Here is a 514,859-nt window from a genome sequence, read left to right as displayed (position 1 = left end):
CTTTTGAGAACAAAAGGGAAAAATTTGAGTCTCCACAGGATGCTCCACAGGACATTCAAAACTTTCTAGTCTTGAAGAAAGCTTTCTTCTGCTTCTCATCCCTCAATTGTTCAAGGTTTTCTTTGTTTTCAACCACTCATCCATTGCTACAAGACTTAGCCTTTGTATTAAAAAGATTCTTCCACCCTTGCAGATAGACTAATACTTAAAAGGCTCTCTGCTCATGAAGTAATTGGCAGCTACAGCTTTATGCTTTTAATAGAAATTCATCTCCTGGCATCTCCAAATTTAAGTACAGTTTTCCCTGGCCTATGTCCTCACACTACTTGCAACACCTTTCTTCATCTAAGTGAAAGCAAAGTGAATATAATTCAACTTTCTGTTCAGAACAAGGGCAATATTTTAGTCATGTTCCTCTTCAGTCTGTTCTGCTGCCACAAAAACAAAATCGAAGGTCAAAGAATGCAGCAGAAGCATTCTACTGGTTTTGACTTACCTCTTCAGACTTCCTGGAAGTCACGGAATCTTCTTGAGATACACACGGATTAGGCACAGTGTGGGAAATGGGACAACCCAGGCTACTGAACGTGCACAGTGGGAGATCAGAAAAAAATGTGTACTTAGAGCACATCCTCTTGCCTTTCTGCAATGTGCTCCTCGTGTTTCTCAACAACCTCTACAAGTTTATTCAGTGTTATAGCACATAATTAAAATGCCTTTTCTTCCAGGTTTTCCTCACATAACTGTACTCCTGCTCTTTAACCCTACTACATGACTCTTCTATCAACAGCTTTGTCTTTAGCAAGTCTGTTTGCTGTATTTGTAGATGAAATAAAGCTAAATGCTGCAAAACCCAGAAACAATTCTAGACCAAAATTTTAAGATACACACAGCTTTCGTGCTATGCTTTAATCTGAGTCAATCTGGTTGCATGTAGATTTTGATGCTGTTGCACTTCTTACTGATATAGATCATCTATTTGTAATTTTACCTGTCTCATGCTAAATAATTACAAACTTTTCTAAGCAGCAAAATTCTGCTGGATTTAATGCCTTTCATGTCCTCAAGATTCTCTTCCCTGTGATATAAACACAATCTTCTTGTGTGGCATCTGGTTTCAGGAAATAGAAGAGTCTAATACTTTATTAAGTTACAGTTCTGTGATACTTTCACTGTACTTCTATTGAACCAATCATATTCACCACCAGTATTCATTTTATGTGAAAAACTGAAATGTCCCATGAGTAAGTTCTGAGACCTTTTATGTGGTTACTGTTGCTAGGGAAACCACATCCTTGATATCCATGTGTCCAACATGTCAGTCTCATTTTGCATCTAGCTATCCATGAGCCAACACTGCAGCATGAAGTAAAGAAAAAAGAGAAGAGAAAAATAAGACAAAAGAAGCTGAAAACTGTTTCCTATCAAAGTATATTTGCATAGCTGTTGCAATTAATTCTGAGTCCTTCTATGTTACATCTGTCTTGGTTTTTGACAGAAAATAGCTGCTTGTGATGGACTGAAAAAAACAGTCTGTAAAGCTGCAATAGCAGTCCCTTATTAAATAGCAAACTATGTTCTGTGCTAATCATCATCAGGCAGGATGCTGGTCCTTTCTGAAGTTCCAGTGAGAAAGATCAAGTCCAGATCAAGTCCAAATAACCATTCTTGGTTATACACAACGCAATATTCCACAGCACCAAAAATAAATTACATGCACTAAAAATGGAGAACAATGTTTTCTTTCATTTTACATTCACAATGAACTCAAACCAGTCTTTTTTTTTTCATTTATGAATTTACACCCTCCCTCATCATTGTATTTGCTAAACTGATAATACAGTATGCGTAATTTTAACATACTGTAAAACTTATTATCTTAAAGCCCAGTGACAGTGTTCTCATGACTGTCTAGATGTCTTGGAAGCATAAGACTGTTTATCTCAGTTTCTCAGAGGGCCAAGATACATATATTTTAGGGCATAAATCTCATCTGGGCACTTCAGTCCTTGAAATTCAAAGAGCACTAGGTGACTAATAGGCATTTATGCCTTCAGAAATCTCCTCATTTTTCAGATGCACCTACACTGACCGATGGAGTACTGTGTCAACGGCAGCAGAGGTAGCTCTAAAGAAGCTGCTGTAGCTACAAGCACAGTTAAGTGCCCTGAAGGAACACAATATAGCTGTGTCTATCTATCCTGTCCCTATCCCTTGGCACAATTCCTTTCTGAAGAAGTGTCATTATTAATATATATATATATAATATAATAAGTTTTAGTCTGTATTTCCTACTTCTAATTATTATCCTATGCTATTTGGCTCTTTAGGCTCACATATTGAATAAGATCTGTGTTGTGCCAGTTTTCAGTGGGACTGTTAGCTTAGACACAGGCTTCAAAGGTGTCCTTCTTTAAGGTCATAACATCATCGGAAAATTCAAGTTAGAAGAGACCTCAGGAGATTCCTAACCCAACCTTCAGCTCACAGCAGGGTCAACTCTGATGGCAGGCCAGCTTTCTCAGAGCTGTGTCCCACCAGGTCGTGAAAACTTCCAAGGGCAGAGCCTGCCTCTCCTATTCTATTACTTTACTGTCTTCAGAGTGAGTAAGTTTTTCTTTATCTCCCTTCTTATTTTAGTATAAGTCCCTGCCTCTCATCTTCCAATCAATGTGCTGCTGTGAAGACCCTGGCTCAGTTGTCTTTATTCACGCTCCGTAGGTACATTGGGGGCTGCTGGTAAGGCCACTGAAGCTACCTCTTCCCCACACTGGACAAGTGGAGGCCCGTCAGTCTTTCTGCATGGGGCAAATGCTCCAGCACCTTAATGATGTCTTTCCTGTGCTGTTGGGCCCAAAACTGCACATGCTACTCTAAATGGCTGAAATATTTGGAAGTGGTTATATAAATCTGAGATTAAGACATTAAAAATGTCACAATAAAATGTCTCTCTCGTTCTTTCACTCTTATGTGGTGCTATAGGTCTGCCTCATCATTAATTTAGGGATTAGAAAAAATTCCTTCTGAATTACTGCTAGCTGGTCTGAGGTGGCAGGGAAAAAAAGAAAATCTGGAATCCATCCATGATAACCTTCTATGAGGAGATGGCACAAGAATGCAAATTTAAGCTGAACAACAAAGAGGTAGCTCACAGAGCTTGATCACCAAGGTAGGAATCTCTAACTTAGCACTGGACTCCAAACAAATGCTTGCCATACTGCCATTAGTTGCAGCTTATTATACCCCTCCTTAAGTAGGCACCACCTTAAGGCCCATCAGTTAAATCTCTCTCTGTGGCTCTTGTTCATTCATCTGCATATCCTGTTCAACCCTTTCCTAGGATGTACAGTTAGCCTAAGTGCTAGCAGACACTGAAGCCAAAGACACTAAGCATGAGAGTTACACATGTAAACAAATAACAAGAAAAGCAACAATAGGTAGAATAACAGCACAGAACTGAATGTACTAACGTCAAATTCTTGAGAGGATGTCAGAAGAAGAAAATACAGAAGGAAATAACATGACTATATGGTAAAAAAAAATGCATAGCTATTAATTTCCTAATGGAATTTGGAGACTTTCTTTTGTTTCTTATACCATTTGTTAGAGCACATACTGGTATGAATCATTTACTTATGCAGTTTTTCTTTTAACTCACTTGTTTCTTTTTCTTTTTTTTTTTTTTAACCTCAATACCACGAGAAAACATCCTCTTCCCAAGATTGTTTGCAAACTTGTTTTCTCTTTTCAGCATGTATTTATGTGAAACCTTTTTCCATCATACTTATGCAGGGGTTATATCTGAAGTGAATGATGTCAGCATATTCCTGGAGATTAGTATAACCTTCAAATTAAAGCAAGTGCAGATGCTTAGCCCCACATTCCTTCCAGGTTTTTCATTACTAAGGAAGACTGTATGGGGACAAGGGCTGTTGAATAAGGAGTGGAGAAAGGTCTTCAGTGTCACAGAAATGTTAATATATGGCCAAATGGTCAAAAAGTGGATTATATTATAAAAGCAGAAAAATTGTTTTCCATTACAAACATGAAAAGGTTAGGAAAATAAATGCACTTGCTTTCAGAAACTTAGAAACTATGCGCAAAGACTAAATTCGTTCTCTTTCTCATGAGTTTGCCTTGAAATGCTGGATGAACATGAAGATCTCTTGCCCTATATCTAAGATGTTGGAAAACATCCTCTAGAGAAAAAGTGACATGATACGGCAAACAGAAACGAGTAATAACTCGAAGCTTTCACCTTGGTTGAAGTTATTTGAATAGGCTCCTATCTCACTGGAGGTTTCATTTTGAATATGAGACTTGTAAAAACCATTTCAGCAACATGTAGTCAGAAACATCGTGTTCCCTTTTGTGTTTTATGTTAAAACTACAGATTTCCTCAGCTTCTCAGAAAAGTCATAAAATAATCATGGTCCTTTAAGCAAATCCTTTTTGAGAGTTAAATTTGAGTATTTATTTCCCTATAGTTTTAAATGAAATTAAAACCTGTGTCCTATATTTAAATAGAGTCTTTGTAAGCTCTTAGGGATATCTTACCCTTTGTAAAAAAAAAATGAGGAGCCAGTGGTTTTGGTTTCATTCTGACTAGAATGACTAGTGACCATGTGCCAATTGAATTGCATCCAGCACTTTTCCAGTAGTAAAATAATCAATAGCAATAGAAGTAATAGCTAAGTATCAAATTGAATAATGGTTTGTATTCTAACCTGATGACATCAGTATTCAGTAATTCTTGAACCTTTCAACTCAGGCTGAAATTTTCAAACTTTTTTTTTGGCCAATATGTATTGGACTTTTTTCAGGATTTTTTTTATTTGTTTGACTTTACCTGTAGTTTTCATATTCTTTTCTAAAGTTTGAGGGAGAAAAAGGATTAGGCTTTTCAAGCATGTAAAAACTGAGAAAAGACATTCTTGACAGTAAACAATTACCATGACATTTTTTTATAATCACTCTACAGCCAAAACAGCTGGGGGATGAAAGTTTAAATTTGGCAGGAGAAGTGGTTTTGAGTGTTCTGGAGAAAATTGGTTTTGATGTGATTTGGTTATAAGCATTTGAAACTCTATGTACTGAGCATGTAACACTAGTTTCTCATTAAGTTTCACAGGTACTGTCTTCAACAGAGAATTAGATTGATTTAGACACAAAAGTTTCACCTAGGGACATATTTATTTTACATTATCTCAAAGAAAACCTCTCAGTCCTCTGCAGTGGGGTACTCTCCAGAAATGCAGGGTCATGTCAGATAGATCTAGTGTAACTTTACTCCAGAATGAAAACATTTATAGGCCAAAATACTGTTGCTAATTCATACTATAATTTCAAGTAGACTGTAACATTTCACTTTTGTGCCTATTACTTGTGCAATAAGATAGTGTGTTTCACTTCCATCCTTTATTTGCAGGTTTTAAGTCTTTTAAAGAGCCAGTTTTCCGCCTTGAGAGCTATGTTTTGAAAGTTGCAATATTTTCGTCTTTTCAGACATATATGTTTCTCTGAATGCTGAAGTGTTCTTTCACATAAAACAGATTGCTTGAAGGCACACAAATGACTTAAAATATTTCTGCACTTCACAGTGAATTGCTCATTCACCTGAGTGTTTAACTATGTCAGTGTGTTCAACATTATCATATTTAATTGAATGGTTCAACAAGATAATATGCCAGTGCACACACAATTCAATGCATTATTGGCTCACAATAAATAAGGCAACTCTCAAATAAAACACAGGGGACTTAGCAAGAAGAAATTATGTATAAGTGAGACAGACATGAATGCATTGAGGGCTTACTAAATGTAGACAACTTATCAATTCTTACAAATTTGTAAATCTGTGAATTTGCAAAAATAGGGCCATGGAAGAGAGTGCATTTAAATACTATAATTAAGACAGATAACTGCAGTCTCCAATCTTTCTACCTTGCCTTTGGTCCATTTCATGCCCTGACTGATACATGCAGAACACTTAAACTTACTCCTTCATTCTGTAAAGCTCCAGAATTTTATATTTTAAAGCAGTTGGTCTCACTCCTTAAAGGTCCTCCTTAAAGGAGGATGCTGGTATCAGCAATGCAGTTATTTTCTCTTCTTCACTAGCAATCTGCAGAGTCACTGCTTGCCCTGATGTAAGACCAATGCTGCACCAAAAACAAGAAAAAGAGATACAGATGATGCTAACAGAAACAATACCTCATCACTCTGTGAAACTTTTGGGAATGAGACTATTGACATTACTCACAGATTTCTCTAGATCTGTGGAAAAAAAAAGCATAGTCACTCATAGTCCCTAGGCCAATGGATTAAGGCTTAGACTATACAAAAGCAGGTTAGAATAATAGAATCATAGAATTGTTAGGGTTGGAAAGGAGCTTTAAAGGTCATCTAGTCCAACCCCCCTGCAAGAAGCAGGGACATCTCCAACTAGATGAGGTTGCTCAGAGCCTCATTCAACCTGGCCTTGAATGAGGCAGGTGGCACATCTACCACCTCTCTGGGCAACCTGTTCCAGTGTTCCACCACCCTCAGTGTAAAAAAATATTTTCCTTATATCAAGTCTGAATCTGCCTCCCTCTATTTTAAAACCATTTCTCCTCATGCTATTACAACAGGCCCTGCTGAAGAGTTTCTCCCTATCTTTCCTGTAGGCCCCCTTTAGGTAGTGGAAAGCTGCTATAAGGTCTCCCCAGAGCCTTTTCTTCTCCAGGATGAACAGCCCCAACTCTCTCAGCCTGTCCTCATAGGAGAGGTGCTCCAGCCCTCTCATCATCTTCGTGGCATTCTTTAACTTAGATGAGCCATAAAATTGTAATCAGGCTATTTAAGAAAGTATTCCCTTTTCCATCACAAATGGATCATGTTGGTTCTCAATTAAAAAACAGCAAGGGAAGAGGAATTTTTCAGCTAAATACCAACCCATCTTGAAATGAGAAATGCTGCTTTTTGTCCTTGAGGTGGATGTTTTGGATGTCTCAATCTGATTACCATCCACTACTTAAACTCCCTGGTAACACTATAGCTAGAATAATGCACTAGAGCTTTTTCCTTAGCAGATTGCTGAAATGAGCACCTATCATCTGCATCAGGATATTATCAGAGCTATGGAGATATGGAGCTCGTAAGCAGAAATAGAGTCCAAAAAGATACTGCAATGATGTCACACAATTAAAGTACTAGGTTCATGTATTTGAACTTCTGGCACAAAAAGATCATGTTTTCTGAAGAAAATAGATGTTTTTCATGAAAAATAGTTTTCTTGAAAGCCCTTTTTTTTTTTGTCTCAAAACAGCACTGATAGAAAAATCCACAATAAAAGCTAAAAACAGGACAGAGACTATAATAAAACTGAGTATACGCCTGGAAACACTCAGGGTCACAGCCACAGATATTGTACAGTGATGTTCACAGCATATTTTTCCCTCTAGAAAGTGTTCATTTTATACCATTCTTTTTTTAAATAGAAGGTGTTTTTAAAATAAAATTTATTGCATATACAGACAAGAATAGGACATGTTGGGGCATGACTTGGGAGGCTGCTAGTGTGCTTCTTAGGCAGTCAAAGGGTCAATGATGAAATATATGTGAGTTTTGTATGAATAGGGTACTGATGGGTACTGAGCTTATAGCTCTGTTCTCTGGATACTTTGAGTGCCACATGTGAATAAATCTACTGCAGACATGTATACAAATACTACTCCATGTCAGCTTTGTTGGATACGCTGTGAACTCTCCCTCTCTGCATGCACATATATGTGTAAGTATGTTCATAGGTGGGCATTTCAGCTGAAAGACTTGTTGGAACATTTCAAATGAAACCACTTCTGAGCAACTTTATGAACTTAAAAACAATAAGGCAAACTTTATTGATCTCTACAAAATATTTACTAATGTTTTCATTCTCCTTTTTCATTATACAGCCACAGGAAAACTCCTTCAAACACTACATTTAACACAGTCCCAAACAGCATCCTGTCACTGAAGTTCACCTTAATTCCATTTAGTTTCACAGGTCAGAATGGAGAATTGATTTATCTTTTCAGATTTGACCACATCATATCATCTGCTGTTCAATGGATTCATTTTATGCTACTGAATCTAAAATTTTATGCATCAGAAAAAAATATTTGATAATTTTTTTCCTATATCACCAAAGAATATTAAGCAATTGTTCATTGTTATATTCTAGATTAATCTACACATCATGTAAAATTCTGAAGTAATTTTTTTTTTCTGTTTACATTTTCTTTCAGCATTATTAAATCAGAAAACACTGGAAGGAAATTTCTAATTATCAAAGAAGCAAGATCTTTAAACAGCCTTTCAAGACAAGGCAAAAAAACTAGCTACCTTTAAAAAGGATCATGATCAGCCTGAATTAAAGAATATGCTATGCTTGCAATAAAAGGTGGTCTTCTCATCAATCCTCCCGGTCGAAGGGCAGGGACCTGAAAGGGCCAGACGTATCTGGCAGGTTAACTCTTGGCTCAGGGAGTGGTGCTACAGCCAGGGCTTTGGGTATCTAGATCACGGGGCGTGCTTTGAGAAGCCCGGGCTGCTAGGGGCGGATGGCGTGCACCTAACCAAGAGGGGGAAGAGTGTGCTTGGACAGAGACTTGCCAGGCTCGTCTGGAGGGCTTTAAACTAGTGTTGCTGGGGGAGGGGGAGCACAGTTCAGCCCACTGCGGTCAGCATGGCGCCAGTGCCAGCACCGAGGGTCCAGAAGCTGAGGAGGGATCACAGATAAGTACAAATAAACCTAAACTGCGGTGCAATAGCACCCCTGTAGCTCCAGCCAGCAAGTCAGCTTTGTCGGGGGCCCAGCTGAAGTGTCTCTATACCAATGCACGCAGCATGGGGAATAAACAGGAAGAGCTGGAGATGCTTGCACACGAGCAGGACTACGACCTCATTGGCATGACGGAGACGTGGTGGGATGACACATACGACTGGAGCATCAACATGGAGGGGTATAGGCTTTTTAGAAAAGACAGGAAGGGGAGACGAGGAGGGGGTGTCGCTCTCTACGTCAGCAACCGACTGGAGTGTGTGGAGCTCCGCCTGGGAATGGAGGAGGAGCTGACAGAGAGCTTATGGGTCAAGATTAGAGGATGGGGACGGACAGGGGACCTCACGGTAGGGGTCTGTTACAGGCCGCCTGGCCAGGAGGATAGAGCGGACGAAGTGCTCTATAGGCAGATAGGAGCAGCCTCGCGGTCACAGGCCCTGGTCCTCATGGGGGACTTCAACCACCCTGACATCTGTTGGAGAGACAACACGGCAGGGCACAGGCAGTCCTGGAGGTTCCTGGAATGCGTGGATGACAACTTCCTCCTGCAGGTGATAGAGGAGCCGACAAGGAGGGGTGCCATGCTCGACCTTGTGCTCACCAACAGGGAGGGACTGGTCGGGGATGTGAAACTAAAGGACAGCCTTGGCTGCAGCGACCATGACATGGTGGAGTTCAAGATCCACAGGGCAGCAAGGAAAATACACGGCAAGCTCTCTGCCCTAGACTTCAGGAAGGCGGACTTCGGCCTCTACAGGGACCTGATGGGCCAAGTGCCATGGGAGGTGGCCCTGGAGGGAAGAGGGGCCCAGGAAAGTTGGTCCATATTCAAGGAGCACCTCCTCCAAGCTCAGCAGAAGTGCATCCCGATGAAAAACAAGTCGGGCAAAAAGGCCAGGAGGCCTGCGTGGATGAGCAAGGAGCTCCTGGACGAACTGAAAGTAAAAAAGGAAGCCTATAGAGGGTGGAAGTGGGGACAGATAGCCTGGGAGGACTACAAAGAGGCTGCGCGAGTGGCCAGGGCTAAGGTAAGGAAGGCCAAAGCCCTGGCAGAACTGAATCTGACCAGGGATATAAAATGTAGCAGGAAGAGCTTTTATAGGTACGTAGGGGACAAAAGAAAGTCCAGGGTAAATGTAGGCCCCCTCCAGAAGGGAACTGGTGTCCTGGTTACCCAGGACATGGAGAAGGCTGAGGTTCTCAATGACTTTTTTGCCTCAGTCTTCACCGACAAGAGTTCCTGCCCCACCGCCCAAGCTGTAGAAGGTGAAAGCAGGGACTGCGAGAATGAAGAACTGCCCATTGTACTCGAAGAGCAGGTTCGGGATCATCTGAGGAACCTAAAGGTGCACAAGTCCATGGGTCCTGATGAGATCCATCCGCGGGTCCTGAGGGAACTGGCGGATGAAGTTGCCAAGCCACTGGCCATCATATTTGAGAAGTCGTGGCGGTCTGGTGAGGTCCCCGATGACTGGAAGAGGGGGAACATAACCCCCATTTTTAAAAAGGGGAATAAGGAAGACCCAGGTAACTACAGGCCGGTCAGCCTCACCTCTGTGCCTGGCAAGGTCATGGAGCAGATTCTCCTGGAAACCATGCTAAGGCACATGGAGAGCAAGGAGGTGGTTGGTGACAGCCAACATGGCTTCACCAAGGGCAGATCGTGCCTGACCAATTTGGTGGCCTTCTATGACGGGGTGACGGCATCGGTGGACAAGGGATGAGCAACTGACATCATCTACCTGGACTTGTGCAAAGCTTTTGACACTGTCCCGCACGACATCCTTCTCTCTAAACTAGAGAGACATGGGTTTGATGGACGGACCACTCGGTGGATAAGGAGTTGGCTGGATGGCCGCACTCAGAGAGTGGTGGTCAACGGCTCGATGTCCATGTGGAGACCGGTCACGAGTGGCATCCCTCAGGGGTCCGTGCTGGGACCGGCCCTGTTCAACATCTTTGTCGGCGACATGGACAGTGGGATAGAGTGCACCCTCAGCAAGTTTGCCATGAAACCAAGCTGTGTGGTGCCGTCGACATGCTGGAAGGGAGGGATGCCATCCAAAGGGACCTTGACAGGCTGCAGAGGTGGGCCCGTGCCAACCTCATGAAGTTCCACCAGGCCAAGTGCAAGGTCCTGCACCTGGGTCATGGCAATCCCAGGCACAAATACAGGCTGGGCGGGGAATGGATTGAGAGCAGCCCTGAGGAGAAGGACTTGGGAGTGCTGGTGGATGAGAAGCTTAACATGAGCAGGCAATGCGCCCTTGCAGCCCAGAAGGCCAACCGCATCCTGGGCTGCATCAAGAGAAGCGTGGCCAGCAGGTCGAGGGAGGTGATTCTCCCCCTCTACTCTGCCCTGGTGAGACCCCACCTGGAGTACTGTGTCCAGTTCTGGAGCCCCCAACACAAGAAGGACATGGACCAGTTGGAGAAGGTCCAGAGGAGGGCCACAAAGATGATAAAAGGGCTGGAGCACCTCTCTTATGAGGACAGGCTGAGAGAGTTGGGGCTGTTCAGCCTGCAGAAGAGGAGGCTCCGGGGAGACCTGATAGCGGTCTTCCAGTACCTCAAGGGGGCCTACAAGAAAGATGGGGAAAGGCTGTTTAGTAGGGCCTGTTGCGATAGGACGAGAGGTAATGGTTTTAAAATAGAGGGGGGTAGATTTAGATTAGAAATTAGGAAAAAATTTTTTATGATGCGGGTTATAGAACACTGGAACAGGTTGCCCAGAAAGGTGGTGGAGGCCCCATCTCTGGAAGCGTTCAAGGCCAGGCTGGATGAGGCTCTGAGCAACCTGACCTAGTCAGGGATGTCCCTGCTCCTTGCAGGGGGGTTGGACTAGATGACCTTTGAAGGTCCCTTCCAACCCAAACCATTCTATGATTCTATGATTCTAAAAGAAGGCATGATGCATTGACATAAGAGTTTCTTCTATACATGTTCCTGCTGTGGATCATCTAATAGTCATGTATTAAGATTTCTATCATTCTAAAAATCCAATTACAAAACTTGTATCTGTATGATAGAGTCTTTGTAAAATAGCCACCTTTAGCACTTAAATGCTCTGTTGATTACTTATCTGTAAACTATTACAATTTTTTCCCTCTTTTCAACCATTTTAATCTATTCTTCTTACCTTTATCTGTTTAAATAAGTCATTTCATACATATTTGAACAATATATAGGTATGGATTCTGTATTAGTTAGAAGTATGATTCACTTTTTTTTTCAGTAACACATCCAAAAAGATGTAGTACCACTGTCCCAATCAAGTTAAAACCTGATCTAGAAAACTTAATAGCTAATTGGAGATACGTCTCCCTAGATAAAGTCTTCCTTCTGCTTTTCTATCTATCTGACTTACTCATTTTTTTATCAGCCAATTGTATCATCACCTATAATACTAAAAAATTTAGCAGTGAGAATTCAGTTTGATGATTCAGATTATCATAAACCAGTCAGACAGATGAATGACTCAAAATCTGTCATAATCATCTTATTTTAACCCTTTAATTTCTCAGTTTTTCATTCAGCTGATAGATATTCTAAGAGGTGATTTATAGATACCACGTAAACCAACAAAAATCTATTTATTATGTCATAGTGTTCGCTACCTCTTTATCAGTAGTTTTTAAATAATTCTCTACCTTGAGGGCTTAAAATCTAGGTTAAAAAAACTTTTTTGGTCCTGTGATAAGTAGACTTTCAGCTTAGAAGAGAAAGTGATGACATTTTTCCTCTTCAGAAGCTTTAGTCTTCCTTCCAGACTGAAAACTGTGTGAAGTGGTATACGTGATGGCAGTATTCTGCCTGCTGTTTCCCAAAATCCTATTCTGGGTATGTATGAAACACGTCTGGGTCTGCCGCTGAGATGAGAGGATGCTGAAAGGTGGGAACACTTTACATGTGTACATATAGAAATGTTACAGGCAGTTACGACACTGTGGCTTACTTAAGAAATTAAATAAAGGTAGGTGAGAGGAGGAAGAAAGGGGAATAAAATAAACTTCACAATCTAGGATTAGATGTGATTGATCATTGCTATTGGTAGCCTGTTGGGCATTTTTGATGTTTTGTAGTAAATTAATAAATAAACAAGGCACTGTCTCTTATACTGAAATCTGGCAGAAGGCAGTTAGTCTGGATCAATTAGTGTCAGAAAATGAAAATCATACAGTAATGACACACCTTTAAAAGAACATTTAGTATGTGTGGCTTAAGCTTTTAAACAAGTCAAGAATTCCTGAGATTAAATAGATCTGATACCACCTTATTTTAATTGAATGTATTATATTTTTAATATATATTATAGATGACAGGTTCCCTTCTACTTAGTTTGTACTGTTTTTGTCTCTCAAACAGGACTTGCAAATTAGCTGCTCTGAGCTACAGCCCAGAGCTGTAGTTACAGTTTCAGCTACAGTTGAAGCAACTTATTAAAAATATGTTATATAACAAACTTATTCTTGGGAAGTAAACAAGAGACATTTAAAGAGTGATATGAAGTGGTCAAAACAGGTTTAAGTAAATAACTTCAGAATTTTTTTTTTCCCCTTTATGGAACTGGATACCACAAAGACCCAGAGTGAAAAGCAATCCTAGACCATGCCTTGGTATTCGTATTTTCCAAAATCAATACAAGGAATGATTGAGAGAGGAAAGGGTAGGCAAGAGAAATTTCAGATGCTTGAGTTCTGAGACTGGTTTTCTGCTGGGACAAAATCATGGAATCAGACAGTGTGAAGACAACAGATCTCTTCTCAAAGTCATATATGTAATCTACATTTGGAGTACACCCAAATAATGTGTGTACAGGAACAATACATACACACATAATAAATTCACTTTAATAAAAATAAAGCACATAGAATATAGGCTAGATATTTTAAAGACTAAAAATATTTCGAAGTTTATATTAACATATTAACATATTCATCCTCTTAGGACTATTGGAAGACAGAATTTGAAGAAAAGAGTGCATGTTGTAATTTGCCTTTGTGGAAGCAATCCTGGATCAACCATGGAAAATATTCATCGTTAAGAACTCTTTCACTATATATTAAAAACTTGTGGACATCTCCTTTGATCAGCAGCCTGTGTGCAGTCACCCTCATATCAAAGTTTTAGGCAATACAAGCTTATGCTCCTCCTCTCTAAAAGACTGAACTTCAGTCACTGTGAATTAAACAAAAGACTAAAACTAACTTTTCTGGATACACAGCAAGAGGAAATCCATTTCTGTTATTTCACACCTAAATAGGAGAGGGTGACAAGCCTGAAGTTAAGGGAGGAGCCCTGCACTTGTACAAAATGAAAAAGGTTCACATATAAAATGCCTGGCTCTTTAAGGATGTGGCTTACTTGCTTTTGAATGCTGTCCCAGTACTGTTGTTCCTTTCTTGCTAGAGGATGTCAAAGTGATGTTGTGCAGAAATATCTCCATTCTTGAAAAATAACCTCCCTGCAACATTTTTATCTCTTCTGAATGACACTTATTCTTAAGAACTTACTGCAATATTTATCTACTTCAGACTAAGATTATACCCTAGGAAATGAAGGCTCTTTTGAAAGCCTACCAGTTCCAAATCAACATGTGATACAACCACAAAAAAAAGAAATTTGAGCTTAAGCCAAAGGAGCAACACTGGAAGACTGAATCAGAGGACATTTACATTCAAGCCTGATTAAGTATTTAGTACTGTCTTGACTCCATATTGCCCAGGGCATTTCTTGTGGGTTTTTTTTATTGGTCTCCTATACCTCAATATCTTTTTATTTGTATTTTTCTTTTTCTCCATTATAGATGTCATTCCTTATAATGTATGATCTGTATTAACAAATCAACAAAGCAGCTGCTGCATTTAGTATATTTTTCTTTACCTGTTAATGGTTTCAATGGTGTAAATTATATAGATATTGCAAAAATATTTACAGCATGTTAACTCAAGCATTGCAGAAACATGCACATAAATGTATACAGACAGCCATACATTCTTGTCAGAGAAAAAATGTTCAGACATTCAGAAAAATGGGTAATGCTGAATTATTGTTGCACATCTCACACTAGGCTCCTTATCTGCCTTAGAACAGCTCAAGAGAGATGCTTAAAGATGCTCAGAATCTTCGGCTCCTTTTGCATTTTCAGGGCTTGCAGTTTGATGAATTTGCTCTTTTAGTCTCTTGAATTCCTTTCAAAACTGAAACACTAATATCATTCAAGCTTTCTGTCTGAATACTTTTTTTTTTCCCCCACAGGAAGGTCAGGACTTGACCTATGAAGTCAATGGAAAATGGAAATCTCCTAAACATATTTGCCAAAAGTGGTTGTTGAAAGATATTATAATTAAAAACATAATCAGATAGTGGTACTCATCCACCCATATTTTGGACAATCTTTCATCATTGCCTTGGAGAATCAATTTCAGATAGAAAATAGATATTTTAAAGAAATAACATTTTCAGAAATTACTATTATTTTGCTCTCACATGCAGATCATTCACTTTTATTTTGTTGTTGAACTGATTAGCTTCAGCTTCTGATATGCCAAAGCAGTACAGAAATTTAGTGCTTGCTTTCTAAGATTCTCTGGGTTGCTATATCTCCTTTAAGTTTAGTCATCCAAAAGTAAGGAATCAGCTTCCATCAAAGCTCAGAAAGCATGGCACTCTAACCAATAGTTGCTGTCCAGGTAGTCCAATCCAGCCTGTATTGTATATAGCTGAGGTTAGGGGAGCTAAATCTGTAACTCCACATTCTTCAAACAATACTGTAATATGCAGGTTTGGATATTACTCAATTTTCTTAGGCTAAATGTGGACAGAAGCAAAAAACCCTACTCATCATGTTTCCAAAGCATGGAGATTGTATTTCATTTCTAGGTTCTAGATTGTTCTCTCTGACACCCATATATTCCCCCAAAGTCTCAGGTTTCACAAAAAAAAAAAAATTAGTTTTTATTCCAAAGTGTGGTTTCTATGTCTATGTTAATCATGTTACAAAGCCATTTTATTACTGTCCTAGGATCATTTCCAGCCTACAGACATTTCTTCTCCTGGGGATGCCAAGACATTCATACATTTGTCTTTTATTTCTCACCTGTGTTATTGTAATTCATTACTTGCTGGTCCACTTGTCACTTTTTGTTTTACTTGCTTACAGCTGGTGCAAAATTTGACTGCTTGATTGCTTATGAGATTTCTAATCACATTACTGCAATAATGAAATAGTTTCACTAGCCTCTTGTGAAACGGTAGATTGCTTTTAAGAGCTTACTCCTAACAAACAAGTACACACAAAAGATCATTTATTAACTTGTGTCATAAAATGACCATTCCCTTTACTTTGATTGTTTTCTTTTAGATGATGGAAGTTTCAGCTATTCATATTTTTTTAGTTCAATATATTTGTAATACCTATAACTTAGATTTCACAGAATCTGTATTAGGTAAGTATTACTTTCTCAATTTTTATGACCTATTTTTTCTCCTGGTGATTTATTCTAAAACATACCACGTACCAAAAATGATTGCTGTCCATGTATTCATTGGTATTTGATAGTGAAACGTTGCTTTGACGAGGTACCAGAGCCTTTTCAACTAGGATGACAGAGGTGGTGATGAGGTCTATAGCCTATCACTTGTCCCAAAAGGAGTTTCTAATAGAGCAAGGTTGAGATATAAGAACAGAATTGAAAATTTAAAAACATTTTAAATAAAATATTTTAAGATTATTTTTTTCTGAATTTTCAGACTGATTTGAACTAAAACTTACAGTAAGGGACAGACTACAATTACAAATAAACTAAAACAAGCAATGCAGTTCCTCAGTTTATTTACAAATGAAACTTTGAACAAACCTGTATTGCAAGCTCAGTGGCAATGCTTTAATTCATTTGCTTACAAAAAGCTCCCTGCAATATTTAAGTAGTCAGTAATTAATAAGCTCAGCTGCACTACATCACAAGTCATGTAGATTGCAGAGGTTGAATCAAATTAATATAATCATGCTGTTACGCATTCAAGGTAATTTCACATTTTAAATAATGTGTGAAGTTATGCTCACCCCACTTTACGATATAGAAATTTTGAAAACATAATGAGAAGGTTGGAATGACTTTACCACTCAAAATAATCTAGGAATCTGACATTTAGAAAAGAAAAAAAAAAAAGAAAAAGAAGATAAAGAAGACAACAACAGAGATCTCTAAAAAAAAGTGGTTTTAGAAGGTGTGGGGGACAATTATTCATCAATAAAATTGTTCACATCGGGTATAAAACAAAGAAAAGGAAAATATGTTTTACAGAAAGCACAGGTAAATTAGAGAAACAGCTGTCACAGTGTATTTTGGAGGCTAGCAGTACAAGGATGTTCCTGGTCCTGGAGAGCAACTCTTTTGGTACTTCTTGAGCACAGTCATCCCAGTGCAACTCTCTGCTAATTTCTAATGTGCCAGAAGCTCAAATATATAACAAATAAAGAATTATTGCAGTAGTATCCTATTTCTGGCACTTTCCTAAAGCATCGTTTACTAGACAATAGACATTTGTTCTGTCTTATAACCATTTTGTTGTTCTTAAATACAAATAGGTACTCACTACTACGTGCAGAAGCATCAAGCTGTAAAGATGATTGTGACTATGCCAGTGAGATAAACCAAAGGTAATACAGCTATATCTGTAGTTACATATAGAAATCAGAGTGCCAAATTTACATTAAAAGTCACCAGAACCAGGAGAGGTCAGACAGAGATGAGTGCTCTTGCAGTAAATAAAAATTGTTGTGCCTTCTCTCTTGTCAAACCTGGCTGCCAAATTCTTATTACACATTACAATTACTTCTGAGATGGAATACAGGCTTCATGCATTATATTTATTTCACTTCATTTGCATGTTAAATACATAACATTTGCATTTCTACTAACGCAACAACACAAACTTGTAACTCAAAAGATGTACTTTGATTGGAACTTGTAATTATAGCACATAGCAGAAGTAAGATAAATTCTCAACATACACTGGGAATTTTCTACAAGGGGACCAGTGCTGCTTCACTGAATCATTTCTAAAAAGCACTGTAGAGGAGTGAAAATGAAAAGAAAAGAGATCCAGTAGCCAAAGGGAGACAGAGAGTAGAAAAGGCATTTTAAAAGAAAAAGAAAGTATCCTAAAACCAAGACTATCTGAAAAAAAACCATCTCTCAGAAAAGCTCCAACTTTAGATAGTCACCAAGCTGACAGGAATTGGACATTTAATCTCTAATAAGTATCGACATATAAGAAATCAATGCAGTTTTGAAATGTAATTACCGAACAATTTACATGAAAAAAACATTCAGGAAAGGAAATCTATCACTCAGGTAACATTATTTTGTTCACGAACCTTCAAACCTTCTGAGTTTTAAAGTATGGTTTTAACATGCATAATGAAACTGTATTTACTTTAAAAATATCTTTTACAATTAGATTACACTCTTGTCTGTGAAAGTAAACAATGAAGATGAGAGCAGCTTATTCTTCCAAGCTTTTTTCCTCAGTCCCTGAACAAGACATTTTTACTGGTAATGTGGGCTACACAGAAAATACACCTGCAAGCTACTGAGCTCAGAGAACATCCAGCGTGGGGTCATCCAGCCTGCAGTCTCACTACTTTTCACCTAGCTTTTAGCAGAACTCGTCTCATCCATTAGATAAATGTCTTCCAGTCTATACAGTAAAGTTAAGGCAGTAGAATCTGTCAACCTGAACGTTTCGATAAAAAAAAATTATAAATTTCCTTATAAATTTCCTAGAGCACTATTATATTTCATATTAAAAAGAGTATAGGTATGAAATGCCACCTATTTAAATTTCTTTGTGCTGTCCTTTCACTACATGCTGCATTTGCTGCAACAATGTTTAAAACCTTCTGAAGAACACCACTTTCCAGAACGAGCTCCTCTCACACTGAATATGCTGCTGTAGTTATGCGTCACCACATCATAAAGTGTAAAAGCAGGAGTTCTAACATGACTTACATACCAATAAAAATATTTCCTAGTAACCAAGGAAGTGATACTCCTTGGCAGATGCCTTTTCAGTGTATCTATACAGGCAGAAGAGACCAGAAAACTCGGTAGTATTTTAACTTGCTTGTTTTATGTACTTCAGGAAGAAATTGCAATGCCTATTGCTCCTATAACTCATTCCATCAGAAATATTTATGTCAGCCATACAAAATTATAACAATACAGCTCTCCTGGAAGAAACCCAAGCCTATGTATTTCAGCTGTCACTGGAAAAGTCACTGGAAGGTCCAAAACGAGAAAAAGGCAAGACAGCAGGTCAGAGAAAATATAGCGGGGAGAATCTGGATGCATTTGGTATTATAACAAAGACTGAATACTGAAGAGGGAGACGTTTGGATTTGGGTTTTGCTGGGGTTTTTTTCACTTTGTTAGATTTTCACTGCAGTACTGAAACTATAATATTGTTCTGGCAGTTCAGATTTGTCCTAAAATACCATATTTTGAATTCTGATTTTGTGATATGAAAAACAAAGAGAGAAAAATCTGTTATTTGTTTGATGATCTACCTGAGAATTTACGCTTTGTACCTTTAGCCAGGAACTTATAAATATACAGCAGCTATAAACAAGAAAATCTTGATGTAGCTAAATAAAATTTTTAAAAACCCAGCAGAGACATTTACAAGGAAAATACTAATACTGACCTTACTCCTTCCACATATTTACTGAGCTCCTGCAAGTGAACCATGTTCGTACTTTTTATAGATAAACATATCTTCACTGAAACTGTTCAAAGGAGGTCTCCTGCATTTTTTGCTGATATATCTTCAGTAGAGTTGGCTATACATTTTTTTACAACATGACAGAAATAGACAGAAATCGCTTATTTATCAAAATAACTTTTTGCGGGAAAGTAACTTTATCATGAACATCCTGTATCTAGTTAGAATGTATGTTGGAAAATAATGAGCTAGCTTGTCATCTCAAACTACGCAATGATCAGTCAAGCTGCATAATAGGCAGGTAAGATAATAAGGGTCAAACTGCACTTGCAAATCATTATAAACTATTTATTGATAATTAATTATTTATTAATTTATGAATACTTATTGGACATCTCCCCCCCAAATAAAAGATGAGGAAAAAAAAATCACTTCTGAACAGCTGATAGCCTATTGATCAGGGCACTTAGACAGGAAGCAAAGAACAGATACACAGGGATCTGAATTTGTATATCCTATATCTTTATCGACCTTTCTTCCACCAGTATTCTGATGTAAGTATGTTTCTCCAAGTGGCAGAACAGATTGAAGTTCAAAGAAATTCTGAAAGATTTAGGTTTTTTTTCCTGGTGTCATGCTCCGATTTCAGATGAGAGGAAGGCCCCCTTGCATTCTAGTCGACCCCAGACGAGTCTGGGAGGCTAGGGGCAGCTGGACCAACCTCTCACACACCAGAGTGTGGTTTTGCTCGTATTCTCGGGAACGGAATTAAGACTCAAAACGGAGTCAAGCGCCAGGTAACTTTATTAACCTGACAAGAAGCTTGCAGATGCAAGAGAAAAGAGAGAAAGAAAGGGAAGAGGGAGAAAAGAAAAGAGTTTCAGTTGCAATAGCTACCACCACGGAGCTGCGGCATCCCAACAGTCCAGTTCACTCGGTGGGGGAACGATCCCTCCGATGTTGGTTCCGTCGATGTGGATTCTGTCGATGTGGATTCTGTCGATGTGGATTACGTAGATTTTTTTTCCCTTGATGTTTGTTCCCCTCTTTTATGTTGGTTGTTTTCCTTCTTTTTATTGTTCGTTTCATTGCATATTCATTTTATTCCAAGAGCTGGTTTTCCTAGCCGTACCCCTCACCTGGCGGTGATATGCATGCCCATTACCGGGTGATATGAATGCCCATTACCGTATCTGGGCCCGTGCCGGGAGGGTAGGGCTAAATTTCTCAGAATCAGCTCTGCATTCAGGTTTGCAGGACAACAGGAGTTAGCTTGCAAGATAACGGGAACTGGCTTGCAATATAACAGGAAGACTCTAGTCCTATGGTTTAACTGAGGTTCCATTGTTCGGGTGGTGGTTTAATGTTTCGACAATGTTGAGACAAATATTCAACAGAGTCTTTTATACCTGGCAAAGAGTAGGAAACTTTGGAAATTTTTCAAATATTTCACTGAATATAAAAATTATTTCCTACTCCATCCTGATCTGAACAAACATTAACTTCTGTAATCTCTCCTCCAGCACCTATATTTGACTATGGCAAATACAGGTGATGTCAAGTGTGATATGATTAAATTAACCAAATCTTTCTTCCATGGGCAAATAAAAATATAATTAACTAATGTTCCCTAATTTTATTGTATAATATCAAGAGAAACATCTTTTTTACATCCCACCAAATATTTTATAGCTATGATGTGAGTACACAGAAGACAAATGGAGACTACCCACTAGGGTCTGGAAAAGGAAGACCGATTTACAGAAGTGTTTGAATAAAATTAAGGAAAATATAAGTTGCTAAAGATCTCAAAGGAGATACAGCACTAAATACGCACATGAAATAGCTCTTTTGCAAACATATGAAAATGCTAAACTTGATCTACAAGGAGTACCCCAGGAACGTTAATTTGTAAAGCTAAGGATATGAATCACTAAATATTAGAAAGATTAGTATATAGAAATGTTGTTGGAAGTTTAATTAAATAAAGACATATATTTTATTTCAGACTTAAGCTGAAGAAAATAAGTAATTTGCCTGGACTGTGTCTTTTTATTGATTTCTGTGCAGAACACATTTCTTCCTGTCTTTATTAACCTCATTTCCTGGAAATTATTACCTTCAAAGTTAGGAATAAGCAATGCTAGAGTCAAAACTGGAGAGAACATCAAGAAATAAGTTATTATATCCCTTCTGATATATTATACATCTGTTATCCTTGGTAGGTACCTGGCTAGCCTGTTCTAAAAGACCTTCAAGTGACGGGAACTCAATAACCCTCTTAGATTGTCTTTTCCCCATTGCTGATGACCTTGGTCTCTAGAATTTTTTAACTAATGTCGGACCTCATTTTCTGCAATTCCTCTGTTACTTCCTATCCTAGCCACCCTAACATGGAAAACTGATTCAGTCTTTTTTTTTTCTCAAATGTCTCATATAATCAAAGATAAGTATCATCTTTCTTCCTTGAGCTATTTTGAACTTAAAATATGGCAATTCAATTAATATTGCTTCTTACATCAAATATTCTGGACATCTAATTATCCTTCTTCTGACCACAATTGTTCCACATTTTCTTGAAGATCCACACCAAGCACATAGAAGCTGAAGGCTGCCTAGTGCCAACGAGGGAGTAGCCTGCCCAACGCTGAGAGGAAGGGAAAATTCACTTCCCTTGTCTTGCAGGTAAGTATACTAGTGAGTGTATGTTGCAATTGTTAATGCAGTTTGGTTGTTTGTTTTTTTTATCTTGAAGTATAATGTGTTATTAATATATGTTCAACTTCTAATTCTTTATAATTCTTAAAACCCTTCTGCAGAACTGCTGCCTAGTTAGTTGTTCCCAAAATTCTCTGTGCACTTCTGAACCCACTGCTTAGAACTGAATTTAAAAATCCTCCTTTCTTGTTGTTTTCTGTACTTTTTACATAAAAAATGTTCAGCAATACAACTTATCTCACAGTCCTGCAGGGTCCTGCTGCACTCCCTTCCCAACAGATACTCAGATGATGCAAATCTCCAGTGAGTTGTGAATGATGCTATTAAAACTTGGCGGGGTTTTGTATTAAAAAAAAAACAAAACAAACAACCAAACCCTTCTTCCTCTTCCTTGCCTTTCTAGTTCTACAGTCTTTGGTAGATCTTTACATGACATTCTATTTCCTTTCCCCAGAGACTTTAAATACATCTATATCCTGCACTGCCAAGGCAATATCCTCCCTCTTTTCTTCCTAATATTTCCTAAACTTCCTATTTTCCTTTACTTCCCGAGCAAGCTTACATTCCCACTGTAATCATGGAAGTTATTCCACATTATTCATTATAATTTTAGTCATATATTAAGATGCCTAAATTGTCTTGTTTATCCCCTATAGATCTTGCACGTATATCTTGTAAACAGACACTTAAAATCTGCTGCTCTGTCTTCCTCCCTCCTTTAATTCATGCTGTGAATAACCCAACACCTTCTGGCTTCAGGATCTTTGCCTGAGTGTTTTTCACATTGGTCTGTGGGGTTTTGTTACCCTTCTGTCAATCTTGGCAGGAAACTTAATTTTCTTATTCTTTTTCATGAGATACACTCTAATCTCAGTCTAAATCTCACAACATATCATTGCAAGGCTGAGTTATCAGGGTGGCCTGGTGAAACCCATCTCTGTGGGATGCATCCTTCACTACTACAAAATTAATGCAACTTGTACAGATATACCTTTAGTAATACTTTGTACTTTGGAATTTTATTTACCTAGAAAACTCTTCTTTAGAAAAAAAAACGTTTATGCAGACGAAGTTTGACAGAGCAACACAGGAGTTTTCCTTTAAGTGTTAAATTAGAGCTTCCAAATGAAAGGGTTGGATGAAAATCCAGCTGTGCCCCTCAGATCAGCTAAATGCTTCTGTAGTCGTTATATGAGATTGATGAGAACCTCCTTGACAGATCCTCCTTGATTTGGACAAGTGAAGCTAACAGGGCTTATACTCAAATTATTCTCACAGTGCTAAATAAATACAAGGTTTTTAATTGCTTATTATGTTTTAATGAACTGGTTGATCGTGTTTTGGTTTAATTGGGTTTTTTTCATATTTAAAATTTTGTAACACTTCCTCCCATTTCCAATTCTGTAAATATATTTATTTACTACTCCTCATGTGTTTTATTCCTATTAGATGTTCCAAAACCATTCATAATGCTGAAGCTTTCGTAACAATGAAGATTCATTAGATTGCAGTTACCATCTCTAGTTGTACTCTCTGGGTGAAAGTTCCTTTTGTTGTTAGGCCAGTAAAGCCCTTCTAGCCGAACTTCCTTTTGGAACAAAAGGCAAGTATTAAAACTGCCACTGCACTGCCTTCCTATTACTCCCGAGCATTACTATTGAAAAATGGCAGTGGCATTCTGTTGGAGCACTATCTGCTTGGACAACTTTAAAACATATTCAAAGACATATAAAGCACAGAAGTTAGTGACAGAATCACCAACACTTTTACAAAACCAAGTACACAATAGTATATTTAGTATTTTTCTGATCAGGAAAATAATGCCTTTTATTTGCCCTAATTTGAAATTAGTGAGTTTTAATATTATCTTCAGGGAAATCAAAGTTGATTAGACATTCAGAGCTAGCTTCAAGCAGTGTAGCTGCATGCCTTTCAAAATCTCACCTGATACGGAGAAATTGGTGAATCGTGTGTATATACTCAAAGAGAATAACAGAGATTGTTCCACAGAGTAATTCCATTACATATATCATGCCCTATAAACAAGCTAAACCATAGTCAAATTAATGTCTCTACCGTTTGGTAGCTTTCAGTTTCTCTCCCAGGAACCAGCCAAATATTATTTTTTTCTAATTCTAGATAAATGTCTCAGACTGTAAATTTTTGCATCAGAAGTTACCTCCTTATCCTGCCTGCAAAACAACCAGTGTAGTGAGTTTGAACAATTAGAAAGGCCTTAGAAAACACTTTAATTGAGACATTGTAAAACAATGACCAAATAAAAGAAAAGTTTAATCAAATCATTTTTGCAGCATAGAAAATAAAAGCTGTCACAACAATGTTGCAGAAGAATGAGGGCAAGAAGAGAAAATTTAAATGAAGAGTCTTTTACACATATTAGGGAAAAAAAAAGAGTTAGGAATGCTAGCTAGAACCTGACATGTCAGTGAGGAAGAAAAAAGTGAGTAAAATTTGAAAAACATCTCTGGGAGTGTGGTAGATTGCTCGTGATACACACTCTCTAAATCAAGTTTGGATGACTTTCTAAAATACAAGCCGGGGTTCAGTCAGACTTTTTCAGCCCAGTGCAGGAGCTGCTCTAGCAGGTATTATTCAGTAGGCCAAGCTTTAAAACCTACTGAGAAAATGTTTGGGCCAAACTAGCAGCTTGTGCACACTGATATAACTTTTTAAAAGCCAGTTGAGTTGTATTGATTTATACCAGCTTCTGATCTTGCCCTTGGAATATAATTTACTGCTGTCATTACGCAGTAACACCCAGGCCCTGCCTGCTTTCCACGCCGTAATAAGAGCAGCTGTCTTTGCGGTTTGGGGCCTGATCCAATTACACTTAACGGGAAAACTCCCATTTAGTGCAGGCACACAATTAGACGGTTACAAATTGGTCACAAATAAATTCAGACTGGAAATTAAAACTATTCCATCTGAGATTGTTTTTTAGCTATCCAGTGAAACGCTGGAGTAGCCTTGCAAACAGATTAACAAGTCAAGGAATGTGCTAAAATTAAGACTGAAAATAGGGAAAGGACTGTGTAACAAACGAAAAAAAAAAAAAGGATACGCATGTAATAATATTTCCCCAGTACCCTCCCTTGTCTCCAGGAATTTGTGGCTCAATGACAATGCTCAGCTGAGGCAGAAGGGAGTGGGACTTGGAGGGCTTGGGGTGCTTGATGTCATGGTATCTCTAGGAGGATTTGAAATGAACCTGTATCTCTGTCACTTCGTAACACCTTTAGGTGTTAGTAATCCTCCTGATGGGTTTTGTAGGCATCAGAAAGGTGCAGGGAGAGCCTTCAAGGTGTGGATGAGCTATGGTTTGTGACTGTTTGTAACCTTCCCGGGGCCTGGAAACTGACTGTGACCCAAGGCAGAAACAGGGTGGGCTCTCCCTGTAAAAAATAAATGAGATGAGCTGGGTGTGTGCTTTGGGATCCTGCTCACTTTCTCAAGATTAAACCAGTTGCCAGACTTTATGTCATCAGGAATTGCTTTCCCCAGGTCAGACTGACAGGTACAGTTCTTCACTTCGTAAGAGCTGCATTTTCTTTAACAAACTACCTCACCACTGAAGATTTTGGTGAAATGTTTGATCTTCTCTCTTCCTCTGGCACATTCTGGTTATGTTTTTTTGCTCTTTAGCATGTTGTAAGCAGTTTTTAGGGAGCTGTTCTGTTATGTGGTGGATTATGCTGTAGGCTTTTCCGAACCAGCTGTCTACTGTAAAGCTTCCTCCAGCTGTGGTGCAATTGATAAAATAAAAGTGAGCCGATTTAGTCCTGTTTTCCTACTTATGTTGTCTACTGTTGAACAGAGACTATTTTATTTCTGTCTTTTATTTCTGTCTTTTATTTTTATTCCTGTCTTTAAGCATTCTGGTATATCTTTGAAACAAGGAGAGCACAGTCAGATACAACCTCTGCGAAATAAGCCCAGACAGAAGACAGGGAGGCATTCTGATCACAGGTAAGGCCAGGACTTTTTTTTTATTTGACTCGCTTATTATTCTACCACCTCAAATGTTGCTGTTATTTCTGTCACACAAAATCAGAAGCTGAAGCACTGTAAGAGCAGCGTCAGTGGCTGCCCAGAGACAGCTCTTTGAGTAGAAAAACAAAAGGTCTGTGATGAAAGTATGTCATTAAGATGCCAGAGATAGGTTTCATTTGACTGAATATAGATATTTACAATACATAATTTTTATATCCTAAAATATATGCCTGATACAAGTCAGAGCAATACCCTTCCACTAAAGAAGGAATCTAGGGTGACTAACTCAGAAATAGACATCGGCGCCGCAGACGATAAAAGTTAGATTAGGTGAATTTAACCCTACATTCCACTGCTGAGCATTTTCGGAAATACCAATACAATATACTATGCTTAATGCTCCTGTTCCTTGCTTTCTCAATTTATACAGTCTGATGTTGGAAAAAAATAGTAAAGCTCACTTAGCTAGCCATGTAGGAATTTTGTTAGGATGAGAGGATCGCCAACGCGTATACGCGCATTACTCTAAGGCTCTTTACAGCTTGCCTTGCCTTAAGAAACATGACCTAAAGAATAATAATACAAAAGGACTACCATTCTTTTCTTATGAAATAGCAGTTACTTCAGGAAAAAGTCACTCAGCAGAACTTAGAGCAGTTCAAGGTTACCAAGCTGCAATTGGGTAGAAATAAATAGCAACAGTAAAGAGTTCTTTTGAATTTCTCTTCCTATCTTGTCAGGCACGCACAGCACACACTAGGAACAACTTAAAGTCTACATTATGACACATAAGCCATCAAAAACTTCAAAGATATATGACTTAAAGTACTTAAAAGACAAGCACTATACACTCTACATGTATTTATTAATAACATAGACACATACACCACTTGATAAATTTTTCACATTACTCCTATAGCAATTTGCGGATCTAGAAATAATGGTATACTTATAGACAAGAAGTAACCAAGAATGATCACTCTTTGTTTCATCTTTGTACATGAGAAGAGTTTACACAAAAACACATCATATTTTCACTCATTATGTATAATTTTACATCTGTTTTTCACATATAAGAATAATCTAGACATAAATGTACATCTTGGTGAGACCTATTCCATTCCTCAAGTGTCTATGTTATCAGTGCCACAACTACTACCTTCCAGAGAGCTTTCTGTTAAGTATATAATAGATAAGTGTGGCTGATTCCAGTGCAGCTGAATTGTTTCCACGGTTTGATTTCAATGGTAAGGGTTTATTCAGCAAGGCATTTAAGCCTGCATACAATTTAGAGCAACTGGGTAGTCCTAATATATCCCACAAGTTAGGCATTTGTCTATATCAGTGGTAAATATTGATATGTCTAAACATTTTTCTGAATCAAAGCTTAAATTTGAGGATGCCTATTCTACTAGTGAAATATCAATAGGAGCCCACTTCACACAATTTTAAAATTTTCTTTATAGATTGCCAAATTTGAGTTAATAAACAACTACAGGGAAAAAAAAAAAAAAAAGAAAGAAAAGAGCAGACTATGAAAATAATACAAGATGGAAATCAAATCCCAGTCACTTAAAGGCATTCAATTTAAGGCATCTACCATTAAATAAAGATTAATCCACCACTGCTATATCATATCCTCATGTGGTCTCTTCACTTGTATATCATCTCTGGTTCAAGTTCAGATGAACTATTTCCAAACTTTGGGGACATTCACATCCTGTGGGACACGGAGTTAGATGCAATAAATTCTGGTCTTCGGGTGGCCAAAATCTGAACCTTGCTTTTACATTTACACTTCTATATTGCAGTCCTGCCTGAGTGTTGATGGTCCATCAAAGTTATCCACCACCAGATACAGAGCACCATACTTTAGGTTCATTGTTCCGATCAAGCTAGTCCATTTTTACAGCTTCTACAGCTGCTGTAGAAATGCAGGTGTACTAAAGGCTAAAAGAATAGCATGGAGCACGATAGGGATGACGGTTTAAGGTATGTGTCTATATGAGAGGAAAGATATGCCATATCGATTCTGTTACCAGGGGTATCAGACACAGGGAAGATAGACTCCAACTGTTATTGGATGATATTTTATTTTTTCTACTTGCCTCAAGAAAAAAAAAATCATGGCAATTTGAGGAGGGTGTGTATATGGATATATATTCTTTATGCTTCTGATAAGCAAAACACTAAAGTAGAGTTAATTATTAGAATATGATTGCTTCTCCTGCCCTCCTCTGATATGATCATCTGGAGAGATCAGTTAGTGGGAGTATCATGGAATTTGCAAAAGTGAGTAGAGAATCAACTCTTACAAACATATGGACATGCAGCATAATGTTCCTGTTGTATGATCTAGGATAAAATCATACATCTAATATTTTGCCACATTAATGTAATTTATTACAGATTTATTTTGCTTTATGGTACTTGTAGAAGCCCTAGCTGACAAAAGAGGTCATTTGGACAGCATGTTCTACAAACAGGTAGCGTGAAACATTCTGATCTCAGAAGCGTTTGCACTTTAAGAGTGTAGAAGGAGGAGAAGACAAGAACCGAAGCAATTTGCTCACGGTGGCACAGTGAGATCTGGAACCATTTAACTACAGTCTAACTTTCCTAGGAGTCTCCCTGGGTTCATAATGCAAATTTATTGCACTATGCGTGATACAAACATTAATTTTTCCATTTTTAAGTCAAAAGTAACACATTCTTTGTGTTATTCATTATGTTTCTGGTCTGTTGAAATCTTCTGGTCAGAAAAAATAAATCAGAAGTAAAGGGGCAACATGTTTTATCTCAACAATTTAAGTATTGACAACACATCACTCTAATATGTGTTTAAAAGAACTATCAATGTAAGACTAGCTTGATTCCTTGAAGAAATATAGGAAGAAAGAACAATTTTTCTGCAGTCAATAAATCTAAGATTAGTTAGTAAATTTAGAATCAGAACTTCAGTTGCTTGTGCTGTAGCTGTAATTTACTTTTCATCTAACTACATGAGAACTGCTTTAAAAAATCAAACTTTTAAAAATCCTATTGGTCGTTATGCATCCTGCCTCAGCCACACACAATAGCAAATACTTAACAATAAGAATAGCTCCACTGGAGCAATACTAATACATTTGCCACAGCTCCCACTCTGTCATTATGCACAGGAGCCTGTGCTTATCCCTTTTTAAATTGGAGACTCTTTTAACCAGGAATCCCCAGGATGAAACTGAACCATTTTCCTCACGGCAAAACAAATCCTTCTCTGGTGAATTTTGTTATTGTTTATTGTTACAGTGTTTTATCAGCACTAAACTGTATGAAAGCTTCAATTAGTTCTTGATGAATGATCCCATAAAATCATGTAGTTTCATTTCCCCTGCCACCAGATATTTCACTGAGTGTTATTAAATGAAATATAATTGGGATGGGATTCAGGAAACTTAGAGTCTTCTTATTTTCCTTTTGGGCTTGAACATTAGAGTGTGCCTCAAATATGTCATTTTTTAAAGGTGATGGCTCTTTGTTCTAAACTGAGAAACGCTCTGCAGTTCACAACTATTGTTTAGGGCTGCTATACTATAAGCAGTTAACAGAAGAGTAGGAAAATACCAGTATTACAGCCATTTTCTGCACCATTCTCTTCCAGGAGCTTTGTAAATTTTGCATTCTGCTTCAGCAGGATCAGAGAACAAATGTTTTCAGCAGGTAATCTAAACTTTCTTTTTTAAAGGAGAGATTCAGATACACTACTGCTAATTTTGTCCTTTTTCTTTGACTTCACATCCAAAAACAAATTTCACAGAGCATTAGTCGGTGAAACTCCATGGGAGATTTACGCAACAGAAAGCCTGCTCTGAACATGGTAATCTCTCTTTTATCAACTTCTCCCACCTGGCCTAAATGCTAGCAAAAAAAAGTTAGTAAAAGATCATCACATCTGGATGGAGGGACTAACTGTCAGATCTCCTAATCACAGATCTCATAATGGAAGGAAATTCCTCCAACTAGTTAAAGACTCATTGCAGCCTGCCCGGAGCTATCAAAGTATCCTTCAAGTTGTCTGTTTGCTTCTTTTCCTCACATGTTGCAAGTGAACGGTGCTGCTGGATGTACACACTGCTGCAACTACCAGTGCTTCACAGCAAAATACAGTTTAGCCTGCTGAATGGGATAAATGTGTTTATTGGTATCAGACCCAAACATCACCCACCGGATACATCTAAGTAACTTCCAAACAGAAGATGCTAGTTTCAGTATGGGAAAAAAAAAATGACAAATATCAGACTGTTCTATCATCAAAGAATTGTAAAGATATATATCATCTACTGCTAAAGACTTTTTTTTCCCCTTCATATCACAGAAGATGAGGCTACTATCAAGCATCATATTCTTGGCACACATTTTTGGATCAGTTTAGAAGCAGGAAATCAAACCATCAAACATCACTAAATGTAAGATACGAAAGGTTCACATTTTACAGTTACATTAGAAACTATAAATCATAGAGCATTGTGAAAGAGAAGAAGCTAATAAACACATGAATGGAGCATGATATTTTTGCTTCTATGGGTAAAGTTAAATTATTCCTATCATTTCTTCAACAAGTCAGAAATTTTACTAATAAATCTCAGTGTTCGGGGTACACATTCACAGCCCCTGGGGATCAGGCGAGTTCTTTCCTTCACGATTACATTATTGACTGATGAAGCAAAAGCCTGCAAAAAAAATCTTCTTCTCACTATTTGGGACTCAGGAGAACTGACTTCAGATACTAGCTTTGATATAGGCACCTTTCAGCAGCAAACCATCTTCCATATCAGCAAAACAGGGCTCTTCTGCTTCCCAACAACCCACAATAAATTAACTCTTTCTTGAAGGACATGCCTGCGTTCATATCTGGAAAGGTGCCCAAGGACGCTCTTAAGTAGCCCAAGACACCTCAGTGTCCCTCCCCTCCTGGCCATGATGACAACTGTCCTTGCCTCATTGCCCAAATTACCTGGGCATTCATGGCATGCTTGGAAAGTAAGTCTGACAATTGATAGTGACTTTAATGTCTACATTAGCTATTCCTACCTAACAAAATGCCAGAATACAAGGGGAGGTAGGGGTGGGGGGTGGGGAACAGACGGACCCAAGCCCTGGAGTATTTGTTAGAAAAAGTACCTCTTGAAAGAACGTATGCAGCGATGGTACAAAAGAGATAAATGTGCTTCCTGACAGAGTATCTGGACTTCCAGTTAACCAGCAGTGTAAGGGGATAACTGTGCTCAGAGAATACGTCTTCACAACTCTTGAAGAATACTTTGAGTTCCAAAGATGAAAAGAGCTACAAGAGCCAAGTGTTATTGGTGTATTATATTGAGATCAGTTATAAGTAAAAGAAGAAAAAGGAAAATAGCAAAGCCAAAATGTTTTCCTCTGTCATTCTTTGCTTTTTATCAATATTTGTTTTTAAAAGTAAGAGAGTTCTACAGGGCTCTGGTTAAATAAGACCTTTTTTGTAATTATAAATGTACACATATAAGAGTCCTTTTAAAGGAAAATAATAGCCTACTGGGTATTTGGGAGAGGGGGCTTGTTCTCTTACAAATTTTCACAGTGCTCTGGGAGTTACTCCTCTGAGGATTCATAGTGCTGGTGGGCTCCCACTTTAAAGAACTTCAGATTGCTGAGGGTGGTGTTTCCTCTTTGAAGACTGTTACATTTTTTAACAGATTCTTCTTTGAAGATATTCTTATCTGTGGGGTTCTCCAAAAGAGTTGGGGGAAAAGTCCCCTGTTGATGCTATTTACCAGGTTAGAATTTCAAACCTGGGAAAAATAGCTGATCCCTGAGAGGAGGATGCTCTTTTTGAAGCAGTTCAGATGGTTTCAGCAGGCTTTGCTTCTGAAGTTCTCATTGCTAGAAGGTGTCTGGCTTTAAAACTTTATATAGCACACAATGTCACACCAATAGTGTGGAGAAAGTAGCATTATTTTTTTTAAGGAAATACGAAATATACCGCTATGAAAGCCTTTTTAAAGATACACAATCTATTTGCGTGTTTGATAAATGTATAATTTGTGCTGAGTGTAAAGATTGTGCTATCTCTTACAATAATCTCAGCAGAAGGGTTCTTAATATTCAAAGTCTCTGATACACAACATTTTGACAAACTGAAAAAAAAAGTTCTGCTCGTTTAAACAAACTATGCTGGCAATTGTCTGGTTTATAGTTTGACTTTGGACAACCTGAATAGTCCTTTGGTGGAAGCAACAATGTTAAGTTATTCCTAAGAAAAACTCCTTTCCTAGAAAAATCTTTTAAAACACACACCGCACCAAAAGAAGGATAGAAAATAATAGAATGGTGAGGAGGTGGAGTGTAACATTTCTAAATGGAAGGAAGAAATGCTACACAACCAAAATCTTTTTTAAAAACATATGTTTTGAAAAGCTTCTAGTAAAGAATCAGAAAAATACTTTCTCCTCCATGGCATTTCTAACAAAAGGCTTACAGGTTAACCAAAGTCAAAATAGAAAGCTAGCTCTACTTGTTTTAAAATATCACACTTGTTACTACAAGCAGTCTACTGAAGTATTCTGCACCAAGGCCATCATAACTGAAGAGAGTCTCTCTGCTGAGATTCGTAGTATATAGATATAGCACAACATGGGTTGAACAGAGGTAAAGTACAAGTTGATATCCCGGTAAGCTGTAGGCTGTTGGAGGGAAGCGTGCAAAACACCAACACTAATGACTGTTCTTCCAGAAGACAAATAAGGGGTGTCTAAAGTTTCTGCCCATTTTATCAAATAGGCTCCAGAGGAAAGATTGAGGACAACAGAGCAAAACCTTTGCCTTACAGAAAGTGTGTCTTCAGCTCCGCAGAGGCACGTAGATTATAAAAAACCTCAGTTTTAAAGATTCAATATAAGTATACATTAGAGCAAAGTGCACTGGCCTTTCATCAATGAAGATCTGTGTCGCTTTTTTGAGAACTTGAATCTGGGATTCCAAGGAATTTACTAATACCAAAATAATTTTAAATGAATTTCAGTTTTCTATAACTAATGGTAAGGTAGGTTTTGCAGGAATGTTCTGGTGTGGGCACTCCTCTCCTTACATCATATGTAAAGGCACAAAAGTACATGTACACAGGTACAGAAAGAACACTTGAAAAACAAAGAACAACACTGGGTCCTTCGTGTTTTAACAACCATGAGCTTATATAGACATACAGGTGATCTACAACTCTGGTGGCATATTGGGGGTTAGAAAGGTATGATTTTTTGCATTGAAATAAAAGGACAGAAAAAATAAAAGATCTGTAAATGGTTTCCCAAGAAACCTTGTTGTGTATTTGTCTTAGCTTTAAAAGGCACCAAGAAAATGTTAGATGGTGCACACCCACAGAAAAGCCAAAACAAAAAAAAAAAAGAAACCAGCAACAGCACAGTATATACTGATTAATGGATGCTATAGATATCTTACTGCTCTGTCTGCTTGGTTAGCTTTGTTTCAAATCTGATACAGATCTCATACTGCACAGCCGATCCTGAAATAGTCTGTGTTCCTTTAAATTCAGGCAATGCATCACTTTCTATTACCCTGTGTCACATCAGTCTATGACTGTAAAGGATGAGTTATGTGGACATGAACCAGCATGAGGGCCTAGTTCAGACAAATCTGAGATTTCATGTGAAAGTCAAATGTTCACATAGACAAATTCTTTCTTTTTTATTACAGCACACATTGTTTATGTAGAAAAATTTGCAAAGGAAATTATTTGCTGCCTTATATGTTACAGTCCAATCTAAGTTTTTCTATTTAGGACAAAGAGACCTTGGAAAGCATTTTCCCAGCAGCTGTTAAAGTTACACAGTACTCAACTTCCTCTGGAAATAGAAACCATTTCCCAAATCTTTAGTTCTTAGTTCAAAACTCAGAAACAGATGATGGCAGCTTTGTAGAATGACCTCCTTGGCACTGAAGAGCCTTATTACCATTTATACCAACTTTCCTCAGCATTTTTCTTGTGTTACAGAGAGGCATTAAAGTGGGTGTGCTGACAGGAAGGTCTAGTGGAAAAGATTCTCTCAGGCTGTGGTCCACACTAATCTTTTGTGCTAGACCAGCATGCAGTTAAGCCCAAAGTTCCTTAGCATCCATGTAGCCTCGTCTGTTAGAACAAATGATGGCTTTAGGATATAGTACATCAACCTAGTCTTCAGGAAGAGAAACTAAAGACACAGACTGTCCAGCAGGATGGAGTCAAATGTCTCCAGCTTTTAACACTGGAACTCCACCACCACTAGCAAACGAGATAAATAACATCAGACTCATAATGCCAAGTCTAGAAGAACTTTTCAAATTCTAATCATCAAGTACAGGAATTTCTTTCTGCTGTCATCCTTAGGTACTATATTTATTAACATTATGCCTGAAGGCATGGAATTTTGTACCGCATGAAAAAGCACTCGGAAAGAGTAAGGGACCGTAAATTTGATAATTATGAAGTATGAGTAGAGCAATCACTCTTCTAGGAAATTGCTGACTTCAAAAAGACCAGCAAACCTACAGCAAACCCTACACCAAACTCACACACATATCTCAGAGGAGAAAAGGGAGAGGAAGCAAAGGAAAAATGCCACAGAAGGACATTAAGGGAGGCTCCCCAGGAGCCCTGCTGCTCCACTGAACAGTGAAGGCTGAGCTGGATGTGCATTATGTGTCCAAAGTGCCAACACTGTTGATCCCAGAAGTCTTTCCCAGTTTCCTTTCTTTCCCAGTTTCCTTTCTCAACTTGCCAGAGATTTGATTTTCCAGTAATGTCTTATGTGCATTTCCTGCAGCATAACCCCAGCATGGGAACAATACAACCCACACAACCCAAATGTGTCTCAGAGACCAGTGCTGGCCACCAATGTGTTACACTGCAAACAAAACTTTTTCTGTGTAGCAAGGCTGCAAGGCTAAATTCTTTAATGTTCACAAAATGCCTCAAGATTGCAGAGCAGAAATAAGTGGAGTTCAAGCAGCAGAAAAAAAAGATGGACTACTCACTTCAAAAATGAGTCTCCTGCATACAAAGTGACCACACTCAACTCTTTGGTATCATAAACATACATTTGAACAGCTAAAAGGATAGATTTTTGCCCTTGGTTTCCTGGTGTGGTGGTTTTGGCTAGGGTTGAGTTAATTTTCTTCACACTAGCTAGTATGGGGCTGTTTCGGATTTTTGCTGATAAAAACAGAAATGCTGTTGTTATTGCCAAGCAGTGCTTAGACAGAGTCAATGTCTTTTCTGCTTCTCACATCACCCCATCAGTGAGTGGGCTGGAGGTACATAAGAAGCTGAGAGGGGCACAACTGGGACAGCTGACCCCAACTGACTGAAAGGATATTCCATACTGTTGTGGTTTTGTTTAGTAAGGGGGGGCTAAGGTGGTAGCTTCTGTAGGAAACTGCTAGAAGTCACTCCCCTTTGTTCAGTGGACTCAGCCAGGCCTAGGGCAGACCCGCTGCTGGCCAAGGCCGAGCCGATTGGTAGCAGAATGTTCCGTGATAACGCCTCTGCGGTAATGTATTTAAGAAGGGGAAAACAGAAATAAAAAAAAAGAGGGAAGAGAAGATGTGAAGAAGCTGAGCGGGGACAGAGGCGCAGAGGGGGAGGCACAGGCCTCATGGGCCTTGCAGGCCTCACCCTCTGGCCTCTCGCCAGGCGGCCGACTGGGCCCAACTCATCCCTGCCCAGCTGCAAGAAGTGGAGAGGAGATGAGCTGGATGATGTGAAGAGATTCTGAGAGGCGCCTGCCAGCCTGTTGTGAAGAACTTTTCTTGTGAGAGGAACAGCTGCAGACCCCAAGGTCAGTAAAGAAGGAGGGGGAGGAGTAATGCGGCTCCTGGCCAAGATTCCCCTGCAGCCTGTGGTGACGACCATGGTGGGGCAGGTTGTCCCCCTGCAGCCCATGGAGGTCCACAGAGGAGCAGAGATCCACTTGGAGCCCGTGAAGGACCCCACACCGGGGGAGGTGGAGGCCTGAAGGCTGCTGTGGCCCATGGAGGGCCCACTGGGGCAGCTGTTCTGGAGAGACTGCACCCCGTGAAAGAGATGACCCACGCTGGAGCAGTTTCACGAAGGACTGTGGCCCGTGGGTGGGACCGCACAACAGAGCAGGGGAGGAATGTGAGGAGTTCTTCCCCCGACCATGAAGGAGCGGCGTAAAACAACGCGTGATGAACTGACTGCCACCCCCATTCCCTATTCCCCCCTGTACCGCTTGGGGGGCTGGGGGGGGGGGGGTGGCGGGGAAGGCAGTAGAGATAATGTTAAGCCTGGGAAGAGGGAGGGGTGGAGGAGGTTACCTTGTTCTCTGTCTCATTATCCTGCTGTTTTTAGTAATAAATGAATAGTTTTCCCCAAGTCGAGTCTGTTTTGCCCGTGACAGTAACTTTAAGGATTTTCTCCCTGTCCTTATCTCAAACCTCAAGCCGTTTTTCCTTATATTACCTCTCCCTATCCTCTCAGAGGGTGGGGGGATTGAGAGAGAGACTGCGTAGTCTGGTCCTGATCGGGGCTGAACTATGACACATACCATATGACATCATGCTAAGCATATAAAGCTGGAGGAAGAAGAAGGAGGGGGAGGATGTTCGGAGTTATGGCATTTGTCTTCTCAGGTAACCGTTATTCATGATGGAGCCCTGCTTTCCTGGAGACGGCTGAACACCTACCTGCCGATGGAAAGTGATGAATGAATTCCTTTGCTCACATGTGCGGCTTTTGCTTTACCTATTAAACTATCTTTATTTCAATCCATGAGTTTTATCACTTTTACTCTTCCGATTCTCACCCCTCCCACTGTGGGGGAAGTGAGCGAGTGGCTGTGTAGTGCTTAGTTGCTGGCTGGAGATAAGCCACAACACCTAGGCAAAGCTGAAAATAAAACTGTAGAAGCAAACTCTTCCAGAGTATCTCTGTCTTGCAAGGGAGATGTGCATAATGAACATCAGCTAGACCAAACCAGAATTAATGTCTGTTGGCTGTCTTTAACTGCATTGCCAGGCTTTCTAAAAAGATTCTTCTATTTTAAAGTGTAATTTTTGTGTGAATCTTGATGTTAATATTTGCAAACTTGAGAAAAATGGAAACACTCTCCATAAGGCTTTCTCCCCTCCCATAATAGCAAAATAAAAATTGGGACATCAATGATTGGAGCATTTGTATTTAAAAATCTATAAATGACCTTTTCAGGAATATCTCTTGGGTCCAGTTTTTCTGGGGCTTTGCTTCATATCAGTTTCATTCGCTGCAAAGAGATCATGCTTACTCTTTCACAGTAAATGCCTGGATGTATCCTCCTGTTATGCTGATTGTTGTAATTTTTATAAATTACTTCCTTACTTATTTACAAGCATAAATCTTACTACCCCAAGGACAATGAGATATGGAAGATGCCTTGTCTAATGCCAAAGAAAGGCAGTGTTACTGGTGCAGTCAAAGGGTATTGCTGGCTCCAGGTGAGTGATGCTTTGTGGATAACTTTATGTTCTCAAAAAACCTGCAAGGAGCTGACAGCCAAGAAGTCACATGGCAGCATTTACAGTGTAAAAGGTACTTGGGTTAATTTCTTACAATTTTATCTGAAGCTGTCTTGTTCCTGGGAAAAATAAAAATTTGAAAAAAAAAACTGAGAAATGGGAAGCTGGATCCTTTTGAACAGAAACTGTAAATGAAACAGTAGAACTAAGTGGGATGTAAATCCCAACCCACTCATGTAACATAGAACCAGCAAACTTGCAAACTCAATCTCCTCTTGTGACACATCTTTCTTAACCAAGTAAACAGTAATGAAGAGTTTGGCGGCATTTAGCACTATCAAACACCTGCGTAATTTGCCACCTAGCCAAACTCGGCTGCCTCCTCACGTGAAACTGGATCCATGAGACTCCCTCCTCAACAGACCTTAACACTCTCCAGCAGCTCGAGAGCCCGCTGCCAAGGGTGGGCATTTCAAACAGCGTGCAATGGGGTGGCAATAGCTTTACATGCATTTATCTGCTTTTTGTTATTTTGTATCACACTCTTCAATTCTTTTTACGTTAGTTTTGATTTTAGATGGAATAAGGCTTCATTGATGCATCTTAACCGCATTATTCAACACCTACCAACTCACTGACAATTGCACATCGATACATTTTACTTAGGCATCTGTCTCCTCATTTGCTTCCTTGTCAAATTTGCAATTTATGTCTGCATAACTTTTCACTCTGTAGCTGCACTCTGCATGAAACAGGTAGAGAACACACAGCAAAATGCTATGCTTGTTCTTCAGAGAAAATATGTAGCACAAGTTCATGCTGTGAAGATCTGAAAAGTTCTTTAGGGTTACACATAGGTGTGAAAACTGTTGTGATAGTCTGTTGAAGCCATAGCCTGAGCTAGGCAATAATTAAATCATTAAAAAATTAAAAAGAGCAACATTAAGCCCTTGTATTCAGAAAGCAGGCTTTCATAATGGTGAAAAGAGGGGCTGTTCTAAAAGAGAAATACAGAAAATAAAATTTTATAAGTGCTTTATTCTGAACTGGAATATTTATTTGTTAAAACATCTTTCCTTTGTATTCTCCCAACTCATACCCCTCCACTGCTCCCTTGCTGGAAGGAGCCAGGTTTGTATCAAGTTTATATCAAACAGAAAAAATATTTTCTTGTGGCAACTGCAAAGCTTACTATCCAAATCCTGAATATTTTATAGAAAATAAAATGATATTTATTTTTAAGTGCATTCTACCTTCAACACAACTGCATCCTCACAACAAATCTATTGCGTTGTCCTGACATAGTTACTGCAAAGGTTTTTCCTTTGCTGTCCCAAGGGCCCAATTGATTTATCTGCCAGAAGCCTAAAGCCCCAAAATAAGATAGCTTTGAGTTTACAGAGGTCATTTTTCATTGTCTAAATAAAAATTTCTAAACAAAAATCTCTCATCCTGTTAACCGCAGGGTCCTTATCTCCCCAGAGGCTACAGAAACCTGAGAGAAGCCATTTCAATTCTTTTATGAAGAAAGATAAAAGCAAGTTTTCGATTAGAAAGCCAAGGAAAGCCTTCTTATTAAATGGTGGTAACAGTAACTAGTCGAAAAGGCAAAACCGTTCAAGGAAGGGGGGAAAAGGGAAATCATTATGCATGAAGCAAACACTATACATGAGGCTGCCAAGGCAATCTGAGGCAGTGACATTCAGGAAGAGAAGGGAAGTTCACAAGCCTTTGTAACTGGTTACAGTTCATTCCCGTCTATTTAAAAAACCTGTTTTATCAGGCATGTTTTCTTAATTGTGTGGCCATAGCTTTATCAACCAATATTAACGCGTGTTAGAGTAATTATGTATTCAAGCCCACTTTCTCTTGATCTGTCATCATTCAAAGCACTTACACGGCGCTGGATGGGTTTTGAGATGGCATGTGATTCCAACCCTGGAATAATAGATTCTGCAGTGCTAAGCTAAAAGTGAAATTATTAGAAGTTACTTCATATTCCAAGTTATGATAAAGTGAGATAAACAGAGACATTAATGGCGATGCACTGGGAAATTATCCAGACCTCTGAAAGCAAAAGGTTTCTGCTGTTTGGAAAATAGCACATAAGGGTGAAGTACCCTATTAGTGTTTTCCTTTCTCCTTCCTGCATAACAGAAGAAGAGAGATTAAACAGCATATAGGACACTATGTTGTTCTTCAGGATACCAGGTCTAAATATCTGACCTACCATTTAAAATACCAAGTTGAAAAACCCACCTATAATTCCTTACGAGGAAATAAAACCCAGGCAAGATTTTCAGAGCTCTTTGCCCTTAATGAGGACAGGTATTCAGAACTCTTTGTTGCTCAGCATTTAAGATTTCTTCCTGCACTAAATTGTATTCTTAAATATCTAGGTGAAATCCCTACAGAAATGAGGATGATATAGGCACATCCCTCTCAAACACTACAAAAATCCACATTTGGATTTACCTGTGGTTGTCAGCAGTAAAACATGCCAGCTAACACTGTCTGCAGTCATGGCATGCTGATAGACAGCAATTTTTCTTAATCTCTTATTTCCTGAAAACAAGTTAGAAAATAATCTGAAGTGGTTTCTCCACCCCTTCCCACTTGTTCCCAGTACATCCTTGAACACGATGCATTTTTAAAACGGTGAGAATATTCGTGCCTATATGAGCTGACACGGTGCTTCCCTGCACTCACACATAATTCAACAGTACCAAAATGGAATTCTATTTCCCTCTTTCCCTGCACCCTTCCCCTGCATATCTGTGATAACAAGTCATTTTCCTGCCTTAAGTTTATATTTTCAACTACATTCATGCTCTCAAACAAAGTAAAAGAAAAATTTGGTTTACCTAATTCAAATCAAAAAGAAAATCTTACATTGCTAAAAGCAGCACATCTCTTTGACTTCAGTGAGGTCAGGATTTTACCTCTAACACGTAGCTTTGTGATGTTAATAACTTCAGCAGATGCAATTTAATTTATGCAGCCATCTTCTTTACCTGTATTTTACTTTTATATGTTTCTATACTCACAATAGAGATATCTATCTCTAATTTTTAAAAAAGAAAATTAGATTCCAACTAAACCACAATTTGCCATGCTTACTTCATTACTTTTCATATTTAAATGTATCATCTTTGCAAAGAACCGTCCTACTGTTCCGCGAAGTCCTGATCTAACCCCTGGTGCGGTCAATGGAGAACTCCCTTGGACTGCAGCAGGAGCTGTGTCAGGGCTTCAGCGTGGGGCTTCTTAGCACGTTTTTTTCTCATATACTCGTCTTGTTGAACTAGACATAACTGAGGAAGAAAGTGTGACTGTTTCAGCTAACGCAGGTACTTTATTTTGGGAAGTAGAGTTCAAAAATTCTGTTTTGTAGGGGGGAAATATGCTAATTCCCAAATGTGCCTTGTGCAAGAATAAATTATTTTGTAATATTACCTTCTGGGTGTTATTATTACTTGAAAGGTCTTTGACTGTCTTGTGTACCTTGTATACTTTTGGAATGTGAAAAGCTAAAGCTGGGTGATTTAATGTTATGTCCAAATTGATCGAGAATTATGAGAAGAATTAAAGCTTTGGAATGCCTATCTTTTATTTTATTTTAGACCTTAAGGAAGTTTTCTCCCTGTCAAAGAGAGAGTTAGAGAGACTAAAAGAGAAGTTAATCACACAAGAAACAGAAATTTAATTACAAAAATTTCTGAAGTCTAAAAAAGGCATTGTGAGATCAGATTTTTGGACGTTTAAGACAAAGAAATAGAAAATAAGGCCCATATCTGTAATAGTAAATACAATTAGCCATCAGAATAGCAAGAAACACTGCCAAAAGTTACATCAGAATTGGTTGCCTTTCTGAAAGGTATAGCCTTGTCCGTACGGAGTTACTGAATGTAAGGCAGCGATTAACACCAGGATGTCCTATGGCCTCCGCTAAATAGGAGGTCTGACAAGACAATCCAACAGCCCCTTCTGATCTTAAAAACCTTCAAATCCATGAAACTCAGGAACACTTTCTGTTGGAACACATTAGCTACAACTGCTGTGATTCACCCTCCTTGTTACTCTCTGGGGCTGTCCGCCAAACACAAGAACATAAAGGTTTAAGCCCAGAAGGATTTCTACAGTATTACAGGATATTGATCCCTGTGTTGTTTTCAGCAGCAGCTTGTTTCTCTGTCCAGGTTTCTTAGAATCCCAGTGTGTCCAGCAGGTTAATGCTGAGTAACGACAAGTTTTTAGAAAAATATGGCATATATTTTACCGTACACTGTTATACCATCCAGAGACAACAGGAGAGACATTGGTGTAGATTCAAGCCAGTGATTATGCTTATTAAAATCTGGTTGTGTACTGAAACGCCAATGGTAGCTTACAGTCGGTGGCATCTATTCTTTGCTGATTTAGCAACATGTTAGACAGGGATGTCCCATCTCCAAAAGGCCACAAACTGAATGCAAATGTGAAAGATGAGACTGATGCTTGGAAAGCTACACAAACACAATGAGTCGTATATCAATAAGTACGAGAAACATCTTAGTGCTATAGAAAACTGAGCAAAACTCAACTCTGTCATTTTCATTAAGTATAACCAAAATAAAAAAAAACTCTCTGACAGAGAGTTCTCAATTATAATGTAAAACCCTACATGAAAGAAAAACATAAACAGCACAAGACATCGGCATTGCAGCTCCAATTGAGATCCGAGCAAACTAAAGTTAGGTGTAACGGCAATGTCTACCCAGAGACCAAAAGAAAAAAAAAAAAAGGAAGCAAGAAAATAGCCTCTTTTTGCATCCAGACAGTCCAGAGAATAATAATGTGCTAGTTTTTCAAATCCAAGTAGCTATTGAAGATTGTAATGATTTCAGTCTAAAAAGCAATGCTGGAAAGCCTCTTCAGAGATTGCAAGCTCCCACTGTGCAGAAACATTGTGTCACTGCACACGGATGTAATGGAGACAGACAAAAGAAATACTTCAAGGAAAGAGGTGGGGAAGCACTGGATGATGTATTTTCCCAGAAAACCTAGTTACAGTTTTACCAGTGAGAAAAAAAAAAAAAAAAAACAAACAAAAAAACCCAAAACCCAAATAAAAATAAAACCAAACAAACAAACAAACAAAAAACAACAACAACAAAAAAAAAAAAACCAAAAAAAAAAGAAAACAAAAAAAACCACAAGAGGCAGGGGGAAGGAATGGAGGCTGGAGGGGGAAATGGTCGAGTCATTTCCTGCCTTAACCTGAAAATGCAATCTCAAAAGTGATTACATCACAAGCAGAGATGCTTAAGGTATCCTTTTCTTCTTTCAGAAATGATACCAACAATTTACTATGAGAAAGGACCACAACATGGGTCATGGTTTTCCACACATCCTACAGTAACCTACTGTTCAGGTCTGATCTCTCCAGACTTCTCTACTGACCTTTCTGTACAGAAAGAATTTGAGAAGCACTGCAAGGGCTGTGTTAATCATTCTTAAACTTGTGTGCTTGCAGCGTGTTTTACTCTGTATATTTAACTTGCTTTAAAAAAAAAATCAGCATAGGTTGTCACACAAACAAAACACACTAATTAAGGTGAAATTACTCAGACTACTTTGGTTTATACAAAGATTTAAGCCTGGATTATCATTTTAGGATGCTGAACATTGTATAAAGCATCAATAGTAATTACGTTTTATTTACTTCCAAGAGTTGATCTTGTATAATATTTATGAGGTGGAGAAAAATATTGTACTTTCAGGAAAATATGTTTTCTGGGAATAAGTTATCTGGGGTTCTTGTTTATTTCTTTTTTTTCCTTAATCAATCCACATGATAAAAGCATTTGACCCCACTTTTTTAGCTACAATACTGAGAAAAATAATTACATTTATGCTAGAGGTCAAAAGGATGAGAAGATATTTTTTAAAACCATCTTTTTAAACATAAAACTATTATTACCTAAAGGGAAAGAAGCTATATCACATTTTGAGTTGAAATTAATCTATTTATATGGGAGTTGCAGAACAGCATTGACTGAAAGTGGAGAGAAAGGAGAAACTGAGGATCCTTCTTTACTTATAGGAGGACATTCTTTGTTCTGATAAATCCAAGTGTCAAAAATTGATCTTTTGGCAAGGAAAGAGTACACTAAGCAGCTTCCTTCCATACTGGATAAAGTCATTCCCAGCTCTGAAGTTTTACTGCTTTAAGCACAGTCAAGGTCTTTGTGTTTCTCAAAACTTTTCAGTCAATACTTTTCCTGAGTAGGGTCCTACAAAAAAAAAGAGACATATTTATAGAAATAGCCACCCAGAAGTTCTCAAGGAAGGCAGGCAGTTTATTGCTAGTATCTGGATTCCCCAAGCCCAGTGCCCAGATTTTGCTTTTGGTAAGCAGCAGTGAGAAACCCTGACAGAGAGGAAACTTCCTGGCCGTCAGTCTCTCTCCCAGGCAGTTGCTGGGATGGAGAGTGGAGGAGAACCTCTTGGTACATCTCTGCTGCTGAAGGATGCAAAGAAGCAGTAGCAATTCTGACTTAAAGACATTTATTGGGCATGAAAGGGGGGAAAATTCCTTCAAAGACAGGCTTCACAGGCCTTTGTTGCTTCTAGCTTCTACTGCCTCTCAGGTATTTGCATTCGTGCAGTGGTTCCCTTCACTTCAAGGTGCACTTCATAGAGAAGACCATGGCATGCAGCTGAGAAACAATATTGCATCCAGATTACATGCAAAATATCACTCACAAAAGATGCTAGAAATTCAAAATAGAATGAGAAAAAATTATTCTGTACAAACAAATGTACTGCAGTAATATTTCCCCAGTAATGCGTATCTGTAAAGCTCTTCAGGTGCAGAAATATTCCTTCTCAAACCAATGCTAAAATTGGAAGCTCTTTTTGGTGATTCAGAGCTTTCACTTTCTTGTCTGTTTGTTCCACACAAGTACCTCAACAAAAACCCAGGTGGGTGCAGAAGAACTTGAAGCAATAACCACATTTATCAGTACTTGCGGGATCAGATGTCTCTAACCAACTGTAACTAGGATTTTTCCTGACTGTAGACTCTAATATCACTAAAAAAAATCGGAGCATAAGTAAATAATTTTAACCCTAATAACATTAGGAGTTCTGAGATACAAACTTTGGAAATCATTCTAGTAATGTATGTTTTACTTCGTTTTCTCAAGATTCAAAAATAAATAAGATGAGGAAAGCAGAAAGTAAAAATGGAAAAAATAGCAGGATGCTGCTGCCACTGATGTCTATGGCAACTGGCAGAAATCCCATGCATTTTAATGGGAGTAAGATTTTCAATTTTTAGTACTTGTGCCCTACATATCTTTTGCCTTCAGCTCTTCTCGACAACATTGACTACATGATGTTCTGAAAAACGAACCTCCAAAATGCAGTCTTGGGCTCCTGGAAAGGTTTACTCTTCTTTTTTTTTTTCTTACTTATGCTCAAATTTCAAACATGGGCATAAGGATTATATTTTTATTTTACTACATAAGGGGACTGAACAAGTCTTGATGCTGACAGAACACTTTATGTGATATTTAGCAACAAAGAGGGAAACTCTGTCAGCCCAGAATTCACAGGAGCAGGAGCTGGCTAAATTCATGGTATGATGTGGGAAAATTACCTCAACACTGTCTACTTTTGCTGATTTTTCCTTATGCTGACACTTCTGATGCCCTGAAAGTTGCTGTGCTCACATCCTCTGCTGCTGGTGTCAAAGAACGCTCTCAGTCTTCACATGCCAAGTTGAGGAAAACCTATTGCAATGCCCAAAAGACTTAACTCCTGTCAAATATATTCATTTAACACAAGCACTCTAGTCTATGGCTCTGAAGTCTTAAAGTGATGGTGTGAAGGAGGAAGGAAGAGAAAAACAAGCAGTAGCTTTAAAACAAAATCTATTAATAGGTACAGCCACTCTAGTTCACTGTAGGAGAAACAGGCAAAAAGTGTTAGTCACAAATCCAGAACTAGATTTTCAAATTAGTACTATATACAAAGTATATGTATATTTGTCTACTGAAGAATAGTAACTTAGAAAAAACTCCCTCATGAAAAAAAAAGCCTGCTGATCATACACTTGAAGATATAGTCCTTCTTGTGTCTAGATATCTCCCTGAGGACCACTGTCAATGCTTGGGTCACTTTCAGACATTAATGCAAATTTAGCATTGTTAAGTTCCATATGAAGAAAAATAAAATTATGTTTTTTTCAGCTATTCTGGGTGCAGTCTTCACTTAATTTTTTTTTCCTATTCTTAACAAGACTACAGAAGCCCAATGCATAGTGCAACAACTTCATACAGTGCCACCTATTCCCTAGGCTAAGTGACAACCCCACTCCATCCCTTTGTCCTCTCCATTTCATTAAGTTCACACATATGGAAATAAAACACTTGCAGAACAAGGCCAATAGCAAGACAGTTACATCAAGCTCCTGACTCTGTGATGTTATGAGAATATACTCCTATACATGTAGGGAATCCCACTGATGTTAGCAACTCCTCATAGGAATAGAATAGAATAGAATAGAATAGAATAGAATAGAATAGAATAGAATAGAACAGAATAGAGAATGAATTGAAAGGGACCTATAAGGATCATCAAGTCCAACTCCCTGCTCTTCGCAGGACTACCTAAAAATGACCCAGAAGATTAGATAGGCCATTTGTTTGGCTTATCACACCCATCAATTGGGTTGTATTTGGGTTTCATAGTTTAAGATCCCTGCCCCACTGCTTTCATCATCACATTTCTAAGATTGCCACCCAAATTTACTATTTGCTTTCCAATTAACACAAACAAATGCGTAGAAAATTTAAGAACAGGCATAATCTTAACAAATGTCAAGGATTGTGATGTGGTTGCAATAAAAAAAAAAAAACTAGCAACAATTTTAAGACAGGTGAAATTATCTATCTATCTAGAAAGTGTCATCTGAAGCTTTGCATGTACCTCTGAGTCCTCCAGTTGAAGTGCAGTGTGAATCATCAGGCTTGTGTTGAAAGACTGAAGGAACTGGTCATGTTTAACCTTAAACTGAAGAAAATGGAAGAAGGAACTTCAGCACCAGCTGCACTGTGGAAGAGAATAATCTATTTGCCAAGTCCATTTTGAATAAAATAGGTAGCAATAGACTTAAATTTCTGAAAAAAAAAAAAAAAGTAAATGTAATAATGCACTGGAACAGATTCCCTGGGCAATAAGGACACTGAGGGTCTTTCAGAGCAGGCAGGACAAAGAAAAATGATGCAGGTATACATTGATCCTGCACTGAGACCCTAAAATTTGGGATCACATACACACACACAAAAAAAACCCCCACTTTCATTCTTTTTATTTTTCAATCATATATTCTTGAGGAGAGGCACAGAAAAGTTTTCAATGGTCAGGATAGACAGAAGGAGCTGTTTCTCTCATTCCTGCCCCTTCCACCTTCTCACTCATTTTCTTTCCCATAAATTATCCCATAAAAGGAACTATTTACTTTCTTTTGCAAAACACCATAAAGTTCAGGTAAAGTGAAAACTGGGTTCGAATGTCCCTTACTTTGGCAGGAGCAACAATTTATAAATAAGATTTTAGTGAAATATTTCCATTTTTAGACATTTGATGACATAAGTGTATACTGAAGCTTCTGGGTTTTTCCCCATTTCATTCTCAGAACAGTGCAACAAAGTAGCTGGTAGCAAAGGAAACTTTCTGTGGATTACCATTCAAGTTAGGACACACACAGAGCTTTTCTGTTTTCTTGGAGACTATCTATACTTACCCCATAGCCAGAGAAGTAATTCTATAATTAGGGAAGGTATTTCTACCGAAAAAGCATTTTCGAGAACTTTTTTACTAATCCTAAGATTTGTGATAAACATGCAGGAACTTTTGAAACAAGATCATAAGAAGATATAATAAGAGCGTGTAAGAGGAAAAGAATAATAAAGAGAGACTCAAAATACATTATTGGAAGTATGTCATTTTGCAAGATCTTCTACAAAACAAGAGGTTTGAGATTTGAGTCGATTGCGAGGTAGATCTGTAGAGCAGATGTAAAATCTCCTCACCTTGTTCACATGAAAAACTATGATACACTCAACACGCTTCTCCCTAAGACATGAACATGCCATTTAGACCACAACCACAATTAAATATATCAGTTGAAGACACACAGAGCAAATCCAGTCCTTCTGAAGAGTTGTGCCTTTAGCTCATCTTGCGTTTCACCTGGGAAACACTAACAAGTGTTGCATTTTTTTAATATCTAACATCTGCATATGAAAATCGTTCATTTGATTTTAAGTGTAAGATATGACCTTGGTCTTGTGTTAATAAGGGACTCTTTGTCCCTTTAAAACATTCTTTCCATCAAGGAATCACAGTATTGCATCTCAGTATGTTTAGTTTTCCTCAAATATTCTTTATAATCAATACACCGAAGGGAGTCAGTACAGCAAAGGGAATGTAACATTTCCTGACGTCACCTAACACAAAACTGGAAAGATTTTGAAGGCAACAACAATAATTCAGAGAGAGCAGAGTCTGGTCACCAGTTATACACTGACTATATTTGTTGATTCTTTAATTCATCCTGCCTCTGTGCACAACATCGGGTTTGAGCTGCTCTTGTGCTACAGGGTTTTTTTCTCTTGTATTTTTTCTGAATACTGAAGCATTTTTTAAAATACTAAAAAGAGCATACAAACATGCAACTAATCCCAAAAAAAAAATCAAGCATGGCACAGTAGGAGAAGAAAGCTTCTGGGGAGAGAAAGCAAAGCTGTGTGACAGATGGAAAGGTCTCAATGGATGAATGGTACTACTACAAATAAGTAGCAGGCAGCCAGGGGGAATCAAATAATGATTACAGAAGAAAAATGAGGGTTAAAAAAATGGGGTAACAAAACTTTGGCACTGGCAGAAAATCCTAGAGCAGCAATGTATAATTTTTTTTTTTTAAGGGAGATTTAATTATATGCTCCCCACAAAGAGGGAAATCAGTAAAGACAAAGAAGCTAGACAGCTGACAAGTGAGGCAGTGTGGACAGTATAAAAAGCTCAACATGTCCTTGGAGAGGAAGGAATGTACTCCAGGATTCGGTCTGGCATGCCCCCAAACCTGAACAGATTACTTTCTAACGATCAATACCTGTAACCACCAGAGGCCTGTTGCAGAGTTTAAAAAAAAAAAAAAAAGAAAAGAAAAAATAAGGAAAAAATTCAGCTTCAAAGAGACCTGGTCCCAAGCTCACATTTTATTTTTGCCACCGGGTGCTGAGGCAAGAGCTTTGGACAAGGCTCATTTTTCATTTCTTTATAGGGCTGTGGATTGAATACGAAGTGTCGCAGCATGTTCTCAGGGCTTTGCTCTGTCCGTTTCCTGTCCCAGAGAGGAACACTCTCAAGATGACACTCGTCCCCTTTGACCTAAGCTGCTATCAGCTCTTTCATAACAGCCTGATTAATAAGTCTCCTTTAACATCTGTGAATCTTTATCCACCTATAAAGGAAAAAAAAAAAACCAACCAAACTTATTGTTTTCTTCATTTAAGACCCTTGTTCTTTGGAGACAGCTAGAAAAGCCAAAAAGATTCCTTGTTTTATTTGAAATGTCACTGATCAGCAGCTATACTCAAACACAGCTTAGCTATTTTACAGAAGAACAGTAGGCATATTTTCATGTACCATAGTATGCCTCAATCAAAATTAGCCCTTAGATTTTTCCCCATAATATAACTTAATCACAAAGAGATGCTAAAAAAATACTCTAAGATATTACTATGAATACAAAGCAATAATTCACATGTTTCTGAAGTCACAGAGAATTCTGTACAATTTTATGTCTCCTGTTACAATCCTGCCTTTCCCTCTCTCACATTTTAAGTTAATTTTCTTTTGTCTGTTCTCCCAATCATTTTTCAAATACTGAAAGGCAGTGCATGCTTTCCAGAAAGCACTGATGCGATTTATTTTTTTGCTCATCTAACTTAAGTTGCTGAAAATGACCTACCTGAATAAAGAAAAACAAGACAGAGAGGAACAGAAAATCTAAGCAGCTTTTTAAGGAAACAGCTAAAAAGAGAAAAAAAAAAAAAAAGAAAGAAAGAAAGAAAGAACTGTATTATTAATAGTAAACTCCAGGATGATGGATGAAAAGAACAACAATATCCTTTAATCATAAAGCACTAACATTCCAGCAGTGCTGGTAAGTGAGTGGAGCAGTGAAACCATTTGAGACTTAAACAGATGGATTAGGAAAGGTTCCACTGTGGGTTCCTGGATGGATTTCAAAACAGCAGCCTGATTAACTAACACACAAAAAGCAAGTGATTCTTCCAATCAATAAGCTTTTATGTAAGCATATTTGAGTTATAATATTTAAACACAGCAGACAAGTGGGGAATCAGGAATTCCTCATGCTGGGCTAACAAAGCAGTAAGTTTTACTTGAATCTGGAGATCTCCTCTTCTTCTCAGCAAACTCTCAAAGGAGTTTTAAAGCTAATGTTGTTACCACGTGTTCATCAATGTATTAACAACTCCTCACGGTTTTGTGAAAATGACAGTGAGCTCCAAATCAAAAAGCTGCTGTTTTTTTACAAATTTTTTTTTAATAGTGTTTTAGGGAGAAGTTAACTAGATTTTCGTGGAATTATGGAAACTACACATAAAATGAATCATTGACTAACTTTCCTAGTGAGCACACTTTCCACAAATAGAGAGGAAGTGCAATCAAAACCTCAGATCACAGGACTTCATGCTCTTCAGCATTAATAACATATTTTACCTAAGTAACAAATAGCAATGGCAAACAGTAATGGTTTTCTATGGATATTTTTATATATATTTAGTTTAAAATACCTTTTAAAGCAATTTAAATTAGATTAAAACTTTTAAGGAATAATTGGCAATAAATTCTATGTCTCATGCTCTTTCTTAAGTGCATAGAGTTGCAGACAGAAGTATAATATTTGTTAAAGGTTTTTAAAAGAGACCTAGAATTGATTTTTTCATAAGACAGTATTATTATATGGTCCAATATTTTGTAAAGTTCCAAGGACAAAAACAGACACCAAAAGGGAAAATTTCAGACTTCTATATGATATTTGGATACTTGGGGGATGCTGTATAGCACTCCATTTACACCAGAATCAAGAGAGATGCAGATTTATACTGATTAAATATCTAAGTTTGCCTTTCCAGATCAAATATGACTACATGATATTTGACCTTAAACCTGACACTTATCCAGACAGGAATTTAGCTTATTTTGCACCATTCTTTAGGAAACACATTTCTGAGTAGTTAGTAGGTTTTCAGAAGTAGTCCATTTGAGACAAACAACTAAGCAGAAGACAACTAAGTCAGAAGGTATATAGAAAAAGCACTTTATTATATGACTGTGATATCACAGGACTCTTCACGGCTGTCACCAAATTACATCCACATGTAAAAAAAAAAAAAAGAGGGGACAAGGAAAAATACATTTAACATATACATGCCAAATCCAACAGAATATTGTGGGATCATGCACTGAATGTGAATCTCTGCTTAGCTTAGCTAACCCATTAACCCAAATGGATTTTCAAGAGATTAATAAGAAAAATTATTAGTTTGGTATCAACACGCACATTTGAAGAATGCATCCTTAGAGTCTCATAACTCAGCCAGAACAAAACAGCTTTTAGCAGGACTAATGAAAGACACACCTGGAGTTTAAGGACTATGCTGCCACCAAATTTGCACTGTTTTCCACTCTGCAAAGTTGTCCCAAGGTTAGAACAAATTTTTGTGAAGAAATATTTAACTATCAACATTTTTTTTAAATGGCCAAGGAAATTAATAACAATTCCTTCAAGGCTGATGATATTTTCAGCCAAAAAAAAATCTCATATTTGACCAAGTAAGAAAGAACTTTTCAGGTCTCCTGTTTTTCAAGACTCTGATTTTTCAGAATCAAATGTCTCCTTTAGTTATAAATACGTCCTGCATTTTGCCAGTGTGTAAAGTAGTCATTAGATGTGTAGTATTTGTCACTAATTTCTTGCCTGCTAGATGCCAGTTTGTAATTGCCTGTTGTGATATCTCAAGGACTTCACTCTGGCCTGCAGTATTAGACTGTTGTGGTGCTGGAACTGTGCTTCTTTGCATCAAGGAGTCTGGACTCCAAGACCTGCAGAGCTGCTGGCTTTTCTGGCTCCCCTCTAAATCGCCCAGCTAGCTCCTCTGCTTAGTACATGTGTAGGTCTGAATATATGTATATATTTGCCTTGAGGTTTAAAATGGAAATGTTCTTCACAAATTGAAAAAGGATATTGGGGGATAAAATGCCTACAGCCCTGAAAGTCTATTAGTGTACACTATAAGAACAGTGTCTTTCAGTCCCTGGGGTATGACCCTCACAGGATGAAATGTCATTGTCAGAGTGACTAAACAGTTGACAGAAGCATGTAGTAAACCCACAGTATTCAACAGAAATCTCTGAAAGCAGCAGAGACATCCTTCTGATTTTCTGAGAGAGTTCTTCGTCTTTCTCAGACTAAAACCCTCTTCTTCCTTCTCAGTCTATATACCAGTTGCAACCTCAAAGTCTTTCTTTTTCTCTTACTAGTCTGAACTCCAGACTGGAGGAGGAGGAGAAGGGTGACAAGAAGTCCCATTTATGCCTTTCCTTTGGGCCAAGTTGTCACTAACTCAGTCCCCACCATCAGGACACGCAGCACGTAGTGTTTGGAGTGATGGCAGCATAAATTCTCTCTGCTTTTTCTACTTTTTTAAACTCTGACATTTTGTGACGATCTGAGGGCATGTTTACAAGCAGTAAAAATACACTGATGTCATAAATAGACTACAATCCAGATGCTATGATTCAACTTCAGCTGCCAATTACTGCTATTTTGAATATAAACAAATCTGGAAGTAAAAACATTAAAGTAAGGACATAAAATACATTAAGTAGAATATTTTTAAGTCTTAGTGTATGTGTGTTTTTTTAGACACTACAGATGCCAACAAAGAAAAAGAGTTCTTACCCACAATTAGAACAGTAAATAGTATTATACTCTATGTAGCTCCTAGGAGTTCAGTCCCCCACAGTGATCAGTGAGATGCTTCACACTGCCGCGGTAGGGCAGTTCAACATTTCAGCCTTTTGCTGTAAAAATTAACCCTGTTTTTTTCTAATGCATTTTGGACTCTTTTCACAGAAGCCCACATTGCATGAAATTCACAGGCCCCCACAGAGATAAAATAATTCTCCCTTTTGGTGCACCACTGAGGAATGCTAAAAATAGTTGAACATACTAGGAAAAAAAAACCAAACCTCCTTTGGGGACCACAGTGTCTTTGCCTCACTAGAAAGAAGAAAACAGATATGCATATATTTGTACAATTACATCAAACTTCTGTATAATATACTAAGTAGTTATGTAGTCTACATTTCAGAGAATCCTGAATCTCAAACCTAATTATTGTACATCTTGTCTATTCCAGATGTAGAAGAACAGCGCATTAATTTCAATTGCTGAGTAACTAATAGCCATTACTTCCATTTACTGTGAAAACATTTAATACCGACATGTATAAGAAGCGTGTAATTTTATGTAATATATACAGATATATGTGCACACATCTAAATGCAGATGCTCTTATATGCAGATGTGTGCATACAATTTTTTTTGCTGCTAAGAAAAGATGTCCTCGTTGTCATCTATGTCTTCTTATCTGACTTCAGCTCGTGATTTAGCTGAGTGGAGTCCAGCATCAGGGGCATAATTCTTACATCTAGAGGCTGGATTGACCTGAACCTGAGACAATTGCAGGACAAAGGTTTTTCATTAAATCCCTGCTGATTAGCCCTAAAAATGACATTGGTGACCTTGGAGACAGAGCTAGGAGTTTTCTTCAGTAGGAGCATTAAAAATATGAAAGAGTTACAGTTCTGATGTGTGTGTATATATGGAGTTCTCAACACTCTGCCCTGCTCTACTTTCTTCTGAGCTATTTTAGGAATATTTTTAAGTAAGATGTTGCAACAATGAGACTTGAGATACATTTAATCTTAAACCATATATGTATACTAGAGTACATTGGAGAGACATTGAATGACACTTTTATAAACAGCACAAAAAATTCACCTGAAGTCAAACAAAGAAGGTGTGTGTTCATTACTGGCTGTGGTAAATTTCTTTCGGGATGCTGTGTGTTTTAACAGCACTCTATTCCTGCCTATATGCCTCTCTGAGTGAAAACAGTTTTATTAGATGTTGCCACACCCTTCAGATTACATCCCTACAAACAAACAAGATATTACTTAGTGCCAAAACATTCGTATCGGTACTGAATAATCATCACTGAAGCAGTCAACATTAAGCATCCAGAAAAGGTTGACACTCAGAAACATTTAGGTAGCTACAGATTTCCCATTGTCTGAAAAAGAAAGGAAGTTTTATAACTGTTTTTCATCTACCCGCAGAAATATTTTTTTCCCTATTTAATGAAAACACGGCGCTTACATATAAGACGCCTTCAACTTATCTTTGCAAAAAGGATATTTAGGAAAGTTAGATACTACATCTATATGTAGCACACATTTTAACATTCATTATAGATGAATGTAATCATGGTTTTGTCCATGCAAATGTTGCTGTAGCAAATGTAGTGAACACTGTGTTGTAATGAGATATGTAGGTCATATCATGGTGAAAGACTGTAAGGTTTAGCCACTGGATGCATTTGCAGGTGTGAAACATCTCAAAGGCTCCGTTCTGATTAGATGAATTTCAAATTCTGTGACAAGCATTAACATGCCCTGTGCAGTATTGGGTGTTGAGCACACAAAGATATTTATAAATTCTGCTTCATGCTCTTAATATTAGGGTAATCAGTTTGCTCTTTCCTTTTCATTTGTCATATTTATTTCATGTAGCACAAGAGATTGCCATTTCCAAGTATCCATGTTTCCTTGGCTTAAGAAAAAAAATAACTTATGTTTTCTACCCATAGTACATCTGTCCCCTAGCCGCTGAGTTCACTATAATCTCTAAATCATGAGGTCCAAGGCAACAGAAGATTGATAGATTTTCACTTTGCTTATTCTTTCTATAACCTGCTGGTTTTCATAATCATAATTTTTGGATTTTTGCACCAAATCAACCTTAACTCAGAGGAGAGGCTTTAATAACATGTCTAGGATTTCCCTGCTTCTGTAGTCAATGGTCCAATGGCCAATAAAAGAATGTGCTAGGCATGGCCTCTGCCTTTGACCCCCCCAGGCCTCACGAGCCCTGCACCTCCCTTCAGACCTACCAACCGGAGACAATCTAGGGCGTGTGCCCACAGCAAGTCTCAAGCCACTGCATTTGTTGCAAGATGCCTTCACACTGTTTCAGTGCTCCACTTTTCTGCATCTTAATCTGACTCTCCTCCTAAAAAGAGCCTAGAGTTACTCAAGTCTGAATGACATTCCTAATCCACCAGTAGGCAGGGCTGAACCACAGCTCAAGGCTTCCCTTATCCCTTAGTCCAGAAATGAAGCTTGGTATCTCTCTCAGAAGAGCCTGTGCTTTATCTAGGCCATCAAGTCAGCCACAAAACCATGCAAGTTAATTGGAAGCACTAAACTGAGAAGGATTCTTAATCAAGCCATGACCGCTATTAGCAACTGAGTAATGGGGGAAAAGGTGGATAATAATTTTTTACTGTACATAATGATTGTCTTAAATTTGCACATTAGACAAATCCTCAAAGAGTGCATAGGGTCACCAGAAATCCTGATCTGAGGTTCAGGAATTGCACAAATACACACACAGCTTACGTGAACCAGAAAAACAAAACCTGTCCAAGATCCTAAAAGCTCCCAAATCGACATGCAGCTTTAATGTGAGCAACTGTAAGATGATTTATTTTTTCAGATCAAATACACAAAGTTCTGGGTGTAATTCTGTTAAGCAGTTTTACATCTTGCCACTAGGACTTTTTTTCCTCTGTACTAAGCTTTAATATCCTTTCAAATGCATTAATGCATCCCTAGAACAGATGCTTAGAGACTACTGCATGCTTTGAATATTTCCACTTTAAAAATGGCTTTCAATACTTACTGAGACTTTATGTGCCACCTCTCTGGCACCAGAGCTTGTAAAACACTAAGGGAAATGTCTCCTTGCCCAAAAACATGTCCAACAGGCAAAATCTCACTTCAGGTCATCCCACAGCCAGAAAAAAAAAGAAAAGTGGGACCATATAAACCACCTCTTGGAGGTTTATGCAAATATTTGCTTCCCTTTCAGTCAGCTCACATCTCAGGGACTTGCCTTTGAATTTCATGTGTGAACAGTTCCTGTATGCCAAAGAGAAGCTGCAGCAGTTTCTTTTGAAAAGCTTTGTGTTTGCTCCACTTCTTTTTGTCTTTCAATGTTTGTCGTAGTTTAGCCCTGCTTGGGACCAAGCTATGCAGTTTATCACTCACTCTCCACACCCTCTGAGAGCATGGAGGAGAAATGATAAAACAAAAAGGCTCAAATTTTGAAATAAGAACAGGGAGAGATCATTCAAGTTACCGTAAGGGGCAAAACAGACTCAACTTGGGGAACTTTCAAGGCCAGGCTGGATGAGGCTCTGAGCAACCTGATCTAGTCAGGGATGTCCCTGCTCCTTGCAGGGGGGTTGGACTAGATGACCTTTGAAGGTCCCTTCCAACCCAAACCATTCTATGATTCTAGGATTCTAAAACTGTTTCAATTCATTATTAATAAAACCAAAGCAGGATAATGAGAGAGAACAAAACCAACCTCCACCCCCCTCCCACCCCCCCATTTCTCAGGCTTAACTTCATTTCAAATTATCTCTACCTCCTTTCCACCCCACAAGTGGCACAGGGCGGGAATAGGAAATGGGGGTTACAGTCAGTTCATCACGCATTGCTTTATGCCACTCCTTCCTCCTCGGGGGAAGAACTCCTAACATTCCTCCCCTGCTCTATCGTGGGCTCCCTCCCATGGGCTGCAGTCCTTTGTGAAACTGCTGCAGCGCAGGTCATTTTTTTCCACGGGGTGCAGTCCCTCCAGAATGGCTGCCCCAGCACGGACCCTCCACAGGCCACAGCCTCCTTCAGGCATTCGCCTGCCCCGGCATGGGGTCCTCCACAGGCTGCAGGTGGATCTCTGCTCCTCCGTGGACCTCCATGGGCTGCAGGGGGACAGCCTGCTGCACCATGGGCTGCAGGGGAATCTCTGCCAGGAGCAGCATTACTCCTCCCCCTCCTTCTTCACTGACCTTGGCATCTGTAGCTGTTCCTCTCACAAGAAATTCTTCACAATCAGCTCAGGCACATCAGGATCTCTTCACATCTCATCTCCTCTCCATTTCTTGCAGCTGGGCTGGGCCAAGTCGGGCCCATTTGGCCACCTGGTGAGAGGCCAGAGGGTGAGGGCCGCAAGGCCCACAAGGCTCCCACCTCCCTCTCCCTGCTCCCCACTTCTTCTTGAGTTCTTTTTTTTTTTTAAAAAAAATTCATTTTCCCCTTCTTAAATATGTTATCACAGAGGTCTTATCACTGTAACTGATCAGCTTGGTCCTAGCCAGTGGTGGGTCCACCCTAGACACAGTCAAGTCCACCAGACAAAGGGGAAACTTCTACCAGCCTCTCGCAGAAGCTGCCACCGTAGCCCTCTCTGCTACACAAAACCGAGACAATGTTACGGTGCAGCTCAGTATAATGGTGGGAGTTCATGTATTAGAAGGATAAATTTCACAGAAAACAAGATACGATTTTTAGCAAAATGTTCAATACACAATGTCTGAATGTCAAGTCTGAGAATAAGCCAGGATTCTAACAAGTCTCACATACTTCCAGTTTCGTTGCAAAGAATTTGCACATGAAATATCTAAGACTGTATGTTACCATCCTATAACCACTCATAGTTCTCTAGAAGGGATGAAAAACTTTTTACTGTAATATTATTTCAAAACATGATTGATTTTGAAATCACTGGACATCTCTCAAAGTTTAGTTGAATAATTTTGGTTATCTACCCTAGCCCTTTGGTTAGGGTTTTATCTTGAAAAGACACACTGGATGAAAGTCTTGAAAATTAGTCCTGGGCACAATAGCAAATCTCCTCTAGTACTCTGGTCATATTGATGTACTAGTACACAAGTTCAGAATTATCCCATTCTCTACATGGTTCTCAGGAGCACTTTCAAAATTAGTTCTTCCTTTCCTACCAGCACTGAAGCTGCTTGGTAAATGCCTTTTGCAGATCTATTGAAATTCATGTTTTTAAAATAATAACTTTATGGACACTCCAGATAACAAAATCAGGTTCATGGGAAAATGTAGCTGACCATCTGTAACTGTAATTGTGGGTCTGAGGAGGACTTTACACCAAATCTAAGAAAATGGAAAAGCAATGTGCAAGGGAGAATGTGAGGAGAGATTTTAAATGCAAACTTGGTAAAATTCAATGCGGAATTTTGTAGTTTGATGAAAACAAAGATTAAAGCTAATAACAGGATGAGAGAAAATGGCTTCAAGTTGCACCATGGGAGGTTTAGATTGGATATTAGGAAAAATTTCTTAGAATCACAGAATGGTTAGGGTTGGAAGGGACCTTCAAAGGTCATCTAGTCCAACTCCCCTGCAAGGAGCAGGGACATCCCTGACTAGATCAGGTTGCTCAGAGACCCGGCCAACCTGACCTTGAACGTTTCCAGGGATGGGGCATCCACCACCTCTCTGGGCAACCTGGGACAGTGTTCTACAACTCTCATGCTAAAAATTTCTTCCTCATATCCAATCTAAATCTACCTCCCTCTGTTTTAAAACCATTACCTCTCGTCCTGCCACAACAGCCCCTACTAAACAGCCTCTCCCCATCTTTCTTGTAGGCTCCCTTGAGGTACTGGAAGACCGCTATCAGGTCTCCCTGGAGCCTCCTCTTCTCCAGGCTGAACAGCTCGAACTCTCTCAGCCTGTCCTCACAGGAAAGGTGCTCCGGCCCTCTTATCATCTTCATGGCCCTCCTCTGGACCTTCTCCAACTGGTCCATGTCCTTCTTGTGTTGGGGGCTCCAGAACTGGACACAGTACTCCAGGTGGGGTCTCACCGGGGCAGAGCAGAGGGGGAGAATCACCTCCCTCGACCTGCTGGCCACGCTTCTCTTGATGCAGCCCAGGATGCAGTTGGCCTTCTGGGCCGCAAGGGCGCATTGCCTGCTCATGTTAAGCTTCTCATCCACCAGCACTCCCAAGTCCTTCTCCTCAGGGCTGCTCTCAATCCATTCCCCGCCCAGCCTGTATTTGTGCCTGGGATTGCCATGACCCAGGTGCAGGACCTTGCACTTGGCCTGGTTGAACTTCATGAGGTTAGCACAGGCCCACCTCTCCAGCCTGTCAAGGTCCCTTTGGATGGCATTCCTCCCTTCCAGCATGTCGACAGCACCACACAGCTTGGTGTCATCAGCGAACTTGCTGAGGGTGCACTCTATCCCACTGTCCATGTCACCGACAAAGATGTTGAACAGGGCTGGGCCCAACACGGACCCCTGAGGGACACCACTCCCTTTTCTTAATCGAAAGGGTTGTCAAGCATTGGAACAGGCTGGCCAGGGAAGTGGTTGAGTGACCATTCCTGAAGGTGTTTACAAGATGCTTAGGTGTGGCACTTAGCAGCATGATTTAGTGGTGGATTTGACAGTGCTAGGTTTATGGTAGGACTCAATGATCTTAAGGGTCTTTTCCAACATACATGATTCTATCATTCTATGATTCTAATAAAAATCAAATTGATTGTCCAAGCAATGTAGGGATGGGTTTAGGAAAGCCAAAGCCTATCTGAACTAGAATTTGGAGAGGGGCTTAAAGGGCAGCAGGAAGGGCTTCCACAGGTGTATCAGCAGAAAAGGAATACAATGGAAAATTTGGGCCTACTGCTGAATAAAGCAGTGAACTTGGTGACAAAGGACACAGAGAAGGCCAAGGTATTCAATGACTTCTTAGGCTTCAGTTTAACTGGTAACGTTTGCCCTCAGAAATTCCAAGTCCTTGAGACTAGTGGGAATCTGCAGCAAGGAATATTGACCCTTGGTGGAGGAGGATGGCTAGAGAACACAAAGAAGCTGGACATACACAAGTGCTGAAGGACCTAAGCAATGTGATTATGAAGCCACTCTTGATTATTTTTGAAAGGTTATGGCAACTGGGGGAGGTTCCTGACAACTGGAAGAAAATAACTGTCACTTGTGTCTTCAAGAAGGGCAAGAGGGAGGATCTGGAGAACTATAAGTAAATCAGCCTCATCTCAGTCCCTAGGAAGGTGACAGAGAAAATAATCGTGGAAACCATCTCCAAACATATTAAGGACAGGAAAACAACTGAGAGAGGTCAGCATGGATTTACAGAGGGGAAATCTTATCTGACTAGCCTTGGAGACCGGACCATCTCCACAAGTTCTATCTCGTTTTTCTCCGATTCTGTAATTTTATTGAATGATAATGGGAAATAATTTATCCACAGAACATATGCAATTAAAATGTTCGACTCATGTCATCAAGCAATGGTTTCCTACTCCTGGCTTTAAAGTACAGGAAAATGGGTAACATCTTGCATTTACACTATATGGTGCTTTTCTTTGTTGGCTCTGAGAGGCAAAAAACTAAGAGTAAGCTGCATCACTTTAGGCAGGAAGGACTGCAAATGTCTTCTTTCAACTTTCTCTGAAGAAGAGCTGCATGTACCACCCTGATGAAGTTGATCCATTTGGCATGCTGGATGTGGCTTTGGTGGAAAAAGACTAATAGGTCTGACTATTGTCTGTTTTGAGGCCATTGTGTTCAGAAATGCATGTAGTTTGGTGAGCAGCACTAGGTATCTATAACTGAAGAGACATGCTGTGGTAGTTCAGCCCCGATCGGGACCAGACTACGCAGTCTCTCTCTCACTCCCCCCACCCTCCGAGAGAACAGGGAGAGAAAATATAAGAAAAACGGCTCGAGGTTTGAGATAAGGACAGGGAGAAATCCTTAAAGTTACCATCACGGGCAAAACAGACTCGACTTGGGGAAAACTATTCATTTATTACTAAAACTAGCAGGATAATGAGACAGGGAACAAGATAACCTCCCCCTGCCCCTCCCTCTTCCCAGGCTTAACATTATCTCCACTACCTTCCCCACTGCCCCCCCCCCCCCGGCCCCCCAAGAGGTTCAGGGGGGAATAGGGGGTTGCAGTCAGTTCATCACGCGTTGTTTTACGCCGCTGCTTCATGGTCGGGGGAAGAACTCCTCACATTCCTCCCCTGCTCTGTTGTGGGGTCCCACCCACGGGCCACAGTCCTTCGTGAAACTGCTCCGGCGTGGGTCACCTCTTCCACGGGGTGCAGTCTCTCCAGAATGGCTGCCCCAGCGGGCCCTCCACGGGCCACAGCCACCTTCAGGCATCCACCTTCCCCGGTGTGGGGTCCTTCACGGGCTCCAATTGGATCTCTGCTCCTCTGTGGACCTCCATGGGCTGCAGGGGGACAACCTGCCCCACCATGGTCGTCACCACAGGCTGCAGGGGAATCTTGGCCAGGAGCTGCATTACTCCTCCCCCTCCTTCTGAACTGACCTTGGCGTTTGCAGCCGTTCCTCACAACAGGCTGGCAGATGTCTCTCAGAATCTTTTATACATCTTATTCACTTCTCATCTCCTCTCCACTTCTTGCAGCTGGGCTGGACCGAGTCGGGCCCTGTTGGCCGCCTGGCGAGAGGCCAGAGGGTGAGGCCTGCAAGGCCCATAGGCCTGCGCCTCCCCCTCTGCGCCTCTGCCCCCACTCAGCTTCTTCACATCTTCTCTTCTCTCTTTCTCTTTTTTTTTTTCTGTTTTCCCCTTCTTAAATACGTTATCGCAGAGGCGTTATCACGGAACATTCTGCTACCAATCGGCTTGGCCTTGGCCAGCAGCGGGTCCGCCCTAGCCCTGGCTGAGTCCACTGAACAAAGGGGAGCGACTTCTAGCAGTTTCCTACAGAAGCTACCACCTTAGGCCCCTCCTCAGTAAACAAAACCACGACACATGCACAGGAATCAAGGACGTGGGACTTTGCGGTCTATGCTGACCATGGAAAAACCCTCAAAGTGTGGACTCTACAATAAAGTGCTAAAGACAAACACTTCTTAACACATTTTTTCTGTGTAAGTGGCAACTCAAAGGACCTTATGCAGTAAGTAAGGACAAACTAACTCTGAGAAGGAAGAGCAGAGCTATAAGCTTGTAATATATAATGCCAATAAGTCAACGTATTGAGGAAATATAGCTATAAATTTCTTAAAAACATGCTTTTTTCTTTAAGTTACATTATACTTCATGTTTTCTTGTGACATCTATTTTTAACTACAGTGTGCTCTAAAGGCAACATTTTAGAATGGTCCAAATTAGGCTAAGGTGATTACCCACATTGTACAATTTACTACTGTTTTATTAATGCAAGATTAAAGATAATACTTTATTGGAAGAGGTAACAGCAGAATTAACCTCTATTTACCTTGACATAATAAAGATTTAATAAAACATGGGAAAATGTCAATGAACAGCGTAATTATTCTAACATGAAATTTAAATGTAACTTAATTCTGTATTCTGCATGTTTAATGCCTTAAGATTAGTCATCATTGTTCTTTTCTCCCCTCTTCCAGTGCATATTTAAAAATATTTCAAGCAGCCTCAGACGACTTGCTTATTAAATGTATCCTAATTTATTTTCAAATTCAGAAACGTTAACCCAAAAACCCAACTGTTTTTTGAAAGAAATTCACCAAAACCCTGCAACCAATATATATCTCCATATCTCACCCTTGTCCATGTTTTTTACTGTTGAATCAAAGAAGATTCTTGTTTGGTTTATATCCCGCAGTTTTATTACATCAGACAGGCATCAAAGGGGCAGAACACATAGGATTGAAAAATAACACAGCTGCACTTTGCAATGGAGTGTTCTGTATCTGGCCGTGTTTTGTTGTTCATGTAATACTTTTCAATAAACAAAGATGTCAATCAACTTTCTTTGCGGCACATCACATTTCAGATTTAAACCACTTCAGACACAGAGCTGCCCCAAGCTCACACATTTAACAGATAAAAATTCAGCTTTCTGTCAAGATAGAATATAGTATCGATTGTAGACTGTATTTAGGCTGGTGTCTGTTGGAGCTATATTACTTTCAAACTCATACAAAGTCCACTGTGGAGACATAATGCAAAATGTGTTCCTTTTCTAGTGTAAATTTTTTTTTAAATGTTCTGCATTGATTAATGGCAATTTCTAAATAAATGACAAAAAAAAGCAGCCAGAGCTAGACTCTATCCAGAAATCAGTGATGGGGGAGTTACAAAAACACGATAGTAATCATGAAAACTTTGATCACTTGATTTGATTCTAGTGCTTTGTAAATTAGCATAATTATTCAAACAGGCTTCATTAAAAATCACGACTGTACAAGTCCTTCAGTTTAATGATCCAAGAACGTACAGAATGAGCTAAGCTTTAAATAAATACATCAACTTTGTACTAGATGGCCATGTCAGAGACTGGCGGGTTATTTGCTTTAAAAATAAATACTGAATGCACTCTTGTTCCCTGCACAGTGTAAGAGACTGATGACTTGCTAAAAGGTGCAGAGTGCCAGCTAGTATATTTTACTGTTTATCCTCACATCCACCTGAACTTCTCTTGGGATCCTGAAAGGTTAGATACGATGTCACTCCTAAGCTACTGGGAGATTGGCATAAAATCCCAGTAAATCTCCAACTAATTACATTTGAACTGTAGGTGTCACAGGTGATTTTGAACTTTAAAGGTTGGCAGAAGTTTGGCAGTCCTTAAAGTGGCCCCACATTCTATGATACTTGTTTCCTACAAAATTAAAAGGAATCAACAGGCTGCAGAAATCAAACATATATAACCAAGTAAGTAAAGTACCCTGTTTATTAATACACAATGTCCCAGAAAAATCAAAGAAATACACTTATCCATGACAACCAAAATCATTGAGAATGTGCTGACATTCTCCTAAAACTGTAGCTGACAAAACACCAGTTGGCAGCACTGGGGGGTTGAGAGAAACTTAACAAATTTGACAGAGGAAAAGTAAAACAAATTCCAAGTTAAGTTGTCACTCTCTGCTTAATTCCCTGTATATATATCAAGCCATGGCAGGGCAGCTCTTGTGTGTTGCTGTGAGTCAGCTTCCCGTTAGATTGTTAGTCTTAATCTGGCTGTTTAGTTTGGGACTTTTTTTTTCTACAGTATTAGATAATTGAGAACCAACATTTTACTCACCTACAACAATTATCTCTGCTGCAAAGTATCATTTTACGGCCCACCATTTCTACAAAAAAAAAAAAAAACAACTCAGTTGCCCAGAAAAACAGTGCATGAAATCTCTCACTGCTGGCTTTCCAGTCATGATGTAAAGTGCCCTACTGTCCAGGCTGTGAACATCCCAGCTGTCATCCAAGCACTGTAAGATACCAAAACAAAGCCATGCATCAGCAATACCAATAGCTGGCTGAGAAACTGTTTTGTTTTAAAAATTCCGACAGAAACTTGCAAGTAACAAAATGAAGATTAACTCTTTTACATTTAAAAAAGTTGGCCTTATAGGTCTGTTAATATTGATTTAAATGAAAATACTAAAATAATTTTGACAGAAAATGAGATGGCTTCTGAGAAGGTTCTTTGTTATAAATAACTGTAATTTCAGGTATTTATTACATTTCTGCAATTTTTTTTATGGAATGTTAATACAGCTGTGGTGGATTAAACATTTCTTAACCCAGTTACAGATTCTGAAGACTATATGTTTCGTACCCTCTACATGTTGTTAGCCATAGTTTGCAGAGAGGCAATTCTCTGGAAAACCCTTGCACTAAATGTTTTCTTTCAACAGCCAGGATTTTGTAGTGTAGTGGAGAAAGACACAGATTATTGCAAACTCCCAAATTGTGTGGCAGACAGGATTCTACAAATGATCATGCACACTCTGGTATTGTTTGCTGCTCCTTAGGGAAGAGAAAGCTTCATGTTTATCAGGTCACTAAGAAAAAGAAGTTGAGAATAAAAGAATAAGCTTGCCTTGGTTTATCAAAGCGAGGGTCAAAACACTTAGAGTTGCAAATAAGGAAAATTAATTTCAAAAGAAAGACCACAAATAAGAAAGAACCTCTCTAAACATATGTGTCAACTGAGGGCTATGTGAATTACTTCACCATCTCAGCTACCCTGTGGGGCTGGCCACAAGAATTTACTGCAGAAGACAGGACGGGCATGCTCTGGAGTGATCCTGGTGCTATGAACACTCTCCACTTTTTAAATTAGGCTATTCAGTCACTCACTCTCCCATTGGAAAGTGGCAAAATATTAAGAAATGAAAATGTTGATTACATTCTCTTTCCTCCTCCATGCTGTAATTTCCAACCACTTCTTTTCCTGGCCCTGAGAGTGATCAAGCACTATAACATCACATGGCAGTGCAGAGGATTAGAGCATTTCCCACCACCCTACCCCAACTCAATTAACCTCTTTTAATTAATATTTCTGCTGTGTTGCTTAATTTGCACTTCTTATGCTGGCTTCTCATGGCTTTTTTTTCACCCTTTTGAAGACACACAGGTAAAATTTGTCAGTAACAATCTTTGGAAAACAACACTTTAGTAATCATCTTTTTTACATGATAATTGTTACTCTGCCATGAATTTAGCATAAAGATACGCATGATATAATCAATGGAGAAATTTAGAATTAGAAGCTTGAACTCAGTGGTATGCATCCATATACCCAGGTTATTTAGGGAGATCCTATTGGGAATCTTATCACAGGGCTACAAAATAAATAAATAAATAAATAAATAAAAGGTCCCTCCTTACTATCATACCAATGTAAGAGATTTTTCAGTTTTAGTCTTTAGGTGAGATTTTCTTACAGTAACACAATACTATTTTTTCTGCTGACCGCAGAGACAACATACTTGTTGATGCAGGAACCCTAGATCAAATGATAGCTCAGAGACTATTTTAAATTTATGTAGCCTGACTTTTCAGCCTACAGGTCATTCAAGCTAAACATTTCATTAATGAAACACTGTCAATATTTCCCTGATATTGCCACAAGTTGCCATATGGCATTATTCCAGTGTCAGATTTTCACACATTAGTGACTAGGAAATCAAGTATATTCCCCAAGTCACCTGAGGTATGATTAATTTTCTAATAGTCTTTCTGTATCAGTTTGAGAGGAAGGGTGATCTTGTACTAGGGAGGAAAGAAAGTGGCAACATTAGAAAGAAGACAGCCTTGGCTTCTTGCCTGGAGCTCTGACTTGGCCAGCTGCCCCATGCAGAAACCTTTACTATCCTACAGCCCAAATAACATGGCAGCAGCAAGGCAGCAGCTTGTAATCTACTTTGAGCAGAAATAATGGTGACGTTCAAACAATTCCATGAAAACCTCTGTGAGAAACAGGAGGTAGTGTTGAGGGTAAAATAAAGGTGAACCTGTTGCGTATACTGGGTTAGGGATGAGGACCTGTCAACATTTTTGAAAGTTAAAGCAAAGTTAGGAAAAAAAACAGTATTGAAGACTTGATAGAGGTATCAGATACTCAAGGATGTCCAGTTTTAATACCCCTTTACTAGGTCGAGTATTAAGGCAAACTTTCATGCATATGAAATGAAAAAAAGTTGGACAGATTTGGCATCTGAATGGGTCCAGATCTGCTCAACATCAGGCAAACATGGAAATCTTAGCAATGAGGGAATGGCTCTCGGTGAGATTGTCATCACCAACCCACTCAAACCCTCCAGTCTAGAGCAGTTATTCTTGTCATAGAGTAACTGCCTGTCCTAATAGAATAAAACACATCAACCACCCACAAACCGGCAGACTGACAGAGCAATTAAACAACTTTCAGGACCCAAGTTTTGTGAAAAAAGAAAGCTTTATAAACTTGCTTATTTCCCATTTCCTCACATTGCTTAGCATTTTTGAGGCATCTGCAATGAAAGAACCAAACTGCTAAAACAATTTAAATGTAAAATTTGTAAAATAATTTTCTTGCTGACTAAGCATATATTGAACAGCACCACTGCTGAAATGCAACAGTTGAGTTTTAAGCCCCGAAACACCGAGATTCGTAATGGAAATGCTGACAAGAACACTAACCACTGCAGATCTGGCAGTGCTGCTACAATACACATCAGGTAAGCAGTACTAGTCTCGCACACAAATTAGACTGCCTAATGTATGAATGTCCACTATGTCCTTCTAGCAGGAACTTCATTATCAGAAAGTTGGTTCAGGGTACTAAGCATGCGAATAGTGAAAATGAATGTCAAAGACAGTCCATTCAACACATTAATTTCCAGTTTCAGGGAGACAGGCTGTGCACAGCAAGACAGACAGAGAGAGACACAGAGAAACGAGCCTTAGCATTATAAATCTACAACACATATTTAACTCATCACATCTCTTACGCTATTTTTCAGTTGTTGTCAAAGTTGCATAGGCAATGTTTTTATACGCCTGTTTATTTATGTCTGACTTTCTCTCAGTGCAAATTAGCCTTGCTGCAGAACAAAATTTTGCTCATGATGGGAAGGACAGCGCTGTCCCTTTCTGTAATGTTTTTCCCGTTCACTAGGGGATCAAGATTGCTGAGCCATTGGCAAAGCTGAAACCAAAGACTTTAAATGCAGAATATTTACAAAGAGGCAGAATGGAAACCCAGCTCTGTGTAAGTGGAAAATCACACACTGGAAAGGAAGGTGTCTGTAAGATCAGCCATTACAGACCCTAAGATTACTCTGGTGAAAATAACAGAAAAGTACTTCTAAGTGCTCTTTGCCAGCAGTGAAGCAAAGCAGAAAGAGACACACTTTAGGGGAAATAGGCCCCCCATGTAATGCCGATACCAAACTACAGAAGGATCTGTTAAATGAGAGCAGTTGGAGAAGTTATGCCACCAGCTCAGTTGCCCACCAAGCGTGAGCCCATCCTCTTCCCTCACCAACCTGCTTGTGCAGAAGAGGCATTCCTGACCATGCTGGATGCAGCATGATGGGAAACCATAGCAGTATGAGAAGAAGCTGGCAGAAGGGACAAGAAGCACTTAGTCACACATTTGGCATACACCAAGAACAGAATCATGTTCTGTAGCATTCAGGAAAAAAAAATTATACTTAGGCTCTAAAAGCCAGTGCAGCTTTGTTTACATCTTGAACAACAGTGTTCTGGTGCATTTAAGTCTACTAATTAAACTGATATTTGACTAAAATAAAATTTTGTAGTGCCTATACAAACATGTTTAATACCTCAATGCATAATTCCATAGAAGTTGTATGAATTTTACACATACATTTCTCAAGAAATATTATTTTCATGCAATCAATGAGTGGATGTGAAACATTTTGTTCTTTCTAAATGGGCACCCAGTGTACATGCTGTTTGAGGTTAGAGACCTAGTTGTCTGATCAAAACAGCATTTTTTATTGTATTCATTTGTACTTTCCAGCAATGTTCTGATACAATAAAAGTATAGCTTTTGTCATGGCACTTATTCATCTAGATCCATAGCATATGTACAGTGTTGACAATAACAGAGACTGGAGAAAAATATTATCCAACCATATTCGTATTTGCCAAAGGAGTTGATCTTTCTTTTTTAAAGAAAATTTTTAGACACATCTTACTTTCTCACTTCTCATTTTGATCACTGTGAGCAAAGGTGACCAAGACAGGAACCAAAGCCTCAAAATTCAGATTTGATCTGAGCCCAGATTTAAAGCTTGGAGATACTTTAAGATGCTTACTTCAGGATTTTGGCTTCTATCCTTGTAGAGATGAACTCTCACCACATAGTGCAGATGACGGTATAAGGCCCAGCTACAAAATCCATAGGTCCTTTTCATTCAGGGTGATTAGGCAGAATTATAGTCACAAATCTTTGTAATATTGCATGCATCCCCATGGTTGGTGTGATAGTGTAGCTGAATAATGCTCAGATCAGATGGTGTTTAGTAACCAAACTGCATCACACTTTTCAGATCAACAGAAAGAACCTGAGCTAGACTGAAGAGGAGAGCATCCAACCAATCTATAAAGTTTCTATTTCTTTAAAGCAGAAAACATCAGGAGTGGGTTGTTAGATGAATTTAGCAGCAGGGAAGCCTGCAGCTCATCAGCTTTCTCTTCCTCAAAAGTAGGTACTTATTGCAGTCAAGAGGAATTATTGCTGGGGATCTCTGGGCACAGTGATGTTTTAGTTATAAAAAAGTCTGAACAATGCAATTGCACCCCCACAATCATCCCTTTTGTTTCTCCACTACAATAATATACTTCTTTATGATGTGCAAAGTTTATACTCTGATTGCCAAACTATTATCCATGGAAAGAGACAAACAAAATAATGGCTAGTATTGCTTGTCAGGTGGACAAAGCAAACCTCAGCTAGGCACACAGACTGAGTTCATTTCTTTCCTTCTCATACTTGCTCCATCTCAGTTTCTTCATGGGAACGGTTTTGTGTAGAATGTTGTTCATTTACTTTTGATGTACGTAAAGTCTTCATCACAAATTAATATTTTGCTTCAAAAAAAGACCATTGGTGAAATCCTCGTCATGCTATTACAAACAGGCCCCTTCTCTTTAGCTCACATGTGTCTCAATCGTTTAAGTATTTTCACAAGAGTTTTCTCAGTAAGGTCCAGATAAAGAAGGAGACCTTAACAAAACCTGAAGACAAAGCTCTCGGAAGTCCTAACCTGAATGTGAGCACACCCATGCTGTCACCCTACAACCCTATGAGAAAATGCTGGTGTTTCCTCGCAACCATTGTGGATCTTGGATCAGGCTTGGGAGCAGTAACTCCTAGCCTCTGCTGGGCATCTCTCATTCTTAGCAGATAAGTGGAGCAGAAGGAGAGATTTATGGAGAGATTTCCATCAGTGTCCACACATTGCCAGCAGCGAAATTGTAGACAGTCAGCCTTTCTAGTAACTATTATGGCTATTGCACAATCAGTCTACCCTCCACATCAAGGATGAAATATCCTGCCATCAGCAGCGCTGAGCAGCACTGTAAAGTAGCAAATTGACATAAAGATCAGCAATGAAAGGAAACTGGCTGTATTGAGGAAGGCCTGTAAGCAAAAGAGAAACAGAAATCTAACACTTCAGAATGAAAATATTCCTTAATTTTTTTCCTTATTAGATATCTGAACAAGTTAGAGAAGAAAAGCTACTTTTAAGTCAAATGCCAAAATGGTCATTTCAGGAGAAACGATTAACAGTGACAGAAATAATCACACTTCACCCCGCTGCTGATTTTATTCTTGAATGTTCTGGGTTTGTACAATATTGCAAGCCTACAAGAGCAGAAGAAAGGATTGGACTTCCATTTTCTGTTCTGCTACTCCCTGGTTGGAAGACAAAAAAAAATGTTCCCAACCTCTCAATATTTTTTTTATCTATAATGTGCAAAACAGATACAATAGAATAGAATTTAACTGTGACGTTTAATTAATATACGTAAAGCAATAGGAGATTAGTGGACAATAAGAATTGTATATTTGCAAAGTACATATTTTATCCCCTACAAAATACATGTGTCAACATTTGAAGGAAACTCAAGATGCCTCTTTTTCTGCTTTTGGAATGAACCTGTTTCCCTTTTAAAAATGTGTTCCATTTTATAGCCATCTTCAGAGACTGGTTCTCCCTATTTCCTTGCTGATTAATGCCTGCAAAATACTGCTGTGTTTAAAAAGCTGGCACAAATGGCATGAGGACTGCCCTGAAAGTAACCGTTTGAAAGGCATGTTATTCACACGATACTGATAAATCCCAGTATTGTTTTCCTTGGGTTAAAAGGGGCTTCTTCCCGTACCATACAAATAGCATAAAATACGCAAATGAATCTTGCATTCAACAAGTCAAATATTTTGCATGTTTAATTTACAAGTTAACAAAATTCAAACCATTTTAAAGGCTACAACCATGCCATAAAATAAAAGACATTGCACAGGGCAGAAGCTGTACCATTGCTCATTGATAAATTATTTTCTGGAATTCACATTAACAACCACATTACTGAAGTGCTCTCCAGTGTTACAGTTCAAGGTAATACGTGACAGATTTGAACATTCTTAAGAAAATCTCCAGAGTGTGTAGATCGCAGCTTTGCTCACTGGGAGATTACAGTGGCTTTTATATCTGTTACAAATGTGCAGTTATACTGATAACTTCAAAAGTGGAATATTACATATCATGCTAAAATTCTCTACCAGCCTGTTATGTTGTTTTTTTCTTTCTTCCTTGCTTTTTTTTTTTTTTTTGGTCTTTTTTTTTTTTCTTCTTTTTTTTTTCATTTAGCTATTGCTGGCTTGCCAGAGATCTTGAACTTGAGAAAGGTTAGACATCACAATGCTGGAGCAGTTTGTGAGCATCAGCAGATTTAGCTTGTAATTTCATTGATCTATGTGGGCTTGCTGTTTGCAAACCAGCTGCTGCACTGTTTCCCCACAGCTACTGATCTGAGTAGCATTGATTTTTTCCCTTACATTAACATAGCATTACTTCTTTAATGGGCAATAAATGACTGGATGTAAATACAAACAGAGCTGCAACAACAAAAGAGAAAAAAAAACCACATTAGTCCTTTTTATTTAAAGAATTCTATTAATATTTTCCACAAAAAAAAAAAATTAAAAGCATGAGTTACTGATCAAGATAAATACTATTTTTAGTGGTTTTATTTCCAGACATTTGTTTTGCCAAGAAATCATCTTTTTTTTCTTACTACGTTTACTCATAGTTCAAAATGTTGCATCTTACAAAGATTGCATTTTTGCATCAGCATAAATGGTAAAATAGATTCTTTTTAGGAAGAATTACAGAAAGTAACAGAAAATATTCTCTTCATTGTGCTTATACTAAAACTAGATGAACCCATATCAGTTTTGAAGGAGACATGATCTGTTAGCTCTCACTTTTTTACCCCTAAAAAAACCTGAATGGACTTCAGTTTTGATAGAGTGGATGTGACACCTGCAGTACAGCAGGAACTGAGTATCTCACATAGAATATGCTTAATATAAGGTCATGGTCTCACCACATGCTACTTTAGGGTAGTTTTTTAAATAATCTTACAGATTTAAAATTCAATGCAATGTAGAAAGGATGGTGGGGAGAAAAATAAAGCAAACAAAAAAGCCCCAACCAAACTCAAAGCCCAAACCCCAGAACCTGTTAGCTGAGTAATTTCTGGATGAACCCAATCAGGCAAATGTTCCTGACCCTCTTTAAAAGTAGGTGAGAGCCAGCAGGGATGTCCATACCAGAAAGAGATGCAAAACTGAATGTAGTTACTGTAGACACTTCAGGAAGAGGAGATGAGATTGAGAGTGCTGGGAAGTAACGGTAAGAGCTTCCAAAGAAAACCAGCAATGGGTTACAACCTTCTGGCTGCAGATGACAGAAGGTGGCAGTGCCAGTGATTTCCTCAGTACCATAATTAAGTTAACAGCACCTCAAAAAACACAGACACTCCAGCAAGATCCAACAGGAATACGACTGTGGTAGTTCAGCCCCGATCAGGACCAAACTACGCAGTCTCTCTCTCACTCCCCCCACCCTCCGAGAGAACAGGGAGAGAAAATATAAGAAAAACGGCTCGAGGTTTGAGATAAGGACAGGGAGAAATCCTTAAAGATACCGTCACGGGCAAAACAGACTCGACTTGGGAAAAACTATTCATTTATTACTACAAACAGCAGGATAATGAGACAGAGAACAAGGTAACCTCCATCCACCCCTCCCTCTTCCCAGGCTTAACATTATCTCTACTACCTTCCCCCCACCCCCCAAGCGGCACAAGGGGGGAAGAGGGAATGGGGGTTGCAGTCAGTTCATCATACATTGTTTTACGCCGCTGCTTCATGGTCGGGGGAAGAACTCCTCACATTCCTCCCCTGCTCTGTTGTGGGGTCCCTCCCATGGGCCACAGTCCTTTGTGGAACTGCTCTGGCATGGGTCATCTCTTCCACGAGTGCAGTCCCTCTAGAACAGCTGTCCCAGCGGGCCCTCCATGGGCCACAGCTGCCTTCAGGCATCCACCTCCCCCCGGTACAGGGTCCTTCACGGGCTCCAAGTGGATCTCTGCTCCTCCATGGACCTCCATGGGCTGCAGGGGGACAACCTGCCCCACCATGGTCGTCACCACAGGCTGCAGGGGAATCTTGGCCAGGAGTCGCATTACTCCTCCCCCTCCTTCTGAACTGACCTTGGCATCTGCAGCCGTTCCTCACAACAGGCTGGTAGATGTCTCTCAGGAGCTTTTTCACATCTTATTCACTTCTCATCTCCTCTCCACTTCTTGCAGCTGGGCTGGACTGAGTCAGGCCCAGTCGGCTGCCTGGTGAGAGGCCAGAGGGTGAGGCCTGCAAGGCCCATGAGGCCTGCGCCTCCCCCTCTGTGCCTCTGCCCCGCTGAGCTTCTTCACATCTTCTCTTCCCTCTTTTTTTTTTTTTCTGTTTTCCCCTTCTTAAATACATTATTGCAGAGGCGTTATCACGGGACATTCTGCTACCAATCGGCTCGGCCTTGGCCAGCAGTGGGTCCGCCCTAGGCCTGGCCAAGTCCCCTGAACAAAGGGGAGCAACTTCTAGCAGTTTCCTACAGAAGCTACCACCTTAGCCCCCCCCCCCCACTAAACAAAACCACGACAACGACTTTCCTTTAAATATTTTTGATCAACAACTTCTTTTTTTTTTTTTTTTTTTTGTGCTAAACACAGCTTTTGTTCTGTCCATGCAGCCTGGTTACCCTGAGGAAAAGATCCAGTAACTGAACAGACAGGAATTCCTCATTCTCACGTAACCCTGTGTACTCCTACACCTAAGAGGGCAAATCATTTCACGTGCATGCTGCAGTGATATCTATTGGATCTTTGCTCAGAGAACAGATAAATTGTTCTCGCTAATACATATAGTATATAATATGGTGCTGCAGCTGAAAATAACCCATAAAATGAGTACCAAAATTCACACTTATGCAAGTTAAAAAGTATGTGTTGTCAATCTAACCAATGTCTCCTAGTCTCAGAGTCCTCTCACTTTGACTAGCCAACATTTAATGTCAGTTTTAGCAGATACAATGTCTAAACCATTAAAAATTCTATTAAGGAACACTGGTTACAATGTGAACCTTTAGAGCATCCTACTGTTAACCTCTTTACACTCTTAGGAGAAGACTTCCATTGTAAGTTTTTTGCCACCATTTATTCACTGTGAGATTTTGCCCCTTACCTCATAGTTATATTTTTCCTTTAGCAGTCTTTTATGAAGGACCTTATTGGGAATTTTTTGAAAATCCACATAAATTATGTTCACCAGGTCACCTTTATTTACTATTTTATTAACTTTTTCAGAGTACTTTAGCAGGTTAGAGAAGCATGCTGACCTTTACTGACACTGTGCAGGTTTGACCCTTTTAGGTTATACTTATCCATGTGCTGAACTACTCTATCCTTAATTAGACTCTCAATCAGTTTCCCCAGAAGCAAGGTGTGGTTCACTGGTCTTCATTCCTAGGATCTCTTTTTGGTCCTGTTTTAAAAACAGACACCATGTCAGAAATTTTCCAACCATCACTGATCTATGTCATATCTTCTTGCAAGTGTCATCTCTATTTCATATTTTATTCTGGTGAATGCAACTTACTTATTTTCCACTTTTACATGACTTTGCCAAATCACTCAGCACTTCCCTTGTAAAAGACTGTGATTTTTGCTAGTGCTGCTCCGCCTTTTACATTTTTAGTACAGTAACTACTTCTGCTGCCATCTATAAGAACGAGCAAGGCAAAAGTCTATTTAACTCTGTTGAACTCTTGTCATGATGAGTACGTAATTATGGTTTTTAATCTGAGATTTTTGTTCTTTTTAATTATTTTGCTCCTACAAGTCCTCAGATGGGCAACTATTCAATTCTTTCTTCAAAGTTATAAAATTTATTCTGTAGCTTTTGGGGCTTTTTTTTTTGTTATTTTTGTGGATAGACATGATACATCAACCTCAATGGACTACTTTCTATCCTTACTTTGCGTACTGCTCTTGGACAGAGTGGAAAAGAAGGATCAAATCCTAACGCCACCATACATAAATAACTGATCAGACTCACCAGCAATATTTAGTACTGGGAGCTGTTAAAACTGACTTTCACGTGATTGACAAACAACAGAAAGAAAGAGGTTGTGCTTACGTGAAAAGGTATAGATTTGTATTCTGGGCTTGTAGAAGATGTTCTTGGTCAATGCTTTAGGTACACAGGTCTTAATGATCAGGAAATATTGTTGAACACGATTTTTAGTGAAAAGGCATTGAAAATTCCCACTGAAATGTGTACATGGCTAAGTAAAGGTCAGTAAGCTATTGAGTAAACCTGAAGTGCTCACATTAGAGGATTAGACACTCAGAATTTTCAGCAGTCAGTGAAGTCAGCCGACTTTCCTCTGGAATTCAAGACTTACTTTCCGTAACAGTCAGGTCTGAATTTGAATGGATGAGAAAATTGAAACTGAATTTCAGCTGAAAATTGTGGGTTTGGTTATGAGCCCGAAAGCCTTGGTTTCAAACTATGCCTTGCTTCTACAACAAAAAGCCATACTACATTATCTTCACCTGGGTTTGAATTTCATTACAAAAATATCACATAGCTCTAACTGTAAGTATTAAGGTAGATTACTGCTGGCTTTGTTTTCTCTTCAAATAGAAGTTCCAGCTTCATCTGTGTTTGGAGGTTCTATGTGCTGCACTGTTAAGCACAGATTTCTGCTTAAATTATATTTCTATCAGCTTTAACTTATTAAAATAGAACACGTGTTGAACATTAAATCATTTTTCCTTCAGGGAAACTCTGGTAAACAGTAACTGTCAAAACCTGTAATGAAACAAAATTAAAATAATAGAAAATATTCTGTAACAACAGCTTTTCTAATCATATTAACAGAAGTTCAGCTCTGCATCTTCTAACTATTCCTTTACAAAAAGCAGAAGAGTTGAGGAAGGAAAACGCAGGTACTTGAATATACTCTTCCTGCTGAACAGGAAGAGTTGGAAATTATCATTTTTAGCATTCTTTGCTTGCTTACTGCGAAGTGCACTTCAATTAATGTAAGAAAAATGCAACCAAACAATTTAATATATGAATATTTTTATTGTTATGACGATGATTTTTAATATATAAACATTTTTCACAAAAAAATGGGAAAATATAAGAGTATCATTTAAGCACTCTAAATTGGAGTAACTTCTGGGAGCCTGTATTATATCATAAAGAAACTGATCTGAAGAAATTAAACTGCATCAGAAATATTGACAAGCATATAGATTGAATTACATGAATATGAGATACATACAGACTTGGAGCAGTTCTGCTTAGTAATCAATGTCAAATGAATTTCAAAATTATTTTAATTTGTTTCTTGTGTCTTTTGTATTATATATTTTAATTTGAATTAGTAGTATGAAATAAAATCACTATTTATTAACATTCATTTACAAACAAAAAAATATCTAACTAGTAAAAGCTTATTTGAAGTCAAAACCTTCCTTTTTATGGAGCCCAAGCAACAATATAGTTTATCATGATACAAATTATTGAAAAGCAAGAAGTAAAAACTAAGACTTGAAAGTTTTCTCCTATTAACGTGGTATCTAGTTGATGTGCACAGGCTGTATGATGAGGTTGCATTGCCCCCTATAGTCACTGCGTGTCAGCTGGGAGGGGATGGGGAATAGAAAGGGAAGAGTGAGAGAGATTATTTACCAAAAGTACTATGCATTTGGTTTTGATTCATACTTTGGAACAAGCATGGTGGGGAACCATGGACAAACCTAACTTGGCCATGCTGTTCCAGAAGAATTTGTATGCATTATTCTCTGAGCACATACAGGTGAAATAAAATGCACTTTCACATTCAGATCAGAAGACCTCTGCAGGGCCTGTCATCTGGCTGTGTTTGGGATATATTTTTCAGGCACTTGTACCTGCATCCTGACAAGTGCACCAGAGTGATGGCGTACCTGCCCATGGACTGTCGCAAGAGGTGGTTGACCTTGATTCATTAGCGAAAGGCAGGAGGGCCCACAAGTGACATCGCTTTAGCTCTCAATGGGCACATCTTTGGGAGATGATAATAACAGGGACATTTCATTCCAAGGCACAAAGGCCTCTAAAAGTAGTGCCCAAGTTGCGGAGTACGTGCACGGACTGCTCTTTGAAGCAACTTCAGCACAGGGACTAGAAAGGAAGAGAAAAAGCTCAGATACAGGTTCTTCTTCAGCAGTAGGAGCAACTTGCAAGCAGCACAGCCAGTTTGTTCATGCTGCCCATGGACACTGGCGATGCTGCTCTTCAGCAGCCCCTGGGCCTAGGGGAGGCAAGATGTTTTCCAAATCCCTGCAGAACAATATGCCCCTTTTAGCCACCGGCACAAGGACACAGCTACATGCCAGGACTCAGATTTTTTTCTAGTCAAGTACATCTTTCTTAACTTTGTTATCAACTGAAAAAAAAAGTTATCTCCCCACAAAATTAATTGAATCTCAACAGCTGTCCTAATACTGTTCTTTTATGAACATAATTATGCAGAGCATTCAGTATATCTTTTAATAGGCACAGACACAATATAACAAAAAGCATTACATTCTTGAGGATCTCTTAAAAATATCTAATCAACTACTGGTACTACTGTGCCAATAATTTCATGGAAATGACAGATATTCAATAAGCTCAAGATCAACACCATCCTTCACAGGGCACTGTACACTGTCATCACGATTTGTCTTATTTCTGGGAACAGCTATTCTATTGCAACAGTTTTAGGCACACCTTCAGCTAGAAAAAGATAGTACTGCTCTTAAGAGGTGACAGTTCTTATTTTTGAGTCACCTACCTCTTTTCCTATGGTGATACAAGAATGTTTGTGGTGACACAGTGAACTGATTAGAGAACTTACACAGCTAAGATCCTAGGGTTTTTCTTAACATATTATTTTTCATTTGAATCAGTTGTTGAGGCTCACCATGTAGCAGCCCTCATGCTTGTACTTGCAGAAGGGACAGGAGAGAAAGAAATAATAACAGGAGGTTATGGTAACTGCTTAAATCTATTGCAGTGATGTCTTGTGCCAACTGGATTTGTTTGTGTAATATGGTTTCAGGAATATGAATTGTCCTTAAAATGCCTTTGTATTTCATTTGGTCTGAGAAAAAGTATTACGAGTGTTCCCATCCACATACCTTCACAAATATTATCTGTCTAGACAGACAAGATAGTCTTGCAAAGTGTAGCTGAACAACTTGTTTCGGTTTTGTGAACATATGCCCAGACATAGTCCCATATAAAATCTTTATTTTACTATGATGACTAGAGACTCAATAATGACTAAGCTACTGATGAGATGTGATTGCTGCTTACCCAGCAGATCAATACTGTCTCACTGCCTCCTGGTGTGGAGGGATGTATCCTGATGGTATTCTACTGTTTGGTTATCTTACTCTTAACTGCAAGCTCTCTGAAGCAGGGTCAGTTTTTTGTTCTGTTAGCCCTGTAGGTAGCATGAGTTCTGCAGCTCATGGTCTGAGGTTAAAAAGAAATGTCGACAAAGTTTACCCAATAAAAATTGTACAATATTCACCAGAGATGTCACATCTTCTAGTTGCCTTACCTAGATAACTCACTTTATTGCTGTCTTTTCTAGTCTCTCATTTTGCTTGCTTTCTATCCTATGTACAGTGAAGTACAGTTGCATGCTAGATATCACTGTGCAGTAATTCAGCTAACGCAAACTTCTGACACTGAGCAATTCAAGGCTATGTTATTATCTTTGCCCTTTATTTAATTTCTCTCAGCTATGATCCTGTCCTTACTTATGTGTTTGTACTCAAACACGTGTATGCATAAACATTTATTTCACTGGCTAGCGGAAAAATTTTAATGATAATTGTTGTTTGTTCATTTTCTTTTTTTTTTCCCTAAATTACATCAAACATTTTTCTTCAACGAAGAAGAAAAGATTGGGTGAAAAGAACATACAAGCAAGACTTTCTGTTACTCATGAAAATGGGAGATTTTCATAATGTAAGCAGCACACTGTGCCTTGATGCTGAAGAACCAAAAATCACTGTGACACAAGTCTAGCCCCATAAATGCATAACCAGCTTTCAGCAGCAGTGCACTACCTAACTGGTGCAGGAGACAGTAACACCTTTGGGGAAGCAACATTTCTGAATGCCAAACATATAGAGATGAGCCACTAAATCTTATGAATTATCCATGCAGAGCAGACAGAACATTTGTTTTCAAGGTCAAATGAGAAAGATCCCCTGACCTGTGTGGTAAACTACATGTTAATACATTTATCCATCTTTGGAATGTAAGGGACAAAGTCAACACAGAAAGAAATGAACTAGCAGGGCACGTCTGCCAAGCTACCAAAACCATTATGTCATGCCATCCGTTTTACTGGCATTTTTATGTCTGTGCAGGGCATACACAATGAAAAATAGATCTCTAATTCAAATTTGAGCTTCTTCCAAACTAGATTGCAGTATCAAATATATTTACATTTGTCAGATAACCCTTGATTAATTTTGTTTTACGTACTGGGTTTTTGTATTTGTTTAATCACATCCTTACTAACGCAACAGAAAGAGTAAAATAACCAATAGCAGTGCTATTTAAAGTGCTTCTACACTTCCCCTCTGGCCTTCACCAGGCAGCATACGTAAAGCTGGCATGATCCTCTCAAATCAGTGTGTTTTGTTATGGTTGTCAACACCAGCATTTTAAGGATGACAATTCAGAAAAGAGGCAAGGTGGTCAATTGATGCCTCCTGAATGCTTTGGACACTCAAGTTTGGTTCCTGAGCCTGATGGGCTGTTGAAGCACAGCTCTTTGATGGTTCAAGAGAAGGCAATTGTATTACCAGGGGAGCAGATCAGAGAACGAATTCTGACTAGGAATGTCAAATTTAAACTCTCTAGTAGTGCAAAGGGGCTCAAAAGTGAATGCAAATCCATCCTAAAGCCCTTTACATTAGCAGAATAGGGTAAAAAGGTCTTATTGGTACTCAGAGAATCACAGTTTCTCTTGCTTTTCTCTTGCCTTGCCAGGAAGAATAAATGACTTGGCTCCTTTACAGGACACTGTCCCTGCCTGGCATTTCATCAGCCCCATCATAGGTAAGTCAGAATTTCTGACATTCCTCAATAAATTTTTTTCTCATTCCTGCAGTCACAGTGAGAGAGGTAGATGCAGATTTTCTTTTCCTTCCACTACAGTATTGTGGAGTCTGAGCTGGATCATGCACTTCTGTTAGAGGATTCTACCCAGCAACATAAAGGCTATGACATGTGGAATGTACCAGTCTATACATATTATAGTTTTTCTAAATCATTGGGATGGTATTAGGAAAAAATAGTTTTCGACATTTGTATCTCTGATGACTGTAGAGTGTTAGGATCTTGCAACAAACATTTCAGAGTATTCATCACTGTGCTTTTTGATATCTCTGCACAGGCAGTTAGTTTAATTTCTTATATATCCATTTCATTTTTCTTTCATATTAATATTCCCATAGAGAAGTACATTACTTCAAACTGCGGTACTGATTTTTCAAGAGGAATCTTGGTTCACATAAATGGCTACTTCTCACAAAACTTTTCAAAAAATTCAATTCTGTTCTTTGTATGGAGCACTGAGAAGTATAATAAAGTAGGAAAAAAAATATAAGTTAGGAGAACCAGTCATCTTGTTCTTACAAATGCTTGTGAAAAGATAAATTCGTGACTAAAAATTCTGATTAAGAAAATGAATGCAACAGCTCAATATATTTCCTCCACCCAGATGATTTAAGTTTAGATAACCAGCACACCCCTTAGAGAAACTTAAACTAAGGCTCCGCACTTCTGTTTTACCACAGGTACATCTCTAGAAACGGTGAAAGATGTCAGTGGAGTCTCTGTCATACAGATGCTCTTTTTCTGAGGACACACATTAGAGAGAGGAGCACAAAGTACAACATTGCGCATCAGGATTTGTGTACACTGGAACTATCTACTGAGCATTTTAGATATATTATCACTTTAACACTGCCTGCAAACAAAGTCTACTCATACAATAGGTTCTCACCCTATATAGTTCGTTCTGTGATATGACTGCAATTTGTTTTTCCTGTTTCGTATGCTCTCCTAACCAAATCGCCACTACCATTTTCTTCATTGTGAAAGGATTATTTTCTTTGTTGTTATCATATGTTTTTCCCTTATCTCTGCTTCTTTCCCCTTCTTCCTTTCCTTTTCCCCTCCCCTCCCCCCTCTCCTGCCCTCCCCTTTCCCCCCTTCCCCTCCCCTCCCTTCCCTTCCCTTCCCTTCCCTTCCTGCACCTTCCCGCACCTTCCCGCACCTTCCCGCACCTTCCCTTCCCGCACCTTCCCTCTCTGCACCTTCCCTTTCCTTCTCTTTTTTCTTTCCCTTTCCTTTTTTCAGTTTGCTACTCTAATCTCCTTCAGCTGCCTGTCTCTCATCTCCAGCTGCAATAAAGATTCTCAGAATGTGACCATGCCCAATAAAACACTGTAGCTACTCTTCATTGTATTGTTTAGCTCTCTTACCTGTTGTGTTTTGTTTAGTTTGATATGATACTGAAGAATAATAACATAAAAATTGCATGATTGTTGTTCTGGTAAAATACCACTGCTGTTGGTCAAGTACTAAAGAAAAATGAAAGCAATTCCTCACCAAATTTGGACTGTCATTTTAAGAGCAGTGTTTAGAAATGCATGACTACAATGTTTATCCATGAAGAAAACACTGTTTCTTAATATTCCTAAAGAACTGTATGTCTCTTTTAGTAGATCATACCAGTTTCTTTTGTGCAGGCCAATAAGGGTCATTAAACACCAATGGGTCTCTGAGTCCTTCTTCAGAGTCAATGACATCGTAGACTTCACCAGGGATCTCATTTCCCTTCTGTACAAGATCTGCAGGGAAAGGGAGGCAAATGAACTATGAAAAAACATAATCACTGCTTTTACTGTTGCTTTTTTCATCACAAAAATTCCATTTATTTAAATTCCATTAAAAAACACATTTGCCTATTGAAAGCAGAAATATATACTTTTGATATGTTCACAATTTTTCTTTATAACAAAGAGGCTTGATACTCTTTTTGGATTAAAAAAATATAATAAATATTAAACAAGCTTGTTATACAAACTTCAGGACAAAGCAAATGGTTAACAAGGTAAATTCCTCTAGAACAGTTTCTCACAGGTGACAGGAAAATATTTCACAAGTACCTGGGGGGATTAGTAGTCTAACATTCATTTTCAGAAGTGACTTGAGCACCAAGGTTGAGCTTTTCAAAAGTACCTGGGCCTTTAACTCACATGTTGATTTAAGAGAGTTAGACCCTCCAAACCTGTGAAGATCTAGAATTCAGGATGAAAAGCCTTACTGAAAGTCAAGGGGATTTGGGTTATCAAAGTCTGGACTTTTAAAAAAGTATTTAGGAACTTAGAGGCAGAGAGAGGTGCCTAGCTGATTTTTTTTTTTCAAAGTAAAGTGAAGAAGGGTTAAGTCCATAACACTCACTGAGATTAGTGTGCTCTTAGAAAGTGCTAGGTACACCTCTGCATCTAAATACCTTTTAAAAATCTTTTCTTGAATTGCTTTTGAAAGTGAGCTTTATCATCTGAATGCAGTGATTTATCCTATTCTTAATTCTCAACCTCACAACGATTGCCATAGACGTGCTTTATTCAAATAATTAGGTGTCATGGTCTTGATGGAAATTGACAGGATTAGGTAACATAATCTTATTTTAACAAAATTTAGTTGGTATTTGGATCCAAAAATTCATAAAAGGTTGAGAGCTGAAAATAACAGACAGTTTTTCTCCACTGTAATTGTACTTGGGTGAGTTCTATTAGACCCTGAGCATGTTCAGCTTCAGGAGTTCGTCCTGTAAATGCTAAGCAGCTCCCAGCACAAGCACGTATGTACGAAGTCATACTGTTAGCAGTGCTAGAGTCTGATAATATGAATGACTAACTCACTTTCACTATATTTGCCACAGCTGGGAAGAAGCTGAGGGGCAGAATGAAAAAGAAAGTTGCAACACAACAGAAATCTGTCAAGATGCAGTTTCGGATTTTGATTTCTGAGGAAGCAGAATTTATTTCTGATTGCATTACACCATGAATATCTGCAGATCCATTTTTCTTTTTTTTTGCCTCTGCTAGTATATTTTTTCTTTTATAATTGACTCATATAATTATCTTAGATAAACACAAATTTCTCTGTAACAACTCTCAGTGTTCAGCATTTAAAATGAATCCACTTATTAGTACTGAAAACATTAGATCCTTCCTGAGTCACATTTGATTTTTTTTTTCTGTACTGACTGGCTTCTGAACACACTGGCTGATGGTAAGCTTTGTCATGAGATGCTGAGATACAAAGAACAACAGGTTACCTCATAATCTCTTCTTGTTAATGCTTGTTCTGGAGAGCACCTGCTGTCTTTAAAAGGGATTTGAGTGACCTAAGATTAAGAAGTCTCCCTACAACAATTACTGTTCTTATCACTGAAGAATACTCATACCAATGTGACATCTTCCTGATGGTTTCAAATTCACAGACTGAGGGAGAGATAAGAGTCAGAGAACCGTACAGCGTGCAATTATAAAAAGACTTCAAACCAGTCCAATACGATTCCATTTTGGAGAAGAGTAATGCTTTCAGACTAATTGATTTCCAACTGCAAAGTATCTATTAGGACGAAACAACCCCTGATTTCATTTAAAGAAATTTTAAAGAGCAATGGTGCTTACAGTATTTCTAATCACCTTTCTACTTTATTCTTATTGGGCAAATGACATAATGGACACAGGGAAGCTAAATGAGCCACAGAACGTAACAATGGCAATGTTTCAGGCAGAGTACTACAACTCGAGAGTACTATGGCCAGTGTGTCCTGCTACCTCTTTGGTTTAAAAGATACAAAAGTATAGACTTCCATTCTTATGAAGTCCAGTCAACTTTGTGATACAAATAAAGGATCTGCTACCATGACACTCATCGTAGTATATCCCATATTGCTCCTCAAAACATTTTTCAAGCCTGTTTGACCACTGAGCTCCTATCCCTATTACTTTCTTTGATCACATTTGTGCAAAGCTGGTTCTTTGAGACATTACCCAAAGTCATTAATATTTTGAAAATTAATGTGGAAGGATGAAATTATTAAAAAAAAATGGTACCCACTGTATCTGCCCATCCTTTCTTCTTTCCAATGATATAGGTACAAATAAAGGACATGAACTATAACTTTGTTTCTTCTCCTCCCCCTCCCTCAACTCAGGATCTTTCAGAAGATGTCTTTAAGAAATAAACAAGTATCAAACCTAAATACCTAATATTCTTAACTAAACTTCCAATTTAGTACTCTTTCATATTGAGAAAGTGAGCCTGCTGAGAACCTTTCTTTGTCCAATCTGAGGGCATGGTGAGGTCTCCAGTTGGCCAAACATCTTCTAGTTTATAGCAGTAATGTTTGGATGCAGAAACGTTTGGATGTTGTGTTGAGGGATATGATTTAGCTGAGAAGTATTGGTGATGGTTGGACTGGATGATCTTTTAGGTCTTTTCCAATCTTGATAATTCTGTGATTCTGTGATTCTGTGAATGTGTGCACCATCTAACTCATTTAGACATGAAATGGAACTGACTTAGTTTTATTTCCAACTAAAGAAAAAACAACTAGTGGAGCTCAGACTGGTTAGAAACTGAAATTAATTCTTTTAAATCAGATGCAAATGGTAGGTTTGCCAGAAGAAATAAGTAACAGAGGGCAACAGTGATAAAGGGTAATTGAAGACTCTTATCCTGGATACTAGGTGATGGAAAGCCAAGATGGCAGTCTGCTAGAGCTAAAGAAAGTTTTGACTGTCCCAAGTTGAGAAGGTAAAATTGTTATCTGAGGTCAATTCACTTTTGCTTGGCTGTGTTTAGGATTCCTCCAGTGGAAGAGAATACAGTTCACTGCTTATAAGCTCTCTATTTACAAACGCCTTAGAATATTTTCCTTTTTGTGCTAATAACAAAGCTTGAAGGATAATCTCAATATAACTTCAGAGCGCATTATGCATAGCTGTCTTCTTGACTGGAGAGCACCTGAAATCCATTGATTCTATCCACAGCGGTAGAAAAAAATGCGCAAACAGAAAACAAATTAATTAGTAAGCTGTATCATGCTGCCAAAAGCAAAGATGGTTAAACATTAACATTATTGGGGTGTATGCATCTAACATCTCAATGACTAATACGTTTCTTGCACCGTAGAAATTGTGTCAGCTACATTGTGGACCCCAGTGGGACATGGTGATCTACTAAAACAGATGGATACAATGAAGTAGACTTCTGTTAGTCTGGATTGGGCACAGAAATCCAAACTCTTCCAGCGATCCACAGATCAGTTATTATACAACAAACCAGATCAACTCCTTCACAGTTTGCTCAGCCTGCTGTGTCACTATGCAGTTAAGAAGCCTTTAATCTTCACACTGACATAGGTGCAATGAGGCTACAGACTAAAATTTCATACACAATTTGGATGAAAGCTAATTACTGCCTGTTACTCTAGCTGCTTTCCTCCAACTAGAAGAATGTGGGGAAAAAAAATAAAATGCGTTGCTTTTACTGCTGCATACTTTGTGCTACGAACTGCAACCATACAAACATCAGTACAAAAATTTCAAGAGTATAAAAGACTGTCAGATAGTCATTAAATACAGCCGGTCAAGATGTATCCCTTAAAATATATGCTTAATTTGCTCCAAATTAAAATTCTGTTCTTGAAGTTCCCAGCTGAGGACATATTTTTACAATTGCTTCAAGTGAAAAGTGCATTTTGAGATCTGAGCAACAGCCCTTAAAATGGGGCTTCGTGATACCGAAAATGAGCCCACTAAAGGTAGTTAGCACACAAATCTTTATGCCCGTGTGTTTAACTCTTGAACTCCAGTGGGACTCTTCCCATTGCGCAAAGTAACAGCAGTTGGCCTTTGCAGGACTAGGGACTTCAGTGTAACATCACTAGTGTCACTATAGTATACTATTTAGAAACCAAAGAGGCATAAAGATTACTCTAAGTGAAATCCGTTGTTCATTGAGTATAACAGATCAAACTGAAGGAAGCAAATATAACAAGAGAACCAGGAAAAACAGCATTAAAATCAAAGGATGTGAACATGTGTATAGCATGGTTTACCAGAGGTGAAAAAATGACAAAAAAGCAAGGAGATAATGTGCTTCAAAATTCAATAATCAGAGGAAAATTATGAATTAATAAGGAAAATGATATCTTCCAAAAGTAATATTTGTAATGTACAAGATATTTGAGCCAGACTCATACATATATTTAAAGAATGGCAAACTGCAGATTGCAACAATAAAAAGCCTTTTCATAATCAGAGAATGGTATAAGAAATCTTGTTAATGAAACAGTTGCGCTGTCTCCCGTCACAATATCCTTTGATGACAAATTATACTTCAAGGTGAGAGCCAAGTCAGTTGAGATTCTTATTCTGAATTACCCCATAGGAATCCATCTCCCTCTCTCTCTCCTGACTATGGGTAGACCCTGGTGAGTTGAGAGACCATGGAGTAAAGTCACCCTTTGCAACTACTTTCCTATGTAACAGTTTTCTGCTTAATGTATCTATTTAGTGGATGCTGATTTAAGTACTTCCATACATATTTTTTTTTTAGTTCAGAAAGGGACAAGCACTTCAGCTCATTATTTCAGGAAACTGTTTATTCCTTAGAATCTTTTCTTAAGTTCTGAATCCTACAACAGTGGTTTTCAGCATTTCTCATCATGCATTGATATTGACCACCACTTCATCAAAAAGGACAATTTTAAATACAGCTTTCGCAGGACTTTTCATCTATTTCCAGATAACCCACTAACAGTTCCTCCACACTGTACACTCAAAAACTATTTTGCACATGTATGCTATTTCCCCCCAGTTTCAGTTCTCACTGGCTGACCAGATCAACTGAACTCAAAACAAACGTCTATAGGACATTGGATTACAAAATAAATTCATTTGTGTATTATAAGAAACTTATCCTACAAGATAAGCTTCCTTTACAGATCAGCCTCTCCCTTTCCAATCAATCTTCAAAAATATATTTGGAATCTAATTTGCAATTAGACTAGTTGCATATACTTTTGATGTTGAACTAGCAAACATGGTGCTACCCAATTTCACTACAAGTTTTTAGGTAACTTAAAAATTTCACAAAGGTCAGATTCACTAGGAAATAAGCAGAGAAGAAAACAAGAACATAATCATCCTGCTCTACAAGCCCATTGTGTGCCTCTATCACTCTTACTATCTGTAATCCTCACCACTCTGTCTCAGGAAGAACATGAGTGACAGTATTTCCAGACGAGGAGACACTGGAAGTGCTAAGACTCTCCACTCAGAACTCTGTTTCAGAGCCAGGATCACTCTGGTCTAGCACTGATTTTCAGTGCAAAATACCAGAGCACTGCTCTACACAGGCTGCTGAGCTGCCAGGATCCTTGGTCTGACCCAGCATGGCAGCTCCCACACAATTTAATAATGCTGCTAGTCTCCAGAAACAACCAGAAGCAGCTTCCTCTTCATTTATCACACTGCCTCCTCGTATGCACTGAGCTTTATTTTGGAGGCAATGGACAACCACAGCCAAGTGGGCCCCTGCCTATTCTAAATTATATCGAGGCTGAGAACACTGTAAATCAGGCAGGAAACTTTAATGCCACCTTTGGCCACAATGACCATCAATCCTTTGTCTCCGTTAGTCACAACTGGAATTCAGCCCAAGTGTCTGCAGTCTTAAATGAGATACCATCTTTGATGACCAGTTTCCACCAGATTTAAGCCAGTCCAGTGACAAAACAGTTCTCCTCCTCCACAACCTATGGAGGCGAGAAAAAAATAGTGAGAAATAGGATGTTTTCCATGAAAGGGAATTTGTAGGTGAAAAACTGTGCTCCTGCTACAAACAGCAATCTACGGTAGAATATTTTTAGGATACAGATAATTCTGGCTTAGTTCCACGAAATGAACGGTAGAACTGCCTCAATTTAATTACCACCCCATGAAGCAATCTGACAGCCCCAATGCAGTGCTTAGTAAGCATTTTACCTCAGACAGCTCGAAGATGTATTGTAGCACTGAAATTACAATACGTACCATGACTTGTTCTGTCATCCTACTCTGAGAATGCAGCATGCTTGTCTCTATAATGAGCTGTCTGATATTCAGCCATTTCACCTGTAGCAAACAGGAGTAAAACGTAAGTAACTATAAGTTGGCATATCAGTTGAATGCAAGCTAAAATATTCATTTTTTGGCAGAAGGTTTCAGATTCCTTTAACTGTCTAGACAAGTGTAATACATAATTTACTTACATTTGCATTTTGAAAAACATTTTGAATTTTCTAAATTTTTAATTATTACATTCTGTAAAAAAAAAAAACCAAACAACAAACAACCCACAAACCCTGTTCTCTCCTTCTCCATCTTATTTTCTGCTTACAAGATTCTTGGAAAGTATATTGGGGACATATTTGTTACTGTTACTGTTACAGGAGTAAAATATGTATAATTTAAGGACACATAAGTGTGTGGTATTAAGAAAATTAACTCTGTAAGAAAAAGTTTTATCTGTTTAGTTCAAAAAGCAAAGAAGAAAAAAAATGTACTAAAAAATGCAATAGGACAGTTTATAAAGCTTACACTAATGCAGATCTGTAATGTTTTTTTTAATAAATATACTTATGCTTGAAAATATATGCTGTTCTTCTCTTCTGCAAGTATAATGAGATTATGTAACTTTATTTAAAAAAAAAGAAACAAGTTATCCAGCTTGTTTCAGCAGAAGAAAGATTGAAACTTATTTATTCATACAGAGTCTTACAACAAAAAATAAGTAGCTTTATTTTCTTTTTAATTATGTCAGAATTGGACAGTGCTACTCTTCCTCTGGGTAAGCAATTTTTAGGAGATGTATGTAAAAGCAGTTAAGCTCAGCCTAAATTTTAAAATAGTCACCTTACAGGAACTATTCACACCTATAAGAAGGCCCACCTAGGGCACCCAAAACATCAGTGAATTTTCATTGACTTAATCTTTGACTTAACACCACCGTGAGTTAAATGTCATAGACTGAATTCTGCTTAATGCCATCTCAAAAGCCACGAATTGTGGAATATAGAAAAATAATACCCCACATTAGCCATAGTATAAGCCTAAAAATACCCCAAACCCACCTTCAAAATACACTTAGTATAAATAAGTAAAGAAAAAGAACTAAGATCCTTCTTCTGTTTCTCTGTAGGATTCTAAGGAAAGACTCCTTGCAACAAACACTTACAGGTTAAAAAGAAGTTTCAGGTGTTATTAAAAACCTTGGAGTCCAGATCACACAAGTATGGGAGTGTACAATAGCTGTACTACTATCAGTGCCTATGACTTTACATTGGAAGTTAATGGAAAATTTAGGCTTGAAATGTCTTTATAACCAGCAGAACACCAGCAATACATGGTGCTCAACCTTCCTTCTTCTGTTTACTGGTCCTATGTTTGGTTAAGTCAACACTCCGTTCCCTGCGATTGCCTGGGAACAAGGGATCAGGTAGTCAAAAGTAATTGTGCAGGTCATACATCAGTCAAATTTCCTAACGGTGTGTACTTGGTGTGTACCAAGTCTTCCCTGAGATAGCTCAAGTTAAGATTCTAAAAGCCAAAAGTCAAGAATCCTAAAACAAAACAAGATAGATTACACAAAAAATCTGATGCATGCTAAGTCAAAAGCAAAGATGATCCAATCCATAGATTTAGAATATACTTGAGAAAGATCACTTGCTATATGAGAACTTTTTAAATATGTGGAAACATCTGCAAGATAAAATACAGTTTTGATTTGCCAGATGTTGTCTCCCTTACAAACCCTGTGTACAATTAACAGTCTTTGAGTCTTACCCATTATTTTGAGTATGAATTATTTCTCAAACCTTATTTTCTTTCTCTTACATAATATATATCTCTTTATTTCTTTTAAAAATAGAAATGTTCAGTTACTTTTCTTCAGAATGACAGGGTTACAGAAAACAGAAGTGCCTCAGGATTTAGAAAGCACTTCCCAGCCACTATTACTTGAAAGAGTTTTCACTCTCAAAGAGGTATAATGTCCAGAAAGAAACAATACTCTGAACAAAGATGAAAAATTGTAGATTACTTTCACAGGCTCTTATCCTACAATGGAGAAAATATCCACACTCTAGCTAGGCTTCTTTGAAAAGAATATTTTCCTTTTATACAGAGATAAAAAGCAAAGCTCTCAGGTCAGAGGCTATAGGGGAAAAGAGCTAATGTCTCCCCATGCTTTGATGTTACAAGTAGTCCCTCGTTACAGAAGTGTATTAGAGCTACTAGTAAACTGAGCCAGCATATTTAATAACCACTTTCAGTATGGGTGGCATATGGATTATTCTGTACATAACACGGCAAGGAAAGTCATGCACATTACCAACAATGTACAGACCTTTATTTTTACATGTTAACATAACTTTAAAATACAGCATAGCTAAAAGGTAGTGTGTGATTTATAGGTCCCATAGGAAGACCTCTCTCTACAAATGTGTCTGAAACAACTATAGACAGCAAACCAGGATTAAGTGTTCCTCTCACAGTGAAATGTAACACATGTAATGGGTTTTGCACTGGCATGTAATATCTGAAAACAGCAAATTTCAACCTGTTGAGTACAAAACACAACAGTGACAACTAGCAGTGTACGGTGTCTCTGTCGCTTTTGGAGCTGAAGAACTGCAGACTGGAGCTAGTTCGGTTGTCTTTCACAAATCCTTAGGAGCAACAGCTGAAGGACTTAATGCACCAATTTGCATCAGTCCTAATGCACCAGTCCACCTAACAGACCAATTTAATTGTTGACCCACCTTTTGGAACACTGTATCTCAAAATTCAGGAGACACTGGAATGATATCTATAAAGATTACCTAAAAAAAAAAAAAGAAAATCAATCCAAAATATTAATCAATTTTTTGGGTTTATGTAGCACCAAGCTGATTAACAGTAAGATATACCCTTAGAAAACCCACTTAGCTTACTTATTTTTTATACCTGTGTAAATTGAAACTTGCTAGGAGTACTAATCTTCAAATTAACAAAAAAAAAAAATCTTTATTCTCTTAGGTATTTGATATCCTCCATCAGACTACTGCACAGGAGAAAATATAATTTCTGATTGAGTTTTGTATTATATGGAAAATTACGTTTGTTTGGATATTAGTGAAATACTAATTGCTGACTGAGACGACTGATTACGCAAATTTGAAAATTACATGAATCCTATTTCGATACCCTGTAGTTTGAGTATTGCTTAGTAGACAATCAAACAGAGAGATTATCCACCAAAATCTCTCAAAATCTCAAGTAATCAGAAAGCTGAAATGCAATTATCCTACATTTGAACTAGAGGCAGATGCACTCTGGCAAGTTTTCTTCTCAGAAGTGCCTACAGGAACTTCTGTAACGGCTCCAGATTTCAGCCCGAAGTGAGTCACCACAAAAAGGGTAACAAAGGTTGTGAAGGACTTGTACCAGGGGCTTTCAGCAGGAGAGATGGAAGAGATTCAAAAGAAATAGAAGAACAGCAGAAAGGCTGGGAATAGAGAACTGAAAAAAATATGAGTTCAGGGTAAACAGGAAAATAAAGCTAGATATATGAGAAGCAGGGATTAAAAAAAAAAAAAGAAAAGTACAAGAAAATAAAAAATGGGGAAACTTAAGTAGGGAGAAACAAGGGAAACACCAGTCTCACTAAATGTTTCCTGGTATGTCAGCAAAGAAGCAAATCATTCTCCCCATAGGTTCAGGTACCTGCCACGAAAAGTCCAGGAGGATTTTTTGAGCCTGATTATTCTTAACAGATTTCCAGATTGCATTTTTAGCTTTGTAAGTTTTGTTTAGAAATATATTTAAGATGAATAATTCACTGGAAATATTGGAGAACATAATGTTCTAAATAACAGCAGCTTTTCTACACTCAGTTTCCACGTTGGTAAGACATGTTTGAACTGATTATATTGGCTTCACAGTGCTGTGAAATCACCCTACCCCATTGCTGGAAGCTACATGGAAAACAGAGTGGTCTGAAGGGAACCCACCCTCAGTCCCTCCAGCTGTAAATCCACTGCATTAGCATGAGCTCACCTTCTGAGACAATATGAACTGTTCACTATATGGACATAAACATAGGCTGTATGGATAATGGGTGCAGCAGAACAGGCTCACAAGCCCCATTACAATAGCGTCAGGAGCAGAAAGTCGTAAACCAGTGTCCAAAACCACAGCAGCTGTATTCATCGGAGGATCTCCTGAGATGTCTGACAGCTTTTAACAAGTAAAATAACAAAAAAAAAATGCAGACCTGCTTTTTCAATAGAAGGCATTGTACACACAGGCTACACTACTTCTTTCAAATGGTTGAAAGTGGCAAAGTTGTGACTGACCATGTCCTGCTTTCTCTTTCAGCATGTATTTTGGAAATCCTCAGATTTTTCCAGGCTAACTCCTTAGCAACACCCTTGTGAAACATTTAAAACTGGTCTGCTCTGGTCTGCTACCTCTCATCCTGCCCAAGTTCTGCCTCTGCCTCTGCTGAAGCACCTGTGCAGGTGGGTTCCCCAATCCCTTTCTCTTCTCGTATGTCGCTGTAATGCTACTCCATTTAGATGATGATATTTTTTAGACTCATTTCTCTCATTTCTTTTGGGGAGGCCCTATGTGGACCCCATTCTAGCTCCCCAAGCAGGGTTTGCAGGTGAAAAGTATAAGCAGGGTGATTTTGTGTGCAATTTGCAGCAATGCGAGGTGCAGCCGTAGGGATCCCTGGCTGGTTGGTGAGTTTCCTTCCCCAGAACACTTCTTTTTTGTCCCTGTCTATTCCTAAGCCACAAGCCACTGGGAACAAAGGCCATCCAGTCCATGTCTTTGGAAAGAAACACAAGAGAAGGCTCTACTGCTAACAAGCAATAGTGAGGAGAGTTTTCTTTAGTAAGCTATGTGATTTATAAACAATATACTACTGCCATGTGTTAAAAAAGAACAAGGTCACTAGCGAGAAAGAAACTAACTGTTATTCTTAAAAGACAAAGTCAGGAGATATAAAAGGGCATACATCATTTCCCTCTGAAACTGTATGATAAAATGACAGCAAAAATCAGCTTAGAAGCAACATGTGAACTAGCCTTCTGTGCCTCCTGCTCTCTTCCTTCCAAGACTAAATGGATCTGTGTCTCTCTTTTGTCACATTGTTGTAACTTTCATTCAGTCTCCCCACTTCACCTTGACCGCATCTGAACAGTGACAATATGTTTCTTGTTCTTCACACTTTTCCCAGCAAGGATCACTGACAGCCTCTTACTTTGTATTTTCTCAGCTTTTGAGGCAGCGATTTTTTTTCCCTTCTTTTTCCCTCAGCCATCATCATTGCTATTTGGAGAGAATTTGGTTCAATTTCCATTTTAAACGTGAAATGTTTGAATTAGCTTATAATGTCTCCCAGCTTGCAGAGGAAAGAGCTGGTCTTTAAAAAAGAAAAAGTAAAAAGTTTTATTTTTTGCAAAATACAAAATGAAAAGCTGCAGAATAATCTTAAATCATTTTGTACTGCACATAAAACTTGAAAATAATGAGAGCTCTTCAATTTAGAAATGATTGGGGTTCTAGGCATACGAATCAGAGAGAGCTGTAAAATTATTAGAACACTACAGCATCTTTCGTAAGCATTTCAATTCAGAGGTGATCAAAGATTCTGGACTTGCAGAGCAATTTACTTGGCATTTGCAGGAAAGCCTCACTCTTTCAAACTGAAGCACTCTTAACAATATGAAGAACTCCAATAATTTTAAATTTATGTATACCATACATGCCTGGAAATCCAATTTAGTCTTCAAATAAAAACATTATAACTTCAGAAGTATGAAGGGCCCACCCACAACATAACAGCAATCTAGCCTTTCCAATTCACATGTCAATTCAGCCTGGCTGTTATTTCTCCGACGCTAGGTTTTTCTGACATGAGGAATTGCTGAAAACATTTGTGATAAGTATTTGTTTCTTTAAACCCTATCCTTCAGGCTTGCTTTCTGATCATCTACACATTTCCTCCTAAACCCAATGAACTTCTGGACAGCCTCAGATTTCAGGCTGATCTGCAAGATGTAAATGGTATTTCTAAATACTTTTAAATACTGCAGATTAAAATCAGAAAGCAATGTTTAAGCCACATCAAAGATGCAATGTATTCTAACCAAAACTTCAATTCAGTTCAGTTTAAGTTTGTAAGTAAGTACACATATTTTTAATTTAGCTGAGCTTAGGTTAGCAAATAAGTATATCAATTCTTAAGGGAAAGACTAAGTACACTGAATTTCAAAACAATATAGATAGAGAAGGAAAATTAAATTCGGTCTAAATTGTAAAAATTACATTTCAAGTATACAGGAAAAAAAAATCACAAAAAGTCCCCTAAGCAAGAGAGGTCTTGTGTTGACCCAGCAGATTCTCTGTGGCTTCCATGCAAATCGTCCTTCTGTGTAAAACAGACTCCTGTCAGCAGCCAGCTTGTGAAGTCTCTCAGTTTCGCGTAGCAGGCAACTGCCTTTGCAGTCAGACTGGTCATATGAGAAACCTTCCCTGTAGCCCACAAGTCTTGTGAGCTCTCAAGCTATTGAGAGAGCTACTGTCTATAGAAACTCAAGTTTTCCTTTCCTTATTGACACAGATGTAGGACTGTGTAACACATCTATGAGGCAGACAGTGGTGTTTCACTGAAGCTTCCCAAAGAAGTTATTTTGTTGCAAAGAGCATCCATGAATGGTTAAAATTTCAACCCAAAGACTGAGGGCTTCACACAGTTATGAATGTACGGCAACAGGAGTATATGACACAAACCCTTCATGTAATCCAACCACGGAGGACTTCATCAGGTGTCAGCAGCAAAGAGTGTGTTATACTGTTCCTTACCAGTATCTGTAGGGTATTTGATTTGTTGTAAAAGGAGTACAGCCCTGCTTGTAGGGCACATCCTCCAAAATAAAATCACATCCTCCTGCCTTTTTCATTGAGTATTTCTTTCCACTTAGTTCTGTTAAAAAATATTTCATTGAAACCAACAGCTCTTTTTCACTCTTTCATATATATAACATCGGAAAAAACCCACAAAGGCCAACCTATAAATGCTTAGGACCAAGGAGGGCATTACCCCACAGGTGAATACTGGTAAGGTTATAGAAGCACTTACAATATAAAGTACTTGCTTACTTACCTACAGTCACCACTCTTCAAACCAGCACAAAGTAGAGTTGGTTTTGCAAACCAATCTGCATTCTACCAAAAAACTGAATACGGAGTACCTATTTTTCAGGCCTTCTTCCAAGGCCTTAAGTAAATTAGATTATTATATTTCTAGGAGACAAACTTTTCCATACCTCAATATAGATGTTTATATACATATTTAAATTGTGATACTTCATAAATACTGTAATTCACATATTAAAGTAGATAACCTTGAGACCATAATGACATAGCAGGACTGAAATTTGCGCCTAGTGTAGTCCTGAAAACCCTCACTGTAGTCAGCAAGAATTTATGGAACTTTGGCAAAGATATAAATGTATATATTTACCTAGCATTTAGATTCTTGAAGCAATGCATGAAGCAGCATACCACTAGTGAGTGGTATTTTTAATTTAAGAATTCCTCCTCTGTCATGCAGATAAATCCTATTTTGTTTTTTCCTTTCTTTTTAATTATAAGCAAAACAAACATGACCTCAGAACATCTTTGTTATTACTGTGAGTAAGGAAAGGGGAAAAATAAGGAGGGTGGGACAGAGCATGCAGGAAGAGGGGATTTTTGACAAGTTGCATGATAAATATAAACTGACATTAAAGATTTTGTAAAAGAAATTTCAAAAGGAAAGGAGATGTTTAATAGAGGCTCTGTTAGCCAGCATACCAGTCACTGGAACAGAGTATTTACTCCTTGAAGGTGTGGCAGGGGTAGAAAATTATCTGACTGCTAACGCTTCTCACTGAACATGAGAAATCAAAGATTAAAAATAAATAGCTAGAGGAGATTCAAACGGGGCACTTTTACTACCACTATGAAACGGCTCTTCACACTATAATATTGAGACACTTTTCCTGAGCTTGAGATTCACTGCACAGCAACTACAAGGTGAGGTCCTATTGCACATGTTCTTTCTCTCTGCACTTTTGCTCCTCCTGGATCCTTGGGCATCTACCCACATACAGGAGAGTCTACAACTTCTGGCACAGGTAGAAAATTATTATGTTGCATTATTTATCAGTGATTTCACTCAAAATACTCCTGAGCAGGGTGAGAATGGTCCTTCCATGTTCCTGAGATCACTTCACAGCTGTTCCTGGTCTCACTTCACAGCTACCTGGCCGGTAGCATCTGAGTTGAACAACAGTACATTTTATATTACATTACATTTATTTCCATTCTATTTGCCTTTGCAGTGGGATTTCTCTCCCCTCATTTTAGCTATTTAAAGGCTTGACAATGAAATCAGTGAGAGCTCAAGACACTACAAAGACATATTTATACATAGCTGTCTACAGCCACACTGAATAGCCCTTAAACTAAGGGACTCGGCTCAGTTGACCAAACATTGACATCTAATGCCATTTGACATATCCTGGGGTATCCAAGATGTATCTGGCAGATCCACAAAGATGATACAAGATGTGCAGGAGGCCCACTTCCAGAGTGGGCCATTCCACAGCATCTCAGATATTGCAGGACCCCATGAGAAGGCAGCTGAATCAGGCCCCTCATTGAACAGGTCGTGTTCAGAAAAGAATTCATTACCAAGTATGATATCTGCATTATGATGAGCTGAATAGCTCTCTAGGCCCTAGTGACTCTACATCCACCGACTTAATGATAGCCTAACACCTAGCACGTATGTCAACAGCATCATTAGAAATCTAAATGTAGCAGGATTTAGGAACCTTAATTGTACATGTCTGTGATTGGGAGCTAAATCTTGCCATAGTTGTCTAGGTTCCTTTTTCTGTTACAGAAAGTATTAAATCTACTCAAAGTGCAATTCACTCTATCTGAGAAATTAAGTCTAAGACAGGTGGGAGGATTTACCACTTGGAAGCACCCCCCCTCCTACTTAACGGCTTTAAACTCAGTTGAGATAATTACCACAAACCAATGGAGCGCAAGCATTTCCACAGAAGCCTCTGTCTGACATTAGACATACTGGCTCCAAATGTTGCAAATGAAACTTTGAGGTAGAATCTTACAATGATCAATTACATATTTTCAAACCTTTTAATTACCTTTAATACACCTGCATAGCAATGACACAATCAAGACACTAATATACCACTGTCCCTTATTGTATGGTAGTTATTCTGGGACCTTTAAAGTTTGACAGCATCAAAACAGGACTGGATTTAACCTGAATCCTTCTTTCCCTCTGTTCTTTGAAAACATGAATAGTTTATGTACACTCTTCATGAACCATTTTGATAAAGTAATAATAAAAATTTTCTTATCTGCTCACAGTAAAGCTTAATTTTTCCATCTGCCTAAAATATCTCTCATTAGTAACTCCTACAAATTCAGAAAAGTAATGTCATTTCAGAAATATAAAAGCATACTTAAATTGGATTTTAAAATTATAAACAACAAAGGATCCATGTCATTCTAAGATTAAAAAAAAAAAACAATAATTAAAGGAAGTGATTAAAAAAAACCCCCTCTAATACAAACTCCCATGCCAAATTTCAGCACTACTGAATTTGTCTCAATGTAAAAGTATGTGCAAATTAAAGCCTTTGTACACTTCAGTACACAACTGTTAACAATCAGAATTATTTTACAAAAGATAATATAATTCTAAACTGAAATACAGCCCTTATTCAAAACCAGAAGATTCCTTGAAAAATTGATTGAAAATTCTTTTACTTCCTTGCTTTACTCTTTTTCAAGCTTAATGCTTTTTCTTCTCCTCTCTCATTCTTTTATCCAGTACTCTCCATTTTTCAGTTGTTTAAAAGATAGGAAGAAAAGAGTGGTGCTTGAGGCAGAGGAAAGAAGGAAGAAGATTTTTTAAGAAGAGCAGAAAAAAAAATCTAAAATAAGGCTGCAGATTTTCACAACTGAGTAATCAGATGAGGTCTCCCTCAGTAAATAAATATCCCTTAAGACATGAGTCACAAAAATTGCTTCATATTGTTGGTGGAAAACATATTCCTCTCTTTAACAGATCCACCCATCAGGTAACAGCAGAAATTTAAAAAAGAAAGGGATTGTGGTTTGGTCGGATTGGCAGGGGAGGAGGCGTTCAGGATGGGAGATGAACTGAGGATGGTTTTCCCCATATCCCCTTCCACTCGCTGTGGAAGCTGCTGCACCCTTCCTCTGCTCTCACCCAACCAGAGATGCATGGGAAAAGTGATGCCAGTGGGAGTATCCCCCACTCTATAAAGGCATCAGCATACAGCAAGGCTTAGCATGCAGAGTCTTTTCTCTCTGCTCATGACAGACTAGGAGAAATTACTCTGGATTTTAAAAATCCCGTTTTGTTGAATCCGGTCTCAGTATGTGTTTGCACAACTTAGTTAAGTAAAAGGACCTTCAGCTAGAAAAAAAAAGTGCATATTTCTCCTTGCTAGGAGAAATGATGATTCACTCAACAAAAATACTAAACTGGACAGTAAACTGGACAATAATTTGATGGATGGTCAGTGTAAGGCCACTTCTTATGTGTTAAGCAAAATGGTCTTAAGGTACTCAAAGATTTTGAGCAACATCTGTGAATAAAGCAGCCAGATTTGACTTAATTTCCTCCTCCACTACCCCCTTCGCCTTGTACAAATGTAAGAAAGAAACATCTCAGGGATGTGAAAAAGTAGGGAAGAGACTGGGTCCTGAAATGTCTCATCCTGCCCTCTGATCTAATGGGTGATACAAGGTCAGTGCAAACCACTATAGCAACTCTTCAGCTTGTGTGGTGGTGGGGTGGCTGGGAAGCCAAAGGCCCTCTCCACCAGCAGCTCCTCTGACCAAACTGGCACATTGACATTGTGCGAGCTAATTCGTGGCACTCTATTTTGTTTGTTTTTGAAGGTCACCTATGAACAAACCCAACCATCACCCAGAGTTTGTGACTTTGCTGCTGCAACCACCAGACTCCTGTGGTCTGTGGGCCGAGGAGTGAGGGATACTCGAGGGAGCTGCTCCAGCCGCAGGGGCTGAGGACCTCTGAAGTTCTTCCAGGCGTTCTTGTGACAAAACTGGCAGAAACATTTCAAGCAAGATTTACCACGCCAGCAACACATATTTGCAAAAATATTTAATTTTCTCCCTAATATAAACCAGTAATAAAACTTAGAAGTCCATATCACAGGGTGGTTTTCTGTTCAGTAGAGGTTTTTTTTCACCCGTGTCGCCACAAGAGGTATGCGAGTCGATCATAGAATCATAGAATCTTTAAGGTTGGAAAAGACCTCCGAGATCATCCAGTCCAACCATCAACCTAACACCACCATGTCCACTAAACCATGTCCTGAAGTGCCACATCTACATGTTCTTTGAACACCTCCAGAGACAGCGACTCCACCACTTCCTTGGGCAGCCCGTTCCAGTGCCTGACCACTCTTTCAGTGCAGAATATTTTTTGTAATATCCAACCTAAACCTCCCTTGCCACAACTTGAGGCCATTTCCTCTTGTCCTATCACAAGTTACTTGGGAGAAGAGACCAACACCTGCCTCCCTACAACCTCCTTTCAGGCGGTTATAGAGAGCGATGAGGTCTCCCCTCAGCCTCCTCTTCTCCAGACTGAACAATCCCAGTTCCCTCAGCCACTCCTCATAGGACTTGTTCTCCAGATCCCTCACCAGCTTCCTCACCCTTCTTCTCCAGCAACTCCACGTCCTCCTTGAACTGAGGGGCCCAAAACTGCGCACAGGTGTACAGAAGCTGCCAGGAGCAGAGAATTTTGGGAGACACCTTTCCCGAGGGCCCCGTTACACCATAGGACAGCGTCCCACCGCCCAGCTCTGATGAAGAGGTCAGCGCGCCAGCCCCTGCCCGGAGAACCCCCCGGCCGCCACCCTGGCACCCCAAAACCGGTTCAAGGCGGCGGAGGCTGGGCCGCCGCCACAGCCAGGGCGGGAGTGGGCCCTTCCTCGGGCAGCCAGGCGACCCCCTCCTCACCCTCCTCTGCCCCTGCCCGGCTCCGGCTGCCTCTCCCCGCCGTCCCGGTCCCACGGGAAGCGGCGGGGCTGGCAGCAGCCCGCTGCGGCTCCCCCCACCCCCCGCCCCCCGCCCGGCTGTCACTCCCCCCTCTCGCCGCTATTATCCGCGCTAAGGCCGGGGCAGCCCCCAGCCGGGCAGGGCTGCCGATCGCTATCGCTCCGGCTGTGGGGCTGCCCCTGCCGTGAACCTGACGACGGGGACCGAGGGGGTGTGGGGTGGGGAGAGAGAGAGGCGCTGATACAGTTTGGTTTCTTTTCTTATTTTCCTATCCTTTCTCCGGCGCGGAGGCCTTTGTGTCAGCTTTCAGAAATGCTCTGTTTGACTGGCAGCCTGTCACAGATCAGTTACCACCTAAAGCCGCTTGGCAGGGAGAGGTGACGGCCCAGGAAGGGATCTAAGTGGGTTTATCAGTGCTTCTTTACGCCTCGTGAGCTCCTTGACACAAAAGGAAAGGGTATTAAAGATCTAAAGCGAGCCCAAAAGCGTGAAAGCTCCTTATAGGCTGCGAGATGCGGATGTGACTAAATTTTTAAATATTTTTGAGTTGATGCTATTCATTTTGCCAATAGAGTAGAAAGAATTTTTGTTACAGAAATGAGTGTATGTTCCACTTGAGTGAGATTTGGAAAAGGGAGGAAGTCCCTAAATATGTGCTCAGAATATTACAGCTACCCTGTATTTACAATCATGCATCTGTTTTGAATATATATAAAATCTGATATATTTCTTTTTTAAAAAAGAAAAAACAAAAACCAACAAACCCACAACCATTTAGCACATACAGTATTCAATTTCCTGCTCCTATTGCTGAATTTATTGAGGGGGTTTGCGTTTATTTGTTTGTTAAAGTTTAAACGTTATAACCCAGTAAGTTGGGTTCTCAATTTTCAAATCCTATAAATGGTAAGCATGGAAAAGGTCCAGAATTCATTAGGTATATGCTGTATCTCCTTTCAGGCTCTTTTATGCATGGATTATTGTTAAAGTAGTGTATTTTTAGCACGCCAATGGCTTCTCACAGCACATTACTACAACCATAATGGTTACACTACAGGCAGCAGAGCACAAAGCCTTCTTCCTTTGTTCCTAATTTACCAGATCTCAAACTCTTTTATTGTCTGATTTAAATTAAAACACAAACATTTCTGTGGGAGACAACATCAGCAAGGTGTGTAATTTGGGGGCGATGAAATACCGAAAAAGCCAACCTGCATCCTGGTGGTCAAAACAGGCAGGTTTTTTGCGTCATCTACTTTACGAAAATTACATGTATTATAAACCTCACATAATCACAGGGTCATGTTCCAGCCTTGGCGAATGTTAATGAGAGTTACACAGAGACCAAGAATTGTTATAGTCAAGATTACTTTTTTTTTCATTTACTGAAAAAATGTGGGAAACGGTTATTTATTAATGTCTAATTTTTTTCATATTTTTACCTGATTCATTTTTTCATCTTGAAAGAAAGTTTTCTAAGTGTTTGGGATCATAATAACATGTGTGATATTTTTTTTTTCAAATACAAAAGAGTAAGTCTCATTCCTTCTTCTCTCAATTCTGTATAGTCACCCAACTTGTTTTTCATGTCATTAGAGCCCCTCCTAGCCTTCACATCTGCTGTCTACCATTTTCATTGCTTATAAGCAGCAGGTGAATGGCCCAAATGAAAGATTTAACAAGCCCTCAGCGGAGCTGCTGCCCTGAAATTTCACTCCCCTACACAATGCTCTTTCCCTCTCTTTGTCTGAGCAAAAAGGGTTTTTCTTGGACCATTGTCTTGACCGTTGCCTAATATTGCCATCCTCTATAAAGTTCTGTAAGTGGCTACTGAACAGGATAAAATGAGTACTGTTAAAATATTTTCATGCTATTTCCTCAAATTTGTGAGGCAGGCAACTTAAATAATCCTCTCGCCTCTTTGCGATCAGAAACCTGCAGAAACTTGAAGAACTCTGTTTACTGGTGCAAATGTTAAAACAGCAAATTAAGGGCTAATATTTGTACCAATAGTTCTTACGCATCCCTTTTCAGAGTGCATGAACAACATCAAGTGCCTACCAGACCAACTAAAACCAAACACTCAATTTTTTAGCAGTTATGATTAAATCCTGCAGCAAACAGTTTGAAAATAAATAAACCTGAAAAAGTGATAATGTGGGGAAATCACAATTCGCTTAGTTGTTTCATCCACAAATAAGAAGATCTAAATTTGTTGTTTTTTTTTTTTTTTTTTCTGTGTGTAAATGACCAGGCTTTCAGTTTGTTCCTGAATACGCTTGCAAGCACAGCACCTCGTCTCATCTCCCCCAGATCACCCGGCAGGACCACAACTTCTCAAGCTGTATCCATAATGAACCTGGTCCTTCTGCTGCATGTTAACCAGAAAGACTATGAACAAGCTGAACTGATTACTTGTGAGGTGGATTGAGGTAAAAAGAAAACCTAAACTCATAGCAAAATTCACTGGGGTAGTATCTCATCAAAATGAAGCTTTTAAGAGGCCTAAACTGAAATTTGAAGGTATGAACTTGCTAAAGTTTAGATGACAACTGATTATATCCCAGGTTATATGTATTATGGCACAATGAGTTCTAACTTAAATAAGCTTAGCACTAAAATTAGGCTAAATTTATTGTTTCAAAGAATGAGGGCCAGTGAAAAACTTGTCAAAATTGCACCTAGCAGTTGTAGGCACTGAGTGTGGCAGCTGGGGGTGTTCAGGAGCACTGGAGATGCAGTTCCCTACAAACACATGCAAGATGTTGAGTGCCTTCAGATTAAATTCACATGTACTGGTTGTCGTATTTTCTTTGTAATACCCCATATTCCAAGACTAAATGTCAAAATGTCCAAGTTAGAAGCATTATGACTTTTAAAGGTATATATTGCAGCTGAAATAAATGTATTTATATATACACTGCATGTATTAATTCTTAAAATACATGTCCTTTCTCAGATTATCCAGGAACATCTAAAGCAAAGATCTATCCCAGATTGAGAAGTGATATGTTCTATGCCTCCTGAGAGCCCAGCAGCTTTTAGGGGCAGAAGGATTGGAAATCCTCATTTTATTCAGATTTGTGGACAACGCTAGGCATTGGTTATGATAAGCTAGAGTCTAAGGAGTGTGGGGGACAACCATTGCATCTGGAAAGTTGTCTTTAACACTCACTTTAGCACCCCTTTACACTGCCGGTGTGGTGTAACAGACTTTAGGATGAGCAAGAGCGTGGCTGTAGTGGTAAACAAGGGGAAAGGAATTTTCTATCTCAGTCTTTGGCCTTATCTAGCAGGGCTCTTGTAGCATTTTCCCCTCTTTGAATATGAGATTTTGCCTATAAGCACCTGTAAAATTCCCACAGGAGCTTGTCTCCTTTGCCAGTCGCTCTTTCTCGCCTTTCTCAGAGTAAACCGCAGGGAAAAGCAGCCTTGCTTAGACACTGCTGAGTGCCACAGCCTGGCTGAGGGAGGAGGCTACAATTCCCTGCTTTCCACCAAAGTGGAAAAGCAGCTTCAGCGTGCCAGTACATGAGACACATTCAGGCACATCTGATTAAAAGTGCTGTGGAAACTAGGGAATGACAAAGATGAAGAGGAGTCCACAGAGGAGGGAGGGAGGAAGATGGAAATGAAAAACCAGGAGGGAAAGGTGCTGGTTTTGAACTCTCTTCCTCATAAACACCATCACTTCTTGAGCCGTAACATGTAACCCTTTGGTCACTATGCATTTGCTGCTTATTCTGAAGGCTATATTAGAAATTGGGCTTTTAATTGGGTGCCTGCTGAAGGAGCAAACGACAACAGAGAACTGAGAGCCACAGCCTGCTCTTCACTGGCCATGAGCCGTGCCAGGTGACACATGGCTGGTGGCAGGAGCTCACCATGGGGACTTGTGGCCATGGCAGCCCAGTCCTTGAGGAAGGGAGCAATGCCAGGTGCGAGAAGCAGAACTATGATGCTGGTGCATCAGGTCTCAGGCACTCTGATTATGAAAGAGCCAGGTCAAAAAAAAAAAAAAAAAGAGAAACTATATTATTTCTATCTGTTGCAACACAGAAGCTTACACCATGGTAAATTAAACAATCCGCTCAATGTAACAGGACGTGCTGATAGAAACCTAATCACTCTTACTCCAAACCTTCACCTGAGATGCCATAAATCCCATCTTAGTTTCTGGGCTTTAAGTGAAACAGACTATTGTGCAAAAACATGCAGATGTTTCTGTTGGCCAGAGTAGTATTTCCACACAGAGCGTATTTAAAAACTCTGGTTCAGCAACAGTGACACCTGTCAGTTTTGAACCTTGAAAACATCAGAACCCCTCTAATCCAAAAGTGCTACCTCTGTACCTTGATGTACACAAACATTAAGTTTAAACTATGGAATAAGTATAAAGGATAAATACACACACAGTAATGTCATGCTTATCAGTAATTTTTTTAGACATGATTAAAACAGCTGGTATCTGCCACACAAAGGCACTTGTAGAACAGAGGCAGAAAATCTTAATCTTGTCTGTGAGGCCTTTAAAGTTTCCATGAGGATGAAGGGTGCTATAAAAATATTTTTAGGCTTGTAACTAGCAAAATTGACTTCCTTATGATCTCATGTGCTGCCAGAGCACCAATTAAATTGACTTGATAATGTTATGATTAGGCTGCACTTTTCATCAGTTACAAAGCTCTTGATTGAAGAAGAGATTCACAACACTGAAAGAAATGACCTTGTGATATGGATTTTTATCAATGACTTTTTACCTTGCTGGTTTCCAATTACATGACAAATAAATAATAGTACTTGCAGCTTCTATTATACTTCTGAGGATCCCAAAGTACTCTGCTGATTAATTAGCTTCACAAGAGCTGTGAGAGTTAGATACATGTTATCCTGTTCTTATTAACAATTCAGAATTCAAATGTGATATCTTTGCCCCATTCAAATAAATGGCAAAAATCCTCTTGACTTTAGTGGGGGTAGAATTTCACTTAGAGAGTTTAAGTAGTTTGACCAAGGTCACAAAATCTGTCTGCAACAGAGCTGGGACATCTCTCCTTTCTCACCACCACTGCAGTTAAAGCCATAAAGTAACTCAGGTAAAATGTACCCAAGGTTTGAATTACACTTGGTCCTGTACTTCCATTGTCAAAAAGTCACCTTTAAAGTTCAGAACATATTACTAGCAACTTCATTTAAAAAAAAAAATCAAATTCACATAATGTAAAAATATTCGATTGGTGGAGAAAAAAGAGTACATATTCCACAAGGCATCCTTTCAAGTCCGTTTCAGCCTATAACATAAAATTTTAAGAAAACTTGTTTTTCAATATTTATACAAACACATACATTGAATAAATGTGTGTTTGTATTAAATATGTTCTAATATTTGTCTCAATGGGAATTCATAGAAAAAATCAATGCACAGTACAACAGTCTATTCAAAGTTTCTCAGGTTATGCTAAGGCAAATTCAAAATTACTTAAGCAATTACATCATAGTAAAGAATAATTTAGAAAAAAAGATTTGTATTCCTTGATGCTCTAAAATGTGTACTTCGTGGTTATAGTTCTTTCTCAAAGCTATTTGCTGCTTGGGATGCAGTGTAGTGGGACACACTGCACTCCAGACTCCTTTGAAGAGTTATAAAGGACAGAAAGACAATTTGGTTTTCACTTTTCAATTACGGAACAGAGTGGAGAAAAAAAAGATCTTTCTGGAACCAGTTCAAAAAATGTGGCAGCTAGAGCAGTGACACCTGAGCTGTGTTGCTTGTTGTCCACCAGGCAGGCTGGTTCCCCATCGGAGGAGAAATGAAACCTGGGCTACCATTTCATTTTTGGAAAGTATATGTCATCTTACACCAATTAATCCTTTTGAAAAAGCATGACAAGTTCCTCCATTGCAGAGATTACAGACAAACTCAATGCCTATCCCCAAGCTCAAGCTAAAAGAATTATGAGAGTAACTCTAGGTCATTGCTTCTTTCTTCAGATGATATTCCAAGGATCTTGCAGTGGATGTGAAAGAGAGTCTTTCATCATCAGTTGTCAAATGTGGACAGAGTGGTGGAATGTAATTCTCGCACCGATTCTCCTCTTGTACTGTTGGCAGAAACAAAGGAGACCCTAGAGAGGGAAAATGCAGCCAGTGCAAGAGGTGCATCTGTATGGAGAATGGGAAGGTGACACCTGTAGACATTTATAGACACTTACAGGAGATGTGACATTTGTGGCAAGAAAAACCAGAGAGAACTGGGATGACCTTCAGTACTGACTGCATGGTAACCAGTGTCAGAAAAACACGTTATTACAAAGCTAAGGGTTGCTAAAACCACTGCAATCAAATACAATGAATTAGTGCTAACCAGAGCTGGTTAGTCTACACGGTACAGCAAACATTATGTGGGCAGGCTAGCCCAACTGCCACCTGCGTGGGGATCCCCAGGTTTCTAATGCTATGACAATGTCACAATGAAACCATTCTTTTAAAATATCTTTGCTCTTGCAATGCCTTTTTATTATAATAAATTTACAGTATAAGTTTTATATATACTTTTATATACAATATAAATATATTATAATAAGTTATGTTATAAACTTACCTCTACTACAAAACCACATAATTTCATTTGACCAGGCTGCATTTAGTGCAGCAGCAAGTAGAGGGAAATAAGTTTACAATCAATGTTTAATCTGGCTGCCAGCTCAATAACAGCAAAAAAAACATGAAGCAAGTTTTCATGGTATCCACAAAGGCTCCAGGCAATGCCAACCTTGTGTCTTAAATTAACGCTCAGAGATAAAGCAAAGCCTGGGCCATTTTACAGTTCTACACAGGTGGCTTTATTGGTCTTGACCCATAAATGCCAAATTTCACATAAACCACAGTGTAACATAAAAATTCCTTTTAAGTTGCCTTTTGCAGCCAACTCAGAAATCGTGTACTGATCTTCATAGGTCGCAGGTAGAAAATTGCTACTTTTCACCACCCAGGAATTACTGTTAGGCAAAATGAGTACGTCATAGTGTAGCAGTCCCCAAATCCATGTGCACTGTACTTTGAGGGGCCGGTTCTGGCATATATCCAGACTATAACAAGCAATGTAAACTGGTTATGCTGCAAAAAACTACCTGTACACACCGGTGGTCATAACATTGATGGTGGGATTGGATTATATTCCTGTTTATGGACATGAAAATAAAAAAAAAGTCTCTGAAGACTCTGTGTTGACAATTCACAATTCAGTTTTGAGACACTTGTATCACAGATATAAAAATAAAACAAACAAAACCACAGGATTTTCAAAAGTTTTTATTTACATTCACAGATCCTGGCAAAATCCTGAAGATACACCTGTAGGAAGGCATGTTACTACCTCCTGCAATATTAGCAACAAGATTTATTGCCTTCTTCCAAAGACTCCCAGCAAGAAGCAGTGTCCAACTGAGTCTGGAGAAAACAGATAAAAGATTTGACCTCCAGTCTGTGATAACAGCAGTGGATACTGAACTAGATTATCTGGCCAGCGGGGTGAATTAGCTTGACCACGAAGTGGACGTGATTAAAATCAGGGATGGACAGACTGCCTAGGAGACAGTAAGAGGAGAGCACCATGGATACTCCGTTTCACGTGTCTTCTAGCATACCACTATTTGCTTTTGGAAGAATATGTTGCAAAGTTGGACACAAAAAAAATTGTAGTATCTATTTGTCTGCTAATGCTGCAGGTGATGAAGTAAAAACACTTTGTGCATTATTATATTAAAAACAAAACTGGCAACTTGATTTTTTAATGGATTTTTTTTTGCCAAAGAAAGCTTCTATGGTGCAAAACACAGAAGACAGTAAAAGAGAAATAAGTAATTCATGCACCATGTATATAAAACTTTTTTTTTTCATGATATTTCTGCATTGGATTTTCTGTCTCTTCTCCCTTCACCTATACTCTTCTCCTTTATTGAATGCAAACTCAAAGAAGCTTAAATCAAATATACAAAGTCACTAAGTTCAAGCAGATTTGAAATTAGGTGAAGAAAGTTCACTCAAACTCACAGACTGTATTTCTGGCTTCAGCAATTCTGAAAACAAACATGATATGTATCCATAAGGGAAGAACCTGAAGTAGCCTCTGATAGCAGAAATGTAGATCCAAGTCTTTTCAAATGCAATGGATTTTAGTAAAATTTTCTTATAATGTCCTTTGACTTCCTATTAGCTGCTAGGTGGAAGGGGTCAATACAAACCTCACAAATTATTATTTCAAGCATTTTTTTATATCGGTATTCTTACAATTATTATTTTGTTACTATTCAAGACTTGCAGTCAAGATTATGGTCTATAAAAATTCTAGGGTCTGGTAGTTTATAAGAAATAATATTTTTGTGCTATTTATTTTCTGTTAATGCTTACAGACCATCACTTCAAACCATCTACACCCCAATGTGGATGTTATGTCTCTTTATTTCCAGTAAAGCATTCAATTTTCTTATTTAACCAAAATACTCTGATAATCTGTTATTTAGTTCTAAACAGAATTTGGAACATTGTCTGCATTTTTAAAGTTTCCAAAAACATGCTAAAATGGAGTCGAAATAAGGATCTTACGATGGGTAGTATTCATTCGAACAAATATATGCAACTGGGGTTGTTATGCTTACTATTAACATAGCACCATGAAGGGCAATAAAATCGGCCAAGAATTTAATACTGAAGTAGATATGCTGAAATTAGAAAGCCTGACAGTTAATACAAATCCAAAGAAAATTCTATCAATTAAGATGCATAAGGTGAGGCTTCACAATCCATCCAAACACCAACAAGTATTTTGCCTAACTCATATTCAGATACTGAGTAATTTGAACTAAATCATTTCACATTACAAAGAACATTAATGAAAGCCTCTTAATTTAAAGATCCTCTCCCTAGGAAAATGTCAGTGACACTTAACCATGTTGTTATTTCCAGCATGTGAATATACATGGTGAAACTTCACCATCATTAGTGAAGATTTCGCTTCCCTAGGTGTGGTGAACATTATTTTCCCAGTTGTCACATCAATGGAGGAAGAACAAACAAAGGTGTGGAAAAGAGACTGGGAAAAGTGAATGAACTGAAACAGGAAGCAAAGGGAATGTGAGAATGAAGGATGTCTGTCAGGAGAGTGAGCAAAAGGGAAAAGAATATGAGTACAAGATGGTATTAACAGTCAAAAAAACCCACATGAAGATGAGAGAGATTAGAAAGAAGAAAGTGAAATCCAGAAATTATGGGAGATTATGCTGGTGAGAAAACAGGCTGGGGGCTATAGAAAGAGAAAAGGCCCTTGGTCTCACACATCAGTCCTAAGTGTGACCTACTCTTAAGCACAGAAGAAAAATAAAAGTTGAATAAGCCAATGATGCTTATAAAATCTGTAGATAGTTTTTATGGATATAAGCTGGGGTTTTGGAGAAAAAGTAGATAAGTAAATACACACCTATGTGTGAGCATAAACTTGCTGAACTCTTAGCTCTGGGATTCCAGGTGCAAAAATCAGCTATCAAGGGTAAAGGAACTGAAGTTTATTTTAGCCTCACAGTTCTCTACTGCCAAAGAACCAGAACTTAAGTAGTTCACACTGCGAATTTTACAGCCCAAACAAAGCATGTACAGCATTAGTATATAAAATCGATACAGAAATGTCATCTGCAAAATCCCTGCCTGCCCTGCCTACCCCTGTACCAGAACGTGTGTGTGATAACAAAACAAACTGGAGCTGATTCATGCTCTTCCTGCAAGGCAGAATATTTTTACACCCAACCCTTTTCCTTTTCCTTTTTTTTTTTTTTTTGTTGTCAGTACAAGCAGCAGAGAGAATTCCTTCTGCTTTATCAAATGGTTCATTAACAACCAATTTTGATGAGATTCTAATGATGTTACCCCAGTTGCCTGCAGCCTCACCTCATTTCAGGCCTGAAGGCAATAACAAGAGGCACAAAAGTCTTAGGACTTTCATCATGGTCACCATCAGCAACCACACACTGGCTGTAGTGACCAGAACCATCAGGCTGTGTTATACTGGTAGGAGGAGGGACAAAGAGAGAAATCCTGATGGTCAAAAGTTTTATGAAAGACAATTCCTGAATTCTTGCGCTTGTTGTTGCTCAATTTTACTTAGCATAAATAAGATAAATAAATGCTGACCCTTAATCAGAACCTGCTTCTAATAACTCTCTTTTTTTCCAGCATGAAATAAAAGTTAAATATTTCATATCAAAACCTACAAAAATATTTATTTGAGCTTTAATTATTTTTCTCTGTTACTTTTTCCTAACAATTTATTACAGTAGTCAGGCTGTTTACAGACAAAGAAATATTTTTTCATCAAAAGAAATTGCAAAGATCCTAAGAATATGTTGTGACTTAGAATAGGATACATCTTTTACTTAGCTACATAGCACCATAAATATATAGTGGAACAGGAGGAAAGTCATCTCACAGTTAATAAGCATCTTCCCCTCATACTAATCCACTACTTCATAGTCTTATGCAGCCTGTAGAGTATCAGAGATCCTTGTAAAAATATAAGTGACATTATCAGATTTTTTTTATAGTATTGCAAAACAAATCTCCAGTGGATTTACCTCATAAAGCTAAATCAAAGCTGATGTTTTTAGCAAACAACACTCATAATAAAGATAATAATGGATTTATCCCTTTCCATATGTTCTTACACATTTGTTTTTGTTTTGCTTTAAATTTCAATTCTGCTGTTTTTATTAAAGTATCATGAAAATACATACATACACACATAATAATTTACAGGAGAAAACATCATAATACAACATGTATCAAACAGCATACTGAAACTTCAGCACAACCACTGGTAGAAGCATAATTATTTTTTAAAAGCATGCAGATTGCAGAGGAATGTAATGCATGGAACAGGTGTCACTGTACTGGAGGAAATGGTATGTAAAATGGGCATTCCTATTATGTGCACTAGTTGGCAAATCTCATCCCTATTTTCAGGCCAAGGAACTTCCACTAAAAGGATTCAATCCTTGCTTTAAACTATTGTCCTGGTCTTTGTCCCATGGGACCTCCCATGGGAGCTCACAGGGGCTCCATCTCAAAGATGCTCACCCACCCGGAGATTTGGAGAGAATGACTGTGTCCTTGAAGATATTTTGATGCTGTATGCTCCTGACACATCTAAATAGCAGGCCGTGTTCTTCTTTATGTTACTTTGAAATTTCATCAAGTTTTAACATGTAATGCTACTATGCTCTTCAAATGACAACCCCAAGCAGAAGAGTCTGAAGTAATCCAGCATGATGATGAACAAGCCTTGAATTACTGTAGCAAAGTCCATACCTGGCAGGAAAAGGTGTGGTCTTCAGCGCAGCCTATGGCAGCAGGAAGCTTTCTTTCTATTTATTTATCTAGGATTAGGAAACTCGGTTCAGCAGACTGTCACAGGCAGATGTCATCTTTAGAGATGTTAGAATCATTCCTTCAGTTCCTGGAAATATTTTCCTTCCTTATCGGTATCACTTCCATCACGCTTAAGAGGAGTCTAACAGACTGTTCTTCCATCCTGTAACATCTTTCAGACACAGGGGCACATTGTTGATGTCATTGTCTCTTCCTGACAAGAAGGAAACAGAGTTGAGTGTGTCTGTACCCTGATTTTGTAACTTCTAATAAAGTCACTTAAAGTTCCAGCACATATAGCAAATGCAAGAGGTGACAAAGCTCAGTTTCAAATGTCAGAGATCTTTGTGGAGAGTAACAAATGGCCGTGCAGCTGGAAAAGGACAGACCTGCAGAACTAAACACAACAGCAGTACGGTTCAAGAGCTAGTATTGGGGCTATTCCCAATGTAAAAATTCTAGACTACAATTTGCACACAGTTATCAGAAATGCTGGAATATCCTAAAGATGCTCAGGTTGTTTAGTGATTTCCTTCTGATCAAGACTTTCATTTGGATGGTCTAAAGAAAAAAAAGTGATATTCTTTACATATAAAGACTCCATTTACATGTGTACTGTATTGTTTTTTCTTTCTTTATGATTAAGTGGTTATTGAATTCCAAGAATTATTTTTACTTTCAAATTTATATTTTCTAACAAAACAATCATCCTATAGTAAATAGAGAGAGCAGTTGACTGTTCAGGTTTCAGACCCAGACATTTGACACTGAGATGACAAATTCTGAAAATCTGGATATCATAAGTCAATTGTTACCGACAGCAACTCATTCTAAATATGAAGCAGGCAAAAACTTTTTGCTTACTAAAAGTTCCTACAAAGCAGCTGGGGTAAGGAAATAGGCTTTAATGTATGGACATTCACATAATTTTGCAGATGTCATGAGTTCATCTTGATAAAATACAGCCACTAAAGGATACATACTTTGAAAAAAAAAACCCTAAATCCAGGTATTCAAATATAACTAAACTGTTAATTATAAATATAGATTTCTCCTTCGTTAAGGAATAGTTTGGAATTATGAACTATAATTGCTGCAGGATCCAAACTCCTTTTCTTGCACATACATGTGGGGACAGAGGAACTTCTGAGGTTAGGGAATTTGCCACTGCAAATATTAATTACATTACTTCAGTAGAAATTAGACTATATTTGTTATTATTAAATAAAACATTATGTTGCTCATTAGAATTAATCTGTATAATTAACTTTTTTATTCTTAATACTGTGGTAAAAAGAGGCTTGACAGGATGGAGCATAAAATGTATTTTAGAAACAATCTATTCTGTAATTGGATTGTTCTGAAAATATAATCCTTTCCCTCTGGTTTAAAATTAGTATTTATAATCACAAGTCTTGGTAAATATAAAAATGCAGAAGTCTAAGCCTGAGCAGAGTGGTTTTAGTTCTGTTCCTCTTTTTCCCCTCACTCTTCTGCACCTAAGAGTGTTTTCTTTGAGACAGAAGGAGGGATGCAGGCTGAATGCTGAATGCAATCTTGCAAATTTTTTCTGGTTTTGCTTCCTCACATTTTCTTTTTCAGAATCCTAATGTAACACTTCCCTGGGCTATCACTTGTTAAAGGCCTGGCTCCTGAACTGTTGTATTTGGCCAGCAATTAAGCAGCTCCCTGCATGAGAAATCCTCCTCCTCCTAGAATTCTTAGCCCTCGTTCCCTAATGTTAGCCGAGCAAAACGGGATATCTTTATACACACAGTGCAACCGCCGAGAAATGAATTCTGTCTGTTTTCCTCTCTTTTACACTTTTAAAGAACCGTGATCAGTTTTCTGTCTCTGTTTCTTTTACACATCCTTTCCTAGCTTTAAAGTGGTGTCTGAGCCCTTCCCCTCTCCCCTGAATAAAAGAAAGAAAGAAAAAAAGAAAAAAAAAAGGGAAAACAAAACAGGTAGAATTCCTCTGTTACTATTAACACCTAAAAATATGATCATGAAACAAAAGCTTTGCTCCTCTGTCCAATTTGATGTCTTTTTCATGCTGCCTCAGTGATGGCCAAATAATTGGTTGTTCACTTGTGTCCTTGTCTCCCCCGACAGTTCCACAGATGCCCTGAACAATGCTCCAAAGACTGCTTTCAGTAGGGGCAAATCCTCATTAATCATTCCTGGCTGACAGCACAAGGGAACACCTGCATCTGGTGCAGGGACCAAGCAGCGGCTTCTGGGAGCACGCATTAAAAAGACCAACCCGATTCAAGTTGGGGGAGTAGGCTTCTAACAGCCATGTGAAAAATCCCTCTCTCGACGGATTTTCCTTTCATTAAATATCTAAAATTAGACCTGTGGCTCGTGGTGAGATTAAAACACCAATGTATTCTAAGCAAATCAGGAAATGAACAGCACTGTATGTTATGATAAATGGCTGCTAAATTCTTTATGTCTAGATCAAGCAATGTTAGCATTAAATACTGATGAACTGTCACATAATTTTCATTTAGAAATGACTGCACTTTGAGCCTCATGTCCTGTGGTGCTCATAAATATTTTTCCCTGCTATATTTCACAAATAGACTACACTGACTCGACAGATATTTTTACCATGTAGCCCCAAGTCCATACTGTATATAAACTGATTTTCTGTGCAAGCACATCAACCTTTCCATGCAGAGTGTTATCAGAAAATGTTTGTAGTGCAAAAAGGTACCACAAGCCACCCCACTGCTATAAGGCTACATTCCAGCTTCCTGTTATAACACTTTCTTAACAGAATACTTAATGGACTTTTAAAAATTGTTTTCACTGCATTTAGAGTACAGTGGGGGATTTTCCTCCTAAAGAAAATAGAAAGGGAGTGAGGAGAGCAAAAAGAAGTTGCTTTTTTTTTTTCTTTTTTTTTTTTTTCCCCCCATAAAAATGAGTCAGATACTTATCTAAACATGTAGGGCCATTAAAATCTACAGTAGGATTCCAACTGATTTCAATGGGCTTTGGGTCAGGCCCTTAGGCCCTGCATCTGGTCTGTGATTAAATAAGTACACATCTTCCCGCATATAAACTGGAGAGAACCACCATGGGCTGGAGATTACAGATGACTAACAATGTATTTTTTCACACATGTGACTGAGCACAACCAGGCTTTGAATCTGTCCATAAAATACGTTTACATCTCAAACAAGGAAGCACTCAGCTAATACAAAAAGTGTCTTTTAAAAGGCAGTCGATTATCACCTATACACCATGGTGAAGATTTTAGCAAAGGTCAGAAGGTGGAGCAAAGGAAAAAAAGTGAGGCAGAGATAAAAAACCACTACAGATCTCTGAGCATTGAAACACCACTAGTGCTGAGATGCTCTATACAGTGTAAAAGAGCATAAAACACATCTAGGATACTAATTGCAAATTTAATTTGAAATATATTTTCCTGCAAGTTGATACTGATGGAATTGATTTGGAAAAAAATGACTGAAAAAGAATTTTGAAGTGGCTTTTTTTTTTACCTTTAACAAGAAGGAAAAGTTTGCACCTTCATTTGCAAAGTAAAATTGTGTTCTGTACAAGGAAGAATTAAGCTTGCAGGCAGTAGATTTACCAAAAAAAAAAAAAAAGCACTGACAGCCAAGAGAAAAGCTATGAACTACCACATTTGGACCACATTTGGGAAATGAAGGGTTAAATATGCATGCATACCAAGCTTACATGTATTTTCACATGTATCTTAATATGTGTAATACTTTTTAATAGTTATTGAACAAAACTTTAAAGATATTTCTCTTTTGCACTTCATTGTCAGAAATCGTGACGTTTGACAGAGAAATACTTTCTTCCTACAGAATACAGTAGCATCATCCGCACAATAAGAGAAATGATGCCATCCAAATGCTATGAGCTAGGGAGATAAACAAGAGCAGCTAAAACAATACAGACATATTTGGCCCATTCTCTGAAAGCCACCAACACATGAAGCCTTGCTCTTTTCACTACTACTTTCCACTGTACTTTCATATAAAATACTAAAGCATTTGTTCTTAAGAATTTCATCCAAGTGTGGAGGAATTTTGGGTTATAACAGATCAGTTTATTTTAAGAATAATATGTTCACAAGTTCTGTAAAAATCTCAGCTCTTTCAAGTCCCTGTTAGGACCATATGCAAATATGTACAGAAGTCAGGTGAATCAGTGACTATGTAGATGTGATGTAATTACGCTCACATCTGTTTGTAAGGATGGTAAACATGCTGACACGTAGAGTGGGCACAGGTACACCTCCTTAGTAACATACCTCGTTTATAAATGAGAACTACTGGATATGGGAAGTTCCCTTCCAATTTTTTTTAACTGAGATGCTTAGCAAACTGTCGCACACGCAGGAGGCTGGAATGCAAATTCCAGCAGCCCTCAGGCAAGTTTCATTAGGCCTTCAGAAATCTTTTCAAATTTGCTGTGTAAATAAATTCACGTATAGCTTGACAATATCTCCCATTCAAAAGCAACACGTTTCATGTACACTTCAAATGTATGGGGAAGAAGTTCTTCAAAGAGACATTGTAAAGGTAAAAAACATGTAAAACATTATCTTGGTTGTTACTAGAAGCTCTGATTATTATATCATATTAAAGTTTGAAAATATCTTTGAAAATACATTACTTTTATCACTTTTACTCTCTTCTCTTATGTTGGACAGTGAGAGGAGACTAGTGGTGTCTCTGCTCTCACTCCAGCCAACTTTAAGAGGAACCAGCATAAACGTTTGCACAAAATTAAGGATTAAACCCAAATGAAGAAAAATATCCACCCTACTTTCAGTTCAATTTTAAAAACTCATTTCTTGAGACCACTTCAATTTACAATCATTTTGAAAATCTTGTAAGATCTTGTCTCACTCACCTCCTCTCCCACTTTTAAAATGTGGAATCAGTCAGTTCTCAGAGGCAAACCAAAACTTTACATACACAATTTTTCATGTCAAATGTTATACCAGCTCCGATATTGGGGAAGAAGCGGACTCATTCCAATAGGAATTAGAACAGAAAGCCAAAGGCCAAAATACCATCCTTAATAATGTCCTGTCTTCCACCTAGCCATCTTCTGCCAGCCCTGGAGAAACGTTCTTGGCCCAGTCTAAACTATGTGCATAGACATACATTGCGAGGCATAAAATGTCAAGGGAATCATATAGGTAATCTTCATAATAGAAACGTGGTATTCAAAGTCAATCTGTAACAGCTTTTTAGCAGTTGCCTTTATCTTAGTAGATACAAGTAGAGAATAGTATACACAATAGATTATGTAACCACCCTCCCAAATAAAGGTGGCGTTCAAAGACTGCATCTTGCTTTTTCACTTCATTCTTATTCCCTAGCCTCTGTAACAGTCATCCAGAAGCCAGTTTATTTGGGGTGGGGGTGAAAGGAATGAGGGGCTGCTTAGCTTAAATAGTATTAGAGCAATTAGTGTGTCAGATAAGTTGTTCTTGCTTTTTTCCCCTATATACCTTTCCTATAATCCCTAAAGTATAAGGAATAATTAACTGAAATCCAATTAATGTTTATTTAGAACACCTGTTTCCAAAATCCTTTGAATAACTTCTTCTTTTTTTTTTTCTTTGCTCTTTGTTTTAAGATGAAATACATATCCCTACTCAGTTGCTTTTAGGAGCCCAGAGATTTGCATTTTCTAGACATGAAGAGGACTTGTTGTAAGAGAGCTGTGAAGACTTAAAAGACCAAGAGAGCCTAGTATGTATATTACAGCAGCAGTAACTTCTTTAACTCTTCCTTTTCCAAATGTCATTCCTTCAGAAAACTAAGATTATCAACACCCCCCCCACCCCAATTTTGTCATGATAATTTCTGCTTTAGAAATTTGCTACAATGATGGAGCAAAGCAATAATTTCTGGCTTACCACAGCCACCCTGTCAGGACAGGCACTAAAGAGAGAGCAGCTTGTGCAATAAACACCCACTACCCGTGAAAAAGGATTTGCCTACGCTGTTCACTGCAGGTCTGAGCATCTTTCATCCCCATTAGTTATCTATCCTGACCTACTGTGATGCAAGTACACTTGAGGACATGGTCTCCTTTCTTCCCTTTCCTTCACCATATTCCTATGGAAAATGAAACAGGACTCAGATTGAGGAACAACTGATTCCTAAAGCACATAAGTGTTCACCAGTGCCATGGAGAGTTTTAATAGGATTTGTGTTTATATATTGATTAGGCACCTCTAAAAATCCCCACCCTCACAGTTTAGACACAGGGAAGACAATGATTTAGTGAGACACTTATTACCATAGACCTGTTTTGAGACTAGACATAGTAATTAACTCTAAGCTGTGCTTGTAAAAGTGGAACCTATTAAACACATTTTGGAATAAAAATATTTTTACAATTTAGGCATGGTACCATACTCCTATGATGTTCACCTGAAAGAAGGAGCGCTTTCTACTCAGTATTTGGATTTTTTTTTCAATATAGCTGTTTCTGAAACTATACTATTTTGCAAAGAGCAGAGGAACACACGTGAGGACTTCTTACCCCTCTTTATCCTTAAAAGTGTTAGATTTCTTAGCTGAAAAATAAGACATCAGCAAATATTATTCAATCTTAATTTCTTATGTACTAAGCAATTTCTTACGAATCATGTAATGCATTCAAGGGATCAACTTGTGTGGATACTGATTAACTGTATCAGAGGGGTTGTCTCATTATATATCTTGAGCCTTTTTCATTAGAGCAAATCTGCAAACAAACCTTGAGTGTTTAGATTATTTTGGACCACGCTGCATGTCTAGCCACAGATACAGAATATACCTACTATTTTTAACAGGATTATAGAAAACATGAAAGGGTACTTCCTTAACTATTGACAGTTGAGGGGAAAAAAAATTAGTACAGAATCTGAAAGAATTGGCAGAAAGAAACCTTTTGCCCCTTTAAAGAGCAGCTGCATATTAAACATCTACATTTTTTAAGCACCTTTAAAAAATTACCCTTAGCACTGGCATTGCAGTGTTTTATGAGAAGCCCATGAAATTCGTAATTAGTTACAAAAGAAGGAAAGAATGGACAATAAACAGCATTATGGAGAACTAAGTAAAAAATCAGTCTGGAATTATACAAGATGTTACAGGTAGCAGCCAGGGCTGAAGAGGAAAGGTTACATATTTCAAAGACTATAAGTCCATTTCATGAAAAACACTTTTGTCTTTACAAAGCTTTTTAGCATCCCCAACGGTAAATTAAGGTTTCTGTGAACTGAATTACAATATCGCATGCAGTGGAGAAAGGTTTCCTACCGTACTTATTTATTTCTACTATCTCTCTTATCCTTTTCTGTTTTGCAGGCTCTTTTGCACTACATGATTGGTACATCGTTTTTAGAGTGCTCTGCATTCTGATGTTAAAAATGCTGGAGGGAGATTCTGGAGACCGACATTTGAAAACTGATTCCATGCCTTTCTCTTCTGTATGAGCAGGACTAGTGCAAGGCTCCATGTGTACAAAGTACAGACTTCATAGATCACAAAAAGGCCACCACCTCCCTTAGTAAACTGCACACACACGCATGAATGACAGATTTGGGCTGAATGTGTTTAAAAGAGTCTATGTCTTGATGTGCAACTGCTTCAAAGCTACCACACCAACGCACATATCTAGGCATAGGACAAGAGGCACATCATAGATCCTTACAGGATTTTATATTAATGTCAGACTGTACAACTGTACAAATGTACAACTAAAAAGCATCCTCTTATAAAAGAACTGCAAATGCTGATATTCCATAGAATGAAACAAGGAAGGGAATAGCCCAACACCAAGAACATTTGAAAAAAACAGTAAGGGGTCAATCATTTAACAACATTAAAACATTACTCACACAAGTAATGGGGTATGTTCCAGACTTAAAACATATACAGCCAAGAGTTAGGTGCAGGATTTTTGATGAGAAGGTTTTTAAACTGGTTTTCATTCTCTGTTTCTCACAGGATTGCAGCTCTTCCAAGTGAAAGGAAGGAAAAGATGCCTGGGTATGCTGGTTTGATTCCCAGAGTTAGGTGCCTTCTGGTTTTGAGTAAATTATTATGAGGTGAGTGGAATTTAATTTATTTTTCCTATAGTAGAGATCAAAGAATTTGAGATACACATCTCTTTCTCATACAAACAAGCCTGAATACATAAGGCTCTGAAGGAAAAACTTTTTGTTCTGTAAGTTGTAACCAATCCCCCATTGCCATGGATGCATGGTACAACAGGTTAGAACCTTTCACCTTTGGAGGTGCCTGTAGGTACATATGCACATCATTAAAATTGGAGGAAAAGGTGTTTTTCAGCTGTGACTTATCACATGCATGGGGCGTAGGAACAAAGAGGCAGGCAAAGAGGGGACTTTTTCTCACCTCTGCACAATTACCTTTCCAGTCCTGACATTCTCATAGCCTTTGCATGTCTACTACCTTTTCAGAAAGGCTTGTAATGCTCCAGAGCATGAGGATTACATCACAGAAAGGAAAGGATCGTCACTATGTTTGCATGGCATATTAAAGATACACTGTGCCAATGAATGAGCTAAAACTGAAATACTTTATGAAAGCTTTCCAACCATTGAAACACACCAGGCAGCACAAGATAAGTCTAATAATCAGGGTGCCAACAGATTAGGGAGTTAATTATAGAAGGAGATCCTCATGGTAAGAGCCTGGATAATCAGAATTCTATTGTTTTCAATATTGACAACAAAGGAGGGAAAGTTAATGGTAACACAGTCAATTTTATTTAGTGCTCTTCTTAAATGTTACTGTTTCAGTGCCTGCTATCCAAATAAAAAAAAAAATTCTGCATGAATTCAGTCCCAGTTCAGCATCTGCAGGTGCAAAACCCAAATAAATTACTGGGGAAGGGGCAGATGCTGACAGGATTGCAGTCTAGACTCCTTACTCTAAATCCATTTAGTGCTATTAACCATGACTGAGTGTAATAGCTCTGTGTACATTAGCACCAGGATAATTTTCCCTATTTTGCTAAATATCAACTGTGTGTATTCATACGTACTACATAAAGAAAACATCAGAGATAACAAAACAGAAAGGCTAACATGCCTCTCTGCAGTATGGTCTATATTTTCAAATGTTGACTAAGAAAAAAAAATCAGAGAAGGCAGGATTTCTTAAAATATAGCAATATTATTCCTGAACTAAACAGTGGCACGAGATAAAGTATTTCATTTTAATACAAACAGATTTTACACACAAAGAGTACATGATTTAAAAAAAAAGTTAAGAAATGTACACTTCCACAGCGTGCAAACAGCAATAGAAACCTAACTCAATCAAGAGATAATCTCATTTAAGTGAATACATTTACTGTGTAACAACCCATATTTTATTAAGTTGCCCAACACTTTTGAACCCTGATAAGGAAATGGACCTATTCTGGGGGCAACACAGATACCTGCTGCAGAGATTATTCCTGCTACATACATCCACCCTTGTTAAGAAACAATGAAGAAAGGCGATACGTAAACACAGTGAGGAAACAGAAGCAACACTGAAAGTGATATTGAACTAGAGAGCCCTCCTTTGTGAGAAGAGATAAAGCACAAGATTATCTGGAAAGAAGAGAAACTAGCACCAAAATGTAGGGAGAGGCAGGAGGTGTGAGGGAGGGACGGGCAGAGAACAGGCAGGGAGCGTGGTGGCTGGGAGAGTCAGGTTGCACTCAGAGGAGGCAAAGAGATCTGAGGGTAAAAAGCCAATTAATGGATTAAAGGGTAAGTATCCAAGTTCTGAAACAGAGGGGTGATAATATAGGCAGCTAGGGAGAGGATTAGAATAAAGAATTGATAACAGTATTCAGCCGAGAGGGAAGGCTGTCAAAAACTGAATGAGAAAAGAAGGTAAGACAATGAAAACAAAAACCTGTCATTTAATCGAGGGCTGTGATGGTGAGAGCCTAGACACCAAAAAAAAAGAAAAAAGAAAAAGAAAAAAAAAAAGAAAGAAAAAGAAAAAAAAGAGTAAAAAAAAAAAGAAAAACCCCCACAGTTTGGTTTCAGCTCCAAGTGTCCTGATCATTGTTGGAGGGCAGAGACAGATGGAAGATTTGGCCATGACTATATGAAATCAAGTGGGTAACAATGAGTTTGGAGCAATTACCACGTTCAGTTCCTCAGCGCTGTTTCTCTGAACTGTTTGCCACTAGGCAGTTGTTTGTCCCAAGTGTATAGAGCTGAGAATTTGCAACAAAAGATACAGTGCTTATTTATGGAGCTGTATGAGGAAGTGTGGGCTATGCATCTCTTTTCTGGGTTTTCACTGTGCCAAAGTACAAAACATTACTTTTATTAAAATAATTCACAGGTTCCCAGGTATATATTATCTTACTGTGCAGGCTTAGCTTCCACAGCATCTCTAAATGTACTTTGAACCTAGCCCTTTTCCATTAAAATATTATATAGAATTTCTAGGGAGGCACGGGTGGGGACTGATTTGTTTGGGTTTTTTTTATTTCAGTTCTCTTTTGCTTCTTAGTGCTTACACTTCCGTGACCTGAAAATACCTTGTTTTCTTCTTCTGTGTATTTTATTAATATTGTTCCTGTATTCTGTATCTTAAATATACTAAATCTATACCCTAGAGATAAATGATAGCTGTCATGTCATATTTCTTCCAAGGGAAAGTTTAAGAGGACTTCAGAGTTGTAGAAATTAAGCAATACTTTTAAGTGACAGCAGGACAGTTTTAATACAATCTAAATGAGACAAAAGTTAAGATCTTTTTACCAGAAACTTATTTAAACAATTATGGCAGAGTATATCAGCAATTTTTAACTGAATCCATTTGCTAAAGGAAAAATATTTAATAAACAGAAGTGGTCCCTTTGGTTTTTAATTTTTAGATGCATATAATGCTTCAACCAGTCTTACAATCCATTTTTTTCATGTATCCCGTACTTTTCTCAGTGAACAGGGGAAATGTTTTTTCTTGCTATGATTCATATAATTGACCACAGAATGATGAAAAATGGTGACCAACCATCAAGGCTTGATTTTGCCTTAAGATACTGACATCTATCTTCTACTGATGTCAGTGACCCAAGGTCAAAACTAAGCTATAATTGTCAGGCAAACAATGTCTAATGATAAAAGCACAGGAGTGGAAGTTGGAAACGGCTGCGGACTAACATACCTTCTTTCACTGCCTTGTACATCAGCAGGTGCCTCAGTCTCAGGCTTTAAAATGACCTTTATATTTGTTTGTTGTTTTTTTAAAGACAAGATTCTTTCACCCAGGACAGTTAACCTGGGGGCAGGCCAAGAATTTACATGGAAGTGGGACAGCAGCAGAATCAGTTGTCAAACCTGAGATGCCTATATCCCAAGCAAATCACCTGAAAACTGGGCTAGATGTCAGCCAGTGTTTCACCACACCTGTTGGACTGTTCTGTTTGTACAAGTACAGACACAGTTACTCAGTCATCTTGAGAAGCAGTTTAACACAAGCCAGCAGATTTTACATTGAAGCAGATGGGAACCATGGAGCAATTCATTAATGCAGTGCTACGCTGAAGGGAGCAAGGGAGAGAAGTGGAGTTAAGGGGACGAAGAGGGAAAGAAGGTAGAAGACAGAGATGAACAGCTGGGAGGGTAGTATCTTAAACTGCTGTACATAGATATGCTACAAAAAAAAAAAAATCTGATTACATCCTGCTATTTTTTAAGCCAGAGAAAGACTGACACAAAATTCAATATAACTTTTGTCAAACAAGTACAGAGTGAGAACCTGGGTTCTCAGGATCAGAATCCACACAACGTAGTAACCAAAAGGCCACAACTATATTTCTGTGCCTAACAAGTTCAGTCATTATCTACTAGAATTCATAGAGACCAAATTATTTTTTTCCCTTCTAAAATTTATGCCATTTTATATCAGTACTATCTGACCAGTCTTCACTGTCACTGGAAGTATAAACCGGCAGACATCACCACAGATAATTTTCTGTTCTTCACCTGTTCCAGATACGGGGTACTTCTCTTTAATAAAAGTATAGTTTACTAGTTTTCATCTTATTTTCCATGAGGCCAAAAATTCCAGTTCGCACCTTCATAGTTTCTCACCTTGATGTTGTCTTTCCTTCTCCTTCAGCATTCCTCCCTCACTACACTTCAGTTCCTTTCCTGCCTGTTGATCCTAGCACAGTACTCTGGTATTGCATTGAACTGGGCAGTATTGCCTGTTCCTCAGTTTGAAGAACTGCAGGTGATACTGGGTGTCAAATGCTAGTATGCTTCAGAGTGTGCTTTTGCTAAGGTAGTGAATTTGAATAATAGATTCCCATATTTAAAAAATTTTAAGAACACACACACACACTCCCCTGCCACACATGCCCTTCACTAACCAGAAACTGTCACAAGAATGGATGAGATAAATCTTCTGACAAACAAAAGTTGATTCTTTTACTGGATTCTTGCATAGCATGCAGTCCTATTTGTAAGGAGCACATATCCTCCCTCTGCCCCCCTTGGAAAAGTTATAAGATTCTGAACAATTTCTGCATAATCTGTTTTACTTCCTCAAGTGGGTGGTTACTGCTGCTAATATCTTTTTTAAGAATTCTGTTCAAGTGTAACCTTGTGAAGAGACTGACAAAGTTAATATCTGGGCATGCAAAAGTCTCTTATAGGAAGACCTTACTAAATTGAAATGGTTAGATACATACTTTTTATGAGTTTTACCTAAATCCTAGGGTATGTGGTAAAACATTTTTTTCCCAGTCTGGAAGAATACTTGCTTCCCAATTTGGAATTTGCTTCGTGATTGTAATGAACTGACTTGCTGGAAAGCTTCAGTACTAAAGAGGCCCTAAAAAAGCTTAACTGAAATTTTCTCTAGAGTAAAATGTATTAATGTTGATAAAATGGCTTGATTTCATGTCCCATATTTGGAATAATTTGTAAGAAACTTCATTTAAATGCAGAGATTAATCAGAGATTTAATCAGAGATCATTTTCTCCTTTAAAGCAGGAAACAGAGTTTTCTCAGTCTTAAAGTGATCTGAAAGATCTAAAACTGTTTTTTAAATTACCTGAAATACAGGGAAAACTACATTAAACTATTAACATTTACTATCACACTATTAAATGTGATTATTACAACATTTAGCTTCAATTCAATATATTATGATTTTAAAGACAACACAAAGAAATAGACATATTCCTAAAAATAGTATTTTTGTAATATACATGGGGAAAAAGCAATAAGTCAATTATCTGGACATCTTTCTTGGCAATATCACTTTCCAAAAAAAAGTGAAAACCATAAATTTAATAATTTTATAAATGAGAAGTTTATGTTACAAAAAAAAAAAATCAGAAATTTTTTTGTGTCAAAATTCCATGTTTGGGACATGCCAGGTGTGACTCAACAGAAGCAAGTTCAGCTGCAGTTGAGAGTTTCCAGAGTCTGTTTAGTGACTGTATAAGAACAATTAAATGATAATGGACTACCAGAACTGAAATTCTGAACTCAAATGCCATTAATTATCCCAACAGACTTAACCTTGTGATTAGTATTAAATGTAAGATGCTTGTCAGAGTCCTAGCACTTCCCCAAAGCAGTATTACCCGGGCTTAAGCTAATGGGTTGAATCATCCTCTCTCAACAATTATTTTACCCTAAATTTCAAAAATTTTAAGGCCTAAAGTTATAGAATGCAAGTTCCTTCCAACCACTTACAGGAAAGGGCCTTGCATCATCTGATGCTAAGTCAAAACTATCTGAATGCCTGGATTGATAGCCATTGGCAGAGGCTTAGACGTGTGTTAGGAAGGTAAAATGCCAAAGGACATTCCAAGAATGAATGGACAATAAGCATCTGGAACTGACAAATACAGAACTAAGTTTGTGCTGGAAAATCACTCTTGAGAAGACCGCTGAAAAATCTCGTAAGAGCAAGTTTAGACAAAGCTTAATACAACAGGCTCTTTTCTTGATGGAGCTTTAATCAGTACTGCTTAAAGACTGAAATCATGTTCTGGAGCCATCTATTTCTCTCTGTTGCTTCAAAGGCATCTTGGTTGACCAGGCTTCTCACTTAGGCATTACAGTGAAGTTTATGTAGTTGGGATCTTCAGTTCTGAAGAACTCAGAATATATTGTACAATGTAACTAGTACTTGAAAGTACCTGAGTCATAGCAGGGATTATTCCTCTCGCCCTCCAGCCCGCCTCCCAGCCCCCGCCCCCCCGCCCCACCCCAGGCTTTTAAGAAGGAAACCTCTGTTGTACACAAGGATGAGAAGAAATTTTGAGAACGGAATATAGAATAAAATATAGCCAGCTACTAAGGGTAGCTAATGAAGTCTTACATTGACAGCTATCTTTGTTAAGATATCTGATTTTTCTGGAAAAAAAAAAAAAAAGAGAGCAGTTGTCTCTCATCCAGACTATTGAAGGAACTGGCAGAGTGCCACAGCAAATTACTGATGAAGTTGGAGAAGGTGGGAATTAGAAGAAAAGGTGTACAGTGGGAAAAGAATTAGTTATACAAGACAGAAACAGGTTACAGTTACAGATACATCCTTTGTCTGGGAGGCTACTGCTAAAATTTTTCATGGCTCATTCTTGAAACCATCTTGTTTAATCAGAAAAAAAATTAGAACAGCTTGATGAAATATGCAGATGACAATGTTGGGAGGTATTTTTCAATACAAAGAATTATAATATCATGCAAGAAAAAAAATAGAAGATCTCTAGGATTGGAATAATGGAAATGGCGTGACATTTAACTGTTCGGAGTGCAAGGTCAATCACTAACAGATTAGTAAGAATTTTTGCATTAAATTTGGAACTCATCAGATGGTAAAAACAGAGGAAGAAAAATACGTTGTCATCTTTCGAACAATTAATTTAGCAATGAGGAGCAGTAAAACATGGCTAGGAAAGAAAAAAAAAAAAAAAACCACAAACCCAAACCCCAAAACCTAACAAACTAAACACTAGCCCAATATCAAAAAGGCAGTGGTGAGTTAACCATACCATGCTCTGAAATAAATCATTCCATTCAAGTCATGTATAAGCAAAATAGGTCTGAAATAACAGAGTTACTGAGAACAGCTACTAGATTGATCAGAAAAGTATGGATCTTATGAGAGGAAACTACATGACTCACTTTTTTTTTAAGTAGTACAGTAGAATCTGAAGGGCAATAACTTCTCTCATTAGGAATGAATATACCTGGAAAGACAAAGCAGCACCTAACATAAAAGCACAGAAAAATACACTGGCCATGAATAATGTTAAGTTGGAAACTGAGGGAAACAACCTCATGTGGAATGATGTTCTGACAGCAGTTTCCCAATAAGACCAATCTTTTTAAAGTTATAGAAAGGATTAAATATCTCACTTGTTTCTAATAGCAGAAGTATGGATTATGACTTCAGAAGTCCCTTTAGTTAGGAGAAGCCTTCTGAAAGCAGAGTAAGCCTAAGATCTAACAGCTTACTGTTTACACAAATAATGTTTAGACAACATATTTACCAGTAAGGGGTATTTTGTAACATATGTTGTCTGTATGCACATGTGGCTGAAAGTACATATACCTAATTCTTAAGTCTGAGCATTACCATACAAGCACACCTGCTCTCCACTTCTATATATAACACATGAGAAATAAAGTTTCTTTCAGTTAAAATAATAGCAGGACTCCAACGAAGTAAGCAAGGGAACTAGGTTTTGATACATCTTTGGGCAGTATATTTCAAAGAATATCCAGTTATTGTTAAGTACAACTGCCTTTTTCTGCAAAGTACTGTTATTCTGCACGTTCCCGCTGCTGTACTGGAGCATCTTGTAACTCCCACAGATCATCAGAGAGACACTCAGAGACAAAAGGAAAACCAGGAATGGGCAAGTGTCTAAACTAAAGGTCAACAGACAGAAGCCCATACAACAATTCTACAGACAACAAAATGAGAACTTCCCTCAAAGATGCTGATGAGATCATCTTAGAGACCTTAATCAAGCCACAGCAGGTGTTTTTATCTTGGCTCTGACAACTACAGGCCCTAATACGGAAGGTTAGCTAGTAACTCCTTCAGAGTAGAGTCTCAGAAATAGATTGACCTCGGAAGGTAACATTTCTCAAGGTTTTTTGCACTCTTTTCCCCCTGGATTGCAGGAACAACACTGAATAACTCAATATTGCAGAAAATCACTTCAATAATATGGTCCTGAATTTCCCACTCATTATACAATTGGCTGGAATGGCTTAAGCCATCCATCTGAGTGGATCTTCTAGCAGATAAAACATTGATAAGCTAATTTGGTGCCGCTTAAATCATTCCTGCAGACTCACTGTCTCCTTATGCAAGACAGGCAAATAAGCAAATTAAGACTTTCAGCTTTCATAAGGTCCCAATGAGCTTCTGTTCTTTCCTGTTGTTGCTGGCTTTGTAGTTGTCACAAAACCTTTTCCCTCCCAAAACATGGAGAGGTCTCTCTCCCCCTCAAAATCAAAAGAGAAGTCACCACCTGCTGCAGCAAATACTTATGACAGAGCACAAAATTTCCCAGACTAAGACAGTGAAAAGTCAGCAATTACAAAACTTCATGGCACACAGTATCCTGCATCCTGATAATGTCTCATTTGCTTTGCTAAATAACTCCAAAACTTGGACAGAGAGAACTGAGTCAGTAAAGGCTGAGTCACAGCTTCTGGCACACCTTCAAAGGTCCTGATTAGAAGGCACTAAATGAACAGAAGCTGGAGTTGTAGTATTTCATTTGCCCTGAAGATGTCAATGACTGTACTTAATTTCTGTCTAGGCATTTAAGAGCAGGAGGACGAATAGAATGTGACAAACCAAAAAGAACCCTGAAGTCTTGGATCAAAATTTGGAGGTACCTGCTGAGTTCTATTCTGCAAAGAAAGAGCAATTAAAGATGTCAAATGATGTGTCTTTAGTAGACTGGCTGCTTTGTGAGGTGGATATATATGGATAAGCATCCTGCCTGAAGGGCCCGATCAAAACATGGAGGAAGAACAGCAGTCTGTGCTACTCATCTTGCTACCAATCAAAGGAAAATTGCAGTTTGTATCAGCTCTGGTGCCTCCTTTGCCAGCAGCAAGTAACTTGCCTAAGCAGATGATGGTATAAATTTAAAGAAAAAATAAAAAGTAAAGGTACTTAATAGGACTCCAGGAGTGAGTTGGAATGTAGACACATCTTAACAGAAATAATAAAGGTGTGGGCAAAGCTACCAGAGTAACTTCTTACAGGTAGCTAACTGTGACTGAAGGCACAGATAAAATTGGTGGCAAATCAGAAGAAACGTCTAGGCCCCCATGTAATACAGGCAGTTCCTAATATGAAGCAGAGGATATTCTAGAAATGGAAGACCATAAAAAAAATATTTTGAAAATTCAAAAGAACCAAACATTTATTTGGTGAAGTAAGAGGCCCAAGTTTTTCTTGTCCTCTGCCTTCTCACCAAACTGTATCAGCCAGAAGGAAATTCAAAAGTAGGTTTCATGAGACTCTCTGTACTCCTAATCCCCTTGAGGATGTTGAAGTTCAAAGAATGCAAAGAATAAGATGACATTAGAGAAACTGCCTTCTCGAGGCCGTGCGTGAAGGCTTGATCTCTTACCCTAGTCACTGAGCTGTAAGATACTCTTTTTTTCCAGCTGGAAGAAAAAGGCAGGGTTGGGCATCACCCAAATGCTCAAAGCTACTCAGATCTGAGACAGATCTAACAGATTTACCTCTTCTGCCTCTCTTAACAGGATTTAGATCCCTAAGCATTTTCCAAAAATAAGCTTCTATCTGAGACAAAAAAAACTTCTAGTATTACTATCTGATAAAGGTAGAACTTCCTACCGTTTATCCTCATATCCTCAGTTTGAGAAATTAATCAAGGAAACCATGAAAAAGATTAATTTTTTTAAAAAAAAAGAGAGAGAGAGACAGGCAAAAGAAGACTTAAAACAATCCAGAAAAAAAAAACTTTACGGGTTAAATGCAAGCCCAGGAAAGAGTAGGACATGGTTTAAACCCAAGCTGCATTTACCATGTGTTCCCTCTTCTACCATGTGTTCTGTCCATTGAACAGTCATGGGCATAGATGCACCAGATGGGTAATGCTAAAGCAAAGAGGCTCATTCACACCCACAACAGGAAGATACATACAGAAAATCACCCACAGGAAAAGCAATCATTTGAATGTCAATGCAATCATATCTACAGTTATATAAAAAGCAAATGTATATAGACCTGTAAATACAGCTAGCAAATTCTATTACAGATAGCAGTAGTGTTAAGACAAAAGTGTTACCATTCCTATCAACAACGAGATTGATACGTGAGTTGATAAAGCACCTTACACTCAGTGGGAGACAATTTCTACTAATTCAGCAATTGACTTCAGAGATCAGAAAGAATGCATACTGTCCAAATAAAGAAGGAAGCCCTTAAATTCCCTCATTTGCAAGGAGAGAACAGTCAATAAATAGTGCAACAAACTAGAGGGACATTCTAAAGCTGAGAGACATGTCAATATGATAGAAAAAGAGCAGAGAAAGGTCCTCCTGTAATTATAGATAATATTTTGTGCTGTTAAACTAAACTGCATATGTGCAAAGCAAAACAAAACAAGGCAAAAAGAGTGAGATCTGAATTTTAAAAATGTTATTGTTTCCACTACCAATCTCTCTTTTGATAACAGAACAGACACAAAATTAATCTTCAAAGTCACTCTTGGGTTCACAGAACTGAAAGGTGTTACACAGGTACTTTGCAGATATAAAATATATTACTCTTTTTCATATCTGTGCTGGAATTTTTCAGTCAGTGAATGACACAGTCTGTTAACGTAAAAGAAAGATTTGTATGGAATTTCAGAATTTGTCTCTCAATAAATTCCAATTAGTTTTAAAACTTTCCACATATGCTGGGAAATGCAGCAATATGACTATCTTTTAGCTTATGTCAAAATTATTTTCCATAATTACTACTTAGTAAGTCTTGGGTCAAATTTTCCTTTCACATACACCAGCGAAATGAGGCTCGAGTAAAGTTTCTGTGCTGTCTCCAAGACAAGAATTTTGCTTGTAGTCTTTCCATTAAGTGCTGTGTTTAAAAAAAAAAAAAGACAGCATGTCAGATCATATCAACGTAGCTACCTCTGACAGAGCTGTAGTCATTTACACAAAATCAGAATCTAGCCTACTATCACAGATTAATTGTGAATTTTAAAGTAATACAATCAGAAGGGAATTAAATCTCTTCCACTGTTACTTTAATTATCATGAACAGAATACAGGATTTTCCTCTCATCTTTCTACTGTAACTTTAAATAATCCTTTTTGGCTACGTGTGATGTATTAGTTTCCTTAAATATCCCTGCAAATGTCACAGTATAATGCAAGTGCTGAAAGTCCTATACAAAAGTTAGAGTGTTCATATCGCCTGAGAGTTTAGTTTGTTTTTTTTTTTTTTAAGTGGAAAGGAAATAATATCCGAATACTCAATGCAATACAAAATCTACTTCTATAAAATTAATATATATGTATGTACAAAGGCTATTGACACATGTACATACTCATGTACACACATTTCAACAAGAACTTTACACTTGGTTAGAATGTAGTCTTTTTCGTACTGAAGTACACTGGTTTATATGTGCCATCATACAAACTTCTACACCTAAGTTCTCTGTGTATGTTTGGATAAATATACATATATTAAATACATACATATACACATATATTAAATACAAACAATGCTTTATTTCTTCTTTTAAAAATCCCCTTAATTCCATTGTCATTCTTCATTGTTGTGCCAAAATCTCCTTATCCCATTCGGCCGCAGCTCAAAAATGCGTGCATATGTTCATACAGACACAGAAACACAGCTTGGCATGAGATGGCTTTGGAAATCAGGGTGTAAGGCAGCTCTAGGCAAGCACAGCTAAGCATGTTGTCTGTGAAGTTTGACAATGACAGCACTGACAAAGCTTCATGAGCTATATGGGAGTGTCCAGTGCTTCCTAAAGGCAGAGGGCAGTTCCCAGCCCAGCCTTTTCCTACTTGCTGCCATCTCTTTGCCATCAGTTCCTCTTCTTTGCCCTGCCCTGCTGCCTGTCAAGCCGCGTGCAGCCTGTGTAGGGCTTGTTTTCTACTGACTGGCTTGTGCTGGCCATTGCCTGGAGGAGTAAGTGAGCTGTAACCATTTCAACAGAGAGATTCAGGTTGAGTCTCCCTTCTCTATTTAGCTGTCTGTTTTCACAAAACTTCTAGAAACCTCCAATTTTTAAGGTTTCCAGTCCTCTATCAACATGTCCAATGGCTAGCCAGACTATTTAGCAGCAGGCTAATGGAAAGCATCCTTAGGAAACAAAGCTAAACCCAGCAGTACCCACAAATTCCAGGGACTGTGTGCATTTCAGGTAGCAATGCTATTCCTGTTTGTTCCTCTTTGTTCTATTTACCAGTGTAGACAGTCATCAAGAAGAGAGTTGATCGGAAAAAATTAGTGCTGCAGCAGTGCGACAAGGAAAACCACTTCATTTCAGCTACAGATCTCAGCTGATCCCTTACAACTGCAAGTCATCACCTTGTTGTTGCCTAGTCCTGCATTTTTCCTACCCCAATTCTTGCTCTTTCCTCCAAATGCTCAGAGTTGTGTATCTCACGTTATCCCCCTTCTGGTACAAACCTCCCCCTTGCAACTAATGACCCTGTAGGAACCACTTCATCTTTCTCAGCTGTGTGACAGTGCAGACAAAAGAGCAGCTGTCCACCTCAGACACTCACAGCTCATACCAGTACCATTTCCAAGGAGGTCCTTAAAACCAAAATATTTAAGTTAACCCACTACTGAGGACAAAAGGAAAATACACTCAGGCTTGCCCTCAGATTTAGAACAAACAGCTGTTCAGCACTTGGTACACCAACTCTTTTAGCATCTGTACTGAGAAAGACAATGCATACATATACAATAGAAAATAATGAAATAATGCCTTTTCTATGAAAACACAGGCACTTGCTATCTTCCTACGCCCAGCTGTAGGAATAGGTGAAAAGCAATGGGAAGTATCTTTTTCTTTTTTTTTATAACTTCTGTCATATATAAAGGTAAAAAGAGTATCTGAAAAAGTCTCAGTTCTTTTAACCAGAAATCAAGGTTGAGCTCAGGTTTAGCCGCTTTCAGGACTACAGTATGTTCCGCTTTGCAGTGCATTGAAAATTAAGCTCTGTAAGGTTCACACATTACCACTAACCTTAGTTTAAAGATAATAAAAGGTTGAGGAGGAGGCAGAGATGAGGGTTGCTTTTTTTTTTTTTTCTCCTAGATAGGTAAAAAGAAAAAAACAAACATGATGGTTGCAAAAAACCTGTATTCCACAACAAGTCCTTAAGACTCCCATGTGCTACATCAGTAGCAGTACATCCTCGATTTTTATTGTAATCTTGTGGCTTTTTATTTGTAACTTATATGAAAAGAATCACATTGATTGGGGCAGATTTAACTCAGTAAAACCTATTCTACTGAGATTGTCTGTGCTAGGTGATTTTATCAAGTTCTCTTTTGGTTTCATTTTCTTCCTCATCCCTATCCCCAGGGGAGATTGCAGCCCAGCTTGCAGAGCAAATTGCCCTAAATTGAGTTCTTTCTCTGCCATATACAGGCCTGCCTTTGGCTCCTCAGCTTGAAAACTTTATGCATTCTTATTTTTCTCCATCTTCCTTAACACCCCCCTTCTTTTTCCAATTAAAATGGAGAAGTTTGCACCGATACCTGCTCCCAATTAAATGAATACTGCATTACCAGCCACAGTCTCCAGATCTCCTTTACCCTCCCTTCATTAGCCCTATTCCTCTGAGGTTTCCTGGCTGTCTGCCAGAGACTTATGGCAAGAATTCAAAATCTTGTACACTTTATCCCCTCAAAATCATTCTTGAATTTAAGCAGTCTGCTCCTTGGGCCCAGCATGAGAAATGCTAGTAACTGATTCAAAGGGGAGGGGAGAAAAGAAAGAAAATGATTTATTTAAAAGGTTAAAAAGCTCCCATAAAAGAGGCTAAGCTAAAAGAGGTTAAACTTCCGGGCTAATTGGCTTCCGTTTCCTTTTAAAAAATTTTTCTGGAAGACAACAAATGACAGGAAGGTGTTCCTGTTTTATTTAAGAGTATTCATGCCTACAGAAAACGCATCATTCTCTTAACACCTCAGGCATGTTCACTACTGCTCACTCAAATTATACACCCAGCACAGTAAAAAACCTAGGCAGTCAGAGGCTTAAGCAGCTGGGTTGTTGAGGGTTTTCAGGCCTTTTTTTTTTTTTAAATCACCATCTAATTTTCCAACAAATGTGAGCACTGCAGTACCATGGCATCAGCCACTCTCATCTGACACTTAAAATAACTAACATCATGTCAAGCTGTCAGCAACGATAGCCATATTGGCAAGTCTGAAACAGCAGAGGGAAGTACTGTATCCTTGCATTACTACTGAAAACTATATAAACTCCCCTCATAGATCATGCAAGTTTGCTGCCTTTATTGAACAAGAATTTTTCAAATGGCTCAGCGTAATTTAGTGGCTGAAGGCCCTTGTGCAGAACTATAGCTTTTTTTGTGACCTGATTTGAAGCAGTCACTTAAACCTTTTAAAGCAAAATTCTGATATTAATGGTTTCATGCTCAATGACTGCTTGTCTCAAAATCATACTCCCAACCAAGCAGGTCTCCTTTCCTGCACACTCTAGGAGAAGCTTTTCTCTTTTAAAATGATAGAATATTCTTGCAGCATTGTAGTAGTCTTCCCAGAAGTTTTGCAGGAGAGATGATTAGCAAGTTGGATACCTTCAAATATATTTACTCTCTTCAGCAAAGCCAGGGAAAACATGTTTTTTGTAGCACTGAATCCCTGCCTTCTGTTTGCTGGCCGTTTCTCACAAGCCACAGCTTCCCAGGTAACATTGAGTTGGTGAGAACCATTTGTAGGTGTGTGTGTGTGTGTGTGTGGTGGGGGGATGGGGGGCATTAATAGTCTGCTTTTAAGGATTTCCGTGACTTGCAGGCTACATGTTTAATTTTCTTGTCCCTTCATTTCTCAGCCAATATTCCTTGATGCAGGATGATTCTTGCCTAATGACAGCAATCTCCTTGGAAAATTCTTTAAAAGTGAAGGAAGAAAACCATCTCCTATGCGTGGAAGCTGCTTCTGATCTTGTTTTTCCTCTGTTATTAAATCTTTCTTTACTAATTACTGCTTCTCATTCCCTTTTGCGGATGGAAACAGAAAAGCATATCATAGCTATGAGAGCTGATTGTAAAAATAGTAAATTATACAATATTTAGGTCTTATAAATCTTTCTATAGGATCTTATTGCATTTACTCAAGTCATGTCCACAACCAGGTGACAACACTCCCTCAACCCTTCCCTTGCAGACACGTAACAAACAGCAAACTACCCCTGGATCAGAACCTACATGCACAATTTTTAGAGCCAACAAAAGGAAAAATAAAAGCAGCCACTATGTAAAAATATACAACATATATACAGCGCTCAAAAAAAACCTAACAATATGTTCTGTCAAGTTAATAAAATACATTCTGAGAACTGACATAGTGTATTAAAATACCATAAAATTATGATTATTAAATTAAATAAAATAAACTCACTATATCCATACTAGAAATTCTCAGAAAGGAGCCACCAATATCTCAATGCTATCACAGTGTTGGGCTACATTCAATATTATTAATAATCTTTGCTCAGGAAAGGCCATAGATAATACAAGCCAAGAAAGAACTGTACTAAAGAGCTGCAGATTAAATAACTCATGGATAAATAGTATGGGTATATTGCACTACAGTACTTTCTACGTATTTGTGTGTCCTACAAGCACCACCAAGTTATGGATGTTATGTAATGTGTTGCACAAACAAAACAGTACGTTTTCTTCAACAATCATGCTAATTTAAAGATTGGCCTTCACACAAATTCAGGTCAGGATTTAAATCCTGTGGTCTTTGTTGTACTCTTTCGACAGATTCTGTGACTATCCAAGAAAAAATATAATCCTCAAAAAATATCTGTCATTCTGGTATTTTTAAGTTTGATGCCAACCATCAGCAACAAGACCATGACCAGGAAGAAATTTCAGTGTTTAGAAGTTAGCTGCCAAAATGAGATAATTTTTAGGTTTCTGATTCTTGGAGTGAAATCAAAAATCTCTTGTTCAGTTCCCAGGTTCCTAAAATAGTACATGGGGAAAATGAGGTATTTTAGAAGAAGCCAGTGAAGCCCTGAGCTGTGAGTTACCTAAAATGACTATATTCAACCAGCAACTACCTACAATGCATTTTGGGAACTGTTAAAGACCAGCTCTTTACCTATATCGCCAACCTTCCTAACTCAGGAACTGAAGCAGTACCTCTGTTTATAGGGGAGCAGAACCTTGGACTTTCTCGTCACATTCTTTGTCCTCAGACTTACGATGTCTCTGTCTCTTTGACACAGTGAATCTCAGTTTTGGCAGAGTTTCAAAGCAAGACTGGAGAGCATGATTTCCACCCAGAGTAGCCTTGCGTGTAACAGCATAAGAGATTTTGAACAGTGTAGATTTGAACCTGCTTAGCCAGAGGAAGGAAAAGAGACCCAGTTTTAAAATATTAAAGATTTTTTTTTAAACATGTAGTCATTCTATAAAAGGGTAAACTGTTCTTATATTGACTTATTTTAGGAGTCTGATATTAAGTCAATAGCCACATTTTGATAGGAGTCTACTGCAATTACCATGTGTAAGGCACATGCTGAGACTGCCACTAATTGAGTTTCTTAGAATTATAGACTAAAAACAATTGTTTCTGGACATCACCTGGCTTGCACTTTGTGTAGATTCTTACCAGTTCAACATGGTCAAGATTGGGACGGTCCTGAAGAAGTTCACAAGTGCAATTCTATGCATTCAAGGAATTTTAACTTAATAAATAAGAAGTCTACATCTTCCCACTTAACCCCATGGTTAGATGGCAGATAACTATGGATTTTCAGTTTTAGATTTTGTTATCTAAATTCACTTTAGAGATGGTATCTAAATTCCCTCTCTCTTTTTTTGGATCTGCCCCTGGATTTACTGAAAGCTTTTTGTCTTCCTAGATAAGCTCACACTGCAGCCACATCTAAATTTTCCAGATCAAAATCTTTATCATACAGGTGCGTTCCTTGCTGGTTAGCTTCTATTTTTATGCATGAATGAAAGCCATCTAACTTTTTCTGACTCTGATAAAAATACACATATTTTGACATGCAAAGCACATCCTGCACAGTACTACAAACAGGTTGAAAAAATAGATGGAGAGAAGACAGACCACTGCCCTGAGTTGCCACTGTTTATTGAGAAAGAATACTACTTAAGTTGTTTTCCTTGGACCAAGTGAGCCCATCTTCCCTTACTCTGTGAAAATCGTCATCACATGTGCAATTCAGGTATCTGCTGTCCTTGGAAAAAAAAAAAACATACAAAAATAAACAAGATACAAAGTAGAAGTATTTTTCTCCGAACTCAAAGACCTCTGAAGCTCTGTTTTGAGATGTGTTTACCTTCCAAAGCTAGAGGGATATATTTACAATGCTCTTTTAAGGAACAGTAGAACTAGTCTTTCTATGAATTTCAACTACGACACACTTTCCAGTGTTAATTGGGCCACATGCTTGGTTTGTTATTCCTCTCAGTCTGCAAAAGGCCCTGAATATGCTCTTAGAGACATCTCTCAAATGTTAAGCAATTAAATTATGCTTAATATTTCTATAGTTTGTTGGCAGCCTCAAAAGGGACATGAATTACATCCACCCTACTCTCATCAGACCCTATAAACATCACAAAGGAATAATTATTCATTGATTACGGTATAGTAAATCCCCAACACCATGGAAGAATTTCATCCAACAGTTTTGAAACAATCTCCCTTCCCTGCCAAATGCTTCCTTTTTACAGCCACAGACAGATCAGCTAGAATACATCAGGTCGTGGAGAAATTTGACATAAGTACAGTGAATTAGAAATATTAAGATAATACAAGTAAAAAAAAATATCTAATGTGAAGCTGAAAAGACAGTGGTAAATACTTCAGTAAATTAATATTTTAAGTCCAAAGGTTATTAAAAAAGCATGACAACTTACTCTGTATCACAAAGTTATATTGTTAACATATTAATTATAATCCAGTGTTCAAATTATTTTTTTATGTTTCCCAATGTAACTACTATTTGAAGGAGGATCTAGAGAAGTGGAAGCTTTGAGTATTCTCCTTACAATAGTCTATTATTTGGAACACCTTCATGTATCTCAGGATTTTGAGTAAGGGTTCTGTATTTTGCATGCTAGCTAACAGCTAATGCCTCTTTGATGACTCCAAGACATGGGATTACAGTTCTTTGTCTAAAATAAATTAGTGACAATGAATGCAGTTCTGTAAGACATTTCTATATATCTTTAGTTTATATGAATTTCCTTGGAAGTCTGAAGGTGCTATACATTTCCTAGTTTGATAATTAATTGTAATTATTATGACTATTCTTAACATTTGCAGGGGGAAAAAACACACTTCATAATACTAAAAAATATGACATTTCTGCTACAACTCGAATGCTGTTTTCAGAAATGAAAACCGAAGCACACAGCAGATAACTTGCTTGTTCATGGTCATACACTGAGTCTGGAACACAGACAGGGCTGGAAATTCAAGTTCTTAAATGTCTATACCTCAGTAACCAGTATACTTCTGTCCTGAGGTGGGGGGAGCTACAGTGGCAGCTTCTGCGAGAAGCTGCTAGAAGTTTCCCCTTTGTCCAGTGGACTCAGCTTGGTCTAGGGCGGACCTGCCACTGGCCAGGACCAAGCTAATTGGTTACAGTGATAACACCTCTGTGATAATGTATTTAAGAAAGAGAAAGTTAAAAAAAAAAAGGAGTGAAGAAGCAGAAACAGAGGCAGAGAGAGGGGAGCACGAGCCTTGTGAGCCTTGCCCCCATTCCTTCTCCCCCCTGTGCCGCTCAGGGTGGGGGGAAGGAGGTAGAGGTAATTCAAATTAAGTTAAGCCCAGGAAGAGGGAGGGGTGGGGCAAAGTTGTTTTTTTCTTCTCTTGTTATCCTGCTTTGGTTTTATTAATTATAAATTGAAATAGTTTTCCCCAAGTTGAGTCTGTTTTGCCTGTAATGGTAACTTGAATGATCTCTCCCTGTCCTCATCTCAAACCTTGACCTTTTTTGTTTTATCATCTCTTCCCCATTCCCTCAGAGAGTGGGGAGGGTGAGTGACAGACTGAATAGCTTGGTCCTGAGTGGGGCTAAACTATGACACCTTCTCATAATACATTTTATGTCATAAAAGGTATCAAGAATACTTGTACATGTCATGAAGTAGCACTGCATGAATACATAATAAACTCTGTCATTGTGCAATGTTAAAAACATTTCAGCTTCTTTGGTTCTCAGAGTTCCCTGAGCCAGATGTAAAAATCCTGGTGCTGCTTGCTTCTTGAACCTGAAGCAACCACTGAACACACTGAAGGTGTACAACTTCTCATGGTTCTCCTTGTACACCTTGTTCTGGAATGAAGGACCACACAAATGAGATGCAGCATGGAGCCCAGCCGAAGAATCTCTGCCAGCCTGGGAAGAGCCAGCCCAGGTGCCAGCACCACACTTATAGAACAACAATGCCAGGACGCACAATGCAGCCAGGTGCTTCTTAGCTTGGTCCTTTAATTTTCTGAAGGTTGTGAAAGCAAAAGTGAGAAATTAGTAGCAGATCTGCAGCCCTACCAAGGAAGAGGAAGGTGCTAGAGATGCATGGCAAGTGTTTCTGGTCAAAGTGTGAAGATCTGGGCTCGTTAGTGTCCATTTTCTGGCTACCAAAAGGTTGGAATCACTGTGCTATTACATGTCTACTGTCACTTTATTTACCTACTTATTATTAATACTTAGGCACTTAAAAGGAGAAAAGAAGTCAGGAAAACTAGTTTTAAAAGTTTACAAAGCTTTGTATTTATGGCCAAAGATAAAGATGCTAATACCATACAGATCAGTGGTATCTTTCTTTTAAGAAAGACAGAAGCTCCTCACTTTTGCTGATATCTTCTCATCACCAGAGTGCAGCAAGTTACTGCTAGCCAAAACTTAGCAAGAGCTGTCACTTCACAGACAGACAGCAAACCAATTGCTCTGTATAAGGCAACATATTCCAACACCAGCTCCTGCAGAAATGGGAAAGTATTTTTGCACAGAAGCAAGATACCACTGATCATCTGACTACTGGACCTTTCAGGGAACTGATTCAACTAACTAACATAAATGCAACTAAACCAGAGATAAAACAAAACTGATAGTTTTCATTGGCATTACTAAACTGAATTGCCTCGATACAAGGTTCAACAAGCACCAGTACTTTCACCACCAAAAGGAGTCAGGGTCATCTTGCTGCTAGTAAGGGCAGTGTAAGAGAAGGAAGCAAGATCCTGCTGCTGAGAGCTTTTAGCCTTGCTCAGCTGCTTGCAGAAGTGCAGCCCAAGGTAGGTGGTATGTGCATCTCCTGTCTGTCTCACATTGTTGGTTGACTTCCTTCATATTTCATACAAGTTCTTTTATATGTAAGTCTTCAGTAATCAAGCAGAGTTAAGAGGTACGCATTAACTTTTAGTGGCTCCATTGATTATTCCCTTGAAAAAGTTACAGACTTGAGTATGCTCAGCATTGTTTACAACATGCTAAAACCATTTTCATTTATTCTTCTAATTACTACATGCAATTGTGTCTTGTGGTTTTTTACTACTAGAAGTCTATGAGACTTATTCCACTTTCAATTACACCAGCAGAAAACAGGAGTAATTCATAGAATCATAGAATCATAGAATCATAGAATGGTTAGGGTTGGAAGGGACCTTCAAAGGTCATCTAGTCCAACCCCCCTGCAAGGAGCAGGGACATCCCTGACTAGGTCAGGTTGCTCAGAGTCTCATACAGCCTGGCCTTGAACGTTTCCAGGGATGGGGCCTCCACCACCTTTCTGGGCAACCTATTCCAGTGTTCTATAACTCGCATCGTAAAAAATTTTTTCCTAATTCCTAATCTAAATCTACCCCCCTCTATTTTAAAACCATTACCTCTCGTCCTATCGCAACAGGCCCTACTAAACAGCCTTTCCCCATCTTTCTTGTAGGCCCCCTTGAGGTACTGGAAGACCGCTATCAGGTCTCCTGGAGCCTCCTCTTCTCCAGGCTGAACAGCCCCAACTCTCTCAGCCTGTCCTCATAAGAGAGGTGCTCCAGCCCTTTTATCATCTTCGTGGCCCTCCTCTGGACCCTCTCTAGCTGGTCCATGTCCTTCTTATGTTGAGGGCTCCAGAACTGGATACAGTACTCCAGGTGGGGGTCTCACCAGGGCAGAGCAGAGGGGGAGAATCACCTCCCTCAATCTGCTGGCCACGCTTCTCTTGATGGAGCCCAGGATGCGGTTGGCCTTCTGGGCCACAAGGGCGCATTGCCAGCTCATGTTGAGCTTCTCATCCACCAGCACTCCCAAGTCCTTCTCCTCAGGGCTGCTCTCGATCCATTCTCTGCCCAGCCTGTATTTGTGCCTGGGATTGCCATGACCCAGGTGCAGGACCTTGCACTTGGCCTGGTGGAACTTAATGAGGTTGGCACGGGCCCACCTCTGCAGCCTGTCAAGATCCCTTTGGATGGCATCCCTTCCTTCCAGCGTGTCGACGGCACCACACAACTTGGTGTCGTCGGCGAACTTGCTGAGGGTGCACTCTATCCCACTGTCCATGTCGCCGACAAAGATGTTGAACAGGGCCAGGCCCAGCACGGACCCCTGAGGGACACCACTCGTGACCGGTCTCCACATGGACACTGAGTCGTTGACCACCACTCTCTGAGTGCGGCCATCCAGCCAACTCCTTATCCACCGAGTGGTCCGTCCATCGAACCCATGTCTCTCTAGTTTAGAGAGAAGGATGTCCTGCGGAACAGTGTCAAAAGCTTTGCACAAGTCCAGGTAGATGATGTCAGTTGCTCGTCCCTTGTCCACCGATGCCATCACCCCATCATAGAAGGCCACCAAATTGGTCAGGCACGATCTGCCCTTGGTGAAGCCATGTTGGCTGTCACCAACCACCTCCTTGCTCTCCATGTGCCTTAGCATGGTTTCCAGGAGAATCTGCTCCATGACCTTGCCAGGCACAGAGGTGAGGCTGACCGGCCTGTAGTTACCTGGGTCTTCCTTATTCCCCTTTTTAAAAATTGGGGTTATGTTCCCTCTCTTCCAGTCATCGGGGACCTCACCAAACCGCCACGACTTCTCAAATACGATAGCCAGTGGCTTGGCAACTTCATCCGCCAGTTCCCTCAGGACCCGCGGATGGATCTCATCAGGTCCCATGGACTTGTGCACCTTCAGGTTCCTCAGATGATCCCGAACCTGCTCTTCGAGTACAATGGGCGGTTCTTCATTCTCACAGTCCCTGCTTGCACCTTCTACAGCTTGGGCGGTGGGACAGGAACTCTTGTCGGTGAAGACTGAGGCAAAAAAGTCATTGAGAACCTCAGCCTTCTCCATGTCCTGGGTAAGCAGGACACCGGTTCCCTTTCGGAGGGGTCCTACATTTTCCCTGGACTTTCTTTTGTCCGCTACGTACCTATAAAAGCTCTTCTTGTTGCATTTTATATCCCTGGCCAGATTCAGTTCTGCCAGGGCTTTGGCCTTCCTTACCTTATCCCTGGCCACTCGCCCAGCCTCTTTGTAGTCCTCCCAGGCTACCTGTCCCCACTTCCACCCTCTATAGGCTTCCTTTTTTACTTTCAGTTGGTCCAGGAGCTCCTTGCCCATCCACGCCGGCCTCCTGGCCTTTTTGCCCGACGTGTTTTTCATCAGGATGCACCTCTGCTGAACTTGGAGGAGGTGCTCCTTGAATATAGACCAACTTCCTGGGCCCCTCTTCCCTCCAGGGCCACCTCCCATGGCACTTGGCCCATCAGGTCCCTGAAGAGGCCGAAGTCCGCCTTCCATTAACATCAGTGAATTTTTTTGGTGTAAAAACTAGAGGCAGTTAAGTAATGACTTGAAAATATGTTTTATGTGTGAATCTTCCTGATGACAAGTAGACCTGAATTTATAATAAGAACTCATCAAGAACACATTTCATGTTAGGATTTTATACTGTCTGGTGTACTCATAGTGTTCCATTTACTATCTTAATCACATATACAAATATTTTAATCAAACGAGCCTTGAATTAGAGAAATACATCGCTCCGGAATCAGCACTGGTCTAGACACTTCATTTTAAAATATTTAACTGTCATCAAATAATTTTTTAGCTTTTCTAGAAGAGAGAAAGCTAAAAAGAAAAAAGAATGTTTAAACAAAGTAGATCTATCATAAACTCTCATACATGAGGTAACATCGGGATACAATCATGTATAATCATTTTCAACCTAACTAACCATAAAGGATGAGCCACAGTGGTCTCTGAAGTTACACACAACTTTGAAAGACTGGTATGATCATGTAAAATGTCAAAGAAGAGAACTCAGGTATGTCAGCATAATTGTTTTTCCTTAAGAGTTTCTTCATAATACTAGCTCAAACTGCATAAAGATTACATGACTTGTTCACTGGGGGAGAAAAGGGCTCAGAGCTTTCCATAGTTTATCAACTCTCTGTAAACATCTCTAAACACAAGAACCATTTGAAGTCAAAAAACATATTATTTACTATGACATGACTTTAAACTACGGCAAACCAGCAGGAGCAAAATGAAAAACTTTTGCATAACTCCCTGCAGAGCTCACTCCTGAGATGCAGGATGGCATTTCAAAAACTTATCAGAATTCAGAAGACAGGAAATATTCTCTTGATCAGCTTTTACCATACCACCAGATGTTGCTGCAGCATTGGCAAAAGTAACAAGATCACAACATGTATGATAATTTAGCTGTCAATAAAAAGTTCAAACATCAATTTATGCTACCAGAAAAATCAATTGTCCATGAAAGAAAGCTCAGAAAGGAAATTTATTATTGAATAAAGTAATTGACTAAACTAGTTTTGTTACTTCACAATACATCATTTGTAGTTAAAAAGTGATTAAAAGCAGTAAAATATTTTCAATTACAGATAAATCACATAGGAATAACCATATCTCATACTCTTTGCAACATGTCCTAACTTTTGCTCCCCAGATAGCAATACCACTTTATTTGGTTTGATAACAACACATGCGTGATGGCAAGAAGGGATGAATCACTCATATCCTCCATACTTCAGTGAACTGACCAACCCTCTCCAGGGAAGCAAAATTATGGTCAAACATCTTTAGTTCATGCATCAATAACAATTACATTCTAATGTGTTTCTTGAGACTTCCACTATAACAAGGGATTTGGGGGCGGGGAATGCTTGGGATTTTTCGTTTGTCTATTTGTCTATAGGTGAATCAAAACATCCAGAAAACAAACAATGTAAGTGATTAAATGACAGATACAACATACATTTTCAGGAGGAACTGTGGCAAACTCATGGACAGAATAAAAAGAATATTAGCCACTCCTAGTCTTCAATATGGTATGTCACAAACAGATGAGCATGCAGTGCAGTTATTTAGATTTTGTTATTGAAAAAAAAAATGTTCTGTAAGGAACAAATTTTCACATTCTACAAAATGAAAACAATATAGAATGAAATGCCTATGTAGAACTCTAAAAAATGTTTATCCAGTGTATAAGTGACTAGGAGGTCTTGACATGTAGCTGTCTAAAACTAAGCCTAGTCCCAAAGGAAACACTAAGGAAATAGATGACTCTGTAGAATCTTCTCTCTTGCCCTTCCTTTACCACTTGTAAACAGATACATTTGGAAAATCCGGATTTGATGACATTTTGCCTCTTACAGGTAGCAAGCTCTGCTTGAGTTGAATAGTACTCAACCTCATTTGTGACGGTGAAATAAAATGGCATGGTTAGCTACAGTACTTTAAAACAATTCCCTTCAGGAAATGCCTGCCTCTCTCTGTTGACCACAGAATGAACTTAGAAAAGCTAGGCTCCTAATTTAGGAACATCTGTAGTGAAAACAGAAGTACTCTGTATTTATATATTTTCAAATTGAAGCAAATTTTGGTTTAGTACATAATTTCACTTCTCAAATGTAAGTGCTGAAAGAGAACGAATGGAAGAAATATTTCTGCTAAGTCTATTTTTCCTATTTTATTTTGTAAGGAATTAACACTCATTATCTATTTGCAGCTCAGATGCAGTGATGTGAAAAGCTTCCACCTTTATTCCCAACCTTCCTGAACTGAAATACGACTTAATGCAACGTAGTACACTCCTTATTATTTTATCAGTTACACCATTTGAAACACAAACCCCCACAAAAAGAACATTCCGGCAGGTAGCGTGACTTGGGAACTGTACTTTTAAATGGTTCAGCACATTGGTTGTGCAAATTATTTGTAACTATTTACAGAGTACTATAATGTTTAGTGCTTGGAGACTCTTGTTGAGCACCATCCTGTAAACTGAAATTGCAAAATGAGTAAATACTAGTGGAAGAACACACAACTGGAGAACTGAGGATCTCTGATACACAATTTGAAGTATTTTAGAGAAGAGAATACTTATTACTAAGTTTAAAGTGTGTTAAGAAGATCCAGTTTTTGATAGGTCACTGGATCAAAACAATTGACAAAAAGAACCAAATTGTCTCACTCTGCATTTGCAATCAATGTCAATTCCCTATGTCAAAAAAGATCATCAGAAAATAACTCGATTACTGACAACAGCAGATTTTAATGCATTTCATGTGCTCAATAATTTTCAGCTAGCTCAGATAAAAGACATCAACTATGAAACTACATTGCAAAAATATGAGTACTGTCCTGTTTTCTGAGAGGGATATAATAAATCTGAAGATAACTAAAGAAAATGTAAAGAATTTGCACTTTATCCAAGTGTTGTCAATCTTAACTAACCCAGTTCCTGACAAAGACTAGATTGTTATTAAAATCTGTCAAGGGATGAGAAAGGACTTCAAAGGCTAGTTTTACGTCATGAATTACAGCAGACCAGGGCCTGTTTTCTGGCCCTATGGTCAACTGGCACCGCATTACTTGAGTCCATACAGCTTCCCTACCTTATCTCCAAAACCAGACTGGCCACATGTAGACTGCCTATTGAGAACAGATTTTGAATTGTACTACTCACTCTTCTACAGATGGAACAGAACTCTGACAGAGACCATGCTTGATTGTTAACAGTAGGAATGAGCAGAGGGCAGCTTTCAGGGCCATGCCCCAACCCCATATAGTTTACTAGGATGATGTAGCAATAGATACAACTGGGAGACCAGAGTTAACGCAACATCATAAGCAGAATGTGCCAAGCAGTAGGAATCACTCCTTCAAGAATAATGCTTTCAGAAATGGACAATATCTTAAAGTACAAATAAGATTGAAAATCCAGATTACAGAAAAGATACCTGAGGCATAACAGTACAAAATCAAAGCCACTTCAGAAGAGATCACACACTTCCACAGACTATGAAAAACAGCACACCATCTATCAGATTAAAAAATATTAAAGACATGCAGTGGTTCATATCAGTCCATGAAAGTTCGCGGGCACCAGCCAAGTATGCATAGCACAGGCAGAGAGGCTAATTGCAGCATGACTTCCTTGGATGAATTTTTCATGGCAGTATTGCCCATCATTCCACCAGAAGATAAATAGACTGTTAACTTGAAAGTAAATGGGACATTTATTAACTTTAAGCTGGACATTAGAGCACTGAGTCAGTGGGAATTCAAATACCATCTTTTACTAGCACTAAAAAAAAAAGGAGGTAGCAAAATGCAATTAAAAATGTATGCAAAATAAAGATGAAGGTAGACAGTAAACTGCCAAAGAAAAAAATTGCAGCAGTAATTTGCAGATGCAAAGCCTTGTCTTCATCAAGACTGTGAAATTACTGAAAGATAGAGGAGTCATAACAAACACAGGAAAGTTTGAAGACTTCTTGGGTATTGAGAAGCTCTGAAGAACATATAGCAGGACATATAGTAAACCCAACAGGTCTACAATTCAGGTTGCTAAAAAAGTTCCTTAGGCAGAAGGAACCAGATCAGCTAAAAGAACAGGTTGCAAGCAATCCTTTATAAAGGAAAGTGCTTTTTCCTTAAATTTAAATATATTAAATAGAAACCCAGGTTCTTGAATGAAAATCTTAAACTCACTACTGTGCAGAGGTGCTGACCTGAGGAAATACAGTATCAAAGTGCAAAAATAAGTTGATTATAAATGGTTCAAAGGAGTGAACCGGCAAAATTCTCATAAAGAAATGTGGTCAAAATTGTAAATCAGTGCTTTAGTCAGTCTGGCCACTGACAAAAGCTGAGTTCAGTGCAGAGAAACTGGTTTTGTGTTTAGTCCATGACACAAAAAGATTTGTGTCTTTATTTATAGAAGACCAGTATCAACTGTGAACAATGTAGCACAGACCCAAAATCACCTAAGCAAACACCACCCTGGAAGTATGGCAATTATTTTTAAATTACAAATTGATGATTTGCAAATGGATTACAAGCTGAGGGAAACTTGGTGACTTCATGCAAATTCTCTAGAGCATTTCATACAACTTCACTAGAACAAAATCCAAACCTAGAGTTACCGATTTTTAAATATTGTCTCCCATTACAGAAAAAGCGTAGGTTGCAGCAGTTCAGGATGAGAATATGATCATTAATAGCACAGACCTACAGGAGCAGCACATTTCAAGCCCTAAACCAAAATCAAGGCCTGAATTTATACAAAGGACTTAAAATTATCAGAATGGTCAGTTGACAATGTTACTGGAAAACTATCTTTAAAAGGATAACTGAAAGATAAATCAAAGGACTGAAAACTCCAAGAGGCAGGCTAGAGATGTATGATATTGCTCCTGAATAGTGCTACTGAAGAACTTATCTAGGCTTTGTCACATGTGCAGAAATACACGCTCTATCAGTCCAAAGAGACCTATATGGTGGGACAGAATAAATTGTCCCCTGGAGTAAAGTAGTCCTTGATTTACTTAAACTGACTGGGATGATGTATATATTAATTCTAGACTATTATTTAAATTTTCCTGAAGTAGCATTACTGGATTGTACTGCAGTTAAACAGGTGATTATGCAAATGTATTTTTGCTAGACATAGAAAATCTGACACAGAGTTTAACACTGGGCCACAGTTTACTAGGGAGGACCAGAAACAATTTTCAGTGAAGTATGTGTTTACCAACGTGATGATCTTTAAAAGGCTATTGTAAAACAATCTGGTTCTAAAGAAGATGAACATATTTAATTCAAGCTTCGTTAAGTCTGCCTATTCCCTTCAGTTTCTGTCATCTCAACAACAACAAAAAATATTTATGGTTTCTTAAGAGTTAAGCATCCCTAGCCAAAATTTACCTTCTTGTGGAAAAGGTAAGCAAGTCAGCACTCACTCCTTTGCTCTGTTACTTTATGAGCTGAAGAAATACAGCTGTACCCTGACCATGGCAAGTTGACTACACAGTTCTTCTTCTGCAGACCACTGGATAAGAGCTTGCTGTTACTTACCAGTGCCCCTCAGAACAAACACAATGACAGGGATGATACAGTGAAAAGGCAGATTTATTTACAAAATTCCCCTGTGTCATGGTTATCAGGGCAGCTACCTACTTGTTCTTTTTCTGGCTTGCTTGATTTTACTCCTTTGAGCATCTACCTGTTCTGGGGCTGGGTACATAATTGCCCTGGTTTTAAGCCAGATGCTGGGCTACAGAACCTCTCTAAAAACTATATTGAAATAGTGGGTTAGGCCGAATTCTGGACAGCTGTTCCTCTCTTAAGATTCTGTGATCATTGGCACCAATTTACTTAGCCCTTCTGTTTAAACTTCATATTAAATGAAGAATGTATGCTTGAAACAGAAAATAAAGGTGTTTTATTTTTAAATATCAAAAGTAGTTTTATCTTGACATTGTTGACAACATTTTCATTGCAAAAATTTCAGAAATAAATATCTGATTTTTTAAAATTGCTCACATTTGTTTTTTTTTTTCAGCTGAAGCTATGGGGCATATTCTGCCTTTAAAAAAATAACTTACCAAAAAATCAAGTTTTTGAGCAAATTACTAATTGTCAAGAGCCTTGTGCTTGGCTCTGCCAAAGAAACAGAATCAGTACCATTCCACTGGTACTGTAAGATTGTCTTTCTGGTACTGTAACTGCTAACAATAAAATGACTTTTTGTACTGAAAGTCTTAAGGGAGCTATTGCAATGACGAACCAAAACAGCAGATGTTACCCAATATAAGTACTGGTAAGTATCAACTAAAAAATAACACACAAAAGATAATACAAGCACTTAAGCATTAGGAGATACAAATAAGCACAAAAGTGTGTGCTATTTTCAAGAAAATATGGTACCCAAAGGCACTAATCAACTCTATGGACTAAATAATGTATTTAGCAATGAAAAAACAAAGCCTTTATCAACTTAGAGGAGTACAAAAGAGCATCAAAATCACTAGCTCTTTTTCTTTCCACTAAATAGCAAAATTGATGCAAAAACAATTTTTAAAAGAAAATTCTAGTCTGATGCTATGCATGCTACAATTTTTTTAAAAATACATATAATTAGGGAAGGAGAGTGAGGAGAAATTTTAAATGAGAAAGATGTAATATTCCTCTTATGATACTGGAAAAGTTTTATCACAATAACAGCTATATAGTAGTAACCTTTAATGGCTCCAAATTCATGCCCAAATTACATTCTTGGAAAACTGCAAGACAGAACTTGAGATTGGGTTTTCATGTTTTTTAAAAGAAAGTACTGTTTCAGTGGAAGTATGGATACTTTCTTGTTACTGGAAGCATTGCTTAAGCCAAAAAAAAAAAGATGATGAATAGTAGGATTAATTCAAGTTTTAAGATTAGTTGGTCTCAGCAAAAACCAGTTATGACAAAAATCAGAAACCTAGAATGTGGATCTTCTGCTGGGATACAATTGCTGCAGCTCCACATACTTCAGGTTGAATATTTTCCTACTAGATGACCCTTGTCAGGAAGAAATATCTGAAAGGGACTTCTGGGAATGAACTAGTTTGTGTCCTTGCCACAAAGTTCACACTGTGACTCAGACTTTTCCACAGTAATTCTAGGTAACTCGCTCACACTAAAATTAACACATCATGCAAAGACTGTCTGCTCTGTGTGCATGAGCAGGCAGTCGGACACGAAGCAGAGAGAGCAATGTAACAGCTAGAGTAGTGGAAAAGAAACTTTTTTAAAGAAAACACAGGACATGGGAGAAGCGGGGGCAGAATTAGAAGATTTACATTTGCATGGCTCATCCTTTTGTTCCCTTCTTCCCAAAAGACAGCTACTCCTATGGCTCTGGAGCGCAGACTCAGAGCTATGAACTGGTGGTGGGCAGGAAACGGAGGCTGATAATCAGAGCAGGGTGGTACTTGGGCTGAGCACTCATTAAGAAGATCTGAACCTAATGGCTGAAGTGGTTCAAAGGGTTTAACAGAGGTTTTTTCTCAGTGGACTGAATTTCACTCTTGTGGAGCGTTACAAGCATAAGAATATAATACAAAGTGAAATGGAGAAACTGGAAGTAATTTCTTGTGAGCTGTGCTCAAATTTGGAGAAATGAACAGGATGCAAAAAAAAAGAGGGGGCTTGTTCTCTTTCTCCACATCTTTTTATTTCTTCCCCCCCTCCTCTACCTTATGCACAATGGTAAGAGCTGTACTGCAGGCCTGCACTCACTTCCCAAAGAAGAGCTGTGGTCTAGGACAAAAAGTGTATGACAAATTAGGAACATGGGAAATCAGACAAATGAAGACTGGCCTTTTTTCCATTTGCCTATTCAGTAATTCCCTATTTTAAATACATAATATTGAGTAACTCACGGAGGCTTCGAAGAATGTATGAGAATGACTTTCCAACAGCGACAGACAAGATTCAGAATGAAAAATTTCACTGCCAGGCAAGAAAAATTTGCAATAATTTTCTGTAATACAAGCAGACTTTTTTAGCACTTTTATTGCAGAAGCAATTCTAAATAACAGAGCTTGTCTGATAATAGCATTTCTGTAATAATGGTGTTTTATAACAGAAGTGCTATTATTACAGAAATGGTATTATAATAGTAGCATTATTATTGTAGAATCTTTTCCATAACAGGAGTGCTAAATAAGCCCGTTTGTATTATAGAAAATGATTGCAAACTTCTTCCACGGTGCTGAAAATGCCTAAGCCTTTATGTCTAATGTGATCCAGATTTTAAGAAGGTTCATAAAAGTTTTAAAAAATCTTTCAAAAGGAATTCATGCTGCAGACCAACTGAAAACCCTGGCATGGCTCAGTAAATGGTATATCTGTCACCAAATTTTAAAATTTGCCTCAAATTCCAAACCAAAAGTGGTTTAATGCAGAAGTTAGCAGAACATGTCTTTGGGAAGAGTAAAATATTTTCAGTGCTGGAATAAAGCACTAAAATGTTGGAATATCATCTGAGGTGATAAAAAGATGTAATATTCAATAACAGTCATACGGCAGAAGTGCTTTGGAAGAAATCTTATAGATATATCAACTACATTAATATAAATTTCTCTCATCATTCAATAAAGTATATATTGCTTTGCCATATACTTAGGAAGCATTCATCTACAGAATTTAACTCTCTATATAGGAAATGAATAAGTAAATTTTAGTTTATAAAATTCAACTTCTTTTTATTAAAGTTATCTGGTAATACTTCAGTGCTGAGATTCTAGTGCAGTATAGAAGACAGAAAGAATTTAAGTTCCAAAGCTACTGACCTTTTTAACATTAAAATAAAATCCTATATACTTCTAGGTTGATACAATCAGATTATACCATCTGGTTAGGATGGAGTCTATGAAACAGTAAAGTAAGAAAATTCAATAAACTCATATCCTCTGCAGGCATTTTTACATTTTTTAGACTGTCATGAAAGCTTTAGATGTGTGTTTGTGTGAAATGAACTTATTTTATTATTGATTTCAGGCAGAAAGGAGTTTTGCTAGATCTTTTTTTGCAGCCTGCATTGCTAGACTGAGTAGTTTTCTTTACAGCAATGGTCCGAGCTCATAATCACAAATGAAAATTTTCATGAGCTGTCTTTTTTGTGAGATTGAAAGATAATGTATGACACAGAAATACATAGATTAAAATGCATATTTAAGAAATAATTCTAACATAATAAAACAAAAATAGAAGTTATTTATTAGCTTTTTCAAATTTCTGAAATATACATTCCAATACTTGGTGTGCTTATAACCCATGTAGTCAACAGAGATAATATATTAATTCCAAAAATAATGGTAAAAGATTTGCCAACATTATTTTGCAAAAAACCCACAGAGCTAATCCTAACTCTGCTGCTTCCTCTGTGTTTACGATGATGATGTTTAATCACAGGAGCAAATACTCCTTTTCAAGTCCCTTGCCTCAGCCATGGTTTAGTTCTGCACACGCTGAAGCTGAGGATCGCTCAGACGCTCTGAAGGGTACGTTGCAAATAGATCTCTTTCTCTGAAGCTCAGCAGAGGGTTTTCTCTCCCTACACTTGCATTTCTTTTGCTCACTCTCTGATTTTTAATTCTTCCCACTCACTAGTTAGTCAGGTTACCGGCAAAGTTCATCACACTCTGCTATTTCTTCTGTTGCTCCTACACACATTTTATTTCACAGTCTGCCTTGTGTTCCAGTATCAGTTTCAAAGTCAATACACCAGCTGTTTAACTTCTTGTTCAAATCACTGCAAAGTCCTGCCATTTCCTCTATGTCAAAATACTACTAATGGTGCAGGATTAATGATGTTTTCAAATTGAAAAGTTTTAATTGACACCAGATATGGTCTTCCAGTGCATCTTGTTTCCCCGTTCTTGACATCATGTAGGTCCTTTGGGGCATGAAATGTCTATTTCTGCCTTTTTATAGGAAAACAAATACATGTATTTGGAAGAAGTGACAAAGAGAAATCAGGGCAAATACCAGAATGCTGCATTCTTCCTAAATCGCCTTTTGGCAGCACTGTCTGCAGGGAAGTTTCTGAAGTACCCACTCATGCCATGCTCTTTCCTGCCAACCCTACCTTGCTTTCCCTAGCACCAAAATCATTGATATTCTTTTCAAGCATCTGCAGTTATCCTGCAAAATACTTTTCTCAAATATTTCACTTTGTTTTGGCAACTCTGTATGTACATGCTACACTTGGCTGCTGTAAGTCCAGTCCAAGCCTAGCTTAAGCCACTGTTTTATTATCTCCTCATACTTTTTTTTAAAACTCTTGACACAAAAATTTATAAATTAGGACATGACAGTAAATGCCTAAGTTTTTTTCACCGTCTGTTGATGTAATACTATCTAGCAAAACAATACGCTCTCCCTACCAGGCTTTCTACGCCCCACAAGCAAATCCAATTCAAAATGAGATCACGATACAGTGACCTCATTCTGAATGTTACCTTATGCTTTTGGCAGCCCAGAAGAAAACACCCCTAGCTCTTGCGCTGTGTTTTGATCTCTTTGAATTTCTCCAGGGGTTTGAATATCTGCTGAAAAGCTCTCTGCAGCTCTGAATGCACCAAAAGAGGAAAGGGAAGCAAACGTGGGGAGCAGGGGGAGGAGAAGGGAGGGGTGTGAAAAGTGGGGATTAGTTGATGAAAAAATGTCAAGCTGCCTGCAGTGGAGGCAAGAAGGGGTCGAGGGTAATAAAGCCAATTAGCAGAGCAGAGGATAAGAAACCATATTTGAAATAAAGGAGTGATAATTTTAAGCAGCAAGGGAGAGATTAGAACACAGAAGTGCTAATGGTATGCAGTTTGGGAAGGAGATGGTAAAGTACCGGACTGAGAAAGACAAGATGAAACCAAATACAAACCCTAACATTTCTCATAAATGCTTAAATTAAAGCTCCTTTATTTCTGTAGTCTCTACGCTGAATGATGCAGCGACGATACAGATCTCCTCATTCCCTTGCTTCCTCTGCCTGCAATAGGATTCTTGCACATATGAATGTTTCTTGCTCATTTCCAAGCAACTTCTTTCCTTTGTCTTTTTTAATAAACTGATTTACTAGAGTTCCTCTTGACTAATCTTCTTCTATTTTGCATGGTCTCACAAATACCCGGTGTCAAGTGTTCCTTTTAAATAACCCTATTTTCTATTTTGAAGTACGTCCTATAATTACTCGGGGTTTTTTGTAGGCTATTTGCTGGTACATTACTAACTTGTTTCCATATTTTACACAGCTTGCTACTTGATAATAACTGTGCAGAAAGGGCACAATGCAAAATTTAGGCCTAACTTAGATTCTGCTTATATTATTCTTTTTTTTTTTTAATACTTCAGCCACTGAATACACTGTCTTTGTTTTTCAACTGTGTTAATGGTCTTAAAGAATAGAACATATGCAAAACATCCCTGTCCTCACTGCTTTCTAAAGTAACTTTCACTCCCCACACTGTCAGTTTACATCAGGGGCACACCTGTAACATAAATTTAGGGCATTTAAATACCTAACAGCATTTTTGTAGTTATTGGGCTTTATTCACATATCTTGAACAATATATCTGGAACTTCAATAAATTTCTTGTACTCCTATTCTGATATTACTACCTTGAATGTAAACAATAAAGGATTCGAAGCACACAGTATTTGCCAGTGGATATACACCAAGGCTGAATTTTGTATTCGAAAAACTAAAACTCAGATTGACTTAAGCAGGATCAGCATTCACCCTGTGAATCCAACATCTCATGTTCACTAGAGGAGCAAGTACAAAATTCCTGTATCAGAGCCATTCCTTGCCAGGGAAAAGTCTAAAAAGACATCTCAAATTGAAGTAATGTAAAAGGTGTTTTGAAGAAATTGATTAGTTGGGTAGTAAAGAATCACCGTGAGTCAGAAGTGACCACTTATAGTTTTAAAATAATTCACACACAAAATTGCTGGCCTACTAACTGTGGTATGTAAATGACCATTTAAATCTGCTATCATACAAGGAAAAGGGAGATGGCATATATAATAGCAATTCATTAAAATGTCTCCAGAGGTGATCTGGGAACTAAAGACTAAAAAGTCTGACTTCTTTATCAAACAAACTGTTACAAACTAAAATGATGAATATGCTAGTAAACACATGGAGCACCAGAAAGCAGAGCTTTTGTAAAAAGAATCAATGCTTCACAAATCTATTAGAGGTTTTTGAGACATACGATACAGGTGATCTCTTGGATATATATTATTCACTGAAGGATTTAAAAAGCAAACAGCAAAAATTGGGGGATAAAACAGAAGGTACTTTTAGAAATTAATTACTGATTAAAAGACAGCAAACAATATTCCAAATGAAGAGAGGCTATCTAATCTTAAATTAAACCTAATATTAAAAATGGGGCAAATATTGAGGTGAAAAAGCAATGGGATGACCCAACATTATTCCACATACCATATCTTCTGCTGACTACAAATAGTTACAAAAACAGTACAGAATTTCAAAATAATTTAGAGTGGAAGGTCATCTGTTCCCACCTAAAGAGCACTATTTTGAAGTCAGTTGGTTACAGTCTTGTGTGAGTGAATTTTGAATATCTCCAAAGACAACAGTTAGAAAACTTCTTTGCAAACTGTTCCAGCATTTGATGACCCTCGATGGAACAAAACAAAACAACTTTTCACAGTCTAACTGGAATTTCCCTTTTCACAGCGTTGATCTTCTCACTGTGTAACTCTGAGAAGAGTCTGAATCTGTCTACTCTGTAATGTCCTACTGGTAGTTCAAGCCAGTGGTAACATCCTCCCTTGGCCTTCTTTTCTTAAGGCCAAATAAACTCACCTCTCTCAGCTGTTCCTTCTATGTCATGTGTCCTTTAGCAGAACATAAAATTGGGCACAGTACTCCAGTAGCACAAAAAGTGCTGAACAGGAAGAAAAAAATACTTCCTTCCATCTTTGGACTGTGCAGTTGGCCTTCATTGCTGCAAGGGTACCATGCTGACTAATATTGAATTTGTTCACTGGGATCCCCAGGCTCTCTCCTACAAAATTTCTTTTTATTCTGTCAGTATTCAGCCAATTCAGAACACTGAGTGACCAAGTGATAAAATAGCAGATGGATTTCAAAGCAGTGGATATGAAGCTCGGCTAGGTTGGACGGGGCTCTGAGCAACCTGATCTGGTTGAAGATGTCCCTGTTCTTTGCAGGGGGGTTGGACTAGATGGCCTTTAAAGGTCCCTTCCAACCCAAACTATTATATGAATCTATGATGCTAAGAACATAGGTGAAAAAGTAAAAAAACCTCTAAATAGACTTCTTGGTTGCCACTCAGGATAAGATTCTGAAGACATTGCAGATAATTCACAGAATCATAGAACTGTTTAGGTTCTCTTCTAGAGACCAATCGACCCCAGCTCTTTTAGCCTTTTTAAGTAGCATGAAAGGTACTCCAGTCCCTTAATCATCCAGAACTGGACCCAGCAGTCCAGATGTGTCTCACTAGTGATGAGCAGAGAGCAAGGATCACCTCCTCCAGCCTTTTGGTAATGGTCTGCCTAATGCAGCCCAGGATGTTGTTGGTCTTCTTTGCTGTCATAATGCATTTCTTGTTCACTATCAGTTTGCTGTCCACCAAGACTCCAATGTCATTGCCAGATGAGCTGGTTTCCAGCTGGCCAGCCGCCAGTGTATACTGGTGCATGGGACATGGTCTAGAAGGCATGGTGGTGTTGGGCTGATGGTTGGACTTGATGATCTTAGAGGTCTTTTCCAACCTTAATGATTCTATTCTATTCTATCTAACCCATACTTTGCCAGCTTGTCTATGCGGAGACAATATCAAAAGCCTTTCTAAAGGTAAACCTAAATTGTCTTTCCCTCATCCACCAAATTAGTCAAGCAGTTCAATTCCATGAAGTGATCAACAGAGATTATAAGGAAGGTAGAAAAATAAAAGAAAGAAATTTCCAGTAAACCAGAAAACATCACTGTGCACTATTCAAGAAATACATCTACTTCTTCAATACAGCATGTAACTCTGATCTGTCTTTTTTAGGAAAAAAATAAAAGAATAGCAATAGTAAAGTAGAAAAAGGCAACAATAGGCAGAAGCATGGTAGTGCTTTCAAATGAGAAAAAACTTAGCAGACTAGGACCCAACAGAGAGAGTATGACTAAGTGGCAATATAATAGAGATTCAAAGTCATAAACAGAGGGGAAAAAGAGGAGGTTGGAATAAGTCTTTATGTCTCATAAAATGAAAACTACAAACACTCAGTGACATCATGAAATAATAGATTTTTTTTTTTACAAAGTACTGCTTTTTACAACATATAATATGCTGTGGAGCTGTAGCTGTTCTTTCTGAACCTTGTTTTGCTTTGGACTCATGGACTGGCTTCAGATGTCAAAGCATGCCAAGCATGCTTCATATCCACATCTTGCCTATCCTGAAAATGCTCCATATTTGTTGGCTACAAATCAGAGTAGAGAAACTAAAGGAAATACAGTGTATGTATGACAGAATGTTCTCCCATCCATTCCAGGGGAATGCAGTTCCATACAGTTTAAACTCACGTCTGAAATAACGTTTAGCAAATAATAAAAATAAATTAAAAACTCCACAAACCACTGGAATGATATGGCTGAGCTGTTTTTATCAGAATACTTGTTTCAATATGCTGATACTGAGAAAAAAAAATTCTGTATATCTAATGATTAAAAAAATAAAATGAGACGCACAAGGACACCACCTTAGTATAAATTCTAAGATTTCTCCTGACATAAAGAATAATGGTGGATTTTTCCTTGCTCCCATAAAATTGATTTATGATCTAAGATACACATTTCATAGTTGGGCAGCTGGAAGATAGTTCATGGAAAAGCACTTCTTGGGGATTTTTTCCTGGGCACCTTACTTGTGTTGACAAGCAGACTCTAGCTATGTGAAGCTGTCTCTTCCCGGTTTTGGGGAGGATTTGCAGTACCTTTCTCAACCAGGTTTCTTTCAGGGATTATTCTGCTGTACAGCTTGTTTACCTCATCTCCTAGGTGCAGTTCATGGTCCATTTACATAGTCTCTTCCACCCTTCTTATGCAGAGCTTTCTAATTTCCCTCTCTTTATCGCTTTATCTTCTATTTATGGCTAGGAATTTCACCAGCTATCTGACTTTTCTACTAATTATTCTCTTATATTCTTTCACATGAGTTGGAGAGAATGCAATCTAGGAGTCAGCCAGCATGACAGTCCCCTGGATAAACAGCTCCATACGTCCTACATTAAGATGACAAAATTTACTGAACTTATGTCAAGAACTATAGATAAAATTGATGTAGTAAAGCGGTCAATGGAATTGCACCGTGAAAAAAAAATTGTCTTTGGAATGTCTAGTGGACACCTCCCACTAGAGGTATTAAGCACACACACAAAAAAAAAAGAATTTAAAAATACTGTTGTCCCTTTTCTCTCTATCTGTAACATAAGCTGGTTCAGTTAATTATGTGTGTGATTCCTCTCGAGGAAGTTATACTACTCAGACATTATAAAACTTGTTCCTGTTGCATTTTCTTATACTGTAATTTTTTCCAGAAAGCATTTCTCACACTCTTTCAAAGTATCTTTTTAAACTATGGGCCTTTTTTTAAATAATTAACTTTTATGTTAAAGTAAGCTGCAATATTGGAGTGTAAATACTATATTTTCCAGTATTTTCCTTCACTTTGGAAACCTAAAAGATCATTTTTCTGATATTTTCATACATACATAGTTTCTCTTTACTATTACCCCTTAGAAACTCAAATGTCAGTAAAGACACCAGTAGCTTAGGTATCATAGAAATTTTATGAGGACTCTAACCATAACAATTATGCTGATTATATCAGTTAGCGCTTACTATTTATACTAGATATAGCATCACACATCAATTCATTTTTCCTGCATGTTTCATTTCTACGATCCTTCCTATATGTGTTACCACTACTTCTTAGAAATTCCAGTAAGCTACTAGGGAAACATTGTCTTAACAGTCTGTGATGATAACAAGGAGAGAAGAGGTGGCAGCTCCTTTTTCACACTTGGGACAACTGGGCTTCTTGTACCTAAAATCCCAACAAAGTTTCCCACATCTTCAGAAATTACACTTTCCTTGTCAAACTAGTCAGAAGGATTTCATGCAAGTACGAGATTGCTGTTTCAGCATCTCTCATCCTGCAAAGGAATCTTTCTACTGCTTGCATCTAGGCATTCATTCTATAGATGAGTTAGACAAAAGCACTCAGCTCCTTACTTTGCAGTACATACTGCTCTGTCTTGTTAAAGCACAAAAAAATAGGGCTGGAAAAGCATCTGGGTCAAAAAATTTGGTCACCCATCAAAAAAAAAGTTATCTGCCCTATATCTTGCATTCATAAATGTATCAAGTTTCATACTAGAACTATTTATTTCTGTTATTCCTATAGTCAGTAATTTCTGAACTGATGTTCCAGAACTGTACATCTAATAAGCACAAACCTAATAATTTCCATCTTAAATTTATTAAAAAAATAGAAAAATGCATCTTTGAAATAGTAAAACTCAACTTTTATTACTAAGTTTACAAGGCTAACTGGTTCTGTGAGCACACACTGTACATTCATGGCCATATCTTACAATGGCAGAAAATTAAAAGGGAATGAGGCTGTAAATGAAAAGGTTGTTATAGATGGGTGTCTTCTAAGTGATATATGTGATGGAAGTGATTAGCATTAACTGATCTTTTTGAAGAATGTACAAGTATAATTCATTATAACGGCTTATAAGTGCAATTAGTGAACTATAGTGTAAATGACACTGCTGTTCACAGACCTACTCATAAGAGTAATTATATTTTGAAAACTACATAGTGAAAAATTGATTGAATGGGTCCTATGGGCATAGATAATTGAGAAAAATATGTAAACAAATGTAGATTAATAAGTTTTACAGTAAATTTATATATTTACATTTTTAGTGAGTCTGGAAATATACATAAGGAATAAGAATTTGCTGGTGTTTCATTTTGAAGGTACATTTAAATGAAAAAATATTTTATGTCTTTGCAAAGAATATTATTTGATTATTCTTACATTGCATAGAAAGATTCATTGTCATTTTCCCCTCACTGCGGCCTGATACTTCAAAAATAGTGAAATTAAGGGGAAAAAAAACCTGAACTCAACTATCCTCAATTATTTAACTTCAAGAAGCTTCTAGAAGTGAAGTTTTAGTGTGGCACATGCTAGGTCAGAATAAAACCTGCCTAGTGGTGGTTGCAGGGATTCCTGGGGCAATAAGAGCTATATTTTTGGTATGACAGTAACATAAACTACATATTTTACAAAACAAACATATTTTACAAAACAGTAAGCCTTGACAGTATTTCGTTTAGTACATATGTTCATTTGAGAATAGTGATAATACCTTCTTGGCCTAGATTCTGTTTCATTAGTAAATAACAATTTCTCATTCTTTCTGAGGTATCCAAAAGCTTTTCTTTGATAAGCTGGTTTTTTTTTTGCTTAACGGTTGTGTTTTTTTCTGAAGACCTTAGCGAATTAATGTGCAAATATTTGGTTCTTCTAAAAATAAAGGTTTAATTGACTTTGCAAGCATAGCAAATACTGTATGGTATACTTTTTTTAAAAAAAAATTAACTGATTATTAGAAAGGCAGTGTTTTCAGCTACAATGTAACTTACTTGATTATTTAACACAGAAAAGAAGGACTACCAAGCATCATTTAAACGTGTAACTTCAAGGGTTAATTCTGAGAACGAACTTGACGTGGAATGATATGAGACCGATTAAAACAAAAATTAATGCTGGATAGCAGTGGCAAAATATTTCAGTTTTGGGCCCACAGGAGTCCCAGTGCAAATTGTTCCTGTGAATCTAAACCCTTCATCAATCAGATGTAAATTACAGCATGCATGACTGGCTGCCTTTTCCATTCTAGAGTTCCCTACAGAGAACAAGAGAGCCAACTGCTACAGAGGCTCAACTAAACTGCAGTCTCTTTTTTTTTGCTCCCTTGAGGGTATATACCAACACATCAGAAGAGACAGTGTTCACTTGTATTCCACATCAGGAGATCTTACAAAATCATAGACAATGAGTCAAGCCAGCATCTTCTAGAAAAACTTACAATAAAGGGAACCAGGAAGGGGACTGTCAGGGAGACATATACTGATACAACACTAAAAGCTCTCCTACTAACAATACTTTTCTAACTACATGTCCAAGCTTTTCTTAAATAGCTGTCTCAGAGTAATCAAACACAAGAGGCTGGATATGCATAGAAGGAGAAACTTGTTATAAAGAATAGGAGCACAAGATTTATTCCCAGTGTTTATATGAAACTGGCTGTCATAGACTGCCATAAGTGATAGAAGGGACAAAACCAGATTTTAAGTAACACATTAAAAATACAGCTGTGGAACCACCTAACAGCGGATACCTGAGCTACCGTGCAGGAGAACACTACCATTAATTGAATTTCAGCCACAGAGGGGAAAGCTGAAATTCGTGCTGTGCTTGCGATCTTCACTCACCTAATTATGGGCAGTAGCTAACGTATGAACAGACCTTATGATCTGTAAAAGCAAATCACAAATGTCAAGCTCTGTGAAGTAAAATCAGAAGACGACTAGAATATTTGAGACAAGGTGCAGCTTAATGTAGTATTTCTCAGACTTTCTAGAAAATCATGACCTCCTTTTGTCTCACCAGTCTTTATGAAACTTTCTGAGTCAGCAGCAGCTCCGCAGAGCAAAGGCTGCTAACGACCAGCTGAAAGTATTTACATTAACTTACCCGTCACAGAGCACTAGAGCTGCTGCTTAATTATAGGTAGTTAGCAGTTACATAGCTGAGGTAAACAGTTGTGTGCTGTAATTATCTCACCTATTATCATCCCTCACTCCCAATGTGAATGCTTCTGTGACGTATTCAGAAACTGTCATCTACTATTGCTTTAATAGGTACAGATCCAGACTGGATGTAGTAGATGGGCAAATTTACTGTTCCCACCCTGCAACTCATTTGACCTTTCCACATGTTTATTTCCTTCTCCACTCTTTGATGCTCTTGACTATTTACATAGTAAGCTTTCCCAGAAGTGAATTCTTATATATGTTCATATGATATGAGACTAGTGTCCATGTTTTATTAAAACACATTATTAATACTAACAGGTTCTCAATAATGATGTTTCATAGAACAATAGTGCTGTTACATTATTCTATATAAGCAAACCAAATTTTTTTTTGTTACAAAGTTTTAGAAAGGTAGAAAGCACTTTGTTCATTTCCATGCCTTTGCCTTTCTAAATTCTACTCATTCTTGTAATTTAATCTACTGAAATATAACATTGCCACTTGGGAACAAGATGGGGAGGTACAATTTCAATTGCTCTTAAGGTCTTTAGATTAAAAGTCTGGCTTGAAGTCTCCAGTTTTTAGAAAAGACATGCTGAGCCACCAAGAAAAATAATTGCAGAAACTGAAGATACATTTTAAGTTTTTTGAGTAAGAAACCAAAATGGACATCTACATTTTGCATCTTTGTAATTATTTCTGAATACTACAGACCTTTGCCTGGCAGCTGTCTAAGAGTCTGTGTGATATGCAGTGTTTACTGAAGCCCAGTTTCTACTGGGCCAATATCTACGTTAAACTTCTATCACAGCTAATGTCATTATTGGAAGGACTCTCCGGGGAGAGTTCTACATGAAAAAGAAAGAATATATGAAAGACATAGGCAATGCAAAGCTGAAAAGCTTTAGCTGTTGCTTTCCTTACTGCCCCTTCCTTGGGCAAGTCCATGAGCTTTCACCTATTGAATCCAGAGCACTGATTATTTTCCAGATCTTCCTGAATAAAATCCCTGCCTTTTTCTTTGTATATTTGACCTTCACACCTGTTTCTATCTTTTTTTTTTTTTAACTCAAAATATTAATTGCTTCCTAAGCCTGTGATTCTTCCTTCATTTGAGGTGATGAGAGCTATCTGCTAGGATAAGCAGTCTTCCCAGAATTCAAATAGGTAGCATCTTCATTTATTGATTCCTCCTATATTTCTTTTAATCAGGGAATACCTTAGTGGCCTCCACATTTCTGAGTAATTTTCTACACCTCTGGGACTTTTATTCACTTTTGTTTCTCAAATTTAAACAAGTTCTGAATCTGTGACCCCATAGAAGAAAAAGGGATGAAGTTTTCTGTTGCTTTAATGTTTTCTGCTGCTTTAATATTTTCTGCTGAACCTAAGTTTTAAACATGTTGATTCTTTTAAGGAGCATTAAAAAAAATAAAATAACAACATTCTTATTCCTTATTGAAATCAATAGATTCAAAAGGCAGAATGTGACTGTGTGAAGCATCTTCTAATTGAAATTGCTTTATTCCAAGTGCCAAAACTTAAGGTCTTGTGTGAAGGCTTTAAAATAGATCCTTTCTGCAGAATAAAAGCCAACAAAAAGAAACTGAAAACCAAACACCACCCCCCAAACGAAACACCTTTTAAATTCAGATCAATTAGTTAGGCTTCTAGAAAGGATCTTAACACTTGAAAAAGAACAAAAAGTTTAAGTTACACTAATTTTACCAATGTATCACCACTGTTCTCCCTTTTGGCTGACATTCTAGAGGCTCAGTTCTGCCAGGAACTCTGATAAAAAGTGCCATTAAACTATCTCTTCTTGCTTACCTACCCAGAGCAAAGCTCCTTCTTGCTTCCCTCCAAAATTCAGCCACAGAGTCATTGCAAGCTGCCTGGTGTCTAAAATATTCCTCTTCAGCCTTTGCATTCTTTCAGCTGTAAGTCTAGATCCACGCTGCCTCTTCTGTACTAAAGCAGCAGCCCATGAGGTTCACGCACATATGTCCCCAGTTGTTCTCCTTAGCTCTACAGCCACTTCACTCTGATTTTCCAGGTGAAATAAAATAAAATAAAATAGGATTTTAAATAATACCTAGATAAATAACCTTCAAAATATAGCAATAACTAAACATTTGCTGAGAAATTGAGTATTTTATATTGTCCTCATCAGATGTAGTACCATTCTGTGATGTCAAAATGATCTTTAATGATCAAAAAGAAGCCGTACAACAAAATTACTATCTTCCTCAATTTATCCTAATTTCTCTCTCACCAAAGATTCTCTACAAAGGCTCATGCAGAACATGTAGGAATAGTTTTTTGAGCTCAGAAAATGACTGTTATTGAGCTTTCCAATAATTTAGGACAAATACATATGTATTTATATATTTTTTGCCATACTCTAATTAAATTCCTTTCCATTTTTTTTTAAGATCACAACAAAATCTATTTTACTTCCTGTATTCCATACATTTTCAAAAACAGATCTATTATCTTTACTTTCTAAACAAGCATTTTAATGACATTTTTGTCTCTGGGTACTGAAGAGAACAGAAGTTATTAATTCCTTTAACAATTTAGACTAAGAGATACTGTCTTTACATTTGCCTCAACACCAGGAAAACTGTTATCTGTATGCCATGCTCATTTAGCTTATGAAATTGTCTTCAAGTTTATCTATAACAGAAGTGGATACTCCCTTTTTTTTTTATAAATAATGCATCCTTTAAGAATGGAAAGTACAGAACTCAATTCAGCAAAAACCTAAAGGAAATCTACGCAAACTTCAAGCTCTGGAGTTTACATGTTCCTATCATTTCTTCTAAGTTTAGGAAATCAACAACTTTCTCTTAATTGTTCAGTTATTGTATATGTATCACGCTGATCCTTTCTAGGAAAACCATTGTATCAGAATCACTCTTGACAAAATCATGCCGATGTATTACAAAACCAGCATTTTCCACATGCAATTCCAGAGGTTTTTGCCTTTCAGTAGATTTGAAAATAGCAGGTAAATGACTACTCATTTTCCAAGGGTTGATTTGCAGTTTTAAATAGACTACAGGAATTAGGCAAGAAATGCAAAGAACATAGAACGAGTGACAATGCACTGAAATAAGAGATCATTAGATGAACTGCTTAACCATTGATGTCCTATATTCCTTTTTCCCCCAGGAAAAGGAATATTTATTTCCTCAGAAAACTAGCAGAAGCCCCAAAATCAAGGCACAGTACTGCATCAAAACCTCTGATTTTAGAACCATAATTTCTACACTTGCAGATTTCATTTAAAAAAATAGTTGCACCCATGAACTTTTCTGAGTTATCTGAACTTCAGAGCTTTTATCAACAGTTAGAGAAAACTGGTTACTACTCAATAGTGCACTCTTACTGTCTTTTTGATCATGCTCAAATATTTCAGCAAACAATTTCTTTGCCAGCTCTTGACAAATAAGGCAACTACGTAACATGGTTTCATAAAGACACCTTCTGAATGGATTTGAATTAAATCCCTTCATGAGAAACAGCATCCACTAGATTATACAGAAAGTCAGCCACAGTATCTGCCTTACGATGCATACAATCTAACCAGTTTCCATCAAGAGGAGAGGTTTTGTTACTTTTTTCCACTAGCACTTGGCTTGATGTAACTCAGATTTGAAGAATTTTGAAACTGTTTACTTTACAGTTCATTGTTACAGTATTTGCCTCTTAAAATTCCAAAATTTTTGCAATTACCAGTTTTATTCATACATTTTACCACAGAATCTTCATATCTTGCAAAATTCTACTAATGGCTTCTGTTTATGATTCATTCTCAAAATAAATATTGCATTTCTGAAAACCACTCTGTTATGATCTACTTACGTTTGCTCTTTATTTAACAGCAAATTGCTCGGGATACCTATGATACTAAAAGATAGTAAAGATACTAAAGATACAAGAAACTATAAAAATAAACTGAAGAAAAATATAAGTACATAGTTTCACACAGAAAAAAATCAAATTAATTCTACTGCTATTTTTTCATTAAGAAAAGTTATTAAAATTATGCTTATTTCCATTAAGGAACAACATAAAAAATAACAGGTGTATTCATAACTGTGAGACTTACAATTTGAATAAAAACTTTGTGCGCAATTATCACAACCTCCCAAAAACTGTCACACAAACACACTCTCCTCTCTCACCTTTCTCCCACTGTACCTCTGCCCTGAGAGAAACATCAACCCTAAAACAAGTCCCTACAGTGAATATAGACCTGAAGTCACTCAAGTACACTTCACTCAAGCATCTGGATGTAAGCCAGCTCCAACCTGGAAGCAATCTAAGCACGTTCATATAGTGTTGTATGCAGATTTATAAGCCCTGCCTCTCAATGTTGATGTTCCCCATGATGTTCACTAGAGGCTTTGCTACTGTTATTTATTTTATTTGGAAGGTACTCAGATGCAATGGTGATGAGCTGCAGTACAAAACCCTGTGAGAGAGAGTGAGAGAGCGTGAGACAGAGATGAGAATGAGAATAAAGACATTTTTATTACGTTCGTCTTAGTTTGAAATTCATAATCCTGAAATTCTCTGAACAATGGACTTAAACTACAGTCAGCAATTCAAGAGGAACAGATTTCTCACATTAGCCTCTTGCTATGTGGTGCCAAAAGGTCAAAAACATTGAATATGATTTAAATGTGTAAGTTGAGATTCTGTACAGAAACCACACATCTTGAAGTGGTGTGAGAAATGACCACAAGCCCTTTTAACACCAGTTTCTGTCACAAAGCAAATCTTCTCTAACACCAATCTCCTGATTATATTTTGCTATTCCACTAGTTAAAAATGTAAGGGAGGAAACTGCATCCTCTTACAGCCTGAATATTCTCTGTTCTGCTCTCAAGGGACCTTTACATATTAGGCTTTGGACATCTAATTTTGTTCCCTTATTTTGGGATGCTACAAAATTGAGAAATAAATAAGAATATTATTTATGATATTGTAGCAAATGCTTTCTTAATCTATTTTTCACACACATATATAAAGAATATACTCCACATTTACACACTGTTTCTCTATGTGCATAAAATTGCCACAAATAAAATGAGAGTCACAGTTTATTCTTTGTATCTGCTAAGAAAAAAAGTTTTAAGCCTTTATATGGAGTGATAAAATAGGACACAAATTTTATAATTTATGGTTCACAGGATGCAACAATGGATACTATATAGAAATTTAATCAGTCTTGCAGAGCTCACAGACATCACAGTAGGAGGTTTTTTTGACATTTCATGGAGAACTAGGCAAGAAGAGGTACAATATGTGTGCACATTTCAGTATGTTACACATTTTCTCAAGCTTTTATCCTTTCAGGAGTTGTTGTCATCTTGAAGGAATAATTCCTTTTAAAAGTTCTAAATATATGAAAGACTGAAGCCTCAACTTTTGTTTGAAGCAAAACAGAGCTAGAAATATCTGCAGAGGTAGCTAATTTTTTTCCTGATATGGACTCCACAAAACTGAGACACATCTTTAACACTTTTTCTGTAGCTCTTGAAATCTGCCAGGTATACAGCACCTGGCTGTAGTCACATAATATGGCTACAACTCTAATGTCATGTAAAGTCACGACTGGGAACATTTTGCCAGGATGAAAAAGTCCACTCAAAGCCATGGACCCTTACTTACTCACCCACAGCTACTCCATTTCTAAATTCCCAGGAACTAAGAACTGAGCCTGAAGAAGGGAATATAAAACAATTATTTTCATTTGGAATGTTAATATTCTTATTTGCAATATGTTGTTTTAAATAATGAACAGCCAGTGCCATAACTTTACTTCATCTAGCAGTATTCCATTATTCTTAATTGAAACAATTTTGCCTCTTAAACAAGTTTACATCAGAGTGCCATAATTACATTTATGACTATTCAGTAAACCTACTTATACACTCTTACAATATTAGTGCTTGTTGGACTGAACATCTGAAGCCTCAGACACTTTATCATAAACCTGTGACTATGGCTGTTATGCCAGAGCTTCTCATTAGGAATGTAGGCAGCTACGTAAACCTCTTGATAAATGTAATCTGATACATTATTAAACATTTTATGCTGCTCTCATCAAATTGATAACTTTATTCATTTTTCTCATACTCTACCATTTTTTCTTATATGTCAAAGTAATAGCTTAACTACACAACACGCTGTAGTCACTTTTTCAGTAGAATCAAATTCCATCTTCAGAGCGCTACCTTAGGAAACATCTTAAAGATAAATATAAAACACTAGAAATAGCTCAAAATTATATATCTGGCCAGATGACATGCAACCAGCTTAATACAATGCTCTACTATATTATTAGGTGACAATCTTTCTTGAGATTATGCTGAACTACAACAAGCAGGAACAAGAATCACAGCCATAAATGACTTTGAGTGAGGCTGGATGAAACATTTTTTTAAGATGTCTTTTCCCAGCAAAAATATGGAGCATTAACTTCTTTGTTTTACTTCAAGTGAAACTATGTTGTCTCTAATTACATGTAGAAAAAGTATCAACCTAGTAACAAGTCCAACTACAGTAAACTAATGATTAATGAGTGAGGATGAGTTACCATTGACAAAGCTGGAGACCTTTCCATTCTTATCTACTTTGTCCCCAAGGTAGGAAGGACAGTGACACTCATGAAATATCTGGAGAACCTCCATGGTTTAAATAAACCCTTGGATATTAAGACAAACACACACTTTTTTTTTTTTTTTTTTTTGTAAAGAGAAATAGCTAAGCAGCTACTCTATAAGCAATTTTCCCATGTGTGGACAGAGACAGACAAAATGGACAGGTGGGAGCAAGAAATGAAAAGAATCACTCCAAGATGAACATCCACCTCTGTGAAGCAGAACCCTGAGATAATAAACTGGTAGCAAAGTAGCATATGCAATTTCCTTATTTCATAACCACCTGATCATTGAAGCATGCTGTTAAAAATAAAACCCAAAACCAGTTATATGGTAAAATTCTAGGGTAAGTAATAGAGAAGAAAGAGTTACTCTTGAGATTTCAAAAGTAAAGGTATTAATGCTTCCTTATATTCATGGATTAGATAACTTTGTTCTCTTATATCCTGCCAAGTACTGTAAGCTTATTTGATCTTTGACAATGAAGAAAAATCTATTCCAAAAGAAATTCCCAATATGGTCATAAATTTTTCTTTTTTTTTTTTTTAACTTTTGGTTTGTTTCAATGTAATTAAAAATTATGTAGCAAACAACCTATTTAAAGAGCATAGAAACCAGTCATCATCTTAGGAGCCTAAAACCAAGAAAGTCTAATTTTTTTCAAGCTAACCTGTATCATGGTAAGATATCAACTCGTTTCGAAAGTTTTGTGTCGCCTACAAAAGCCTATCTCTGACTTTTTTTATTTTTTCTATTTAGCACTGTTAGACCTGGGAAGTTGCAATTTGGGTTTACATATCAGTATTCATCAGCAAAGCATAAAACTTCATCTGGAGAAATAGAGCATGAAATCACTTTCTCACCCTGTTTCTGTGCATCATACCTAATAACACTGAAACTTAAAAAAAAAATCCACACCACTACTAAAGTGGTGTAAAAATAAGTTGTCAAATTATTTTCTCAACTCAAAATCAAATCCAGAAGTACACACACTTCCGCTGGCAGCTAGAAATCTGAACATTTCATTGCAATTGCTGAGTTACCCTTACCTTACATTTTCCATAATTAAAAACAAATCTAAGAGAACCTCTAAAAATGAGACTTAGAATGCATGTTCAAATCCTATACAGTTACGATAGCATAGTAATGAGTAGAGACAAATTTCAATTGTCTCAGGAAGCACAGGCAATTATTAGTGAGAATCTCTACTGAACATTAAAGATTTAAATGCATAAAAATACTATCTGGATTCTGAGAAAAGAGGGCTAAGCAAAACTAACAGTCCTACAAATCAGGAGGTTCATGTATTCCTCATTCTACAACTTTAATATTAGCAGAGCTTTTTCAAGCTAGACATTTTTCACTTCTTTTAGAACCTCAGTTGTAATGGGGCATAGTATAAATGGGCAGATGATGAAAATGTGCTGTATATAATGCAGAAGTTTTATTTTTTAGAAGAGTTATTCATAAGGATTCTAGTTTAAGACATCAGATATACAAGAAAAATAAAAATTGAAAAGTAATGTTTTGGACCAACTTGTTTAAGCATTTCAAAGACTATTTCAGGTTTGAGGGTTTTTTATATTTACCAAAACCCTGTTACAACTCATAATTCACTTTCATCTCAACTTAGGTCTCATCCTTCTCCATTTCAATTTCAGCCTCAACTCTCAGTTTTACCTTTGCACGGAAATAGGGAAGCAAAAGGACCTTCCTAAGTACTCTTCCTCCTCTCAGGCTCTGAAACTGTTATCATCAACCTTTAGAGGATATGAGACTGACATCCCAAAGGCATCCCTAGTATTGGTCTGCAATTAGAGGCGAGAGGTGCAAGTGAAGGGTGAATGGGAGTGACCTTGCTGACATGGCAAGATGCATGTATACGAAGAGAATGTCTATCTTAGCTTACTCCCTTACGTGAACATCACAATGTATGGAAAAGTCAGAGTTCAATCCTGTCTTGCTTCTGATTCTTATTCAGGGCTTCAGAATAGCTCCATGGTGTTTTATGAAAAAAAAAAAACCACCACCAAAAAAACCAGCGACAACCAACAACAAAACCTAACCAGTGAAAAAATCTAACTACTTGAAGAAATTCAGTGCACTTAAAGGAAATCTAAATTCTCACATACTATAGAAGCTGCGTAAAGGTTTTCACAATTCTAGTAACTTTTTTTCTCCCGCAAAGAGGAGGAAAAGTCTCAAACCAAGGCTCCTAACACCATATTAGAAACCAGTACAATTAAAAGTATACATTTAAATTACTAGATAGGTGTCGGAGGAGTGGAAACAAAAAAAATCAGTTAAAGCTTCTTCATTTGTAGCTGCTTACTCAGGCCCTCCTTGGCTGGCACAGTTGATTAAGAAAATTATTTATCAGTCAAATGACAGCTCTGTTCTTGTCTATTGCTTTCTCTTCAAGCTTCCTCTGTCCTGTCTTTATCCTTTAATCCTTTGCTTCTTCTCTGTTTAACCCCCTCTATATTTTTGTTATTATTGAAGAGAAAAAAGAGAATGTTATTATTGAAGGGAAAAAAGAGAAAGTAGATTTTAATCTCTACTCCATGCTTCCCTCAAGTTAGAGGTAAATTATTGTCAAAAAGGGATAGAGACTGGATACTGGGAGGGTATAAAATTGCGAGTCTTACTTCCCTGAGGCTTTTTTCATCCTTTAACAGACTGCTTTAGTTACCAAGGTTCTCATGCTGGACCCATCCTGAATATTTAATACCTGTTTAAAGAGGGAAGCTCTCTCACAGTTGCAAGCAGAGTTAACTTCTTTGCGCAGATTTGAAATTTAGGGTGTTCACACATTGCTGCAAATCCCTAATGTAACTTGGAAGTTGAACATTTTGAAAGATAGAAGTTGATAAAAAACAAAAGTCAGGCTCTTTGCATTGGATCATTAAGCACAATTAGTTGCACCACCCTTGTTACAAAGCAATAAGAGTAAGCACTACAGATGTAATAAAAGATAGTGCAACACTGATAACCAATCTATATTCGGCTTACCACCACCTGTAAATTCAAGCAATATGTTTATTTTAAACAGGCCTGGAATGTGGCTTCCAGGATACCTTTAGGGAACGTGTACTTTTTGAACTAATTAATCACTGGATGTCATCACTGCTCCACTCCACTGCATATGAAACAGCAGTTTTCTGGCACTTAAAAATCTTAGGCAGAAAGAGGTTCAAGTAAAACAGCTTAAGAGAAATCTAACTTCAGTGCAAGAGAGATTAATTCCAAGTGAAAATGGGCAATTTATCAGTGTAGCTTTTGGATTATGGATGAGTTTCCTTCATTATTTACATTATTTTCATGCATATCAGCTGAGAAGTTTTTCCTGAGTGAATGCTCTTTTGGGGAAAGGGGACTTGATAGACATATATTGCAGGAATAAAGGCTGTTTAAGCTCTCTGCCATTTTACATTGGCCCTAAGATCCTTGCCAATACAGTGTTTGATAGTGAGGACAGACAACATTATTCTTCCAAATATGGGTCTTTTTGTCTTATGTACAAACAGAAGTAGGACACCAAAGCATGAATTTTCACTAGTGACCCAAAGGCAGAATATGAACCAAGGTCTCTAGAGGGGAAAGGCTAATGCACTAACCTACCACACCACCAAGTCCCTTTCACTTTCCAATTATCACAGAACCTCTCCTACTGCTGTGACATTCTCCCTGCCACACAGGTCAAAAAGTGAGTTACTGTCAGAAGTGATTCGTCTATCAGCTGGCTCAGGAATTCTATAGAATATTTTCCCAAGTATGGTTGCACTACTACAGATTTACTTTCAGGCTTTTTATATCTGGAATAATGACTATTTTTTCATTCATACAGTATCATGTCATATCAGATTTAGAGACATCTTGTAAGAGGGAAAAACCTCAGTGGTATCTCTTTCATAATAAAGTTCAGGTTTATAGCCACCACTAAACAAAGACCTCTGCTCAAATAGCTTTATTTCTAATTCATAAAATGCCATAGGAGAGGTCTGTTTTTAAATATGTAGCCATATTACAAATGTGATCCATGTATATTTTTGTTTTGTTTGGTTTTTTTTCTAGCATGCATTTTACTTGAGAAAAAAAGCAAGCTGCTCAGGAACACAGAAAAGTAACATATACTTAAAATGCCATGACAGTTTTTTTTCCTTCTTAACTTTCCTGTATGCTGCACCTTATAAAAATAGATATCAAGTGACCCTATGCAATTATTCACAAGAGTAGCTTATTTGTACAAAATCCCCAACAATCATGCCCTGATTAAAATAATATTTTCAAACTTAGCAGATTTACTCTAATGTTGAAAAGTCATTCCCCCAAATACTCTTTCAATAGTACAGATTTCTCTTCCTTGAAGGATTTAATAATTTAGTACTGCAGATTAAACAACACTGAGTGGTTTCAACCTGTGAACCCTTTTTGCCCTCTTTTTAAGGTTATTGGCTTCATTTTGCCTCAAATTGTCACAAAAGCTTACTAAAGGTGCTAAATATTTATGAAGTTCTTGGCCTCAATGGTATGTATGAATCAGTGAGTACAAAATTAGATATTTAACAGATTAATCAAAGTCTCCATTTTATACCAACAGTTAGCTGCAGTTATTTTTGTGTTTAAAGACTTTCTTTCCTCCTAAACTTCCAGACACTTTCCAGCTCCACTCTTGTTGCAAGCCCAGGCCTCTAACTTCAGAAAATTCCACCCAGGGCTCTGCCAGCTTCATTGATCCTACTGCAGTTGTACCAGTGCTGTGTCATCACACCCTGCCAATCCTTTGCATTTCCTTCATGCAGACATAGTGTGTATAAAACAACTATTAGAAAAGTATACACTTGCTTTTTTCCTAAATATTTATTCAAAAAGAAATCCTGTAAATTTATCAGGTATTGGTCATAGACCAATTTTACTTTGTACAACTTTGCCTTTATAAGAAATTCTTACGGTAAACCATTTGCTCATATCTGTTCTTCAGACATCAAGATAATAACTAATAAAATATTGCTAAGAGAAAACATCTAACAGAACGCTTATGAATTTTACTTCATTAAAAATCATAGTGTATTATTGACTTTTAACAGATTTACTAGAAAAATTCTAATTAGTAAGTTTCAATAATGAAGCAGAGAACCTTCCCTTTTTTTATGAAACCTATCCTTCAAAAATTGTGAATTAAACAAGTTTCTGAACAAAAGAAACAAGATCATAGTTTATTATTACTATCAGAGAATAAAAATAAATGCAGTTTCTCATATTCAAAATACAATTCAGTACGAGAAAGAGTCTCGAGCAAAACCTGAGAACTTAGATACCCTTTATAATAATTGCTCTTGAACCAAAATTATTCTTACTTTATTTTTCAACAGCATTTTCCTGCACTCTATATAACTTTCAGCCATTTACTTTTATTTAATGGCCTCATATTATGTAACGTTGATACATCAATCTTTAAATTACAGTATTTTTAAGGAAGCCTTAATTTTATGTATTATATGTGTTGTTTACATATACTAATCAAAACTTCACTGCAAACATTGATTCATAACAGAAAGAAAAGGAATGATTACATGGACTAAAATATCATAGCAAAGACCTCAAATGCCATTTCCTTAAAAATAATTTTAAAATCCACCACCTCCTGCTTTAAGATAGATAATGCTAATGTTTTGGTCTGTGAAAAAGTATGCTGTAATTAGCTAGTACCACAGTAAAACGATTTTTAAAAGAAGTTCAAAAAGCTACTTTTTTTTTTTAAATCAGTTAAAATATGTAGATAATATGTTGTTTTGATTGCCTATAATATTTAGTCTTCATCAGCTGTGAAAAGATTTTCTGTGATTTAAAATAGCTAGAATTTCAGCTAACAACATGGAGTTTCTTTGGAAGAAGGAAAACATTTTAAAATAGCAATTACCACCATAATTGCAAATAGCTGAAAGTTTTTTTAATTTTTCATAGTCTGATTCTAGGCTTGATTTGCAACATCATTTTTGATTGCATTCCTCTATGAATCTTCTTGTTGACACTCAGGTTTTTTGTTGTGTTTCATTTTTTTTATTATCAGCATTGGCAGAAACCATCATCTAAAAACTGGGGAAAGAGTAGGTCAAAAGAATCAGGAACAATGAAGGTAAAGATTAAGAATTAAAGGTGTTATTGAGTCTTTCACACAGATAACTCATCTTTCAAAATGCCTGTAAAATATATTCCAAAGGGTTCTTCTAAGAAGATTTTATAAAGGAGTTATTCTACAAAATATTTTTTAGTTTGAATGAATTTATAAGAAAACATTAATAATTGCCCTAATAGATTCCTTTTTACTGATATTCTTTATTTCATTTCACTTTAGAAGCTAAACTATGAAACAACCAGATCACCAGCTCCTATCTTCTTCTAACTCAAATGAACACAGTTCTTCCTCGGGCTGAAGGGAATATCCATAGTCATAAATACATACTGTATGTCCATACACAACTCTTCTCCGATCAGGTTTTCAGAAAATCCAATTGATTGGTACCATCAGCTGTATTGATGAGAACTACAGCAATTACAATTGGCAGAAGAAGGTCTGTGAAAGGTTTCATACTATTTTGAAATGGCTTCTGTATCACCAGTGGCACGTCGTTTGGAAAAACCTTTCTTACTTTCTAGTACTTTATGCATTTGTATTTTTACTTCTCAGAGAGCGTAACTATTGATGGAGTGCTGTATGATACATGACTACACATGGAAAAATCTTTAGTTATGATAGTCTTAAATTGCTGCTTAACACTGATACATGCAGTCTAAAAGAAGCCATTGAGAAAGCACAGCCAAAATGTGGATGACTAGCTGAATCATTTACTTCCATCCATCAGAATCATAAAGAACGGTGGACAACACAGATATGAATCAGTTATTAAAGATAATGACTAAAATTAATTCTAAGTAAAGCAATATAACAATTTAGCAAGAACAGCTGACTGTTCTCATTTTTCATAATATGGATTAGAAAATAATATCTCTACATATATATAGTTTACACTATGTTTTACAATATTTCAGTATTTAATAGCCATGAAGAGACTCAGAAAAAAAACAGAATGTCTAAGGGCATTTCAAAGACAAAGATGAAAGTTTTTTGAGACCTACAGTCTGTTGAGTCATCTTTTATGACTGGCTAGATTCTAAAAAATTTCCTTTCAGTCTCCTTTTTAAATTCTGTTTTTTCAAGCACATTCACATTTTTATATATTTGCCCTTCAAACATTGCAGGATTGTCTGATGAAATAAGAGAGAAATGGTATCTTCAAGAACGTGAAGTTTCAGCGACAATTTATTGATTATTTTCCTTTTTCCTTTTGTAAAATTTCATGTGAGTGCAATTCAAAAGGTAAGGATTTTTTTTTTTTAATTGCTTCACCTTCAAATCTGTAGGCTGCATGTGATGGATTGAAAATCAGTTCTTTGTTTACCCTTACCTGCAAGGACAGGATTTTTTTAAGTCTGCATTCATAAATTTGAACAAACTGTTCTGCTCTCAGTTCTATTTTATAATTACACTTAGCATTTGTCCAAAAAACACAACTAAGAAAAAATAAAGAGACAGAGAACATCCCACCTGCTTTGAAAGTAAGACCATTATGAGCCGGATATGGTAATTATTATCTTCGGGGTTATGAAATGCACTGAGCATATGGCAATTTATATTTACTTAATTACATGTAGACTTAATTAAATGGTAGGTTTACCTGTTCATTTACTAACATTTGCTCTCCTTTAAAAAAAAAAAAAGACATTAAGTGTTAGTGTTAGAGTACAATAGAAATATGTTTTTTGATAGGAAAAAAAGATATTACAAAATCCTAGTAACACATGCTTCTTACTAATACATATATTTCTAAGAATTCAAAGGAGTGGCTTAAGAGATCTAAATAGTTTACCAACTGGTGGTGGATGTTTATGGAAGGACTTTCAAGGACCAGACATTTTCTAAACTGTTGCTTTGGAATGTCTGAAAACCAGTATTTTAAAATTGGACCAGTGTAAAAAGCCCAGAACATAGGCTCTTAGTGGAGTGTGCTGCACATCACCCATTTATTTTGGTAGAAACAAAAGATCATTAATCAAAAGGCTGAAAAAAAACCATTAAATATGCTTAAACTCACAGGAGTTATACAGAAGTGGCAACCTTTCCTATAACAGAGCTTACATATTTGTACCAATTACAGTTACAACTTACAGAAATAGGAGTAACAGGGGTAACCGAGTATGTTTAAGGATCACTAAACTGGATAATTTTATATGTGTTCATGAACAGATCATTACTTGCCCGTTTTTTTTTTTAAAGTAGAAATAATAACAAAGTCATCTTTTGCCAGCAACATTTCCAGTGAACCCTAAACAAGATTTTCTTCTGCTTTATTCACTTATAAAAAGCTTATAAACTTTACCTCAAAGCATGCTGCAATCGTACATGATTTGCCTTTTCTACTCACCTATATCAACCTGGTTTTCAATCTTTTCCTCTTTTTTTTTCATAATTTTATATAGGCTTATTGTTGTATATATGAATATATAGTATCTAGTAAAATGGGGTCCAAATGGTAGTGCAAGGTTCATCCTGGATAACAAAAAGACCAGTAACACCAGTAGCAGGGCAGAATCCTCACTTGCTCTAAACTGCTAATTCCTGTTTTCCCTGAAAAAGATGCACTGTATCAACTTTAATAATGCAAAAGATGCATTCCATTAGTAAACGTTCACCATGAACAACTATATACAATTAATTCACCAACCAATTACAAAACTGGGCAATTTTCCAACTCCTTTACCCACAGATCAAACCAGTGACACAGTCTTCTTGGTTCTCTTCACGAAGCGGTTCTTCATAACAACACCTCGCATGTGCAGTAAGGCAACTGAAATCCTTTAATTTTAATAACATCCAATCTGCCTGTCAAATCAAATTATTGTCCCAATGACAAGTAATAAAGACAGCTTGAACACACGGTGAGTCAGGAGTAATAATTGATCTCCTGAATATTTTTTTTCCCATGCTATGAACCTTGTGCTTCAAAGGAGCCTTTCCCAATGATACTTCAGAAAGCTCAGGCACAGTCACTTCAAAGCCTGGTGATGGCAATGTAGTCATGCTCTAAGACCAGTTCCTATCAGTTTCCTCAGAATTCCACACCAATATACTTTATTAATGTGATTAAATCACATGCTTTACGATGCTAATGTGTAAGTGAATTTGTATTTAGGTTAATAACAGTTTGGATGCAGTCTCAGATTCAAGAGGGAAGACTTTTCTCCAAATAGCCTACATGGGAAATGTTCACATCCTTTTTGACCCTCCCAAAAAACTTCCTTCTATTTTCATGATGGAAATAGTCATTCCATTTAAAAACATTTTCTATGAGATGTCATAGACATTTGCATATATATCTTTATATGTCCATTTCAATAAAGGAAATTTAATGTCTAAGCTTCTGAAAAAAAACTATTAGTTGCTATACTCCTTCTTCATGTTTTCTTCCAAAAGTTGCTTCCTTTTCCTGAAATTCTTAAGCAGTTCATAATGTGATTTGTAATTTTCTTCTATAAAAAACATCTCCTCCCAGACATCAATGTGAAAGACACAGAAATTAGTATTCTTTATTACTGAGCTGTTTCTTTCCATCATAGAAGGAGAAAGGTATATTGTTTGTCAAAAGCCAACATTAAAAATAGTTTAAATGTGAGCCCTGTAGTAAGAGAAATGCTTGCTGGCAGCATTGTAAAAAAAAAAATAATAATCTTCCCAGGTGAATTATTTCTTTGCTAGTCTTTGGTACAGAACAGTGTAGGTTCTGAAGAGTCTCCCTACATAGTCACTCCTGTCCTTCTCAGACAAAAGTGAGTCTGAGACCAACTATTATGTTTTTTTAATAGTTAAGACTAAGATGAACCTTAAAAATGCCACAGAATCAAGAGGAATTTGTAGTGGAACAGAATGTGGTCCAGTTTTTTTTAGGCAGGTTTACATATCAAAGAAGAAAATATATTTTTCTCCCTAACTAACAAAACAGACATCCACTGTCATCTCTATCAGCTCTAATGTGCACAGCGGGCCATTCGTAAGTAAAGCAGTCAAGATTGTTCTTATGCTAAATAAAAAAGTAATTTAAAGTGATAATTTATATCATCAAGTATATTTAGATAAAATAAAAGGGAAAGACTGAGATTTACAAACCGAGTGAGGCATCTGAAGTGGGACTTTGATCGAATACTGGTATGTAAATTGAAGACGTAAAAAGAAATACATACATAAACACGTAAGCTTTTATCACTAATATTCCCAAGTTGCCTAGCATTCTGCTTCTGCACATGTCCAAAACTACACCAGATAAATCAAGACCGAGGGGCTCTATACTTAAACCTGACTGAGATTCTCAGACTAAGCAATTCCCTGGTGTATCCTGGCTGGAGCACACAAGCTCCCTAACCATGCATTGCACAGGGAGCCTTGGCCTGACCCACTGTGATACAGATTCCTACTCAAGTTCTCCATGTGTTAAACTTTGAGTGTACAACACAGAGACTCACTTAATCTAAGTTCTTTTACAGCTCCAACTCCCTGAACACTTATACACATATATTCAAAACAACCTTAAAAGCTTTCAACACAGCAACCTTGGGAGATTTTCCTTAAAATAGCAAACTGCAAGTTACTGTGTTTGCATTTCAGTCATTAACACCAGCCGTTAATTTCAAAATGGGTTTATTGATATGCTGTTATCAATACATCCTATATTAATAGGCAATAGAAATAGCATTTAGGTGTAAGGGGAACAGCATATTTACAGGATATGAATTAACTGTTAATACTCTAGCTGACACAATTCCCCAACACTTACCCCCTCAAAAGGCACTATCAACTGGCGTACATAAGCAAACACGTTCAAACAGATTTCACATTGCTAATATGGAACCAGTTCATCCCACAAATACACAGTGTCCTCTGCTGTGATGAAAGGAGACATGCCCAACATATTAAAGTTATGCTGAACAAAGAACGAGATTTTAGGAGAAGACTCAAGTGTTACAAAAGTACAATGCTAAAACATGCTCTCCGGAGCATCAACGACTACCGATGAAAGCAATATAGCCTTAGTATTTAACTGCGCCCTCAATTTACTATTGAAAAAAAAATGCAGAAGGAATCAGTGTCAGATACTGAAAATTATATAATTTGCTAATGAAGGCAACTACCACAAATCGAACAACCAGGATTATCATAACCAGCTCCAGTCATTTCATAAAATACAAATCTGCAACTTGGCTACAAGTATGTACCCCTGCCATACAAACGGAAATAACTTCAGTGCTTTCTGCGGAATTAAAGGTTGATGTAAACACTAATAAACACTGTGGTTAAGGAGATGTGTGGAAAGATCAGCTGATAGTATACATCAACCAAACCACTAGGAACCATTTTACGGGCAGACAGGCAAAAAGTTACTTTAGATTACAAAATATCATCCTATCAAAATAATCAGAAAAAAAAATCTGACTTAATTTACTCAATAAACTATGAAAAATTCATATACCTATATTCAGTAATTTTAAAACACTCCAAATGGTTTTATATTGATTTGGCAATTTTTAGTATGAATTAACTAATAATTATTACAAAAGGCTTTTTAAAACTACATTTCAAAATAACCTTTCACTTTAAAAAATTTTAATTATCTAATTATAAAAATGTCAAGACATCATTTTTCAAATTAAATTAGGGATCTTCTACTATTGACCCAGACTAATGCCACTTCTAATTTCAAAGCAAGAATTATTTCTACTGAAAAACAATTTTGATGGAGAATTCCAAATCAAGTTCTACCATCAGCTCTTCTGAGGTTGAGAATAAATTTTAACTGTATAGCTCAATGTATTAATACTTTCTTTAATAAGTTACTAATTTTCACAGGAAAAGAAGAAAAATACTAAGCCATAAAGAGCTATCAGTAATATTTTTTAATTTAAAAAATACTTGTTCTATGGTTTAATTTTTCCTTTTTTAATATTTCAATTTAGGAAAAAATCTTGAAAAATCAGTATATTTCCAACCTGTGTCAAAATTCTACATCTGTTAATACTTTAAACCTTTTGAAAGCATCCAGCTGAAATTTTTCAACTTATTTATATCTGACTTTTTGCCCTTGTTTTTCCTATTCTCTGAAGCACTGCTGTTCTTTTGAAGAAAATATTTGAAACTGGAGAATAAGCTCATTGTTAAGCACCTTAAGCATTAAATATCTATACAGCATAAGAAGCCAAATAATAAGAATTTTTACAGAAACTATCCTTGAAAACAAATTAATCTAATGAATTAATTGGAGCTAAGTTTCTACACAGATGTTCAAGAAGTTCAAGTAGTTAGAGGAGCATGACACATAGGAAACAATAGCTGTCTTCTTTCCCATCTTGCTTTCTTGGAGTTTGTGTTATGGTTACTATTACACATTTTAAGGATTGTGCAGCTTTATCAGTTCTGATAGTCATATCCGATTTTTTTTTTTTTTTTGCCTCAGTAAAACCATCGTACCCAAGAGTAACCCTCTTCTCCGGTTCCCTATCAGGGTTTGTTTCTTGCTCCCCGGTGACATCAGTGGTGGCCTCTTTGCCTACATCAGGTGAGGTGTTTGACTGTTGAGGCAGCACTTGCGGCTCAAGCAGCTGCTCCTGTCTCCTCAGGGAAATGTCAGAAGGGGTATATTGATTCAGCTAATTCATTTTTAGGATAGTAAATTATTTCAGTGGAGGAAAGATTTGTCATGATATGCATGCTCGGTCTGTTGGGGAATGGATCAAGGTCCCATTATCAAAAATAGACCTTTTTTTTTAAATGGCATGACTCAAATTCACTGTTCAGCAAGTGTAGTTGACAAGGCTTTCCGTTTGCAAGAGCAATGATTTCATTGCACTACCACTAACAGCTCTGTTTTCATATGAACAAGGAAAGGATACATTTGCAGCTTTAAAATACATCAACTAATTCCAAGAAGATCATGCCAGACTAAACTAATAGCTCTATTTGAACAAGATAAGTGATATGCTTGATGAAATATTTATCTGGATTTCAGCAAGGTATTTCATACAATGCCACATGTGAAAAGGTTAGTTAAAGTTGAAAATATATAGGCTAGCAGTGAAATTGAAAGGTGGATAAGGAATTGGCTAAAGAAGAAATGGCAATAAGTTGTTCTGAAAGGTAAAACAACAGGCTGAAAGACAGTTAACAAGAGGCAAATTTTGGTACAAAAAGTACCTATAAATTGGGAATGAAAAAAAAAAATTAGAATGGAAAAGTTAATGTTTCTAAAAGAAAGTCCAAGAAAAGATTTCTATCAGAAAAAGCAAAAGCTTCTAAGCTGGAGTTTGCTATAATCCTAATACAAGAAACCTGGACACTAAGAATGTCCCTGTTGGTCCTGGGTTTCCAAATTTCTTACCCCTTATATTCTTTCATCAAATTCTGTTATCTTAACCATCAGTTTATCACCACATTCTGTACATAGCTCATGCTTCCTTAAGGCACATTTATCTCCTGAATTACTTTATTTGAATTACTCAAACTAATATTCTTAGGACTTAATACTCATGACCTACGTGACAAGCTCCCCGACCCTCAAAAGCCCATTTAAGCCATTTTCAGTGAAAAAGTAATAAATGCATTTCTTCACTACCTCCAACTTTACTGTTGTGCCTTCTTTCTTTCTCTCATTCTTATTAGTTGCCTTTCTCAATTCTTCACCATTTCCTCCTGTTTTTCTGTTGTTTTTTTTTTTCTTAATACTTACAAACGCCTCTTAACACTGGGTTTTTTTTAGCAGATATGAGGAATGTCAATACCACTGACTCATTCTTTTGCATACATTACCTGCCAGATTCACAGTTCAACTTTGATTTCAGAAATTATCTTGTCTAAACCATGGATATCAATACTACAGTTTTGGGAGAAACTAAATAAATCAGAAGCATATTTAAGCCTTTCTCCTTTGTCCTCACCAAGTTGAAAAAAAAAAAAAGCAATAAAAATGTAGTGTAGCACAAAATTAGGGGGTAAATATTCTGGTGTTGTTCTTTCCATTTACATATTCTGGGTTTATCTGAAGTTCATCATGCCTATTTCTGGACTTACTGTATATGGGTAAGACATGTATAATTGACCCTTAAACCAAATTTCTTTCCTGGCTCTGTATGCAGGTGTTCTGCAGGCAGCTGTTCTGCATGTGAACTAAAAATTAAAAAATATCCTTACCTTTTACGTGGATCTGTGATAAGCTTCACTCTGCTGGAAGTCGCTCTGATATACATCATGTACAAGCCTTACAGGCTAAGAGACCAGTACCTAATAAAAAATTCAAAGTCACTGCACGTAATAGGTAATGAAGTGCTGGTTCTAGGCAGCAGCACAGCAACTTCAGGTGTTTGCTTAATATTCACTGAGCATATTCCTGAATAGTCCATGCACATTTAAAAAAAATTTCTTTCACATAATGCTGCACTTTTTCAGATCTTATAAAAGACAATTGTTCAATAATATTCACTAAGTAGCTGGGTCTGGGGAAAAGGTATCATTTGCACAAAAGAATTAGAAAGACATTTAATAGAAAATGACTTGTCTTTGAACACAGCATTCCAGTAAAATACTGTAAGAACTCAAGAAAAACAAGTTAATGTTTGCATTACTTATATTTAATTTGCAAAAAAAAAATTATTTGAATTATTAGTTTACACTTATTTAAAGCTTAAATAGCACTGACAGGAACACATGAACAGGTTAAAATGTAATGATCATATACATACATTAAAAATGTAATGTAGTTAGTGAGCTTTTGAATTAGTAAAATAACATATATGAATGAAATAAAACAAACCTCTTATTTGTAACAACTATTTTTTTTCTCTTCCTGTATTTCTAGACTCACTTAGTTTTCACAAATTTTGCCACTCAGCTTTTGCATACTGTCAACTTCTAATGGATTGGTAAATACAGAAAACTAAAATATAGGTGGAGAAAGAAGTAAAATTACATAATAGGAAAAATACAGTATGAAAGAAATTGAGGTATATTGAGATTATCAGCTCTCGAGGTCAATAAAATCTTAATGTATGGCTCAAAATTTAAAAAGCATTTAAAATGGTCATTCACTTTTATAAAAATATACCTTGTTTTGGCTTATGAAAAGAGACAGTCCACAGAGAATTTTATATCGAATAGCTTGCTGAGAAAATTATTTTAAAATATTGAAAAATAGTATATAAAAATGTAGGCTGAATCTGTCATTCTAACTCCATGAGGACAAACTCTTCCTTAGTAATAAAGCCTCTAACATCAGTAAGTCTACTTATCAGCCTCTGAACAGAATCTAGCCCTAAAAAATCTTTAGAACAATGCATAGTGTACAACTTCTTTCTTCATAATCCATACAAAAATGTACAGTATAAACAGACTTAGGCATAATTCTGTTCACCTCACACAAAACTTGGAGATCCAGGAACTATCGCCTCCCCCCAAAACACACTGAAGACAAAAGTAGAATTTATTGTACTTAAAAATATTCAAGCAACAGATTGACTGCTCTTAAACTCTTGGATTACTTTTCGATGTCCAGTACTATCCCGCACTTTTCAAGGGAGAGTGAAGGAATTCCCCATTTTTCACGAGAGGTAGGACCTCGAAAGGCAGGTAAGGGCCATTCTGCTGCAAGATCATATAACGACAAACTCTGTAAACTTGATACTTAAGCTGAGCAATAATTTCAGGGATGTAGATTTTGAAAAACGGTTATATTCATCCATCTCACTATGGCATCTTTCTGTGGTAAGATAAACCTGATGTACACACATCTGAGATTCATGCAGAAGAAATGCCATGAGAGAGAAAAATGGGAGAAAAGGCAACATCTCCATCAATAAGCAAACATGGGCCAGGCACAAGAAATATACCCAAACCAGTTCAGATGCAGGTAGACCACTATTGTATTTTTGCATGCCCGTTTAAATTCTTTAAGGCTCCATAAATGCAGTTATCATTACCATTGTTGCCTTATCATTCTCAGTGATTGCTCTCTTTCAGTCAAGTACAAAGGCAGGCTGAATATAAATGTTTTGTCATAAAACTGCTATTCAAACAATAAAAAGGGTTATAATAGTACTAAAAAAATCACCCCCAAGGCTGAGCACAGACTGGTAGTATGCATATTCAGGCAGCACAAAGCAGTTCTAGTCACATACTTCTACCCATAGGACCCTTCCACTGCATCTGTACTTAATATCAGCATGTTGCCAAAAGTGAGCCAGGTATTATCAGGTAGTCAAGATATACAGAGCATTTTGGAATCTCATTCCATAGGAGGAAAACAGTTTAATATTATTGCGTATTTGTATTAAATTCAGCAAATATCACCAAATTTAGCTTAAGGATTTGTCTTTAATTTTTAAAAAGGAAACTGCTTCAATGATGTTTTCTGCCTTTATCCAAAAATGCTTTTGTTGGTCCCAGGTCTGGCCATGTAGTGCCACCCAGGGGCCAACTGCAACATGGTTCAACACTGCCATCTTGCCAAATAGCCTCAAAAAAGCATTATGTAATACATTGCAGACCATCTTCTGCATAGGCTTGAGTCCTCTTTTTAAAACATCTTAGAGGCTTTGGTATCGTTTTTGGTAGCATAGAGACAAGAGAGGGAGAGTCAGATCAGGCAGGGGAGAGTGAAAGAACATGTAACAAGCAAGGGACCACCAAACCAAAACACACTAATTACTCCCATTGAGTGACAGGATGGTTATCTGATTAAAAAAAAAAAAAGAGAAAAGAAAAAAGAAAACAGAGAAGAAAAAAATATATAAAAGAAAAAAAAACCCCACAGGTAGAATTTAAAACAAAAGGTTTATCAGCACCGAAAGCCCACTGCCCTGGGTAAATATGCTTCCTTGCAACAATAAAGACAAATAAAGTACTAAAAAAGGATAAAGCAGGAGATTACAGACCTAGCTGTGGTTTGATAAATGGCACTCTACTCCACTCTGCTTATTGTGTACTTCATACCTCGCTCTTGAATATGGAAGAGAATTTTATTAAAGATTTAGCCACGGTGGTGGTGGTGACTGGCTCACAGTAATTTTCCTACAAAGTAGTTTAATCTATCACAGGGCAGACAGTGCACCTTCTTACCATGTATCATATCTGTCTATTGAGTAAGTGCTATCCAAATCCAATTTCTTTTCATTTTTGGAACCCGTGATGCATATTCAAGATACATTTTCTTTTTGTCTGTGGCCTAAATTAGGTGCTGTATAAAGAAAAAAAAAAAGAAAAAAAAAAGTGAAGTAATAAAAAAGACTGAACTCTGGAGGCTACATTTCTCAGTGGGCATTTTCTTTTTTTTTTTCCCCCATAAAGATTCAGTACAGTACTAATGATGCAAAACAATGGGCATGTATGGTTGTCACTGCACTCATGACACCACCAGTGCACAGCCATACCTCCAAATCTTTGCCCCAGCTCTTACAGGTGAGACTCACAAAACTGCTGCAGAAAAAAAAAGCCTTAACTTTCTTTAATATTGCAATGCTTGTTGTCTGTATTTAATTAAAATAATGATCAAAATAATAGTGCTTTACTGAATGATCTAAGGCTGGAAAAATTGTTGGTTTAAGCAGTCAGAAACAGAGTCTAAGGATTTAGAAATTACAGAATGGTGGGGTTTTTTCCCCCAACTAAGCCTAAGATACAGCTTCTAACAATTACTTCGTTTTAACTGTAAATGAGCCTATACGATTCAACAAGAATCTAAGAAATTAAGTACTTCAAGTGTTTATTAATTTCTCAGTTCTGACAATACTTCCTCCCAATCCATGGCTTTTGGTTTAGGGACTGGGGCATTTTTAAGCATCACTATCCTAGTGCCTGTAGATATAGTCCCATTCAGGTCGGAGACTTCAACAACAGTAGAGACTACAAAAAATTGTGTTCATGTACTCAGTACTAACGATTTCTCTGCAAAATGTGTTCATGACTAACAATTTCAGTCCATATTTCACCTTAGACAAGACTACTGAAAAAGCAAGTCAGGTTAGTGCACTCTGAGTTTGCTGGGAGCTTATTACTCCCTAGAATTTGCTCTCAAAGTCTTTCCTCATCAGTTCCCTGCCTCTACAAGGACAACACTTACACTCAGAAATGAATTGAAAGGATTCCTAAACTGTTCGTTTTATCATGGGATTTCTTCCCTGATTCCATTACAGATCATACTTTTATCTAGTGAGCAATATACCAGTGTTAACATAACACTTTGAATGAAAAAGCATACAGCATAACCCTTTCATTTTCTATTTCGGTTTTTCCTGTAGTATTAGTATTACTGAATCTCATTATTTCTTTGTCCAGATGTAAACCGCTCTATGTCCTGTTTCTTCCAAGCTGCCAGTTTAGTCATCTTCAACTGCAATGTCCACTACTGCTCCTCTGAAGGGTATTCTCTGAGGTAGCACTCACATAGTGACTGCCCGTGAGAGCCCGAAAATACTTACAATGGAGCTGAAAATTGATGGAGTTCAGTTCTTGTAATTTTTCCTCAAAAGACGGGCTTTCTCCGCACTTTTTATGTTTATTGAGGTTACAGTCGCGGTGCTTCTCTGGGTTTTCTAATGCCTTTCTGTCTAATGCCTTTCGCGTGGCACTGCAGATCCTGCATCATATCCACAGCATCAGTTCACTGCCTACTCTATCTGAGCATGTTTTGGTCTTAATTTACTCTTACCTAGCAAAGTAACACTTTTTAAGTTTGGATTGGTCAGCACTAGCTTTCCAAAGTTTTCTGTCCAAGGTCCCAGACCCATTTGTGTTTCAGAGAAAGGACTCAATTAGCTCCCCAGCCTGCAGTACTTAAATTTGCCTTTAAATAACTCCCAAATACTTTTAGAGTTCCTTCTTTGCTTAGAAAATGCTTAGAAAAAAACATTTGGTTTATATTTATATGGAATGGAATGCTCTTCAATTTTCTCTAATACAACTAGTTTTCTTAGCTGATTTAACTGAGAACTACCGAAAATATCAAGTGATTGTCATCCTATAAAAAGAAAAAACACTACCACTTAATGTCTTTCTTCAGAGATATCTATTTCTTGCAGTTACTTACTGGAAGTGCTGTTTAAACCTTATTCTGTTGTCCATACATCTTTAGAGAATTTGTAATGGGTATAGATTTAACAACTCTCTTTTTCCATCAAGGATATTTTCTCAGTTACTTGTGGTATTTTATCTCATTTTCCTGGTGATATTACATTTTCTTGAGGAAATATTCTGATCTGTGGAGTTTGTCAGAGGCCTGTGTTATTATCTGAGTTGCAGTCATTCTCCACTACACACTACTAGACACTACACATTGTACTAATGAAGTACAACTTTCCATGGGCTTTCACAGGTACAATTTCCCACAGACAGGACCAAAAACTTGTAGATGATAGCAGAGACAAGATAACAAAAAAAAAAGACCTTACACAATCACTGTCAGTAAAGATACTGTCCAGATATGCAACAATATAAGTAAAGGTGAGCAAAACTAGGCTTAAAGCTCTGCTTACGTGAAATGTCATAGCACAAAGGAAGAAGGCTGCTCAGCTTCTATGCTACAAGGAGAAGCCTAACTAAAGTATGCCACTAAACTGGGGAAGAGGATATTGGACATTTGAAGAAGATTTTTTTGAACATGAAGAGCAACAAATATTTAAGATAAGAACTAAATAAATGAGTATCCTGACTTTCAAACTATATTTAGTCCATATAAGACCATACGTGGTCCATACAATTACAAATACAAAAACAAGAAATTGAGGAGAGAACAAGTCCAGAACCATCTCAGGTCAATCCAAAAGTTTTGAAAATCTGTCACGTTGGATATGAGAAAAATGCAATTGTACATGAGAGAGATCTATCAGCTTAGATATATACAGAAATAATTTGTTCTAGGAATAGAATTACAGGAGTTTTGCAAGTCAGGAACACTGACAGAAAGCACGGAGGAAAAAAAATTGCAAGATAGCAGTTAGAATTAGATAGGTCTTTACTTGTCATCACATTCAGGATGTTACATTCATAAAAACTTGGGACAATATATGACCAGAAAGAAAAAATAGCTTAAATAGAATAATCAGAAATCAATAATCAGTCCTTTAGAGTCGCTTGCAAACTGAATGCTCAGAAAAAAACTAATTCAGCTACACTGGTATAGGATGAACCTTCATATTGAGTCTGAAACACGATATTTAACATGCACCTGCTTTGTTGTCAAATATCTTCATTGATGAATTACAGTAGAATCACTGTCATTCCTGAGACAAATTAAAACTGTATTTTTCTTTTCATTTCATACAGAGGTTGGTCTTTTTCTGCAGACATCTGTATAACCTTAGAATTTTAAGTTGCAATGGTAATCCAGCACTAAATCAGCTATTGCACACCCACACACTTCTGGCTGTTTATATCTTCACTGGTTTGAGAAAAAAAAACTTGCTTCAGCCAGACTGTGGACTAATCCCTAAGGCCAGATCATTCTTTGAGAAAAGCAGGAACTATTCTCCTAGAATATTACTTCAGGATAGATACCATATTTTAGCAGGCAGATAATATTTCTAAGAATCTGGTTTTGCATCCTTTGAGGTGAAAAATAGCATCTCAAGAATTTACCTATTCACTTGGTTTACCACTTAAAGATTTTGAAACCTAGATTCCTTTTTGGAGTTTTTCATTATAGAGCATTTAGAACCTCTCTTTCCTCTGTATTTTAAACCATTACATAGCTTTTGGTTCTGACTCTCAATTAGAACAGTACACACTCCTCTCATTTTCAATAATTGGGTCTGAAGGATAAGTTGCATTACTTGTCACTTGGAAGGACAATATGAAACTATATTGCAGCAAGAAAACAAGACTTAAGGTGAAGGAATCTCAGCATTACACATCTGCAATCAAAGATGATATAAAATTGTTATTTTAAACCAATCTAAAATCAACTATTAAACATTAGTTTGAGATTCAGATTAAACTTTACAAAATCCAATTGTACTGAAATATAGACATACAGATACCATTTCAACATAAAGCCACATTTTTGTCATGGCATACATCCATAATACAATCATGTGAAATATGTATTACAACCTCAAATAAGACTAAACTGATTTGACTGTTTTATAAAGTATTTATAGGCAACAGATCAAACTGTAGTTCTCCTAAATCATAGCAGCTCTCTTGAAATCTAGGTAGCAGCATGGATACCTTACATAGACTGTACCTGAGAAACTGACCAAGGGATTTTTTTCTAAGTAAAAAAAAATCTTTTTAATAATTTTGATTAATAGGAAATACTTGAAAGTGTCTTAAAATCTGTCAGAGATCTAATTTTGGTACAATAATCAATGGATATGACAAATATGTCCAGATAACTGGCTTCACACTGGCCTTTCCCTTCTCAGCTACTTCTGTCAAGATCTATAACCAGTCATGTCCATAGCTAGCACGTACTTCTTTCGCATCCCTGCAGGATTCGGTTCTCAGTCTGGACCAGAAACATCGAGTAAGCCAAGTAAGACATTCAGTGTGCAACAGCATGATGCCATGAGGTGAAGAGGGTCCACAATGCTCTCTAACCTGGATACCTCAAACTTTCAGTGAATGTTTGGAGCATTTAGTAACCAAAGGCTCAGTGTAATTAAAGAAACAAAAACCAGTCATTAAACATCAGCCATCACACTCAGATGATACTCAAATAGTATGTATAATATACATATTTGATCCTTCCGTGTTTGGAACGTAAGTTGGACTCTTCACTATTTGAGTAAAAGCTAGGAAGAAATTTTAAAACACAAATATATTGATGTTGCTTAGACTCTTCAAAGTTTTTCTGAGACTTTTTAAGGTATTTTTTTTCCCCTACAAAGGGAATATCACTCAGTTACACAACAAGTAGATTCAGCTGTTACGGTTATATATGCAGTAAACAAAAACATGCAAATAAATGTATTCTTGTTGAGAAAACTAATAAACTCTAGGAAATATTCACAGAAGGTTCTTCTGTCCTCCTTGAGCTCATTAAGAGAGTGAATAAGGAAATTACCTCTCCTGCCTATGTATTCAATACCAGCTTTATCTAGAAACAGCATGGATTCATTAGTATCTGTCACAACATGAGCATTATATTAGAAATGACTTGAAGCCAATATCTCAGGTACAACAGTCCCAAATTCTGTGAAAGGCCAGATACAGGCTGTGCAACACAGAGTGACTTTGCATCTTATGAATGATAGTTTACTGCTAGAAAATTTTACTTCTCTTTCCTCATCTCATCTATCTTTTTCATACAACCCATGGCTAACAATGAATTTTTCTAGGTTAAATTTTTGAAGACATAATGATATTCAGAAAGTTAAAAAAAAAAGGATCACTGAATTATATTATTGCTCAATATAAATATTTGCCCAGAAGTGTTTCTCTAATCAATATTTAAAGTGAGTCAAGTAAGTTTAATAGCTAAATCTTGCTCTCATTACATGTCATCATCCTTTATCTGATATCTTCTGAAGCTATAGACCCCTCAGAGGTTGGGAGAAAGCAAACAATTAATTTCACTAAATTTTCATAAGAAAAAACTTCACATTTGAAAAAAAAATATAACAAAACTGGATTAACATTTTAATGCAGTCAGGATGGCACTAACATAATGCAATAATTTCTTTAATAATGAAATATGCTTTGATCCTATTGTACATTTCAGAAATAATTATATCCTGTCAAAGCACAAAAGAAAATGAAAATACAAATGGTTCACAAACAAAAATCATTGTAAATCACAAGCAATATATGGATATCTGTTTAGAATAAAGAGTGTACTTAGGGAGTGTGTGTATATATGGGTGCACGTGTGCTCATACACATATTGTTGTGATGCCAACCAGAAATGACTCCTGATCTGGTGGTGTCTGCTATTTCTGCCAATATGCCACTGTGACAGCCCCATGCTGAAATTTAAGTTAAATCTGCATTTGTGCTACCATTTTCAGTGTACCAATGAACAAAACATATTGCTGTGTTCTTTCAGTTATGAAGATATCTCCTATTTTGTAAAAAGTGTTACCAGACTGTCCCATATGAACATGGTATTGAACCTTTTTCCAGCATGAGTCACTGATGAGAATGAGCTTTGAAGAATTAGATAACAGATACTAAAAATACTAAATAATTTCTTTATGGCATACTTGCCTCTTACAATGCCAGCTCTGAATTGGGAAACCGAAGTACTATGTGCTACCCTAGACAGACCCAAACAAAGGTCTCTGCCCCAAACTGCTTCCTATGAAAGCACAAGACCAACAGAAACTCTTAGTACTAAGGGACAGATAGGAAAGCCAAGGAAACAACGCTATCAATGGAATAGTCAGTAGTCTCTAAATACCAGCTGGATTTATTAATTACAAATTATTGTAATTATTGTGCTATTTTTAGGCTCAAACGCTGAAAGTTGCCTAGGGGAATGAATGCCTAATTTCTGCAGGAGCTCTGTAGCCAAATCAAGTTTTCTAGATAATTTTGCATACATCAGTTGAATTTCTAGGTAAAACAGAAATATTTTTGAACCCACAGAAATGCATGGACTATGATTCACTTCATTCATTAGTAGATGAAGTGATTATAATTTTTCTTGAAATTCAATGTAAAAAAAATTATCTGCATTACCTCCCCAAAGCTTAAATACATCTCTTTAAAAATGTTTAACACTTGAAAGTTCTAGTTAATGCAATATTTTCCATGTAAAGCTTGATCTGCTGTGGTGAATTATCAAAGATGGCATAGACCTCTCAGATCAGCAAAAATCAAATGAGCGTTCGTAGTCTCAGGAGCCTTTTATGTGAAACCGGGAAAATACATTGGCACACAGGTACAATTACTCCACTGTTTTCTCTGCTATCATGCTTGTGCCTTGGATGACTGCAAGAGTAGTGGTAAGCCTAGCACGAAGACGAGACAATCAAGAGTCAGGAAAAAAAAAATAATTAGAAAGAAATTACCTGAACCAAAACTAAATGCAATGAAAGCCATTACATATCATCATGTCATGGTTTAACCCTAGCTGGCAACCAAGCACCACACAGCCACTCGCTCATTCCTCTCCAGTGGCATGGATGAGAAAATCGGAAGAGTAAAAGTGAGAAAAGTAATGGGTTGAGATAAAGACAGTTTGATAGGTAAAACAAAAGTTAGACATGCAAGCAAAGCAAAACAAGGAATTAATTCATTATTTCCCATCAGCAGGCAGGTGTTCAGCCACCTCCAGGAAAGCAGGGCTCCATCATGTGTAACGGTTACTTGGAAAGACAAATTCCATAACTCTGAATGTGTCCCCCATCCTTCTTCTTCCCCCAGCTTTATACACTGAGCATGAGGTCATACGGTATGGGATATCCCTTTGGTCAGTTGGGGTCAGCTGTCCCAGCTGTGTCCCCTCCCAAGTTCTTGTGCACCCCCAGCCTACTCACTGGTGCGGTGATGTGAGAAGCAGAAAAGGCCTTGACTCTGTGTAAGCACTGCGCAGCAGTAACTAAAACATCCCTGTATTATCAACACTGTTTCCAGCACAAATAGCCCCGTACTAGCTACTGTGAAGAAAATTAACTCTATTCCAGCCAAAACCATCACACATCAACAGAGAATTTTACTCATGTGCTCTATTCTTAGCCTTGATGAATTATGGCAAGTATGGTTTAGGAAAACATTTTAAGAAAATCTTCTTATGGAAGTAAGATAATGTAGTAGTGATACTACTAGACCGAAAACCTGGAAGGACTGCTGCTGAGTACTACTCGTTTTCACTGTGTTAAAACAAATGTCACCTTGGTATTTCTTAATGAATGTAGTAGTTTTTACCCATGCCTTAGAAAACAATGCACAAATTCATTCTTACCTATGACATGCTTTTAGGTGCTTCCATAAAATGTGCTTTGAGAACCTGGATTCTAATACACTACTAGACTGCATTGCCCAACATTGCTTTACGGCCATCTGCTTTATGGCCAACATTCACCTCAGTATTTCATTTCCCATTGCCTAAATTCTTCTCTGGCAATGGAGGTAATACTTGCTTTCTCTATACTTCTTCTGTACATCATTACATTGGAGCTTGGAAGAACCCAAGGACTATGAGAATACGTGTTGCAAAGATACAGATACAATGGCATCGTTCAGCCAGAGCTTTAGCCTTGTTAAAGCGGATCCCTGTTCTGTTTTGGTCTCCAGATAAAGGTGAGAAAAATCGATACTGAGCTTAACTATCATGAAACAAGCATTCTTAACCTCTTCAAGCTAATACCATTTAAAATTATTTAAATTTGTACATCACAAATACTAGTCATGTTTAGCTGGTATCCAGCTTGGCTTTTGATGATATTTTCTGGTAAGACCACAGATGTCAAACACCAAAATAAGTTCAGCTGTCTGAAATTGGGACGCAAGGCACAGGGAATAAGACATTACACAAGAATATTATTTTTGTAATATAGGGAGGGATTAAGTGCTATATAATAATATAAATGTGCTAATAATGCCAAGGAGAAAGGAGGGAGAAGAAAGGTAAACTTGGATTTTCAGCATTCTTGTTAAATTTGGATAAACTTCCAGAATCTAACTCAGCACAGAGTGACCCCAATACTGAAAGAGATATGTGGGAGAAGCCACAAAGAAACTACAAGTAGCAAAGGGGCAAAAAAAGTGTCCCCTTGGCCTCAAACTATTAATTAGCAACTAGCAAAGCTGTACCACACTTTCACTGCTCCAGCATTCCTCCTCCAGAGGTTGCTGCTAGTCTGCCTCATTATCATCTGGATGGAAAACAACACTCTTTCCTGGGAGTTCTCTGCAACAGTCTTATTGATTAAGTTCCCACAGTGTTAAATCATTCTGTAGCTTTCACTCCATTTTGCCTACCTTCCCACCCCTGAATAATAAAAGCTTTCATGGATTTATGAGGGTGGTGCAATAGATGAGGAGCATCCATAGCATAATACAGTTTCTATTTATGCAATGCTCTTAGCTTCAGAACATTTCACACGCCAAGATACTATTTAAAAAAGCAAAATTAAACTAATCTGACTTTGTTCTTGCTTGTGTACTGTTTCTGTTACCCTTAGGAACCTCTGCCAAACACATCCAAATGTGTCCTTTCCTGGCTGTACTGAATTTGAAATAAGAAGACAAAATCCTGCTAAGGCAATGATGGCTCCCTTCTCGTCATCCTTCAAGTTGGAGTTACCCAACAACTTCAAAATACATTTTGTGTTATTTTTTCACAGGCATCCCTCTGAGATACGCAAATCCATGTAACATAATTTAAAAAATAAAGTAAAGCAAGAATGACAATTGGATTCCTACTATAAATAATACTGAATTATCTCTCATTGTGAAAGAACCTATCCAGAATCATGGATCTTTATGTCACTGGAACAACAATAAAGGCTTAGGCTTAAGATTACTATAGGCTTTGCTGTGTTATTTTGGGACTGGAGGTAACTGGAGATTTTTTTGGAACGGGTTATTCATTAAGGACACACTAAGGGTTAAGTTTCCTTAGAAGACCCAGACAAGGGAAGACACAACCTATTCAAATAGACCCTGAGCTATCGTGAGGGAAAGTGGGCTGACAAAGAAGCCTCAGGAGAGATGTTCTGAAAGTGTAAAACTAATGATTATTAGCCAGAAAAAAAAAAAAAAAAGCTTGCAAGTAACTGAAAACACCACTTAAGAAAAGACCAAGATAAGTGTGTCTCAGAAAGGAGGAAAGAGGAAAATGAGGCTGGATCAGCTTTTTGGCAACATGACCAAGTGATATATTTCAGTCGATAGGGATTTTCAATTGCAAACAGAATATTTCTCATTGAGGAAAAAAAAAAAATCTAAAATATAATGCCTGTTACAATATCCAATCACTTCAAAAATCCTACAAGAGGAATTCTTCTTATGCATAGAAATGTTATCTTAAGTAAAACACTAACAAGATTTTATTATTAACTCAAGCTCAAAATGTACCAATTTGAATTCAAATCTGCATTTGCAAAATATCTGCTATTTTTTCATTTTACAAATCTGCATTTGTAAAATGATGTCACAAATCTGTGTATGGGGAGGGACTAGAGTTCAAGGCTTCTACTGTTTTTTTTTAATATTACTGGTCATTAATATAACAACCTCACTAATTAGCTTATATTCTGCCCATGGTTGCACATCGTAAAATTTCTAGTACCTTACTGCCAGCAGCAAGAAGATTGACTCCTTCCAGACAAACAGCACACCGCCTTTCTCTTTCCTACAATCATTTTTAAACAAGCGAGATGTTGTCACAAATGCACCTCTTAGGCATGTTCAGCTGAGGAAGGCCAGTGCCTGCTGTTCACAGGTGGACTCTCCCCTGCAGTGCTGGGGGTCTTGGCAGGAGCTGCCAGCAGGAGCTGAGCCTTCAGCCAGGACAGTGCTCTTCCTCTTCTGCAACCAAAGGGATATTTCTGTTTCTGCATTTCTTCCTGCCTGGATATACCATTAATTCATGATTGAGAGAAAACATACTCCCAGAAAAAGAGGAAGAAAAATTGCTGACGCTCTAAGTCCCCAGGCACTTCCACTTTGACTCAACAGCTGAAGAGTAGCACTGCAGGAAAGAAATAAAACAACTACACTGAAATGAGTTCAATACGAAAAATGGATCACCAAGGTGCTCTAAACACAACAAAACCTGTAGCAGGAACATGTGTATTATTTCTAATATCCCAGTTATTCCCACCACAAATAATTATACCTTGCTATGTAATGGTATCAACAGGTTTACTCTGAATGTTTGAATTTTACTCCTCCCCTCCTCAAAATTCTTGTATTGTGCCCACTTCATCAGTGGTTAAATTTTAATCAGGATATAGAAGAGATTGGGTTGGAAGGGACCTTTAAAAGCCATCTAGTCCAACCCCCCTGCAAGGAGCAGGGACATCTTCGACTAGATCAGGTTGCTCAGAGCCTCATCCAACCTGGCCTTGAATGTTTCCAGGGATGGGGCATCTACCACCTCTCTGGGCAACCTGTGCCCACTACTCTCATTGTAAAAAATTGTTTCCTAATATCTAATCTGAGGCTACCTCCCTCTATTTTAAAACCATTACTCCTCATCCCATTGCAACAGGCCCTACCGAATATATAGATTTACATTTTGCTTGCCCCTTGTTTGTGAGGAGCACATTTTCTCACTCATCTTTACAGAAAGTACCAACTCATTCCACAAAAGTTTCCACTGATTTCAATCCAAATGCTCACAGAGTAAATTACTAAATAGACTTAGTGAAAGCAGAACTTTTGCATTACTTCATGCATTTAGATTGAAATGGAAAACAAAACACAACAAAACAGAGGTATGCTCTGTACTTCTTAGTGCTAAGCATATTTATGCATTCATCTAGTACTTATAAAAATTAGTTGAAATTTATCCACTGGAAATATTTCAAATATTTTAAGTCACTTCTTAGCTACCAAAGCATATTCACACTCAGTCCTTTGCAAATTCTTTATTTTATGAAGTGGTATTACTGAGAAGATGGTTCTCAAAGCTACAGCTGTAACAGTGATTAAATGTTTTCTTGATGAGCGTATATTTTTCCACTTCAGGAAGTGCTCTCAAAGAGGCAGGTTCTCTGGATCAGAAACTATGATTCAGTATGGATTTGTCCTGGGAATTATAATAAGGTTTAGCAGAAGGTTCTATAGCCCAAGCTGGAGGTTTCAGCTGAACGTAATTACAAATTTTAGTAAAAGATAGAATTTACCAAGGGACCATCCAATAATTAAGACATTAAAAAAGGCCATAAGGAAAAGACAGTTTCCTAAGAACAAATAGGAAACTGAAATGTTTCTATTACTCTGCAGAACTTAATGTAATATTTAATATGTTTGACCTCTACATTTTCTTAAATAACATTCTCCTAGTTCTCAAATAAATAAATCAGGAAATATTAAAACCCATTTTCAAACAGCAAGTACAGGTTGATATTCATCCCATGTAATTTTATCCATCTAAAAGTTAAATATTTTGTGTAAGATAAGTTTCCAAGACCTACTGAGCAGGCAGTGGAGAGAAACATGCCAGTGTTTAAAGAGCCCACTCTGCAGTTTGGACACTGTCTGTGGAATATGACTATGGTCTGTTACCAACGAGCTGTTTTCTCCTCTCTTTCTCTTCTGGAGGAGTTACTTGTGCAAAGGCATTTTTTGATTGGTTTTCCCTTTTTTTTTTGTTATTTATTTCCTTCATTTAAATTTTTATCTGCTTTTCCATTGGAGTCAGTGAGATGGATTGGCCCCTGAAGATACTCTTTCTTTCTGTTGCCTGACAGCATGGCTTAGGTAAAATGCTTAAATTTGTGTCAGCCACTTTTAGTTACTTTGAGTAACTAAAATGTAGTAAATCTGACTCACTGACAGGTTAAAAATGCAGTAGTTTCTTCATTAGTATTTCAAATAATCAAATATATGAAATTACCAATGTGATGCTGGTTTTAATAGATGCTGAAAAGAATAGTTGTTGGCCAAATGTCACAATGTTTTTAACAATGATTATTTTTAGAATGTTGAGTTGCCACAACACAGAGAGGTCAGCAGGATGATAAACAGTGAGCTGAGTGCAACTGCTGCAAAGGACCACCTAGCTGAATGGTCACAGCAAAATGTACCGTTATAAATCCAGTTGTTTATACAGTCTAATACAAGGAAATAGATAACTAGGAGCAAAACTCAAAATATTTTTATTTGAAAAGTAGTATTACAGCAAATTATAAATATCTACTTCAATATAATTTCTTCATGCAATGTTGTGGCACTAACAGTTAACAAAATTCTCACATATCACAAAACAGGAAGAGTCTCTCCCTAAGCAAAATTTTGGTAAGACCACTCTTATAACACTTACTCACACTGCAAAGAATGTGTGAAGTAGAAACTTAGAACAGAGCTATATAAGTGATGCAAGGTTATAAACCACCACCTCCCCCCACCCCAACCCCCCCCCCAAATATGAGACTGAAGGTGCTCCAACTAGCTTATCAAAGGGAAGGTCAAATGTGTGGGTATTTACAAATGGAAAAAAATATATCAGATAAATAGCTTAAAATACATTTCATCAGAACTTTGAAGGACACTTTTTCGTGCAGAGGGAGTGGAAATGAATTCTTCAAGTGTGAGCAGGCAGACCAGAGATGAAAAGTTGTGGAAGAGGAAAATAATCAGTGGCATGATGCCCTAATGTGAGAATTCAAAACTGCAACCAAGTTTAGGTCTCTTTAAAGTCAAGGGAAAGAACCAAGAACCCTCAGAGGACAGGTCATCTCAACCAAAACAGAAGCCTGAAATTACATGGAATGCATCTAGTCATACCTGTTTATGCATCTAGTCATACCTGTTTATCTCTTCTCACTAGAATAGGAGGAAAAATGACTAGCTCAGACTGAAGTATCTATGCTTTATATGTCCAAAGTTAGGTGAGATGTATCCCAGCCTGTATTACTTTTCAGAGCCAAACTGTCTTCAGGAGGAGCAGTGTTATCACCAGAAAACTGATAAACTCTGTTTTTCTTACTCCTGGGGGAGAAACCTTATCCCCTTGCCTGAGTATAAGAGCACACAGAGCAAAAAAAAAAAGAGTAGCTTAGGGCAGTAGTGCATAATCACTAGATTTTTCATTTCAGCTTTCAACTTGAAATTACAGATCTAACTTCCATTTGTGACTGCTATGACTGTACTGAGATTAGCATTTACCATATCACTTCCTACAGCTGGTATCAGTGAAAATATTTATGCACACAGTGCGAGGAGAAAAGTATCTGCCAAAACCTGTGGGTGCCACTAAAAACAACATTTCTTTCAAATCTGTGGTTTTGTACAGTGCACAGCACAATGGTAATCTGCTTACAGTTGGAAATACCAGGCACTTCCATAATAAAAAAAAAATTAAGTAAAAATAATTATTGCCCTGTAGTAGTAATTATATCTAGAGCAAATTAGGCACTCTAAGTACCAGAGAGCATCATTTATGCCACCTCAGTGGAGTGAGAGATGTTGACTTTCTAATGAAGCCACTCCCTAACAGATGCAGCTGTAAAGTCCAGTCTTAACTTTAAGCTCTCCTTAGTTTTTCAATAAACAGATACAGTGCACAGGAAAATAAAACCAAGCAAAAGATGAACGTGCAGAGTTCCCTTCGGCTGAGTCTATGGATAGTAAACCAGTTTAGAGTTTCAAACACTATGATGGTAGAAATCATTCTTAGATACTTTATTCACTCGGAGATGACTGGGTGCTACCAGAGCCAGACAACTGAAAAACAGATGGATCATGAAGTCTGCGCCAGATCTTCTCAATATAAATTGCTGAACGAACTGTTCCTTCCTACCAACATTTGGTAGAGAATACTTTGGGGTTTTTTAATTGTCATTGCTATAAACCATAGAAAGGTTTGTGTGACTGTGACGGAATGCTGACCTCACTGAAGAAAGACCAGTTTTACCTTAGTTAATGAAAAATAGTTGCCATTTTCTGTAATTGTTCCCCCCCCCTTTACTGTCACAAATGGTCTTATGATAATAATCATAGTATATAATCTGACACAAGTGCTCTTAAAGAAATTTCTAGTAAAGGACTGCAGCCTCTGTGGGAGGTAACTGTCGGAATTATCTTAAACCACTACCTGTCTTCCACTACAATAGAAAAGGCCTTTAATCGAAATAATCCTTTTTCAAACGAGCAACTTTTTTTTTCCCCTCTGCAATTCACTCATCTTAAAAAAGCACTATAGCTTTTGTGCATAACTTAATTCATTCTTCAAGACAAGTACAAAATTTGTCACTGACATTTAGCGCCAGCCGTAGGCAATGGATAAAATGAACTAGTTAGCAATTTAACCTGTAAAAAAAACAGAGTGGGATGAACAATTTTCTGCCATCAAAGCAAATGGCTAACATTTAGCAAGATTTTATTTTTATTTTTCAGCCCATCCCATCCTCAAGAAGAAAGAAGTCAGGCTAACATTTTTTCTGGGTCCTAAATCTTCCTCTCAGCCTATTTCTTTAATGGTTTAAAGTAAATGACTATCCAGAGGATAATTAGGCACTGTGCTGTCGCATCGTGTCAGGTCACAGCTGGATTTAGTCAGCATTAACCTTTGGGGAGAATTGGAATATCAGTATCATTTAAAATTAAAGACGTGTAAGCAGGCATTTCTGGAGATGTTAGAAAAGTAATTGTCTGTAAATTGTTTGACCTTGAGATTTAATTGCATGCACAACACACATTCTAGCAAGAACCCTGGACTGTGTTCATTCTCTTTCACCTCCGTACCTCTCACTTTGCAGAACCCATTAAGCTACCTGTGGATTTTTCTGTGAAATATTAAAGATTGTTTTATACTGAGAACAAAAGCTTTTAAGCAAGACCTCTTGCAAACAAAACTGTTAAACAGCTGTAGTACGGACCTCACCTATTAAAATTTCAGCCATTTTATACACTTAGAAATGTTTATATATACATAGAAAATATTGCCATTAAAGAGCTACGCCTAATTTTTGTTCCTTTTTTTTTTAACTAACAAGTTTGCATATTATGCTTTATTCCCTTTTTCCCTAATGAGACAGCTTATGCTTTCAAAGTCCCTCAAGCTAGGCAAACCTCTCCACTGCTTCCACTGTTAATAATGAAACTTCATAATTATACAAATCCAAGGTGGCCAATCAGCTTCTCAGGCTGAGCCTTCGGGTACCTCATGCATTATTTATACGGCACTCGGGCCTGTGAACTCACTTGCTTATATTAGAAGCCTAATTAATATTTAATCACACGTAGAGAGGGCACACAAAGCTGTGCTAGTCCCCGAAAGAAGTGCAAGTAAAAGTGTACACAGGTGCTTGTTTGCTTGGGGTGGGGGGTGGTGTGTGTGTGTGCATGCTAGACTATGCCCACTCAGACACACTGACTAGAAATACTCTTCTCAGACTGGGAATGAGGCAAGTCTTTGAAGATGCTAACATATGCTGATAAAGACATATATAGTTTTGATCGTGACTGCATAATGGCTTTCTCAGGTGATGCTGAAATCAGTTGAGACTCTACATGAAGATTTCAGTGTATGAAAACCAGCGCCAAGGAGAACTATTTGGGTTCCTTGGCTCAGGAGTTACTTTCTACATGCCTACAGACATCCTTTCTATATTCCCGGGGCCAGACTCTCCATTCACACTGGCACTAAGTCATCAACTGTAAAGCAGTTCTTGTTTTTATGACAGTCCATGAGAAAAAGTAATAATACTTCCAAGTACCCTCACTTTTTGGGTACATATCATAACCATCTCTTCCTTGACATGGGAAAGTTGGACAATCCCAGTTGCTAGCTTGTATGGAGAATAAAGTTCTTGAAACGTTATTTATGATGATGATGATGGTTTAATTTGTAGAAGATGCCACTTGTTACTGGATTTTTTTTCTAGAAAACTTTCACGTCAGTTAGTACTGAATTATTTTCATCCTCATCTATCATTGCACCTCTACCTGCAAAATCCTCAGCTGTTCGTTGCTTCCTTTTTGTCTGTGCAGACTCTGACAGATCATGCTACAATATGAAATCTTTTTGATGGGAAGGAAGAGAGATTCGTATCTAGAAAATACTCTGAGTACACAAGTCAAAGCAGTGAGAAAATTATTATTGTAAATTGCATTTACTACAATGTAGTTTAATATTAAACAAAATGTTTCATCACATTGATACTACTATTATTTCAACCAACATTTCCAAAGAAGCCATTAACTTTTCTGGGTTATTATCCTCTCAGACTACTGCAATCTCCCCCTACCATTGTGCTATTGCTTTTAAGGCAGACAATTAAGAACTAAATCTGAACATCCTCTTTAAAACATTGATTTCATTTGTATTTTCACTAGCATTGTCTCCCCATAAACAGTAGCAAATAGGGCTTATGAACTTTATTCCACAATCTCCTATTAATGCCTTAATGTGGTGTTGAAATGATTGATCTTATCAATATATAAAATAGCTTAGCTAACCAGAGCTGGAAAAAACAGGAAACTTTGGTTTGGTGGTCAGAAGAAGAGAATTAGGAAGAAAAAGAGTGAGAACTCTGGGTAAGGACACTGGTAAAGCCACACCTGGAGTACCGTGTTCAGTTCTGGGCTCCCCAGTACAAAAGAGATGTGGAGTGTGGTGGTTTAACCCCAGTCAGCAATCAGGTACCACACAGCCATTCACTCACTCTCTCCCTCCACAGGGGATGGCAGAGAGAATCAGGAAGAAAAGAAAACTCACGGATTGAGATAAAGACAGTTTACTGTTTGAACACAGTCCTGGGCAAGTGGCTCTAGGTGGCTCTGCTTGAGCAGTGGGGTTGGACCAGATGACCTCCAGGGGTCCCTTCCAACCTCAACTACGCTGTGAATCTGTGACAACTTTTAAAAAATTGTCCAAGAGAAAATGTAAAATTTCTGTCTATTATTTGGCATTTCCTTTTTTATCTATATTTTTAATTTTTATTTGACAAATTTTAATTTTAAAATGAAAAAGTAAAAACTTTACACATTAAAATAAATATTAATTTTTGTTTCACTGGGATATTTCATTTAGAAGACAACACTGTGCAAAGCTCCTACTCTTTTCCCAACTTAGTTTTGGTTGAAACTGTTCTCTGAACACAAATCAAAGATGTAAATATTTTTAGTTACTTCAAAAAGCTATGCGAGTAAAATTTGTTGAAATCATGTTTCACAGCTTTGGTGATATTGATTCTGGTTTAGAAACTCTGTGAAACTTTAAATTTGTAAGGAAATTTTACAGTCTTGAATGAAGTGTGCTACACAAATAAAAAGTATTATAGTTGTTAAACAATTAAGTGAAGTACTATAAAACATTGCAATGATTTTTCAGGTAAGGCAATCCTTCCTTGTCCTTCTAGTCTCACTTCTCTCTTAAAATCCAGATTCCAGAGCTTAAATCTGCCATTACATCAACTTAAAAAGCAAAAGTGCCTATCGACGCAGCTTCAAAACTAAGTTGGCTCTCAGTGGTGCAAAATACTTATCGTAAAACAACTTAAAAGATGTAGGAAACTGTATAACTTCTTATGTTTGACTTCAAAGTTCTTAAAATCAAACTCCCCTTAAGAAACCATGAACTGCCTCTTGAGGCATCAGTTCTACTTGCTACAGCGGACCTTCCATAGTCCCACCATGAACTCCATAACATTCCATGTATCTAATACACACAAGATATTGACATCAGTTTGCTAACAGCTCCGGTAATCACTGTAGAAACAGAGATGCATATATTAGCTCAGTAATACGTTTTAAATTAAACCAAATTCCAATTTATCTTGATTTTTTCTTTCTTCTTTCAGGGATAAAAATACTGAGGGATTAAATGTATGCCAGGAACCCTCTACCAAGCATCTGGCAAATTTATGGGGTTTTGCATCCATTTTCCAGTGCTACAGTCCCAGAGGTGCATGAAATGAGAAGAAACATTTGTTGTAGTTCCAGGGAGAGTTTGCAATTTCATAACTCTTATTTAGATACTTTCATTAAAAAAAAATAAAAGACTTGCAACCATGTTTACACTATTTCCTTACAATGACAGGCATCCAGAATTTGAAATTAATCTGTTTAATGAGGAACATTCTTTCATTAACAAAACCTAGATGAATCAAGGTTATTTTCTTTTTTTCATTTACCTTTCTTTTGCACTGTAGTTACTATTTTAACACCAGACCAGGTAAGTCTAAGGGCAGACAGAGCACTAAATAATATCAGTATGATTTTTTTTTTTTCCAAAAGTCATAAAAAAGTGAGTTGTTTTGGCAGTATTGTGCAAAAATATTTTCCAATATTTTACCACATTGTGGTTGTTTGGTAAATGTACCATTATACCACCAACTTCAAAGCTTAAACTTGGCCTATCTAAGACCTGCCTACTAAACAGGACAATATAGAGAAAAAAAAAATAACCATCTAACATTATTAGCTTTCATATTCCATTCCAGTTTCAATATAGGATTGTTTTATTAACTGTATTCTCTAATGGTCTGGTCAGCCTACCCTTAAATTATTCAAATAAAGATGAGGGACCTGATTCTCAGCTGGCATATATCAGTATAGTTTCATTGATTTAAATAGGGCTATACCAATTTACATCTCCTGTGAATCATGCCCCTCATTTCAATCAGAACGATTAAATGATTAGTTTCCTAGTGTATTAGCACAAATTGGTAATAACTAATCAGTGCTCATAATTCTCTGCTTTCTTGTAAAGCCCTTTTCAGGCATAGAAGCATTCACCTGGTAGAAGGGTGAATACACGAACTGTTGTCACATATGCAACTGTATAATGTTACACAGCACAGCCAAAAACGAGGAAAATATGTATGGTCCTTTTGAATGTATGGCTCCCAATGCTCAAGAAAATCAACAGAATTTTTAGCTGAGATTAAAAGAATAGATGCTGCTATTTTACAGTAGTACAAAATAATAATACTGCAATTAATGGCCTAAGAAGGTACTAGCTATCAGGTCAAGGGAGGTGATTCTCCCCCTCTACTCTGCCCTGGTGAGACCCCACCTGGAGTACTGTATCCAGTTCTGGAGCCTCCAACATAAGAAGGACATGGAGCTGTTGGAGAAGGTCCAGAGGAGGGCCATGAAGATGATCAGAGGCCTGGAGCGCCTCTCCTATGAGGACAGGCTGAGAGAGTTGGGGCTGCTCAGCCTGAAGAAGAGGAGGCTCCGGGGAGACCTGATAGCGGTCTTCCAGTACCTCAAGGGGGCCTACAAGAAAGATGGGGAGAGACTCTTTAGCAGGGCCTGTTGTGATAGGATGAGGGGTAATGGTTTTAAAATAGAAGGAGGTAGATTTAGACTGGATATTAGGAAAAAAATTTTTACAATGAGGGTTGTAGAACACTGGAACAGGTTGCCCAGAGAGGTGGTGGATGCCCTGTCCCTGGAAATGTTGAAGGCCAGGTTGGATGAGGCTCTGAGCAACTTGATCTAGTCAGGCATGTCCCTGCTCCTTGCAGAGGGGTTGGACTAGATGACCTTTGAAGGTCCCTTCCAACTCTAACCATTCTATGATACTACAATTCTAATACAGTCCCATTCCTTTCCTATCTCTTATCAAAAGCAGCAGCAAAGAAGAGTTCTTAAAATCAAAACCTATGACTAGCAGTCAAGACATTGGTATTATAATCCAGAATGAGCTAGAGAATCTCAGGCTGGCTTTGGGCAATTAATTTAATTGCTCCTCCTTTTAAAAATAGGTACAACAGTTCACCATATGACAAGCACCTTCTGAGAAAATAAAGAACAAACCAGGAGGGAAAAAAAAATAGGTGATTTCTGCCCCACTGAAATGTAAAAATTCAAATATTGCCCTGAGAGAGAGAGAGAGAGGGAAAGAATTTTAACTCCATGTTCCTCATCATCCTTCAGTTCTTTGGTAAGTACAACAGATGTCTAACTGTGTCATGTATGTTACATGCATATTGAATCTACATCTACAAAACACTTCCTTTTTATTAAATATGTGTATGAGAGATTTTTGGTTATACATTCACATTTCTAGTGAACCGTCAAGTTCAGACAACCAGATACTTTTCTCCTTCTAACATAGAGACAATTTCCCTGATAAGCAGATGTAAGTCAGTTGAAGAAGAAATTACAAAAATCTGCAGTTCTTAATTGCTGACAGCCTCTTTTCCCCAATTCAACTCCAGGGAATAAGAAAAGGAATGTGTTTCACCCTTCTCTCTAAAACATTGCTGGGAGAGACCAGACCCCACAGTATGAGAGTGTTTCCTGCAGGGATAAAAGAAGGCACTTGGTTCGTCCTCGCTGACTTCTTCAGCAGTTATTGCCTACCATACCCTCCCCTTACTCTAAATAACTATTTTTTCTTATATTCCAGATCATATTCTCAAGTTATTAATCCTCTACTTACAGCTCTATTGGAAAATACATAGCAGTTCTAGCTATTCTTAATTGTCAGTTTCAGAAGGGATAGAGGATGCTAGCAGGATAAACGCTACTTTGTAAATAAATTATCACCACTATTTAAAGCAGCTGGTGAAATTGAGCAAAATAGTGTTTAAAAGTATTATGAAGAACCTTGATTTTGAATTTATTAGGATTCAGTAGGTCTACATAGAATAACAATCTCATGAAATAAAAATATTTGATATTACCATATTGTGTGAACCTTTTTCAAGAACTGGTTTTGCTTCATCAGTACCTACATTTTATTCAGAACTGAACAGTGCTAAACAGGAGCCTTAAAATCTAGCTTTTGTATTCACAACTAACATACACACATGACAGTGAGTCATGTTACCCATTACATGTTACACAAGAAAATAACAGGATCTTAGATTTCTCAAGAACACTGAAAGTAATATCGGCTTATTAAATAAAAAAAAACCAACAGATTTTTGTGGGGAAAAAGTCATTGGACTATGAAGAGAGATAGAGAACACAGAAAAGCAGAGAAAGAGAGAGAAAAAGAATAATTATCTTCATTAAAAAATACTCATAAGAATCAAAGAATCATAGAATGGTTTCAGTCATGGTGTAATTTTATGCTATAGAAAGACTAATGTGACTTTCTCTGAAAGAAAATATTACTCTAGAAACAGAATATTTGAGAAAAATATCTGGTTTTAACAAAAATAGGATGGATTAGCAACTGCCGTACTAAAGAAAATGTCAGTTATAACATGACATATGTAAACAAATGAAAAACAGTGAAAGCTTCTACTGTAGTAAGAGTTTGTTAACAAGAGTATTGTTAAAAATCTTGGCAGTATTTTCAAATCGTCAAGTATTCACCAGTTGTGTTAACGAACTTATCATCACCTAAGATGTGCTTTTCCCAGGCCATTACTACTTTTAGGCTTCAGTGTGAAGCAAGGATGTTTCTTTGCCACAAGCGGAACACTTCCTGGACACTTAGGTAGCTTCACAGGATGGCACAGGGAAGAGTAAAAAAGTGTTTGGCACAATTCCAGAAATCCCTCCCTTCTAAAAGAATCCCAGATTTTCTTGCACATCATTCCAAGGCAAAGGAATTAACTCCACTGATAATCAAAACCCATAACACATACCCTTGATTTTCCCATTTAAAAGGCTTGGTGTATCACTTCATCTTCTGTAACAACCACGTACCGCACAGGGAGAAAATAAATTTTAAAAGAGTCATTTAAACATAAGATATTTTTTTCCAGATAAATAAAAGCAGTAAAATAGAAAAAAAAAATAAAATCACACAGGGACAAATGCTTATCCCAGAACTTACTCTGTAGCAAATATAATATGCTAAAGATGTGCTGTAAAACTTCAGAGGGAAATAACTGATTCAAACACTTGCCTATAGAGCACAGTGATTGACAGACATTTTGGATAGGATCTATTAAGCCCATGTCCAGCTCAGCAAGAAGCATTTCCGTAGTTTCCTTAGATTTTGTGTACTTCAGCTTTTACAAGTACAATAATATTGAAGGGATTTATCATAAAATAGTAATCAATACACTCAGAAACATCAAGTTACACCTACTCTGCTTATAGCTTGCAAAACATTTGAAGAAGCTTAATAAAGAAAATACAGACTTTGAGAAACAGAAATCATAATGAAATCCCTAAAATTTCTCTGCACTGAAAAAGGAAATTTAAAAGGAGGAGAACGAAAGAGAAAATGAAAGAGAAAGGGCAAGAAAAAAAGAAGAGAGAGAAAGAAAAAAAATAAAAGAAAAAGAGAGAGAGAAAGAAAGAATATGAAACTAACCTTACAGTCAAAATGTCATTCAGCAATCTTGTTTTCATTCCTAGAAAGTACCTGTATTAAACCCATTTTTATTAAAAGTGGAGTTTGCTGCCCAGCTTGACTTTACCTTCTAAATATATATATATACAGACATACAATCAATTTTTGACTCCTGATCAGAATAATTCATTTCAAATCCTCATTTCATTTTTTTTTCATCCAAGACCTATTTGGAGTTTCTTTACAAATTTAGGAATACCAAGACCTTGAACTTCACTGCAGGTGTGCATTATCAAGAACAAATTCTTATATACAATTCTCAAACACCATGTACTTTTTATATAATATTTTTCAGAGTTTTGCTGATGAAAAAAAATACTCAATATAACTAGGAAACTTTATTGTAATTTAAATTTGTAACATACCCATATTTATACACTTGAATAAGTATGTATCAGGTGTGTGTGTCCAAACGTACACTCATCTATGCATTATACTTACGTGTATACACATATATATGTGTATGTATTTATCAGTCTTCAAAACTGATTCAGTAATTAAACAGGGTTTTTTTCAGTAATTAATGCATCAGTAATAATTGTCAGTAAACTTGACTTCCACCACTACATAACTTTCCTAATTTCACTTGGAGATTCAGATTCACCATTATGCAAAACTTTTACTAATCGAAATAAAAGAATGAAAATAAAATCCACACATAGAAAAACTTTATGTGTTTCTTTTGTCTGATTTTTGTAAAACCATTGAAACCTGGTGCTCACTTTAAAATCTCAGCTAAGAGAGCTGTCAATTAAAACTATTTGTGCAAGAGCCTTGCTTCTTCAAATAAACAGAGCATAAATTGATTTGAGGCATGGCTTCCCCAGTGTTTCTTCATGTTTTTGTATCTGCTACACATGAGCAAAATGTACTATAGGAAACAAGAAATTCTGCTTTGGAAGGTTCGAAGACTGAGATCAAATCTGCAATTTTTCACTCTGTTTTCCTATGAGTGTCTCACACAGTTTAAGTACTAGTGATATTTGCTACTTGAATACATTTACACAGAAGCATTTCTTCTACACTTCCTTGAAAGTCAATGGGAGGTTTTCTGTTTTCACTGAGGTAAGGATGATGCATTATACAGCCAAAAAAATACATTGTTCTTGATGACCCACAGCTGGTGTGCATGCACTCCCTTTTCAAGTTTTACTCTTTTACAACCTCCTTTCCCTCAGAGTCTAGAGAAATGCAACAAAGTCCATACCTTCTCTACAACCTCTGTCTTAATAGTGGGCAAGGAAACAAGAGAATGAAACTGAAGTAGCTAGCACTATATCCTCTATTCCTGCCACCTAGCAGTACAATAAAAAGTCCTTTTTGCAGTATAGAGACAAGACTTACGTGCAGTCTACATTACAACAGTGATAAAAACAAAAGAATTGAGCCGATTCAAAATCCAACTCTGTGAAAGAATGCTAACATATATTTGATTCTAATGTACACCTCTGATATATTACTACATCTAATAATGCTAACATATATTTGATTCTAATGTATACCTCTGATATATTACTACATCTAATATCTGCTATCTTCTCTAATCTTTATTCAAGGAAATGCTATCACCCAGACATGCAAAACTTAGAACCAAAGTAACTATTTCTTTGCAAAATATTTTGGTTAGGTTAGAAAGGGAAAGTATCTCCTACATGCTGGGAGTATCTTCACAGTATTTAATAAGTCTTTTAATTACAGTAACTTTATGTCAGTGGTTTTTTTAAGTCAAAGAGAAATCATAACAGTACGTTTTAAAAGAACTCTTCACTGTTTCTGTTGATTAATTAGCTGGTACTTTATGTGAAACGAAACAGTATTGCAAGCAATGTTGAGAATTTAATATTTTTTATTTTATACAGTAATTATTTAAGAATTACACTCCGAAGAAGTGCATTCCAGTGTGATCCCTAATCGGTAGCCTTTTTCATCGTAACAATTTTCCTACTTTGTTGCCAATCATCTGCATATTAACAAGTAACGACATTTAATGAGAGGAAGCACTCCAAAGCAACACACTTAACTCACTATCTTTATGCACTGTATCATAGTAAAAAATGTACACTTATGCCAAAGGGAAGTTATGCCTTTAAACTGCAACTCTGAATTGCAACTAACATGCTGAACCAAGGATGTCACAGTTACACATAATTACCATTTCTAGAGGAGCCTGTTTCCTGTGGTGACAGTAGCATATTTAAAAGATTCCATTTTCAGTCTTTGATGTCACTTTTCTCATACAAAACTGTTTTTTCTCTAAGAGCCCCATTCACTACCCCAGCCTTACCCAGTAAAGCGCTTAAGCATATGCCTAGATTCCATTTATTTCAAAGTAACTTAGGCACATGATTATGATTTTTTTTTTCTGAAGAAGGATTGTACTTAAGCATATGTTTCAAATGCTTTGTCATATGGGAACCTAAAATAGGAACATAACTCCTAACTGCAATACTATTAATACTCTCTACTACCCAGGAATTTTAGCGACAACAAGTTTTATCATGTTTCACAGATTTATTTTTCCAAATAATGTTTTGGTATCATCTCGTCTTATCACATAGCACATGCTGTAAGCTTATTACAAGCCAACAAAAAAGTTTGAGAAAATATTAAGCTTAATCATGTTTGAATCTTTAATACTTTACCAGTGCTCCTTATGGCTTAAAGACCATAAGCTTTAAATACCACACAAGCTTTTTTCTTCATATTTGAAATGAGAATGCTAAGAAAGGTATCTGCTGCTTATAAAACAGGTTGTAAACCAGAAATTCACAGAGAAGCCAGACGAAAAACCCTTCCTATTTCTCCCGCATTTCTCTTTCCATCTTCTGCTTTTTCTTATTCATAATCACTGTAATAAAAAAAAAAAGGTGTTTTCCTGGATAAACATGACAGAACTAAAGACTACAGTGTGATTGGCTCCCTTATACTACCAAATTTCTTTCCAGCAACCTAGCTATAAATAGGGCCCAGATTGTACAGCAATAGAAATTGTCATCTATTCCCCTCATACAACATACCTCTGTGCTACTCAAAACCTAACTAAACCCTTTCTAAGCAACCCTATCACTGAAGTCACCCTTTATAGAAATACTTACATCTACTACCTCAGTGTTGTTTGTTGGAGTTTTTTTTAATTAAGATGTTCATTATAACAATTTCTAGTTGTTTTAAAATTTATACGCTAAGGGTGTCACATGAGGAAGTCTGTGTCATCATCATTCTTCTAACAGAACACTGAGTGCAGTTTTCCTTGGGACCCTTCAGTGACTTTTGTGTCTAGGGTAGCCCATAGTGGTTGTTGAGGTACGGATAATGCATTGCCTCTTCTTCATAAGCTGATTACATTTTCTCTCTTAGGATAATTTCTTACAGCTAGAGCACAGAATTGAAAATTTAGAAATGTATTTTCCATTTCTCACTGGGCCACAGACATCCTGTGTAGATCTTGAACAAATTGTTTTACTTACTCTACCTCTGCTTTTCACATCTGAAAAGGAGAGATAATAGCAACAGGAGCACTTCAAGGCTTAATTCATTAAAATTGGCAAAGAACTCTCAGGTCAATGAATGGAGGCTGCTACAGATTAACATATTAAAAGTTTTAAAGTAGATCACAAATAAATTATTAAGTGGTGCAAGAGGTTTCTAAACTAGAAGCAACAGGGAAATTTAACGCTATGTCACTGGTATACATGTTCAGTTTTATAGACCAGTAACTATAACTGAAAGATATTAATGTGTTTCCTCTATCTGGGCTGCGTACCAGAGTACTAACATACACTTCAGGGACAACCTTCTTCCGATGAAAAGTTAAAATAAAGCTGAATGCGATATAAATACCTAGTTCATGTTTATACACACATACATGGTACACATACAGAAAACATGTGCATTGAGATACTAGTCCAAAGAAAAAGATTTTTTCTTGATTGTGTTACAAGGCCATAATTTCTCAAGCTCAACGATACATGTAGAAATGCTCTGAAATAAAATGCCTGTAATTAACTAATATATGATTTATATAAGATGCCTTGTTTAATATATATCTTCATATTAATACACTGTGGTTAAAGGAAAATAAAATAGTTATCAGAGGAAGAAACGACATATTTGTATTTTTTAAAATAATAAAATCTGCTTTATTCCAATACCATTTTTCCTCAGGATTTTTTCCTTTTAAAAATAAAAATTCCATTTTCCTGTCTGAATTCAAAATGATTGACTGGAGCACAATATTAAGTAATAAATAAAACAGTCCCAGTGCCTGAAAGACTCCTGAATAAAGAGAAAATTATTTTTGGATTTTCCTTCTGATCAGATATGAAATATTCTGAAACGCCACCTCTATAATTTGATAAAAAGCTTGATATCCCCAAATGAAAATAGGATTCAGCACTTTCATTTTTCTGTCTCTAAAGGAACCTCTAGGTAAACTGATTTTAAAAAAATGAAAATCTCAAGCATAAAGGTGGGAGTAATGAAGCAAGTTTAAATATGCGCTGACCTTTGAAATGAACTGCATTCCATGTTGTTTGGCCAAGAAGCTGGCTGTGTTGCTGTCTCCATCAATTTCCACAGCATAAAAGATTGTGGGTTTTGGAGCTGCCCTGCTCTCTGGTGGATGTTGATAGGCATCGCCGCAAATACACCAGTGCTGATAGTAACCACCATCTGTTCATTGCTCTGAAATATTAAAAAGAAATCCACAAGGGATAAAAGTGTAAGCATCTCCTTTTGTTGTTGTTGTTCACTATAAGAATTTACTCAGAGGTGGCTGTATTTTATTTTCCCCTTCTTTGGTTAAAAAATAAAATCCTACAATGTTTTATTTAGTAGCAAAATTAAACTAAAAAGAAGAAAGTAAAACAAAACATTTTTTTTGAAGCTAAGAGTATTATGCTGCTTGACAGTATCTAAAAGCAAAGTAATATTATGTTATATTACTTTATTTGTACGTGTACACTATTTTGCAGCTTTGGTTATGTACTTATCTCCTTTATTCACTCCTGTTTTATTATATAAGTTTCACTAGTTTTATTCAGTGATTTGCTAATCTCAAGTGATTCACTAATCCTGAAGGTCAAACGGCATTCTCTGAAAAATTTCAGTGTTTGACATGAAAACAGAAGATTGCCACTTGAATGTATAGTAATTTTAATAACAACCACTGATCCAAATATCTGTATATCTGTTCTAAGTTCTTCCACAATATATTTTATCAAATATAAGTTTTAAAGAGAACCTTATTATCTAATCATATATCACCCAGAAAAAATTAATGATAGAAACATGGCAAAGTCAAGATTATACATATAAGAAGTACTACACGTATCTTAATTAGGCAATATTCATACCTGGCTGAAAATTGAATCTATACATGCTAACTCTTAGGCACTAGATCCTGGGTTTAAAAATATGACAGTAGAAAGTAACAAAATCACCCTGAGTGACATCCTGATGTTTCATCTATGAGGAAACAACAAGGGTATCTTTTAAGTAGATGTGCTACTAGGTGCAAAGAGTGGTAGAAATCCAACTAGTTTTTCCACCTACATTCCCATTCTTTTATGTCCCTGTTAAGATCTGTACAATAACAGTATTTAAGCATTCATTTTGAAACGGATGGGACAATATAGCTTTGCGTGTTATAGATAGTCATGTTCATTTATATGCCGGCAATGTTTGCAGCGATTATTATTCATAGTCTTTTAAAACTGCAGTTAGTTATAAATTATCAGTGGGACCATACAAATATGTAGAAACAAACCATTGTATCAATCCAATCTTTTAAGATATACATCTGTCTTTCCTAAGCCATGTCTTTCAACTGCATCCTTCTTGGAAGTCCAAGAATGAGCGCAAAGCAGCCAGTGACTGAATTCCACCCCCAAACCCAGTAGTAGCTCTTTTTAATATTATGTACAAATGAAGGTGCAACAGAGAGAACATTTTATCTCATATCTTACAATGCACAACAATATAAACCTGTGTCCTTTAATAAACACTTCCAGACTGAAAAAACATACTTAAGGTATCTGCACAGTTAAAGATAAAAATCAGATCTGGAATGAGATCCTACCAGCTAGATACTTCTGAAAAGGCCTAGTAAAGTCTATCATATGGAACCCCTAGTAATTATGTTAGAGTGTTTCTGGATTCTGATTGCCATTTTAAGCATAGACAGAGCCTCACAGAGGTGGGGGATTTTTTAGCCAGACATATGCAGTCTAAATTTCTGAAGTTCCTCTTCAAATCGTACCTTAAATATGTAGTAGCTACACTACTGGTTTTCCACATGGTGTTCTTTTGGAAAACCAAGGATTGAGGTAGTGGGATCTGCAATTTATTTCTGTTGTCCAGCTAAGGAATCAGATTACAGCCCCATGAAATGGAGCTCAGTAATCAATGGAAAGGAAGCCATAAAGATTATGTAAAATTAAGTTTCAGCTCCTACCTGTAAGAAGATGAAAATTTCATCAAGTCTTGCCCAGGACAATGCATGAGGCTAAAGGTTATTTGGCTTGGTGTTTCTTCTGCTAATGCAGGTCTGCTTTGTATGGGCTATTTACTTATATGGTGATTGAGTCAGGAAAAAAAAAAAAAGATATTACAGCTCAGTCCATTCTAAACATTATTCAGAATGGATTTCAACCAAGGTCCCTTCCTATAAATTCTAGTGCAGTCTAGAGCCATTTTGATCTCCACAGCCAGCTTTGGACAATGTAGTTGGCCTATACCTAGAGTAAGCCAAAGGTCGAGGAATATATAGAAGATTAAGGCAGCAGAGAGAATTAAGGAAAAAAAACCCCAAAATTTATAATGTAGATCCACCCTGTATAATTCCTGCAGAATAAAACATTTCCAGAACAAAAGATCAAAATCAAGACTACCTAGAATGCCCAAGATCATAAAAGCATTCTTTTAAGAAAAACATAATACAGGTTCATCTCCCTGCAGAGAAACATAAGGGTAGAGAAACGTATTTTTCAGTAAGGGAGTGACACCACTGCAGCATTGGTAAAAGTGTTTTGGAGATACTTCTCTCCTCTGGTACTATATTCCTTGACATTCACTTTACTGCTTTTCAGATCAAACTATTTTGCTTGTACTAAAGTAGAGATCTGTAGAACTTACTCATTTTTTCAAGCTGATAGACTTGGCAAATTTGACCTGACCTGAATGGAGCCACTCTGCAGATTAATGTTTTTGACTACCAATCAGTTTTCTAGTGAAAAAAAATACAGAAAAATAATTCTACAAACAACAGAATGCAAGCATGTCTGAGAGGCATTTCTTATATACTTGTGGCTTATGCTAACTGTTACTAGAATTGAAAAATAAAATGCTGGGAGATTAAGTAGGAAACAATATAAAAAGCAATAATCACTGAAAGTCTCTGCTATTCATAAATACAATAGGAAGCTTCAGTCACCCATCTAAAATTAGCCATATGTAACATCAAGATGATACCTAAAAAATCACTTGATGGACAAACTGGAGAAAAAAAAAACCTATGGTTACTAAAATTTTAGGTGACTGTTTCTGAAAACAGATGGTAATCCTGCAAATGTGGTTTTTTTCACAGAAGAGTTACACATTTAATAATTTTCCTTTCCACAAAAATACCAATTGACTGGATTCTTGCTCTCCAAGAAATTACAAACCCATCCTAGAAAGTGGAGTTGGTAAACCCACTCGAACACACCTTTGAAAGCAAAGTCAACAATTTAAAGAATATTTCTTAGGTAGAAGTAATAATTGGACACCTTCACAATCATGACACTGAAGTAAACCAAGCCATGTGTAGTTTCATCCCAGTTATTACCTCCTGAAAATAAAGTTCATGGGTAAATACATCATTTTACCTTTACAAAAACTCTATATAGTTCTTTGTGGAAACCTTTGGGTCTCACCCATAATGTGAAATATAGACTTAAATTCAGCATGAGATGAAAATTTACCCAAACTTGTACAAGACAATAAGGCTTTCAAAACTGCAACCACAATGAGGTTAGGAGAGGCATGTAACAGGTTAAAATTGAAATCATGCAAGATTCCACCTGCACAAAGTAATTCCCATCCCAAGACTGATCCTATATGTCTCCCTTAATGGAGTTTTTCCCTGTGTTCCAATCCATATATTGGGAGAACAAAGAGATATTGTCGCTTGTCCTCTCCAAAGACAGTACTAATGGAGGGTAAATTGGACAGAGGAGGATCTTTGTGGCAGTAGAATGGGAGAATGGACAGCAAGGGGCTGCTGTCGGGCATGAGTGAAACCGGTAATTTATGTTAGAGACCTTGGATTAACTGATTAGGATGACTGAGTGAGAGATTGAAAAAAAAGAAATTATTTGCATACCTGGACTCACTGGGACTTCAGTTGATAGGAGGTTAAAAAGAACTAGAAAACAGTCCAGAACGATAGTGAGTCTCGAAAGGTCCAACATCAGCTTAAGAGATCTGAGTGATGTAGGGAATGATAGATTACAGAACGGGAGAAATTAAAGAAAGACAGAGTGCTGAGGAACAGATGATTGCAGAGAAACAAATGCAGCAAGGAACCACCGGTGTGCAACTGAGATTATCTGGGCAAAGAGACTGGGAGCAAGGATATTAGCTCTAAAAAAAGAAAGGAGAAGAAAGAACAAGTAACAAGGAAAACGTAACCAGGTTATAAAGAACAAAACAGAAGAGACTGTAACTTTCAGACTAGTTCTTTTCCGCAGCCTGGAACCAAATCCTGACTTCCACATCTTGCTGTTCTACTGAAACTGAAAAACACCAAGGAACCAAGTGTCTTAATTCCACCTACTGAGCCACAGGGCTAGTTAAAGCCTGGTACTTTGAGGAGTGTAAGTGTGTTGCTTCAAACAACAATGTTCTCCGCTGTGGATGTAAGGATTTCAACCCCATTTATCCCCCCACGAGGACATGAGCAAGTTGCCAAAGGCAACAATTCTACTCTAATTACCCTGCTAAGAAAACTCCAAGCATGAGTTAATCATACACATAACATATTGAATTAATAAAATTTTGCTAAATCCAACATTAAAAAATTCCAAATTAAGACTATTGGTGTAAATTGTAAATAGAGGGTGAAAGGTATTTTTAGAGACTAAGAAGAAGGGCAGTTAAAGGCCTGAAAGTAGTCAAGTTTCACAATTTACAATACTAAACTCACATATGGTTGATGGCATACAACACATCTTCAGTATCTATCTTTATTCAACTTTCACAGTAAATATGACATATCCTGAAGTGGGCTCTTGAGGGCTAGCAACTAGTGACATCCATGATTAATGTTACTTGAGGGGACAGATCCTACACAGGTCAGTGCTTCAACCTGTCCTAATCTTCTGTTTCTTCAACAATAAATTTTGAAAAAAAAATGCTTTGTTTAAAGCATTAAACTTTACTTACATATAACAGAAAGCAATTTAATTTCAGAACACAAGATTTCACCTAACCTATCAAGAAAGAAGATTCACAATTTTATTAAATTCCACTGAGGTGAGGGAAAGGACAGATTTAAGTTTTTCCTCTTGGTGTGACAAATACAGTAGTATTGTACAACTGAAAGTCCACAAAATGAATGAAAACCTAAACATTTTCTAAACTACATATATGCGAGAACAGAATAGGCTTATTTTAATAATATTATATAATTAATATATTTTAATATATTATTAATAATATAAATTTATATTTTTATTTTATCTTAAATACCCAATATCAATTAAATACACAATTTATTGTAGCCACCTCTCTCTAGGTAGTCAGTAGCTATTACAAAACATAGTGTTGTCAGGTTTTGTTCTTTTTAAAAATGCAGCTGAAGTTATCCCACAGTGTACTGCAAACTGCATACTTGTTCCATTAACTGAACTGAATGACAAAAAAACCCAACCAAATAAAAAATAACCAGAAAACTCTACCGTTATTCTGTTTTTAGGTTAGGAGTATGAGATACCATAGTATAATAAAAAAATATACACAGTTTCCATATTAATCAAAAAGGTAGAGGTTAGCTACCGGATTTGTAACAGGTCTTTACTCAACAGACCAATGCTATGGCAGTAGCATTTCTATCATTAACATGATAGAAACGTGTCACAACAAAGAGTATTTTGAAACAACAGTGAATCTTTTCTACAGGGTCAGTAGCAGATGAGCATCATATTTTACAATTACTAGCCTTGAAAGCGTTCTGGGGTTATTGCACCAGAGATTTCAATTTAAATTCTAAATATGAATAATAAATCCTACAACAAATTAGTAGCTTCCTGAAGTTATTACACAACACATCCTTATGTTTCTGAATTTTAATTTTGCTAGGCAGGCCCATACACACCAAAAAAAAAGATTATGCTGGTGTTTACAGTCACACACACAGAAATAGCCAGATGTGAATCTAAATTCCTTAAGGTGATTGAAGTTAAATACAGTTCAACCATTTTAATAGTAAAAAACACTGATTACCACCAGAAATATTTGCAAAAGTGTTAGAAAAAAAAACAATTACATATGAAGCAATAGTAGATTTCTGCTTTTCATCAAAAGTGTCTGTTGTTTTGTTTATAAAACAACAAAATCTAACTAAAAAAAAAGACTGAGGGTGGGTTGGTTTTCTTAATGAAAAGAATTGGCTTTCTCCTTCTATTATCTTCCATTCAGAAAAAAAAAATTATCCCCTTTAATTGTAGTGAGACATTCTTTAGTTTTTGAGGAAACATTGCAAAACAGCTGAACTACATGCAACACTTCCTGAATTATGAACATTATTTTCTTACAGGCTTTGTATCATATGCTGACCAAGCCCAGTTTTGCTCCGGTTTATGAAATGTGACAAGACCACAGTTAAAGTTGATCTATGCCGCAGGCTATTTATGTTGTCTACTCAGACGGTATGTCATAATGCCATGAGTCCAGATATTGTACCTCCTTTGTTTTCTTTCATTTATTTTACTGAAGTTTTATAACACCAGAGACAGAGGCAAGATACAAATTTATGGCATTGTTTCTCCCAGCTAAGAATAAGCACTAAACCATGAGGGTGTATTCAGAAGCATCTCCTGTGATGTCTTAGGCCTGCAGAGACAGTGTATGCATGCTGTTGATTTTGGTTTTTTCACTGAAGAATCACTGAAGTGAAGAGCAGGTAATAACGCACACATCATCTTATTGCATTTTTTCCAAGTAATATTTTTTTGCTTTTAAAATGTATTGGTACAGGTAATCACTTTTTAAATTATTATCTTTGAAACTGTCAGCATTTCAGCATTTTCCAGCTTTACCAAAGCACTATTGACTGTACTAGAAACTGAGCAGAGTTCACTTACTGATACAGGTTGGAGTTTACCAGGCTTTCCGAGCACATCATTAAGCACCAAGAAACTTCAAAAATCAGCAAATTTTGTAGATAGTGTTTAGTCTTTAAAACATGGACATTTATGATCGAGTGTATTTTGTTTCTTTAGTTGCTGCTGTTTTTGTTGGAAAATAAGAAACAGGACAATTATACATCACTCCTCAGACAGATCGATCTCAAAATGTTTTACAAACCACATGTACAGTAACATGAGAATAATAAATAGAAAATATTAAAAATACAAAACCACAGCTACCTAGGAGCTTGCACTGGCCAAACTGTTTATTAAAAGAGTAAGCTACTATAAAACTTTTGGAAACAAAAGGGGAAAATTAGTTGTATCTAATCAGCATGTTACAGTTCATTAATTGGTACTACTCTAGTCATGTGTAAATGTGTACAGTTCATAAGAAGTGCTACTATCTTCTATTAGACTAAATGAAATATTTGAGGCAAAAATGACAAGCTTTCAGGCATGCAAGACTTTCCTCCACTCTAAGGTAGAATTAAGAATCAACCAAACTAAATAATAGTTGAGAATAATTGCTCTTATTTTAATTTAATCAAATTTGCCAAATCAATTACCTAAAAAATAAAATAGTTCATCATTATGGGGCGGAGAAATATTAGAAAGGGAAAGATAATACAGTTGTTTGCTCCTATGGGACAGAGGGAGAGAGAGAGCAAGACAGACACAAGTAATTTATTGTCTGTGCAGCATGGAAAGGTTATCTTGGGGTGGCAAAAAATATAATGTGCCATAAAACCAATGTCTCTGTTGAGTCCATAGTTTTTAGTGCCCAGTAGAGTTATGAATTTTAGTTCCAGAATTATCTTTTGAAGGTATTTTGTGTGTTTCCCTTGAGCAGCAGGGCCGAGAGGTCAGAGATGAAGTGGCTGTTCTGGATTAAAGCAAATGTGACACAGTTATGCAAGGTGGAATTCAAAATTCAGTAGGGCTCGTATAGCTATCCTACTTCAAGGTTCTCTTTAATTGCCAAGAATATTCACTCCCAAAAACTAAACTAATGCAAAGCCCCTGCTTAAGCCTTTTTCAATTGTTAGAATAGTGTGAAATAACCTTAAACCAGTCTTAAATGATAGCTGAAAATTATTTAACTATGATTGTCATAGGACCATTATATTAAATGGAAAACCTATACCTGGTATTAAGCACTTCCTTCCCTCTGCTCTGACAAAATTGAAAGAAAACCCAGAAAAAGTCTTGAGACAATCTTTTACCCAGCATAACTTTCGTGAACTCCTTAGCTTGTTCTAAAGCACTTCCAGAATCCATATTAACCTCACGGTCAGGAAAGATGGGGAATGGCTCAAAAGTCTTGGTTTAAGAGAGGTATGCAGAGGTATAATCACTTCAAACATGTTGAAATAATACCCTGAAGGCTCCAACATTATTGAAGAATCACAAACACTGGTTGTGCTCACAAAGCATTCCAAGCTGAAGTCCTCCAAGAGATCTTTTTGGGTTTTTTTAGACAATAAATTCCAGCTGCCAAACCATACCTCAGACATGCTATACTGTAGAGGTTCAACCACTCACTGGGTGGTTATCCTGTACTTAAAATCATGCTATCACTCAGTGGATTATAGATAAATTAAGTGTTCTAAACTACATAGGCTGTCATGCTCACTTTTGTGTGCTTTGTATCTAGCCAGTAATAAGGCTGCAAAAATTCTTATGAAAAGGATACAGACATCTGAGGGTACCAAAAGGGAGAAAGAACAGCTGCTCCCCTGACTCTGCTCCTTCAAGTTATGAGAGCAAGAAACAAAATTGAAAAAGGGAGTTCCAGATACATTAATGTTACACATTTAATATAGATGTAAAATATAGCTGAAATTTTATATATGTATGAAAAGAGAAATAGAATAAACAGGAGACACAGTGGAACTGTACAAACAAGGATTACATTAACAATGAGAAAACACTTAAATGACTGAGTCATGCTTTAGGTGTTTTTAAGGGGCTAGAATGAAACTTCATGAGAGACTTAACCATCATTTCAAAAATATATATTAATGAAGACCAGCAGACTTACTACTCAAAGATGAACAACTTAAGCACTTAGAACAAAATCCTTTTGCTACTGGACCAACAAATGTCTGTCCAGCCTTTCAAACTGCATGAGCAGTCAACCATGTATTTCTAGAATATCTCTCTTACCTTAGAGTCAGCAGATTTTGGTCTTCTCTATAGTAAGACTCAATCAACTCAGAGAGACCTTAACTAGTTAAAGTTGCAAATGACTACTTTTCTTTTTTTAAAGTAACTCAGAAATACCTCTTTCATATTAACACTCATGGTAGCATGATACATAAGAGCAACAAATTATTTCTACATTTGAGTTTTGGGCATTCATTGTCACTGCCAAGCCACTTGTTGGCATTAAGTTTAATTAAAAGACAGTCCATCTACAAATTTTATTGCTTTCTGTGAAAAACAACAGATACTTCAATTAACACCAAAACAGAACTTCAAGACTAACACAACAATATATTCCCGACAGTTACCAAACAAAAAATCTGGAGTAGCTCTTAAAACATTTCTTTCTCTTATTTTATTCCATCACCAAGCTGAAAAGAATTAATCATTCCACATAGTTCATAGATGCCCCATCCCTGGGAATACTGAAGGTCAGGTTGGATGCGGCTCTAAGCAACCTGATCTGGTGGAAGATGTCCCTGCTCCGGTTTCACTCATGCCCGACAGCAGCCCCTTGCTGTCCATTCTCCCATTCTATGATTCTACAGCTTCCAGAAAACAGAGGCTGTGTGATATTGTAAAAATTGTGTTAAACTACTTAATCTATTGAGAAGCCTCTGCAGCATGCAAAAAGAATCAATTATAATTTTGAGAACTTTTGAACTTAGGTAAATCAGAAAGCATTAATTGTTAGTTATAAAGAAGAAAAAACAGCAAATTTATGTTAGCATCACCATCAGTAGAAAGAATGTCACCTCATTGGACATGGAGGACCCTTTTTTACATCTAATGAGTAAGGCAACAAAGTCATATCCTAAAACTAATAAAGAACCTGCTCTGACTAGTTTCTCAAAAACAAATATATTTAAACATATTGCACTAGAAACATAACTTGCATCTGGTCTGATCAATAAACAAGGATACCATACACAGAGTACTTGAAAAAGTTATTGTAAAGAAACAGAAAGGTCAGGATCATCCCGAAACTTCTGCAGGATATTAGGTGATAACTTAGTGCATGAACTGTATAATTTGTTTATAATTTAGAAAATTAACTACATGATATAATTAAAAAATCAGAATGTGAATAATAAAACATGGATGTAAACTCATTCTTCTTCTATACAAAATGCAAGGGAAAATGCAAGTGTCCTTTTTTTTGGAAATTATTGTAAAATAGAATTAGTAGCTCAGAGTGTTTGCTACCCAACAGCAAATAGTTTGCCAAGCCCTTCTTCCCCTAACAGGTTTACCATTATTATGAACAGAAGGGCCTAAAATTACCAAAAATGAATATAAACAACTATCCAATATGCAACTTCTTAACATCTATGTAATTTACTGGAGTAATCTTTTCTACAAGCTTTACCATCATTAGCAAGAAAATTCCAACTAGAGAAGTATTGTTTTCTTGTAACAACAACAAAAAAAAATAATCAACTTTCATTTTATTTAATAGATTCATTACTACAGATCATTCACCTGAGAAACAATCTATACAATCACAAAGGATATAAAAATCTGAATCTTGCCTAAGAGTCAAAAGAACTGGAAGTGCTTCAGAATCACTTTTAGCTCAACAGTAATTTCTACAGCCAATTAAACAGTGGAACTGATGGACTCTGAGAATGCCATATGCTGCCCTCTGCTGAAAAGATGATCATTATGACTTGAGGTCTTAAGGTTGGAAGGTCTGACAGAAGGGAAAAGTAAGTGGAGGATCCTCTGATTTCAGGGATGTGGAAAATTCCTTTAGGGATAAAGGAAGACTAAATGCTCACCTGGGCAAAGAAAAATTTCACAGAACATGTGGTGTATATGTATAAATTATCTTGACAAGAACATGAAGTCAGCAAATTGGTTATTAGAAATATAACTATTGAGAATTATATTGATTATACTCATAAATGTCTTTAAAATTGCTACCTGTCAAGTAGTTTAGAACTAACATGTGGCTTACTTTAAAGACATTATAATATAATGAGAACAGTCTTTCAGAGTGAGAATACATTTTTTTTACCCTGTCCATACTGTGTTTATCCATTGATGCATACAAATGTAGATGTATATCTTTCAAAGTCTTTGAGAAAGTTAGCAACAATGCTGCTGTTAAATAAATAATACAATGTTTACACTCACTTTGGAAAACTTTTCACTTTCACATACTCTTATACCTTAAAAAAAAAAAAAAAAAGAGATCTACTCGGCATTTTTCTAATGCTTACTGTATCACAGCCCAAACAACAGATGCACAAAAAGGGAACAAGCATAAAAGAAACAGGCAAATTGTATGTTCTGTCAAATAAAACTATCTTTACGTTTCATGGAGCAACAGTCTGAAGATGGTATAATTGAAATTGTCAAGTAACAGTCTAAGTCTATGGTTTTAACTGAAAGAAAAAAGAAACATGCTTAAATATAATTATTTTAGTAATAATTTCTACTAAGCAGTAAGCAGTCACTCTGCCTTCTAAGGTAATGCAGTATTCCTGCACTACCGTACCATATAGCAGCAACATGAAAATTAAATGTTATCGCAGTGACAGTACAATCACGTTTCTACTTTTATCTACAAAACAAAATGTACCACCTAGAATAATGTATAAAATGAAGACTGAAGTTCTGTCACAGACCACATTTCACAGGATTTTATAAAAAACAGTTGTCCATTTAGCCTAGATTTCCTCTGCTAGACTATTTTGTTATTATGACTGTATACATAAAGTTTTCTTCTAAATATTGTCATCTCACTGGCAGCACACATACTCCATTATATGGCACTGGAGGTATAATATACACCAGAAATTCACACGTATATTGTTGTTCCCCGGGATGATTGCCATAGAAGAATCAGTGCAGTGCATTTTGAAGTAAAGTAATTGAGTGTACAATGGCAAAATTTCTCTTTAAATGATACACTTGATGCCTATTTCCCAGAGATGACAGGTATTAACTGGTGTTCAGTACCAGCATCATAGTATGTGATTTATCTTCACCCTATCTCTACCTTCATATATCTAACAGAATAGAAAGTGTTAGATTTCTATTAATGTTTTTCATTAAGATGTTGTCATTTTCTCTTATGTTTTGAAAATCAGGAATATTGCTTAATTTTAATGCATAATACTTTGATTTAAGACAATTCTACTACATGGCAATCAAGTGAAAAAAAGTTGATGGATTACCAGCAGCCATGTTTGGAATACTGTCATGTTTGATCACCCTAAGTGATACAGATTTGGTCAGACAAAATATATAGACATAACATATAATTAGAAGCTTTTACCTACACTATCAAGGGATGACACTTTTATATTAACCCAGAAATCAAGCTACTGTTGTTAAACAAGTTAATTGTAAAGAATAGTGCGTATAAATGTGAGCTTGATGGGGATGAAGGTCATCAGAAATCATGCAACAGCAGGAACTACAAAAATATTCTGGATGTTGCTGTATTACTCGTAACTATAAATAACTCAGTAGAGGAACAGAAATGAAAATACAGAAGACGGATTTAGGCCATTTTTGTGCCCTACCTCTGATGGCTCCTACAAAATTTCCAGTATTCATTAGAACAGCTGCATGACTGCCTTCATTTATCTATTGCTTCTCAGAAGCTAGGTGAAGCACAGAATAACCAGGAACCCCTTACCTATTTTAGCTTTGCACAGGTATAGGAAACTGAGGAATGGTTCAATCCACAAAACTGCAGACTAGGTGACCTTTTTTTAATCAAGGAACTAGAATGGTATTATCTATCCAAGATTTTACAGTTAAAAATTTGGGTACTTATTTGGAACAGCATTTACTAAAAATATAAATTTTGCCATAGTTCAAATAACAGTATCTATTGACAATCATCTAAATTTTTGTATACATACATTTTATACAGATAACTTACCCCCCATCTTGAAAATATGCCATCATATAACTATTGAGCTGTAGAAATAGAAGTTGTAATATAAAAAGCGGGCTTCCCAAACTGAAATCTGAAGGCGGATTGCTATTAATTTCTTAGTGGAAGGAATGGCATATTACAGTCAGGTTAAAACCAGCTTGCAGTTTAAGTCTGTGACATTCAAAGGTGCCACTGGATGGCATGGTTCTTGCCTGCAGGAGGGCAGTGGCAAGTCAGAGCCAATGCCAGTAAGGAGCCAGTGCTAGCAGCCTAACAGACCCTCAGTGACTCAAAGAAGAGCAGAACAGTCCAAAGGGAAAATGACTGCAGTTCTAGGGGAAACTAAATACCAGAAGCTGCACAGCAGCATTCTCTGAGATGTTCTCAGTGCCAGCTATTGGCTCAGGCAGAGTGAAAGTCTCCACATAGGCCTGAATAAATGACATCAGGAAGAAGGATATATTAAGAACTAGTGGCAGATAGAACTTGTAAAAGAGAATTTCTTCTAAAATCAAAACAGAATGAGATCACTTGCACTTTAAAAACCTACTAGCTCCAGGAAAGTTAACAGGGGTTCCATCCTGGATAACAGATCTTTTAAGAGTTGTCTCATGAAAAACACTGCATAAACCCCTACTTCTTCACAAAATCTCAAAAATTGAGATAGAAGAGTAATAGTCAAATTAAGAAGTGAAGAACAATCACAATAGAGTACAGAAGAATATAGAAATGCAACAATATATCTGTATCTATACAAATGCTGGAAAAGTAAAAATAAGGGATTTAAACTATTTTGATTCAAATAAGAAATTAACTTCATAGTTATATCAGAAACTTGATGGAAGAAGATAAATCAGTGAACACTACCACCAAATCACACAGGAAAGGCTGGTTGTGTTGGTGGAGTTGTATTGTTAAAAGTCACAGAAGTTTTAGAGTTAAATCAGATAAACAAGTTATGTGAATCAGGAATCCACACATGAACTGAGAATGCAAAGGCAGAAAATAATAATGGGAACATCTCATCTAATCTCCAGTAGATAACTAGCTGTCACATTAGTGCATGATTAGAACACTTAATCTTTAGTTCCTGTAAATGATTAGAGCATCTAGTGGCAAAATTTCCAAAAGGAGAAGTAATTATTGTCCTAACCATGACAGCACAAAGGATGTAGTTCACAGCATTACTTTCCAGGAGCTATGTCATGACAGCAACCATCTTATATTCAGTTTTAATAGTTTTGCAGAAATAAACAAACAAACAAACAAGAAGTTACTAATTTCAAATCAGGAAACTATAGAAAAAATAGTTTTATGGAAAATAAATGAAAGGGGACATCAAAAAGAGTAGGATACATGCAGTCATTAAGGAAACTAAAGGCCTTGTATTTAAGTGTCTGAGCAAATTAATTACACTATAAAAAGAATGACAAAGACCAAGAAAAAGTTATGACTATTACAGCATAGTAAGGGAGACCAACTGAATAATATAGGAAGATATCTTTCAGAAAAATAAGTTGTATTCAAATAAGTAAAACAGAAAAAAATCATAAACTTTGATTGTTTGTGCAAAAATCTAGACCAAAACTTTGAAGAGTAACTTGCAAAAGGCAGAAAATCCAATAACAAATGCTTTTTCAATTAGATGAGAAGCAGGGAGCATGACACAGTGCTTGTAGGAATTAAGGAACACTCAAAGAAGACAGAAAAAAAAAAAAATTAATTTTTAGATCCATAATCACTGTTGAGAAGGTTGAAGAGTTTTGCTTACCAGAATTTTTCTTTACCATCAATATTTTAAAGGGTCTATCTCAAACTCCAAATTTCTGAAACTTTTCAAAGTTCAGAAAGAAGTTCTAGAACAAAAAGGCCCAATCAATCAAGAGAGAAAGTAACAAACGTCCTTTCTACTAATTGATATTTGCCAGATGTTTCTAAATGATTCAACAATAACACAACTAAGCATGTTATGAAACCTCACTCTGAATTGCTTTGGCACTAGAGAACTGAAAAATAGCTAACATGACATGGATTTTTGAAAGGGGATTCCACAGGAGCCCAGCAGAAAAGCAGACAGGTAAGAACAATGTCCATACTAAATAAAGTGTTAATATTCTAAAAAATAGAATCAGTGGACAAATGAATAATTATGAAATAATAGAAAAGAATTTGTTTTTACAGAAACTTGTGTCTCACAAATCTATTAATTTTTTCTAACAGAGTAAATGTGTATATAGATGAGAGAGATTTTTTTTTAAATTTTAAATCTGCATTCAATAAGGTTGCTTATCAGAACTGCTTTAAAAAAAAAAAATTAAATTGCCATTCAATCCCATTCAGAAAAGTACCTGTATTATTACCTATGTATTAATAATGAATAATAAGGAGAAAGCAAAGGCAGTGAGGTAGATTAATCTTGGCTAAGAGACAAAATCCCACCCAGTCACTTGCTCTCCCTCCTCAGTAGGACTGAGGTGAAAACAGGAAGATAAAACAGGAATGAGAAAGCATATGGGTTGAGATAAAGACAAGGAGATTGCTTACTAATGAGCGTTGCAGGCAAAATAGACTCAGCTTTGGGGAAAATTAACTTAAATTATTGTCCATTAAAATAAAAATGTAATTATTAATTCAGGTAGTGGGAAACAAAAAGACAAACATTAAAAAATTACTTTTCCTTCTCGCATTCTCAGGCTCAACTTCACTCCTGTCCTCCAGACTTCTCTGCACCCCGAGCAGTGCAGAGGAGGATGGGGGGTTACAGTCAGTACACAGCAGTTCCTCTCTACTACTTCTTTCTCACACTTTCTCTCCAGTCTAGTGTGGGCTCTCCACCAACTGCAGCTTCTGCCAGGAAAATAATCTCCGGTGTGGGTCCTCCACAGGCTGCAGGGAATATCTGCTCCAGCACCTGGAGCACCTTCTCCTCCTTCTTCTCCTTTGACCTTGATGTTGTTTCTGCTGTTTCTTACTCTTTTTGCTCCCTTCTCCTCTCTTCATCTGGTATTTTCTGCCCTTTCTTGAATATGTTATCACAGAGGTGCCACCAGCTTGTTTGAGTGGCTCAGCCTTGGCCAGCTCTGTCCATTGCAGAGCCTGCTGGAACCAGCTGTGTAGGAACACACTGTCAGTTTTGACTGTGAAAACTGTAGAGTCTCACTGGGACCTGTATTGCAACATGTGCTGTTCAACAGATTCATACATGATCTGAAAGAAAGCTGAAAGACTACAAAGTTTGCTCACTTTGATAGTAAAGGTAATGGTTGTTTCAAATATCATGATACTGTGTGACCATGCAATTAAGAGGCAGACAAAAATTTGGCACAGTTATGAATTAATAAACCAAAAGAAGGATAATTCTGGCTTTACATACACAGTGATAGGCTCTGAAGCATTATAACTCAATAGTAAGACTTTGGAGTTATATCACTGCCTGGAAATATCAGAAATATGCTTAACAATAGTTTTAAAAAAAAAGCAATGAGAAAAATGCAAATTACTACGAAAGGAATACTGTCATAGTTTAGCCTCAGTTGCGGCCAGACTATGCAGTCTCTCTCTCACTCCCCCCACCCTCCAAGAGAATAGGGGAAGATGATACAAGAAAAATGGCTCAAGGTTTGAGATAAGGACGGGGAGAAATCATTAAAGTTACCATTATGGGCAAAACAGACTCAACTTGGGGAAAAATACTCATTTATTTTTAAAACTAGCAGGAGAATGAGATCAAGAACAAGATGACCTCCCCCCACCCCTCCCTCTTCCCGGCCTTAACATTATCTCTACTACCTTCCCCCCCTGCCGAGTGGCACAGGGAGGGAAGAGGGAATGGGGGTTACAGTCAGTCCATCACACGTTGTTTTACGCCACTGCTTCATCACTGGGGGAAGAACTCCTTGCATTCCTCCCCTGCTCCTTCGTGGGGTCCCTCCCACGGGCCACAGTCCTTCGTGAAACTGCTGCGGCGTGGGTCATCTCTTCCACGGGGTGCAGTCCCTCCAGAACAGCTGCCCCAGCGGGCCCTCCACAGGCCACAGCCTCCTTCAGGCCTCTACCTGCCCTGGCATGGGGTCCACCATGGGCTGCAGGTGGATCTCTGCCCCTCCGTGGACCTCCATGGGCTGCAGGGGGACAACCTGCTCCACCATGGTCTTCACCACAGGCTGCAAGGGAATCTTGGCCTGCCCCTCCTTCTTCACTGACCTTGGTGTCTGCAGTCCTTCCTCTCACAAGAAAAATTCTTCACAACAGGCTGGCACATGCCTCTCAGAATCTTTTTACGTCTCATTCACATCTCATCTCCTCTCCACTTCTCACAGCTGGGCTGGGCCGAGTTGGGCCCAGTCAGCTGCCTGGTGGGAGGCCAGAGGGTGAGGCCTGCAAGGCCCACAAGGCTCGTGCCTCCCCCTCTCTGCCCCTGCTCAGCTGCTTCACATCTTCTTGGTTTTTTTTTTCCTGTTTTCCCCTTCTTAAATACATTATCGCAGAGGTGTTATCACAGAACATTCTGCTACCAGTTGGCTCAGCCTTGGCCAACAGCGGGTCCGCCCTAGGCCCGGCTGAGTCCACCGAACAAAGGGGAGCAACTTGTGGCAGTTTCCTACAGAAGCTACCACCTTAGGCCCCCCCTCACTAAACAAAACCAGAACAAAAAAAACATAATGCTACAAAATAAATTAATAGTACAGCTCCAGTCTGAATATTGTGTATAATTTTGGTGGTCCTTCTTACCTCAAAAAGAATGCACTCTATTTGGAAAAGGTATAGAAAACAACAAAAAATTTATTAAAGTTGACACAATTTCTGTGCAAAGAATGACCGGGATTCTTTAGTCTAGAAAAGAGATGGGGACATAACAAAGTCCATATATGACAAGTGGCATTAAGAATATGAACTGGAAAGCATTTTTTATTATCTCTTCCAATAGAAGCTGTAGGAAACACTAAAGGAAAGTAGCTAACATGATTTGAAACAAACAAAAATAGGATAATTCTTCAAACATGTCATTAAATTATACCTCTCACCACAGAATCACAGATGCTAAATTTCACTCAAAAAATGATCAAAATATTAATGGGGAAACAAAAAATCTACCACAGGCTACTAAAAATAAAAATCCCTAATAAGAAAACTTCTATAATTCAGGAGATCTCTGAGCTCCAAATCATTTAAGCCATCAAAGGTATTCTAGGAAAGGATCACTCCTTGACCAAAACCTGCACAAATTAGATCAAAAATTTACATCTTGAATATAGAACTATGACTCAGTAGCTCAAACACAGCCAGTGACATTTCAGACACTTAGGGTATCTGGACCTGGGGCTGACAGACATGACACTAGAAGAAATCTGGGTCCTTCTGGAATAACAGCTGGAGGCTAGGTTGAATGTGGTAGGACATTTCAAATAGCAACAGACACGTATATTTTGTTTATTAAATCCTACCTTCTATGTTGAAAGAAGTGGCTCAGGTCTATAGAGACCCAAATATCAGTCATACCCTTTTCCAGTTATAAGTGTTTGGTAGCCAGGAAACACTCATACTTTGTATGTCAAAGCATCCTTGTTGGTGTCATAGTTAGTTGAAGAACCTCAGATAATTAATGTTTATTGTCACAGCCCTGCCTATCAGCAAACTCTAGCAGCTGATTTTTTATAACAATTACATCCAAATTACATCCATAGTGACCTACCCAGCTCTGCTGCGTACCACTTACATTTTTAAGTCCTGTTAGCATTTAATACTTTTCCAAAGTTTAGGTTTATAACAGAGAAGTAGTTATTTGCCACAGATGAACATTTCAACTTCAAATATCACAGTTACCTTGAAAAATTAATAGAACACTAGTGGGATTACATATCAAGCATTTAAAATAGATTTATATCCACCAATCCAGAAGAAATTCTGCCTCCCTGTACATTCAATAACAACACTGTGGTACTTCATGAGCATCCACTATTCTTTCCCAGGAAACTCCAGATTCATTTAATGCTCTGGATGAATCTGCTCTGATAGGAAGCCTTGACTGTAGGTAGAATTTTTATTTCATTTGCTGCAGCAGCTGGAAATTGTGTAATAAACAACTGCACAATTGAAAAGAAGGTATCATGATCAAAACAGATGATAGCTTCCCTGGAAAACCTGGATTGTGTCCTCCTGCTGCATGCCTTAATAACACTGATAAAGCACTTAAACCAAGCTTTTCTGAGGCATCATTAATTGTTCCAATTTATTTCTTAAATATCTTTTGCAGAAATGCTGATAACATAGCTGCAAATGTAATCCATAGGAGTTCCGCTTTCACTACAAAGACGTTAATATAAAGCAATGTTAAGTATTCTGAAAAACTAGGTTGTAAGTTTTTTCAATTTGCATATCCTGAATTACTTTATATGGATAACACCACTCTCTTTCCTCCCTCATTTCTCTAGAAGACTGTAAAAATAAAATAATAAAGATTATGAAGATTCCAATAGTGAGTGGCATGAAAATTTAGTAATTCAGTCTTCAGAGCAAAAATGAGCAACACAGAAAGTAGAAGGTTACATCTCAAACAACAGGCCAACAAAGTTGAAATACAGTTGTAACTGAGACCTGTATTTAATATGTACATATTTAAATTGCACAGACTGTGGTCTGGGAATAAGCACTGGAATTTGCTTAACTCACAGGAAGTGAAGAGTTCAAGACTGTCTGGTCAAGGAAAATGTAGTGGATGGACAGGAAAAGGAGTTTGGAAAGAGCATTCTGACAAAGAGACAAAGAATGTGGAGAAACCTAAGACTAGCTGGGCAAACACTGGAAAAAAGAAACAAGAAGAGGGTTGGGATAAACACTCATGCTATTTTAGCATCCATACTAATCACAAAGCCTCTGCCACAGGAGGGTATGGAAGGAAATTTGCTGAGACATCCGAAAAAGGTGAGACTGGACATGATTACGAACAAGAGTGGGAACTGGGAGAAGTCTTTGGAGTAAGAACTGGAGTGGCTACACAGGAAATCTGGAACTGTGTATGCAAAGCAGAAAGGAGATTTGACTAAGACAGTAAGCTTGCATGCATGAAGAGATCAGGTCCGTGCATCGTGATGAGAAATAGGCCATAATGGGAAGCTGCAGGAGTGAGTGAGGGATGTAAAAAGTCTGGATGACACCAAGACAAGGAATCATGGCCAAGGTGATATAAGTGGAACAGGAGATGCCAAGAAAATTGATATGAACTGGTCCAAAAAGTCCAAGCCACACTGATACACTTTCCTCCAAAGCCTGAAATCGAAACCAAGATTCTGGATGTTCTGTCCTCTGCTGTTCATAAGTATCTGTGAAATCCTACTGGAAAGCATGTTCCTTTCTCACATTCATCTGTGCAGTGGATGCATAGGCACATGAAATTCTTATCCCACTTATCTCTCAGTTTCAGCTTTTCAGCCTAAAAACAACTTCCAAAATGAGTCTTTTTTTTGCGATTACTTTCAATTTCATCCTCCAACTTCTAGTCAGTCTTGATTCCTTGGGAAATATTGTTCCTTTTCAAAAGACCAAACTATTTGCAATTGGCATATGATTCTGCCACAACATACATAATAACTTTATCTTAAACATCATCCATTTTCTAACCACTTCAATGCCTGTCTGTACTACTGGCATAAACTACACGCAAAGTTCTCAGAGATGGCATATTGTACTTCAAAATAAGTTTAAAATCCATTAAATCATAGTCTAAAAATTATTTAAGGCCCACCTTTTAAAAACTGCTTAAATATTCACTGTTCATCTACAAAAAGAACACAAATGTGAGAATATTTTTTAAAGAAATAGGAAATTCTGATTTCTTAATAGTAATCAGGAAAAATGAAAAAAAAACCTTGCATCATAATTGCCTTGGTGGCCAAGATACTTGAGAAGGGTGAGACCTCCTAGGTCAAAGTGATTCTTTGCCCTAGTTAAGATAAGGAATAAAAGGAGATATTCTGAAATACACTGCTGAACTCGTGCATCTACACAGCTTTACATGAAACACTTAAATATTCATGCTGGCAGAAATAAAATCACTCTGTGTCCATGTGATAAAACTATTCTCATGGAGAGTAGGAAATATTAAGTTTGTCTTTCCGGAGACAAAGGCAGAAAGTGAGCTAAGATCTCCCACATCTGGGCTGAACGCTCTGACCACTGAACTCTCACACAGAATGGGTATGGCAACACAATTACTGTTTACATCACCAGACTAGACCTTCCCCTTCTTACTAATTTCTTCTATTTGATCTGAAGGCTGCTGTTTGGATAAGCCATTCTCAAACTGTGATTTGCTTTAAGTAAACCAAAAGCGGAGACCCAAGACTGCATTTCAGTAAACCAAAACCACAGTCTTAGTTCTCTGCTTTTTGAAAACAAACTTCTCCTGGACTTAATAGCCTAAAAGGAACTTAGCATCAAGGAAGAATACAACAATGCCTTCAGCAAGAGTTACTGCATGTCTGATTCAGTGTCACCAGAGGTAACAATAGAGCTGTAAACGACAAACACCTAAAAGCTTACAATACAAGCTGTCAGGCAAAGAACTCCCTGCAGTTTTAGACCATCTGGATAGCTCAAATTTTTTCTTGATCTCAGTCAAAAAAAAGTATGTGAACATTGATGTAGAAACAGTGGAATCTCAAGTAGGAACAGAGACACTACTTTGCATCAGCTACTTCAGTATTCAAATAATGCATCCACAAGTCAAAAAAAAAAACATTGGTAAGTAGATAAGTATTTACAGTATAACCATCAAAGTACTCAAAATCATAACCTAAAGTGAGAGAATCAAGAAATTTCACCTCCTTAGTATAATGAACAACTAATTACAGTCTATACATATATACATAGGAAGATAAACAGTCTCACAGACAGAGGCAAAATAAGACCCAGGGGCTAGAAACCGAAGACAGACACACTTAGATATAACAGGATCCTTAACAATAAGGAGTACCTCACTGAAAATTGTGGTAGATACTCCCATTTTCGAAGTATGCTTTTAAAAAAGCAAGGTAAAGTTTTGTTTTATCTTTAGAAAGACATGACCTAATTCAACTAGGAAGAAACTAAGACAGTCATGAGGTCTCTGTTGTACAGTATGCCAGGCTAGATGATCACAGTACTCCCTTCTGGCTTTTTAATCCATGAAACTGTGTACATTTCCATTTCAATGAAACTGCATCTTTCAATGAGCATTTTTTAAAGGAACAGCTCTCTGGTGAGCTCTAGTTATGCCTTGAAGGCATAGCACTGTTTTGGGGGAGGCTTGTGAAAAACTTCTGGATAGCGCAATATGGTGTTACTCTGAAAGCATTCCGTTTTTTCCAAGCCAAAGCTGGGACCAAGAATAGTATACAGTAGAATCTGCTTTGTTTAACAGATTGATTTTAAAATTAACTCTTTGCAGCATCATCCTGAATCAGTTTATGTGCTTGGTTCCATCATCATTGCACAAATTTCACACTGGCTTGACATCTGCCAAAACCATATCTGGTTTTGTTTACCAGATACTTTCTCTTAAATCACTACAGAAAAGGGAGTCTAATGTAAAAGCCTAAAACTGCAACATGTTTGGATCAGAACTTCTAACTTAGTTTCCTCAAAAAGGAATTTTATTTTTGTGCATCCAACTACTAGAAGACCTGAACCAGCATAAGACAGACACCATTGGGCAATTCCCACAAAATATTTCTTATTGCAAGACAAATCACTAGGGTAGACACAGCCTTCAGAGATCCTCTGGCTATGGCAGTCTAACCAGTCCACTATTTTCCCTCTGTGTTAAACCATCAGTCTGTAACATTAGAGAGACAGTAAAATATTTTTTTAGAATCCAACTCACTATAGGATTTTGAAGTTTTGAAGTCAGTGATTTTGACAGTTAGCAATAAATTCATAGAATCACAGAATCATAGAATGGTTAGAGTTGGAAGGGGCCTTCAAAGGTCATCTAGTCCAACCCCCCTGCAGCAAGCAAGGACATCCCCAACTAGATCAGGTTGCTGAGAGCCCCGGCCAACCTGGCCTTGAATGTTTCCAGGGATGGGGCATCCACCACCTCTCTGGGCAACCTGTTCCAGTGTTCTACAACCCTCATTGTAAAAAATTTTTTCCTAATATCCAATTTAAATCTACCTCCCTCTGTTTTAAAACCATTACCCCTTGTCCTATCACAACAGGCCCTACTGAACATCCTCTCCCCATCTTTCTTGTAGGCCCCCTTGAGGTACTGGAAGACTGCTATAAGGTCTCCCCAGAGACAATTCAACCTAACATTTTCAGTATGGAGCACAGAATGTTACTTTCTCATATCTATTTCATCTTATTACAGTAGTTTCCTTTTCATTAATATCTTCCTGTGATTTTTATTCTCTCATTTCAGGTGTATAAGGAGTTAGCGAAAGAAAAAAAAAAAAAACAACTGAAGATAATTCTGACTGCTGACACACAGAACTAAACTGCAGATCCTTTACATGAATTTAATTTTTCTGCAGGTAATGCAATGAAATGGACAGACCTCCAAGTTCAATGACATAATATCAGCTTAAACACAGGTTCCCAATGAACATAGTGTATAAAGACTTAAAACACAAGCATATCTTAAAGGTAGAGAGGATAATCAGAGTAGCATACTACCTTTTGAAAAGATCTCATTATTTTGTGATTTAATCTCTGTCTGAAATTTGTATGTGTTTGTGCACTATAATCACATTTAACCTTGAGAAAATCCTGCATCTGGTACATGTTTTCAGCAGGGAGCCCTTATACTTGTAAATTTGAAACCCAGATTTGACTCTATACTTGCTGTGATGCCAACAACGGCTCATGCAATTATTTGTCTGCTTTTAGCTTAGTGTTTGTGAATAACTTCTTATACTAGCTATCAGCTGTTACCTTTTTGTTAATATTTTTCATCATCCTGTCTTTAGAGGTCACTGTGATAGAAAGGACAAATCATATAGAAAATATCTGCAGTTATTAATAAAGAGTTTGAAAATAATGCCATTTCTTTTTCATTGTTTCATCCACAATGTTACCTTTCACAGTCTGACCTCAAATGTGTAACGATACCTGATGAGAGCACAAGAATAGAAACAACCACATGTTTCTTCGTAATTGCTGTTTGTCAGTCATTTCTTCAGCATTAACAACATTCCAGACAACTCAAGGTCAACTCTATCTTATGCTAAGGGACAAAGCCCTCCTTATCAAAAGAAATGGGCAAGGCAACAAAATCCATTGCCAACTTTCAGATGAGTGCTTGATTCTGGCTTAGTTTTGTGCCCATGACTAAGGAAAGTAAAGCCACTGAGAATATTCTAGCAGTATAAACTGGCAATCAAAGCAAGAGAAATTATCACTAGTAGTATTTTCCCCTTTTATACATGCACAATCAACTCTGTGTTTGCACAGTATTTTAATACAGAGTTCAACTAGTGCCCTGAGATGATCTTCTCTATAAACTTGACCTTAATAGAGTTCTAGAGGACATTTATATGAATACAATTCTCTGTCAATATCTAGAGTGCTTTAAAATGTATAAAGTTTCATTATATATATCACCAAATTTCCACCTTCAATCTTACTAAATTCACTATTGAAACTGACAAATATTAAGCTAAAAATAGATTAAATAAGATCATGTTACAGATTTGGTGTAATACCCTTACTAGGCTCATAAGGATTGAAGAATGCAGGTAAGTATTGTCTTAGTAGAGGTGCATGTGAAAGAAACAGAATCAGGAGGAAACCAATTAGAGAGAGTTTTGCAAAGAAAGTAGCCAGATATCAACAACCACAAAGACAGCAATAATATATCAGAGAGATGTAAACAGGAATTATTGTTTGCCACATTTAGCAAGTGGTACATAAACCTGTAGGAAAGAAAGTTCTATAGTTTGATTTCCCTTAAGCTAAAGGAAATGGGATTTTATTTGTTCTTCATAATTACATACGTTTTAACAGAAAATAACTCATTCTCAATTTCTTACAGGGAAAATGAAAACAAACCCACGAAACAGCTATCAGCTCAGGTTAGAAAGGCATAAAAGTAGAATATAGCTTTGTTCAAAACCAGAAATGCCATTTAAAAAAATCTTTAGATTGTTTTTCATGAGAAAAAGTTTCAAATTTAATATATAATGAACTATTCACCTTTCTGTTAAATAGTAAAGGACAAGATTAATGTATTCTAATCTTTTGAAGGAAGATTTAAAAGAAAGATTTAGAAGGGTCTAATGCTATGAAGCAATTGGCAAGAACATCAGTTGACCTTATGCACCAATTGTTTCATCTCTTTTGGCACCAAAACTGTTTTTCTTCAGTTTCACAATATGACCTATGTCCCACTGCCAAAGTAGTCCTTGACATTAAGAAAATTAATTCCGGTGGCAGCAGATTTTAGGGCATCAAAAATGGCAGATTCAACATCATCAGTCTCATGAGCAGTAGACTACGCTGATGGAATTTTCCCAAAAAAACTGTTCACCATCAACCTACTGTTCCTGATAAAAAATGAGTGATGTTGCTTCTCTGTTGCTAAATGACAGGCAGACTGATTAATTCTAAAAGTGGTTAAAATGTCTCTGGTTTTTTCCTAGCTAAAGAATGATCGGTAACAAAGACACATTTCTCAACAGGAAGACATCAACTAATGAAACCTGACACCATGCTAAACACACTGTTATAAATACGCTATGAAGTTTTACAGAGATTCTTTAAGTGATAAGTACTACAAGCTTTGCTCAGTCTGAGTTCCAAGTTTAGAATTATGATGTGCAGTAACCAACATTGTTTGGACTCCATACAACAGGTTTTAACTCTTGTCATGATAATAATTCAGTCTATAATTAACAGCCAGATTAACTCTCAGCTCCCAGTCTGTTCCATGTATGTAAAAAAAAAAAAAAAAGACATTCTGATGTGGGAACACCCAAGTGTCAAGGTATCACTAAAACTTAGTAATGTAGTACAATAAATGTGTAACATATAAAATATGCTGGTTATATTGACAGACTGTTTAATTTATTGTGAAGTGACAGTCTGCCTAACAGAATCCCATTGTCTAGAGCTATTTGAGAAGTCATGGCAGTCTGGTGAGGTTCCTGATGACTGGAAAAGGGGAAACATAACCCCATTTTTAAAAAGGGAAACAAGGAAGACCCAGGGAACTACAGGCCGGTCAGTCTCGTCTCTATGCCTGGCAAGATCATGGAGTAGATTTTCCTGGAAACTACGCTAAGTCACGTGGAAAATAAGGAGGTGATTGGTAACAGCCAACATGGCTCCAGTAGGGGAAAATTGTGCATGATCAATTTGGTGGCCTTCTATGATGGAGTTACAGCATTGGTGGACAAGGGATGAGCAACTGATGTCATCTACTTGAACTTGTGTAAAGCATTTGACATTGTCCCACACAAAATCCTTGTCTCTAAACTAGAGAGACATGGATTTGATGGATGGACCACTTGGTGGATAAGGAATTGGTTGGATGGTTGCACTCAAACAGTTCCAATCAACAGCTCAATGTCCAAGTGGAGACCAGTGACGAGTGGTGTTCCTCAGAGACCAACGCAGTTTAATACCTTCGTCAGTGATATGGACAGTGGGATAGAGTGCACCCTCAGCAAGTTCACTGACAACACCAAACTCTGTGGTGCAGTCAACACACTGGAGGGAAGGGACGTCATTCAGAGGGACCTTGACAGGCTGGAGAGGTGGGCCCGTGCCAACCTCATGAAGTTCAACCAGGCCAAGTGCAAGGTCCTGCAGCTGGGTCATGGCAATCCCAGGCACAAATACAGGCTGGGCGGGGAATGGACTGAAAGGAGCCCTGAGGAGAAGGACTTGGGAGTGCTGGTGGATGAAAAGCTCAACATGAGCTGACAATGTGCACCTGTAGCCCAGAAAGCCACCGGCATCCTGGGCTGCATCAAGAGCAGCGTGGCCAGCAGGTCAAGGGAAGTGATTCTCCCCCTCTACTCTGCTTGTCTTGAGATCCCACCTGGAGTACTGCGTCCAGCTGTGCAGCCCCCAACATAAGAAGGACATGAACTTGTTGAAGCAAGTCCAGAGGAGGGCCACAAAGATGATCAGAGGCCTGGAGCACCTTTCCTATGAGGACAGGCTGAGAGAGTTGGGGCTGCAACTCCAGGGAGACCTTAGAGCGGCCTTCCAGTACCTAAAGGGGGCCTACAGGAAAGACAGGGAGAAATTCTTCAGGAAGGCCTTTTCTGGAAGGACGAGGGGTAATGGTTTTAAAATAGAAGGAGGTAGATTTAGGTTAGATATTAGGGAAAAAAAATGTATGATGAGGGTGGTGGAACACTGGAACAGGTTGCCCAGAGAGGTGGTGGAAGCCCCATCCCTGGAAACATTCAAGGCCAGGTTGGATGGGGCTCTGAGCAACCTGATCTAGTCGAAGATGTCCCTGCTTGTTGCAGGGGGGTTGGACTAGATGACCTTTAAAGGCCCCTTCCAACACAAACTGTTCTATGATTCTATAATTTGACCATGTAATCACTAAAGATCTTAGTGTTATATGTAAGGGAGTACAGACAACCACAAAATAGGAAGGATCAAAAAGATGACAAGACAAACAGAAGAGAAAAAAAGATTTAGAGAGAACAAAGACTGAAACAACATTACCTTTAAAATTTCTTGCTTGTATTAAATTTAATGCTTTTGAAGTTTTGTTTATCTACATAGTACTAAGGGAAACATACGCCCGTAACTCTACATATTATGACTGTATTGCTTCTTTCTGTCACTTTTCTGCTTGGGTCCCCAATTTATGGCAAATACATGCTTAATTTTAACGTGTATGCAGTTGCAATGAAGTCACAATGAGGTGTTTGGTATACAAGTGGTTTTTATATATAGTCCTTTCTGAAGAAATCATCATTTCACATCTTTACACAAATATCTCCTACAGTAAAGTATTGATTTAGCGTAGGATATTCAGGCACTTTTATGCATATATTCAATAGTTTAATAAATTAAACAACATGAGTAGTATGTTTATATTGCACTGTTAATCAAGTATAAAAATAGAATATCTTCTCTAAGGACAATTATATAATAATTGTCTTACTTTCTCTTGTGGAAAAAAGATTATCCAAAATACTTAAGTTTTCTATATTTCTGTTGAAACTTCTATTAGAAAATTCCTGCAGAAACAGTTAATGTAATGCTGCTATCCTAGAGTAAAAGGAGATACTTGCTCAGCAGGGTGCCAATATTGCAAAGGGAATATAGATTTCTCTACATTGCCTTTCCCACCATTCTTTAGAAGTACATAATACAACTACCTGATGGCATACACAGTGCATTCAGTATTTTGAATGGGAGGAATAGAAAACCTATGCAGTCCCAAAAGTGTGATTGAGCCATGTGATGCAGTAGTGTGTATTGCACTGGTAACTGCTAATAAAAAGGTTTAAAGTCCTCTCTAGTCTCTGGTAATTTGTTAAACACAGTAAGGATGTATCAGAATTCTTTCCTTGACTGCTCATTCACAATTACAGCATTAATCACAGCACACCTAAAGCTATAGGATTAGATTTTTCATCTCCAAACGTTTTGCATTTACAAATTTATTCTACAGCTAGGCTAAGAGGCCACATGAGAGATGCGTAAATGATCACTAGAAACATCTTGGTGCTCTTATTGTCTTGTATGTCAGCTGGATACCAACAAAGAAGTCAACAGTGAATTAAGTACTTACACTTTTATTCATTATAGAATATCTAATTATGGTGTGCTTAAAATATGTACAGCTGTATACCTCTCATTATTTAAACAGATTGCTTTTTCATTGGTGTCAGTGGTTTTTTGAGACACTGAATATAAGAAAATAATGCAAAATTTTGGGTTCCCAAATATGTATTCCTTTTATCACATTAAAATATGAGATAATTCTGAGTCTGTTTTTAAGATGTGGGAATGCTACAGAACTAACATTGAATTTAATCCAGTCATGGGGTGGCTTCCCAAATAAAGGTGCACTGACTTATAGCAGTGATTAAATATTCTTGTTTTTATGGAAAACATGCACTGGAACTAAACTGCACACTTAATTTTTTTCTAAAATAAATCTAACCAGAAGCAGGAAGTAGACTTACTGCTTCTGCAAGAGTATTTTCAAAGTGGATTTGAAGAACTAAATTTTTCTCTCAGCAATGCTCGGCTAAGATAGTAGGTAGAGAACAAACATACCTTGGAATACATTGCCTCAAACCTTTGGTGTACATGATACTTAATCTAGTTTTCCTGTGCTTATTTACTCCAAAGGAAATAATTAAAAGATATTTCCTCTAAAACCTAAACAACATTACTTCACTACTAAAACCAAGTTATATAGCCCTGTATTGCCAGTGCTTGTTATCCAAAATTATTTAGAAATATATGATCAGAAATAGTGAGTTAAAGGGAACATGTATTAACTTCAGCTGAATTTACAGAATTGCAGACTCACTAAGTGGATGAGGGAAAGGCTGTGGATGTTGTCTACCTAGACTTTAGTAAAGCCTTTGACACCACTTCCTATAGCATTGTCGTGGAGAAACTGGTGGGTCGTGGCTTGGAAAGATGTATGCTTTGCTGGGTGGATGGGCAAGTCCAAAGCATTGTGGTGAATGGAGTTAAATCCAGTTGGCGGCTGGTCACAAGTGGTGTTCTCCAGGGCTCAGTATTGGGGTCAGTTCGGTTTAACATCTTCATCAATGATCTGGACAAGATGATTGAGGGCACCCTCAGTAAGTTTGCAGATGACACCAAGTTGGGCAGAAGTGTTGATCTGCTTGAGGGTAGGAAGGCTTTACAGAAAGACGCGCTGGACTAATGGGCTACGGCAAACTGTGTGAGGTTCAACAAAGCTAAGTGCTGGGTCCTGCACTTTGGTCACAATAACCCCATGCAACGCTGTAGGCTTGGGGAAGAGTAGCTGAAAAGCTGCCCCGCGGAAAAGAACCTGGGGGTGTTGGTCAATAGCTGGCTGAATACGAGCCGGCAGTGTGCCCAGGTGGTCAAGAAAGCAAATGGCATCCTGGCTTGTATGAGAAATAGCATGGCCAGCAAGGCTAGGAAAGTGATTGTTCCTCTGTACTCAGCGCTGGTGAGGCCACACCCCAAATACTGTTTTCAGTTTTGGGCCCCTCACTACAAGAAAGAAATTGAGGTGCTGGAGCATGTCCAAAGAAGATTAATGAAGCTGGTGAAGGGTCTAGAGCACAAGTCTTATGAGGAACAGCTGAAGGAACACAGGTTGTTTAGTCTGGAGAAAAGGAGGCTGAGGGGAGACCTTATCGCCCCCTACAACTACCTGAAAGGAAGTTGTAGGAAAGTGGGAGTGGGTCTCTTCTCCCAAGTAACATGCGATAGGACAACAGGAAAAGGCCTGAAGTTGTGCCAGGGGAGGTTTAGACTGGATATTAGGAAAAATTTCTTCATCAAAAGGGTTGTCAAGCCTTTGAACAGGCTGCCCAGAGAAACAGCGCAGTCACCATCCATGGAGGTATTTAAAAGCCATGTAGATGTGGCACTTACGGACACACTACTGAAAGCCCTACTGAAGTCTACTTAGACAATGTCCACTGCTCTTCTCTCATCTACCAAGCCAATAATTTCATCATAGAAGGTTACCAAGTAGTTCAAGTATGACTTCCCCTTGGTGAAGCCATACTGACTACTCCTAATCACCTTCTTGTCCTTCATGTTCCTGGAAATGATTTCCAAAATTAGCTATTCCATCAGTTTCCCAGGGACTGAGGTGAGCCTGACTAGTCTGTAGTCCCCAAGGCCCTCCTTCTTGCATTTCTTGAAGACAGGAGTGGTGCTTGCCTTCCTCCAGTCCTTGAGCACTTCTCCCAGTCACCATAATCATTTAAAAACCATTGAGAATGACCTCACAATGACATCTGCCAGCTCCCTCAATACTCGTGGATGGATCTGATCAGGATCCATGAACTTGTGCATGTCCAGTTTGCTTAAGTATTCCCTGATCTGGTCCTCTTCCACCAAGGGTACCTCCTCCTTGCTCCAGACTTTCCCTCTGGTCTCTGGGGTCTGTCATTTCTGAAGGCCACTCTTGCTAATAAAAGACTGAGACAAACAAGGCATTCAGTATCTGTGCCTTTTCCATGTCCTGTGTCACCAGGGCCCCTGCCCCATTCAGAAGTGGGCTCACATTTTCCCTGGTCTTCCTTTTGCCCCTTATATACTTACAGAATCTCTTCTTGCTGCCTTTGGTATCCCTTGCCAGCTTCAGTTCCAGGTGAGCCTCGGCTTCCCTGACTACATCTCTGCATAATCAGACAGTGCATCTTTATTCCTCCCAGGTTACCTGTCTCTGCTTCTACCTTCTGTGTGCTTCCTTTATAAGTCTGAGTTTTGCCAGGAGTTCATTGCTGATCCATGCAGGCCTCCTGACATTTTTGCCTGACTTCCTGATCATTAGCTTTTGAGCTTGGAGCTTGTGTTCCTTGAATACTAACCGGTTTTCTTGGGCCTCTCTTCCCTCCAGAGTGTTATTCCACAGGACTCTTCCAAGCAGATCTTTAAAGAGGCTAAAGACAGCTCTCCTGAAGTCCAAGGAGTTCTAACTCATAAGCTCTCAGCTGGCTCATCATTCATCTATAGAAGAGCTCCATGCATTCCAGCTGTTTTCTCAGCAACTCCACCTCCCTATCTTCCTAGTCTGTCTTTCCTAAAGAGCCTGTATCCTTCCACTGCAATCATGCAAGTCTTCTCACCACATCTCAATGATCCCAACAAGATCATAGCCCTGCAACGGCACAAAGATCTCTTAACTTCTCATGTTTGTTCTCCACACTAGTGTACAGGCACGTCAGAGAGGCAACTCAACATGGCATGCTGGTTTCTCAGAAAGGGTCTGGGTTTTTCTTTCCATAATGATGCCTTGTAGGCACTTCCTTGTTTACACCCAAATGTTGGAGATGACCCCACTTAAGCCTTGTTTTGTTGATTTTGTGCTCCTTTTCATTCACATCACCCCAGGCTTTTTGCTGTCAACCCTGACCGTCACTCCTTTACAGGGCTGCCAGTAACTCTTGTCCTCTCCTCCCAGTGTGGCTAGTTGAAAGCTCTCTTTACTAGGTCAGACATCCTGCTGGTAAAGATACTGTTGCCCTGCTTACAGGGTTGGATTGCCATCTCTTCCAAGCAGATGCTGATCCTCAAGCAGGGTCCCATGGTCATAGAAACTAAATCCTGTTGCTACCAACAGCTCCGCAATCAAGTGTTGACATGCAGTATCCTTACACTCCTTCCACGCAAGATTGAGAACAACACTTGGGCACCCATATCTCTAACTGTTACCTCCAGAGCTCTGTAGTCAGTTTTGATACTCTGCAGGTTACCCCTGGCAGTATCATTGGTGCCCATATGGAAGAACAACAGGAAGTAAGAGTCATAGGTCTGGAAAAGCTTTGGCAGTCTCTCTACAATGTTCTGGACCCAGATCCAGATCCCAGGGAGCAGCAAACTTCCCTAAATGACAGGTCAGGTTGGTAGATGGTTGCCTCCAAACCTTGGTGCATGGAGTCGCCTACTACTATCACTCATCATTTCTTCCTGATGGTCTTGCATAGCTCAGGGTCAGTTGGCCCAGATGTTTTACTTGAAAGCATATCTGGTTCCTCCTGAGCTTTGAGGTATTTCTTTTTTTTCTCCTGCCAATGTCTGAGTGTTTTCTGCTGGTGGGTATTCAGTGTGCAACCACATTCTTAACTCCAGAATTAATACATCTAACATTCCACTTGCTGATTAGTTCATCTCCTATAGCAGGTACAAAAAGTTGCATTTTTCTTTTAGAGAAACTACATCTCAGATTATGCACATGGAATATATTTAATTTTTGAACATTATTGATTAACAAGGATTTATTAGGACACTTCCTGTATAATACTGACACTTTGAGTAACAGTTATTATGATTTATGATTTTTATAAAAGGGCTCAGATTACTAGACAGGCATTCATTATGAGGGTGTGAAAGCAACTGAAATAAACAAAATACTTTAAATATATCCAGTATCACAAACTTTGTTTTGTACATTGAGCATTCTAAAGAATTAATGCTTGATATATAAGCCAATTAGACAAAAAGAACTATTCAATTCACTTCATAATAAATATATTTTACTCAAAGTGCCCTTGAAAGCAACTATACACATTCCGAGTGTTCCTTCCTATGTACTCTCTAATCCTTGCCAATGAAATTAGTCTTTATTGATTTCCTAGCTCACTAACAAAAATGTCAAAATAGAAGAGATAAATGAAAATAGTACTGACCTGAGTTTTGTACTTTCTGTTCCTCTTTACATATATGACAATTTTATTCATAAGGTAGTTTTTTGTACTTTTTTTTTTTCTTTTAGATGTTCCAGTCTGTCTAATGCACTATTTAAAGCATATCAGGATCTCACTACAGTTTTTAGTATTACCTGCTGATATTTGTCTTTTGTTAGTTTAATGCAAAGGTAGGTCACACAAAACTTCATCATACTCCAGATATCAGTGTGAGATCATCTTCCAAATTTAAGGTTTCTTCATCACGCGTACATTCCACATCCCAGCAGGCAATAGCAAGTGTAATCTGTATGGCAGCCATCTCCGCTAAAGCCAGAGAAATGAGTAATGATTTCTAGAAGTAGTATGGCTATAGGAATACTGAACACATTTTTTCTGGCTTCCCTCAATGTGGGATGTCAAAGAAAATTTCAAGTACAGGAAGTCCTGTCATTGATTAAAATAATAAAGCTATAAGCAGTAGAATCAGATTGAGTACGTTGTTCTGGTGTGCAAAGACCACTGTATTTTAGGATCTCTCAATTCTGGGATTCAAATTCTTTTACTTGGTCCCAATTCTATTTTTTAATTGCACAGCTGAAGAAAAGAAAACAACAAACCAACCAAACCCCTCTTCATATTCTTATTTCCCTTTTAAGTTCTTCTAAGAAAATCTGTTATTTGGTCCAGAGTTGCACTGCTTTGCTTATGCAAAATTTTGTAAATTTTAGGGATATACTTATAGGTAAAATAGCGAAGGAAGTTTAGTGAATCTTTGAATATAGCCTCTTTGGAATACTTCCTCCTTTTTTTGGTCACTTTTTAGCACAAAGTAACAAGTTTTGTTCTACATTTGTAGGTGGACTCTGATTTTTCTTTAATTAAGAGAATTATCCATCGATCAAGAAGCTCATGAGATTATTTTAGATTTTAATTGTAGGTCATATATGATACCAAGTAGATAAGAAGAGGAAGTATCTAATAAAAAATTATTGAATTACTTCCTTTTAAATAGAATTATTAAGTGATGTCACAATTACCTTACAGTGTTTACCTTAAAACTTTGTAGCATTTGAGAACAGAGAAAGATGTGCAAATAACAATAAGAAAAATGCATGCTATTACAATATGAATTATAATCCTGTCTGAAAATTCTTCTGATTTTTGGTCACCTGAAGTCAAAAATGAGAAAGGAAAGGTAAAAGAAGAGCAATTAACAGACTGGACATAGGTGAAAAAAGTGTTAGTTACTAATCTATTATGCAACTGAGAAAAATAGTATTACTTAGAATGAAACACCGGACACAAGAATTGGTAAAACAGTTAAATATAATAATAGAATTAAAAAATAAATACTAAAAGGGGCCTTGAAAGGTCTCCTAGTTCCTCTCCTTACCTGTCACAATAACAGATCAATCAGAATTTAAATAGACACATCACCAAAAAAAAAAAAAAAAAAAAAAAAAGCTGTAGCTTTCCTGGCTTAAACCAAGACAAACTTTTAAGAAGTGAATCCAGACTAAAATTGACTAAATTTAATTATTCAGTGTTAACAAGATCCACATTTTTATGATACCATTCTATCAAATATCTCCATATCATTTAAAGAACAATTATAAATAAACTTTTATAAACGCACTTGCAAACTGTGCTTCAGATCACATTCTTTGACACTTGTTCCGTTATTCCCCAGTATACAAGAATGAAATCTACCATTGCACAGGGAGATACTACTCTTCTGTAATACAATACATTTTCTGGTTACTAAATGAAGTAAGTCTGACTGGCTGGTTTCAAAAACTGACATATAAAGAGGGACTTTCTAGCATAATAAATTAAAAAAAAAATTAAGGATAAGTACCAGAGCTATGCCAGCCAGTGTATAAAAAAATAGTTTCAGTCTGAATTTAAAATTAAGCACTTCACCAAATAAAGTTGTACGTTTTCACATTTCAACTGCAGAACAGCTATGGCACAGAGTACTTAGGAAAGAAGAAAGATGATGCAACCTCACTGGCATCAAACCTGAAACTCAAAGACATTATTTTAACAGATCTGAAAAAATGTGCAAAGGGACAGAATATGAACACCTATAAAACAGTTTCTGGAGGAAAAAAAAAAAACCAACCTATTGTTTATGTAAAGCCAGTCAGTGTTTTCAAAATGGAAAGACAAAAAAGGTAAAACATCTTTCAAACACTAAAACAAATGACAGTACCAAAACCTCCTAATGATATGCTAAAGAGAGACACCTAATGGATAAGGAAAAACCAGCCAAACTCCTAAGCTTACTGGCAATTTTGACAAACCATTTAATAGCAGGAAATGGCATATTAGATATGACAGATTTCTCAGCCCCTTAGAGCTTCTGATCTGAAAAAGGAAATCCCCAAAATAGCCAATACTCAGATTTCACATGGTAATTGTCTTGAGTATTATCCATCTTCCCTTCATGGACATGCATACCATTTTCAGTTATTAGTATTTGCACAGAATACTCTGTTTCTCATTCGCTATCAGATAACAGACTACTACATCTGTTACATACTCAACAAGTAATATACCTGAGAAATATTTAATATGTAACTCATTTCTAAAAGCTGGGGGCTTGAGAACGAACAGTAACGTATGATCAACAAGTTTTTCCTGATTCACAAGATCATAACCTGAGAATCTTATAAAGCATTGACAATCAAAGAATTGAAATGAAAAAAAAAACTTATTACAGCAGAATTATTCTTATGAAAGGGAAGGGAATAAACACACAAGCACATACACAAAAAAAAGTTAAGTATACAAAAAATATAAAGTACATAAAAAGCCTCTGGCTTTCACTTTGGAAATAGACTGATAATAGTCTTAATCCTGGAATAACGTTTTCATTCTTCCAAATGGATCAAGCAAAAGACGATACTGAATGGAGTCAGAGCTCTCTAGAAAACAGCAATGTAACCAACTATACACAAACACATGCACATAGACCTACAAATGTGTATAATTGGCATATATTCCTGCATGTACACACACTTGGAAAAAATGAGGTCTTGCTACTTTTTTTCCAAGAACATACCAATAAGTCTGAGTCACTTCCCAAAATTGCCACACCAACCAACTTGCAAGTTGCTCTTTAAACAGTTTCTCATTCATGCTGCAGTATTGACTTTACACCAATCCTGTATCAAATACGGAAACTTGGGTCTTAAGGTTCCCATCTAAATTTCCCAGAAAAAATAGCGAAGCACCTTCAAGAAGCAGGCCCAGGAACTCCTACATCAGGTCTCAAGTCTGCTCCAGCTCTTACGGTATTAAGATAACTGAGAATTTAATAAGTTATGCTTCAATCAGAATTATTTACTTTTCTGCAAAAGATTTCATTGTCTGGATTCACAGAACATCACATAAATGGGCTAATGATATTCAAGAATGAAAGCTCAAACTAGATTTAAATATTTCCCATTAGAACAAACTTTGCAAACTTTTTTTTTCCACTGTTCCTTCTGATTCAAAAAAATTCAGACTTTGACAGACTAAAGTGGTTATTTGTTTCTAGGTGTTGAAGCATCTGAAACCGGTAAAATCTCAATACAGATTAAAAGATTTATGGTTATCACCTTTCAGTGTATCTGATCTTCAAGCCCACAGCAAGAAGCCAGGCTGGAAGAGCTAGAAAAAAAAAACACTCAAAGAGCAAATAGAGTAATTGTAGCAAGAATACAATCTTATTTCTTAAGTCATAATGTTAAAATTATTTTTAAGAAAAAACTGGAAACTAACAGAAAGCTTAGATTTCATTAAGTAAAACAGACTCTCCATTAAAGTCCAAATAATACTTGGTTTAAAAAAGCAGTGAAAAAATATAAGTCCACTCAATGATTTCCAGAGAAGAAAACATTAGTCAATCACTTCCACTGATAGAAGACATAAGAAAAGTATCATTTTTCAAATGCACATTGGCCAAGAGCTTGAACTTGAATTATTTTGTTCTGTAACTAGAAAGATTATAGTATTCTCTTTATAGAATAAATAGAACTAGGGTAAAAGCTTCAGTCAAACACAACTGACAACAATCAGAAGAAAAGATATTGCAAGAATAATCACAGAAAATGCAAAAGTATGTAAGAGTGCTGTTTTTTTCTTGGTAAATTAATTTCAACATATAGTGTATAAAATACTTCCCCAAAACAATTTGTAACTGCCTGTGATACTGTAAAAGGAACATTTGTTTAAGTGTTGCTTAGGTTAAGAATTCTAGAAAATGTGAACAATCTGGAATATGAACAAGTCTTGCATGTAAAGTTTTATTACTCACTATAAAATCTACACATGCCTGTATCAATGAATCCAATTCTAAATAAAACACATTTTTCTGCCTGTTCTTCTAGGGCTACATTGTAGGCAGTGCTTGCATATTTACCTGTATAATTACAATACTCTTCAGCTCTGAATCTAAACTTCTATAAAATCTCTAAACTTCTATATAAAATATAACCATACAAAATAATACTCAACACTTAAAATCTGATTCTGCATTTGGATCTACTGACATGTATTTCTGAATGTATGGAGTGTCATTCTCTTTGATGGGTCAGGTCTGGTATGTGAATTTCAATTCTAGGCGACTGGTAAATGTCTCTACAAGGTTATCAGACTGGGGTATTTAAATTCAGCAAAGCAGCAGATGTCTTGTGTTAGTTCAGTGGCTATTCATGAGCACATATAACAGGTACCAGAGGAGTTGTTATCAAAGATAATTCTAATAAAATACTACTACCAACTGTCAGCTATTTACTATTTATCACTTCATGTTCCTAGACATATTCCAATTTGTTTTCTTTTCCTAGATTAAGAAAATTGATGACACAGAGATAATGTGAAATGACATAATTTTAACTGGAAATTCTGAAGATTTCTAAAGCATTAAGAAATAAACCTGATGCTTTTAAAAAAGCAGGCAAAATGTCTACCTGGCAAATTTCTGAATTTTTTTGCCATTGATTATGAAGTGTTGAGGGAAAGGAATGAATTACTTGGAGCTAGGAAAGTGACTAATGCATTCTAAAACAATCATTTGAGAAAAGGATAAAACAGTGAATACTATAAACCATAAAATAATAGAGATATGAAGAGCAGAGAGTGAGGAAATAAGAATGCAGGGCATGTGGTGCAGTTTTCTAGGGTAACAGTAGAGAGAAGCAGCAGTAATAGCTTTTCATCAGAAGCTGTTACTCCTAGAAGTGTGGCACCTGACCTGATTCTTCAGGATATGGATCAGATTTCTATGAATAAGAAATAATGGGTATATTTAAATGAGTTTAAATGAAAGAAGCACCATATCTTTACTAAGACACCAAGCTTAGCAGCATTTTTTGTAGACTCTGAGAGAACAAAAAGCTTCTTGGACCAAAGACTATTGTTCCTTTTCACACGGTTTCCTGAAAAATGAGTTGCCTTGTTCAGCTCCTCTTGATCACTTCAGTAACCAATTCCATCTAAGTCCAATACACAGGAAAAGGTCTCAAAGATATGGCATTCCTACAAACTTTCTGAAAGCGGGCAGCTGGATAGGGTGTCTGCTAGCTAAAAGAAAACAAAGTGAACACAATTTTTACTTAGCACTGCAGAATCTACTTCTCAGTTAAGACCTCTCAAATTGATTCTCTCTTGTCTAATAAAGGGTGAGTTTATAGTGCAGGCTGAGTATGATTAAATGTAAATATCAATTCATAAATACAAATCCATAGGAAATAAGGATGCTTTTAGTCTTACATAACTATTTCTTAAACCAAACCCCTCTAACTCAAAGTACAGAAACAGACCAGTATGCTGCTTCTTGCCCTCCATGTCTCTGGCATTTAGTCAGCCTCTCTCTCTTACTCTCTCTTGCCCTACAAATCTGACATTCCTGTCTGCACAGAGGCTTACTACCTAGAAGTCCAATACTCACCGGCTCCCCTTCCCCAGTCATCCCACTCAGACTATAGAACAACCTGATAGTTAAAAATGGCTACAGGAAAACAGAAGTGTAACCACACTTAGGGATTTATGCAGAACTTAGAGCCACCATCTGCACTGAGTACCTCTCCCAAAACATATCAGGCACCTCCAAAGATTAAGGTAGCATTTCAATGCCACCTTTTTTTATCTGTAGATCTTAACAGATACTAAGGAGAAGCAAGGACATAGTGGTCAGATTGGGTAAATACACGCAGGCACCTAAATGTAAGTGTCCATGAAAATTAAGATCATAGGAATATATATATATGTACTGAGTTTTAGGCACATGCAAATTTAGGCGGCTGTGAGAGCATTGATTGCCTAGGGGGTTTTTTTCCTAGGATTTAGGCATCAAACTTCCACAAATCTCATTTTAAACACTAAGACAGGCAGTCTAGTTCTCACTGCTCTTGAGCATCAGGAATCATGCACATAAACAATGTCCAAAAGATGGTACGGAATCAAAGTAATTTATCCATCTCCTACTGTTGATAACATTCTGCCAGGAAGTGCTGCAAATAGCTAAAGAAATGTACAGTGTGTAAGGCAATTTTGCTACTATGCCACACTGTTGTCTTTGTATTAAGAAGTGTATTATCTATCCTTTAGATAAGATGTTAGGTATAACAGACGGTTGCTTTAAGAACATTTGAATGCGATCAGATCAGAAGTCCAACTGGTTCAATATCCTGCCTGTGACAGCATCTCTGACAGCAGTCCAAGGGAAGGAAAAAAAGAACATAACAAGCATGCCATAATTCTTTCCCTGGCATATTCTCCCAGCAGTCAGTATTAGTGTTTGTGCAAGAATGAGATTGTGTTCATCTCCTGAAGTTGTCTTCACAATATTTTTCATGAGAGTTATGCTGCTGGTGACTCATATAGGGTCCAGAAAGGCAGTAGTCCTACATTTCTCAAATAAATGACCCCTCTGTACTATCTAAAGGAAAGAATAGATGAGCAGATCATAGAATCATAGAATAGTTTGAGTTGGAAGGGACCTTCAAAGGTCATCTTGTCCAATCCTCCTGCAAGGAGCAGGGACATCCCTGACTAGATCAGGTTGCTCAGAGCCTCATCCAACCTGGCTTTGAATGTTTCCAGGGACGGGGCATCCACCACTTCTCTGGGCAACCTGTTCCAGTGTTTCCCCACCCTCATTGTAAAAAATGCCTTCCTTATGTCTAATCTAAATCTACCCCCCTCTATTTTAAAACCATTGCCCCTAGTCCTGTCACAACAGGCCCTGCTAAAAAGTTTGTCCTCATCTTTCTTACAAGCTCTCTTTAAGTACTGAAAGGCCACAATAAGGTCTCCCCAGAGCCTTCTCTTTTCCAGGCTGAACAGCCCCAACTCTTTCAGCCTGTCCTCACAGGAGAGGTGCTCCAGCCCACTGATCATCTTTGTGGCCTCCTCTGGACTCACTCCAACAGGTCCACATCTTTCTTATGTTGACGGCTCCAGACCTGGATGGAGTACTGCAGGTGGGGTCTCATGAGAGTGAAGTAGATGCACCAAAACGTGTCCATGAACAAAGCTTTGATAAGATGTTAACTACCACAGTCTTGAAACATGACACACAGAAAGTCCAAGTTCAGGTATTAGAAAAAAGGCCAGATGTTTTTCAACTTATTTCCCACTAAATTACTTTTGGGGCGGGGGGAGTGGAATGGATCTGTTATTACTGCAGCCTAACAATGCAGAATTTAAATGGAAAAAGAATCTCCTGTCAGACTATTGTATATTAAGCCTCACACAATTTAGTTAACTTTGTTAACAGTGTTTACATTATAGGAATAAAAGCAAGTTCATAGTGTTAACACTAGTGAAATAGAAGACTACTTTGCCTTCCCAACGAATAATATTTTGAGAAGTATTAACATTTTGAACCCTGAGTTTCCAAAATCTACTACTCAAAACTGATATGGTGAGAGACTGCAGGCTGTGTTTGGAGCAGAATACTGGGAAGATACCCTACAAATTTGTTAGGCTAAAGGCAGCTCCTGAAGCAGAAGCAAACAGCAGTATTGCATCAACACAAAGCTGTGCCCAATTTAACTGGTGTGTTAAGATGTACAATATACCAGGTTGGACAAAACAATACGCTAATTCAATGATGCTATTTTTTTGAGACCCTAGCCGGTGTCTTTGCACTTTAAATATGACATAATCAGCTTGACTAACCCTCAGCTTAGGGTCAGGAAAAATCTTGTGGGTTAATTATCTTACTGTTTACTTATAATGGAAAGGTGGCTTTTGGGTAGCTATAATTATCTGGCATATCTCGCTGATTTCAGTGCTAATAATAGCTTGCTCTAAGAAGTAGTAAGATACAGTATTGATTTCAAAGAGGCTCTATAATTGTGCTAATATACAAGAGATTCAATTAGTAAAGATGACTGGCAACATTTGTTTAAAAATGCTTCCTGCCTTCCTGTGAATATCTAAAGTACAATTTAGAGAAATACAAAAAATCAAGATCAAAATATTCAGAAGTGATTAGAAATATGAATTCTAACTTCAGTAACAAGACAGAATTTCCAAAGAATAAAGATTCAGAAAGCTTGGTCACTTTGAAATATCTCAAACTGCATATTCAAAACTTGAAGAAAGAAAAAAAAATCAGCTGCTATTTTTTAAAACCTCTAAAATAAACCCATTTTAAAATAATTTGCTGAGTTTTCACTATAAGTTCTCCTGTCTATTCTGTTCTACTAACTTGGTCAATTTTTGTAGTCCACCTGCTTTACTGAGCAGTATAGAGGTGTTCTCTACTGCTAAATACCTAGAAAGTTGAATGACAGTTGAGTAGTGATATTTTATTCTCTTTTCCAAATATCTCAATAAGTTTCCTGCTAGATTTATCCCCAATTGTTTCTGCATGCTTTATGATATCATACCTTCTATTAACAAAAAAAAAAAAAACACCCCAAAAAACCCCAAATTAAATAGGCTAATACCTCCCCCAGGTTAAGTCTAAACAATTTTCATAATTTCAACTAACAATACTGTTTCTGGTATCCATTATGCTAAAAGCAAAAAAAAAGACCTCTTTTCCTTCTATTAGTGTAGAAAGAATCTACTCTCAAGTATCTGATTATTCAAATGTCTGCTCCAGTGAGCAGTTGTCCAGCACACTGGAATAAAATTACAAATTTTTGTCATGAATTTAAACAGTCAGATCTTAGGGTTTGTTTGGGTTTTTTTTTTTTTTGCTAAGAACCATATTTGTTCATGCACCAGGACAAGGGACTACACAAGTGCAAGGGTGAGCCCTAATATGCTCAGAGTTCATCTCTTGGTGAAACATAAATACCTTTGAAAGTGCATTTTACCCAAAAGCAATAGTGATAAGAGAGGACTATTGCCTCAGTCCTTTCTCTAAGAAGGGCTGCCACAATCTCCTGGAACGTTCAGCTTGTCTTTGCACTCAGAGTTGAACTGAGAGAGGTTATTTTTCTAATTTAATCCACAAAGGATAGCCACAGATCAAAAACCACATCAATCTGAGAAAGGGATAAATTAAAATATCTTTGGAGTGTTGTTTTACTGCATAAGGTTGACTAAAAGTAGTTAGCTCTAAACATAATTATAGCATAATTTTACAGCTTTTATCAACCTACTTGAAATTATAGCATGTAATCTGATACTTACTACCATTGTACAATTTTAACTTTAAAAAAATAGCAGCTTCCATACTTTCATAAGTACTGTTAAATCATAGAATCATAGAATGGTTAGGGTTGGAAGGGACCTTCAAAGGTCATCCAGTCCAACCCCCCTGCAAGAAGCAGGGACATCTTTGACTAGATCAGGTTGCTCAGAGCGTCATCCAACCTGGCCTTGAATGTTTCCAGGGATGGGGCATCCACCACCTCTCTGGACAAGCTGTGCCAGTGTTCCAAAACCCTCAGTGTAAAAAATCTATTAGAACATAAAAGAACTAGATATGATTCATTACTTCTGGCCACTAGTTAATTTGAGAGACATTTTCCAATAAAGTTTTCATGACAATGTATTTTCATTTCTGTAGTTTAAGCTTGATGTGAGACAGCTGGCAATTTATTTTCGCTGCAGGAAGGATAGTACAACTCATACTCTGATTATAGTATGGACATCTAGAGATCAGATCATAAGTGGCATTATTTTCAGTTATTATATAGACCTAGCTGTTTGAAGGCTAGATTCCAGGCACTGGGAACAAAACATCTCCTTTTCTCTCCATGACAGACCCTTCAGAATAGTTCTTTTGTACAGTCACGTTAAAGCTTGCTATTACGAACTCTTCAGCCAGAATGTCTGTATTAGCCATATTTATTTAAGTGGTTACTGTCAAAATAAAGATTACATCATTTTACACCCATGTTTTACAAATTAGGTAGGCAGAGCATCTGCTCATTTACTTTGGCAAAGACTTTGAGATCAACTGATGAGGCAATGCGTCCTTGCAGCTCAGAAGGCCAACCGCATCCTGGGCTGCATCAAGAGGAGCGTGGCCACCAGGTCAAGGGAGGTGATTCTCTCCCTCTACTCTGCTCTGGTGAGAACTCACATGGAGTACTACATCCAGTTCTGGAGGCCCCAACTTAGGAAGGACATGGACCTGTTGGAGAGGGTCCAGAGGAGGGCCACAAAGATGACCAGAGGACTGGAGCACCTCTCCTATGAGGACAGGCTGAGAGAGTTGGGGCTGTTCAGCCTGGAGAAGAGGAGGCTCCAGGAAGACCTTATAGTGGACTTCCAATATCTAAAGGGGGCCCACAGGAAAGACGGGGAAAAAACTCTTCAGTAGGGCCTGTTGTGACAAGACTAGGGGTAACAGCCTCAAAATAAAGGGAGGTAGATTTAGGTTAGATATTAGGAAAAATTTTTTTTACACTGAGGGTGGTAGAACACTGGAACAAGTTGCCCAGAGAGGTGGTGGATGCCCCATCCCTGGAAACGTTCAAGGCCAGGTTGGATAAGCCTCTGAGCAACCTGATCTAGTAAAAAAATGTCCCTGCTCCTTGCAGGGGGGTTGGACTGGATGACCTTTGAAGGTCCCTTTCAACCCTAACCCTAACCATGATTCTATGACAAGACAGAAGAGAAGCCAGTTGGAAGCAGCAAGATGTTTCTGTGCAGTACTAAGCATTCTTACTATTATTTTTTTCTGGCCTACTATGGATGCAGATAAGAACTGCAAAGTTTTACAGATTTACATTTTATAGAAGATTGAGTACGTGAACTCATACAGTACATTATGCTATTTCTAGACTGACTTTGCAAAAAAGCCCAAACTGAATTTATAGTATGAATATTTATCACTATTCTATTCTATATAATATATACATAGGTTTATATGTAGGTTGGAATTCCTAATATTGAGTCAATTATATGGAATTTTACTGACTAGAATGCATATGATCTACATGCAAAATATTTCCTGGGAAGCATTAATGAATGTAAACGCATTTGAGATTTCTATCAGATATTCTGATTACTGTTATTCCATTGGCACACATCTTTCAGTGGAGAAATAGATTAATTTTGAATTCAAAATATTATCAATAGCTCTCCACTGTCAATATATGTTTCTTTTGGTTAACCTTATTCTTTGCCAATCAAGTTAAAATAATGACTCAAAAGGGAGAAACCCTGGCATATGTATCCATTATTCCTTCTACAATGTAGTACTCCCACTGGTTTTCATGGGAATTATGCATATGAAAGGACTGCATTATTAGACTAGATTAAGAGAAGACATTTGCAAATACTTAACTCATCATACCACTTCAGAACCTAATATTTATAATGGTACTTGAGCCTGGAGCAATATAAATAAAAGCACAAAAGACTACTCCTGGAAATATATTATGGATGGATTTTTCTTAACTTTTTATTAGTGATATCATTAAAAATTGCACTGAGTTAAAACTATTTTCTTAGCTTTTTGATATTAGAACAAAAAGAGAAATATGAAACAGATCACTCAAAAAAACTTGCAATATTCCTGAACATGGGAAGTTACAGGCCAGTCAGAGGACAGTAATAGGATTACATTCCAAATGTATGAAATACTTGTCTGCATAATCACATAAAAGTCCTTAAAATTTTCACTGGTAGTCACTGTGTCTTCATGACAAGATTATATTAACCCTGATCCCCTGGAAACATCACAAGTCATCTTTAATTCTTCACGTGACTCTTCCATTTTGGCTTTGGAAATGTTGTTCTCCTCCTACACTATGACAATTCAAGTATGAACTGTCTTCCTCTGACTTAGGAATGACAGTGGGCCCTTCCTTCCTCAGAGCAAAAAATGAATTGACCTCCAGTTTACTCTGACAGACTGAGTGGACAATTTGCTCTTTCTCATATACATAGCTCAGATGTAGAATGAATCTGCTAGGCTAGTTAGAATGGGCTAACTTTCTAACAATTTTCTTTTTCTTTCTAAAACATACTGTTGATGTTTGCTGCAGTTAACCCTGGATCTTATTTTCTGGTTGCCATGAACAACGTTGCCACTTTCACAAAAAAGTTTTCTCACCTGACTGCTGTAGTGCCTCAGACTCATATTGTCCAATCTGGCTGGGGTTATGTGAAAAAGTTCAGATTTGAACAACTTCTGGCTACCCAAGCTCTTTTACAACAGAGGCCCAGGCAAAAATTTTGACTGTTCGATAGTGCTTCTACACCTTGAAACAATCCCCTGAGGATCAAATACTTCAGATATTCTTTTCAGTATGATAGCTCACAACTGGACATCACTAATCAGGTCAGTCACAGGTACTTACCACAAGAGTTAAGGCTACTGGATAATATATCCATGAAAACTCCTACTAAGAGCACAAACCTTTGAGTTAAAAACCTATTCAAACACACATTGTGTCTTTTCATATTGTACTAGATTTTATCCTGGATTAACAGATGTCACTGCAACTGTAATGTACAAGTTAGATTGTTAATATTTTATTAAGAAAACAACGGAAGTGACAAACTACTTTTTTTTAAAATGAAAATGTAGAACTTATATGGCAGTTAGAATATTATGCCTTAGTCTGGAACAGTACATTTCAAGAAAGAAGAAACAGGGAGAGGCCAGAGGACAGCAACAAGAATTAACGATCTGAAGTACAAGAAAAAAAAATATTTTTTTTTTTTTATAAAGAAGAAAACAATTAATGGGTATTGATTAAGAAAAGAATATAGTGAAAATATGAGTAAGAATCTCAAATATGTAAAAGTCTGCTGCAAAGAGGAAAATAAATTCCCTGTAACCACTGTGCAAAAAGTAACAGCTTCAAGTAATTTACTTTCAGCAAGTTAAGTTTAAGATTCAAAATCAGGAAAAACTTTCTAACAGGAAGCCTAGTGAAATGCTGGAATAGATTACTTGGATAAGGAATTATAACAAATCTTTATGAATACAAGCAAGTGTTCATTTAAAAAGACATTTTACTGATCCTAGCTTTGAAGGAAGAGTCAGGGAGTGGGCATGACACCTTATTGGAGTCCTTTTCAACCGTATGATTCTATGCTGAAGTGACCGAAAAAATGTAGCTATATAGTGACAGTGATATCATATTACAATACCACTTGCTGTGGGATCTTGACTTGGAATGAAAGTAATATTCTGCAAAAGACTCAAGCAATTTCTTCATGTAGACAATCACTTGGATTTTGATACAATCTTCTAGCTACAGGTCACCTAGCTACACTGATATGATCTGCAGCTTCTTTATTCAACAGTTTAACGATAATTACTTTCAGGACTGGACTAAACATAACCATAATGTTGAATCTGGTCACAATATACAGCACTTTGTTTACTAAGAGGAATGACTTAGTAACTTGTCCCATGGCCTTAAAACCAGACAACACTAGCAACAGCTGCTAATAACACTGAATTGCAGACGTAGTCTTTGGTGAAAATTTTTTAAAGGAATTAGCTTAAAAATATTTTGCTTCAAAAATCTAGATGTACTCAAAATTCTTAATCTCATATTTGTACTTGACTATTAAGTTGGGAACTTTAGCATTTTTTTTAAACTTAAGCTTATAACTTTTATTGGTAGATTATCTTTAATAATTAGAATGACAATCCTGCAAACAGTGCACAAGAATATGTTTATTTCAGAGTAATCTTTGGAGACTTAACACAAAATGGGTAAATAACTTTCTCTAGTCAGATATTTTGTTTCTAGTCAAAATGTTTTATTGTTCTAATGTGAGAACTCGGGACAAATGTACAGCTGCCAGTCTGACTACCTACTAAGTATGGAAAAAATAACACTTTCCAACTTCATTTCAATATTTTTGGCTTTTATTCTACAATAAGCAGCATATAAAGTAGGAAAGTTACATAACCATGCATATTCCCTACATTTAAATCACCTGACATAACACCAGGTAAACGATCCAAGGAAAAGAAAAAAAGCCTGCATTATGATTCACCTTTTGAATGGTGAGAGCTAAACCGTTAGAAAAATAACATGTTTTCCAAAATGTGTATACTGTAAAGAGAATAACAGCTGAAGTTGGCACAACAGCAACATAGCAAGCATCAGGTGTTCTCAAAGTTTCCACACATAACAAAGTAGCTCCCATTCAAGACATGCTAATTTGGCAGAAGTTACAAACGCCTGTGCTTCAGATAAAATCTCTCAAAATACATTTAATCTCTCCTACTGATGATTGCTCTCTGATGATGTGTGCATTACTGCCCTCTTCACAACCTTTAAAAAGAGGAAAAAAACGCAACTCCACCTCCACTCTCCGATCAGTAAAGTTCCTAAAAACACCGTTCCAAAGTGAAATGAGTCCCCGTTTTGCCCCCTTAGGCTGTCCGCTGTGTACTCACCATGGCGGGCTAGTTTTGAAGACTTTCTTCCCCTCCCCCTGCACCTACGCACAATGAGGGAGAATGGAGAGTAGTTTCAGCATTAAATTTGAACTTCCCTGCTTTTGTTAGCATGAGTCACCACCTTAACATTATCTCAACTGTAGACTTTTATCTGTGAATATCTAAGCCCTGTCTTGTGGAAAACTAATTACTGAGCCACTGAGAGGCTTCATAATGTCCTGCATTTAAGTCCTGAACATCATACATAATGCATAGGAAGCAGTCTCTGCACTCTGATTACAGAACACTGTCATTAAGAGAGCAAATTAAAGATGTGAATAATTCACTGGCTGAGCTTATTGTCAGTGCTGCATTGTGAAATTAGAATTTCTAATAAGTACTGCGATTTTTTTAACCCAATTAACACAGAGAACATCTTGAGTCTGATTAGTACAATAAAAATTATTACCTTATTCTTTTGCTTCACAACAGCCAAATTAAATACTGTACTTAATTATGCAGCATTCATCGCTTCTGTGCTAGAAATAATAATAATAATAAAAAACCCTCACTATCGCTTTAATAAGACTTCCAATATTTAGAGTACAACCGAAAAATAGAGCAAACGAATCTCCAGTACAATTTCTGATCATAAAGTTACCGGCATTTTTTTTTTTTAAGACTTTGAAAATCGGTTTTAACATCAGCAGTCAACCATGATGTCACTGCTGAAGTCTTCTCTGGAAACAAAAACGTATTTGAAAAAGACACCACAAAATGACCCTTCTGAACAAGCTCTGAATATATATTGTGCATTAACTTTCTCTAGGTTGATGTAAAGACAGAAAAAAAAAACCAAAACATTGCCACTTACTGACTTGAAACCGAGTATGTAAATATACACACATAGAAATACATAAATATACACATATATAGATATAGGTTGTTTCAGAAAAGATGCTTAGGAAATATACTATGAAAAAGCAGGAGCTGGATCAGCTCTCTTACCTCAGTTCCCTCTTGGCACGGGATAGATAACATCCTTTCATCCTAGAAAGGAGAAAAGTCCAATTCAACATCCAGCGTGTCGATTTTCCCCCACACAGCGCCTGCTGCCATGTTAAATAAAGAAAATGATCACTACGGATGCAGCTTTTGTCTCAAAATATTTTAATACTGCCTTTTAGCGTTAAGGACCCCAGGAACCTTAGCACATCTGGCAGGAGACACCACTGGCTGCAGTTGCTTCAATGGGATTTTTCCTCAACCCAATTTCATTTCCAGCTCTTTTTTCTTCCCCATCCTGGGGAAGTTTAATCATCGAGCATGGCTGGGGAAAAATAGAAGAAAAAAAAAAAAAAAAAAGGAAAGGTGGCATTGCAATCATGAGCTTTCTTGGTTTTGTCCTAGAGACAGAGACTGCAGCAACCACCTTGTATCTTTGTCTAGTTATTTTAGCATATGTGTGCAAGAGGGGAAGGAAAAAAAAAAGGCTGAAAATTATTCAGACATAATGCAACAGACATAAAGAGAGACAAAAAGACAGAGGAAAAGAAAGAGAGGGGAAGAGAAAGAGAGAGAGAGGGAGGGAGAGAGGAAACAGAAAGACTAAGAGAGGGAGAGGGGGCTGTCAGTGGAGATAAATCTGCATATGGAAATCAGGGTTATGCTGGGTACAGTTTTATTTAACCATGATGTACTGTTTTTTTTTTTTAATTAGACAGGAATTTAAAGAAGGAAAAGAGAGATTCTTACAGACACAGGAGCAAACAAAGTGTTTTTAATCACAGGAGAGTTTTCACAGCAAGCTGTAGCAGCAACCGCAAAACTTTTTTATAGCAACTTTCTCATTAGAAACAAAAGTTTAATGCACTGCTGCTAATCTACACCCCAAAAACCGAGCAAAACTGGAAGACCATTTTGAAATGAAATCAAACAAAGGCAACCCAAAATACTACAATAATTATTAAAAAGACCTAGAAGCCGCTAGGTGCACAGTATGCATTTTAAGCCAAGTTATGCCAGACACAGGTTTTAGGACTTTCTCCCTGGCCCCTATTCAGTCGTGTCTGTCATACTCAATGAAGGCACTTCAGGAAATGAAAAGAGCGATACCCAGCTTGGATTTCAAATGTACTGAACACCGCTTCCCATGCTTGATGAGAATTGCTTGCATCTCGAGATGGGAGCAGTACCTGACAGACGTGGGGAGGTTGGATCAGGGTCTGTAAGGCATCAGGAAAGACCAGGACCTCTTGCCCATTGCTGTGAGGAGGCATGGGGATGAGTGAACAGAGGCGGCCGAGGAGAACGAGGAAAATGAAGTTCAGGCTAGGTGAAAAGGAAACCAAAGAAAGGTAGCTGAAGTACAAGAAAATTCGGAAGCGGCAGTCTGATCGGGACACTTACTAGCAGGGGAAAGATGGTGACGTTCAGGTAGAGGTGGCCACAAACCGCTTGTGGTGGCTGGCCAGGCAAGGGATGCCCGGACAGGCAGCGAAACTGAGGGCTTGGGGCACGGAGGGGAGCTGCCGAGAGCGCAACCGGCTGGGTGGGGGGCAAGCGGCTGCCTGGAAACCCCACCTAAATTTCAAGAACCGGGCGAATAAGAAGCAAACTGGGAACTAACAGGGGCTGGGGCTGGTAAATGTGGCCACAGCACGGCTGAGAGGAGGAGGGGGATCGGAGAGCAAGGGGCAGAAGCCGGGACGGGCAGGAGTTGAGGCCGAGGGGGAGGCGGCGGCGGGGCCTGCGGGTGGGCCGTGAGGGACCGCGCCTGCCGGGGGTGGGGCCTACAGGCGGCGGGCTGAGGCCCGACGACCCGCAGCGGCCGGGGGCCGCCCCGCGGCGGTGAGGCCGACCGACACCCTCGGGCGGGCGCGGGGAGAGAGCGACCAAGGCAGGGAACGGAGGGGCCAGCAGGCGGCCGGCCGGCCCCCGCCGCGGGGCGGAGGAGAGGCGGGCGGCGAGGGAAGGAGGAGCGGGCGGCGGCCAATCGGCGCCGCGGCGCCTGCGCAGTGCTGGGGTGACGGTGGCGCGCGGGACGTACGGAAAAGAGTCTGGGAGCGGAAGAAAAGCGGCGGCGGCCGTGGCCGCCCTGCCAGCGCCCAGGTACCGTGTGGTTCTTTTTACCCGTTTCTCTGTGCTCACGGCTTGGCCCGGCGCTGTTCCGCCGCGATGTGGTGGGGCTGACTTATCTTGCCTGGCCCGGCCCGGCCCGGTGGGGAAGCGGCTTCGGGGAGAGACGCGGCGTTAGGCCGCGGGCGGTGCGGGTGAAGGCCGTGGCAGATGCCCGGCCGGCGGCTGGGACGCTGCTCTCGGGGGCTCTACCGCCGTTTTGCAGCTCCTGCCCGCGAATTGCAACCGCGTGGGAAGTTGTTCTCCGGCGTGGCTGGCCGGTCGCAGTGCTTAATGTCGGTAGTTGGCTCCCCAGCGTCAGGGACGTGATGGGACGGTACTGAACTGACGGGAGTTGTGACCGTGAAGCGCTGCGCTTCTTGTACTTTTTGCCGTGTGGAGCGATTTTGATACCCTACACTGAATAGATTTTGCTTTCTTCTTCTGGTTTAGAGCATTCCCTTTAGGTACTTCTTTCTGCCTTGCCAGTTGTGGTATCACGCTTGTGCGCAGGGTCCTGCTGTAAACAAGCACTGAACTCGTCCTTTCACTGGAGTTGCGCTGCTTCTGCTGTGCAGCCGACTGCGCTGCAGGAGTGTGAATTGATGGGGGGAAAGTAGAACAGAAACTGTTTTCTTTTTTTTCTTTGAGCTGATTTTTTTCAATCGAGCATCTGTATTACCAACCTCTAGCCACAGTATAAACTGTTTTCTGCAAGAACAGTATCAAAAACTGCCAACAATGAAGTCGAAAGCTTAATTTAGAGTTAATGGTTTTAATTATATTGTTTGCATGTTATTGTAGAACTCTGAGACACCTGTTGCCAAGTTCTACTCTTTTAGTATGTGGTATAAAATTTTAATTTACTAATGTTAAGTGTACAATGAACTTATTTTGGACAAGATCTTCCCTCTCTTTTGCTTTTGTTTCCTTTTTTTTTTTTTTTCAGATTCCTAGGAAGTCATCCTTTTTCCTTTTTTAACGGGAACTTCCAACTTTAGCTGTGCCCGAATCAGCCATACAGTCATTTTCTGAGCTTTAAAGCTTTAGCATTTCAGGGTTCCATAATTATTGTGTGGGGTATATTTTCTACTTCTTAGAAGGAACTTGAGCTGTAATATTGCTTTGAAGTCATGGACAACTGAGACCTGTAACGCATTATGTGTTTTTCATAGCATAGCTACTCTAACCACAAAATGAAATGTTGTTGAAAGTAGCTCACCCATGCGTTGTAATGCATTCCTGGCTCTTATTTTAGCCTTGTGCTAGTCTAACCTCATGACTAGTCAATTTAGAGAGCTAAACTAGAAGAAAATGAAGCTATTCTGGTTTCTGTAGGGTTAGCTTTTCATTGCTGTGACTCCCTGAACAGGTTGTGATGGAGGAACATGACGTTGCACAAAGTGGCAGAATTGCGTAGTAGGGCATGAGACCATAATTTGCCGTTCTTGGTGGTATCTCTCTGTTAGTTTGATATTACAGTTAGTCAGATCTGTGTCCTCACTTGAGCTGAAGGATGATGGGGAGTTGTAACAATGAGACATTTATTTGAAGAAATGCTATGAGTGTTTTCAAATTTATTCATTTTCTTAATCAGGTAGAAACAATGGATGATGACTTTGTGGCTTCCTCCACACCCCCGTTTCTCACTGAAAGCTTGGAGATGGCAATGGAAGTGGAGAATGAGAACTCAAATCCACCTTGTTTTTCCTGTGCTTTTGACAACCAAAATGGAGGGAGAAGCTTCTCTGCAGAGTCTTATTTAGGAAGTGGGTCTCTTAAGAGGTATGGGTTTTTTTTTCGAGTTACAAATGTAATACCCTTCTAAGATGTTTTTTTTCCCTGGTGTTCAGTGCCTCTAAATGCTGACAGGGTTTCCAAATCATTTTGTTCTTCAGCTCTTATGATCCTGAGATCAACTTGGTGGCATACCAAAGCAGGAAGGGCAATTGTGTTACACTGTTTTGAACATGTTCTAGGTCCAGTTCCTAGCTTGGTGAACTTACTTTAAGATATTGTAAAGGACCTGTTACAGGCCTGTTAGGACACTTCAAAACTGTCCTGTTCGGCAACAATGTCCAAAACCTCTTAAAATTTCTGAGGAGGCTGCAGCACTGCTTTTTGCAGTCATATGCTCTATTCTAGGCTGGCCCTTTCTCTCTTTTCCACGTGATAGAAACAAACCTGCTCTGCCCAGCTTCCCCACGTTGCTGGGACTGTCCTTTGTAGCTTTAAGACCATCTTTCTGAAAGCTCTCCCTTTGCATGCATTCTGGATTTAAGGTTTAGAAGTCATATGTATATAACAAGTAATTATTTTCTGTGAGATTCTAAAATGTTACTTTGGCTTAGTTAATATATTCTTTACTGTCTGTGATCCAGCTTAGTTTTCTGTACCATTTGCTGATCCTATTTTTCCTACAAAAGCATAATCTTTCTGTCTGTCCTCCTGCCAAGCTTCATATTTTGTGTTGTTACTTTGGGGTTTTTTAAGCTTAATTTCCACAGCCTTTTCTGTAAAACCCCAGAGGGGGTTCTACTGCACTTCCCCCGTTCCCTACCTTATTTATCTTTATTTTTTGTTGTTGGATCAGAGCACATTCATTCAAATAGATGTCAAGTAGAGGACTAAGAAGGGCCTATGTCTGCATGAACATATCAGTAGCGGATTCCACACTGACAAAGAAGTCTTTCATGACAGAAACAGTTTCATGTGAAAACTCAATCAGGAGCTTGTATGTTGACAGGTTTCTCAGATCACTACATTGATGATAATACTGTTCTCCAGTCTTTTATTCACCTTGTCTACTTGGATTGTAAGTTCTTGGAAAAGCATGCATGTGAGGGACTCCTCTGTCTTCATTATCTTGAACAGGAGTAACTGGATTTAATTGCTAAAGGCTTCAAAACAGACCAATATTTAGGCAGCTACCAAGTGAACTGCAGGTGTTATGGGAGATTGGGCCGATTGTTCAGCAGATGCTCTTTTTGCTTCTGAGAACTGAATTGGTAATAGTGCATAGTTCAAGAATATGAATTTGATGTGTAATATGAAAACCAAGTGGCTGCCCAGTACATTTTTTTATTTTTAAAAATAGAAATATTTCTTGCATATTAGTGAATTCAGCTTCATCTGCAGTGAAGTATTTTATGGAAGACAGTGGGAAAATTATGGAATAATTTGCTTTGGTGACTTTGTTGCTGTTGTTATACAGCTTGCTGTGATTTTTTTTTTTTTTTTTTTGAAAGCACACTAACGAAATATTTTCATATTAGTCATATTTTAACAATCTATACAGTGTCTGATTTTCTCCACTTTGAGTAAAATGGTAATTCTGATTTTATTTATTTTTTTTCTTTAGCCAGAGCGAAGGGTAGTCATGGCCTCATGTTAGTTTAAGTTTTATAATAATGAAGTCACATTTTGTGACTCTCATCAGTTCACCTGCCTAAAAGTATGCTTTTATCAATGTGTTCTGTGTAAATATTATTAGATGTATATAAAGGAGCAAATATATATTCTAATATTAATTATTAGGTATGTAGTATACATTGAGAGAGATTCCAAACATACACTAACAGTGGAGCATGTCTCTGCCCCTTTGTAAGGCTGAAGGTGCTTCAAGGTGGTAGCTTGTTAAATTTTATTTGTTTCTAAAATATACTGTGCCCTGTGACTACATCATGTTTTTATGCTCTTGAAGTTAGGAGTTGTCATATTTTATGTACTGTGTATTATATTGCTATAAAAGGTGTAACAGTCTGTCTTTTGAGAGCACCACTACTCCTTCCTATCTATAATATACGTGTTGCTGATATATTGATAAAGTATCAGTGGTACATAAGCCACCTGTAGATGTTGTGTTCTATAGGTTTATTACTGGGGAACGTATGAATATTGTTGGCTCTGTTCTACAGGGTTTTACTGAGACTGGATCCTTCTCCAAACGACTATGAAGATGATGTAGTGGAAATATTTGGCTTTCAGTGGGTTACTGAAACGGCATTAGTTGAATCTTGTGGACTTCTCTTTGGATTACTTAGGTATGATAATGTTAGTGTATTTTATGATTAATCCACTTCTGTAATTATACTTGCCTTAATGATGTAACAAACTTTTCAAGTTGTTCATAGTAAAATCATGAGAGAGCATGATCTTTTTGGATGCATTGCATAGCCCATAGTCTTTATCTAACACTCCAGTAAGTGATGGGTAAGACACAGACAGAATTGTAGGAAGAAGTAAATTTTTTGTCACAGATTTTTAATAGTATGTGATTTATTAGTAAGTTTCTAAGCACTGTGGTTCATATCTTAGCCATCACCAAATAAAAATTGGTAAGTATAGTTATTACAACAGTGTTGTGATTAATTTAGAAGCTTCTAACTTCAGAGTATATGAATAAGCTATGTAAGATTTCCTTGAATTAGATTGTGCTACCCGTATAATTAAAGTTGTCTTTTGAAGGTTTTAAGTCCTTTTTTTTTGTGCATAAAGAAAAGTGGAGGTTAAAAATAAAATACTGTAAATGCTGGATGCGGCACTTTCTTCAATTGTTTGGATTAGGATAGCTTCAGCAATCTCTTCAGATACAGTAAATCAGTGTTTGGCTAATTCAATGTAGATGTTTAATCTGGTCAATGCAAACACACAGATCACCAATAATCCTCTTTGCTACTGATAATCCTCAGGATGTACAGCACATACAGAGAGTGGATGGGAGAGGAGCTTTTGTATGATTCCATGAATATATGTGATATATTCCATCGTTCCTTTGATTGTAGTGGATTCTTCCATCCCTTTAGGGTATGACCAAGGGCATGATGTGAAACATCATTAATAGAGTCTGGCTTATTGAAACATGATGGCATAGATGATAGGAGGTATATTAAAACTAGTGTTATTTAGCACTGCTTGTTTGATGCAAGCTTTGACTTCACTGTGATTTAAAAAAAAAAACAAACAACTTTTAAATGAAAGAGATAGGAGAATAACTTAGTTAAAAGAAACACTGCATCCCTTTCAGCATTTAGTCTGATCTGTTTATTAACACAAAATCACTGGGCAGTGAGACAGCAATATATTTGATCTGTTGAATAATATGAATTGCTCTGTAATTGTAATAGAGAGAAACATAAGGCATAATATTTTACTGTGGTTTTTAAGTTATTTAAGCTATACATGTTTTAAAACCTACTGAACTGGTAGGAATAATGGATTTCAGCTAACTCTTGGTTGTGAGAGTTTGGTTGCTAAGCTGTCTTTTGGTGTGACAAGTCCCTCTGCAAAGATATTCTCTCTTTCAGTTCATTTGTTCAGTCATAAAATGGAACACTTTCATTTACAGACCAATTGACAACTGAAAGTAGGAAAACTCCTTTTCTTCATTGTAGAAATCATATGTGTTGAGTACAAGTTATTCTTGACCACAAAGTGGCTGTAAATAGTTCAATTGATGAAGTACAAATAATACCCGTTTAAATGTTTACAGAAACCTAGTATTTTTCATGTATCTGTAAATATTAAAGACAGTTATTCAATATTTTTAAGTATTTAATAAATAATAATGTTATACAGCAGAACTGCAAGTTAAAAACAATAATTGCACAATAAATAGAATTCTTACCTTTTTTTAATGTGATTGAAGGTGTGTGAGTCAAAGTAAGAGCTATGTAACTATTTAAGTGGGTACAGAGATATATCTTTCATTAATAAACAGAAGTACCAGTTTATCTGTCAGAATACTTATTTGCAAATCAAATGATTTAATGATTGACAACCATGATGATCAATCTTTGAAGCACAAATGCTAATTTAAATTAAAATGACTTATTTAACTGATGATATCTTTGTTATGCTTCTCATGCCCACTTTGTGCTTTTTATTTTTTTTTTTAATTTTTCTTTTTCCTCCTCCTATGTGGCTCCTTTCTGACACTCTCTCACTCCAACCTTCAGCCTCAACAGCCCTCTTTGATGAACTCCTCCTGCTTTAGACTTCTTTCACTTTAACATGGTTGAAATACTTGAAAAATTCATGCAGAAAGTCAGCTTTGATTTCAAAACAAACAAAAAAAACCCCACAACCCACCTAAATGGCTGAAAGTAATCTTGGGTAGCTGACGTGATTTTATCCAAGGAAGGAAGAGCTAAGGCAGATAGTTTTAATGTGTGCCAGCCCTTTAATATGCAGGTTACCGCCTGGGTTTTTGGATCATTGTGGGCACTTCCTAGTTTTCAAATTTTTTTTCATAAGATATTTAATCTAGATTGGATCCAAGTATCTTGTTTTTTAATCCTTCAGTAGTTGCTGCTTTGACTGTAAGAAATGAGACAGAGAGCTCCTTCCTCAATTTATGCATTTTCTTTCAAAAGTCTGTCTCACACAGTTGCACTTTTCATGTATTTAGTTTAGTACCACATTATAGTGCCACAATATAGTCTCTGTGGAGACTATACTTGAAGACAACTTGAAAATAACAGTTGTTGCAGAATATGGCTGAGTATTTACCTGTGTTATAGCTTTTTCTAATTTTCATTTGCAGTGGCAGTTACAGCTTCTTTAAAAATGCACTCTCTCTTCCCTCCAGAACTGAACTGAGTTTTAACTTGTCTAAAGAAACTTTCTCCTTTTACTCTACTATATTTGTTGCTGTTTATCTTTTGTGCAGCAGACCACCCTAAGCAGGAAGCAGTAAAAGCTGCTGACAGAATTTACTAGTGCTCATTCACAAGTGAATTAGAGTATACTGAGTGTATGTCATGAGGGTTAACTTGCAGGTTTATTCTTTGGTCAGATAGGAAGTTGAGTTACATTTGTGGGAAGATAACTTACAGGGAATGGCTTTTGGGGTTTTCGTGTGTGCGGTTGTGTTTTTCCTCCCCTGATACTTAGCTAATTTTATACTTGTTGGTACTGTGTTTAATGTTTTAAAAAAAAGCAAAAATTCTATCTATTGTCATCCCTTCACACTTGGATGTGTATGTTGCCTTCCACTAATACTCTTTCCTAAGTTACATTTCTGAAGCTTTTTCAGAAATACAAAGCAAGAAACACCTCTCTCCTCGCTGTGTTCTATTTAGATCTTACTAAAATGTAATTAAACAACTTTTATCTATATAAATATCATAAACTTTTGTATTCCTTTAATTAGGCAACAGATATACAAACTGGAAGACCTGGTACAAATGGGTTCATCTGATTTTGGTAAGTTTAACACATTTAATTTGACATTGGGATAGGTATCGGACTGCCTTTTAATTGTAGAAGTATATTATCACAGATCACACTTGTGCTTTGATTCTTGACCAAGGGCTCATGGAGTGTGCTGCAGAATACTATAACCAGCATAAACCTCCAGTAAGGGTACTAATAGAATCATAGAATAGTTTGGGTTCGGAGGGACCTTCGAAGGTCGTCTAGTCCAACCCCCTGCAAGGAGCAGGGACATCTCCGACCAGATGAGGTTGCGGAGAGCCTCATCCAACCTGGCCTTGAATGTTTCCAGGGATGGGGCATCCACCACCTCTCTGGGCAGCCTGTTCAGGTGTTCTACTACCCTCAGTGTAAAAAATTTCTTCCTAATATCTAACCTAAATCTACTTCCCTCTGTTTTAAAACCATTGCCCCTAGTCCTGTCACGATAGGCCCTACTGAAGAGTTTTTCCCCATCTTTCCTGTAGGCCCCCCCTTTAGGTACTGGAAGGCCACTATAAGGTCTCCCCAGAGCTTCCTCTTCTCCAGGCTGAACAGCCCCAACTCTCTCAGCCTGTCCTCATAGCAGAGGTGCTCCAGCCCTCTTATCATCTTTGTGGCCCTCCTCTGGACCCTCTCCAACTGGTCCATGTCCTTCTTATGTTGAGGGCTCCAGAACTGGATGCAGTATTCCATATACATATTCCAAATACAGTCAACCAAATGATGTAAGATCATATGAAAATAGTCGAAATGTTGTGAGTGAGTTTGGAACCAGGTCTGCCTGTATAGTAGGTGCACAGGGCAATCCTGACTGTAATGGGAAATTTCACATTAATTTGACTTGAGTGAAGATGTCACCCCTAAGGTAGAATTTGTCAAAACTGTTAACTTGTTTAATTAAAAATAGAAAGTTGCATCAAAACTCCCAATAATTATTTAAGTTACAAAGATAGTGGGTTGGGACTCTTTTCAGTGTTCTCTTGGCTTACGTTTAAACAAGTTAGTTATATTTGCTAAGTTTAGAGTTATTTACAAACTTAATTTGTCTTTGCAGCAGGATCGATAAAATGAGATCACTACAAAATGCTTTGTTTCAATTAAATACTAAGGCATGAGAAGCAGTATGTTTCTGAAGGATTATTGCAGCCTTGGGCTTATTGTAAGTTTGAAGGCTGAATTAGTTAGCAAGTTGAGAAGTTCAGTAATTACTCGGAAACAACCTGTCTGTAGTATCTTCTCATTACAGATAAATTGCTAGTTTTCTAAGAGTACAAGTGGATATTTTTACACATTATTATTTTGGTTCAATATTGTCATACTCTGTCACTTAAATAGTTGGTATGAATTTATTGTAAAGCTTCTTTCATGTTTTTTCGTTGATTGTATCTTGAAAGTCTAATTTTGCTGACATTTAATACATAAGTGGAAATAGCCGTACTTTAAATTCCATTTGCAATTTTATATGGTAGCTGGACACCAATAAACTGTTCTGCAGTTATTTTTCCCTGAAATTTAAGCATCTGCTTGGTTCTCTTCTCTATATACTGTTCTTCCTCTTGCCAAATAAGATAGAAAAATAAACTTGAATTTTGTGCTTTAACCAGACTTTCTTTGTGACTTAGAGCAAGTCAGTGGTACATCTGTGATTCAGTTTTTCCTTGATACAAGCAGGCTAGTAGTAGAGGAGTGTTGTGAGGATTAACATATTTAAAATGATCAGGCAGTGTGCTGTTGGGTATTATTGATGTCTTAGATAAATATGCTATTGCCACTGTTTAAAACTCCACTTTAGAGTTTTATCTCAGTAAATATCTTTGTTATATGTATACTGTGTTATGTGTTTGCTATGTTTATACTAATATCAATATCGTACATTTCATTTCATTTCCTATCAGTCTTAATGTGCTTTGGAGACTTGGTACTGAGAACTGTGTGATGTGGAAGCCATATAAAAATTTTTTCTAATGCTCTGTTTTATCTTTTTTTTTAAATGCTTGATCTGTTCTTGATACCTTATTATTCCTGTATTGTTCCACTTATTTAATTGCTCAATGATTTATGACAGTATGCAGAAGACTTTTTAGTGAAATACTGTAATATAAAATTTTACTTAAACAGAAGAGCTTAGGATAAAATATTTGTTATTGCTACAAAGCAGCAGTAATTTCTGTAATTCCTTTAGAACAGAGTGATTTGAGCCTCTAAACCTATGGTTCATTACCATGGTAGATCCTATGGCTTCTTATGTGGTGGGGGTAGGATGTACACTGGAATATTGTGGTCCTTGTACCAGTTGATTTGCTTCACTCACTGAGTGTTGTTACTCCAAAGATGTTGAGATAGACTTATATGCACAAAACTGTATTTGTAGGGTCGGTAACAAGTGGTATATATGAACTTCAAGGTTAACTGGAGGAGATAAGGGGGAAGCAAAGGGTAGAGAGAGCAAGAAAAGGAAAGGGAAGACTCCCGCGTGGTCGGCTGGGGAGAGGAGCAAAGGCTCATCAGCCTTTCCCTGAACATGCAGTCCAGCACAGTAGGTGACAGTTTTTGCCATGCATCTCCTCTAGTGCGATATACACTCTTTGGGGCCTGATAAAACTTCTTATTTGCTGTTCCCATTTATGGTGCTCTTAACAAGGCTGGCATGTGCTTAATCAGATACAAGTGTTGCAGGCTGACTGGTTGCTAAGCATTTGGGTATATATCTTACTGGGCAGTAGTTATTGGGTATTTAAATGACTGTATCTACTTTATTATGCACCAGGTTTCATCTTTCTCTAACATCAGCTGAAAGCTACAAGGAAAGATGTGGGAATAAATAAGGAGTGATTCTCACACCAGTGGCAAAGGCTTCCAGTGAATCTCTGCTGTAACGATGGTGTTTGAGCTTGTACCTGGAAGCTCAGGAGGGTAACACTGTGAGAACAACAGCTTCAGAGAGCAAAGGAAAGGAGGCACATAGCTACAGTAACTGGCTGGAAGGATACAGAGCTGCAAGTGAAAGGCAGCCTACAGGATTGTGGATGAATGGCTCTTAGTGTTACACATCTTAAGGGAGTGTGCAACGATGTGATGCTTCCTAGGAAGAGAAGTTACAAAGTGTGTTGCCAAATAAGTCCACCTGCTTAAGTCCCCCAAGAGAAAAGGATGCTGAGACACTGTTTAACACGTCTTTTCTGAAGGTGTCTTGGAAGCAGACAGGGCGCAGGGCAGTAGGGCTGAATGATTTCTTCTAGCACTGATTGCTTGCCTTTGCCACTTTTCCTGAGGGATTGAATGCCTTCTTTTCCCTCTGTATCTGGATATGTGCCTGAGAAGACAAGGAATGGATCCCTCTAGCAAGATGACATTTAGAAGTGGGTGTTTGCCACCAGCCACCCCCCAAGTTGTCATCATAAAAGAGGGTGGCTTTCCAGTGGTCTGGTTTAATTACTGTGGAGAGTGCCTATGTTATATAAGTCACAGTGTGGGCACATTTGCTTTAAGCTATTGATCTCTTTTACTTCAGGTCAAGCTGCAAACTTGCACTCCGAAGCAGAGAGCATCAGGCATCAATGTGTTGAGTTTTTGAATTATGTGAAAGTTTTCATTTTCAGGTGAGATTTGCACACAATTTACTAATTTACATACTTAGCTTCGTGTAGCTGCCTCTTACCCATTTTCTGATTGTGTGTCTGTGTATGTATGTTCAGGTATGTGGAACCCCCTAAAGTGGAAAATGATGGAACGCTCCATCCGTATGAAGAACTAGAAGCACAGTTACCATCAGTGTTGGTGGAAGAGCTTCATGCTTTGACCATGCACATTGGTCACCTTTGTGAACTCCCTAGTAGTGTCCTGGCAGCATTTACTGTACAACAACAGGCAAAGGTTGATGTCTTTTTTTTTTTTTTGTAATTTTATTTTTTTGTGTGTGTAATGTTACATATTCAATTTAATAAATTTTGACTAAGTAAGAATTTATTTTTTTTTCTTCCGGCTGAAACTGCAGTTACACTTTGTATTTTGTGGCCTTTTTTTCCCTTTATTAATTTAGTGCCATCCCATATTTGGCAAACACAGCTAATGAGCTCTGGGTTTTTTGTTGGTTTTATTTATCTATTTATGTTTTATAGTTTTTAGAATTCTTCCTGTATTATGCAAATGATAATACCAATTACAAATAGATAGGTAGGCTTGAATTAGTGTATTGTGTGAAATAAAATTCCGCGATGTTTGTCCTTACTAGTGGTTAAAACTTCTGAGCTTCCCAGTAGGAGGGGCACTTTTTAAAAAATACATTCTGAAATCTAACTTGAAATAGGAAAAGATCATGCATAGAAAGAAGAAGAGTGGAGACATGGAAGTAGGCACTGCGACATCAAACAGTAGTGAAGTATACACCATTAAGATTTGTGTATACATATAACAACTAATACTTTCAAATCTTCTAGAAGATTGTTTGTTTTGCTTGTCAGTAGGGTCACTGTTGAACTAATGTAAGAAACAGTAATTTCAAGTAAACTTTAAGGAAGAGAATATTGAAATTTTGGAATTACTTTAAGAACACACTTCACTTTAGCAGTTTGTATGCTACCTAATACTATCCTGGAAGGGAAAGGATAACTAAGGGTGTTGTAAAATATCAAGTCTGAATCAAGACATTGTGTTTAAATTGTAGTTTAGATCAGATTAAAGACTTTGCAAACATCCTCTACAGACAGAATTAATTGTCATGAAGATTTTTTTGTTTGTTTTCCTTTTGCTTTTTTTTAATTTTTTTTTACTCTTTAACTGAATGGCATGTTTATATGTTACAATGTATTTGAGCATAAATTTCCATAATGTTCACTGCAGGCAAAATGTATACCCATCTTCACTTTTCTTAGTACAGTATCTAGAATTCACTAAAGAAATCTTAAAAATAAATAAATATGTGTATTTCTTATCACAGATATTTCCCCCATCATGGCATTTACTACACCTCCACTTGGATATTAATTGGCTAGTCTTGGAAGTTCTTCATGTACTCAGTGAAAAAATGATGAGTAAGTGCAGGTTTTCTTCTTCAACTTATTCTTGTACATATGATTTACTTAGGTTTCTCAATTTATCCAGAATTATTTACTACTTTTGGTAGTTTTTAGCATAGCTATATTTAATGGGGTGAACTAAAATATGGTGAAGGCAGGTTCTTTGTGAATGTTCATGCAGCTCAAATCAAATGAAACAATATTGGGAATTTGTTCTATCAAAACTCAACCAAGATCATGAAGTTTGTTCTTAACTGATGCTTATAACATACGAAATTATTTAATAACAATACACTCTTTTACATCACAAATAAAAATGCATTTGCAGAGTACCAGAATGCATAACAATAAACAGCTATTTGATTAAAACAACGTATGAAGTGTCCAAGGATGGACCAGAACAAAGAATCTCAGAACAGACAATTTGCATTGTTAACCATATCCAACACGAAGACAGTACTGGGCAAAATAAGAAGCTTCAGTTAGAGGAGCCTGTAAAAGTAGATAAGTACAGCAAGAAAAGAGCAAGGCATACTTTTTTTTTTTTTTAAGGGCAAAATGTAGATTGATAAGAGTAAGCTGTTCATAGAAGCTAGATAAAAAAGGTCATAGAATGCAACTATAGAACCCAACTTCAAAGTAGTTCAGTTTACTGAAGAAGAATTGTTAAAATACAGAAGGAGAAGAGAACTTTATTTGCTTTGTGAGAATTATATCTCTTGTTCATGTCCATGCTAGCAAAATAAATCACAAGAAATGTATTTTCTTCTATAATCATTGTGTCGCTACAACTAAACCACCACCTCGCCTGTTATTATAAATTATCAGTGTAAGTTCCATATAGGAATTGGAACAGCTGGAATAACATTGAGGTTTAGAAAGAACACATTCTATGTTTAACTTGGGTGGCTGGTATTCAATCTAAAGTCTTGAATTAGCTTTCACCTGCTTTGAGTCCTGTCACAACGCAGCCTTGCTTGAATTAATGCATCTTCCCTGTTTCTGCATGTCTGTGTTACTGGATAATGCCTGGGTTGGCTGTTTGTTCTATAATTCTAAGTTTATTTTATGATCCATTGTGAGATAACCTGTTTTCCTTTTGAGGGCCTTTTGGAAAAAGGATGGGAAAACTGTTGGAGGCAATGTATTGTTCAGAATTCTATATTTATTTCTAGATAAAGTTCTGAGTAATAATGCAGTAATCCATTTTCGTAAGAGAAAGCTCGTGCATTTTAACAACAATATTTACTCGTCAAGACAGTAGTTTATTTGCATTTGTATTCTTATGTGCCTTGTAGAATTTCTTAGGTTCTCATCTCGTTCTGTAAAGTATGCTGAGTGAAAAGTTCACACTGCTGAGACCAGTGGCAAGATAGTGGGTTCAGGTCTTCACCCTTCATTTCCAAGAATAAAATACAGGCTTATTTTACATATCTTCTGTTCCACCGATGTTAAGGGAGTTGTACTGTTAGAAAGCTTTTGGCATAAGATCTTACAGCCTCTTAACTTTACCATTTTATCTATGTTAATGTCTACAAATGCTCAAGCTGGAATATGATCATGCCAACTTTTTACATCAACACATCCAAAGGAAAGTGTTAGACCTCTCCAGAATTGTTTGTCATCAACTTGTGTATCTGCAAAACATGTCATGATTTCAGAACATGCGCACTGGCATGTGACAGAGGAGCTTGCAGATAAATAAATCTTTATTCCACTGCAAAAACTGTGCCAATAGAAGGCTGTGAAGTGCCAAACTATTCTACTGTCAACCAGGATAATACCGGACTTCGGTGTAATAATGAAGGGACTAGCTTGATCTTTGAATAGATGAACTTTCCCAAATGAGTTTATTCATTCAAATTACTTACAGCTCAACAAACCAATTCTAAGATATATAAAATAGAAAAAAAAAAAAAAATCCTGTCCTTCTGGTGTTCCTACAGCAAACCCAGGGTTAAATAGGTCTAATTTTCTTTTGTGTTTTAGGACAAGTTGTATATGCTAACAATTTCATAAATCTAACCGGAGAGAATTTAACCAGTATCAGTTTATTTGAAACACACTGTGGAAATCTCATATCTGATTTAATAAGCTTGTCCATCAACAAGTATATAAAGGTAACTTTTTTTTTTTCTTTATATAGGACATGGGCAGTTAGGTGCTTGTTTTGGGAACCATATGAATTGGATATTGCACCACTGCATAGATGACTTCTTACTGCTAAGTTTTAAATGTTATGTATGGTTTTATATCTCCATGTTTTAAAGAGTGTTATTTGTTAGGAACTCAAATTGTGTTATATTTATTCATGACCATCTGGCAGTTGAATGAGAGAGTAATATTGAAATGCACTGTGTACAGAGCAGAAGTGAGTGCCACATTTTGTAAGTTCAGTGTTCCAGGTTTAATGCAAAACATGGCATGGTCTAAAAGGTTTCGAGCTATAGATAAAAAAAAAAGTCTTTTCAAGCTCTCTCAACAGGAACAAAAAGAGAATAAATGTGATCCTGGCAGTGAGCTAACTGGACATTTCCAGAATGTCATATTGCAGTTTACTGTTGCACTGCTTCTGTTGCCTCAACCTCATCTTTCTGTTACAGGGCTTTTATGTTTGTCAAAGGAAAACTTGTCCTTCTCTTCTCTTTTCTTTTTATTTCTTTCTATAGCTGTACTGTTTTTTCTCCCTTTTTTTTGAGCTCTGCAAAGCTAGAAAGTCATAATAGCTCTATATAGCAACTAGTTAAGAGTTGCATAATCTTCTTTGACTGTGTCATTTTGAAACCTGCTTTAGATAGGCATGTATGATCCATGAGCACAGGACTGAACTCTGAGAACAAGTAGCAGTGACCACTGTGTAACTGTATATGTTTTCCTAGTACAAAGAAATGAAAAATGGAGTCTCCCTTCTTACATATTACTTTTTGGGGTGATGTGGGGTGAGGAAATTGCTGTAGTAGCGTTTGGTAACTGTACTTTTAAACTATCTTTCCGTAGAGAACTCTGTTACCTTTTAAAATCAGTTTTAATCTATTAAATTATCAGATAATATTGATACTCCTCCATCAAAAGGCAAAAAGATTAATTTTCTTAAAGGAAGATTCTAATAGTATCTGTTGACCATTGTGCTTGATAGTAAGCTTTGAAATGTCAGATGTTAAAATGACAGATTCATCCTACTTCCACAGAGTCACATTACAAAGAGAGAAGATTGCTTTGCCACTGCTCTTTCTTTGGCTCCCCCTAGACTTGAGCCGCACAGCTTGAACTAGTTTTACTTGAGATTAATTTCTGAAGTGGAGCTTGGACCTGGGCTTGATATTCAGCTGGTGCCTCCTCTAGTATGCATTCATTGCTATAATCCAGTAACGGAAATAACATCCCTCAAAATTGTTGAAAACACAATGGATATCTGTAATAGATTATGCTGTCAGCTCATCACTAAAACATGTTATTAAGCTATTGTCTGAGAATATTTGGAAGCGCAGCTTTTAGCATTTGTGGGTGTCTTTGGAAGGAGAGACACAAACTCTAATACTCCAGACTCATGTTTTCAGTTCTGTTTCTTGGGCTGCTGTAGTATCAAGGCGCTTGACTTGCATCATGTACTGAGCCCGTTGTGCTCTGGGATAGGTTGGGCAGAGAAATATATATCCTTGGATATCTTCTTTCGGTTTTCAGCAGCGCATCACTCGCACTGGAGCTCTATTGCCCCAACAATATCAGTTTGAGGTTATAACCCTTCTTGCCAGGATACTGAACTCAGGATGTTGCAAGAGGAAATCCAAACTGTCTCTGAAGAAAACAATGCCTCTGTGATCTTTGGTCTAGCCAATATCTGTATGGCGTCTCGCTTTGATACCACTAGCCAAACTCTATCCTTGACTGATACTGCACATCTCCTGCAGAAGAGGTCCTGCTATCTTGTAGAAGAGCACAGTAGTATATGCAAGTAGTAGATGAAGAAACTTAGTTGCTGCAACAACTGGTACTCCATGTAAAACTCTCTTGTAAGAGAGTTTGTATACCTAATACTTCCATACAATCCTCCGTTGATATAGTGTGTCTGTAATAAGTAGACTGCTCCTTTCTGAGGGATCTGTTTTGCTTATTGTTGATGAGTAATAACCAGAGTATTTTTGAGGTGCTTCAGTTTTGGGAAGTTAGTAGTTAAATAATGAATTTTCAATAGACTTTAGTGGTCACACTGATGTTTATTCTTGAGGTGATACTTACATAAGATTAATTCCAGTTGTTGAGAGATTCCCATAACAGATCTTTTAACTAGAAGCGTGAGGAGGTATAGGCACATGAACAACTTTAAACAGTATCTATGGAATGTGAGTAATAGAATTATTTTAAATATTTCAGTCTTAACCTCATGATGTTCTTAAATTGATTGTGAGAGTACACCCTGGCAATTCCATAGGGTAATCAGGGTTCTTTACAGAAAGATAAAAACAAATTATGTGTCACACTTAGTTAGAAAGACATATAAATTCATATTTTTTAAGTGTTCAGTATTTAAACCTGCTTTGGAGCTGAATGAAAACAATAACTGTAAATGTATTGGTCTAAAGGTGGATGATAAATAAAAAGTCTATGTCCTTATAGAATATTATACAGATTTGAAACTATTGATGATATACTTGTTTCTTCTAATGGTGAGTGTGTGGGTTTTAGTCATTCACTCCACTGCTGTAATGTAATAATCTTTCCCACAGCTACTGCTGTCACTGGTGTTGTGTATTTTGATTTAATTTTTAATTTACACTATTAGGTTTCCAAATTCTGATATCATTTTAAGTACTGGTGTGATTGGAGAATAGTTGTGTATGAATGGATCAGGAAGAGCATGAAAATGTAAAAATTCAGGATTAATCTCATCAGATCTAGATGTCTAGGAGTTAGTTGGCTAAACTAGTCACCCGATGTTCTTTCTGTTTTCAGGGAAGGATAGCAACAGTTCTTGCTCCTGCAGCGAGTTAGATAAATTAGTTTCTCTAGGTGCCCATTCCCCTCTATTTGCTTTCGAGGGTGTTGGTTGGTTATTCAGACTTGGGCTACTCACTGTTTAGGGATAAAATGAGTATGAGCTGCTTTGTCTTGCTTTTTTTTCTTCCTACATTTCTGCCATTGTGTCCTTGCAGAAGGTAAAATGTGCTGAATTATGCTATTTAAGCAGAGCTTTTCTCACTGTTTTTACCACCTCTGAATACAGTTCAGTGGTTTCTTAGGTCCTAAGACAGAGTAAGTGAAGTTTTATCTATACTATCATTATTTCAAATACAGTTCTGGTAGGTCTTAAAAACATTAAAGTATACAGAGAATTTTTATGTATTTAGCATTTCTGTTTGCTGTTTTGCTTATTCTTTTTCACAATTCAGGGAATGTAAAACTGAAAGATGAATCATAAGAAGACTACTTTGCATTTGAAATGCATCAATCTGAGTGAATTTTGTTAAATATGGAATAGTAATCAAATAACGTACATGACTTGAAATATGCTGTTTTCTGCATATTAAAAGAATGCCTTGCAGTAAATTTACCGAAAAGCAGATTTTGTGAAATGTTGTGGGAACATTAACATCCTCATGCTAACAAAAACATATTCTACTAGCATTATGAATAGTCATTAAGGATTTTTTTCAGTTAAAAATAACAACAATAATAGCTATTAAATCATTTGAAATCTTTTTCTTATCTTACCAAGAATATCAAGAAAATCTAATCAATCATTTTCTCTTTTCCCTACTGCCAGACAATGAATTGGTATTTATTGCAATTCCTTTTCATTTAGGCCTCAGAAACCTATTTTCATTTGATTAAACAATGTTTGAAAGTGGCTCAGATGAAACTAGCACAACCTGTAACTTATGTAGAATTAGGAAACAGTCTTTGTTGTATGAGAGAGGTATTTTTGGATGTTAGTGAAATGATGCACTTTCCAATAAGTAATCGTAGCTATATTATTTAACTGCCAAAAACCCCAAACAACCAAAACTAGAAGAAATATTGGTACACAAAATGCAATTTCAAAAATAACACTTCTCTGAATAATTGTGTTGCATTTTCTTTTTCAGGTGAGACCTTCTGAAGCTCTTACTATTCACCATTATCCCTGTACCTGCATTAAAGAATTATGGATTCTGCTTATTCAGCTGCTGGACCACAGAAACAAAGGGTCTCACACAGAGGTAATGGAAGAATACCGTTACATATGCATGCATGTTACATATGCAGTAGTTGCCTAATGTTCCCAGATTGCCATGACTGCACTAGTTCACATATCTGATGATAGAACCAAAGTTCATATTTGCTTTAGGAGGACTGCATGTGAACTGTGATGCTTTAGGCTGCCGTCTTGAATGTGCATCAAGTCCTGACTCTAGGTTTGCAGTGAACTGTTTGGTTATGACCTAGCGTGCTGATAAGGAGTGCTCCTTGTGCTAGGGAAAGCAAAGCAAAGGAACAGTGTGAAAGTTATATGGTAGAACAAAACAACAGAAACTATCTTTACCCATTTTTAAAATAATTTATTATTTGCAGTTTGTGTTATGTCATGAAATGATTCATCTACAGGCATTAGAAACACAGGTACAATCAGACCAATGATCCATCTATGTCTTTGATACCCATACCTTAACTACCTATCCAAGAACAACCTGGTTTCTGAGTCTTGTAGTTGCTGACTTATTTTGATGCCCCCTTATGCTTTTATTGGAAGAGCTGATCACTACCTGTTCTCCTTCCTTATATCAATATGACTTCATTTGCCTGTTCAGCTTTTTTCCTAGGCTGAAGAGTCACACTATATTCAGTGATTCTTTTTACAGGCACTGTTCTCTACCTGTGGTCTTCTTTGTCATCCTTTTCTGAACCTTTTTTCCTTACTACTACATTCTATTTCAAATGGCAGAGTACCAGGATTGCATGTAGTATTCAAAGTATGGGTTAGGCAACCATAAGATTTTATACATTGCATAATGTTTTCTATTTTGTTCTTTTCCTTTGCTAATATTTCCTAGTGTTTTGCTTTTTCTTTCTTGACTGCTGATTAGAATTGAGCTGATGTTTCTCCAAATGAATATTAAGAAGTGTCAGAATCCTTTGAAGATCTTCTGAAATAATCTTTATAAAATCCAAGGCTGCCATCTGCTCAATGAGTACTGTTCACTCAGTATAGAATTAAGTACTTCACAGTAGAGTGTTTGCGCTCATAGCTATTTACTCGTTAGTGACAACAGATGTAAAGGTGGACAACACAAGTGAAATTTTGTTAGTATTAAGTGTTTGCACTAGCACTTTGAAGCGTAAGTTAGAATCAGGATCCAGCTAGGTGGAAAGAAGTCCCAGAGAGTTACTGTATAATTAGCGAGAACAGGCACACAGGCCGTAAGGAGCAGTAATATTGTGGTGTAAACAGGGATTGATGAGCCAAAGAGAATTAATTGGTTTATTAGTGCTGAAACGGACTTGGAACAAAACAGGAAATTTGAACCTCAGTTTGCTGTCTTTCAGACTGATTCTCTACTATCTACTACTATCTTCCTCTTGGTTAGGTTAGTCTGGCACTAAAAGCTTTTCAAAAATCTTTTATAAAAAGTCTTCATTAAAGAACTCTAACCTCTCTCCTGTGACTGTTGGTGCACTGTCTTGTCTGCACATTGTCATTTCGTCAGCTTGTCATTTTGCCTGTGAAGTATCACACCATGTTCTTCCTTGTGACCAAAGCTTGTCCTTTCACATTGCTTTCTACTGACATTTGAGAGAGGACGTTCTAAAGTAGCTCCAGATTTTCCCTGCTAATACTGAACACTAGTTGTTTGTTTGTTTCGTTTTTTTTTTTTTTTTTAAATAACTGTCATCTTGCTTTTCTCTGTAAAAGCAAATTAACCAATAGGACAGTGTTATAGAGAAAATTGTTTACATAGACTTTGTTATTCAACACAGTTAAAATTTACTTTTACATTTTCTACAGTGTTTCTGGAGCTTGGTGAACAAAACTCTGAATAATATATTTGAAAGGCCAAGTAGTTCTGAAAGGATGTCTGGTTTTGAAACAACTCAGTGCAAAGACCCACTGAGTTTTAGCTGGTGGATTATTACGCATCTGGCATCACTCTACCAGTTTGACCGTAATGGAAATCTAGATGAAAAGGTAGGTATGATTTTTTCTAAATACCTGAAAGTTTGTACAATTTATTTAGATCTCCAACTTTGGTTATTTTTCTTGATAGAAAACAATTCATGTTATAGTAGAAGAATTTTTACGCTCCTTAAAAAAAGGTTCCTTAAGGTTGATGATGTTAAGGTGTGCTTTGTACAAGTCAGTAAACATTCCAGGAGTTTCCGACATAGTCGTGTTATACACCACTCATTCAGTAGATTACTGTATTAAGGAAATTTGAAATATTCTAAGTAAGTAGTAGCACATATACTTAATGGTGTAGCATATGTTTTAAGACTCTCTGCCTGCAACATAAATGCTTCACTGGGTTTGTTGTTTTAGGAATGGAACACATTAAGGTTGTACCATATGAAGTATAAACCTCAAACATTGGCTATGTATTGCTAATGCCACTTTTTTTTTTTTTTAAAGTAGCTCTGTCCTGGCTAAATTTCATTCTGTCTACTTGCATTCCTTTTGCATCACAGGAATACTATGATGAAATGCATATATATTTGTGTATACAACTTCATTTTCTGTGTTGATGTGTTACCAATAGACATTGTCTAACAACTGTTGAATTCAAGCTTCAGTTTAGGAAATTCTGGCAGTAAGCTCCAAAACACTTGCTTTTAGAAGGTGGCCTCAGATTTTCTGGCTAGAGCAGGCTGGTCCCCGATTAACCAGATTCTTGTTTATGAATCTCATCGTGAGGGACTTGACGTTACCATGCCTTCTGTAAGGGGCCAAGATGTACATGGTAAGATGTATGCAGGGCCATACTTGGTACTGATGCATCAAACTCCTTCATGGGCCTCACTACAGTTTTACACAGGTCTGGAGACATATAAACCCTTAACCTTCTTTCAGTGTCCTACTCTGAGATTCATCCTGCCTAGTTTCAGGTTTCTGATCATTAATTGGGAAGGAAATAGGCATTTGCTGAGGCAATTTCTCCATTTTGAGAGGTATGAAAGCTGCCAGTTTTTCTTGATTGACTATAGAGGGAGCTGACTAGAAGCCAGAGATAGCTGAAGACCGAGAAATCTAGGGTTTTTTTCTGTTTTTTTTCTTTGTCTAACAGTGTTTTTTTGCACTAGGGAGGTTCAAGTAATGCCATCTTCTATCATGTGTCTTTCTGTTCTTTAATATTTTGCCTCATTGTAGTTCTTTTTGGTTTTATGTTTGTTTGTTTTAGGTTTTTTACATTTCAGCTGGATTGCTTATATTCCCTACTTTGCCAAGCATCAGCTATATATGGCTTCTTCCACAAAGTTGGCGTAATTGCCCTTTCTTGTGAATTGTCTTTTATTATTTGTAATGTAATAGTGTATATTAAAAGTGGAAAGGTTATACCTGTTTTTCTGTTCAAGTCTTTACTGTGATTTCCTATCCTGACTTAGGATGAAATGTTAAAACCTTGAAACATGTTTGTGAAGATGGAAGAGTCTGATCACATCAGTTGATCAATTTGTTTTGATAACTTAAAATCCCCCTCTTCACTTTAGGTCTTTAAAAGTGTTAGTATATAAACAGAGGAGAAATGAAAAATGTTGAACTTCTGTGAATGCTTTTAATCCTAAGTAAAATTAGACTTTCTAATAAAAGTAAGAATTACTTTAATTGATTTTTATCTTGCAAATTCTCTCAATTGTCAAAAACAAAAGAAAAAGGGATGATGTGGTAAACCAGTTCTTGAATACTTAGTTGAAAAACTCATGACTGTTTCTGGTGACTAGAGGACTTGATGAATGTGGGATGCTTATGCTGCTGCTGCTGCTTGCAGGTGAACAGATCTTTAGGATCCCGTAACAGGCTGCTCATTATCATGTGGTTCAGTCTTTTCTGATAATACAGTAGCAAAATAAAGCAACTTCTTACACATTCATGCAGTGTAAAATTGCAGACCACATCTGATTGTTACACTGAAAGTTGTCTCAAGCTTCCCTTGCTTTTTGCCCCATTACTAGTGTAGTGGGGGAGAATTGCTACACTCCCTGCTTATTAGAGGAACTTGGAGAGAAAAGGTTATTCCCAGGTCAAATACAAAAACCAGTGTGAGGCAGACATTTATCCTGGGTTTCTTATATTTTATGCCCTAATCAAAATGCAGTGATACTGTTTACTTTGATCATTGGATTTTCTTCCTGTCTCTCATACTGATACATACTATGTATTTAGCCTCGTGAGAGATTATTTTTTGCCCTAGGCACTATATTATTTAAATAAGCCAAACAGACATAGAATGGAAAAAAAGAATTCCTGTTGTTCTTATTTTAGAGTAGGAATCTGAGACGCAGTGACAGGAAGTGACTTGCCCAAGATTAAATAATATTTTTTCCTTAAAGCCCACCTGGGAGAAGAGATTTCCAAGTCTTAATTTGTAAATCATGAGACCATCCTGCACATGATCCTCTTGATGTTCCCAGTAGTCTTTATGTTCAAACTGTTAGCTGTGCTTAGCATTTCTCTGAGTTTGGCTGTGAATTTGTCCAGGGTGCCATTGGTGCTTACAAAAAAAAATCTATCGGTAACAACAGTGCCTTTTCACACACCACAACAATGTAATCTATCATAGATAGTTGATGGTAACCATTTCTTTATGTCCCCACTCCCGAATTACAGCCTCAAACATTCTTTGAACATCATAAGATAAAATAGTCTCTGATTAAAATTTTTAAAGTCGGTGGAATTACATCAGTGCTCAATGTAGTCCTATTTTGTTGGTTAAACATCTGATGCGATAGCTTCATGACACGTGCTTTCTTTTAATTAACTGTGATCAGAGGTGGGAGGGTGATGTGTCATAATGATGGTTATTCATGTGCTCTGTAGCAAAAATTGCCTCTAAGCCTGTGGAAGATTTTCAATTTTTTAATGTGGTCTGCATGGCCTTGAGGTTATTATGAAAGCTTTTAAAATTCTAAATAGGTTTCAGACTTGCTTCTTTTTATTTTTTCCCCTTTAGCTCATATAATGTAATTTCAAATATGCAATGATTCATATATATTGAATATGTATTTCATACACATGAAACCTTTTTTTTTAAACTAGGAAATTTTGACCAAATTTCCTAGAGACTCTGTTATGAGAGATGTACAGTACATGTCTTTCCATAACCCCACATTCAGGTCCCAGTTCACTCTTCTGAAAAGCAGTATTTGTACATTTGAAAACCAAATAGGACCTGATGAGAAAGTGTGCTACTTCTGAACATTAGAGGGGTCAATTTCAATATACTGTGGGCTACGGAAATATAGGCAGAATTACTTAGGGCTAAGAATTCTTGCATTTGAATAGAATCATCTGAAGTGACTACGTGGCAAGATATGCAAACATGGACTTCCAGCTGAAAAGCCTAGTATGGCTCTTCCAGGTAGCAGAAACTTTCAAAAGTTTCTCCCTGAGAATGCAGAGGGTCTCGGGTAAAGTTTTTGGTTTTAGCAGCACTTTCAGGCACTGTAAGGTCTTCAGGTTCTGTTGATTTTTAGGACTGTTTGGAGGTGGAGGGAGGATTTTGTAAGCCATCAGATGTGAAGTAAGAGATGTAGATTCTACATATTCTCTGACAAGGATGGATTTTAAATGGTTGCCATGCCATATTGCCAATGTAGTAGAGAATACTGTTAGGATATAAATTCAGTAGGATTTGATTGAAACAAGTCTGTTAAAAGATAGCGGTAACTGAGGCTAAAAAGAGTGCAGTAGGTGATTAGTGTCATTCTTTCCTGAAAGCACTCTTGTAATCAATTCCAGTTGGTGTCAGGAGTTTGGTCTAGATTATTCCAGCTGAGCTGGAACTTTGGCAATAAATACCTTTGGTATAAATAATAATATAAATAATAAAGTCCTTGGACTATGGGAGTGCTAAAAGCATGTTCTGAGCAGGCTGATCCAGACATTTAGAGGTTTCTTAGCCATTTGTCATGACTCTTAAGATCTACTAATCTCTGATAAATCTGGATTTTGAGCAGCAGATTAGCTTTACTTGGAGCCTGCAGTAGGACCATGCTAGTGTGTATGTATTCACGTAACATCGCACCCTAAAATACAGCGGTCAGAATAAAAATCTGATGTAAATACTAGCCAGAACTGTCTGGGGATGCTGATTGTGCACTTCCTGGGTTTTACTCTCTATTGAAGTGCTGCCTGCACTCCTTGGCCACTTGTTGATGTGGTGGCCTCTCCTCCTGACAGGATGCTAGCTCTGCTTTCATGATACAAAGCCTTTGGCATCAATAACGGCTTTAGAAGTCCTGTTTACCACCCTAGGCATGATATGCCAGAACAGCAGAGAGCATAATTATTTGTGTACGTATCTATGACCTAGGTCAGACGCTCCTCCTTTTTTCATTCTTTCTTTCCTAAACCTCTGGGTCGGTTCACTGATCTGGTTCACGCTGTATCCCACAAACTGAAGTATCAAAGCAACTGAGCAGTGGCATGCTATAGCTGTGAGGGCAGGGAGAGTAGCTAGGCGGATGAGGAGCAAGCAGTGGGAACTCCTTAATTGATACTGCTCAAGTTCCTGAATTATGAAATCACAACTTTAGTTTTACTTTCTGCAGATCTGTCTGTTCACTTATATTTGTTCCATAAACAGTCTACAGACTGCAACTTGTTACCATCAGCAGTCTTTAAGAATTCTTTCTCTTGTTATGCAAAAATGTAAAGCCACCAAGTAGTCAAATTGTGTTACATAAGTATTAGTGCATATTTTTAAAGAGTTCATCTTTAAAATTCTCTCAGTACTTTCTGGAGCTCTGTGTGGAATTGTCACCAAGTCACAGTATTAAGTAGTGCGGTCAGCATCAGAGGAGGATGGGGCACAATGGTGTTGCTGCTGGGAAGTAGTTGTATCTCAATTACCAAAGCATAAAATGCACTTTATTGTAAGCTCTATACAGGCATTTAAAGGACAGATCTGCAGAATAATTTACAAGGGTTAACAGTTGTGATAGTGGAGGTATTGAGTAAGGCGGGAGAATTATGAAACTACTATGTTCACACATCTGGTTGTCTACACATAGCTGAGAGTAAGAGATTAGTTTTGGACCTCCTAGAATTGCAAGTATGTTGTTGTGGTTGCCTTTTATTTTTTTCCTGGGAAATAACCTTAGTTGCAAAACGTTCTACCCTTTTCTTTACCGCTTCGCCTAAATATATATATTTTTTTTCTCTTTGTTTTTAATATACTTTGCCGTGCAACTCTTTTAATTCACTAGTATGGTCTAGTTGATTCAAATGGGTAGTTGTCCGTCTTCCCAATCTGAAGAATATGAATTATAGGCCATATTTGACCTACACTGTATTTTTTTTTTTTTTTCTATCTATATAGGCCATTACTATCTGGCCAACTCCTTACTGAATTGGCCAAAACAATCCTTAATGATTGGCTTGGGAAATACGAGTTAGAAGTGTTGTTTGGTTGTTTTTTTTTTTCACTGAACATGAACAAAAAAAAACAAAACAACAACAAAAAAGGTGAGATTGTACCTTTTTCTCCTTCTCACTCATTAGTATCTTCCTTTTTACAGAATATTAAAGAAAGAAATTGTAAGACATACTTACTTCTCGTACTCATCAAAAATGCCTGAATGTTTTGCTGCTTTACTAAAAGGTTGAGATTGCAAATGAGTCACTTAAACTAGTTTAAATTGCATACTTTTTATTTTTGACTCTATTTGTTTCTGAGGCCTAATTTTTAGGACAGATATCAATTACATTCATAAAACGACAAAGCTGTTCAGTGATGACTACAATATGCTGTCATTAAATGAAATATTTATGGAAATCTTTTGCCTGCTTATTTTTGTGTTATTATATAATGATTCCTGTGAGGAATACAAATGCTATTTCATGCTGATAATCATTGTTTTTCAGAAACAGAAAGAATCAAATTGGAAATTTGTGGAAGAACTCCTTAAAAAATCAACTGATGCTCAAGTAAGTGTGTAAAGGAAGATATAATGAACAAGAAAAGTGTCAGGATGCTTTCAGGAAAAGACAGTGCATGAAACAAAGTCCAACTAACAAGTGTATTTTTGGAATTCTACTGTTTTTATCACAAGTAAATGAACATCCTTGACATAGCTGAACTATGGCAATATACAGTTCTCTTCTTCTTAGCAGTTACACTTGCTTTAAAGTGGTTGTGCTTGATGCTAAATTGTCAGATAAAGGAAAAAGATAATTATCCTCGAAGGGTAGGTCTATGGCTACTCGGACAAGATGTACTCAGAATAAGAACTGGATGCTTAGAAAATGTAAACCAGATACTGAATGTAAGGATATCAAGTTGAGGAGACATGATGAGGGAGATAGTCAGTTGCATTGAAAATTCAGCTATATCCTCACCACAGCGGGAAGGTGACTTGCCTTGCTGAGCAATTTGTCTTACAGGCTTGAATCAAACTCTTACTGATAAGGTTCTAGTTTCTGAGCACTCATTTCATACCTTATCATTTTTCTTTCTGCAGAACTGTTAATGCAATGCTTCATGGCCCAGAGGTCAGAACTGACCTCCTTTTAAAATGCTTTTAAATATGCTGTTCATTACATTTTAAAATATATTACGTTGCAGCAGTAAATTTGTTTTGAAGTTGCATGGTACAAATTGCAAATGCTGTATCAGCAACACCTATAAAAATAATTTCTTTAATTTGTGTACACTTAAGATGAGAATAAACATTTTTACTTTTTATTTGGTCTCAGATGAAATAAAAAAAAAATCCTGCAAAGTTCTGTTCTTCTGAAAGCAGAACAGGAATCAGGTTTTCTTTTTTATTATTACTGCCTTGCTCATGCAGTAGCAACAGCTCTGGCTGAAGCTGGAGTACAGAACAATACTTGTTACAGCTACAGTTTTTACAAAAAGATGTTTCAACTATCCTAACAAGTACAAAATAATAGGGTATTAAAAAGATGAAAAATCATGCTATAGATAAACTCTAACATTTATCTATGTAGTCTTTCAGCTTAAAAGGTTAACTCTTTTTGAATGATTTCATAGTATAGAACGGAATACACACACTGTGCATATACATTAAAACTACAGTGATGACATCACTTATTGGATGCTTACCATTCTGTGAGAGAAACTGGAGAGATTTAGATAAGATAAGAGGCATAAAACTGTGAGTAGCTTAGTAGTAGTAGTTTCCTGTTTTGCATCTTCTGTATGTCAGCAACCTGAGAAACAGTGAGAGGACACTTCTAGTTATGTTTTTCTTCAAAATATTCCTTTTTTTGTGAATGTTTATTATTCAGAATAGATTACTCTGAAGTTGAACATATGTAAAATATACAGCTTTTTGATGCTTCTGTTAAACAAGTATTGAATTGTAGACAGTTTTGAAAGGCAGCTAGGTGGCTAAGTTCAGAAGATTTGAATAATGAATCAATCATGACACTGTAATGTGAAGCAAATATCTCTTTTAATTACTAAAGGCAACCATTGTTGGAATTAAAACAAACCCTCATTTCCCTCATTGTTTGCAACTATTACCAACCATCTAAAGAGCCATCTAGTTTATTTCTTTTATTTTTTTTTTTCTTCTATTATCAATTGGTCATTACTTTTTTTTTTTTTTTTTTTGGATTATGGAGTTAGCTGCTTGTAGGAAATGCTCGTTGGAGACCATTAGTCCCTATGTGTGCATACACAAGTGCATGTATGTACTTTTGTTAAAAAAAAGTATCCCGCTTTCTATCTCCGCACATCAGCGTTCTTGACAGCGTCTAGGAAGGAGATTTTATTTTAGCAGTGGAGACGTCCATCTTCTCTGTTGATCTGTCAGATTCATGTGGCCACTCTTACCTTTTATCTTACCCTTTGTATCTCTGAAATATCTGCTGATAGAATATTTTTTGAAACCAGAATATGTAGGAATGAGAAGCACAATGAGATATCAAGAAGTCAATGATACGGAACATGGAGAAATAGGAAAAGTTAAAAGGGAGAATAGTGCTCTTTGAATGAACAACAGGACTGTATTGATGATACTGCCCACTAACACTTGGCTTGAGTTTGTTAGTAAATCCTACCTGAACCATCCTTTTCAGCATATACCCTCTGTAATCTGTAGTATATACATAGTAGTAGCTTTACAAAATAAGTTAGAAGCGATAGTGCCGAATCACTCAGTTGCAAGAGAGGGCAGGAATTGGTGGTTAGAAATTTAATGTTTAAGTATATGGGAGCTTAAAAACTAACCATATTTAGTACATAGTATGTCCATCAGCTTCATAATCGACTTGTTCTTGTTGCTCCCTAACTTCAAAAGCTTGTACACTATACATTTTAAGAAGCAGAATGGGAATATAGAAAGGACTGGGGCAAAATAGAGACAAAATCAAGCATCCATAATTTTGTATGTTTAAAAGCATCTGAAAAAGGTGCATATCATAAATTTGTAATGTAAATTGGTACTCTACTCCGCTGTCGTGAGACCCAGCTCTAGAGCCCCCAACATAAGAAGGATGTGGACCTGTTGGAGGGCCACAAAGATGATCAGAGGGCTGGAGCACCTTTCCTATGAGGACAGGCTGAGAGAGTTGGGGCTGTTCTGCCTGCAGAAGAGGAGGCTTCAGGGAGACCTTATAGCAGCCTTCCAGTACCTAAAGGGGGCTTATAGGAAAGACACGGAGAAACTCTTTAGCAGGGTCTGTTGTGATACGATGAGGGGTAATGGTTTTAAAGTAGAGGGAGGTGGATTCAGACTGGACACAATGAAAAAATTTTTTACACTGAGGGTGCTGGAACACTTGAACAGGTTGCCCAGAGAGGTGGTTGATGCCCCATCCCTGGAAACATTCCAGGCCAGGTTGGATGAGGCTCTGAGCAACCTGATCTAGATTGGAAATGTCCCTGCTCCTTGCAGGGGGGTTGGACTAGATGACCTTTAAAGGTCCCTTTACAACCCAAATTATTCTGATAATCTCTCTCTTACCATTAACTGTTAATTTCTCTTCATATAAGCTTCAATTTCTATGCTGTGAAAGGATTATTTAATAGGCACTGCTGCAGACATGAATTTTGAGGGTAAGGGAGCATCATGAAAGCAGAGAAAAGAATGGTCACCTTTGAGTCACCAAAGCTGCAGGTAGCTTTGACACCCTTAGACGCCTAAGTGTTGAGATGCAAAAATTACTAACCAGTGTTAAACCTGCAGCATTTTGGTTGTTTCAGTAAAACTGTTGAATTTAGTGATCCCCAGCGCAGAGACAGCAGCCCCCATGAAGGCAGCAGGGAGCTTGAGCCACCTTCATCCAGCATATGCCTGATTGTAGGGATGGTGAAGACTTCCTGAGGAAAGTGTCATATGTCCAGGTGAAGGTGGCAGAGGGGTGCTGCAGTCCCCTGTCTCCAGGTAGGAACTCCTTCCTTATAAGGCTATAGTTAGCCTGCTTCTGAGCAAGGAAAAGATGTGAAGGTGCTGTTCAGGTTATGGAACAAATGGAGATGGGAAGCAAAAATGCTCTATTTATGAGCTGCAAATAAAGATCGGAGCAATACTGGATACCTGGGCAAGTGTACTGCTTCCTTGGATATATCCTTTCAGCTTCAAACAGCTGTCAGAGTGGTGGGTTTCTCGGCCAGAAACTGCTCTCTTCTTTATAATTATTGATGGATAGAGTTGAAGACAATTGCTCGTGTGAAAGATCTCCCATCTATATCACAAAAAAAGGATGTTTATGGAGAAACTAGTTACATGATGTATTCCCTACTTCTGTTGTAATTTGGATTTCTGTTACTGGGCTAATGACAAAAGAGTAGAGTTAGTTTACAATTCTATTTGTACTACAAAATGAAAATTATTGTACTAGGAAATAGGAATATTTGTATACTAGTATACAAATACATAGCTGTATTTGTATATTAGACAACATCAAACTGACTAAATTTATGGATTGTCAGTACAAAATGAATTGGTGTTTACAAAGTTTTATTGTAAGTGAGAATCAAAAGCTTTTTGTTCATAAGAACTAATAGCAGTTTCTTATTAGCCTTCTCTCATATTAGAAAATAAATCCTTTATATTTCATTTCTGCCTCAATTTTTTTTTATACCTTCACTATATTTTTTTATTTAATTCTACTCTGAAAAAGATACAGAAGTATTTGTAAGAGTTCTAGGAAACCAATTTTGTTACTACAGTAGGAGGTCATAAGAGAAAAATGTTGTGTTTAGATAGTACTATCATTTTGATGGTATCTGGTGTTCCTCCCTTCTGCGATAAATTAAAAGCTGACTACCTCAAGAGTTCTGATAGCGTTTCCTGCAGTGCAAGAGACCATTTTAACCAAAAGAGCAATGAGAGAATCCATTAATCCCAGGGATATTTGAAGTCTGGAGAACTCATTCATATTACATTTGAGATAAAGCCTTCAGTACTCTCTTGGTTTTGGAAACTGTTCTAAAACTACTGTTTGATAGATAAATAATGGTTGAAATTGAAGCTGCTCATAATGTCATGTTTATTGTTTAATTTAGCTGAAGCAGTCATTGTTGAATTTGATTCTCTGCACAAATTACAGCTTCAAGATTAAGCTTTCTCTTTTATAAAGAGTGTGTGTTTTGGTGTCTGTTTTGGTTTGTTTTTTTAAAAAATCGTTTGTAACTGGATGGATCTCTCTAGGGAAATATATTTGGCTGCTGTTTTTGGTTTTATATCAAGATTCTTGCTTTTATTCATAAAAGAAAATAAATAGCAGCTGTTTGTTGAAAATGGCTGCAGCCCTGTCCCTTGTTTTTGTTTTTGTTTTTTTTTTATATAAGATTGTAGTTTTGGGAAGACTACTGACTTAATAGTTACAGTTAGGTCATATATAAAAACAGTACTTTAGGATCACCTTTCATTTGAAGGCATTTTTATTACATTTGAGCTACTATTCTGCACATCTTTTAATGAGTGTCTCTTGAAGAGTTTCTTTTCTATTTCAGTGTTTTTCATATGTTATTATACATAATGTCTTGAATATATAACTTTCTATGACAACTGAAAATGCCTTTTCAATTTTCAAGTTGTTTTAAAAAATGCAACAGTTCAGAAGCCATACTCCCTACGTTAATTCTTCATGAGAAGAGAAGGCAGACAGGATTAGAAGTTATTATAGATGATTGATATAATTGCTTAGTGTTCTGATAAATTGCAGCAAATAATGTTTTCCCTGTGAATGTATAGCCAGGTAGAAATAAGTTAATGAGTTGTAACTCCATTGTGTAGCACTGAAAACAGGAAAAAAAGCAGCTCTAAGACATAGTAAGCCATAAGAAGTAGCACTGCGCATATGAGCAGATGTCCTGCTCTTCCAGTAACAGGTACTTAATGAAAGACTTCTAAAACAAGAACAACCAAACAAGCAATCCCACAAACAAACACCTCCCCCTCCTCAAACTCAACACAATCTAATGCTATCATTTTCCATCACCTGGCATCGGTGGAGTTTTGTTTGGTGTTTTTGGGGGGTTTTTTTTGGTGGTTTGTTTGGGTGTTTTTTCTTTTTTTTTTTTTAATTTAAGTGTTTTCTGAGCTGGGTAAGCTTGGGCCATAATTCAGGATCTAGCACTGTAATTGGAACTGAAAGGGATAACTTCCCAGTATTTATCTGAGGCATAGTTTCCTTTATTCCCCTTCCTGGGGCTGATTTTGAGTCATAAAGCTCATCCTGTATCTTTTTTTATTTTTCCTACTCCTTTTATTCCTCTTTAGCTTATTTGATGAAGTTAGAAATTCCAGGTCTGTATAGTGTTTAGATCTATTTGAAAGCTAGAAATAGGTCAGGGGTTTCTCTTGTCACAGAACAAGTTCACTGCTATACGAGAGACGTGTTAGAGTTACCTATGCAAAACTCTTACCTTAAGACAATTACACACAAGCTGGTTGTTATTTATTATTATATTATATAATTTAAAGTAATTTTTATGTTAGGAAATTATTCTTAATAGTCTGGTTTTGTTGGATTTATGTGTGCCCAAATTGATGCTCCCCTCCTACAATAAACTTTTTATTTCCTTTTCAAGACTGGTGTATTAGAGGAACACTTACGAATGCATCTTCAGTGCTGTTTGACTTTGTGTAGTTTCTGGGACTTGAACCTATCTATTGTCACCATACTCTGGGATTATTACAGCAAGAACCTGGTAAGTAGATGAATGTCTAAAAATGTAGAATTGCCTGTAGACAATCCTCAATTTTTAGCAATTAATTCTGATTCTCCTCTAGCCAAGCTTCATTGCTACACTTGTGTAAAACTGACTAGTCAATGGCAGCATCCATAAATTTGCTGTATTTCTTTAAGAAATCATGTTTAAATAGATGTTATGGTCCATTACATTATGTCACAATGGAATGAATTATAATATATTTTTTACCCTTATTTTTCATCAGGACTAGTGATTTTAACATCTTGTAAAAACACTTTGCACATAGTTATAATGCATTTTTAATTTTTGACTTGTGGTAGGAACATGTGCTTTTTTGTGTGAAGGATTGCATCTTACTGCCTTTGGAATATTAACATTTATTATTATTTATCATCTTTTCTGGTTTCATTTATTCTTTTAGAACAGTTGCTTTGCTGTTCCTTGGCTTGGTTTGAAGGATCTGGCAAGTGTTAGTAAAACTTCTTTGTCAATGCTTGAGTTGGTGAAAAGTTGCTGTTGTGAACAGCAGATCTCTGCCCTGTACAATTCCAGAAACAGTTACTTCATTTTTCTCAGCATTTTGGCATGGTTGATGAAAGAAGAGGCAGAGAACAGTGGCGTGCATCCTTGGAAACAAATTAAAGGACGGTATGGCTGCTATTTAGTTTATCTCATGTTGTAAGAGGTCTAGTCAGTCAGATTGCATGGCCCTTCCAGCCACATACCAAAGAAAGGGGGAGGGGGGCAGGCTCATGAGAAAATAAAGGGGATGAGGGATCTAGGACGATTCATAATTTGAAGGCGACAGTTGTTCCCTGAAGTTTCTGTTGCCAGCTGAGGCTGTGACAGGGTCCAGGAGTTGGGTCCAAGAATCACCTTGGCATCCATAGCCTGTGATGATTTACTTCAGGCCGGGAATTTGGTACACTGGCAACCTATGCAGTGATAATGTAATTAAAGCACAGAAATTCTGTTTGAGCTGCATGTAAGCCATGCATTGTCCAAGAATATGCAGGCTGGCTCTTGCTAAGCCTGCAATTTCATTTATATTTCTGTTTTCTTTTTCATGGTTTCGAAAACTTCCCACAATATTTTTTTTGTGAGGATTTTAATTTTTCATTTAATTTTGACACATACTGATTAACAGGTATAGTCAGTCATTATATATATATAAAAAAAAAAAAAATATATATATATATATAGCCTAAATCAAAATCCTGATGTTTTATATACTTACTGAATCCTTAAAACTCTTATTATAGTAATGAGATTGTACTGATCATTAAAGGTGCGGACTTTTAAATTTTTTTCATTGTATAGAAAAGACTTAAAATTAAAACCAAAACTGATTCTAAAAATATTTTATTAAGTATTAATAAAATCCTTTTGTATGCAAGTAATAAATATGTTAAAAATGCATATGTGCAGGCACACCTTACAAAGCTATGTCGTATGTTTCTTCCAAGAAAGAAGGGTTATCTTGGCTGTCAGAAAGGGAAAAATATATCTAATGTCCATGTAAACTACATGAGTTATTACAGTCAGTAAAGGTCAAGTTTAAAAATTACTACAACTACATAGAAAAAAAATGTTGTTGTATGCTGATGCTTTAGTTAGTAATTTAATTAGCCTGCTTTGTTTTTACTGAAAACAAATTATACTTACATTTTTGTTGTTTACATTTAGCTTGTTACTTTCTCTAATTTAAGGGGGGGAATAATAATACACAAAACACACTGTGTTAGTCTGCTCAACTAGTATTCATAATTTCTACCTTGAATAAATCAATTACACAAGTAGCAAAATTTAACAGCCTACAGCTATGATTTTGGGATGAACTCTTTTCAGCAGCTAACCAAGCATTAATTGATGCATGAAGAACGTAAATGCCTGTCAGTAGTCATTTACTACTAAACAACATTAATTGGATTTGCTGTAACTTTTGGTGGCTAGATTTGATAACCTCAGCACTGTTTCCAACTACTTTTTCCAGGTGATAGAATAGGAAAACAACATTTATGGATGTTCACTGTATGTGGAACTTATTTTAAATTAAAGGTGAAGGATATACCCAAGGTTTTAAATACATAAATCAAAAAGTTATGCGAGCCATTTTCAACTTACTCCTCTCTTGTAGGAATGATGAGGGTTATTTAAAAGTCCAGATCTGAGTAAAGGTCACCAAAAAGACACCTATGTAAAAGCTTTCTGCTTTTTGTCAGCTACTTTAAAGTTGCAAAGTAGCAGTGCCTCTCACCATCAGCTACATATGACTTGAGCACTATCGTATGAGCAATACAGCTTAAAATTTCTTAACATCTTCCTGCTGGAGAGAGGTTTCTCTCTGAAACTCCTTTGTTTCCCTGTTTTCTCCCAAACTTGTAGTCCACAGTCCGTACAGTAGATGTACAGTGCAGGTCGGTACAGTCTTTGGTGAAGCACTGTGGAGAAAAGGAGCTTTCCATCAGAGATCTTCCTCTCCTTTTTACTGCAGCGATGGTTATGTAGCTGAGGCTTTGATTGCAGATGCTGTGGGAGTATAACATAAGACCAGAAATCAGCAGCTGAAGGAAGGAGGGTCCCTGGTAGTTTTCTGGAATTTTCTTTGTGCCAGCTGGGAAAGAAGTTGCACATGAATTGTTTGCTGTTGCTGAGAGATGCCACTTAAATTACTTCCTTTCCTAGTAGCCCTCATGGGCTAAGTTTTGATTGATGTGAAGGTGTGGTACAGAGGACACCTATCACAGATGAAGGAGAGAGTCTGCTCATAACATGGTGCTCAGCTTTGTACTAGAGGTTGGATAAGGGAAAAAGGTTAGGTTGTACCTGGGGTTGAAAACTCTTGACGTGCACCTTATGTTAGGAGCAGAATATGAAATAGTATGAAATACCCAAAAGGGTAGAATAGGGAAGGGAAAAAAGGATATTTAAAATTTAAGGGTTATTGAAAGAGGATAACTGTAAATTAAAAGCATGCAAATACAATTTCAGTTTATCAAGCAGATAGAAAATTCCATATTTTAGAAACTTTATCTTTCCTCTGTGTTTTTTGTTTTGTTGGGTTTTTTTTAATGTAGAATTTATTCCAAGTTCCATCGGAGAAGAATGCAGGAGCTGACAGAAGTGGGGCTGCAGAACTTTTTAAATCTGTTCCTCATGCTAGCAATTGTTGCGGAGACAGAAGATATAGTGAGTCGAGTGTTGGATCTTCTGGATTTCCTGAATCCGTCTTCCGTCACTGTGTCTCAAAGAGCTCTCATCTGGAGAGGTCATTTTGCTTTCCTTTTAATTTATGTCGAGAAAAACATGGACATTAGTGTCTTAGCTGAGAAACTCTCAAATGCTTTCCGTGAGAAAGCAAAGGAGTTTTTAGTAACCAAAAATGACTATACACAGAAACAAAATCTCTGGACTCTACTTTCAACCTACATTGATGGTGTCCAAGAAGTGTTTGAGACCAGCTGCTACTTGAGCCTTTCTGAGGAAAAGTTGCTAAATGATGGTTTTACTATGCTGCTGCCTGCTTGTCGAGGAGCTGAACTGAGTATGGCCCTAAATTTTCTTCAAGTTGTTCTAGCCAGACTTCGGTAAGTTACTTCGTTAAATTGTGGATATAGAATGGCATGTTATTTTGTGTTTAGGGTTAAATTGTAGTTCATATGAATTTCTTACTGAAATAGAGTAAAAGGAAAGAGAAATCTCTGGAGGACTGTGAATGATATGTTAAATTTCAAAATCCACCAATACCTCACTGCATTTAGAATCTTAGAAATGTTTCCTTACTACTTCAAGACATTAGGTTTGACATCTCTGATAATTTGTTATGAATTAGTGGCTCTGTAGAAAATAATCCAATTGCTACTATTTCAGAATCTTTCTTTCAGCACAGGAAATTTCAAAATTATTATCTGTACTAAATTACTTAAGGTTTTTTGGTGTTTGTTTTTTTTCTTCTTCAGTGAGTCTATTCTATTTTTCAGACTCCTCATTCTATTGTTTTTCCACTTTCACCAAGGTTGCAATGAAATACAACAGTTATGGGGATTTAAATACTTGTCTGGGGTTCGATAGGAAAGGCGGCAATCTTATTTTATCACTTTCAAGAAGTTTTTCTTTGATGTTCTAGTTCAGTTTCAACATCCACAGTGCCCTTCAATAAGCATATTTTTGTCTACTGATGCCTTTCAGAGGTAGTCCTCCAGTTTGAAGCCCAAACTGCTTTTTTTTATAAGATACTAAGAGGCGGCTATTGATCTGCCATTACTTCAGATGTGCAAGACAGAAATATGTGGAAAGAGCTGTGGAAGAGTGCATAATAGGAATAGTGAGGCCCGTATGCAAGATCTCTCTTTAACTAGGTTCTTTGTTATTGTCTAGTAGTTTGACTGCAGCTGTCAATAGCTTATACATCCAAAGACAACTGCTTTTCAGGCAGTCTTTTGAAAAAAAGATGAAGCATGAAACTAAGTTTAGTTGATTTATTATTTATTATTTCAGTTCAACTGAATGTATTTACTGGAATAAATTGGAAACTTCAAATATACTTTGACATTTATTTTCTCCATTAGCTAATACATAGCATTTATTGTGCTGTTTTTAGAGATGAACTAGGGAGAAATTTGAGACTGGTGAAAAAGTTGCCAATTCCGTAACTTGGAATTATTTTGAAGCTTTCCAGAACTGGGGGTTTTGTGGTCCTCTTATAACGCAGAGGAGGCCATACAAGTTCATTACAGACTTCTCAGGTCATTGCATACAAGGAACAGGACAGTATTCATACCTTTTCTTACAAAAAGCAGACCTGCTGAAATATTTGAATTACCAGCACGCTCATATACTGATTGGTATGAGACAGATTTAAAGCCTTGTTTTTAACAGTTCTTTATTTCAGTTTGTGTATTTATACATTTGGTTACTGTTACCTGCCTATTTATCCCATCTACAGAGAAGCTGAAGTCCTTAATGTTTATAAAACGCTTTGATCTTCAGGTTGTATGGCACAGGAAAATGTTGTTGATTCTCTCTCCCACTTTGACAGACTCACAGAAAAGAGTCCTCTGTTGCCATACAAATAAAACAACACTAAAACCAGTTTCTTCGTAAGGAAGATTTGGATGACTTCGTGCCAACAAGATGTTAAACTATTATTGGCTTAACCAGGCTGATTAGGCCTGTCTGCAAACTTGGAAAAGGATGAAATGGTTCAATGCCATTCTCTCTCTTGTTTTTAAAAATCCAGGCAGATATAATAAGATAGTAGGCCTTTTATCAATGTATTTTTTCTGTCCACTGCACTCTAATAATTTTGTAGCTCTATGTCAGGGAATTTACAGGTAAGAAGGAAGTGAGATCACTGATTAAAGAGAGAAGCGGCTCCCTCTAGGCTGTTAGGAAATAATAATTTCATGTGCCACTTTCTGCTAACCCCAGATGATGGCTCACAGGAGCATTCTTTATTGCTGATTAAGTAGCATTATGAAAATACTGACTTGGTTGCATTAACTAAATGCCTCAGTATTTAAAGCTTAAAATGTCAAATAGTTTTAGCAGTCCCCTTTATCATATATTGTTGGATTGCTAGAATCTCATTCCAGGTTCTCCAGTTGCTTTTATTTGAGGGTCCTGTAAAAATGGCGTATTTCATTTGCAGAGTGAGGTATAGCCAAAAGCTCTCCTTTAATTATAGCTATTCATGCTGCGATGGTTAAGGGTCTGTCAGCATTTCCATTATAAACCTTTATTTTCAAGAGTTTGTAACATAGCAGTGAAAACTTGCCCTGGGCTAAAACTTGGCATACAAGGTTTTGAAAGGGCACTTTTTTCCTTCTTTTCTTTTTTCTTAAAAGACGTCTGAAAAGAAACTCCCACCTTCACTATTTTTTTCACTACTATGTTTTAAAATAACTCTTTCTAGGTTTTTCATGTGTTTTTCTTGTCTGCTAGAAAAGTACTGGTAGTTTTTGATTGCTTTATTTACCTACGCTTAGGCTGGTTTAAATAATGTTATCATTACGATTATTTTGGTGTCAATATATATAAATAGAACTATGATTTGGCAGGAGAACTCATTTTTATTAGGTTTTGATATGTGGCGACTGGATAATTGGAAACAAGATGCTACTTGCTGGCACTTCCAAGTGTTTGATCTTCATAGTGAGATTCAGTATAAAGTCTAAGCTTGTATTTTTATACAGTCTCCTGTTTAAAAACATATGTAAAATTAACAGTGAACAATCAAGAAACTCCCCAAAATAAAAATGCAAAGCACTTCCTTCATATGTTTACTTGGAGCATTCAGCTTCTAGCTCAGACGTAAGTTTTTCCTTTATTATTTGTTTCTGTTTTTAAGCAGTGTTATAGAATCTTGTGGGGTTTTTTTTCCTTCTTTAATAAAAGGTAAACGTAGGATGCTTGCCTATGTGTGCTTTCATATTTCCAGTCTCAAGCACTACCCATCATCTGAGTGCCTCATGACACAAAAAGAAACCCTAGGTTAATAAAAATACAGGTATTTAATGATTTGACAGAACTCGCTGTAAAGATGGACACAGACTCAAGTCTGCTCAGTGTCTAGAACAGTTCTGACATTGCCATCTGTTATTCTTAAAAGAAGTGCTTGAAACATGTTAATATATCTTTTATTGTAATCAGGTATTGCTCTGACGTAAGCTTTCTCTCATTATCATCATCCTGGCATTTGGGTTTTGTAGTGTATTAGCACTGAGTTACAGGATTATAAAATGCAAGTACATACCTAGGTGAAAATCACTGCTGTAGTCCAAACATCTTTGCCTAGTTTCAGGCAGACTTGCTACTGATTCCTACAGGAGACATGAGAAGTACCACAACCTAATAACATAATAAATGGTAACTTTTATTCTGAAAACAATTTTTGTGTATTTATGCCTGTTTGTACTATTCTGCCAGGGTTGAAGGACATGAAAAGTTATTGAAAATTTCAGTGTGTAAATTTCATAAGCTCTACAGGAATACTAACCAGGTAAACCTGTCTCTAATTAAAAGTTACATTAATAGTTGGGCCATGAACGATGACAGAACTGGATGTTTCTATCCGTTAGTGTGTCTAGCCTTGGGGTTGTGAGAGAAATCATGATAGGAATGGATTATCCAGTATATCTTTGCTATGGAAATGTATAGTCATTTGTGTTTGGGGTTTTTTTTTGTGTGTGTGTTATACTTGCCATGAAAACAGCCTGTGGGAAGGTTTCAGAGACCAATGGAAGCCTCTGTCCCCATCTGTTACTGTGTAAGTCAGCAGATAAACTCAGGAAGAGAATAGAAAGGTCCTCCCTTCTTTCCTTCCCCCTCAGGGGTTTTAGTGATAGTCTTTGTAAAATGTATTTTCTGATGTTGGACTTCTGAAGTATCCAGAAGAGTTTGGAAGAGCGTGAGTCTTCTCTTACCCATCCCATCCCCGGAGTATATTTAGAGCTACCAGCTGTGATGTCCACAGAGGGCAACTCTGTGACTAAACCACTGAACTGAGAGTCAGAAGTCAGTCTTAGTTTGGCACTAAGATCCCCCCACCTTAATGAATGACCATTAGAAAGTAATTAAAAGTTGCTATGAACTTTGTTTACCTGTGTGGAAAAAGGAAGTAAGTTCTTTGGTTTTGACTTCACAAAATAGATCTTATGGTTGGGGAGCAAGCGTGCCTTGCTGCACTAACTTGACCTATGGTTTAAAGTGTTTTAGCTTTTTTTTTTTTTGAAGTTCAGTTATTCCATTAATAAAACTGAGGTTTGAATGAGTGTAAAGAAAATTAGTTTCTTAATGCTTTAGAGCATGTGAAGCAAGCACTGCTTTAGAATATAGCTGCATTTTGAGAGGTTTGCTGTGCCTAAATCCTCAAAAGTAATCAGCTACTGTCTTCTGTGGGAATACTCTGTTTTCTTAGCTACAGTTGTTCCCTTAAAGTGTGGCTCTGGTAATTAAAACTGAATTTATTTTCTCTTCTACTTTGTGTGGGATTTGAGATTATTATTTTTTTTTTTTTTTAGTCTAAGGGAGTTTTTACCTTTGTCCCTTGTATTCTGATTTTCAAAGATGACTAGCTAAAACCAATGTGTGTTTTGATTGTTTTCTGCTCTGAAAGTGTTGTTATACAAAGAAATCAAATGAGATACAGTGTGCACTGGAGCTGTGTACCTAACACTTTGCTTATAGAAAGTTCCTGTGTATGTCTAGCATTGGTTCAGGTTTGCAAGAATATTCACTTCCACTTCTCACTGTCTCTTTTCTTGAATCAGTAGGTGGCCACATGAGAGCTGGCTACTTGATTAAAATCAATTTCACGTTGGTGTTTTAAGATGTAATAGAGAGCCTTAGAAGAAGGGCAAGAAAGCTGGCAAAAGGGCTGGAAGGCATGTCTTGTGAGGAGTGGCTAAGGACTTTGGGTTTGTCTAGTTTGGAGAAAAGGAGGCTGTGGGGTGACCTCATAGCTCTCTACAGCTTCCTGGGGAGGAGAAATGGAGAGGGGGGTGCTATGCTCTTCTCCCTGGTATCCAGTGATAGGGTGTGTGAGAGGGGTTCAAAGCTGCACAAGGGGAACACTGGACATTAGGAAGCATTTCTTTACTGAGAGGGTGATTGAGCACTGGAACAGGCTTCCTAGAGGGGTGGTCGATGCCCCAAGCCTCTTAGTGTTTAAGAGGTATTTGGACAATGCCCTTAATTTGCTTTAGCTTTTGTTCAGCCCTGAATTGGTCAGGCCATTGGACTAGATGATCATCATAGGTCCCTTCCAACTGAAATGCTCTATATTGTATTCTAGAGTCACCTTAAGAACAAATTGAAACAACAAAAGCTGTCAAAGGACCTTCTGATTGTTGATGCCCAGTCTTGGTAGACACCTAAAGCTAAAGAAGCTCAGGTCTAGTACTCAGACATCAATCATGAAGATGTACTGCTCTGTCCCCTGAGCTACAGATTTGTACACTTTTATGTGTTTCATCCATTGTATCCATTTTATCTACCAAAAATTAATCCACATAAGCTTTCTGTGGCCTACCTGACAGCAGTACAAGACTTACTGTTGTGAAAAAAAAGAGAGTAAAGTCATATCCAGGTGTACTGAGAACCTGCTGCTTGGGACCCTGCAGTTGTTTAGAGAAATATGTGCTCCCTGAAGGACATAAAGTACAGATTTATTTTCTGATGGAAGTGTCTCACTTTTGAAACTATTTTTCCACAAATTAAGTTTCTTCTCAGTTTTCCTTCTTTTATTCTTCTCAAGAGATGTTTCTTTTCATTTGGAGTATTTTTTTATTGTGGACGTTAAACAAAGAAATACTTTTGCCAATAAAACCATTATGTGCAAGTAGCCTTCTAATCTCTTAATTTTGATTGTTTCTTCGTTACCTTACAAGATATATATTTCTTTTCTCTTTAGGATATCTCTTGTCAGATTTAAGGCTTATTTAAAATGAAAAGAAAGCTGGAGCAATTTTCTTTATTCCATTTCTGTCTCCTAAGGCCTATTTCCCCCTGGTGAGCTCATAGCAACAGGGGGGTTTAAGGGAATTCAGCTTTCTGCAAATTAATGTCTCACATCATGAAAATTCAGGACTTTTTTTTTTTTCTATATCTTGAAAAAGTAATACAGTGAGTGCGAGTATTATTTCTTGCCAGCGGGTGGAAGATGAATGATTTTGTCACAGTTTTACTGCTTGATGAGCAGTGTCCTGAGGGTCAGGCTTAAGTCTGTGTCACTATGCTGCTCATTACTCTTGAACTAAATAAGGGCTGATTGGATCTAAATTGCCTAGCACATGGGCCGCAGATGAGCTCAGTGAGTAGGGGATGACCTGCTATTCAGGCTGGGAGTAACCCCGGTGTGCAAATGCTGCATTAGAACACCGTGGGAGAATGAGAGGCTACCGACCGCTGCCAGCAAAAGAAATCGAAATGTAAAAACTCTTTGATGCTGCAATGTTAGAATTTGAAATGTAGGAAGTGACAGGTTGATGGTACTTATCAGCTTTGGCTGGATTAGAGAACAGTGTCATCTTGCTTATATAATGACAGAAGAATGAAGCTAGCTCCCAACTGCTTTGCAGTGCAGAGCTGCTGCTGTCAGAGTCAATGCTGCCTCCTACTGACAGTCTGCATAGAAGGATGGAGAAAGCAGATGGGTAGCTGGCTTGGTATGACATTCTCTGGCTCTGTAGCATACCAAAGTGCATTCTGTGCCTCTGCCCATCCTATTCCCTTATGTTTCTGGGCTCTTCTCTTAGCAGAGAGTCACGAACCTGATGGATAAAATAGTAAGTATATTCTGGGACAAGAGCAAGCCTCTGTCATCTTCAAGAACTGTTAGATGAGCCATCTACATGCACTGAACTATACATGTGTATGTGTGTCTGCCTCACACAAAATATTACCCTTTGTACTCTTCTCTCCATTGCTAGCCCCAGTGAAAGGAGGTGATCTCTGAAGAGGAGAATTAATTTGTGCTTGCGTGGTTTAAAGAAAGTTGACCTTTAAAGAGGAGAAAAAAAATCTGAACGAACTCAAAGGAAAATCCGTATGCTAACTGAACACAGGAATATACTTGTCTTAGTGGAGGAAAAGGAAAAGCAAGCAAAGCACCTGCCAGGTGCTGAACACAACACAGATCGTAGGAATTTGTGCAGTTCTGGAAGATTCAGTTGATTGGTTCAGTAGAAGCAGCTTTTTGGTTTTGTTCCCCCCACCTCCATCACTGGTGCTTTGGAAACTGAGTAATAGCTACAATGATGATAAATAGCCACTTGCTTCATTTTTTCCACACTTGTTCCAGCTGTTACTGACAGCTGTAAACTACCAGTGTCAGCTTCTCTTACTACTAACTTATGGGACTGCCTCATCAGCAAAAGCAATTTGGTGCTGTCATGAAACCAGTGACTAAATGAAGAGAAGGGATGAATCTAAATACATTCTGTGTTTTCTTTTTACTATTTTCTATTTTTCTGTTTTCTGGGTATATACCATTTGATTCTTCTTCCCCCGGGATGCCTTTGCTCGTGATGAAATTTCTTCTGGGACATAAAACAGCTTCCAGTTTACTTGTTTCTGAGTATTGTAACACATAAGGAAGAGAAAAGAAAACAGCAGCCTTAGAAGCACAAACAGTTTTACTGTAAAATGGTGTGAGACTAATAGGAATGAGAGAAAGAATGTAATTAATGTGAGGCCTCAGTGTTATTCATATTATGTTAGTATTAACAGTGTTTAATGGCATCACTTCAGCTCACTGAAAATGAGGAACTGTTTAGCACAACTAGTTGTACCAGATGAAAATGAGTTACAGAGTTTGTCTGAGTTTGTATGCGGACAGAAATTATAGGGTATTGCTATGTGTTCCAATGGAGAGCAGAACCAGAATTTAAAACTGCATTGGTATGTAGAGAAAACTGATTGTCAGCAAGAGGAAATACAGTGAAGGCCAAGTACTGCAATTAGGAAGTAGAAATGCTAATTCAACATATGCAATGCTTAGCATGGCAACTATACGGTCAGAGTGTGGGGAGGTAGTATGTACTATGAGGTGAGAGAAACAAAAATCCCCATCAAGGGCTGGCTGAAGCGACCTTTGTGTCCATCCTGCCCTTCCTTGTAGACTTTGCCGCCTGCTCAGCACGGATGGCTGCAGGATGCATTATTTTGTCCCTTCACCAGCACAGTTTCTGCCTCACAGAGGGAGGGAAACGAAATGACGAACGGTAGTTCAAGTGGATTCTCTTGTATCTTAGAAAGGGAGTGGAGGGGGTGAGCGTGGTACTTATGTTTTGACCTCTGTTTTCATGGATTTTTGAGAAGCTGCTTATTTTGTCTTCAGCTGTAGTTCTGTATGTCATTTTACAGAACATTTATGAATAAACTGAAAAGTGGAGAGAGTCACTGAAGTTAATGATCAAAGTAGGAAGTTTGTAGAAGATTGATGGAACTGATTTGAGGTAGGAAAGGTTGCAGGGAGATATACTAGAAGATATCCAGTATGTAAAAGGGTGTTGCAAAGAAGACAAGTTGTCTGTTGTTCTCCATGCCAGTGAAGAAGGAATTGGCTTAATTTGGGGTAGTAGTTGTTTAGAGTGGTTGCAATGTCAACTCTCTGGCAGGGTGCAAGAGAGAGTTGTGGAATCAAATTTAATTTTTTACTTTTTAAACAGTGCATTAAACAAACATTTGCTGGAGGGTAGTCCTTGTAATCTTGAAACACTACCCAGCCCTTCACTTATGTTTCTGTGATTTGATATTAAGGAGTGCTCGATGCAGCTGGTGATTGATTAGTAAGGATGCTTCCTAAACAGTATTCTGTGCTTTTCCTCACAGAACAAAAACTCAGTGAAATGAGAAAGTAAAGAAACCACACCTGAAATTGTAATCTGTCATAACATTTAATGTTGGAAGTCTGCCATTCATTTTGATTTGTAATATCTGCAGTCTTTTTAATTTCCCCTTTCTATTGAGGAAAAAAGTTGAACCTGTTTAATGCCTCTATATCCTACTAGTTATTGGAATTTCTGGGGTGGGAGTGTGAGGGTGGCTCCTACTGTGTGCACAGCACAGCAGCTCTGCTGAAGAGAGCAGTGGATTTTCGGTGGTTTTGTGTTCAAGTCTTGAAATCTGTCTATAAAACTACTTTGCAAATGCTTTTTTAGACATTTTCTAAAGAAAGCTAATTGATACAGGGCATGTATGTGTGTGTTATGTTTTATTTGGCTTGGAGCAAGTCCCAAGTGCCATTGATTGCTCGTGCCTAAATGCTCCAGATGTCTTTTCAATGGTACTAAACCAGGGACAGTAAAACTGTGCCTGATGTAAAATGAGTCTGAAATAGTAGGCCACCCTATTCCTCCGAAAAACAAAATGGAAAGAGTAGAGCATATTCTGCAACGTGTACATCATGCAGCATCTTACCTTCTTGTGGAGATCCCTTCCTGATGTTGTTACTGGGAGGAGCAAGTAGAGAAAGGTAAAAGCACTTTGTCGTTTACTTAGTTCTCTGATAGGCTGAAGTCTATTCTCTCCTTTTTCACAAACAGAAGACCCTGTTTATCTTTAATTGGGGTTAATTAAAGCCTTAGGGCAATGCTGAGACCCTGCCAATGGCTGGAAGGTACAGACATAATCAAGGATGCAGCCCCTCGCTGTAGGGAACAGGGAGGTAACCATGGGCTTGTCACAGGCTCTGATAATACAGCTGTGCTAATTCTTTCTGAAAATACATGAGTGAACTTTTTTTTTGTCAAATAGTTCTATTCCTTTATTTCTGGCTGTTATCAAAGAGTGGTATGAAGTCTCTGGCTTAATGTGTGCGCTCACGAATCCACGTTCAGAAGCAGAACCCTTCTGGTTCTGTATATGGTAATGCAGGGACTACACAGGCGGCCACGGCAGCCATTGTGCACGCAGCAGGAGCACTTGCTGCAGCCAGGGATGTGATGTGTGTCCTCTTTTATTGAGGGGCAGGAGAAGGGAGGAACAGGCAAGTACATCTGTGCTTGCCAGGACAGCGGGGTTTTCTTTTACTCCTTTTTGCGGTCTTGTTTTCCTGTTACAAAAAGTCAGTCCTGAGAATAAAAGCAAGTATTTTTATTGGCATTCTTTGTTTTCCTGGACAGGAATATATTGATTAGATATTGGCGATGTGCGTTTGAAAATACTTCAGTAAGTGTTCCAGATATCTGCCTAAAATGTTTTAAAGCTGCTAAATATTTACTCCCGGGGAATCCCTCTGCTTCACACCACACCTGTATATTCGAGGTTATTCTACAATGGCCTGACTTGGGGAGGCGATGCTGTATGTGTACGTGCGTTCAGTGTGTTACATTTACATGGAGTTTTGTATTAGGTGCAAAGATGACATCAGGAAGTAAAGCGCTGTGATCATCTGTTAAATAATAATTAACTATAGCACAGCCGTGATTATCCAAATGTCATAGGGAAAGTGAATATATTCAGGCAATCAAGGGATTTTACAATGTAATTATTAGACATTGGGGAGACATGACCCTGTTTAGGGTAACAGGGAGCTATGGTTAATTGATGTGAGGATAATCAAACTTTTACTGTTTTATTATTCTGGGACCCTAGGCTTTGCAGGAAAATGTGTGGACGTGATTAGAAAAAAAGCAACCCCAAACATACGAAAATATAAGCCTAAAAGTGAATCTTGAGGTTAATGCTTGCATTACCTTGCTGTACTGAATTACTGCTATGATTATAAGTGTTGAGAAATCATTTATATTGTCTGTAAATCATCCCCATTTTACATCACAGTGAAAATTCAATACATCTTGATTCTGAGTGTTTTGTAAAGGTAGCTATTTTCCTAAGACATCAAAAATGACTATTTTTTTCCAAGTCAAACTCAAAAATCGAAGGTGTTTTTTTCCTGCAGCCAAGAAATCTTTGTTTTCTTTCTCAAAAGAAAACCTTTGATATGTGTACAGTCTGAGCCTTACGACAGAAAATACAGTTGATGCAGTCTGCCTTGAGCTTCATTGTCTTCTCCAAGTTTAGAACATGAGGACATAAAACAGAATTTCATTTCATTAGAGTTCATTATGAAAGAGCTTCCACTGTGATACGGAACCTCTGGAACATCTAATAATCTTCAAATCTTCCAGAGGGCAGGTTGAGTTAAGTACAGCGTTGTTGCTCTCTCTTACTGAAAGTTTTTCTCTTGCTCTTTTTTCCTTCTCTCTCTCTGTCTCCCCCCCTCTCCACCCTCTTCCTTGAAACAGAGTAATTTCTGAAAACTCTTCAGCAATCCTATCTCCATGTAAATTAATACTGTAAATTGTACTGCCAGTGAGGGTGGAGGGAGTAGTAAGAATGGGTGGGGGGAGAGAAGAATTAAAATAATTCCAATAAATGGTTTAATTTATGCCTCAGCAGTTAAGCATGCTCGTGGTTAACAGAAATACCCTTCAGCTACACAGGATTTGGGAGGGTTGGAGGGCACTCATTTGCACATAAATAGCCATTAACTGATAAATTCCCAGAGGTCTCCTGTTGCATGTTAGTGGTTCTGACCTACTTAGCTAGCTTAAATTTGTTTTACAGAATTATTATAATTCCATCCTTGGTACTTAAACTTTGTGATTAATGCATGCCTCACAATACAATTAAAGTATAATTACACAGTTTTACAGTTTGCTATCATGGTGTTATTATTATTACAAAGAGCTGGATTTTGCAAATATTAGAAGAATTAGGGTTCTGATACCCATCACTTTGCTGTTATTAAGTGATTATGTTAAATGGGACCCCTTTATGTCTGAAGAATGAAGTGGAGAGAGGAGAGTCATTAACTAACACATCAGATGGTTTCTAAGTGATTGAGGAAGAGGTGTGTAGTGGGTTTTTTTACACATCTGTAGACGATAGGTGCAAATATCTTTTGTTCATCTTTGCCAGCTGCCTGTGACATGCTCTAGCACATCTGTGCTTTAATGCTCAAAAAAAGTTCCGTAATAAACATCTCATCTCTGTAATCTGTTAAAAATCATTTGCATGTGTGAAACATCTGATTTTATTATACTTAATTGAAGCTATTTATTACAGAAACAGGGTTTTTTTGTACCCTTATTTTAAAAACATTAACGGCCAGAAGCAGAGGTCCAATAGATCTGTGTAACTGTGTAGTGTAGGTTAGGATGTGCGTGCAAAGATGGTACAGATCTTCCCTTGTGCTCTTTAAACTCAGAGCACTTCTCTATCTTGTGTATATGAATATATTGTATATTTGTACTGGCTGCAAAGAACAAACACTGCTTTTTTTTTTTTTCTCTTTCTCTCTAGTTGTAAAGGTTACCTGCCCCCCCCTTTTTTCTGGCCAAACGTAGTTCTGTGGCTACTGCTCATTCTTTAAGGAGTGACCCAAGAATCAGTAACAGTACTTGTACGTGACCCAAAACACAATATTGTACTGCATAGTTCTTCTTGTATCCTTTTTTTTTTTCCCAATGTAGCTGCACCAGAAAACTTAAATCTTTAACAATTAATACAATTAGCAAATCGAAGGACTGAAAAATATTTTTAATAGTATTTCCCTATTCCAATGTAAATTACAAATCTAATCTTCCTTTCTTTATCTGTGAATGTGTTATATTGCAGACTTCATTGGTGGGAAATGAAGTGGTTGACACATTTTCTGAATTACACTTTCTGCTCTTCTAAAGCTCTTAAGGTTACACTATAAAATGTTTTAGCTGTAATTGCACGGTGGAAACTCCAAATGGTGTACAGAAATCAAATATTGCACCCTCAAGTCTTATTTGATCCAGTGTCTGAGATTTCATTTTTGCTTACTTTAAAAAGACCTGTTGCTTTTGTGTTTTTTCTGTTTGGTTGTTTGTTTTGTTTTGGTTTTTTTGTTTTGTTTTGTTTTTTAAGTTGTGCTATTCATGTCTTTAACGGTGACAATATTTCTTCTTTTTAATTGCAGAGAACACAAAAAGTAAAAGGCAAAGCAAATAGAAATCTTTTTCTTAGAATGACTCCTTTCACATCTGTAATTTTAGTCTGTATTTATGCTACCACAATGATAGAATCTCTGCTTTTGCTATTATCATTTGCTGTCATTGAGCTCAGAAAACATTGGTCATTATTACTGATGCATGGAAGCACGCAAGCAGGTAGCCAGTAATTATGCTTGGAAGAATTTACTATATTTCAGTGCTTCCTATTTGAATATTCGTGAATCGGTTTCATTTCCAGTCTTTAAAAAAAATACTGCGTTGAAGTGATTTAAATCATTTTCATGTGGCACAGCAAAAATGCAAAGACACATTACCAGAAAGAAATGGTCAGCAATAAGAGCTGCTTTGCAAAGTTGGCTTGCAACAACTACCACACTATGTGGAGAAAACAGTTATCCTGTAATAATAAGACTAATGAATTCAGAAATCCATTGATTGAACTGGCTCTGGGTAGATTATGTGCAGGCTTGCTTCAAGGAGAGGAATTTATGAAATGTTTGCCGCATCCAGCAAGCACTGCTGCTATAATACAGCTGCCTCCTCAGTGGTTTGCTTTGATCCTGTGGAATGAAAGGACAGGAGGATCAGCTCAGGTCTAAATGAGATTACAGCTGGTTCGGCAGCTTATCTGGTCTAATGCCAACTAGTGTGGCTTTGCACGTCCTAAGGGGTTTACAACAGAAACTGTTTATTGAGTATCATCGGTTTACTCAACACAAGCAGGCTAATCCTTCCCAGCCTCAGCATGTTGTAGGATTGTGCATGAGCCAAACCAAAAGCTGGTGTAGCCAGGGCCTCCAGAGCCCTTTGTCTCGCTTCATATTGATTTTTTTTTGTTTTTTTTTTTTACCTGTATTAAAGACAGTAAAAAATAAAACCAATAACCAACCCTATTGTGAGCAAAAGGTTAATCTGACCTAAAAATCTTACAAAAGCATCTTTTAACCCTAGAAGGCATGGCAGCCTTTCTCTGACTTTTCACTCTGGGGATTTTCTAGTTTAAGATCTTGAAGAGCAAAATAGGACAAACAGCTTAAACATTTAACTCTGTGTGTCTTCCAAGGTCTTTCAATTCTTTCAGCAGCTGCATAGAAAACTTTAGACAGTTATTTCTGACATTATTAACATCGTGTCATCTGTCTGTGATAGGTGATGCTGTGTAGTGAGGACATGACATGCTGAACGTAGGCAGAGTAGCAGGAGCTGGTAGGTGTCCCAAGACTCCTGCTGATTTTTCACTGTAGTAGTTTTTATGTAAAAGCATCAGAAAGTGCATTTATTAGCTGCTTTCTCAAAAAAAACCAAACAGAAAACTAGGTGAGTGGAGTGCATCTTCAGGAATTCAAAAAAGTACCAATCGGGGCCATAAAAGCAGAATGTTTTAAAAAATAATGTGCTGCAAGTATTTAAACAACGTCTTTCTGTTTTGATGTGAAATACAATGGAATATTAGGTAGAATAATATTTTATTGAGCATGTTTTCTGTCTGAGGTGAGCCTTTTTTGGAAGGCATTGCAGCATGTGTCAGATTATTATAAATCAAATGTTTTTTATAATATAGAGAGAGAATAAATTAAACTCTAGGAAGCCTTGTAGAGTAGTAGCAATACGTTTGCACTGAAAAGAAACACCGTAAGTGATTGAATCAGTATTGTTGGAGTTATGTAGGAGGTGATTAGATACCTGTATTTGTATACTGTGCATCTTATTGGGAGTAATTAAATCAGTTCTGCTGTGATGCAGGGAAGAGAATTGGATGACACACCTACCTGTCATCGACTGCATGTGGCAGACTTAAGCTAGGAACTGTTTTGAAGACTGTTGAATACTGCCTAAAAGAGAAGGCAGCAGTAACTTGAAGAACTATGAATGACTGTGTTCTGTTTCCTTCACCTAATTGGGAGGAATTTGTGTTTTAAGTTATATGTAAGCAAAGAGGTTACCATGGAGGCATTCTGAGTGTTGTGTGGGGAAATTGGTAAAAATTATGTTTAGGATTAACGTGAACTTTACTAATACTTAAGCCTAATGGACAAGATGCGTACAAGTTTAAAATGTAATATTTATCCATTTACTTGTATTTTATCAAATCTGGTCTTAAAGCAATAGATTACTCACATGTAGTATTACATTTTTAGCGCATTTGGAGATAAAAATCTATTGTTGGTGGTTGCTTAAAGTCTCTTTGTTCAATCATTTGAACAGTGCAAATCAAAGCATTTTGTCAGACTGAGAAGTTTTGCCTGGATAATGCTTCCCACACATGCAGGTCACCAAATAAATTATGTGCACAGTTTTACAGCATAGCTAGTGCTGGAAGTTAAATGGATGCCCAGTGGTAGAACTCGTAAAACATTTTCCTGTTAACACGACCAGGCAGAATTGGCATTGTTGATGGTAGCTTTGATCTAATAAACTATCAGTTCTAACAGTGGTTTTTACTGTTTTTCAGAGGGGATGATGATAAAAGTTTAGCAAGCCTACCATTCTTCCTGGATGACAGAAAATTAGCTTTACTGTCTGTATTACCAAATGTTGGGAACGTTAGTAGGGGATGCTTTGTACCCAAGGTAATCTCCTTCACTAAAAAGATGTATTACACAAACAGCATCCTTTAACGCAACAGATACTCCATAAAGAACAGAATTGGTTTTTCAGGAAGGAAATAAAATACTTTGTTTTGGATTTTGAAAACAAGTTACTTCATTATCTAGAGTACAAGTTTCTCTGCCTTCCAAAATGTTTTCTCTCTTAGAGAGAAAAATATTCCTAAACCACGTACAGTATATGACTCCCAGCAGGTTGCTAGAGAGTATCCATGTGCATATAGTTTTTGATTTTCTGCAAAGGCAGAAAGAGGAGCTGGAGCAAGAGAGTTTCATTTTAAAAGAAAAGCTTTATTTGAGCTACAGTTCCTCTGTCTGCTACAGTCTTGTTTTAAATTGAGAAATGCAGACAACTTCAAGTACTTTCTCAGGCCTCTTACCTGAAAAATAAGAATGACATGATAATAACAAAGTGTTACATGTGTAATGGTAAGATAGGTGTGTTACTGGAAATTATATTCAGAATATCTGAAGAGCTAACTGTAAGTAGTAGTTCTTCTAGTTTGTTTATTTTCAGTATTAGGGGTTTATATTTTGATACTGTTCCTTTACCTCCCCTCAGGACTTTGTGTAGTTATCCTCAGAGTCCATTTCACATCTCCTGATCAGATCAGGAAATTTCAACTGAGATAACACCAATTGAACATCTGAATTTCTACAGCTCAAATAGCTATTTTATTTGTTTCTGTCTGTCATCTTGGTACTTGAGTCTGGGTAAGCTGTGCTAGATGAAGGAAAACATTTGAGAGATGTGATGAAGTTGACCTCAGTGAATTTGTTTCAAGCAATTTGGCAAACTTTTTTTTTTTTTTCATAGCATGACTAAGAAGAATTTTAATGATCTTCTCATGACCATAAACGTACTATCACATCTCTCAAATTGTAAGCTTTTCCAGAGTGATCTGTATGCTTTTGATCTGTTTGAATGAAGCACTGTGAGCTTAAATAGAGATCCAATTTAGTACAGTATATGGGTGTCTGTTCCACAGTCATCAGCACTGGGAGTCCATTAAACTACTGGGCTCTGAATTGTAAGAAAGTATCTATTTCAGGTTAATCTATTAAACTTCAAATTTTTTTAGATATTTTTACTGTGTGGAAAACTATTTTTTAAAAAGTGTAAAGAATAGCTTACAGACTATATGAATCTGTCCCATCATTATAATTCTGTCAGTTGGTGTTATCCTGGTCTCGGAGTCCTACGGAAGAGCTAAATGCAGGATTTTGGAAATGATTGTACTTAAAAATGGGTTTCAGTACTAGCCTTTCAGAACCAGTTGTTTGGTATTCCAGTCACACTTTTTTGCCAACAAAAGACAGTAAGGAATGGGTAAAAAAGTTTTAGCTTGTAAAATTTCAGAAAACTTTTTGTATCAGTTTAGATCATTGTTTAGCTATAGACAGCTGCACTTTGTTGCCCTCCTGGTGTTCTAGAAGAACGTGTTTCAAGTAAATTACTTTGTAAGCAGCATATTGGGTTCCTAGTACAAGAAAAACATTGAAATACTGATGCAAGTCCAGCAGAGGATCACTGGTATGATCAGGGGTCTGGAGCACATGTTCCATGAGGGGAGGCAGAGAAAATTGAGTTTGCACATCCTTAAGAAAATACGACTTGGGTGGGAGGTGGCAAGGAGAAGGCATTTTATTTTGTACAGATAGGTAAGCTGGATAGATAAGATGGAATCGGACCCTTCGCAGAGATGTATAGTGGTTGGAAGCAATGGACTGAGATTGCGATGAAGGAAATTTTTATTAGATGTAAGGGTAAATTTTTTTGCAAGATAGTCAAACATTGGAACAAATTTCTAAGTTAGGCTGTAAAATTTCCCTCACTAGGGTTATTCAAGGCTGGCATTGCTTAAAGCAGGGGTTGGACCAGATAATGACCTCTAGAGGTCCCTTCCAATTTAGATTTTTCTAAGACTCTAGCTCTTAAAAAAAAAAACAACAAAGAAAACCACACAAAACAAACAATGCCCCCCTGCCAAAAAAGAAAAAAAAAAAAACCAATCAAACTGAAATCTTATTTAACACACAGCTTCTAGAAGATGACAAATTTTAAAATTTTTGCTCTAGCAGAAGAGTTCTCTTGAAGATATCCATTTAGTATCCGCAGTTTGTCTATGTATTAGGAACATGACTGAAATCACAAGCTCTTATTTTTTCATTTCAGCATTTTTACTTCATTTCAGTTTCTCAGATAAATTAGCATTCTGATTCTATCTATAAATGATATTCACATATGATTCATTTTATAATGATGTGGAAGGTTTCCATATACCTTCACTAGGGATTTGAGCCAGCAGCATTGCTGTGCCCCAAAGGCCAATAGTCTCCTGGGTTGTATTAGCCAGAGCATTGCCAGCAGGTGGAGGGAGGTGATCCTTTCCCTCTGCTCAGCACTGGTGAGGCCACACTGTGTCCAGTTCTGGGCTCCCCAGTACGAGAAGAAACATGGACATACTGAAAAGAGTCCAGTGAAGGGCTACAAAGATGATTAAGACACTGGAGCATTTATCCCTTGAGGAAAGGCTGAGAGACCTGGAGCAGACAAGGCTGAAGAGGATCTTATCAATGTGTAGAAATATCTGAAGGAAGGGTGCAAAAAGGACAGAGCCAGACTCTTTTCACTGGTGCCTAGTGATGGAACCAGAGGCAGTGGGCACAAACTGAAACACAGGAGGTTCTGTCTGAAGATCAGGAAACACTTTTTTTCCACTGTGAGGGTGATCAAGCCCTGGCACACGTTGTCCAGAGAGGTTGTGGAGTCTCCATCCTTGGAGATACTCAAAAGCCCTCTGGACATGGTCCTGGGCAACCAGCTCTCAGTGTCCCTGCTTGAGCAGAGAGGTTGGACAAGATGACCTCCAGAGGTCCCTTCCAACCTCAACCATTCTGTGATTCTTTGGTTTCTCAGTAGGCATGGAGAACTTGAATTTTGTACACAACAGTATATATTCAAGGCAGGACTGTTGCATATCATACCAGGATATTGTTTGATGTGTGACATCTTTTTAGAATTTTGAAAGCAAAGAGCTCACTCGGAAGGCCTTGATGGGGTTGAGTAGTGATCTTGCTTTTGAGTATTTTGAAGGAAGGTGGTCTTCAACAGGAAGCAAATGGTGGTAAGTAAGCTTATTTACTGTGACCCTCGAGTCTCTGGTTTTAATTCCATCCTACTCTGAGGGCAAGAAGGAAGAGCTGTCATGTAAAGTGGTTAAAAATTATATTGTGTGCCAGCAGTGATTTGCTGTTTCCCGCTAAAAAACATAGCAGTTAATAGTGTCTGTTCCCTATATGACAGATACTAGCATTTGTGTTCCAAATAAGCTACAAACTTGAATTAAGATCATCTGAAGTGATCTAGACTTCCTCTTCTTTCAAATTTAAAATACTTTCAAAACAAGATTTAGTCTCATATTTTTTTAAAAAAAGAAATTATGTGTCTATAATTTAAAGTTACAGAAGTGTAATTATGATTTCTCAGTAGTTTTCTAACATATATTTTATATAGAAGATGACCACTGCTTAAAACAAACAAATGAACAAAACCCTCAAAACCAAAGGGTGAAGTGTCTTGCAGTTAGGGCTGATCAAAGAGCTCCCAATGACTCCTGCAAGCCCCTTCCCCATCAATGGTGGATTTTGTTTTGTTTTTAAACTCTCATCGTGTGAGGGGATGTGCCTGCAGGACCCTACGCTCACGACTAAATGTCTGCCTCTGGTAAAGAACATATTTCAATGTGATGAATGTACTTTGAATCCTGTGGTGGGGAAGGCTTAGCTTTTATGGGTCAGGTTTTGTGGCTCAAAGCTCTCTAGCAGATCTCAGAGGACCCTTGGAAAACAGTGCTGTAGAGGCTGACGCACATTGATGGTTCTGAAATTTTGCATGCAGTGCAGGAATTTTGAGGGGGAATTTCATCTTATTTTGATGAAAGCCAGTTGTAATCTCAGTCTGTTACAAAGATTGTTATTCAAAATAAAGCTTTTAAGAACTGAAATGGACCTATTTTCAGTTCTGTGAAATTGCAATGATTTAGAAATAGTAAGTTTGGTTTAGATTTTTTTTTTTCTGTGTGTATGTGAACTAAAAAAGCGGAAAACAACAGCTTAGGATAGTATCATTTTCAAATGCAGCCTGTCCCATTTTTTTTCCTTTATTTTTCTCTATTTGTTCTTTAGGATTAAAAAATTCTGAATCTGACCTATGCTGAAAAGCTGCTTAGGAAAACTAAATATCTTTTTAAGTGTTTACTTTTTGTATGTTGTTTCTTGAAAGAACTGAGCACTGACTTAGCTGTTCAAAGCAACAAGACAACTCCCGGTGCCTTGAACAGTGCAGAATGTAGCACAGGGTGCTTGGCTGAGATCGTGGATGGCTGAGCCCTGCTGCTGAAGTGAGTACCTAGACTGACTCTGCTGGGATTTGAGGGTTTGGGACAGCTGAGGGTCACTTTGTGTGTGTGTCTGTGTGTGTGTGTGTTTCAGTTTATACTTTGCATTAAAGACACGAAGAAAACTGCCATCTTGGCATTTGCCTGCGTAGTACAGGGGAGAAGCTAATTTGGCTGAATATCAGTGAAGGTAATGAAGGAAAATTGAAATTGGGCTCAAATTAGCTGTGTTTTTTCCCAAGACTGTTCCACAAGCTGAAACGTGAACTAGTTGCACTGAATTAACACCGGTGGCATTGCTTTTGCTGCTCTTGCAACCTTATCTTGGTTAAATGTAGTTAGGAAAAGAAAACAGCTCCCTGGCACAACTTTGCTATGGCTGAAGCGGATGGAGTTATTGCCTCCCAGCAGACCTAGCCAAAGCAGGCTAGAGCTTTGTTACTTGCATTTAAATTATGGTCATAAAAACTTTGTCTTTTTGGTGATGTAGTTTAAACCCTTTGAGAAGGGTTAAGGAGCAAGTGCTAACTCATGTTCTACAGCTCTGAATGTTTGGCTTTTCTGTACCTTTATGTTTTAGAGTTGTGTGTCTGTTCTTGTTAATATCTTTACTTTGTCTTTGAGTACAGTAAAGACGTTGGGGATTTCTTGTTCTCCCTGTATATTTTAAAAGTATTACTGAGCACACACAACATGCTGTCCCAGTGAACACAGGGTTCTCTATTACTGTGCTTAGCTATAGAGAGGATTATATTAAACTCTGTAACCTTGCTGAAGCCCCTTCGTACATTGCTGCTATATTGATAATCTTCACATGATTCAACTGCAGTTGAAAACCTTTTATTCACAGCATTAACGCTTTCCATCCCAGTGAAAATTAGAACCTTTGATATCAGGAGATGAGCTCTTTGATGTACAGATGATTTTTTTTTTTTTAATTTATTTTTTTAATTAGTGTGGTCCTGCAGATGTTGCTTTGGACATTTCTTCACCTGGGCATATACAGGGAATACTCATCAAGCCTAACCATTCAAAAATGGATAAAACAATTTATCAATGAATGAATTGGTGGTTAACTAAGGGACTGTTATGCAGTTTGCTTACAAAATAGTGAATGCCTAAGGAAAGTATTTGTGTTCTAAAATAAACCCACAGTAATATTTTAGAGTAATTAAGGAAAACATTTCCTAGTGTTCCACATCTAAAAATAAACAATATTACCTACATATCAGTAGATTAAAGGAGCAATGTAAGATGCATTGACATTTTGTATCTGTGATGAATGCAGGATCTGTTAATGAACAACTTTCCTCTAAAATGTAAATGCATAGGAAATCATTGGAACCTATTGCCCCATCTTCAATATTGCAAATTGTAGAATCACAATTTTAGTGACACTTGCTTTGCCTCCCTTTAAAGTAAAAGGAATCTAGTCAGTAAAGAAGAATTTCAAGCTTGATTTTGTTTTTCTTTGTCCGTGATTTTGTTTTATGCTACTTCTTTTCCAAATACTTGCTGTTTCTTGTAACTTAATAGTGAGTGTTTCAGGTAGACTGTTGGCCTACTTCTCCATATATTTAAGACTTTCATCAAACAACTAGTGGAAAATTCTTCCAAGTGTTTATATGACAGCTTTCACTTGCATCTCAATATTATGGCATCTCTTTTTGGCCTTGATCATTGCAAGTCTTGCTGCATCCACAGTTGTCTGGGAGTCAGAAGGACAGGACAGGCTGATCATAACATGTTCCAGGTCTCTCTTCTGCCATATAGTGCATGGGGGAAAGGTCACTGCAGGAAGAATGTGATGAAAGAAGAAGATATATAATAGAGGAGGGAGAGCTGGCTGTGCTTGGAGGTCACTTCATTTGCGGTGGGTTTGTTTTTTTTTTTTTTTTTTTTTCTTTGAGTTGAACTTCTCATCAGTTGCTGTCTGTCCACTTCCCTTTTTGAAGGATTTACACATCTCTTCCTGCAACTCCCTGAGTTTTGAAATAGCCTTTTTTATCCTCTTGTCTCTGCCAAGTCTGGTGCTATCCTGGGAACTTTTACTGCTCTCCAGTAAAGGACAGGAATGTTCAGGCTAGTACTGCTTTGGCCTTTGTGCAACTTTTGCCTTCCAGGAGAAAAAAAGTAAAGGAGTATGTGTGAATTATACCCACATTTCGAGGCTTCTTTATCAGTACTATGTGCTACTTCCTTCTAAAAGTCCAGAACATGAACTCCCAAAGAATTAATGTATTTAATGTTTCAAGGGATGGCTGTGTTTAGACATGCTGCAGTTGACAAACTAATAGTTTCAAAACTTTGAAGTGGATTAGGTCATGGTCATTTTTTCCAATTTTAGTGATTCCCTGACTGGCAAAATAGATCAAGCAATGAGAGGTAACTTTACTGATTATATATCCTAACATAACGTATTATTGTTTCCCTATTGCTGTGGAAAAGACAACTGTCTTAAAACCAGAGACTTTAAGTTTGCTTTTTTTCTGTGCTACGTGCTGTTTGTAATGTTACGTTTAAATCTAAAGAATTTAATGAAGAATGCAGATCTACCAAATTCCTTTTATTAGTTTCAGACAATGTTTCTTGAATTGTATTTCTCTAATGAAGTAGCTGCCAAGCCATGTATTGCAGCATCTGTTGTTTAAAAAAATAATAATAATAATGTTAGGAACATTGACTTAAAATTTAAATAGTGTATGATTTCCATTTTCCATATTATAGGGTGAGTTGCATTAGTAGTTTGGGGAGTTCTTTTGTTTATTTTTTTTAATATAACAAACTTGGAAAGCTATATAAAGAGTGCTGGGTTTGATTTGCTTTTTATTTTACGTCAAAATGTAATCAAATGCTTTTAATGATGCAGTTGGTAGACTTCTAGAAGTTACATAAAACAAACAAACAAAAAATCCCCAGAAATAGTAAAAAAATAAAATTGCTTGTGAGAATATTAAAGAATCATAAGAGCTAGATTCCCTAGCTCTTGCTAGTATAATTATTTAATTACCGACAACTTGCGTCGTATGTACTAATGCAGAGTCCAGTAATCTGAGAAAATATTGCTGCTGCTGTACTTGCATTATGACATTTAAAAGGCTCTGTCACATTTACCTCACTCTTTCCTGTGTTTTAGTGAATATCCCAAGTAATGTCTGAGAATTTAAACTTGGCTTTAGTCTTCAAATCACTAAAAGGAAAAAAGTAGTGGTTTAAAGTGGTTAACTGTTCTTAAAATATTTGTATCTTCAAATAGCTTTATGTAATTTCCTGAATAGGTTTAATAGTGACTAAGGATCATTTAGTTTAAGGTATTTTCTGCGAAGGTGACCCTGAGCTAAATTGCAATGTGTGATTTGAATGCCCATGGGCTGCCCTTCATTGGTTTGATTGGGGGAGATCATCTGGATTTCTAATAGACTTTAATTACTCTGCTTATATAAATTGTCACATTAGAAGCTTCTTAACTGTTGAGTCTGTTCTGTCGATGATCCACTAACAATAGGAATATACTAGGCTCTTCCGCTGAGATTTGAAGATTTATACCATCAATGAAAGAATTGGAATGGCTCTGTTTAAACCTACTGTATCTTCAATAAGCAAACAGTATGTGATCTGCTTCTCAGGCAGCGATTGATGTGTGGTAAATTGAAAGGATCTGTAGCCTTTTTTTATTTTGTTAATAAGCATTTTTTCAATTAAGAGAACATAATGCAAAATACGTTTCAGGAGGTTTAGGGGCGATGTTTTCCCATTGTGTGTGTGGAAAAAAATAGAAAACAGTATGGTTAGGATTTTGGGGTGGAGGAACGTGGAGTATCTTTTTAGCAATGATTAGCTAAGATTTTACAGAGAAGCTGTCCTAGTTGAAATGTTGCCCTAATGTCTGTGTGTGCCTCTTACAGCCTAAGCTAGATGCCCTGATATTTTAATTTGTCTCTCTCTATATATCTATCTCCACACATGCATGCATAAACAAAACCTTTAAGTTACAATGTGAAGCACCTCAGTCCTAGAGTGTTACGATGACTTAGGCCTCTCTTGACCTTTTACTCCTGAGCACTAGGGCCATCTACCTGCCTGCCAGCTTTGTTCAGATGAGCTAGGAGGATACCAGAACTCTCAGAGTCTGTAGGGGTCTTCTAAGATACAATGGTCTGATGGCCTGGAGTACTAAGTCCAGCTGAGCAGCAACTTGTTTTGCACAGGCAGCATGTGTGTCTTATAAAACAAACTGCTCTTGCCTCCAATGTGGAACTTTGTCTGCTGTGAGCCTACAGAAAATACAAAGTGAAGGATTTAATCCAGTGTTTGTCTGGTGGGCCCAGACACATCTGAGTCAATGTTATGAAGAACGGTAATCTGTGTGCTTGGAACCGTTGTAGAGTCGCACCGCTGAAGATGTGTGCTTACACACGTTTGTTTTGGGTGAGTTCTTTGTTTTGTTTTTTGTTTGCTTTTTTGTTTTTAAATAAAAGAAAACAGATAGTCTGAACAGTGAAGCGTCTGTTACCTAGTGGTTAGGATGTAATGCAGGGAGGTAAGAGTGTCATGGGCTCCAGTCCTTATTCTGGGTTTTCACACTTTTTTCCTGTGACTGACTTAATGTAAAACTCTCAGTCCAAGAGCAGAGCCTGATCCCAAAACCAGTCTATCAAAACTAGACCTAGGTGCTCTCCACTCTGAGGCTGTGGCTCATTAGTTTATATATATAGATATATATAGATATATAAAAAGTGTAATCCAGGTTTTAAAATCAGAGTGGCTACTGCCACACCCTGTGCAGCCTGCTTTTCTTGTTGCGCGTTAGTCATGATCAGATTTCTGGGCCCCAGTAGACAGAGATTGTGGGTTAGATGCTCAGCTCAAGGCATTTGTGTAGCTGAATTAGAGGCACCTAGGGAACTTCCCAGTCAAAAGAGGGTGATCTGACTAAGTGAGCAGTTTGGTAATTATGGTTCGGGAGTCTGAGATCTGTTTGTGCCCTGCTTTTTAACCATTACATCCTTTTATCCCTTTGAGTCTCATCCAACATCTAAGACCTGTTACTTCATGTGTGCACTTCACATTGTTGTGCCTGATGAAGGCATGTTGTAACAGTGATGTGTATGATGTTGTGCAAGTCTATGCTATAAAAAAAACTTAAGCATAAATGGACGAATTAAAGCATTTGATAAATATCCCAGATGTTACAGTTCTGAAAAGAGTATCCCTCTTCCCTTGTTACCTTTCCCTGCCTCATCACATTCATCAGTGATCATTATACACACATAACTAGACATATTATTCAGACATCATTTTTGCAGTAAACACTTAAGCATGCAGTTTATTGTGGATTATGGTATTGGGTTTGTGTGGCAAGGTTTTGGTAGCAGAGGGACTACAGGGGTGGCATCTGTGAAAAGCTGCTGGAAGCTTCCCTCATGTCTGATAAGAGCTCATGCCAGCTGGCCCCAAGACAGATCCATCACTGGCCAAGGCCAAGCCCATCAGCGACAGTGCTCTCGGATAACATATTTAAGAAGGGGAAAAATACTACTGTGAAAAACAGCAGTGGAGAGAGGAGTGAGATGTGAGAGAAACAACTCTGCAGACACCAAGGTCAGTGAGGGAAGAGGAGGAGGTGCTCCAGACCAGATATTCCCCTGCAGCCCATGGTGCAGTGCATGGTGAAGCAGGTTGTCCCCCTGCAGCCCATGGAGGAGCAGAGATCCACCTGCAGCCCATGGAGGACCCCACACTGTAGCAGGTGGATGCCTGAAGGAGGCTGTGGCCCAGTGAGAGGCCCATGCTGGAGCAGGCTCCTCGCAGGACCTGTGGCCTCATGGAGAGAAGTGTCCACGCTAGGGTAGGTTTGCTGGCAGGACTTGTGAGCCCATCAGGGACCCACACTGGAGCAGTCTGTTCCTGAGGGATGGCACCCCGTGGAAGGGACCCACGCTGGGGCAGTTCATTAAGAACTGCAGCCTGTGGGAAGGGCTCGTGTTGGAGAAGTTCATGGAGGACTGTCTCCTGTGGGAGGGATCCCATGCTGCAGCAGGAGAAGAGTGTGAGGACTCCTCACCCTGTGGAGGAATGAGCGGCAGAAACAATGTGTGATGAACTGACCAGAGCCCCCATTTCCCGTCCCCCTATACCACTGAGGGGAGGAGGTAGAGAAATTGGGAGTGAAGTTAAGCCCAGTAAGAAAGGAGGAGTGGGGGAGCTGGTTTGTAAGATTTGGGTTTATTTCTCATCATTCTACTCTGATTTGATTGATAATAAATTTAATTAATTTCTCCCCAAGTAGAGTCTTTTTTTTGCCTGGGATGGTAGTTGGTGAATGATCTCCTCCTGTCCGTATCTCTACCCACGATCCTTTTGTTGTATTTTCTCTCCCCTGTCCAGCTGAGGAGGAGGAGTGATAGAGCAATTTTGGTGAGCACCTGATGCCTAGCCGGGGTGAACCCACCACAATTATTGAAGCAGATTAAACTGAAGAAAGAGCACTGAAACATTATTTAATAAATAGTGATTTGATGGGGGCATGTTAAGGCTCAGTTTGTACAGTGAGCAGTAGAGCTCTGTGGTGTTGGTGATGCTATCATTGTGGCTTCCTCAGTGCTGACGCTTTCATTATAGACTGTGGGGTTTTTTCCAAATATTCCTTTTAATGGATGGGATAATTTATTTTTGGCCTTACGTTTCTCATGTTGCTTATCTTTCTGAAATCTATTTTTTAATTCTATAAATATGGGTTAAAATTCTGTGCCTGTTTGTTTGTTGGTTTTTTTAAGTTATCAAAGAGTGAAAAGGCTGTTGCTTAAATATGAAGAAAACTTATAGATACTTTGTATGTATCTTGCAGATATGGAAACAAATTGAGAGGTTCTGATTTGAGGTGGAATAACTACTCCTGTCCAGTTGCTACTGCACTCATACCAGTCTCAGCGCTATACGGAATCATAGAATAGTTTGGGTTTGAAGGGACCTTTAAAGGTCAGCTAATCCAACCCCCCTGCAAGGAGTAGGGACATCTCCAACCAGATCAGGTTGCTCAAAGCCCTGTCCAACCTGGCCTTGAATGTTTCCAGGGATGGGGCATCCACCACCTCTCTGGGCAACCTGTTCCAGTGTTCCACTACCTTCATATAAAGGGATATAAAAAAAAAAAAATTGTGTCCCAGAGTGCTTAGAAACAGATTTAAAAGAGAACTTGGATGTTTCAATTATTCTTGGGTAGAACTTAGTCACCTCCCTTCGTGCATGTTTCACTGAAACAGCCTGAATGTGGAAGAGTCTGAAAGTCTGTAGGTGACTTTTAACCACTGAAGTTCCCTGGGTACCTGAACCTGTGTGCCCAGAGACGCTAAGGCTGTTTTCACAGGCCTTAGCTTTTTAGCATCAAGCTTAGGCACTTTGAGACCATAAACTAGATGGTTTAGCACTTAAAATTCTTGTAATCATGTTGGCAGCGCACCTACAAAACATACTGATAACCAAAAGTTAGGTGCAGAGCTCTGCAACCCGGCCTACTCACATTCAAAACATTGCCCAAGAGGAAGAAGTTTCACCTTTTTACATGTTAGGTCAACTGCTCACATCATTCACTGGTGATCAGGAAGCCAAAAGCCTTTACCATGAGATGCCTGAAACCCGTATCTATGACTTTCCACCAGTCTCTAAGCATATTTAGTTTGGGGCACTTTCTTCTTGGAGGATCTGAGCTGTTGTGGAACCACTGTGTAGCTAGTCTGCCGCTTCTGTGCGTCCAGATCCATTTCATTTTTATGAATCTGCATGTTTAAGAGAGGTGGGATCATATAGTTTGTTACTTGTACCTTGGCACAGCTCTATGATACTGCGTGAAAGCGGCCTTGGACCCAGATGCAACCATTCTGTCCTTGCCTTTGTGAATGCTAGTATTATAGTCCGTACTTAAACTAGTGTTTCTTTTTTGAATGCTTTGAAAAATTCTGTATAAAAGTAATTAACTCTAAAAATGTGTTCTTAGTCACACTTTATACTATCATAAAATGTGGTACAACAGGTTATGATTTCAGAAATGTACATGTATTCAGTGTAAACTGCATATTTGAAGCACAGACATAAAAAAAAGTAAATGCTTATGAACAGATTACTAAGAAGTTGAACAATGAGTTTATCAACGTGGGAGCTGGTATCCGTATGGATCAATGAAATAAGTGCTATAGTTGCAATTTTCTAGAACTATCATGTAACTAAATGGCATAATAGTCAACTAGTTGAATACCCATACTGGATTATTTTCAAAGGCATACGGAGGGCACGCAAGGATCTTTTTCAGCTTAATCTTGGATAGGACTAGTTACTGGAAATATGTGTGGTGTCTGCCAAAACCCTGCTTCCAGTTCTGGTTGTCGTAAGAAGCAACTGTTGTGGTGGAATGGAAGGGAGAAATGACTAGAGACATTAAAGTAGTATTGATGTTTATGCCATTTGAAGACAGTGAAATTGGATTATTTTGAACTAAATTCTGGAATGCTGCTTGGTAAATATTGTTTGGTCATTGAAGCTGAGTGGGCTGCTGTCTGGCAGAGATGTCAGAGTTCTGCACCTGTAGCACCAGCACAAATTTTGAGTGTGTCACTGCAGTGAGATTTGTACAACCACAGAAAATATGACCGGATAGATTTCTACAGGAAAGCCCAATGTTTTGCCATACACTAGTACTATGTAATGTCTTCATATTGGCAAGTAAAAGGGGACGCGAAGCAGAAACACCTTTCCATATGAAATGGAGTAGTGTCAACACTGGCACTTTATTTTTTAATACCATCTTTATTGTGTAACATTCCTATTTTTTCCCACAGAAACAAATATGCTTTTCATTGTATTAATGTGGCTTTTGATTTTGGGGAAACCTTAGCCTGATAACTTTGTTGTTGTGCACATTTCCAAGTAGCTGACATCATCTCTGTGTCTGGGGTTTGTTAAGAGAATGTAAGGCTTTTTTTTGTCTTCACTGAAATCAAAACTCTCACTGTATTGTTCCCTGCATCAGCTAATCTCCCTATCTCTTCTGTTCTTTTTGCTGAAACCTGCATAGCTACCCTGTAGCTGAAGAAGCCTCAACTTCCCTCAGTGACTTTTGTTTCTGTTATCACCTCTATGGCAGCCTTAAAATAGGACCGCGGGACAATGCATTTGTTGCCAAAATATCAAAATGAGAAACTGTGTTGATAATCTTACAGTGATGCAAAAAGAGGGAGAATGTGTGGAAGGGCAGTCTCCAAGTTCAAGTATTATTCCAGTTCCACTGGTCTGCAGAGAGCACAAAGCCCGTATTACCTGTCTTTGAATCTGAGTGTGATTCATTTTATTTCATTTTACTTCCCCTGAATTTTCCTTGAAAGAACTGATGTTAGTAGTTGAAATTCTAAGCATCAAAGCCATTTATCATTTTAGAAGTACTCATATATCTCTACCCAATCTCCCTAGATTTATCCAAGGGTGTTTGTCCTGCAAGTGTTGGTTTCTAATTATTTATTTGTTTCAACATAAAAAAAAAGTCATTCATTTCCTTTAAAAATACTTTCCTGAGCTTAATCTTGGCTGTACTGGGCAACTGAGTTCTGCAGGTGCTGTGGCTGGCCTGGCGTTGGAGCAGAGGAACTGGGAGTACCATCTGAAGAAACCAGAGTCTATATTTATAGTCTTGGAGCCCCTGAGGGGTGGTAGTATGTGTCCCTGGCAATGCTGGTAGAAGGAGAAAGGTCTTCTGTCATGTTGGGGAGTTATGAACCCTTGTAGATCAAATTAAATGGCATTGTATTAAGTCTGGATGCCAATGTGCAGCCAGTGCAGATCACGGACTTGTAGTGACTTGAGTTTCCATTGCATAGACAGGCTTCCGCATTTCGTGTGTTTTCCTTTTCCAGCTTGATCTAAAGTTTCACTCCATTTTAGTAATCCAGGCTGGCAAAGGCATGGTTTGTGTTTGCCAAAGGATGGTTCATGGTTACAATATCTGCATCCAGATAAATGGCTGCAATTCCTTACCCAGGTGTAGGATGTAGAAGATAATCCCCACGCTACTGCTGTATGTATACATCCAGCACAGTCCTTATTCAGGTAGCACAAACATTCCCTTCTTTTACAAACCCAGGCTTTGTAAAATGAAATGGTAAAATGAAAAAGCACACCTCTTTTTATGGGAATAGGAAATCCATTATTTAAACCAAGTCAAAACCACACCAAGTTATTACCATTGTAATGAGGCAACCAGTGGTTCCAGAGCTCTTAACACAATGGAAAACTGGATGTATATAGTTTCAGAAATTGAGTGATGTTTGATGGTATGCTTGTCCAATGTTTAAAAAATGTGGAAGTCTGAATAAAAAGTAAAATTGTATTTATCCATATTTTTATGGAATTAAAAAAAAATTTTGTTAGTAGAAGTACCTGTCTAGATCAGCTGCAGGACATATTGATGCCCCATCAATTCTAAGCATTTACCTTATTGCAAGCATTTGTGTAGGTTACTATGAATAAACATAAATACTGATTTGTACGTGTTGCCCTTCCACTGACACAGAGATATATTACCTTACTTTGGAAGTCTGTACACCCTTCTACTTTGCATAGATGGCTAAAGGAGATGCAAGGCACCCTTCTTTCGAGAGAGAATTTAGAGGAGAGAAAAAGGTCTTTCTCCTGTTTTACAGTGTAGTCTGGATGTAAGTAAGGCAGAATTTGGTCCCGTAAGTTTTATTCTCTGCAGTATGAGACATCATGCTTTCCTTTCTTAACAAAATAAACCAAAAAAGTCCTTTATATTTTTACTGTTAAACTTTTTTTTTAATGGGCAAAAATATATTTAACATGCTTCTTTAGCCCTGCTTTTTACTTTTTCATTGTTTGTCCTCTAGACCTCACTATTTCTGTACCCTTTTCTTTGTCCTTTTTTTAATAAGAGATACTCCCAAAGAAGTATTGCTTGACTTTTTATGCTAATCTCGCTTTTATTTCACTTCATGTTGACTTGGAGAATATGCCTTGTAAATAGGAATACCAAGTGACATACTGAATATAATCCTCAGTTTCTAAGCATTGATTGTTTTCACAGCATCCTTTAAAGGGTAAGCTGTCTTACTATCCAAATATCATGGCTGGGAAACTGAGGCTAACAAAGGCTGTATGATTTGTATGAAGCCACAGAGGGAATAAATGTTGGGTTTAGAATTCCTGGCTTCTGTTCCTGTGTTTGGACTTGCACCGTTTCTCAAAGAAGTACTTGATTCCTCCTAGTATTACGTACCCTTCATGTCTGTTAAACGTAGCCATTCCAAAAGTAGCTAGTACTCGATTCTCTCTGTCTGTCCTATTGAAACTAATGGATGCCTGCAGGCAGGTGTAAGGTATCGTTACCTTTGACAGCCAGTATGTTTTATGTTTTAAATTACGTGTTAGGCAGAATTTTTGGATACTAATTTGATATAATGAGATGCGCTTCTAATATCAACCCTAGTTCAGGAAGGCCTTGCAGCCAGCCTACTCTTTATTTAAAATTATTCCATTTCAGATGTCCTAATGAGTGCTGTGAGTTGTGTAATTCTTTCATAATTTTTCCACATTCCCAGAAGGGAACTAGGGGCTGGAGGTTTTTCTATTTTTGTTTTGGTTTATTTCAAATTAGACTGAGCACAGAATAATGATCTAGGGGAAGAGTTTTGTGAAACACTTGCTATTGTGAGAATGGCAATTAAGAAAAAAAATTATAGTCTACAAATGTTAGTGTTAAGGCAAGTCTCGATGCCTCCACTGTTTGCCATTATCTTATAAATATCTTGACTCTGACTTTCCAGTGCTGTTTATAGAATTTAATAAAGCAAATGTAATAATGCTGCCTGTGCTTTAATGCACAATCTCAATTGAGTTGACCAGAAGATAAATAGGAACAGGAATGATAGTGCGTTCCTACAGATTGTTTTTAATAAGCATGTTATTTAGTTGATCAGTCCAGTGCAGTAATGCCTGCTATCCTGCTCTACCAGACAAATTTATTAATGCTTCCTCCCCCCGCCCCCCCATTTCTCTGAGAACATTGATTCCCTGCAGACATATCTCTATTAAGCCTCTAGAAAGTCACAACTTCCAAATTAGATTAAGTAGCAGGAATGGTACTAGAAGAATCAAAGAAAATTGAGTGCATTATTGAATTCATGCCACATTGTCTCAGGAAGAGATGGGAGTTATGTGTGGTAGTAACTTTTGTCCTTACTGTACTAACAAAGCTGTGGGCATTGCTGTCAAACCTAATTGTCTGCAGCGCATCAGGATAAAATGAAGCTTTTATCTTATCTAAACTCGTACCTAGTGAGGTTTTACAAAGGAGAAATGGGTTTCAGAAGGCAGCTTTAAAATTGATCAGAATCATCTGCCATTATTTGCTGTGCACAACCCTATCCTAAAAACCCTACTGACAAAATTTTTAAAAAGCATCTGGCTTTGGACTGTAAGCAGACTTGCTTGTTGTGCTAGCAGTTGCAAAATGCAGATATTCATTTTAAAGCTGCCTATTCCTCATTTTGATCTGACATATTAAAAAGCATATAATTAATGGTTGACATTAGTAATTAACATTAACTTTGTGGTGCTTAATATGCCATCATTCATCCATCAAATAACTTGTACGCATAATGTCTTGGTGAAAAGGTTTTAATTGCACAAAATGATCCTTCCGTTCTCAGGCTCTGCGGTTTAAAGTAGTTGTAAATGCCTTTTTAAAAGATGTGCATTTTTCATTTATTGAATGTAAACATTGTTTTTTGTTTCTCCCTAGGAGCGTGCACAAACGTGTAAGCCAGGGACTTCAACCAGGGAACGCAGCCCCAGACGCACAGCTTCCATTAGTGGCTAAAGAGCACCACCTTGCTGTCGCCAGTGCTCTCTGGAGAAATTTCTTTCCCTACTTGAAGAGCCAGAGGATGTCACAGGTGCCACCTTCCCCACAGCTTGCCGATACAGCTGCAGGTGAGCATTGACCCTCCTTGCAGCTACTGGATTTGATGATATTTTCTGGGTCACAAACTTTCAGGGATTTTCTATTTTAGGATATTTCTGCTTCCATGTAGTAACTTAAATACGCATAAATGTAAAAAGTAGATTGCTAAATATTTTGACAAGAAGAAATACTGTAGTGTTGAATTACTTGATAGAATACAAACAGACTGAGAACTCCAAAGGGGTTTGAAGCTGTACAAGCCTGACTTCTTTTTCCCTACTAGTCACAGATTATCATCAATATTGCAAATGCTATACAATATAAATGAGAATAACTTCTTTCACTATATCTAGAATTTACATCTTTTTGTAGAAGTTTATTATAATTTCGTGTTGAACTCTTCTTTTCATTATGGTTGTGATTCAAACTAATTTTTCTAAAATAGTATTTTATATTTTAAGACCATTTTAAAAATGTTGATTACATTACTATTGTTTTTTGCTAAACCTTTGTGGCCATGGTCATTAAACTATTTAATAGTACATTTTAATTATTTGTCTTGCTTTACGCTGAAGAGGTTTAATCTTGAAGTACAACATTCCATATGTAAGTGAACCCCAAATACAATGAGTCAGCATGACAGTGAATAGAAAGAAATCTGTTTGATCTTTAACATCAGTAGCTACCGTTGTATTCTGTAATTACAATGAAATCTTGTATCCATTTTACTAAAATTTAGAGAAGTGAAATATAAAATATTTTTTCCCATCATGATATGAATTAGATAAAGTTATAAGCTCAGAAGTACTGAGTTAGTAATAGAAAAGTTAAAAGACCCTTCATTTGAAGTAGCTCTGCAGTAGTTAGTAGGTGACATTAATGAAGGAGGCAGCGTGCAATGGTAGTGGTCTCACACTGCTGAAACATGTATGGGAAACAGCAATACAAATCAAAGGAAGAGGTTGTTAATGTCAAAACTTTCATTCATTTCCTGCAGTGCCATATCTTTTTATTTTGTTAACCCCATGAAATAGTAAGAAGAACAACCTATTATAAACTCGGCTTAGAAGGAGAGGAGTGCAGTGGTGACCTGCTTTATAGAGATGTGTTAGGCAGTACTACAGGGGAAGGCAAACCCTTCCCACGCTGTATGAGCTTCTTGCCTTAGAGGTTGCAGCCCAGAGGAGAGAGCAGCTGTCACAAGCTCTCCTGCTCCCCCTGCCAGGCAGATAGCCTGGGACTCACATTATTGTTCCCATTTCTCCCCCTCCATGATGCTGCAGAAACAATGTCATAATCTGGAGGAAGGCTGGTACAAATTGCTTCCTCACCTGAGGCAGAGTGGGGACTCTGTATGACCTCGTTTTTTATTCCAAAGTACATAAGGAAGTGTGAAGTCCTTCATAGCTTAAGGTAGTCTGTCCTTACACCAGTAATTAAAATATAGCTTCACTGTTGTTTCTGAAAACCAGCCTTTTCTGTCAAACTCCAAGTCAGCTTCTCAATGCATGCAGTTTCATAAATCATTATCTTAATAAAATAATATTACATTTACATTTAACGTGAACTGGAGAATTTTGGAACTAGTGAGTCCCTTTATTTCACTGCCCTCCAAAGCCAGTTTTCCTGACTCATTTGATGCCTCTCATTTCCTATAACCTAATAAATCCTCAGCATTTCAGATTACATTTTCTTCCTGAGTTTAAATGCATTTGTCGTTTGCAGCATAAAGAATGTGCTATGTGTTTTTTTTTTTATTCTGGTAGTGCTAGATATAGATTCCACAGCAGACCTAACAGAAACAGCAAAAGGTTATGCTTCATTAATAAAAATTCTGCACAAAGTTCCATCCCAGTTTCTAGATCTGCAACTGTTATATGAAGATCCTTTTTTCAAGAATAAGCTTGTTTACAGTGCTTTATTTACATGGTAACTTCTGATACATGAAAGTCTATTGTAAAAATAGAAGGGTACCAGCTTCTACTGAGTGAATTTTTTCCAGAATCAGTTCTTCACTACGAGAAGTGTGTAAAAACAACAAAGCAAATAAATAAAACTCAACCCTGTAAAGCACAGTAATACTTATGTGTACAAGGGAAGAAGCGATGGATGGAGGCAAGAAAGGGAGGCCAAAAAGACAAAAAAGCAGATTTTTAAGACATAGTTTTCATTGCACAAGTGGTAAAAATATGCCTTCAGAATTTATAAGCTGTGGTTTCATGAATAGACTTAAAATTATGTATGTTTGGATCCATTTTCCCTCCTTTACGTTCAGTGTGTCATGTTGACTTAGAAACTCTTTGGGACAGAGACTACATTTTAACATGTGTACAAATGCTATCTGTTAGAATAGCTGCCCAGTTTTAGCTGAGATTCCTGGTACTCCCAGGCTACATATTATTAATTGTAATTAATTTTCAATGCTTTTTAGTGGAACAGGGATGTACAGAGGAACCATTAACATAGTGTGATGTTTTTCTCTCTTTAAAATCAGGTTTTACGCTCTTAGCTTTGGATATACCCAGCAAAGTCCTATCAGATCTCCAGCCACAGCCTGTTCTATCAATGATGCAGCTGTTTGGATGGGATGACATGGTGTGGCCTCAGCTGGTGTCAAGATATCTAAGTCACCTAATTCAAAACAGGTGAACAAAATCTAACTGCTTGTTCTTCCAGTACCCTCTCATTCCTTCATTAGACTTGTAGAAAATGTTGTTTCAAATAGTAATGTTTCCTTAAGAACATCCAAGTTCTTTGAATCTGTTAAAATTCCAGGTTTCTTGAAATCACCTGGGACATATCTCACAGGGCATAGTGAGTGTTATTTGGGTTGGATTGTTTGTTTATGTGTAAATAGCTTAAGATACTCACAATTTGTCAGGAAGATAGGTAAGTATGTTGAAAAAGTTATTTGTCTTTTATATAGCTAACCACTTATTTTTCCCAATGGAAACAGTGTTGCTACTAATAGATTTTTGGAAAATAGGGACCTAGATAATAACTTCAGATAAGTGCTTACATGAAGAGCAATACTGCATCAAAGTGAAATGCTTGAACGCATAACCTATTTTTAATTTGCATAGTTGCAGTTATCCACTCCCTTCTATTGTTGTTACACTTGAGCAAAGTTGTTACAATTTGGCAAGGTGGTAGCCTCCTGCCCTAGCTGCACTTAAGTTGAGTAGTGTAACTTGGTAAATTTTAAAATTTCTAGTTAAAAGTACTGGTCTTATTTGTCCTCTACCACTTAACACAAAAACTTAAATCTTATAAAAAGTCAAGATAAATCTTATCCCAGAAATCTGAAGATGCTGTATAATAAGTATTCAGTGTTTAAATATCTTGACTTCATCAAAAGGAAGAACTTCTGGAGGAAGCTGAGGAGGATGAGTTGGGCAGTACCGCAAGTATAAGGAAAATGATCGTATGGAAATGCATGCTTTGAAATTTTCTTTCTGACAAGCTTGGAATGCTTTCTGAGTGCGTATTAATGTTCGTGTACCCCAGGTTTCTGAGACTTGCTAAATGGATGCTTTAAATTAAATAATAGGTTTAGAAATTTTTTTCACATTCTCATGTTTTATGTGCCAATGTTGAATTTTCACAGAATCACTAAATTGTTTAGGTTGAATGGGGCTCTTGAGATCAGGTAGTCTAACTTGTCCGTTGCTTCGGCTCAAGCAGATTGCCTGGGACTCTTTCAAGTCAGAATTTTACATACCTGAGAAATTTTATTTGCTTTAAGTAGGCCTCTCTGAACCTAAGATAGATGGATGGTGATGGTGATGGTGGTGGTTGTTGTGGGTTTTCTTCCCCCTTACACTGCTTCCGAGTCAGGCTTTGGAAACAGGGGAGGCAAGAGATCAGAGAGAAAGAGGGAGTGTGTGTATGTCTGACTGTGTTTGAAAGTGAGAGAAGTTGCACATTTTTAGGATACACATTGTACTAAGAAGCATAGCTGTAAATCGGGATATGGTAAAGACTGTTTCAGTGTGATCGGCAAAGATGAGGCTATGGCCTTCTTGCAGGGAGGTGTTTAAAGAGGTTGAATCTAGTTTCTCATGTGTCAGTTTGGAACTCAGGAGAGGAACGTTCAGTCCTCTGATTTGCTGTATTTTTCTTGTATGATCTTTATAGGGTGAGTTTCATGCAAGGTTCCAGGTACTTAGCATGTGCTGAATGAAACAGGAGTTAAGCACATACCCATTTATAATTTGGTTTTTGTTACTCTTCAGGTGAGATTAAGAAAAACATTTTGATGGCTAAACTGGAATTTTGGTATAATTTGGGTGCTTAAGGCTAATTACCAGTTCCCCCAGTAAACACTTAAGTGATTGAAAGCAATTCCTTAAGTATTCATTAGCAATTTTCATTAAGCACCTGACATATTGTTATATATTTATCCACAGATATATTGCTATGCTGGCTGAGGTAACATTTACTGTATTTGGAACCACGACCAAAGCACTCCTATTCCCAAGAGCATGGTTGCGTTAACAAGTACAGAGCACGCACACGTGGCTGGTACTGAGTTCCCCATACAACCCTGCTGCCATAATTTTACTAAAACTGCAGTTAGTATTGATGATAGTTACCTGGTGAACATCAGTTGAGAGGTTAGAGCACTTGTGCAAGAATTTTGAAAACCCAAGTTAACTAGGTCTTGCACTCTGAGGGAATTCAAACCTTTATTTCCAAATACTGCTGTAGAAAGGAATGAGAGAACTTTGCCCTACTCTTACAGGTTGTGCTGTGGACTAACTAAAAATGTCGGGTTCATGGATTTGTATTGAGAGAACTAGCAGGAGAAAGCATGACTCCCAAGGTCGAGTGATGATGGATATTTGTCTTTTGCTTCCCTGTGTGTATGTTCTCTCGTTCTGGTTCTCTCTCATATGTTCCCACTCTCTGTCACTTTGCTTTTCTGAATCAACCTCCTGCTGGAAGCATGGGAGAGAAAGCGCTCACACAGAGGCAAATATTTTTGCCCCTATGCTGCTGGGGTTGTGATTGCCCAGCCTCAGGGAGAATTGTCTATTTCCCTTATCAGTTGCCTCAAGGCCAACAAGGTGAAAACTGAAGTATCTGAGACTAGGTGAAGGTACTTCCCTGCCTCATCAACAGAGCTATAAGGTGCTCAGATTTCCTTGTGAAAGCTCAATAACTACCTAAGATAAGATTTTTTTTTATTTTTTTTTTTTTGGTAGAATTATACAGAGGTGTTGTACTCTAAATACTATCATTTTATTATATGCTAATAAGATGGCAATTTTTTTTTGTAGCATGATTCACGTACTTATTTACTTTAGGCAGTTGTAGAGCAAAAGTTATTAAAGTATCTTACGTGCTAGGATCTTAAGACTTCATGGTTACTGCATTGTGATAATTTTCACATCAAAGATTCTCAATTAAAGAGTAAAAATATGTTGTTGCTGATGCTGTTATATAGCCTGCAAGCTCAGCCTGGTCTCTTTAAGACTGAAGCTTGTTCTGCATATCAGCTATTTCAGTATCGATGATAAAGGTTCTGATGGACAAGCTGTGCCCTTGGGAATATGCGCAGAAGCTTTGGCATTTCTTTTGCAGTAGTCTACTCTCTAGATCCGTGTTGTGTAGTGTTGAAATTAACTTGGAGCTCACTGATTTATAAGGACCACTTGCCATGCTTCTAGCAGGTAATTACTGTTCTGTCCTTTCTTAAGGATTAGAAGCGTATTCCTCTCCAGTTTTAGAAAGATACTTCAGTGGCCTGCATACCAGCAAGCACAAGAAACAAGAGTGAGACTACAGCAGAAAGTGGTTTTGTGAGCCTTTGAGGCCAAGTAGACTAGCTGTATACATCAAGATTACATAAGGCTGGATTTTTTTGTTGTTTATACATTACTGCAAAAAGCATTAAGTCCATAGGCATCCTGTTTTTTTAACTTTTTTTGGTACTGGAATTTAACTTTCTTTTTTTATGTATACTTTATTTGCTTGCATTTGGTTTCCCTATTTATTTTCTCAATACTACTTCAGCAGGGATGTTCAGACAAAACCTACAGTTGTCAGTGGTTTTACCTAAATGAAAGAGAAAAAAAAAATATTAATGTTGTTTAGTGAGAAACAGAATCCAGTTTGGTTTCCATCTGGACCTGTGCTGACTTTCTATTGTAAGCATGAGTAAAAATTCAGTAGAAAATAAGTAGATTTATATGTACATATATCAAGAAAAGAGTACAAGCATTTTTCATTAAAGTCGAAGCATCTAGGACCAGGGAGGAAATCTCTCAAATAAAAAGGCATAACTATTTTCAAGAAATTTCACTGACCTGAAGCACGCATGCAGCTCATGTGACAGGAATTGCAAACAGGGCACTGAACAGACCCACTGTCCGTTAGCAAGGAATTTTTGTGGAATTAATGATGTGGGGCCCATATGCTTGGGAAAAAGTGACTACAGCAGCTACTCATGGTGGTAAGGCAAGTAAAACTTTGGGAATATTGAACAGCAGAGTAGAGGGATTGTGCATTGAGTGATGGTGCCATTGACTCCAGCCTGACACCTGGCTGGTAGAACAGTAGTGAGTGTACACCTGTGTGTATATACATACATAAAAGCATATGCCTGTAAGTGTATGTTAAGTGTAGTGGTTTCCTTTCTCGTGTGCAAAGTGCCTTTTTATGTTTCCCTTTGAGATCCATTTCTAACGTGACATATCTTTATTTGCTAAAGCAGACCTTCTCTTCTCCATTTTTTTTATGTCGTCGGAACTAAGCAGACCCAAATAGCATGGGGCACCTGAGCTAGCTTTATGTGAAAGGCTGGAGTAGCTTAAGCGGTGTCAGTATAAAGTTCCAGGTTGATTCAGATAAACTATTTCCAGCATTGTACATTGTCAGTTTAGACAATACTGTCAAATTATCCATTGTTAGAATAAGGCGTTTCCCACTGTGTGAATTTTTCCCCCCTCTGTTTTGTCTTATATATTGAAAACGTATGTATATGCGATATGTATTTTTATGTTACCATGTGTGGCATTACCAAATTTATCATATTCTCTGTATTTAGGCATCAGGAGCAAACTCTGTAGAGTACACAAAGGGAATGCCAGTTGGCCTTTGTGTTACTTTATTTCTAATTGTTTCTGTGCACTGTTTCTGTATGTCTACAGCCAAATGAGACGCTCTGCCAGCTTTTTGCATACTTTTATTAGATCTCTTTACCTTTTTCTTCTTCTGCCTATGCAGTGCACTGTGTGAAGCTTTTTCTAGTATGGGATATACATCCTATGAAGCTTTGACAGTACGTTCCTGGTTTCGATGCGTTTTGCAAATGTACATAGATCAACCAAGTGGTATGCTGGCCAAGACAGATGCTGAGCGAACAGTTGGTAAGTGTTCACATTTCCCTAATGTTTGCAGTAACGATTCTATATTGCAAAACTGGCAAACATTTTCAGCTAATTACAAAATGTATTTTTGTTTGTATTCCTTTACTTTTACCTAATTACAAAATGTGTTTCTTTGCGCTGCTTGTGCTATTTATTTTGCCTGCTCTGCATATGACAAATTTATCACAAACAAAGATAAAAGAGCTTGTTTCCTTGGAAGCAAAGAACAAAAACTTGCTCCCAAGGAGACAAGCTATTTTTCCCCCATGGAGAAACTGCTCTGAAAAAAAGTGAAAATCTGAAGTAACTAGTCAGAAATCATGCTGTGAATGCTGTAAAAGAAAAAAAAAAAAAAAGGAAAAAATCCAGTTGCAAGTAATTCTTCCCTTTTCTGTGTTGGATATTTTGCTTTCTTATAACAATACTTTGTTACTTCTTCTGTAAAACACTGCGGTTCTCATTATTTGTAGAACATATCTTCTAGCAACTATTTTTCATACACATTTTGTAGATTTTGAATAAAACCATCAGTAAAATGAAAGACTTCATTATACATACTTAATACTCTTAATTCTCCTGTAGCTGTATTAGAAACATAACTAGTTTAGACACACATTCTTTGTCTAGAGAGATGCAGTCAGTTGCAGTATTCTTGTATTTTAGACACTTTAAAATCATGTTTAATTTTACGATTTTGGGACTAAAGTAAATTGAAAAGCATAACTGTATACTATATTTGCTGCTGTGCTTTCTTGTAACAAACAGGGAAAGCTTATATGGAGCAGCTGACAGAAATGACAAGACTGATTTTTAAACTCTCAGAAGTGGAAAACATTATTTCAAAGGCTCATGTTGAAGAGTCAGTATTCAAGCAAGACCCTAAAAATGCTCTTGTCCAATTCATTAAGGTACTGTACATCTCTGTGTTAGCTTCCTAGGACAATTTGATACCATTATGCATAAGATTTTGTCTGGTGTACAAAAAGAAATTACTTACACAAACCTTGCAAGAGACTTAGTTTATCTATATTTATTTCAATGTTTCTGTTTTCTCAGGCTGTTGGTAGAACTTACAGAGGCCTTCAGACACTCCCTGAGAAATCTGCCATGGTAGCAAAGAGTCTGGAGTACTTAGGTGATGTATTAAAGTATGTAAAACCTTATTTGAAGGTAAAAGGACCTCCAGAAGGACTGCAGCTTACATATTGGATCATAGGTGATTATTTTGCAACCTCTTTTCTTTGAGGAAATAGTTTTAAGGAATCAGTAAAATTTGATTTTTTTTTTTTTTACTATTCCTTTTTTCTCTGTTTTCCCTTAATTTCCTTTCCTAACAAGATGTTACAGTTAGATATTTAGCGTTGTTCTACTGATTTTCTTTGTTTTTTTTTTTTTTATCCTGCTGCCTAATCTCCTTTTGGTTTTTTTTTAACTACCCCTGCAAATCAGAGTTTTCAAAAGTAAGATGTTTTCATGTCTTTTACGATTGAAAACCACGTGTTTTACCTAACAAAACTAGAAACAGTGAGAAGCCACTGAAGTAATGTTATGACACAGTACATCATATTTACTGGAGTTATGATAATGGCCAAGTCAGCTTAGGATTGTACCTTCTTTTAGAACCGCTCCTCTTGCGTACACTCTGTGCTTTAGTAAAGCTCAGATTCTAGTATTTGTCATGAAAGTGTAGAACCACTGACAGGATGGAAAAATAAGAGTGCTGTTTATCATGAATGAACGTGCCAGTCTGACCCACTTACCTTTAAAAACAGGGTAAAGCTGATGTATCTTAAAGCCAGAAGTAATGATTTGCACGTACGCACAATGTACATCATGATTATAAGGAGTACAGTGAAAAGCGTGACCACGATGCAGAAGGTGCATCGCATGTAATGGAATTTGAGTACTGTAAAATACTTTACTTTTCTATTGCAAGATCTGCATATTTTGATATACAAGACATATGACAAATTAAATGTTTTCAGTTGTCCAGATGCTGGGTTGGAGCCTTGTAAAGCAATTTTAAATTGTTATTTTCCTTTCTGTTCTCTGCAGTAGGAAATGATTAGTCTTCAGTCATGCTGTTGTGTGCAAGAAATTGTCCTTTCTCTTTAGTTAAGAAAACATAAAAAAGGTTTAAAAGAAAAAAAACTTTTAAGTGTACTTGAATCAGTTCTTCACATTCTGTGGGCTTGTTAAATTATAAGGACAAAGCAAGAAACTTAACAAATCTAAACACCTCCTGTCTGTGGTCAGATTGTGTCTTCTACTGTCCCATACATCACAGCAGTGATAATAGAAAGAGTACTTTTAGCAGGAATGAGCATGTTTCTTTCAAAACAGGAAGCTTAGACAACATTATTAAAAGTATTGTTAAGTGATCGTTCTCTTTCTCTATGATTGATCATTGTGTTTTCTTTCACGCCACAAGATTAATGTTGTTTTGCGTTGTTTTTAGAGATGGTAATGGATGACTTTTATAGACTAATAAGATCTTGTAACAGCCTACTTCTGATCTTTTGTTATTTTCAAAGTCTTAAACATACTACTTTCTTGGGATATTTCTGTATTTTCAACCCAGCAAACTTTCTTGCTTCTAATTAAATATAAACTTAAGAATGCCTGCAGGAACTACTGCATAGGAATCTTGTTTTACTTAATCTGTATTTTGAGTATTAACACTCACGAGCGTAGAGTTATTTTCTCAAGAAAAATTACACCTCACCTGCAATAACGATGTTTCTCAAAGTCAGGGTGTTTACACGTCAACACCTTTTTTCTTTTTTTTTTTTTTTTTCTGTTTGTTTGGTTTTTTTCAACTCAAAAGCAAGACCTTAAAACTGGCTCAAAGCTACGCAAGTGATGTGTTAATGTGTTGAAAACAAGAAAGATGTTCTCTGAGACACGTTTTGTGGGCTGAGAGCCTACAAAGATCTGGAGAAACCATGCTGGCTTAATGGAGTTGGCTGCCCTTCATTCTTTTAATCTGCCAAATTAGATGCCTTAAATACAATTTGAAAGATACTTAATGTTTTCCTCACATTGTATCACTGTGGTAGTAGTTGCTGATGTGGTCAAAAATGGTGTTAGACAAATGTGAAAGGAAGGCAAAGGCAGCATCTTTCTGTAACATGTGATGAATGCACACAGTAAGGTAAATATTTAAGTGCATATGTGCTCATTGTGGTAGTGTTTTCTATCGAGGTTAGTGTAATTTTTCTGCAGGGATGTGGGAGGCTGTCCTTTCTTTAGCATTACTGTACTTTTCCTAAAGCAGTTTCACTTGCCTATAAACTTGTAATTGTAATGTATTGAATCAATTTAGTACTTTCATTTTGCTGAACTGTAAATGGACTTTGAGTCTTCACTGCGCGTTTTCAGTTTCAGAGACATTTCAGTTGCTTTTGCTACTCTTGGATTATCTAATTTAACATAATTTTCTCCTTAGGCTTTCTTAATTTATTTTTTTTTTCCCTGACTAAATTGCTTTGGGATTTCTTGATTCTTTTTCAACAGGATGTGTGGTAAAGTTCTGGGCACCAATACTGGCTACTTCCAAAGCACAGCAACTCCTGTTCCGCATTGTGGATTGCTTGCTGCTCCCACACTCTGTGCTCCAACAGGACAAAGAACTGCCTGTGGCTTTGCTGTCTGCCATTCAGGAAAGCCTACCTCTTTATCTTCAGGTAAATATCTGAGCTCTGTTATCAACAGATAAACGTATCTTCAGGAAAAGATTCATATTGCAGAGGATGTTTTCTTTTGCCCTAATCAAAACAAGCATTGACTGAATTTAAAGAAGCAGCAAGAGGATTTTTTTTTTTTTTATCTTGTGGAAGTGGAAGGAAAAATGCCACCCCACTGGCTTTCCTCTCATTGCATGCAGCTATGCTGTGCTATGCTCCTGAGTTGCTGCTCTAATCGCTGTATATAGAGAAGCTTTTTGCCAACCTGCTGTTTACACTTGTGTCTGATGTGAAGAGATTTCTGAAACAGTGGATCAAATAATCATAATATGTGGCAAGACGCTTGTTGAGATGACAGGGCAAACATGTTTTAAATCATCCTTGGCTTGGCTAACTGTAGATAATTAAAGATGAGCTACTGTTTCCTCATTGCTCTTAGGAACAAAAGACAATCCTCTGCGTATCATGGCACTGTTTTATCTTAATAGTTTGAGAATATGTTTTCCTGAATCAAATTCCTGCTGCTTACACTTACATGACTAAAGCCTTCTTGCCGTTATTACTCCTATTCTTCCCTCAGCTTACCTATCACTCGTAAAACTCTGTAAGGCTTAGTGGTGCTGTTGAAAGAGGCTAATTCCTGTGGGTAAGAATGAGAAAAGGATATATTTTTAAAAATAAATACATTGATATGTTTTTCCTTGTAACTCTCTGGGTCTTTTTTCTTGCTTTTTCCCCCCTTCCTTAGTCTTCATTTTGATTGCAGTCTTAACTGATTACTTTACAGGATAGTATTGTGAAACAATGCAGTGGTGACATTGTAAACATCCCTTGGATTTAGTCCTTCTTTCAAAAGTTGCATTGTGATCGATGGCGTGTCATGTGGAAGTGAATATGATTATATAATGATGTGCAGAATATGACTTGCTTTGCCTCTCTGTAGGTATTTGCAGAAGTTGTATACATGTAGGACCATCTGGACACTGATATTACCACAGAGTGTGACTTTTTGCTTGCTAATTTAGTGTTTTAGTCAGAGTGCACTGTTTCTCTGTAGTCTGCACATAGGAATGTAGTTTTAAGATGAAGCCACTCAAGTTGGTTTTGAATTCCAAGTGTTGTAGACTCTTGTTTCCTGTTTTCTTTGTCAGTCTCTGGCTTCCTGACCTCACTGTCTTACTCTTCTACAGTACTACTCTTCTACTCGACTGCACAGTCTGCTCTGTAGTCCATGTGCTTTCCAGCTAAGCTAGATGATCTTATTGACCAAATAGTTTATTTTAGACAAATACTACAAAGCTAAGAAATTATTTAATGTTACAAGCACTTTTGAGGAGAGGATACGAAGTAGAGAAGACTTATTTTTTCTGTTTCAATGTGGAACTTCAATATGGACTGCTTCTGAGCTTCTTGGAGACTGAATGGATTCTAGGCACTTTCTGACCTCTCAGGTTATCGTTTCACAGTTGGCTTAAGTCAAGTTGACTTAATGCTAAATTCATTCCCTTTCACTTGTATGTGCATTCCCATTTAATTTTCTTTAATGATTCTGTGAATAGCAATCTGTGAGCTGATTCAGCTAGTAACTACCCCCACAAAACAAACAAACAAAAAAAACAACCCCAAACCCCAAGTGGGCATATCAGAAAAGTGATTAAAAAATATGTTGGAGGGAAAGCATGTAAATGTGGTAGGAGAAAATATGGAGAAACAGAATCCTCTGGGAATAACCCCACCTTAACTAACTTAAACTGCTGGTAAAATGTGTGATCAGACTGTCCTTGGGTGGCTGCCCTATGTCTGGTGCCCATTCATGCAGGTGGAGCAGTGGTATTTTACTGCAGGAGACTTAATTCACCCTAATGTTAAACAAACATTGTTCTATAGATCTGTCCCTGTTAATACGCTAGATTACAACTTAATCCTTTGGCAATTGTATGAAAATAAAGAAACAGGAATTTGGAGACCATGCTAAGTATCTTCTTATAGATGCAAATTCCTTATTCGTAGTCAAAGCACCCTTGGGTAGCATTTCTACTCAGAGGTCTTTTCAATTATTTTTCTTCTTTCCAGTTTTCTGAAAAGTTCCAAGCTCTATCTCAATCTTCTCTTCTTTTCTTGTCCTGAATTCTCCTCCTTCACTGTGGGCTGCTCCTCCTCTGTCCAAAAAAAAACTTTTTAGATCTCAGAAAACATCTTGGTTTGCAAGCAGTGGTTTGCAAAACTTCCCCCTTTCCAGAGCTTTTAACAACTAATCCTAATGTATTTTATTTGATCCTTTTATCTGGGTTTTGAAAGGATTTGAAATCAGTCATAGTAGCAGGTAATTAATTTCACACATTCATTGATGCAACAGTCTTATGAAATCTTACAGAATTCCTGGATTGTATAGAAAAAGATTCCCTAAACAGTCACATACCCTCTGTAATGGTAATGCAGCTGGCCACACAACTTGGGCTGCAGGCTTAAAACCAAGGACAATGTTGTTGTCACTGTGCTGTAATAAGAGAGGGCATCGCCTTTGTTCGTCACCCTATAATGGCAGAGGCCAACTTTTCATCTTTTGGGACAACATATGAAGCTCCTTCTCTCCCCACAGCACAGTTTAATTAGTACCTTCACAATTGACCAAAACTGATGACTGTATCTCACCCTCCATCACCACTGCAAACATGCATGTTTATTTTTGATAGATCAAAATTACAGGCTTTGTTTAATTTTACACAAGCACAAATAATTGTCAAATGCACTAATTAAGTCTAGATGTTGCATTTCTCTCTCCTCAATTCAAACTGACTGTATTTACTTGTAACATTTGTGTTTACTGTATATATAAATTTGGGCTATACAGCTGTGCCTTTTGACAGTTATTGGGCAACTGGTCTGTCCTGCCCTGTACATTGAGCTTATCTAGGAGTTTCCTTCAATCTCAATCACTGATGCTGCCTTGTCAAAACAGCTTTGCTCTCGCAACTTTCAAACTAGTATTTTTTTTTTCCCTTGCCTAAAGGGTTACTGTCTGGATATTATTTCTTGCACTGTGTATCATCTGTTTTGATAATATTTGATGACCTAAGAAAGATTTTGTTGGGATGAAATATCAAAGTTGTCCTCAGAATTGTTTGAATGACAGTAAAGTGTGAAGAACATGAATGAGCAGCCATTTTATAATTTTATACGACTGTTCTTTATTATGAGATAGTGAGGCACGTAAAATCTAACATTTTGTATTTTGCCACTGTAAAAATAAGTTGTGTGATAGTGGATTGCTGAAGATTTGTGTGATAGTGGATTTCTGAAGCCTACCGTGGGAAATTTCAGATTGAGATTGCTCTTGGATGGATTTCTTGGAGAATGATTTGGTGGAATTTTAGTACATATTTACCAATAGTATGGAAAAGTGGTGTAGAGAACAAATAGTAGTTTAAATGTATTTGCAGAATACAGTGTGAGTGCATGGAATAAGCATAATATACATAATGATAGGAAAGGTTAGATAGCCCATTTGATTTATCAGCATTAATCCTGTCCAAATACAGAAGATGGCTGATTTCTATCTAAATACAGGAGAGTGGTGAAAGAGCTTAATTCTAAGTAGTGCTTGGCACATACATTTTCCAGTGATTTTAATGGGTCTCTGCAGGCTCAGCATTTGTCAGAGATCAGACCTTAAAAGCCCTCCTGTGAGCCACGTCTGTGGTCCGATATTTGAGCAAGCTTATTAATACATTTTGTGAATTATAGTATGTGTTTAATAGGAATTGTACAACATTAATTGGTGAACAGCAGATTTATTCCAACAGCAGGACTGATATTGTAAGTCATCATTAGATAGCTTGGCATTTCTGCAGTGAATAGTTCCAGTAATCCATACTAATCGGTTCTTTGCTCTCCACAGGTGATTTACAGATATGTGGATAAATCAGAAGAAAGAGGCAACTCTGGTCACAAAAGGTTCCTGCAGTGAACACGCACAGGAATCGGTTGCCTTTCTGCTAAAATGAGGAGCAGATGTCATGCCCCTCTGCTCCCCTTAAAATGTCTTTGGTTTTCTGGGATTTTTTTAACCTCAGAAGATGGCTAAAGAACCTAGTTAAGAAAAAGACAGCAGCTCTATCAACCCTTTAAAGTCCATCTGCTTTGTAGGGATTGTCCTAGGGGTCTGATGTGATTGATTTCAGATTACGGGTCTGGAATTGCAGTCCAGTAACATGTGCTTCTTTTCTCTCTAATACGAACAGTAGCTTCCTTCATCTCTGTTAATTACTGGCGGGATTAAAAGAAGAAAGTTCCATGTGATTTCCTTGTAATCACATCCTTGGCCAGTGTTGCCATGGATGTTTTGCCGTTGTACTCGAGATTTGCAGCTACGGCGCAGCGTCGGTAATTTATCCCTTGTGCCACTTGGGATATGGTGTTGTCAGACCTTGTCTGCACTTCATAAGAAAAAGGAGGAGTCCAAAGTAAAGAACGCAGTGTTGAGCTAAAGTCAATGGGCCTTTGTGTCCAAAGGAGAAATCCAAGTTCTTTTTAGGGAACAGTAGAAGCATCAGGGTCAAAGGTGTGAGATTCTTTCCTGAAGAGCTTTGATGCTGTAGATGTGCCCTTCACTTATGAGGACTGATACGTGGAATTTTGCCATTAAGTAAAATTTGTTTGTTTGTTTGGGGATGTTTTTCTGGCTGCCAACAAAATGGAGGGTGATTTTTCTCACCGTTTTCTCACTGGAAAGAAAAATTTGTATCTTGGAAGCCATTGGTCCTGATGTTGTAACTTTCATTATGAAAACTGATGAGAATCCTCATTGTAGAGACAATTCTGGTATTACTATATGGTTTTAAAAATTACAGCTTTTTTTGAGAGGCAGCATCTCTGCCTGATCCACCAAAAAGAAACCTAGAATCCTTTCTAAAGAAAACATTGTTACAGGAAAAAGGGCATTTTCTGTGTTTTTAAATGCTTAAGTTAACAGCTCTCCTTACAGAGTTTCAGGAGCTCTCCTATCCTCATGAGATAACTGAAGTAAAAAATCACTAGTTAACTTATGTCTTTTTTTTACGCTCTAGGCAAGAAGAGGATCTTTCAGTAATGCTCTTGACAGGGTGTTGTGGTTTTTTAAATTTAATCCTCTTCTTTTTCAGATTACACCTCTCCCCATCCCACACCCCAAAAAAATTAGAATCAGTTTACTTCAACTCAGAAAAAGAAAATGCTTTTATGAAGGATCAGGCTGGGTTTGTTGATCCATCTTCAAATGAAACTATTAGATGGTCTGCAAAAAGTAGTGTTCCTTCAGATATCTAAACTCTATTTTTACTTTTTATTGCACCTATTAAGTATGTTTAGGATAATTTCTTAAGAACGGTAACACTTATTATTTAATAATAACTCATTTCTTCTGGCTTTTTGATACTATGTAGCATTTGTTGGTCCTCAATTTGAAGAACTGTCTCATTTTAGTAATTATCATTGTTAGTTCTTCACAGGTGTTATGTTCTTCATGTATTCCTACAGGTGTCCTCTGTAATGTGGTGGTGTTCTTTGTGTCCCTTTTATCAGATATATTAATACACTTTCTAACAGATTTTTTTTTTTTTTTGTAGTGTTAAAACAGTTTAGAGTCTTTAGAGTGCCAGCTCCAATTTTGGGATTATGGAATATTTTCTGTGTTTTTGTAAGAGCTGTACTACAGAAAGCACAGGCAACTCTTTTTTTTATGCCTGCTGCAACATCTTACTGAAAACACCAAACACTCAAATTTACATACTAAATAATCTGTCATCTCTAACAGTCTGAGTCTGCTACTTACCCAAGCAGTGTCTTTAAGAATCCGGATATAGCAGCAGCTGCTTTTTCCTACAAAATTTTGCTGTATGCATGCAAAAGGAGGAACAAATCTGAACTGTTTATCCCCAGTTCAGGAGCTCTGTTTTTTATCACTAGGACTTACCAAAATCACCAAGGAGCTTTTAGAAATATGTGAAGTTAAACTCTAACCAAACATGTCTGTGTTCAAGAGGGCCACCTACAGCAAGTCTTCAGGCAGGTCCTGAAGCACCTCATTTCTTGAAATCTCATCTTTCCTGTATTTGTTTACTGTGAAACCAAAAGTGGGAGCTCCTCATTTCAAGAAAGTGCCAAGACAACCCTCAGCTATGTCTCAGCCTGCTTTTTTTTTCTGAAAGAATTGTTCTGTCATGTTCACACAGAAATGTATAGATTAAAAGCTTTTTGGGGAGGGAGTCCTATGCAAAAAGCAACAGAAATACTCTCTGTCAGTAGCTGGGAAACAAAAGCTGCTTGTCTGGAACTATTCATTCCTATATTAGGGGCATTAGCTTAACTCAGCAACCAGCAATATTCAGGCAGATAATCCTCCTGGAGTCTGGGCTGCAGTGCTAGTGGAAGTTTGAAGTGCTGTTGAAGTTGCTGTCTAGGGAACTCTGTGCTTGAACTTCTTTTACGCCATTATTCTTGCTGGACAAAACTGTTGTGAAAACTGAATTCTCAAGAGGCTTCTGTTTGTGCTACCGACTGTGACCCTTGTGATAGGAGATCACTGGACTTTTTTTTTCTTAGTGATTTGTTGTTCTTCCTTTCAGTAATCAAAGGAAGGGGAAAGAAGCTCTTAACTTTCTCTCACAGCAGCTTGTACCAGTAACAAGAATATTCTTTTTTTCAGAGATGTACCACATATATGTTGTATAACTATGAGCAGTGAATGCAAGTACTTTCATTACAGATTTTTCTCTGGATCAATATAGGTTATATTGGATAAATGACAGCAGTTTTAGCCTTATCTTAAACAGATTTTTAAAAACCTTCTAAATCCCTTATAAATGGTGCCTAATTTAGCCTAATTTGTTCACACTATGAGCAATTTTTTTCTTGTCAGATCATGATTCTAAGTGCTCATTTTTCTGCTGTGTCATTTGTACAAAAATTTCACTCAGTGCTTTACAAACAAATGACGTATTCTCTCTCTCCCTTCATAAATCTTGCCTGACTAGTATACTTTGTTAGACCATGTACAGAGTTGAAAAATAAATAAGGAGCTCTTACGCACAGAAAGACTTCTCAGGTGAAATGCCAAGGATTTATTTCAAATTTGAAGGGGAGCTTGCATGTCTGAAAGCTTATCTTCCAATATATTAATTAGTCTAGTAAAAGATTTTTCTCTCCTTTGCAAGCTTTGCTCTGGCTCTGTCTTCATTTGTAGACCATCATATCTGCAGCAAATTACTGATACTAACTTGTCATGCAGTAGTTACTCTGTGTGCAGTAGATTACACAGTGTCTAGGGAGTATTTAGCCCACGGTTGTTAAAGATTTATTCAAAAGTATTGTTAAAAATTTATTCAATTTCTCACTTTTAAAAATTTTCTTCTACAGGGCCTGTCCTTTATATGTTGTCAGTCCCAAACGCAGAGTGCCTATTTAAATCAACTGCTTGGGAGCATTATCCAACAGTATTTTGGACGGTTTCTCCCTTCTTCTCCGACTGTGCTTGGAGCCGGACAGCATCCTATGCTGACTGCTTTATGCAGTTCCATTACAGCCCCCCAGATGCTGCGTCTACGGAAGACCACTCTGCGTATCGTAAAGTAAGGACCAGTGAAGTAAAAAAAAAAAAAAAAACAAAACCTCTGTTTTCTTCTCAGGTAACTGATAGCTGGGTTGTGGGAAGAGCCTGTAAGTTGCCGGGTAGGGAGCAAAGGAAGGACAATGTGTATAGAGTAGGAGAGTAAAATTGGGAAGGTCTGGAGACTACTGAGAGAGTTATTGAGGATAGTGGTCCTAGAGTATAAGAAAAAACATTGCATGGGGCCACATGAAAAGCAGGTATTTTTATAGAAAAATTGCAGTCCAATATACATGATCATACGTTTGTGTATCAGGCTGTATTTAGGGTTACAGAGTTGTAGTGCTTATAGTTGCAACAGGTACCTGTACGTAGGAGGCTTTGTTACTCTTGTAAGTGTCAGGATATAACATAGGTGTGCCAGCTACCCAGGGGAAATAGAAGTTTTGGGGTGTGGAAAGGGGAAGGCAGTACTTGTTAACTGAGCCATTATTACTTGCACAATGTCAACAGCAGCTCTAAATGTTGTGTCCCAGCTGCTGAAAGGCTGAAGCTTTGTTTTGTGTAGTGCAGAATAAAAAACAATCTGTGTTTTTGTCTATGTTGAGAGAGGAATTAAACCCTTTCAAATATAAGGTGATTGCTTATAAACAAGGTAATATTATTTTTCTTTAAGAGGGTGTATACATGTTGATTAAAAGAATTTCAGTGTTGATCTTAGGTAAATATATAGCAATCCTGTAAGTAAAGCCTGTAGTATCACATATTAAGGGAGTGAATTAAGATTGCACAATCTTAGTTCTGACATGTTTTTAACTTATGAATACTCAAACTTCATCACCTTAATAAAGTTATTTTTGAATGTGTGCCTGCATATGTGAATTTTAAGATTGAGAGTGGAAAGAAAGTTCTGAAAGTGTAATGGCACTTACTGATCTGGGACAAATATCTTGGAACGGAGCAGCAGTCAGATTTGCAAACTGTTGGGTGGTCAGGAGGCGGTCACTAGGTCTATACATAAATACGTGAAAAGTTTGCTGGCCATTTTGCCGTATGAAAGCGAGTGATTATCTTGCTGCTGCACAGAGGAAACTGAACCACATGATCGGGGTGTGTAATCCAGGTCAGAGAACATTTAGTGGAGGAACACCCAAAAAAAAAAATGAAATTTTCATTGTAAATTAATGGGATGGAAGATTTCAGAGCCGCTAATATTAAAGTAAGACCACATGATACGAGGAATATAGAAGTAAAGTGTTACAAGTTCGTTTGCCAAGTTACACCAGTGCTCTGAAGCTGTGCAATGAAATACTTGGATCTCTGAAAGCCAAGTTTAATTTGACAGTTGTAGAAGCACAGCCTATTAAGTGTTTAGCAAGGATGGTGGTTTTTAATTGATGCATTGCTCAGTAAACATGCATGGCTTGTTTGGGTAGCTAGTGGTATCTAATATTAAATATCTAAAAAGTTATTTTGGAGCTTTTGAGAGCGCTCTTGCTAACTGATGAATGCTGTGTTCTTTTTACCTGCACTTTTCTGTCCTGAATGCTTCAATTAAAATTTACTGTCTTCAGATTTCAGTAAAGTAATTTGTAATGTCAAAATAACAGTAGTTCATGTATCCTTTTGCAGAAAAATAACAAATCAAGCTGTTCAGATTGGAACATTCAGTGTGCATGATGTCAGAATTTGCTCTTGTTGCAGATTGACAGGTCATGTTTTATCTTTATGACAAATTTTATACTGGACATGATTGTGTTAATTGTGACAGAGCAAAAGCAGACATTGGCTGTCCCATTACAACATACTGTTGACAAAAATAAAACAGCAACAGTACCAGTACAACAGCAGAGCTGTTATAACAAGTTGGATTGTGAGTTGACAAAAGCACATAAAGCTAAATAAAGCAGTTGAACAACAGTTGTATTTTGGATGTCGGTTTAGAGTCTTAGAATCTTGATTCCACCATTTTTTCAGTTATTTTATGAAGCTGCCTTTATATTTTAATTTTTATAGTCACACTTGGCTTTTTAACTATAATTATGATAACTGCTATTTCTCACTTCCCTCAACACAAGAGTCAGGAGGCATCACTGTCCTCTGATAAATTGAGAGTCTTTTCGAAGAGTAGGACAAATAAAGCTATTAGTTGAGCATAGATAAAGATACAAATCCATGTAATAGGCCTCCTGCTGAAATATCACAAAGTTATTTTAAGGTGCATGGTGCTCACATTGAATGGAAAGAAACACATTATAAACTTTGTTTTGGTTTGCTTTGTCTTCCCAGTGAAAACTACATGCAGTTCAGAGGTAACACTCCACCTCCTCGCTTGGCCTCCGTTCTTGCTTTCATTCTTGAAGTACTTCTGAAAACCCACAGCACTGAACTGTGTGACATTGACTTAGTTCTCCCGGCTGTGTTGAAATGCATGGTGTTGGTTAATGAGCTACAAGGTGAGCTGCTGCTTTGTTTTAAATACATCTCTGCACACCTGTAAGATTTTTGTACTGCTGAGCATCTTTCATCCCAATATTTAAGACTCTTAGATGAGCTGAATGAGATACTTTGGTCAGATAAACTGGACAAGCTTTCTTTTTTCATTAACCGGTCTGGGGCATCTGTCTCCAAGAGGCAGAGATGTTCTGCCTCATTTCTCTCTAATGAACTAATGATCAACTTCTCAGGAATCTGAACAGCATTTCCTTTGTCCCCATCCTTCCCATCTCATTTCTCCCAATCTTGGAAACTGTGGAAGTTTTCTTGTACCTAAAGGTTTGAGACCCAATTAACAATAGCATATGTTCTCCCCATAGAGGCATTATAACTGGATTAAAAGTAGCATGTTGCTCTCTGAAGGCATCTTTGAGTCTTCTTTCTTCTTTTAGCATGCTTTGTTTGGTAGCGAGAACTTCTTTATTTTTAGCTTCTTAAAAAATGAAGCACTCTGTTCACCCCACAGTTGTATAATGAATGTGTATGTGTGCATAAGCTCAAAATTGCCACTTCTGACTGCCAGTAGAGGCATTAAGCAGAATGGGGATCACCTCTGACTTTTCCTGGGAATTTTGTCTGGTAAAGTACTTTTTGATTCTGATCTAGAAAAGTTTCAAGGACAAGATATGCTTAGGAAATTAGCTGAATCATCACACACACCTTTCCTTCCCCCTTTTGCCACCATAGCCATACCTGCCTGAAGCTGAAAGTACCTACTGTGCCATGTGCTGTGGAGGACCATGAGCTGAATGCCTTGTGCTGCTGTAGCCACCAGCTCACTGCCTGCCTAGACAGGGCTTCACCACACCCTTGTAGAAAAGTTCTTGCAGCCCAGTTCCACCTTCATAAAGGAAGAGCTGTATATCGAAAATTTATATAGAAACCATTAAGGGGAAGAAAGTAGTGGGGTTTTGTGCTTTTTGACTGGGTGGTCTTTGTTTTGGTTTGGTTTTTTTTTTCCCTTAAAAAAAGGTAGGGTAGAATCCAGAACAATGCCCACCATTGAAAGTAAGGAGTAGATCTGTATAGCTTTGGGCAGGATATAATGCCATGACTGCTTTTCTTTAACTCAAATAGCAATGATGAAGTTCAAATAAAAATCTCTATTTTATTTGTGTGTCTCTTTGCTTTGTCTTAAAGAGACCATAGTGTACTTAAAAATCTGTATGTTTAAAGGATAAGGGTGGTAAAAATAAGACTTTTGCATAAATCTGTGATTCATTCTGTTCTTTATAGCCAATCTAACTGCTCTCACAGTCATTTCCCTTGCATCAAAGTAAGATAAAACCTTTTTTTTTTCCCTCATTTACAAGTCATAGTCTCCATGAAAGACATTCTCCAGATGGTCAGTTCAAGAGCTCTGTATGCATCTTGTGCTTTTTCTTCTACAGTTAAAAAAATATCTACAGACATTGTACAGTACATGGTAGAAGGCTGCCAAGCAGGGTCAGGAGAAGAACGTGCCACCCAGCTGACTTCTGTATTTAGGTAACCAGAAAATATGCCAATTGACAGTGAAGCTACTGTAAGCCAATTGACAGCAAACATGTCTTTTTAAAAATAACTAATTATCCTTAACATACCGCATTGTCACTTGTTTATGGTATTTAAATAATGGTGTTTTGGCACTGGTTTTAAACATAGCTTGGCTGAAAAGCCAGAGCAAGAGAAGCAGGAGAGAGAAACATACCTGCTTTCTGATGGATCAGGTACTGTTTTGGAAGATATATAATAGAGAGGTTTGTTGCTGCTGCAGTGGGGAAAAAAACTCGTGAAAGGGGATGGTCGGTGTTAGGTGTGGTGAAACATGGGTGCCAATCTGAAGTGTATATAATGGAGATCAAATCCTCGTACAACAAGCTTAGCTTTTATCTTTTTAACTGATGTTATTGATTTGATTTTGTGCCAAATAAATAATACATTCTTGTAATGTAAGCTATACTTATTCCGCACCTCTGCAAAATGAATCCTGTTTCTCCCATGGCTACAGTAGAAGAGCTGCATGACCTGAGATCGGAAGGCATTTTGCAAACCTAAGCGCTGGTGCTGCATTGGGTCATGTCTAGATGAAAGCTCCAGAGAGGCTCACTGAAATAAGAATGGATGTTTGTGGGCATGCCACTGTCCCTGTACGTGATACATCACTTTCAGGGGATGTTTCATCCTTAGGGTGTTACTTCTGCTTCAAATATAATCTTGATCTTTCAATTCTGATTGAAATGTAATCTGTGATCCTCAAACCTTCAGCAAGACAAATGGGTGTGCTTCCAGCCAGTGGTCTGCCCTGTGGAGCTTTATAAGAAATGCTAACATTATTTCTGCAGACTTGAATCTACGTCTCTTGTTTTGCTGATCCTTTTGATTTTTTTTTTTTTTTAAATAATAAATACATGTTTTAGTTTTGCATTCAGACAGATACATTATAAAGTACTCTGGAACAAGTCAGCCCCGGTGAAAACAGCAGCAGAATCTGACAATTTGCTTAAAAAATAAAAACATGGGGTTTTTTTAGCATTAGCCTTCCAAAGCGTGGCTTTGTTTAGAGAAAGTATTCCATGTAGAGTATTTCAGTGTAACAATATGAAAATTGCCATGCAGCCAGATTGCTTGTTCTGATTAGACTCTTCAGTTGTTCTTGGCATGTTCTCTGCATCGAGCTTTGACCTTGCATTAAATACCTCTGTATCCCCCGCAGGCAGTTTATCCAGGACTATATTGCTCTGTACGATCACCGGGTTTTCAGCATCCTAGAAACAGTGGCAGTCTTGGATCAGACACTGGTTACCAGCCTGATTCCCACAATCACACAGTCTCTGAAGGATTCAGAGCACAAACAAGGTCTTGGAAGAAATGCCACGCAGAGGTTTGATTTTTATTTAATATTGGTTTTTTTGACAATGAGCAGTAGAGGTTTATTCTCTTGAAAGAAAGCAATGTTAGACAGCAGCAAAGATATTAAAAAATAAGTGATTTAAGTGTGTTCAGGCTGAAATCTCCCTTTGCTCAGGTCTTTCATGGTTTTAAGCCATGTGTATTTGCTAAATATTTTTAGAGATGTTTTGGCAGTGGGGCTGCAGACCCCAGTAGAACTTAGGCAAAGCTGGGTTGCCTCTGCTTACTGCACTGTATGTTGCAAAATAGAATAAAGAAGAATTCCCACCCCAAAGAATTTTCCTGGCAGTTCTTGTTTTGGAGGACTTTACTGTAATTTTAGATATGACCCATATAATTGGTTATGATCTGAGATGCTTGAAAAATATATACCCATGGGTTAACAGCAAGAGTTCTCTCATAATATAAACATATGAGTGTCATAGACGTCCAGAAAAAGCTGACAGTAAAGGGTAGTCAAAGAGTATTAATTTTCCATTTAATGAGAAATATATTTAACTAATTTCTAACTATATATTTAGTTTTTTATTATCCTCTACAAATAAAAACATTTGCTTTTATTTAAGGGAATTCACTCAAGGTCAGGCTGAAGTACCATTATATGCAGGATTTTCATACTACCTGCTTTAATCTTTTGATAATGTATTTCATATTTTCATATATTTCATATTTTTAAATACTGTTAATAAGGCAAAATTCATCCCTTTACCTACAAAATATGGAAAAAAACCAGGTTGGTTGAGCTTCTTGAAATACATGTTTGGAAATTACTGAGGAGCTAAATTTCTTTTAGCCTCATCACTTACTTAACATGTATATGTTATCTAGTCTGTTGTGGACATTTTGTATTAATAATTTGTATTTAGACTGTGCTCCATTACCAAGCAGTCTAAGGTGATCCATGAACATTTTAGTGTAAGAATACTAATAACTGACTTTCTCTCTTCAGTCCTGGCCATTAAATAACATTATATTAATGAATTCTGTGCAATTATTGTAGATATTAAAATGTAAACCCATGTACATAAAAGAAACAAAATTCAGAAGTTGTGTTAGATGCTTATAGTGGTGGTGTCCAGTGTTGTCATTACAAGGAACTGGTATGAAAATTGCTCAAGTTAGTATTTCATAAAAAAAGATATATAATTAAATAGACGTAAATGTCAGGAGCAGTACTTTAACGATAATTATATTGTCTAGGTTGGAGGGTGTTAGAATGAACTTAAGGTGAAAAGTCTCGTCAACACATATGCACTCTTCTGGAAAATCCCCTTGAGTGACAGTCCTCTTCTGAAATCCAGGTTTATTTTTAAATGGCCATTGCCCTTTGTTGAGGATGATGGGCTAAATCTGCATCAGTGCCAGTCCACACCCTAGTGCCAGTGGCTCACATCACTGTGCTGTAGCACAAGTCACAGGGAGATTTCTTATGCAGAAATCAGAGATAGCAAACAGAATCAGGTAAGTCTGAATGCCAATCTCATCTAAGCCTTGGAAACTCCATGTTTTAAAATAACAAAAAATTCTATTTCACAGCATTTTACTAAACAAGTAGATTTCTAAGCATCTTCTACACTTGTAGCCATAAAAAAATGCAATCCTTTTCTTCTTCCAACCTGGCCATGCTAAAAACTCACAGCAAACAAAGCAGTTGAATAGATGGGGACAGGAAGGAAAGTTACTGTGGTTTAATATCCCAGTATGTAAACAACGTGTTTGGGAGTTATGTGCTTTTTCTCCTAGGATGTGTGAGATTGTTTAAGTAACATGTTACATTCTTTTGTTTTTTCAACAGAGAAGCCTATAAAAGACTCTTATCTTACCTCACAGAGGCTGGACAAAATGAGATACAAAAACTGGAAAATGAGATGGGTTAGCAGTGTGCTCGTGATTAATCGTTTCCTCTTGGATGTTCTGACACTGTCGATACCTAAAACTGCACTCTACGACACACTAGCTAAGTTTTTTTTCTTTACAATGGCAATATATTTATCAATTTTGTGGGTTCCCCCCCCTCAAGTTATATCTATATTTTAATAATTTCTCTGGTGTTTAAATATTGTTCTGCTTCTGAAGAGTAACTCTCAATATACAGTTGAATGGCGATTGAAAGATACAGCAAATTTATTACTTATTAAAATGTCTGTATGAGCAGAGCCTGTATTGCAATGTACGAGGTAGGATTTCAAAGAATCAAAGTAATTTCGCAACTCAATTCACACTGAGTGAGACTTGACCCTCTTAACACTGTACTTTTGAAAATCTTATTCAGTATGTTCTTAAGAAAATCATCACATTGTAATTTCTAATTTATTATTTCAGTAGAATGAGAAAAACCTGTGATCTCTAGTACTGAACTTGTTGAATGCAGTGCATTCACCGGGAGTTGCACTAGTATGACAGAGCTATTGTTGAAGAGAGGGCTTGTGTATATGTTGCATAAAATGTATATAGCTGCCTTAACCTTCCACCTGTATTAAAACATTAAAGTCTTTCAGATTCCAACATAAAATCTCTTCTGTTGTCTTTGTGGGTACTATAAGAAAAGGTAGGTTCAGATTTCCTGTCCTCTTCCTTTTCAATACTATGTTCTTAACATTAACCCATAATTTCCAATGACCTCACATTTTTCTTATTAACATGACACTGTTAACTAGCCATTTAGCTTAGACGAGGTGTAAACGGTGTGAGGAAAAAAAAAAGCAGAGAGGACAAGCTTCTATAGGAAATACTAATTTGGGGAATTTATTCCATTTGATCAAAAGCTAGTAATTATTCCCGTGTGCCTGGAAAGTTGGATCTTTCAAATATTTTGCTGTGTTATGGATTATCTTTTGGGTCTCCCCTGGACAGCTCTAGCTCTGTAACTTTTTCTAGTTTTCTTTTTTTTTTTTTCCTGAAGTTCTCAGGAAGCTTTCATTAATGCCCTTGTTATTCTCATTCTGCCCATCCCTCAATAACCTGTATTTCTGCAGCTTCTTACTGGACTTTGGGAGTGGCAAGTTTGCCCCGATGGCAACAGTGGTGAACAGGCTGCTTGCTTTTAAAGTAAGTTATTAAGATTTTAACTTTATGATACTAATGGGAAGGAGAGATTCTTTTTGTGTCTAACAGCTCCACAAAAATCCCTAAAATCTTGTTCAGAGCAGCTTCTCTCTGGTTACAGTAATCTTATCAAGTCGAACTAGATAATCTTTTTGCCCAAATCTGCTATCGCTACTCCAGATAATGCAGTAACTAAAAGCCTCTTTAGGCTACTTAACAGTGCAGAACATGGAGGTGCTTTTCATTATGAAAGTGACTTATTGAACCTGCATTGTAGCTTCTTGTAAGCTTCTGTACCTGGGAGGAGTTTTATCCATCTCAAGAGGATTATGCTTCTAAAAAGCTTTTTTAAAAAAATAAATAAAAAAGACAAACCTCTCCAAGAGGTATTAATAGAGATGTCTTTGAAATTTGAGTCCTACCACACAGTAGATTACAGAACAGATATCTGACTGTAGTATTACTTCCTGAAATTAAAACCTTTGACTTTTAAAGGAGAAAACGGATATAAATAAACATTTAATTATGTGTTTAGTAGGTTGTTAAAGATTTATTTAATACTCTTGGTAGTGGTTGGAAGTGTTTGACAAAGCAACAGGGCTTTATGTAAATGTGTAGCAGCTCCTGGTGCATGAGAAACTAATTTAAACAGTTTGGAAATTATCATTCTTCTCTGTCAAAAAGTTGATGCAAACAGAAATACAGCATTTTGCATCGTATTCATCAGCTACTGCCAAATGGGCAATCTGGTTCAGTTTAATTATTTGGTATGGACATTTGCAGATGTGACTGACAGTTCTGATAATATTAATGAGAGGAACAGTTGCAGAGTGCTAGTCTATACCAACTTAAGTGTACACCAAAACAACAATCCAAAACCAGTCAGGAGAAAAGAAGAAAGTGCTGATTTTAAGAACAATATAGAAAAAGTAAAGACTGAAAACCATCACGAACTAAGAGAAAGTATGTATTATGTCATGTCTTATTAGAGGCTGTCTGTATAAAGGCTACTTAGGACACTGAGCATTATTTAAATAAAACATTTCTATATTATTTTACATATTAACAGTTTTGTTTAGAAACAGTACAAAAAGCTTCTTTATACAATGCATAAGAACTGCTTAAGCTAAAGAGCAGGAGATCCTGGAAAGCTTTTACACCGGTTGCTACCACTGCCAGGAGCAGTCAGAGGAAAGGAACTCATTCCTTGCCAAGCTTGCTTTCCTCTTCTCCCTCTGCCAAAGACTCATCCCCATGGTCATTTGTGCAAGGCTGAAACTGGTGGGTGGTGTGCTGCGGTGTCTGTATTGGACCCTGTAGGCAGAGAGTTTGAACAAAATTCTAAATCTCAGTAAGCTTTTTCTTCCCCCAAGCCTGGTGCATGGTCTGTGCCCAGTATCTCCTTTAATACCCTAATGATGTTGACAGGAGACCTGTCAGGTACAGCATTTTCTGCACTGATCTCGTTGGTCAGAGGACTGCTCTGTCCTTTTACCTTTTGCAATGAATAGAAAGTGTTTCACTTTTACATTTCCCCTATTCCAGAATTCGGGATACTGATCACCTCTGACCCATTATCAACCTTGTGATATGAAACATCATGAACAATGGCAGGAAGAGGGAGGTCCGGCTTCTCTTTCCTTTAGTAACCTTAAAATGATAACTGAAAAAAAAGACACCTTCTGTTCAAAAGTCCCAAGCAACTTCCATTAGTCCCACAAAGCTGTCCCTCTATTTTATGAGAATTTCCCATTTGTTATTGCTATTAAAGAGCAGGAGCTTAGTAATTTAAATTACTCCTTGCTCTCATTTTAAATGACCAAAAAAAGAAATAGGAGGGGGAAGGCACTTGTTTCAATAAAGGAGCTTCTGAAATAGAAAAGAATATGCCTTTTATGCTGGAATAGAGCAGCAGGCCTGTGGAAAAAATAAGGTTCTGCATACCTGTTGTAATTGCACAGGAGAGGAGCTGCCAGTAGCACACACTGCTTACAGTCATTTAAGGAACTTTGAATACTGTCCACCTAAATGCAAGGTATTTCCCTCAGGAAACAGAGAAGAGGTTTTACCACGCTCTGTTTTTCCTTCTTGCAGTAGCTTCTGAAAATTATGTATGCATGGGTATTTTCAGTTTAATCATATTTTATAATTTTTAACTATTACTTAGAACTCAAATTCAGTGTAATCAGACCATCTGTTAGCAATGGTTATAAAATTATGTTGAAGATTAAAAATCTGATGCAGTGTCAATATGTCCTAGCATAATTAAGCTTGTTTTATGATGAATGACTTGGATATGGCTTTTGTCTACTCGAGCAGCTTTAAAAGGGTAAACCTTTTGTAGGCTTACTGTATGAGATGCGAAGGTATGCATAAAACAAACAGAAGTCAAAACTCAGATCCGGTATTCACTGATGTGGTGTCCTTGCAGGCCTTGAGAAATGCCAGCACGGTAATTCCATGTCACAACCAAATTCACAGCATTTTTCAGTCCGTCAAACACTATCTACTCTCCTCCCTGTAGAATGTCACCCAAAGAGGTATTAAAAATTCAAGTTTGCTAAATTCATTATTCATTTTAGAAAGGGCCAACGTGACCTGTATTGGCACTGGTGGAAAAATTAGCACATTGTTCACTTACAGGAATTGAAGGTATTGCTGAAAATGCTCTGTTCTTCAGTACTTGAAGTACTGCAACACAGCCTAATCTACCCACAGTAAGAGTTAATAAACATTTTAATTCTGGCATTACTGTGAAACAACTATATATAACCATGTCTAGTGGAAGGCCATTCTTTATGTGGACACTTTTTTTCCCTTTAAAATATGTCTGCGGGGGAAAAATTGAAAACCCACAACTCTTTGCAAAAATAAAACTGTATAAACCCTTTTATAGTCTATGTGCTAAACTTCCTGCAACGTCTCCCTCTCCTACAAACTCTGCCTGCAGATGAAGTGTTTTAACCTTGCCCTCTTAATTTATTCTACATTCTAATTTTCAATAAACAGATGCCGCCTCTTTTTGCGCTTGTTTCCACATTGTTCCACATTCTGCCTGTGTTGTTTCTGCATGTGTGAATATTCAATTATCTATTTCTCCATGATTCTGCAACTGATGTATTAAGTGTCTGTACAGGTTTGGGGGAGGGTAACTGGGGAAGGCAGAAGGCAGGAAAGACAGTTACAGAAGTTTGAAGTATTCTGAAAGTCAGGTACTTTCCCTAAAAGCTGCTAAATTAAGAAGAAAAATCACAAGCCACAACTAAAAATGCAAGGATTACAAAAACACTAGTGCACAGAAGCAGATTTGCTGCATGCAATAACATAGAAGCATTGATTTGGTCAGCTCTTGGGTGTGAAATGCTCAAGGGACGAAAGGGGCAGAGATGAGACTGTTAGTGTTGCTACTTCTGGAAATGATGTTTTTTTGTTTTTTTTTTATTCAAAAAAACCCAGCTCTTTACCCTTGTAGGTAGTTATAGCTCAGAAGAGCTGATACCATATCTTAGGACTCAAAGGTGAAGTACGAAAGATAAAACACTAATCTTTATGGGAATAGCCAAAAACAGGAGGTCACAGTGCAAAGGCTCTTCAGGACAGCTCTCAAGACCTTATGGCCCAGAAGCCTAGTTGCAGACGTAACTTTAATCACTAAATCTAAGGAAATGCACAGAACTGCACTGGCTTCCAAACTCAAGAGTTAGTAGCTGCTGCTGCATTATTCAGTTGTAAGGATACCTCTTTCCTGAAGCACTAGTGAAATCTTCCTGGTTGCAATCTGCGCCACTACCTTGCACACTCCCAGCCTCTGCCCAGCCCTAGGAGAAACCCCTCAGCCCAAGCAGAGCCACTGCTGACACCACAGTGCTCTCTGTCTTGCATCAGCACCGTTCTCTTTCCTTACCTGGCAATAAATAACTGGTTTGGCTCACTGGGGAGGGGCTATGTGGTGTTTTCTGACTTCAGTGCAGCAAAGCACCCCCATCTGTCCTGTAGGTCCTGCAACAAAAGCAAAAAGACCCAGATAGGAAAGTGTGGCACAAAAACTTAGGGGTTGAGAGGCTGCCACAGAAGACTTCTCTGTGATTGGGGGAGCCTCATGATTAAGAGCCAGAGCAGAATCCTGACACTAATAGGAGCATACGTGTTGTCCTGAGGCTCTGTGGCTGTGGTACCCTTAACTGATTTAATGCAATTGCACAGCTGTTTAAAACTGCTATTCACCACTAGAGACAATTGGTGATAACCACCGGGACAGTAAAAGCATCAAAAGGGCAGAACAAACATGATAAATAACTTTCTTGCCCTACCCTCCTGCCTTTCAGTCCTTGAACCGAGAAGCAAATGCTGCTTTGCATAAGGAAGCTGCGCCCCTCCGCTTCTCAGAGCTGGGCCTCTGTTGCAGCTCGCTGCTGCTGCTCAGTAACCGGCCAGAGCCATCATCATCCCTTGCTCTCCAGAAGGAGTTCAGAAACCATTTCATAGCTACAGCTGTGGGAAGCTATGAGGCCTAGGAAGAAAAGCCTCAGAATTAAGTTGAGACACACAAAATGTACTTGGCATTATTGTCTGGAAGTGCTCTGGGCTTTACAAAGGCTGAGGAATTAATTCTCCTACCACCTGGGAAATGGCAAATGTCAGTTCCACACCTGGGGTGCAAGCTGATCACTCACCTGGTGCACTACCTCCAGGACAAGGCTCAAAGCCTCCAGGATCTCCACACACGTTTTGGTTACTTGGCCACCCTCCTCCTGAAAATTAGATGTGTGATGTTTGTGTGTCTGCCAGTCACACGTAAGTAGAACTTCAAATACTTACCGATTTTTAACACGTAAATGGCCTGTTAGGAGAGCTGGCCCTTGCATGCTGACTTCCAGAAGATCAAAGGCATAAAAGCAAACAAACAAAAATTCCTGATGCGCAGCCTATACAGCTCCCATGCAGTCAGAGAAATGTACTGCCTGGATGTAGGCTTGCTTTGCACGCAGAGGGAGACATTGTTAGCACGCCAGTTAGCGTGCCAGGCGAAGACTGCAGCTGCAGCTCTGCTCTGTGACACAAGAGTGAGAACGCTCAGGGGAAAAAAAAAAAAAAAAAAAAAAAAAAAAGCAAACCCACAAAACTTTCTAACCTGAAAATTACTGGAAAAGTAAAGGTAATGTTCCGTGAGTGCCCTGCCCGACTGGAGACAGAAATGGTGATGGAGTCCACTGTATCACTACCCAGACCCTTGAAAGTTAAAAGATGCATCTGATTTGGAAACGATGCTCACTGGACAAAGTCAAACCTGTTCCTGTCCAGCAAGCGCAGGCTACTGCTGCGGCATATTCTGCACATGCCATTTGCAGGAGCGTCAGTAGGAATTGCATAGGTCTGCTCAGATAGCACAGTGGCAGGGAACAGATCAGTAGGTAAAGCAGAGAAGTGCAGAGTACCCGTAAATCATAAATAGAGAAAGATTTAATTACATGCTTGGTTAATATTTACAAACATCAAAGTTGTTGTTAGATATGTAAATAAAAGAGAAATAAGAGATAGGGGCTGCAGTAGCCAAGCAAAGCCAAAATACAACAGGTTAGAGTATTTATTGTGAACTGGCATATGCCTGGCGTACGGCATGGAGACACACTGTATAAACTGAAAGAATAAATAAATATTGACATTGTTCTACACCTGTTTAGCCTCTGGAGACCGGTGATTTGTGGGACCATATGTTGGACAAAATGAGACTGTTCCTTGATAATTGTAAATGTGGTGACCCCTTGCAAACTGGATATTAAAAATATTAGGTAAATGGCACATTTTAATTATACAGTAAAGAGGATGTTCTCCACCATTAAAAGACCGCAGCTGTCAGGAGGAATTGATCATATGACAGAAGGTAACATTTATTTGATAGTAGACCTTGGTAGATGACATCCCAAATGATCTTTAGATTCTCAAACACATTCAGTTCAGACTTGGGTTTAACCACAAGGCTTCAGTGTCTTTGTCTTTCAGCTGAGACAATTTTTATCTGTTCCTCATATACTATAGAGCTTGTTTGTTTTTTATTTTTCTTTTAATCTGCTTTGCAGTATTTAAATTTCAAATGAAGTATTATTAAACAAGAAACTGTAAACGACGGAGTTTGGAATTGGAAGTCAACACATTTGATATTCTTTTTTCCAAAGGTACTGAGTAAGTTGCATAATTACCATAGCATTGTATCATCTTTGTCAACATAAACACAGCTTTCTAGCAGCTTTGAAAGTGCCATTGGTGAACAACTGAACGTGCAGACTCCCAAGAGCAGCAGCCCAGGAGGAGCGGAGAGCATTCGCAATGCCTTACAGAGTTGCATAAGGAAATGAAGTAGAGGCAGGTAGCAAGTAGTCACCAGCAGAAGTGCTAAACGCTCTCACGTATACGCTTCTACATCTGAGGCAGACAAGAGAAACTGCAGACAGTTTTTGTAGCTTTCTCCCTGCCTACTGTGATTCCACTTTAAGACAAATGTGTGAAGGTAAAGCAGCAGCCCATGTGGATTGATCTTTTCACTGATCCAGAGAAACCCTTCTGTACACGGGATTTGAATTTTTTTCCCCTCTCCTCTTCTGATTTTATAAAGTGGACCTTCCTTGTCTCACATCGTGCCGATCCTGTGGTGAGGCACTTGCAGAGTCTGAAGGTTGGGGCACGTGAAATAAGGAGCTGGAAGGAAGCATGCAGCTATTCCATTGGAAGCGAAGGGGAGCGTAGGACCATAGAATACTTCTTCCTTCCCTTCCTTGCTAACATCCAGCACCTGCAGGCCAAGGCATACAGATATTTCCAGGATTACAAATTTGCTTGTACACACCGCGTGTAAGTACTATTAATCCCAACAGAAAGGAACTTCCAGATCGTTTTTCGATTGTGTTCATGGATTTGGTGATTTATTGCTGTCCTCATCACCCAAATCTTATCCTAGCTCAGGCACTCGGTAGCAGACAGTGACATGGGATCCTCCCTCCTGGCAGCAGAACGTGCAAGGATGCAAGTAGGGTACTCTGCACAGAAATGCTACTGTTACCACAGAGTATGAACCATTTGTCAGCCTGGTAGTATAGAGGCAGCAAAGGAGCCCTATCGAAGTTGGAAAGGCCAAATAAATGAATGACTTAAAGAAAATAAAGATATATGGAAAAAGTGGACTTTTTTTTTTTTTCTTCCAAAGGAGAAAGCAACCTCACATTTGCTGAATTGGGAGATAAAAGGGCTCGTTTTACTGGTTACCGCCAGGCATGCTGCCAGCAACTGAGAAAGGGCAGCACGCACAGCTCTGCCAAAGCACTTGTTATACTTCTTTTCCCTGTAACAAGGGACTGTCACAGGCAGGCTGCCAGTTCACAACCAGTGTGGGGACGTGGACAAATGTCCATTTAAGAAAGCAAGATCCCAGGATCATTTTCAGTTGTCAGTAAGCGGTATTTACACCCAGGTACAATACTGCAAAGTACCTGCTGATTGTAAATGAGGGTGTTGGTGGAGTACAGCCACCACCTTGATACTGTGCTGTTACTCCATCGGAAGCACTGCACGGCAGCTAGTGAAGCCAGTCTGAATGCATTTTTCCATTAACAATTGTTTGTTACTGTATCAAATAATTTAGTAAAACAAAATTATACTATGACCAGAACATGGGTTTAACTGCTTATCTTGCATGATCTATTATTTACAAACTCATGCTGGTAATTATTCATTATAAGGTCAGCAGCTTGACATCCAATGCATTCCCTTCTTATGCTAAGTCTAACTTCTAGTCTTATGGGACAATTTGGAGATTAAATCCTAAAATTCTTAGTTGGAAGCAAATGAAAATGTTGTTTATCAGCAAAAGTGCAGAAACTGAGATGTAAACAAGAGTTTCTCTCTGTAACTGCCCAGCTGGTCACAAAGTGATGGCTGTGATGCAGATTTGTTTCACTCAGAAAAATGCAGAAAGATAAAAATTCCTGTTTTCTGTACGGGAATAACTGAACACCACGGATCTGCAGGCAAGCGCCTCTTATACAAGATGAGAGAGCAGACGGGTTTGTTGGACAACCTATTGCCTACAGCAGGGATCAAAAAACTTCCATTCAAGCTTTGAAGCAGTAAGCACTAGGGCAGGTTGCAGGCTGACTGAACTTTGTCAAAGAACAACTCGTTAACTCTGGCTGCTCTTCAGAAAGACAACTTGGAGAGAAAAAAGAAAAAAACCAACCCACAAGAGGGGCTGAAAAACTGTTAGCTCATGCCCCATCATCCATTTCTGCAAACCTTTTGCTTTTGAACTTGATTGTGTAACCTGAGAATATATACCTGAGAATATTTTACCAAAACCTTGCCAAAGGAGAGACTACTCAACCCTGTTTTACTAGAATATCTTAGAAGGATTGCATCTAATGGCTCATCTGGAAATATTTTTAATATCTGCAGTATTTCCTCTCTGTGTTTATGCAGGTTCAGTGGCTGCATAAGAAACATCCTTAATCTCTCCACTTCACCTACATTTTCCTTTTTGAATAACCTCTGTGCAAAATGTATCCTTGCAAAATTATTGGAAAAGACTTTAAAAGAAACCTAAATCACTCACCTGGATACATGCCAAAGGCTCATTTGTCCAAATCGAATAGCCGCCAACTAAATATATTCTGCCATTGTGGACAGCAACTCCAGACTCATTTTGACCTAAAGCAAAAAAAGGAAATAGAAACCACTTTCAGTGTTTAATTAACCATTTTAACAGCAAATGTTGGAGTTCTGTAACGTGAAGCAAATACACCTGGCTGTTTTGGAATTCACAACGTGCAACAGTGTAGGTGAAGCGGGAGGGCTGTTCTCTGTGGGAGCCCCATACAGTGCTGTCCGGAGAAATACCCCGATGAGCAATGAGCTGAGGCTGTGCAGGGGACCATCTGCTGTCCCCTCAGTGGCACAGGTCTTTGTACACATGTATTTCATAGGTGACAGGCAAGGTCCCCGCCTGCCTCTCAGCTACTACCACACGCGCACATCCAGACAGACAGGTACGCTGAGAGAGTTGAATGCTCCTCAAGTTCTGCCCACACCTGTTAACCCCTCATTCCTCCAAGTACAAGATAGGTGAAAACGGTGAAAAAATTCACCAAATACAGTGAAAATTGCAGAAGCTGCTGTGCAAGTTCATTCCCATAGCAACAGTCTCCTGAACAAGCTTGAAAGTTTTGAAGGATAAATACAGCCTTAAAAAAATCTGCACTACGCAGTGCAACAGGCACATTCACTGCCAGTTGCGGAGACACAAAGAAAGGCTTAGATGGCTCCTCAAGCAGCCAATACTGTCACTAATTGAGCTCCAAGTCTACTGCACAAGAGAATGGCCCCAACATTAACGATGTGCTGGAAATGCATCCTCCATCTGCTGGTGGTGCTACTCTGAGAATGTGTCATGTGCCTGTCTCTCCTAGGGATTCAAGGAGGTAGTAGATAGGGGAATTGTATTAAGTGGCAGTGAAATTTGGCGGACTGGGTTGCAGGGATAGTGAGTTGCAGTGCTTTGCAAGTTGCTACTGTAAGAGTTCCTCCTAATGATGGTCAAGAGGAACTTGACAGATCCATAGCTAACCGAGATACACAAGTGATTCCTGACTTGACAGAATTCCAACAGACACACCTCCTTTTGGGTAATTTATTAAGAAGATATCGCTTAGAAGTAAGTGATAGTTAATGTAGTTCAATGCTTTATAATGCCAGCAGGAAGCACTACAAAACAATATCATGCTAAAGATGGATCTGCCTGTAGAACACTCAAACAGGGAGCTATATCTATCAGGGCAGGCAAGCCTTCGGAGAGTCAAAAATCATTACCGGTAGTACTATGACAAAAAATTTTTGATTGCTTAATTAAATTACATTTATGTGCACCGTCTTAAAAATTTATCCTATAATGTCCCAAGACAAATGTTTTGTACAACACTGAATGCCAGAACAGTCATCCAAAGTGTCTCGTTGGCCAATGATGGCCCCTAAATCAGAGGCAATTGAGATGAAGTCACAGCATTTCACATACTAAAGGCATCTAAAGGGAAAACAATTAATGTTTTATTCTATTGTAGTGAGTTTTCTCTTTTGGTGTACAATACTCACCTGTCAACATGTTGAAGCTGCAACGTGTCCATTGGTCAGCATCTATGCTGTAGGAGTCTATGTGCCGAACCAGGATCCGGTCGTTGTTGTAGTCCAGATCATTCCCACCTAACACGTAAAGTTTCCTTTGGACGGCAGCCATGGAGTGATACACTCTCCTCTGCAACATCGGGCTACGGCTTAACCACTTATTCTGGAAAGGAAAACAGAACTCATCTCAGCACTGCTCAAAGACATATGTGTATTAGTAGTACAATAATAGCAGCATGTTAAGGGTGTTCTCCTTACTCTTGCCTAGAAATCACATGTGTTTATATGTGTGTTGTTCATATGTTAAACATGCATGTTGGTTATAACACTGACTATACATACTGGAATTTCAACACATGGTTTATAGTTCTTACATTTACATTCATTAATTTCATATAATTTCTTGCTCTGTATTTCTTCTGTTTAGCTTATCAAGTTTCCAAGTTTTTTCTTCTTTAGAATTCAGAAGCAAATCCTGCTTAAGCAAGACTGTTAGGTGTCTTCTTCGTATACAGCACTAAAATTATCTGTACTGACTAGCTCTGTTATGAGAGAATAGAGATTCTTCTACCTTTTGTTATTCAGAAGCTTGTTTGATCTTATCCTTGGGGAATGAGGCAACAGGGAAAAATAATTTCCTAAAGAATCTTCTCAAGTGACTCATGTATTTGGTTTAATGCTAACCCTTTATTTACGGGCACTTAAAAAGTAATGTCCTTTTGCCTATTTTTCTTCCTGGTTAACAATATTCAATAATTCTGCCTTTTGAGAGGAGGGGGAAAGGGACATAGAAGAAGGATTCAAGCACAGTATTTTAAACCGAAGAAAACAATTTTAAACCTAAGAAAACAATTGCTCCTGCTACGCTTACCAAATCAATGAGATTAATTTATTTAAGTAGAGGAAGTTAAAATCTGTGAGGAAATTCTTTGCGTTACACGTACTACTGCTTGCAGTGACTCGAGAGCCTCTAACACTGCTGCCTTTTAACCTCTGCAGTATATAGCTATACATTTCAATGCGTAACAGTTGAATATTAGGCATTAATGTTTGCATTAGTAGTCCAGTCTCTTAACACCAGAGTATAGACACCATCTGCTTTGCAAAGCTTGCCTGCATCCCCTGATTATATCTTTAGCTTCCTCCACTGCAGTGCCTGCCAGGTGAGCCGCCAAGCGCTGCAAAGGCAAAGAAACAGAGGGGCCTGGTGGGGTCATTTCTAATAAGGCGGCGTGTGAATACTAATCAGTGGTGGGGAAGCAGAGGTCACCCCAGCCGGCTTGTTGGCAGGTAGCTGTGTGCTCTGTGGCAGATGGCAGGCATTATCGACTCGCCACAAAGGCCTCGCGCAGAAGCAAGCACTAGTGCTGAATGATAGAGTTATTGAGATTCTGTGCGAGATGCAAGCAGATGTGATGGTTTCCAGTACCCACCGTAAACAATATGCCAGCAGAATTTTTAAAAAGAGTTTGTGTGTACAAACACGAAGCGGACCCCATTTGAAGAATGTGAGCGCACACTTCCTCTGTAACTCTTTACGTGCCAGGCTGGGTTTCTCGTCCTTGGCACGGCATGCTGAAGTAGCCCTGCACTGGTATTTTGGGGTGCAACTTTCATGTCAGCAAGCAAAGAATCAAAGCGAAAGATACACAATAGAGACATGGTGTCTAAATAAGAGTGGCCCCCTCATAAGCAAAATAAGGTTGCTGCCTGTAATTACTACTTGGATTTAGGACAGAATCAGGATTTGTACAACTGGTGCATAAAACTGCACCTCAAAAAGAAAAAGCCAGGTGTGTCACTGCCTGCTTTCTGCTTCAGGACCCATATGCGCTACCCTTTAAAAAGCCAGTGGGAACCACACAGAAGTATCTCCTGGCACAATTTGGTTCCAAATACAGCAATCAAAGCCCCTGTCCAACAATCAGAAAAGTCAGTACTCTTCCACATGGGTGTAAATCAAGCTACGCAACTCTGATTGCAAGCTTAGCACTTTTAATTCCTAATACAAGCAAGGGGGCATAACCATGCCCTAACCCTCTGAAATGGTTACTGAGCCATGCTAACCTAATCAAAACACATACATAATGTATGAAATAATCCCTAAAAGATATTTTAGGTGCTTGGGTAATGAAATGATAGGCACCTTTACAGTCAGCAGAATAAGTCACAGCCAGGTAGTACAGTTCTGAAAGTATGCAGAAAACAAAAAGCCCCTATATGCAATTTAAAGCAGAAATGCCAATGACAAGGAGCAGTTTTGTGACACTGACTTTGAGTATATACATTGCCCAGGGCTGCTAGATTACAAAAAAAAAAAATGAACAAGCAAAATAAATACTGATAAATACAGGGGATTTAAAGCACATTTCTGTATTTAATCTAAGATATTTCTAATGCCTACAGGCTTAACAAAACATAATAAAGAGTCAGGGTCTCCGTTACTCTTAAACTCACACATCAGTACCAAGTGAATTCAAAACACCGCTAATTCAAATGGTCAGCATTTTTAGCCTTACAAAATCATTGTACGTATTTGCCAAGAGAACTGTTTGAAGCAGAACATATGAAAGACATACAAGACAGATACTCACCTGCTTAGGATCGTAGACCATGAGCCTGTTTTGATACTGTGCAGTATTTGTTACTCCTCCTATGAAAGAGTTTGTACAGGTCACATTTTTCATATAAGCAAAACCAGGACCAAGATCAGGTAGGGCAAAACAACCAACTCTAGGGTTCATTTGCTGACATAACTATGTTGTGTGCCACCACTTACGCTCACATTCCACTGCACTTTTTAGTCCAGTTACAAGGTAAAAAGTAGCATATTTGTCAAATATCTAGAAACACAAAATAGCAACACCAAACACCCCCCTCACACACTTCCTTTGGAAATCTCACTGAACGGGTTAAAAACAAGATAACAACTGATCTGTTTATAAATGACTGTGCGTTCAGCCATCATCAAGACACAAAGCTAAAACCCGTCCCTGTTCCTAGGAGCCTGCAGTATGGGACACAGTTTAGAGGAGGAGGTGAGCTTGCATCAGAGAGGAGGAAGAGGTTGGAGAGGAGCTCTGCCTAACCAGGAGCGTGATGTGGGACACCACTGCCAGCTGGAAAGCAAAGAGCTAACACTGGGCAACTGTGCTCATGTATATATTTGAAGGAAATCTGGTATTTAGTCTGTATTATAGAGAGAACATCTTCTGGCTTAGTTTTAGACGTACATTGGGAGGTTCCTCCATAGTGACCAGAAACAATACTACCATTTACTTATCAATAATGTTTAGAAAGCAAGGTATAAAGCACCTCAGAGAGGCCCAGCATAAAGTCTGGCCCAGGCAGATGCCACAAACTATTTACCTCAACACAGTATACGTTTAACGCCCAATCATCCTGTTCTCTATCGGTTTTAAACAGTGAATCTCACCAAGTAAACTGGTGGACAAATTCTTCAGTCTCAAGTCTGTAATCTTACCTGCATAAACATGTTCTCGAGCTTCCTCTAGCCTCCTGGGAACATGGTGTCACTGCACCACTTCCACAGGCCCCAGTCCCCCACCGTGACCACCCCGGGCCCATGGGAAGAAGGGACCAGAAATAACAACACCTGCAAGCTGCACCTCACCTTTCATCCTACCAGAAGGTCTGGACATAACTAGAGCATGCCAGGAGCCACACACCAGTGAAACTCATATTGACAGACAAACTTTTCAGATTACAGTTTTAACAGCAGGTGCCACAGATGGACAAAATGGCTGGGTGGAGACTGGATTGAGAGAAGCCCTGAGGAGAAGGAATGGGGAGTGTTGGTTGACAGAGAAACTCAACATGAGCTGGCAATGTGCACTTGTAGCCCAGAAAGCCAACCACATCCTGGGCTGCATCAAAAGAAGCGTGGCCAGCAGGTCGAGGGAGGTGATTCTGCCCCTCTACTCTGCCCTGGTGAGACCCCACCTGGAGTACTGTGTCCAGCTCTGGAGCCTCCAACATGAGAAGGACAGGGATCTGTTGGAGAGAGTCCAGAGGAGGGCCACAAAGATGATCAGAGGGCTGGAGCACCTCTCCTATGAGGACAGGCTGAGAGGGTTGGGGCTGGAGAAGAGGAGGCTCCGAGGAGACCTTACAGCAGCCTCTCAATACCTTAAAGGGGGCTTACAGGAAAGATGGGGAGAAACTCTTCAGCAGAGCCTGTTGCAACAGGACAAGGGGTAATGGTTTTAAACTAAAAGCAAGTAGATTTAAATTAGACATAAGGAAGCAATTTTTTACACAGAGGGTGGTGAAGCACTGAAGTTAAAAGAGAAGCTCTGCTCCAGATATGCACCAGCTGTGCTCTGGTTCCTAATGGGGTGTAAGGATGTGAAATAATAATTGGTTGTTCAGATGGCTTTGTACCAGCTCAGTACTGGAAACATTTGGTCTAGAATAAATCTAGTCCAAAGCAATGTATGGGAACTGTATGCGGAGTAGATATAGAGAACTCCGCAACAAACTTTTATCTGTTGATCTGCTTCCACTGGGCTGAGCTACTTGCTAACATAGATGCACCCTCTGATTGCTCCAAATAACTTCAGTGAGGCCAAAAATCTGACCAATGGATAGCAGAAACTATGGACAAATCTATTCAAGAATCTTGTTTTCAACCACAGTAGCAAGGAGGAATAACGCTGGTTAATCTGGGCACATCTCTGCAAGCATCATCCTGTACTGGGGCTCCTACACACATACTCAAGAGGCTTGCAGGCTAAGAGACAGCCGAGACGAGATGTAGTCTTTCCAAACTGTTTCCATTACACCGTCACACCCTGCCCATCACAGTACCTGTGAAGTACTGTGGCAAGAACACTCACTGGAAAGCAATGACTGTTCCCGTGCCTATTCTCACAATCCGTTATTTGTCTCTACACTATTGTGCAGCATTCACAGTCTTAGTGGCCATCAGCCACAAGCACAAAACAATCTTTTCTAATATCTGTTTTGTAATTTGATTTTCTTTTACATAGTTATTTTCACTCCTAGCATAATTTTTTAAAATGAGATGTCAGATTAGTATTTTGAAAAATAAAAATCATAGTTATTTGGATGATTACCTGCAGAATGCTAAACTACAGGAGATGCATGGGAAATACAATGTTGGGTCACATATTCCCATTCAGAAAGGACATCTTAATTTTGGGGTGGTGGGGGAAGATGTAGAGGAAGAAGAGAAAGAAGGGTGTTGCTTCCTCATAAAATAATGAAATAATCAAATAAGCAAAATTATTTGCCTCTCTTCACAAAGAGCCCCTCATATCAAGTACACAGCTTACATTTTTCCCCTGCAATATTGCTCATCTGTGGTGTTTTATCATTACATTCCCTTCACATACCGCTCTTCACTTTTAGATTAATCTGCCAAAATGAGATGCTAAGGATTTGCATACAGATTTGACTACACAAAAATAGATCTGGAATTAATAACAGTCTCTATATGTTTTAATTTCTTCTAGACTGGAGTACCCTTGCCTCCAGCAGTATTCTTGGCTTTGAAAGTCATCAAGCTGATTTGTCTGCTCTTAGGTTATGATGCCACATGCTGCTACACTGTCCCCTGCAATCAAAGTGCTCACAGAGATAGATTCCATGCCTTCCCCTAACAAGTATATTTTATAGATTGGCAGTTTTGATCTCCCCTCCCCAGGGGGATAATCTGCATCTTAACAGGTTTCTATAGATACATCTGTCATTAAATATGCCATCTTATATCTGCATCAATTTTCAAACTCAAGTTCCTCCTAACTTTGAAGTGCTATAGCAAAAGTTTATATTTTCTGCCAAAATTCAAATTTAGCAAGTCTGCAATGTCCTCTTGAACTATTTTTTTAAAAACACTCCAGGCAGCTGGGAAAGGTCAAAAGAAGAGCAGTATGTCTCTTAAAAAATAGGAAAAGGGGAAAAAAAAAAAAGTTCAAATGGTACTAAAAATAATATGTACTTTCTCAGAAAAAAAAAAAAAAGGGGTAATTCTGAGATAATTTCTTAAACTTCTCTGCAGTGCTTTCTATGAGGAAAGGAAGGGAAAGGCAGGGAGGCCTCATAACTGCACTTGAAAAGAAGTATTTAAAAATACAAACCATGCTATTAAATTTGATGTCAAACAATAGCAGCTAATGTGGTAGTAACCCATGGGCTTACAGTGTTTTTACACTGCCACAGTCATTGTTGCTCACTCCCTTACAGGCCACAAACCCTGCTTTTTAAGCCTTCCAAGACCCATAAATTCCCAGCTCATGTGACAGTGCCCATCTACATGGAGAAGTTCCTGGAGGAGTCAGAAATCTGCCTTGTCCAGCCCTTGCCCCAACATGGGAAATATTTTGGGTTGTTACAGCTCCTCCAATAGTCCACAAACTGCACTGAAAAGCACCTTCAGTAAAGTCCCTTCAAAGAGAGAAGGGTGGAAATTTATAATCCATATTTATAACGTGTCCTAGTAAGACCCTCATATGACTTGAGACACCTAATCGAATCCAAATCCCCCAGCAAATCTCTCAACTCTCTCCAAAGTCCCCAAGCGCTAGGCTGCACGCATAAATCCCAGTTTGCTGGGAGATGTGTAAAACTACATGTTGGCAAAGAGCTCCCACGTGTATTCCTTCCAGCAAATCCAGGGAATATATAGAAACTCCTGACATGCACCCCAAGGTGCTCTGCTATTTTAAAATAGAAACCTCTCCTCTCTTACGTGTCTGTGTATTAAACACAAGATAATCCTCCCTTAACATGCAAGCTCATTGCTTTTTACTTCAGCCAGCCCAGGTGCAGCGAGGACATCTGAGCTGGAGCACGTTCTGCCACCCTAACGAGTGCCCTGGAAGACACCACCAGCAGCTCTAATTACCACTGTTCCACCCCAGATGCAATCCAGCCAGAGGGGCACAAGCCCTAGTTTGTTTGTGGGTTGGTTTTTTTGTGGGGTTTTGTTTGTTTGGTTTTTGTTTGTTTGTTTTGGTTTTGGTTTTGTTTTTTTAAATAGATAATTAAAACCTGATGTTTACATTCAACCTAAGAAGAATCAATGGCATCAAACCGATACTGTCCATGCTTGAAAGGTGTGAGATCCACTATCTTTATTCAAAGATGCTGCTGCTAATAACAGATAGACTGTTCCATATACAGACTAAGACTGCATCACTGAGGCAATTTTTACGTACTTGTTAAGCTCCTGCTCATTTCTGTGTCAGCTGCACTGCAAAACTTGAATGGGTTAGATACTGTAGATACCCATTTATTCCAGATGTATTTTTCTGAAAACAATTTTATAGGCATTTACAGAGAAAAACTTTTCTTCTCCTCACAACAAACAGCGTACTCATAGTAATGTAATACTTTTAACCCCAAATCACTTGCAAACTCAGAATAATTCTCCAAGATATGTGATCATTATTTCCTTGGTCAAAATCTCCCCCATTAGGGAAAAAAAAAACCAATAATAATAATAATAAACACTCTTGAATTTTGAAGAAAAAGCTATGAAATACAAAGCAAATGTTTGGGGGTGACTTGCTCACCCGCCCAAGTTGAGTTTCCATGTGCGTGTCAAGATGTGATTTTAGCTGACACACTTCAGGTCAAGCAACTCGGACCTCTGCGAAACAACAGCATAAGGCTTCGCTTTAGAGAAGACTTTTCATGTGCTAATCTCTTGAGCACTTGAGGCGGAGGGGAAGCCTCGTTATCCCCAGTTGCAGGTGCAGGAATGGCCCAGAGCTGAACTGCCTGGCAGAGGTCCCTTGCCCCTCTCTGTCCCCACGGGCACTACACCTACACTGGAGGAGGAAGGTTAACCTGTATAGAAAAGCAGGTCTCCCAATTTGCATGTGCACCCCAAGCAGGATGCAGGGAAACAGGCATAGTTCAAGTTCTCACTCTTATGGAAAATATGTCCCTGCTTTTATAAGGAATGATTGTTTGGTGCATTTTGTTTCTCTTTCACTCAAATACTTCACTTTTCAAGCATGTGGCATGCAATTCATTTGTGAAATGGGTCACGGTGTCAGATGTTAACTGGGGCCTGTAAGACTCATCTTTCTATAAAATTTCCAAACCATCTGCCCAATGTTGTACTGTCAATACAGGGAACTTATTTTAGTGAATTCTCATCTATTTTTTAAAATAAGAAAATAAAATAAAATTAGGGTCGTGAAAAAATTTTAAAAAATATGAGAAAAAATAATGACACAAATATAAAAATATGTTCCACAATATATGGAGCTCAGAAAACTCAAGAGTTGAATCCACTTGTGCTTACTAGAAGGTCCCATTAGTTCCAGAGCGCAGAAGGCTCCCTCTGAGCTTCCTGGCAGGTTAAAAACCCTGAAGAGGTGGTGGCAGCTTAGGTGTCCCTCAAACACCGGCCACCCTTCTCCTACTGCCAGTGTGTGCTTATGCTTGTACAGCGTTCTGTTTAGCACACTGCCCTTCCCTGCTGCCTTTGCCAAGATTTTATGCTCTATTATTTTTGATTCCTTCTCATATTTGTCCCAAAGGTGCAGCAACGTAAAGCTGAAAATGAATCCTAATAATAATAATAGAAACCCCTGAAGTCTAGTCAGCTTTTGATTAGCAAAGCCTTTAGAAGGGGCTGTAGCAGAGGCACTGATGCTTTGGCTATAAAGTAAGTAAATGGTCTGTGTGTGGGTCATGTTTTGATGACTCTCTCCACAAATACAAGGGCTAGAAATATATATTAACACTATTTGATTTAATTACTTACTTAAAAACCAGGCACATTTTCATGGTTACGTTGCCAGCTGGTTGTAGCAGACTGACACTGAGAGCTCTAGCTGATGACCTGTATTTATTTCCCAGAAAAAGCAGCAGGGATACAGCTCAGAAACATCCCTAACTCAGACTAATTTTTTAATTACTTAATTTTAGGCCACATACTTCAAAATTAGGTTCCCTCCTGCATTACTGATTACTCTCATGCTAACACCTTACATTTGATGATGAACAGTGGATTTTTTGAGCAGTGACTAATGATATTTTTGGAACAATAAAACATCTCTCTGTACTATTCCCCTGCCCCTGAATACACATGCACAGCAAGCTACATTCTGGCCCCTAAGCAATTAATTAATAATAGAAAGCTAGCTGCAGTCATTGCATCTCCATCTACTCTTATTTATAAAATAACTCTATTTAATACACAGAAACCAGTTTTCAAACTGTGCGTACATAATTCAGATCAATGTCCTACCAAAGTATTGCATAGGATGCTCTCGTAATTCATACTAACCTGTCAGAATCTAGCAACTCAAAATTGCTAAGCATTTTCTCAAAAACTATACAAAATACTACTAAAAAGTCCTGTCTATCTTATTCCACTGCCAAATCATTGCTCCTTACTGTGACTTTACAACAGAAGTTATGTTGGTAACATTTTGAAATATAAACGGAACATCACTAATAAAATATTTTTTGTTGTTTTGCCCAGTCTTAAAGAGTTCATCTAATAGGCTTCCACTTACCTGTTCCCCAATTCTACAGCTGTTTTAGATGCATATCCTTGAACAGAATATCATACTGCTTCATTATATAAATGCAGATAGTATTTAAACACACAGGCGGGCATGCACAGTAATTAATCCTCAGCATAATTGTCCCTTTCCTAGCATATCTGGAAAGATTAAAAGTAATCTTCAACCAGTCCCATATTTGACTTAATCTCTACCAAATACTTCCTTTGGTTTGTTGGGTTTTTTTTTTTTGTTTTGTTTTGGCTTGGTTGGGTTTTTCTGTTGGTTTGGTTTTTTGTGTGTCTGTCTGTGTGGGTTTTTTTTTTTAACAGAAGAAAATTAAATTAAGAAAAAAAATATTACTTTTTCATGTACTGGAGCAAGGAGCACATGCTGATAGATGTTTCTTGTGTTTGTTCAATGATTTTATATGAATATGTTTAATAGAATTTCCCAAAAAGCCCCGTTTTTCATAAATAGAGACTGACAAATGGAAACCACAGGAGCAAGAAAAAAAATTAGAATCAAGACATAGCAGTAGTAGTATCCATGTATTTGAATTGCCCATCACAGGCACACACCTCCTTCCACTGATGAAACAGGAAAGGCAGTGGATGAACAGGGTAATGCTCTGAACACGCCCAGCTGGTACCCTAAAGCAGAAATCCTACTTCTGCACCGTACCTGGATCTCAAAGCACACCTCAGGGTTAACACACAGCACAAACTCTACAAGACTCCCTCAACACCAATTGTTGAAGAAAGTGACCAAAAGCGCCTGCCAGGAATCTTGGTGATTTTCTGTGTTCTGTCAGGCTTTTAATTCCAAAGCCATTACTCATTATTTTAGTATATATGCATAAAAATAAATACCTGGTACCTCCCCCGCCAATGCTTGGGAATCCATTCCCATAAGGCACTTAGTCATAGAATCTTTAAGGTTGGAAGAGACCTCCAAGATCAGCAAGTCCAGCTGTCAGCCTAACACCACCACAATCCATATGGGCAGAAAAACACATCAGCAAGGAGCTCTGCTAACCTAAATGACATACTTTGAAAAGCACAGCGAAGGCCTAAGTAGCTAACTTAATCTTTCATTCATATACTATCTTTTCACCAGAGGGATCACAGACCATATTAAAATTCCCAGAGGGTATCTAGAGTGATGATAGCAATCACTGAACATCTTCCTGAAGGGCTGGTCCCCTTTACTCATTAACTTCCTTGATAAATATTACAGCTTTATAACCTTCTGTAACACACTGTAAGAGGTGGATATTTTTCTGTCAAATGTTCTGTAGACAGCATCGATCTTATTCCAAAGTAACTATACTAGAAAAGTCACTACAAAGATTGCAATGTCCTCAATTCCCATCAATGTTCACATGTAAAATAAGAAGTACATCAGACTTAGCTACAAATGATATGTTAGTTTAAGATTACAAGGCCTATACTTTGATCTATCTGTGCCATAAAGCCATGATGACATCCAGGCAGTCCTGTGCACTTGTTATGGACAGTCAGAGCCATGCAAGATTTCTAACAAAGGTCATCTTGGCCTGTTAGAATATCCCAAAGAGCAAGTGGGTGCAGTTCATACACCTGCCTTCAAGCCTTGGATCTACACAAGCCAATGAGCACCTTATTCTCCATTTAATTATCAGGAAAAAATACAGTGGTACCAGATCATACTACAGTGACTGTGTTTTGCTTTTTGTTTTTAAGAAGCACACAGAATTTGTTCTGTGAAAACTGTCCAAAAATGCTTTATCATTTCAATTCACTGTGATTCATGAATGGCAACTGGAGGTAGCACATATGATATATGCAGCTTTGAAACACAGAGAGATATTTAGCAGACAAAAAATATTGTATAAGGTATGTTATGCTCCTGTACTTCTAATCAGGCTTGATTGTATGCTTTCAGGCTTAAATTCTTTGAAATACCCATTCCCTAAGACAAAAGTTGTCCTGAGATATAAACCGAAGAAGATTTACTAGTTTCATTTGCAACAGTATTTTGGTATTTTTTTAGTACCTCAAACTGTGTGAAACGTTTTCTACCTGATATCCAAAGAAGACCATCCACCACATATCCCGCATGGCATGACAGCGATCGATCAAAGGACTGTACAAAGGTCCACTTGTTCTTCCTGGGGCAATAGCGTTCCACTGTAGGTAACACTTGACGCAATTCATTTCTGCCTCCGACTGCATAGAGGTACTCGTCCACTGCTCCCAGCACAAAGTGTTCCCGACAATTCTTCATTGGAGCGATCTCAGCCCAGGAGTTAGTGCGGGGGTCGTATCGACAGGCAGTTCTCACCGCACAAGTGCGCCCTGTGGAGTGCTCTGCCTCTCCACCAGCCACAAAAAGAAAGTCTCCCATGACAGCAACACAGTGATGGCTTCTCCCGACAGGCATGGGCGCTAGCTCACTCCAGTTTGCAATCCCTGCGATATGAACGTTCTCTTGATCTACCGGATTGAAGTATCGCAATTCCTTCACTTTACAGATTTCACGTTTTTTCCCACCAATAATGTAAAGAGTGTCTGACTGGAAGCGAGGTTTTGTCCTTCTGGTTTGCCAAACCGGCTGTGCATAGACGCTCTGGTGGTAAGCCAAGGCCTCGTTAATAAGCGCCGTTGCAGTTTCACTAGCTTGGACAAGAGGGTGAGAAAGAGCTACGGTATGCAGTGTATCCACATCCATAAGGCCAAAGCGGACATACTGGAGAAGTTCATCCATGTACTGGTAGCGGCAGTTGTGTTCCAACCACCTCACAGCCAGCTAAAAGGGGGAGGAAGAAAGGGAAAAACAAGATATCAATTATTTGTGTACAACTCTGTCAAAATTTGGTCTTTTGAAAGCTGTACTTACATTCCAAGAAGAGCTATATACTTGCCTCAGTAGTGATAACAATCAATATAAAACGTAATTACAAACACAAGTCAACATAGAAGATAGCTACCAAAAACTACACCTATAATATACATAAAGTTTGGTATTGCACCCGTCCCCCTGAAGAATTTCCACAGTATTATCAGATTGCAATACCACTATGCAATACTCTTGCTGTGCAAACTGTTAGTGATGCTGTAGGAGACCACAACATTCCAGAATCAAGCTGCTGGACCAATAATATAAATGTAAGGGCCATATGATCACAGGAGACCGCGGGTACACTAAAAATAAAAGTAAAATTATGGTTAGATGATTAGAAAAGACCTTTCTCCCCTCCATCTTTCATTCGATTTATGACAAAATATTTAAGGAATATAACATAAAATACAATAACATAAAAATTACATACTGAATGCTTCAATATTTTATTTCTTTCTTCATTTATTTTATTTAAAGTGGAGAGAGGTGTAAAGGGACCAGAAATTAAGCCAGAAAAGAGAGACACAGAGAAGATGTTCTACTGGTTTGGGACTGAGAGCAAGCAGCAAGGCAGACTCTGAAACTGCTCAGCAATTGCAGCTGGTATCAAAAGTCAAAATTAAACATAGGCTTTAAATTACATAAAGCATATTGAATCCAATCAAGCCTAAAAAGAGGCTAGGAAGGGCCTAAGCCATTTCAAGAACTGTTGTGTAAGTTATTCTTGAAAACTTCCAGGGATGAAGATACCTGAACTTCCTCAGGAAAACCATCTCCATGCTCAGCTATCCTCTCAGATAGACTTTCCTTTTACATATGCAGGACCTCTAAACCCTTCAGCTCACTGCCTTATTTTCCACCTTTGGGTTTATATTGCAAAGCTCAGGAGCCCCCAGACCAACCCTTGAACTTGATACATCCATACAGGATGAAAAGCAGTTTGCTACCTTCCTTTTCTCCTCCACCTCCGATGCATTTTAATGCATGTGTTGCTGTTTCCTCTCCTCTGAATGGCAAAGTCTCTCAATTCATCGTGGGTCACATTTTCTAAACCTCTGTTGCTTGGCTCACATTTCTCTGTTATTGAAAGGAAATGCTCCTCTTTCTTAATGCTTGCTGCTGAAAACTGGGTAAAATCTTCCTCTTAAGGCTGCAGTAGGAGCAAGTAGATTGGAAAGATCACTTCAGTCGTAACAATCCATGCTGTTCTTGTTTGTACAACACTGCATGAGACTGTCAGTGCACTATGATATTGCTAATTCATATTTAAGTTTATGACTGCGTACTATTCCCACTTCTTTTTTCTGCAGAACTTCCACAAAGGGTCATGCTTTCTCTGTCATTACTGAACTCTCTCCTATTTACTTCAGGCCACTCCTCATTCTCAATCCTAATCATATTTTCAAAAGTGCTCGAAGACCATTCCACTTTCTGATTGCCCAAAAACACACAACTCATATTATTCCTTCATCCGTGTCACTAACAAACATTGACTACTTCTCGATAAGAACAGACTCCTCAATAGTAATTTCATCTTGACAAAGAACTTGTGGAGCAGAAGACTTAACTAGTTGTGTGATAACAACAGTTTCAGCTAAAACTTACTGCCCTGTGTTGCTCATGGGAATGTCACATGAAGGAGCTGAAAAGAAAGGCTTCTGTCTTACTCAAGAGTTTCATATACATATGGTACATCAAATTTATTCCTGCTCCTGTGTTCTGCCAGAGAGGGAAGATGACAAACCAAAACCACCTTCTTAAGATTAATATGAAACACCTCTGCTCCACTGTGCTATTTAACCTCTGTGAAACAAAGAATCAGTGAAGGGCATCAAAAATTACAACAGTAGTTCAGTGAGTTAAATGCTGTATTGCATTTCAAAATATGCATTACCTAGATCCATTTAGACTTGTTAGTAAAAAAAGGAGTTAATTAAATACAATTAAAAGTATTTATGGACTTGAAATCATTAAGTATTATATTCACGTGTTCGAAATTCACCAAATCCACATCAGGTGTCTCCTACTGAGTGGTTTTAGGCAACTCCCTACTCTGTTACTTAGGTCATGTGAATCATTCCTCAAAGTCTTCAGAGGCACTTAGCACTCATCACTGACTAGACACTTGAAGTTGAAGTGGAATTCACGCTATCTTCATCATGAAGACACCAACTGAATTCATACCAACTGAATGATGTGTGGGTTGCTATATTAATGGAGAAGAATTTACAAAAACTGAGTTCTTATCTGTCATCACTTGCATACAACAGATTGGTTTATTTTCCTTCATGCTTTCCTTCACTTACATCTAAAATGGCATAGTGGAGGTATCACCTGTACTACCATTACAGACTCTTAAAAGCATGCACTAATGTAAACCAGGTCTTGGTAACCACAAGGCTTTTACAGGAAGTTTAACATTAATGTCTTAGAACTTCACCCTTCCTCTTTCCTTTTTTCTCCCCTTCACTCCATCCCCAATAAATACTATATAAACACACCATCAACACTACATACATTCATACCTTTCAAAGACACAGTATCTGCATTCATTTGTGCATGTGGCATGCATGATGATCGGCAGCAGAAAGGATGGCCATCTTCATTACAATACATTTTCTCTGCTGCATGAAGTTTGGCAAAAGCAGCTTGGTTCATACTGAGTTTGGCCTGTACTGAGAGCATTCCTGGAGTTGTAAGAAATGTTTAACTGAAACCGATAATGCTTAATGTTTCTCTAAAATTACAGAATTTCTAAATCACTACAACAATTGTGCAAAGTGATACAAAGATTCTGTTGGCAGTCAAAGTAGATACACAACCTGTTCCTGGTCTTGAACAAAAACTTTCTCCATCCTTTTCTACACTATTTCATTCCCACTCATCTGTCCTGCAGCTTTATTTATTAAAACTTTTGAATCACCAAATTAAATTTATTGCAACCTCCTTGTGATCCTCTACATACTGTACCTAAAGGGATCTTTGATCTACACTACTTCCACCTTCCAGTTCTGATGAGGAACTGCAACAGCAAAAGGGCAGGTGAGGTGAATCCCAGGCTGTGTTTTGTGTAGGGAGCTGCTGGCTCTTACCAGACTCCATGTCTGCGGTCAGTTTGCAATGGAGTACTGCATTTTACTATAGTAATTTAGAAATATAGTAATTTAGAAAGCAGGGCTAAGAACCCTATGTCACCTGGATGGTCTGTAGGCATTTGATAATCAGCAGAGAAGCTCTACTGGGTCTTGGAGAGGCAGCTGAGTTCTGGGAATCACAATGTGTTTAGAAGCTATAATCCAGATCAACTCCAGCAACTGTTGAACACAATTTGACAACAGTATTCTGTGTGACCCACACCTCATCTGTGGCACCCCAAGGCCACAGAAAAGGCCATATGAGGTAAAAGCTATAGTGTTTTTATCTCTTTGTCTTGCTAGGCTATTGGTAACTATGGCTGTTACTTCATTTTAAATGCCATAAATTCATTTTGGGTCACTCCTTAAAAATAATTGCTATGAATTTTAGTTATAAATGTAGGTGTTTATATGTATATTCACAGAATGCATGTCCATCTCCCAAATTGTGACACAGGACTGCAGAACAGGTCATATGGTTTTAGAGGCACTTAGATGAGCCTTAGATTTGTATATTTGTTATGCAGTGCATATTGTTACAGTGCTCTCCAGCAGAACACGTCCCACACTATAGAGGCATGGAAGAAAATTGAGTTCTGTGTGGGTGAACAGATATTCTAGTCACTGGATGGTTTGGTAGCTACTGGAAGGTTGGAGAGGGAAAAGTTCAAAAGAGAAAAAATTAGGTGTCCAAGCAAATATTTTGCTTGTAGTAGAAATAGTCACTGATAATAATGTAATACAGTTTTAATAGTAAATTTTAATAATAAATTTCCTTCAGTGTAAAGGAGGCAAATGTAACTTTCATGAAATATGGCAGAAGCACAAACTTCCACATAGTACCTCAGCAAATATCTGTATATTTATCAATGCGAGTTTCACCACCTTTACTCAGGGTTTTATTTAATCTAAACTTAGAAACTTCATGACTACACAAAAACTCCAAAACTTACCCCATCTATACATTAATTATAGCACCTATTTTTTAGCCTCTCTGGCAGTAGTAATTAGCAACTATAATCAGTATTGGCAAAATAAACTCAAAGCCATTATGCACTTTATGGCACTGCAAGGAAAGACATTCAGACTTCTCGAAGGAGATACCAATAGCACTTGAAATTACAACTGTGTTTAAAACACAAACAAGTAAGCAAGCAAAAACAAAGAGACCATCCTCAATTCTGAGGTTTAAAATATTTTATCGCTGCTAAATAATTTACAAAAATAAGGAAAGACTCCTACTCCTTGTGCCATATAGGCAAATTCTGTTTAAACTGCTAAAAGCCTCTTTTCTATTAATTTTAATGTATGAGTGTGTGAGAAAAGGAAGCTACAGCCTGGTGCCTATATCAACTTTAATAAATAATATATTTTGCCATATTCATCTTCTAAACTAAGTAAATGACAAAAGTAGACCCTCAGAAGGACAGGATTTTCAAACCAAATTAATTCTCTTATTCTAAAGCCTTAACCCAAGGATTTGCCTTCTCCAAGGTTACACTACTTGATTTAGCAATAAAGTATTCTCAAAACAGCAGAAAACAGATGGAAAAATATATTGTGGCACAGTTGGAGCATACATCTAAACACACCTGCCTGCTGGATTGTGATTTCATTGCATTTCCAATGGCTGCTTCTGCTTCCAGCGTGGTGCTTCGACAGTACAGCTCTCACAGCCTCCCTCCCTGCTGTTAACGGTGTACATACCACACGCATACCACAGGCAGAGAGGGCACAGAGACAGCGGTGGTTAAAGCTGAATTAAAGAGTTTCACCTCTGTTGAAGATAACTCTGCAATAAGTAGTTACCCTGGTCTTTTGGGCTGCCAGCTATCCCAGGAAACAAGAGAGCCCAGCATGTTTGCGCCTTGCCCGTTCAGCGTTCCCCCCTGGATTCCTTCTCATGTCACTGCTGGGAAATGTGCTAGACCTTCACTTGACACCACCACAAGTTTTCTAACCAGAAAAGCCAAGCTACATTATGACTGCAAAAAGCTTGACATATTCATTAGACCCAGGTTCACTTGGAAACTACTTTAAGTCAAAGTCAATGCCAGGGAAAGTTTATGTCCACAGTGCGTGCTCCGAGAGCGAAAATGTCCCTCTAAGCCTGGGCTCTGTGAGCAACAGGGGCCATGGGAACTCCATTAAAGTCATCTTAGTCTGCTCTTCAGTTGATGTATTCACGTTGTAGCCCCTGGACCGCAAAGATATTATGTTCGTTTATACCATCTAAGGTCTCAAATAACTGAGATGAAGCCAAAAAGCATCGGCAGTGCAAAAAAAAAAAAAAAAAAAAAAAAAAAAGTTTTTTTTTGGCATTTGGGTTTTTTTTTTTAGCCACAACAATAAAAGGAAACATTAAATTTTATAAGGTTTCAAAACAATAAATTCAGACTGTCTCATTAAAACAAATGGAAATCTTAAATACAATAACATAGTAAGCATTCTCATTTCAAGAGAAAGGACAATTTTAAACATGGAAACAACAGTGGAGGCAAGTATTTTCCTGGACTGAGATCAGATATAGTCAACAAAAATCATCCAATTTCTGCGGGACAATCTGACAGTGATAAATACCAGGGAAACAGAAATAATCCCAAATCTCTTCTTTCAACACAAATCTCACCTGGGCAGTCCCTCACTTGATTAACATAAGAAAAAAATTTTGGCCCCCAAAAAAAGTCAAATTAATATCTTTGTATCGTTAGCATATTAGACAGTGCTATAGATCTGCTCCTATTGATCGATAAGCCAGAGAGAGTCATAAAAGCAACAGTTACTACAGCAATCACTTTAAGGCACTGAGGGAACTTCAAAAAGCCAAACTTGGACTTTACTAACTCAAAGTTTGAGAATAGTAGAAATAGATAATTTGGCTCTAAACTTGCACATGATTTGTCCTTTTGTTGGATTTTATCTAACTCAGCAAGCCTCAGGTGTTCCAGACTGGAACCTCTTGCCTCAAAACCACTGTCTGTCTCAGTTGGCTTTTGTCAGCACCAGCCGGCTCTTCAAATCTCAAGTCCACAATCTATGGATAAAAGAGGACATTTACTAAAGCTCCAAAATAAAGCTCACTGAAGGCGAGGAAGTTCCACCTTTCTAAAATGAACATGGATTTCCAAAGGCCCTGAATTTGCATCTTTAGAGGGTCTTAGTCCTTTCTCTCTCCAGAGGCTACGAAGGACAAAGCCCAGAGCGTTCAAGACATTCATTTAAGTATTTTGTTTAAGTGAGATGAACTAAATTGGTCTGTATCACCCATTTAAGAATAAAAACATATGCCTGAAGAATTGTTGTTGGGGAAAAAAACAACACACACAGACAATTTTTCAAAGCCATGAGTTACACGTGAATATTTTTAGGAGTTAGTAAGTAACTATGCAGCACAGCCTCCAGACTCTCTTTGCAATTGTATCAATCAGGTACCACCTTACAGTTGTGGGCAGTGTGGAAAATGAGTGGCTTAAGCCTAGATGCAGGATAGCCTTAAAGAGAGAAATCTTTCTTCTTTTTATTTTCAATTAAAAATGTGCATAAAAATAAGACTGTAATGAGCTCCATGAAGAACAATCAAAATTATGAGGTATTTGCATTTCTTTTGCACCTTGAGCCAAACAACTACAAAATTATGCATAGTATTCTCTCAATCTGAGCACAGTAAATATTAATAATCTCTGAATCAACAATGAAATACCTTTTGCCCCTGAACCCTGAAGAGAGACTTTCCAACTCAAAAAGTTGTTGAACAGTGACTGAGATCATATTTACAAGGCACCGAGCTAAGGCATATGCATGTAGCCTGTGAAAATAAAGCTGTGCCATCCCCCACCCTCTTACACACAGACATTTTTAAATTACCTGTTTGTCAGTTTTACAAATGTGTGCCTACGTAAGCAGCCCCCTGTGCGGTGCTGCATTAGCAAGCAGGCACGCTTTCGTTTGCACATTCTGATTTTACGATCAGAATTAAAACATTTGCTCTGTTTGCGGCGAGTTGATAAACACGGATTTTAGAATTTCCTTTTTTTTTTTTTTAATGTGAAAAATTAAAGAAAAATGCTCCCCTAGATGTATTATGCCTTTGGGCTCCATTTGAGGGAAGGGAAAAAAGACAGAGAAAGCTACTGTGAAGGTCACAGAGTGAAAGAACTTCCTCAGGGCACAGAATAAATTAAATCCCAAGGAAAAAATAAAATGTGATTTCCAGAGTGTGAGGCACAAACTCAAAATGACAATGATTGACAGCCAAACTATATCCGTGCAATATCGAAGACTGCACGTTCTCATTTACCTCAGTGTAGCCAGCAAGCGCCCATTAAACATCCGTCTGATGCCCAAATTAACCTTCTTGGCAAACTGAAAGAGGCACAAACTATCATAATCAACCTTTCATTATCACAGCAGCCTCTAGTTAAAGGGTCAGAATAATTGTGCCATCAGAGCCCTGATTGTTTTCAATCAACAGACGACTGGAGTGACAGCTCAGTGATGGAGTAGTTTGATGAAACCGCACCAGGCCTAATCAGAGCAGATGAAAGGAAGGCATGATTGGTGCAAATGAACAGTCGTGCCTCTCTTTTTCATTTACAATCTGAAATTACTCTTAAATTTACAGGGTTTTTTCTCCCTTATGAGTACCTCTGAAAGAATGTTTGACTTATTATGAGTTCTGACAGTGCAGAGTTATAAAACACAGGTAGGTTTTTCAGCCCAGGCTTTAAGTGGGTATTCAGCATAATTTTAACAAATTCACTCTTGAAAAGCACAAAATGACTAAAGACTTCAAATGACCTAACCTTTCAGTGCTGTTTGATTAGCAGAACAATTTATCATGGCTCACATTCTTCATGATAAGAGAAGATTAAAAAAAAATGGGCAAGGATCTCTTGCAAATGTTTTCTCTTAGCCAATATATTTATTGCATTATTGCTCTCCTGTTCTCTCTCTCTCTCCCTCACACACACATACACGAGAAAAAAAAATTAAAGAACACTGCATTAATAACTCTTTTCCTCTTAGAATGAATAATGGAATTCAAGCAAGGGATTGTTTGGAGATGAAAGCAGAGACCAATTATCATGCCACTGACAGCACCAATATTTAGTTTTCTAGTGGGTTGGGTTGTTCATTCCCACATTCTAAAGGTTGGGAAATTAATCTGTTCCACAAAGTGTTTCTTACCTTACTCATTGGCACAGAATCAGAGTGCCTCACAAATGAATAGGAAAATTAAAAAGGAAAAAAAAAAAGAAAAAGAAGAAAAATTGAGGGCTGCTTAGGCAAAATTTGGAAAGAATGGAAGAGTCCAGTTTTCTGCACTTCCTCAGCTACAGTTCACTTGCCCTCTCAGCCTCACCCAGCTCCAGCCACGTGGCTTCCCATCCTCACAATGGTGCTGTAAAGAAGGTGCAGTAAATAAAAAAACCCTCCTCGTACCTCTGAAGGAAGCAAGTATTTCAAGTGACAAGTGGTAAATCTTTTGTTCTGTGATCTTGGTCATCCTCAGATGTCCTGTAGTCTGCCCAGCATCACAAAACGCATACCAATGTTCAGGTCAGCATACCAAAACAAAAAAAAAAAAAACCAGCTTAGAAGCAAAGATTAGTACTTGCCTAAAGGATGAGTGGATATAGAAGACCGACACAAACACCAAAGGTTTTTACAAAATTTTGTGTGCTGTACCTTTTCCTCACACTTCAGAATGGAAGTTTTAATTTCTTAAAAGTTTGGGGCTGTAAGCAGAACATTCATCTGAAGAAGCTGTGAGTGGGCTTGCACATCCTTGCTGACACAGAAGATGCCATTATCATTCGTTCCTGTTTAATTTATAGAAGTCTACTGTTGATGGAAGTAGGTTGAAAAGACCAGGCTCTCTGGTGCTTTTTCTTTGTATAGTGAGGAAATTCTTCCTACCCTCAGATAGCATGAAGGTTCCAACACAGCCCAATTAAGGAAGATCTATTAGCTCCATGTCCCAGATAAAATAAGCATGACAAGAGTTGCCCAGTCTGCCAGTGATGTGGCAAGTACTAGTGCTTGCACTTGGTTGACAGCTGAGTTTCACCTTTCTTCTTGTTTCAAATATTAAAACACCCAACCTTTTCCAAGTATAAAGACACAGTTTACAATATACATATGGATTTAGTGAACTCTCGGGAATGACCCCAAAACCTTCCTAATGTGCCAATAAAGAAAGGAAGTTACAGTTGGGAAGCTGCCAGCATGTGCTTTTTTTTTTTTTTTGTTGGACGGAGCAGAAAGGTGGCTCACAAGCAAAACATGCTTTTCACACAAATAGCAAAGTCTCACATTCACATTTTCCCACCACAAACGTATTCAAAGATGCTATCATTCTGCTATTTGTTCCCAACTCCCACCCAGCCATCCCCACACTAGTGCTGGACCCCTGCTTCAGCAGTGGCACTGGCTTTGTGTACAAGGGGGCCCCTGAAGTCCATTGCCACACAGGAGTGTGAGAGCACAGCTGACAGGAAAGACAAAACATGCATCATTCCAAACCCAACCATCATCACTGCCATCCAGTCTCAGACTCTCAGCTTCACAGATGGACAGGGTGTGGAGGACCAAGGGATCTGACAGTAGGCTCAGACAACAGAGAGGAAAACCAAATATAAATTTGTTATGACTTCAGGAAATAAGTGACCCAAAAGGAAGATTAGAGAACCCCAAGGTTCTGGAGAGCGAAAACACTTGTTAATGTATGTCTTTCTGACCTCTTACCAGTCTGCAAAAGCTGCAGTGGATTTGTCCAGAGTACTACTTTAGGAAGCTCTTGGTCTGCTAAATAAGAAATGCTGTACCTCTTGGTTGGAGTTTTGCTGGTTTGGGATCTATGTGACGGCAAGAGGACAACCTGCAGCTTTCAGAACACCAGCCTGCAGTCTGTAAGCCACTTTCCAAGAGGCAGAAATCTGATTTTGATCTTTCAGCGCTGAATAACACACAGCAAGCAGACTTGCCCAAAGCCTGTCTAGCAGCACAAATTATACGTTTCATGATATGATACTGTGAATAAGGTAAAGGTACATAATGCAGCTGTATTAATAGCAAACAGTTATCAAAATTAATGGCATTAAAGTGAATCACAATGTATTACAAATATTTCTCAGGTGCTGATAAGATTCATCATCTTAAAACTTTTAAGCTGTAAAACATCAGTTACCAGTTGCCTGATTTCCTCACAGGTTTCTAGACAAAAATATTGTCCTGCATAGTCTTCAACAGGTACAAGGAAGAATACATAACCTATATGACTTTGGCAGATTTCTTAGTCATAATTAAACAGATCCATTAGTAACAGCTATATCTACATTTCAAAAAATTTAATAAGTGTTCCACACAACATCCTTGGGGAAGAATTCTTCATTGCAAAGACAAACACTCCACCAATCAAATACAGACCCCTGCATTCTCCATCCAGTGCTTTTCCATGAGCTTCCTTCCTCCCTGGTGCTACATAATGATACTGGCCTTCCTAGAAAGGCTGTTATTTTACCAAAACAGTTCTGAGAGATAGTGTTAGTTTCATTCTTTTACATATGTGTTTCCTATGAAACACACAGAAAAAAATATCCATTTTATAATAACAATTAAGAATAGAACATACACTTTTCAAAATTGTATTCACTTCTTTTACACATTTTATCCAATGCATTTATTTTACCATTTCTGATCTTTACTAGAAATGAGACTAGACAGAAGCCTACCCAGAAGTTATTGACTAACCTCAAGAAAAGTATTTCAGCTTTTTAGACTTCCATTAAAAAATAACTATGATCAAAAATCAGCTTTACACAAGGCTAGCTGAACTACATTAATATATAGTTATATATGGTAATGAATCATATTATATTAAAGCAAAGAGTTGCTATAATGGAAAAATGAAACTTTTCATCTACTCGAGCTCCAAGTGAAGTAAGGTAGGGACAGAAGGTAAACTCTCAGCTGTTGTAAATTATCACAGCTCATGGAAGTTTGCCATTTTACACCTTCTGGGGAATCTGAACTTCAAAATTATATAGCACTTTCCTTCCAAGTATCTCAAAGCAATTTACAAGCAGTAAAACTTGAGCTTCTCTGAGAGAAGTGTACATTTCAAGCGTTTTCCTAACGTGGGAACTAAAAGAGAGAAAAATTAAAAGATATGACAGAAGACAGCAATGGTACAGCTGCTACCTAACAAAAATCTTCTGTCCCCTCAACCTGTCCACAGCTGAGTCTCTCTACTCCACTACCAAAGTCCTGTGGAGCTTTTTGCATTCCATGCCACAGAATGAAACCTGGTGAGATGCGGGTATCTGAAACTGAGGATAAAACAGAACCCTAAATATCATCTGACAAAAGTATTTGATATATTTTTGCAGCTGAAAAGTACATCTCCACACAGGCAATAAAAACACTGCATTTTTCCTTAACCTTCTTGGAGCAGCAAAGACAAAACTATTCTGTAGGGTGCTCCATGAGAAATGCGTTCTTGCGCAATGAAGTTCTCAAACCATGGAGTAGTTTCTCTTGCAGTCATTTGAAGTTTATCTACAAAGGCAGATCTACAAATGTGCTTCCTACACCTAACTCATTCTTCTGCTATGATGAAAGGAACAAGCAAGGCCCAGCACAACCCCTAGCAATGACACTCCTTATGTACAATTGTATGTTTAAAGTCTGTATGAGCTAGTGTGTAGTTCTAATTGCAGTGGAATTTACAGGTACTACTGACAATCACTCTATTTTCCTGTCCACTGCATGGACTAGCACACCTGGAAGTGTATACAAATAAAATAAATGAGCTGGGATTGATCACACTGGAAAGGCTCTACTTACTCCTGCAATCAAAGTAAATTTTGTTTTAACAAGTTCATCAGAAAGGAGTGTGGAGGGTGACAATCTATCCAGAGCAAAGCAAACCAAACCCAAAATATGTCATCTGGAGACAGAACTTCACTTCTTCCTTTCAAACAGATCCAGCAATAAAGATAATTAGAAATGACAAGGAACCCCCTCTCCCATCATAAACATTACTAAAATGCAGCTTCATACGTTCCTAAAACCTGTGGACCCTAATAGATCTGCCTCTCTCTTATAACTCGATCAAATAGCAAGAAGCTCTGAGGTAACAACTTCTTGCCATCCATTTTCTAACGCATCACTAAATGCTCAAGTTGGGATTTTCCATCATTTGTTGTGATGGTAAAAGCAACATTGTTGGGTGCTTTATCTCTGGTAACTTTTTCTGAAGTTGCAATGAACAGAAGGTTATCTCTTCATAAACACAGCTGTTTAACTAGGACTCTGATTTGAGTTTAAGGAGAACAAAGTTGACAATAGCATTTCTTTTTTCTCTAACAGGATGAGGACAGAGTGCATGGGAGGTGGAAGAAAAGGACCTCCTGCCACCCAGCAGCCATCATTTCAAAATCTAGAATTGCTCTTTTTTATTTTTAGAGGAAACATTCAGGCTGAATGTGCACCCACAGTGCACTGAAACTTTATATAGCCACATTTAGCATCAGAATAAGTTGCTGGTACATAATTATAAGTGGAAATTACAATCTTTCACCATCCTATACACATTGTTTCTATTACTCTTCCTCTCTTGTTATTTTTTTTCCCTTGAAATAAGTTTTTGAAGTACAGTGGCTCTCTATGGAGACGGGAATCTACAAGCTTTCATCAGTAAAAATTGTTAGAGAATAAAATAGGCAGAAAATAGACAAAATTCTATAAAAATGCAATTCAGTTCAGTGAAAATTAGTCTAAATGGTTCTTGAATGTGGAAAGATTCCTATTCCTTTCTTCCATATTGTTAGGGTATAATTTTCAACATATTTAATAGGCAAATCCAACAAATCACATAAAAATGTATCATTTTCTATAATAATCTTGACAACAGCTATACAGGACTTGTATACCATTAATACCTTAGGTCACACACAAAAACATACTCTCCTAAGTCAGTTTATATATATGTATGCTTTCAGCACACCATGTTACTACAAAATCACCAAGGTCAATTTTTCCAAGTGAAATCACCAGGTGTTTTGGTTTTTTTAAAAAAAAAAAAAAAAACAAAACAACCCAAGTGATATCACCAGCACCTTCACAAGAACTTTATTGCTGTTTTGCTCTACTCTACTATCTTAATGAACCAACTAAGCCCTCTGACAAGGACAGTGTCAGCTTACCCTTCTGGGTGTCACAAAAGCTGTCTGAGTGTCCCCTATTTTCTCCCAGCCACTTCACCCCCACAGTTATTGAACATTAGCCACTGAAGTCCACATTATGCATTAGTAAACCTGATTCTTCCACTCTGAAGTGCTGCTGGACCCTCATTTTAACATGGATGGGCCCACTAATATTAACCATGGGAACATTTAGGCCTTTTCCTGTCAGCAGACAATTTACTTCTGCTTTCTCAAATTCAGTGAAGAATGTGCCTCGTAATACAGTTAGATATGTATTTTAGGAGCTGGTATTTCTTCTGGTTGATTTTTCACTAAGGGCTATTTTTCCCCATTGCTCCTTTAAATACAAAAACAACAAGCAAGTACACTAGCAGAAGCTCACTCAGCTTTTTGAGAACAGAACAGTTTCCCTTTTAATCATATCATGTCTTCTTAATGGTGTCAATATTATTGACTTTTATTTCATCCCCACATGATGGGCTTCAGATTAACGCAGGACTCATTTTTAAGTGAGGAGTTAATTTTTTCAAAATCAACTAATTGTCCTAAGAATGTTATTTATTTTAAAAAGTGGCTTAAATACTTAGAGCCACATTTGTAATACATTTAAGATCTCAAATGTATCTCATGAATTGGGAATGTCAGAGCTTCCCTACTACAAGATTAAAACAAATATAAATTTATTATTTAAACCAACTAAATCACATCTGAAACAACAGTTAAAAGGTGAACCTCATAAAATTCAGACTTATATGGTTTCACAGGAATGTTGAAATGTTCACTCCACCCTAAAGGAGCAGTTTGAAAGCTTTTCAGCACAGATTCTCACTTCAGAGACTGTGATCTTTGCATCTGTCGTTACTACCCCACATAGACCTCCAGCTTGGAAGCCACTTCACAGTGAGGCTTCGTAAGATCTTTTCGACAAATGTCATAATTTCTTCCCTTTCTCCCTGGTATGAGGGAGTCCAAGGTGATCAAAGGAGTATAAGGACCCCTTTGTTGTGAGGCAATGAAACTCCCAGCACTGCAGCTCACTCACACATCTGGAAGCTGCCACAGTCTCCCTGTTGGAGTAAGTAAGGTCAAATAGGAGTGCTACTGCTTTTCCACCTCCTTACCTCCTCACCCTCCTGGAGCCACTAGTGTTCTGGTCCCAGGGCAGGAATGATAGCAAGGGACAACAGTTAGTCAGATCTCAGCAGTTATGCTGAACTAACCCACTTAATAGCAGGTCTAGGCATATGAGTGCAAATTTACTTCATCTAACTTCACACACTTAGTTTAGGTACTGTCCCAGTTCTGGCCAGGATAGAGTTAATATTTACCTGAGCTGGGTGGAGAACTGAAGCTGGTAGCCCCTATGGCTGGGAGAGTTAATTAATTAGCTAACAGCTGGGGTTAATTTACCCAAATTAGCCAAAGGGCTATTCCATCCCATCTGACATCATGCTCAGTATATAAGTGAGGAGGGTGCTGAAGGGAGGCCCTCCTAGTTGGAAGAGACTGGATGTGGAGATCTGTTGTGAGCTATTATACTGTATTTGTGTTCCATCACTCTATTGTTTTCTTCTGTCATTACTGTTAAAGTTACTTTTTGTTCAATCTCAACCCGCGTGTTTGGGTTTTTTTTTTTTTTCCTGGTTTTCTTTTGTTTGTCAAATCTCCTCCTATTCTCTCGGAGAGTGGGGGGAGTGAGAGAGAGACTGCGTAGTCTGGTCCCCGTTGGGGCTGAACTACGACAGGTACTTAACCCCAACACCAGATTATAGCTATCTTAAAATATTGATGACAATTTGTATGGTCTTAGACAACCTGGAATTTAATTTTTTTTCTCCATCTTCTTTGGCTCCATAGTTACAAACAGAAGTAATGCTTCTACCAGCTCCCAAAGGAAAACTTATTGAAATATGGAGCTAGGAACTCTCAAAAGAGCTTCTCATTTTCCACAAGCTTAAATCCACCAGAAGCAGTGTTAAACAGCTTTACTAGGATTTTGAAAGAGTAGAGGTTACTAACATTTGTATCTCTGAATGGAAGACATTAACTAATATAGTAACAACAGGCTACCTCATTTGATCATCTATGGCATTTGATTGTTTTAGACTCTATGTTGTTCTTTTCTCTAACTTAAAAATGAAAGCAATGTGTATTTCCAACCATGCCTGGCTTTCACAACAGCCTGAGCAACTTTCTTTTATGTAACTACACACCAGTGTATCAATACAATTATACTTCTGTTATCTCCAATAGATCAAGTGCCAGAAAGAGCATAACAGCCAACACAAACCCCACCATAATAAACTAATTCAAATGCAGAATGCAATATCACAGAAGCAGTCTTGCCATGTGCACACCCTGGTGTCTTTTTGGCTTTCTAAATCAAAACACATGTCCATTGCTTAGCTGAAGAAGTGACCTAAATGGGCACAGCAGCCTTCCTGAATACTGGTGTGATGCTCTGTGCAGTTCTGAAGTTAATCTGGGATAAATAAGGTGAGGCAATATTACTGTAGGACACTGAGGCAAAAGTAATGCCCTCCAGTAACTCTGTATTGCTCACAGCAATAGCAGCAAAATAATTGAGTTTTCTGATTGGAACTGACATGGATCAAAAAGAAAATTAGAACAACACACAGTTGCTCCTAAGACATAAACCTAGTTTTAATACTGAAAATCCCTTTCTGTACTGCTGTACTTGATAAGTAACAGTAACAAGATTAGCTAACGTTCAAGAAAGAACAAACTTTCAAAAGTTCAGAACAAAAGCATATATAAAGTGCACAAAATGTTACCGTAAAGGACAAGATTAAGAGCCCCTTAGATTTAAGCTAAGACAGACAAAGAGGGAAGGTGTTTCATAAAGTAAGGGGACAGTGTTAACAGAGGCAGCACACATTTTCACTGCAAGACAAAAGGCCATTACTATTACAAATGACACAAATTATATCAGGAAAAATGCGTGTGACCCGAGTACATCAGCAGAGCAGTGTGAGACTCAGCTGCCTACAGCCACTGCCTCCATCCGCTGCAGCCTGTACGAACCCCGGCTAGTCTGCAGCTCCAGTGAATACTGCAGTGGATCTCCTGGCAGGTCCTGTGCCACAACTGCCAGCTTAGCCTACGTATAATGGATTTCCTACCAAAAATGCTCCACATGCCTATGTTTATAAAAATCAATCCCACACAAATAGTCTGGAGAGACCGTAAGGAATATTACCATTGCACAAGGAGTATTACCATTGCACACAGTCAACTCAGGTGAGATACTAGTGATTATGAGGATTAGCCTTAGAAAAAGGAAACCTATATCCTATCATAGATTATGTTTTCACACAATATTTATTTGAGGGTAACTATGTTACCTACAGTAACACAGTGCAACCATCACAGATCCAGCACAGTGGATACAGGGATTCAAGAGTGATTCTTTGGCACTTTTACATAGACTACTCATGAAAATGGTACTAAAAAGGGTGTGAAAACACAGAAAAACATGCATGGGCAATATGCTAATTGTCCCATATAGCTTCACCAATTCATGTCAGCCTTGATATGCATCAAACTCCTTCTTCTCTCCCATGCCTCTCTTGATGAGAGGCTGCCAGCCAGGTTTTAGTGTGGTGGTTTTCTATTCAGGCTAAACACTCACTAGGGACAAGCATTAGACCACCAGACATGATTTCAGTTATTGCCCAAGAGAGCACTTAAGCTTATTTCTTGAACGGTAAAATGCTAATATATTGTTCAAACACAATGTTGATTACCAAGGTGCTTTCCTTCACTTACTGTTTTAAGTCATTACTTGTTTTGCAGTAAAACTTAAGTTCACATTCAGCAAGGCACTTAGTCCACATTTTATACATACATACATACATATATATATATATATATCTGTGTGAGAAACATGAATTTTTCTGTTTCCATGTTAAAAATTTCTCTGTGGAATCAAAAGATTGACAAAAAAAATAAAAATCAAGTACTGAACTGAAGGAGTGGCAAGTTTGTACTGGAACATGGCAAACCACTTCAGAAACTGCTGTTCTGCGCAGGAAAATGTGGGCATCACTGGAGATGTATGGAAGATGTCTGTAGGTCTGTCTTCAACAGAGAACTGTTCCATCTTAACAGCCTGCTATAATGCGTACACTGAAAATTTTCCAGCAGCACTGAAGTCTGTGGGATTTCTGCTGGAGAATACTTTTGACGCTCCACAAATGCTACCAGGAGATTCAAAATGGAGCTGAAGTGTAAGAAAAAGCAGTTGAAAATAGGGTGCTTTACTCTCCCTCAGAGAAGGATAAATGGGAGTATAATAAGACTGGATTTATACATTTATTATTTTTATAAAATAGATGCTTAATAACTCATATTAACCTGTAACATTGTAGTCTTCCTGTCTTTTATTTTTCTATTTATTCAGGCAAAGACACTTCTCTAATACGGAGACCAAAGCCTCATTTTGCACATCACACAGTAACAAAAGGAATAACCAGTGCTTCATTTTCATATGTGAAACATCTGCTTTATGAACACAAGTTCATGAGTTGCACACAAGAAAGTTAACAGGGCTGGAATGACTTGGGAGTCTATCCCTGAAAAAGACACAACATAGTTGCATGCTTTCTAGCTGAATAAACTACTCATGCAGTTTATCTACCAGCTTTTCCTAGATTGCTTGCTTACCAGTTGATTACCAAGAAACTGAGTTGCATGGAAAAGTAAAAAAAAAAAACCAAGAAAAAACTCCTAACCTTAAGTTCAGAAGAAGCATTGGCAAATACTAAAATTGATCTATTTTAATGTTATCTGTTTAAAAAACATATATCCTTCAACAATCTACTTAACCAGTAGTAGAGAAGGAAGAAACTGATCTATACTGATCTCATGTCAAGATTCAAGAACATGATTCCAAAGTTCTCTTTGGATCAAGTGCAGTTTTTAATACAGTATAATTTGATTAATATACTGCTGGGAGACAGAATGATCCAATAGATACTTCTATCTGTAAGTATTAGTATGATCCTTGAAATATTAATATTTTAGCCTCATAACACTGAAGTTTTTAATAATGAATGTGATAAGGTATAACTATGCTACAACTATGGTAAAATCAGTTTATTGCTCAAGTCTTTGGCTTGCTTTCTACTTGCTAAGGTTCCAACAAGAAGCCTTCTACTGCTAGTTTTCTCTGAGAACACCTTCTACCATACAGGGTTGGTTACCTTTTCAATTATCAAAGGAAAGAAATCATCTGCTTCCTTAAAGTAGAGCCAATGAGCCTTTCTAGTAATGGCCAATTATGAAAAGATTCACTTTTCACTTCATAATAAACTAAAAAGTGGGCTGCACAGCTCATGATGAAGAGAAAAAATACCAAAGAACTTGCTTTTTTCCCCTCTAATTTCTTCAGAATTCTTCCTTAGTTTTCTGCATTTTTTTAATCCTTTCTTCCATGTCATAGCTTTAAGTTTACTCAAATTTTAATGCAGCTGACAAATCACTAATTTCTTATATAAAAAATAACATTTCATAATCTCACATGCTAATAAAATGTAAAAAATCAATAAGAAAACAAATCCTATGTCATCTAATAATAATTGTTACTGACTTAGCCTAGCTAAAACAACCCTAATGACGGAGGCTAGTAAAATTACTCCAATTTCACAGCCTATGGAGGTTTTCTGGTGGGCTTTCTTCTTGTTGCTTATTTATTTTAAGAAATACATCATTATATTCCTTGTCTATTGTCTCTGTTAAAAGTAAGACACCTACCAAAGAGTTTCATAAGATTTGAAGAGGTAGAAAGAGGAATGAACTAAGTTTGTCCACTTTACCCCGGTTTGGAAGTCACATTTTTCTTTCTGAAAGAATCAACAGGAGTTACCATAGTACTCTACATTAACCCACATCCTAGTATACTAACAATAGATTACTGTTTAGCTTTCTCAAATTTGTTTTTTTCAAGGTTACATTTCACCACATTCACTAAAATTGGACAATTGTGAATTGGTAGTCTAACAAAAATCCAAAGTGTGCCAGATCTGAGCCGCAATCACTTCAATTTAAATCACATTGAAGCACCACACTGTGTACACATTTTGATGCATTAAAATAACTGCCTTCATCTTTATGTGCATTAGGATCAAATTGCCCAGTGGATACTGGGAATTTGAACAAGTGAAAATAACTGCTCTGCAGACAGCGGTTCTGAGGTTCCCTTTAGAGAGGTTCTCTGAGGGAAGCTTTAATTTGTGCTTAGGGCTTCCTGGGAGCCCTACTAGTAAAGGTACCTTGAATTCCTATCGCCATAACACGCATGCATGTGTGTGCGCAGGAGGCCACACTAGTCACAGGTAAGGTAGACAAATCAAATGGTAGCATCCCCCCATCAGCTTTTCTATTATCTGCCCCACTTTGTGCCAATTTCCTCCAGCTTCCCCAACACCTCTGGCTTTGCTGTTCTTCCTTAAGACACGGGATGGGGATTTGCCAAAGTCAATGAGCACTTTATTACAGTGAGAGTGCTCAGTAATGAACAATTCAGCTATTTAATGAGATTCTGTAGATCTGTCTCCAGCCTGTCCATCAAGTTTCACTTCTATAAAGCACCCTGACACTAATCCTCTGGCATACCCAATCTTCACCCTGGGCTGAATATTAGATTCTTCCGTGGTATATTGCATTACCACTATAACCTTAGCAAAAATGATGAACTTAACTACACTTGAGGCAATATAGCTGGTCTGATTTTATTTTCTTCTACTGCATTGACTATGAAGGAATTACTTATTTACTAAGATAAAATAAAAAAAAAAACAACCCGTTTCTTATTGCCTCCTGAATGCCTAAATTGGTAAATATTTATGTGTGTCTTTTAATTCATTCTGGGGACCTGGAATATTTATAAATGTATTTTTATTCCTGGTTGTACAGGCTGAATTAAAAAGACACACGCACATTTTGCCTGCAGCAGAAACTAGTTTCAAAAAAATTCTTCAGAACAGCATTAATAACCTTTAGAGAGGCAATTATGATAACACTTAAATGGACAGTGTGGAGTTTGTTGTCACTCAAAAAGCAGCATATTACCTACAAGTATCTCTCCCCAGTGTGACCCTGCAACAGAAATAGAAGCTTTGTCATATTTGCCTCATGAAGTGTTCATTGACTGGAGTGCACACAATTAAGAAAATTATTTCAGAGTTCTTCCTGCAGGACAGGACAATGACACAAGATTAAAAACTCTCACTTCTCCAACTTTGTTTCAGCAGGTTGCACAGGGCATATTTCTCGGTATATGCTTCTTCATTACTGAGCTGGCATTAAATAACACTTGTGTGGCGTGCTGTAGCAACTTTTCTAGCAAAAGTATACCCAAGCATGTACCTAGGAGATTCCACTAACCCTGTGGAGAAATTATGATAAAACCCAACTGGCCAGTCAGTCATGTCCCATAGATGAACTTGTACATCAAAATATTCTCCGATAAAGGGAGTATTGGCTAGTATTGCAGAATATCATGCCTAAAAAACTCAAACCGAACGCATCATCAAGGGTAGTATGCTGTAGGTTCTGTTTTACAGTCATCCTTCAGAGACTAAGACAGGCAAAAGTCTAACTTAATTAATATAAACTTTATATTAATTTTATATTTGCAGAAAATATCATCTTTGTAAAATACTTCATAATCTAAAACTTCAAAGTTTCAGAAACAAATATGCCAGTTACCAGAATGAAGGGTGAAGTTACATCTCCATACTGCCCTTGTGGTTTGAAGGGCTTAACTAGACATTTTTACTTTTTAAGAGTAAATATTTTGTTCCTGCATGATGTTATTCATCTACAGAAACTGAAGTGCCCCACAGACGAACATGCATTTTACGCTTTGAGAAACGATGGCATATAGAGGAAATTATTTGCTTAGAATAATCCAAAAGATAAGAAGACAAATAACAGGGATTGAAATACAAATAAATCTTCTGACTCTCAGTATTCTCTATTGCACCAAGATAACCCACTTGATTGAAAGAAATTTGTGCTTTCTTTTTAGGAATGTACATGCTACCTCAAAATATCCTGCAATACTTCCCTTCTATAAAACATGACAGCAAAAAAGAAACAGAAAGAAGCGGTTTGGTAACCAGAGTTATAAGATTTCCTTCTACTGTATTGTGAATTCAATTTTTACAGACGTATAACAGGAATGTTTCCAAGGATAGCTTTTGTTTTAGTTTTTGTGTTTCTCTTTACAAGTTACATGCTTTTTTCATATTAGGTTTCCCATCTCACCTCCCTCCACACTAAAGGTCACACACAACGCAATGCTTTCATCTTGTTGATGATCTATGGCTAGCAACCTGGTACTACTAGCCAGCTTTTTTAACAGAAATTATCACCACCTTCAGCTTGTCACAAACCTTCCACTGATGCCTCCACTCACCTCCTAGCAGAGCAGCCTGTGTGATGATTTGCTAATTTGCTTCAGACAAAGTCAGCTGCGGTGGTCTAAACAATTTAACCGACTACTGAAGTTACACAGCTAATTTTGAAGTGAATGGCAGAGACTGCAGAAGCAGGTTTGATGCCTGACTTGTAGCACTAGCCTCACCAGAGCCAACGAGAACTGAGTTGCATGTATTGGCCATCTCTTCCCACCAACAAAGTTGGATGGGGAAGAAAATCTCTGGCCATATCTGGTTAACACAAGTTAAGCAATATGACAAATTTCTCTTTCAAACAAACTAATTGCATCAACAAAACACAACATTTTTAAAATTTCATTTTAAGATTTCCCTTGGTTGTTATTCACAGTTTTTGCTCAAGTGCTTATTCTCCCTTGAGATTGCTCCAGGGTTTCAAAACAACAGATTACTGATACGGTTTATAGAGTATCACACATTCTGCTTGCTCACCAGTCTCCTTACCTGCCAGATTTGTTCTTCACTGAGTGAAGTGAGTCTATCACTTTTAAAAACCTCTCGAAGAAGACAGTATGGAAGTGCCAGAACTTCTTCAGGACGACTCTTCAATAGCTCAGAGAGATGTTTTACTAAGAAGTCAACCACTGCATTCTCCAACAAAGTGAGGTTGAAGAGGTCCGCAAGTTTATACAGGTCCAAGTAATTAAAACTATTTAATTCCTAAATGGGTGAAGCAAACAAAATATATCTCAGAAAAAAAAAAACAAAACCAAAAACAGAAGAAAAAATCCCACAGGTCTCAGACAATGAAAAAAGTTAGTTCATTTGGAGCTGTGGAGAAGGAAGGCAATATAACTTGAAATTAATTAACACAGTCTCATTCAAAATGTATGTGTAAATGTTACTGGTACATATGCAAATATATGTGATAGCACTAATTTATATTGCAACTACTAAGGTTAAATAAGTATACAGCATCTGTAAGAAATATGGATTAGCACATAATATAATAAACCAGCATTATTTACACTGTATGACAATGGCTCACAGGAGTTAACACATGGGTTAAAGAAATGTATTTGTTAACTACAATAGTTTGTTACAAAGCAATTGTTTGCTTATTATTTACTGTTTTGATTGAGCCAGAGCACCTGTGTAGCACAACTTTTAGTTTCATGAAACCTCGCAAAATACGAGATGCTGAGCTACATTTTATTATGTATAAATTTATCTTCCATGAACAAATAGACCCTTTTTTTCCAGCCACTGACATCAAACTATAGTGGATGTTGGCCTCATATTCTTTCTCCCCCTCCTTCTAGCAGCAGAAAATCTGCTGAGACAAAAGCTGCAGTATCTCACAGCAGGAAGTTTTTTCCATCCTGGTAACAGATAACCTATATTTATAGGTTAGTTTTTTCAACTTGGCATCCCTGTAAATTAGCGTCTGGACAGTTAACTACTGCTATTCTAGACCATATTGCTCCCTTCAGGGGAGAGGCCAAGAATTCATCCATATTAGAGAAAAGCACCCAGGACGTCTGTGAAATAAGCACGTTTACCCCTTTTCTCTGTTCTTGCTGTATGCTGACACGTCTCTTCCTCTCCCCTCCGCAATCCTGGTTTTCATCTTCCAATTTACCGCGTTGCTCCCTATCAGCCGCCTTCTCCTTGACCAGCTCCATGTGTGAAAATGACAAGAAGTCTTGTCAGTTTCACTTTGCTGGTTAGTTAACATAGGGACTAGAGCAGGAAAGAGAAACAGACTAAATTAAGTCAATTTCACTTTCACTGCTCTGCTGGATGGAATGGCAGCACCAAATGAAACTGACAAGAAATCTTGTAAATGTCAAATGAGCTGCACGGCTGGCAGATAGAGCAGAGCAACAGGGAAGATGGGAAAGTGCGAAGAGGGGGTTTTTTGGAAGGTTTCATGGACTACATCTCGAACGTGTGAATTGGGTGGCTGTCCCAACGACTGTGGAGATGTTTATGCATATGCAATGGAGAGTGGAGAAAGAATTTTTTTTCCACCTGCTTAGAGGAGTCAGTACCGGAGGAAATTGAATCAGATGCCTGTGGAGGCTCCTGCTTGTTACAGTCTCCCAGTATGAACAGTGCACCTTCCCTGGCATGCTTTTACGTTAAAGATAAATCCTATTCATTATCTACTTAAACTGCTGCATAAAGTTTCACATTATTTTCTTGGAAGAAAAGTTCTTTACATTGTCAGAACAAGCACTAACAGCCATCATCCAAAAAGCCACAGATATGCCAGTGTCAGTTCATCTTCACACTAACATAGATGAGGTAAGGATAAATCCTCCTCAATTGCAGAAAGAAACAGAAAGGAATTAATTTTACATGAGAAGTATCTGGTTTGTATGCTTGCTAGGTGATTTAATATCTGCGGATCACAGATGGTACCTCACACCACCACTTCTGTGATCGCCATGCAATGGTGGCAACAACGCATAGGAGTATGATCAATGTAAACATCACAGCATTTGACAAGCAACAACCATGGTTTACCGTTCCTGGTTTGGAAGACTCTTTTCAAATAACTTCCTCATTGAACCAATGCCAAACATCCAGAAAGAAATTTAGAAGAGCTCAGTGTATACTTAGCTATATCTGGGGAGGACTAAAATAAACAAATATATAATCAAACATTGTGATCTGAGGATCAACAGCCCAAATAAAACACAGGCCTGATCAAACCCCACTAAGTGTCAACAGAGAAGGACAGACAGCTTCTGGTGGACTTCAGAAGAGGACAGAACTGGAGATACCATAAGAAAATCTTTTCTTATTAGAGAGAAACAGTAATTTGACACAAAAATGCAGTTTCCCCCTGAAAAATATCCACATTTTTAGTCAAATTTGAAAGATATTGATAAGTCTTAATTTTTGGCTTGGGTATTTTTGATGATGCCCTAAACTCCCCTATCTCCTCAAATCAACACCAACCGAGGTTTTTTTATGAAACATGTCATATAGTTGAAGAGGCCAAATACACTTACAGATGGATAAATAAACTCTCATCAGTTGTTTATTTACAATATTATTTTTACTTGTATGTGTTCACTTATTTCAGATGCTTATTTATTTGTCTATTCATTTATTTATTACAGGGATTTATTTGTTTACTTATTTTCATTAGTAAGCTTCTGAGGATTTTTGATGCTTTGTCTAACAATGTGTTAGTGACCTGTTGGACTTACAGTTTATTGCCTGATGAATATTGCAAGTATATTTTGTTAAAACTGGTCTTGGCCTGCAATCAGAAACATTAGTTTCTGGTTTTGTAATGTTAGACTTGATCTACAGGTTTGTATTTCACAGACAAAAAGGCAAGTAGTGCATTAGCTTTTACAAATGAAAATTATCAGACTATCATGCCAATATTCAAAGCAAAATCATACAGTACTATGCATTACTGTCTCTGTGATTATACTAGAGGGCAAAAATGTCACACTGAGACTATAAGATGTACACCACAGATCAGATAACCTAGGTCTTCACATGTGATAAGACTTTCAGAAACACCAGACTAAAATGTGAGTTAGTTGCAAAAAATCCCAAAATGCACCTTACCTTCTAGCTTTAAAAAAAAAAAAAAAAAAAAAAAAAATCCAACAGGACATATTCAAAGCAATCACTGTCAATTCAGTTTGATTTGAATAGATTTTCAAACTAAATTCTTAGATGAATTGAAAACTTGGTTAAAAAATGAAATAGGTCACTACGAAATTAAATGTAGGTGTGGTCATGAATGAGAGTTCTGGCAGTGTCTTGTTTCCCACAGATTTTATTATATTGTGTAAAAGAGCAGCTACAAAGTTTAAAAGTCGTGCAACTTTCTTCTGGTACCATATTGCAAGCATACATTCTTTAAAAACATGCAATATAAAACAGGCTTATGTAAATAATTGAAACATTTAATCTTATTTTATAAAATTTTAAATATATGCCACTTATCTTTTTTGAACTGAAGGATGAAATATGAACACAAGCAGAACTGTCACTAAGAGCTGAAGAGAATTAGGGAAAGGTAGCGATCCTATCTCTTCTAATGTGATGTGTGTTATGCTCCTGAAACGCATTCAGACTAAGAAAATGTGTAAGATCATATATACAGATCTTACAACTAGCAGTTGAAATAGTTCTAAAATCCCACAGTAAACTCAAATAAATGTAATAAATTGGCCAAATTATTTATCAGTATCTACTTCTAAAATTAGAAACTTTGATCCTATGTGTTTCTACTTACTATACATCCCCCCGCTTCCCTCCTCTGTGAAGAGAATCGTTGTTCTACACAACTAGTCTTCTGATTCAGTAGTATCAACCTCTAGATGCCAAACAAATTTAACAATGAGCTGACATTTAAAACCCTCATAAAAGAAAATCAGTTTTCTGAACAAACATGATCTGAAAGACGACAATATTAAATATTCAAAATAAATGATGTGACATTGTCCATGTTTTAATATGGAGGTGTATTTTAATATTAAAAATATGCTAAATTGTCAAACAGGAATAATAGATATAAACATTGTATTTAAATTACTTCCAAATCCATCTTTATTCATTTGTATTTAAAAGAATAATTGCCTTGCACAACCCACAGAAAAGAATGTAAGTAACAGATTGATAAATTACAGTTAATCATAACCAAGTACATAGCAGACTACAATATACTTCTATTCCTCTGCTCCATGTTATAAATAGCAGAAAAAGCACAAGGAGAACTAAGGGGAAAGAATGCATTTCTTTATGACCTTATTTGAAAGATAAACTCCTTGGGGAAATACAATTTATTCAGATTATCAAGACCCTGCTGTGCAAATCTACAGTCTGGGAGCACACTACAGAGATCAAACAATATTTACTTTATTCTGTTGGGTATAAAAGCTTTTAATGAATGCATAATTAAGACAGAAAAAGTATATACAGCTTCAGAATTCCACTGCCAAGCCAAGCCATTAATATCCAAAGTATCGTACCCAGTTGTAACTCCACCTGCTTCCTATTTATATTACAACACTGTTATAAATCAAGGTATTAAATGACTAGCCCTTCTGCTGTAACAGAGCAGAAATCACAGAATATTGGTACATAGTCTTTACAGATGTTTCATTAGTTTATATTTTTGCTAACTCTCCAGAGTTACTAGATACCTTGAGGAAAGCTGAAAACTACTTAGCTAACCCATCAACTACCAGCAACCATTTATGTTAAATATTCAGTTTGGTGGGGGTTTTTTGTTGCTAATCCTGAAAGAGCAAGTTTTGTCTATTAGAAACGCAAAGTTCACAGGAGTAGTAGTTAAAAAATTAGTTACCATCAACAAGAATAATAAAGAAAAATAGGACAGTACAATAGTATCACTTCCAATTCTTTTGCAGACTCTAATAACAGTTTAAGGCCATGAGAATACAGGAGTGTAAGCCTATTCCCCTGGCATACTGGACAAGCCCATTAAATCATCTTTGTCATAAATTAAGAAAGATCAATCTAAAACTCGCTCTGTTCTTGCTCCCAACTACTATTATAAGAAGGCTCATCTGATTTTGAGATTCCAATTCCTAATTTCCAGCTTAATTTACTCAGACAGTTTATATGCATTTGTTCCTGTGCCAACATTATCTTTTCGTTTTAACAGCACACTCTCTCTCTCTGCTCCCCCCTCCTCCAGTATTTATCCCCTTGATATATTTACAGAAAGCAATCATATTCTTACTCAGCCCTCATTTTGCTAGACTAAACAAGCCAAGCTCTTTTAATCTCCTCACGTAAAGCAGGCTTGCCTGATCATCTTAGTTGCCCTTTTCTACATCCCTCCCAGTTTGACTTCATTTATTCTTCTGCACAGGCAAACTCTTTGCAGTCCTCATGATTTTTCAACAGTACTTTGTACACTAGCATTAATACTTCCTCAGCTTTATAAATTACCTTGCATGAAATATCCTAGACTCGAACTACCTTTTTCTTGACAGTACCACATTAGTAGCTCATTCTATGATTTAATACACAAAAATTCTCTATAAACTTGCTCCTCAAGTGAGACACAGTAACAGCCCTTCCGTCTGCCAGGCAGGACAGAAATAATATAACATGTTATGAATAGGAATTGAATATCTTCCACAGAGATGCAGTAGATTCTACTGAGGATGCTCCAGAATGATTTTCCAACTGCTTATTTAATTTTTTTCTGTATTTGAATAACAGATCTTGTATTTGTCCTAGTACATACCAGTTACTTATTGGGGGAAAAATTATTTCAATAATTTTCTTAAGATTTTTTTCAAAACTAGGCAAGGAAATCCTCTTAATATTCTGAAAAAAAAGGTAAGTTTTAAATCAATATAAAGTATAAAAACTTTCAAACACAGTGAAAATACAAGTAGAAAATATGTTTCTAATATACAATATGTTAAAGTGTGATTTTCATTCTTAATCCTCACCTCCATTAAAACCTCTTGAAAACACCTCAAAAGGTGTTACACAGAACGAGACTGACAGGAAAAGGCCATTGCTCTTCCACATTAAACATATTCAGAATGGAAATAGCTCGTAGAAGTTGCCTTCACTGTGAAAAACTTCCGTTGACCCCCTTCATCTGCTTCAAGAAATAGTTTGGATGTGTTCAGTAATCACTCCCTTGAACTTCGCAGCTAAAAATCTCATCGCATTCTAGTTGCTCTGTCCCTAATCTATTCTGCAGCAAAGCAAGATCCTGTCTGCATCATTGTCCACTGTGGGCCAAATCACAACAATAAAACCTGAAGGCTGAAAGGCTGTTTCTGTTGTGCTGCTTAGGATCCACTTTGGAGCCCTGGCAGGTCAGAGAAAGACACTATTGCTTTCAAATGCAGAAGCATGGAAAAAAAGAAAACAAAACAAAACAAACAAACAAAACAAAAACCAACACAAAACAGACTAAAGAACAGGAGAGCAGATCCACACAAGAAGCCCTGAGATAACAAGGACCAAATAGTACTGGAACCTAGCAGGAGAGTTAGAATCACAATCCAGAGAAAACGTGGCTTCTCAAGGAGGCTGGCTGATAGTTCCTCCAACTGCTCTGCAGAAATATAAATGAATAATGATGAAGATGGATAACAGCATGATAGTCACTAACTAAAAAAGGAAGTCATCACTCATGATGTTGCGCTAAAGAACAAACAGGGAGCATATTCCAAAATTATCAATATACTAATGTTAACACTCTAGATATAAATAAGAACAGGGGAGGTGTTCATGTGCAAAGATTATATAATATGATTCAAACAACTCTGCTCCAGAATCTTTTAATGACATTTTATTTCTAGAACATTTCAATGATGTATACGTGTGCTCTGTAATAAACCCAGCGAGTGACCACTTTTCTTAAAAACTTGTCTCTGCTTCAGAATCCCAGACAACAGCCTGTCACTAAATGCTTAAGGATTACAAAGCTAATGAACACATCTAAAAACGAAGAATTGGAAAAGGGTAACTGTAGTGAGACAAATTCAGATCTCAGAAATATTTGCTAAACAACTTTACCAGAATTTTAAGGTAGTATGTGATACTACGGAAAGGCTGAATCCAGTGCAGGATAACGCAATAGTGAGTATCATTATGACAGACAAAGCAGGATCAGTCACCAATTTGAAATTGATAGTTCCTAATGCATTCTAAGAATCACATCACCCCAGCTCTCTACTAACATTTGACTTGTGTGAAAGGAATAAGGCATCAGTAGGGGAACTTATTTTTTTTGAAACCTCAAAAAAACCTCATTTTCCCAAGTTTATGAGAAATATTGGCAGAATAAAATGGAACAAATTTAACACAACCGGTATTAGAGAAAGCTGAACATTGTAATATTTCATACATTTAATATATTATATACTTTTAGTAGGATGCATCTTAAATGTTCAATGACAATCTGAGAACGAAGTTATTAACAGTAAGTTACAAAGCAGTGTAACTTTTTCCAGCAGAGTCCTCAAGGAATTGATTCTTGGTCCAATACTGTTAACAGTTTAATTGAACTAGAGAATGGTAAGTTTTGCCCACAGAGTTTGCAGAAGACTCTGCAAAAGCAGTAAAGTAATAAATTATGAGAATGACAGAATATGAGTATTGTCTGGCTTTGCTGGCAAAGTCATCATATTAAAAAGAAAAAAAAATTTAAAAATATCTGAGAACCAGTAACATAGCCAATACAGAAAATATACCAGGCTCTGTTTGGAACAACACTTACAGGCCATCAGGAGGCACTAAGAAGCAGTCATAAATAGGAATATCAGTTCTCAGAAAAGTGCTGTGGCAAAAAAAAAAAAAAAAAAAAGGCTTATGTCATAAAACGCACACCAAGTACTGTCCAATAAAATAAACAAACCCTCTTGCTGCTTCAACATTGCATTTTTAAGGCTACTGCTCAAATATTGGTCCCAGTTCTGAAGTCCACGCTTTAAGGATACAAAAATACTACAGGCTGGAAAACCAATCTTGCAAGATTTAAGGTGCTCAACTTAGTTTCTTACAGAAAGACTCCTGGTGGATTTGATCTTGAGCAAAGACATTTATAAAATGGAGAGAACACAGGAAAGCAAAGAAGTTCTGATCAATTTTTCAGAAAATAGTTTCTGGCTCATGAATGTAGGATCAAAGTTACCCTGGCCACTGGACTAGGAAGTACAGGACTGTTTGCATTGCCTTAGTGTGTTTATGCACAATTTGCATCTCTGCATTGAAAAAAGGACTGCAATAAACCAAATTTTTGCCAGTTGTCTGTACAAATAAAGAAGGAAATATTTGCGCAATTTGACCTCTGAGGATATACTGTTTCACATTCCTCTGAAAAGCCAGAGACTTGTTCCCGCTGCAGGAAGATATGAGGGTACTCAGCAGCTAAAAGAACCTGATTATAAGTATGCAAATGATAAAAAGGCAATATTTCAATTTTAATTGGAAAACTGTCATTTGTTCAGGTATCTCTATGCTCCTGAAATATCTGACCTCAGCTCAAAATTCACTACGAAATTTTTTGCTTACAGCAATAAGCCAAAGCAAATTCTCATTTTACAGAGAAAAATGAGAGAGTTGAAGAATAATTTAAAAGATTTCCCATGATGGAGAAGATACAAAAAATCAGAACCTCCAATGCTTGGAATCCACTCCAGTGCTCTAGCAGTTACCCCACCCCTAACTTTAACACAATTTAAAGTTTTTTATACAGCTCAATATATCAGCAAAATGTCTGTAACATGTTTTGTATAAGCATTATGTCACTATAAAATAAAACCCTCTAAAACACTCTGTCCCTAAATTTACGTAGTGAAAGGAACATCTCTCTTTGCCATGACTAGGAGCTGTGCTGATTAGTAGGTTTACTACATAATAATCAGAACTGATTTCAAAGGTAAACAGGATAAAAATAGATAGTAGTAGCTCACATAGGGGGAAAGAAAGTAAAAGAACTTTAAAAACTCTGGAAGCATCAATGAATTAAAAAAAAATTCATTACATGTGAAGATCAAGGGGGATTTGCTTGTATTTTAAGCATTATTGACTGGAGATTCACTTATCACTCTCTTGGTCAGAAATTATTATAAATACGACTCTCAAAAGCAGAAAACCTAGAAAAGGGCAAAGCTCAAATGTAAAAAAATGGACCTTGACTCAATGTCCAGTTTGACATTTCCTACATCTCACCTTCAGTAGTGCCAAACAAGTCACAATTCCTCCCAGAACTAACACATGTGAACTTCACATTGCTGAAGGTGCTAAGCATCAGGAAGGCACGAGCCTTCAAAGACCATGACAACTGCTGTTCATTCAGTTTCTAGCAGTCCTTACCAATAAAAAAATAATTCCCACCACTCCCCAAGTCTCAAACAGCTGTGCTTTATCACCAAAGGTTTTTTCCCCACAGAAACATAGAAGAGAACAATATTTAATCAATGTATCATATGAAATTCTCTCTAGCTTCAAGATTTCACCTTGAAGATACCACCTTTAAAAGCAGAATAGATCATTGTAGGCCCAGCTTCTAAGTGTTCACAACTACAGACGCTTGCCAGAATCTCAAAATCTTGAAGTATTTTAAGACCCCTGTTCTGTATCCCCCTTTAAATACAAAACAAATACAGAACAAATTGAAGCTAGACACCCTTTAATAGAAAATTGGAAGGGCATTTAGAGGAGGGACATAGCTCAGTTACTTCAAAAAGAATGTACATCTGCAGCTAATGTAACAAGAACAGTCACTGTTTAAAAATTAATTAGAGCTTACTGGAAAAGTTTTTAGCCAATTATTATTCCATGCAATGATACAAAAATTAGTCCTTTTCAAATACAATTTTTAATAAGGAAGTTGCTAAAATATCCTAATTTCAAAGATTTCAAACACATTTAAAAGCAAAATGCTAACAGCAGCTTATCAAGGTTATATATAACTAAAGATGTTTGTTTTTTCCCACCCCAAACTATTCACTACGAACACTAATAATTTTTGCCATCTTTTATTCCTTTTCAAGAAGTTCCATTAATTTGTTCAACTCTTGGTCTAGGTGTGAATGGTGCTATATGGGTCCAGACCCTGATTAGGACTTTTTACCAATGGTGGATGACATATTTTCAAGTTAAGACTTCCAACAAATACTTTCAAGTGTTCAGTTACAGTAAACATTAAACATCAGTCTCTGGGGGTCCCTGACATCATCACTGTATATAGATATAATTCCTTGCATATTTCAGTTTCCAACGAAGATCATAAGGCAGTAAATATGAGTAAAAATATTGTGAGGCAGGCAAAAACAAAATACAAGCATATATAGACACTGATTTTGGGCCTGGCATACGACATTGGGTCTGTCCCCCTAGCTTTCTCCATGTCCACAACATGCCATTTCAAGTCAGTGGGAATGAATGTGTTTGAGGGGCTGAACCTACCTGAGGTTAATACAAAACTTTCCCCATGGTAAGTAAACAGGTATGCTTAGACACTATGGAAATTCAAGGCCTTTTGCATATATAATTAGAACACGTGGCTTATGGAGAAAGGAGAAAATACTGAAATGAAATTTAGGAAAAAAAATCTCCTTTGAGTGGCTTTGGAAATTTTCACAACAAAGATCGAAGTGTTTACGAGGAAAGTCCAGCCAACATATTACTACTCTTCTAATCTAGAGGACACAACAGTTCCTATAAAATGACCATAGGGACAATTCCATGTGTTACCAGCTCAACTCCTGCTGAACTGCAAATAAAAGTCCTGGCTTAAGTTATTCAACATCCAATGCCACCTATGCAGTTAGACACACTCTGTAGTAGAAATCACAAATACTGTAAGGCACTTGAAACAGATGTGAAATCTAGCAGCAACTTCCTCTAAATTAATAAACAGATGTTTAGAATATATTACACAAGAAAAAAGTGAATAAAGTCACAAATATTTTTCAGTTTGAATAAAACACTAGCAGGACATTACTGATGGTCAATAAAGCTGTTGATACGACTAATCTTTAGGTTTTTATCTTTAAGTTTTAGAATTAGTGAGATGAATGAGGACAATTTATAACTTTCAAAGCTCTGATTACATATTGGCTGAAGATTCAGTAAGACAGCATGTATACATTTATATTCATTCTGAGTTCAAGGCCTATTCAATACCCTGGGCAGAAATGGAGGTTTTATTTCAAATAGAATTAGTCTACATCACAATTCTGAAGCAAGTTCCCCAGCAAATTCTACTCCTATGCAGTTGTGCAAATAAAACACTATAAATGACAGAACAGGCTAAAATGCTGTCTCATTTAGCGCTGCTAAGAGATCTACCGGAAAACATCAACAGCCTTACACGGAACTTGTTTCCTTCTTTGTACTCCCCTACAAACTGAAATAGTTCAGTGAAAAATATTTCTCTACTAAGTACTGAAATAGTATTTAACAGTAGTTAAAATTAGATAATAACTTGGGGTACTTCCATTTCTGAAACTACTTATGTACACTTTAGGCTTAGATAATTTTCATCACAAATCTTTCTTCTTAACTAGCACAACACACTACCTGAGTGTGTTGTGAGCAGTTCAGATAAATGGATCAAAAAGTAATGATTAAATCATCAGAAAAACATTATATATAATGGGGCAGGAATCAACTACATAGATTCATTTCAAGTTCAGACATTTTGCCTTTAATGAGAGATGGTGAAAAGAAAAGTCTAAAATACAAAATACTATACATATAAAATACTGCCAAACTGGGGGATGTATTAACTTGAATCCTTATGACTGTAGTCCACCTCCACCATTAAGTAAATCAGGTTTTCAAAGGATAGTCTCTTCTATTAAACTGACTGTATGAAAATAAAATTTACAAGGTCTTTTTTAATATCTTTTGAAGATGGAGCAGATCGAGTCATTCACTATTTTTCTCAGTTTAATACTTCAAGTGCCAAGTTGCCTCTCAAATTTCATCAAATAACACATTTTCTCATTCATTTTCTTAAGAAGGATTCAGCTCCTGTTTAACATTTCAAACTTGAAATTGATCGCTGTGAAAATAATAAGTGTGTTTAAAAACACAAAGTATAGAGGAGGTAAGAGATATTTACTTCATAATTAAGAAGGAACAAAAATCAGTTCTATCTTGGCTAAGCCAGTAACAGAGGAAAGAAAAGATGGACAATTAACTCTCTACCACAGTGATACTTCTCAGATAAAATCAGACTGTAACTCAGTTCAAGTCCAATGTTCTGTTCGGGTTCAGAGGTTACAAATGATTTATAGGCACCATTTCGTACTTAGCATTCTAGCTTTTCCCATATTGGTAAATACTTTACAGCCAAAGCATTTTCATGTTTCAGAAATATCTCTGCTAAAATGGCTTAACAACTCAAATTGCTTTAGATGAAAGTAAATCTAAATAAAATGTCCGTTTGCTTCTTCACAGAAAGTAAAAGCAGCTCTGTATATCTGGTGCCTGTATTCCTGTTCTTCCACATTAGAACTGTAAGTCTCCTCTTTCAGGTCACGTCTTCCACATAAAAGTGCTAAACTAATGCCGCTTAATGACAAATTAATGTCCATGAATAAAAAATACACCTCTAATAGCATAGAGTAATTTGCCATTACAATATCATCATTGGACATGCCCCTGGTTTAATACGATGTATTTAATTCATAACTTAATGAGTGATATATAAAAAGAGAGAGATGAACCCTGCAATTACATTTATGTGAGTCTGTCACCTTATTTGTAAAACCTTAGAGTCATTTACATTCAAATTAGAACAAATGAGTGATTTCACAAAGTGCAGTGATAAATGACCATTGCTGCACAAGACAGAACGGTATTTTCTGTGAAAACACTAACAGTTTCCTATTATTTGTTAAAAATTACAACGCATATTGCCCAGTGTTGTGTAAATAATGACTTTTTTACTGATTAGGTCAGAAGACTAATACAGAGTAAAAATAAATGATTTTTCTTTTCATTTTTTCTGACTGTAGCTCAAATTTATCTGCTCAAACTGTTACGGACTCACACTGCCACCTGCTGCCCACGCGTGGGGAGGAAGGGCCCCCACTGCCTTATTTCAACTCCAGGTCGGCCATTCAGCCTTCCCTATTTCAGATCTTTCAATAAGACAAATTTTGCTGCCAGACTGCTAGCTGGGCACAAGGACACTAGTAGATAAGCGGAGCTGCACTACCCAACTACAAACACTGCCATTTTGGGGCTTGATGCTTCTAAATTGCCTTAATTAGTAAGGAGAATTAAAAGCTGAAGACATTGGAGGGCGGGAGGGACCAGGGGGACATAAAACATTAGTATTGATCAGATGGTAATAAAATCAAAGAAGAATTTTGTACACTAAGCATTCTGGGATTCATCAGCCTCTGTTTATAGCTTTATAAAAACACTAGAAAGATTCCAGAAGCAGGGGCTGAGGGACAGAAAGGTCAGGTAAGGAGGCCACATTGGTAAGAAAGAAAACCAGGGCAGGGAGGGAAATAGTGAAGCAATACAGCTTATTTGTTCCTATTTAAAACACACACCAAAGCTCTCTCCCTTCCTGAGAGAGCAAAGAGAAGAAAGACGTAGCAGTATCTACCTCTTCCTAACTTGTGACCCCTCTGAAAACTGGCAATGTGTATATCCACACGACTAGCTAGACAGCTCGGGAGCTTTAATTTTGCCAGCAATAGTAAACCTAGACACTCCAGCAGCATTTTTCACACATCCATCAGCAGTTCCAGTTCACCTCTGCCAACTATTACTTTGTTAGGAAAAGCAGAGTACACACACACAAAAGCTAACAGGTTCCTGACTGCAATTGCACCACTTTCTCTTACAGTGTCCCAGGAGCAGAATATCCATTATCGCACTGCAGCTCAACAGCAGCAAGTGGATTACAGTAAGAATGGTATTTAAAGTGACTGGGTATACCATTTTTACTTTCCTCACTGACATCAACTGAAAAATAGAGAAAACCATCCTCATTTTTTTCCCCGAGTCCCATTCTAAGTTGGAATCCTCAATAGTGCATTCCCATTTCATGTATATAAATCTGTATCTCTGTAATGTGCCTGTATGTTAAAGAGAGAGATGAGATAAATTCCCAAAGTTATTTTTGAGCTTTGTACAAAAAACTTTCCTAATGACTGTCAATAGCTCAATGACTCAACAGCTGACAAAACATGCTCCTTCAAAAAATAGCAAGCTAGCACAGCAACAACTGGTTGCATAACACTGAAAACCAGCGAAATGCAAGACGACATTATTTCTGTCTACTTTGTATTCTTGGCATGGGAAGGTCACTCCTTCCACCATGGGATAAAGTTGGTGGACTCAAGTTTGATGATGGTGGCTTTATAAAATACCACTCTAATTCTGGAGAGGTGGGGAGTGTGGAGAGTGTGCATGTGTGTACTTAGATTAAAAACTCAGTATTAGTTAAAAAAAAGGCAAGCCTTGGTTGCAAGATGACCTTTAGATTTTTTTTCCAGCAGTTTAATTTGCTTTGTATGAAAACCCTGGAGCTAAAATCCCAACAGGGCTAGGGCTTCCAGCAATACAAAGGTGATGCTCTCAATCTCTGGTGTAAGAATTAATTCATCTCTGAAGGAGTGTATCTTAGTGAAAGCTTGGACTGTGTTGTTGGCACAGTTCCAAATGGAGAAGATGGGTTTAAGAAAAATAAATAGCTTTGAAGCTCTGGCTCCACCACATATGTAAACCACGCACACTCCTTTTAATTCTATATTCAAATTTATTTGTAGCTTCTTCCTTTTAAAAATGGTAACATATTTCAATCTATAAATACATTCAAATAGTTCAAAATTAGTAGAAGAACATATCTAGATCATTAGCTATTCCTACATCTTTAAAAAATTCGTTTTGTGAGTCTAAATTGACCATTACAGAAGAAGGTTACAAATCAAATGCCCCCACTCAAGACAATTTGCCTGCTTCGATTATTACTAAGAATTATCCCAGGAGGCCTTATTTTATCATTTGTGAGTTGATTAATCTAATATTTTAATTCCAGGCCAGATCCTGCACACTGTCTGCTTTTGCACACAAGAAACCAGAGTATACAGCACAGAGGAGGCACCAAGAAAATTCCAACTGACTGCTGCTCTACAGTGCTGCTTTTTCAAGCTCATTTTAATCACTCACCTAAAATGTCCTTTTCAGCTTAAATGAGCCTGCTTTAAAGATGCTACAACCGACATCAGTAGCAAGCAGGCAGATACACCTGTGGCCAACTTTTATCCACTGTAATGAAGTTTCTAAAAGGTAACCTAGTACCTTTATCATTTAGCAGGGAACTTAATGCAGTTAAAACTAAAGAGGAAACTGGCATCAAACTTAGAACTTCCCTTGATAACATTTATGATTCCAAGAACAATTTTTAACAGTCGGGGAAATTGAATGGCAATCAAGATGACTCCTCGTATCTACTATACTTCCTGCTCCTAGCTACTGTGAGAACAGGCAATGATCTCCCGCAAGGACAGTCAGCTAATATAACTTCTAATAAGGCTGTATTGAACACAGACAACTGTCCAACCAATAAACATAATACAAAAGATATCTCAAACTCTGTCCAGTATGTAAAATGTATTTGTTCTTCACAAAACGTGCTCGATCTGGCAGTAGAAAGTTAAAGGAGTAAATGCTAATAATCATGCTACGTCCTGCCTCTCAGAAACGAGTGGGTTGCTTCAGACAGTTCTTCTGAAGCAACTTCTAAACCCCTCACTCACACCTAGCACCCTATTACCTTGAATGTTTATCAGGGGGTATATAGAACTTAACTGAAAACAATAATACTGGCCTTTAGAAATTACAGAAAAATCACTTAGCTTTAAGATTTCAAATATGGACAGTCACGTTCCAGGTCTCTGAATGCCAGTGCAAATCAACGTCTGGTTTGAAAACTGGTTAGTAAAGCTATTGCCACACACTATTGAGTTGATGTTGATCAGCAAGAAGGAAATTCCATTAAGAACTTGTATGCTCAGTAGCATTCCCTCCTTATTAAGACTCTTTGATTGTTGAAATAATTTGCAGTTTGTGGCTCTCTCTGGCACTGAATATGCAAACAACTGAGGAAAAAGAAAACTTCTTACATCTACAATCAGTTATATAACTCAGACATATTTATGAAACAGACATAGAATCATAGAATCATAGAATGGTTAGGGTTGGAAGGGACCTTCAAAGGTCATCTAGTGCAACCCCCCTGCAAGGAGCAGGGACATTCCTGACTAGATCAGGTTGCTCAGAGCCTCATCCAGGCATTTCTATGTTATTATGTTCTGAATAAATCTTTTAACATAGTTATTCTCTTGATGAGAATAAAATCATCGTATATATATTTCAGAAAAACATTCACAAGCTTTAAAGTGCAAAACAGGTCATGACAAACTACCTAATACCTATAGCTCCATTTAAGAAGTCCATTCTCAGGTCTCCATCACATTCAAAGCCTTCAACTAGCTTTCTCTTGCCTTCTCCAACATCATAGTAGGACAGTTATGGTCCACCGGAACACTAACAGCTAAAACTTTTAAAAGGGAAACAAGACATTCAGATAACTCATTTCCATTACATTTCGAAGTCTACCTGTTGGTTGCAGCTCTGCGTTAGCCTCCTCTGAAAATCCTCAGCCAAAACTGACAGTCCATCTGAGCTGGAAGAGGAACTCAGGAAACAAGAGTCTTAGAGAACTGGATGTGCACTCTGCAAGCAAATGCTGCGTGCATGATGACCATGGACCTTACCACAACTCAAGATACACAAAGCTCAAGTCTTCAGCTTTGCTTTTTTTAACACCTATGTAGCAACAACATAGCTAAGAACAATCACACTGCCTTACCATTTGTTTAGGTTGAGATAGATATGTGAGATTTCAAGTCTTGTTTCAATGTTTAAAGTACCTGAGAATTATGCAGATGACATGATCAGAGAGATTAATGAATATGTATGTATCTCAAATAAAATACATCAGTATGCTTCAAAAATGTCCACCTCTACAAACACAGCTAAAAACAAAACCCCTGAACAGCAAAGGCTGAGGAGTAATCATAATTCAAGATACGATACTGCTGAGGCAGGGGGAGAAGTCTGCACAACACAAAGCTGGAATTAAGATCTAAAGTAAGGAATGTGTGGGCATTTCTCTTGTTTGCAAGTAGAGAAAATATCTACAAGAATCTACAATTCTTTAAAAATAAAAGTTATGTGGTGGTTTAGTCCGAGTCACCACACAGTTTCTCACTCACCCTCCCCCTACCCAGCGGGACAGGGGAGAGAAATTGAGAAGAAAGGAAAACTCGTGGGTTGAGATAAAAACAGTTTACTAAAATACTACAAAAATAACAGACTGTAAGGATATTAATATATACAAAATATGCAAAAAGAACAATGTACGATTTCTCACCACCCGATGTCCCAGTGACCAACGCAGCCCGTCTCGAGCAGTGATCACGGAAACGACATCGAGCAGCAAGCAAAGGGGGGAGAGCAAGCTAGCAAGGTAGAGAGAACGATGCCAGCAAGCAAGAGAGAAGCATAGGATGCCAAGGGTGCCCGAATGGAATTGATGCCAGAAAGGAATGGGATGCCCCCTCCCATGGGAAACCCCCACTTATATACTGAGCATGACATTTATGGTATGGAATACTCTCTTTGGCCAGTTTGGATCAATTATTCTGTCTTTTGCCCAGCTTCCCATATCTGCACATTAACGAGACTTGGAAAGCCAGACAGTGTCCTTGGTCTCATTAAAAACAACTCGTATCATCAAAGAGATTTTATCAACATTCTTCACACACGAAATCCGAAACACACTGGCTACTAAGAGGAAAATTAACTCCACCCCTGCTGAAACCAGGACAAGTTAGTAAATTATCAATCCAAAAGGAGAATAAGTTGTCCAATGAGAAACTGGAATCAATATTAGATGCTACAGAGCACTTGATAATGTGAAATTTATAGATGACTAAAACGCATTTAGTAAACTAGCAATTTTGTAAGAAACCCCCATTGTGTCATGCTATCATTAACATCTTATAAATGGGTATTACCTAATTGGGAGTGGGGAGAAATAATGTTTCTCTCCTTTTTTTCTGTCTTTCCTTTGATCAAAAACTCTTCATAAAAACACCATACACATTAATCGTGATTCATCGTAATTTTTACAACAATTTGTTACAGAAATCTTTTTGAGATTTATCAACAAATTAAAGTTCTCTAAGTTAGCTGGTCTTGTTTGTTCTGAGACAACTGAGAGGAAATTCCTTTAAAGATCTGTGAATACAAAAGTCAGCGTTGGCTGGAAATCAATCTGCCCCCAGTGCACTGCAAATAGTCTTTGATAACTAGACACTTCACCAATCATCTTCAATGATTCCAGTCTTCTCTGGAACCTCACAGACTACAAATATGCCTTGGAAGATATGTGTATGGGCTACTCCAACTGCATTTGTAGCAAAAAAAAAAAAATCTTATTGAAATCTATGGAATAATTGCAGGCTGCCGATAAAAGCATCAAGAAGAGATGAAACTGTCTCGAGCTCTAAAAAACTCATAAGCTGGAACATCTAGAGAGAGAGAAGAGCTGGAACAAGCTCTCATAATAAGAGCAGCACTCTTATACAGGAAAAGCCTGGTCCAATCCAAACAATTAAAGACAATCCTAACAAGTTGAAACTGTGTCATCATCACACAACCATAATAAATGACAGTTAGATCTCACATACTATATTTCCTGAATTTATGCTAAACTAAGTTGAGTTCATGATTTCTGAACAGCTCAAAACAGCATGAAAGAAATTCACTAGTATAGTAAGTTAAGAACTCTGCAGCACTCAGACTCTTAAGAAAGAAGAGAAAGGGCAAGCATTGTTCTCTTCCCAGCATCCGTATCATAGCATGTAGGGTGACAAGACACCTCAGTTACCAACTGCAGCAAAGATACATGGCTTTAAGGAAGCCTTCTTTAACTACTTTGATTTTTAGATAGTACTAAAATAAAGCAATAGATATTTTAAAAATCACTCAGTAGTATGTAGAACATAAATAGATATTTGATATAATTCATCTGGATCTTGAAAGATATCACAGTCTTTATGCACAATATCTTGTTGACCTCTGCTAAAGAGGGTTACACAGCTACTCAAGGTTGATTACTTGCATGGGCTACAACTCTGCAAAACAAACAAGACGAATTCTTACTGTGATCTATTCAGACTGCAAAACTGTCTACAGATATGCCTTGTTGGGGTGAATCTAGTAAAAAAACACTGTCAAAATAGTAAAATACCGTCTGGAGCCTGACAGGATGCAAGCTACAGTAATCCCACAGATGTCTATAGAAATTCAAAACCTTACAATGAGACACTGATTCTAAAATACTTCACAGAACTACCACTGCTCTCTGTCTCCCAGCACACATTCTACTCCTTATTCCCTACTGCATTATTGTAAATCTGGACACTGGGTCCCACTTCTTCATATTTACACCAGTGTAGCTCCAGTTACCCTACCTTGGCACATTACTGAAAGTACAACACAGCTCTTTCACATCATTTGAGTAACTGCATATTGACTGTCACCTCCAGAGAATTTTTATTGGTCTGTTAATTACAGAATAATTTGGCAGCAATATTTGCTCACTCCAGGGTTTTTTTTTGGTGGGGGGAGGGGGAGAAGTGATGTGGTTTCGGGGTTGTTTTTTTGGTTTTGTTTTGTTTTTAATTCATTAGCAGCCTGTTCCTGAATACTTGACTATGGCTTGCACATCAAGGATGAAATCCAAAGCACTCATAATTTTACAGTTGTCTTTCCACTGCAGTGACTTTGGGATTAAAAGCACTAAGATGGTGCTGAGGGAAGAGCTACAAGTACCAGAGGCTACTCAACACAGGTCATGGAAGAAGTTAGCACAAGGACTTATGTTGGTCATGTACCTGCTGCTTTGCTACAGTCCCCTCACGTCTCTACCTCACCAGCACTACAATACTCAATTTCTTCCCTACTTTTTAATATTTCCCCTAGCTCCTTTGCTGCAATGGTCTCTTTGGTTCAATTTCTGACAAAGATAGAGCCTGAAAGCAGCAGAGACATGCTCACACTGACTGATTTGTTAGGGGGGGCATTAAATACACTGCATGACTATTGATGTTAGACTTGTATCTTCTTTCTCATTACAGTAACCCCTTTCCATGCCTGCCTGACAACTGGTAGGCCAAATGATTTTGTGGCTTATTTGGCATCTCACATTTCTTATTTCTCAAGCCAACCATCTTTCCTAATACATACCACATCTATTTTCTCAGAAAAATTAAATCCTCCTTACATTCCTGAAAACAAACTGATATAAATTGCACTAGTCTACCAGCTCCTTTAACTTTCTAATCAATTTATAATGCACAAATCAATACCACCTTATTGTCTGAACATGCATTTTGAAAGCTTCCCTAAGGCTAACACTCAAAGAACAGACTCTTTCTCCATAAGACACAGAGCCTTCAAGTATGTCCTGGAGCTCTTAACATGAGATCCTGCGTGCCTAGGGTACTCAGTAGCTCAGTGTGCTGCCAAGCACACTCAGACTGTTCAAAGGCAGTTAAGCTGTTGGAAGTCAAGTGCAGAAGGAGAAGACTGTGCTGACATGCGTTTCCATGTTGAACTGTTGCACAGATACAGCCAATGCACTCTATTTCAGAAACAATACCGAAAAAAATACAAAGTAAAGGAAACAGTACTGTAGAATTGCTATTGCCATTTTTTTTATAAGGCCTTTCATCAGATACACATTAAAGTTACGTTCTTGCTACCATTGTGAGCCATCTCCTGTACAAGTCAAGCACAAAAAAAATATTTTACTGGATTCAGTTTTTGCTTCATAATGACAGCCTTAATGTTGATAATATCATCAGCATTATGGGCACGAGGCCAGTTGAGAATAAAGTGCCACTGTAATAAGCCCTATATCTTCAGTGAGAGGTAGTAGTGCCTCGGAATACGCATCAGTGCTCTGTTGTGAACACTTATGCATCTGAATGCTTCACAACACTCATGATTGCAATAGAAAAATATTTAACTTTGGGTAAGCTGAGGCAGAATAAAACAAATTCTCTGGTAAACGAGGGAATCAAACTCCCATGTGCTGATACCAATCAGTTGACCACCCTTGTTTTCAGGACTGAAGTGGACAAAATGGATGGGATGAGAAAGCACCTACCACTCAACTTACACTCAAAATTCAGGTCTCCTGAAATCCAGTTTATTGCTGTTTAGGTTACACCAGGTATTGTACTAATGAAATTAGGCTTCAAATGAAAGTTTACCAAACAGAAATGGCTGATAATCAGGCAGAGAAGCCTCACCTGAATGAGATAGTGAGAACATAAACTGAGAAGTTCCAGCAGCTGCAAATGACTCCCAGCTGCTAGGACATCCTGTATCACCCCTGGTTCCAAGAGAATCTGTAAAGAAGAAAATTGAAGGTTTGTCACATAGAGCTCAGCATACTTGTAGAAAATACTACAGGCCTTTGTTATTTCAGACATTTAAGTCAACAAGAAGAACAGAAAGAATACAATTAAGAACACAGAGAGGTCTTTGCAGGATGGGGATAGAGTTTTTAAAGTTCACCTGAACTGTCTAAAGGATTTTTAAGCAATTTTCCTGTGAGAATCCATAAACTGTCTGGTGATGAGGGCTAAACCACCACACCCCTAAATACTTTAAAACTAAGTGCATGTTATTTATTTTAAAAGAGAGACTTTTCAAAATAACAGAATCTCCTTTTTTTTATCCATACACGTGGATGCTTCCTTATATACTGATGAATCAGGCCAACAGGACTGACTCAGAAGTCTCCAGTATTAATATTGTTTGTCATTCTAAAAAATATACAGGCTAGGAATACCCTTCCCATTCTGCACGGTACCACTTCATAATTTTCATAACCACTCTGTTCATTTTACAGAGCAAGGCTGTGAAGGAACAGAGTGAGCATGCTGCTGGGGAAGTGCCAGAAAGGGCTTAGAAACCAAGACTGATTATCCTGTCACTTGCTCACATGAAACTCCTACTCATTTCAAGTAAAATCATGCACAGGCAGCAACCAGGATAATTGGGCCTCTGCTCCTAGCCTGCTGTCTTGGGGTCAGCTTGTTAGAGCATCACTTCCAGGACACAAAAAAGTCTTTGGGAATACAGACACTGGTCAACTTCTTACCAGCAATCACATTACAAACTATCCAAACTAATATTATTTAAATATAAGTGGTGCAGCATCTAATAAAAAACAGAAATGCATGAGAAAAAAAAAAATCAGAGATACTCAGTTTATTCAGTTTTATCCTTGTTGTATTTCCCCAGGCAACTTTGGTTTCACACCACATGAGGTCAGTCTCTCACTGCTCAACAGGGAAGTAAAGCTCTTTTCAGATCCTTTTTCTTTTGCCCACACAAGTTAGTTTTATCTCGCAGCATCATTTATATGTCTCAAATGCAGTGGAATAAGGAGACTGGCAAACAAAAGGAAAGACACTCATCTGCATCTTTTGCAGTTAAGCTGGTTTTGAGGGAAATGAAAAAAAAAAAACAACCCACATGTATGCATTTCTTCAAGCAAAACCACAAATTATCTCCAACATAATAGATATATTAGGAACATGAGAGAAGGAGATTGATTCTTGTTTATATCAAGAACTAATTTACATCGAGTTCTGCCAGTGTACGACATGCTTAAAGCTTGTGCAAATCTCTATATATTCATACTAGGTTTTAAGTGAACATTTGTGTAATTTACACTGTATAAAAGTTCTTTATCTAGCCAGAGAGACATGTAAGGATCTTAATGTAAATGAGAATCAGGCCCAGCACAACCAGGGTTTTTTGGCTGGTGCTAGTGAGGTTGCTATGCATGATGAGAGGTAGTTCAAGTGAAAGCTTAAAGTGATTTCAGTTACAAAAATATCTCTAACGGGTGTATTTTTAAAAAGTGAGCAGCACTGTCAAATATTTTCAAGTGAGAACTCAAGGTCAGACTGACAAAACAAGCTGGTTTAGACCTTTCAGTGTTTGTTATTCAGACATCATTTACACTGAGGAACTTGTCATCTGATGCCATATTACTTACTAAGTGCCAGCCACCAGCTTAGCATTGTTAAAGACATAATATGAAGAGAACCAGAAACCTAAGCAGATTACTACCTTGTAGGCATAGACAGACTACATTTAACTGTGATGATAATATTAATGTATTTTAAAGCTATAGAAATCCATTTAACAAATAATACTAGTAGCATCATGAGACAAGAAGTAGGACAAGAGGCAAGGAGGGTGACTGGTTACTACCTAGAGGTGATTTGCACAAAGTCAGCAACAAAAATTCATTTCAAGGTGGCAGACATATTTCTTACAGCTTTCCTATACCATGTAAGATTCATTCTGCTGAGGTAACATATTCATTTTGTGTTTCCCAAGAAAACAGAGGAAAGTCTATTTTGTCTCTTCTCAAGACTTTGCCTTAAATGGAACCATCTGAATTTTTATTCAGTACTCATTTGGATATAGGCAAAAAAAACCCCTTATTTATTTATATTAAATGTTCATCATCATCAAACTGCATGCTAGGGAAACCCACAAGAAAAAGAGATCAATAAGTGAAGAAGGAAGAAAATATTGCAAGCCTTCCTTCTACCAAAACTGGGGTAATTCACAATTATTCCACACTTCTTAGCTTCTATACATGCACAAATACCACCATATGCACACCACGAGTACACACAGTGACAACTTTCCTCTGTTTGTCTAACCCTCAAAGTAATAGCTCTGAGGTCTTCAGAGTGATGCTTATTGAAAATTAAGGAGAGGAAAACCAAGATGTACTTTGGATTCACACCTTCAAAATTCATCACAAATTATTAGTGTGAAAACTAAAAATTTTCCCTACTCCATCCTCAACCCAAGAGATACAAGGCATAATTATCAGAGCAGAAACTCAGAGTAATTTGGAAGCACTGACTTCACACAAACTTCACAATCTTCACCAGTGAAGGATGTGCCTTTGTATGATACCTGCCATCTTAAGACTGGTTTTTCTGCTATTTTAATATTCAGATTAATTAGGTGCAATTCAGGTATTGCACCTGGCTGCATCTTACAATCAATCCTTTATTTCTGAGGGTTAATTTTCACTATGGTCTCAACTTTTCTCTGGCCTGGGATGCTACCCAAGAAAATCAGCTTAATCACCTTCTTCCTGTATCCAATGGGCAGATATTGCAGACAGCCTGAGTAAGTAACTTTCCCAAGACACCAGGTCTGACATACTGCTTGTTTTCGAGTTGATCTCCTTTGTCAAGCTGTTTTTCTCCCACAAACCCTTCAGAGAGCATGCACTAAATCCAGTTCACTCTCTCTTGTGGTCAGATACATAAGCCAAGGGATAGAAAGGATGCAAAAATTTGGTGTTTCTTTGCAACAGAATGCTGAGTTCACAAGATGCAGAAAGGCAGATAACACAATTTCTTAGATCCACATTTCTTAGACACACAACTTAAACCTATATGGAAGTGCATCCACATTTATGCTTAGTTGATATATTGAGAAAAGCTGCTTTGAAAATGCAAGAATTAGAATCTTTCTTAAATTAAACCTGAGCTTCTGAAGCACAATTCTGAGGCAGAAAAGGGAATTCTATAATCAGTCCAATAGTCACAGATACACATGGCCCTGAAGACCCCTCTGTACAACTACACTCTGGGCAGTAGCTCTAAAACTGGACTTCATACCCCTTTCCTCCAAGATTTCCCTCTTCCTTTCCCAACTCATCCTGCATCTCTTCCAACCCAATACATCTTAGAGCTCCAGGTAAGCATGGAAAAGATTAACTGGGATAACATATTTTGCCTTTCTTCAGTTTTCTTTGGGAGACTTCTTGGCAACATAAAGCAACTAGCAGCTATAAATTCTTGGGCTAGGAGCACTGTATGAACCACTATCCTTGCTCAAGGACGACTACTCATGCCCCACCGCCATATTGCCCAGACTGAGAAGATCCTCCTACTCTTTTGATGCCTCCTGCCCCCGCTACAACCAACAAACCAGTACAGGCCAACGAAAAAACTGTACGGTTATATCAAAGAGGGCAGTAATGGACAAAAGAGTGAGGAGGAAACTCCTTCAACTGTCCTTTGCAACAAAGAATGGGAATGTCCTGCACGACATCCTTGTCTCTAAACTGGAGACACATGGATTTGGAGGACGGACCACTCAGTGGATAAGGAATTGGTTGGATGGGCACACTCAGAGTTGTGGTCAATGGCTTGATGTCCAGGTGGAGATCAAAGACAAGTGGCATTCCTCAGGGGTTGGTATTGGGACAAACACTGTTTAACATCTTTGTCGGTGACATGGACAGTGGGATAGAGTGCACCCTCAGCAAGCTTGCCGACAACACCAAGCTGTGTGGTGCAGGCAATACTCTGGTGGGAAGGGATGCCATCCAGAGGGACCTTGACAGGCTGGAGAGGTGGGCCCGTGCAAACTCCAGGAAGTTCAACCAGGCCAAGTGCAAGGTCCTGCACATGGGTCATGGCAATCCCAGGCACAAATAGAGGATGGATGCAGAATGGATTGACAGCAGCCCTGAGAAGGACTTCAGAGTGCTGGTGGACCAGAAGCTCAGCATGAGCAGGCAGTGTGCACTTGCAGCCCAGAAAGCCCACAACATCCTGGGCTGTGTCAAAAGCAGTGTGGCTAGCAGGTCAAGGGAGGTGATTCTGCCCCTCTATTCTGCTCTTGTGAGACCCCACCTGGAGTACTGCATCCAGCTGTGGAGCCCCTAACATAAGAAGGACATGGACCAGTTGGAGAGGATCCAGAGGAGGGCCACAAAGATGATCAGAGGGCTGGACAGGCTGAGAGAGTTGGGGCTGTTCAGCCTGGAGAAGAGAAGGCCCTGGGTGAGACCTTATAGCAGTGTTCCAGGACCTAAAGGGGGCTTGTAAGAAAGATGGGGAGAAACTTTTAGCAGAGCCTGTTGGGATAGGAGAAGCGGTAATGGTTTTAAAATAGAACAAAGCAGATTCAGACTGGATATAAGGAAAAAAATTTTTACAGTGAGGGTTGTGGAACACTGGAACAGGTTGCTCACAGAAGTGGTAGATGCCCCATCCCTGGAAACATCCAAGGCCAGGTTGGACGAGACTCTGAGCAACCTGATGTGGTTGGAGATGTCCCTGTCCTTGCAGAGGAGTTGGACTAGATGACCTGTAAAGGTCCCTTCCAACCCTAACTAGTCTATAATTCTATGATTCTACAAAATAAGCTTACAGCCTAAAGGAGAAGGCAAAGTCCAGATTATCTATCACCTCTGTGGAATCTCATGATTCCACAGCGCAAAAAACAATTAGATCATTTAATCTATTCCCTGTATCTGCCAGGCCATTATACTTCATCCAGACACTTTTAAAGACACTAAAATAAAGCTACTTTAGGCCCAAGGAGGCTAAACTGTGTGCCCAGACAAAGATGGAGAGATTGAGGATGCACTTCTATCATCTTCATTCCAGCTACTCACTTATACTCCCATATTTCCTTATCATTTCTATACAGCTGTTTTTGGGGCCATAGAATAAGTTAGGTGGTGGCATGATTAACATTAAAAATAAAGCAGCATTACGCTATTATATTAAGGAAATATGTAATATCATGTCAGAAAATTCTAGAAATTAAATTGTGTGGAGTTTAACACAGAAAACAAGAAAAAAATGGTAAGATACCTGCCAGTCTGATAGAAAAGAAAATTCCTTCTTGACTCTACTTGCAGTGATCAGCATTTCAAACAAAGCATCTAACAATAGTACCACGTTTTTTCTCCTTCTGGAGACCATACTGCATGCTTCAGAGCAATCAAAAAAAGGTAACTTCTCTTTTAGAGCAATTTAAACTGCATTTCACTCTCAATCAGTTAGCACTTCTGCCTGTCTCCCTGTTCATTCGTGCTTCAGTTGAATCCTGGGCTTCACTCACATTGAGAAGCACTGCTCCAAAAAAGTGTGAGCAGGGAAAGAATGTTCTAGTCCCCTGTGGGCAATGCCCAAAGCCCTGGCACATAATGTTTGATAGTACTTGCTACAAAACCCAGGTGTCTCATTAGCCAATGCCAGAAGGAATCAGCATTTCTCTGATATATGTCATAATATTTTTCCAGAAAACTAAATGAAAATCTATGTTAAATGCACAGCATATAACTCACAGAATCTCTCCAGCTGGAAGGCACTTAATAAGGATCATCAAGTCCAATTCTCTGCTCCTCACACACCTACCTAAAGTGAAACCATATGACTAAGAGCATCATCCAGACACTCCTTGAGCTCTCAGACTTGGTGCTGTAACCAGTTCCCTGGGGAGCCTATTCCAGTGATCAATCACTCTCTCAGTGAAAGACTTTTCCTGTTGTCCTATCCGAACTTCTCCTGAAACAGATTCATATCATTATGAAGTAAGCACTGTTAATGTCAGTAAATATCAATATTGTAATTAAGACTCCAACCAAATTCACTATTTTTAGGAAGACATTTCATTACTTTGATCACTTTCAGCTCTAGAAAAGCTGTCCTGTACATAGCTTGATACCTATCAAGAGGAAATAACATGAAACATTTAATTTCCTCTGCAATAAACTGCATAAACTGAGTTAATTAAGATCTGTATTATTCTAAGCCTTCTGAGCATTCTGTAGCTGAACTGCAAACTTAACCCCTAGCAGCTGTAACCTAGTGCTAGGCACACAAACAAGATTATCTGCCCGATAGAAGTAAAAAAGGAAGTGTCCAAAACATATCAAATTCATATTTTTGGTTTTGAAATTGCACTGAAAAATGTTGTTAAGTATGTACAGTAAGACACAGTTCTGTCATAATCAGTTTTCCAGGACCTTGGAAAGGTTGTTGTGCCTGGTAGGAAAGAACACGGATAGTCATTTTCACTAGGGACACCAGGCAGCTAACTGAACCCTATGCGTCACTTTAATCAAAAGGCAACCAGTGAAACTGTGTTCTGGTTTTGTTTAGTGAGGCGGGGCCTAAGGTGGTGGCTTCTGTAGGAAACTGCTAGAAGTTGCTCCCCTTTGTTCAGTGGACTCGGCCGGGCCTAGGGCAGATACGCTGCTGGCCAAGGCCAAGCCAATTGGTAGCAGAATGTTCCGTGATAACACCTCTGTGATAACATATTTAAGAAGGGGAAAACAGAAAAAAAAAAAAAAAAAAGATAAGAGAAGATGTGAAGAAGCTGAGCGGGTGCAGAGGCACAGAGAGGGAGGCACAGGCCTCATGGGCCTTGCAGGCCTCACCCTCTGGCCTCTTGCCAGGTGGCCAACTGGGCTCAACTCGGCTGAGCCCAGCTGCAAGAGGTGTAGAGGAGATGAGCTGGATGATGTGAAGAGATTCTGAGAGGCCTCTGCCAGCCTGTTGTGAAGAACTTTTCTTGTGAGAGGAATGGCTGCAGATGCCAAGGTCAGTTCAGAAGGAGGGGGAGGAGTAATGCGGCTTCTGGCCAAGATTCCCCTGCAGCCTGTGGTGACGACCATGGTGGAGCAGGTTGTCCCCCTGCAGCCCATGGAGGTCCACGGAAGAGCAGAGATCCAACTGCAGCCTGTGGAAGACCCCACACCAGAGGAGGTGGATACTTAAAGGAGGCTGTGGCCCATGGAGGGCCCGCTGGGACAGCTGTTCTGGAGAGGTTGCACCCCGTGGAAGAGATGACCCACGCCGGAGCAGTTTCACAAAGGACTGTGGCGTATGGGTGGGACCCCACAATGGAGCAGGGGAGGAATGTGAGGAGTTCTTCCCCTGACCATGAAGCAGCGGCATAAAACAAAGTATGATGAACTGACTGCAACCCCCATTCCCTCTTCCCCCCTGTGCCGCTCGGGGGGGAAGGTAGTAGAGATAATCTTAAGCTTGGGAAGAGGGAGGGGTGGAGGGAGGTTATCTTGTTCCCTGTCTCATTATGCTGCTAGTTTTAGTAATAAATGAATAGTTTTTCCCCAAGTCGAGTCTGTTTTGCTCGTAACGGTAACTTGAAGGATTTTCTCCCTGTCCTTATCTCAAACCTCGAGCCATTTTTCCTTATATTATCTCTCCCTATTCTCTCAGAGGGTAGGGAGAGTGAGAGAGAGACTGCCTAGTCTGGTCCCGATCGGGGCTGAACTACAACAAACTGGCACACATAGGATGCAGGAGGTCACTTACCCAAAAAAATCAAACATCACAGTACAGCTTTGCAATGCATCTCATCCACAAGTGAGCTAGAAAGGATTAACAAAATAAGAGGTGCTAAGATATTGAGAGCTGTCTCCCCTGGCCTTAACTGAAAGTGGTAGACGAAATACTGGTTGATCACTGGAAAAAACTGTCACTGTTAAATGAGCAGGGGATTGGATGAGAGATGAAACTCAGGATTCTATAAAGGAATCAAAGCAATTATCAGGAGAAACAGTTGTACTTAGAAATACATATTTCTACTATTTCTTTAATACCTGAGACGACCTTTCTCTCTTTCCTGTTTTTGGTTAAAGAAATAACTAAGCTGTAGTATTTGACTAAAAAAGAAAAATAACAATTTCACAAAGAGCTGCAAGATAATACTTCAACTAACCATAGGTTTGTGTGCATTAACTTGGAAAAAAAAAACACAAACAAAAAAAAACCCAAAAAAACCAAACCACCAAAGAAAGAAACCAAACCACCTGATACTGCTCCTACCAGTTCATGAAATGAAACCTGTTTGTTAGAGTGATAATAGCTGTTACAGAATGACAGTTTTTAAACTATCTGAATACAAGGTAAAGGCAGTAAATAAAGGCAGTAATCAAATAGGACTCACATTGATAATGCATTAAAGTAATACTGAGAGCAACCCAAGTACATGAAATAACAATATATCTGAAAATACCATGCAGTTCTAGATTTGTAACTAGACTAATATACTGGTATCACCTTTATTAAAGACTGCTGCTATGTAAGCATTTTGTAAGTAAAAAAAAAAAATCTGTTAAATATGGTAAGAAACAGAAAAAGTTTAAAGCCCATTTTTGAATCAGTATAAATGCAGCTTCACATGTGGCTTTCAAGAAAAGGAAATATTTCAACATTCTTTCTATAAGCAGGGTGTAAAGCTGTGCTATTCTTGGGCTAAGAAGATATCACAGGACGACTTACCCCAAAAATCGCTTTTGGGGAAAGAGCTGAATGTAAAACATCTCTAATATTAGGGCTGCCTGATTCTTTCTTTTCAGCTTTGGTAATTCAGAGTAATTTTATAATTTAACTTAATTTCTATTAATACAAAACCAAAATATTATAATCTAGAAAAAGAGACACCAGCCAGTTAGGAAAACAGGACTTGGTCAGGAGAACTTGGTATTAAGTCCTCTTAAAGCTGCTAGTTTGCTGTGTGGTCTTTGGAAAGTTATATTCTCAAAAAAAAAAAAAAAAATTCCGTCTGTGATGTAACAAAGTAAGGACAGCGATTACTTGCTTTTGTAATGTGTTCTGAGGTCCTCAAAGAAAATTCTATCTAAATGCAAAATATTTCCATTACCATAGATGAAAGATATGACAAAAGATAATTACAAACAAGAAAGATTAAAATCCGCAAAGCATTTCAGTACACATAGGACTCCAACTGCGTATTTGTATTTTTGCTGAATTAGGATCACAATAATCTACTGCAAATTAAACCCAGCGTTCTTGCACAATTCTTCTTTCCTGAAACTATATCGCGGTGCCTGTCAGCCAATTCAAATGATGATATCACTTAGGTTCTATATGTGTATATGAGATTAACATAAATGATGTAGTTTGCTGGATCTAAATTCGAGGAGGAATGCAAGAGCCTCCTCTAAAATAAGGAGCCTCAACACTTCAGTTCAAACTGCTTATTCAGTCCCACGGCACTTTATAAGAGCCTGTTTTCAGCACTGGTACTTTTCAAATGTGAAAAGGATTTCTTTTGATCAAAAACATTCTGTCATGCAATGACGAGTGATCCAACTACGCTGCCTTATTTAGGGGTTATCCCATTCCTCCAAATGAGATTATGTCTCTTGGTTACAGACTAGTTAAAAAACAAACAAAGTCAAAAAGAGCAGGCAACAGTGCCCATGACTCTCTAACCCTGTGGTTAAGACTCTTACTTAGAAGGAATTGTGAGCTGCAACCCCTGCACCAAGAACTGTTTCTCTCTATGCATATCTAAAATACATAGTTCCATATTGATTGTACTTCAACCACCGCCCTTCCAATGCACAACTGACACTTGCAAAAAGCCTCTGTGAGGAGGCAGCATGAGTAATCTAGTCACTGAGACTTTGGTTTGGCTTTATTGCTGCCAGCTGTGAAGTGAAAGAGAATAACCTTAAAGCCCTTTTACAAAGAAAGGATACATCAACTGCAACAGAAAAAGAATCAACTATAACAGGAAGAGTTGTATCTCTGAATTCTGAATATTGGAAGTACATAGTAAAATACCTAAGGCAAGAGGGAAGGTATTTAAGACCTTTTTTTCCAAATATTTCATTATTAGAGGATTACCGAGAGCTGACATGCATAGAATAAAATCAAGTTCTGCTGCTATTTCTTTTCTTAGTTTTTATTTATTTCTAAACCAACATTTGTTTCTTTGGGATGATTAGGGACCATAGAAATGGATTAATTCAGTTGGAATTATGATATTATTTATATTTAGCTTGAGTTTTACTACTTTCTTTTCTTCTGTTGAACAATCAATTTTCTCTTAAAAGCAAAATATTTCCAGTAGTAATTACAATAAGGCACTGTCTGCCTAAGTAGACATGAAGATAAATTTGGTATTTTAAGTCTGCAGGCATATTTCAAACTAAAAAAAAAAAAAAAAAAAAAAAAAAACAAAAAAAACCAAACCTGTAGGTATCAAATATTGCCATCATGCAATATTACATATTTCCACCAGATGTCTCCAAGATATTATTTTACACAGAAAATTATATTTGAGTTACTACACTTCAAATTGAATACAAGTTTAGCAGAATAGTAAAGAAATAAAGAGAAGAAAGCTAAAATGAAATATTTACTTGTTTAGATTTGGATGCTTTAAGAGTGTCACTAACTTGTTGTCAGTTCCACAGTGTTACCTAAAGAAACAGTAATTTTTTAGGCTAACGTTTTGTCCAAACATGTTAAAGAAAAAATAGCTCATGGCTTTCACTTTTAAGAGGCATATCCGATCATGTATTGATACCTGTGCTTTCAGAGCAATGTAAGGTTGTAATTGGCACGAATGAGTTTTGGGTTACTAAGAAATATTTTGTTTGTTTGTTTTAAATCAGAAAGAGTTTGCAGACCCAAACTAAAGACTACTCTGTTTTCAGAACCCTCTCTGATGTAAGCATGCAGTAATCTAGTTATTTATTAATAGCCTTTGTGGATTACTCCCACTCACTACCTTGAAATGTTCACCCAGATTCTGTCAGCCCGAGTCAGTACATAAGCAATGCTCAATACATATAAACACAGTGCCAGAAAAGAATTTCAAGGACAAAAGCGAAAATTCCACAGTGCTAATTCTCAGACCCCCATATCACTGAGTTATGCTTCAAAGTGGTCTTCAAAAGGGCCTAGACAATCCTCCTCATTTCTCTGTGCTTTAAAGTAGCACTTGGTGTGTCTGACAGACATGACAGAGTGCAAACTTTGCCTTATAATCACTTTCATATGTGAGCAACCATACATACATGCACACCTACATTTAACTCAAGAAGCCCACTCATTTGTTCAAAGTAGATTATAACTGAAAAGGAAAAACTCAAATGTCTCTAAAGGATCAAAGATAGAAGGCACATATTATTTACTAGGGAGTTGAGGATACTATTCTGGAAGCAAGGTGGGGTGGATTGTTGGCCTACAAGAAACACAAATCCATCCTTTCAGAGTTCTCAACATATTTTACACAGGTTTATTAGACTGTGAATTTCACTGAAAGACAGACTTCTATTCACAGCAGACAGGATGGGTTAGAAAGAAGTCAGTTACAACTCGTCTTCTCAAAATTGGCTTTAGAAAGTATATTTTGGATACTTCTATCTAGCAACAAGAATAATCAACCTATAGCCTCAAATGACTTTAAGATGATGCAGGTGCTCCACAGCACAGGAAACATTCAATTTTATATATCAAAACTTTCAACTGAAAGGACAAAAAGCATACCAATGACAAGCCATGTACTGAGATCTTCAGCCAATTCAGCAGTAATATAGCATAGCATCTCTTTCTCTTATTTACATAAAATAAATTTTTAAATAAGTTAAGTTTTCTGAAATAGTACAAATAAAGAAATTACAAGTCCTGCTCTAAAAGATCAATGCTAAATTATAACTGTTGTGTGTGTTGGTGACAAATACAGCTCCTTTAAAACAAGTTAAAAATATACATTTAATTATTTGTATTTAATTCTCTTTGAAAAAATTACTCATTCCACAATATGGAAATAGATGCCTTAAATTTGTACAACCCAACCACTCTTTCAGAATAACATAGTATGGATTTAAGCTTTCCTTTTCAAAATTAACTAATAAACAAAGATACATCAATGAACTCAACTGTTGTAGCAATATTTCCAGAAACAGTTTGGTTATCTAAAATTTCAGAGTCCAAAGCAGAAATAGGTGGGTATTATGAAGTTCTGAGCTCACTATCCATAAACTTGGAACTGAGATGAAGTCACATAGCAACACGGTCCAAGCATGCAGTGCACAGATATAGCAGGTTATATACACTTTTATACACTTTTTTCCTTTTTTTTTTTTTTTTTTTTTTGGGGGGGGGGGGTGGGATGGAAGGGGAAGACGAGCATCATCCTGCATTTTCTGAAGTAACATAACAAGATACATAACCTGCTGTCATAAAAGGTGCTACAATAAAGATGTACAGTACCTACAAGCATTTACAAAGACGCTTGGACTGCACCTGTCCAGAGAGTAAGAGACTACTTTTCCTCTCAACTATATAATTTGTCAAACACAGTAGAGTTTATAAATATTTATTAGTAGGAAAACATCTAGGGTATTTTTCCTTTCTTTACATTTAATTTAGCATGTAGAATCAATTCACATTAAGTTATTATGAACAGCCATGCCACCATAAAAGGGGCATACAAGTCCTACATGGTTCACTACCTGGTAACAATGCACATAAGCGATGTTTTTATTAGGTAATCCCTCTACAGAAAAAGAAAAAAAAAAAAGAAAACCACACACAATCAGTATATCCAAAGTAAGATCTGTTAAACCAAAAGACATTGTACTAAGCAGTGTACAAGCAAAATAATTTCTAGTACCTCTGTAAAGGTTATCTTCAGCTTTTATGGAAGTTTGCTTTCATTTGTGTTTCTTAATTTGCAGAGCTGTACAGTACCTGTCCAGTATAGGCAAAGTCCAGGGCTTGTTTTAAACCAAGGCTTGTGACACCATGCAAATTCACCTCATCAGCTTCGCTTTCAACCATGCGGAGACTGAACATTGCCTACGGAAAGAAAATAAATGTTATTAACCATTAAAAACAACCCCCAGAGTAGGTCTAGGAGGAACAGGATTTTTCTGCCCTCACTAATCTTTGTTTTTCCTTGGATAAGAACTCTGAATAGCAATAGACTTGTGAGTTAGAATGAGATCTATACTAAGTTTTAAATATTAACCCCATAGCAATCAATCTTGCAACTAAGTCCTTTTATCAATAAAGAAAAACAAAAACTTATTCTGGGAAAACTGAAACAAATCCCTTCAGTACATGTATATATACACTTCCTAACTAAGTAATTCAGGTGAAATCAATGGGAACAGTCCCAAAATAAAGTATCATTCAATTAAAAAGATAAAGAACTGGGGGGGGTGGGGGAAGGGGGGGATCCACAGAAGCAACACTAGAAATAATACTTACGTATAGTACCATTTTATATATAAAAAAATCCATAAACAATTACTTGTACAAGAAGAAGAGGCAGTTAAAACACTATATTTTATAAACAGTCCTTTGCAAATAAGCACCTCAGAACAGAATGTGAACAATATATAATACTCAAGTTATTGCATGAGAAGCAAGGACAGAGATGCAGTCACCTAAACTTACAACCTCCTCTTGCTTGTTGTAGTCCCAGTTTCTCCGATCATAAAATCTAAACTGAAAATCAGCAAGGTGCTGTGGAACTTCCCTGAAAATAAAATTGATTAAAGCAACTGTCACTTTCATCCAGTTTTACTCTCCAGATCATCAGTCTTCAGTGCCTCCCTTGACTCAAGTAACCCTACTCAGTCTCTGAATCCCTGTAGGAATCTTTTTCTTCCCATCTCTGTTAAACTTAGACACCTGTCTTTGCCCCTCATTCTTCTCTCTCAGCTTCCACTCGTGCTGCAGAATCCCTGATTACCACTCCTTCCCTCCTCTTAGCAGTCTCATTCTCCAGTTCAACACTCTTCCAGAAAAGTAAACTTTATCTGTGTCACTCTCCCACATACTTTTAACAAAATACACCACTCTCAGTCTTTAGACAGTAAACTGTGAACAAATAAACTGAACAGTTCCACCATCTGTCATTGCTAAAGAGTCTAAACTTATCCCCAGTAGGTTTTGTTCCAAACTGTTAATGCCTCTAACACAGGCTACCCAACTTCACCTCGGAGAACTCCAGTAAATGAGCACTCCTTATGAACATGCCCCCTGCTACTTCTGTCTCTACTCCAACAGATAACCTGCAGAAGCTGAGGAGGTCAACAAGCACAATGGTTTGCATATGTGCTGTTCATCAAGCACTGCTGAATTTAAAGAAAAAAATAAATAAGCCCTACCCCCTCTAACAGTTTAGCACATAGCATTCACCTAGACTCAGGTGGCTTCTTTCAAGAATCAAGTGTTTCCTGTAAATAAGTAATTTCTTCTGAAAGTGCTGTTAGTATTTTCATCATTAAATGCTATAATTTGACATAAATCTGTTGCCTGGAAATCATCCAATATAAGCAAGAGTGACATTTATCACATAGTCACTTCTTGCATTTTTGCAATTTCTATTTCAATAAAGTGATATTAGGACTTCTCCCAAACTGGCAACAGAAAAGAAGCATCACAAATGTATCATAAAACAAATGTAGTAAGACACAGCCATGAAATATACCCAGATAGAGAGAAAGAAAAAAAAAAAGTTTCTAACAAGTTCAGACACTTTTCTAATTCCATTAAAAATGTAAACAGAGTTGGACATCTCATTGTCATTTAGATGTATCAAATAAGCTCTAATAGCTACTGTGAGGCCCCAGGGCTTGCCAGGAGCTGCAAGGTACCCATTAGCCACCTTCTCCTTTCAAAAGCAGACCTGCAGTTTGTGTCTGGAAGAAACTACTAAATAAACTTTTTTGGATAATATTTCTTTCCCACATCAATTCCTGAATAAAGAGAGTAAAGTCTCAAAGCAACATCTGTCTACATAACTCTTACAGAGGCAGAATGGCACACCTCCCAGTTCCATCACAGAGGAAAGGCTGCAGAAAGGCTGGAAATGCTCAGTGATACAAAATCCTGCACTCTCAGCATTTTCTGACTATGCTACAGCAACTGTCTGTACACTACCTACCCGTACATTGACGCCATCAAAAACCAGTGTGGCTGGTATTCTGATCAAGGGCTGGATGTCCCATAGAATGGGTTAAGCTTACAGTTACAAAGAAACACTTAACTGAATCTCATTTGTAGACCATTAATCACTTTTATGAAGAACTGCTACAGTTCTTCTTTGTAGACTTACTAAATTTACCTTTAGGAGATGATTGTATGTATCGCAGAGGTTCCAACACGTTCCTTATACAAGGTTTATTACTATGTCTAAATTAGTAAACTCAGCAGGATCAGGCCGCTAACTCAGTCACTGTCCGCAGTCATTCACAGTGTTTAACGAACACAGCCTCTAGCAGAGCTTTGACTCCCTGCCAACTAGCTCTCTCCCAGGCAATGGTTCAGCGGATAAGTCAAGCCATGGCTGTTCCAAATAGACAACATGGATAAAGCCAAGCTGTTTGCAGCGGAGAAGGTTTAGCCATAAGGACACAAGCCATGCTGTGCTGCTTGCTTTTAGGGCCAGAAAACAAGCCCTTATTTATCTTACATACTAGTACAGGCAATACTCAAATAGTGCAATGGGCTATCAGAACTGTAGCTGCCAGTAAGCCACAGGACTATGGCTTTGCATGCCATCTGCTATATGGAGTTAATTTTCTCTCATACTATCCCCTGAGTATTCTGTGGAAGGTTTTGATACTGAGTATGAACTACATTGGATTATCAGGGGGCAAGGCCAAAGAATTTAATTGATAGATGAGGTCTGCAATGGTCCTCAGACAGCTGACAGTCAGCTGAACTGGATTAGCCTGCAGGAAAGCAGTCTCCCACACAGATGAAGCTAGAACTGCTCAGTGATCCACACTGCCTTCACCAGCAGGCAAATTTCCTTCTCAGCTTGATGGTTTAAAGGTTTAATCCAGCATGAAAAAAATCTGTTCAATCATAGGCAGAAATTGAGCTCAAATGCAGCCTTTAATTTGCACTGCTTTACTTGAATATTATAGTTTTAACTGTAGAAACATATGGGTCACCGAATTCTAGCTTGAGACTTCACCAATACCTGGAGAATGAGTTACAGTTGGGCTGTCAGACTCCAATTTCATATGCATCTCTGAAAATGCTCTGAGGTTTTGAGTGCTTAAATAGATCCATCAGTCATGCTTTTAATGCAAGGCTAGTCCTAGTTTATTTTTCCCTGGGGTATATTAAAAACAAGGTAATAAGATAAAATCTCAGGGGGATGCACAAGTGACAGACAAGAAAAACAATGAAATGTAAAATATTTGGACAAGGGCACAGTTCAAAGTCAAAACTTAGAAAAAAGTTACCAATTTTGTCTAAGCCTTAAATGTTAATTATTTTTAGTTATTAATTTCATTCAACAGTGCTAATATTTCATACTTTATTTTAAAATACTTCTCAGACAAAATAAAATCTTTGAAAACGCCCCATTTCTTCTTCGAGACCTTCATAAGAATGGGCAGTGTAAGTTGCCAATGTGTTAACCAAAGATCCCTTTTACAATAAAATCCACTGGTGAGAGGACCTATCTTTTTTCTCAGTTCCTTTAAATATCCAGGTCTTGTTCTGCCATCCAGTCAGTCAGGGGACAACACTGTGGGCAATATAGTGACTGTTTAAATCCCGCTGTTTTATTAAGATTTTAATTAACTAAACCAATTCGCCAAAAGAGAAGTAAACAAAATCCACTTGTCATTCTGTGACAACTGCTCCAAAACTCAGAGATCAACACCCTGTCACAAATGGATATATTCCATCTGTGCAATTCCACCTGAGCTCATACTTGTTTAAGAAGCTACAAATTAGGATGCCCTAATTTTTGTAGGACGGGCAGGCAGACACTTTATTAAGCTGTAAAACGAGATGGAACAGAGGAATCAACCCTCCATTCTTCTAATCTTGGCCTGAAACAGAAACAGAGCTAGAGAACTATTCTCAAAGGAGAACAAAGAATAAGCACACAATCCTCAGATAAAAATAGTCAAACCATAAAAGAACTTTTGGACTCTTGAAAGTTTGACTTAAAAGTAATATGGCAAGTTGGTGGGCCTTTAATACACAGTACGCTTGCATACAGTTTCACTACTTTGCCCTCAGCAGCCAAAGGCAGCTTTATAAATTGTCTTCTGTTTGTAGAAGAAACCATAAAATGACAAGAGCTTAGAACTGAATGGCACACAACAACAAGGTGACTAGGCTCAGATGCGATCAGATCTGATGTAACTGGGCAGAATAGCCTGAGTAAAAGACGCTTAGCACAGTCATTTGGTCTAACTTTCCATTGTCAACTTTTGCTGCTGGTCAGCTTTCAAAAGCAAAATGCAAATAGGTGTAAAATACCACCCAATCAGAATAATGTATTAATGTTAAAATAAGTATAAATGAGACAAAAAATGTCTAGATACATTGATTTTATCACTCAAGCAGCACTGCAGCAAGATGTACAGACTCCTTCACAACATACAACTTTAACAGACATTGGCATCACAGAAACCAGAAACACAAGATGATATTCAAAACTCCCAAAATACAAATTGCTTGCTGTCACAAAGGTGAGGTACAAAATTGCTCTTGCCTTTGAGTCATTTTTTTTACTTAGATGATTCATATCCATGAGAGTAACGAGCTTGTCCTCATTTGTACACATCAATCTTATAGCCATGTCAGGCATAGCAAGTATTACATTATCACAAAACAACTTAACCAAGTTGTATATTTTACACAAACTCTTTCAGTTAATTCCACACAACATAGTGACGTTTCAAAGGCAAGAAACAGAATCTTAAAACTTATATAGCCTCAGGAGACAGGTAAATGAATATAAAAAGAACAAATGGTTATGCTGTTTGAAAAAAAAAAAAAATACAGTGACCAAAATTATAAGTCATTTACTGCTATGACCTGGGGAAAGAAACTAGCATTCTTATTATTGAGCTTTTACAAGCTTATAGCTGGTAGTTTAAAAAAAAATAAATAAACCAACTTGAACACTGAGGTAACCACTGGAATCTAATTTAAAACTGCATAAAATCTGTTTAACATTTAAGAAATCAATAAAGTCATTAAATGAGCAATAACATGATACATTGGGTAAATACTGGATAGAAGGGAAATCGGTAAAATACCTGGAAACCGGAAGAAGAGGAAATTGTCATCAGGGCCTGTAATAACAGTATCTGAAGTTACGTAGCTGTGTAACAAAAGTGAAAGTCTTTTCTAAGTAATCAATAGATAGAAATAAGCATGTCTATACACCAATTTACAGAACTCAGTGGGATGAAATATCTTTTCTACTCTAACTATAGAGGAAGCCTAAACACTTAGCTTAGCCCAGATGCCTAAAACAGGTGAAAACTTGAATTCTAAGAGTAAAGAGTTCAGGGAACTAAAGAATGTAGGTTGAAGAGGTAAGAGTGAATTGTGTCTTTTAGTGTACTCATTTCAGAGGAACAGAACTTCTGAAGATGAGTATTTTCTGGAATGAAAGCTACAAACAATGATGCAATAATAAACTTAGAAATGTTTGCACCTGTAAGTTTGTTTCCTGCGACAAATTATTATATACGAGAACCAGAGTTTTCTTTCACTTCTCTGAACTCATGCAATTTCTAGTCTAAAATCATAGAATAGTTAAGGTTGGAAGGGACCTTTAAAGGTCATCTAGTTCAACCCCCCTGCAAGAAGCAGGGACATCTCCAACCAGATCAGGTTGCTCAGAGCCCCGTCCAACCTGGCCTTGAATGTTTCCAGGGATGGGGCATCTTCCACTTCTCCGGGTAACCTGTTCCAGTGTTCCACCACCTTCATTGTAAAAAATTGCAAAAGCCTCAGATGAGTGGCTCTTAAGAAAAAAAAAAAAAAAAAGTTACAGATCATCAATTACAAGAGGCAGAATCCACACAAAATGTCTTCAGTTTGCCTGCCTTGACGTCCTTAAGCTCATCCCTTACTTCACCTGTTTTCTCAAACATTGTTTTGATAACTATCAGCTGCCCTAGTTCCAAGTCTACTACAATACAAAACAAACACTTGGGACCCTCCACCAACACATAGCTCTGAACTCTGCAAATTCTTGTTTGATCACAGACTTAGTGTTAGATCAGCAAGCACAATAATTAAGTCCTCGGGTACTCCAGAACCACTTCCATTAAAAGCTGCATTCCCACAGTGTTTATAAGGTTTCAGCAAGGTCAAGCTTATTTTGCACAACACAGTACAAATATCTCAACTCTGTCCATCTCCCACTCAGCTTATCCCATCACCTTTCATCCTTGACTCTGACAGTTGAAAACTTTTGCAACTGACGTACAAGAGCCTGCCTTTAGCTTCAGCTGTTGCCATTGTGTGGCTGCCCAGAAATCTGACGCATTCTGCTTAAGCATTTGCTGCACTTCCTCACAATCATCACCAGATAGGGAGAGTGGAAAGTTGGCACAGAGTGAACTAGCATTCTTGTAGTTCCGTTCATTGCACCACACTCAAAAAGATGAACGTCCAGGAAGTCAAGGTGAACTAATAGTGAGTTAAGCTCAATGCACACAAGCTTTCTCACCTCTGAGTTAGCATAGAGCTCTCTGTTAAAAACTCATCCTGCTTTTCTTACTACTTGACAATTCTGGTCAAGTGTTACAGGGAAAAATATTTATCAGTCTTACCATAAATTAAGCCATCCCACCCTCCCTCTTATTAATGAGGCTGAACTCTATAGGAAAAAAATTGAAATGCACCAAACAACTTCTTTTGTAGTCCCATTAACTATTTAACTAACTTTTACACCCAACTCGGAAACATATCTGAAGAAAACAGAAAACTTTATATACTTATAGTTGAAAAAAAAAACAACCAAAAACAACAAACCAAGCAGTACAACTTGAAAAGTGAGTGAACAGCTATCCTGTCTGTTTAACAAACTAATTGGTAAAGAACTGATCAATGTAATTGCCAATGTTTTCCTTAGTTATTTATCCTCTTGTACTGAATTTTTAAGGTAAATAACACTATCTAGCATTGTTTTACTGTTTTAGAAGAGCAGAATTGTAATCTCAAATTTCTGCCTCCAAAATTCCACAATATTACTTGAATTCTTTTAACAATTGTTTTAAAATAGACAGGCATCGTAAGTGCAGTGTTTTATTGAAATTCACTTCCCATAGTATAAGCATTTACTTCTATTTTCACCTGTTTCACATCTTTTCCTTCACAGAAAATTGACTGTAGCTCTCACCTCATGCATCAAAAAAAGCTATGAAGAAAGTAAACTAACACTTCAGAGATTGGGATCAATTTCCTACAGTGGTCAGGGAACAGAGTTATGATGTGATACATCAAGATTTTTTTATTGCATGTGTAATTTCAAGGCTGTGAGAAATCTTATTGGCATCAATGGAGCAGCTCAGTCATGCATTCTTTCTGATTTGGGATCTAAGCCTATCTGTATATAGGTCACTCAAACTTGCAAGTATGCAGTCCTGAGACTATCTTATCTATTTGGACTATAAACTTTCTCAGGCCAAAACATTCTCCTTTGCAGTTTGTACTAAAAATAGCATCTCACTGCTCATGTAAGAGTAATATTAAATAAATAAATCATAATCTATTTAATCCCCTTTGTAGTACTACTCCTGAATTAACCTTTAGATGTTCTTAACTTGCATGTTCTAATCCTTCATTACATAATCAATATTTTTTCCTCTTTGCTGTGTTCGCCTATCACAACAACAACAAAAAATATTCAGTGTATTAACAAGCCAAACTACTACTTTGAGAGATGACAATGTCCACATCAAATATCAACTATATTCTAGACAAGTAACATATACTTATCCAAATAACAAATTTAATAGGTGAATGTTTCCTTACTGCATGTAAAAACGTGGCTGCTGCTTCTCATAACTAGCATGTTATATTTTCCTTTGTTCTCCTCCCAATTTAAGCCTGCCTATCCTAAATCAATCACCAGCCATGTCCTCTAGAGTCTCTTGTACAGTGAAAAACACATCCATCAATACGAACTGCATGAAATATGATTAAGAGGCTCATTACATGATTCTTCTGAAAAGTTCTATATAAATTCCCAGAGAAAATGTCACATAACGTCAATCACTGGTAACTGAGCCTGCCGTAACTCATCTGCTCAACGAAACCTCCCCAAATATTGTTTTTTAGGCATTTGTCATGCAACCAAAATGAATCCTGTAAAATGAAAAGGTCACCTATCATTCATAGTTTAAAGGAATATACAGTTAAAGAAATCAGAAGAAATAAAATAAAAACTGAACAGAAAAATACACAATTTTATGCACAGTACTGGTCCCACACATTACAGTTGGCAAAGCAAATTCTACTGAATCTTTGGTGTTTCTTTTAGCACACCAGAGTGTCAGACAGTGACACACGATTACACAGCCCATCAGAGCTTACCAAATCAACGATACATGCAATGCATCTCTTGCATTGCAGTGTTAATACAATTTTCAGTATCTTTAGAAATAAGTAATAAAAATTGAAGTAAAGAGCTACTCTACTATTTAGATAACCTAAGGATATGATATTTTTTCATGTTTGTATAGTGCATATTTTTCTGGGAGTAAGCCGCCAAGAACAAAGTAATTTTCTTGGCTGTAACAAGGCACAGGGCCTTCACTTCCAGTTAAAATAAAGAACAATATAAGCATTTGTTGCTAACAAGTTATATTATTGGCTGTATCTGCATTAAATCTAATTCATGTTTTGATAGCCAGAGTTTAATAGTCAGTGTAATGTGTCTTCCCCAAATTTCTGCTTAGATGCACAATCATAATTTAAGACACAAAGAAAGAGTGCGGATTGTAGCATACTACTTCTATGGCTGCATCATCACTAAGATGAGCTATATTCAAAAGTAGTCTAAGTTGTGCTGTGGAAAGAAAATAATTCTACAGTTTTCATGTGCAACCCCATATCAGAATTTAAAAAAAATTAACAGTAACTACTACAGGTACAGTAACCTTATTAGTTCCAATATTTCAAAATAAATGAGTTCTCATAGATGGTCCTGCACACCAAAATTATTGTTTTCATTGTGGCAGAAAGCAAGAAAACTTAATTGTAAGGACAGTGCAACGCAAAGCACTGAAGAAATCTGCAGTAATATGCAGTCCACTCTAACAAGTTACTCTAAAGCAGGTTTGCCTTCTCAAATATAAAGGAAGCAGCATAACTAAAATAAGACTTTTTTTTTTTCCCAGCATCTCCAGTCAAGCACAAAAAAGTATGAGTCACATTTGCAAATTTTGGCTTAAATCGGTTTAATGTTTGCCAGTGAATGCATAAGACTATTGTTCACATCCTTTGATGATGTTAGCAAGTGATATCAAAAGCAAGCCCAAAATAAAACTGGATTAAAAGTCAGTTAGCTCTTGAACTAGCACTTTAACTACCACAATACATTTTATTCAGGGAGGTAAAGCTTCTTGCAATTTCTTTTTTCAGAAAAAACCACGATCAAAGTTTTGACACCTTTAAATGGCTTATTTTTAAAAGTGTACTTCATACAGTACCATCAAGACAAATTTCCCACCTCAGTGCATATGGCCCATAATTAAATAGTTTTACAGCAAAGCTTAATCGAACACAACTGGAGTAATATAACCTTCGTTATTATTATAATTAGCTTCTTAAGAGGCCATCTATAATGTGATGTAAATGTCATTAGACACTGACATCTAAATGTTCCAACCAATAGTAAACTACGACAATTATCTTCTATTCTGCAGCGTAACTGCAAAAGTATACTTATTATGCAAGAAGTCTAACGTTGAAATTTGAAATGGTTCATTTTTGAATTTTTGAACATGGAATTTTGTACTAGATACCTTTCATATCTATCCCATTTTATTAAGGTTTGAAATAGATACCTTTCATCTCTTTTAAAACAATCCTGCTTTCCAATAAGATTACAGCATAATTTTGCTAGAGAAGTACCCTTAATTGCCACTACCATATTTATTAAATTATTTTACCCAAAGGTCAAAGAATAAAACCCAGCTCACTGACCATTTTTCTTTGGTTTTCCACATCCTTTTACAGAAAAAAAAAACAAACCTACAAAAGTAATTAAACACTAACAATTTGCTAAATAGAAGAAGAATTACTTGACTAACCAAGCTTGTGTAAATGTTGCAGTCATTTGTCACAGTAGCTTTCATCAGCAGCTAAGCTCTGCCCTCCATCAGCTATCTACCCTGGAACAAATGCCTCTATAAAATCATTTCTTCGTTTTATTTTTAGTAGTCTACACTTGACTGTGCTCATTTATCCTTTGGCTCATCCTTCATCTCCAACAAACAAATCCCCTCCAAACCAACAGGGCACAATAACATCAATTTAATTATCCCCATAAATTCTATAGGCTTGACACGAACGCCTTCTGGGTTGAAACCTAACTTTGGCAAGGTAGATCCTTAAGTGCCAGGTATGAGAGCTTCTGAAAATGCAGATGGACATTTCATAAGATGTCCTAATATTTGGTAATTTTGATTCCAAATGGGCTTTATATACATTTGTTGTCTACTTATATAGCTGGTACACTATAATATTGGAAGGCCAGGCTCTTCGTCAGCAGCTGAGAATGCTCTGCTTGACTAAGGAGATGTTAAGTCGTAATTTGATTTTCGCACACATACACACAAACATAAAGTTCTTTTTTATATATATAAAAGTAATAGCTGCAGCCTACTAGCAAAAAGGGTGTTATACTGGGCTCTAACAATTACTTTTCTACAAAGTGGATTCACAAAAAGCTTTTGACAAAGGCCTTAAAAAGCCTTGAAGGCAAGAGAGAAAAGAGGAGAGATCTTTGCCTGGATGAGTAAGTGACTGAAAACATTAAACAGTGAACAAGACAAGAGCAGGCTAGTTTTCACAGGAAGTGGTGATTCCAGTGAAGCATCTCAGTTTGGGCTGTTTAACATATCCAGAGAAGACCTGGGCAAAGGTGAGAGCAGTGCAGCTAGGAAGTCTGTTGAGACAAAGCTATTCAAGGTAGTAAGGACATGGCCAAAATGTGATAAACTGTAAGAGGATTGTATGAGATGAGTGGCTAGTTTATAAAAGGGCAGCTACAAAATTAACACAAGGTTTTCATGAAAAAGTCACCTCAATGCTCACCAACAGTGCAAAAAAAAAAAGGTAATCAAACCTAAGAAACTGTTAGGCAGAAACAGAAAACAGTTAAATAGAAATCAACTCTATGCCCATGCAGAAATCTACACTTTGCCTGTTGCTGCATGTAATTCTCTTACCCTTATCTCACAAAAGATATACCAAGAGCTGGGAAAGCTTCAGACAAAGGCAAAAAGCATGATCAAGAATATGGAACACCTTCCTTTTGAGTAGCATCTGAATAAGTTAGAAATCTCAAACCTGCAAAAGAGATGACAGAGTGCCATGAGAAGGATACCTGATGGCTCTCTGTCTTCAAACAATTGATTATCTTTTCCAGCAGAAGAACTAGAAGGAATCAAGTGAAACTGGTGGAAATCAGATTCAGAACAAACAAAAAGTAGTTCTTCACACAACAGGCAGTGGGCCACCTTATCAGAGAACACAGTGGATGAGAAATAGGATAAAAGCTTGGATGAGAGATCTGCTTAAGCCTGGATGAACAGACAGGAATCATATCCTGCTCAGGAAAGGCCCCTGAACTGAAAACAGCTCGGGAGTTTTCAGGGCACACCACATACACTTAGTCTTTTTCTCCAGGCATCACAAACAGCTACTGCTAAAGCAACTAGCCACCACAGTGTGGCCATTGTTATGTTCTCATTCAGTGCTATTAAGGACATCTCCCTCTTTTGAGGCACTACCTACTGATTAGTAGATAGAGAGGCAGTTTAATTCATTCATCACTCACAGATTAGGTCATCCAGTAAGAGCAGATTGAGACTTAGGTTTTGGATATTAAAGTTTGAAAATAGGTTGACTTTGGTAGATTAACTCCTGCCAAAGATAAACAACCAGCAGCATTTTACAAAGCTGTTCAGGACAGTCAAATGTAGAGGTTCCACTGCTTAAATCCTACCTTTTGCTAGATGAAAGCCTGCAGTGATGTGAATCCAACTAACTCGTATCACATTTCAGACTCAGGAAGTTGTTAACAGGGTGTAAAAAACCAGCGCTGTTGACAATGAAGCAATTGAAGAATTTGTTTAAAGAAAGGTATTTCCTCTAAAACTTCCAACAAGCATGATGTGCAACACAAGAGGAAAAGTATGTGCATTGTGATGAGCTTCTCCTTATACAAATGAAGGCGAATGCAAGAAACCCTGAGGGAGCATCCAAAAGAAAAATAGCTATTTCAATGGTACTAAAACATCCTAACACCAGCTATATGTACAAGATATGGATCATGTTTTTTAGCTCTTCAGTAGCCTCGCATTTTTCTTTGGATACTTCACACATTACTAAAATGGTGTGTGGGTCCTACTCACCAAACCTAAAAGTGACACGCTGCCCAAATAATTTACTCAGGTGGTTGGAGCAGAAAGTGCTTCCAGCTTCACTACACCCACAGAATAATAGCTTTAATTTCTCCTGAGATTGTGTAGGAAGATACTGATGGAGACTGCAAAATACAGAAAAATGTCTACTGCAGCCAACAACGTTCTAAAATAGAAGACATCTTCGCCAGACTATAGGCACTGAGAAGAAAACAGGTATGAAACACTTCTCAACCACAGGTCTTCCCCAATAAATTGGCCTTCCATGGGCAGACACTTAGCAATACAGAAATTGCAGCTAAGCCCAGCCCAGCTTCAGAACACTTGCTATAGCAGCACTGTAAAATTGAACTGAGGTAGCCTGGAGCAAGCAAAGAAGTCAGCAAAGATGACTGGCAACATGGCTGCAATAACTCCTTTCTATCCTGCTTTTAAACTGAGAAAATGCATTAGTTGGATAGTAACCAAACACCACGTAATAACACTAATTTAGAGACAATGAGCTACAGTCTCCTACGGCCTGTCTCACTGCAGAGTTGATTCTGCCATACTTTAGCAGGGCCTGTTATGATAGGACAAGTTGGAGACGTCCCTGTTTCTTGCAGGGGGGTTGGACTAAGTGACCTTTAGAAGTCCCTTCCAACCCAAACTATTCTATGATTCTATGACAAGGGGTAATGGTTTTAAAATAGAAGGAGATAGATTCAGACTTCACAATGAGGGTGGTGGAACGCTGGCACAGGTTGCCCAGAGAGGTGGTGGATGCCCCATCCCTGGAAACATTCAAGGCCAGGTTGGACGGAGCTCTGAGCAACCTGATCTGGTTGGGGATGTCCCTGTTTCTTGCAGGGGGGTTGAAGGAGATGACCTTTAAAGGTCCCTTCCAACCCAAACTATTCTATGATTCTACTCTATGATTCTAAAATGCACTTACCATATAGGGACTTCAAAAAAATAAAAAGAAAGGAAAATAATAAAGAGGATAACTCAAAGAATAAGACACCATATTGTCTACCATTCAGCAGTGGCAGAATTGTAATTAATTCATTTACATACTATGAGAATTGCTACAGAAACATATTTATTCTGACAACATAACAATTGCTGGGAATTTGAAAATACAATTCAAAAGAGAGAAGATTCTTATAAGTGTTTTTGAATGCACCCACATTGCTGAGCTGTGGGAATTCTGTCTGCAGTAAAAGAAAATTACTTCATAGACTCACAGAATTAAAAAAAAAAAAAAAAAAGGATGAACAAAGTAAAATAATGTAGATACATTCCCCTACTTTATCCCCTTCCAACAAGAAGCAAGCGGCACTGAGTTCTCATTTCTCAACAGTCAATGTGTAAAACGTTCACAACGCTAAATATTACTATGAATCTTCAAGTATCCTCTGCACTGTTGGCGTCACTCAGAGCTATGTGTGTTGCATCACATTTGGCTGATTTCACATGCAGAAGAATTAAAATATAGCGCTAAACAGTCAGACAGCACGCTGAAATATTCCTTAGATTTCTTACAGCATCATTATATGATAGTGAACATTATCAAATCAATAACTGTAACCCTGAAAATGCTATTAAAACTATATTCTTTCCCAAGGTGGCAGTTAGTATTCTTACGTAGGAAGAATGCATTAAAAAAACCCCAAGAGAGATTAAAAAGAAGGTTAAGGGTGGGGGGCTGGGGAATAGTTTTATCTCAACTTTAAGCATATTTAAAAGAGACATCTAACGTAGAGACATTTAACAAAATTCTTAGAAAAGTACTGGTTTGACACTAAATGAGAATACTATATCCTGTTCAGAAGTTTTGTAGGGTGATTGGGAACTGCTTCTGTGTTAGGGCACGGACAACAGAGAACGGCACAGGACAATAAGAATTAGTAGGGCAAAGAAAATAAATGAATTGATCAAAAGTCTTGAGGCTTCTCAGACTGTGGGAAAGAATGTTAAGAGGGAAGGATGTATAAGTAAATGAGAGATGCCACACAGCTGTGATATTACTAGTTGTGTATAAATCATGATAGCAGCTGAAAGATTGCTTGGTATTTCATGGAAAATGCTTCAATTTTCATCTAAAGTTATCAGCAAGAACAAAAACAAGAAGGCAAGGATACAAGGAATCATAACAGGGTGCACGGTTTGCCAAGTCTGGGATGTTCATCTGACATCTCTACAATTGTACATCTACATCCTGTAGTTGATCATTTGTTAGCATATTATGGATGTGCCAGGTTTCCAAACAAACAATAGTTCCACCTACGCTCCTTCTCTAGCTCCAGGCCATATATGGATAGGCATGACTGCTTCTGAACAACTAACAGACCAACCTTCTAACTTGAGCACTAGAAGGATTTTTGTACTAAGAGTAAGGTTCACAAATAGGCTTGCTTTTCTTGGCCCTCTTGAATCCTTACAAGCAGAACAGATTTTCCCAAACCCACTACAATAGTTTGCATAGTTTGGATGCAACACATACTATTCCTATAGTATTATCCTACTACACTTAACAGAATGTTGGACTTCTGCCTGTACTGTCCCAAACAAGTCTGTACTGGATATGCATTTAGGAGTTGATAAAATAGCACTGGCTCAGAATCTACCACAGTTTTGCACTTCCCAAAGCCTTGGTCAGTCCTAAAAGGGTAGATTTCAGAAAAAGAACATGGATAGGGGAAGGGGAGACATGGTCATTCAGCTACAGATCATATACATACCACATCATTTAAACCTACATTTTTAGTACCTCAGCAAAAAAAAAAAAAAAACAAAGCAGAACTTCAGTTTAACTAAAACGTTCTAGGAATACTGTCTTTATTACTTTAGTCCCGCTATAAATCATAGAACAGTTGAGGTTGGAAGGGACCCCTGGAGGTCATCTTGTTCAATCATCTGCGCAAACAGAGCCAGTTGCCCAGGACCATGCCTAGGTGGCTTCTGAATGTCTCCATGAATGGAGACTCCACAACTTCCCAGGAAACTTGTGCCAGTGCTCAGTTACCCTCACAGCAGAAGAAAAAGTGTTTCCTGACATTCAGAGGAAATCTCTAGTGTTTTCACTTGTGCCCATTGCCTCTCGTTCTGTCTCCGAGCATCACTGAAAAATGCCTGGTTCTGTTCTCTATGTACCCTCTTCAGGTATTTATATACATTGATGAGATCTCCCCTGAGCCACCTCTGCTCCAGGCTAAACAGTCCCAGCCCTCTCAGTCTTTCCTCACAGGATAGGAGCTCCAGTCCCTTAATCATTCTTGTGGTTTTGTTAGTGAGAGGGGGCCTAAGGTGGTAGCTTCTGTAGGAAACTGCTAGAAGTCGCTCCCCTTTGTTCAGTGGACTCGGCTGGGCCTAGGGCGGACCTGCTGCTGGCCAAGGCCGAGCCAATTGGTAGCAGAATGTTCCATGATAATGCCTCTGCGATAATGTATTTAAGTAGGGGAAAACAGGAGGGAAAAAAAAAAAAAAAAAAGAAGAGAAGATGTGAAGAAGCTGAGCAGGTGCAGAGGCACAGAGAGGGAGGCACGGGCCTCGTGGGCCTTGCAGGCCTCGCCGTCTGGCCTCTCGCCAGGCAGCCGACTGGGCCGAGCCCAGCTGCAAGAGGTGTAGAGGAGATGAGCTGGATGATGTGAAGAGATTCTGAGAGGCCTCTGCCAGCCTGTTGTGAAGAACTTTTCTTGTGAGAGGAACGGCTGCAGACGCCAAGGTCAGTGAAGAAGGAGGGGGAGGAGTAATGCGGCTCCTGGCCAAGATTTCCCTGCAGCCTGTGGTGACGACCATGGTGGAGCAGGTTGTCCCCCTGCAGCCCATGGAGGTCCACGAAGGGGCAGAGATTCACCTGCAGCCCATGAAGGGCCCCACATCAGGGCAGGTTGGAGGCCTGAAGGAGGCTGTGGCCCATGGAGGGCCCGCTGGGGCAGCTGTTCTGGAGAGACTGCACCCCGTGGAAGAGATGACCCATGCCAGAGCAGTTTCACAAAGGACTGTGGCGTATGGGTGGGACCCCACAATAGAGCAGGGGAGGAATGTGAGGAATTCTTCCCCCAACCATGAAGCAGCAGCGTAAAACAACATGTGATGAACTGACCACAACCCCCATTCCCTCTTCCCCCCTGTGCCGCTCGGGGCGGGGGGAAGGTAGTAGAGATAATGTTAAGCCTGGGAAGAGGTTCTCTCATTCTCCGTCTCATTATCCTGCTAGTTTTAGTAATAAATGAATAGTTTTCCCCAAGTCGAGTCTGTTTTGCCCATAACGATAACTTTAAGGATTTTCTCCCTGTCCTTATCTCAAAACCTCAAGACGTTTTTTCTTATATCATCTCCCCCTATTCTCTCGGAGGGCAAGCGGAGTGAGAAACTGCGTAGTCTGGTCCCAGTTGGAGCTGACCTACGACAATCATCTTCATGGCCCTTCACTGGACTCTCTCTACTACGTTCATGTCTTTCTTGTACTGAGATGTCCAATAAAGCACAACTGTGGGTTATCAACATATTCTAGTGGTGATTAACTACATGTACTACATAATGAAAAAATATTAACAAATGTTTCGGTAGTATTAATTAGGATAACATTGTTTGATTTACAATAATTATTTTCATTTGAAGGCTGCTTCTCCACAGTACATTTCTGTTGCCTTTATATTTACAAACTGTTTAAGAGTGCATTTGGCACTGCCTTATTTGTCTGAGTTGCTGAGAACTCAACAAAACCAAATTCATTCCAAACACTGATCTCCATTTGTGAGTGCTACTTACAATAACTTTTATACAGGAAAGATGCAATTGAACAAAGTCACCCAGTTCCATCAATTGAAGCAGAATCTACTGTTCAGTTGCATTTCCTTTTTTTGTTATTTTGTTCACAAAGACTAGTCTAACTGGGAACTTTATGTTTCATATTCATGAAAACACTGCTTTTGGGTGCCAGTTGCAGGCAACAGGCATATGGCAACTTACTTCAAGTTATCTGTTAGGTAATTATTACAAGCAAGTAATACCCTCATGAAGGGTACACTTTTAATTATTTCAGTTAAAGAACCTGCAGAAATTATATTTAAAAAAACCCAAATGTATATACAATATTAACAAAAGCAATGATTCTGTACACTTGGGAAAAATAAAAGAAGCAAAACTTTAGAAACAATGTTAGATTATACAGTCCATCTGTATGACCAACATCTACCAAAGCTGTGTTAGGCAATTAATACAGACGAAAGAGTTCAGTTTCTCAAATACACCATACTTTCCAACTGATAAAATGAAATTAAAATGATCTTAGAAAAATTTTAAACATGTACGAGGAGGAAGTACTTCTCAATTTAACAGGAAGCTAACAGTGAGGGTAAGAGCCTCTTTTGGCACACAAATCTCAGTAATGACTAGATGTTACTAGAACAATAGAGTTGATTTGGTCCAATAGAAAGAGCTAGCATTTTAAAATATTATCTGGAAAGACAACTAAGTAACATCACTTCCAAGGTACAACAGCACAGAAAATTCCATTTGTTTGGTACATGCACATCAGCTGTAAAATACTGAAAAAGAAAATCACATTATACTACGAAAGCACCAGATAATTCTGATTTCTCAAAATTAGGCCCTTAGATTCATCCCTAAGATGTGTTAGAGAGAGCCTTTTCCTCTTTATGATTCATGTAACAAGACCTCAAAAGCTATTTTCATCATACAGTGTTTCATACCTCAGGGATTTGTTTTTAAAAATTAATTCTCTAATCTTATTAAGAAACAATGCAATATATTGCAAAATATGAAGAATCAGCAATGTTGTGTAAGCATGAAGAAAATACTTGTTGGAGGAAAGATGGGACAGAAAAACTCTGAAAATAAACTACTTAAGTTTATTTATATTAACTCTGACAGTTTTAAGTACAAAGTCTGTACGCAAAATGAGTATCTACTAGTGCACTTTAGAGAAGATTCTTCTAAGAATTAAACATGCTCATTGTAGAAAAAAAATAGAATATTATTGACATTTTAAAATCTATTCTAGTTAACTGATATAATTTTGTTCATCCAGATTACATGGAAAATCTGCATCTTTTTGAGAAAGATCAAAGTCCCGTGACTATGAACTCACTTAAATGAAAAATAAAGGAAGAAGAAAGGAGTTGTTCTGACTGGAGAACCAATGCATTTTGTACAAGAAAATCTTGAGGTTATATAATCACCTGCCAACACTGTAAATGCCTACTAATGAAGTCATGCAGTAACATTTCATTTTGCTCCCAGAGGGGAAAGAAGAAAAAGAATCTTTTAATTGGCAATCACTTCACTTGCTAGAGCTATCACAATGCACACATGCTCACTAACTCAGCCGCCTTGTCTCACTGCAATAGACTGAGACAAATGACAAATTACAGCATGGAATATGGAAAAGTTTGCCTAAAATGCTGTTTATTGCTCTATAAAGAATTCATAAAAATACATGTTTACTATTCTTTATATGAGTCTTTTATAGTATAGAGCTGACCACTGTATTCCTTATCTCATTTTGAAAGCAGAGGTCCTTCAGGAGACACCAAACAGAAAACAAATTGAAAACCCTAATTTTCAAGTGTCTAATCTCGCAATTTAACTCTGTATTTTTAATGGAGCCTTTCTATGCACTTTCCTAAGGGATTTTTTCTTAAAGAAAAAAACACAACATTTTGGTGTACAAATGTAACCAACTCCCAAATTAGGTACTATGGTCAGGATTTAAATTCCACTAGCTATACCAACTGGAGGAAGGCATGGCAGGCTGTTAGCCTAGAAGGCCGCCCCTTAGCATTTTGCTGAAGGTCAGGTCACTGGCTTGTCTTAGGAAAGCAAACGAAGATTGTACCCAGACTACAACCTCAAAAAAAAAAAAAAAAAAAAGAATAAGGCAACATCTGTTTGACTTTCTCTGCTCTTCCTGATCCTCCTGTAACATGACACACATTTAGTTATCCTTCTTAAGTGTTAACAAACTTTTATTCACAGTGAAAAAAAAGAAATAAGTGGCAATTTGAAAAAAAAAAAAAACAAAAAAAAAAAAACAAAAAACAAACCAACGCTGCTCAGGTGACTTGTTATTCTTATCAAGAAAGCACGACAACTGCAGAAGTAGCTCCATCTAAATCAAAGTACACACAGAACATGTAGAAAACCGTAAAAGGGCTCTGTAGAAAGCAAACATCCAGTCTTTTGTACAAACTGTTTTACAAGAGTGGCAAAAAAAAGAGAAAACAAACAAGCGAAGTCATGCTGATTCATTCAGATAGAGCCCTGCGTAGAACTGAACATATTTCTTGAGTAATCTGAGATATCATAAGAACTGGACGACAGCCTCTCTAGATAGCGCTGAAGGTAGGCTGGTATGTTAATCAAATCTATGAGCCACAGAAACCAGAAGCTGTGGTAGGAAAGTTCTTTGTGTCACTCTGATGTACAGTGTTGTCATCTCAGTTTTATTCAAGGCAACTCCAACATCTGATATTCCCAGAATCCCATCCACTGCAGTCCTATGCTTATACAGGAAAAAAAAAATAATAATAATCACAAAAATTAGTGAAAGGTAAGTTTCCCATGGCAATGACTTCTTCAGGCTTAGAAAATTTGCAAGGTTCTTCCAAGAATTCCTCCAAGAAAATCTAGGAAAAACTAAAGGTAGAAATCATCTTATGTAATACTAACAGCTAAGTTTGAAGCATGTGAGTCTAATCTTTATGACCAGTGGAGAGAGATCTGACACTTCCAGATGGTGATTCATTTCATTCTAAATAAATCTTCCATGCTCCTTTATCATCCTCTGGAAATACCCGTTTCTCTTCACTGACTCTGAATGAACCTTGGCATCATTCTCCTAAACCTTAGAAAATGAATACTTGAGTAGCTCAAATTAGGCAAAATCCCCCTAGATATAAAAACATTAATAATCTCAGTTTAAATACAAAACATGATTACTTTTCAATCTACTCTTGCTTTTTCTAAATTATTAGACCCAGGAACTTAGTATATAGTAACTTTTTTTGCCATCTTCCTACAGAACATAAATCTCATTTCACAATTTTCTAATAAAGCTTTTTGTCCATTCATAATAGAAATTGTTTGGCTGATTTCGGAAAGCAGAAGTTCCATATTTATAGCTGATACCTACAGTCAGAAGAATATGTCCTACCATTTTATAACAATTTTTAGGCAGATCAAATTACTAAATGCTGCATAGATCATTCAGTATTTTTTTGAATGAAAAGATTCACATAGCAATTAGCAATTTGATTATTGTAAAACTGTTTTTTTTTCCCCTTTTCCATAGTGCATTCAGATTTTAATTTGCAATAACTGTCCAGCAAATACTAAGTAACTCAATTGGAAATAATAAGGTGAGTCACAGTGCCCCATATCTCAAGGTCAATCAATAAGTGACCAAGGTAGAAGCTGTTCCTACCACACTGCTTGAACACTGGGTACAGCTGCCCACTCTGTGATGTTTCTATGCACAGGGTACAATGAACTCCGAAAGGAATGTATGTAACAGGTGCAGAGGAATGATATGGCACCTTTATTCAAATATTAAAATCAAAGCAGAACAGGAGCCCTATACTATACCCATCATCAACAAGTATATATAACACTTGCTGGAGCTAGAGAGCTCCAAAATCGCCATCTCCCTGTGCACTGGGGTAAAGGGAGAGTGTAAAGGAAAAAAGTGGTAAGCAATCTGTGTTACAGCAGGCCAGGACACCATGACAAAGCAACATTAGCAGCTATGGTAGTACAAAGTCTGCAGAAGCAGAACACATAAGCATGTAGACAATCTCAAAAAAAAAATGAGCAATCAATTGGCTCATCTCAACAGTGAGAGTAACATCAAGGTTAAAAGCATTTCTTAAATACACAGAATAAATTAAGTCTCAATTCTAACCCAAAAGAGAGAGAGAGAGTTGACAGGAGGATAAAAATTCTGCTCAGGTAATTAAGAATAAAGAATAGTTGTCATCCACTGTATTACTATTGTAACAAAACAAAAAGGTCACCATAAAGAAGTTCGTAACACTATAATTACAGTGTAGGCAAAATATTAAATAAATGTACCTTGTTAGAGAAAACAGACCTTTAAATTAATTTCAGATTTAGTCTCTGAATAAAAACAGGATGAGTCACACTTAAAAACACCAGTCAACTGAAGAGCTACAGACAGTCCAACATTTTGAACAGGTACATTATAATGAAGGTTAGTAGAACTGCTTCATATGAAGAATGTTCTATTAGAAAACTCAGTTTTCCACTTACCTGAAGTTTAGCACCTGAGTTCAATTTTCCACACTGATTATGTGATTTAGATTGCCCAGGGAACATTTTAATCTTTACATTTCAGAAACACTTGTTTCAGAAAATAAGTTCTATTATGCTTAAAAAATTACTATAGCCTCCTCTTTGAGAGTAACTATTTACATTCCTACAAAAATCTACTCTCAAGCTGATTTAAATTGCATTTATTAATATTTTAATTCCCTTCCCATATCCTCCCATGCTCTAATCACAACTGTCTCCAATGTCTTGGTTCTACAAAAAAAAAAAAAAAAAGAAAAAAAAAAAAAAAAAACCTAAAAAAACCCAACAAACCACTTCCACTTCCTGATTTACTGGGGCATAAGATTCATAGAAAGATGTGTCCTGCCTGTCTCTATTGAGGGTGGGAAACACTAATCTTAAATAATGAAAACAACTTAATTATGTTCTCAACATTTCTTTCCTGTAACATATATGTGGATATTTAAGGTGGCGAACTCTACCGACTGTGCAATAATCCTGGGTTATCTACAATCTCTAATTTAAAGGTCGTTCAGTACAATATCAATAACCGTCTCTTTCCCCCTCCCCAGAGTAGTTTTTCATCTCACTGTAAGAAAAAAGGATATCTTTGGACTTACTCGGAAGTAGTCACTGCAGGCTGCCAGGACGGCTTTATGTGCGTGGAATTTCTGCTCTTCAGCAATAAGGGTGATATCGCAAAGTATGCCATCGCTTCTTTGTTGGTTCAGGGCTGCCAGGACAGCATTGTTATGGGAGCTGGACTGACAAAGCCTCTGACCTGTCAGCATTTCCTGAACGCTGAAAGGGGAAAGATTTTGTTAAAAAAAAAAAAAAAAAAAAAAAAAAATGTAGGAAGCAAGCAGATGCTGTCAGAAATATAGACCTTTTTCTAAGACAAGATTGATAATTCTTGGAAAGAAAAAAAAAAAGGCAAGAACTCTTCTAGACAAAAATCTTTATACAGTATATACATCACAAGAAAAGCTCAGTATAACTAAGTATTATAAGATTTGATTATACACTTGAATTTAAAAACCTCAACTGGTCTGATTTTAATTTGCTGCACTAGAAATCACCTCGACTCATAGGATTAATTCAAAATCATTTTAGAATTAAGCGAGAAGAATAAAGGGCCTAGGTCAATTGAGTGACAGAAAACTTTAAGTGGCTCAAACCGACGCATTAGTGGAAAGGGGCATGTATGTACATATGTATGTATGTAACTAGTTCTACTAAAAAGAATGAAGACTCATGGTGTCAGGTGGTCTGTTTAAGTCTGATACTGCATTACTGAATGCTTTCAGGTCATTTCCGATCATTCACATTTTTGAAATATTGTGCCATTTTGTTTGTTTTGTATTGGGGCAGGAGGGATGTTTGCTTGTTTTTAAAAACGCTGAGGCCTTCCACCACCTCCGAACATCTCCTTGTACGAATACAAGACTTCCACACCATTCAGTCTAAGATTGTCTGATCGCAACTTCCTTTTCTACAGCAGAAGGAAGAGACAATGCAACCGTTGATGCAAAGAGAAACAAATCAAACAAATCTGGAAATCCTCTCGGCACAAAACAACAGTTTATTTGAAATCTATGAGACTATACCACTTTATATTGCCCAAGAATCTAGGTCTTCATAGAAGGCGAGTCTACAGAGCATCATTCCTGAGTAAATCAAAGTGAAGGTATAAATATTTTTTTTTTTATTAAGGGGTAAATAAGCTATTGTTTTTCCACTACAATCATGTAATTCACTCTGTACACATGCTATGCAGCAGCTGTGTGGCTGCTATATTCTCCTTTCCCATCAACACACACTCTCTGTACTGTATATCCCACTCCTGCACCTTGGGCATCTGTAAACTAATGCAGATCTGCCTTGCAGACCGTTTGCTCTAATGTAACCCCATCTCTTAAAAAGACAAGAGCTAAGACACTACTTCTACAAGAAGGATGGCCAAAGCAGGAGTTACACAGGAATAATCTGTATCTAAATTTCACCTCCTCTCCAATAGTTTATATTTCCCACACGGACAAACCCTACATAGATTTCAAAATATTTCATTCAAACGACTCTTTTTCCTTCAGCTGTTCTGTTTGCGGAACCTCACTAATATTCTAAGTGACAATTATAAAGAAGTGTAAATTATTAAAATACTAGGCAGTTATTTCTAACAGTTATTTCCCTTCTGTAATGTCTACAGCCAAGTGACTAAATCAAACAAAGATGTATTATTTTCAGGAGACAATGCTACAAGTTCAACTTGCTGTATTAAAAAAAAAACAAAACCAAAACAAACAACTAATAAAATTGAATTTTTTCTCCAGCCTTCATCAACAGCAATAAAGAATCTGAAATCAAAGGTTAACCACCAGGTTTGTTACTGATTCCTGGAGAACTGGAGGACACAGTTTGCTCACTCTGATTTGCCCCTTAAGAAGCTGGAAGAACACTGGGTTTTTGGGTGGGGAGGGCTGGGTTGTTAAATCAATTGCTTGTAACCCTTGTGTTAACAACATATGAAAATGTATAGACATGCAAGGCAATTTGTGTGAATGAAAAAGTACCAATTCATTAAACATAACATAGACATTTTGTAGTGATATTGTCAGTTAATACACTCGACAGCTATAAAATGCAAGGAATTTTGGATTCTCTTCTGCTGCAGAAGCATGGTAGGGAAAGGGGAACAGAACTGGAATATGATGCCCCAGTAATATCAGGTAGATCTTCTGAGCTCTCAGATCAGTTAATGAGTGTTAACTACTCTGTAAAACAGAACAACTACCAGCGTATCAGACAACTGCAAGTTACTGCACAAAAGCAACAAGATTAATAAATTCTGATGAGTGTTCTGCCTGAAAGTGCTCACAGAAACTAATTAAATTATAAGTATCAAATTCTCTGATGAAAAAATGGGCAATACAAACAAATGAGAAAGGCAAGACTGGAACGTACACATACATGACAGAGAGAGAAAGAGACAGAATGGAAAACTCTGGAAGGCAGGAAGATGACTTTGGAGAAAATGCTTTGAAGCCATTTCAAAGAACTGTTAGAGTAACAGATATCCTGAATAGTGGAACACTACACACATCAAAAATGATGACCAGCTACCAATTCAAATGCATGAATGTAAAATGCCAGTTGCTTTCACAATCAAAAATTCAAAGCATAGACAAAGGTATAAACAAGATATCATATTGAAGGGATTTTGTGTTTCAAATCAATTCCGGGCATGCTTCTCTTTACTAGAGATAAGCATCAACAAGAAAGCAATATTTTGCAGATTATAACATGCATATGTATCAAATAATACAAGTTACTAATGAAAAAAAATATTAATTTCACTTTTCTACTATCCGTTGACTGGTGCTTTGGTAAATATCATGCTAAACGTGAATGACTTCATACACGCTACCAAGTACTATACCTCAGGCACCTCTCAGATGGCATCTTTCAGTTTTGCTCTTCTGAATATCAAAGCTTATAGTCTGGTAGAGAAAGCAGCATGCATTGTAGCTAGAAAGAGAGAAAGGAGAGGAACATTAAAATTCAAAGCATACACAGCCTCAGCCTTAAAAGATCAATACTTTCATGACATGTAATTCAAAAGCAACTTTCTTTAATTCTTCCATTGCGAAAAGACATAACCAGTCAACTAAAGAGCTACAGACAGTCCAACATTTTGAACAGGTACATTACAATGAAGGTTAGTAGAATTGCTTCATATGAAGAACATTCAACATGAGCAGGCAATGCACGCTTGCAGCCCAGAAAGCCAACCGCATCCTCAGCTCCATCAGGAAAAGCATGGTCATCAGGTCCAGGGAGGTGATTCTGCCCCTCTATTCTGCTCTTGTGAGACCCCATCTGGAGTACTGTTTCCAGCTCTGGAGCTTCCAACGTAAGAAGGACTTGGACCAATTGGAGAGGATCCAGAGGAGGGCCACAAAGATGATCAGAGGGCTGGAGCACCTCTCCTATGAGGACAGGCTGAGAGAGTTGGGGCTGTTCAGCCTGGAAAGGAGAAGGCTCCGGGGAGACCTTATAGCAGCCTTCCAGTACCTCAAGGGGGCCTACAGGAAAGACGAGGAGAAACTCTTCAGCAGGGCCTGTTGTGATAGGACGCGAGGTAATAGTTTTAAGATAGAAGTGGTAGATTCAGATTAGATATTGGGGGGGGGGGGGGGGGAGGGAGGAGTTTACACTGAAGGTGGTGGAACACTAGAGCAGGTTGCCCAGAGAGGTGGTAGATGCCCTGCCCCTGGAAACATTCAAGGCTAGGTTGGACAGGGCTGTGAGCAATCTGATGTGGCTGGAGATGTCCCTGTCCTTGCAGGGGGGTTGGACTAGATGACCTTTGAAGGTCCCTTCCAACCCTAACTATTCTATGATTCTACTGTAGATACCCATGTGTGACCTATGCAACATTTAATTGATTGGATTAGGCTTTTAAGTTCAAACTTTGTATTCATCAGTATCAAAAGGAGAGACTCAACAGTTAACTTGACTGGTAAACAGAAAAGTTTTAACTAGATCCTTAAATAGCCTAAGTCCTACACCAGAACTGTTAATACAGAAATAGTACCTGTAACTACTACACCACTACAATATCCATATAAACATTAACATTACCCATACTGGCACAAAGAATGCTAGAGTAAAAATTCCTTACTCTACCACAGTTGTGAATATGGACAGCCAAATCAAAGGTTTGAACTCTGCTGTTTGGAGATAGAGTAGCCAGAAGCAACTCACCTCAGATATGCAGAATTCCTTATATCATAAATGAATATATTATTACTAGAAAATAGGAATATTACCTTAAGGAGGTGCCTGAGCATTCAGCTAAAATAAATGAGAACTTTTACAATAATCAAGCCTATGCAGATATACTTATCAGACATTCTGATGAAATGGGATAGGTAGCATATAAAATATATAATATATATTAAAAATATATTTATACAAAACACTTGCATAAGAATAAAGAACATAGCTTATTGGTTTTCTAGCCATTGTCCAAGTCTAAAGCAATCCACCTTGATGTCACATCTGAACAAAGTTACTTTTTTCAATCTCAGGGGATCAGAACTTAACACTTCCCTAAGAATGAATATAAAAAAGCCATTCTTCTCCTAGGAACAAATTACAGAATAGAAGAAAAACTCTCAGATGCCTTCAGACAGCTTGATGGCATTTTCAAAGGGGCTTTCATCAAGGTTTGCAAATGATCTCTAGCATACATCATCTTGTTTCTTCCATGTTGTTGGACTTATTTTCCTGCCACTCTACAATCAGATCCAGAGGCACCTCAAAACATGGGTCTAACTGGGCCCTGGAGTGCACACAGGCTACTAAGGATTTTATTTCTGTCCCTCTCATGATCCAGAGTCAGCACTACCAGAAATATAGCTCAATAAACTGTTAAGCTTCTGAATTCAATCACCCAGAATTTCAGCAGCCTAACCTAATTCCTACTTATCACAGCACTGCAGAAATCAGTATTTTTGTGATGATAAACTCATCTTAAAATAGTAGAGTTCAATTGACATTTTTATAAACGTGAGTAGAAAACTTTCTTCCCTGCCTTCTCCAATGTTCCAATTTTTTAAGTCAAGATATGTCCAACAGTTCTGATATTGCCAGCTGCAGGTAGGAAATCCTACACCAGCTAGAGACCGGTAGGGAAGAAATTAAAGCTTTCTCTGACCTTTTCAAGAGGTCCAAACTCTTTAGCCTACAAAAAAAAAAAAAAACAAAAAAAAAAAAAACCAAAAAAAAAACCAAAAAAAAAAAACACCCACACCCCAACAAATAGCAGTGAAAGCAAACAGAAGGGCCAAGATCTGGAGGGAAAAGTGTTCTTTCTAAAATAACATAAGGCATATGCTTCAAAGAACATCCGGACAGTCCAATACAGAGTTCAATGTTTTGCCCAGAAAAACCCTAAATTTTGCCATACATCCTTTCTCTTCCCAAGTGCCAGCGTAGCATGCGTCACTTTTTATATCTACATCATATATACAAAATACTATAACAGTGTGTAAATCATTTAATCACTACTGCACTGCTGTTTCAACAATACAGAATTACTTAACGCAGCTCAAAATTTGTAATAACTGGAAATTTAATTTTTTTTTTTTTAAGAGAATAAAAAGAGGTACTTTCACATGTTGCATGGATGTGCTGTGCCCCGACAGTTACAAAATTCTTTGTACCAAGAACTTTTATATCTTTTATATAGTTTACATGAAGAAGATGGATCCAGCTAACTGTCATTGGTACTTAAGGAAAGTCTTTGCATTAGAATGCTTAAGACATACTATTGTCTTTCTATTTAACTACTTTAATAATTAAATCGGTTTAAAAGATTAGTTTATAAATTTAAAGATAAGACTTTTGGTTTAAATGGAAAACTTTAATTCCACCTAAATCCTTCTGTTCTACTGAAATAGTCTATTATGCTGGAGATTAACAGGAAAAATATAGGGCAAACAGAAACCATTCACTAGATTTAAGGATTGAGAGACACGCTAAGTTTGGCATAAAGCATTTTTATTTTGCATATTATCTCTTTAAGACATTCATTTCTTATAAAGTTTATGATGAAGATCACTAACCTCTCATCCTACCGTATTTTACAACTAACTTTTATTTTCTTATTGTTTCATTAGTTTGTTGATAACCTAGAAAAGCACAAAAATTAAAAATTTGCAAATAAAAAAAAAACTTAGTAATGACTCAGTACTGAAAGACTATAACAATAATTTGCTGAGGAATGGGAGGAGACTAGTAGTTTTCCATGAAAACACAGTATATCTAGGGATTTCAAAGACAAGCAATGTAAGAAAATCATACTGTCCACGTAAATGATTACGTCCAACTAATACAAGACAGCGTTTGTTCTGGCAGCCTTACAAAATGTCAGAGTCTCTATACGTTTTTTTTTGTCTTAGTCTTACAATGCAGCAGAGTAAAAAGTAGGGTGGTTTTCATTCTCAGAAGATCTTGGAGCAGTGTGCCGCTCTGCTGCATCCATCACATAATGTCAGGCTATGCTTCCACTCTAATAAAAATCGGCAATGTAGAATTATTTGTTCAAAGATTGTTAAAAAACAGTATTTAAGCAAGCAGTATTTCTTCCCTTTATTTTTTAATTACAATATTGTTTTGCAAACACTAGACAAAATGGTTTGTTTCCAAAAAGTATCTACTGGCAGAATGTACGTGTCCTTTTTCAGAAAACTCTCGTTCATTTTAGTTAGTTTAATCGTGAAGAACCAATACCACATTCAAGGTTTGCACAGAATGCATCTAAGGCATTGAGAGAATTTCAGTTACACTTTCTCTCATAAAAAACTCAATGAGTTTTTTCCTTGTATTATATAGAAATTAATGGCAGGAAAAAAAGTATTGATGATACTACACGCCAACAAAATATGGATGACATTAAGGGGGGAGGTGAAGTAAAAAAAAAAAACAACCCAAACTTCACATTCAGTTAAGTTTACCACTGAAAATAATAAAATGTCACAAAATTCACTATTTTTTCCTCTGAAGGAACAAGCTTTTTTTTCCAGCTCACATATCAAATTTTATAGAGGACATAAGTCAGATCATCACAGAACTAATTAATTCTCTGCATAAACAGGCTCTGTATTTCAGATTTATAAGTTTGCCTAAGAAATATTTTTCCCCCCTCTAGTCATGCTTGCTTTGTCTTGCAAACTAGTAAAAACATATATTCATAATGGAAACTATAGTCTATTAATAATACCTGAAAATATGCAGCTTTTCTGCATAATTCAAGCTTCCATAAAATAAATATCATTTTGTCAGTTTCATCAATAATTTTCATATGGCTTCATGTAAAGAACAACTCAGTTACAATCATCCTCAATGTGAACTCACTTACAGAACATAAGTGTTATTTTTGTTAGTAAGTCAGAAATTAAGTGATTTGAAAATCACATTTTAAATGTGTTGTTCTTCTTACAAAAAGAAAATAGTGCTTGACAAGAAATGAGTTCTCTCTATTTTACTAAGGCAATTCTGTCTGAGGCAGCAGTTACTAAACTATCCCACTCCCCACAAGATGCTCACCCCTTTCCTATCCTCTGAGCCCCAGTCTGGGCTTAGGGAAAAGCAAGAGGTCTATTGCCTACCTAGAAGTCAGAAAACTCAATTTCAACGGAGCTGTAGAGATTACTTAACCACTGGCCCTTGGCTTTAGCAGTTTACAGAGGAAGGTCCTCTGCCACCTGGGCTGAGCTGCTCTTTCCATCCATCTGCTGCCCTCTTGGCTGCTTCCAGTTCTAGGTAATGCATTGTGCTGCTGTGAGAGAAATGAGACTGTGCCTTTTCCAGACATTTGGCAAGACTGACAAATTGTCATTTGAGAAAAATCAAAGTGATACACAGGCAGCTACCACTTCACAGAGTTCAGCTTAATACAATATTCGAGAGATATGGACAGATGCTTTTCTAGACAGAAAAGCTCCTCATGGCCAGTATTAGCCTTCTTTAAAAGGCAAGTCAGAAAGCTACACAGCAACCCATGCCCTTTCCCTCCCTAAAGGAAAAAGCGTAACCACTGCAACACAAAATTTGAGCCAAATATCTTCCAAACAGCTCACCATGATCCACATAGCTATCATACATAAATCTTCTCTGCAACCAGATGTGACATCCCTGCTCTCTTCTGATGATCCACATTTGGAGTGAGGTAGGAGAGCAGGCTACTGAGAACCCCTGGGGGTATCTTCCAGTGGAACAAAGCAGCTACTTCTTCACTTGCCACAACAGCACCTCCTGCTTCAGACCCACTCACAGTGACAGACATACTGGTGTGCCTTTCTGGGAAGATCTACGTTCTTCATCTCCTAATAAAGGATGTGGTGAGAAAGTTTGGGAACTGTGGAGTCCTTTACATGAGTACCATTTAAGAAAGCTTTCACAGAGTTAATCACAAATAAGCTTGCTGATCTTCTATTTACCACTAAACTTCACAGAATGGGACTGCATTATTTAAGTATTACTCTGCCTATAAACTCCTCTAGTGTGTGAGAAGCCCTCTAATTTCTCCTATAATTTTTTATTTTGAATTGGGAAAGCCATTCATTTATCTATTTCCACACTATCTAGAACAACATTGCCTATAAAGAAATCTACTTTAAATAAGCAATTTTAACACTCATTCAAACCAGCTAGCCAAACCCTGAGGATTTAAGTAAAAATTTTTATCTCATTTCACATATGTAGTGTTCAGTTATCTTCCTAAACAGAGGTTGTCTAACTTGTCAGTAATCATTGAAATTGTTGATTTGAAAAACTTCTCACTAAATTTGTTTTCTAAAAGTACAGATAATGTACCTTTCCAGTCGGCAGTACTTCATTTATATTTATATTTATACTCTTAAGTCTGACTCCAGTTATGCATGAAAATGGTGAATCAATACTCCTTTTCAAAATGTGTATTTTAACCGTTGGAAAACAATTTCACTGAAAACCACACTTATTCACTTTAAGTTAGAAGAAATAATAACATACACCAGATGTAAAGCAAACTAAAGGGATCACAAGCATCACATTACTCTTTCCTGCAGAAAAGTAAAATTTTGAACCAACTAGATATGTCATGAAGATAAAACATTTGGACTTGTGAAATGTTATCTTTCTTTGACAGCTTCAAATACCTGGTGTAAATTTGCTCTTTATTTAAAAGACTCTATTTAAAAAGAAAATGTAAGATTTAGAAATTATGAGAAGTATACTACATCTATTTCCTGCCAGAACAATTTCACAGCACATCCTGAAGGAGACTGTTACGGATGCAGAATAAGGCTGTTAAGATCTACCCGTGGCAATTTTCTGTCCTAGTTTAGGTACTTATTCATAGGAGCTTCTGGTTTTGTCTTTCAAGTACTCTGGTTTTAGTAAGTCAGAACAAATCATCTTCCCAAGCTGTACTTCACCTTCTCTCAGAATAAGAGCCTCTTCACAGAAAATAAAGGACAGCATTATCTTTGTTGTTTTGTTTTGGTTTTTGTTTTTTTTTTTTTTATCAGAGCTCTGCCAAATTAATCTGTCAAAAGGGAAACACTTGGAAACAGCTAAAAAACCAGTTTGATTGCAAACTTTTTCTTCTGAGCACATTAACACACTTCTCCCATATGCCTGGGAGATGCTATATTTTCCCCCTTTCATTAAGATCTTTGAGAATTGAAAGATTTTTCTCATTCCATACAAAAACGTTCAAGAATATCACAACTGTGAGGAAAACTCTGCCATTCCCCAATGTTGTCAGTGAAACCACAACTCGGCTCCACAGCAAGTTTCTCTTGTAATTGAGCACCTGAGTATAGTGACTTTCAAGAGAAAGTATTCATGATACTGAAAAAAAACTTGAACACACTTAGATTTAATGAAAACTACAATATCAAGTGAGTAAAAAATTGAAAACCTGGATTTGTTTGGAAAAATAGGAGTAAGTCAAAACAATGCAAAAAAATATTCAGCAAAATCAATAATAAAGTAAAAACAAAATAAGAAAAATCAAACTCTTACCCCTCTTCTGATTAGTTATCAACTAATCTCTTGTACACTGGAAAGGTCATCGCTATATTCAAGCCATGAGCTACAATCAATTAGAATCATGAAGTTTATTGTTTATCTCTACCAAATTATCATCCGACTTCACAAATCATGAAGATCTTAAACCACAGAAATAGAAAATAAAACCACAGAAGTAAGGATTGTCGTAGTTCAGCCCCAATCGGGACCAGACTACGCGGTCTCTCTCTCACTCCCCCCACTCTCCGAGAGAACAGGGGGAGATGATATAAGGAAAAAACGGCTCAAGGTTTGAGACAAGGACAGGGAGAAATCCTTAAAGTTACCGTCATGGGTACCTATTCATTTATTTCTAAAATTAGCAGGAGACTGAGACAGGGAACAAGATAACCTCCCCGCACCCCTCCCTCTTCCCGGGCTTAACATTATCTCTACTACCCTTCCTCCCCCCCACCTTCTTCGGGGGAAGAACTCATCACATTCCTCCTCTGCTCCATCCTGGGGTCCCTCCCACGGGCCACAGTCATTCGTGAAACTGCTCCGGCGTGGGTCATCTCTTCCACGGGGTGCAGTCCCTCCAGAACAGCTGCCCAAGCAGGCCCTCCACAGGCCACAGCCTCCTTCAGGCCTCCACCTGCCCTGGTGTGGGGTCCTCCACGGGCTGCAGGTGAACCTCTGCCCCTCCGTGGACCTCCATGGGCTGCAAGGGGACAAAATGCTCCACCATGGTCATCACCACAGGCTGCAGGGGAATCTTGGCCAGGAGCCATATTACTCCTCCCCCTCCTTCTTCACTGACCTTGGCATCTGCAGCTGTTCCTCACAACAGGCTGGCAGAGGCCTCTCAGGATCCTTTTTACATCTTTTTCCCTTCTCATCTCCTCTCCACTTCTTGCAGCTGGGCTGGGCCAAGTTGGGCCCAGTTGGCCGCCCGGCGGGAGGCCAGAGGTTGAGGCCTGCAAGGCCCACAAGGCTCGCGCCTCCCCCTCTCTGCCCCTGCTCAGCTGCTTCACATCTTCTCTCTCTCTTTTTCCCTGTTTTCCCCTTCTTAAATACGTTATCACGGGACATTCTGCTACCAATTGGCTTGGCCTTGGCCAGCAGCGGGTCCGCCCTAGGCCCAGCCGAGTCCACTGAACAAAGGGGAGCAACTTCTAGCAGTTTCCTACAGAAGCCACCACCTTAGGCCCCCCCCTTACTAAACAAAACCAGAACAATGATGCACAAGCAGAATCACTTCTTTATGGCTTTACTATCTTCTCTGTATCTGAATATATCAGTAGTTAGAATATTTTTTTCTGAAAAGGCATTCAGACAAAAAAAAATGCCATGTTTATGGTTATCTGTGTAAATTAAGACCTATTTTACCTACAATACCACTTGAGCAAGAGGTGGTTGCATTCTACCGATAAAGCCATATGCAGTTATGTAACTCAACGCAGTAGCATACTAACCACGAAAGCAAAAAGTCTTCTGTTCTGGAAACCACTCATTTGGAGTCTGATGACTTTCAAGAACACATTTGATACTATTTAACATTTTTCATTTTAAAAAAAGATCAGTTTTTGACAACTACAATAACATACCATTATGTACTATAAGCTTCGCTTTCCAGAGCCACTCAGTGTTGCTATCTTTTAAAGCTATAATTCTTTTGCCACCTGGCAAAAGAAGGTGGCCATTCCTTACACCTGACCCATGTGTCACTGTTAGGGAATGGTTGGGAGAACAATATTACAACTCATTTTCTCATCTTTCTGAAACTTGGGCAACAAATATGCAAAGCACTCTCAAAGTCAAGTATCTAAACCATACACTGAGTCCATAGTCATCGTAAGGGGATATGGTGAAAGCTCTACGGCATTTTAGTTTTAAGTTATACTACTGCTGGCATGAACCTAACTTGGCGGGGACCGCTCTTCCTGTGCACGTGCAGCCCCACTCGTAGCCTTGTTGCTGCCTTGCAGGGACCCATACTAACTCTTCAGTTATTTTGTCAAAGTTTGCTTTCAAGATTTTTCCTGTAGAGCTAAAGAAAAGAAAAGACAGGGTGACTTAAGTAGTTTGCAATTGAACTTTCATTTGGATTTTCATCAGATTTAAAAAAAAAATAAATACATAAATAAATAAACCAAACCACAATAAAAAGCCCACGTTATTTAAACTTAAGCATTTTTCTTCTGGGAAATTGGATACGTTTGCAAAATGTGGAAGGCTTCCCTAAATGAGGTCAAAATGTTTTATAGCGGACAGCAACAGAAATTTAACTAGAGAGATCATAATTCCCTCTCCTGCTAAGTTTAGAAACCAATACTGAAATGGACACTCAAGAGTGAGGTGTACTCTGAAATGCTGTCACCTTCATCAGGGCCTCACTCGGATAAGCCTTGGATTTATAACTGTCACAACCAGCAAGGTACTTTTATTGAACACAGCAATAGTTGGTTTCTAGGGTTGTAAGTGTCAAAAATGCTTGGGTGTGGTTTCAGCAAACACACACCTTCTAAGAATGACCTTCAGTAGCCACAGGGTGGCAGAACTATACTTCAAGATAACCTACACCTCCAGGACAATGACCAGACTATTTCAAGGAGTCTTTTTCCTCCCTCATAGCACAATTACAATAACATAAAATACTGTCTGTATGTTCAGTGGGGGTCTGATTCAGCACCAGGAATCAGAAAAAAGAAAAAAAGCCTGTACATAACAGCGCAACCAACTCGCAGTTCTCCAAATATCAGAGTATTACAACAGGACAGTAATAGGCCTCCATGTTTCTATTTTGACAATTTATTCATGTCATACAGTAACTGATCACAAAAATCTCTATCAACTACCTCGTATCATTTAATTAGCATGAAGTTTTTCACATATATTTACAGTCCAAAGGAAACTCTATACACTTCTTCATTGGAACTGGTAAATGTAGATAATTTCACCCATATTGATCCTCAAAAGAGAGGGAGCGCTTCACCAGTATTAGCAAATTTAACAGTGCCAGTGTGGTTCCATTACCTATATAGCCAGCTAGTCCACATCTGGTCTCCTGTGGCCTCCAAAATAGCATGGTCACATCTAAAGAACTAATTGGGAAAAGTCATTAACTCCCAAGCTATGCCTGAAAATGTTTTAGTAGAGCACTAAACGGCGTGCGTCAAGATCTTGCCAGAGACTGTTGCAATGGTCTACTGACAAGGATGTTTGATATCTGACAGTTTATTCAAGCTCTGGCCTGGAATGGTCCATGCAACGTTACTAGCACAAATGAGGCCTTTGAATTGCCGCATCAAACAAGGGTTGTGCAAGAACATCTGAAGTTCTAGCAAACTCCTAACATAGGAACCATCACAAGCTGTTTTATAAATGTGTTTTTCTCTATTTGTTATGTTTTGTTTTTCACAAATACATGGAAATGGGATGGAGGGGCAAGTGAGAAGGGTGGAAGAGATGTGGTCTAGTTATTAAGGAATATTTTAAAAAATTAAAATTTCAAATACATCATTGGAGATAGTTTCTTAATGTGTACACTACTAATGTAAAATATGCTTTGTACAAAGCTAAAGTTTCCAGTCAAGGACAGAACAGGGCATTCAGAATCTTCCTTTATTACAGAGCTTCTGGTTTCTCCACTTTTTTGGACAGAAAAAATAATCAGCCATTTAAATCATACACTGAAGTACAGAATTCTGCTGTGGAGGAATACAAGTTGCCTTCTAGTCTGCTGCAACATAACTGGCTTACCAAATATTCCTCTACTCTTCAATATAAGGAAACAAAGACAATTGCAAATACCTTGCTGCAGAGAGAACAGGGCATCAAAAGATTTCTGGCAGCTTTAAGTAAATTGGGTAGGGAGTCATTCATCTTGATGAAACAGATTTGGACGAGGACAAGTGGAAGATGACGAGAGGGAAAGAAGACAGAAAAGGAAACAAAAGATTATAAGGAGCAAGACCTGGAGACCAGGTAAGACAGCTGCAGTTGCTTCTTGGTTTTCCTCTTTTGCAAAGAGGGAGTGGAAACAGTGGAATAGCATACAATGCTAAAATCAGATCAGTATGTGGGCAAAATAGAGGAGAAGTCCTGGATTTGTCTACAGTGTGATCACAGGAAGAGAAGCTGTAGGTCAGCTAGGAATAATTCTAATCACTGGGCAAGAACGCTGAATGCTCAGTTCAGGAGTGAAAACTGAAAGGCACAGAGAGGAAACACAAAGAGCCAAGAGTAGGGAAGATCCTGGCCCAAAACCTTCATGTAACACAAAATCATCAGGTTTTGAAGAACACAATCAAATGAATCAATGTCTGTTAAAGCCCATTCCATCCAGATTTTATTATAGAAATGAAGACCACCAAGTTTTGCATCTTTTTTTTGTGGAGAAGCCTCTACAGAACATTTGCCTTCACTTTCTGCTGACTGGATTATTTCTGCTGTGCTGGATTATACTGAATAATACCTGATAGTTTATTCATGCAGCAGAGCTCAGTGCTAATGGTTCCAATTATGCTGTTGTTCCATGCAGTCAGTACAGCTCTCCTACATTTTTTTCTTTAGTTTACCTTTTAAAAGTGTTAAAAGGTTACAGGCTCACAAAGCTAAGAATGCTAGAAAAGGCTCCAATGCCCAAATTGAAGTTACCTATGATCATCTTCCTACAAGAAAAGGTATGGGTATTTCTAATTTCAACACTTTCTAACATGTGAATGTTTGATTAAAAAAAAAAAAAAAAGCAAAGTGAAATTCTTCTTATATGACATACCTTTTTAATAAAAATAAAGTCAATGAGGGGTAACAACATTAGGAATACACATAAACACTCCCTAGAGCCTTTTTTTGACACTTAGATTACACTGAAACTTCTATAAGCCTGGTTAACGCCATTCTAGCATTAACTCTTATTATGGTGATGTCTGTATTACTTTTGAGCTGCAAGCTGCTTTAAGTATAAAAGGAATTTTCACACATAGCTTTTCATACTGCTCACTCCTAACTGACTTACAAGTTTAAGTAGGGAAGACAGGATCTGAAGTTTGCTAGAGCTTTGAAATAGATCCATCTAATCTAAATATTTTCCTTACAACAAACTTAGAGTGATTAAAGCACTTCTATACTGAAAAGCCAGATTTGATTAAAACAAAGAGAGTTCTAGTTCGAAAGAGAAAATCCAAACTAATTAGATGACCAGAATAAATAAGACTTACAGACAAACCTATTTCTGGCCATTGTTTGTGTGGGTCAGAAGCAGGGGGAGAGAACAAAGAAGGCTGCTCATCTCCAAGTTTTATTACACGCTGCAATCAAGAAAGCCATAAACAGTGAAGTCTGCACAGTCATCTCCACTTTTTGGGATTATCCTCTATCAGTCACATAGAGCCTGACAGGCATCTGCTCCCTGCTCCTCTCATTGGTCTCTCACAGTATTGTCCCTTGCACTGAAAGTTCACAGCTCCTTGCTGCACTTCTCTTTTCCTGCCAGATCCATCTTTCAGGTGGAAGTTCTCCTTCCAGGATCATCAGCAGCACCAGGGTTGATCACCTAGGTCACCTTCCATCTGCCCCCCACACTAATCATATACTGTCTGTTCTGTAGTGGGAAGTCATTTAATTACCCTTCAATAGTAAGTGGAAGAAAGTTTCCCTCCAGAACTTTTTTCTCCTCCACCTTGTAGCAGACTATCCTGATTATTACTACTACATTTTTGAAACATGATACAGTTCAGAAAGACAATCTGACAGGGTTTACAAGACAGACCAACACTTGACTTTGTTTCTTTCCAGGAGAAAGAAACAGCTGTGAAATTTTGTAGAGGAGTCTTCTGGTATGAGTTATATATCTGTGAACATACTGACACTGTCACGGTTAAACATGCAGCAGTAACTGTAAAGATGGCTCATATATGTTGTAATTCTATGCTCATCTTTAAGAAGAAAGCTGTAAAGTCTTATTAGAGGTGAGGGAAAACGAGACAAATCATCTTCAATACTCTTTGCTGTATAGCAGTTACCATCTCAAAAAATTGTGACCTGGGGCACGCAAAATCTGAGCTTTAGAACTTGCACCAATACATCTACAACAGTAACTTCTTTTGGCTCCCTTTCTTTAAGGCTCTCAGCATACTTTAACTATATTCTTTTATTCCAAGTTTTCATTAAACCATCCAAAAGTTTGACTCAGAAAACACCAAGCACCATGGTTACAGATTAACAAAACATTAAGCCTATGTCATTCTGGAAGGACACTGGTTTCCCTAGCTACAGTCCCCCACTTGCTATCCCCAAGACAGATTATTTCTTCCAGCCCTTCATCCTTTTTTATATGACCTTCTGCAGACAGAAAACAAAACAAAACAAAAAATATTGTTTAGAAGAAAACAAAATTTCCATCATCTACACTATTTCATTACTGTAGATCACTTTATGTCTTTAATTCACTGTCTGTAACATTTACACAGTTACTGCTCTCTCTATAGCCTTAACTAGCTGAGCTGAAAAAGAACACAAATAAAGCCTGATCTGGGATGGGAAAAGCAGCATGGAAGAAGTTAGAGGGATTTTTTTGCACCCTGTAGTCAAGAATCTGCAGGACTTTCGCTATATACACAGGGCTGCACAAAGTTGTAAGTGGACAAAGGAAGCAAAACCAATTTAACAAAGACAGAAAAATTTCCTAGTTCACTTTTAACTCAGAATGGGTATCAAGTGACAGATTTACTAGGTGAACTAACTGTGAGCACAACCTGCTCACGTACATGAGCTTCTGAAGCATTTAGACAGTTGGGAACAGCGCAGTTCCCACCCACTGCCAGGGGAAGCTGTGGTTCACAGATCTGCTGGGAACACAAAGGAAAACATGAGGACACCTGAGCTCAGGAAAACAGCTGAATGCTCAAATTGATGGTAGAGTTAGTGCATTCCTTTCCTCCAAGGATTCATTTGCACAAGACATCTAGACTTCATACCAGCATATTTTATTTTTTTGAAAGAGGAGATTTCTTGTTTTCTCTTGTCCTTTGCTCAACATAAGATCCTCTTCTAACAGAGATTTTATTCCGCGTTCCAGATCAGCTACCTAGAAAATGTTCTGATGTTGACCACTGTCATTAATACATTAATGTCAATCCAGCAAATAACAATTCCTCTCAGAGTAGAAAGGACACACCAGGTAGGGAGGGGAGGTGACAGGAAATATAGTCTAAAAAGACTCATTTTGAGGCTGCATATGATGCATTTTATAGTGCGAGTCATGTCTTTGACAACATACTTAAAGAAACTCACTTTAAGATAATACCTTGTACTCCTGATCACTCTAATTAAGCTTATCATTTAGGTTACTAGAGAGACATTTGAGTTCTTGTTTCCAAACATGAAATTTCAATGTGCTCAACTCTTTTTCAGAGACAACTCCAGGATTAATAGTTAAAATCCTTTGGGTACACAGACAGATTGGATGGTTCAATGGATTTTTTGTTAAACTTGTATAAATTCCCAAGCCAGATCTGACTAACATTAGCTGTTTATACATTTGGCAGTCAAAAGACAGATCAATTATGATGACAGCTCTAGAAACTGCATCATCTTCTGTCACTTCTCAGTCAACAACCTCGTCTCAGTAATGGAAATGTGTAGAAGTACTCAGAGTGCAGACATATTCTAACTGGAGAGCTCTAAACAGATATATTTTGTATTAACTCTGCTTTTAAACTGACCAAACAAGAAGTACACTCAAATCTCCCATTTCCTTAATACTTGTGCACCAGCCTGTACGTGAAACTTGTATTACAGCCCTGTTTTCAAAACATCAATTCAACATTCTGGTTCCAGTTCCCAGGACAGAACCAGGTCTCCCTAATCCCTAGGACACCACCTTCATCACTGGATTACGGATATCTATTCGTACTCACTGTCCTTCTGACCCAAAGCCTGCATTCTTAGTGGGACAATAAACCACAACAGAAGAAGGGAAACAAGAATGTGTACCTAGTGCTGCCGCTAGTCTGATAGTTATTTTACTCTTTGTAGGAGGTGTGAGGAATGGTTTTGAATGCCCATCACAGCAAAGACAACTGAACTCAGATCCATTATTAGGCAAGTACTGCATTAACAGTTCTTAGATTATTAAAAAAACAAACCAACAACAACAAAAACAAAAAAAAAAAACCACACAAAAAAAACCCAAACCACCACCACAAAACACAAACAACCAGGAGAAGCTAAATTTAAAAAAAAAATAATTTTTTTTTTTTTTGGTGAAACAACTTGCTACTTAAATTCTTAAGGGCACTGTGAATATAGACACCTATGAAAAACTTCATAAGGCTACATCCTGTTCTTCCCTTCATATACAGGCAAACAACTTGTGGCTTGTTGAGAATCTTTGTTCTTAAGCATCTATCACTACCCAGACATTAAACTATGAAGCTTAACAAGTCTCTAGGGTTTGTGAATACCACTCTTAGAAGCATAAGATGATTTCTGGAGACAGTCCTAAATGCCTAACTGAAGTCTGTGAATTGCAAGCTCATCACTAGAAGTCCACTACATTTGAGAAAGCTAAACAGTACCAGACATAATTCCTTGTACACAACTGGAGCTCAGCTTTTACCAAGACAACATCTGTATACATGAAAATATAGAAGAAAAATTTAAAAGGCTGTAGGAGCACTTATTTGTAAAATAACACACATATGTTTAAAAATTACAATAGCAATAATTATGTTGTTAAGAAATCAGTAAATGCTACAAATAGCTACTGATAATACAAGTTAAAACATTGCTTCTTCCATAACTTAGTGAGCACAAATTAACACACAACATTCCATCTGAACACAAGAAAATACTTTTTACTGTGATGATGGTTGAACATCAGAACAGATTGGCTAGAGAGGTTGTGGAGTCTCCATTCCTGGAGATTTCAGAACACCTCTGGACACAGTACTGGACAATCTGCTTGAATAGCGGGTTTGATTAAATGATCTCAAGAGGTCCCTTCCAAGCTAGATGATTCTGTGTTTTGTGTGATTCTCTATGGTAGAGCTGAAAAGATTATGAATAAACTGTATGCATGCAAGAGCATATCAGCCCCATATGTCCTACTTATTCCACATCCCAATCATCTTGAAGAGATTTCATCTCTTAAAAGGAAACAGAAGAGGCAAAAAGGAGAAATTCCATCAAAACCATAGCAAATGCACATGCCTCCACATATCTTCAAATGTCCTGGCGCAGCACATTGATGAGTTGCAGTCTTTCCATTTATTACAACAGCCTAAGAATCCTTTGAACGCCTGCCTAGAATTAATACCAACCGAAAGCAAACAGACTAAGAATTTAAAAAAATATTCTGTAATAAGCAAGTGGGTTTTTTGTTTGTTTTTGTTTGTTTGTTTGTTTTTAAAAAAAAAGGACAGGAAAACTCAGTAGCAATTCTGGTGCAACTGCTGCTTGTATGAAATTTTATGATTATTTCACTTGATAAACAAAAATAATACTTTGTAAGCAATACATGCACACATTGATTTTTTTTTTTTTAAAATAAAGCTCAACTAAGACTTAAATTCAGTTTATAACAGACAGACATTTACTGTCATTTCAGATCCCCTACAGTAACTAAGACATCTCCCTGGGGAGATGCGAGATATGACACAGGACACACCAGACATCCAGTCTCTTCTGGATCAGTATCTCAAATGACCCATATTTAGGCAAGTAAATTGAGCCCTGATTGACTCCTGACAAAAAGCAAAAGAATTTGCTTAAGTTTCAGTTAGGGTATTTTCAATAAGTTCTTCAATAGATATCCATTACTCAAAAGGAACTCCAAACCTATAAAAGCACCTTGCATAAATGCCCAACAATCACAAAGATTTTTGCTTTTAAATGCAATGCTGTCAAGAGTCAGAAGTAAAGGGAACAAATTAGAATATTTCAGAATTAAGCCACACTAAGAAGCCTTCTTGAAAGACAGTTCTGCTAAGTACCATGTCTGGGGAAGTCTCAGCAAATAATGAGTATTTGGAAGTAAAAAACCTGAGTATCCATTAACTTCCACAAAATATATCATATCCTACTACTTATTTCAGGTCAAACCTTGCTGTTTTCAAATTCATCAATAATTTGGTCGAGGTCTTCAATGAGAATTAGACTAAATTCATAGTTTAACAGTCTACATTTTTGTGAATCTTTTTATTGTAATATTCCATAGCTTGCTAGTAGAAATGCTGCTGCATATTTAAAAAAAAAAAGTGAAATATGAATGCTAGATCAATCCTACAGATGCAGTTAGGCAATTTATGAAATGCCTAGCTATTGGCAAGCAGTTGTCCAAGGTTACATAAGTGTAAAGCATTCCCACTAGTGAAGAAAAAAGAAATTAAGTCTTTAACTAATCAGCCACTCATATTTTAATTATCTTCTTGCAATAAAAGGAGTGGAGTAATGGGAGGTAATATTAAACCTCTCCCCGTTACCTAGGATTTCAGCATGGAACAGGCCTTTGGGTTTGGATGAGAAGAACTGGAAAAGGCAACACGCAAGCCACAGCTGGACAAAGTGGGAATAGGTACAGTCCCTGGAGAAGATGCACTTCACTCAGCACCAACCAAATCAATGGTGTTGAATGTAAAGGCAACTTAGACAGTGGTTTCATTTTCCTGTAGGTATGCTCCAAGATGGGACACCTAGAGGCCATGCTGGACATCTCTATCAAAACCACACTGCCAGGCAGAGAAGGAATTCAAAAAACAAAGGAAATCCTGAATTACAAACAGGACAATAGTAGCCTATTACTGTTATTATCATATCCCAGAAAACAGTGAAGAGTTTCCTGGGTATGGTAACGCCAAAACTCTACAAGAGAGTCCTGAAGAGGTTTCTTCTCTCAAATCTTTTCTCCATGGACACATTTAAGGACAAAACAGCTCCTTCATCCCTAAAAATGTTACTGAAGTCCTTGGAGAAGCTCTGACTAGATTTGTAAGACCCACAATCTTTTTAACAGTTCATGGCATAGAGTTAACAGATTTGCATCCCACAGTCTTTTTTCATATAGATGATGGTTAGAGGTTTTTTTTGGCAGTGGGAAAGAATTTACATGAAACAACTAATTTCACTAGATCTTACACCGTTAACTGTCTTAACTGTGCACTTTATCTACAAGGTCTCACATCAGCATTTTTAATTATTTAAAACACATTAAATATTGCTGGTAACAGCATGATCAGAGAGTACCTTCTTAATAACCATTCTTGTTTGACTGTAAAGCATTTGATTCCAGCTGCTCTGAACTTTTAAACAAGCAAAAACAATGTTTGCTGACATAAAAGGGACAATCCACATCATAAATAAATGATGACCAAACTAAATTGCATATGTCCAACAAAACAATACTATTTTATACAGCTTTTTTAATATGCTAGGCACTTCATAAGCTTTAACAGAGTTAACTTGTTTGGGAGGAGTCGGAATTACTGTGTTTTACTATATTATTCTGACTTCTATGCTGTATCACAACACTAAGATTTCCTTTTATTTCAGTTACTTTTTCATTAGTTTTGATTCCCAGCCTCTAACCCACATGGAAGCTACCTACATTGCCTCTACATTTGGTCCACAGCAAATAATAAAATTTATCATTCCTAGTACATCACTAGAAGAATCAATGAGAGAGCATCACCACTAAAAGCAACAGACCTTCTAAATTAAAATTTGACACAGACTGATATACGAAGGGAAATGTCAACTCAGTCTCTATACCACTACAGAAAAGTTCAGGTAAAGGTAAGCAGTGGTCAGAAAACAAACACATTTTAAGGTGAGAAAAAGCCAAAATAAAGCTGTCATGGTGGTTTCCTCCTTTTTCATCAAATGTGTCTCCTGGAATCAAACTGTACCTGAAGCTTTCACTTCAAAGAATGAAGTTTATAGGTTTGGAGATTCCTGAGAGAAGCTTGAAAACATAATTTAACACTAGACACGACTTCTGATGGAAAGTGTCTGAATTCATTTAATTACTGATGTCTGGGAACTGACTTGCAGTGTTTGAATGCTTGAGGTCGGCAATGCTAAAATCAAAAGCCATTGAATGCCATTATATTAACAAGTGGAAGCTATTCATCAATGTCTTGAGCTGGGAACAGAGACGCACTGGCCCAAAAGGTGCTGCCTGGCATAAAGATGGCCTGAAGCGCACACTCATCCTCTCCAGTGACTAAGCCCAAGGATACTGGAGATAGATTCAAAGACTAAGCAGACAATTAAATGGCATTTGATTTCTCTCTTTACCAAATGCCACACACAAAAATCTGGATTTGAATCAGAGGATTTGCAGGGGACAGACTGCCCCTCACCTTGCCAATGAACTGAGCAGTTGTATTGCACATGATCCAGCACTCTAAGCACAAACTCGCTGCTTTTTTATGATCTTTGGATAGTAACATACTGAATACAGCCAAGAAGTTCAGGACTGCATCCAGACGACCCAAGTCACTATAACTAAACAAAGGGCTGACTTTTAGCTTTGGCCAGGTCTATTCACTTACCTGGCAACACTACAGGCATCCCTACCTAATCAGTAGACTGTTCTCTAAGAAATAAATAAATAATGAAAAAAAAAGGTCTGAAAGATCTCTCTCTACCTTTCAGTGCTTTAACTCTTAGATCTGACAATATTGCCAGTCAGTGAGCAAACTGTTGCATCACCACTGCAACTAGCCTTGCAGCATGCTGTCACGCAACTCTCACATTACATTTGAGAAACAAATGCAAGCTTTTACCTCTGTATTTATACTGATTCTGATAAGCAAAGAAAGGCTCTTCCCACCCACTTCCAGTAGAGAAAAACTACAGCCTAACTAAAAGCTATCTGATCTTAAGTATTTATAAAACTCCTTCAGTGAGTACTACTGGCAACACAAGCCTTCTCTGAGATGACTTGAAATCCAATGCAGCAATACTGCTGGGACTCAAGTCTTTGAAGTTCACTTCTCACAGTCAGACAACAAAATTTCTGAATCTGGATTGGAATTTACCAATCTGCAGTCCCTAGAGGATCATCAGCTCACTCGCAACCAACACAGCACAATGCAGAGGCTTGCAGAGACATCCAAGTAGTTTCTTAAGATGTTACCCACACAAACCACTGTACTAACAATACTGCTCCTATAGGTTCTGCTACTTTGTTCAGAGCTAAGTGAGTATTTCTACACAGCACAGTCAACCTGTATGTCCTAATGATATGTTTATATGGAAAGTTTCATCCTTCCTGTAAAACAGATTAAATTTATTTTTCCTACCATCATAGTCACAAAAGCATTTGATCTGTGGTTCCAATTTGCCAGCCTACATGGTTCCAGAGCCACCATACAATAAATTTTCTGTGAAGATCCCAAGATTGCTTAAGAGATGTTTCTGCTCCACACAGGGAATAACTAAGAAAAAGATGCAGCTTCAAGCATGATTTTTATTATCACTTCATCAGCTCCATTTCTAGTCAGTCTACCCTTAAAAGACAAGGCTAGAGACTTTCTTTGGGGCACAGATGTGGCTACATGAAAACAGCCAATATGAGCTATTAGTAATGTTTGAGTATCTTAACAACTCAGTATCGGTATAAAGTAAAACGGAATATTGATTTGGAGATTTGGTGCCACTTAACAATTCCCACTTAAAAAAAACCAAAACAAAACAAAACCAAACCACCTTGATCCATCCTTCAGCTGGTCAACTAGAAATACTCTGCTCATCTGAATATTGCCTAGCTATCACTTTGTACAGTAGTGTTAGACTAACAAATGACAAGAACATAAAATAATAAGGAAAATAATGTAAACATGGTAGGTAATAATACCACTAATTTTAAGTATTAAAAGAGCAGCTCTCCTTGTATGAAAAATTTTCTTAGGGGAAAGGATTCTTTGCTTTAGCTAACTGCAACATTGTAAGCGACTGCAAGATTGTAACACACAGAAACAGGTATGAAATGTTCTTGGAAATACCTTGGGAAGATTCAGAAGACTTCTAGAGGTCTTGAATGCGGTACATGCAGAAGATTTTCACCCTTCTCTGAGGCCAGAGTTGGTAAAAATCATTGCCTTTGGCTTTCCAAGATCTTCTAAAGACTGAAAACAGGAAAACACTAAATGTTACTAAAATTTGTCCCAGGTTTGCAAACAATGGTTTTCAGTATTTGAAAACAAACTTCCTTCTTTTTGTGCAGAGTCTCTTTTGCTTTTGTAAACCATGAGTAACAGCCCATCCTTATTTGTTTTCAGTTTCTCACAGAACCAGTTTGTTATGATTGCTCTCTCCTACACAAAAGCTGGTCAGGATTTCCAAACACCCTTCTGTTTATTTATGGCAAGCTGCAGTAAAAAAAAAATTGCATACTCCAATTCAGTGAAATAATCTGGTAAATAAAAACACTGATTTAACACCTTTTACCCCCTACTATATGAAAGAAAACTAAGCACTTACAGTCAACATGTCTTTCTCTAGTCTGCGTATATGTATCAAAGCGAAAAGCACCTGGTTGCTGTTGCCTCAAGATACAAGTACAAGTTGATCAGCAACAGTGCCTTCTGTACTTCCTTCTCTTGCTTGATCTGGCTTAAGAGTGCACAGAGGCTTCAGTGGGGTTGCTTTTTAATTTTTAGGGGGTTCGGGTTTTTTTCCCTTAAACCTTTAAGAGGCATGCTGGTGATCCAGTCCACAGTACACCTCCACAAACAGTGATGCCAGCAAAACACAATAGTAATAAACTGCAGCAGGAGGGCACAGGGATCATGAGTACCTCAAGCCAGTATTGCTGGAGAACATCTTGTATCAAACCACGTGTCATGGTTTAGCCCTACTCAGCAGCTAAAATACCACACAGTTGCTCACTCCCCCCTCACCGCCCCCTCGCAGTGGGACAGGGAGAAGAATTAGTAAAGAAAAGAAGGCAAAACTCCTCACTTATATACTGAGCATGATGTCACATGGGATGGAATAGTCCTTTGGCCAATTTGGGTACACTGTCCCAGCTGTTGGCTGATTAGTAACCTATCCCAGCTGTGTCCCCCAGCCACAGGTGCCACCAGCTCCAGTTCCTCTCCTAGCTGAGGTGAAAATTAACTCCATCCTAGTCAGAACCAAGATACCATGAAAGAAAGGCAAGGAGAGATTGGTCCACAACTTTTACTCAGCTGCAATCCACCTATCCAGCTGAGGCACGTAAGAGATCGTAAATCTATTAGATTGAATTTTGTGATAGAGTCTGTTTCTTCTGACAGTTTCTGAATGTGTATATCATACAGATAAACAGATGAAAAATAATCTTAACTAAGAATGGATAGAGGGGCTTTTTTTTTCCTTCCAAATAAAAGCTTCTGAATTTACAGCTTAAGATTTTCTCCAACCTGTTTCCACCCTCCCTTGTCTGAGACACAACCTTTCCTTATTTGGAGAAAAGCCTCTGTTTCAAGGAAAAACTCCTAAAAAGAGGATCTTAAATAATTTTTAATCTTGATTTTTAATTACGATCAGATACAGAATTAGAAAAGAAATAGACAAGTATTTACACTTCTGTGTCTGCTCCATGCCTAAACAAAACAAACACTTCTATTCAAAAGCCTTGTGCATTTTTCCTCCCTCCCACAGACTGTATCAACTGGCTCAGAAAAAAAAAAACAAAACCTAAACAACAAAACCCCATCTTTCACCTCTCTCATATCTTTACATCACCCTAGCTACACTACTACTTTTTCTTTTTTTCCTCCCCCTTTCTCCTCCTTTTAAGTGTTCAGGGCTTGGTCTGGTTTGCTATGGGCTACTTGATAATCACACAGTAATCTCTCTCCCTACCCCGGCCAAAGAGTAAATAAGCCAGAAAATAAAGATGCAGCCCACCAAAATTCATTCCTTGGGTTTCCAGCAACAGTTTTCAATATTCATAGAATACAGACCAATGACAGGATAGAATGTAGAAACATAACGTGTGATTCACTGAAGCAATCTATGTCGTTGAAGATGCTTCCACTCCCCCTTCCCTGTATAACACACGCTCTGCCACAAATTATTGCCCCGGAGCACCAGCAACACTTGCGTTGTCACTGTCCCATTGGCATTATGGTGCAAACCCATACTGACATCTCATGACAGTGCCTATAATCAGACAAAATGCAGGCACATGCTCTACTCCACCCGCTCTGCTACATGAGCAGAGGGAAGTGTAAAGCTGGAAGTGTTTATCACAAATTACAAGGCTCAGCTATTAGAGCCTTAATTCTCTTCACTTGTCCAGCAACATTACTAAAAAAAAAAATAAAATCAAATCAATGCAAGTCCACAGTGCAAGAGCTACTTCTAATTAGGAAACACAGTAAATGCAAATGGCCTGTCTAGCAGCTTTCCTCTCTTTAAGGTAGTTTTGAGTTGTACTATGCTAGATGTGGAAGCCTGCGGAAATATGAACAGCTGCAAGAAGTATAAAGTACACTAGATTTGTGCATGACTTGTTCTCATCTTCACTGAGTCCCTACTGCCATTTGAATCCAAGGATCTAGAGCGTGGAATCTGACCCCATAAAGCACCTAACAAAATGGACCCGATTAAAAGGTCTTAAACAAAATTAATGACCTTAATTTAAAAAAAAAAAAAAGCAAACAAACAAACAAAACAATCTAACGGCATGCTTCAAATTGAGTCTATACTTGAGTCTCCAGACACAGTGGTAGAAGAGAACTTCATGTATTAGAAAGCCAGACCCATCTACAGAAACATTTTGGAATTTGACTTGCTTTCTGTAAAGCTGAATTCCTACTTCTGTTTCACCTCCATTCATAGTTATCCTCCCTAAGTAAGCAAACAAAGCACATCCAGCCCTCTTATTTACATTTCAGCAACTCCTACGTTTTCACACCTCTCTGGTTCTGTTTTGAGGATGGAGCACATACATGAAAAGTAAATGCACAAGATTTCGTAGTTGTATTGCATCATTCAATTTCCTACGCACTTTCCCAACTAGCAAATACAGCAGCTGCATTTGTATGCAAAAGTCACCACGGGTTGCAAGAGAGGCAGAGTGTATTTTAATGTAATCTCACTGAGGATGCAAAGCTCAGCGCAGCAGGGGAATGGCACACTCTCCAGTGCACCCTGCCGTCCTGATGCACTAAGACCCTGCCAGAAAGGAGCTCTCTGTTCCCTTCCAGTTTGTTTGCCTGTGATTTCTACTAAAGGAGAAAAAGAAAAAAAAAATGTAGTTCAGTTAAGTAATACACCAAACCTATAAAAGTTATCCCCACTAAAGAAGTTCAATGCTTCAGTTCAGCTTTTAGCTCTTGAGATCTCTATTTTGATCTCCACAGTTCACTGAAGTCTAAGTCCTAGTTCTGTTCTGAAAACATCACTTCAGTTCTTTTTCTTTTGTTTTATGCAACTAAAATAAAGGTCACTTTGACTGAAATAGGACTTCCAAAACAAAGTCTAACACAGAAAAGAGAAAAAACACGTGAAAGATTTATCCTCTCAAAGGGAGAACCTTTTGATGGTCTATTATTACCTTACAGATATAATTTTAAAATCTGTATTAGATCAGAAAAAAAAATATTATTCAAAGCCACTCTCTTTAGGTATTGGAAAAAAGGTTAATACCAATTTTAGTGAATTTCAAAAACAAACCGGGGAAAAATGCATTCTACATGTCCCGATGACGTTTCTTCAGCCACAGGTTTTCATCTGTTCTGTCTTGATAAGCCAGGTGGAGTCCCAGTTTGGCTTACAAAGGGCAGCAGCCCTTTCACTTTATTTAACCTGAAATGAAACTTGATGGGAAATGTTTCAGACATAATAAGGCTATAAGCTTGCTCACATCCACTTCAAAATTCATTTTAATATAAGCAATGTTGTTTTCACTTAACCATTTATTTTTGGTTTTTTGTTTTTTTTTTTTTTAAGGAAAAAACATGCAGGTCAGAAATCAAGTCTTATCAACATTGTAAAAATGGACCTCAACCACTCTTAGATAAGATAACTTCAAAACAAAAGCCTCCTGTTATCCAAACTAGGAATGTGAGGATTTTTTTTCAAGCATATTGTCACTGAAGAGTAGAATAAAAGGCTATTCTAGAGCCACAAAAGGTTAGAAAATTTGAAGATGTTAAAGTTTAGACTATCAGGGGAAAAAATACACATACACATTTTTAAGATACATCCAAAGGAACTACAGCACTCAGGAAAAACACAACAGTAAATTAGACTGCAACATCACATCTACTACACTGTCAAAACCCACCACTATACATATAATTCCTGTCAGGAAAAATGAAGACAGATTGTTGCTGAAAAAGACACTCTTCAGAACAACCCTAACCTTTAAGCACTGATGAATCAAAATATTTACAACATTTATCCCCCTATGAAGCTCATTCTCTACAATTAAAGTTCTTCTCAATTACTGCAGCATATTGCTACAGAAATTTTGGCAGAACACATTCTCAATTTACATAATTGTTCAGAGTAGGTACCTAACTTAGAGAAAAATCATACATTTTCAAGTATTATTGATGTTCTGAAGCCTCCAATTTGTTTTACTCATAACCATTTACACATTTTGTTGCTTTCTTGGCACAGAGAGATCTCCAACTGCTGCTATCAAAGTCAGTAGCTTTGCATTGGCAAGAGTGTCAATGGAATTGGCATGGCATTCACTACCGGGACTTTTTTTGAAGTCCTACCTTTCATTTCTCAAGCTAACCGAGAGACATATTTTGAAGTTAGCAATGTAGGTAGGTATAAAGACCCATCAGTACTACCTCAGTATCTGCCCTTGGAGTGACTGAGCTGTCCACAGACAGTCTGGAGCACAACTGGTACTCTAGTTCAGCTGCCTCGTGTGTGCAAAACCTCTTCCAAAGAAAGGAAGCCAAACAGTGCTGGTCCATAGAAAGGCTGCTAAGGGACTTCAGCATCACAGCTTAGCTTTGTCCAAGTTTTTCTATAGCTAAAAGGGCCACTAAAATACCAATCTGATAAAATCTTGAAAAACATTTTTCCAATTCCACTCTTGGCCAGGTAACTCAGCAGTCAATAGTGCAAAGTTCCTCCATGTGTGCTGGAAATCACAAAGACTGTGGCCTAGGACACAGACTAGCACCTGCCGAGAACATGCTGCAGCTCCTTTCTGGGAGGCCTACATTAGCTATTTCCTTGCCTATAAAGGCTAGGCAGATTCCAGGTGGTCAGTCCATGTGGGAACACCTTGAACCAGGATTTTCAAAGCTTTCCTAGTCTCCCAAATTGCCAAGATCCATCATCATTGCTTCATTTTCTTCTCTTGAAACTACCTACCAGAGTTGCCTCTTTTCCCTGGAATTTCTTCATGGACTCAGCAGGAACACTCCTCAACAAATTCTAAGTATGTTTCATCTCAAATTGAAGACACTAACTGTTTAAAGCCCAAAACTGAATCAGATGCAAATCCCACCCATACGCCAGCATACAAAAAAAAAAAAAAAGAATTGTTTGAAAAAGAAAAAACAAACTGTGAAAAGTATCCGTTCTTTACTTTTCTTCAGAGATCAGAATTTGATCGTAAAATTTCAAAAATCCCCCCTGAAATAAAGTTAGTAAAAGCCTATAATATAAATGATACAATCACATAACCTTTCAAATGGGTAAGCACATAAAATGACAGAACTAACATCAGACCTCACTGGATTTCATAAGTTGTCAAAAGGCCAAAGTCAGAACACAAAGAAGTGAAGAATTGGAAATTGTTTTGCCAAAGATTCTACAAGTGATTGGCTATTTAGTATAGCTCTCAGGTAAGCCAAGAAACTGGGGGGATATACCACCACAACTGGTTAGTAATTTTTTGAGGAGACTAAATAAATAGATTTTTAAAAATCAGGCTCCTAAAAATATGTTTGGAAAACCTCTATAATTTTCAGCCTTCTGGCACTGCTTCTCTGAACTATCTCCAAAGAAGTGAGGTACAAAAATTCAAACACGACATTTTTTTTTCTCTCTTCTTTCCCAATCAGTTCTGGAGTAATTGAAGTCCTCAGAGTACAAGACACACTGACAAATGCCATACGAAAGTCCTAGATGGATGAGAAATATGAAGGATAATTTCTTACACTAAAAAGAATTAAAATGAGACAACTACATGCTTGCTGTAGGTGAGCACAATTATAGTGGATGACATTTGGTAAGTTTCTCCTGATAAGACTGTCAACTGTTCTCACCCAAGTGTTTAAATTAATTTCATTTTTCACTTCATCCAATTCCCATTTCTAGTCAAATTTATAATCATCACTGTCCCATACTAGCGTGGCATTAAATTACTGTCATTCTTGGCCATTAAGTCAATCATATTCTAGGCAGCAGAGATGGTCAAAACCACCACAGCAGCACCATGAATTTCACATTGAACACATTCCTTTTTGCTGTGTTGTAGAAGCTGATCATCAGTGTCAGAAGCTACATTATATCAATTTCTGATTTTTCAGGCAGAAGCAACACATTCTGAATCAAAAATAGAGATAACAAGAAAGTGTTGGTTTTTTTTACAAACAAACACTACATTTTCTCTGGCCAGATCCTGCTCACTTTACTTTGCAAGTACTCACGGAATAACAGGCCCACGCAAGCCTAAATTTCCATGTGCTACCGATGTTTCAACCATACTTCTCCTTTACTGTAAACTGCAAATGTATTATGTATTGCTCCCCTTAATAGAAAAAGAACGGTCACAGGGGAAGGGGGGGAACAACCCACGACCCCCAAAAACACCTTCCCCTGATGTTACTTGAATTTCTTTATGTGTTCAAACTCAAATCCTGAGCCACCAATACACAGACTTTTGAACAGGAGCTGCCATCTCAAACAGAGCATTCATGTCCTTCTTGTGGAGAAGATAGACTCAAATAAGATTGCAGCTCAACTAGAAGATCCCAGGGAATCTTAAGCTTGTTGTTCAAGGCAGGATTCTATATTTTCTGTTCAGGGCTAATTTGAAGTTCAGTCACTTCCAAATTTGCTTTCAAAAAATATCTCCAGAAATTTAATGTCTGTATAGTCATCTTTACTTTTAAAATATCACATGGTTTTCTAACAGTAAAGACGATGCTTAATCTCATATTCTGTGTGGTTCATATAACATGCTGATCTACAAAGCGTTAAATAAACAACACCTCACTTTCCACATTAAAATTCCCTTCCCTAAAAGCACTTGCTCTCCTTGGAAATGAATGTAAGATATACCCGCAAATCTAACTGGATCGCTTCCAAAGAAAACCTGATGTGACTTCTTCTGCCTTTAAATATTGGAAGTAGTATTTTCCCTATATCCGTCAACTCAATAGCTGCCCAAATGCATATTTTCTTCATGCATGCTTATACAGGAAGAAATAGGAACTTCTGCTGCTCATATGCACAAAAAAAAAAAAAAAAATCACAATCCTAATGACATTTTTTATAAACATTGTAAGCATCTAAAAAAAAAAAAAAAAAAACAAAAACTTATGCTTAAGAGTCATTAATTGGTGTGACTACATTATTTTTAGCGTCCTACCAAAGCAAGAACTTATTATTCTCTAACAGTTTCTCACCGTACCCATATCTAGCCTAGTACTTCACACATAATAACTGCAAAGTGCTTTACAGATACTGTCAAATTACTCACAATCTGAAAAGCAGACAAAAGATGAAAGAGTTTTTCTGGAATACTTTTAAAGTCAAGTAAAAATTTCTCTCTAGTCATTTGTAAACTTGAACAGAAAAGAGAGATCTGACAGAGCAGCTACATACCAGTAGATTTTTAAGCATCTTTGGTATCTATATTATTTGTTCAGTGCATCACTGGATTTCTGCAGGCTCTGGTTAAACAGTAAACTTGTTTTTTGGATGAAAACTCTAAACAATTGTTCAACATCCCTCGGAGGCCTTTACCCTGCCAACTACCTCATGCAGGCAGATCCCAGAATCAATAGGAATTGGCAAGGCTACAGTAATTCTTTACCCCAGCACTGCGGCCTCTGGGTCTACTCCTGATCTTTTCACAACCGGATGAATGTCACCATTAACGTTGACAGAAGTAAGACGAACCCCAACTTGCTTCTGAAACATTTGTGAGATATACTCCAATCCCTACAAAACCAGACAAATTTAAAACAAGCTTTAAAAAAAAAAAAAAAAAAAAGTATTCGGGCTATTTGCTAAGATCAACGTCAGTGGTTTATCTCACCACACTAGGTTTTAAACCATAGCTCCAATTCTCTCACATCTTATTATAGCGTATGCTGCCAAGTATACTGTTTCCCAGTGTTTGTGTGTGACGGTTACGTACATCAACTTGTCAGTTGGACTCTGCCAGAGACCATACAGACAAGGTGGCTTCGCTCCGCAGACTGAATTCACCCTCCATCCCTGCCCAGGCAGACTGGCAGCAACGAGTCATCTGCAACCCACAGCATCGCAGGAATCCGTGATTTTTTTTTTTTATTTTTTTTTTTTTTAGAATTGCTCCAGATTGACCAATAAGGAAATTCAGTGCTGAGAAGTAAATCTTTCCCCACCCTGAGCTAGGTATTTAGCCACCTGAGCCGTACCTTTTCAGTTCCCAGGGCTGCAGATTTAATCTTCCAGCAATCAAGGTGCCCAGCTCCCTCTCAGCTGGCAGCTCTCGCTTATTTAAACAGCGGAGAGGAGCAAAAGCTTGGTTTTGTCACCCAAACGAGTAGCTTCAAGTCTGGATACAACAAGAGAACTGCTCCTACTGAGTAAGGAGACGCGTTTCAGCGCCCGTTTCGAGGCAGCAGAGCCATGTTTTAAGAAACCGCCACAAACCGAGCACTTTGGAAGGAGCGGGACCCTCCACCTTGGAGGCTGGCGGGACCCTTCACCCCCTCCCCGGGCTCCGGTTCGTCCTTCCGCCCCCGCCGCCTCCTACGCCGGAGTTGAGCCGAGGGCCGGCGGGACCGCTGAGGCGAGCTCCGGCCGTTACCCCAACGGTCGGAGCTGTCGTTTGAACCGTTCCCCTGGTAACGCGGACAACCCCCCCTTCCCCGTCAACCCCCCACTCCAGGCAGCGGTGCTGAAAGGCCGGGGCAAGGCGGGGGGCCGCCGCCGGCCGCCCCGCGCCTTGTCCCGCTGCTCCGCTTAGATAACGGCGGTGACACCGCCTCAGGCCCGGCCGCTCAGCTCACCTCGCAGCAGGTGCCACCCTCCCGCCCCGCTCCGACGAAGAAGCTCCCGCACAGCAAACCCGCCGTCCCAGCTGTTTCGACTCTGGTGCCGGAGCGGGAGGAGCTTCCCTTCCCCGCCCCGCCCAATGCGCAGCGGAGGCCCGGCGCGGCAGGGCCGCACCTGCCGCGGAGGAGGGGGCAGGGCCTGGGTCACGGCCACGGGATCGTGTCGCCGGTTACCGGTCACTCTTGAGGCGTTGCAGGGCCGCCGACGTCCACCGTGCCCCCGGGAGGTGGTGGCCGCTGGCAGCGCCCCGGGTTTCCCGCCCGCCGGGGCCGCGGCCCTGCGGGAGGGCTGGGGGGGGGGGGGGCGAAGGCCTTGGTCGAGCCATTGGCAGTAGCGAGAAGTTTGTGGGCACAGCACCTGAGAGGCGGCATCGCCCACGGGAACGGCGGGGTCGGGAGGGCCGTCAGCCGCGGGGAGTGGGGAAGGAGGATTTTAGGACAAGAAATATGGCTGGAAAGAGAGAGAGATCTCCAGAAGGACAGGCCCACTGCAGGGTCAGGGCCTGAGTGCTGCATCTAGGATATTAAAGCATCAGTGCTTTATTATCCTATTAAGGATTTTGACGTCGCTTTTTAAAAACCTTATTGCAAGTGTGAGGAGGGACACCCCTCTGAGTTAAAACTGCTGCACACAGGCACGCCGCAGCCGTGTATTTTTCCAGATGCTGTCTTTGCAGGGACACAGTACCCGGCTTTGCAATGAGTCTTAGTAACAGCGCTTTTCTTTCAACCTCGCCTCATGGAACTGTGGGGAGGTGGGAGCTTTTCTTCCCCCACCCTCTAACTGATCCCATGGTGGTGAAGAACATTCAGGAGTATTAGAAATCTAATGATTAGTGAGCCACTTATATAATTTAGTATGACTGGACAGTGCTGTAATATATAGGAGGAAATACTATTTTGAGAATTGCTTGAAGCAGCTTTATTTTTGAGCAGAGTCCACACCTTGCTTCTGTATTTTCTTGGGACTCACTCCCTAACTGATTTGTACATTTAATACAAAACCAGTAGATCCCCAAAATCTCTGCCTCCATCTCAAATATATCTCCATATTAAATTTTACATATGTGCCACATCAGAGGAGTTCAAGCCTTTTTCAGATGACAATTCCCTAAAACATTTTTCAGAGTGTGAGTCCTTACTTAAGCCTACTGGCCCGTGAGTTGTGCTGCTTTAAGGTATCCACAAAAGCCATCTAGAAATACCACAATTCCTCATCTGCGGAGGAAACAGTTAAAACTGGAAAGCAAATGGAGAGAGTGCACAGCACCAGGTGCAGTATATGGTGTCTTTTGTGGAGTGATGCAAAGCTTCTCCAATGTAAGTTTCAAGCAGATTGGTGCCGATGCAGTGCAAGACTAGGCAGATGTCAATTTCTGTTTCAACACAGAGGCATAAAAGACAGGGCCATCGCTTCGTATCAGGGCCAGTTAACTCATGTGCAACACAAAACTGTTGTGGCCACATTACCTTTTATTCCAGGGCTATTTTGATCAGTGTTAGCTTAAACATTTCCACATCTTGCTGCACCACACAGTGTGGACATCACAAGGCAAGTGATGAGAAGAGTCTCCCTATACTTGGACACTTCTGAGCCACTGTAACTAGAAATCTCTCAGGAACTAGAATGTGGAGTTGTAGGAAGTGCAGCACCAGTGGCTGAGGTGAGCAGAATGTGAGCAGCGACCAGCTGGCTGGAGTTTGAGGGGCTGCAAAAGCACTGAGGGCCAGCCAGTGGTTTGCCTCTTTCCCTGGCAGATTGGCCCTGAAACCCAGCATGGCTTCCTTGAGCTTCCAGGGAAGTGTCTACACAAAGAACGTGAAGGGCAAGAACATCCAGGTGGTGGTGCGGTGCAGGCCTTTTCATGCCTCACGATGTAAAGCAAGTGCCTATGCATTTGTAGACTGTGATCAAGCAAGAGCAGAAGTTAGGGTCTGCACTGGAGGATTCACAGACAACTGATACGTACAGGATGTTGTGTGTCACATTTTGGATTGTTCTTACGGGTAGAACTGTACAGTGATCATTTATGGCCAAACTGTAAATGGAAAGAGCTTCGCAATTTAAGGGGAGCCCCAATCAAGAACATGCTTGGGAAGAGAATTTGCTAACAGGTATAATACATTGTATCAAATATTAGAAAAACTCACAGAGATTGATACTGAATTTTTTTTTGTAAAAGTCTCTCTTCTGGAAATCTATATTGAAGAGCTTTTTGATCTTCTGAATCCTATTTCCAATGTTGGAGGAGGACTGCAGATATTTGATGATCTCATAAACAAGACAGGTGTAAATGTGAAAGGCTTGGAAGAAATACCTGTATTCAACAAAAATTAAGCCTACCAAATCTTGGAAAGAAGTGCAGCAAAAAGAACTCCTGCAGCTACTTACATGGGAGCTTGTTAGAACTGGGAAGATAAACTTGGTTGATCTTGCAGGAAGTGAAAACACTTCGATTTGGGGCAGTTGATGAAAGAGCTTGTGAAGCTGGAAATACCAAGCAGTCCGTTCTGACTGGAGAAAGAGCTATTTCTGTTCTTGTGGAAGGAGACACAGAGAATCTTAATTTACAAGAATCATTCAAGACTCTCCTGCAGAACAACCAAGAACATCAATAATTATCACAGTTTCTCACACAATTGTAAATCTTGAGGAAACATTGAATACACTGAAGTATGCTCACAGAGCAAAGAACATAATGAAGCCTGAAATTAACCAGTAGCTGCTCAAAGGAGCTGCTACTAAGGAAGACACTGAAGAGGCTGAGCATCTAAAAGGAGACCTTGCTGCTACACAAGAGTAAAATAGAGTCTGTAGTTTCATTGAAAATTCATAAAGCCCTCAAAGGAAAGCTGACAGTTCAGGAACACCAAGTTGCAGAGTATATTGACATAATCGGTGCTGTGGAAGAAAAAGTGAAAACAATCACTAACCCATTCACAATTGATAAAAGCAAACCTTAACAACAAAAACGACAAGGTAAAGGAACTGAAAGAAGCACAGACAGATCTGCAAGATACCAAGGTTTCTCTGGCTGAGAAAGAATATCTGGTTTCAGTTTTGGAAAATAAAGACAAGACACAGCTAGCCATTTGTTTCGTACTGTTAGTACAAAAGATGTATCTATACAAAACTGGGTCTTAAGAAGGCTGTTGATCAACACAATGCTACCACCCAAATGCATTTGTAGGAGAAATTAATGTTCTGTTCAACAAAATACAAGATTCAGTTAGTGAGAACAGTCTGAAGTAGCAACGGATGTTCACAGCTTATGCATATTTTATAGGTGGTTTCCTATCTACCATTTGTTCAGCAGCTAATATAGTTGCATTAGTTGCATCATTGTCTTTTGCCTCTGTTACAAAATGGCTCACCATTGAACTTTCTTATATGTCTGAAAAAAATATTACAAAATAAGACTCTGCCATTTGCTAGTAAAGCTGATCTGTTGAGGTTGACTGACATGTATGTGAATTAGGAAGAGCATTAAATATCTTGACATCAATGGTGGAAATTGTCCCGGAACTGAACTGTCAGTTTCAGAATAACACGAGGAAATGTTCTGCTGTGGCTGATGAGATGGAGGGCTATAAAAGGAATTAATATCTTCTTAGGAGATCTCTGTCTCACGCTGAGGAAAAAAAAACAGACAGTGTTTTTCCTCAGCTGCAAAATACTGTGAGAATTTAAGAGAAGTGAACATGGCAAAGCTTGTATATACAAAGAACGCAAATGAATTATTGTCCTCACTGCAAAGCCAGGTGGACCTGTTGGCTCAGGAGATACAGAAGAACTTAGCTGGTATACTGTCCAAAAATGGAAGTTTGAAGACCACCATCACTGCTGGGCAAGAAAATGTTTACCTGGAAACTATACACCTAGTCAGCAGTAAAACTTCTGCTTCAAAACAAATTTATTGCATCTCTGGATAATTTCTTTCAAGAGGAACAAGGACATAAATGGTGAAAACAAGAAGTTGCTAATGGAATTCATTGTCTGTCCTCAGCAACTTCTTGGTAATCTCACAAATGTGTCTCAGGATACTGGTAAAAGGAGTGAATTTAAAACTGCTCAGATAGCTTTATGGATCAGTAGCAGTCTCCTTCAGCAATAAGAAACAGCAGTTTCAGTGTTTACAATAGAAAACAGAAGGTTTATGATTGAGATCAGCATTTTGTATTGGATATTTTGTTCTGCATTAAGTTGCAGTAGATGTGGTTTGGAACTACCACATTGTACGAACAGATCCTACAATTGATGTTATTATATGCATATCAAGAATACAAATAGTCTTTTGTGTTCAAAGATCCTTGACATACTGCTGGCACTAAAACAAAGTGAGAATTTTAGAAGCTTTGGAAGTCACCCACGAGAGCTACAAACCAACGGCCTATACTGACCTTAAAAACAGAAAGAGTGAGTATGTCATTTTGCTGCCAGCCATGTTCAGGGTCTCCACATCCGTGCTCTCATTTAGAGGCCTGACTGAATGACTGCTAAAAAAAGAATCTTCTTATCGATTTCCAGTATATGCTCACTAAAAGCCAGTCAATAAGTAAGAATTTATTCAAAGAACGGAATTGTCCTATGGCTATTGGAAGCCGGGAGCTAGACAGCAAGCAAATCTGTGGAAAGGGGAAATGCAATGGATTTATGTATTATACACAACTTCTCTCAAGAACAACAGTAAATTGTGGCTTGTGGCATTTACAAAGTGCGTGACTTAAAGAGATAGAAAAATTATCCTTAAATATAGACTTGTCAGACTCTTTTATTCTATTTATATAAAAAAGCTTATATTGCTACAAACATACCCCCTTAGATATTTTTTTGTAAGTCTTACTTTAGAGATTGGCATCAGTGTAATTTCTTTATCACTGCAACATATGGCAGTCTTCCCTGCTGCCAAAACATGGCCATGTTTCAGCCTCAGGGTACAGCTGGGTTGAACTTAAAACTGAGACTGTTTTCAAACATAGAAACAGAATTTTATTTTACTCCTCCTAACACCATAAAGGAGAAGTAAATTCAGAATTCCTGTCACCGGAACCTCTATGAGCACTACAGTGCCTGGTGGTTCCAGCTACACTAGGAAATGTTTTTTCCTTCTAGTTTTTGGATTACGTCTAAAATGATAACCAGTCACTGCTATCTCAGGATGATGAATCATTCAACTATCCACACTGAAAACTTCAGTTCAGATCCCAGCATGGATTTGCTAGACTCTGAATCTTATGGTGATTTATGGTGAGTTTCCCACATAACCACAAGTTATAGCAATCTCAGTTCATGTGCAATCCTGTTCTCAGAGGCTCTTTACAACTCATCCGTACTTAACCCATTATTTCCTTTTATAGTGCTCTTCCTGATTTGCAAGGCTGAATGTGAACCTGCTGTATTGGTGCATGTTACCTCAATGTTCTGAAAATTACCCAGATAAACACAGCCAAATCCTTGTTGCGTTAGAAAGTATACCACGCACCACTATTTTTATTAAAACCATAAAAATATCAAACACTACACTAAGTTCTGAGCAGTTTGCGCAGCTGAGCATTTTCCAGATTACACGGCAGTACCGCAAGCATCTAAAGCAAGCAAACAGAATAAAAGTCTAACATTTAAAAAAGGAATAAAAAATAGTATCTGCAATTCTATTCTCTAACTTTGCAACTGGAGCTAGAAGAAAACCCACAAGTGCTTTGGGTTTTCTGCTGATTCGTGGAGCTGACAAACGTCAGTTGCATGACAGCATCTGCTTAAAAGCAGCCCAGTGTGCAACATAAAATTAAACCAGGTAAGGGAGTAACTGTTCCCTTCTCAGTAGTAGATATATAAATAGTAGTGTTAGCTGTAATGTTGGAGTTGTCTAGGTTACTGCTTTGACCTTGTTCTTTCATTTGGAACAGGTTTAGTCAGATGAGGTGATATTTCCCTACAGGAGGAAGGAGGCTTCCTGACGGGTAGCAGGGTGCGTAAGGTCCTGTTTTGAACGTTGCAGCACTTCCTCTGCTATGCATGTTGTTCTGAATACAGCTCTGGATGTAGCCCTTGACATTTACAGAAAGGGAAAAGGGAAGTGGAGGTTAGAGAAGAAACTAACAAACCAGTTCTCTAAACAACCCATATAGTACTGTTGGCAGGTAAATTGCTGGCCACTAACAGTTAACAATTTTTTTATTCCCACTTCTCCCTTTTCTAGATCCCCCCTACTCCCAAAGAACAGTTGAGCTTGGCTCAGCCTGAGGCTGCTTTAAACAAAATCATTCTCCACTTCTGAACTGTTGAAATCAAAATAGTCTGGCACGTTAGATGTGACAATCCACAGCTTTTATTTCTGTGAAGTAGGAGGTGTATTTCTCACCAAGCAAGCATATTTTACTGCCAGTACTCTGAAAATGTAGTTGCTCCATTTAGCATGTGGCTGCTGCAAGAGGAGCTGGAGGCTCTGATGTACGAGAAGTTCCATGACCAACTTGAAAGGGGTCACAGTATGGCTGGCAAAGGAAAAGCAGGAGTAGAGCCTTGGGGAAAATGGTCAGGAAGAGGGAGAGGGACCATGCACTCCTGCAGTCCTTTTTCCACTGTGATATACGAGCTTGTGTATATAATGCTTTATTGAGCCTGGTGCAAGTCTTGGCACTGTCACTCTGCTAACAAAAGCGTAGGCCCTAGTGTAGAGCACTTTGCATGCCTTTGTTTTCAAAACTAGTGTACATAATGAACCGTAGCCTCTTCAGACCAGTCTTCCTTCAGCTTTTTCTTACATTCAGGTTGTTCCTACAACAGGAAGTTGCATGGAGGTAGTGAAGATCTGAAAGAATGACTGAATGTTTGCTGCACTTTTAATTCTGGGACAATTAGACAACCAATTCTCTCCCTGTTAAGAATAAGAAGGAAGATGCAGGCGTTAGAAACCAAGGAAGAAGATAACTCATATAAGTAACTTACTGAGCTTAGTCTGTCTGCAGAACCAAAGTGCTTTCTATTAGAAGGCCTCATCCCGTCCACAATTAAAGCTGGCAGAGCTGACCTCACTCTGCTGCCTTCAAAAGCCTGAATGATGAAGTAAAACATGAAGTTTTACTTGAGCCATTTGCTGCTAGTCACCTCTCAGGAGGAAGAAGCAGCAGCTATGCAAAGGACCCTACTGCAGGCAAGCTCTGGAGCCTGAAATGGGATCCAAAATGACCTGAAGCTGAATATAATTCAGTAGAAAATTTGCCACAGTCCAGAATGTTCATTAAGAACGAAATAACTATGCACACCAGCAATTCCTTCCTCACAGAGTTAAAAAAAAAAAAGAAAAAAAAAAGTTTAATTCTATAATGATAAAGCCCTCTATGTTAGAAAAACATCTGAAGATGAGCAGAATAAGAAGATCTAGCAGGTACACATTACAAACATACCATGTGACAGAAATATGAGCATGTGTAACACATTGTCCTTTGTCTTCCTCACCCTAGGACTACTCACTTCCCAGAGACCACCTTGACAACTGTTGATTCATAACTGATCAAGCAGTTCCAGTCTTTTGCCATTCAAAAGCACTTGCGGACATCAGTTCTTGTGGGCTACTGCACCCTGCACTTAAAGGTTTGGGTTTGCTAAGTTTTAAGTTGTTTCTGCAAATGCTGCCAGCCTTTTAGCCTTTCAGTGTGTGTTCTAATGGTTTTCTGTGGTTTTTAAAGCATTACTGAAGGTCCTGTATGGCTTCATGTTTTCAGGGCATGAATTTGTAAACTGTGGCAGGAATAGCTAGGTGTCCCCAAACATCCCAAAATAATGATGTTTTGCAGATACCAGTGGCATGAGGTCTCAGGAGGAAGAGCTTTCGTAATCATACTGATGGCAGAAGCATGGCTGTACTAGGTCAGAGCAAAGATTTACCTGACACAGTGTGATTTAACCCTCACGGGGTGACTTTCCAATGCTTAAGTCTTTAGACGAGGAACAGTAGAAATCAGGAGTAGTTAATTTCCTAACAGTAATCTGTTCTTCTAATAGGATGTAATGTTTAATCAGACAACTGGTGATAGAAGGTGAATGCATGTTCCACATGTATGTGAATTAGCTTATTTTGCATGTCATGGAAATGCCAATAGGAATAAGGAGCATGCTAGTTGTAATATATATCCCTTTTTCCAAGTTTGCCAGTACATATGTTTTGCCTATTTCCATTCTTGATATTACCTATCTGAATACTGCAAAAGCCATTCTAGCATACAGTTGCCCCACAAATGAGAAATTCACACACAGTTCTCTGAAAGGTCTATGCGTGCTTGCTCAGCAATTTGTTGGACTGGTTACACTGCGTGCATAGTGGTCTGTAATACCTTCTGCCATTTGGGTCATGATGAAAGACAAGAAACAGTGCTCCATACACCAAACACTAGATGGATTTTCTACTCCATATAGCACAAGATTTGACTTATCTTAGGATAAGATTCAGGTATATTAAATGTTACTGCATCCAGTATGTGTGGAAATAGATATGTATGTATGTATTTGGAGCTGAACTTCTGCAGTTCAAGAATTTTTAACAAGTACACTAGTCCAAAACATAATATACCTCTTTCATCACTTCAAAAAATCAAAGAGATGCTATAACAAAAAAAAAAAAAAATCCACAACAACAATAAACCAAACCTTGAATGGAATATTTGATGGATTCACAGATTGACAGTTGATATTTATCTGGAGTTCAGCTTAAGTCCATCTAGCTTATTTTGGACAAAGACACCTGTACACGTGGCACTTAAATCTCAAAATTAGAGCACTCCTAATGAATTCTCTTTAAGTCAATAAATAGTGACATATGGAAAAGTAGCATCTTATATCAGCTAGCCTAACATAGTCAAGAAGAGTAGACAAGCTTTTGGAGACCCAGTCCTTCCACTACTCATCTAGGTTGCATAAAATCAGCCTAGAGTTTTCCAGTAGAAAACAGTGACTGCAAGAGCAGCAAATACTTCCCTTTTTCAGAGCTAGCACACATCTTTTACTTAAGATCCCCAGTTCAGGATCTTCTTTTCAGAAGATGGAATAAATAACTTTTTTTTTTTTAAGATTCAGGCTCTAGATATGCCCTCTAAGACCATATCTGAAAGACCTAAATAGGGCTTAGTTTAGAGGGATCAGAGGATATGGAAATCCCAGTAGGCTGGCACGTAAAAGATGAATGACAATGGCTATATGAAGAACAGTCATCTAGATAGAAGAAAGAGGAATATGGCATTTCTGATGCATGGTGCACACTAGAGGAAGGCAGTCTTAGTCCCCAAAGCTAGGATATAAGAGGTTTTTCAGTCTGTTTAATGTAGACACTTCATATAGTGAGTAAGAGGAAGTTCCTTAGCACATGAGTTACAAGTCTGCCTCTCTTCATTGAGAAAATAGGAGACATAACATCTCTATCTTAGATACCAAAGTCTTTAAATCCTTCAGCCACTTACTGGATTATGATTATACTTGAGGCTGACATATGCGCTATGCTGCATATGTCACCCTCTTAAATGAGGAGCATCTGAAAAATAATAGAATGAAATATTAAGCGGCAGCTGAGCGGTGGCTTTCAGCGTCACCATTCTGCATGTACCTACATTCCTTGTAAGTCCCATTTAGGCTCTGAAATTCTTTGTAATAGATAGTTCTTGGACTTTCACATCTATGCCTGTATTTGTCACCATGTAAAATGTGTGTAAAAGTGCCCTCATACCTGTAGGGTTCGGTAAAATTGAACACACAGAAATTGCAAGGACTATACCAACAGAGCCACCAGAGTGTCTAGGAAGTAGAAAGGCAGTATGGCTTTTGAGTTACCTAAAGTGGAAAATATAGCTTGTACTCTTATGATTCCACTTTTTAAGATTCATGCCTTTATGTTATTGAAAAAGAATTTAAAATATAACCTGACTAAGATGCAGACAAGTCTGAGTCCTGATTTAAATTTAAAATCTTTTGCTGACATAGATATCATGGTTGGGATTGCAAAAAACATACCCCAATTATAATAATTTAGCATAGCTGTTACAAAAAAAAATGGTAATTACAATTATACTTGAGGCAAAATAAAAGCTGCTTTGTCATCACACTTCGTTTTGCTGAGTACTGATAAATGGCAAGGATAGCATCACAGCATATAGATATGCTGTTGTATCTTCAGCAGCTTTTAGGCTAACCTAAACTGAAAAAGAGGAGTGCTTATACAGGTTACTAACATCACCTGAAAGTGACTGCAGTAAGTTTCAGCTGTGGGACAATATGTAACATTATGGACAGAAAGGGTAATAAAGATTTATACACATTGATGTGTACTTTGTGTGCTAACTGACCTGAGGGCCAATGAATGCTCCTTGACCTAGTTTATTTGCTAGTATATGTAACCAATGAATAAACTGCTTTGTGTTTTCAGATAGAAAACTTTGATTAAAAAAAAAAGTGAATAGTTTTCTGCACAGGCAGTGAGGTGAGCTGGCTTACCATGCAGGCAGAGGAGCCCCTCTTGCAAGGGGACTGAGGGGTGGCTACTAGCAGAAGAAGGATTCTACTTCAGAGACTATTACATTGCAGCCTTAAATTGGTCTTGTTAAGCACACAAAAAGATACTTGAAAGTAATTTCAGGACAATGGACTACTCTCTAGGAACCAGGCACCTTGCGCACATTTTCTGCTTAAAGAGGTAACAAGTCATAACAGCACAAGAGACACTAAAAGGCAGACTGCATCTAATTTTCAAGCAATGTACCTCTGATTTATGAAAAAGTCTAAATCCTACTTAAGGTTAGTAAGAGTGATAACCTACTTCAATTCCAGCTACCATCTTTTTTTTTTTTTTTTTTTTTTTTTTTTTTTAATCTGAAACCACAGAAGCCATTCACCAGAATGACAGGTGTGAAGTGGAAGTTGAACAATCTGGTCTGAAGCCAGGAGGGCCAGGAGCTGTCTGAGGGGTAGCTCCGAACATCCACAAGGAAGAGACAAAAAGCAGCGGGGAAGGAGACAGATTATGGAAGTCATTAAAAGAAACATTTGGCTTGTGACAGCAGGGGCTATGGATGACAACAGGCCTTCCTGTTCATAAAAGCAACAAAAGCGTACGATTGTGTGTGTGTAAATGTTGTCTGCTGGGGCCTGAAACTGAGTATGGAATCTATCTCCTGTTTCCTGCTGTGTTCAGGAAAAAAAAAGGGGGGGTAATGTATATTGCTTGAAAGGAATAGGACTCAAATGAGTAAGATTCCTTCAAAAAATTCATTGAAGCCATCATCTGGTTCTCCCAGTGAAAATAGCCTGCAAAATTAGAAATACTGGCTGAAACTCTAGCATTAAAACAAATATTGTTACCATTCAACTCCCAGTCTACACATGCAATAAAGAAAACATAAATATGATCCTCTCTGGAAGTCACAAGTAATTCATTAATAAAATGTTAAATTGTATTTACATTTAAACTTTTCAGAGTTTAACTATTTGAAAGCGTAATATTTGTTCATAATATCTTTTACGTATATATTTGCTTACTACATTTCAGTCTTTTACTCTCTATTTTCAATTTATGCACTGCACTATAAAAAAAGCATCTTATTCATTTATGCCTCAGAAAGAGAGAAAACATCTGCAAAAAAATTATTTAATTTTAGCCAAAGGTGTAACTACTGCTGTAAAAATTTCAGTGTTATTTTCCGACTCCATTTTCTAACCAGTATTAGGAAATTATGAAAGAGCCTGAAATACACAAGAACCAATAGAATAAAAAAGGAAAAGGTCAACATCATTCATTCCTTGTACAAGAAAAAAATCTTGTTTTCTTATTTGCATGTGCAACAATCTAAACTGTAAAAAGTTCATTTTATGAGAATATCCATGCAGAGTATGCTGCAGTCTGCTAGTGGAAATCACTGGTAGAGAGAGAGAATAGGTTCTGAGATCGATGTTCTTCCATCTGCCATGTGAACAGGCTGTAGCTCTGCTTCTCTCTCCCATGCCCGAAGAGAAAGTACAATACATCCACAGAGGGGTAAGAAAAAGAAGAAAACACCTTGTCCTCATAGCAGTTAGCCATTACAAAATCATCCACATTTGCCAAACAGACTAAGGTATTAAAAAACAACAAATAACTTCTCATACTCCCTCTGATGTCTGAACAAAGGGTAAAAGAGCAGCTTGCAGAAGTGTAAAAATCTCAGTTCTTGGTGGCGTGAGAGGTGAATTTCCCCATGCCACAAAGAGGGAACAGCCACTAGATACCCTGTAGGCATCCTTTCTACAGGATTGCAAGAGGTTTTACACCAGGGAGAAGCTGGTCCATGCCACAAACTGTTGAAGAGAGTCTGGCAGTACTTCTGGCAAGAGAAGCTAGCTGCCATAATTCAGACATTTCCTTTGGAGCAACTCAGTGTATGCAGTCCATCATTCACAGGCTGAGAGCCTGCTACTTACAGGTACAGCAGAGAACCTCATCTCGAGACACCAGATAGATGCTGAAGATGATTTCTGGTCCTACAGAAAAGTGCTCAGAGGGATTTTTGTCAGTAGCTTATTGGAAACAGGTTCTAGGAGTTCTGTGCATGTGAAATTTATTATTTGTTATCACTCATCATTATAGCTTTCTGTGGAGAATTAAATTCCTTAATCCACATTAGAAAAACATGAGTCATCCTGACAAACTGTTTATCAAATAAAGAAAGCTTGACTATCTTCAGTATTAATTTTCTAGCCAAAAAGTATGTTAATCCCTACAGAGTTCCTGAACTGATTGCTCGAGAATATGTATATAGGGAAGTGTAGTAGTTTTATCTTGATCCTCAAGACATCTTACATAAAGAACTCCGCCTTCAAGGAGGCTCAGTAAGTCTGCATTATAATGCTGGAGCTTTGAAGCTTAATCATATCCTTATTATACAATCTAAAAATGAACTTTTAATACTTAGAGGTAGTACTTCTTTAAATAATTTGGGACCTCTTTAATGGTCTATTTTAGTAGCCCCTAGAGCAACCTGACACTTACATATTTAGACATGGCATCTCTAGATATAATCAGTAAATGTGATTGTTCAGAATTCATCTGTCCCATATGCTGCCCTCAGATTTTTTATGCTATGGAAAGAAGAGACACATAAAAGGGCTCTCTAACTTCAGTAATGATTTCCAGTTGAACTCTAATACTGGTAGTTCCGTGTTGGCATCACTGAAATCTTTTCTTGTTTATCTGATGCACTCCCTGCAAACACAATTTGTATATGTAAGCTCTCAGGGAAATGGCAATACATACAAATGAAGATGAAAAGGCTCAGAAGACCTATACTAAGAGTGCAATTAATTTTCTGTATTACTGTACATAAAGTGTACTGCTTAGGAATAATACAAAATTAACTAAAACAAGAGAGCATTATTTGTCTTAACTGTATCCCCCTCTGTGGACTAATCCAACCCCAGACATTCTTACTTACATTAATGGGTACTACTGCATTAAGCATAGACCACATCCTTTCTAGTGGACATTACTGCTGTTACAACAGGCATTTGTCTGCAATGTGTTGCAATAACCCATACTGGTTTATTCCTAAGTTAAATAAAACATCATCTTCTGTGGTAAAGGAAGGAAATAGAGAATAAGTCTATTTTCCCTGATCAGCAATATGAATACATATAGTCTAAAACAGTGTCTCTAATAATTCCACAACATATTTCAGAGTAACATGTAGAACAAACAAACAAACCCATATAGTGATAAGAGTAGATACTTATGATAATCTTCACTCAGGGGAATGTTCTTCCTGACCCTCGCTGGATTATACCCCAAGCCTGAGAATCTCTGATCTGTTTCCAGTGTAGATTTTTGTCTAGAGCCTTGAATTCTTTCCTGTTCTTTTCATTCCTGTTTATCCTGTCCTCTATAGATGTTACTGAAGTCAACAGGAGTTTATACGTTAGTTTTCATGAGTTCAAGGTCAACTCATAAACAGTCACTATTTAAAATATGGGTGAAAATTAATGCAATCATTCAACTTAAGAAAATTTTCAGCTTAAGAAAAAAGTTTGGTTTGAATCAGCAAGACTTGACTATTACAATTCTACCAGTGGCTGCATATCTTAGGAAAGTTAGAGGATGGTTTGTCCTTTGTTTCTTGGACTAAATGCTAAATTAACATGTTGTTTTTTTCAAATCATGCTCTGTAGTTTATCTTCTGGTAATACAATGTTACATATTCTGCTTTACTTCAAGGCTTTTACTTGAAAGTCATAGTTCGTAACCCTATGGTCACACTTTCTTTGCTGTGTGGTTTTGTAGCTTCCCCTAACAGAAGCCTCTTCTACCATTAGTGTAGATGCATTTGCTTGTTTGAAAGGAGAGGACTTTAAATCCATAGAAATGGCTTGTGGAAGCAGCCTGGAAAGATGTGCAGTCTCAGTACAGTACTCCTTGTAAGCTTTGCAAACATCCTTTGTGTGTGCCAGATAGATTTTTAGCTACCATAGATCTAGAAAAATATGGGTATAGGATAGGGATTAAGCATTACTTACCCAGCATAACTGATTAAGCTACCAGGCTGTTAAACTGTGCCGTAACTTCTCCGCCTTCTTAAGACTTGGTTAGAAAGAATTTCTGTTGAGCTACTTCACTGGATAGGCAGGAGTTGGTCAGTCTACACCTTGAAGTTGCAGTGACTTTTATACTGTTCCCCACTTACAGTCTGTCTGTCTGTTGACGGAGTGTATCTGCTGTTCAGCATCCCTCCACTTCTGAACTGCGAAAAGCAGCAGAATTAAGGGACTGAAAAGCAAACCTGTTCAGCTCTTCATCACAAACTGGCAGACTGTCTCCAGAATTATCAAGTATTATCACTTATGATGACCTCTGCCAATCACAGAGGCATACATACACTAAAGATAGCAAACTGAAACACTGAAAATGAAAGTTGATGAAAGATATGTACATACGTGAAAAAAAATAAGTAACTTTGTAACAAGATTTGAAGTATTTAATTTAATTTGGTTACCTGCCAGAAGCCTAGTAATATATTAAATAACGCAAAACAGTAATGGACTACACAGAAATAATAACTTAGCTATTTAATGCAGCAGCATCCATTATACTTTCATCTGGAACCATAAATATGTTTATGAAATTTCTCTTACAACTTACCAGCAGTTAAGCTGACAGAATCATTTAGGGGTTTCTGGCCATTTTTTTTTATGATTACCAACAGTTCAAGTAACATTTTTAAAAAGAGAGAGAGAGAAGTGAATACTTATTTGCCCAAAAAATACTAAAAGTTTGCCTTTAAAATGGAATGTGCTTGCTATAGGTTTGAGTGAACCATACAGAAGAATATGAGAGCATGTACGGTAAAAAGGGGTAAGCTGAGGCACAGAACCACCATCTGGCTCATCCTGCACTGCACAGTACAAAAGGATAAATCCAGGAATACAAATCAGGAACTAGGCTCCATTTTTAAGTAAAAAAGACTCTAATAAGGTGCAGATGGATTGCCTAAGATAGCATGGAGAAGAGAAAGAAATCTACTTCACTTGGGTAGATCCTGAATATCAGGACTCTAAGGAACTGGAATCCATTCTCCCATCTCAAAGGGAGCATAGGACTTCCTAAAATATCCTTCCCTGTTGGCTCTTTTTCCAGGTAATACTTTAAGACTAATTGAGGTAAGACCAGTGCAGGGACTCTGACTCACTTCTCCAAAGACAGGCTCCCGCCAATCTCACGGGGAGAATGCAATCCGAGTGGAAATTTAGGTGTTTAAGTAAAGGCTTTATCAGCCCTTGCTGGCTCAGGGTGGTTGCAGATGTCCTGTGAAGGGCTGTGATGACTCTTTGCACAATATGTGAAACAATGAATAGTCCTGATAAAAAAGTATGTTAATTTTCATATGAATTAAATTTAAATAATCTCCTCCAGGATACTGTTCAAATTACTGGGTAGAGAATCCTTGTACCGTAACACTTTTTTCATAGTTTCTTTTTAACATGCTAAATTATTTTTAGTTTCCCACATTCCTACAAGCTGCCTGACTTATCTTACTCACATATATAAAATGTTTTTAGATGTGTTCATTGAGGTTATTTTGGCTCTCCCGTTCTGCACAAAATTTGGCTTCCCATAGGTAAATAAAACAAAATGTCAATTTTTCATGTAAACTGCTTGCAAACACAAAATTTGCAAATTGTAGTAGGCTGCAATTAAAGTGTAAATGGAATAAATAAAAATGGTTCTGCAGCTACTTATAGAAGCATGAAAACTCAATCCCATTATATAAGTCACAGATAATAGAATAAATTGGAAAGTTCTGTACACAAAATGCATCACACCTGTATAAATAGTTATGCATGATCTCAAATCAAAAACATTTAGAGAAAATGTAAGTATCCTTTTAGAAGGGAAAAATATTGCATTATAGTAGAACAGCATCTTACCAGCACATATAGGTTGTATATTTCTATAGGTTGTATTTCATGAAAGAAAGAGATAATGGCTATGTCAGCAGATGGCTGGTTAATGGATGCAGAATATTAAGTACCTTGTGTACCATCAGATTGTTTCTGCAGTGGCAGTGCAGCAAAATCATGGCTACTGTTACTGCCTAGAGCCAGCCCTCCCTAAATTGCAGCTGTGCTCCCATGGCCATTCTTTGCACTATAGCAGATTGCATGACATGAAACATTTTTAGTCCTCTTTTTATAGGCTATGCTTACAAGAACAAAAATAAAACCCTCTTTCCCCAAAAAAAATTTCAGCCTCCCTTAGATCATAAGAATGCAATAGAATTTCACATAATTCATCAGATACGAGTATTGATACTGAAAAAAACATTAATTTTTTTTTCTTAAAGTTTCTTAAAGTTCCTACCAAGGTTTTCTTAAAATCTGGACACATCTGAAAAAAATAAAACTACATTCATTGGTGGCTATTTCAAATCACTATAATAAAGGTTCAATTAGAAGTTAAACTAATTTATTGTTAAAATAAACATTATTTATAGACAGAACTCATAACAGTTTCTTCCATTTTTTTTTAGGGATAGATCATGACATTCTTGGAAAAAAAAGAAGAGATTAAGGGCTTCCTGGCCTGTTGGTTGCAATTTCCATGGTCTGAAGGAAGGTCAGTGGCAGAGCTGGGAATAGACCCTTCTCTGCCTAGACCATGTTGTCACTAAGCATTCAGTTACGTGCCAGATATTAAAATAGTTGCCTGCTTTCCATGAAAAAAAAAGTGTAAGTAACTTTCACAGAAACTAATTGTTAGTGATTTTAAACAGTAATTTTGTAGCAAAAACTAAGAGGCATTTGCCTCAACAAGGTATCACTCTGGTTTGTGTTGACTTTTTTTTTTCTTTTAACGTGCTTATAATTTAAGACAGTTGCACATCCGTGGTTTTCACTGGTTACTTTTACAGAAGATTTTATAACTTAGGCAAAACAAGATATTGACTGATACAGAGTAAATACGGCAAACACAATGTAAAGAAACATGTTGACATGGTGTAAAAAAAAAACATTAGAGGATGCCCACAAACTTTTATCTATGGTCTAATCTCAAGTTAATAATCGGCAGACTATTTAGATTCAGGGATGAGTGGGGAATTCTGAAAGAAAAGGATGCACATGCAGCCTTATGTCACAAAACCAACGGGCCTTATATTTGTTGTGTAAGAATGAAACTTCCTCAAAGAGGTGAAGTGGGATTATTATGTTGGCTCTTGTTCACATACAGATGCATTAAGCGAATTTCCTATTTGCCACCAATATTTCCAAATTCATAGATTAAATCAGAGCTTTACTGAAGAGTAGATTGTGCATCACACTGACATTTGTCTTCAAAGATTTGTTTGAGAAATCCCTGTTAGGAGCAATAAGTAGAGGGATTCCATTTTTGTATGTTGCTTTCAGCAGTGTTGGAATCCATAAAATAGGAAATAGTATGTTTCAATAGGCAGGTAGAAGTGGGCCTACATTGAGGCTTCCAGTATGGAAAGATTTATTGGATGCCTTTTTGCCTGTTTTCAGAGAAGCATTCAGTCAGATACGAAAGAGATTTCAGCATGACATGATTTAAAGTGGAAAATTTCAAAATAACTGATAAAGGTAAATAAAATTCCCAAACACACTGAAATGGAACCCCTGTCACTTTAAAGCAGCTCCTTTAGAGAAACCTTTTAATAGGTAAGGAAGCATAGTCCTTCTTAGGGCAACCCCAGGCACAAATACAGGCTGGGCAGAGAATGGATTGAGAGCAGCCCTGAGGAGAAGGACTTGGGAGTGCTGGTGGATGAGAAGCTCAACATGAGCCGGCAATGTGCTCTTGTGGCCCAGAAAGCCAACCACATCCTGGGCTGCATCAAGAGAAGCATGGCCAGCAGGTTGAGGGAGGTGATTCTGCCCCTCTACTCTGCCCTGGTGAGACCCCACCTGGAGTACTGTGTCCAGTTCTGGAGCCCCCAACATAAGTAGGACATGGACCTGTTGGAGAGAGTCCAGAGGAGGGCCATGAAGATGATAAGAGGACTGGAGCACCTCTCTTAGGAGGACAGGCTGAGAGAGTTTGGGCTGTTCAGCCTGGAGAAGAGGAGGCTCCAGGGAGACCTGATAGCGGTCTTCCAGTACCTCAAGGGGGCCTACAAGAAAGATGGGGAGAGGCTGTTCAGTAGGGCCTGTTGTGATAGGATGAGGGGTAATGGTTTTATAATAGAGGGGGGTAGATTTAGATTGGATATTAGGAAAAATTTTTTAGCATGAGAGTTGTAGAACACTGGAACAGGTTGTCCAGAGAGGTGGTGGATGCCCCATCCCTGGAAACGTTCAAGGCCAGGTTGGATGAGGCTCTGAGCAACCTGATCTAGTCGGGGATGTCCCTGCTTGTTGCAGGGGGGTTGGACTAGATGACCTTTGAAGGTCCCTTCCGACCCTAACCATTCTATGATTCTATGAAAATCAGCCCAGATCTGATCAGACCCAAGCTGAACAACTAAGTTACTTCACTGCCTGCTTTTGTCTATAGTTTGTCCAGTTTTCTGGAATAATAATAGGCTAAAAAGAAAAGTTCCTCTTTCCCTCCTTGTGCCTTTAATACACACTGTGCCCACATCAGATCTCAGGATCACTCAATTTTTGTGATAAAAAAATATTAGAGAGATATAATTTAAGAAGTTTTATCAGTATGCTTCATACAAATCAGACTAAGAATACGTATTTCCAAGCTACACTCAGGTGGTGCTGCGATTCAGAAATCTCAGATTTCATGTTTTTCATCTGTCGGAATATGCACTTTTATTTGCCATGTAGAATGTAAGTAAAATTTCAGATCATCAAATAACAAACACTGCAGAAAGCAGGGGTTTCCATGTGCATTCCTTTTTTTGCGACACTGGAAAGAAGATGTCTTAATCGTCTTGGATAGGTGGGTCACCCAATGTACTTCAGCCATCTCATTCCCTTAGGTCGGGCTTACTGGCCATTCAGTCACATAATTTACCTCAGTTCCATCAGAAGGCACTTCGGCCACCTCCCCAGATGATAGTAAAGTGCAGGGTAAACTCCATGG

The 514,859-nt window shown here is 37.8% G+C and overlaps 2 protein-coding genes and 2 pseudogenes across 2 annotated transcripts; 2 read left to right on the top strand and 2 right to left on the bottom strand.

Moving 5' to 3' along the window:
- Window positions 1-49,107: 49,107 nt before the first annotated feature.
- LOC147601228 (uncharacterized) lies at window positions 49,108-262,393 on the bottom strand (annotated as a pseudogene).
- Window positions 262,394-264,081: 1,688 nt separating this feature from the next.
- On the top strand, window positions 264,082-360,345 carry MMS22L (MMS22 like, DNA repair protein). The gene is made up of 25 exons (XM_086744285.1): window positions 264,082-264,129; window positions 265,733-265,920; window positions 268,053-268,178; window positions 271,289-271,341; window positions 274,844-274,931; window positions 275,028-275,205; window positions 276,269-276,362; window positions 278,337-278,467; window positions 282,431-282,544; window positions 284,329-284,508; window positions 290,401-290,463; window positions 296,543-296,662; window positions 297,087-297,313; window positions 299,743-300,252; window positions 332,964-333,154; window positions 335,620-335,770; window positions 340,356-340,498; window positions 341,264-341,406; window positions 341,555-341,714; window positions 344,015-344,184; window positions 351,577-351,788; window positions 354,056-354,222; window positions 355,654-355,750; window positions 356,958-357,125; window positions 358,950-360,345. Exons 2-25 carry the CDS (start codon window positions 265,742-265,744, stop codon window positions 359,029-359,031), a joined length of 3,747 nt encoding a protein of 1,248 aa, XP_086600411.1. The 5' UTR covers window positions 264,082-264,129; window positions 265,733-265,741; the 3' UTR covers window positions 359,032-360,345.
- A 5,296-nt stretch (window positions 360,346-365,641) lies between these two features.
- Window positions 365,642-495,517, bottom strand: KLHL32 (kelch like family member 32). Its single transcript, XM_086744429.1, has 12 exons — window positions 495,475-495,517; window positions 486,064-486,186; window positions 464,928-465,016; window positions 462,112-462,292; window positions 439,506-439,613; window positions 426,423-426,521; window positions 405,022-405,237; window positions 381,933-382,659; window positions 372,955-373,013; window positions 370,331-370,523; window positions 368,799-368,893; window positions 365,642-366,986 (listed from the first exon to the last, which is right to left on the bottom strand). Exons 3-12 carry the CDS (start codon window positions 464,948-464,950, stop codon window positions 366,825-366,827), a joined length of 1,863 nt encoding a protein of 620 aa, XP_086600555.1. The 5' UTR covers window positions 464,951-465,016; window positions 486,064-486,186; window positions 495,475-495,517; the 3' UTR covers window positions 365,642-366,824.
- A 1,551-nt stretch (window positions 495,518-497,068) lies between these two features.
- On the top strand, window positions 497,069-499,415 carry LOC104478692 (kinesin-like protein KIF11 pseudogene; annotated as a pseudogene).
- Window positions 499,416-514,859: the final 15,444 nt, after the last annotated feature.

This window comes from Chlamydotis macqueenii, chromosome 3, assembly GCF_036417535.1.
Source record: "Chlamydotis macqueenii isolate bChlMac1 chromosome 3, bChlMac1.mat, whole genome shotgun sequence".
Classification (NCBI taxonomy): domain Eukaryota; kingdom Metazoa; phylum Chordata; class Aves; order Otidiformes; family Otididae; genus Chlamydotis; species Chlamydotis macqueenii.
Note: the sequence above shows the minus strand (reverse complement) of the source record. Positions and strands in the feature narration are given on the sequence as shown.

Coding starts and splice junctions, on each gene's coding strand:
- MMS22L (XM_086744285.1), top strand. CDS start 265,742: ATGGATGATGACTTTGTGGCTTCCTCCACACCCCCGTTTCTCACTGAA. Junction 271,342..274,843: donor AATGGGTTCATCTGATTTTG/GTAAGTTTAACA, acceptor CTTTTACTTCAG/GTCAAGCTGCAAACTTGCAC. Junction 333,155..335,619: donor GCTTGCCGATACAGCTGCAG/GTGAGCATTGAC, acceptor CTTTAAAATCAG/GTTTTACGCTCTTAGCTTTG.
- KLHL32 (XM_086744429.1), bottom strand. CDS start 464,950: ATGCCATCTGAGAGGTGCCTGAG. Junction 462,293..464,927: donor CCATCTGAGAGGTGCCTGAG/GTATAGTACTTG, acceptor TTCCCCTTTCAG/CGTTCAGGAAATGCTGACAG. Junction 373,014..381,932: donor TGGTCTTCTTTGGATATCAG/GTAGAAAACGTT, acceptor ACTCTTTCATAG/GAGGAGTAACAAATACTGCA.